The 572,558-nt window shown below is 48.7% G+C and overlaps 12 protein-coding genes, 1 long non-coding RNA gene and 2 pseudogenes across 35 annotated transcripts; 6 read left to right on the forward strand and 9 right to left on the reverse strand.

Annotated features, from left to right (window-relative positions):
- Positions 1–31,779: 31,779 nt before the first annotated feature.
- LOC140907880 (tumor necrosis factor receptor superfamily member 16-like) lies at positions 31,780–78,118 on the forward strand. Of its 3 annotated transcripts, none has more exons than XM_073334857.1 (7): positions 31,780–31,847; positions 32,252–32,509; positions 55,055–55,187; positions 57,342–57,719; positions 68,641–68,857; positions 72,454–72,599; positions 75,664–78,118. In XM_073334857.1, exons 2-7 carry the CDS (start codon positions 32,450–32,452, stop codon positions 75,966–75,968), a joined length of 1,239 nt encoding a protein of 412 aa, XP_073190958.1. In that variant the 5' UTR covers positions 31,780–31,847; positions 32,252–32,449; the 3' UTR covers positions 75,969–78,118. The 3 variants fall into 3 exon arrangements, with proteins under 3 accessions (XP_073190958.1, XP_073190957.1, XP_073190955.1); XM_073334856.1 differs by having other exon boundaries at positions 31,786–32,135; XM_073334854.1 differs by having other exon boundaries at positions 31,786–32,509.
- A 10,546-nt stretch (positions 78,119–88,664) lies between these two features.
- On the reverse strand, positions 88,665–242,272 carry SETD2 (SET domain containing 2, histone lysine methyltransferase). 6 transcript variants are annotated; one of them, XM_073334861.1, is made up of 23 exons: positions 241,278–242,272; positions 206,408–206,423; positions 198,365–202,818; positions 196,276–196,407; positions 195,266–195,394; positions 188,291–188,414; positions 187,392–187,469; positions 186,968–187,065; positions 183,409–183,535; positions 181,153–181,287; positions 179,710–179,838; positions 174,159–174,797; positions 152,801–152,849; positions 149,675–149,855; positions 141,373–142,048; positions 136,322–136,456; positions 135,043–135,182; positions 129,447–129,558; positions 113,379–113,432; positions 92,562–92,633; positions 91,906–91,986; positions 90,434–90,535; positions 88,665–89,444 (listed from the first exon to the last, which is right to left on the reverse strand). In XM_073334861.1, exons 1-23 carry the CDS (start codon positions 241,313–241,315, stop codon positions 89,283–89,285), a joined length of 7,863 nt encoding a protein of 2,620 aa, XP_073190962.1. In that variant the 5' UTR covers positions 241,316–242,272; the 3' UTR covers positions 88,665–89,282. The 6 variants fall into 6 exon arrangements, with proteins under 6 accessions (XP_073190962.1, XP_073190960.1, XP_073190963.1 ...); XM_073334859.1 differs by having other exon boundaries at positions 206,408–206,450; XM_073334862.1 differs by lacking the exon at positions 92,562–92,633 and adding an exon at positions 238,479–238,551.
- Positions 105,926–107,830, forward strand: LOC140907949 (uncharacterized). The gene is made up of 2 exons (XM_073335037.1): positions 105,926–106,721; positions 107,310–107,830. Exons 1-2 carry the CDS (start codon positions 106,139–106,141, stop codon positions 107,828–107,830), a joined length of 1,104 nt encoding a protein of 367 aa, XP_073191138.1. The 5' UTR covers positions 105,926–106,138.
- Positions 241,448–302,633, forward strand: LOC140906191 (tubulin beta-4B chain-like). Its single transcript, XM_073329685.1, has 9 exons — positions 241,448–242,365; positions 247,915–248,015; positions 290,558–290,665; positions 292,667–292,762; positions 293,224–293,285; positions 295,543–295,684; positions 296,651–296,726; positions 298,642–298,783; positions 302,317–302,633. Exons 2-9 carry the CDS (start codon positions 247,990–247,992, stop codon positions 302,547–302,549), a joined length of 885 nt encoding a protein of 294 aa, XP_073185786.1. The 5' UTR covers positions 241,448–242,365; positions 247,915–247,989; the 3' UTR covers positions 302,550–302,633.
- Positions 259,877–261,806, forward strand: LOC140906094 (uncharacterized). The gene is made up of 2 exons (XM_073329602.1): positions 259,877–260,627; positions 261,215–261,806. The coding sequence occupies exons 1-2, from the start codon at positions 260,042–260,044 to the stop codon at positions 261,754–261,756; spliced, it is 1,128 nt and encodes a 375-aa protein (XP_073185703.1). The 5' UTR covers positions 259,877–260,041; the 3' UTR covers positions 261,757–261,806.
- KIF9 (kinesin family member 9) lies at positions 301,602–345,786 on the reverse strand. 14 transcript variants are annotated; one of them, XM_073334864.1, is made up of 21 exons: positions 345,697–345,786; positions 345,104–345,204; positions 344,780–344,945; positions 344,539–344,645; positions 340,871–341,095; positions 338,815–338,898; positions 338,607–338,699; positions 337,421–337,568; positions 336,342–336,406; positions 334,474–334,551; positions 333,029–333,097; positions 332,085–332,189; positions 330,535–330,590; positions 329,438–329,528; positions 328,071–328,201; positions 325,682–325,879; positions 323,598–323,806; positions 315,844–316,023; positions 313,885–314,000; positions 306,981–307,085; positions 301,602–305,223 (listed from the first exon to the last, which is right to left on the reverse strand). In XM_073334864.1, exons 2-21 carry the CDS (start codon positions 345,197–345,199, stop codon positions 305,116–305,118), a joined length of 2,430 nt encoding a protein of 809 aa, XP_073190965.1. In that variant the 5' UTR covers positions 345,200–345,204; positions 345,697–345,786; the 3' UTR covers positions 301,602–305,115. The 14 variants fall into 14 exon arrangements, 12 of the variants coding, with proteins under 12 accessions (XP_073190965.1, XP_073190969.1, XP_073190967.1 ...); XR_012157667.1 differs by having other exon boundaries at positions 305,150–305,223; positions 306,336–307,085; XM_073334868.1 differs by lacking the exon at positions 340,871–341,095.
- Positions 345,780–350,989, reverse strand: LOC140907889 (uncharacterized). The gene is made up of 3 exons (XR_012157669.1): positions 350,897–350,989; positions 347,487–347,518; positions 345,780–345,835 (listed from the first exon to the last, which is right to left on the reverse strand). It is a non-coding gene; the product is annotated as an uncharacterized lncRNA (long non-coding RNA).
- On the forward strand, positions 350,978–389,002 carry KLHL18 (kelch like family member 18). 3 transcript variants are annotated; one of them, XM_073334878.1, is made up of 10 exons: positions 350,978–351,249; positions 369,266–369,396; positions 369,637–369,777; positions 373,039–373,237; positions 376,425–376,585; positions 376,894–377,030; positions 378,987–379,224; positions 381,994–382,098; positions 382,950–383,061; positions 385,620–389,002. In XM_073334878.1, exons 1-10 carry the CDS (start codon positions 351,112–351,114, stop codon positions 386,004–386,006), a joined length of 1,749 nt encoding a protein of 582 aa, XP_073190979.1. In that variant the 5' UTR covers positions 350,978–351,111; the 3' UTR covers positions 386,007–389,002. The 3 variants fall into 3 exon arrangements, with proteins under 3 accessions (XP_073190979.1, XP_073190980.1, XP_073190981.1); XM_073334879.1 differs by having other exon boundaries at positions 379,002–379,224; XM_073334880.1 differs by lacking the exon at positions 350,978–351,249 and having other exon boundaries at positions 369,396–369,482.
- Positions 389,003–399,093: 10,091 nt separating this feature from the next.
- On the forward strand, positions 399,094–410,735 carry LOC140907888 (cathelicidin-2-like). Its single transcript, XM_073334884.1, has 4 exons — positions 399,094–399,479; positions 403,519–403,629; positions 407,510–407,596; positions 408,428–410,735. Exons 1-4 carry the CDS (start codon positions 399,291–399,293, stop codon positions 408,545–408,547), a joined length of 507 nt encoding a protein of 168 aa, XP_073190985.1. The 5' UTR covers positions 399,094–399,290; the 3' UTR covers positions 408,548–410,735.
- Positions 410,736–411,112: 377 nt separating this feature from the next.
- Positions 411,113–416,118, reverse strand: LOC140907885 (cathelicidin-2-like). Its single transcript, XM_073334881.1, has 4 exons — positions 415,726–416,118; positions 414,131–414,238; positions 412,449–412,532; positions 411,113–411,438 (listed from the first exon to the last, which is right to left on the reverse strand). The coding sequence occupies exons 1-4, from the start codon at positions 416,101–416,103 to the stop codon at positions 411,304–411,306; spliced, it is 705 nt and encodes a 234-aa protein (XP_073190982.1). The 5' UTR covers positions 416,104–416,118; the 3' UTR covers positions 411,113–411,303.
- A 9,028-nt stretch (positions 416,119–425,146) lies between these two features.
- LOC140907886 (cathelicidin-2-like) lies at positions 425,147–430,387 on the reverse strand (annotated as a pseudogene).
- A 13,529-nt stretch (positions 430,388–443,916) lies between these two features.
- On the reverse strand, positions 443,917–448,680 carry LOC140907887 (cathelicidin-2-like). Its single transcript, XM_073334882.1, has 4 exons — positions 448,445–448,680; positions 447,794–447,901; positions 445,118–445,201; positions 443,917–444,141 (listed from the first exon to the last, which is right to left on the reverse strand). Exons 1-4 carry the CDS (start codon positions 448,646–448,648, stop codon positions 444,028–444,030), a joined length of 510 nt encoding a protein of 169 aa, XP_073190983.1. The 5' UTR covers positions 448,649–448,680; the 3' UTR covers positions 443,917–444,027.
- Positions 448,681–464,184: 15,504 nt separating this feature from the next.
- LOC140906095 (uncharacterized) lies at positions 464,185–482,721 on the reverse strand. The gene is made up of 8 exons (XM_073329603.1): positions 482,506–482,721; positions 480,573–480,680; positions 479,434–479,521; positions 474,748–474,758; positions 468,474–468,680; positions 466,550–466,657; positions 465,415–465,498; positions 464,185–464,376 (listed from the first exon to the last, which is right to left on the reverse strand). The coding sequence occupies exons 1-8, from the start codon at positions 482,683–482,685 to the stop codon at positions 464,263–464,265; spliced, it is 900 nt and encodes a 299-aa protein (XP_073185704.1). The 5' UTR covers positions 482,686–482,721; the 3' UTR covers positions 464,185–464,262.
- Positions 482,722–493,140: 10,419 nt separating this feature from the next.
- On the reverse strand, positions 493,141–534,984 carry LOC140907890 (uncharacterized). The gene is made up of 8 exons (XM_073334885.1): positions 534,745–534,984; positions 533,090–533,197; positions 532,182–532,265; positions 503,795–503,809; positions 498,180–498,386; positions 495,427–495,534; positions 494,274–494,357; positions 493,141–493,251 (listed from the first exon to the last, which is right to left on the reverse strand). The coding sequence occupies exons 1-8, from the start codon at positions 534,940–534,942 to the stop codon at positions 493,141–493,143; spliced, it is 915 nt and encodes a 304-aa protein (XP_073190986.1). The 5' UTR covers positions 534,943–534,984.
- LOC140907891 (cathelicidin-related peptide Oh-Cath-like) lies at positions 509,457–513,739 on the reverse strand (annotated as a pseudogene).
- Positions 534,985–572,558: the final 37,574 nt, after the last annotated feature.

Raw genomic sequence — 572,558 nt, forward strand, 5'->3', positions numbered from 1 at the left:
TACGTATGGGTTCGGCCAGCTTAGCAAGAGATCTTCATGCAGCCGAGGGGACGGGGGACAGCCTGGGTTGTTTAACTGGCGTGGGGAGGATTGAGGACCCTGCGTCTGCTAAACTTTCTCTCCTGCCCCTTAATTGAAACCACTGGCTTGGCAAATTAAATGTGAAGGGCCCGATCCTCAGCTGGTGCAAATCAGCCTCAATCTCACTGCCTTCAGGCCGCAGCGGGCCATTAAGGCCTGGTGGCCTGCGAGCCCTTGGGTGCGCGGGGCCAGACGCTGGGGACTGAGAGTGGAGATGGCACCGTGCTGGGTTTTAGCCATGTTCCAAGACCTAGTCGAAAAGGGACCCTGGCGGCTCCGGTCGGCGGCACAGCGGGGGCCCGGGGCTAAGGTAGGCTCTCGGCCTGCCTTGGCTCCACATGGCTCCTGGAAGCGGTCGGCACGTCTGCATGCTGCCCCCACCCCTGGTGTCGGCTCCGTAGCTCCCATTGGCCAGGAACTGCAACCAATGGGAGCTGCGGTGGCCGATGCCTGTGGGTGCGGAGGCGGTGAACTCTGCGCTGAGCCACCTGGCCACCCATGCACCAAGAGGCCTCAGCGACCTGGCGGCCGCTTCCTCGGAGCTGCAGTAAGTGCGGCCGGGACCCTGCCCCTCCGCAATCCCTTGCCCCAGCCCACAGTTCCCTCCCGCACCCAAACACCTGATCCCCAGCCCCACCCCAGAGCCTGCACCCCCAGCCAGAGCTCTCACCCCCTCCTACACCCCTACCCCAGCCCAGTGAAAGTGAGTGAGGGTGGGGAAGAGTGAGCGACGGAGGGAGGGGGGATGGAGCCAGCAGGAGCGGGGCCTCAGAGAAGGGGCGGGGCATGGGCGGGGCCTCAGAAGGGGCGGGGCAGGGGTTTTGGCTTTCTGTGATTAGAAAGTTGGCTATCCTAGCTGAGCACTGCCCAGTCTTGAACGGCTGGGCTGTCTCGTCACCCCAGGAGGTCAGGCCATGCTGTTACCGCCGCGGTACAGGCCTGGTCTCCTGCACAGCTTGGGAACATGGTTAAATCGGGGGCTGACTTGTGTCGGAAGGGACGGCCCTGTTGCACTCGGCATCTAGGGACTCGCAACGGGAACACATGCTCTCCGGAGGCCGCTGACTCCACCCTCCAGGGCTGGGAAATGGTTCCAAGCCGTAAAGTCCTGCTCTGGAGACGAATCGCTCCCAGGTTATGGGGTGCTGAGCCAGGGGGGATTTGGCTGAGCCACTTCCAGCAAAGCACTTAAGTGCCTGCTGAATGGCTTAGTCCTGCCCCCAAGGAAGGCGGCGGCAAAGTTCCCGTTGGCTCCCGTGGGATTGGGATTGAAGCCGAAGTGCTTTGCTGGATCGGGGCCATGGCGAGAGGGGCTGAGGCAGACATTTGCGTGGGCCCATCAGGAATGTGGGGGGTGGGGTTCAGACGCGGCACGAGCACCTCTCTTTCTCCAAGCCAGCGTACGCGCCGGTCACGAAGGGGGAGAGCAATGGGATGAGCCTCTCCGAGCTCAGTCAGCTAAGTCTGATCCTGGGCTCACTCCCTCCCCGGCCTTCTCTGCCCCTGATCCGAGCGGGCTGCCGTGCTGGGCCTCCCTGGGCAGCCTGCTCGTGTACAAGCTGCTTGACCCTGCCCGGGAGAGGCCAACTGGCAGCATGGTATGTGTCCAGCAAGTGCCTGGCCATGCTCTGGGCTTCGCTCTCCCAGGCAGCTCCTCACCCCTGGGCATGGATGGAGGCTGATCACAATGGGAAGCCATTGGCCTGAAAGCATCCCTCCCCCACCTCCCCCACCCCATGTCATTCGTCCCTTTCGCTCGCCTTATATCTGGACCGGACAGCGGCGTGACCCCGGGGGTCTGGCACACAGGGCTCTTAGTCAAATTGTCAAGAGCACTCCCAGCATGGGTAGTCAGCAGCGTTGGCCTCCTTCTCCACCACAGAGGCTTCCTAGTGCGCGGGAGATGGGGTCAGGACGTGGAGAAGACAAACCCCCAAGCTCTCTGCTGGCACTGAAGCGTCCCAACCCATGTGCAAATGGCCTCCGGCTTGCCCGGTCCCACACGTTCACATTGGCAGATGACATTTGCTCCGGCATCGAAGCACGGTCATTCCCAGAACTCGAAGGCACCCGAAACGCTGACTTGACTAAGATGGCTCAATTCTGTAGTCGGTGGCATTTGCCACCATGTGTAACCAAGACAGTTTTGAGTGTGTTCCACCCTCACAGCACCAGAGCATCCCTAGAACTGAATGTCTTTGTCAACGGACATCGCTTGAACCACAAATCTCGCCCAGTCTACCTGGAGTAACCCTGGATAGATCTCACATATCTTAACCACCTGAGGAAAACGGCAGCTACGCTGAGGACACGTAACAACCTGCTAAGCAAACAGGCTGGGACTTCATGTGGAGCAAACGCTCCAACTCCGCGCTCAGCCGGCCTGGCCCTCTGTTACTCTGCAGCAGAATACTGTGCTCCGGCCTGGCTCCGTCCGTCTCGTGTCAAGTTGGTTAACACACAACTACACTCAACCATGCGCATCATCGCTGGGACGGTTCAACCCACACCAGCACCATGCTTCCTGTGTTAAGCCCCGTCACTCCTCCGCACGTCCGTCGGGAGGAAGCTAAAGCCAGAATGGTTAAGAAGATCCGGGCACACCCACCTGCGGCTGTGGCCAAAGCACGCATCCCTGACCACTGCCCTCTGCCCAGACTGGATGGTGGCCTGGGGGCTCTGCGCTTCGCCGGTGAAGCTGCTGCAATCTTGGCCTGGCAATTTCCGCGTCCCATAAGACGACGACTCGGCCTCCCCGACCCGCCTGTGTTTAGTCTGACGCTAGGTTCTGTTTACAGGAGTTCACCCTTCTGTAAATACAAGGGATTCCACCAGGGACCCTGGCGCAGAAGCAGGAAGACAGCTGCTGTGGGGTGGCTCTGCCAGGACCCCTCTTCAGGGGAGAGGAGGAGGGTGAGCAGGAGCCTATGCTGGGCTGCGTCATGTCCCCCTCTCCAAGAAGTACATCAGTCACTCTGCAGGATGCACGTGAGTGCCACTCACATGCGACGCTGACCTGGCAAGTTGGGACTGTGGTTTCTTGGAAGTGAATTTGGTGCTGACCTCACAACCCCAGACCCTGGAGTCTGCTCACCACAGAACAGCCCCTGCCTTCCCTGTCTCCAACCCGTTGACGTGCCTGAGCCCTACTCGGAAAGGGACCTTTTAAAGAACAAAAGGGGAGTTCAATGTCCATGGCCATTCGGGCCTCGGACTCTGTGCCACGCCAGCCACAAGGGGGCCAATCCTGCGGGAGGTAGGATGGTAGGGGCGTAGCAAGCCGGAGGAGTTGGCAGGGTCCCTGTTTACATTACTCTGTATTTGGCATGGGTGCGACCGCTGCTGGAATACCATGTCCAGCTCTGGTGTTCACAGTTCAAGAAGAACATCAATAAATTGAAGGGGGTTCAGGGAAGAGCCAAGAGAATAATTAAAGGACTAGAAAACCTGCCTTATAGGGGGAGACTCCAGAAGCTCCATCGATTGAGCTCAACGAAGAGAAGGTTGAGGGGTGACTTGATCACAGTCTCTAAGGACCCACATGGGGAACAGAAATTTAATAAGAGGCTCTTTAATCTAGCCAACCGCTGGAAATTGAAGCTAGACAAATTCAGACTAGAAATAGATGCAGGTTTTAACAGTGAGGGGAATTAACCATTGGGGCAACTTTCTAAGGGTCCTGGGGGATTCTCCATCGCTGGACATTTTTAAAATCGAGCTTGGATGTTTTTCTACAAGATCGGCTCTAGTTCAAACAGGAATTAAATCCGGGTGGTCCCATGGCTCATGTTAGACACAAGATCAGACTAGGTGACCACAGTGGTCCTTACAATGGATGACTTTTGTGGCTGCTTCTCCGAGACATGAGTGTCTCTATCATCTTTCAGAAGAGGCAGAGGCAAAGGGAGTCCCTGCCCGTGTCTGAATAGACATTTTGCCTCGTAGGGGGTGGGACCAGAGGCAAACCCAGCCCTGGGTCCTGCTTTGGCTTCCTGGGTCTGGTCCCCATACACAGAGCAACAAGGTGTTTGTGCCTGGACCATGTTAGGGCAGGAGTAGCAACCAGGAAATTGCCCCGGGGGGTCCATGTACCACACAGGTTTTCGAGCTCTTGCCTTTGGTTCGCAATAATGACTGGGCTTCGGAGAGATGCACAAGCAGGAGCCTAGGGCAAGGTACAGAGGTGTCTTACAGGTAAGGTGCTTACTTCTAGCCCCCACCAGTGCATTAGGGGCTCTCGCATACAGGCTGTTGGATTGTTTTGATGGCTGGAATTCAGACAGCCCCATATTTCTGAAGGAGTCCAAATCCCATGCAATGACGCTGCAGATGCAGGGATCTCGTCCCCCGCGTCTGAACTGCAGCCACCTCTGGGGTGAAACTGCCCAGCAAGCTGAACCCGTGGTTTGGGACAAAGTGAAGAAGAATCCAGCTGGAGGGTAGGGACTGGGAGGTAGAGCGGTGTAGCCCAAATCGCAATCAGAACAGGACCTGGGGTGCACGTATCTAAAACCTGGCCTGGGATAACAAACCGTAACCGGCTTGATTTTGTGGAAAGCCAACAGCAGCCTGGTGCCTCCTAGGGTCAATGATTCAGTACTGACTCAAAGGAGGACTCCACTTCCCAGTGATCTCCCATCCAAGTACGGCCCTGGTCTGCGTGGCGTGGCAGCAGTCCTGTGATGCCGGGCTCTGAGAGGGCACAGAAAGAGAGCCAAAGAGCCGCTGATGCGCAGCAAGGGACTCCACAGCCTCCCTCGTCTGGGAGAGAGGATGTGTGTGTCCGTCCCGTTCCTCTCGCACAGGCGGGCACGGGGGTGGCTGCGTTATGTCAGCTCTGCCCTGCTGGGTTTAGCTTGAATCAAAGGCCAAACCCACGCTCTGCCAGAGCATAACCCTCCCTGGTAAACCACATCCCCCGCGGCCCTGTTCCAGTCACCGCTGTGAAATTAGAGCACGCGCCCTGCCGGGCTAGCAAAGACGCAGGCACTGGTCTGCTGTGGGCACTCCCCGCCATGACGGGCTGGCATCAAGCCTAGTGGAACACCATTGACTTCAGTGAGCATCCTTCCCCCCGCCACCCCTTAACCCCCTCCAGGCCAGGCTGGTGAACCCGGCGTTCAAGCAAGGCTGGAGAAGACGCCCATTCTTTGGGGCCTTGTTTTTCGGCAACTGTTCTCACCCATTAGGTGACTGGCAAAGGCCCCAGCCAGACGGGCAAGGACTAAGGTGGCTTTATTGCCATTGGGATTGTTGCCAATGGCAGAACGTCTCCTGGGAAGACCCTAGCTTTCTACCTGCTGGCCTGTCCCCCAGGCCAGGGCGGAGCAAGGCCGTGCCCAAAGTCAGGGTCCAGACTTTGCTCCGGGTATCAGCTTTATTTCCTCTAACTAACACACATTCAGCACCCTCTATTCCCCCCAACCTAGGGCCTTCTGCTGAGGGCTGTCCATTCTGGACAGGTTTCCCTCCTACTGGCCACTTTCCTGGGTCACCCTGCCACTGGACCCAAACTGTATGAGTGTCTCTCTGAAGCCTGGCCTGCTCCGGCCCCTCTCCCCTCCCCTTCTGCAGCACCCTGTGGGCTCCAATAAAAACCAAAAATGCCCTTGAAGTGCAACCGGTTAACAGCCTGTAAATGCCACTCTCCTGCAGCAGGGGCAATAAAATTCCCTGGGGCTGGGGTCATTTCCTGAGCTGCCTCTCCCACCCCCGCTCTGCGCCCCAGGGGGGCTAACAGCTAGCCTATCACCTCCGCCCCATACTAGGCAAGAGGCCAGCCCTTCAGGTGAACCGCTGCCTTTGAAGCGTCTGCTGTTTGGAAAGCTCCCAGCCGGGCCCTTTTGTCCCTGGACAAAGCCGGGGGTGAAGGGTGGGTTTTGCATCCGGGAGAGAATTGTGTTTGAATGTTGGTCAGTGGGCTGGGAAGATGAGGCAGATTGGGGTGGCTCTCCAGGTTCCCAGACCCCCCCTGGGCCGCGCCTCGCCCCCTTGCTCTGGCTGGGACTAATTCCGAAGGCGATGGGCAGGATACACACCGATAGGGTTTGTTCCCAGACGGCCTTGCTTGCAACTGCGTTGAACCAGAGCAGACTGCCGCCGTGGGAGAGTCCGTGCAGCGTGGCAGCATTACAGAGTGCGAGAAAAGAAATTAGTGGCTGCCAAGTTTGGTGCTGGACTTGCTGGGGCTGCATCACGCTTTCCCACAGGCTCTCCGATGGCCCCCGGGCACTGTCAAGCTGAGCTGGATTTGACGCCGTGCAAAGCTCTCCAGCCGCCTGGTTGCTAGATGCAGCCAACCTTAGAGCATAGGTGACCCTAGGAGCAAACCCTGATGTCCCATGTGGCGCGAGGGATGGGAAAGGCTATCGATCCTACCGCAGGAGCTGTATGAGTTGCCTCCACCTATAGGAACCTGTGGTCCCCGCGCCTTGTGGCCCAGCGGTCAGTGACTGGTTTTAAACATAATGAGCCCCATTAGGGAATGAGTTTTTCCTTTAGCGCTGAGATAAGAGTGTGCAGCCCACTCGTGAATGTCCCCTCCGGCCAGACATCCCCCTAAGCCCTCGTGTTCAGCGTCCCCCAGGCCTGGGTACCGAAGCACGGTGGATTAGCGAGGGTGGCGCTCAGAGCTGGTTCTGCCCAGTGGTGCTGGCCAACTGGGACAATTCCATACACCCCCCACCAGCTGCGTCATGCCGACACTTGCTACCGCGACGGCTGGGGGGGTTTCCATTGTAAATCCAGCGCCTGGAATTCATCCCTGGGCCTAGTGGTGCCGGTACTGGGGCTGCGGTCAGCTTAACTACGTCTCTCCAGGGGGTGAATTTTTCACAGCCCTGAGCAACGTGGCTAGGTTGACCGAAGTTTTAGGTGTAGACCGGGCCCTAGTGTGTGGTGTGTGGGGGGGGGGTGAATGTGAGAGAGACAGTGGGGTGTCGGGGTGAGAGGCAGAGCGAGCCGGCTGTGAGCTGGAAGCAGGAGAGGGGCCGGGATGTGGGAAGAGGGCAGAGAAGAAAGAGGATGGGGAGGCTGAGGGTGTAAGAGGAGGAAGGCTAGGCTGGGGGGGGAGTGTCCGAGGGAGCTGATGCCAGGCTGGTGCCAGGCAGGGCCCTCTCCTTCCCTGTTCCTAGGGTTCCCCGCACTGCCCGCCTGGGGTGGTGCGGGAGGGGTGGGGGGCGGAGATGCACAGGGTCTGGCTGGCTGGGCACAGAGCCATCCCGCCGACACAACACTACGGCAGGGGCCTAATGAAAGACATGTGGGCTGTGGGGAGGCGGCAGCGCAGCCCTGGGGGGCATTGGGGGGGGCTGGAGAGGCGCCAGGGAGGCCACAAGACCTAGGAGGAGGAATGAAAACCTCATGATGGGGGAGGGGGAGGTCCCAGACAGCCTCGCCCCTCCTGGGGGGAGAGACAGGCAGCCGGGGCACAGGGGGGACAGGGCCCTGGCGGCTCCTAGTGCAGCTGGATCCACTCTATGGTATCTTGGGCCTCCCCCTGAGATGGGGCAGCCCCATTTTGTCCCCGAGGTGCTTTGCGGACTGTTGAGATCGCTGGGGCCTAGCAGGCCCGCTCCCGGTGTGACCTCAACCGTTGGCAAGCGGGTCCGACCAAACTTGCTCCACCCAGCACTGAAATGCAGCCACCTCTGGGGGGGGGGGGGGGGGGAATTCAGGCAGCAGCCCCACCCCTGCTGTCTCCTTCCCCCTGGCCTCAGCTCTGTTGGCGATGGGGCTACCCGGTGTCCTGTGCGGGCCACGCTCGCGTCTGACAGCCCTGCCTCCTGGCTGCACTAGTGCAGATGTTCCTTCGGCCGGCGGTTTATGAGCCGGCGGTAGGGCCTCGCCGGGGGCCGACAGCCTAGCCTGTCCCGTCCCAGGTGCCTAGTCTGCATGTGACCCCCTGCCTGCCCGGGAGCCCTCCTGGCAGCCACGTGACTTCCGGGACTATCACGGCTGATCCAGGGGGAGGCTGGATTAGCCTTTCACACAACAGTACCATGCTCTGTTCGGGCCTGGCCCATCGCCCAGCTGAGACACCAGGCTTGAGAGGCAGCTGCCACACGTCCAAGCAACCACCAGTTTACATCCAGCTAACTTGAATGGGTAGAGACAGGACAGGTCCGGAGCTGGCAGTGGGGTTTGGAGCGTATACTGTGATAACATGGAGAGCCGGGGGTGTCAGAGAGAGATGGGGCTGGGGTAGTGGATACAGAAAGGGCCCTGTTTCCTACATGGATCTCTGGAAAGAGAAGTCCTCTGGAGGAGTTCAGCTCAGGTTGGGACTTGGTGGACCTCAGCCCAGTTCCTTTGAAGTGCTGCCTAGGGACAGTCATGGGCAGGGAAGTCCTGGGTCATGCGGCAGGATCTGAACTCCAGGTGTCTCAGCAGAGCCCTGTGTAGCGAAGCTCATTGTCCCTTCCCAGGGATTTCCTAGCAAGACCTACCGTTATCAAAAGTACGTTGTCGTTGGAAAGCGAGAGGAAATTCCTTCGCAGTTGGGGAAGAGGATTCCAAGTAACCACCTAGTCACACGTGTGAGCTTTCCCCCTTGCCGGGACCGTTCTGTGCTTGTAGCCAAAGGGGAGTTACTTGCGCAAACCACCTTTGGTATTGGCCAGAAACTTGAGCCATCAGTACAAAATATTTCCCGGCCTGCAAACACAGTGTTTTCTTTTTGTCACCTGGGATTGAGTGTTTGCGTGGGGATATTCCCTGGGCCAGGTCCACACTAAAAAGTTAAGTCAACCCAGCTACATCGCTCAGATGTGTGAAAAATCCACACCCCTGAGCCATGTAGTTAAGCCGACCTAACCCCTGGTGTAGACAGCACTACGTGAACAGGAGAATTCTTCCATCGAACCACCTATTATCTCTCAGGGATGCGGATTAACTATGCGGCCGGGAAACCCCCTCCTGTTTCTGCAGTGAGTGTTTACCCTGAAGTGCTGTAGCACGGCAAGTGTAGACAAGCCCTTAGTCTCTTGGGCTGTGTGGACTGGTGGTGATTTGGGCAGCAGACTCAGGGTAGCAGTTCTGTCAGTTTTCATAAATCTATAGTTTAAGGCCAGAAGGGCCCCTTGGCTCGGCTAGTCTGACCTCCTGCATAATCCTGTATCGAGCCCAATAACTTGTAGCTGACTAAAGCATCTTCCAGAAAGGAATCTAGTCTAGATTTGAAGATGTCAAGGTGGAGGATCCGCCAGTTGACTTTGTTCCAATGTTTAATCACCGTCACTGATTTAAAAAAAAAAATTGTGGCCAATTTCTAATCTGAATGTGTCTGACTTCAACGTCCAGCCATTGGCTCCTGTGCCGTGGCGGGAGAGAGCGGTCCCATCCCACCGCAATCAAGGCTCCAACCCCCACCTGTAGACTTTGGATGGGTTTGGAATCTGAAGCCGGTTCAAAAGGGTCGCCACGTTTCTGGCTTTCCACGCCTCTTCAGTGTCCTCCTCCTGCACAGGAAAGGAAATAGTTCTAGCCAGTGGCCCTTTACGGAGCCGGGTTTAAGGAAGGTCTTTGCGGTGACTAGGAGCGCTGTTCCGAGCTGCCATTAAGATCCAGCTCAAGCGCCGACGCTGAGATGCTCTGAGGCTCTTCTTTTGGAGCGTGGGTGTTTCTGCTTCGAGAGAGGGACACGCCCGGCTGGAAAGGAGTGGAACGAGAGACAGGGTGGAGAAGGAGAGCAAATGGCCACTGTTCCTACCACTCGGCACTGACGAGGTCCCTAAATGGGGGTGAGCAGAGCATAGGCGCTGAGGTTCTTTCCCCTAGGGGTGTTCCACCCCCTGGTCTACCCCAAGGCCCCGCCCCCACTCTGCCCCCTCTCTGAGGCCCCGCCCTCACTCCGCCTCTTCCTGCCCCTGCTCCAACTCCTCCCCTGAGGCCCTGCCCACTCGCCACTCACTGCTCTCCACCCACAGCTGTGGCTGATGAGTGCTGAGCCCCCACTGTTTTTTTCCCAGGGGTGCTCTAGTCGGCACCTGTGGATCAGAATTTTTCAAATTTAGACATTTGAGAAGAAAAAACCCAGGGGAAATGTTGGATAAAATCCCCATTTCTTTTGTGTTTTAACCAGCGACAGAGCAGGCTGACACTGATTTGCAGTTTGGAATTTCAAATGCTGAAGTTTCAAAATTTTGGCCCACAAAAAGAAAAAAAAAATTGGAAAACATTTTAAACGATTTTCTCTTTTTTTATTTTTAACACGTTTCCCCCTGTAAATTACTTAAAAGAACCTTTCCGTGAGTGACTCGGCACCTCTCTGCTACTTTGCGACCGAAAGCTGAGAAGTTGCATCTCCATTGATAGAAGGGGAAACTGAGGCACAGCACAGTGAAGGGGCATGCTTGAGGTCACAGGACAGTGGCTGAGCCATGATGCTCAGCCCTGTGCTCATTCCGGTGGACGTGAGCCACTCTGTCTAGCCAACCTCTGACTGCTTAGCACTTCAACTCCTATTGACTTCAACTAGATTAGTGGGTGCTATGTCTGAATGTCAAACCCATAGAGGCTTCCACGCTGAAGGTTTCCAAGGCTCCTCACACTATACATATGCCATCCCTGAAATGCAGCCCGCTCTGGGGTGGAGCATGGCAACTAACTGCCACATAACACGCTGCATGGGCTGTTTTGACCAAGACACTAGGCCTAACCCTGACTCCGTGCTGAGCTTGGTAAGGTCAAATCTTAAAGACCTCCCTGCCTCCACGCTCACAATAAAAAGTTCGCACAGACCCGCCCTGGGCCTGGAGTGAAAAGGAAGGCAGCGGCTGGGCTGCTTGGAGACAGTTAAAGAGGAGCGGGGTGGGGAAGCGGGTGCCTTGTTGCGTGGCTTTGGTAAAACCACATCAGTGGTGGCAGCTGGGGGCGCATGATCTCTCCCTCCCTGGCTGAGTTCTCCCTCCAGGAAGGAATGTCTGCCAGATGCTCCCATTTTCTGACATCATTGCCCGGGGGCAGGAAGGGCTCTGGGGAGGGGACATTCCCTGCGCGCTATTGCAAGGATGGGACCAGCCTGGAAAAAATGCAACAAAGCCGGGCGGGTTCTTATACTTATACCAGTGCTCACAGGGAACGGGGAAGGGTGGGGCTCCTGGGCTGGTAGGCGTGTGTGCTGCAGTTCACAGGTATCTAGCCTCCTGTGCACTCAGTATTGGGACCCTCAACCTTTCCCCTGCTTACTCACATTAGCAAGAGCTGCAGGGCTCTGGCCCTGCATGAGAGAGGGAATGGACTGAGTTGGAGCAGCGCTATGGGTTAAGGAAGGTGAGTGGGGGTGAAGGGAAATCGGGTCATTAATGGGGCAGAGGAGAAGACTTAGCCGCAGAAAGATAAAGTGTCCCCGGTGGAGGTTTAGGATGAGCTGAGCGTCTGGTTCAGACTGCAGAGGAGAAGGCTCTCTCACCTCGAGCGGTGGGGTTGTGTGAAAGGACGGCAAGGCAGCAGAGACAGAGGAGCAGCCGAAGTGCGGGAAGTTGGCCAGAGCAAACGCCAGGGGTTTTAAAAAGAAGGGGGTTGACAGTGGTGCCCATGCAGTGGTTCGAGGCTGCAGGAGCTGGACGTGGGAGAAGGCAGACAGCAGGCTGTAATGCAGGCCAGAGACTGGGCTTTGTCGTCTCTCTCTTCTCCCAGGAGCTAGCTTCTCCAGTCAACGTGTGGGCTTGGATCAGCTGGGGCTTGGATCAGCTGCCTAAAACCCGCACAAACGTGCCGCTTTGAACCCCCACCGGTCCAGAGGAGCCCAAATGTGGCCCCAGTGGTGCTGGAACATTTTTAAGAGTGGGGGTGCAGAAAGACAGGCCCCTTACCCCTGGGGCCGGGAGCAGGGTCATGTCTCCAGGGGGGACCCAAACAAGGATAAGGGGGCCAAGGCTGGGGCCACAGCTGGGAGCAGGCGTGGGGCCAGAAGTGGAGCCCTGGGTGCGGGGCGGCAGCCGGGACCCCGGGCGTGGGGTTGGAAGCAGAGCCCCGTGCAGAACCTGGGGGTGCTGCAGCACCCCCTGCACCCCTCGTTCCTGTGCCAGAGAAAGGCAGGGAGGTGCTGAATTCACACAGCCAGCTGGAGCAGTTCTGTGAAGGCCACAGACTGAAATGAACCTGCTCGCAGGTCAGTCTTCGCTCCCCAATGCCTCTCGGCCAGGCCGTGGGTCTGGTCATCTCTAAAGGGGTGGCTCTGATTGTCCTGGAGCCTGCGCTCAGTAACCATCTGAGCTGGGGCAGGCAGTTGCATCTCAATAAAGATCTGCTCTGGTTCAGATGCAAGTTCTTGGGCTGGATCCCGGGGTGAGGCTCTCTGGCCTTAGACTCTATAAGCTGACTTATTAGGAAAGGCGTCGGTGTCCTGTTGGGTGGATGGGCGATTGGGAGGTTCCTGTGTCCATGTCCATCTCCAGGGGAAAGGGGCAGCCGTAGAGCTGGCATCCAGGGCCTCGCGGAGTTGCAAGCAGCTACTCCTGGAGCATAACGCTCAGCTGCCGTTGCAGGTTCTGATTCTCCCCATGTGACTGCCGATCCCTTCCCAGCATGCCGGCTGGTGGTCCCCAGGCCTGTGGGAGCCAGGAAACGGGGATGGTACAATCCTTGAGGTGGGAAAGGCAGGGCTGGCTTTGAGCCAGGAGCACTTCGGCATTCCACAGGCCTGTGCTGCATTGTTATTTATGGGAGACGTCTCACTCACATTAGATTTTGCACGGCTGATGTTCTCCAGGCTTCGTTTCGAGATCGCTTCAGAGTCTGCAATGTGTTTCCTCCCTCCCCCCCAGAGCCTCCGGCCTGTCAGCAGCATCTGAGAGTGGGAAGAGTCACTGGTTTCTAAGTCACCAAGCTTTCTATTCATACTTGAGACACCTCAGTAAATGCCTGATTGTCCTTTGAATCTTCCGGAGAGGAAAGGAAGCTTTGTGATTAAGGTAGTAGCCCGGACCTCAGGAAGAGACTGAGAATTCCCAGCCCTTATACCCAGTGCTTCTCATCTGATTGCAAAATGCTTTATTCCCATTTTACAGAGAGGGAAACTGAGGCACAGGAGGCTAGTGGCAGAGGCAGGAATAGAACCCTGGTTTGCCTGAGTCCCAGTCCCCTGCTCAGTCTTCTAGGCCACACTGCCAGGCACTTCCTTGGATGAGTCACTTAATCCCCTAGGATTCACGAGCCTGGAGAGGCAGGTTGACCCAAAGGTTAGGCACTAACCTAGGATTTGAGAGACCTGGATTCTAGTCCCTGCTCCTCTGCAGCTTCCCTGTGTGAATTGGAGCACATCTCTCAGCCTCTCCGTGCCTCATTACAATGGGGATCACTGCACCAGCCTGTCTCGCAGAGGGGCTGGGAAGATAAATACCTAGCCTGTGCCATGGTCCTGGGAGCGGAGTGAGAGGCATATAGACCCTGCTATGGTGCTTACCACACGGGGTAGGAGGTTGGGTCTGTTTTTTCTCCGCAGGCTCCAGAAGGCACGTGTGCCACGACCTGTGTCTAGCACTGGCTCCGCCCCGGCCCGCAGTCACCCCGTGGCTGCCATGGGCGAAGTCCCCCCTGGGAACTACATCGTCTGACGGAAGCTCCTGAGCTGGGCCGAGGCCCTGGCCTCCTAGCCCTGCCCTGCGAGATGGGGCCTCCTAACGCCTTCACACACCATGCAGTGGGGCAGACGGGAAGCTATTCAAGCCCCCTCCTGCCTGGGACGGTGGAGAGGCCTGGGCTTCGTACCATTGCTAAGTCCTTCAGCCACGACTGGAGCGGCACCAGGTACGCTGTTGGCTGGAAACCCAGCGTAGACAAGGCGTAAGTGTCAATAACACTTTGAATTTACACAAGATCTAAAAAGGCTTCTCGACAGAGGGGCAGGGTCGTTCTCCTCTTCCAGCCGCACGGAGAGGTGAAGCGACTTCCCCGCGGTCACATGAGTGGGTGAGCGAGTGGCAGGGCTGGGCTAAGAACCCAGGGCTCCCGGCTGCTCGTCTCCCACGCTAGGCCACACCTGCGTCTTGCCGGTGGCCGGTCTGGGCCACTGTAGCCACTGGATCGAACTGTAGCGACTTGATTGAACCAGATGGTGGGTTTATAGAAATCAGGCGTGCCCACACTTTGCCGCACCCAGTGCCAACTCGCCAGGAGCCCAAAGGTGGCACCAAATCGGCCTAGAAATGGTGACTGCGTATTACCTTAGCACTACTGTAGCCTCTGAGCACCTCCCCATCTTTGTGGGATCTATTCTCCCATAGAGGCAGGGCAGGGCTGTTATCCCCATTGGGCAGGTGAGGCACAGAGCGGCTAAGGACAGCCAGGAAGCCTGTGGCCGAGCAGGACATGAACCCAGCTCTCCCAAGTTCCCAGCTCGTGTGCTAACCATTGGGCCATCCTTCCTCTCGGCTGCGGGAGGTTTCACTGGGGCTGGAATTGCCGGAGGGCACACAGGTCTGAATGGAAGCTGGCTGGGCTCCCTGCTCCGCTTTCCCGTGGCTGGAGCAAGCTCTGCGTCGGCCTCTCCCTTCCTGGAGAGGTGAAGGGAAGCGGCCTGTTGGGTGAAGCTCCCTGCCAGCCTGGCCCTCGGTCTGTGGAGTGGGGCGGCTGCACTCAGGCCTTGTGCTGAGCACCCCAACACAGCCCGCGTCTCCTGACCGGACCGGATGACATGCTGATCCCTTTTGGTCTTCAACTCGACGGCATTCCCCTGGCCACATGGCCGGAGGAGGGAAGCGTCTTGGTTGTCAGGAGCAGAGGAGGGTTCTCCGTGGAGGCGGCAGAGCAGATGCTTGCGGGAAGGGTGCCCAGGATTGTGGCTGCAGCAGCCCCTCATCACTCCTCCGAGAAGGGCCAGTTCCTCACCACCAAGTCGCCCGTCACCCATGATCCAAGCCCAGTCCCTCCTCGGCCCGTCGGCCTGGCTCTCCCCCGGGACGGAGCCGTTCACCTGCGCTGCGGGCCCCAGTCCAGATCATTATTAAAACACTTGATCCCTGTCCGAGGCTGCTCCGCCCTGCTAACTGCCCCTCTGGGGCTAGGGGTAAGGACGTGGGGCTGAGCAGTGACGGCAGGCATGGTGCCCTGCCTGTGAAATGGGCACTGCCTGCTCTCGGTGGAGTTCTGCTGGGCCAGGGGAATTCATTAAGGCTCCTTTTCCTCATTTCTCTCGGTGGGCGTTTCTCTCCCTCCGGCTCTTTCTCCCTCCCTCTCTCCCAGCAGATGACGGTCGGCTGGCGCCAGGTGGAGGACCTTGCAGTCTGGGTCCTGACCAGGGTGACCAGTCACTGCCCACACCGCAACCAACTACTGATGGACTGCGGTTGGACCGGACTCAGCCTGCATAGCCTGGGGCAGCTGCCGACGGCATGCGCGGTTGGCTATAGATGCATAGTGCCTACCCGCAGATCTCAGGTGGGGTTTATTGTTGAACCCAGAGTAACCAACACAAAGGAAGGGATGTAGCCTTCCCCTCCCTTGCCCAGCCACCTGCATGCAGATCACTGGACTGGGCACCTCCAGGCAGCCAATCCCCCCAAAAATGGCAGGGGGCCAATGCTGCTGGGTCTCTGTTCGCAGCTGGCTGCTTCCTCTAGCTGCCAAGTTTGCTGTCCATCTCCATTTTTGCAGGACATGCCTGAGTTTAACAAGGTGGGCCTGGGACCGGCTGCAAGCTGCTCTCCAGCAGCCAGCACTGTCGAGCGGGGAGATGTGGGTTCACTAAAGCAGGACAGTGGGTCGCGACGGGGGCGGCACTGGGCTGCAATGAGCATCCTACATTGCAACTGTCCCAACACCTGGGTTGTGGAGCACAAGGTTTGGTAAGTGACAACCTCGCTGGGTGTTGGGAAGCTGCCTGGGGGCGGGTACCGTGCCCTGGTGATTGCCTGCAAGGCCCCTGTGCCAATCCTTGCCCTTTGTTCAGCCCTGGAGGCCTACAGAAGCGGTTGGCGCCTTTTAGAGCTCTTCAGTTCCAGTCACATGGGCCCGCCTGGTTTGCACGGTGGAGAAGGGATAGTAAACATTGCAATCGTTAGTTGAAACATAATGAATGCTATACGAATGCCCTGCACCGCCACCATCCCTGCCATCTTCTGGCCTCAGAGCACTTTAGAAATGTTACGACTTGCAACACCCCCATGAGGTTGGTCGGTGTTCTCTGCACCATTTGATTGGGGTGGGGGGAAACTGAGTCACAGAGCGCTTGTGGCTGGTCTGTGTTTGTACAGCGCCTCGCACGAGGGAGTCCCGGGCAGTGACTGAGGTCCCTAAGCGCTATGGTAATACAGATAATAAAGAAGAATAACGTGAGGTCAAGCAATGTGTCAGTGGTGACGTGGTCAGTAATAGAACCCAGGAGTCCTGATACCCAGTCCCCTGCTACACACACACACACTGGCTAGGCGGGGGTGAACTGCCATTACTACTTATTGTACAATACCTCCTCCTCCTGCCTACTCCTGATTCTTGTCATAGTCTCTACTGCAGGCTCCCTGGGGCAGGGATTGTCTTGTGCTTCCCTGTCTATTCAGCATCGAGCACAATGGGGCCCTGACCCCTGGTGCTGCTGTAATTCAAATCAATCGTATTATGGCAGGTGTCACCAGGAGGTGCTGGTGTACACAGTCTTCCAAGTTCTTGGCGTGTGAGCAAGTTTTTAGTCTTGGATGAAATGCCAGCTTCTCCATTCCAGGACTGGTCTATGTGTGTCAATAAAGCAAGTTACATCTAGAATATATCCAGACTCTGCCACTGATTTCTGCCTAAATTCTCCTTCACTCAATTTTATCTCAGTTACACCCCAGGGATACCCCTTTGGTGGAACCCCGTCCCACCCACCTTCAAACCCTTGCTGACAGGTGGAGGGGTCAAATTCTGCGCTCGGCCATGCTGGTGTCAAAAATCTGACACCAAAATCTCAGTCCAGTTCCCTGTGTCACCATCACAACACCCATCCCAGCCTTGCTGGAAATCCCTGGAGGGAGGCCAGGGATTGAATGGGCCACAGACCCTGAATGGGTGGAGCCACCCCAACAGCTGATCCTGGCAGACCAGGTTGGCGTTGCCTCTGTGTCCATGTGCTACCTGGGCTGAATGACTTAGATTCTCAGCTCCTTGGGGCAGGGACTGTCTGGCTGTTCTGTGTTTGTACAGCACCTAGCACAATGGGGCATGACTAGAGCTGCTAGGTGCTATGGTAACACAAGTATATATAATAATATGGGGACAGCGGATTCCAGTCTCTTGAGCCATCAGGTGCCCTCTGGCTGCATTTCCCCAGCCTCCCCATCTTTGAGCGTGGGTGTCCTAACTAGACACGGGCATATATTACTTGCACTGCAGTATTGCCTAGGGGGCAGGTAGGTGCTGTGTGAACACAGAGGGAGCCACAGCCCTGGGCCTGAAGCATTTGAGAGGGGAAACTTGGGCACGGAGAAGGGAAGGCCCAGATCCTCAAAGCTAGCTCGAGGAATTAGGTGCCTAAATGCGTTAGCCACTGGCCAAAGCTGCCATCCACTGATCTGACAGAGCACAGGCCTGTCAAGTCCCTTCGGCCCAGCTGTACGAATATCTCTGTGCTGCCGGATTCAGGAAGCCAGCAAGCCTGCCCCTGCCTTTGAAATCGCAGCGGGTCTCATAACATTTTGACCTGGGGGGGGTGGGGGAGATTTGGCAATAAAACTCCCTGCTCCTTCCTGATAACAAAGAGCCCGGGAGATTAGCAGGCGGCCCCAGGGAACTCCAATTAGGCAGATAGGCAGGGGATGGGAACAGTAAAAAGATCCCAGCCCTTGAAAGGGGTCCAGGCATTGGGTCATAAAATTCTATTGCCCTCTGCGGCTCAGTGGGGGGACATTTGGTTACAGTTTGCCACTCTCTGATCTTCCCCCTCAATAGCCCCTTTGAAGTCCCTCTCCGGCCTCCCCTGGCGTCCCTGCTCACCATCCTCGGGATCCACCATTTGCTCGTTTGGAAGACAAACAGGCCCTGTAAAGGGGCGCCCACTCCCGGGCAAGTGGCAAGGGCTGGGCTGGCCAGTGAGCCAGGGCTACATGAAATGAACAGGCTGCTAGATCAAATCCCCACAGACCGGTGGCAGCTGAGAAGGTCATTGGCCTAACTGGGGGGTTTGGGGAGAGCCAGCTGCCATGGGGATAGGTGCATTATGAAAAAGGTCTAATTTAGATTAGTCAGTAACGCTGCAGGACTAGGGGGGCTGGAACAATTTGTACAATGGGGGTGCTGAGCGTCATTGAACCAAACTGTAAACCCCGGATATGGAGAAGGCGTCTCAGACTGGAGACCATCAGTCCACTGTCTGCCAGGGCAAGTTCATTCCCACCAGTGCCTCCGCTAGGGTCTGTCTTCACTCTAGAGTGACCCCAGAGGCTGGGCACCCTCATTAGCCTGGCCTGTGTCCGGGCAGCCCCATTGCAAAGCCCTACCTGAGAGACTGTGTCCTCATGGGAGCTCCTCCGTGCGTGTCACCAGGGCGGCTGGGGGCACGGCCCACGGTTCTTTGCGCGGCACTAAACTGAGCTGCTCTCTCCCAGTGCATCATGGGAGAACTGTCTGTCCTCCTCCATGGGGCAGGGGGGAATTGTGGGAAGGCACCAGAGCCCTCTCAGCCCTCATGCGGTTAAACCTGCGTCCTCATTGCAAAGCAGGCGGGTTAGCGGGCCAGTGAAAGCAGCCCCTGGATTCTAACTCATCCCCCGCCTGGCCAGCTCGCTCAGGTCGAAAGCACCAGGAAACAACTGGGGTGAGAGGTCTGTACGGGGGGGTGACAGTCGGGGCAACAGCTGGGTAAGAGTCTGGTTAATTCTGCAGTGAAAACAGACCCAGGGTGTGTTCCCCAGTCTTGGTTTCATCAGCGCTCTGCAGGGCTGAGGGTCTGCAGAGCACTTGCTGGTGACGCGCAAAGAGCTGGTCGCGCGGGGGGCTGGCGCTTCATTTCCAGGCTGCTGAGCAGGTGAAAAGGTGGGTACAGCTACCTGCCTTCCTGCTGTCGCCTGCCCATGGAATTCATCGCTGCCGTCTCCACCGGGACACTGGCCAGCTGCACGCTGGAGAGGAGAGGGCCTGTGTACGCGTGAATGGGCAGAGAGGCACCTGCTGGACAAAGGGAGCTGGGGAAAGGTTTCAGCACGGGATATTTTGATGCCATTTCCCACGGAAACACCACATTTCAACCAAAAAAAGGAACAAAATGTTTCTCGACCTGCTCTCTTGATGATCTCTCCATTGATCAGTGCACACCCAGCTTGAATACGGTAGTTTCCTGCCCAGGAACTTCACAGTAACCTGGACCTTGCTATACTCCAATGCACAAAGCCCCAAGAAACTCTTACTGGAGTGTACTACAAACTGTGTTAAAATCACAAGCTATCGCTTTAAGTTCTCCGGGATGTCCTGGTCCTTCTTGGCGACTGGGGGAGCTCTGTAGGGAGGGAAACATGCAAATACAATCTGGGTCTATTAGTCTGCAAAGAGCCAGCCTAGAGTAAAGCCAGGTGATTTGTGGGAGCAGCCTGCTTTGTCTCTCTGTGTATTTGGTTGTTGTATGTTGGAGTGCTGGAGTCTAAGATCTATTGCCACCTTCCAGCAAGCATATTCAAGTTTTGTTTCTAACTCTCTCTGGGTGGGCCAGGAATGTATAGCATATAGAATTAGGGTTGAAGGCTGCTCATGTTGAGACCAGAGTGCCATGCGGTCATTGGAGCCACACTGGATTGACACTGGTTTAATTGGCGTCAGCATCTTGGCTCTAGTGCCGACACACTGAAACCAGGGGCTGCATGGTGTGTGTGAAAGCCAAGGGCTTGTAGTTTGGTGATCCGAGTGGCCAGGGGAAACTGAGGCAGAGAAGCCTTTTCTGTGTTGCTGTACGGACTCCAAAGCTGCACTGGAGTGAGGCTGGGAGTACCGTAGTAAATGGATTCCTGCTGAAGCATAAGGGGAAAAGTTCTCCCAGCCTTAGGGAGACAAGGTGGAGAGGCAGAAGCAGTGGCTGCCCGAGAGAGGGAATGGGGTACTGCCAAAGGACCCCGTGCTGGGCCAGACGCTGACCTCGGTGTCCCTCGTGCAGTCAGTGGGATATAACTGAGAGCTGAATCTGGCCAGCCCCATTGACAAACGTGTCCAGGTACAGCACCCAATCCAGCCCTCCTGTCAGCAGCTGCAGCTGCCATCGATTTCAGTGTGCACACCCCCAAAAACGTCTGCAGGGCTAGGACCAGTAGAGGCAGTATAGGCTAGGGGGTAGGGCACTGGCCTGGGGCTTTGGAAACCTGAGCTCTCTTACTGCTGTTGGCCCTTGGGGCCCTTTCTGTGCCTCGTTCCCTCACCCCCTTTGTCTGTTTAGACTCCAAACCTTTGGGGCGAGGGGCAATTTCTCACTATGTGTATGTCCAGCACCTATCCCCAGGGGGCTCGGATCTCAGTTGGGCCCTATAGACGCAGCAGGAATGTGAGCACACCTGTAGGGGTGGCTGGGTGTCTCAGTGCATAGCGCCGGTAGGTAACGGGGTTTGGTAGGCCCAAGCCGGGGGGCCCCGCTGAGGATGGAGATCTAATCACAGGTACGGCACACGCGGGCCCATGCATGTATTAGTAGCTGATTTAAATGTCCCTGTGGTTCACCACAGCTAACAGCTCTCAGCCGGAGAGGCCTGGTCCCAATTGCTTCGCAGATCAAACCAGAGTCAGAGGGGCTGGGAGAGGGGCAGAAGGAGAGCCCGGGATCCAGCCACGCTTTCCCTGAAGGAGGAACGGACCGTGAGCTGGACCCTGCCTGAGGAACGGGGTCCCCATGAGATGCTTAAAGCCCCATCGTCTAGCTCCGGGGAATAGCTTCTGGAGAATGCGTTTTCTAGAGCATGGAACTGGGAGCCGGGAACTTCAGGGTTCTAATCCCAGCTCCGACACTGGCCTTGGGCAAGTCCCTTAACCCCTCTGCCAAATAGAAAATAATGCTTCTTTCCCCATAGGCACATTGTGAGTCTTCGTGTGTAAGACATAATGTAACACCTGGCAGTCTCTACCTCAACCCATTTGCAGTGGCCAAGGTGGACCTGGAGAATCCTAGAAATTTACGGCTTGAAGGGACCTCAAGAGGTCATGTAGGCCAGGAGCAAATATATACCTAGATCATCCCTGACAGGTGTTCACCTAACCCGGTCTGGAAAAGCTCCAGTGCTGGGCATTCTGTAACCCCCCTGGGTAACCTGTTCCCGTGTTTTAACTATTGTTGTCTTTCAAAAGTTTTCCCCAATCTGTATCCCAAATCTCCCTTGCTGCACGGGAGGGGGCTGATTGAAGAGATTTGAATTCTCCCTTCATTCTTCGTGCTTACACAGCTGTACAGTCGTGCACAGGCAGGCAGCTAGATATACGCAGCGCCACCCACTGGCTGGGAAGAGCACCACGCCGCGCACATCAGTGTGGCCGTCGTGTCGTCGTGTTTGCGGATGATACTAAACTGGGAGGAGTGGTAGATACGCTGGAGGGGAGGGATAGGATACAGAAGGACCTAGACCAATTGGAAGATTGGGCCAAAAGGAATCTGATGAGGTTCAATAAGGATAAGTGCAGGGTCCTGCACTTAGGACGGAAGAACCCAATGCACAGCTACAGACTAGGGACCGAATGGCTAGGCAGCAGTTCTGCGGAAAAGGACCTAGGGGTGACAGTGGACGAGAAGCTGGATATGAGTCAGCAGTGTGCCCTTGTTGCCAAGAAGGCCAATGGCATTTTGGGATGTATAAGTAGGGGCATAGCGAGCAGATCGAGGGACGTGATCGTTCCCCTCTATTCGACATTGGTGAGGCCTCATCTGGAGTACTGTGTCCAGTTTTGGGCCCCACACTTCAAGAAGGATGTGGATAAATTGGAGAGAGTCCAGCGAAGGGCAACAAAAATGATTTGGGGACTGGAACACATGAGTTATGAGGAGAGGCTGAGGGAGCTGGGATTGTTTAGCCTGCAGAAGAGAAGAATGAGGGGGGATTTGATAGCTGCTTTCAACTACCTGAAAGGGGGTTCCAAAGAGGATGGCTCTAGACTGTTCTCAATGGTAGCAGATGACAGAACGAGGAGTAATGGTCTCAAGTTGCAGTGGGGGAGGTCTAGGTTGGATATTAGGAAACACTATTTCACTAGGAGGGTGGTGAAACACTGGAATGCGTTACCTAGGGAGGTGGTAGAATCTCCTTCCTTAGAGGTTTTTAAGGTCAGGCTTGACAAAGCCCTGGCTGGGATGATTTAACTGGGAATTGGTCCTGCTTTGAGCAGGGGGTTGGACTAGATGACCTTCTGGGGTCCCTTCCAACCCTGATATTCTATGATTCTATGATTCATGCCGTGCTCGGCAAATCGCCTTTCTCCATGTGGCTCCGAACGCCAGGCAGTGGAGGAGGAGGCAGGAAGGGGACAGTGGGGCTGGAATCATTGGCAGGGAGGAGATACAAGCTGAGATCAGCGATACAGGTCGGGGCAGAGCTGACGAGGGTGTAGTTTTAAACCATCAGAACGGCCATAGTGGGTCAGACCAAAGGGCCAGCTAGCCCAAAATCCTGTCTTCCGACAGCGGCCAATGCCAGATGCATCAGAGGGAATGAACAGAACAGGGCATTACTGAGTGATCCATCCCCTGTTGTACAGTCCCAGCATCTGGCAGCCAGAGGCTTAGCCATCTGGGCTAATAGCCATTGATGGGTCTATCCTCCATGAACGTAGCTAATTCTTTCTTTCCAAGGAAGAGGGAAGTACAGCACTGGAGAGGGCAGCGAAGAACTTGCAGTGGTCCCAAGGGACAGGATTGGAGCTAACTGGTCTTCTCCATCTCTTGATCTCCCTCCCACCCCCCTCCAAAAAAGGCCTTCTCTTCATTGCCATCTTGTCCCAGGGAGCAATTGCAACAGGGAGACAAAGGGCCAGCAGGAGGGCAGGAGCCAGAGCCTACAATCCACATCTTTACAACCAGCCCCCGAATGTCAGGACAATGTCAAGATGGCAACAAAGGGCCTTTGAGGGGACTGGACGTGTGAGTTTTCTAGCATCAGGCTGAAATCAAAGGGCCGCTCTGGTCTGAGAGCTGTCCCTAGGCGGTGTCTGCATTAGGGACACACACAGCTCTGCTCCACCGGGCTGCCCCATCGTATTCAGTGTGCCAGGCACTCGTCTCCCTTCGCCCTGACCCTTTTCCGCCTGGAGCCCTGGCTACCCTTTCGTCACTTCCCATCTCTGAGCCTCTGTCCTTCCCCACCCTTCCTCTGCCTCACCTACTTAAACTGTAAACCGTTTAGGCTCGGGACACTCCCTCATAACATGTACATACAGCACCTTGTGCCATGGGGCGCTGATCCCAACAGCGGCATGCCAGTGCTACTGTGATCATTAATAATGGCCATCATGTCAGCGAATTGGAGCCAATCTCCTTCTCACACTGGAGCAGAATGTGTCTTTTATTCCCCCATCCCGCTGCTGCATGGTTATTTCACTCTGGCTTTGCCCTGTGCTTTGTGCCCCCCAGTTTAAGGTCATTGTGCCCATACTTGGTGAGAGTCTCTGCCTCAGTTTCCCCACCTGTAATATGGGGCTAATAATGGTTCTCCCTATTTGAAAAGCCCTGCTCAACTGCAAAGTATTACTAGGGCAATAAGAGACGTCATCCAAGCCATCAGGGCTCGAGCTGGCAAGGAAAGGAGACTCCTGAACTCAAGGGATATACATGGGAGCCCCTGAGTGAGAGGGGGAAGGGGCTCTAAGTGGAGCAATGAGAAGGGGAATGGGTGGGGTTATTTGGTGGGGGGAGGCAGGAGTGGTTCTGGGTAATTGCCTCCCTCTGAGTTTTGTGTGTGGAAAGGCATCCTTGGAGATGGAGCTCAGGGAGCTGGGAGAGAAGGGGAGGCCTGTACCAAAGTGTGGGGGGGGGCTCTCCTGTTGGGAGGGTTTCAAGACAGGCTCAGGGTGATTCACAGGGGTTTCAATGCTGCAGGGTGGCATTGGAGTGTGTGTTTCTGGAACCCCTGCCCGCCCCGGGAGAGGAGGGTCTGGCTGTGACCACCAGGGGCTAGAGCTGCGAGGTCTGATTGCCTCGGCTGGTTCTGGAGGGGAAGGCTGGGAGGAAGCGTTCTGGGAGGGGAGCTCCAGGACAGCGGCTCTGGGGTGTTACTGCCAGGGGGGCACAGGGGTTCCACAGGGCCAGCTGAGCACCCCAACTCAGCCACCCCCCAGTTAGAATAGATTTCCCAATTGCAACATTTCCCCCAGACCCATGGCTCGCGGGAGGCTGTCCTCCCCCATCTCCCCGGGGTTCCTTCGGCAGGGCGATGGCTGCCTGCACATGAGACCGCTGTACGAAAGCAGACACAGCCCAGGGAACCAGCCCTCACTCTTGTCTTACACACACACACCCCAACCCCCGCCACTGTCTAGACACTGGCTCTTGATGCCCCTAGATACGATCACTGCATCCCCTCCCCTGTGTGTGGGGTCCCCCAGGTTGTCTGCCCACTTCCACTGGCCCCAGCCATGCCATCGGCTCTAGGAAAGGCCATGTCCCCCACCCCTGCTGTGTCCAGACCTGGCCTGCCAGGCTTAGCCGACACCAGTGCCCAGTGCTGCCATAGCTGGGGCTGAACCAGTGCCATGCAGAAGGAGCCCTTTGCCCGCATGCCAGAGTAGCCAGGACACTGGGTGGTGCACGCGGGTGCTGCGGGGGTAAGGGGGGCGCCCTCTGCAGCCGGCCAGCTGGCTAACTCCTGCTCCTCTGGATAAAGAGATGCCCCTGTCCCTCCCACGCGGATTCCCCACACACCAAAGGGAGGCGTCCCCAGGACCCGAGGACATTAATCCTGCCAGACGGACAGTAGCAGCAGCCTTTGATCTCCCTCACCGCCCGGCTGGGGTTGAAAGAGCAGGAAGCAAGATTCCCCTGCAAGGCAATTGCACTAATTCACTCAACAACTTTCCATTCAGCTGGTGCTGGCTGTGGGAGGAGGGGGGCTGGGGCCTGGTCTAAGCCGCTCGGGGGCTGAGGGTGTGAGAAATCCACCTTTCTGCGCAGGCAGCCAGGCCGCCCTGACACCCCTCCACACCCTGTGTAGACGCAGCTAGGCCTATGGGAGAACACTTCCATGGACCAGCTACCCTCGCTGGGGGAAGTGAAGTTTCTACCCCCATTGCCTGTGGGAAGGGCTGCACAGGGAAGAGTTTCTGAGCCCAGGAGCTGCCCCAGCCAAACACCCCTGACCACTGTGCCCGCAGGAAGGGGGGACCCAGGGGCTGGCCCATTGGTTTCACGGGGGAGAGCCCTTCTCCGCCAACAGGGCAGCTCCAGGGGGCATCACCCACCCCCGGCCCGGCTGGCCGTGTTCTCCAGCCCCGGGCTCACTTGCACTGACCCCCGCTCTGGCAGCCCAGGCCTGCCAACTTGCAGCATTTGGACCGCACCCCCAACCAAGGTGAAAAGGAGTACTTGTGGCACCTTAGAGACTAACCAATTTATTTGAGCATGAGCTTTCGTGAGCTACAGCTCACTTCATCGGATGCATAACAAGGTGGTCACCCATCCCCAAGGCCAGCCTTGCCCTCCATACAACAGTCAAATACTTATAGATTTCCGCAGCCCCTTTGCTTTCCTTTCTGGGGTTCAGGCCGCCCGGGTTCCGTTTCCCACTGACTCGCTCAGTGTGGGACATTGAGCAAGGCACTTTCCCGCAGTGCTCCTCAGTTTCCCTTAGTCAAGCAGCTTCCTAGCTACAGATGGCCATTGCTACCTGATTGCTATGTATTAGGGTTCTGAATCACCACACGCAGCATTTGGCCAAGTTGCACAAGTGGATTAGGACTGCCATTTGAATTATGGGTGCACCGGGAGGCCCCAGCCACGAGCAGGGTCCCCTCGCACGAGGTGCTGTATATACAGATAGTAAAAGATGGGTCATGCCCCAAAGAGGTCACAAGCCTAAGAAATGTAGGGCCTGCTCCTGTGAGGGCTTGAGCAGCTGACACTCCCAGTGACTTCAAGAGGAGCAGCCAGCGCTCTGCACCAATAAGGTTCAGGCCTTTAGCTCTGTTAACCTTCCCCAACCCTAAAATGATCTCTTTAGCTCCTGAATCGTGTGTGCTGAGTGTTTCTGAGTTCCTTCCAATGCCTCAACTTCCTTCTGGGAGCTCAAAGCACGTGACAGTCATCGTGGCTGAAGCCTCGCAAGCCCTCTCCCTGGGTTATGTATCTGCATTTTGTAAAAGGGGCAACTGAGGCCCAGAGTGCTTTAGTGGCTTTTCCCAGGTGTCACAGCTGGAAATACAGCCCAGGCGTTCCAGCTCCCCGTCCCCTGTTCTACCCACTAGTTAATACTCCCTCCCATTATAAGTATAGTCCCGGTAGTGCTGGCGATCATCTCTTTAGCCATTTCCTCCATGCATGTGAACCAAAACCACATTGGCTTTCAGAGTAACAACCGGTTAGTCTCTAAGGTGCCACAAGTACTCCTTCACATTGGCTTTGTTTTCCTGCCATGGCAAACACTTAGCCAGCTATCACTGCTAGGTCTCTTTCAGCATTGCTAATTGCCAAGGGGCAGAGGGAAAAGTCACAGGACTGGTATATCTGGAATGCAAAAATGACCCATTAAGTGCCATGCTTCAGGGGAGGAGATGAGCACCAAAGAGGGTCAGGAAGGAATTACTCCTCTGCTCCTTACAACACTGCATCGGGGCATTATGGTGGTGCTCCCACAGAAGCATTAGGTATCGATGCCTGCCACAGATTGGGGTACACTGGACTCGCTGTGTTCAGCTATCGGGATCCCACGTCCCAGAGTGAGAGCCAAAGAGGGAAGGAACGAGATGGCTGATACAATAGGCTATTCTGCCACACGCATGGGGCTGGGGCGCTGGGGCTGGGAGTGTGGCTTTGAGGTACAGGGCTCAGAGCAGGAGGGCTTGGGCTGGGGCTGATTTTAGGTACCCAGGGCCTGATTCAGATCTCCATGGGGTCACGCCAGTGGAGTCTCTCCTGATCGGCACTGGTGTGAGCTCAGAATCAGGCCTGCAGGGTGGTGGAAAGGAGGAGATGGGGCTGCAGGAGGAGCAGGGAGCTGGCAGTGATGATGGGGAAGCGGGAGCAGGTTCACCTGATAGCGTGTTGCAAGCCAGATGAATGTCTCCTGTGTTCCTAGGGGGCAGAGCCGGTCGGAGACCCACTGTGTTCAGGCGTGGGCAGATGTGGACAGGAGACGCCCCCGTGCACAGCTGTCTGGACAGTCTGGGGAAGCAGAGGCAGGCATTGTGCCATTCAGCAACGCTGTGCATCTGTCAGCAGCAGCAGTGTAACGCCTGCCACGCACGGGAAGGGACCGCGGGAATTCCCTGGGCATAAGGATCAGGGGCTCCGTGACCACCACCAGCATTTGGACTCGGATGCTTTCCCTGGGAAACCCATTTCTCAGCATTGTCTGTTGCACCTCCCCTAATGAACGAGGGCAGCTTATTCTCTCTGTGCAGCTCAGGGCCCCTGTTCAGCTGGGCCCCTGCACTGAGACTTTTAAACACATTGAACACATGATTGAACCTGCCCCACTTTTTGTTGTTTGAGGGCAAGTTGGTGGGGTGAGCAGCCGAGGATCGGAGACACAAGGTGGCTACAATGAAACAAAGAGGACAGCCCAAAGTAACTGGTGTTCTGATGAGTGTACCAAGGAGTAGCCTCAGCGCACCAGCTGCCTGGACGTTGCCAACACCACACCATGGCCAATTGCTGAGCCTGGCTGTGCCTCAGTTTCCCCAGCAGTGCCTACCTCTAAGAGCACCATGATTGTCGATCGTTATTGTTTGCCTGGTGCTTTGACAGCCTCCCTTGCAAAGGGCTAAATGTTAAGCGTGAGCTATTGAGATGGAGTGAGCTCAATGAAACCCTGATTTAAAAAAAAAAAAAAAAAAAATCTCTCGTATCGATCTTTCTATTTATCCCTGCCCATCACCCTAGTATCTGGGTCCTTGACTCATAAAAATCTATAGCAATATCAAAGTCCTTTAGGGGATTTCATGGAGTCTCCTGCACTTCTCTTTTTTGGGGGCATCATAGCTCGGATTGAGGTAGGGAGTTGTTGGTTTGTTTGTTTTAGATTTTATTAATTCCCCCTTTTCTCTCTCTCTTGTTTTTGGTTGGTAGCAGACAAGGGGATGAAAGGGGGTCTCAGAGCTGGAATTTAACCCCTTGTTGTTTGCCTGTGAGCTGTAAAGCCTCATGGCTTCTCCCACGTTGCGCCTTGTTCTTGGGAGGAGCTCCTTGTAATCATCCACAAGGCTACTTCGTTATCCTCCTTCAAATCTCTCCTTAAAACTCTCCTCTGCGGAGATGCCTGCAAAATACTTGACAGCTGTTAGGCTGCCGGCATGCAGAGTCCACTGCCTGTCACACTGATGAATACTGTTTCATTGTTTCCTTGTGCTCCCCCTCGGCTGGTCTGGCTCCATCTGTTGTCTCTTGTCTGATACCTAAATTGTAAGCTCCTTGCAGCAGGGACTGTCTTTGTGTTCTGTGTTTGAGCTGCGCCCAGTGCAATAGGATCCTGTTCCATGACAAGAACTCTTGGGCGCTACAACACTACACATAACAAAGCTGGGATCTGGATCCACAGCCAAGGTTTGAGGTGTTGTTAGCTCCGGAGCGTTTCTACTATTGAAATCATTGAGCTACATCCACACAGGATTTCATTTCCTGCTCAAGCTGCAGAGAAGAAGGTCAGTGGGAGCAGCCCTCCCTTTGTTAGCGCCTCTCCAACAGCAGGATGGAAACATCTATGGGAAAGGTTTCAGAGTAACAGCCGTGTTAGCCTGTGTTCGCAAAAAGAAAAGGAGGACTTGTGGCACCTTAGAGACTAACCAGTTTATTTGAGCATAAGCTTTCGTGAGCTACAGCTCACTTCACCTGGGAAATAAAGGCAGGGGGCAAGGAGGATAGGTCTAGCAGTGACTATTAGCCAAGATGGCCAGGGACACAAACCCACATTCTGGATGTCCCTAACCCTCTGACTGTCAGAAGGTGGGACTGGACGACGGGATGGATTGCTCAATAATTGCCCTGTTCTGTTCCTTCCCTCTGGGGCACCGGGCACTGGCCACTGTCGGAAGACAGGACACTGGGCTAGATGGACCCTTGCTCTGACCCACGCTGGCCGTTCTTATGAGAATTCCATCTCAAGTTATCCAAAGCTGTGCCCATCTGACAGCTGTTCAGGGCCATGAGTGGAATGAGTTTGGTGGGTCTCTAGCATATTCCCCGTGGACTGTCTCCAAATCAGTTAAACCATTAGCACCACAACTAGCAGGCTTAACTGAGTGGCCACATACTGAGCGGACTAAGGATGAGAGAGTTTGGGAGAGGAAGAATGGGCCGGTGGCAAGGGCACCAGCCCATGTCTTAGGAAACCCGCATTCAAGTCCGTACTCTGCCACAGTCTCCCTGTGTGACCCTGGGCAAGTCCCTTAGCCCAGATTTCAATGGGAGATGGGCACCTCACGACCTGCGAGGCTCTGGGCCGGCGCTCCCATCTGTAAAATGGAGATCAAGGCGTTAACTCTGTGCAGTGGGGGATGTACTTGTACCTAGATGGAGAGGACGAGGAGAGGAAGCTCCTGCAAGCTCCGGGCAGCTTGTGCCACAGGTTCCGATGCTGTTCCTTTCCTCTGGCTGAATAGAGAGCCTCGGTGCTCTGCATCCCCCCCTCCCGCCGCCCCCGCCCCCGCGAGTATCTAGCCGGTGATGGGAGAGCAGATCTCAGCCTGACATCTCCAACAGGATAATTGTAACACCGGGATTTGGAAAAAAACCAACCCATCCTTATGCTAACTGAAAGAGTCGACAAGAGCAACGTGATTAATCACAAGAGAAATCCCCGCAGATCAGTGGTTTTAGCGGAAAAGCCACCTTCTTACTCCACCCCACAGCATTCTCGCGGATCGCCTTCCGTCGCTTTGCTCTCTGCCCTTTCTTTGGACTTCCTACTCCAATGTCTGAAGTGGCGTGGAAGAAAGCTTAGTGGTACCTTCAGGCCCCTCCTGAAATTGGGACACTGCCAGGGTAGGGGCTGTCTAGACACATAGCAAGGGGCAGTCTCCGCCCCAAAGAGCTTACAGCCTATAACAGGCAAGACAGATAAAGTAGGTGAGGTGACGTGGCTGGCCCAAGTTCAGCATCAGAAACAGACCCCCCGACACCATCTCCGGACTCCCAGCCCTCTGCCCTACAGGCTGGGCCCCGGCTGCCTCTCTCCAGCTAGCGCTAAGATGATCAGAAATGACCAAAGTCTTATGATCCGAACCAAAAGAGAACGACAGTGACTCTGGGGGACCAGGCGAGAGGCTGCGGTGGGAGGCCTGGGATCTCCCTGCGATCCACCACCGCATCAGGGATGGACAGCAGTGGCGGCCAACGGACTCTGTGGACCCAAGAGGCTGTCGCTCCCTCTGCTAGATAGGGGAGGTCTCGCGCGCCGTTCAGGCCAGCCCAATGAGACTAGTGCCAGGCTAGGGCGATGGCCGTGTGGCCCAGTGGGCAGGGCAAGTCCCATCCCTTCCTATGTGTGTGTACAGCACCCGGCACCTCCAGGGCCCCAGTCCCAGCTGGAGCGTCTAGGCGTGAACATAACATCACCACCACCAGTAGCCGTGTCTCTGCTGGTGGCAGGCAGCTGACACGGGTGGATGCAACGCAGGGTCGGGCTACACACTGCAGTCGGCCTCGGGCCCCTGTGTCTATTTGCGCAGCCCAGCACGGGTGGCCGGTGGCTACACAGTGCGGTGCCCACGCTCTCTTTCCCCGACGGGTTGGCTAGGCCTTCCACTTGGGCAACCTTTGCAAAGCTCCTGATGCTAAGGAAGTATTTACAGGGCCCACTGTGCCGTGAGCAGCAGTGGGCTCACGAAAGCTCATGCTCTAATAAATTGGTTAGTCTCTAAGGTGCCTGAAGTCCTCCTGTTCTTTCTGTGGATACAGACTAACAGGGCTGCTACCCTGAAACCGACTTTAGAGCGGCATTTCTCAACCTTTTTGATACCGGGACGGGCTTGCTGCCTTCCGAAACTGCGTCGGGGAGATCTCAGGGACCAGCGCCAGTCCACAGACTGGTCCTTGAGAAATACTGCCTTACAGTGCCACCCAAGCTGGCTTTGATTTAATTAAGGGCTTCCACCTCCTTGCCAAGTAAGCAATGGGCATCCATGCCGGATCTTCTTCCCGTGCATTAAAAACTGTAGATGGCATGTGTGCGTGTCAGTGCTTATGTGCAGTTGTGTGTGTGTGTGTGTGTAACGTGCATACACAAATCTAGGGGGATCCAAAGTTCGGGAGCCTTAGCTCTGGGTTAAGAGGAGCCCACCTCTCCCCAGGCTAGACCCGGAAGGCGAGGGCGTCGATTACACAACAAAGGCCGGTGGTGATCAGGTCTGGGAGTGCTTTTCGGCTCCAGGAATTGGGAAGCTGTCAGCTCCCTTCCTCCCCACCAGACTCGCTGGGAAGATTTACGACCCCTTCTTGCTCTCGGCCAGTCCCAGAGCAGAAACCTGCCCCCTCTGCCGCTCGGTAGCCAATCAAGGGGCTGAAACCCGCCCCCTCCCCCCTGTAACTTTTAAAAATGTATGACCTCTCTCTTCTCTCCACCCCTCCCCGCTTGTTGCTCCCTCCCCTCTTTCATCCTGGGTCCCTTCCCTCTTTCATGTCTGCATGGAAAAGAGAGGAGACAGACACGGAGAGGGGCGGGAGAAGGTGGCAGCCGGCACAGATCCTGGGAGGGGTAGGGCCAAGGAGACTCACATCACAGCCCTCCTCACACACACACAGAGGCATTTCCAGCCGCCGCGGCTCCTGCTAGCAAAGCAAACTCCGCCAGGTCCCTTCTTGCAAAGGAGCGTCCTTGGCTCCCCTCGGGGAGGAGGCTCGGATCCCGGCTCTCCCCGGCCCGGAGCGCAGGGGGGCGGCTGAGCGAGGCTCGCTTGGGCCAAAGCTCGCCCTGGACTGACTCCCTCGGCTCCCCTGGGGTCGGGAGCCGTGGCTGGAGCATCTGGATCCGTCTCCCTTCAGGGTAGGGGCTGATGCCGGACACGACAACTCCCCCTGCTGCGGCTTTGTGCGGGAGTTAATTTTTTTAGCAAATCGCCTTTCCCGCAACGTTTTTGATTTTTTGTTTTGTTTTGCTAGATACCCCCCCCCTCTCCCCGGACTGCTAGATGCGGGGTTTCTCTTAAGTTTGCATCAGCCCCCCCCCCAAACAACAGATCCGCCGGATCAAAGGACGAGCCCCGGGGCACGAGCTCTGCATTTGCTTATTAACTGCAACCGGGCAGGGGGGGCGAGGCGGCCCGGACAGACAGACCGACGGACGGCGGAGAAGCCGAGATGCAGCCGACCGGGGCGCCTCTCTGCCTCCTTCTGCTGTGCCAGCTGTTCCCGGGCAAGGTGAGTGCCCCGCTCCTCGCCCCCCCGTCCGCCGGCCGGGGCGGACACAGGCCGGTTGCCAGCCTGGAGCTGCCGGGGCGCTTTGCGGTCACCGGGCTGGGGGAGGTCTCGGGAGACCCCGGCCTGGCCCCGAGGGAATCAGCGGGTTTGGATCGGGCTGCAGCCTTTGGAATCCAGGCTTCACACACGCCCCCCCCCAGCGCCTTGCACGCGCGCACACACTCACCCCGCGTGCAAGCAAAGAGGGCTGTGAACTCTAGAGGAAGGGGACGGGGATTTTTGCCTTCCCGGGCTGACCCTGCGATTCCTCTGAAGCGCCCCCGCTGGCTCCAGAGAGGTCAAAGTTTCCCGGTTTCTCTGCTCGGGGGAGGGAAGGGTGAGTGAAACCGGTTCGCATTTTAAAGGAGGAGGGGGGCTGAGGGTACGAGCAGCCCCGGGATGTTGCATAAAACTCCTAAGCTTTAGAGCTGTCGGATTGCACCGCTTACACACCCGTGGGGCATGACAGAGCGCAGTGGGTCCGCCCCAATCCTTCAGTTTTTGAAGTAGATCGAGGGGATTTTGCCACCGACCTCACTGGAGCAAAGGGGGAAGGGTTGGGGTGTGGGATCGGCTACCACTTACCTCCCTGCAAACTTCCGCTAAAGTCACTGGAACTGCCCTGGTCTATGTCAGAGGAGAGTCCAGCTGCTTCTCTCTGAGCAGAACCAGAACCAGCCTTTTGCTCGCATTGGTGGCCTGTGTTTAGCTCTGTCCTGGTTTTTTGGTGCTGGACAATGCTCGAGACCTCCCAGGTGAGCAAGACGCTGAGGCTCTCTCTCCATCTCCTGGCTGTCGAGCCATTAACAGCTGCTTTGGTTTTGCCCCCATTGGGACTGGGAGCGAGAGCAGGATCCAGCCCAGTGAGAGAGAGAGCGAGACAAGCAAGGCGAGTCCCCCATTCATTCTTTCCAGTAAATTTCATGTCAGGATTAATGTGGAACAGTTTCCTGGTCTGGAATTAACATTTTTGTGCAGCCGGTCTCTGTAATTATGCGGTCAGCCCGTGTAAAAGCTGCGTTTATCCTCCTATATCCTGAGGAGGTAATTAACATTGCATGGCTTCATTTTTCTATTCTTATTAGTTGTGACGCAGGGAGATTTTTCGTTTGGTTGAGGAGGGGCTGTTGTTGGGGGGGGGGCATAAAATAAATATAATAAAGGAAGCAGTTACAACACCATTCTTTGGGGAGGAATTGCTTGGTGCAGGGGTGACTGTGAAGAGGGGCTGGGGTTTTAGGTAAGACTCTGCTTTGAAAAAGCCCTTAGGGAACTTGTGACTTGTGGTTTTGTTTTCAGAGCAATGCTCAGACTGGTTCCCGAAGGGCTGCTTTTATAAACTTGGGGGAAACTCCCTCCGCAGAATCACATCTCTGTCCTGCTGGTCAGGCTGGGTGAGATTGGGGTGAGGGGGTGTCAGCTGGGTCATTATTCAGTTTGTAGAAGATGTAAACACTGGATCTGTCAATGGCTTTACACTAGGGATGAATTTGGCCTGTTAATTTTTACCAACAGGTAGTGAGAGATTTTTTGTTAAATCAATCTATCTATCTACCCCATACACCCCCTCTATCAATCTATCTACTCCCATATACCCCCCTCTACCAATCTATCTGTCTGTCTGTCCCCATACACCCCCTCTATCAATCTATCTACCCCCATATACCCCCTCTATCTATCTACCCCCATATGCCCCCTCTATCAAAATATCTATCTGTCTGTCCCCATACACCCCCTCTATCAATCTATCTACCCCCATATACCCCCTCTATCTATCTACCCCCATATGCCCCCTCTATCAAAATATCTATCTGTCTGTCTCCATACACCCCCTCTATCTATCTATCTATCTATCTATCTATCTATCTATCTATCCCCATACACCCCTCTATCTATCTATCTATCTATCCTTTCTTTCTTTCTTTCTTTCTTTCTTTCTTTCTTTCTTTCTTTCTTTCTTTCTTTCTTTCTTTCTTTCTTATCAAAATTCTCTGACCTGTGTTATGCACAGGCCAGAGATGATCATAGTGGTGTCTTAAAAACTGTGGGCCAAATGCTCTGGTGGTGTAAATGCTTCCTTGACTTGGGTGGCATTTGGCTGTTGACACAAGCGGAGAATTAGAGCCTGTGACTCAAACTCCCAGTAGAGCAATGGAAAGACTCCCCTTCCAAAGACTTTAATGGGCATTTTGGATCAGGCCCATACAATCACTCTAGGTGTTTATGGAGTTGCCTCCCGCAGATAAGACACCGAGCTTGTCCGGAGGACATTCCAGTCTAGGGCCCTGGCCTCCAAGGAGCTGAGCACTCTCAGGCCATTGGTCTCAGCTAAACACTCTGACATCCAGCCCAGAGGATGTTCAGCTCTCGTGACATGAGAGGGAATGCTGGTGCTCCCGGCGGCTAGCCTCCAGTAAACACAGTTTGATCCACACAGGAAAGCCTCAAGCCCAGTGGGGTGAGCTCAAAGGTTCTGTTAGTGACCACCGGGTGTAGGACCATCGGGTGTAGGACCATCGCCTGCAGGGGTTCTTTTTATAACCCATCTTTGCCTGATCTCTGGGGTCTCTCTCTCATTGTGGACAGAAACCTAATGAGCTGGTTTTATGGGTGGAGGTGGGGTCAGGACTTTCCTCCTGCTGCTATTTAAAGAGACCTCTCAAAGGTTCGGGTGCTCAGCAGGGACTCAAGGCAGGAGGCAGGCAGGGGGCTTTATAAGAGCTCCCTGTAAAAGCCCATGTTGGAAAGACGGAATCCCCCATGTAGAGGCTGGGAGCAATGCACCCCCAGCCCCACCTGGCTTACACCTTGGCAGTCTGGCCACAGAGGGGAGAGCCAACGCTGTCTCAGCAGAAGGCACCCGTGCCTGGCATAAGGCACTTGATGTCAGGCTCCCACCGCTGGCAACAGCTGGTAGCATTCTGGCCTAAAGGCTGGTGCAATGGGTAACACGCACACACACTCTTTGTTATTATCACTAGAGGGTTGCACACTTTATTGCTTCTATAGGCCCAGTGCACACCCCATGAGCTCCCGATGTAACGCTCTCATCCCCCTCTGTTTCTGGGACTCCCTGCCCGGCCCCATGCCAGGAGCTCTGGGGGCTCCCATTCCTTCTCCTCCTCCCACACCAGGGTCCCTCATGCCAGGGGCTCTGTGTGCCCTCTTCCCCTGTACCACGGTCCCCACATTCCCCCAAGCCCTAACTGAGAGCAGAGGTCCATCGTGCCAGGTGCTGTACGTGCAGAGTAAGTGACAGGCCTCGCCCCAAAAGCACATGCCACAGACCCATGTAATCCAGCTACCCTCCCACACAGTGAAGGAGGGACCCAGATCCCAGCCAGCTGGCTGCAGCCGGACTCTGCACTTCTCATGCAAGCAGAGGACTTGAAAATCTGGCCCTGATTGTGAGTGCCGAGCCCTGAGTTTTTTTGAAAATGCGGCTCCTAGAAGAGATGCCCTGGCTGTGCACACCAACACACACTGATGCAGACACATACAGTCCGCAGGACACCACCGCCGTGCTGGACAAACACAGCCGAGTTGCACAAAGAGCCTGACACAAAACACACTCGCGCAGCTAGCAAATAGGATAGTGGGCCAGGCCCAGGACTGGTACAAATCGGCAGAGATCCACTGGACAGAGCTGGGCCGACTGACACCTGCCAAGGGTCTCTACACCCACACACTGTGTATATGCACACGCGCAAAGCTCTGTACAAAGAACCACTGAGGCTGTTTTCAGGCTCCCAACAAAACGTCTCCTTTTCAGGGGAGATAATGATTTCCTGCCACAGACGCATGAGCTCACTGCCCCCCCCCACGAGTCCCCCCCCCGCACTTGTAAAACCTTCACTGCCCCATATAAAGAGTATGTTTTCTTCTTCCTTGGCCCATAATATTTTTCCCGGAGGGTAAACGAAACTCGATCCTTGCAGTAGCCTGTAATTTGCCGGAGAGTCTGTGCAGCCACCGCTGTTTAATCCCTCATGTGATTTCCTAGGGCAGAGCATGGCCGTTTTCGCGGCACACACATGCATACCAACACACACGCCTAGCCCCGCACACAATCCCATGCACAGACACAGATGAAACCCCCACCCGAACTCACGTTTTGAGTCCAGAACCCCACTTCCTTTGGTGCAGGGAGGGACATTTTCCTATCTATAGAATCTAGGACCCTCAGGAAGCAAGGCCTTGCGTATATCCTAAAATGGAATCAAAACTGGCACATCGACATCACCAGACTGGATCAGACCCGAGGTCCATCGTCCAGTACCATGTCTCCGGCAGGGGCCAGCACCAGACGGTTCAGAGGCAGGTGTAAGAACCCCAAAGTAGCAGATGTGGGATAATCTGCCTCCCACGTGAGGTCTCCTCCTGACCTCTAATAATCAGAGCCCTCAAGCAGGAGGACTCACACTGGAGGGACCTCAGAGAAGATCAGCAAGACCTGGCCTCATGCAGAAAGTTGAATGGCCTGTGAAAGTTCAGGGGAGTCTTCCCATTGATTTCACTGATCTGTGGATCAGGCCCGATACGTCTAGCTTGGCTGACATGCGGGAGACATGCCAACTGGCTAGCAACATTTCCAGGCTGTAAATCCAGAAGAGGGTTATTTAGGGGGATGGAGTGAGTATAGGAAGGGGGTGTGTCTGTGCAATGGGATGAATAGGCTAAGTCTTAAGCAGCACTTACTGACAATGCGTGCAATTAGATTTCCCAGGGGAAGTGATGCAAGCCTGAGTAGCTGAGAGTTTTTTAAAGGAGAAGAGGGAGGAAGGATGCCGTGTGAGGTTTTATACTGTCTGGACTGGAAAGCCCAAAGCAGGAGAGAGCAGACTGGGTTAGGTAGGGTCCGAACAGGTACATGACGTCCATACAGAGGCTTTCATGCAATGTACACACAGCGCTCCCGGAATGCAGCCACCTCTGGGGTGCAGGGCAAAGAGCGGGCTTTAGCTGGGGGAAACCTTTGCTCTAAAGGATGTAGCCCTGGTTTTGATAATATCCCTGCAGAGTGATGGAATGTCTCCCTCCCAGTAAATGTCGGGAGCTCACTTAGAGGCCAGCCAGTGGCTGTCTCTCTATTTCTGTTTGCACAGGGCTCAGCACAATGGGGTATTGATCCTTGCTATGGTCCTTGACAGCTGCCATAATATAATAATCGACCTCAGGAGGATGAGGTCTGGACCAGTGACTTCGAGGGAGAGGGGGTGAGCTAGCCTTTCAGGCCAGTTGAAAAGCAGACTGGCTTTCTAGGCTCAAGGAGAGAGGCATGTTCTGCTCTGAATCCCTTGTGTTAAACAGTCCTGGGCTGGGTTAAAATTAATATCTTATTAATACTTAGCCCTTTTATCTGGAGCTGTCAAAGTGAATGTATGTTCCCAGCCCACCTGGGAGGCCAGTGGAAAGGGCTGTTCCCACTATGTAGATGGGGAAACCGAGGCACAGAGTTTTTGAGCTGCCCAAGACCATAACAGGTGTCTGTGGCCGAGCCAGGACTAGAAGCCAGGTGCTCTCTGACATTAGCCACCAGACAACACCAGTAAAGAACACCCCACGAGCTAGCTCTCCAGCTGTTTCATTCTGTGGGCAGCATAGCAAGTTGTTGTTTATTACAGTGGTGGCTAGCAGGTCTCCCAAACCCTAGCCCAGTGCGCTAGCCACTGGACAGCACTGTCTCTCATGAGCCAGCCTCCCCATCCCCCACTTCCAGAGTCCTCTCCTACTGCTTGGTTCTGCCGCAGTTTCGGTCTGCAAACCAGTAGATCTCAGATGCCATTCTCCTTGCCTACAGCAGGCCTTTTGGCCCCATTTCCCACTGTTGCTCTCACCAGTTCAGCTCCACCAGGGGTAGTAACCGTAGGAAATTTGGGGAAAACAAAAAGCCTGGACTGTCCCAGTGAGTAATTTGCCCATTGATGTTGCTAGATTATCCACTTATTAAGACTTACCCAAGTGTTGGGTGAAGGCTGAAAGGGGATGATGATGCCCCTAATGCACAAAGAAGCTCAAGTTGTACAGTCTGGATCAAGATCTGGTTGTGAAACGTCCTGCAAATCTTGGGGCTGTTTGAATCCAGGCTGTGGGTTTTCCTTCAGGATCTGTTCGCCGATACCTACATGTTAGAGGTAGTGTACACCACACTGGTAACTATTAGATGCATGGTATTAATATAGCAGACATGATTTATCTAAGTGTTGAGAAGCTAGGCTACCTGAATGCAGTACGCTCCTTCCCCCCCCAGTTCTGTTCACCCATGTCCGGTATCCACAACACTTCACAAAAATCAAGTCCGAAAATCGGAAATTTGGCAAAATACACGAATGTTCTGCCCTGGTACAAGCTGCTTCCCGGAAGGAGGGGGTCTGCATGTCCCCTTTTCATATCGTACGGCTTTGTCTTTAGACAGTCAGTGTGGCTAAGTTCAGTTATTTGGTCTCTTGAGCGTTTTTAAGAATGAACTGCGCATGTCAACAATTCGCGACACCTTTGAGTCAATAGGAGCTAGGCAACGGAGACTTAGCAGAGCTGGGGGGGGTCTATGCCTGGCTCTGCCACTGATGAGTTGTTTGTCCCTGGGCAAGTCACTTCCCCTTCCACCCTCTGTCTGGTTTGTTGGTTTAGTCTGCAAGCGCCTCGGAGCATGGTATGGGCAAGGAGCCCCCAGTTTGGGGCGTGGTCTCCAAGCACTGCTGTAGGAATAAGCGATAAACATGGCACTGGGTATTGATGGCCTCCCGGCTTCGTTATTCCCGGAACGCCCCAAACCTCAGCATTAATCGCATTTGGGCAGCAAAACTGAGAGCGGGGTTGGAGTGACTACCAACCGCTGTGAAAGAGCCTGCTGCTCGCCCCACAGCTGTGCTATCCTGTTTGGACCAGGTTTTTATTTTGGCTTAGGGGGCAGTCAAGTCAGAATAGCTGTGAAAAAGCTGTGCAGATCCATCCTCACTCCGTCGACAGAGAAACCCCTTCTGTTGGGCTGCGTCTACACTACAGGCTGAGGCCAGCCTGGCGAGATCGACGCCCCGAGTATAAGCGAGGTGACCGAGAGGTCGTATTCTCCTTGCGGCAGCAGGGTGTTCTGAAGGATGGGATGGGGGCGTTCATTGGGAAGCGTGGGGTCCACGCCATTTGGGGCAGAGCGCTGAGACAGGCCGAGGAGGCCGCGGGGGGCTGCTGTGAATGGAACACCTGGTTGGGTGAGCATAGCGTAGGAGTGGGGGGGTGCTGTCAGTGAAACAGCCCATCTAACAGGTTGGGCAGGATTGATTGGGGTGGGTGGGGGAGCGACTCCTGGAAGAGCCTTACAACAGGTTGGATGTGACTAGCAGGGGCGGGCGGCCCCCCGGGGGGGTGCTATTTATGGATCAGGCATGTCACCAGCGTAGTGTGGATAGCTGTGGGGGTGCTTACTGGGCTTAGCCACTTGGGTGTGAGGCTGTGAGCGGTGGAGGGGCGAGGTATTAGCAGGGGAACAGGCAAGTAACAAGTTGGGTGCGACTGGCTGGGGGAGGGGGACACCAGCCATGTAACAGGTCGCGTGGGAATAGCATGAACACGGGCGGTTCTGCTGGGGGTCCCCTCCCTTTGCCAGTTGAACCCTTCTTGTTACGCGGCTGTTCCTCTGATAGCAGCTTCCCCCCTCCGCTATTCACACGCCTGCCAATCACACCTGATTAGGGCCTGCTAAGAAAGAAAGAGCCACAGGAAAGGGTGGGGACCACTCACAGGGGCTGTGCAAAACTCTGTGCATCCTCTTGGGGATCAGGAACGTGTGATGTGTGTGCACGCCTGGCGATCAGGGACACTCGGGGCGCGCGCCTGGCGATCAGGGACACTCGGGGTGTGTGCGCGGGGAAGTCAGGAACGCTCGGTACGAGCTCGTGTGTGGAGATCTGGAACACCAGTGACAAGTTTCACAATTTCTTTGCAAGCCATTTTCCACCTGCTAAATGTTCTTTTTCCCCTACCCTGAATGTTGGCCATTTCGTTTTTCCTACCCTCCATATGCAGACCCCAAATCTTGCATGTTCGAACGTGGGCACCGAGCTGTGTCCAAAGCAAGCGCCAGATCCTTAGCTGGAGCCAACCAGCCCAGCTTCAACTGTGCTGCGCCCATGTACACCAGCCCACAATACGAACTGTTTGTTTTGGAGTTAAAAATTTTGAGCCACCACCACGATGTGAGATGCCCCATGTTTGCTCAGAAATGAACAGATTTGAGTGAACATCACTGGAATTTCACAGGGCGGTTTCCTCCGGATCTTGACCATTTCTGCCCTTAATCGCAACAATATGCGGGAAATCTCCAGTGCTGAGCTTTGCAGAGTTCATGGGGAATAGCTCGGAGAACAGCTTCCCCCACAGCCCGGGTCTGATCTCACTTAGGCAAACATTTACATACAAGCTTAACTTAAAGCACACGAGGAGCTTGAAGTCAGTGGGACTGCTCCCCTGTCTAACGATAACAGGGTGACGAAGAGGTGTTGGGGGTCCTAGGGTGAATTGGAAACTGACCTTCCCCCCCTTCAAATAAAACCCCAAACCAACCAAGAATGCAAAAATACCGAGGAGAGGCCCAGAAGGTGGGGGTGGCAAAGCAAGCCAATGCTGGGCTCATTCTGATCTGGCACTTTTGTCTCCCCACTCCGGGCACTGTGACCTGGTGCATGGGGTCACGGTGCCACTCAGGTTTGGCCCAGCTGCCCCTCCGTAACCCTGTGCACCAGGTCGTCGCTCTGTGTGGGGGCCCTCTCAAAGGGGAGGGGGGAGGCTGGGGCCAGCTGCCCCACCCTTTTGGGCGGCCCCGAGGCATGTGCAGAAATTGTTTGCAGGACTGGAGTCGTAGCCAGTATCCGAAATCTGGGCTCTTTCACTGAGATGCTACAGGCCGAGTTTGGAACAGATTATTCAGGTACTCAGCCCCCACAATCAGGGTCAGATGTTCATAAGTGCACAGCCCCTAATGAGCCCAGCTCTTTGTAAAGCCAGCCGAGGAGCGAGGGGCTGGAACAGCTTCCCGGTAGGAGTTGTGGGGCAAACGCCCTCGCTGGTTTAAAGAGGGAGGTTGATAAATGTCTGAGCAGGATGATATCATGGAGTGCCCGGCACTAGCAGGGGTCCGGACTCAAAGACCCAGAAGGTCTGTTCCAGCTCTCAGAGTAGCAGCCGTGTTAGTCTGCATCCGCAAAAAGAAAAGGAGTACTTGGGGCACCTTAGAGACTAACCAATTTATTTGAGCATAAGCTTTCGTGAGCTACAGCTCACTTCATCGGATGTATTCCAATGAAAATCTATTCCTTGTTCTCCGACCACACATAGAAACTGCCAGGAAAGACAAAGTAGACAAGGCCCCAGAATAAGAAACAAGTAGTGGGCAGGTGGGGGAATCCTCCATCTGCTTTATCCATCACAAAGAAGTAAAAAAAAGGGCCCAAGCCCAGCTTTATCTGAATGCTCATTTTGCAGAGCACCCCTGCCCATGCAGTTGCTTAGGGGGGCTAACTCTCCAAATGAGACAACCCCCTGCTTCAGCTGCTGTTCTATTTATTTCAAGTCCTCCTTGATTTTAACCCTTTTCCCTCAGGTCAGGGAAAGCTGCGGGGGTTGGCAAATGGAGGTTTTTAAAAAAATTACAAGCGTTGCCTTTTTAAGAGAGACAGGGGTGCGGTGGTGGTGGGGGAAGGGGGGGGTTCAGCTTTAAAGAGCCAGCGCTGAGGTCACAAAGGGGCCAAGCCCTCAGTTGGTGTAAATGGCCATAACATCCGTTGACTTCAATGCAGCTGGGCCAATTTACATCTGCTGCGGCCGTGGGCCGAGGAGTTTAAGCCCCAGCAGGTCCTGCATCTCTATTCTGTTTGGCACATGTCCCGCTGATCGGCCCCATCTGTTCAGGTTTGCAGCGGGTGGCAGAAGGTTGCATTACCCAGGAGTTCGAGTGCAACGCGAAGAATCCAAGAGACTCTAATCCCAGCCCTGACCTCCCCCAGAGTCACTCGATCTCCTTGTGCCTCAGCCAGTCCAGCTAGAAAATTGAGTCAAACCAAAAAGCAGGAACTTTACTCAGGACCAGATGCTGCTTTGGAGCAGAGGTTCTTTGGGTCCATCGACGCCAAGGCCTGTAGTTGTGTCCACATCTAGCTGGGATCTGGTCAGGTCTCCTCAATTAAGATGGGCTGGTACTTAAAGGGGAGACCTGTAGGGAAAACCCAGACTGCTGTGGCGAGTGGGGTGAAAAATTTAGTAAGTGGTGCTTGTCCCTCTGGGGCTGTGTTGATCTCCCTTTGATGTTTATCTGGCCCCCATTACTGTAGTAGCTGAGCACTTCACAATTGTTAATGTATTTATCCCACAGCGCCCCCTGTGAGGCAGGGCGGGACTATTAACCCCATTGTAAAGATGGGGAGCTGAGCGACAGAGTGGCTAAGTGATTTGCCCAAGGCCACATGGGAAATCTGTGGCAGAGCTAGGAAATGACCCCATGTCTCAGGTTAGAGCCCCTAGCCACTGAACCATGCTTGCTTCCTCTTCCATTTGAAAGATGAATTGTAGAACAGAGCCGCTTCTTAGGTACCTCTTAATGCTCCGTCGCACTGTGCAGTGGAGGAGGACCAGCAGCCAAAGAGTTAACTGAAAATCTGAACACCTGGATGTAGCCAGAAGGGCCTTTTGCAAAGGCCAGAAGGGCCTTTGAAGAGCTTATCATCAGGAGGGGCCGTTAGATGGTGGGGGCTCTGTTGCTCTAACAGGGCTGCCTTCTGTTTGAACGGTCCAAAACACATGGACGCTGACATATGTATATTAAAGTAAATCCACTGCCCTCTGGATTCTCTCCCTTGGAGAGCCCAGTCCAGCCCACCTCCCTCTCCTTTCTTGCTTTATTTAGGCGCTATGTCTTTAAGATGGCCTTATGATAATTAACTGTCTCCAGATGCATGGTGCCAATTAAGGTCTTTGTTCTTGGATTCAGAGGGAAAAATATTTAAAGGCGCCGCGCCTCTTGAAAGATGCAGCCAGCCGAGTTCCTGTAGCAAATATGGATCAAGCCATTGTAATATGATCATCTCATAAGAAAAGGGTGGGGGGAGGGTTAGGGAGAAAGATTTTGGCTTAATTAGAACAGGCTTTGACTCCAAGCGGGGAAACAGCCAGGGTTCCACCACTCAGAACAGTGTCTTTTGTCCCGTCAGCTGGGATCTATCCAGCCATGAAGTCTCACTTTGCGCCCACCTTCATGGTTCTTAGCTGGGCTCCGTTTTGGGGAAGCAAAGAGGCCTGTTTTAGAACCGTTACAATTTCTAGGCAATCCGCACGGCCATACTCTGATGCTGGTAATATAGACACTTCAGGGGGGAACCGTGGGGTGGAGGGAGAAAGGTGGAGGAAGAACAAGGGTGTTGTTTAGTTCTTCTGAACTGTAATGGTAGAGGTGAGCCTTCTGCAGGGGAATGGGAACACGGGAGGGCTGCTGAGGGCCACGGACTGTCTCCCCTCAAAGATCCCTAGTTTGTCCCTTCTGCATTCGAGGAGTTTCCTTTTCAACCTGCAGTTGAGCATGAGACAGAGGGAGATGTTCAGGTCCCCCTCACCACCGCAAAGGTAGGCATGTTCACACACCCACCGACGTGCATGTGCACGGAGCTCCACGCACAGACATGAACGCACTAATATTCACGTGCACACAAGTGTGTACAATGCTGCCAGCCTCAAGCAGCTATAGATCAGGAATCTGTGCCCCCCCCCTCCAAATCCTGAGATTGGTTTAAAAATCATGAGATTTAAAAAATAATAATAATAAAGTAGCTTCTTTTTCTTTGCTGTCTAGTTTCTGAGCCTTCAGAGTCATGCTTGGGTCTCTGTGACACAAGAGCCAGAAACATACTTTTTTCTTTACTGAATGACTGCTGCAAACCTCATCTCATCATATTCTTGGAACACAGCGACACCAGATTATCACCCCGAATTTCCCCACAAGGCTTGTGATAAAGTCACAAGAGTTGGCTAGATTCACGCACACTCAGATTCTCATGCAGACAAGTGCACATGCAGAGAGGGAGCTACAGCCGTGCACAGATGCTTTTCAGCTCGGAACGTGTGTACACACCTGCCCGCAGTTACGCCGTACGAAAATTAATGAGGAAGTGTTATTGACTCCTTCTCGTGACACACAAACTAGGGGTCACCTAATGAAATTAATAGGCAGCAAGTTCAAAACAAACAGAAGGAAGTATTTCTTCACACAATGCACAGTCAACCTGTGGAACTCTTTGCCAGAGGATGTTGTGAAGGCCAAGACTATAACAGGGATCAAAAAGGAACTAGATACATTCTTGGAGGATAAGTCCTCCCTAGCCTCTGTTTGCTGGAAGCTGGGAATGGGCAACAGGGAATGGCTCACTTGATGATGACCTGTTCTGTTCATTCCCTCTCAAGCAGCTGGCACTGGCCTCTGTCGGAAGACAGGATACGGGGCTAGACGGACCTTTGATCCAGTGTGGCCGTTTCTATGTTCCCACACTCCTCAAGCCTGAGTGATTTTGCTTTCAGATGGGGGGAAAATAGGAAATCAGGAAAGAATCAAAGGCCCCAGGAGGGAGCACAGGGCATTTCTCCTGCATAACAAGCTGCCTCAGCTCTGCTTCAAGCAATGTGCAGACGGGCAGGCTCCTTAGAAATGGACGGTACACAGACAGCACTCCCAATGGTCACGTGGCTACACATATGGCCACAGCTGCTCCAGTTCAGCAGTGATGGGAATCAGATAAGTACCTAGATAAATCATCCCCTCCCTACAGACACACAGGTAGAGGCAGGTCCGTAAAGACAGGGGAAGAAACTCTTAGTGGTGAGCCGCCAGGCAGAGGAGATTAGCCCGTCCGTCACCGCGCGTGGGTGGGTATTGCCCAGGCATCCCCTTCTCTCATCACCTCCCCTGCGTCCCGTGCTGGGGAGGGAGGAGAAAAGAGGAGGGAGGCAGAGCACCAAGGAGGAAGAAGTGTGGCTGAGAGAGGGAAGGGGGAACAGATTGGAAGATGGAGGGAGAGAGACAAGTGAAGCTGGGTCCAAGGCCGGGGCAGGAGCGATCGCAGCCAGGGGCGAATGCTTTGAGCAGCCGCTGAACTGCTCCTGGGCGTAAGCGTCAGGCTGCTGACTCTTCCCACCAGTCAGGCAGCCTACTACAGGCCAGCTGTGCACGGTACGTTGCCCTGAGACCGGCTCTCCTGCAGGCCCCTGGCTCCTGACCTGAAGAGCTTATCATCTAAAGAGACAAGTGATCTCCAAAGAGCGGGGGAAGAAGGAAACACCAAATACACACAACTTTTAAAGCACATTCATCCCCCCACCCCCAAACCTTGAGCCACGCCTGGCCGATGTCTTGTAGGCTCACCGCAGAGGTGGTCTTGCGGAGAAGGAGATGGGAGCAGCTTTATGGCCCAGTTCAGGGAGGGCATCAGGCTCAGGGGGTTGTGGAAGAAGTTGTGGAGCAGCAAGTGGCTGAGGTGTCAAGCAGGTGAGAGATGGCAGAGCAGAAAGGGTGGGGAGCCCGGCAATGAGAGAGGAGGGTGAGCAAGCAGGAAGAGAGGACGGATGTCGGGCAGTACCCGAACACTTACAAGACATGGGTAAACATCTCTGCTCTGCTACAGCCTCCCTGTTCAGCCTCCCTTGTGCCTCAGGGTCCACATCTGTAAAATGAGGATCACAGCACAGTCCTAGCTCACAGGGGTGGTGAGGCTAAATACATCCGAGATCGTGAGGCTCAGATACGAAGGTGACGGGAGACAGGTATGTGCGAAGAGGGAAGGTGCGGAACCAGGAAGGGCCTTTAAAACAAAGACAAGCCGCTAGGATGTGCTCCTATGCAATGCGTGCTCTGGGCAATCCCAGCAATCTGCCTGGGTGGAAGAGGGATCAGAGGAGAGTTACAAGAATGGTTGGAGGTCTCCAGTGCGAGAGGAAAGCCGCTCAATCTACGTAGCTGATCAAAAAAAGGAGGTCAAGAGGTGACTTGATCACCACCTTTAAGTACCAATGCCGCGGGACTATATTTGATACTACAGGGCTCTTTAATAGAGCAGATGAAAACAGGATGAGGGCCAAGGGCTGCAAGTTGAAGTCAACGTTCAAAGTGGCAGTAGGCTGGGTGTTTCTCACAGGGAGGGTGACCCACCATTGGCAGAGCTCACCGGTTGACGTGGTGGATTCTCCATCACTTGAAGCATTTAAACCATGACTTGGACATCCTTCCAAAAGATACACTCTAGTTCATCCACAGGTTGCTGGGCTTGATGCAGAAAACGTGGTGAAATTCTCCAACCTGTGTCTTCAAGTTACCCAGGTTACCTAGGGAAGTGGTGGAATCTCCATCCTTAGAAGTTTTAAGGTCAGGCTTGACAAAGCCCTGGCTGGGATGATTTAGTTGGTGTTGGTCCTGCTTTGAGCAGGAGATTGGACTAGATCACCTCCGTCCCTTCCAACCCTGATATTCTATGATCGAGAGATCAGACTAGACTACCACCCATGTTTCCTGCATCAAGCCCAGACCCTTGTACCAGAACTAGAGCTTGTCCAATCCTGGCCTTGAAAATCCAGGAATAAAACTGAACTGCCCTGTGGGCCCTTCTCTCCAGGTCAGCGAGGAAGCCCCTTGACATGCTAGTGTGTCGGGTGTGTGCAAGCAACCAGTATACCTACCCTCATCGATGGCTGGAGAGCCCTCATCTGAAGGGCTGTTCATCTGGCATGTTTTCCCAGCGTTACTGTTCCTTTCCAATACCTGGAATAAATGCAGGTTTTGGGAGCGCTGAGTGGCATTTAGGGACTCTAGCTAAGGCAAACAGGGAAGGCTTTAACATGGGCACTGAAGGGAGGAAGTGACTGAAGGACACACTTACTTAGGGAAGGGAATCACTGCATTCATATCATTCCATACAGGATCCCAGTCCCTCAAAAAAAGAGTTTAAATCATTCCCCCTTGGTTGAAATACTCCCTCAGGACTTTCCAAAGGACATTTCTGTCCTGACAGCTTAGATCATGTCTACGCTAGCATTTATGACAGTAAAAGTTTTATCACTCAGGGGTGTTTTATTCACACCTCTGAGCGACATAAGTTTTGCCAGCATATCTGTCGGTGGGAGACACTCTCCCGCCAACATAGCTACCGCCGCTCGTTGAGCTGATTTTGTGTCAAGAAGAGAACTCTCTCCAGCTACACGAGGGATCTTACAGCGGCACAGCTGTGCCATGCTGCAAACTTGTCAGTGTAGGTCTGGCCTTAGGGTGCTATTTGTCTGGGTGCTGATCCGTCAAATGGAACTTGAAATGAAGGTGGTATGTGGGTGCGCTTCCCAGACACACTTTGTCAGTTAAGCACCGGCAGTGCGGGTCGGGCACCAGAGTGCAGTTGTGGTTTATATGGAGGTCCTGCATAAACTGGTGGTTGTTTTACACTGGGAGATGTTTATGGGGCAGGGGGCAGTCGGTCCGTGGATTTGAAAAGGGTCATAGACAGGGGTTTAGGGGGCTGAGGTGAAATCTGCATCTTAACAACAAGTAAGGGAGTAAATCACTTAGTTGTATGATCCTGTCCTCTCCATTCCTCCTTCTCCATCCACTCCTCTTGCAAGGATCTGTGAGTGCCAGGCCGTGGGTGCTGGCAGGCACCAATCAGTTACCATTTGCAGTCAGGAGACGACTAGCAGCATCAGGGGTAAACTAGGGCCAGGAACCAGAGTCTTAAGGTTCATCGTAAGGCAAGGTCTGGAGCACAAACAAGTAGACAGTGTCTGCATCATTGCTCAGACAGCTCCCCATGCTGGCTTCCTGGTTTATATACTGGTATGAGCCAATCAGGCCCTGCTGGCCGGTACTTCCTGCAATGTTTAACTTCCAGGGTCCCCCAGCAGAAACCCCCACCCCGAGCTTCCAATGGTGATGCAGAAGCATCGATGGCCCAGACCCACTGGAGTCCTATGTTCTAATCCGCCAGGGTCTCTGCACTTTTTTATGCCCAGGCTAAATTTGGACTCTACAGAGCACCACCACTCCTGTGGTGAGAGGAGACCCCCTCTGCCTTCTGTCTGTAAAGCTGTGGGACATGTTAGCTGAGCGGGCAAGGGGCCGTTTGCCTGCCAGCCCCCAGCTTGTCCTCCCAGCTCCGGTGTTGGGGCCATGAGGTGGGCAGTGTCTGTAAAAAGGGCCACTGGTCTCCTTAGCGAGACCTGTTTGTCAGACAAGCCAGGATGGTGGCAAGTGGCCTCCCCTGCATCTAGCCTCCACACCAGGTTGGTTTGCAAGCTGGACTGTGCGGCCAGCTCTGCTCTAGAATTCCTGCGACCACCTGTGGGCGAACAGAGAGTCAGAGAGACTGGTAGCACACAATAGATTTCTGTGTGGGCAGCGTTTTCAGACAGGTGTGCTTTATGATCCCCCACGGGGCTCCCCAGCTCGGCCGCAGGTCGGGGAATCAACCGGACAAGGGCTTCTTCTCTTATGTCACTTAGCAGTGTTTTTCTTCTCTTGCTCTCCACCTTTTTCTTTCTTTTCATCTTTCATTCTTTTTTCTTTCTTCCTCTAGTCCTTCCTCCCCTTCTGTCTTTATGCCTTCCTCTAGTCCTTCCTCAGCTTCTTTCTTTCTTTCTTTCTTTCTTTCTTTCTTTCTTTCTTTCTTTCTTTCTTTCTTTCTTTCTTTCTTTCTTTCTTTTCCTCCTATGGATGTATTTGGCTCCTCCAGTCTTGCCATCATTCCTCTGGATCCAGAGATGTTCATTAGAGAATCAGGAAAGGTTGCACCTGTGTGTCTGTGGCAGGGACTAATGCGTGGGCTTTGAGTGAAAACCTTGACAAGGCAACTGGCCGGCAGAAGCTGTCCGACAGCTGCTCCCCACTGTCCTAGCGCTCTGTCCCGAGAGCAGCCTGGTTCTTCCACAGGGATCTGTGCTGCGCTAGGTGAGATGGATTTGGGCTGGGTGCACCAAAAACGTTGTGGTTTAACCGATCCACCGTGTCCCTCTATCAGGGCAACTCACTGTATTATCCTAGGGCCTTCTAGGATCACTGCAGGTTTGCCCTTCCAGGTGCCATCTGAACGGCAAATGCAGCTCTGTTGTTGTAAGCAGATCTGAGCTGGTGGCAGTGAACATGACTGTGTCCCCGTAGTAACCATTTTCACAGCCACATTTGTCAGTATGCTCCTAACTCCTATGAGTGTACTGCCGCATTCTGGGAAAAGCCGGGCAGTTTCCCATAGTGGCTCATCGAACAGGAGACAGTGCCCAGGAAGAGTTGCACACAGAACAGCGTGCGGAGCAATGCACTCTGGGAGGCCCTATCATACAGGCTTCTGGGAGGAAGGAGAGCCAGCAAATCCAGTCACACAGGAACTGTGGGGAGTGGGGGAGAGGGGTTCCTGTGAATACAGCAAAGAACAAATGTGCTGAACCAGTTACAATGAGGCAACATTTGCCGGCCCAGCCCTATAACATTCAGCCATTCGATCCTGAAATTAGAAGATGGCAAATTCAACCCTGATAAGGGGAAATACTTTTCCACACAACATGTGATTAGACTGTGGAACTCCCGGCCACAGGATGTGTCATCAGAGCAAAGAGCTTAGCGAGATTCCAAGAGGATTGAACTCTGGCATATCGAGAGTTACAATAAAACCTCATGTTCAGGGCTTAAGCCAGTCCATTAGAGATCAGGCTAATTTAATCAGGGGGCAGATTATCTCACATCTGCTATTTCAGGGCTCTCACACCTTCCTCTGAAGCATCTGGCCTCTGTCAGAGACAAGATCTTGGAGCAGGTGGACCTCAGGGCTGATCCAACCCGGCAATTTCTAGGTTTCTACCATGCCACTGCCTGGTTCCTGTCTCTACTACAAGCTGCAGTGTAAACAGGGCAGCAGATTTCCATGCAGGCTGTGGATTTGAGTTCTACAATTTCTGCTCCCACCTGAGGGCAAACAGTAAGTCAGAGACACTGGTAGCACACAGCAGACTTCTGTCTGGATAGCGTTTTCAAACAGGTGTGCTTTACGGTCCCCCACGGGTTCTGCAGGAGTCTGAAGAATCTGGAAAATCTTTCAGTTTTAACTCCACTGGGGCAAACACGTGACCAGGCCTGTCTCTTTCACCAACAGAAGTTGTCCAATAAAAGCTCTTAAGCCCATGTCTATAATCACCATGGTGCCATGAGAGCAACTTTCACTGGACAGTCGCTACCTGTAATATCAGAAACATCCGAGATACTGTGCTCATCAGCACAACTTACCATACATGTTGAATGAGGCCAGGGCCAGAGCTGTGCAAAGACCGGGCGTTTTGGCTTGCTGGCCATACCGAAAGATCGGGGGAGGGGAATCATTTTAGATCCACCGAAACCAAAGTTTTTAAAAAATGTTCAGTGACCTGAAAAGTAAAAAAAAAAAAGTATATTCATTTGGGTTGAATGAAACATTTTGTTTGACCGGAAGTGAAATGTTTTGTTTCATTTTTAGCTTTTTAAAAAAAGGTTTTTACATATTCTTTTTAATAACGTTGAAGTAAGTCTCAAAATGAAGGGTATCTTCAATCAAGAAATCAAAATGGTCCCATTTTCCCGAAATTATTTTAGTGGGTTTTTTCTGTTGACTAAAACAATTGGGCAAATCCAACACGAATTTGTGAAATGTTTCCATCAATCTGAATGTCCATTTTTTGGTGAAAAATAGTTTTAGCTGAAAGATTATGTCCCACTCTAGGGTCTTGCATGTAATCATGCTTGTAAGACTGTAAAGATCGTGATGCAAAGCACATAAGAACATAAGAATGGCCATACTGAATTAGACAAATGCTCCATCTAGCCCAGTGTCATGCCTGTGCCAGATGCTTCAGAGTGAATGAACAAAACAGGGAAATTTCGAGTGTCATCCAGTCCCAGATTCTGACACTTGGAGGTTTTAGGGATACCTAGAGCATGGAGTTGCATCCCTGATCATCTTGGCTAATAGCCATTGATGGACCTATCCTCCGTGAACTTACCTAATTCAGTTTTGAAACCAGTTATAATTTTGGCTTTCACAACATACCATGGCAATGAGTTCCACAGGTTGACTGTGCATTGTGGGAAGAAATACTTCCTTTTGTTTGTTTTAAAACTGCTAGCTATTAATTTCATTGGGTGACCCCTAGTTCTTGTGTTATGTGAAGGGATAAATAACACTTCCCTAGGCACCTTCTCCATACCAGTCATGATTATATAGACTTCTATCATATCCTCATTAGTTATCTCTTTTCTTAGATGAACAGTCCCAGTCTTTTAATCTCTCTGCCCCTAATCATTTTCATTCCCATTGTGTAATGGGAGCAGAGTTAAGGTTACCAGGGTGTTGCTGGATTTTTGAGGGTACCCTTAATATCCTTTGGTTTTTTTAATGTTACAGATAATCTACATGGCTGAAGTTTGGCAAAGTTGTAAGAAAGTGTAAACAGGATCTTAGCTGCCAGCTTCACCTATAATTAGACAGTGTATGTGTGTCTATACAAATGTACCTTAACTCTGCCCCCTTGGAGATGGCAGTAAATCCCTGGGATTATCAGCATGTACTGACCTGCAGTCACTGAGTAAGGTGTAGCTGTACTGAATGGTGGAGGCATTAGCTGGTGCACCTAGGAGGAGGTCTGGTTGTGGTATAAGGGAACTGGAAGGTTGTGCGCCTCTGGGTGTGTGTGTGCGTGAGCTTTTCTCTGCAACCCCTGTGCATATGATCAAAGGAAAGAGGTACCTGTTGTACCTTGTGAGATCCAGTACGCCTCATTTCCACGCTGACTGTGCGTGCACAGATATGAGTGCTGTGTGTACAGGCCAGATGGTACTTTTGCTGTTGACTCCAGAGCTAACTATGTCTCTGCCTCATTTCCCTACCAGGTTTCACCCATTGTTTGTTGCATCCTTTGCTCTTTACACAGCCAAGAAACTATTCAGAAACTACTTTGGCACATTTGGTTCCCATTTGGTTCCCATTCTGTGTTAACGAAATATACAAGTCAATACAAGCTGGGTGAGTAACAGATTTTGGGTTCTCTAGCAATTCCAAAGAATCAGGTGGAAAGAATTCAAATCAAACCAAGCCTGATCTTTATTTTTTGGAAATTTTCAGCGCGCCGGAAAAGTAGGAAAACGTTTCGTTTCGGGTCAGAAGAAATGTTTTGTTTCCATTTCAAGCATCTGTACATTTTTGACTGTTTTGTAAATAAAGGAAATTTTGAAACAAAAAGTCGTTCTGAACTGCACAAAATTGAAACGTTTTGATTTTTTAAAGATTTTCTTTTAACCACCACAATTCATCAAAGACCGGACAAATTTGCCAAATGTTTCAGTGTTGCCGAATCAGCAATTTTTCACCCCCAAGAAAGTTTTGTGTGAGAAATTTCACCAAGCTTTACTAGCTGCTTACACACTTCTGCTCTGATTGGTAGTGTCTAACACATGGAACACAGTGAGACCAGCTGAGCGCTCACAAATTAGTCAAAAGGTTTTCCTATGCACCACACCTGTGTTTTCTGAACCTACACAGAGCTGCTTCCCCAAAGCTTTTGAAGTTCGCCCCTTAGGCTTTTGTCCCCAGCTCTTGTTAATGAGCCTCATGGCCTGGCCTTCAGCCCTTTACTCTGGAATCATTTGCTGTTTCCGGCAAGATGATATTAACCAGAGAGATGGGACCATCTTGTGCTATATTGCGTTTGTGTTTAACCTGAGTCCACCGCTGTGTTTGTGGGTGGATGTGCATATTCGCAGAGACTTGTCAGAGGGGAGGGGATGTGACTTTCCCACCCTTTATCCCCCATTGTGAAGATGTGAAAGGAACAAACAGGCATTGTTAGAAGAGGAGTCTACTCCCCCACCCCCGGGCCCTCCCTGTTTTTAGGGCCTCTTGTCATTCCTCAGATTTCTTCTCTGATATGGAAACTGCTTTATGACTTCCCAGGTTTCACACCGGTGTCAGATCCCAGAGAGCCATCTGCTGGGAGGAGACCACCCTCCCCCCCCCCTTTGGTAGGCCCTGAACAGGAGAAGGAGGAAGGGCCCAGGAAAGGAGAGGGGGAAGGAAGAGGAGAGAGGAGGGTGGGGAGGGGAAGACTGATGAGGAGAGAAGCCCAGACTCTTTCTGGTACCTGGGCTACCTTGTATTCAAACAGCAAGATCAGGTGTGAACAGCCAGCATAGTTAGTGCCAGGCAGCTGAGTCTAGTCAGGAGACTTGGATTCTGGTCTGGGCTCTGCCACTGACTTGCCCTGGGACTGTGGTCGCTTTGCTTTGCCACTCTGCGCCTCAGTGTCCCCCCATCTGGAAGCGGGGGGGAACATGGTACTTTTATGTAAGTGCCAAAACATACATCAAGCTATCCCCTGCCCCGAGGAGCTCGCAGGCTGGATAGCAGACACAGATCAGGACCCATGCATTGTGTGCCCCAGAGGAAGGGATGGGCCCCTCTGCTGCTGCTGAGTGTTGAACGTGGGCTAATGGGCTAAGGCCAGCGGCTGGCCTGGGAGGGAGGAATGAGTGGAATGGGGAGGGGCTAATGCAGTGGGAGCAGGGGGTGCCCCATGTAGGTGGCATGGAAGGGGGCGCAAGCTTGGGAATGGAAGAAGGAAACCAACTGGGTGGTGGCACCAGTAGAAGGGGCAGAGAAATGAGCTTCCAGACTCGGGCTAGGGCAGAGTCCATTGATTCAAAGACAAGGAGGGAACCCTGATATTTAGCCGGACCCCCTATAAAGCACAGGCCTAAGGAGCTGTGAACCCACATGGTGGCATAGCACTTTGCGGTCTGTGGGTGCAGCTGCATTATTATTAGTTCTATGCCACCAGCGCCAAGAGATCCCAGCCGAGATCAGGGCCCCATTGCGTTAGGGGCTGTATGAACCCACACTGCCCTGAAGGCCTTTGAGTTTGAAGAGGCAAGACGGACAAAGTCACCATTTACAGCTGGGCAAACTGAGGCCCAGAGCAATGAAAGGACTTGCCCACGGTCACCCAGGGAGAATCAGCAACTGGACCGGGTCTTGTGACCACAATGCCACCGTGTGTCTTTGAAGGACTGCATGTATGGCTTGATAAATCCTTCCGTTTCCTTGGACCTCTAGTGACACTGGCTGGCTATTTGGACTATTTTAGAGCGAAGCAGGAAGGCTGGGCTGGGCTGGAACTGGACGGCACTGCCATCAGCCCAGACTGGTAGTCAGCGAAAGGTATCACCATGCTGGTGCTTAGAGACCCACAGGAAACACGGAGGGGGATCTCCATCTAACACTCCTATGCCAAAGAACAAGACGGGGGTCTGGGCTGTAGCAGCTGATGGGAAATACAGTTTTTCCCCTTTTGGTTCCCTGCAGGCGAGGCAGATCTCAGCTCCATGCTCACAGAGGGTCTCTGTCTGCAGCCTCACCCCCCACTGCTCTCCAGCCAGCTCGGGCCCTGCCTCGTTCATCCTCTTTCCACCCTTCTCCCCTGCAGGTTTCAGCCCGCCAAGGCTGCAAGAGCGGACGCTTAACCTCCCTTGGGGGCTGCTGTGACCTCTGCCCCCAGGGCTATGGTGTGGCTGTCCCGTGCGGCAGCTCAAACACGGAGTGCGAGCCCTGCAGAGAGAGTGAGTAGAGGGGACCCCGGGGAGGGGAGGGCAGGCTAACGGCTGGGCAAGGGAACTGGGGATGGCCCTTTCGGCCAGTATCTCGTCTCCTGCAGTGCCCAGGGCCAGCAGTGACAGAGGGAGGTGCAGAAACCCATCCCAGTGGTCAGTTACAGGATCACTTGGTTGCCTTCCCCTGTCTGTGATGCAATAGACCCATCTCACTCTGCTAAGGCAGCAGGCCTAGTGCGCCCCACGCCTCGGGACCTGGGCCGAGCCCCTCAACGGGCACTTATAAAGGGCGCTCACCTCATCCCATTGCATCCCACTGGCCCCATAGATGCTGCTGTGTGTGGGTGACTGGGCCTGATCAGCAGGTCCAGGGTAACCGGAGGACTAATGTGTATGAGAGAAGGGTAGGATGAGGGGGGAGTGTGGGGAGGGGTCCTGGGATGGGTCCTGGCAAGGAGAGGTCGGGGAGCTCTGGGGTGAGCGGGGGCATTGGGGAGGAAAGTGAAGGGAGAAATGGTGGGGGATGGGCCCATGTAAAAAGGGCAAGGGTATAAGGAGGGGGGCTTATAGGGTGAGCAGAGTGCGGCATAGGAAGGGACGTCTAGTGTCCTCCAGCTCCAGGCCACGTCCTCTCCCTACTGGCCTGGTAGGGAACGGGGACCCACCCATGAGCGCTGTAAGCTAGACCTGCAGAGATCTCATTGCTCCTCAGGTCTGGCTGACCTCCTTTAGCCTCTTCTAAATTGGGGGCCTTTGTTCTGTTAGTGCTCGTGAGAGCAGGGGTAGCTGGGCCAGGGGTCTGCGTGATTCCCCAGCAACCGCTCGGCCGGCATCCCTCAGTCCCCACCTGCTATTCCTGGCCTGGGCCCCGCCCCACCCAAACCCGGCACTTCTGCCCTGCAGCTGCTCTGAGCCAGAGCCACCCACCCACCCTGAGCTCAGCTTGTCAGCCGTGCCGCAGCCGCGTGATGTGGACCTGGTGGCGGCTGAGAACTGACCCAGCTCGATCCCCACATGACCTGAGCCAGGCCAGGGAGCCCAGGTTCGCGTTATTCCCCCTGGAGAGGACATTCACCCAGCGAGAGGCATTTTGAAGCTGATCGGACGCCGTGCTGATCTAAAGGAAGCCACCTTCCAGCCTCAGCTGGCCTGTCTGTCCAGACGCACTGCCTGGGTCAGTCGCTAAACGGACAAGCCGTGTCCAGGCCTGGGTCAGCTGAGCATGTGACTGCACAGCTGCTGCTGTGAACCGCACCCACACCGGGACAGCTGGGGCCAGTGCTAGGAGGGGAGACCTCCCCGGAGACCCTGCAGTCAGCAGGAGAGGTGGTGTGGGTGGCACTCCACCCTTCGGGTCACTTACTAGCACTTTGCATAATGACAGGTTTCAGAGTAACAGCTGTGTTAGTCTGTATTCGCAAAAAGAAAAGGAGGACTTGTGGCACCTTAGAGACTAACCAATTTATTTGAGCATGAGCTTTCGTGAGCTACAGCTCACTTCATTGGATGCATCCGATGAAGTGAGCTGTAGCTCATGAAAGCTCATGCTCAAATAAATTGGTTAGTCTCTAAGGTGCCACAAGTACTCCTTTTCTTTTTACTAGCACTGTGCTGCCTTCGAGGGAGACCTGAAACCAAGGTCCTGACCACCTGTGGTCATTGAGGATCCCAACTCAGATAATCGCATCCTGTCTCTTTAAATCCCCCTTCAGCTTTTCACTTCCTATTCTAAACGATCCGGAGGGGTGGAGGGCTGTTGCTGTGAGCTGTTAAACAGCTGCTTTGTTCCACCTCAGAGGTGGCTGCATTTCCTCTGCTGATAAAGACATTCTGGCGTATAGTTCATCAGTCCATTTGTAAAATGCTTTGGGCTGTATACATGCAAGCTGGTTAACATTAACACACCCTACTAGAGGTTTGGCCGCTTTTACCCACAATGCTTTGTGCAATGGTAATTCAATGGCCGAGTTCAGACATATGAGCATGTCTCCCCCTGGTGGCTGGCGCCTGTAACTATAATAGCCTGCTACCCGCAGCGGATGGAGTTACTCCTCTGACTCAAGTGGCTTGTGGTTAGGTTGCTGACAGGTGCGGGATCCGTTGCTAGTGGCTGTTATACCAGGAATAGGTTCTGAACTCAATGGCTCTCTCTTTCCACGGCAGATGGGACGTTCTCCTCCATCAGCAGCGCCACGGAGCCATGCCAGCCGTGCTCACGGTGCCCAGAGCACGTGCCGGTCGTAGAGGCGTGCACCCCCACCCATGACACTGTGTGCGCCCCCCAGTGCGCCCCCGGCCACTACCTGCCTGCGGAGAACAGGAGCAGCAGCCAATGCCTGCCTTGCCAGGTGTGCGGGCAGGGCTATGGGGCAGCTATGCCGTGCAGGCCTACGGACAACACTGTCTGCCAAAAGTGCCCGGAGGGCTTTTACTCGGAGGAGAAGAGCTCCGCAGCGCCATGCCTGCCCTGCCGGCTGGAGTGTAATGAGGACGAGGTGATGATCCGCGCCTGCAGCCCAGCGTCGGACACGCTGTGCATGGGTACGTACCGCGCTGGCCGCTCTGGCGGGCGTGGCTGGCTATATCGGAGAAGGTGGGCGAGCGCGGGCTGGGGGGATCTGCCCGGGTGGCGAGCGAGGGGGCGTGTGCTGACTCTTGTGGGTGTGTGGGTTGCGGTGGGGGAGTTGTGTGTTGAGCGGTACAGGGGGCCACTCAACCCAGCTGGGCCCGTCTCCCGCCTGCCGCTGACTCACGACAACCCAGGCAGCTGGGGCGTGCAAAGCGGCTGAGAAGTAAGCGCAGCGACTGGCACCATTGCGTCTCGGATCCACAGCCATAGGCCAGGACGCCTTTGGGCCAGGTGCTGTCCAGACACAGAAAGTCGCTGCCCCAAAGACCTGACAGTCTAAGCTGTGTGTGTCCGTCCCCCCACCCCGCAGCCGCAGGGGAACAGTGTGTTGTTATTACAGCTGTGTAAGCTGGCTCAGCAGCCCAGGAAGGATGGATGTCAGGCCAGAGTCGGTTTCAGGGCACAATTTATTGGGTGAACAGAGAACTTAACTAAATACCAAACTAAAGTATTTCCTCTGCCCAACCCGAACTGCAGGTCCCAGCGGTTCATCCCTCTCCTCTCTCTCGGCCCCTCTGGGTCCAGGCACTCTGGCAGTAAACTTCCTACAGTTCTCCAGCTCAGAGATCTGGCTGGCCTCTATAGGGACCGACTATCACCTGACCCACCCCCACCCTGCTGCTTTGGCTGGGAGGCAACTGATCAGTCACAGGTGGAGCTGGGCCAGCCACTTTATGACCAGCTGGCTGACACCTTAGGAGTGAATTCGATTGTTGTTGTTGAAAAATGGCATTAAAAATCAGAAAGTTTGGTTGGAATTTTTTTAAATGGATGTGGGGGTAGGGATGGGATCGGATGAAATTGGAAGATTAAAAATTTATCTTTTTTCGTTTGGGTGGGTGGGTCATGGGTGAGTTGGTTTTTGGACCTTGTTGGTTTATCATTTTCCCCTTTCCCTCCCACCTTTTAAAAAATAACTGAAAGAAAGAAAGAAAGAAAGAAAGAAAGAAAGAAAGAAAGAAAGAAAGAAAGAAAGAAAAAGAAAGAAAGAAAGAAAGAAAGAAACCCATGTCCTATGTTGGAATCTGTAGAAGGAAAATGACCTTGATGCTTGTAGCATGTCTCCCTCCTCGCCCGCCCACCCCTTTTGTGATCCACTCTGGTTAGGATGGGACCTGTCCTTTGCCCATTGCTGGGGGTGGAATCTAGCTGTCATGTCGTTAGCCTGAGACTGGCTTGGTGCCTTGTATTGGGATAGCTCAACTTGCAGGGATAAGAGGGAGACAATGTCCCATCAGGGGCTCATTCCCCCTATCCTTCCCAGAAGGCCTTGGCATTGGAAGATAGCCATGTGTGCAGATCGGACCAGACCCTGGCCCAGTTTAAATCGATGGGAGCTTGGCAGTGGGAGCTTGGCTTGGGAGCTGGGTAGGATTTGACCCAGATTGTCTTAGGTGTCCTCTTGAGACCTGTTTTCCTTTTTCCTTCCCTCTGTCTTGTTCTCAGTTTTGCTTGTGCATTTACCGCTGAAGAAAGGCGCCGGGTTGGTAGCTCTGGGGACTGGAGTCCTCTCCCCAGAGAACAGAAAGCAGCCGGGCTGGCTGCCATCACACCAACCCTGGCCTGAGCAAACCACGGGTAGGGTTGAAAAGGGGCCTGCAGCCTCTCTAGCTCATTTGGCCCTTGGCACCTATGTCAAAGGGTCTGATTAATGCTGGTGTCCATAGCTTTGCTAGGCTGGTGTCTGCTGGAGACCTGACAAATTGCCCAAACTGCAGGGCAGTGCCAAGCTGGGCTGAGTTTGAACTGGTGACAGAGAGCCCCAGGCAGGAATTTGGAGAGCACTGAGCTAAGTGGGGCAGGGACAAAACTCATTTCCCGCATCATCATTCCCTGGAGCTGCCCCGCCCTACTTCTTCCGCCATTCACTAGAGCTATATTGGCCATGGGGGAAATATTCCTGGAGCAACAAACATATCTGGGGCCTCAGTTTTTGGATGGCCAACCCGAGTCCCCTAAAAAGGCCCCAATTCTCAGCCAGCGGGTGCTCGGCACTCTCTGAAAATCAGGATCCCCTAAGGGGTCTCAGGCTGAGCACCCAAATCACTAGTCACTTCTGAAAATCTTGGCCTGTCTGGCTGTCTATCCAGCCCCATACACACTGGCTGGCTGTCTTTCCAGCCCCATACACACTGTCTGTCTGTCTATCCAGCCCCATACACACTGTCTGTCTAGCTAGCCCCCCACACGCACACTTGATCATCTGTCTGAAGAATGAAGGGCATGTTCCCGGGAAGAGGATCAGGGCCAGAATCAGAGGCCAGAGTGGATTGAATCCAGTGAAACACTCCCACCCTCTCTCTTTCCATCTTCCTCTCCCTCCGGTTTTGTTTTAGAGAAACAGTTGCTTTTTTGTCCATGAGGACAGAGCCTCCTTAGGTTGCCCTTAATCTCCCCTTTGTCCCGGTCGCTGTGTCTTTAATCCCGCTTGGCTGTTGCGGGGTGAGTATGTGGGCTTGTTAATGAAACTCTCTGAAGCAGAGTGTATTAAAGGGCTGGGTGGCAGCACCATGCCGAGGGGGCAGCGCCAATCCCTTAAGACTTCTTTGTCTCCCCGGTATTTGCCTCCAGCTTCCGTGTGATCTCGTCCTCGCCGCTTTTGAAAGTATCCGGCAAAGGGGCGTTGCCATTCCAAGCGCGGGAGGGGGCAGCTCTGCTGGAACGAGGCAGCATCCTTGGGCCCTGTTCACTTCTTCAGGGGCAGGGCGGGCGTTCGTGGGGAGAGGCTTGTCCCATAATAGAACAGCGGGGGAGCCATCTCCAGTCAATGATATTATGAGAGCAGGATTGAAATGGATGCTGGGCCAAGGTCCAGGGCTTGCTATATCTTGAGAATCGGCAGGGCAACAAACCAGTGTTTTCTGCTGTTACAGCCCTGGGAACTGCCGCTGACTTGGGGCCTGATACAAAGATTTTTGGATGAGGTCCTTGGGGCATCTGGGAATTGACCTACCCACTCTGTGCCTCAGTTTCCCTATCTAGGAAATGGGGATGAAAGGAAAGTGCTTTGAGCTCTTCGGCTCACAGGGGCTATGTATGTGCAAAGTATTGTGGGCCGCCAGCTGCTAAAATTGTGTAGGGTGAAAGGCCAGCTGGGAATCAGAATGGCATGGCTTTTCATGTCTCACAATCCTCCAGGGCTAGCAGCGCATTGGCGGCCCCAGAACACCTATTTCCAGGTGTTGGCTAGTGATCGGGAAGAAGAAACTTCTGTCAGAGCAGCGGGGGCTCAGGGAAAGGTGGCTGCTTTGCACACTGCTCGAAACGACCAAGGTCCTTTGTGCAAGTGAAACCCAGCCCCTGTGCATTGCAGGATTGGGGTCCAAGAGGAGGGAGCACCAGGCTGGTCGGGGTCTGGCTCTCCTCCTCCAGCGCCACCCACACTCTGAGAGTTACCACCTGCTGATCTCTGTCCGAGTGACCCACCAGGACCTGCAGGGAGCAATGTAGAAACGGCCTTTCCAACTCACCAAACGGCCACAGCAACTGGACGGCAAGCGACGGCACCCGGAGGCAGCAGAATCATTGTGTTGGCCCTGAGGAGGCGTCAGTTCAAATCCTGCCTTTGCCATTTACCTGCTGGGTGACCTTCAGCAAGGCTCTCTGCTTCATCTTAGACTCCCACCTTCTGTCTGTCTTGTGGACTTAGGCCGCAGGGCCTGGATCCTCCAATGCATTTAGACACCTCACTTCCATTGATTTCAATGGCGCTTAATGACCTTGGCAGAGGTGGGCCTGTGGAAAAGGGGCTGTCCCTTTGGCACAGCTGCAAGGTGCCCAGCCTCAGAGGCAGCCTTTAGGCCCTGCTATAATATAAATCGTCCACATTCTGCTGACACTCCCTGAGCTGCTGTGTTATTGGGAAGGGGACGGCACTGGCTCTGCCTGCCATTGCTAGGCACCGAGGGCCGGGGTCCCATGAGTGACAGCTTCTTCACACAGGGTTAACCCGCCAGATTTCTTCTGTCTCCTCCTTCCCCAGGGCTCTTCCACCGTCTCGGGGAGTCAACGCCATAGTCAGTCGCTGGCAGAGAGCGACTGACGTGCTGGAGATGGGCAGAGCTGGAGGGGGACTGGGGCCCGGGGCCCATCAATAAATGCCTGATCCATTGCAGTCAGGGGCAGGGGCCCTGGAACACTTTTAATAGTGGGGGGGGCAGAAAGCCAGCCTGCTTCCCCCTTCCTCACTTCCCCCCAGAGTGGAGTCCAGGAGCAGGGCTGTGTCTCCAGGAGGGGCGGGGGGACATGGACAGGGGTAAGGGGCCCGAGGCTGGGACCACATCTGGGGGTAGGCACAGGGCCCACAGCTGGGACCCTGGAGGGGGTGGGGGACAGCAATGGAGCCCCGGGCGCAGGCCGGCTGCAGAGCCCAGCGTAAAACCTGGGGGTGCTGCGGCACCTCCCGCACCCCTAGTTCCCGCACCTGTGATCAGGGGGCATCTTTCTACTGACTTCAGTGGCTCAGGCCCTAGGGGCAGATGACAGGTGTCTCAGAAGGGGGTGGAGGAGGGGTGTTTAAGGGAGGGACGAGTGGGTTGAATTACAAGCGATGGGATGAAATTAAGAAAGAGAGAAATCAAGGGGAGAGGGAAAAGTCCCAGCAGAGAGAACTGCACCGGAGCTGGACCGTGTCATTTTCAGCATGAGGAGAAATACCCAGGCCGGCTCCGATCGAGCTAGTGCGCTGAAAATATGAAGTCTAGCCACGGTGGCGTGAGCAGCGGGAAGCCCTGAGCCCAGCCCCGGCCCAGAGCCTCGTACATAGTCAGGCGGCTAATCCTCCCACTGCCCATGCTGCCGCGGCTGCCTCTCTGGTTTTAGCCTGTTCACTCGACTAGAGTAGCGCAGGTACATCTAGCCGAGCGGGAAACGGCACCTTCTAGGCCTAGTGTAGACGTACTCCGAGCTGTGGAGCAGTCCCCGTCCTTTACACTAGCCTGGATTAAACACCTGGGAAACGGCTCTTGGGCTCAGATATTGTTAGTGGCTTAAGAAAGCTTTTTCATCTCCAGTTTCTCTTGAATTTCAGAACATGGGCAAACTGGGAGGAGCCGAGCCCCCGGGAGAGGAAGGGTCACAACCCCTGACCTCTGAAATGACCATGCTTGTCCCTTTCTAGTTAGTAGATAATTAAAGTCCTCTCCCTCCCCCCAAACACCACACCGCACGGGGCAGAGAAGACCAAACTCAGATGCGCCTGTCGGTTTGAATGAGAGGGGCTGGCAGGAGAGAGGGGAGGATGAGGCAGGTTTGCAGGATGGCCTGCAGGCTTATAGAGCCATCGCTGGAACAAACGCCGCTTGGAGAAATGGGAGCTGTCCAGGGCGTGGCAGGGTGAAAGGATATTAAAAACATTGGGCTTGGGCCTTTTTTCACTCGTATGATGGAGGAAGACAGCCTGAAAGGTTATTCTGGGTGGAGGGAGGTTGCTTTGTGTTCTGACATTGATTTATCTGGAGAAATATCTGAACCGTCAATTGTCCTCTTCCTTGGTTTTTGCTGGCGGTCTTCTGGAAGGTCTCGGAGATGTTTATTGTGAGCTCTTTGCTTTAATTGATAGGGCCGGATGGTTGACTCTTTAACAGACGTGTCCTTTCTCCCAAGTGTTCATTAGGCATTAGAGTGAAATAGATTGTCATGAAAACCAGACTTTTGAACTTACCAATGAAAAATCCCTTCCCTCTCCCAGTGGCTCAAATTTCAGTGCTGTGTGATGTCTTAACTTCACTCACTAGCTCTCCTGATGTCTGCCAGGGCAGACCAGTCCCCATCTTGGAATGTTAAAAAAAAACCAAAAAGGTCCAGGGAAAAAAACCCTCCTGTTCTGATACAAACACCTAAAGAAGCCCAGCAGGGCATCTGGCTTCTGGGCGGGATTTGGCCACACAGAGCAGACTCTGGCAATTTCCCCTGTACAATCAAGTACGGAAACCCCTCCTGGCAAGGGTATGACATGTTACAAAAGGCACATTGCTGGGAGATGAGACAGATGTGGAGTGCTAATGGGGTGCAGTTTTGCTTCAAGTCCAGCCAAGGTCAGCGAGGACTGGAAGACAGTCATTGCTCCAGGTGTAATAAGTTGGGTGGTGCTCAGGTCTTGATCATCACAAAATGTATCTGCCCTGTCATCGGTTTCAGCACCGGGGCCTAGGAGTGGATGATCAGCGGGCCAGGAAAACCGTTCTCTCTCTCCCAGTCAGGCTGGCGGTGGGACATTTGGCTCCGTGAGTGAGCAGGTGATCTGAGTCAGCCAGGTGCCATTTGCCCCTGCTCCGTTTACGTGGAAACCAGCCACATCTGTCAGTTGGGCTCTCAGCCTAACGCAGCGAATTCAGACGGGGCGTAAGCGGGTGCACTGAAGTCCAGGGAGGCAGTGCAGACAAGCAAAGGAGGAAATGTCTCTCGCTGTTGTGGGAGGAGAATGCACTGTGCCTAGCTTGGGTGGTAATTATCTATGGCCCACACAGATCTGCTGACCAGCCTCTGGGAGCATAGAAACACCTTTTATTGGACCAGCCATAATGGGGCTCAATAGGGGCAGATCCTTAATGCCCTTCTGGTTAGTAAGCCACCCCCAGGAATGCTTTGAGAATTCAAGGTCGGGTGGAGGGAGGATTGGCCTGTGGAACTCATGGCCACAGGAGGTCACCAAGGGCAAGAGCTTAGTAGGATTCCGAAAGGGACTGGAGACATTTTTATGGAGGAGAGGAACCTCCAGAGTTATAGTAGTAGGGATTTAAAACACCCAAGGGTTTTGGAAGGGATAAACCCTAATACTTCAGGGCTTAAGCCACCTGCTGTGTAACAGAAGCTAAGAGGCACCTTTCCCCTGGGGCAAGTCGTCCCAGAACTGCCCACTGCAGAGATTCATGCACCTGCCTCTGAAGCAGCTGGCAGTGAGCGGATACTGCTCTGATCCTGTATAGCAGTGCCTAGATTCCCCGAACTCCATCGGGATTAGCAGGAGTCGTTAGCCCCTTCCTAGCAGGAGGGGTTGTCCAAGGCGTTCAGAGATGGGCACTAGTGATGCAAACGTACAACGGAGCCTTTCTTAGCAGCCGTGCCCAGCAAGCTGGGCTGTATGCGTCTGACTGCTAGCGACTTGCACCCGTCCCTAACCTCCTAACTTTCCCACTGGTTCTCCTGGCTCCTTAAACGGGAAACACCTTCTCTGATTCGCAGAGAGAATCCGTATTCTGCCAGCGCTTCCCACCTGCTCAAATTCATCCACCCGTCTCACTCAGGGAAATGAATTTGGGCCCCTGCTGGGGCTGGGCCCACAAGGTCTGTGAGTCTCCCGGGCTGGGTAGGCCAGTGGAGAGCACAGCTGCGTAAGGGAGAGTGTGTGTGTTTGGGTGGGGGGGTTATACTGCACAGTGGGTGAGTGTTAGCTAGACAGCCCTCGTCTGCCTGGGTCTGTGGGGGTTTCCGATAGAACCAGGTGGCTTCCCCCGTCTCTGCTCATACCATATTCCTAGTGTTACCGTTAAGGGAATGTAGCAGCTGCCTCTGGTCTTTGCATGCAACATGCACCCAGCCCTTCTGTCGGTTTACGCGTGACTGCACGAGTTGTGGCTGCCTGATACACACTCCAGGTGCATTCACACCAACACACGCACTGACCCACATGCACACACAACCGCCATAGGCGAGCGCGAGTCTGTGTAGCGTGGGTGTCACACACCACCAGGGCAGCTTAGCATTAGACCTGCTCAGAAAATGGCTTTTCTGTCTTGCAAAAAAAATTGAGCTTTGACATTGGGATGAAAAGCCACCGCTTTAAACACTTCTGTGAAACGAAATTCTGCTGAAAAAGTCGTCCTGGCTGCAATCGAAACGTTTTGTTTCGATGAGTTTGAAAGATTTCATTTGGCTTTTGACCTTTTTTAACCGTTAACATTTTTTCAATTTCGAAATGAAAAATCAACACTTTTTCTTCCAAAAATGTCATCTTGATATTTTCTCAGAACAGGTTTCTTTCCCATTTTTAAATGAAATTGCATTGAAAGTGATAGTTTTGCACACACACAAAAATCAGTTTAATTGAAAAGGCATTTTCCAATGAAATATCGCAAAAAAGATATCCAGCCAGTCGTTCTGAGCATCCACTTCCTACTCTGCACCGATGACACAAGCCGTGGAAAATGAGGCACTTCCTCTTATGATCTCATTAACACTCACAGGCTCTGATCAGGGCCCTACTGCGCCAGGCGCTGTACATACATAACCAGAAATGTCCCTGCCACCCAGAGCTTTCACACGCCAACACGCCGTTCTCATGTATCCCCCGTACGCACACACACACGCTCACACTTACATGCCACTTTCATCTCTGCTTGAGCTGCCGCAGCTGGAGACTGTTGAGGTCGGAGAGTGACCCAAGCCAACAATTCCAGAGCCTAGTCCCTCTTCAAACTCCCCCACGCGCTTGTACCTCACCGCCCCCTGCTTTATAGACACATAGACTTTAAGCTTAGAAGGGACCATCTAGTCTGACCTCCTGCACATCGCAGGCCACAGAACCTCGCCCACCCACTCCTGTTTGGAGGAGCGCTTCCCCCAAGCAGCAAGAGGTCCAGGTCCAGGGCACCGAGAAAAGCTGGTGACTTCACATCCTCCATTGCAGCTTAAACCTCCCTAGCGTTCCAGGGGACCTGGGCAAGACGGCTCTGCAGAGGGCTCCGCTGAATCACCCACGAAACCGGACGCAGAGAGAATCTGATTGCAGTTCTCTGGAGCCTGCTTTGCACCAGCTGAGCTCAGACCCCGCAGCCAGGGAAGGGGCCTGGTGGAAGAGGCTAGCTCACCGCCAGCTCGCGAGTTCAGCCAGCCTCCCGCTGGCCATGCTCCCTGCACATCGGGGGCAGCCAGCGCCCTTTGGGGGTGAAGCAGGAGGGGAGCTGCAGCTGCAGAACGAGTTCACGCACCCCACTTTGCAGCTTCAAAGGCAGGAGGGACTCTGCAAGCTGGTCCCTCTCCAGCTGTTCCTCCATAGACAAGGCCTCTCCCCGCATCCCCCCCCTGGCCCGTAACTTGTCATCACTTTCCAGCAGACAGACCAGATGCTCCTCACAGGCCGCAGCCTATTGTGGAGACTTTGATGTAGCCAGGCAAAAGGGCAGGAGGCGGGGGAAGGGGGAGGGGGTCGAGCTGGGCCAGACGGGGAGGATGGAGAAGGGGAGCTGCAGGGCTGGTTTTCAAGCCCCAGGGCTGAGGGCCTGGCTGAGCGAATGCAGCCCCGCTTGGGTCTCTTTTGTTATCTGCTGCCTGGGCCTTCGGCTTCTGCCGTGTCCGGAGAATGAGATCAGGATACCGGCTTGCTGGAGCCTTCACACGTTCAGCAGGGCGCAGATGGACGGCTGCCCCTCCGGCAAGGGTCAGACCTTCGGGCTGCTCTAGAACTCCCCGACTCCGTGCTGGGCCAGCTACCCGGGTTGTTTCTGCCTTCCACGGCACCCTGTGGGGGGACCTCCTAGCAAGAAGTTAGGCAGGTCTTGTGGCTCAGGCACTGGGTGAAGGACACGGGAGAGCTGTATTCACTTGCTAGCGCTGCCCATCAATCTCTGTGTGGCCTTGGGCAAATCACTTAATCGCTCCCTGCCTCGGGTTCCCACCTGCGCAATGGGGAGAATGACTCTGCCTTGTCTGTTTCGATTGCCCTCTCATCCTCCCGTTGGCAGTGTCAGGGGAGCCGGGTCGAACCCAGGATCTTAGCGAGACAAGGTGGGAGAGGTAATCTTGTTCACTGGCCCAACTCCCATTGGTGAGAGACAAGCTTTTGAGCAACACCGAGCTCTTCGTAGACCAGGGCATGACCCCCCGCCCCACGCCAAGTCCCACCTTGGGGCATTACATCCTGCATAAATTCTCCCTGCAGCGTCCATGGATTCGTCTTCACCCTGTCCTGAACTGCTGTGTAATGCGGGACTGTGTGCTGCTCTACCCAGGGCCAGCTGCATTTCACTGGCGGGCGAAGTGATTCCTGTACTGGAGAGGGCCCACTTGTCCTTACACCCCAGTGTTACAGGAGCATAACTCCACTGACTGAGTTAGCAGTTGCTCCTGATTTACACCAGTCTAAGTGAGAAGAGAGTCGGACCCTTTGTCTGAACAGCACTTCAGCATCCCTTGGCATGAAAATCACTTTAGACACGTCACTTTTCTTCCCCGTAGTAACCCACCACTTCCGTACAGCTCATGGAAATGGCCTGGACAGTCCACCACAAGAATGATCTTTAGCCATCCGCTTACCATGTGATGTGCTAGGTCTTTGCAAACATTTATTAACCCACAAAACCCACTTGGGAGGCAGATATTATCCCAGGGCTCCTGTAGTCCTCCTTAACCTCTGCCCCTCTCCCCCCAGCAAAAAGTTTTGACGAAAAACTTTTTTGTCAAAAATTCCTGTTGAAAATTTTTGAGTTTTTGTCAAACCCCCTCCCCCCTGCAATGCATTGGTTTCTGACAACTCCCAAAATTAAACCATTTTCAGTTTAAACCTCTCAAAAGTTGGCTTTTGGTTGCTGAAAATTGAAAAAAATCCATTTTGAGGCAGACTCAAAGAGCTTTAATGAAAATGAAACTTTTACCTGAAAAAAGCATTTCTGTTGTGCTAAAAAAAAGCCTTTTTCTGCTCAAAAAAAAAAAGCGTTGATGGAAAATGTTCCACCAGAGGGGAGACAGCGGGGAAGAGCCATGGCTGCTGATTTGGGAGAGGGCCCAGTGTCTCACACGAGGCCCCGCAAATGGAGGTGCCTGGGGAGTAGGGGGTAAGCATGGGTCTCTCTCTGTCTCTTTTAAGCATCTCATGTTGTCGGCTGTGTTCACTTGCAGACAGAGAGCTGCAGATCCTGAAGCGCACGGAGGGGGACCCCCGCAAGGATCACCCCAAGAAGCCCCCGCTGTCTGAGTCAGAGGGCAGCGCCTCCCCCAACAACTCCTCCGAGTTCCTCCCGCCGCTGCCGGACAACAGCAAGAACATCATCCCCGTTTACTGCTCTATCCTGGCCGCGGTGGTGGTGGGGCTCCTGGCCTATGTGGCTTTCAAATGGTACGTGTGGCCTGGCTCACTGGGCTGCTCCAGCTCTGCGGAGGGGGTGCCGGGAGAATCACCGCAGGGGGGTCACCGGTGCCGCTCAGCATAAGCCGGCTCCCATGCGGGGCACCAGCCAGCAAAGCAAGTGCTCTCCACAGCCACGCTGACTAGGCTGCCCTCCTGGGCTAGCTGACCCCCCCCTTCTGGCCTGGCTGTTCCCCCTCCTGGGGGGACCCCTCATGTCTTACCCCGTTGGTGCCTAGCAAAGCCCTTTGGGTCCTGCCGGACATGGGCCCAAACCAGGACCCCAGCTCCAAACCCTGAGCTCTGGGGATGTTCCCGTCGGTCCCTAATGCTGTAATGGGCTAGAATCAGAACACCACACCCCCTGAAACTCTGGGGAAGTTCAGCTTTGGATCCAAAGTCCAGGGCTTAGGCCCGTTTCTGTGAGGGTTGGGATCTTTCCCACTTTGCCCATTCCTCATGGTATGGACATTCATCTCCTCCTGCGCTTTGCATCCAGTTGCTCTCCTCAATACGCCTTCCACTCACCCGCAGGAGTCAGAGAAGTATCATTATCCCCATGTCACAGATGGGGAAACCGAGGCACAGAGAGTTGAAGTGACTAGTCCCAGGTCACACAGCAAGTCAGTGGCACAGCCAGAAAGAGAACTCAGGAGGCCTGACTCCCAGACCTGTGAGCTAACCACTTGACCATGCATCCCCTTCACACCTGAGCTCCCCGGGCTCTGATAAAACATACTGTATGAAAGCAATAGGAGGGACATCCAGCCAAGGGGCAGCACTTGTCTTATGGCAGGAAGGAGGAGCAAGATTATTGTCTAGGGGCTCAGCACAGGACTGGGAGCTGGAAACTCCTGGGTTTCTAACCCAGGCTCTGACACTGACTGCCTCTGTGACCTTGGGTGTGTCCCTTAGCCCTCCTCTGCTTTGCTTTCCTGGCTGGGATCTGGAGGTACCTCCTACCATGCAGGGGGCAGGCAGGGCAGAGTGATGAACTGGGGGGTGTTTGTAAAGCGCTTTGAAGACGGAAGGCACAAAGTATTAAGAGGGTTTGGCTGGATTCAGTGGGCCAAGTGGATCCTGAGTGCATCTGCATTGAGGCCGCTGGGCCAAGTCCATTGCGGGTGCAGCGCAGCCAGGGATGACTTGGTCGCAGCCTGTTCCGGAGGGAGGGATTTGCCCTCCGGTCACCATGTCCTGCCCGCCGTGCACAAATGTTCAGCCGGGGAACTGGACGGGCAGAGCGTCGTTATTCCCTTCGGGGCAGGGCTGGCCCACAGAAGGGGCCGTGTCCCCTGCTGCATCGGGCATGCTGCTGGGGCCCAGTGGCTGAATAGGATTAAACCTCGTTTGGGGCGCCAGATTAGATCCGTCTCTCCCTCTGTATCTGGCCTTGGCTGGGGAGACCGGAGGAGTGGGCGGTAGATTAATGGGAACCCTGCTGAAAGGATTTCAAACCGCTGGCTGTTCTATTGGAAAGTGCAAAGCCAACCCCTGGCCGGCTCTCTTTGTGCCTGTGTTTGGGGATTTATTTCGTTTCGTGGTGTTTGAGCCGCCCTGCTCCCCTTCCCGCTTGTTTACATTCTTTCTATTCCACTCACATTGAGAGACTCCAGAGCTGAGTGGGTCCCTCCTCCTCCCATATAGATCATAGATCCCATCCTGCCTCCTGCCATATAGTTCACAGACCCCGTCCCTCCTCCTGCCATATAGATCATAGACCCCGTCCCTCCTCCTGCCATGTAGATCATAGACCCCCCCATCCCTCCTCCTTCCATATAGATCATAGACCCCCCTGTCCCTCCTCCTGCCATGTAGATTATAGACCCTGTCCTGCCTCCTGCCATATAGATCATAGATCCCCCGTCGCTCCTCCTGCCATATAGATCACAGACCCCGTCCCACCTCCTGCCATATAGATCATAGTCCCCCCCATCCTGCCTCCTGCCATATAGATCATAGACCCCTCCGCCCCCTTCGCTCACCCTGGCTTCCTTTCCCCAAGCCTCCCTCTGCGTGGTGAATCCGAGAGCATTCACTCGACAGACCCCTTCCCCCCAGGATGTGAGGAGCACCCTGAGTACAGACCCACAGCTCCTTCTGCAAGCGCTGGGGCCGGTGGCGATTTACACCACTTGTATTTGCCGGCATTCGGGACGTAGCAGATCTGAGTCCGATTCCCGGCTCTGCTCCAGAGTCTGGGTGACCTTGGGCAAGTCACTTGAGCACCGAGGGCCACGTTCTGATGCCGGACTCAGCCGGAGCAGTATATATGTAGGCCCCCCCGGCAGGCCTGGGCCAGGACTCCATTGTGCGAGGTGCTGTACAAACACAGACCCAACACACAGTCCCTGCCCCAAACAGCGTTCTACGAGGCCTCTTCTACCTAGATATATTCCCCCCTTGCTGCTCACTGCCATGCACCCCCTGTTCTCCTCTCTGGTTAGCGGGTGCCTGGTCACTGGGGGCCAGTCCTGGGAGCTGCTGAATGTCTCACCTCCTGCTAGCACCAACAGGGAGGGCGGGGTGGGGCAGCACCTCCCAGGATTGGGCCCTGGCTGCCTATGGCTGTCTGTAGCACAGCAGTGTCCGGTTCCAGCCGAGCGTAGGGCCCTGGTTCGATTCTGAGGTCTATGGGGTGGGGAGCGTCTTTTGGTCCTGCATGTACAGCACCTGGCGCAGTGGGGCCCAGAGCCCGTCCGCCAGCCCTAGGCGCTACCAGGGGGGGGGTACGAACATAGTAAGAGACAGCCCCGCCCAAAGGGCCTAAACACACACAAGCTGAGGGAGGGGAAACAGGCACAGAGCGAGTGGAGTGACTCGTCTGAGGTCGCACAGCAGAGCCAGGGACAGAACCCAGGCATCCTGAGTCCCAGGACCGCACCCTCTGCTGCCTCCTCGTGCCCTATGAGACCTTTCACCAGTGCTCTCCCTGTTGCACTAGACACATGCTCCCGTGCACAGACCGGCGCTAAAGGACTAGCACTAGCCACGGGCATTTGCCCCAGCTCTCTGGCTGGGGACAGGAGGGTGGGGGGTGCAAGATGCATCAAGCTGTTTCCAAACCGGGCTCCTCCATGCATGGGCTGGGAGGATGGGGAGGAGGGCGGCACTGGAGAAAGGGATGGAGTGAGAGAGGCAGAGAGAAGCCGGAGAGGGAGGGTGAAAGAAGTGGAGGCTGGCTAGGGGCAGAGAGACATAGACGGCAGGAGGACCCCCGTCCTCCGCTCCAGCAGCCAGCCCCGGCTGAGCCATCTGTGCCAGGGGTCTGCAGGGGACCGGGCGGGGGGAATTATCCTGCAGTTTGGGAGCCTGCAGAGAAAGAGCGCAGCTGAGCCCGAAAGCCCTTCCCTGCCGAGGCTGCATGCGCAGGACTGGGCCGGCTAAAACCCCACGGTCGGGGGCAAGCCAGGTGCTGCAACGGGGTCAGTCAAGTGTGGGCGCTCCGCTGAGAGGAGGCTAAACTCCGGGGGTGCGAAGGGGGCATATTAACTCCCCATGTGTGCACACAAGGATTCCACCCCCCAACCCCCCCCACGGCTAGCACGTTACTGAGCCCAGCCGCTCTCCCCCTTCCCCCGCTGCAGCTGGAACACCTGCAAGCAGAAGAAGCAGCTGGCCAAAGCCAGGGCTGGGGAGCTGGGGGCCTCCCCCGAGGGCGAGAAGCTGCACAGCGACAGCGGCGTCTTCCTCGACACGCACAGCCTGCAGGAGCACCACCCACTCAACAAGGGTAAGGCCGTCTCAGCCGCGCCTCAGCAGGGCCACACACCCCAGGGAGGGAGCCTCTTCCACGCACGGCCGTTCTTGGTAGCGTCCACTCCCTTGGGGCGAGGGGCCTTGGCGGTTTCGGGGTTCCCCCAAGGCGTGTGAGCATTGGCGGTTTCTTTGTCCCCCAGGGAGTATGATGGACCCGTTTCCAGGTTCCCCCCCTCCCACCCAGGAAGTCTGGGCCTTAGCAATTTCGGGGTCCGCCACAGTTGAAAATGTCCCCTGGGGACCAAACAGAGGCAGCATTTGGTCTACAGTCCACCCATGAGGAATCCCAAAGGAAGCTGGGACCACGCCATTGCAGATGGAGTGGCTGCTGTGGCAAAGTGGGCTGCCGGATAGACGCCCTTATGGGCCCCGAGGGTCCCCTCCCATAGGCGCCGACTCTGTGGGTGCTCCGAGGCTGGAGCACCCACAGGGAAAATTTGGTGGGTGCTCTGCACCCACCGGCAGCTCCCAACCCCGCTCCCCCCACCCCAGCTCATCTCTGCCTCCGCTCCACTCTGCCTCCTCTGCTGAGCGCACCACTGGGTTCTGCTTCTCCACCCTCCCTCCCAGCACTTGCGCCGTGAAACAGCTGTTTCGCGTGGAAAGCCTGGGAGGGAGTGGGGAGGAGGAGGAACGCAGCGCGCTTGGGGGAGGAGGCGGGGCCGGGGCGGGGATTTGGGGAGGGATCCAATAGGGGCAGGGAGGGGCGGAGTTGGGGCGGGGTGGGGCACGAGCACCCACCGGCGCTGACAAAAGTTGGCACCTGTGTCCCCTCCCACTGTATAGCCTTAGTCTGGGGCCACCATCTCTCCGGGTGGGGAGGACAAAGTAGGGACTGGCTGGTGCCGCTGCATAAATCAGCCAGAGAGGGCACTGTGGGATGAATACAGGGACCCAGACCAGGAATGGAACCAGGCCGGGTGCTTATTTGGGTAGATAATGGGTTCGAGTGGCTCTTTTTGGAGCCCCCCGGGGCTAAAGATTGCAGCCTCTCTGGCTTTCTCACCCTGGGGGCCTGCTCCAGCCAACCTGCCACAGCAAGAGGTGCTCAGAGCTCTGAAATGTGGCAGGATTGGGTCCTAGCTCCTTAAAGGGAAGCCACAGCTATTACGGTTAGTTGTGTTACGCGCCAGTGTGGGCAGAAGAACAAATGGCTAGAAACTGGCCATCAACAGCGAGCAGCTCACCTGAGAAATGTTTCCTGCTTTCCCCCAAATTGTGGGATCCCGCCCCATCCTAAACGACCTCTGAAGGAGGCCTAGGCTGGGCGATATCAAGCCTGGACCAATGACAGGTTTAAGGGCTGTCATCCTGCATCTCTCGAGAGCTAGAAATGGAAGCTTTCCCCCACTGGAAAGGGTCAGTGTCCACTTTCCCATCAGAACGCCCAGGGCTTGCGGCTAAAGTCTCTAAGCAATTAAACCTTAAATGCCTGCCTCTGTGTGTTGGTTCATTTTAATACATGTTTCCCGCTGCCCTCCACACAGTTGGACCCAGTGGCCTAAGGTTGCCAACCCTCCTGGATTGGCCAGGAGTCTACCAGAATCGGCCTCCATATCTCCCGGTGGCTATTGAAGGCAATCTGGGAGATTTTAATAGGTCGTTAAAAGTCCGGTCAGTGGTGCTGCGGGGCTAAGGCAGGCTCCCTACCTGCCCTGGTGCCGCGTGGCTCCCAGAAGCGGATGGCATGTCCGGCTCCTAGGTGCAGGGGCAGTCAGGGGATATCCACGCACTGCCCCTGCCCCAAGCGCTGACTCCACAGCTCCCATTGGCAGGGAATGTGACCAATGGGAGCGGTGGAGGCGGTGACTGCAGGCAGGGGCAGCGCTCAGAGACACCTGGCTGCCCCTGAGCCTAGGAGCCGAACATGCCGGTCACTAGGAGCCACGCGCGCTGGCTAGCCAGAGCCCACAGCCTTCCCCCTCTCCCACACCCCAACCCCCTGCGCCAGCCCTGAGCCCGGTCCCACACCCAAACTCCCTCTTGGAGCCCACACTCCGAACCTCCCCCCTGCACTCCTGCTCCAGCCCTGAGCCCCGTCCCACACCCTGAACCCCCTCCTCCACCCCAATCCCCAGCCCTGAGCCCCCTCCTGCACTCCAACCCCCTTGGCCCCAGCCTGGAGCCCCCTCCTGCACTCCAAACCCCTCATCCCCGGCTCCACCCCAGAGCCTGCACCCCCAGCTGGAGCCCTCGCCTCCTCCCGCACCCCAACTTCCTGCCCCAGCCCAGTGAAAGTGAGCGCTGGAGGGAGCGGGGGATGGAGTGAGCAGGGGTGGTTTCTCAGGGAAGTGGCGGGGCAGGAGGCAGGGCAAGGGTGTTTGGGTTTGTGTGATTAGAAAGTTGGCAACCCTACAGTGGCCATGTGTGCTTTTGAAAACCCAGCCCCTTGTTTTGGTCCCTAAATGGAACCCGATCCCGTTGGAGCAAAAGGATGCAAAACCCCACCCGTAAAACAGTCCAGGTTTCACCGTTGAGCACTTTCCATTCGTTACCAGGCATAATACAAAGCTGGGGGGATTGTTAAACAGCCCCCGGAAATGCTGGCCAGCAGCTTGGGCCAGGGAGTGGAGAACACTGTACCCCCCCGCCCCCCCGAAACTCCAGGGTGATTATTGGCGACGCGCACTTGACCTATGCCACCAGTGCACTGCGAACAGCCATTCTGTGACCAGCCCCGGGAAGCACTCCGGGAAAGGCGGCTTTAATGCCGAACGTGGGACAGGCTGTCTTTGGTGATTCAGCCACGAGACGTGGCCCCCTTTGGCATCCAGGGTGACGACTCAAAGCGGGAGGGGTACGCACCGAATCCCCAGGACCGCTTCCTCCAGCACCGGGCGGTCTCGTAGCCGAGCACTGCTCAGCTTAGAGCATCAGACACAACCCCGGGGCATCGTGTGCTGGGACCTGCCGGGGCGGTGCCTGGAACAGGAGGGCGGTGGCTTCTCTTCAGGTAGCGCTTGTGTAAGGATGCAGGGCTAACGCCGGCTCCCTCGCACGTCCCGGCCCTGACTCTCTCTCTGCCTGTCCCTTTGCAGCGCACAAGGCTGAGCCCCGGCTGTACAGCGCCCTGCCACCCCCCAAGCAGGAGGCGGTGGAGCAGCTGCTGGAGAGCTCCAGCCACGGCAAAGACTGGCGCTGCCTGGCCAGCCAGCTGGGCTACGAGGAAGAGGCCATCGACACCTTCGGCCGGGGCGAAGCCCCTGCCCACACCCTTCTCTCCGACTGGTCCGCCAAGGAGGGGGCCACGCTGGAGGCCCTGTGCGCAGCCCTGGCCGGCATCGAGCGGCCGGACGTGGTGGAGAACTTGACCGGCCCCACTGAGGCCAGCTCAGTGGTGTAATGGCAGGGGCAAGCCAGCAGGGGGACGCACCCCCACGCGAGAACGGGACTCGCCAGGAATTTTAAATGGCAACAAAAAAGAAAAGGGGGGAGGGGAACAAATTTTGTTAATTATAAGGGAACTTTAAAAAAAAAAAAAAAAAGCAACGAAACAAACAAAAAAAGCCATGGAGCAGCGGCCTGTGGAGGGACCAGGTGGCGCACCATGATGTGACTGGCACGTGAGCCCAGCGTCCCCTACTGGCGGCGACCGGACCTGCGGGTACCACACGCTGTCCCCTGTCGGTGGCCATCAGGCCTGCGGCTACCACATGCTGTGGCAGCAGGGGAGCTATGCCTTAATATTAGGGCAGCCTCTTTAGCACCAATGGACGGGACCTGGGATTCTGGGGCCAAAGGCTCTGGGTCCTCTCCCCGCTTGACCATGGGCTTGGGAGAGAGCTGGCCCCTGAGGCGAGCGGGTGGGTGATGCCTCACAGCCTGGCAGGGAGAGAGGCTGGCGTTGCTGGAGAGGGAGGGGAGTTTCTGGGGATGGGTTCTCTGCCCCTTTGACTCTGTCCCGTCTGGCCTGGTGCAGCTCCCGCCTTGTCATGTGGTTTCCTTCCGTCACGTGGCCATTGTAACCCCTGGGGATTAACCATGGGCTTTCCCCTTCCCTGTGCGCCATCTGGAAGAGCCCTCAGCCATACAGGGAGCCTGTGGACCCTGACCTGCCAGGGCCAAGCCATTCACCCTCCCCATGCCTAGGGCTTGCTCGCAAAGGACGGTTCCCAGAATCCTTTAGGGTGCTGCCCTTGGGGTGGGGCCTCATGGACATTGCCTGTAGCCCTTTTAGGGGTTCAGCCCTTTGCCCTTGGGCCCAGTGGCATATGGGGACTTCCAAGTGACCCAGCAACCTCCCTTCAGCCAGAAACCAGAGAGGGAACGGGGGAGGGAGAACCAGCCGGCTGCTCCTTTGACCCTGCGGCCCCCCGACAGCACTGCCGGTGATCCCCCTGCCATGGGATTCAGGACCCCGATGCTGGGAAGTGCTGGCTGAGCCTGGCACTAGGCACAGGCCATTATAGTTAGGCCTTTGCCCCAAGGTGCAAAGATCATGCCGTGTCCCCTGCCCCACCGAATGCCTGTTGGGGTGGCCATGCCAGCCTGCCCCTGGCGGGTCACCACCTGCCTGCCTGTGTCCCGAACTGTGCTCTGTGACTGCCCTCTGCTGAGCTGCTTGGCACGCTGCCCCAGGTCCCGGCTGCCATGGGGCAGCTGGGGGCAGAGCTCCCATCGCTGATGGAGGCCTGTGGTCAGCCCTGGCTCCACAAATGGTTCCCCTACAATAAGACCTTCTCCCTGCCCCTGCACTGGAGGAATGAAACCAACCCCCCCCTCCCCCCACCCCAGGTCTGCAACGCTTGGCAAAGTGTTTCCGCGTGAGCCCAGCGGTGCTGAACCGCCGCGGGAGAGCAGGCTGCAGAGCGGCACCTCGCCGGTGAATGGAACCAGCCTGCCAGAGCAACCATGGCCCCAAAAGCTCGCCAAGTCCCCCACCGGCTGGACCTCCTTAGCCTTAATTTCCTGGGCTCAGCTCGTGGCCAGAGGCTGGCTGAGTCGGTGCGAGCCTGGCTCCTGCTAGTGACTGTAATAGGCTGTTGGGGCCAGACTGCTGTACCCCAAGAAGTAGCTGCCCCTCTGTTGGGTGCAGCAGGTCCTCAGGTCAATCCCTCGTGAGAGCCCTGCTACGATCCCTGCTGGGCGTGCAATGGGCTCTTCCGGGTCAAGGTAACGGCAGACCTTGCCCTGTGTTATTGCTCTGCTGCGTACTTTGGAGAATTGGGGCAGGGAGGGTGTGGTCTCGTGGGGCGCCCGCCCCACAGGTGATCAGCTGCAGCAGGGCTGGTCTAATGGGACCTTCGGGAATGGCTAAGTAGCACGGGAACGCACATCAGCTTTAGCCTGTAAGCTACGGGCTCCTCCTCCTTTTCTTCTTCTTCGTTTTAGGACGGTTTTTGCTGTACTTGACTTCTCTGCCTGCTCTAGTGTTGTATTGTTCGGCCTCTCATTGTGTATGACTCTGCCGTGTCGGAGGACATGGGTGTAATGCTCACGTGTTACAAACCAATTGCATTAAACGCGCGTCGGTGGAGCTGTGGCCTTTGGGAGGTGGGCTCCTGGGCAGGGGAGTGGGTGAGTAGGCGCAGCCAGCATGCCGAGCCAATGAAACACGAGGCATGACGTCAAGAGCAAGGAGCCCAGTCACCAGCCAGGATCAGACCAGTGGCCCAGCTAGGCCAGCACCAGATGCTTCAGGAAAAGGTGTCTGAAGCCCTGGAGGAGGCAGTTATGGAATAACCTGTCCCCAGGGAACTTTTCCTCCTGACCCTGCATAGGTGCAGTTGGTTTAAGACCTGAAGCTTGAGCATGAAAGCGCCCCCCCCCCCCCCGGGTGAGTCCAACCAGTGACAGGCTCCTCCTATGGGAACACTTTTGCGCTATGGGATGGCACGTGGCCTGGAGGTGTGGCTGAGCCGGAGACCCACATGGCCCTTGCTGAGGAGGCGTTGCATGTACACACAAACCCAGCATTTAGCTTTTGTAAAGGCTGCCCCCCCCCCCAACTTTCTAGGTGGCAGCTGGCAGGGGGACAAGATGCTCGGGTTTGCTGGCATGGTCCTGGTGCTGCAGGAGCAGACTGGTGCCCTGGCCTGGTTGCACTGGGCTCTAATGGTAACTGCTGCCCATGTGCCAGCACCCCACTGCCCACAGCGCCTCCCCCAGGCAGCCAGATGACACTGCTTCCCCGGTCCCTGCAGCCGCTTCCATCCCAGCTGTGCAGCGGGGAGCCAACCGGGGGCCACTTGTGAGCCTGAATGGGAGCAGCAAGCCCTGGCTGCCCGCGCCCCATCGGCAGCTCCCCCAACACACAGCCCTGCCACATGCCAGCCTCCCTCCTGATGCTGGGAACACGGCCAGGATGCCGTGGACTCGGGCCCCAAAGGCAGCAGCTGGTGGGCCAGGCTCAGCCCCGCCACACCCTGCTGGGGGCCTTGCACACTGGCCACCCCCACCACCCGGGAGCTAGGCTTTAGATTTGCCTGTGACGTCCCCTTGAGCTTGGGCACACAATAAACAACCACTAGGTGGGGCCAAGCAGGGCCTCCTCTGGGTGCAGGGCAGGTGCCAGGGGCCTCCCCCGGGTGTGGTTGGGGCCAGGGGCCCCTCCCCCGGCTGCAGGTTGCCATCCCTGCTAGGGGTGTCCCTGGGTGCAGGCAGGCAGCTGAGCTGAGGGTGCTCCCAGGCCCGCCGTCCCCTGGCACAGGTACCATGCTGATGGAAGCAGACAGGGCCGCTGCCCAGGTCCCCATCCCTATTTGCCCTTCCTCCTGCCTGGCGAGGCTGCCAGCGTTCCCGGGTCCAGCTGCTGCTGCGGGCTGGGCTGACAGAGCAGGACTGGAAGCCCCCGTCGCTGGCGGGGTACCCTGGGGGGATGGGGTTCCGCCCTCATGGTCACGGGACCAAGGACTGCGCTGGCCTAATCAGCTCACCGCGGCTCCAGCTTCCACAGGGTAAGAGCTCAGCAGTGGCCCCCGGAGCCACCTTACCTGAGTCACTGACCAGGAGGGTGCCGCAAGGGGCATGTTGCTTATTACAGATGAGCCGTAAAACCAAGGCCCTGCTTGGACTGAGTGAGGATGTCCTGGCATGTGCCCTAGGATCATCCCCGGCCACCTTCCACTGTTGGTCACTAGCTTCTGCCTCAAATTGCCCCAGGAGCCTAGTAATGTCCAATAGCACCTGTTCCTAGAGAATAACAGCCTGCTACTACAGCTGGCTGATGGAGTCAGTCCGTCAGCTCACCTGGTGAGGTGAAGGGCCTGGATCCAAACCCTGGTGCTGACCCAAACACCAAGGGCAGTGGGGGGTTGGGGGGGTGCAGGATTGTTACCCACACTTTAAGGGGGTGCCCTGTCTAGGATCCCCCTGGGGAAGCTTCCCCACTCAAGCAGCTGGCCAGCCCATCCTCGTTCGGCAGCTGGTGGTGGCTCCGGCAGGGGTTTCGTGCCCCGGGCTAGCTGGGGAAAAGCGTCGCTGAGGGATGCAGCAGCTCCAACGGTCCATGTGGCTTCCCCATGACAGACCCGGCCCCAGTTCCTGTCCCAGTGGCCCTGCACCTCGGGGAAAGCTCTCAGGGCAGGTCCCATATGGGGCCGTGGAACGTGAAGGCAGCAGGGGATGGTAACGGGGCTAATTCCCCAGGCCCCAGAGGCTGGGCAACAACTGCTTCTCCTGTGCCCTGACCCCTGGGTACAGCGGCCCCAGTGAAGAAGCCCCTGTGCCCACACGGGGGCCGTGCGTTGGGGGGCTTGCGAAGAGCCCAGCTGTGGAACTGGAGGCGCAGTATAGGCTGGCACAGGGGCAGGTCTTCACCCAAGGACCCTTCCCCAGGAGCATTCACGGCTCCCCCGTCCAGAAAACACGCAGGGCTCGTGCCCCGCTGGGTGGAGCCTACTGCACCCCCCTGCGCTATGGGGTGGGTTCCAATAGCACGGCGGGCCTGGATGTGCTAGGCGCTGTCCTGAACCTAGGCAGAGCCCAGCCCTGCCCTGAGACACTCACAGTCCCACTAGAGAAAAGCTGGAGAGGGGAAATGGGCCAGAGATGGGGCCTTGCCCGGGAGGCGCAGCAGCTCAGCCTCTGGTGCTAGGCCTGGGGCTAGAAGCAGGTCTCCCAAGGCACAGTGCATTTCTCTACCCACTGGGCTACCCTGCCCCTAACCCGCCCTCCCTGCCTTTCTGCCAGGGCACAGGCTCTCGCTGGAGCATGCAGGCGCCCAGCCCGCAGAGCCAGGCCTGGCCGGCCGCTCTGCATGCCCCGCACGGGCCTGTGAGCTCGCGCTGCGAACGTGTCTGCTGCCTGGGGCTGGCCGATCCACGGGACGACGCTGAGCAGCTGGTGCTCATGGAAGCCAGGCTGGGAAACTGGATCCCAGAAGGAATGGCAAGGGGTGGGGGCGGGGCAGGACCGGGAGAGTCTCTTCCCTTGAAAGTCAGCCAGGGCCGCTGTTGCGGCCAAGAGGAACAGAGATTTCCAGAGCCCCTGGAACTGCGTTACACGCTTAACAAAACACACAGGGACCTCTCACCTAGCACTGTTATGCAGCCACCTCTGGGGTGTGACATGGCAGCTATTTAGCAGCTCCCTACAACAGCAATGCAGCCACCGCAGGGTCGGGCGGGGGGACACAGCAGTTGTTTAATGCTCCAGGAGGTTACAGTGGAGGGGAGGCCCCATGGCACACGGGGTTACATTACACCTCTAGGCAGGATCGTGTTGCTTACAAAGGCAGCAGAGGCATCTGGCAACCGCCCACAGCTGAGAAGGTGCAGACAGGCCTGATGCTTAAGGCTGGGAACAGCTTGATTCCACCAGCCCCGCAAAGAGGCTGGCTGGGGAAATATGCTGCTGGGGTGTGATCCAAACCCAGTGAGAGTCTTCCCAGCGACTTCAAGGGGCTGGGAAGCAGGCCCCCTTTGTCTACAGACGATGGGGCAGGGCGGGAATGAACAGGGGACTGGCGCGGATGCCTGCCCGATCAAACCCAGCCGTGGCTGGACGCTCTGCCCCCACCAGCCGGGAGCTCTGCCCAGCTCACAGGGCCAGGGGCTGTCTCTGCTCTGCTGACAGTCTGATGCCAAGTGAGCTGGGTGCCTGGCCGGTGTGGCAGTGGACGACGTGGGGGAGGCTTGCGGCATTATCCAGCCGGCCCCCACGAAGGGCGGGAGTCGGCCTGCGTGCTGCAGCGATAACTGAGCTGCACAGGGCCATGGCTGCTCTCCCGCGGCCGTCAGCAGCTTCACGGCGCCGTTGAAGCGCAGGAAGCCCTGAGGGGCTCCACCTGGATCCCCGCTCCCCTCCCGCCTCTTTGCTGAGCGCCAAGGTGGCTGTGAGCCAAGAGAATCTCCCTTCACAGAGGCCCGAGCCTCCGGCCCTTTCGCTCTGGGCCCCCCCTCCTGGAAGGGGCCAGGCACCCGCCGTGTTCACGGGCTGGCGGGAGTTGAAGGCGCCAGGCTTCGGAGGAGGAGCGACCGAGCGTCTGCCCCAGGCCCGGCCATCACAGAGCGAAGCCGCTCGGCCTCAGTCCTGCAGCCGCGCTCAGAGGAACGGCACTAGCTGGGGCCAGCCCACACCAAGGCCTGTTAGCCGGGGCATGCAGGCGCGTGGCTCAACTGCACCCGGCTGTGAGCGGGAAGGGGCACCAGACCCGGGTCAGCTGCGGGACACGACTGGCGGGTCAGCGATGCTCTTGGCAGCGGAAGTGACGCTGTAGCGCGGCTGCAGACTCCCGGGGAGCCCATCCAAATGGCAACCCCTCCCGGCCAGTCCCAGCCAGAGCAGAAGTCAGGAAGCGTTGAGCTCCGCTCCCAGCTTGGACAGCAACCCGCTGGGGGGTCACAGAGTCCATTGTCATCGGGGGGGGTGGGGGGGTACAACTCAGGCCTTCTGGCTCCAGGGCCTGCGCTCAGGTCACTAGGCCTGTGGGTCTCTGCAGCGTGAGCAGTAGCTAAGCGTCACCAGGCCCAACAGGATTTGAGAGGAGACTTGTGCTGGGTTGGAACAATCGCCGCGAGTCGACTCGGCCTCTCTTGCTATCTGCGCTCTTTGGAACAAGCACAGGGCCTGGGGAGGAGTCGTCACTAGGTGGCGCTGTTACACGGGCCCTCCCACTGTGCAGCCGCCGAGGAAATGGTCTGTTGGTGGTTTTGTGATGGGTGGTTTGGCAGGGAGCCCTTGCAAGCAGCAGGGAGTTTGTTCTCTGCCTCCATCTCTGTAACAGGGGCAGAGCTGCTTCCCGGGAACCGGGCACTGGTATTTGGGCTGAGGTTCCTGAGCGAGGCGATTGCTTGTCTCGTTTGTGATCCCCATCTGTTCCAGGCCTGGGACGTAGAGTGTAAACAGAGAAGTTGCATGGGGAAACTAACGCTCCAGGCCATGCCATCTGCTGCCGTGCGGCCGAGGGGTGACAGGCTGTAGCTTGGTACCCTGGGATGGTGCGGCTGGTGGCCAGGGGCGTGGGGGGAATCGCGCTCTGCCTGCAAAGTCTCACATTTCCGAGTTAATCTGATGGGCCCGCTCTGTCCGTCACTGAGGATTAAGGCTCCCATCTGCCGTGCAGGAATCCCTTTCAAGAGTCCAGGAATGCCAGAGTATTTTATGCTGGGGCCTGTTTCTGAATTACAGGAGAATTGCTTTGGGGGAGGGACCAGATTCCTGGGGGGGGAGGGATGGGTTGACAGGAGCAGGGGCTGGTGCTAGGACTAGGTGTGGGGGGTGCATGGCCCTGGTGGGGCTTGGAGGGAATGTCCCTGAGGACAGAGGCTGGGGGTGACTGGGCCTGAAGGGCACATCGATGGGGTTAGGAAGTCGGTGGCTGGACAGGGAAGGCTACAGGGTGGAGAGGGAGGCAATATGTTTGAGTGGTGGGAACCACTGCCCCCCGCCCATAGCCTTCAACCCACAAAGTGCCTCCGAATCAGGCTTCCTGCCCCTTTCTACCCTGCGTGTCCCTGAATCTCCTCCCCGCTGCTTCCCGGACAGCAGACTGAGCCTGGCCCGCTCTGCGCTGGGGCCAGGGTGGCCGTTTGCCAGCCCCTCTCCTTCCCCTGAGCTCCGCTTCCGTGCTCATGGCCCTGGCTCCTCTGGGGCGCGGAGCCGTTGCTGAGGGAGTGGCAGCAGTGAGGGATGGACTCCACTCGGAGGGGCGGCTGGGCCGCCGTCCGCACAGCCCGGGAGATCCAGGTGACTCGAGAGATGGGAACGGGCTACGGCGCATCGCACCACTGGGTTGCCTATTGCTGCCCGGCTCAGCCCAGACGCGGCTCCCATCAACTGGGCCATTTGTGACGGGAGTTGGGTGGGTCTGAGCCCGTCCCCACTGCCCGAGGAGCCACGAACCAGCAGGCCCAACCAAGGGACGAAGAATCAACCCTCCCCGGGAGGCGGGGCCTGCACGGTGCGGTAGCAAACCGCGCCCTGCTGCTGCGCAGACTGGATTTGTCCCGTGGCCGGCCAGAGCCCGTGAGCCGCTCAGGCTGTCCCAGGAGCCATGGAGCAGAGTCCCCCGCAGTGGACTCAGCACTGCCACCTTGTGGTCACAGCTGTGTCATTCGATCCAACGGCGTTCTCCTTCCAACCACCTTGTTTGATGGTTTGAACACCTGCTTGAAGATCCCAGGCCCGGTCGCCCTGATAGTTGGGAGCTAAGTCACCAGTCACACTGTGCTGTCCTTGAGGAGCTCAGGGGACAACGCTTCACCTTCCGGGCCGCTCACTGCATAGAATTGTAGGACTGGAAGGGACCTCGAGTGGTCATCTAGTCCAGTCTCCTGCACTCAAGGCAGGACTAAGTATTAGACCATCCTGGAGAGGTGTTTGTCCAACCTGCTCTTAAAAGTCTCCAATGACTGAGACTCTACAACCCCCCTGGGCAATTTATTCCAGTGCTTAACCACCCTGACAGTTAGGAAGTTTTTCCTAATGTCCAACCTAAACCGCCCTGGCTGCAATTTAAGCCCATTGCTTCTTATCCTCTCCTCAGAGGTTAAGGAGAACAATTCTTCTCCCTCCTCCTTGTAACAACCTTTTATGTACTTGAAAACCATTATGTCCCATCTCAGCTGTCTCTTTTCCATACTAAACAAACCCAATTTTTTCAGTCTTCCCTCACAGATGATGTTTTCTAGACTTTGAGTCATTTTTGTTGCTCTTCTCTGGACTTCCTCCAATTTGTCCACATCCTTCCTGAAATGTGATGCCCAGAACTGGACACAATACTCCAGTTGAGGCCTAATCAGTGTGGAGTAGAGCGGGAGAATTACTTCTCGTGTCTTGCTTACAACACTCCTGCTAATATATCCAGGAATGATGTTTGGGTTTTTTTTTTTTTTTTTGCAACAGCGTTACACTGTTGACTCATATTTAGCTTGTGATCCGCTATTACCCCCAGATCCCTTTCAGCAGTTCTCCTTCCTAGGCAGTCATTTCCCAATTTGTATGTGTGCAACTGATTGTTCCTTCCTAAATGGAGTACTTTGCATTTGTCCTTATTGAATTTCATCCTATTTACTTCAGACCATTTCTCCAGTTTGTCTTGAATTTTAATCCTATCCTCCAAAGCACTTGCAGCCCCTTCCAGCTTGGTATTGTCCACAAACTTTGTAAGTGTACTCTCTATGCCATTATCTAAATTATTGATGAAGATATTGAACAGAACCGGACCCAGAACTGATCCCTGCAGGACCCCACTCGTTATGTCCTTCCAGCATGGGTTGAGGGGGCCATTTAGGAATCTGGGGCAAAAAAAATTGGGGATTATGCCTGCTTTGAGCAGGGGGTTGGACGAGATGATCTCCTGAGGTGCCTTCCAACTCTGATAGTCTATGAGCATGACCGTGAACCACTGATAACTAACTACTCTCTGGGAATGATTTTCCAACCAGTTATGCACCACCTTGTAGTAATTCCATCTCGGTTGCATTTCCCTAGTTTGTTTAGGAGAAGGTCATGAGAGATAGTAAGCTTTACTAAAGTCATCTGCAAGGATCATCGTCGTTCTCCACCATCCTGACCTTCCCCCAAGATCGAGAATCCAGTGACACAATGGGACAGGCGGCAGTGCTGGGGGCACGGGTGAGAGATTAAGAACTTCCATATGAAAAGAAAACTGAGGCGGTTTAATTTAGCAACGGGGCAGGGGGAAGGTACGCAGAATAACGAATGGGACAGAGGAGATCGATTGGGAACTTCCATGTACCCTCTCTTATAATACAAGATAGACAAAGATCTGTGGAATTAAAAGGCAGGCAAGTTTAAAACTGATCCAATGAAATAATTTTTAACCCAACACACAATTAGCCTGTGGGACACCCTGCCACAGGATACAGACCTCAAGGGTTTAACAGTATTTCAATTTTCACGCAGAATCCATGACACATACACCAAGAAGGGCCAAAGACCACCCATGTTACATGGCTGCTTTTTCCTTTGTTTTAGCTTTATTTTCCTGCTGGACCGCTGTATATTTCCACACTCCAGGAAGCAGGTTCTCATATCTGATGCCAAGGGAGAGCTCGAATACTGAGCAAAGGGAACAGTATTTGCCTCAAACCATTGCAGTGCCTGTGCTGGACCGGATCCAATGTAAAGCATTTAAGGATACTTAGGCCCTGATTCAGCAAAGCACATAAGCCTGTACTAAAAGTAAAGCATGTGCTTTGCCAGGTCAGGTCATCTGAAAGATGTATGAAGTCAGATTCTCTTTTAATCCACAGAGGTGAATTCCTGCACCGATTGGAATTGCAGTCACAGTGATGATCTCTGCTTGTCTTAAGGCAAAACACCGACTCACCGGCATGGAACTGGCTATGTGGGATGGTTAACAGAGATTTCCTTTTATAGCTCAGCCCAGCAGGTTGGCAGCAAAGGGGCTCCCACCTCCAGGCGCAACACAAGCAAGTGAAGCTAAGACGTCCTTTTGTTGATCCTGTTTGGAATTTATAGAAACCGTCTGGTGATGCCACTCAGCCAGAGCAAGGGACCTGGAAGATGGGACGGCCTTGAACTAATGGGGCATTTGTTACTCTCTTCCAATGAAATGAAGCAAAGGGACTGATCCCCTTCCTGCAAGATAATGAGTAAGACCCACTAAACTCTCTGATAGCTGCTTACATTGGTTAAGGGGAAGACTGGTCTATAACATCAAGTTCATTCACAGGGGAGATGGCATGGTGTGGTGGATCAGGCACTGGACTGGGAGTCAGGAGACCTGGCTTCGCTTCTGACCTGCTGTGTTGCCGAGTCACTTCCTTTCCCATTCTGTTTTGGGGCAGGGACAGTCTCACTGTGTCTCATCCCCAGCACAATGGGGCCCTGATCACAGCCTTTGCATGCTACCACGAATACAAATCAGTTGAGATCAGAGTTGAGACCAAGGCAAATTTGAGTTTGGAATGAGGACAGCAAGAATCTGAGGTTCCAGAGGAAAAGAGCCAGTAGTGTATTCAACCCAGCTCTCTGTAAACGCAGAATTCTTCCTATGGGGTGTTTTCTAGTGTCAAACATTCCCGAGCAGTAGCTTTCTACTCCTCCCCATGGGTGGTGATTCCAGCCTCATACAGCTCACTGGTAAATCGTTCTCCCTGATACAGAACCCAAATCATCCCATCCCATCCACTCCTGCCTCCTCAAACGAATCCTGCTCCCTCCTTGGCCTCAACAGCCTTGCCATTGTTGTGGTCACAACTTACACAGTTATCTGCACATGCTGCTGTCCCTCAGAAATCCACCCCTTGGCATTCTGATCCTATTCCTTGCCTTTGACTAAACTCCCTCTGTTTTGTCAGCACCTGTCTAGCAATCAGGAGCCCAGGCCGGAGTGCAGTATTCCAGGCTCATGGGCACTACTGAGGGGGCAGTGTATGGGCTTTGGAATCTCTGCTTGTATCCAGCCTCTCCCCTTCCCCTGGTGTGTAAGGACAGATGTGCAGTAGTCGTTTTGGGTCACGGGGTCGGTCCCTCACTCGCTACATTGTGGCAGTCCACCCACCCTCACCCCCCCCAAAAGTCAGTGGGAAATATAGAATATGAAAATGAGGCTACTTGGCTCAATGCTGCAGTCCGCGCAAGGTCCATGACTCCACTCCAAGGCAACGAATAGGTGGCTGTCTAAGGACAACAAGGTCGGGAGAGGCAGTGTGGTCTGAGGGAGGAGGCACTGGCCAGGATCTCAGGAGGTCTGGGTTTTAATTCCTGGTTCTGCCACCAAGTCACCACGAGACTGCGGAAAGTCAGTTACTCCGTGCCTCAGTTTCCCCATGTGCAAAACAGACTATGAGCCCCTGTTTTCTTTGTAAACACTTTGGGATCCTTGGATGAGAAGCACTAAGTTATCAATTGGTATGAAATCTATATCCTCTTTCAGCCTTGCTTATAAAGAAGCAAGTTGGCTCTCGGGGGTTTTCCACACTGCCACTGAAATATGCTGGCGGAGAAAGTGTAAGGCCATTTCAGGGCAAGTATTGCCAGTCATTTAAAAGCCGCAGGGCCGTCTTGCGGGCTCTCCTGCACCGGCAGATACCTGTGCCAGCAGAGAAGTCCCTTTGTAGTCAGTGGGAAGTGTGAAGCTCCTTGCCACACAACAGTCACGAAAAAAGACTGGCCCAAGCACAAAATCCACTCCCCTTCGCCATGATGATCATGAAAAAACTCGCCTTCTTCTCCCAACTCTGCTGCTGTGCCAGTGTGATCTGGTGAACAAGGCACCCGACTAGGAATCAGGAAAGCTGGGTTCTGTTCCTGGCTCCACACTGACCTGCCGCAAGGCAGAGCAGTGCCCTGTGCCCTTGTGGCCCTCCCATTCTTTATGTCTATTTCCACTGTAAGCTCTTTGGAGTGGGGACTGCCTGTCACTCGACAGAGCCTAGCACAGTGGGGTGGGATCTCAGTTGGGAGCGCTCTACAGTAATAATTTTGTCCTCTCTTGGACATGAAGGAGACTCCAGTTACCGAGAAAAACTGAAGTCCCTGTAGCGGTCTCTGAACGCAACGGGCTGCTCTCAGATCAGTCACACCGCTGTCTAGTTACGTTCAGAAGGACAGAGAGCTTTTACCATTCCCCTTGCTTGGCTCACAAGTGACTTGCAGGCCAAATATATTCTTTCATTTCATTTCATTTTATTTTTTTTAAATTTTTTTTACATAAAAAGTTCAGTAAAAATTGGATAAAGTAAAATGATTTAAGCAGTAAAATCAATCTTATCAACATAGCACAAGGCCTGCCAGAAACCCAGAGGCAGCCTGTTCCTGAATATTTACATGATAACAGATTAACCTTGCAGGAGAACAAAAAAAACAAAACTATCCTTACAAAGTGTTCCCGTGATATCAGCACGTGTTGGGCTAAAAGCAAAAAAAATTATCAATATATTCACATATACGTTAAAATATAATACAGATCTCGGGGACACAAGATGTGCGCATGGGTCAGTGCGCCTAACAGCACCGCCAGATTTGAGACCCGGGTTTGCCTGCAAAGAGGAAGAGGATGGAAGGAGCTGTCTCCACTCCGCCGCTCTGTGTCGCCCTCCTCACTCCCAAACAGTGGGCAACTGCTTCATTTCATACAGAAACGGATATTTCTGTCAAAGAATAGGCAGGGTCGGGTCAGAATTGAGAGTCCCGTCCAAGCCAACAGCCTCTGAGGTTAGCGGGGAGGATTCCTTCTCAGCAGGTCCAAAAAGGATGGATCTCTCCTTCCAAAGGTTAGAGGTGGTTATTCTAAGTCCGTGTCCTCTTTGGGCTTATAAACCGCCCCAAACTTCTGCATGTATTTCTTAATGTACTCCTTAGTTTTGTGCTTCACATTCTCGTTGCACTCCAGATCCTCCGGGTTCTTGCAGTATTTCAGCTCCTTGTTCATCACACCATGAGTCAGCTGGAAAGGAAGCAAGAAATGCAAAGGTTATTCATTGATCCAGGACGCTGGAAGGTACCTGGAAGGATTTCATACGTGTGTGGATGGCTGGAATGGAAAGGGGGACTTTCTTATGGGTGGAAACAGGGATTTTTGGACAAGCTATTCTGCTAGCTAATGGATTACTGGATTGAGCTGGCACTCCAGAAATATTGCTCCTATCTACCCTCCCTCATCATAAAAGAACAAGGGAAAATCCAGTGAAACTGAGAGGCTGCAAAAATTTAAGATAGAAAGAAATCCCCTCTCACACAATGAATAATTCACCCGTGGAACTCATTGCAACTAGATATGTGCGTCCAATAGCATAGTGGGATTCCAAAAGGATTATATATGAATATGGGTAGGGAGAACATCTACAATTACATTACATTAGACAGAACAAAACTCCCTCGCTGCCCCAGCGCCAACTGAGCCACTGAGGGGAGCTAGGAAGAAACTTCCCCTACAGGAAAGTTGTCCGACAACTGACCAAAACAGCCTTTTCTCCTTCCTCTGAAGCAGCTGGCACTGCTGGCCACTGTCAGACAGGGTCGGAAACTAGATGCACCACAATTCTCCTCCTATCTTCAGTTGTGGTATGCTGCCCACAGTGCTTCACGGTCCTTTGGCAATACAGGAAGTCACTGCAAGGAAGTGCCCCCAGCATGCCTTTCCACCAGCATGCTCGCTTGTTGCATGCCTATGGACTGGGGGCAGGTGTGGGTGAAGCTAGGGATTTGTGATCCAGCCCCCTAGGAGCAGAGAAGGCCCAGAGGGTGCAGAGGGGTTAAGCCCCAAGGGTTGTTTGAAAACCACACCCATCTCCTCTGCATTAGCTCTCCCAACATGGTGGGCCTTCCAAGCACAGCACCAGGAACTACAGCTTCTTTGGGGTTACTGAGTGGAAAACGATTCCTGCATTTGTTTTAACCCACGCGTGCACAGATGCTGCAATAAAGCCAGGGTACCTTGCGTGCCAAGTGTTTGAAGTCTTCCGTTGTGGTTATCCTCCCTACTTTGCAGTCAGGTTTGCGGTAGGGGTTCAGGCACTGCACGATGAACTGAGACATCTGGAGATGGGGAAGAGACACACTAGTAAACAGGAGCGCCTCATGCCATTGCTGATTAGCTACTGACAGTTCTGGGCCCAGGAACATTTGCCAGAAGGGGTAAAACCCATCCCTCCAAACCTCCTCCCACACGACATTTGGGCTTTCACAATAGTGAATTTAAAGGCAACCATCAATAGAGCTACAAGCTAGTGTAAAACAATTAAACCTTCTTAGTGGAGTCTAAGGGACGGATCCCACCTCCCACTCACACCAGCAGCGACTAAGAAAAGACCAAGCTGCAGTGTATTCAATCAAGTTGTAGATTTGTGGCAGTTGCCATCTTTGGCTGTCAGACTGGGTGGATTGACTGGGGACCTTCACAGCTAAAAGCCTATAGCTTGAGGTAAAGAGCTACAAGCTCTGTAACAACTCATATCCTCTGCAAACGGGCACAGAGGGGGACCTATAACACACCCACACCAGTGGGTTACACACTCTCTTGCTGAGTAATTGTTACACGATTTCCCGAGGGCCACCTATACTTTCTTCTTATAGCTAATTCCTCTCTCAACACACATGCTCCATGCACTATAAGCACACACAAGATTCCAGCTAAAACAGCGAGCTAGCTTTTGAAAAGTGACCACCTCATTTTATTACACAGAAAAACAAAAATGGTGGGAAAAACGTAACCATGGACCCAACCCTGAACTGCTTCCCCAGGCAAAGTTCCCTTTACTTCCATAAGAGTTCAGCCTGAGTAAGGTGCTCAGGATAGGCCTTCTGTGTGCAGCCTTCAGGGTTATGAGTATCTACAGTCCCAGAGCCTTTACATCCCACCTGTCCTGCAGGATGGGAATTGGGTTTTCCCTTTAATATGGTAACTCAGGGTTATCGACAGGTATTCAGCCTGCAGACAGAGTCTCATCCGATCAGGACGCAGTCACTTCCAGAGCGTGGCCTACCTTACCACAGTGCATGGGAAACAGCTCCTCTGCTCTTGCTCAGCTGCAGCAAGTCCCGATCCACCCTTATGCCCTAAGAAGAACCCTAAGTAGGGAGTGTTTTACAGTCCTGGGTCCTTCACTCTGCCTGCCCTGAAGGATGAATTCCACTGAGTTGCTATAAAGTGACCCTCCCTTCCTGAGAGAGACATGGTGGTGAAATCCTATCCCATGTAAGTCATTGTGAGCTTCGTCATTGACTTCAGTTGGGCCAGCATTTCCCTCAGGGGATTCTTAAGACTCCAAGACTGAATAGTAGCTGGTCTATGGGATTATTGAATTATGAGCCCAAGTAAAGACTCGGACTAACCTCTTCTGCAAAGGACAGGACATTCTGCTGCCCTCCAGCCCCCTGCTTTAGAAAGCCTATCTCAAAACCCTTACCTCTTTCCTGAACACTTCTTTGCTCTTCTTAGCCAGCTCACTCGAAGTGTCGGCTTCTGCTGTTTTGGGTTTTTTGGAAGACTGCGGGGGAGAAAAAAGTCAAACTGTCACTTTCTGACTTATAAACACAAAATACAAACCAAACCAAGATGGCCCCACGCTGCTGCAACACGAGAGACATTTCCCCATTCCCACCACTGATATTACAAGAATGTGGGGTTGGCCCAGCAGCCTCTCTTCCAAGTAATTTTGAGGAGTAAGAATTCCGATGACAAGGGAGGGTTATCACGTACCGCAGAAGTCCATCATTACTGGAGCACATGACTGGGCCCGAATGTCTTTTGTGAGTTAGAAGCCTGATCTGTTTCTGCATTAAGACTCCTTGTGCTTATCTGCAAGGCTCTGTATCAGCCTGCATCTCAGCACTCCTTGCATTCTACTCCTCCACAGTGCACCCTAAGCCCTGGCCACTCCTCTCAGAGGGCTTGTCTACACAGGGAAATTGACTGGCATAGCTATAGCACATTATTTACTCCAGTATGGCTATGCTGGTATAAGTCCGCTATGTAGACAAGCCCTCAGGCTCTTTTCTTCCACCCACTTGCAATTCACTGCCATTAAACATCCTACTCTTCTCCAGACATCTCAAGACTCACTGCTGCTGGCTCACTTTCCATCGCTATTCTCGGCTCCAGAGCTAGTTGTTCTCCCGCTCGTGCCTGACCACACTGAAAACAAGAAAGCACAAAATCGTAATAAAAGGGATGATCTTTGCAAATCACTCATTTCCTCCTACCCATTTATTTCCCCAGCTTCCCCTCCTCCATGTCCTCATCTTATGTGCTCTAACTCAGCATATGAGCTCCTCAGGCCAGGAAACGGATTTTCTCTCTTCTCCAGGGTGCTATATAAATAATCACCATCCAAAAGTGAAGAGAATGTTAAGGCTGTAGAGTCAAGCACTTGAAGGTTTGTATATGGCAGAATTAAGGAACAGATAGTACGTGATCATGGAATTAAAGATGGTACCATAATGTATATGCACAAGGGAACTGAATCAACATGGCACAGACCACCTTAATCTGGCCCCCATGCATGTATATATTACGGTACGGTCTAATCACATGATCACATACTATTTTTTCCTTAATTCTGGCATTTCCTAACTTTTGGGGGCTTGACTTTGCAATTTCAGTGTTTTTAATGATCTTGTAATTTCCTAATTAAAAAACAAAACAAAATTTCTGTTTTTTCAGTTTATCGCGTGGAACCATAATGACCCGCAACTCAAGTCATCAGCAAGGTTCAGACCATTGGATCCGCAGCATAGTTCTCTACCATTTGAGCTAACAGAGTAACTGGTAGCAGTAGCAGGTGATTAACTTCTGTGCGGGTCAGGCAGGGGGATGAGAGAGACACTTTGCCACTCAGTTTCACAGCCATTTGTCTCCAGCCTACCTTTCACCCCCACAGTCTCTCTGCCTCTGCTCCTATCCACCTTCCAACCCTTTCCCCTCACCCTCTGGCTTCTGCAATCCCCTGCTTCTATTCCCTCTCTGCATTTGAGTCAGGATGTTTCCTCCTCCTCTTCCATGCTGCCTGAGCGCCAGCAACAGGAGCACAAGCACTGGGCTTTCAGTTCTGGTGCCCAGTGCCACAGCTGCCAGAGCAAGTCCGGCTTCACAAGTCCCGCAGGCCTGGACTAGAGCATGCTCCGTTGCTCTGTGGTGAGGGTACACGCTATGTTTCATAAAGCATGCTCAGTGCAGACCCCATTAGCTGCCAGACTGAAATCTCTGCAGAGCACATGTAAACCAAGATTTTTTCAAAGGCTCATAACTTCAGAGGCCAAATTTGGAAAGCTTTTCACATTGCAAATTCCTGCTGGAAGGAATGGAGCTTCTCAACCAAATGACTGTCAGAATTTTTTAAACCTGGGGGGGAAAAAATGGCTACCACCCTTTCGTAACTGTTGTTCTTCGAGATGTGTTGCTCACGTCCATTCCATGTCAGGTGTGTGCATACTGCATGCGCCAGAAGTTTTCCCCCCAGTAGTGTCTGTAGGGACCAGCCGTGGCACCTTCTGGAGTGGCGCACCGCCTATGTGCCAGTATAAGGTGCGCCCCTTCAGTTCCTTCTTGCCAGAACTCTGACAGAGGGGCAGGGGTGGACAGGTCATGGAATGGACATGAGCAAGATCTCGTAGAACAGTTAGTTACGAGAGGTAAGTAACTGTTTTTTCTTCTTCGAGTGCTTGCTCGTGTTTATTCCATGTCTTGTGACTCTCAAGGAATCGGAGGCAGGCAGGAGTTCACGGACGTGTCGATTGCACGCAGCTCTGCCAAAGCCAGCGTCATCTCTGGTCTGCTGGGTGATGGCATAGTGGGCTGCGAAGGTGCCGACTGATGACCACGTCGCGGCTCTGCAGATGTCCTGGATAGGGACATGTGCCAGGAAAGCTGCCGACTATACTTGAGCCCTTGTGGAATGAGCTTGGTGGAGGCACAGCCTGTGCCAGCTTGTAGTAGGTATGGATGCAGGTGGTGATCCAGGAGGAAATCCCCTGAGAAGACACTGGGAGACCCTTCATTCTGTCAGCCGTTGCAATGAAAAGTTGAGTAGACCTGCGGAAGGGCTTGGTTCACTCAAGGAAGAAAGCCAGGGCATGCCTGACATCTAGTGTGTGTAGATGCCTCTCCTCGCTGGAAGCATGTGGCTTCGGAAGGAAGATATCCTGATGGACATGGAACTGTGATACCACCTTTGGCAGGAAGGCTGGATGGCGATGCGGCTGGACCTTGTCCTTGTAGAACACCGTATATGGGGGTTCTGACGTTAGAGCCTTAATCTCGGAGGCTCGCCTTGCCGAGGTGACAGTTGCAAGGAAAACAACCTTCCATGACAGATGTAAAATACAGCAGGAGGCTAAAGGCTCAAGGGGAAGGTCAGTGAGGCTGGTGAGGAGCAGGTTGAGATCCCATTGGGGAACTGGATCCCAGACCTGCAGGAAAAGTCTCTCAAGGTCCTTCAGGAACCTGATAGTCATTGCATGCGAGAAGACTGATTTACCTTGGATGAAAGGCCAACAGGGCTGCCAGGTGCACCTTGATCGAGAGGGCAAGGCGCTGGTGCTTCAAGTGAAGCAGCTAATCCAGGATAGACTGTAAAGATGACTGAACTGGAGAAAGGTTCCACTCCAACGCCCAGCAGGAGAAGCACTTCCACTTTGCCAGGTACGTAGCTCTGGCGGAGGGCTTTCGGCTTTCTGCTTTCTAAAAGAACCTGCTGAACCTGACTCAAGCAGGCTTGTTCCTCAAGACTCAGCCACACAGCATCCATGCAGTAAGGTGCATGGAGGTGAGGTTCGGGTGCAGTAACCGTCCCAAGTCCTGCAAGGTCGGGAAGCGTCCATGGGAGTGTCACCGCTAAGTACATGAGCATGCCGAACCAATGCTGGCAAGGCAATGCCAGGGTGGTTACAATGACTCTCACCTTGTCCCTCTTGATCTTCAAGAGGACTTTGCTGATCAGTGGGATTGGTGGGAAGGCCTACGTCAGGGCACCTGCCCATCACAGAGAAAGGCATCGGATAGTGAGCTGCTTTCAGGACCTTGCAGAAAGCAGAACTGGCGACATTTTCTGTTCTGCCTAGTGGCGAATAGATCCACTTGGGGAGTTCCCCACCTCTGGAAGATCATCCTGATGACCTCCAAGTGGAGGGACCACATGTGGCGAGAGAAGAAGGACCTGCTGAGGTGATCCACCAGTGAGTTCTGGACACCGGGGAAGCACAGGGCTTCTAGATGGATAGAGTGCTGGATAGAGAAATCCCACAGGAAAAATGCTTCCTGACAGAGGGCCGATGACCTTGCTCCTCCCCGTCTGTTGACACAGAACATGGACGCCGCGTTGCCGGTCAATACTTGCACCACTTATCCTGACTGCTGGGGAAGGAACACTTCGCAAGCCAGACCGATGGCCATGAGCTCCTTGATGTTTATATGTAGTGACAAGTCCTCCTCGGACCACAGGCCTGGAGTTTTTAGTGTGCCAAGGTGGGCTCCCCAGGCCAGGTCAGACACGTCCAAGGCTAGTGACCCTGGCACTCCCTCTGACATGTGACATGGGTTGGACCACCATTCCAGGGAGGTGAGTATATGTGGCGGAATTGGGAGGACCTTGTCCAAGTGATGCCTGGCTAGGGAACAGACCGACACCAGCCACATCTGGAGGGGGTCTGAGGTGCAATCGTGCATGCTGAACTATGTAGGCGCATGCTGCCATGTGTCCCAACAGCCTGAGGCAGACTCGGGCTGCAGCGAGCAGGTGGTTGGTGACTTGGGCAATCAGGTCTGACATTGCTCTGAATCAGAGTTCTGGGAGGAAAGCCCTGGCTCGGGTAGAGTCGAAGACAGCTCCGATGAACTCTATCCTTTGCAGCAGGACTAAAGTTGATTTCTGTTCATTTATCAACAGCCCCAGCGCTTGGCAAGTGGCTTGCACAACTGTAATGCTGTGTTGAACGTGCTCCCTTGAGTGACCCTTGATAAGCCAGTAGTCAAAGTATGGGTCTGAACCCCCCGGCGTCTGAGGAAGGCTGCGACCACCGCCACACATTTGATAAAACTCTTGGCTCTGTGGCCAGGCCAAACAGGAGCACTGGCCCGAGGGCACTGTGACCTCCTCGACCTCTGAACCTGAGGAGGAAGGGCCTCCCTTGGGGACCCAGGCGGTGCCACTCCTGCCTCCATCTCCCTACCATACTGGCCCTCCCGGCGCTTATCACTTGGGGAGTGGTCCTGGGATTTCGGTGGATCAGCGATGGTAATCTGGTGATCGACGCCTAGAGCTGGGGGATTGGTGCTGGGGCTCTGGCGACTAGGAGGGGGAAACATGGAGATCGTCGTCACGGCTCCGGGAACCAGCGTCACGAGTCCAGCGACCAGCATTGCAATTCTGGAGAATGGTGGTGTGGTTCTGGAGACTGACACCGTGGCTCAGGGACCAGCACTGTTGCTCCAGGGACCTATGCCACTCCTCTGGAGGTCTGCACTGAGTGTCCAGAAAATGGCGCCACGCTTCCAGGGACTGTTGCAGAGAACTCTGGCAGGTCTCAGCGGGTTCAGGAGACTGCTATCGTGACACCACCTTTTCCTTACAGGACATCGGGGAGCACCCTCTCCTGGTGTGCTTTCTCTGCTTCTTAGCAGGCACCGGGGATGGAGATCGGTGCCAGGCAGATGTCGGTGCTGATGGCATGCTTCGCATGGATGCTGGTGCTTGGCACCGAGTCCGAATGGGCTGGCTCCCTGAGGAATGCTCTTAACCTTATGTCCCGCTCCTTCTTGGTTCGTGGCTTGAAGCTTTTACAGATGTGACACTTGTCGCAGACGTGGGTTTCCCCCAGACACTTTAAGCGGCTCTGGTGGGGATTGCTGCTGGACATAGGTTTCTTGCAGTGCTCACAATGTATGAAGCCCAGAGACCAGGGCATGCCCCATCCCTGGACTAAGACCCTTAAGGGACTAACTAACCTATCTGTATAACTACTCTAAAAAAACTAATAAAGCTATCTGACAACTATGTACACTTAGAGTAGAGAGAACCACTGGTAGATTTGCTTGCCGAGGCAAGAGAACATTCCAGTACTGTTACCGGAGATAAGAAGGAACTGAATGGAGGAGGAGCTGGCCACACTCCTTATACCAGCGTATGCGTGCATGACTCCAGAGGGCACCAGAGCCGGTCCGCTATGGATACCACTGAGGGAAAAGCTTCGGGCACCAGTGCATATGGCAAGCACACACACCTAACATGGAATGGACATGAGCAAGCACTCAGAGAAGAACAATGTGTTTTCTCTTATCTAGTTTTCAGAAGTGAAACTTTCAAAAACAATTCAGCCTAAAGCAGCCACCCAGCACAGAAAACTGCAGCCCAAACAGTTAAAGGCTGGCAAAGTTATAAACAACCGTCTTCTAACAGTGTTAGCCAATCTGAACTTTAGATATAGCTAGCACTCCGCCTGTAATAAACGGCAGATCTATTACACCAATAATGAACATCACTGATTCCAAGGGGAAATACTGTCCTGTTTCAAAGGGTCTTGTGCTCAGGAGCATACACATATATATTCATTCTGTTAACCGTTTGGAAGTCCCATGCTGTGCAATCAGAGGCAAGTTTTCAGTATTGCCTTTCATGCTACAGGACACCAAGGAGACAGTAGTGGAAATATCCATAGGGAATCCAAGACTGGATCAGAAAACTCCAGGAAACCATGTGCCCCTTATGGCATACATTTTTCAGTGGAATGTGAACCTGGTTTCCCTGCTAATGGATCACTTTCCAATAGCAAGAGGAGCCTACGATTGCTGTTGCATTGGTGAAGCATCCCAGGTTCAAGTCTGCTATTAAGAAAATCCATGCAGGACACTCTGATTCTATGCAAACTCCTCTGTTGCAGTGGCATTGGAACATTGGAAGTGCTCTGCTGTGTTGGAGGGAAAAGGCAGCAATGAATAACAGAGCAGAGGGGGTCTGGGAGAAAGTCCTCCCACTCCCGCAAAACAGGGTTTGTCTGCATGGGACATTAGAGTGCAGCAAGCCAGTGTGTGAACCTACAGCGCACTAGCCGTAACATCCCACATGGACACTGCTAAAGTGCACGACGAGCTCTATAGTGTGCTTTGAGGCACTTCCATTTCAAAACAGTAGTACGTCAAAGTATGCTGCAAAACTTTCAGTGCATTGCATCCCATGTGGACACTGCCACAACTGCGTGACAGGCTAAAGCACTGTATATTCACACCCAGGTTTCCTGCACACAAACATCCCATGTAGACAAGCTCACATTTTCCATGGAAAAAGCTAAAATTTGCAAGCCTGGCTACTTGAACACAACTGGTTAATTCAGAGAGGGCTAATTCAGGTTCTCTATGGATTACTGTGGTTAGCATTATTAGCGCTCAAGTATGTTTAGCTAGAGGATAGGAGGAGGAAATTGGAAGTTTTTTTCTCATTTTATTTCATGTATGTTAACGTGCTATTACAAATGAAATTATGATTCTAACTTTCTTTCCCTTAACCTTCAGCACCATGGCTGCTTTCGTTTCTGGTGCTTAAAACTCTTCTCACTGTTTACAGGATGGGTCTGCCCCACTTCCCCAATACTTCCCCCCATATTTTTGTGGAAGGGAGAGATGTCAATGCTTGAAGCTATTAGACAGCACTGGCTTACAATCTGCCAACTACACAGACCTGTGGGGTGCATTATTTTATGATAAATGTTTCTAAAGTTTTGTTTTTAAAGGGATGTTATGTTTATACAAAGACTCACCACGGCTCTCCTTTCATAATCAATGGGGCTATTCACTGAGACACTACCTAAAGCTATCTTAGAAAAAGGACCAAAAAAAATGGATTAGATGGCATGTAATACTCCATCTAAACTCCCCAGGTTTAACACGCTTTACATAGCATTCAACTCTCCTGCATTATGTTTTCAAACAAGTGGCATCATTCTGTGCATTACACTACCAGGAAGAGAGAAACTATTTATTATTTTACAGAACCCAAAGGTATGCTAGGCTTTTCACAATGCAGGGAGAAAACCCAGCCCTTGCTCCGAGGTTTGCTGGTGCTTGACACAACCAAGTAGGGACAACAAACAGTTGTGAGGGATGGAGCAGGGAAGGGTGAGAGCTGTACAGCAATAAGAGCACATGGTTATTTGGACTGGTCATGCTCACCTCATGAAGGTTCAATAACCAGGTTAGTGGGTTTTTGGGAGGTTTCTTTGTTTCAAAGTTAGCGGTTATCAGAAATTATGGAGTCATTGTGGGCACTGTAGACATCCTGCAGTTAACCCAGGGCCTCTCAATCCACTGAAATGTAAAACAACTGACAAGCTAGACACAATGCAAGCTAGACACACAAGAATCACTCCCACCCATCACCAAAGTGCAGCTACCTCAGGGTAAAATGCAGCAGCTGTAACTGCACAAGGCAACGCTACCCAACAGCCCAGTGGACATGGTGAAGAAGAATGGGGTACTCAATTGAAATTGCCAGGGTCATTTAGGGAGACAGGTTGCTCCACCTGGAATTTGACCAGGCACCCAGATTAATATGCATTCTCTTACATTCCTAATTCAGGATAGGAGTTCCCAGCTTCACTCTGGCATGCTCAGAACCCCACCCATATGGCTCACCAGCAACCCTATGCTAGGAATAGCTGGAGTAGATCCAAGAGTACCATAGATCTTTGTTTGATGTCTCTGTATAAATACATCTGAAAGTGCACGATATCTGACTGGAGAGTGGTAAACGCTTTTAAGCCAACCCCATGGTGCAACTCAGTAGTGAACGAAGAGTAGAGTTTGAACTCTGGGATCACAAAGCAGTGGGAGCTGGGAGTGTCTCAGAGATGCTCAGTTCCTCATGTGCAACAAACTGGTGACAGAAGGATGCTTTGTGGAAAATGTGAGACATTTTAGTTTGCATTGTGGCACTTTGGGGGATACGAGAGGCTGGTGGCTCATAGGCAAGAAAAACAAACTGGACCAAATTGGAGCAATGTGTCCTGAAATGCTACACAAGGAGTTCTTTGACTCCACCTGTTTTCTCCCGTCTAGTCTGTGAAGGGACAATTAATTTGTTGACATAAGTTCTTAAAAACTTAAAAATGAGAGCTCATAGTCTGAAATATCAGGTTGCCATATGGAAAAATCACATTTCATTGCAGCACCAGGATTCAATATTAACAGGTATGGCACACAGCCAGCTTATACTGCGTTTTATATCACCACTAGCACAAAGACATGGGAAGTCAGACTGGCGTGCTCTCAGACATTTGGCAGGGCCATTTTCATTTCATTTTACATCCCTGTAAATCTGACGTGCTGAGATGGAGCTGGCCTTGAGGGAGCCGTGAATCACCTGGACCAAGAAGAAAAGGAGACGCAGTATGCAACAAGCACGTTTTATCTCCGCAGGTTTTTTTTAAATACATGGGGTGCTGGAGTCTAGTTTGCTTTGGGTCTGTTCAGCCAAAGTCCAGCTTTATCCACTCCTCTAACCAAACCTGGATATTTGGCAGTAGCTACCAGTCATTTATTAGCGAAGTAGTGCCAAAAATACCTTCAGAAAGGGCCTTGCTAAATCATCTTGATTTTACATTCGACATGGACATCATCCGGACCAGTTAATCACTCAAAAGCAAAACAGGATTTTCAGATGAGGTTAATTAATGGTCCTGTGAAGTTAGTATGCCCTAATCATAAAAGTCAGGGCTTTAGTGCAGATCTTTACCTTCAGAGACATCTGTTCCTCTCTTTCCTTAAAAAGTAACTCTTGCTGGTTTCAGTCTGGGGTCTCTCGCCAATTAAAATTTCAAAGACAGAAGCAAGAAACAGGTAACCGTTTTTAATAACCCATGCACTACTTTAACCAGCTTAAGTAGTACGCAATGCAAACTGGTCCTGTCTGTTGTATACAAATACTATAAGACTCAGATTTGTTGAAATTCGAAGATATAGCTACAGTTGCATTTGGCAAGTTCCAAGGGACACTATTCACTTACCTATTTGAACTAATAACTGATGATATCAAGAAGGTTGAAGTGTTAAATGCCTATTTTACTTCAGTCTTCATTACAAAAGGTTAATGATGACCAGATACTCAACAAATTAATACTAAGAACAAAGGGGAGGGGATGCAAGACAAAATAAAGAGAGAACAGGATGAAGAAGATTTAGATTAGCTAAATATATTTAAATTGGCAGGGCCTGATGAAATTCATCCTAGGGTACTTAAGGAACTAGTTGAAGCAATCTCAAAACCATCAGCAATGATCTTTGAGAACTCATGGAGGACCGTGGAGGTCCCAGAGGATGGGAGAAGGGCAAAAATAGGACCCATCCTTAAAAAGGGGAACCAAGAGGAATTACAGACCAGTCAGCCTAACTTTGATACCAGGAAGGATACTGGAACAAATTACTAACAATCCATTTGTAAGCACCTAGAGAACAACAGGGTTATAAGGAATAGCCAGCATGGAACTGTCAAAAACAAATCATGCCAAACTATCTAATTTCCTTCTTTGATAGAGTTACTGGCCTAGTGGATTGGCAGGGAGGGGGGCATGAAATGGAAGCAGAAGACGTGATCTATTTTGATTTTGCTAAGGCTTTTCACACAGACCCACATGACATTCTCATAAGCAAATTAGGGAAATGCAGTCCAGATGAAATAACTATGAGGTGGGTGCACAACTGGTTGCAAGACCATACTCAAAGAGTAGTTATCAACAGTTTTCTGTCAAACTGGGAGGGTGTATCTAGGGAGGACTTATGGGGGGGTGGTCAGTCTTGAGTCTGATATTATTCAATATTTTCATTAATGACTTGGATAATGGAGTAAAGAGTATGCTTATGAAGTTTGTGGATGACACCAAATTGGGAGAGGTGGCAAGCACTTTGGAGGACAGGATTAGAATTCAAAATGATAAATTAGAGAATTGGTCTGAAAACAAGATGAAATTCAACAAAGACAAGTTCAAAGTACCTTACTTGGGAAGGGAAAAAAAAAAATCAAACGCACAGCTACAAAATGGGGAACATAACTAATGGCTGAAAAGGATCTGGGAGTTATAATGGATCACAAATTGAGTATGAAGCAACAATGCGAGGCAGTTGTGAAAGTCTGATATGCTGCAGTGTATTAACAGGAGCACCATATGCAAGACATGGAGGCAATTGTCCTGCTCTACACTTGGCACTGGTGAGGCCTCAGCTGGAGTAGTGTCCAATTCTGGGCACCACACTTAAGGAAAGACGTGGACAAACTGAAGTGAGTCCAGAGGAGAGCAACTAAAATGACAGAAGGTTTGGAAAACCCGACCTATGAGGAAGGGGGAAAAACCTGGGCATGTTTCGTCTTGAGAAAAGATTGAGGGGGACCGGGTGACAGTCTTTAGCTATGTTAAGGGCTGTTATAAAGAGGACAGTGATCAACTGTTCTCTGCGTCTACTGAGGATAGGGCAAGAAGTAATGGGCGTAATCTGCAACAACAGAGATTTAGGTTAGATATTAGGAAAAGCTTTCCCTCTATAAGGGTAATTAAGCACTGGAACAGGCTTCCAAGGGAAGTTGTGGAAACCCCCTTAGTGGAGGTTTTTAATAACAGGTTGGACAGACACCTGTCAGGGATGGTCTAGGTTTACTTGTCCTGCCTCAGTGCAGAAAGCTGGATTTGATGACATCTCAAGGTCTCTTCCAGTCCTACATTTCTATGATTTTATTCCTTAGATGTATGAACACTGCTTGCTTCATGGAAGCAGAAAGATAAACAAGACGAGAATTGTCACAGCCCTGAATATATTGATTTGAAATTTCTAAGAGCCTTCTGCTGTGAAAAGAGGGAGCCAGCCAGCCAGACACACTGAATCACCACCCAGTATACCGTTCTTTATGTTAAAATGCGGTAAAGCAGTTTCTGAGCATGCCATGCTGTTAAGACAGTGACCAAAAGCCATTGGTCTTCTCCAGTCCCTTGCTGACACACCCAGCTGTGAAAATAATGCAATGCAATATTAATATCTACTCCACACGGAAGGCAACAAAAACCACTGCTCCTGCCAATCTTGCTCTACACATGAGTAACTCTTAGGCCTGCGGCTGCTCCCTTGCCTGAGATCATTTTTCTGAGCATAAGCAGATTATTACAAACAAGCGACTCACCCCATTTTGGCAAGGGCCATATAGATACTGGAGAACCAGCAGTTTTGACCACACAATCCTACCTCCATGTTGCGCAGATGTTATGCTGACTACACAGCTTACAGTCTGAATTACACAACAGTGGAGGTGAGCTCAGGGAATAATAAATAGACAGTCAAGGACTTCAGCCTTAATTTCTCCCTCTAGTAAATGATTAACGTTTTCTCTTGCCCAGCACACCCTTTCTTACCTTGCCCACCCATACCTGGCACATCCCTGGCTTTTAGTAGATTTGTAAGCACGTTAAGTGAAAAGTCAGCTTGCATGTCACGCATGAAGGAATGGCATAACATTCCTGAACTGCTGCCTCTGAGTATATTTAGAGCTGGATGACACAGGCCTTCAGATCTGAGGGACGATATGCCCCCTGGTTCTCCCCCCCCAGCCCTCCAGAGTATAACTGCATAGCCATGGCTTGTTAATTGCTGCTACAGACCAGCACCTGGAAGCTTACACAGGACACTGCATACACCATTTTGGAGAGAGCAGGCGAACATGGTGGCAAGTTTTAAAACAACACTTACTGAGAGGGGTGGATTAAAAGAACGATTGAGAAATACATTCCACAGGTATTGCTGGCTATTTTGAACAAGGGCTAACAACAAATCTGAATATGTATTCCTGCCATGGCAAACAGTGCACTGGTCCTTGAAACGCAACCTCTTACAGGAGTGTTTCAAAGTCAACATTCTGGTAGAGCCTAATGAAGTGAAAAATGGTGAACAATACTTCGACTTCTCTGTAAACCTGAATGCACAATTACTACTGCCCACATTTTACAGAGGGGTAAACCGAGGCACAGGGTGGGGACGTGACTTGCCCAAGGTCATCCAAGAGGTGAACGGCAAGGCGGGAATAGCACCTCCATTCTCCTGCCTCCTAAATCCAGTGCCCTAGCCCCGCTGTACCAATGGAAGTGCTCCTTCTTTTAGGATCAAAGCAAATACGACTTTTCTCCCCCAAACCAAGAGAGTTTTGAACTTACCAAAAGAATGTGTACACATTTGCAAGGAGGTGGGATTTTATATTCGGAAGCGAGACGTAAGTGTTTTGTAATAAAATGAATGCTGGGTTTAAATAACATTTTCACATAGAAGTGAGGCAGTTATGGGCTTTTAAGTTTTATTGTTGAGAGCTTTCTTAAACAAAGTGAATCAGTGTTAGTAACTGTATATTCTACTTGCTGGCTGAACATCAAAGCTCATTCATTTCCCTCATCTATGTTACCCAGATCAAAGGGTTAATAATGAAGAGCAGATGAGTTAATTTTGATCCTCTACAAAGCACAAAAGGTAAATGAGATACCACATAGAGAAAATCCAGAGAACAGACTATAGTCAGATTTCACGATGGAGTCTATGTATGTTTGGAAAAATCTACTTGCATCTAGGTATCCGATTGTGTCAGTAAACACAGGCAGGAGGTTATATTGCTGCCAAAAAGACAAATCCCGAAGTGCAAATTACTCCATACCCTGCTGCTGGAACTGGCTTCAAGCCAACTCTCTTGGTACAGAATTCAGCCTATTTTCCCCCCACATGGCAACTCAACATCATGTTCAAACTAATGCAACCAGAGCCTCTTTGATGGGCACTTTTATGAACTGAGAATTAATAATTAAAGCCAAATTTGAAGTCTGCAGTGCCACGCTAAGGCTGGTTGTTACCCTCCAGAGCTAGCAAAGCTTCTCAAATAACACATAATTACAGACTCCAGCCGGTATGCGCCACAACTTGATTTAGTGGGTTGCAAGTGGTTCCAATAAAATGCATCATTTACAGAATGAAGCCCAAGTGCAGTGGTAAGATTCTGCATTTGGTGGTACAGCCAAAATACAATAATGTGGCTTGACACTGAGGAATGTTTTGGGGCCATGTGTTGTAACAGTAACATTTTAAGATCCACAGGGCCAAATGACGCTCTCACCCTTACATGTAAATTCTAGAGTCAGTACAGTGGGATCACTGCAAATGACAACAGAATTTGGCCTGTAGTATTTGAACTTTTGAATATTTTTATATCAGTCTTTGGTGCAACAGTAAATTGAACAACTGTGACACCTTATACGTATGAAGATAATACATTGTATTTACTCTAGGCCCTGGTCTACACTAGGACTTTAGGTCGAATTTAGCAATGTTAAATCGATTTAAACCTGCACCCGTCCACACAGTGAAGCCCTTTATTTCGACTTAAAGGGCTCTTAAAATCGATTTCCTTACTCCACCCGACAAGTGGATTAGCGCTTAAATCGACGTTCCCAGCTCGAATTTGGGGTACTGTGGACACAATTCAATGGTATTGGCCTCCGGGAGCTATCCCAGAGTGCTCCATTCTGACCGCTCTGGACAGCACTCTCAACTCAGATGCACTGGCCAGGTAGACAGGAAAAGAACCGCGAACTTTTGAATCTCATTTCCTGTTTGGCCAGCGTGGCAAGCTGCAGGTGACCATGCAGAGCTCATCAGCACAGGTGACCATGATGGAGTCCCAGAATCGCAAAAGAGCTCCAGCATGGACCGAACGGGAGGTACGGGATCTGATCGCTGTTTGGGGAGAGGAATCCGTGCTATCAGAACTCCGTTCCAGTTTTCGAAATGCCAAAACCTTTGTGAAAATCTCCCAGGGCATGAAGGACAGAGGCCATAACAGGGACCCGAAGCAGTGCCGCGTGAAACTGAAGGAGCTGAGGCAAGCCTACCAGAAAACCAGAGAGGCGAACAGCCGCTCTGGGTCAGAGCCCCAAACATGCCGCTTCTATGATGAGCTGCATGCCATTTTAGGGGGTTCAGCCACCACTACCCCAGCCGTGTTGTTTGACTCCTTCAATGGAGATGGAGGCAATACGGAAGCAGGTTTTGGGGACGAAGAAGATGATGATGATGAGGAGGTTGTAGATAGCTCACAGCAAGCAAGCGGAGAAACCGGTTTTCCCGACAGCCAGGAACTGTTTCTCACCCTAGACCTGGAGCCAGTACCCCCCGAACCCACCCAAGGCTGCCTCCTGGACCCAGCAGGCGGAGAAGGGACCTCTGGTGAGTGTACCTTTTAAAATGCTATACATGGTTTAAAAGCAAGCATGTGAAAGGATTACTTTGCCCTGGCATTTGCGGTTCTCCTAGATGTAGTCCTAAAGCCTTTGCAAAAGGTTTCTGGGGAGGGCAGCCTTATTTCGTCCTTCATGGTAGGACACTTTATCACTCCAGGCCAGTAACACATACTCGGGAATCACTGTAGAACAAAGCATTGCAGTGTATGTTTGCTGGCATTCAACCAAAATCCGTTCTTTCTCTCTCTGTGTTATCCTCAGGAGAGTGAGATATAATTCATGGTCACCTGGTTGAAATAGGGTGCTTTTCTTCAGGGACACTCAGTATAGCCCATTCCTGCTGGGCTGTTTGCCTGTGGCTGAACAGAAATGTTCCCCGCTGTTAGCCACAGGGAGGGGGGAAGGTTGAGGGGGTAGTCACGCGGTGGGAGGAGGCAAAATGCGACCTTGTAACGAAAGCACATGTGCTATGTATGTAATGTTAACAGCAAGGTTTACCCTGAAAGAGTGTAGCGACTGTTTTATAAAATGTGTCTTTTTAAATACCGCTGTCCCTTTTTTTTTCCTCCACCAGCTGCATGTGTTTCAATGATCACAGGATCTTCTCCTTCCCAGAGGCTAGTGAAGCTTAGAAAGAAAAAAAAATGCACTCGAGATGAAATGTTCTCTGAGCTAATGCTGTCCTCCCACACTGACAGAGCACAGACGAATGCGTGGAGGCAAATAATGTCAGAGTGCAGGAAAGCACAAAATGACCGGGAGGAGAGGTGGAGGGCTGAAGAGAGTAAGTGGCGGGCTGAAGACAGGGCTGAAGCTCAAATGTGGCGGCAGCGTGATGAGAGGAGGCAGGATTCAATGCTGAGGCTGCTGCAGGACCAAACCAGAATGCTCCAGTGTATGGTTGAGCTGCAGCAAAGGCAGCTGGAGCACAGACTGCCACTGCTGCCCCTCTGTAACCAACCGCCCTCCTCCCCAAGTTCCATAGCCTCCACACCCAGACGCCCAAGAACGCGGTGGGGGGGCCTCCGGCCAACCAGCCACTCCACAACAGAGGATTGCCCAAAAAAAAGAAGGCTGTCATTCAATAAATTTTAAAGTTGTAAACTTTTAAAGTGCTGTGCTTAAAGTGCTGTGTGGCATTTTCCTTCCCTCCTCCACCACCCCTCCTGGGATACCTTGGTAGTCATCTCCCTATTTGTGTGATGAATGAATAACGAATGCATGACTGTGAAGCAGCAATGACTTTATTGCCTCTGCAAGCGGTGATTAAAGGGAGGAGGGGAGGGTGGTTAGCTTACAGGGAAGTAGAGTGAACCAAGGGGCGGGGGGTTTCATCAAGGAGAAACAAACAGAACTTGCCTCAATCTCCCACCCCGCCATAAACGTCTCCCCCTTACTCTCACAGATATTGTGGAGCACACAGCAAGCAGTAATAACAGTGGGAATATTGGTTTCGCTGAGGTCTAAGCGAGTCAGTAAACTGCGCCAGCGCGCCTTTAAACGTCCAAATGCACATTCTACCACCATTCTGCACTTGCTCAGCCTGTAGTTGAACAGCTCCTGACTACTGTCCAGGCTGCTTGTGTACGGCTTCATAAGCCATGGCATTAAGGGGTAGGCTGGGTCCCCAAGGATACATATAGGCATTTCAACATCCCCAACAGTTATTTTCTGGTCTGGGAAGAAAGTCCCTTCCTGCAGCTTTTGAAACAGACCAGAGTTCCTGAAGATGCGAGCGTCATGCACCTTTCCCGGCCATCCCACGTTGATGTTGGTGAAACGTCCCTTGTGATCCACCAGAGCTTGCAGCACTATCGAAAAGTACCCCTTGCGGTTTATGTACTCGCCGGCTTGGTGCTCTGGTGCCAAGATAGGGATATGGGTTCCGTCTATAGCCCCACCACAGTTAGGGAATCCCATTGCAGCAAAGCCATCCACTATGACCTGCACATTTCCCAGGGTCACTACCCTTGATATCAGCAGATCTTTGATTGCGTGAGCTACTTGCATCACAGCAGCCCCCACAGTAGATTTGCCCACTCCAAATTGATTCCCAACTGACCGGTAGCTGTCTGGCGTTGCAAGCTTCCACAGGGCTATCGCCACTCGCTTCTCAACTGTGAGGGCTGCTCTCATCCTGGTATTCATGCGCTTCAGGGCAGGGGAAAGCAAGTCACAAAGTTCCATGAAAGTGCCCTTACGCATGCGAAAGTTTCGCAGCCACTGGGAATCGTCCCAGACCTGCAACACTATGCGGTCCCACCAGTCTGTGCTTGTTTCCCGAGCCCAGAATCGGCGTTCCACAGCATGAACCTGCCCCATTAGCACCATGATGCATGCATTGGCAGGGCCCATGCTTTCAGAGAAATCTGTGTCCATGTCCTGATCACTCACGGGACCGCGCTGACGTCGCCTCCTCGCCCGGTATCGCGTTGCCATGTTCTGGTGCTGCATATACTGCTGGATAATGCGTGTGGTGGTTGATGTGCTCCTAATTGCCAAAATGAGCTCAGCGGCCTCCATGCTTGCCTTGGTATGGCGTCCGCACAGAAAAAAGGCGCGGAACCATTGTCTGCCGTTGCTCTGACGGAGGGAGGGGCGACTGACGACACGGCTTACAGGGTTGGCTTCAGGGAGCTAAAATCAACAAAGGGTGTGCCTGTACATCAAGGAGTATTTCAGGCAGGACTGCACGGAGGGTTCCAATAAGAAATGGTGCACCAAAGTTATCGTTGTTATTGGAACAAGGAGGTTAGCCTGGCCTCTGATTGATACATGGCTAGATTAACCTCGCTGCGCCTTCTCTGTGACTGACTGCAGTGTGATCTAGACAGGGGAGGAGGAAAATGAGTACAAAACAAATCTGGTCTATTTCTTGTTCTGACCCACTCCATCTATCCTTTACATCTTCGGCTGGCAGCAGACAAAAAAGGCGCGAAATGATTGTCTGCCCTTGCTTTCACGGGGGGAGGGAGGGTGGGAACGGGGTCCTGACGATATGTACCCAGAACCACCCGCGACAATGTTTTAGCCCCATCAGGCATTGGGATATCAACCCAGAATTCCAATGGGCAGCGGAGACTGCGGGAACTGTGGGATAGCTACCCACAGTGCAACGCTCCAGAAGTCGACGCTTGCCTCGGTACTGTGGAAGCGCTCCGCCGAGTTAATGCACTTAATGCACTTAGAGCATTTTCTGTGGGGACACACACACTCGAATATATAAAACCGATTTCAAAAAAACCGACTTCTATAAATTCGACCTAATTTCGTAGTGTAGACATACCCTTAGATTTTAAGAAGTGAACAAGGGTATGTCTCTCCAACTGCAAAGAAATATTTAAGAGAGACTAGTTGGGGAGTGGAGCAGGACTCTTCTGATTTTAAGACAAGCTCTGTCTTTACACCCTGAACCTGTAGCTATCAGACATGAACAAATAATTATTGTCAGGTATTTCAGTGGTCTGCTCTAAACTGTGATGTCTCAATTCTGACATGCATCCTAGCCAGTTTCCCTCTGTGATCCTTCAACACTTTATGCAGAGGGAAAAGAGTAGTTAGCATCCTTCTGTATCAAGCACCTTACAAGGGAATTTGCTCACAAAGGGAAACTGATGAGCATTGCAGGATCTTAGTTTTGTTTAGCAGCCAGCTCCATTGGCAGCTGTGTGCCATTGGGGTTGTCTTCAGGGTGGTATCTAGATATCATGATTTTTGCCCTACGGATGTCTAACCTGGTAGTAGCCAGTAGCATGCTGAAGCGGGTAAGGGAAATAACATATATATTTTAAATCTGTACAGCACAAAAAGAAGGATCCACGCTAACGTTTTTTCTTCAATATCCAAGAGAAACATTTACTCTGTCCTAGTACACGTATGCGTTACTCTGTCTGGTAGTGTAAATGTATTAGTCACAATGGCAATGGTAACCACTTCATTGCTGGCTCCCCCCACTGCAACGTGCTGGACTGCTGTCATCCATTAGCATCCTGCTGAAAGCAGTGGAGTATCAGAATGCACCTGATACATTCAACAGCACAGCAGCTGCATTCTGCCTATACAGGCTTGGAGGCCCAAATGTTCCAAAGCATGCAGCACATACTCAAAGCCCAACGAGCGCACACAGGAAGGGATGTGCATGTCAACCCCTGCCTCACCATGCGTGTGAAGGTCTGACACGCAACACGTAGTTCTTCCATTGTGCTTTTATCCATAGATCTCAAAAGGCTTCATAAAGGAGTGCAAATATCATCAACACCATGTTACAGATAGGGAAACAGACACAGAGGTAGGCCCTTGCCCAAAAACAGGTGAGTGGCCGAGTGGGGAAGCAAACCCAGCTCTCCTGAATCCCACCCCAGTGCTATCAACTGGGGCACTGCAGAAAAATTGAGCCAAACGGCTGACAAGAGTGAAGTGCTTAATAGCCCCTTGCATAAAAATCAATGGAGTATGTCATGGGTATATGGGATTTATTTATTAATAGAAAGCCTCCTGAGGTGACGCTGTCCCATCTTGTGAGTGGGCGGTGATTTTAAACCATTACTTCTGTGTTACTTCTCTTTGGACAGAGTGTTTTGAAATGGGTACATCCAGCAGCCTGTCTTGGAACGACAAGTCCAGAGTAAAAACTGAGCAACCTTTGGAAAAGATGCATTTTCTTTCTCTAATAGGTAGAGCACAGCCCAGCCGTGCCTCACACCCCACCAAGGGAGAGTACCGTAACATTGTGGTTGCTAAGGCCTAAAGGGAACCCGGGGACAGTAGGGAAGGACCAGCTTATTTCTTGCCCCCTTCTGATGTGGATCTTGGGCACTGATGGCCCACCAGCCAGCCCCAGAGCAACTTCTCCGAGTTCCTCCCTGCCACTGAGCTCGGGACAGGGGAAGCAGTGCTGGTTCCACAGCCCTTTAGAAAATCACTACCTCATCACACGTGGCTGAAAATTGATCCCATACCCACGATCTTTGCAGCCACAAAGGACTATGGGATACAGGGGGCACCAGAACAAATCTTCGGCCATTTTGTTGTGGGTTGTGGTCCAAAAATAGCCGAGAACCGTTAAAATATTCTAAGTGAAACTATTAATTTAATCTTTTATAGTAGCTTCTCCCACCCTTCACACCTCCGCTACTTCCAAAAAATAATACACCTTTTACAACCTTCCTAAAATTATTTGTAGATTTTTTTCTCCTAGACACACTGCAGAAGTGTCCTCGAATGGGGGAATGCAATTTCATATAAACAAGAGAATAAATAATATTTTACAAAGAGCAACGTGAGTTAGGAACATGCGTTTACTCAAAATCTCTATTTGTTTTCACATGAATGTACCTTTTGCAGTGTAAATTAACTATGTGTGCTTTGCCGGCCCTGCCAATCCTCGAGGTTTTATGACAAATCTCATGATATTTGGTGTTTTTCTTAAAGTTCCAGCCTCTGGAGTCAAATGATTACTTGAGACTCTCATTTAAAAAGAAGTTTCTAGCCCTTATGATTGCACAGAAAGCCTGCAAATGTGACCTGAGTGAGTCCTACAAGCTCAGACACCGGATGACAAAGAAAAGGAGTCCAGAATGATCACTTAAAAATCTCACGCTTTTAAGGCACGCATAATTCTGGGGGGTATGGCTCATGATTTTTGAATGCTTAGGGGTGCCAAGACTGCTTTCCTTTTGTGAAAAGTGATATTGGGGACCTCTCACTAATGGAAGAAAACTCTTACACTTCTATTACCAGCCTGCACAGCTCATTTTCTGCATATTTCCAGCTTGGTCTATTTTTGACATGCAGCTGGCTATTTTAATGACTTTAAGGGGGAGAGGGGCATGGTGTGGCATACAATACAAAAGCAATAAAGCTTCCAGAGAAGGTTCTTTGAATGGCAGGTTAAACGAGATACAGTATCCTTCATTCCAAAGACTCACATGATATGGCCCAACTAACAACCAACAGGTAACTCTTTGCTCTGATTATCAACTCTAAGAACAACCTTTTGCCACCTTTGTTATTTCTCTAAGGTTTCTATAATCCCTTAGTACCCTGAAAATGAGTAAATTTCCTTCCATGTTCTGCACACAGGGACAGAAAATGATCTGAGACTGAACATTAGCAGAATTGAAATGCATTTGTCTGGTAGTTATATTTAATACTAGAACAAACAGCTCCTCAAAGCAAAAGCGTTGAAAGAAGCTTCCACTGATTCTGGCTTGGAGAAAACGGAAACGGATGGAAAGCCACTGGATCCAGTAACCAATCAGAAAATGCTTCACATTTCTACAGAGCCTTCTATGCAGGGTTCTCATGGTACTTCTCTAACCTTAATGGATTAAGCCTCACCACCCTCCTGGGAGGTAGGTATAGGTCCTTTTTACAGGTGGGGAAACTGAGACACTGAGGTTAAGTGACTTGGCCAAAGTCACTGTCATAAATACAACCCAGAACTCCTTTGCTCTCAGTCCTTGTTAACCACAAGACCAGCCCATCCCTTGTTTATCACCCCAATCCTTACTGACAGCTGGCATGAAGAGAAACCACAGATGTCTCCTATGACAGACCCCGTTAGCATGAGGGAGAAAATGTATAAATACAAGCACATGCAGAGAGTATGTGTACGGTAATAGACAGAAAAAGCAAGCAATACCTTATAAGCATTTGGTGTACCTTCTATGCTTCCATCTTGAGACATTAATGGATCCTGGGGGGAAAAACAAAGGTGGGGGGATTTTTTTCTAAAAATACCTTAAGTTGAGATGCTATACACAAAATGCATTGGAAGACCATGGCCTTTTACAGAGGTGATATTATATGAAGCAGGGAGTTGGGATGAGTTTTTAACCACATGGGTGAGTGAGTGCAAGAGACCAGGAGTGAAGATTTTTGGGCAATGTGTTATTTACTCTGACAGCTATGAACTAGGAAACTGACATCCTTAAGGGTTAAATTTGGGGGGTAGAAGAGGGAGGACAGAACTTTCTTGGCAGCTGGTCCAAGACTCTAGAACTCCCTTCAGGAGGAGATGATAATATTCACAGATCTTATTCTGGTTCTAATTACTCCAGCTACATTCAGTAGTATGAAGGGCTTGTCTATCATGGGGATATTTGTACTGGTGTAGCTATGAGAGGGCAAACACCCAGCATAACTGTGCCACACAAGTGGGAAATCAGCACTTACATTGGCATAACTTACCCTTGTTCAAAACAGAATCAACCCCATGAATCTACACTGGAGGGTTTGCACTAGGATAACTACACCAGTACAGAGATCCCCAGTATAGATATGACCTACCTCACACAATAGTTGATGGTGTGGATGGAAGAAATACCTACATTAAGCCACAGAGGTGCTTGAAAAATTCAAGTTAAAATAAGTTGTTGTCCTTCTTTTACTTTGTGCGCAAAGACAACTGCATTAGAAATCTCCAGCTGGACAGTTCATGCAGTTGCTTTTCACACCTAGGGAGCTGGGGTTAGATCACAAGTTTGACAATAGTGTCTTAGCTGCTAATGACATTTTGTTAGAAACAAAAAGCCCACTAGACAGTTGACAGTCTCTGTTTAAGAGGTGCCCAGGACTGGAATACTAAGCTGTTACTGCCAGTCAAGTAAGATACAATAGCTTCACCACTGGGCTGAGGAAGATGAGAACTGGGACTAGAATCATGGTGTTGCATGTCAAGAATGAAGTGCATTTGCAAACACTTGTCAGAAATGGTCTAGCTATTACTTAGTCCTGCCTGGAATGCAAGGGACTAGACTAGGTGATCTCCTGAGGTCCCTTCAGTCCCACACTTCTTTGATTCTGTGGGAATGGCAGGGGGCAAAAGAACCTTGAGACTGGAATGGCAAATACTGCAGTAGGCCAGAGCTGTACAGGGATGAAGCTTTGTAACTACACAGGATCAGAATCAATGAGAGGTTAAAGACGAGACGAGGGACCACCAGGAGAAAGTGGAAAAGCAAAGCTTGGTGCAGTTGTCTCCCACAAGCTTTGTCTGTTGCTGGTCTGCAGTCCACCATGTCAAGATATGCATACGGCATCACTTCTCTGAGTCTGACTCTTAGCTGATCTGACCGTTTCCACTCACACACATAAGTAAGAAAACTGAAGTACTGCAAAACTCCTAAGGCATGAGGTCCTACTCTCGATCAGCCAATAAATACAAAATAGTTCAAAGAATTTCTTAGATTGTCTAATTTATTGAGAGGGCTTCACTGCAGAGAGCATAAAGAAAAGGTCACTTTCTACACTTACTACTATGCAAAAATGGGATCTGAGTTTGGTTTTGGGTTGGGAAAGTGATGTTTTGGGCATTATTTGATTTGCTTAACTGGAGAGCTGTTTGAAAAATATGAACATCTTGCATAAAAAACTTCTCTGTGTTTACCAAAACTTTAAATTTATTTTTTTTCAACCAGTTGTTAAGCTGACTAGAAAACAGGATGAATTTGTCACTGAAATTTTCTCTAAACAATCACCCCTTTTTTAAGATCAAAATTTCAATGTAAAGTTTTGTCAATAATTCAAAATCCCGTTCTGCTTAAATGTTCATGTTGCAATCTTAGATCTGATCTACTCTACAGATACAAATGTGTTTTTCAAACCAATACGTGACACTCCTCTGACCCAGTTACATGGTTGTGTCCTCACAACAAGGTTTTCCCATGACACAAATGTGTCAACGCCTATTTGTTCTAAGCCTAACATCTTACCTGCGTTTGGATCACTGCACAGGGGGAAAAAAATCTGTGCAGCCGTCTCACAGCCTCATTAGCGGACAGGTTCTGGAGGACACGCAAGCAGAGTAGCACCAGAATCACACAAGGTAATATACTTTATGGTGTCCTACCATAGGGAGGACTGGGAGGAAGGAGGACTGGCCAAACCAATTGCCTAGATACAATCAGTGGGTCCTCTGTGCACTTCAAAACACAGTGTGCCAAACCAATTATAGGTAGACAACCACGCATCAGTCTAAGCCTATGGCAAGGGTAGAACATTTAGCTGCCATGGATACTAACAAACAAAGTATTAACCATGTTGTATGTGGACACAAACCATGTTCAAAACCAGCCATAACCCTACCTGGTTACAGACTCAATCTGTAGCATAGACAGGACCCAGCTGAAAAGGAAGGAAGGAAGGGAAGGAACACGCAGAACAGAGATGAGTTTGCTTTGTTTGTTTAAACCAAAGAAAATAACAATGTGCAGCTGAAACCTGCTCAGAGCTCCCTGCAGTGGAATGTTGGATTCTTCCCTGGAGAACCATTCATGGCTCCTGTGCCTCAAACATGACCCTTTTCTGCACAAGATGAAAGCAAGCTGCTCTGCTTGTGAGAGCTGGCATTTTGGAAGGGACATGCCAAGGCTATTCTTAGCACCTGCCCTCTTCTGAAATGAAGATTGAGGCAAGGAAGAAGAGAGTCTCTTGTGTTAAATAAGCACAGCAGGGGGAATTATTAAATGAACGCTGACAAGTGGTTTAGTCACACAGATGACCCCAACTTGACAATGGTCTTAACCAACAGGAAATAATTTAGCTGTGCACAGAAGGCCTTAGATGAACTCACTGTCTCATTACTCTCTCCCTCATTCTCCATCCCCCCACTCCTTTCTATTGTTGGTTTCACCCATTTCTTGCCTTAGGTTAAATTATAGACTGTCTTTTCACTCTGTTTAGACAGCACCTAACACGATGTGGCTCTGATCCAGTGCACCTGGAATACAAAGAGCATGTACTATATCAGTTTTTAAACTTGTGATAGGATGGTAGTTATACTGCAAGTTACATTTTACATATGAAAATTTAAAATTACAATTTAAGGATCAAAATACTCTTAAATCTACCATCCTGGTGCCAAGAAATTAAAATCAACACGAACAACTTTTGTTTTGCTTCAAATCTACAGACAAATATTTTGCAGCCCAGTGGCTCTCTAGTAGCTGCAAGCTAGCAAATACTATTCCCCAGAACTGTGAGGGTGAAGGGACTGTTGCACATGTTCCAGATTTGGCAAATCAAACATGATACATAAGTTGAAGTTAAAACATGATCATCTTGGTTAATTGCAGCTGGTTTTGAAACATGCAAGATGGATTGAAGTCCGTGCTCATCAAATGAAAGAATCAAATCAGAGGGAGAAAAAAATCTCAAGCTGCAAGCTGTGAGAAATAAAATTAATGTTAACTTTATTATCTTTAATCTCAGTGTATTTTTTCTTTTAGTACAGAAACTTGCTTAGATTTCTTTTTATTGCAAAAGTGCCTAGGAGCCCTAGACATGGATCAGGATGCCACTGTGCTAGGCACTGTACAAACGCAGAACACAAAGACAGTCCCTGCTCCAAGGAGCTTACAATCTACATATAACACAAGAAACAACAGAGGGATAGACAGACCAACATGGGAGTACAAGGAAATGAGACAATACTGGTCAGTATCATTGGTAGTGGTCTCTGCACACTAGCAGCCTAGCTGTTGTCACTTTTCTGACAGGCTTCACAGCAAAGGAGAGTTCTGAGGAGGGCGTTGGAGATGTTGATGGGGAACTTCTCCCGGGAGTGAGCGGCAATGTGGGAGAAAGCACAAAGGTGCTTGTTTGAAAATGTAACAAGATGACAATGGAGGCTAGCATCATAGGCCTATCAGAGGGGAAGCTGATCTTTCAACACTGAATGAGAAATAATAGGGAGGGTAGGGATAGGTCGTGAATGGCCTTGAAAGTGAAGACAAGTAGCTTATGTCTGATACAAAAGAGAAGAGGGAGCCAGTGAAGGGATGCAAAGAGAAGGTGACATGGTCAAAGCAGGGCTAGGAAAGTGGTCTTTGCAGCAGCCTTCTGAATGGATATCAGCGGGGCATGACTGCCTTTGTCAAGGCCAGAGAGAAGGACGTTGCAGACAGTAACTGAAATGCGAGAAGAAAAGGAGTACTTGTGGCACCTTAGAGACTAACCAATTTATTTGAGCATGAGCTTTCGTGAGCTACAGCTCACTTCATCGGAAGCATACCGATGAAGTGAGCTGTAGCTCACGAAAGCTCATGCTCAAATAAATTGGTTAGTCTCTAAGGTGCCACAAGTACTCCTTTTCTTTTTGCAAAGACAGACTAACACGGCTGTTACTCTGAAACCTGAAATGCGAGAATCACAGTTGTATCAGAAATAGTATCAGAGGCTTGTATTTCAGCACAGGACACAGGATTTGTTGTTTACATCACTCCAACGTCTTCCTAATTGACAAGTAAGCTCTACCTTCATTGGATTCCTGCCTAGCAGGAAAATGGAGTGCACGTACACTCCAGTGCTGCACACTATACCCGTAATATGAAAAAAGAGCACTCTGACGAGATTCAGATTCCTTAATCTTGTATCAGTGGGCAATGGGTTAAATGGAAATGCTGTAGAGCTGAGTTAACAGCACCAGCTGGTCTTGAGGAGCAAGAGGGGCAAAGAAGATGGTAGTCAGGAACCTGAGAGAAGGAAACAGGGGGAGAAAGGTCAGGGTTGTAAACGAAGAGGCGATGAAACGGAAGAGACTAGCACGTGAGGGAGGGAGCAGGTCAGCGTGGTCAGTTGAAAGGGAGATCCTGGAAACTGGAAGGTAGGAGCACCAAATACACCAAGAAAGTCAGAAGGGAGACCCCATGCCTGTTGATGTCCTCCACCTTCTTTTAAAGGAAGACAAGGCAAACAAGAAGATAGAAGGAACCACCACGTTACTGTAACTATTGGGTAGCCTTCTAGAACTGTAGTACAGGAGACATTAATATAGTGGGCTGGAAATACAAGGGTTGATGTATTAAATACAGACAAACACCTTAAAAAAAAATATATATATATATATATAAATAAATCCTAGATATTTTAACTGCTACTTCCCAAAGGCACAAACTCATCCTTTAAAGCAAGAACGAAATCCGTCCTTGACTCCTGCTTCTTAAAAGAGAATGAAAGAGGTGGGAGCAACACAGCAGACTTCAAAATAATTTTTTATGAAAGATGAATTGAAGTAATGATAATAACCATGCTTTAATGCATCTACAGCATCTTTCAACCAAGGATAAAGCACTTAAATTGATATGCAAACTACACAGAGGGTTTGCTTTGCCCACCACTGAAATGCAGCCACCTTTGGGCTCTGGGTTTATTAACAAAATGAGTAGATGTACAATCTGGTCAAGCCTTCCTTTGTGGGTCAAATGAATCAAAGAGGGGAAATAACCATTGGTGAAGACCATCTGTCATCAACGCCACATCCATTACTGCCAATATTCCAGAATTGTGCCTCTGCGTCTCACCCCACGGCACAGAGCAGTGATGCAAGGTAACAAGCTAATCAGACCAAGGACTGCGGCACCACTACTCCTCAGCAGAAAGAGCACTGACTCTAGATGAGAAAGAGCTTGAATGGTGTCTGAAATTTGATCCTAGTTCCTACCCCAAAAGGTACAAAACCAGAGTAAGTGGGAATGTGTCTACTTCTGAACGCTTGTTACTGAATGTGGACAGCCTGTGTCTTAAGCAAGAACGGGACAGCATTCAGTTTGAATATTTGTAAACACATTGCTATTTCTAATACAGACAACAAAAAGGCATGTCTGTAAAAGGAAAAAGTTAAAACACTTTCTAGTGACTAAGCAATACATTGTCATAAAACAAAACATGGCTTAAGGTTAGCCAAGGCATAGTGTGTGGCAATAATTTAGAGCCATGGAGTATTTGACTGTAGTAAGTTCCACACCTGAGAGCAAGGGACTTACCGTCTTAGCTAGTTGTAAACCACAGAAGGTTTTTCTGGCCAATTCTCGGAGTAGAGAGGGCTCAAATAAGAGTTCAAGATTGCTAACTACCTTTACAAGGATGCAAATTCCTTCAACTGAAGGAGAGACTTTGCCAGATGCTCAGAATGCTTCCCTCTGGTAAACAGTATCACTTTGGTCTTCTCCACATTGAGCACCCAAGTCCATATCTGTCAGATACAGAGCAAGGGAACATCTGTCTGGGTCCAATGAAAAGGAGATGTTGAGCTGAGCATCATCAGCATAAAGATGACACTGGATCCCACAGCCCTACGTAAGGTCTCTCACAGAGATTTCACATACCTACAACAACATGGGTACTAAAAATGAACTTCACAGAACTTTTCAAAAGACTTGGGAGAGGAAGGGCAGTTACCCATATAAATACTGTATTAAACACACAGCTCCCATTTTCCAGCCCTCATGAAATTTACCTTGATTTTAATTACAACATTCAGTTCCTTAAGATAGTGCAATTTCATGTCTTTAGACAGGTGACAAATGTTGTATATTTTGCACTAGATGCATAACAGAAGTTTGTTCTTCTTAAATAAAAGAAAGTGAATTCTAAATATGATATTGACATAATGAACTCCAGAAGATTTCCTCCAATTATGTCTAATAATCACGACTAAACAGAATCTACTAAAACAACTAAGATCTTGATTTAATTTTGATGAATTCACCAAGAGTAGGTGGAGATTAATTATATCAGTGGTTGTACCACTCCTCTGTGCTCACTTACATGTGCACTGGCAAACCTGACCTAATTTACAGTGAAATTCCCAGAGAAACAAGCATCAGACCCACATTTATTTCAACTGAAGTCAGCATTAGTAATATTATTACAATGAATTCCAAATTTTTTGGATTATAAGTGCATAAAGTAAAATTTAGCCTGTCTTTTACAACTGCAGCCTTTCATAAAAGCGAACGTAAAATACTGACAAGCCGTATCTCAGCACTTACAATGCACCATGATGTCAGTGTGATGCTGAAGCAGTGTCATCTTGAAACATGGCATGAAGTCTTTCATTTTACAGCAAAGCTCTCTAACAGCAGCAAAAGAGTCTAATTTGGTGAGATAGCACAGCACAAAATGTTGAAAATTTTAATGGAATGCAATCAACCTGAAACCTAGCCAATTTCAAGATGCAAACTAATAGTACCTTCAGCTGCCCATAGTCTCCCTACCAGTTTCTGTGGCTTTACAATTTCACTGTCCTATATTTTAAAAAAAATGTCAAGGCTGCTTTTTTGGGGAGGAGGAGGAGGAGGAGGAGGAACTCCTGTTGATGCATGAAAGACCCACACTAACAGGAAAAACTGACTGTGCAGGAGAAACAATGAAACTGACAATGCACAAAGTTCTGCCAAATGTACAGAAAAATTGGAAAAATACAGAACATTCCCCTCCCCCCACCCCGACTTTGTTACTGTAATTTAAGGCATCCATACTAGGTAAATCAAAACAGATATGATTTTTAAGTTGGTGTCCCTTCAACACCATCTAGTCTATTGATTATATATTCCAAAACTTTGTATATATTTTTTTAATGACCATTTCCCCATTTTTAATGGTTATCTTTTACCAACAGCACATACGTGTATTTTATCATACTGTTCTTGAAAGTAAAGTGCAATCTATTCATTATATGTTTAATACAGAGACTAAAAACTATCGATCCTTTAAAATTATGACTGCCTCTGACCCAAACGAAATATCCTGATTTACAAAAGGACCCATTCCTAATACAAATTAATGCAGATCAGGTCCTTTTCCATTTACAATAGGAAGTGTCCCTAACCTTGATAGTCCAGGCACCATTAAGTTACTACCTAAAGGCAAGATTCAGACATAACAGATTCCAGAGTTTGATGGATCAGAACAAAGAGCAATCACTTTTTCCAATTCATTTCTCATTCTCAGGAACAGTGAGGCCTTTATTTTCAAGTAGACAAACTAACGTATTCTAATTAAAAGGGACACTAGGAGGATTTAAGATAAAGGTTTTGTTTAATAAATATTTTACAAAACTTAATTGAAATGTCTTTATGAACATCCTTTTAAGTTTAGACGGAAAGCATGCTTTTGGTTTGGATGCAACAATTTTCCTGTGCTGTTTGCAACCTACATAGAGCAGGATTGGGTTAATACAGGTAAACAAGAAAACAAAATTGACCAGAATCAGATTTTAAACAAAAGGTAAATTGATTAGACTTCTTACTTTTTTCAGGCTGAGTTAAATGCAACTATATAAATGGTGAAAAAGTGCAAATTTAACATTTCTTTCAATTTTAAAAATCAAGAGCATTCATAAAGGAAATTAATTTATAGAATTTTTAATCCTTTTGTCCATCACACTAACTACTTTAAAGGTAGACATTTTCAAAATGGTGTGGTGCAGGGAGTTAGTTAAGTCACACTGGAAACCCCCTGCATTGAAAATGTACACAATTGCCTTTTTAAAAAAACTACACAGGCAAAAGAGAACCAGAAACGACAAGATGTGTTGTATCTTTACAACTCATCTATTTTAAGGGACGACTGCTGCCTACCATACCAGGAATGTCTTGACATTCCATGGATGCCAGTCGAAAGCAAATGCAGCCGATGGGATACAGAACCAACAGCAAAGTAGTTAAAATGGCCTAATGGATTTCTTTGTCAATTTGCAAAACTAACTGCTCCACAGCTGAGCAGTTGTATACCAAGTTCTTGCTCATTATTTTTGTGGTGTTCTTTTTCGCAAGGGAGTAAACATTTGCAAATTAGATATTTATAACAATGCTGAATGCTATAATACTTAGAGAGAAAAAACACATGGATTTTATTAACCCCCTAGGACCCTGGCTTCTTTCCAGGTGGCAACACCTAGCAACTGGACGTTTTCAAGGGCTTTTAGGAGAGCCCTACGGACATTTGTACATGAGGCTGAGGAAAGTCTCCACAGTAGAAGTGAAGTGGGACAAGGCTACTCCTGCTTAACGCAGAGCTCTTCATGGCAGGCACAAAATCTATCTCTATGTTTGTACAGTGCCTAGAACAACAGGGCCCAATCCTAGACGTCTCGGTAATATAAGCAACAGAAACCCACAGTGAACTTCACCTGGTGCTTCCCATGTATCTGAGAGTTCGTGACTTGAGCACTGTGTGGGCAACTAGCAGGGAGAAGATGGGTTAACTAGCAGTGCATTACCATGGAAGATAGAAAGGGGGCCTGGGGGTGACCAGCAACAGTAGGTAGAGAGAGGGAATAGTCTGAACAGGAGGAGGTTGGGCTGAGAGTTTTCAGGATTGTGAGGGGGCTAGAAAGATGGAAGTTGATCAGTTTTGTTGTGTTTTCAAAGAGAGCTTCTGGATGCTGAGTTTTTCTGAAAATATAGCAACATTCTAAAGTCAACAGGTTTAGGGGCTATGTCCATAGTAAACCATTTCCAGGAAGTTATAACTTAGTCCTGCCATGAGCACAGGGGACTGAACTAGATGACCTCTCAAGGTCCCTTCCAGTCCTATGATTCTATGATGCTATAACGCAATAAAACACGCTCTCCAGTGCACCTTGACACAGGTCTCCTTTTTACCCTCATTTGTTTAAAGTGTAAGAGTGCAAGAAAAGAAAAAAGTTGATTTCAGATCCTCACTGAGACCTTGGACATAGGCCATGGGATGTTAAGAAAAACCAAGCCAACTAGCCTCTTTGTTTGCTTTGCAAGTGAAGTTACTTTCTCAGTGGGAATTTGCTACACATTTTTAACACTCAGCTTCCTATATGACAGACAATCCTTGGATTTACAATCCCTTATGCTCTAACAATACAGGCAATAATGGCTCCTTTGGGAGAGTTAAAAACCATCAGCTTTTGAAGTAAGAGCAGTCAAACTATGTATTTATAGAAGAGAGCTTAACTATAAAGCTAAATAGCAGCTTTTAAAAAACTCTAAATGGGCCAGTAAGGTGGGCTCGGTGATCAGTGAAACCTGGAAGGTATATTCAGCAGGGGAGAAAAAAAATTAAGTGTGCTGAAAGGACTGCCACTCAATGTTAAATTCTATATACTCTCAGTATCACATTAGCTTTATATCAAACTTCCTCTATAGATCTCAGTGTGTTTTACAAAGAATCATCCCCATTTCAGACATGGAGAAACAAAGGCACTGAGAGAATAACTGACATGCCCAAGGTTACATAGCTGGTCAGTGGCAGTGCCAGGAACAGAACCCCCATCACCTGCCTCCTAAATCTTGTGCTCTGCCCACTGAATTCAGGCTGCCTCTTTTGGGATAGACAGAGTCTCCCTTTTGAGGATACTATCTATGACCTTGTCCCCAAAAAACAGTTACTAACATTTCCGTAACAGTTGTTCGAGATGTGTTGCACATGTCCATTCTGTGTTAGGTGTGGGCGCGCTTCGATACAGTCCCCAGAAATATTCCCCCCAGTGGTACCCGTGGGGTTGTCTCTAATGCCCCCAAGTGCCGTGCTCTCATGTCGCTGGTATAAAGGGACCAGCTGACCCCGTACCCTTCTCAGTTCCCTCTTGCAAGCCAACTCCAACAGAGAGGTCAGAGGGTGGGTCGTAGAATGGACATGTGCAACACATCTCAAAGAACAACAGTTATGGAAAGGTTAGTAACATTTTTTTTCTTCGAGTGCTTGCACATGTCCATTCCCCATTAGGTGACTCCCAAGCAGTAATGCAGGTGGTGGGATCAGAGTTTATGGACATACTGATTGTAACATGGCTCGACCAAACCCGGCATCATCCCTGGCCTGCTGGGTGATGGTGTAGCAGGAAGAAAATGTGTGCACTGATGACCAAGTTGCTGCTCTGCACATGTCCTGGATAGGGACCTGGGCCAGGAACACTGCTGAAGAAGCTTGCACCCTTGTAGAATGGACAGTCAAGACAGCTGCTGGCGGGACCCCTGCCTGCTCGTAGCACGTGCGAATGCATGCTGTAATCCAGGTTGAGCGCCTCTGAAGTGAGATGGGAAGGCCTTGCATCCTGTCTGCTACTGCCACAATGGATCTACAGAATGGTTTTGTCCTCTCAAAATAGAGCACTAGAGTACATTTAACATGCAGTGTTTGGACATGTTGTTCCTCCCTGTTTGCGTTAGGTTCCGGAAAGAAAACCAGCAGGAAAATTGCCTGATTACTGTGAAACTACAAAACTACCTTTGGGAGGAATGCAGGGTGGGGGCATAACTGTATCTTGTCCTTAAAGAAGACCGTGTACGGTGGTTCTGACGTAAGGGCCCAAATCTCTAAGACCCTTCTGGCCAAAGTAATAGCCACCAGAAAGGCCACTTTCCGGGAAAGGTATTATAGGGAACAAGTAACCAGCAGCTCAAACAGGGGGCCCATGAGTTTTGATCAGATGGGGTTTAGGTTTCCCAGGGGAATGGACTCCAGAATCTGAGAGTATAGTCTTTCTAGGCCTTCAGGAAGCAGATGGACATTTCATGCGAGAAAACTGATTAGCTATCCACTGGAGGGTGGAACATTGAGATCGCTGCAAGGTGTACTTTAACTGACGGTATTGCCAGACCTTGCTGTTTTAGATGTTGCAGATACTCCAGGAACAGTCTCCAGAGACTATCGTATGGCTGGGAGGTCCAAATGGAAAAGCACTTCCACTTGGTGAGGTATATAGCTCTGGTAGAGGGTTTCCTGCTACCTGGAAGGACCTGGCGGACTTACTCTGAACAGACCAACTCCATGGGATTCAGCCATGGAGCTTTCAAGCTGTCAGGTGGAGAGTGCTGAGGTTTGGATGGAGCATTAAACCATGGTCCTGTGGGATCAGGTCCAGGAGGAGAGGGAGTGGTATTGGAGTCGTTTCTAAAAGACCTAGCAGTGTGGCAAACCAGTGGCAATGGGGCCAGACTGGGTCCTTGTGCACAAGTGGAATGGGGGGGAATTGTAAACAAGATGCTCCGTCCAAGGGAGCAAGAAAGCGTCTGTGTGCGAGCCTGGGCTGTGGCCTTGCAGGGAACAAAAGTGGTGACATTTCTTGTTGTGTCTGGTCGCAAACAGGCCTATATGGGAAAGTCCCTCACTGCTGGAGAACGACCCTCACTATGTCGGGATGGAGGAAGCACTCACAATGACCAGGGAAAGACCTACTGAGGTGATCTGCCAGTTCGTTCTGGGCCCCCCGAAGGTGAGGAGCTTCGAGGTGGATTGAGTGCATTATGCAAAACTCCCTTAAGTGAATAGTTTCCCAACACAGGGGGGAAGAGCAAGCCCCTCCCTGCCTGCTGAGGTAGTACATGGCTGCCGTGTTGTCCGTGAGCACTAGCATGCTCGTTTGCGATGTGCGGTAGGAACACCTGACCGGTTAGGCGGATTGCGCCGAGTTCTCTGACAAAGATATGTGATGATAGCTCTTTCTGGACCCAAAGGCCCTGGGGTCCTGAGGTGCCCCAGGCGAGCCCCACCCACCCTAGCTCAGACACATCCAAAAGACTAGGGATATGGAAGACTGGAGCCTGATGAAGGGAACGTCTGTGCAGCCCATCAAGAGGGGGCGAGGACCAGAGGAGGTACAGAGAGCACGGAGTCCAAGTGGTGGCGGTTCGGTGAGAACACTGAGGCCAGCCAAGCTTGAAAGGGTCAGAGGCGTAGCTTTGCATACCACACTACGTATGTGCACAATGCCATGTGACCTAGAAGTCTGAGGCAGAAATGTGCCATTGTGAGAGGGTGGGCCTTGACCTGTGCTATTAATGACGCTGTCAGCTGGAAGTGGGTTTCTGGGAGGAAGGCCTTGGTCTGGGTGGAGTTGAGCACTGCTCCAATAAACTTGATCCTCTGCACTGGGCTGAGGGTAGATTTTTGTTTAATAGCAAGCCCAATGCCTGAAAGGTTGACTGAATGAGGCAGACGCCGAGCCTTGGACTGGCCTTTGACAAGCCTGTTGTTGAGATACAGGTACACTTGTACCCCTCACCTTCTCAAGAAGGCCGCCAGTACCGCCATGCATTTCATAAAAATCCATGGGGCTGCCAACAGGTCAAATGGAAGAACAGCAAATTGGTAGTTTCACAATTCACAATGAACCTGAATAACCTGTGTCCTTGGAAAACTGTGATGTAGAAATAGGCGCCTCTCAAATAGAGAGCAGCATACCAGTCCCTCAAATCCAGGGTGGGAATGATGGTGGCCAAGGAGACTATGTGGAACTTCAGCCTTTTGAGATAGCCGTTGAGATGGTGCAGGTCTAAGATAGGCCTGACATCTTTGGTTTTGGGAATTAGGAAATAGAGTAAACCCCCTCCCTCTTAAATTCTGAGGATTCTCCTCCACAGCTCCCACTCGGAGGAGGGCATGCACCTCCAGGGCTAAGAGTTGCTTGTGAGTAGGTCTCTGGAGAGGGACAGGAAGGGAGGGTGCGACCAAGGGGTGGAAACAAGCTGGAGAATATAACCCATCCCTACAGTACTCAGCACCCAAAGGTCTATGGTTATATGAGATCCTGCTCAGCTGAAGTGGGACAGGCAGTCTGAAAACAGTGGGAACACAGGATCCGGCATTATGGGAAATGATATAATGCCTTCGGGCATCCCATCAAAAGCTCTGTTTAGAGCTCCCCCCCCCACCCCAAGTATCTGGGTGGGGTGGGTAGAGATGCTGAGGTGGATGGGGGTGGCTGTCTGTGCTTAAAACCCCGGCTTCATTTCTTTTGCTGGTTGGGATGTCAGAGTGGAGAAATGGGCACTCTGCTGACTCTTGAAATGCTCCCCCAAGGGTCCTGGGGTGTAAAAGCCCAGGGACTGAAGGTAGAGCTCTGGAGTCCTTCAGTCCAAGGAGCTTTGCATCTGTCTGGTCTGAGAAGAGCGAGGCTCCTTCAAACGGAAGGTCCTGGAGAGACTGCTGGACCTCCGTTGGCAGGCCCAACTACAGCCAAGAACACCTGTGCATGACCAGGGATTTAGCCACTGAGACTGTCTCGTCCAGGGTGGCCTGCAGGGAGGCCCCGGCTACTGATTTCTCCACACTGGTAGAATCCTGCCTGGACGCCTGGGGAAGCAAGTCTCTGAACATTGACATGGAGTTCTAGACATTAAAGTCATATCTCCCTAACAACGCCTGATGGTTGGAGAAGCGGAGCTGTAAACCTCCTGTAGAATAAAATAGGTCTTTCGACTAAATAGGTCTAGCTTCTTTGAGTCCTTTGTCTTAGGGGTTGCTCCATGCAGCCCGTCTCTCCCTTTTGGTGGCCCCCGAGACCACCAGGGACCCTGGCGGGAGGTGGGAGCAAAAGTATTCATACCCTTGGGGGGGAACAAAGTACTGCTTCTCAGCTCTCCACAGGTGGGCAGCAGGGGGTATGAGTTTTGCCACAAGGCTTTAACTGGTCCCATGGTAGCCTCATTGAAAGGCAGAGCCACTTTAGTCGGCCTCGCCGCTGCCCAGATGTCGACGAGGCTGTGGGAGGATTCTTTGACTATCTCCAGTTGCAGCCCTAAGCTTGAGGCCACCCTCTTCAAAGCTCATCAGAAGCTATTTAAGTCATCACCAACAGGGGGCCCTCCTCTTCTCCTTCTGCACCAACTGGATCCTTCAGGTCTAGATCCTAAGGATCAGTAATGGGCTCAGTACCAGAGTCCAGGTCAGGTGCTGCATGATGGGACAGAGGAGTCCTCTCCATGGCCACAAAATATGAGCATCTGGAATGTGTCCCTGACATCGGGGGGAGGGAGAAACACCAAGGGTTCTAACTCAGGTCGCACTCCACTGCGCTCCACAAGCTTGGCCTTTTTCTGAGTCAGGGAACACCCCCTCTCAGCCAGCTGCTTCTTAGGTTTCTTTTTTGGCACCACTAATAAGGCAGAATCTTCATCCAAACTATGTACAAGAACTATTTATAGTCCAAATGAAAAATAAGTAACTAGTGAGGAAAGAAATAGGGGAAATGAGCAGTTCCAGCGACCGCCATGAGTGGTAAGAAGGAACTGACGGGGTGTGGGGTCGGCTGGACCCTTTATACTGGCACCATGAGCATGTGGCTCCAGGAGGCACTGGAGCCAATCTGACATGTACCATTGAGGGAAAAATTTCCAGTGACTGTGCTCAAGGCACACACACACCTAGCACGGAATGGACATGTGCAATCACTCAAAGAAGAACTGTAAGCTTTTCTCTCTTGAGTTGCGAAGCATCCCAGTTTCAGAAACATGATTCCACCACTGATGCCCAGCTTTAAGAGTATGACATCTATATGAACATACACAAATTCTTTCTAGACCAATAACACAAAATAATTCTCTTTGCTCAGTCAGACTCAAACACTGGATCCATGACACTGACTTCGTAAAGTGTCAGGGTCAAATATAACCCAATATGGGTATTTATTTCTTTGGCGGGGGGAGAGGGAGCTAGAACTTCAGGAACACCTCTAACAAAACAAGCCATCATGTCTGAGAGGGAGTCTACCACGGCCTCCTCCTAGCTCCTGTAAGAGAAGTTCCAGATAATGAAGAGAAACTTCTTCAGCAGTTATGGAACAGAACGGGTGGTACTAGTGTTCTCTAGAGCTAGAGGGGGCCAATACTCTACTAATATATTTTCTTATTGGAAAGGTTCACCTATTTCCTATGCCAAAGGGCCAAAGAAAACCTTGTTTAATGGTATACTAACAAAGCTTTCAGAAACATCTGGCCAGACCATTAATTTGAGCTTTTCAGTCGACATTGAAAAGAACACCTCTATCTTCTGTTCGTATTCAGTGTGTATAAGATATTGACATCCATGCTTTCAACAATTTGAATTTTCTCACATGCTTGTATTTGCTACACAGTAGACTAGTTGGCCACAGGATTTCGAGAATGACAATTTTCCACTCCTCCATTTAAAGCAGTGAAAGAGGAGATGTTCCATCTGCTGATTGCACACTTACTTTCATTGGGTTTTCATCGTACGTTGGAGTCCCAAGGTCCATCTCAGCTTCATGTTCGAGGCTGGCATCATCTCCGGGGCTGTCCCAAGTAGGAGGATCCCACTGGGTTTGCCTAGAGAAAGAAGGGAACGGTCTCACTCATATCTTGAAGTAATGGAAGCACACACATGAAATTACCATCATAGCCTCTATTCCGGACACTTGGAAGCCAGCCCTGATTGCCTTCTTGCAAATAACTGACTGTAAACAGGACTCTCAGCTTTGATCACACATAACCAGTGCCTCACAAAAACCTCCTGGAAAATAATATTTTGAATTGACAGGGATATGAACAGTGTCACATGCATTGAAAGTATTATAAATAAGTCAACAATAAACAGCAATGCATTTCAAGTTGGGGCATCTATGAGCATGCCACTGGATTAGGGACAGATCTAATCTTAACATTGTCTTTTCTTCCAGATCAATAATGACTAATAGCACAGTAATGGCATACACAGATGATACCAAATAGGGTAGTTATGAATGCCAGTGAAGACGGAGAATTATGCAGAACAGACATGTTTATGAAATAAAACGAGGTTCCAAGCTAGTGCATCTGGGGAAATCATCATATACCTGGGAGACTGTAATGCTGAAAGGTGTAGGGATTACATGAATTTGAAAAGCAACATGGTAGTAAGCAGAAACAGTGCAGTTTTGGTTTGCCTGTACAGAGACATCACATCACAGAGCCTGAGGGTAGTAGTCTCTTCTCTACAGAAATGAGGTCAGACCACACCTGGAATCAAGTGTTCAGTTCTAGGCATTTCATTACTGGAAAGATGCAGACAAACAGGGAAGATTTCATAAGAAGTGCAACAAGAATGAACAAAGGACTGGAGAGATCGATTGATTGACGAAGAATAATTAATTTAATATGGAAAAGCTTGGCTAAATTATGACAAATGAGAGATAATTGCCACCGAAAGGGTATATCCATCAACAAGGGAGAGAAATTGTTTAGTGTGATCCAAGGTGCGGTAAGTACAAGTAATGGGACAAAATGGTGCAATGGAAAATTTAGGCTATCAGGAAAGATGTCTTAAAAATGCTGTCTATTTGACTGTGGAATGGTCTCCCAGAAGTTTTGAAAGCCCCATCCCATCACTGGAATCATTTAAAATTAGACTAATCAAAATCCTGAAGGGGACAACAGAGAGAACTATTCTGCACTGGGTCCCGGCAGATAGACTAAATGACCAAATGTTACATAGGTCTTTTCCATCTCTAACTTTTGATTCCAAACAAGGCCTGAACTTATAGCTGTCTATACACTATGGACAAAGTATCTGAAACCATGAAGAAAAGGGACCATCTGGTTTGAAGGTTCTGGTTTTGATTCATCAATGGAAGTACCCAGACAATCATCACAATCCAAACAAAAACTTATTTTGGGGGTGGGGTCAGGGAGAAGAGTAAATGGTGGATTCTCTGTAACCTGAAGTCTTTACATCTTGATTTGAAGACTCAGTAAACTCACCCAGAGGTTAGGGGTCTATTACAGGAATGGGTGGATGAGGTTCTCTGGCCTGCAACGTGCAGGTCAGACCAGATGATCACAATGGTCCCTTCCGACCTTAAAGTCTATGAGAGGACTGTGTGGAAAATTAAATATGCTTGTTTAAATGGACCACATGTCCTTCTGCAAACCTAATACACTATTTTAAAAACCTACTTAATGGTGAGCACCTGGATTTTATTCCATCACTACATAAGGCATAATATTAAACTAATATCTGCCCCATAGGGAAAAATGGACCAATAAGTAAGAGGTGAGAAAACGAGTAATCATGCAATATGACTCTACTGTATCAGCCTTAGAATGCTGCTAGTTAAAAAAAGAGCCTACAAAACATTTCCAGGGGGTAAAACTGCTATGAGTTTAAGTCTAATAAGGTTTAGTCAGCAGTTTCCAAAGCAACTGATGGAGGATTCATTGCCTAAATGTATCAATACCAACAGCTGAAGGCTGAATTGCATGTCATTCCTTTTATATGAAGGCTCCCAAAACACGGAATATTAATTTTTGTTAGGTAATCAGTAAGGTCTTCCTATTGCCTGGTGTTCTGAAATGCTCCTTATGTTGGTATTACCTGGGGCTTGTACGTCCCAGTACAAATCAGGGATAGCACAAATCAACAACAGAGTCATTTTTTTTTTAATGGAACTATTCACACTAGCTCTCCTTAAAATAAGAGACTGAATTCCCATCCAAACCTCTTTTCTGACTTATATTAACCATGAAAAACCATAACGACCACATAAAGCATAAGAACATAAGAATGGCCATACTGGGTCAGACCAATAGTCCTTCTAGCCCAATATCCTGTCTTCCAACAATAGCCGGTGATGCTTCAGCGGGAGTGAATGACACGGGGAAATGTATCAAGCGACCCATCCCCTGTTATCCAGCCCCAGCTTCTAACAGCCAGAGGTTTAGTTAGGGACACCTGACTATCTTGGCTAATAGCCATTGATGGACCTATCCTCCATCAACTTATCTAATCCTTTTTCCAACCCAGTTCTACTTTTGGCCTTCACAACATCCTTTGGCAAGGAGTTCCACAGTCTGACTGCGGTGTGTGAAGTAGCAGTACTGCCTTTTGTTTGTTTTAAACCTGCTGCCTATTAATTTCATTTGGTGATACAGGGGTCTTGTGTTATATGAAGGGGTAACAACACTTCCTTATTCACTTTCTCTACACCATTCATGATTTTATAGACCTCTCTCATATCCCCACGCAGTTGTCTCTTTTTCAAGCTGAACAGTACCAGTCTCCTCATATGGAAGCTATTCCATACCTCTGAGCATTTTTATTGCCCTTCTCTGTACTTTTTCCAATTCTGATATATCTTATTTGAGATGGGGCAACCAGAACTACATGCAGTATTCAAGATGTGGGTACACCATGGATTTATATAGTGGCATTATGATTTTTTTATCTGATTTATCTATCCCTTTCCTAATAGTTCCTAATGTTCTGTTAAGCTTTTTTGACTTGCTGCACATTGAGCAGATGTTTTCAGACAACTGAAATGACACCAAGATCTTTTTCTTGAATGTTAACAGCTAACTTAGACCCCCATCATTTAGTATGTATAGCTGGGATTATGTTTTCCAACATGCATTACTTTGCATTTATTAACAATAAATTTAATCTCCCATTTTGTTGCCCAGTCACCCAGTTTTGTGAGATCCCTTTGTAACTCTCCGAGTCTGCTTTGGACAACTATCTTGTGTAGTTTTGTATCATCTGCAAACTCACTGTTTACACCTTTTTCCAGATCATTTATGAGTATGTTGAATAGCCCTGGTCCCAGTACAAATCCCTAGGGGACTTCACTACTTACATATCTCTACTGTGAAAACTGAACATTTATTCCTACCCTTTGTTCCTTATCTCCTAACCAGTTACTGATCCATGAGAGGACCTTCCCTCTTATCCCATGACTGCTTAGTTTGCTTAAGAGCCTTTGGTTTAGAACATAAGAATGGCCATACTGGGTCAGACCAAAGGTCCATCCAGCCCAGTATCCTGTCTACTGACAGTGGCCAATATCAGGTGCCCCAGAGGGAGTGAACCTAACAGGTAATGATCAAGTGATCTCTCTCCTGCCATCCATCTCCACCCTCTGACAAACAGAGGCTACGGACACCATTCCTTACCCATCCTGGCTAATAGTCATTAATGGACTTAACCTCCATTAATTTATCCAGTTCTCCTGTTATAGTCCTAGCCTTCACAAGCTCCTCAGGCAGAGTTCCACAGGTTGACTGTGCGCTGTGTGAAGAAGAACTTCCTTTTATTTGTTTTAAACCTGCTGCCCATTAATTTCATTTGGTGGCCCCTAGTTCTTACATTACGGGAACAAGTAAATAACTTTTCCTTATTCACTTTCTCCATACCACTTATGATTTTATATACCTTTATCATAGCCCCCCTTAGTCTCCTCTTTTCCAAGATGAAAAGTCCTAGCCTCTTTAATCTCTCCTCATATGGGACCTGTTCCAAACCCCTAATCATTTTAGTTGCTCTTTTCTGAACCTTTTCTAATGCCAGTATATCTTTTTTGAGATGAGACCACATCTGTATGCAGTATTCAAGATGTGGGCGTACCATGGATTTATATAAGGGCAATAAGATATTCTCTGTCTTATTCTCTATCCCTTTTTTAATGATTTCTAACATCCTATTTGCTTTTTTGACTGCTGCTGTACACTGCGTCGACATCTTCAGAGAACTATCCACGATGACTCCAAGATCTCTTTCCTGATTAGTTGTAGCTAAATTAGCCCCCATCATATTGTACGTATAGTTGGGGTTATCTTTTCCAATGTGCATTACTTTACATTTATTCACATTAAATTTCATTTGCCATTTTGTTGCCCAATCACACCGTCAAAGGCTTTCTGAAAGTCCAAGTACACTATATCCACTGGCTCACTCTTGTCCACATTTGTTGACATGCTCAAAGAATTCTAGAAGATTGGTGAGGCATGATGTCCCTTTACAAAAGCGGCGTTGCTTCTTCCCCAATATATCACGTTCATCTATGTGTTTAATAATTCTGTTCTTTACTATAGTTTCAACCAGCTTGTCTGGTACTGAAGTTAGGTTTACTAGCCTGTAATTGCCAGGATTGCCTCCAGAGCCTTTTTAAAAATCAGCATTACATCAGCTACCCTCTAGCTATCTGGTAAAGAGACTGATTTAAGCGATAGGTTACATACCACAATTGTTAGTACTGCAATTTCATACCTGAGTTCTTTCAGAACTCTTGGGTGAATACCATCTAGTCCTGCTGACTTATTGCTGTTTAATTTCTCTGTTTGTTCCAAAATCTCCTCTATTGGTACCTCAATCTGGGACAATTCCTCAGACTTGTCACCTAAAACGAATGGCTCAAGTGTGGGAATCTCCCTCACATGCTTTACAGTGAAGACCGATGCAAAGAATTCATTTAGGTCCTCCTCAATGGCCTTGTTTTCCTTGAGTGGCTCCTTTAGCACTTCAATCATCCAGTGGCCCCACTGATTGTTTGGCGGGCTTCCTGCTTCTGACGTACTTCAAAATATTTTTGCTGTTAGTTTTTGTGCCTTTTGCTAGTTGCTCTTCAAATTATTTTTTTGGCCTGCCTAATTTTGCTTTTACACTTGACATGCCAGTCATATTTTAAGATAGGAAGATAAGAGGAAAACTGTTTCCAATTGAAGCTGAAGTTTGTATGTATGAAAAAGGTTTGCCAAACATTTCATCAGGTTGCTGGGCTAACACCTCTCCACTTACACAAAGTACCACAGAGTCTTTAATGATTTAAGACCTCTAGAAGGAGAGGACCCCTAACATCATTCTGGGTTATCGGCTCAGTGCTGACAGAGGGACACTGCTAAACGAATCCCCAGCCTACCTCCTGCAGCACCTTGCAGAGACAGCATTGTAGAGACAGGTCAATACATTGCACAGTAGTTTGGAATACCACCACCACAGAATAAAGGTGCAGTTTTTACACATGAATAAGAACATCAGCACTGAATAGGTAAGTGAGCATTTACCTTGTGATCACATGGTAATAATAGATCTTCCCCTCTGGATCTCGGGCTGTTTTCCAGTTGGGAGGGAGGACAATGGTTTTGGGTTTTGGAGGAGATGGCGGCGGTAGATCCAGAAGATTGTTGGTCACTACCAGCTCTGGCTAAAAATACCCCAACAACAGCAAAGAGAGAAAGATGAGCAAATAACGACAACATTACAAAGTTTTTAATACAAAGCTACAGTGTATGAGAAAGTAATGGTTACCTGACCAAGTCCATTTATAAAGCAGTAGTCCAGTGGGCCACTTTTCACTTTCAGTGTGATGCTTTTGATTAACTTAGCAAGTTTAAGACCATGTCTACACTAGGAGTGCCTAATATGTATAGGAAAACTGGCATACTATACCAGCAAAGTGCTCCTAGTGTGGACACAGCTATACCAGCAAACATGAGTGAAACAAGCCATACTGGTAAAAGCACAGATTTGCTGGTATAATTGCAGATGCACTTCGGGCTTCTGATGCCACAGTTATGTCACCCAAGGATCACATCCCGATTGATGTAGCTATGCCAGCAGAAGTTTGTAGCGTAGACATAACTTTAGGCAATCAATAGCCTCAGAGGAATCTACATTATTCTGTGAGGTGGCTGACAAGAACAGCACCAACAGCCCTTTTCACACGATAAAGGCTTAGTATACTGAATCCAGTCTGAAACCAAGGCCACTACAGAACCTAATCACCTTTCCTATACAGTGAGGAGACAGGAGGCTGGTAGGGAGGCAGAGATATTCCCCTTACACAGAGCAGCGTTGAGACCAGATCACTACACACAGCACAAGTGATTCTCTTTTCTCAGGACAGAGAACCAAGCTTAGGAATCATTCACAGCAAAGTCCACACAGAGAGAGGGAGGAGAAAAGGACTTGCCATGTTAAGATAGATAGCTTATGAGAGTACTGCGTTTACAAATGCTAGAGTGGGAGACAAGAACAGTGGATATGAAATCGACCAGCCCTTCTCACAATGCCAGGCAGTAGAGCAAGGGAAGGGATGCTGTTTGCAAAGGAATCAACTCTAAGTTTTAACTACCCTTTTGACAGTAAATCCATTGGCTTTCTAGTTACAATTTAAGGGAAATGGATAGGATATTGTCCTCCCCAACATAAATGGGAAACAGGGGAAAGGGTACACCAAATGGGATAGGCATCACACCGTTGTCTCTCATGGGTCATGAAAAAATTGCCTTCCGTAAGTTGCTGGCATGTTACAAGGCTGGACTGTAATGCTCCAGGCCTCACCTGCTGTATAGGCTGAGGCTGCCCGGCTGCTACGATCGTTGTTACTGCTGTTGTCGGCTGCACCACCACGCCCTGTGGATGAGCTGTGTAAATCTGCTGCCCTTGGATATACTGAAGACCTGGCTGTGCATAACTCTGAAACAAAGCAAGAGAAACTGGGAAATCAGTTTCCTTATTGAAAAATCTTTTGTTACTTCTGTGATCAATGATGGAACAAAGAAACAGGGTAAAACTGGTTTTATTTCAAGATGCAGTGGAAAGTGGAATATACTGTTTCTGTTGTACAACTGTTCTGGAACAGGATATGTATCAATGCATTTTTAACTTCATAAAATGTTTTACATAAATTTGATAGATCTTTGTTCTTCACAGGAAATTTAAGTTTAAAAAAAAATATGTAAAATATTCTATTTCTTGGAATTCAAAACTGGTATTCCCTCAGTACTAGAAGAAAACTGCAAAGCTGAGCAAAATGGATGCAATTATGAACATGCTTAAGTCAAGAAACAGGTTCACCATGAATAAAACCTGCAATGCATTTTAAATTACAATGGCATTTCTGAGCCTCTGACTGGTGACAGCCATCTTGTTGAAAACAAACATCAATGTCTGCCATGAAGGGCATGCTGCATGCATCATGTCCCTGCAGATTAAGTATTATCCAAAGAAGGGATGTCTTGGATCTCTCCCGTATAAAATACCTGTTATGTTGAGCAAAACTCACTGCCAGTACTACTTCAGATACCACATGTACAACCTATGAAATACCAGCTTTCCAGCAGAATACTGATACTTAAAAGGAATGACCTTGTTCTTCCACTGGACAGAAGCTTTCAGTCATTGAACCTTTTCAGCAGGACAACTGAACATAAGAATGACCATATTGCGTTAGAACCATGGTCTATCTAGCTGAGCATCCTGTCTTTTAACAGTGGCCAGTGCCAGATGCTTCAGAGGCAATGAACAGAACAAGGCAATTATCAAGTGATTCTTCTCTAATTATCCAGTCCCAGCTTCTGGCAGTCAGAGGTGCAGGGACACCGAGAACACTGGGGTGCATCCCCGAGCATCTTGGCTAATAGCCATTGATGGACATATCCTCTATGAAGTTCTCTCATTCTTTTTTGAATCCAGTTACAGTTTTGGCCTTCACAACATCCCCTGGCAATGAGTTCCACAGGTTGACTGTGTGTTGTGTGCAGTAAAACTTATGTTTCTTTAAACCTGCTGCCTATTATTTTCATTGGGTGATCTAGGTTCTTGTGTTATATGAAGGGGTAAATAGCACTTCCTTATTCACTTCCTCCTCACCATTCATGATTTTATAAAGCTCCATCATTGAAAAGGGTCTAGGTATAATCTGCACCTGTAGACTGAGAAGGCCCTATGCAACAGAGCAAGAGTCCCTCAGTAAAAAGACTCAGACATACTGGTACCAAGCGAAGTGTGATCAAAATGTCCTGGGACACAATATTAAAAAAACCAAAACCCTGAAATCATCATCAAATATTCTGAAATCCTTCATTCTCCTGCAATAATCACTTTTAGGTAAATATTGTCCATTACTGCTCTGGGTGAAATCTGCACTTGTCAACTAAGCAGATGAACAATTGTTTTGAAAAGAAATAGTGGACCAGTTTTGAATAAAACAAAGCTTCCCTAGACTTGAGTACTGTACTATATGTAACTGACCCACAGATATATAAACTGGAGAATCACAGAAGGGACCACAAAGGTCTTCTAGTCCAGTCCCCTGCGCTCAGTATGACATCTCTACTCCTACGCGTTGGAACAGAGGTGCTATATTGCCTCTGTATTTGGCACTAGTGCAACCACTACTGGAATACTGTATCCAGGCCTAGTATTTAGAATTCAGGAAGGATGCTGATAAATTAGAGAGGATTCAGAGAAGAGCAATGCGAATGATTAAAGGATTGGAAAACATACCTTACAGTAATGGCTTCTGGGTTTTGGGGTTTATTGATTTCACTTTTGGGTATTTTTTAAAGCAATTTCTGAGTTTTATGCAGATGTCCAAAAATCAGATTTTTTCAGGGCTCTCTCTTTATATGTACTTTAATGCGTAATATATATAATTACAGTAGCATATACTGTAATTAGTAATCTCTTTGTAACATTCCTTAGTGGGCTTTAACGAAGTACTGTTTCAAAATGCACAATGTTAAAGCACACAATGTTCAAAGAAAGAACCAGCAAGGTCTAAATGGACCAATTAATGCTCAACAAATCTGTGCACTTTAAAAATCACATCCATATAGTCTGCATTACTGCACTGTATAGACAAACCCATAGATACAGGTAACCATTTCCCATCTTTCTTATGTTTATCCAGTAAACACCGATTTCATTTTTGAGAGCGAGAGTTGGGGGTGTTTATTAGTTAAAACCTAAGATTGGAAGCTCCACCCATAATAATAGATTCAAGAAGCTCAGTCTATTTAGTTTATCAAAGAGAAGGTACAGGGGTGACTGATCACAGTGTATGTACGTACACGCAAGAAATAAAAAATAGGTAAGAGGACTCTTCTGTCTAGCAGACAAAGCTATAACAAGACCCAATAGCTGGGAGTTGAAGCTAGACAAATTTAGACTCAAAAAAAGATGTACATTGTTAACAGTGAGCGTAATTAACCAACAGAGCAATATGCCAAGGTGCATTCTCCATCACTGGGAGTTTTTAAATCAAGATTGGATGTTTTTCTAAAAGTTATGCTCTAGTTCAAATACGAATTAATTCAGGGGAGTCCTATGGCATGTGTTATGCAGGTGGTCTGACCAAATGTTCACAATGGTCCTTTCTATCTCCATAATCTATGCATATATATGATTATCTTTCCCACCTCCCACTTCGACTAGTGACTGACTGTCCTCTCCGTCACTGAAATTCCTGTATTAAACTTTCAGTTTTGGTTGCACATCAGCAGCAAATAGTCTTTAAACATGGGATGTGAACTGGCTATTTTTTTAAGTTGGCGTTACACAAAAATGATTCATGAAGAGTGAATGAATACACTTGTCACCCTTAGATGTACTTATGTGCCTTCATTATCATCATATTTTTCAATATTAATAGCAATTAAGACTACTTTCCATTTATGTCTGAGGAGGATAAAGTAGCTAAAAACTAATGAATTCTCATCACTGATTTGAAATATTGCATGTATTTTACAGCTTGGTAAACTGAAGCACAGAAATGTGACGTGACCTGTTCAAGGCCAGTTATAAAGCAATGGAGTGGAGTGGAGAATTTAGGACGCCTGGCTCCCAATCCCCTATATCTAATCACAATCCCTCTAGTAATGGTACTACACATCTGTGTATTTCAAGTCTGTACCACAGCCTAGTTATGACTGTGACAGGCACAATAAAAATTATGCTACTATCAGCCCATGGAGTAACCCTGACAATTACCTGTGGAAATGGAAGATTATGTGGAACTCAGCAAGCAACAACATAAAGCTGATAACTGAACTCCTGTTTGTTTACGCTTTCTCCCTTGAATTGACAATCAAGGAAGTGAGAGTGTTTTGTTCTTCCCTTACTGTGCATGCTCCTATTTGAATATTAAGATGCATATTTGCTGATACATATAGGAGAGGGATGCATTTTTATGCTCTTCGTGAGGTCTCCCTTCCATCATAACAGATCCAACTTAATCTCTTTATTGTATTTGGAAAATGCAAAAAATAGACCCGAGTGTGGATTTAGTGCTTCTAGAAGGAGCCAGACTGATACTAGCAAAATTGTCTGCAGAAAGTCTACAGCAGGGAAAGCCATCTCACAATGCTCGATCCTGACCTAATGGGACTATCTCTAGTGATGTGTGAGTGTCACAGGGGAAGGCTTCAGTCTCCATGGCCCAATCAGACTTGGTTGATCTGCTGAGAATGCCAATATGGAGCAAATTAGTGGTGCGCATGTTTCTTGTGATGGACACCTGTCCACGAGGAATTGAACTGACTAGTCAACTCATTTCATACAGCCCACCAGACAGGTGGTAAGTACCAAGATCAGATGGTGATAATTATTGATCTGTGCTGAATTCAAACCAGTGACCTACAAATGAAAGAACATTTGTCCTATTAGCAACCCTCTGAGCCATGCAGTTACCCATGTGCTGCATTTGATGGAACTCTGAATCAGCAACACAGCTGTTACTTAAGATCAAATAGCAGAATCTTTATTAATAGGCAGAAGGAGTCCAAGCTTGATTTTTCAGAGGGCCAGACTGAGTTTAACCAAACTGGTTAGGGAATCGAAAGAGAATGAGTATGGAACACTACATTTTTTGTCGTCATTTCAAGATCTGGTTTCAAACGAAACCCCTCACACCACTGATGGATTGCAGAAAATTGCATGGAATCAGTATCATGGAGTTCTAGCATTATCATAAACTACCTCTTAACCCTCTATTCAGGGCAGCAGAATCCCTGAAGGGGTAGATTTCATTGTACTGTATTCCAACACAGTCTTCCATTTCAGAATTGCAGTAACACCCTAGGGTGCACAGGTACTGCATTCCATATACTTTACAGAGACCCTTAGAGCCCTTGGCCACGTTTCTAAAGATCCACCCAAGGGCTAGGAATGTTAAGTGACTGCACACCTGCATGTTTTACTGCCTCCATAACATACTACGTAAGAGTATAATCCCTTGCCCAGAAGTATCTGTTCACAAAAACAGACAACATTAACAACAGAAAAAGTAATGGATAAAACACATATAGAGCAGGAAAAATCTCTCTCCAACTGCTAAGCACTCAGTCCCAGTGACTGAGAGATGCTTCACTGTGCACATTAAAGAAAAAAATCTTAATAAATTGGAAGAGTCTGATTTACCTAGACCCCACAAAGCAGGCCCACATGATCAAACTGCACCAGTGCGCCAGACTCACCAGATACTAGAGTTAGAAGTGTTAACTATAGAAAAATTTGTCTTCCAGCTAGCAGTCTAACTCCTTTCATTGTCTGGTGCTTATTGACAAGCTGTGTTCGAAGGGTTCATTATGCATTTTCTCATAGAGAGTTACCTGTACAATTGGCGGAGTAGTCTGAGCATAAGGTGATGTCACACCATAAACAGTCTGACACGTCTGCCCTGGGTAATATAGGGCTGGCTGAGACTGGGCCGGAGAGTACTGCTGTTGCACAGCTACAGTCTGCTGACTGGAATCCCATACTCCATAACTCTGCCCCTGCACTGGACCCGGGGCAGGCACTGGCAAGACAGCTACATTAGGTTCCTGATGGACCACGGCGTCACTTTGTGCTACATACTGAGGAGCAGAAACCTCCATCGTTGTTGCTACATGTTGTACTACTGGTACTGGCTGAGGAGCAGTCAGGGGTGGTTCGACTGTGTGCCCAACCAAAGTCTGGGGATGCTCATAGGCTGCAGGAGAGCACATGGGATCCAGGCTTGGCGTGGGCAGTAGCACCTTCCCAGCATTGGGATTGCTGGGATCCACATAAGCCTGCATGGGATAGCCAGGGGGATAGCCAATGAAGCTGTGGTGGGGAGCGCTGTAGCCCATGGAATCATACGGAAGTGGGGAAGTCATCCCTAGGTTCTGTAGTTGCTGCTGTTGTTTCTGAGCCTCCCGCTGAGCTACTTCCTGTTCGAACAGCTTCCTGCGTTCTTCCGTGGACAGCTTGTTGCGATCCTTGAGCCGCACTTTCTTCTTAGAAGAAGCGGGTGTGTCATACCTGAAAAAGAGAACCACTTCATAACTCCTGCCCCAGAGTTAAACAGATTATATGGGTACCCTCGGATGCTATTTATAGACAAAGGCCCGTCAATAAATGCATTAAAAACTAAAAGGAGAGAGAAGGTAGGAGTCATAACAGAATATTTATTGCTCCAAATCGAACCTTGGAACACATTTCTTAACTTTAAAAGAATTTTAAAATTCACTCTAAAGAAAAGATAGCCTGAAATAGAGTGCAAAAGAAAAAAACCTCACTAGGTTTGGACATTTTCTCTACTTCATACACAGACTCATATGCTCTGCATGTGTGTGAAAGACATTCACTTATATACACACACATGTATAGCATTACTTTTCTAAAAAGCCCATTCAAAATAATGCAAAAGATCTTGTTCTTATCACAGGCAGAGCTAATCCTGAAACTTAACCTTTTGGTGGAGGAAAGAAAACCACACTACTGAAAGAATGCCAAACGAAGCATCCAGTACCACACCAGATTAAAAAAAAAAACAAAAACCCGTGCAAGTTTATTCAGACCAGCAGACAGCTATAGCTTACACGTTCCATTTCTGGGCTCCCTCAAGCTGCATTTGCATAAGTAAAAGTTAATGTAACTTGTTATTCATGGGGTAAATGTAACATGCTATCCAGTAATAGAGGCATTCCCAATCTTTTTCATAGCGTGGTCCATGTCTTAAGTTACTTGGTCCCCTCTCTTCCCATTAACATAACATCTCTGTGGTCACTACAGTAATGGCCTTTTGGAAAAGTAATATTAAGAAAAGAATATTTTTAGAGTTTTTAAATGCGCTTTTAGCAACTGGAATATGAAGAAGCCAGAACTGTGTGATTAGCCAGCTTTTTGTGAGCCAACTGTGGTTCAGACCACAGCTGGGTAGCCTCTGCCATGTTGCAATATAATGCATAAGCAAAAGGAGTTTGGGCAAATAATACTTCCAGTGGGAACCTAAACCTTAGAATTCCCGAACTATTGTATGTTTACACTGGCAAGTCTTAATTGTGAATTAAGAGGCTGACATTGAGTAGCATCCAAAAATATTGAGGAACCTCATGTCACTGTTTTCCCACTCTTGTAATGTTCATTCCCCTGGAGATTTCCCCCTTCACAGCTGCATCATGGCTCTGGGTCTGTCAGAGCATTTAAGGATTTTAGCAGAGCAACACAGGTAATTATGCTGTCTCTGTGTAACATACATTTTATGTGTTTTTATGCCCTCAAGTTCAGGCAATGCAACCCAAGAGAAATTGTGCTGGATAATCTAAACAATATCTATTGCATTATAACTTTTCCTAGTGGTCAACAAGACAGCAGATAATATTACACTGATATTTCCATTATAGCTCCCTTTTCATAGGCTCATAAATTTCTCAAAAGGTACCTGTTTTGGCTGATATTTTCCATGCTTCGTGACTCTCAATTTTTTTGATAAAGGGAATGAAATGTATTCACTGATCTGGAGCAAGGGTGAAAAACATTCAAACTTTTCTGCCACAAGAAGATTAAGACTTCTTTGCATGCATAACTCAATACTGACATTCAACCACTGAGACCTTTTGGAACGTTAATTATTTCTGAATACTAGTCTCCACCTTAATTTGCAGATGTTATTTAAGAACAATGGAATTATAAACAACTGACTTCCACTTAGAGTTGTGCTATTTACTGAACCACAGATCTGCCTAAAAAAAGTGGTTAGATTTTTTTTCTATTTATTTATTTAAATAGGAGTCATATTTTTCTTCCTGAAACACAAAACAGCTGAAGAGATTTTCCAGGGGTAAAAAAGATAGCTTAGGTCAGACACAAAGCAAGTAAGATTAAAGATCAAAAGGTGGATTTTTTTAAAGTTATGAGTGTATGAAAACAGGGGGTTACAAGTGAAAATGCTTTGCAGTCTTAACTATCGTGGGTTCTACAAAGCATCCAATATACTCATACATACATCAACTTTTTATTCATGCATCCAGTTTGCATAACAAGGACACATTGCTAGAAATACTTCAGTTAAGATGCCCTTTTGTTTCTTCAGTCCAATTCAAATAATACCCGTGAGTATTTATGTTTATATGAATCTTGTTGGCAGTGAGAACCCAATTTAAATAATTTAACAAAAATGTCAATATTTTTCTGCACTCGTCCGAAGAACTTACATTAAGAGCCAACTCACACAAAAGAATAAATACAAAAAAACCCCCATGTGATGCAGTAGTGAAGTTAAGCAGGTGTCATAATAGTTTCTCCATTCTCCCAAAGGCCCATCTCCTCTAAGAGAATCTCCACTCCAGAGCAGCAGCAAGGGCAAGGAAGTGTGCCAAGGGCATGCCAGCATACCCCCAAATCTTTCAGTGATCTGAGACCAACTCTGGAGTTCTTTACCCCTCTGATGTCATCTGTTCTGCTCACCTTCATTCAGGATAGATAAAAATCAATGATTTTTTTTATTTAAATCAGATTTTTTTGATAAAATGCTTTTTGAGGAAAAAACCTATCTAAAGAGAGTTTTAATTAAGAAACATTATAGCTCAAAGATCTCTCATCATGGAATAGGGATTATAAATTCTAATTCTATAGTATGAGACAATATATTCATGCAACGTTTAAGAAAAGTTTTGTAAATGAGTTCCAATAGTTCATGGATTAGGGACCCAATTTTATGCGGATCCAGGGGCTTCTGTATAGATTATTTAGGTTAATCTTTCTATCTACCCAATGTGACTCAATGCTCAGTCTAGAAGATACCATCAGAGATGCTTAGTTTTGCAGTTCTCAAACTGTGGATTTGTCTCCAGAGATAACATGCTTGTTAACAGAAAAAAAAAATGTTTTTAATAAATAATATATAGAAGTGAGAAATAACAGACCTCAAACCTATTGTCCCTCTGCAAATTTGTGTATATAGAGTCAATCTCTTCCTCTCTCAAAGTGCAAAGTTTCAAGAAGTTCAGTGAATAGAAGATTGTTGGGGGCGGAATAGATCTGGACAAGGAGAAGAAGTCTGGAGATAAATGTGAGAAGGGAGGGACAGGCAGTAGAAACAAAAGTGAAACTGTTTGAGCAGCATATTCTAGAAGTCTTGAGGTCTTTCTGAGTGTAGCCATCACTGATTTGAGATCTACCATACCATTCTCTCACTAGAAGGGAAAACCTATAATGGCAGCAGGCCATAAGAGAGACCCAGTTTGGAAATATTTTAATGAAGTTCCTCTACCTGTGGTTAAGTCAGGCATGCATGCAAAATGCAAACAGTGCAAAAAAGAAATGCAAAGCCTGGTTGCCCAAATGAAACAACATCATGGGAAGTGTTTTTTCTCAGGAGGAAGCTGCGTTGAAGATGATGAAAGGAACATGTCTGAACATCCAGGATCTTCAGGTTGATAAACTTTTTTATTTCATACTTCTTTCTTAAGGACTGCCTGTCTTCCTTCTGGACTACTCTTGAATTCTCATGTTTGAGCACAAAAAATATAGTTGTTACTCTATGGTACTATCATTTTAGATGCAGTTGTGATAAAAAATAAATAGCTGAAATAGGCGGATCTTCCTTTTACAGTTTCACCTTTAAAGTGGTACTGAGTGTCAGTGAATGCAATGAGTAATACTAAATGAGCAGTATGGTAATAATTAAATAACTACTTTGACTTATTTTGCTTAGGAGAATACATCCTCGACATACAAGATTCTGAAGACTGTTGAAGTGATAATCTCACTTTTAACAGCATTAGCTTCTTCTGCCGGTGTAGAAAGAATATTTTCTTCCTTTGGACTAATTCATTCCAAACTGAGAAATCGTTTGGGACCTAAAAAAGCAGGAAAACTTGTTTTTCTGTTCCAGATTATGAACAAACAGGAAAATGAAGGTTAAGACGACTGAGTTAGCTGCAGAAGCCAGTTTTTTAAGTTTCTTATGTTGACCTGGCTGACAGTCGATTTAATTTTTCATTTTTTTTTTAAAAAAAATTAACTATTTTAGTTAAACAATTTTAACAAAAACAAACCTGATTTTAAAAAACTTGAATGTTTAACTAAATTAAAAAATTCATATGCTTGTTTTGTTAAAATATTATAGGTTTGCTGTTGAAGAAAAAAATCCAGAATACTTAATGTTGTTGTTTTAGTTAAATAAAACAATTTAAATGTCTGTCTGGTGATATTCTCCTCCTAATACAGCATGGCAAGAAAATCCTCAAAATATTAATGATTAACCTGTTGAACTGGAGATATTTATGAAGTCATTGGGAGGTGAACTATCTGCTTCAATTACCTTTGGTAAATGAAAAACCAAACAATCATTCATTTTTTGATATAGCTGTAAAACTAATCTGAGAAGTTTTCAAAATAAATCACTTCAAAAATGCCTAGTGTGTACCTTCTAAAAATGAAACCTACATCTTTGAGTTGTGAAGAATATGTATTAAGGTTATAACAATCAACAAGAATGCTCTTTTATGTAGAAATCCATGATTAAATCAAGTTTTCCTGACTAGTGATTTAAATCAAATCCACCCTGCCACCACTATACGGATTTCATACAGTTTTTTGGAACAAAGTACTATCCAAAGTGCCGTAGTTAAAGACTGATTGGTCCATATTACGAAAGAGAGTCAGATTAATGACTATTAGGATGCCTCTATGGGCAGCGATCCCCTCATTCTCTAAGCTTCATTTTTGCCATGCTACATTTTGCAGATTTTCCTCTTATATAAAGTCACTGTTTACACAGAGAGGGTGCAGCTGGGAAGAACATGCAAAGAAAGGGCTTCCTGACCTCTAGCACCAGAGACCACTCATGCTCAATCATTTGCTATTCAGTATTTTCTGTTTTTCTAATCTTTCTCTTGCTGTAACAAGAACTTTCCTGCCATGAAGTTTACCTTGTCTCATGTTTCCTGTGCTTTTTGCCTTTTTAACTCTCTTTATATATGTTAGTAATTCATCCATCTCTACTTCTGCCTTCAGTCATTTGTTTGGTTTTTGTTCTGCAAATGGATGTTTTTTGTGGATTTATACTCCTATTTTTATGCTAGCCTTTCAAACGTGCTTAATAGAGAATAACATGAGGACAATGGAATGCTGCTTTATTTGAAAAATGTGACTTTTTTGTAATCAATTATTCTCCCTCAGCTTTTCTGAAGTCCATATAGTAGACCTTGACTGGCTTGGTACTGGCTTTAACAAGGATGTGTGCTGCATTTTAGCTAGTACGAACAAGAGTTCTGTCTTGACCCCAAGAATCCCACATACTTAAATGTAACGTTTATTAACTCCACTGACCTCTGTTGCCTTTCAGCATCTCCAAGTATCGCTTATTCATAATTATTGACTCCTTGTTTTCTGTGAACAGCTCAACCCACTCTGCTTCAGCTGCCCAACCCACTCTACCAGTTGTCACGTGTCTCTCCAGTCGTCAACATTGGCTCACACTGAACACACAGTATCTTGGCTCTCTGAGCAGGGGCCATTTTATTTCCTTTAGACTCTCTACGCAATGCCACACTCACATACAACACTTGAAAAATGACCATACAGATGACACCAGGTGCTAGACCGGGCAGTTTAAGGGTCCATATGAAAACGAAAGGATATTCTGTAGTGTGATTTGACACGGTTAATGTACAGATATGGCTCACGCTCAATTCTTGGGATATACTTTTGTCCATTTGTTATATTTAACAGGACTTTTCTCCCTCCAAACATGGCGGTGTTTGCTAATCCTCCAGAAGGAATTCATTACATTAAATGTGGACCATAACTATTAAATTTCAGTAGATTGCCACTCTGTTCCCAACCAACTTTCTGTATGCCAACTTCTCCTCTCATTGGAAGTAAATGGAGTGGCAGACATCGAGCTGTATTAATGACATCAGAATAATGAAAGTGTGCATGTATTCTGACTTTAAAGTTGCAAGCAGTTTAATGGCTTGCAGGCAGACAGGAGTGGTTGGATCACAGGACTATGAGCCAGAAGGTTCTCAAGTTCTAATCCTAACTTCCTGCATGGTCTGTGACAAGTCCCTCTTGGACTGAGGGTTGATGCTAATACAGCAGATCTGAGTTCAATACCTAGTTCTATCGGACTTGCTGTGCAATCTTGGCCAAGTCACAACCTCTCTTTCCCTTAGTTTTCAATCTGAAAAATGGGGATACTACCTCTTTCCTCCCATCCTTTGTCCATCTTGTCTATTTAGATTGTGAACTCCTTTGGGCAGGGACTGTCTCTTACTCTGTATATGTACTGCACCTAAGACAATGGACCCAGGATCTTGGTTAGGGCCTCTTGCTGCAATGTAATACAAACCAAATGAAATCACCTCTGAATTGTTTTCATGCATCGTCAATTTCACTGTTTCCCATATGTAGGCTAGCCAGTTCCCCCCTTTGTCTAGATGTTTCACACAAAGTATCTTTAAAATAGATAGTTTAATTAAACAAAACACAAAAATTTGCAAAGGGTCTCAGGGGTAGGTGTAGTAACTGAAGCTACTTTAAACTAATTAAAAAAATTAATTAGATTTCAAGGTGAGGGCATCTCTGACCTCTTATTTTTAAAGTTTGGCTATATGTAATATGCAGATACTGCTTACCTACCTCATAGGATATTTCTGAAGGGCTATTTAGATAATCATCTGAAAAGAACTTTGAAGATGAGAAGTGCGATACAAGTAGTATGCAAGACGGGAACAGCAGCACTTCACTAACCTCTCAGGAGCTGTGAAAGCTAAGCTGTGAAGAAGCTGTGCAGGGGAGATAGCCAATAGATTGCTCAGGAAGAACCACCATCATGTGGAGCAGCCTTAATTGTGCTTATATGTTTCTAAGAGTCACTTTACCTGAGCAAACGCAGCCTGATGAAACTGTCTGGGGAGAAAGGGGAAGGAAGGGTCATGGGAGAAACACAGCTGCCTGGTGATGAGAGTATTTCCTTGGATGATTTTTTGCTGGATAGCCACTGGATAATTTCCATTTTTATATATAAAAAGATGCTTTTGAGGATTTTCTATTTATCCAGGGAAGTTATTTCATTTTTGGCTTTGTACTTTTATTATCTGCAGTGTGCAGATGGGCCCTAGTGCAAAGTAATTTAAAATTAAATACAGTATCTCCTGGGTAGGCTAATGGGAAGTCTTCAGAGTCCAGTTTGGGACGCTCTGACTTCCCCTTTAAACCATCCCACTTTCACGGTAATTTTTGAACGAGGACTGGATACAGCTTCCATCACCGAAACACCACCAGCATAATTCATTCCCAAGCAGCACTGAGGAGTTGATGGGAGGCGCTAACGGTATTTGCAATGGTCTGATCAGCTCTTCTCAGTTGTAGCCACACAACTCCAAGCAACAGTAGCCGAAGTGGACTACATTTGAAGCAGTCATCTAAGATGAAAGACTTGCTTCCATGTCCATTACCAATAACCACACAGCATATTCATTTAATAGAAAATTTCCTCTTTCCTATTTATTTTCAGAAGGTCACAAATATCATCTTTGGCAATTTTATTTTGAAAAGGCTAAATACAACCAACTTTCCCCTGCTGGACTGACACAGGATCATCAGAACCCTCAGCATCAGCATCCCTGATGGAAATGGTACAGTAAGACAACTTGCCTGTCATCCTGCCTCTTGGTTCCTCGCTCATAGGCCGAAGATGGTGGGGACAACGACTCTCTCCGTTTCTTCTTCTCTTTACTCTGGCTCTGCCTCTCAGGGTCTCTCTCTCTGCTCTGGTTTGGATTCTTTGGGGTAGCAGTTTGGTCCCTATGACCAGCTGCATCCCTCCCACGATCTCCTGTTAAGCAAGATGAACAAAAGGAAGTAGTCTTTACATTTCAGAAGGTTTCTGCTTTCACCTTTGCTGCTGTTGTAGTAGGTGTATTTTTTGGTCCATTCACTCAAATGAAATGCAGGATGCCCTATATTAGCATTACACTATAGTTATGGCTGAGACAATACTTTCTTTTTAACCCCCTATTTTTAGTGACTTCTCTCTTATGTCTTTTATTAGATTTGAAAAGCATCTGGCCAAGAACTCTAGGAGTTTTTAACGCAGGGAAGCATGCAGTGTGTGGGGTAAAACTTGAATTTTGTCTCCAGATGAGCCCAGGAGACAAAGTGCACTGGCAGAGCGTGCCTTTGTATTAATCACTAGGGACATGTTTTGACACTACGGCCTCTTTCATATACAGTTTGAACATAATTGCTTCCGTAAAACCCTTTTAAACAGAAACAGGTCCCAATCAGTATTTACACATGTTGACACAACACAATATAGTCCTTCAACTTTTTGGCACTCTATAGCTCTTACAATACTGTCATTTTTCACAATCAATTTGTGCACCCTGAGTTTACAGCACTGACAAGTTACTATAACAAGGAACTGTCATATTAATGATAAGACACTTGCAGTGAGATAGTTCATGATATTTTTGAACTGTTATCAGTGATTCTTCAATAGTGCTCTCCAGAGGATACGCTGGCTGCCTGCAAAACAGTGTCACACTGATGAAGCATTGGTCAGTCTGCAAGGAGTGATGCCTTCTGCTAACTGTAAGCACAGTCTAGGATGCTTTTCATAATGGCCAGAGGTTTTTCAGACCAACTACCCCCAACACTTACCTGTACCCTGATTCCTGTCTTAGTCAAGGGTGGGTCTTTTGGGGGTGGGTGGGGAAAGGGAAATGAAGCACAATCAAAATTACAGAGGTACCAAACACGCAGAAGTGACCTGGAGAGTAAGGACTGCAGGAAACAGGGACATTTGGCCCCATAAAAGAAGAGTCTCCTAAAAGCTGTGAAGAGAAATTGTTTTATAGAATCAGAATTTAAGACCACTGAAGCCCATCTGATGATTTCTACACCTAGCCCACAACTTCTCTCTGAACTACTAATGAACAGCATGGATTTAGTACAGATTTACACGTTACAAAGTGCAGATTTTATAATTATCACATTAGGAGAATTTCTTTAACAGTGTCCTATTTCATTTTACCTCTTTAATAGTGTCTTAATATTAACGTCTCCTATATGGATACCAGACGGAAAGGCATAGAAAGAGGAAAGAAAAGTGGAGAAGATGCTCTAAGAGAGGACCTTAATTTTATAAAATGGCCCACATTTTGAAAGCCACAGCATTATACCATAAGAGAACTCTGAAGTGAATGTATTATCACGGTATGAGTGCACATATAACTTATCACTGTGCTGTACTGTATTAATAGCTAATTCCTTGAGTGCTCATATCTGAGTCATTGCAAAGCTGAAAATTTGCAAGGACTTGGGTTGTGCAAATGTCTAATACATCCAACACATCTCAAAAATTCCATTAATTCTTCAGGGTGCACCGGAGTATTTTCTAACAGAAAAACTACACTTTGGCAATGTCGCTAGCACAATTCAATTAATTTGTCAAAGGTCACCCAATCAATGTAAATTGTAGCATGAACTGCTGTTTGTGAAGAGCAGTGGAGTCGCTCTTTCTGCAGTGCTCGAGAATAACCTCTTTAGTTCCCATCTTTTTTAAGTCAGGAAAAAAACAACAACCCAGGCTCTTAATCCCTGCAAATGGGCAACATAGAATCATAGAATATCAGGGTTGGAAGGGACCTCAGGAGGTCATCTAGTCCAACCCTCTGCTCAAAGCAGGACCAATCCTCAACTAAACATAAGGTGCGCAGAGCATAAGTCACTTTCCACAAACGCCCCCATGTCATGTAGCACTAGATGTAATTTAACATCTTATTTTAATTGATTTTGTTCTTGTGGGGTTGTGCATAAATAAAAAGTAACAAGCACTATACACCAGTTTTGAGTTCTCCCTCTCCCTGTGGAACAGTGAGTAACAGGTGCAAACACAGTCTGAGCTAAAGTTACAAATAAGTAACCTGGTGAGACAGAACACAATTGCAACCCAGGGGTACAAACGGCTTCTGTTTCTTGTTTATATCGAACTCCAGTATGCATGGAGATCCTTGGACCCAAGTATGTAAACTGAGCTTGGAAACAATGTTCTAATCTTGCCTTTTACCCAGGCTATGGTATTATTCTTAAAGTTGGTTTAAACGCTTTTTGGGCCCACACACATTGGTCTGCTGAAAAGTGGTTTTAAACTGGTTCACACACAAGACTTGAGACCTGGTGCGTAAAACACCTGAAGCTGGGGACCCACAAGAGGAAGATATTCAGTTAACGGGAGGTGCACTGTATGGAGTCCAATACCAACAGGCACAAAGAGAAACCTCCGAGTTTAAAGCCCCCTCTGTCCAGGTACTGATAAGCCTCTGTACATCCCACTCTGAATTTCCTTACTGTGATCAGATTACGTATGAGCTGTAGAGAGGAACGCTGGCCTCCTGGTTAAGACACTGGGCTGGGATTCAAGAGATCTGGGTTCAATTCTTAGCTCTACCATAGACTGTGTGACTTTAAGCAAGTCATTTACTCTCTGTGCCGCAGTTCTCTATCTGTAAAATGAAAATAGTAATACTTCCTTTCTCCCAACGTTCACCTAGACTAAACGGTTTAGGGCAGAAACCGTCTTGGACAATGTGTACGTACAGCACCAACCCCAAGGGATCCCTTAAGCTCCACCGTAACACATATAATAAAGTGATTTTGTGTGTGCGCGCGCACGCAACCTCTCTGATAAGCATTCAACTTTAGACACAGGAAAATCAATCCTCTCTGGAGGAAATTACACTTTCAGCTGCTACTTGAAAGGTATCCTTGACTACCTACCACTACTCTCCTTTTCTGCTTGACTCTTCTTCGGGATTCGATACACCTCCTGCAAAGCAAGCCAGAAAAAATAATCAGATTTTCACGTGGACATTGAGACTACTGCTGATATAACTGTGGGGTGGGAAAGGTCACGTAAGTCCCCCAACTTTGTAAACAATAGAATAAAAAGGTCCAGGTCTCAAAATGCAGATATAGTTCTAAAAACATGGCATAGTGGTGGATCCTATTTTATTTTCTCTCAATATCTTGTATAACAAATCTGTTTGGTTTACACAACCATACTAAGTGCTACAGTCACTCTCTGTCAGCAATCCAAGTATGTCAGCAGAGGATTCAAGCCAGCAGAATCTAAAGTTGCCATCTTTCCTGTTTACTAAAAAATATATGAAGTTGGAGATATACTGAAATAAAAGTCAAAGGCTGCCTTTTCTAAGGGTAAACCAACCTCTGACCTGAATTAGCTCATACACTAGAGAGCTTACAGTGCCGCAGTTGTATCAATGCAGCTGCTCCGCTGTAAGCTCTCATGTAGCCACTCTAAGGGCTTGTCTACACTGGCACTTTACAGAGCTGCACCTTTCTCACTCAGGGGTGTGAAAAAATACCCCTGAGGGAAGCAAGTTTCGGTGCTGTAAAGCGTCAGTGTAGACAGTGCACCAGCGCTGGGAACTGCACTCCCAGAGCTGGGAGCTATGCCCCTCGCGGAGGCGGCTTTTTTTCTTGTTTGTTTTTTTAAGAGCACCGGGAGAGCTTTCTCCCAGCGCTCTACCATGACTACACACAAGCCACATTTAAGTGTGGACTAGCCCTAAGCGGACAGGAGAGAACTCTCCTTTCGACCTAATTAATCCCCTCCCAACGATGGGTGATACCTATGTCGGCAGGAGAGGTCACATATGATGTGACTGATCAGGCCAAGACAAGCGTTTGAGCTAAGCAGAGCTCTTCAAGTCTGAGGGCTTGTCTACACTTACATTTTATAGCGCCCTAACATGCTGGCTCAGGGGTGTGAAAAATCAGCGCTTTAAATTGCTAGCACTGGGAGCGTGGAGGTGGATTACCAGGAGCCCAGGGAGAGCTCTCTCCCAGCACTCACGCGTGACCACACTCGCACTTCAAAGAGCTGCTTTCCCGCAGCAGCACTTTGAAGTTTCTAGTGTAGTCATACCCTGAAAAAGGCAATCACAGAGCCCTGGTCTACGCTAGGACTTTAGGTCGAATTTAGCAGCGTTAAATCGATGTAAACCTGCACCCATCCACACGATGAAGCCCTTTATTTCAACTTAAAGGGCTCTTAAAATCGATTTCCTTACTCCACCCCTGACAAGTGGATTAGCGCTTAAATCGGCCTTGCCGGGTCGCATTTGGGGTACTGTGGACACAATTCGATGGCATTGGCCTCCGGGAGCTATCCCAGAGTGCTCCATTGTGACTGCTCTGGACAGCACTCTCAACTCAGATGCACCATTGTTTGCCGTTGCTCTGACGCAGGGAGGGGCGACTGACGACATGGCTTACAGGGTTGGCTTATAGGGAGTTAAAATCAACAAAGGGGGTGGCTTTACATCAAGGAGTATTTCAGGCAGGACTTCATGGAGGGTTCCAATAAGAAATGGTGCACCTAAGTTATTGTTCTTATTGGAACAAGGAGGTTAGTCTGGCCTCTGATTGATACATGGCTAGATTTACCTAGCTGCACCTTCTCTGTGAGTGACTGCAATGTGACCTAGAGGAATGAGTCCCCTAGACGGGGGGCGGGGGGATTTGCAAATGAGTACAAAACAAATCTGGTCTATTTCTTGTTTTGATACACTCCATCTATCTTTTACATCTTTGACTGGCACCAGATGGTGCAGAAGGACTGCAAGCCATTCACATCTCATGGCTGCTCAGCAGAAGATGGTACAATAGGACTGCTAGCCATCCTCATCTCTTGCCTGCTCACCATAAGATGGTTCAATAGGACTGACTGCAGGACTAAAGAGAATGCCCTGATCAAGTCACTCCAAATTTAGTCCCTGTTCCCATCTCTGCCCAGGCGCTCCTGATCGACCGCACAGAGGCGACCAGGAGCACCTCGGACATCACGATGATGATGGTTATCAGGCCTATTGCACCGTCTGCTGCCACAAAGCAATGGGTTGCTGCTGCTGTGTAGCAATGCAGTACCATGTCTGCCAGCACCCAGGAGACATACGGTGACCGTGAGCTGAGCGGGCTCCATGCTTGCTGTGGTATGGCGTCTGCACAGGTAACTCAGGAAAAAAGGCGCGAAACGATTGTCTGCCCTTGCTTTCACCGAGGGAGGGAGGGAACGGGGGGGCCTGACGATATGTACCCAGAACCACCCGCGACAATGTTTTAACCCCATCAGGCATTGAGATCTCAACCCAGAATTCCAATGGGCAGCGGAGACTGCGGGAACTGTGGGATAGCTACTCACAGTGCAACACTCCGGAAGTCGACTCTAGCCTCGGTACTGTGGAAGCCAAGTTAATGCACTTAGAGCATTTTCTGTGGGGACACACACACTCGAATATATAAAACCGATTTCTAAAAAACCGACGTCTATAAATTCGACCTAATTTCGTAGTGTAGACATACCCAGAGTGTGTCAGCTAAATACAATGTGGAACAGATTGGGAAGCATAGGAGTTAGCTTGTTGCAAAGGACCATTCAAAATGAAGTGGCCCATTAACACCTCTGCAGTCATAGGACAAGGGTTAGCCATGTCTACACCAGAAACCTTAGGGTATAGCTACACTTGCAGAGTTTTTGCACTGTAAATTTCACTGGTGATAGGGAACCAAAGTAAAGCGCAGGTTTGTGTACTCAATTCCTCAGGTCTCAGAGAGTGTTTACATTTGCAGCACTTCCATCCCGGATGAGAGCAGCACTTTAGGGCAGCTATCCCACAGTGCATCTCTCTCCATTTTGATGTGGGTCTTATGGGAAGGGCAGGGGGGTGATGGCGGGGCATCCTGGGTCCCTGCACAGCCTCCTCTCCCCAAACACTGATCAGCTCCAGTAGCTCAGCATTGCTCCAAGCAGGGGATCGTTTGCTCTGTGGAGCAGGCATTGTCATCTGGCCAGATGATAGGTGAGCACTTGCCAAGAAAACAAGAAGGGGATTTTCAAAGTTCCCAGAGCTTTACAGGGGGAGGGCTGGATGTCTGTTTACCTGGCATCAGAGCTGCTGGCCAGAGTGGTCACCTAGGCACTATGGGATATCCTCAGGAAGCTAAAAACTGTGTAAACAGGAAAAACATCTTCACTTGCACATCACCGCAAAAGCATCACCGGTAAAGAGTTGTACGCCTCTCGTGGAGGTGGTTTTCTTTTTGCGGTGAAACTTCTGAGTCAATGGCAGAGCAATCTGCTGTCAATTTAGTGGGTCTTCACTAGACCCGTTAAATCAACCAATGCATTGATTGCCGATCGTCAATCCCCCCGGTAAGCATGGGCGGTAAGCATAGACAAGCCCGTAATTAGCACTAGGCCTCTTGGGGAAGTAGATTACCTATGCTGATGGAGGAACCCCTTCCATCAGTGCAGGTAGCATCTACACTGAAGCGTTACAATGGCATACCTGTGCTGCTGTAGCATTTTAAGTGTCGACAAGCCCCCGGACTTGAAGAAGAGCTGTGTGTAACTTGAAAGATTTTCTCTGTCTCTTCCACTAACAGAAGTTGGTCCAATAAAAGATATTGGCCAGGTCTACGCTACAGACTTATATTGGTATAACTGTTGCTCAGAGATGTGATAAATCCACACCCCTAAGCAATGTAGTTATACCAACATAGTGCTGCATACATGGGGGACTATGTCAACAGGAGAGCTTCTCCCATCAGCATAGCCACAGTCTCTTGTGGAGGTGGATTAACAACTCTGACAGGAGAAGCTCTCCCATCAAGACAGTAGCACCTTAACTGACAGGCTGCAGCTGCACTGCTGTACATGAAGACACGCCCATTACCTCACCCACTTTGTATCTCTCTTATTTTATTGTCAATGATCACGCCCCTGCAATCGGCACTGAAGTGAAATACAATGGATTATGCAGAAGCCAGTACAAATTCCAGTTCACTCTTCAGTAAGTGCATTGGCTCTAGAGGGCTAACAGCTAAATACTTATCAGGAAAGCATTCCTATGTAGAAAGGGTGCTTAAGCAAATGCCTAAGTGTCTTCCTGGGCCCCAGAACCATGTTTGTGAAACTGGGACTGAACTTATTTATCTGACCCTCTCATAGCAAACAGTTGCAGCATATCCACACAGTAGGATTTTCCAGGAAAAAGTGCATCACCTGTGCATGGCCATACCTTTCACGTTACACAATTGTGGTTCAATCAGCCTACTCCAGGAAAATACAGGCAGCTATCCCACATGGTCTCAGCCGCTGGCACAAAGCTTGTGGGTGTTTCTCAAAAGACATATTTTAGAATCTGGTATTTCGTATGCCGTGCCCAGATGCTAACAGCCTTATTGGACATAGTGAAGAAAAGAAACCTGCTTCATGATTTAGGCAGCTATGCTTTCAAGCATTAAAGTCTCAAAGCTGGATTGCCTAGCATTGAGCAAGGTGGAAATGCTAACATGTAACCCCACCTGTAGAAGGTGATCTCTCTGTATTGCTGACCTGACCTATGCGATGACGCTCTGGGTCAAGCCTGGCTTTACCCCAATGGCAGAATAATAGCGTGACCAGCTACTGCGAAAGGAATTTCATGAGGAAATTGGATGACTAAGCACACTCTCAGCATTCTCTTTGCATGGAGCTAGCCCCGATGCTTGAATAAGACCATGCACCGGGTGAAGAGAACTGATTTGCACTGTGGAGGTTGGCTACCAACACACACTACTGTTCCTTGACCTACACGTAGAGCGCAGGGAACTCATCGGCAGTCAACACTGTTTAACTGTTCACACTTCTACCACAGAGACAAGGTGGGTGAAGTAATAGCTTTTATTGGACCAGCTTCGGTGGGTGAGAGACACGAGCTTTTGCAGAGCTCTTCTTCAGGTCTGGGAAACTTACTCAGTGTCATAGCTAAATACAAGGTGGAACAGATTCCTCAGCGTTAGTACAACTGCTAAGTACTGCTTATGCTGAACAACCTGTTCCATCTTGTATTTAGCTGTGACACTCTGAGTAAGTTTCCCAGACCTGAAGAAGAGCTCTGCAAAAAGGTCGAAAGCTTGTCTCACTCACCCACCGAAATTGGTCCAAATAAAGATATTACTTCACTCACCAGACCTGCTGACAGCAATTCCGGGCCCCAGGGCAGAAAGTCTATGGCCCACCCCCCAGAAAGGGATTACGACACTACTTTTTATGCTATTGATAACACATTAGAACTCACTATACGTAAGTTGTGCCGTTGCTTGATCTAGTCAACTTTTTTCCCAGTTACATACAGCACCAGTATTAAACAAATTGTGAGACTAAATATAAGATGTAGAATGTGTTATTTTGAATTATATATTTAAATTAAATACATACATTATGGAATGAAATTAATTAATATATAAAACATTTAAAGAAGCACAAAGTAAGAAAACACCTGAAGTATCAAGTAGGCTAATTAAACACCTAATCGTGATTCATGTGTAATCTAAAGACAAGGAAAAAACTGATATGCAAGATGTAACTGAATATGACCAACAAAGTCAAAATATACAATACAATACTTGTGCAGCTGGTGCTGTGGGACATCAACACCCAGAGCAATGAGGAGATGGCAGGCACGATGCGCCACATCTACCGGGAGATCTGAGCGGTGGAGGTGGCCCCTTATCCTGCGCTCGTAATAGCAGCTTGTGTCAGCCAGTGCTCGTGGCTGTGAAGCAGGGGCTGGCCCCACCTGCCTCTTGGCAAACCTAGGGCAGCTCAGTTGGGTGGCTGAATTTGCTGGTTTGTGTGTGGCAAGAAGCTGCAGCCCTGGGGGGAGGAAATCTGGTAGCGCAGAGGGAACTTGCTCCTCTTTCAAGTCTCCCTGTCCTCAGCCCTGCAGCCGGAGAGCCAGCATGGGAGGCACAGCGGCTCCCAAGCAATCAGAGGAGGCAGCAAGCTCCGCGGTCCCCAGGCGGCTGTTGCTAGCGCTCTGCCAGACCAGCAGGGTGCAGCAGCGCTCTGAAAAACGGTTACTGGCACCAGGAGGGACGGCGCTCTGTACAGAGCGACAGGAAACGGATCTCTTTTTTTTAATCGTAATTTTTATTAAAAAATACGTATCTATCCCATCAGCCTTTTAAATCACTGGGCCCCTGACCCCACTCCCCTCCCCATGCCGGTCACTCACCGTGTCTCTCTAATATCCTGTGACCCACACGGCTACTACAACACTGCATACTTCTACCACAGTAAGTCTCATTGTCTTGCTTGATGACGCTTGCAAATGTCCCTGAGATAATGGAGGGTTTTGAATACTTTGAGGGACATGTCCCCATTGCTCTAGAGGTATTGAAGAAGCTCACTTTCCCCTACATAAGGAGTTACCATGGGTAAAGTGACATTTTTGCCATATTTTTGATTACCACCACATTAAGACGAAAATGAATAATGAGGATTTCATAGTGAAGGTACTGGGAAAGTAGAACATTTCTTGCTTTTACTCTACTGTGCACTGAATACCTGCTTCGAAAATTAAAAATAAATTCATTTTCTTATCACAATATTATTCTGTGGCAAAACCTGCTTGTCTTTGGTGTTTCTAACACAGGTGACATTAGCCACCTTGTTTTGGTAATTTCTCTAGCACTGATCTTGTCAGAATATCTTTATATGGCAGAAAGATGGTCTTGTGTTTAGGGCACCAGGCTGAGGCTTGGGAGACCAAATTTCAATTCTCTGCTCTGCCACAAACTTCTTCTATGATCTTGAGAAAGTCAGCGTCTCTGGGCCTTAGTTCCCCGTCTGTATAATGGAGATTGTAGCACTTCCCTATCTCAGAGGGTGTGTATGAGGATAAATCCATTAGAGATTGAGAGATGCTCAAATACTATGGCAATGGGCCCTAAGATAGTGTGTTGCAAACACCAATACAACTCTTGGAACAGCATTTGGCTGTGGCTGCCTCATTAAAAGGAGTGCAAAATCGATGGGATCCTACCATAATCAGTTTTTAAATTCAGAGACTACATGGTCTAGTGCAGTGGTTCTCAACCAGGGGTATGTGTACCCCTGGGGGTACAAAGAGGTCTTCTAGCGGGTACATCAACTCATCTAAATATTTGCCTAATTTTACAATAGGCTACATGAAAAGTGAAGTCAATACAAACTAAAATTTCATATGACTCGTTTACACTGCTCTATATACTCTACACTGAAATGTACGTACAATACTTATATTCCAATTGATTTATTTTATAATTATACAGTAAAAATGAGAAAGTCAGCAATTTTTCAGTAATAGTGTGCTGGGACACTTCTGTATTTTTGTGTCTGATTTTGTGTAAGCAAGTAGTTTAAGTGAGGTGAAACCTGCGGATACGCAAGACAAATCAGACTCCTGAAAGGAATACAGTAGTATGGAAAGGCTGACAGCCACTGGCATAGTGTATCCAGTACCACTGGGTGCTCAGGTCAGTTTCAACTGCTGTGCCTCAGTTACCCCCATTTTACATGGGGGACCTATTTACTTCACATGAGTCTTGAGATAATTAGTTAGAAATTCTACAGCACTTTCCATTAGGGGTATGAACACTGGAACTATTATTGATTACAGTGTAATTTTTTTAAAAGCAAAAATAGACCCTACATATTTTCATTATTTTAAGGGTAGTTCAAGTTTCAAACTTAATTATCCAGCAGATTCTTGAAACTAAAACCGCCAAAAAACTCCATCTTATTTACTTTTTAGAATTCTCCTTGCTACTTTAAGTATTTACCCAACACCTGTTTAGCAAGGAGTTCATCACTTACACAGAGCCTCTCACCTGCAGCCATTTTACTAGGGTTTGTGCACTTATCAGATCTCAAGCTAATCAGGACTGGGCCTGGCCAGTACTTGGATATGAGTGCCACAGGAAGTAGGGCTAAGGATTCATGCTTCTCTGAGGCATGAACCAATGTCTCAGCATAGCATTAAGGGTTTTGTGCTGGTGGATGTGTTGCCTCTCAGATGAGACATAAAACAGAGGTCCACTTGTGGTCATTAAAAATCCCAGGGCATTTTTTACCATGGTAGATGTGTTAGGCCTCTGATTCTAACCAAATTCCATCTCATGTAATTACATTTTATATGCATACAATTTTCCCTGTTCCAGATGACTTGGTATTTTTCTTCACTTCCTGGCCTATGCTATTGTTTGGTGTTCTTTGTATGCTATAACTTGATTCCATGCCCAGAGCTGGTTTCATTGGTAGGTGAAGTGAAACCAATATCCCTTATCTACTTCAGAGATGTCGAGGTTAATGTCTAAAGTATTTTTGCGGTCTCTGAATTAAAGGTGCTACAGCACTGCAGAGTATTATTAAAGGTGCTATGTAATTATTTACTTCATACTTTGCACTTGACAAACTCTGTACAAATTATTATTAAAATAAATCACTCTCTTTCTCTGAGGCTCCAGGCAAATCCTAAGTGATGCATTTATGACCTCCAGCAATAACATCCACAACAACACTTAGTTTGTAATGTCAGATGAAGACATCGCTGCAGGAACAAAGGGGAGAAAGCCAGTTTAGGAGAGAGAACTCAGAACTGATTTTGTGTGTGCATTTTACTCATCTGGAATATAAATTACACACAAGTGCAAATTTCTTAAAATTTTGAACTCTTTAGGGCACGGATTGTCTATCTAATGTGGATAATGCATAGTACATTTTTGGCATCAATAGGATGGTCCGTGAAATGCCTTTTACGCCTAGCACTACTTTCATCCTTATCTTAGAAGATTTCTAATGAGTATGTCACAGTTATATCTAGGTCCCAGAGCAGTTAATATAATAACAGGAACCTTTCTATGTCTTAGTAGTTAAAATGTCTATGTATTTTCTTTTCTATGAACTAGATCTGTGCATTCTATTTTGGGCCCTGAGCTTGTAAACATACACACATTTAGTTTTACTCACATGAGTAAGGTTAATGGAACTACTTATGTGATTAAAGTTAAGCACATGAATAAGTGTTGGCAGGGTTAGAGCTTTAGATTGCAATTGTGATTAGTGACCTAAGTGTTCTTGTCAAGTGCCTCTGGATATGTTTAGTAATAATTATTTAAATGAAATGTTAACCAATTGTATAGCATTATGGATTGTGAAACATCTTTCATAAACACTAATGTTTTAAATTGTATACTATTTAAATATATTTGTTCTTATTGCACTCATTACTTGTAACAGAATATGCATTTCATGATAATGATCCTATAATATGTGTAACAACTTGCATATGATGAGTCAGTCTGTAGTGCTGCATTCTGGATCAGCGATGTTTTCTTTATAATTTTCTCCTGTTATTATTTTAGTTTCAACTCAGACCAAGACCCTGCTGCTACTTACAGGGCTAACTGGAATAGCTAATGGAGAGCTTCTCCACTCCATGCCTTTCCCAGACCAATTAAAGTTAATTAACAAGAACAGAAACTAAATTTAATAGTCTGTGAAAGTAGAATATGTGATGAGCTAGCCATTTTCTGGCTGTGTAATACTGAAAGTCAGGTGAAAAGATACAACAGCATTACATATTGGGAAAGAAAACTGACCTATTGGAAAGTAACAGAGGCAGACTGTTATGTGGGATGCTGCCATAAAGCGTGAGGGCTATAAATGTAGGCCAGTTCAGAGTATTCTTAAGCAACTGTACCCCTCTATTACAAGTGCCTCCATAAAACATGTCCTCTTTCAGGTCCACAAATGCTAAGTCATGTCAGTAAATGGTGGTCACCACCACATCACTCAAAAGAGACTAGGTTAGCGACCCCATGTTGCTTTATATTTGATTTTTGTTTACTTAGGGCTAGATTCTGCTAATGAATCGACACAGATACCCAGTTGGAACCTCACTAAAGTCAACAGAACTCTGCACAGAACAATGGTCCTTACCCTGAACCTGTCAGCTCCTCTGAACAGGGTCTTTCCATTGGGTGTTGTTCCGACACTGAGTATACTGACAGTGCTTCAGTAATCATGTCCCAGATAAAGTGCTGCACTATTTTCAACACAGCATTAACGAAAACCTTTTGATTCCAAAGGCAGGAAAGACTAAACTGATGGCTAATAACGTGATGTCTACACAAAATAACATGAAGAGGCTTTTCTGCCACTGTGATTGAGTGCTAGCAGTCTCTTTTGTATATTTCTATAATGCAGCTGCACTTAAACATTAAAAAGTTAATCTCTGCTTAACCTCGGCATTCAAAATCTCAACTCTAAGTCCGTTTAATTTTTTAAAAGTTCAATACAAAACTTAATTTAAAAGGAGGCTGCAATACTCAGCTCAGCAGTCTGAGAGTTCAGAGAATAAGTGCTTGTCACCATGAATAAAAAAATAAGTTCATATTCTTCTAAAGTTTTAAACATTTCATTATTCACTTCCCTGTTTAGAGCTGGGTGCAGTCATCTTGCTCAAAAGTGATGTCATTTGAGATGCTGTCATCAAGCTAGCTTCCAACCTGCTTTAATGGGTTAGGATCAGAAGTAAAACTAATAAATACTTCAACAAAATGTTTATTTTAAAATACTAAATATCTAAGTTTTTATTATTTAAAGCTGGTTGGAAATTGATTTACAGCCTTTTCCACTGGGCTTCCCAGTGTCACAAAATGACATCACTTTTGGCAAAGTGTTTAGCTCCAGCACTAGACTTCAAAAACCCAATAGCCATGAAAAACCACATTTTGCAAATTTTATTGATGGGGAGAAAATGCTTTTTGTCCCACTCGGCCGAGTGCACAAATTTCCTTTCAATTAGTTAAATCAATGTTTAAGAAATCCTCAAGAAAAACAACTCACTCTGCTTAAAATACATTAGTGCAAAGAGTAACTACCGGATAACTAAGCAAGTACTATTGCAGGTCCAAAAACACAGAGTGTGTTTCAGATACTTTTAGTTGTTTGGTTTGGTTTTAGTGTTAGCCTCTCTTTATAGGGGGGAAAAATAATCTTTATTTTTGCCTTTAAACAGAATTTATAACAGTGCTTGAAACAGTAATTTCAAATATTTTTTGCTGAGTTTTACATACTGATTTATTGGCTTTGATACAATTTTTGAAGAATGAATCCTATATAAAACATTCCCATTTGAATTGTAAATGGGGAAAAAGTAAATGTTTTGTTCAAAGTATTTTTGCTTGAATGAGAATAAGATTTCATTTTGCAAGATATTAAGATTCAAGGTAGACTAATTGTGGGACTCTGGATATATTTTAAGTCTTATACTTTCCTTGTCCACACTAGGAAATTAGGTTGGTGTAACTACATAGCTTAGAGATGTGACAAATCCACATTCCAGAGCACTGCAGTTAAACCAACCTAGCCCCCAGTGTAGACGGCTCAAGTTAGCACACCCAACTTTCTCCACTTGAGCTAGATGCTTGCGTGAGGCCAGATCTACACTACAGGCTTATACTGGTATACCTATGTCACTCTGGGGTGTGAAAAATCCACACCTCTGAGCAACCTAACCCGTGATGTAGATAGCACTATGTTGGCAGTCAACATAGCTACTGCCTCTCGCAGAGGCGGATTAGCTACGCCGACAGGAGAAGCTCTCCCATCAGTGTAGGAGTGTCTTCACTTACGCACTGCAGCTGCACTGGTGCAGCTTTTTAAGCGTAGACCTGCCCTGGGAGTGCAAGCACACAGTAATCTAATCAGCAGTACATACTGATTATATTAGCAGAGTGATTGGATTAGCTGCTGAGCAGGTCTAACTCCAGCTGCTGCATCCCAACTGCATTATTAGCTCCAATGTTAACTGCTAATAATGCAGTTGGGATGCAGCAGCTGGAACTCAAGCTTCTGCCTGCATCCCGATGGACTAGCTGGCTCAAATTTAGAGCTCAACTTCACTTGATCTAGAGATGTGTGTGAGTGGATGGGAGTCACGCAGGGGCAAAACTCAAGTTATATCTCCAGCTAACAATGCAGTAAAGATGAGCCCTTTGAGTTCCTTACGTGTAGATTGGGGCTAACATTACTTGCCTTCCTTATCCAGGTGGATAAATTCAGTGATGTTTGTGATGCTCACCTAGTACAATGAGAAGAGCCACAGAAAAGTCTAAATAATTTTTCATATGCGCTTATTCATGCATTGCTATCATGTATTTGTGGACCAAAAAAAACCGGTGCTGGGTTTATGATTGTGTTTATAGAAAATATACACACACACCACTCAGGAAAAAAAAAAAATCAGTGGGAACTTCCTGTGTTAAAAAAAAAAATTATTAAAATGCTAAGCCTGTCCTAGCCCAATTTTTGCACCATGGCAAGATATGTAATTTGAAAAGTTAACAAAAGGTCGAAAGGAACAAGATCTGAAATGGCTCACACAAAGAAATCACAAGTTTGCAGAGAAGAACTTATTTAAGTGTAACAGAAGCAGGAAGAGAATATGTGAGAGAATATGTAGGTCTGGTGGCCACCAGAGTATAAAAAGAGCAGCTGTGAAGGATAAAGACACTGCAGAGAGGCTAGATGACGCCTGTGCCCTCTATCTCCATTACCAAGGATACTGAGGAGATGCAATGCCAGGCTTACTTATCTATGCCTCTTCATACTGGAGGGAGTGGGTAGGCTTAAGGACATTATTTATGTAGATCCAGTGCCAGCAACTGGAGTAGCAGCTGCGAAGTGGCTATAATGCGGCAGCGTGCACTGCCAACGATTTCAGCACCCCCACCCCTCCACCATCTTGCTGCCCAGAAGAAGCCAGTTTACTTGGGTCATGTATGCGGAAGGGTTAGTCTATACTCTGTGTTACACTAAATCCTATCAATTTCCAAGGGAACTTAACATAATAAGATTTGTAATACAATGGTCCCATTGACACTTAACACACGCAGCTCTCAGGAAACACAAAAAATTGGGTAGAATAGTACTCAAAATGAGCCATTTAGTATGGCTAAAATAGAAACAGCCTGAAAGTAAAAGGGAAGAGGTAGGTTAGACTCTAGGAACTGGATTCCCCAAACCCCACAAACCATTAGGCTAATTAGATAATGGAATTTGCCAAGGCAGTTTACTGATAGAGCCCTGCAGATCTGTGGATATCCACTTTATATCTGTGCATATCTATATCTGCGGTTGTATTGTTTACCATCTTTGCAGATCTGATGTGGATCCAAATTTTTGTATCTGTGCAGGGCTCTGGTTACAGAAACTTGGTTATTAGAGGTCTTCTAGAGCTACAAAGACTATGACAAGAACAAGGGCTCACCTAACAAAAACAGCACCAATACATTTACAACAAATTAAGGGAATATGGCTTCATGCAGTATATTTTCACAGTTTATGCAATTTACTGCTGTAGGTCATCATGTATCCAAGGTCTATGGCTGTACTTTAAAACAGATGGATATTTTATGACCATTAAAAACATTTTCAGCTTTGCAGACCAAAATAAAGGTAATCTAGCCTCATGGTTCAGGGCCTGAAGGAGGTCATGCTGCAGCGGTCAGGAAGGCGCTTGCCCTCCCCATACACAGCATAGCACAGTTAGCTTGGTGGCACATCTTCCTCTGAAGTAAAAGATATTGGCCCCTGTTATAGGTGGGATAGCAGACTTGATGGATCAGTGATCTAATCGGATTTGGCAAACCGTATATCCTTATTTAACAACTTAAAAGTTTAACATAGAAGACAGTCCTGAACTAGCACATGGCGATGAACTAGATTGGGGTGGCCAACCTGGGGCTCCGGAGCCACCTGCGGCTCTTCAGACGTCAATACGTGGCTCCATGTCTAGGCAACAACTCTGGGGCTGGAGCTACAGGCGCCAACTTTCCAATGTGCCGGGGGGCGCTCACTGCTCAACCCCTGGCCCTGCCCCCACTCCACCCCTTCCCGCCCCCTCCCCTGAGCCTGCACTGCCCTCGCTCCTCCCCCTTCCCCCCAAAAGCCTCCTGCACACCACAAAACAGCTGATGGGGAGGGAGGGGAGGCACTGATCGGCAGGGCTGCTGGTGGGCGGGAGGCGCTGGGAGCAGGGGGAGGCTGATGGTGAGGGGGGTGGGCAGCTGACCTATTATTGTGGCTCTTTGGCCATGTACATTGGTAAATTCTGGCTCCTTCTCAGGCTCAGGTTGGCCACCCCTGAACTAGATGCCCCAGGGGCTTCTTCCAAGGCCTAAAGGTCAAAGTCCAGCAGATTTTAAAGGATTCACTGGTCGAGCGGTCTGGCAAGCAGACGCATGTTATATAAAGTGATGAATCAAAATTATTCTCTGAAAATCATGTGGTGATCAAATGAGATGCAAACCAGATAGAACGCCAGTGAAAGGCTGATTTCATTTTTGAAACTGAGGAGTCTAACTTACATATACATAACGACTGAATCAACGCAAGTTGCCACATCAAGTGCCATAACAATGTCCATATGCTTTTCTACCCTCTTTCAGAACAATTTTTGTTTAACAGGATACCTAGAAAATTAAATACAAAATAATAACCTTAAAGATCTAATTTAAACTGAAGGAAAAGCAATAGTTAAGACTGCCAAGTCTGTCCCTAAATCATCCTACTGGGTCTAGGTAAGGCAGCATATTTGAGATCATTCTGCAGCTCTAAGGAAGGAGTATCAAGTTTAATGGAATTTTCTTTTAATGTCTCGCTAACAGAGTTTAATTTTTTTTTCATTTAGCAGGATAGAACATAGATGAAGAAAAGACATTGGACAATTAAGACAATGAATATGAATGTATGAAAGTTACAGTACAACAGGGAAAGAGTAGAACTCAACAAACCAAGGATGAAGGCTGGTCTGGTGTAATGAATATGGATGAACAAATGTTACTATATGGGGAGAACGGTAAAAAGGTAATCATGTATCTTCACAGGTATCTCAGCATGCTAGAAGACTGCAGTAGAGTAACTGCTCATTTGACTCTCTATTTTGAACTTTTTCCATCTTCTGATTATGAAAAATCTGTATTTGAAACTCGTCAATAAAACTGGGTACTGCCACTTTCATGCCTACAAATCCATTCACACTTCAGTTTGTGCAGCTACAAAATCACACAAACACTTCTCTGGAACTTGTATCACTTGGCAAGGTTTGCAAATTAAGGGGGGAAATTACCAGTTGCATGGACTTTTTAAAGATCCGTCTATGTCTAATTACAAGCTCAAGAATAAGAAGAAACTTAAGTTTTATCAACAATATTTGGTCACTGCTTTCTACTCTTCAGTGCCAAAACAGAGCTAGCAGATGCTGTCCAGAGGAACACAATAAAAATGCAGGAAATAATATGTGCACGTATAATTCCACTAACCTAGATGCGGCGCATGGCATCACATTTATCATTTCTATTTCTGTCCCTCTCTCCTCCGCCTATTGTTTCTCCTCTTCCTCTCTACCTCGTTTTGCTTATTCTCTAAACCTCTTTCACTAAAAACATTGGCTTCTTTTACAGCCACTGAATCAAAGCTCGTTGCTATTGTGTTCTCTTCCCTCCCATCTTCCCTTATTAATTGTGAATACTTTCTCCATCCCAGTCATAACTCCCCTCTCTTCTCCCCCCATTCCACTTTCCTCTTCCCTGCTTGTCTGTATCATGTGCTGCTCTCATTTTCTTTGAACAGCTCTCCCCTTTCTCCTCTAGTCATTCTGTGGACACCATGAGCTACGAAGTGACACTTGTTATTGCAAGAGCTACCAAGCGGGGGGAAGAAAAACGAAGCAAGGAGGTGTGGGCAGTGCAGGCTAAATAAATGCGAACACGGTTGAGTTAGATTACCCACTAAGCAGAGCTATATTTTCATATGTATTATATGTAATTCATATTTTTCTTAATTTGAGGTTGGTATTTGTATAAGGTGCAAGACAGCCATCCCGGGAAATGGAGTTTTATCTATAGAATAGGTATGGCCTGAGAAATTGTACTTGTAAAGCTTCTCAATGCTGCCTCAGTCATGACTTGGAAACACCATTTCTAGGGGCGAGAGGATAGGTTCAGTCTGCACGGGCCAATCAATCCTTCCCATCTCTGCTCAGGCTGCTAATAATCATGCTATCTGATTTTTTTTCTAAATGGATGAGGGCTCTTTTATACTGATACTGGGAAGCTGACTGCAACAGAGACCAAATCCATCTCACCTAGGCCAAATTAGGACAATTACTTAATCACTGGTTTCAGAGTAACAGCCATGTTTGTCTATATTCGCAAAAAGAAAAGGAGTACTTGTGGCACCTTAGAGACTAACCAATTTATTTGAGCATAAGCTTTTGTGAGCTACAGCTCACTTCATCGGATGCATACTATGTCTTCTGCAGTTTCCACAGTATGCATCCGATGAAGTGAGCTGTAGCTCACGAAAGCTTATGCTCAGATAAATTGGTTAGTCTCTAAGGTGCCACAAGTACTCCTTTTCTTTTTACTTAATCACTGCTGACCTCTGAAATATTTTCAACTGTGACCCAGAGTTCAAAGCTAACTTAACCTTTACTGATCCCATGAGATACCCAGTTCAGAACGGTACTCAGAAAAGTACTATAAAAAATGAGTACGCTGTAATTTAAGTGCATGCTCTAGGAAGCCTAACAGCTATAACCTAATGCTTTTGACCTCTCACCAAGAAGGTTATGAGATTGTCTGCATACCCAAAAGTATTGTGAAGAAAGATGCCAGAAGCTTAGCGCCACCAGCCCTACAGAAGTGCATATATGATGCTAACTTTATTGCAACACCACAAATTGAGTTGCTATTGCCAATTCTGTTAAAGTAACTAAATTCTCTCTGAAAAGCCTTTTGAGATTATTAGTATGAAAGAAACAATATAAAACAAAATTGAAACTAATATTTCTAATACTTTAGGCTGCTGAGTTCAAACCCAGGCAGGGGAAGTCTCAGCTAAGAATCCACAAGAGCGAGACTGTCTTCAAAATATCAGCACTGTTAAAATGAAATAACTAAACTTAAAGTAATAAATATAAAGTATTTGATAAGATAAAGATTGAGGAAGAAGATCAAAAGAATCTGTTGAGGAAAGCTCAGCCCTTTCCTATAAAATACTGTGATCCTCCTAACACCATGAGCTTTTGCGAAGTGTAAACGAGTGTGAAAACACCCCACAAATTAGGGTTAATGGTCAAGAACACCAGCCCCCTCAGATACCACAAGGTGAAAAGCACTGGAATCATTAGCCATCATGCACCATACAGTATTCATAATAAATGTAACTAGGTACTCATCAGTCCCACAGGGGCCTTACCTGTTTCCTTTGAATCCTGTTGTACAGTAGCACAGTCCAGGTTCTTGCACAGGCTAAAGAGCATATAAGTATTGCATTTAACCACCACCTGTTACCTACTGTGTGTTCACCGACCCTTCCGGTACATTTTCAGCATCAGGAGATACATGCACCATTTCCTCTTCCAACAGGAACTGTGTGCAAAAGCCTATGCTGAAAATTTACCTCACTGGATATTGTGAATGTTTGTGTTGCAATGAGGTATGTATTATCAGCCAATATTTCGCATGGGTTCAGGCGTCAAAACGTACAAGGCCTTGCAACCCAAGGCAGCTGTCCTGTGTATAGAGGTATATAAAAAGATAGCTCACTTAATCCTTTCATGCCAGGAGTAGGGATTTTCCCGGAGCGACATCCATTGCCGGCAATGGACGCACCAAAATAACGTCGGCATCAATGAGTTAACCACCTCTGTCCTCTTTTCACCTATTATATTTCTCATGCATCATCCAGCTTCCCAACCATCTTCCTGTTTCTTCACAGTATGCACGCTATGTTCTCTCCCTTCTTCAGCACGGAGTTGAAAATGGAGTTGAGAAAAGGAGACACATGGTCAGCTGGTGATGTTAACAAGCTCCTTGCTGCCCTGAGAAGCTGGATGGAAATGGTTGAAATTACAAGGGGGTCATCATCAAGATCGGGGAGGACATAGCTTAAGTTACGAGATTTCACAACCTCCCACCCACCCCTCCTATGGCACTATTATTGCAGATGACTCAAGTTCCACAACTCAATGAAAAACCAGCTTAAAAGAGCTTGGAAGCACCTGAAAATTCACCTTGCTGTCTTCCTGCTTTGGTGATGGGACAAAGTTGATGGGAAGACACACCCAGCTCCCACAGAAAGTCTAAAGGATCAGGAGACAGGGTAACTATGCATCCCCCTTTAATCTAGAATATGATACTCTACTAATGGCCTTCCTGTAGCCTAAAAGTCTTAAGACTTATCAGCCATTTCAGAGCTCTAGTATCTTGGCCTGACAGTTAGCCCAAAAGACAATATGCAATACTCTAACAGGTGAAAGTTGGACAGAAGCAGTTAACTCTTTTAGTGCCATGATAAAATACAGTACGGAATACATCCAGAGGGTCATCACAGTTCCCCAAGAACACTTGGCAGAATAAAAAGGTTTTCACAGACTTAAGGCTTGCTTCTGATTTCAGATACATGGTACATTATAATTCAAGTACCACAAAACCAGCTGTTGGGCAAATATACCCATGTACCCAAGATCAGAACTTTAACCCATGTTACATAAGGTTATTAGTGTCCTCAGAATTATATCAGATAAGTTGCAACAGGGCAGACCCCATAGGGAGGAAGTCAATCCACATCTCAAATAGCAAATTTGATGGGTAATGATTCCATAGCTGACCACAGGCTTGAGCCAGTGGGTTTAGGTAGCTGAAGTCTGGGCTACTCCAAATTCAACAGAAACTACAAGTGTGCTGGGAGTCAGCACTTGGTGTTAAAATGACACTGTCAGGTCAAATCTGGTCCCAAAATAAGGTTTTATAAATCTTAACACCATTAGAACGCAAGATTTTCCTTAAAAACTTCAATAAAATTGGTTTTTGAAACAATTATTCCCCAACTGTGTTTGCAACTCAAACAATACAGCATGAGATCCTGAAAATGAAAGTGGCTAGAAAGAGTATAAACAAAAAGAAAGCTGAATAGTCCATAACTGTCCAAGGTGAGAAAAATTCAAGAACAAAACAGCATAAAGTGAATAACTTTTTTTTAAACTTTTCAGTTTTTATAATACATGGTGTTAATTACATAAGGAAAATGTGTTTTGTTTTGTTTTTTAATATTTATTTATTTATTTAACCTGACAGTGTCCCTTTAAGTGAAGAAATCTTCAACCCCCGATTAATTAAACAAACTGCAGACTAAAGCTGTTAACCAATATACTGTAGATACACAGGTTTAAAAAGGGGGGAAAATACACACAAACTTATTTGCATATATAAACATATTTTAGTGCCAGGTTTCAGAGCAGCAACGGTGTTAGTCTGTATCCACAAAAAGAAAAGGAGTACTTGTGGCACCTTAGAGACTCAAATAAATTTGTTAGTCTCTAAGGTGCCACAAGTACTCCTTATATTTTAGTGCATAATTTGTAATTTACAAAGGTCACATCTTTTCTCTTATTAGGTTTACAACATAATTATAGTCAAAACTCCGTAAATGCACACAAATTAGAGATTATTTTGAATAGTACACAGGTAAGAGAAGAATTTCTTTCCTACCAAAAATGGATAATTTTAGGACTGTTAACACTGGTGGCTATGGAAGCTAACAGAGTCATAGGAAATAGAGTCTCATGAATTCACGCCTAAACTGATCTCCAGCAAAGGCCAGGAAGGAATATCCCCATTCATGTACAGCACTGCCCAATGAGGTGCATTATCAATTCTCTCTACTAGACTCTTCTGAAACATCAAGAATTGGTCATTTTAAGGGGCAAAATACTACCATCGAAGGCCTTATGGTGTGTTGTCTGACAGGAATGTACACTACAAGAGAACTTCTTATTAAGGGTGGGCAAACTCTTTTCTTAAAATGAAGGCTACCTGTACCTTAACTAACCTAACCAAGAATAAACCCTTTTGGAAGTACAAGAAAATTTCAGGACTGCATTTTCCATCTCTCCCACAAGGAGGCCACTGGGAGAGGTCAAACTAGAGTCCCTTCCCATTAGTTCCTTTTGTTATCATGGCTGCGGGAGTATGAGGGACAAGTGTATACTAAGCCTTGCAATCCTCTGTTCAGCACCTCCCCTCTTCAGGAGCAACTCTTTCATTCCAGTGCAGTGGCCTGTAACATCTCTGCAGGGTCCCAGTGAAATGCCACTTTCAAATTTAAAACTAAACTCCCACCCTTCCATTCCTGCAAGAAACATTCATTCTATGGGGATGGGGTGAGGGTTTTCACTGTACCATCGAGAACTCTAGGACAGATGATTGAGTGTTTTAAATTTTCAAGTGGCAGACTGTTAGGACTCACTGGGTCCCACTGGGCCAGAGTAGGCTGTTCACAGAAGAGATTCATTACCAGAGAAGGCCACTCAGGTGCTCAGAGGAGAGGTCAGCTTGATGCTGGAAGAAGGAAGCAGCCTGCCAGCCACCACCTCCCTCACCTGCCAAGGCAACACCGCAGGTAAGGTACAGAGACTGGAAAGAGTGTATGGAGGATCACAACCCCCACTGCTCAGTGGCAGGCTTCAAAGTTTCAGATTAGCATCCAGACTTTTATGTTTAGCTGATCTGAACATAAAACTTCAAATCTTTGGAAGTTAACTCAACACTAGCAATAATGTCAACAGAACAGAAAGTTGCTGGAAGACAACCTAACGCTACATAAAATTGCAGATGAAAAGCAAACATTTGTAGGAGAGGCCACACTGACCATCTCGAGATAACTGAATTTAAATCTAAATCAGACATTTGGTATAACATTCAGATGTACGCTGAAGCTGCTGAGCCAGAATTGCTCACTGCAATATTATTGCCCTGCTATTTTCTGGCTAGTTTAGAAAACAGGCCTGCAAGTTAGCACCAGCCAACCAAAGACCAAATCATCAAGAAACAGCTTTTTAAAAAAATAAACTTAAACTGAACTGGATGAATAAGCGGTCTTCTCAGTGGTCAAGTTGGCATGATTCATCTTTGATCAATGAACACCACACCAATGTCTAGCAAACTAGCATAAATCCCATAGGGTATAATTTGAAACAAAAGGAAATTCACAGAAAGTACCTGGAGGTGTGTTTTTTGGCTGAAATCCCTCACTTAGGGAAGGCGTTCCTATTTGTTTGGCAAAAAACATTTGCCAACAAGGCAACAACTTAGTCTTATTTATGTTCAACTGTAAACAATTAAGTTTTCCCTTTATAATACAACTGTCATCGCTTCAGTGAGCTACTGTTCCTCTTACCTTTAGGTCTTTCCAGCAGTCCAGAAGCTTGGTAGCCAAGTCACTCATATCCACTATTTTGTCAGTCTGTTCTTGGCTCCTCTCACTCTCTACATCAGACACACCCTCCTCTTCATCTTGAGACGGTGTTTCCATTGCAATGGGCTCTTCTAGCTTTGTGCCATTGCTCTCTTTGGCCTCTGCTTCAGGCTCAGCCTCCAGCTCAGCAGCCTGAGGTTTGCTGCTGTCCACGGCAGCATCAATGGCAGCTTTGATTTCCTGTTGTGGCTGCTCCTCTGTCACCTCTGCAGGCACACTGTCCAGCTGGTCTAGGTCTTCTTTGCCCTCCTTTCCCTCCAGCTCGCTGGTGGTATCAGAGATTGCACTGTCCATGCTGTTTTCGTTTATAATTTTGAGCCTTCGAAAAACAAGTTTCTTCGGGGTATCTGTGTCGCCTTCTGTGCTCTGCTTGATGGAAGGATCTGGTGTGTTGAGTGGCGTATGAGCCCGTGATGTGTTCTCACTGGAATAACCATCCCCCTCACTGAGCTGTGGGACAGCAGTCTTGGTCTGAGCCCAGCGCTGGATAATTGGAAGCACTTTGCTCTCCTCCAACATGTTTTTATTGGGTATAGGCAAGAGCTCCAGAGTCTTCATAATCTGGTTAAAAACACAAAACCACAGCAGTTATATTTAAAACTGTCACTTTGCACTAGTTTTTTTTTAAACCTCTGACTTGGCAATAGCAATTTCTTCCAAATGGAGGGGAGTTCTTTAGTATATGCCAGAGCCATATTCATACTGACACAAGTTAGTAGAGATGCATTTGCTGTAGGGGCTGAATGGTGGTAGAGAACTTTTGCTGACTACTATTGACACCAAATAAAATATATGGGTGGAAAAAAGGACTAAAAGTATTCAGGTCACAACTGCAATGAGTTCAGAGGGCTCAGACATTTACAGCTGACCATGCATATCTTGAGTTTCCATGTAAACAAACCCCAGGTAGAATAACTCTCATAAAAATGTGTTGACTATTTAAATGGTTAACGTTTTAACTTAGGCTTTGGTATAGAAATCACACTTTTATATGGTTAAGTTAATCGCTCTCTAAACTGGCTTTGATTGCATACTAAACATCGTGGGTCAGATTTTCCTCTTTGTAAATGTTGCAGTGATTATTTTATTTTTAACTATATTAATGGAAGAAGTTAATAGAAACTGATAAACAGAGATAAATCAACTGTAGGAAGATTTGAACTTACTAACAGCAATATTTGAAAAGTTCTTTTTTCACTAGACAGCAGTATTTAAAACATCTATTGGATGTCACAGAATTACACAGATTAGCTGAAGGAAGACCCTGACATCATTCTCTTGGGTAGAACGTCACAACTGCCAGCACGGTGTAATCATTGTATGACACTTAAAACTAGACTGGACAAGACACTAGAGAAATGTACTGTGGACAACAACCCTGTGCTGGCGGCAGAGAGAGAGAGAGAGAGAGAGAGAGACTGGATAGCTTTACATTTCCATCTATAACATCCATGATTCTATGATCATGTAGATTTCTGAAGCCCACAGAAAATAAAGCCAAATACTATTACAGAAATGTGCCTTTTTTTACAGGTTGCTGCTAGTTTAAAAATCTAAATTTTAAAGAAAGCTAAAAAATTAAAAAAAGTGTTCCTAGCTAAACTGTACCATGATACATAGACATGCAAAAATTAGACTTTATTTACTGTATGATGTGCATCTTGAGTGATTAAATAAAATAAAAATCACTCCACATACCTTCTGTACAAGAAGAATTAAATTCCCACTCCTGGTTTTAGGTTCTCAGCACCTAACTTGCAGGAACTCCTATTGTTTTAGTCTTCTGAGGTCACTAAACCAACTCATGAGAAGGCAGCAATTCCTGATCTAAGGCCCCTTGTGCCTCTAATCACCAGTTCATTTTTCAAGCAAATGACAGAAAACAAAAGAATTAAAAAAACAGTGCCAAAAACTATGCACACTGGATCCATTATAAGTGACATGCCTTCTAAGAAGAGGAAGTACATTTAAGTCTATGAAAAAGCTAGAGGCTGTCGTGCAGAAAGACAGGCATGAATCATTCCCTGAAGAAATCTCTTCACAGGTGGAGAGATGAAAACTGAGAATTCCTTGGACAGGCAAATCAAAGGCTAATGTGTCGCCAGAAGAACTTCAAATGATGGTGATATAAAGTCTTGGTTTAAGCACTTCCACTTCAAGGTGCATTGTAGATGGTTTGTGAAATTTTAAGACATTTTGCCTCATATGAGCACTGTTGTTCAACGTCTGAATGGTCTCAACATCCAGGTGGCTACATGGAGTGAGTCTGAATGTCTGAAACATCGAGCTTGAGAATCTGATTCCACTCCAAATTGAACAAGGGAGAACAGATGATGGGACAGGGCTGGACAGAGGTCTACTCTGAACTCTCACAGCTCCAGACTAAACATAATGTAACTCAGCTTTGCTGTCCAGAATTCAAAACCACCACAGATGTGAGAGTCCCACCAGTGACAACGAGGAGGGTAATGCCAAGTCAGTCCTATCTCAGGAGCTAAGAATAGAAATGGCTATACGGCTTCCCCACTCCTTCAATTTGAAGACTCCCTCAGCAGCAAGGGCACCTGAGGACACATGGTACATGTACTTGTGCTCCACTACTTAAGAGACTGGCAAGCTAGTAATGTGGGCGTTACCATCCACTCTGTTCCATCCACCCAAAAGAAGATGGTGCCATGGCAGAAGGGAATTCTTAAGCTAGCTCATAATCTCTGCCTTGAAGTCCATGAAAGAGCAGCTCAGATACTCCAAAGAGGATGGTTGTCACAGCAGGAATTGTGGTCTTTCTCCCCAGGCCCAGTGGATTCAGCCTTAGAGAGGTCTTTTAGGTAACCCACATAACCTAATGAAGAGTCTATCCTCATGTAGCAAGCTCAGGCTGATGCATTAAACAGGTGTGGAAGGGATGTTGACTCAGCAGATGTCAATTACAGTTGCATCAAGGCCATTGGCACTGAAAAGAACAACAGCGTCAGAGTAAGCACTGATGCTGACTGCGCTGAATCTTGTGGGATGTGTACAGGATCCTGATGGGCCCATAAGCTCAGAGTGTGCACTGTGATAGCGCAAAAGTTTAACAGCCCAGGAGATTAGTACATCTCACCCATAGCTGAGGCAGCGTGACAATCTGGCCCAGGAGAACAGATGTTTTATAATGCTAATGAAGCAAGATCTTTGTCAAGATAAGGACAGATGAGACATGGATGATGGAGTCAACTGGTCTCCCCACCCCATAAAACATTACCATATTTATAGCAGAAAGAAGCCTTTTTGCCCCCTATTAACTTCAACTGGAGGGAGTCCCTAGCCATTTTGGAAATGTCAAGATGTCTGCATAGGGACTATTTTATTAGGCCTACACCAATAGACTCTTGATGACCAGCTGGGTTACCAGATTCTGGAAACGTTCATCCCAACTCACAAAGACAATACTAAGATACTAGAGAGCCAAGTGATAGCCTATTGCAAGACATCAGCCATGGCTCACATCTACCATAACGGGCATTTTACAAACAATCTAGGCTCCTTCTCAGCTATTTCTGTAAAAAAAATATTGTGAACAGGGACAAGAGAAAAAGAAAAGTAACCCATGGTTGCAAGAGCCTTTGGATTTCACCTCTATGCAGCATTTTTTTTTAAAAAAATAGATAGGTTGTAAGGAGAGGGTACCACTCAAAGAAAATCTGAGAAAAATAATCTCACGATTCTAAACAGCTGAGAGAAACTGCACTAAACTAACAGCAGTGATATAAAAGAGAGCTCCTCTATCAGCAGCTATGAAAAATGAACTGACGTTTAGAAGTAGTGATGACCATTTATTGTGCATGTCTTCAGAACTCGAAAATTTTTGGAATTTCTGCTGTCACATGCTGGCCCCAGGAATGGAAAGTAGTTCTTCTGGAGAAAGAAGAATTGTATGTTTTGGCTACAAGTGTCTCTATTAATAAAGTAAACACCAAAATGATTTTTGTATGTGATGCTAAGGTGATTAAGTACATACAGAAAACAGCAGAAGAAAATAATTTCAATGATAGATATTGTCAGAGCAAACTCTGGATCCTTCAGCCAGTCCCCCACTCCTGAATAGCCAGTAATAGCAGTGCCCTTTTTTAAAGCTTGGTATGTGTCCCTTAAGTTTAAGGAAAATCAAAGGCAAATTCCTTCCAGGTATTTCAAGCTTTCTGTATATGAACTAATGTACTTAAAGAAAAAAGTTATGGGTTTATCTGTACTTTATGTTAAGGTAAAGTACCACATATGACTTTCATTAACACGTTATGTATTGTACTTCACTGTCTGTGGACTTCAAAATGAAGTTAAACACTAACTCAAGAAGGATGTTGAAATTGGAGAGGGGGAAGGATAGCTCAGTGGTTTGAGCATTGGCCTGCTAAACCCAGGGTTGAGAGTTCAATCCTTGAGGGGGCCATTTAGGGATCTGGGGCAAAAATTGGGGATTGGCCCTGCTTTGAGCAGGGGGTTGGACTAGATGACCTCCTGAGATCCCTTCCAACCCGGAGATTCTATGATTCTAAGAGTAACATGAATGATTAAAGGATTAGAAAACCTGCCTTACAGTGACAGATCCACGGGGCTCAATCTATTTAGCTTCACAAAGAGAAGGTTAAGGGGTGACTTTATTACTGTTTATAACAGGGGTGGCCAACCTGTGGCTCCGGAGCCACATGTGGCTCTTCGGAAGTTAATATGCGGCTCCTCGTATACGTACCGACTTCAGGGCCGGAGCTACAGGTGCCAACTTTCCAATGTGCCAGGGGGTGCTCACTGCTCAATCCCTGGTTCTGACACAGGCCCCGCCCCGGCTCCACCCCTTCCTGCCCCCTCCCCTCCAGAACCTCCTGCATATCAGGAAACAGCTGATCGGGAGGTGCGGGGAGGCACTAATTGCTGGGGCTGCCGGTGTGTGGAAGGCACTGGGAGTGGGGGTGGGAGCTTACCAGGAGGTGAGGGGGAGAGCTGCTGACATATTACTGTGGCTCTTTGGCAATGTACACTGGTAAATTCTGGCTCCTTCTCAGGCTCACGTTGGCTACCCCTGGTCTATAAGTATTTACAAGAGGAACAAATATTTAATAAAGGGCTCTTCAATCTAAAGATATTACAAATTCAGATGGGAAAAAAGCCACACACATTTTTACCAGTGAGAGTAATTAACCATTGGAACAACTTACCAAAGGTCGTGGTGGATTCTCTTTCATTGACCATTTTTATTTCAAGATTTGAAGTTTTTCTAAAAGATCTGGTCTAGGAATTTTGGGGGGCAGTTCTCTGGCCTGCATTATGCACAAGGTCAGATTAAATAGCCACAATGGTCCCTTCTGGCTTTGGAATCGATGCATCATATTTTTGTTCATACATACATGATCACGTTCCCTCTTCTCAGCAATTACTACAGCTGCTTTGAAAGCTTCATGTACAAATAGTGACTGGAAATCCTGAGACAATTACTGACCTCTAGCTGGAGCTTCAGGTTGTTCACAGTGCTTCCCCTTCCATCGCCCAGCTCAGCCATCCAGATCCAGAGGAGAGACAAGCCATGACATTCCAGGAAGGACTTCAGGCAGGCTTGTGAGTGTGTGTTCTAGAGGAGACATTTACAGAGAATCCATGGAAACAGTCAGCAACTTCCTCAGAGACTAAAACCTAATTTGCACATCCTGACATTGCTAACTACTGAACTGCGTGCATGTTAGTGACAAAACTCAATGCTACTAAAAATGCACACAACGCAGACAGCTAAGCCGAGACATGTGCCAATATCTAACAGCATCACCGAAAATCTACAGGAACTTTAAAGTGAACAGGAACAGCTGTTTTTAATGCAATAGTGCATGCAGAAAGAAAATAAGCCTCCCTGGTAGCCAGCTGGTATTACAGCACAAAAACTTAACAGGAAGTTAGAATGAGCAAATAGGTTTCAGAGTAGCAGCCATGTTAGTCTGTATCCGCAAAAAGAACAGCAGTACTTGTGACAACTTAGAGACTAACAAAACACTACAGAAGTTTTAATCTCCTGCTGATAATAGCTCATCTTAACTAATTAGCCTCCCAGTTTGTATGATAATTTCCAACTTATCTGCGTGTGTATTATATATATATAGAGGTGTGTGTGTGTGTGTGTGTGTGTGTGTGTGTGTGTGTGTGTGTGTGTGTGTGTGTGTGTGTGTGTGTGTGTGTGTGTGTGTGTGTGTGTGTGTGTGTGTGTGTGTGTGTGTGTGTGTGTGTGTGTGTGTGTCTTACTATATGTTCCATTTATGCATCTAATGAAGTGGGCTGTAGCCCACGAAAGCTTATGCTCTAATAAATGTGTTAGTCTCTAAGGTGCCACAAGTCCTCCTGGTTTTTTTTTTTAGTGAGCAGATAATTGGCCATAACTAATAATCTTTTCCACTAAGTCAGAGACACAAAAATTCAGGATGGTTTTAGAAGAGAATTGCAAATAAGTTCATTCTAAGATGTCCAGGTTATTCCCTCTACATTCGTTTCCTTTTAAATTTATTTTATCAGACATCTTAGAATATTGGTAACAATTATTCTCATCTCAGCCAAATCAATCACTGCTTTTGGATGATTTTGTCAAAATGACCCTTTTAAGTTAACGTCTAGAAAGGACTGTGCACGTCACCTTTCTAACCCTCCAAAGGGCAAAAAACTATGGCTAAAGGGTTGGAGCTACACAGGGTCTAAAAATTCTTTAAATATGGCTGCAAACTTACCCTTTTGCCACACTAAATATAGTAGCTCTTCCCTCCAGTTTATATATTGGCACAACTGTTAAAACTATTTTCCATTTTTCTCCCTCTCCCTCACTAGCCTTTAAACACATTATTTAAAATAAAAATACTTCACATAATTTCACTTCCCTCCTCATTCAACATGGCTGGGATCTTCTCACCTGTATGAGTTTCAGGCATGTGAGTTTCTGCTCCAAAGTTTCAATCCGAACCATCAACCGGGATAAACTGAGAACTTGGTTCTTATCTGAAAGCCCCTCTCCATTCTCCAACAGCGCTTCCAACTCCCCATCCACCTACCACGTCAAAGGAAAATGATTATAAAACTCACAGAACACCCTATCAGACTCACAAGATACCATTCAATCAGCTGTTAAGAGAATTTATTCTCTGGATTTGAGGTTCCACAAGAAGTCTCTCATGACCAAATCTCATACACTGAAAGGGAAAAAAAAACCCTAGTTTTTATGTATACTTGATTTCATCTATAGCTTTTTTTATTTGTCGCCCCATAGTTCTCCTCTGACTCTTTCAGTCATTCCTTGAATAAAGATTCAGAATACTTCACACGCTGTGCTTTTCTCTCAGGTTAGCGGTTTAGACCAGTAAAATTGGGGTGGGGTGTGGGGGGTAGAAAATCCGATTGCCTTCTTGGGAGCAAAAATGTGTGCAACACAGCATCTTCCATTTAGACTTGAAGCTTCAGCTTCTGCCACACATTCTAACCTTATGCACTGCCTATGTCCTTTGTTGTGTGCATTTAACACATGCAGAATGCTCTGCAAAGGAAATTCTGGCTGTACTATTTACCAAGATATTCTGGTTTCAAATTTACCTTTTCATATATGAAAACAGGAGATGCTATTTAAAACATGGCTAGGGCTGCTTCAATTTAGAACACCCAAACCAAAGGTTTCTCTATATCCAAGATATACACAGGGGCAGTAATAAGAAAATGTTCACTCTGAAGTTTATATGAACAAAAAAAAAATTACCTGGGACAAATATTCATGATCTAATGTGGCAGTAATTAATATTTTAACTCTACTTTATAAGTGATGACGACGTGTGGGATTTGACCAGGCAGTCTTCTTAAGCAGGTAGAATATGGAAGCTTTGGCTTGCTCTGTACTAAAGGCAGCTCTGTCCCTAATGGAAAGCCCTCATGGAAATCTGAAACATAGGACGATAGTGGTCTGATCTTAAGTCAATGTGATTGCATTCTCTGATCCAAGGGTGCAAAGACTTGGATATCTGTTCTCAAATTAAAACTGAAAGTTTTTTGATCAATACCTTATTTAATGCAGAGAATTGCAACACCCTGTGAATACCTTAAAATGAAGTTTGCTGGAGAGAAGCATATCATTCAAATGTAATTTATAACCTATTTTTAGGAAGACAAGTAGGAAAACACTTTTCTCGGAAAATGTAAACATAGAAGAGGTCAATTTTAAGAAGTTTAATTCCCTGACCACCCAAACAGAGATATGGTCAATAAAAAGGAAGCTGCTAGCTTCAGAAGGCAAAAGGGTACAGAAATGTAAAAGCAGTTTTCAAGGAGGGTAATTAGCATTCCCATAAGCCAAGAAATAGCTACCTTTTACAGATAGTGAAAAGGATCCCTCCAGTTTCTTAGCGGAAACTTGTAATCAGGAGGTAAAGCATTCCCCCCCCCACACTTTAAATTGTGCTTCTCATGAGAGTTTCCTGGGGGGCTTGTCATCGTCACTGTAAGTTCACCACTACAACCCAATCAAACTATTGAATTCAGATAAAGACCTTGATCAAAGTTATTTGGAGGAAATAGTAGAAGGCCTGATGAAACCTAGGAAAGGCTCTCGTTCTGTATAAATGAAATGTATTACATGGAGCAGCAAATACAACAATTAAAACTGATGTCAAAGCAGATATAATGCACGCTCACACTGGCCTTTCAGCCAAGGTGAATGCAAGTTCAAATCTAACACCACAGCCTCAAGGCTCACCCACTGCAAGAAAGCAAGGAACGGTTGCACTGGTTCAACACCTCAGAGGATTGCAGTTAAACCAGTGCAGTTGTTTCCTGCAGTGGGTGAGCCCTGAAGCTGTGGTGAGAGATTTGAACTTGCAATCACCTTGGCCTAGAACCAAGGGAGCTCGCAAAGAAGTCACACGAGCATGCATTATATATTAAAAAAATCATTCTATCCTATGCTGGCCTTAAGTGTGCTGCATTTGCTTGTGTTTTTACACGTGTGTAAAATAGGGTTTGCGGTTGGTAATATACTGATGAAACCTTTGGGCTCACACTAAACTTTCTTTGATCCCAGAAGAGATCTGTCCCCTTCTTAAGGCTGCCTTTTGAGACCTCGATAAGAAAGATCGCCTCCTTATGGAAAGTAGATTGTACAAAGCAAACAAGGAAGGGTCACACTCACCGAGTCTTTCTTACGAGAGCGTTCCTTTTTCATTTTTCCTCCTGCTGCTCTGATGCTGACCCTGTTCTCTCCTCCCAGATAACCCCGGCAGTTAGTTGAGCCACAGAAGCATTTCTGAGCCTCTTTGCTGTTCAAGGGGTATGAGTGACAGGTGAAGTTAGTTTGCAGAGGTTAGTAACAGATTGATGGCATTCACAGCAGGGTTGTTTTCTTAACTACTAAATGCATTTTAATTTTACTGTCCATGAAGAACAACTACTGTGCTGTACAATCACTCCTTATCCTTTCTTCTTTCCATTAAGGTGTTATTTCGAATGGCTACTGAAGAGCTATTGGAAAATTCTGAACAAATATTCTTAAGACAATTCTGTTTGTTATGTGATTCTTTTAATTTTTTCCCTTTCACTTTGTTCTGCTACATCGAACATATAAATGAAATGGTTTCTAAACAGAATGTTTCACACAGTTTCCCTCCTGCACAAGAAGGCAGTCTATAGGGTTATAAACCACTGTACATGGCAGGTCCTTTCAGTTCTGGCTGATGCAATCTCTCCCAAACGCAAACAAACTTCTTCAATTTCTTTATGGTTAGTGTATTCCCATATCTCCTTAATAGGAAGTTGGGCAAACACTTATGGAAACTCAACTCCAGGCTGTGTGTCAAGTTCTGACAGACAGAAAGCAAGATTTCATTCATTTTCCTGGCTGTTTTTAGCTAACTATAGTGCTTCTGTTTTTCTACCTGCTTCTCGGGGCCTGTCTTTGTTTTACTCCTTTGTACACTGCTTAGCACAACTGGAGCCTGATCCCTGACTACAGCAGTGCCTGCAAGCCCCAATATAAACAACCACTTTATCATTATGCCTGAAACACTACATGGTTAAGGCGGTCATGGCAGAACAATTCTAAAACCCACCTTGCAAAATAACTTTCTCAATAAATTACCTTGAAGATGAAAGTCTCATGCTTGGTCTCACCCAACAGGGGCAGGAGAAAAAAAGCTTTCTTCAGCAATTCACATGCTTACCAATTCTCTTGGTATTTAGGGAACTCAAAAATGACCGATTTAAAACTTCAGATTGCATAGAACAGTGACAATTTGGGGACTTGACTGGGTCCCCAGCCTGATTTTGTGAAAACCATGTTGTATTTCAGCTTCTATTTTGAGTGTAAACTTGTTTATGTCCTTCACCATAGACTGTAACAGTCATGTTGGACTGCATCATCACTCATGTTATGGAGTCTGGTGCCCGAATATGAGGCACATCAAGGGGCTACCAATTTTGAATACCACTCCCCTATGAGAACAATGGGTTTGCTAAAAAGGAGGGCCTAAGGGAAGCTGGTGAGTGTGTGTGTGTGTGTGGGGGGGGTGTTAAGAGAGGCAGGTGGGCTGGGAATTTAGCCACATGATTAGGGCTTTGAAGACAGCCAGTGAATCGCCTGACAAAGGAGACAGAAACTTTAGTTAAGGGCAGGGTTGCTCCAAATCCTCTCTCCCACTGGGAAACATCATCAAGAAGCAGAAGGACTGCATAAGGAAGAACCCAACCCCTCACACACACTGGGCCTAAGGACACACAGAAGCGGTGAGCATAGTCTCGGAGCAGTGGGGAAGTGTGCTGCCATTTGTACATAGATCTGTAAACCTCCTGTGCTGTCTCGAAGTGAAGCATATATATGTTTAAAAGGTTCCTTTGCAAAGCCTCAATATTCCTTACTTTATCTGCCACATATCCCTGAAGAGTTAAACTACACACCAGAGTACCCATGAGGGTGGCTATGGAGATAGCATGTATAGACCTCTGAGGAGATCTGAAGGGTTCATCACTAGTCTTGGGGCCCAGGGCAGCAGGACTGTGGGATCCACTGTACCAGAGGGGTGCCAGACAGGGAGTCTGCACCCTGGGAGTGAGACAGAGACCACAGCTACAGACAGTGTCTGGATGCTGCCCAGACCCAGTGGGCTTGCAGGCATGTGAGATCCAGGCTGGGTATAGGACAGCAAAATGGTGCCTGTCCATTGCAGGGACTCAACCCAGGTGGTAACAGTTTGTCCTGAATAATAACAGACTTTTGAATAGTTTGAAATAATTTGCATATGAAATAAGGTTATGGATTTTAGAATGAGCAGTACATTTGTTTCCTTAACTTCAGGAACACTTCCCTATGTGTAATTCTCTACACGCTCATCAGTGCAATACACCTAGGTGCAAGTGAGTGCAGAGGGTTGAGGAGATATTTGTTACATGTCAAAGCAAGTTCATGTGTCTTCATAATAGTTTGCATACTTCATACAAAGGGTTAACATTTTTCTGCCACTGTAACTCTCCTATATTTTCATCTGGGACAGCAGTTTATAAAATTATGTTAGTGGTACATTAAACAAATACTAATTCAGATGTACAGATGTATCGTGGGAGTTACAGTATGTTAGATCAAAAGTGGAAAGCAGTAGGAATGCTTGAAGACTGACTCTCCTAGTAGATGGACGGCCTCATATGGTCTGGTTTCAGAAGTTTGGCAAGGCTTGTGCTTGGTTACTACTTGGAATGGGTGACCACGTGAGAGTACTTGACATTTTGGAACAGGTGATTTTTTTTTTTTTTTTTAGACAAACTAAATTATTTCCAGCCCTCAAATTCTAAATATACAGTACCTTCTGACATGGAATGGTGTCTGTAGGAGTGGGCCATTCCACCCAAACCATACAAAAAAAGGAAGAGACTATTCATTAAACAAATAGCAAGATGTTTTAAAATGGTATTAGTAAGAATGTTTCATTGAGTATAAATTTCTCTACAATTCAACTCTGTTTAAGTTACAGAGTGCCTCATTCATGTGTCAGATACCACACACAGCAGAATGCAGAGGCATCACAGTATGAAGCAGGGAGAAAAAAGCATTTTGCTGTAAACCTAGGGTGAGAACTGGAATAGTACATATAGCTCTCCAAGTTAGAGGACTTTCAGATAAAAGTAACAAGTAGGGCATTGAGGGACCACTCTACAAGGAAAGACAGAGTTAAATAGGTATGCTGTAGCTTGTCTATGCATGGGGAGGCGGAGGGAGAGATAGCGAGTGGGAGAGAGAGCCTAAGGGGAGGAGGAACATGGTATTTGTCTACAAATATTTGCAAAGCTGTCAAACACTAAGGGGTGCAGGAGTGGAAAACAGGAATTATGTAAAACAGGAGTGCAGCTCAGATAGCCAGCAAGGGGATGAAGTTAGGAAAAGGAGCATATAAAGTCAGTATCTGGAAAACTCCTATATTATGGACGGTAGGACAGTCTCCCAAGGGAAATGGGGGAAGCCTCCAGATTTGGGACATTTAAAGGCAGATTGAAAGAAATATCATAAAATCTACACCATTAGACAGGACATTGACTAGATCATCCTATTTCCTTTTTCATCCCTAACCTCCAATTTGATTTCCACTGTTCACATACATTTGGATGTCTTTTCACTGGTCAGTTTTGCTGCACAATTTCTTAATTGTATGAGCACTCTGGGAGACCCACTCATAACACTGAAGTAGACAAACAGGAAAAATACCTACCCATATCTCTGGAACTGGTAATCGAATGTTAGCTCTGAGCCTGATGGAACTAGTTTGGTGGTGAAAAAGCCAACCCTTAGCTGTCCATTCACAGTCCACTAGAGCAGGAAAAAAAAATAGATGACAACATTGATTATTACAATAACCAGGCTTGACCCCAGTTTCTATATTCAATTAAGGAACTCTGGCAAGTGACATTGCTAATCCTCCAAGAGGCAGAAAACATCTCCGAAGGATCTTAAAATCCCAAATTGAAGTGTCTGTATTAGCCGGTTTCCAAGGTATATATTTATTTTTGAATAGCAGTGATTGAATGATAGAGAGGCAAAGGTCAATGGCAAATGAATTTTCTACTGAGTATGTTAAAAAAAACTCAGAAACAAAACTGAAAACAAAGCAACAGTAGGTTTTCTCTGAAGCTCACCTTTTGCGTCTCACAGTTTGGTTCACAGCTGTGGTTCATGAAACGGGAGCAGTTTCCTTTCTGGGTTGCATCTATTATCTGAAAGTGAAAAGTAATTATAGCAAAAAGCACTCTCTTCCTCTCCTCTGTGCTATGGTAGAAGCAAAAGGCATCATGTGTATGTAGCAAGGTGAAGGTGAAAACTTCAATAAGAATTTTAATAACTCTTTCCTGTTTCATGCATCAGCTTTGGAGAAAAAAGGTTTAGTAATAAAAATTGTGTATGAGAAAACAACACACGATTATTTGATTTACATTGCTATCCATAGTATTAAGAAGACAGTATGAATCGTTTATTTCTCCTGGGTTCTGGGGTTATTATTATTTTTTAAATCTTTAAAACTATTTCCCACCCATGCAGCCCCAACAACATCCACACCAGGAGATCGGAAATGTTTTTGTTGCATAGATCATGTTTTAATACAAAGATTGTCTAATGGACCACGTTGCCCCATGGCCAACTACAGAAATTGCTTACATGGAAAGGAAAATATTTAATGTATTTTTACAGACATGGTCCCCTCAGAGCCTTAGGGCCCATGAATCTTGCTTAGGCTTGTAACTATTCCAGATCCATGCAGTTAGGGCTTTAACTCCAAATGCAGGGATTTACAAAAGACAACTAATTAAGAACTACTAATTTATCAATAGCTTAAATTAGCTATAAGTAGCCAGTAACACTGATATAGCTCCTGTCAGGTAAAAGGGCTTAAATAAAAAACAGGGATTTGGGACTTTGAGAAAAAAACTGCTATTTGTACATGGCACATTCAAGTTGAGTCAACACTGTATTTACCTAGAGCTGTACACACACACACACACACACACCCTCCTACAAGTGTGTATACATTGCCACTCACCTCATCATTTTTCAGTGCCATGAAGTAGTAGTGAATGTTCTTACTTCGGGCATACTCTTTCACTCGGGCTTTGAACTCTTTGTGATCCAGCACTTCTCCACAGTATTCCAGCACAAACGTGTTACTACAAGACCCCAGGAGGAAAAGCATCATTATCCGCTTAGGAGCAAACCAAGTTAAATACCAAGGATGAAAGCTATTGTTGTTGAGACAAACTCACAGAACAGGCTGTTAGAGCTGTCAATATGGCTTAGATTTTTGTACTGAAACAAAGAGTTTTAAGTGCATTATACCTTGGACAATTGTGATTTTTTTAAACTAACATTATCACAGTTATTTACAAAGCAACATGAAAGGCACTTCAGAGAAAGTTCCTTGCTAAGCAGAGTCTATCATATAAACGCATTATAGTTTACTGAGGAAGTTCTTTGAGATGAAGAATATAAGGAGTTTCAGCAGAATGTGCACTGTCAGATTTGAATAAAACAACATGAAAAGCTATCTGTGATGGTTTCATTTTGTACCTTGTTGATCTTGTGGGCAGGGATGAACAGGGAACTACCTATCCTTTGTATTTTTAGGAAAAGATGAACCCCAAATTAGAGAAGGAAGAGACTTATTATGTCATCTGCTCCATCTCCCTCAGAGTCATCACAGGATCGCACCATAGAGTATATTAAATGGCAAAAAAACTTTATTAGCACAGTGTTATAATTGCTTGGTGATAGCTTGAGTCTTTCCAGAACATCGAGTTCTGCTATGCTAAAACTTCTGATATCCAGATATACAGAGTTAAGGTAAATGCCCATGCAACCATAACTCTGCCCCACTGGAGCTGGTAATAGCTACTGGGAATTATCTGCATTCCCTCAAGTTGTATTCATTGTGTTAGATGCAGCTGTATTGAATGATGGGAGGAAAAATTTGGAGCAGCTTGAAAGAGCTGTGATTGTGATCTAAGGAGATCTGTAATGAGCCCGCCCCCCCCCCATGTGTGGTATCAAAGGAAAGAGATACATAAATACCTTACGGTTCCAGTCTGCATCATTTCAATACAGAATTGTATAGACTGTGTCAGTTGCAGGGCACTGGGGACCTCTTGCCAGTAGCAAGGTAGAGTATGAGAGCAGTCTGTGGATTTAATGATGGGTAGGTAGAAGAAAGCATAGGCTTAGGTGGCATTCTGTGTGCAGGGGTTGTAAAAGGGTATGGCGTGGTTGTAAAGTATCACAAAGGGTGGTATTCTGACTGGGGGAGGAGGCTGCATTTGAGCATACAGTCCGCGCAGGTAGTACCTGTCTAGTACAGTGAAAAGGTTGAGTGGCAGTATGTGTGTTAGGACTGTTGTTGCTCAAAGAGGACAGAGTTAAGATTGCGTCAGCATTGTATTTCCTGGTTTTCTGAACTCAACGTTCTGGAAGGGCATAAGCTATCGCCAGGCAACCTTAACTTGGCGTTAAAAGTTTTTTCTCCCATTTAATTTCCTGGCTTTGTTGAATAAAAAGAGAAATGTTTTTGGTAGAAGTTGGTGGTCATGTAAGCAGTTGTAGTTCTCGCCAAGGTTTGCAGCTGATATGCTGCTATGGCTAGGTAATAATCAAAAGACCTAGCTTTTATACAGGCCTTGTTTATCAGTAAATCTCAAAGAAATGTAGATCATTACCTCCATTTTACAGATGGGAAACTGAGTGCAGAGAGGCGAAGTGACATGCCCCAGGTCACCCAGCAGACCAGTGGCACACCTAGGAATAGTCTCACTCCAGAGGTCTTGCCACTAGACCTCACAATTGCTACATGATTCCACAATGAACCTCCCCACTCCTCTACATTTTGTTGTAGTAGAATGGGGATAACGACAGTGCTTTGAAATGTTTGCAGCATCTGGCTGCTGCCAGGGCCTGTAAGAGAAATCTCATCCATGGTCTGTCCCAAAACCTTGACAGTTTTTATTACATGGTCATTACAGTAACTTTAAGCGTGAGAGAAGAATGGTGCCTCTCTCTCCTCCTGCCCCATCATTCCCCACAACATGTAGCCCTCCCAACATTTCCAGCTATCCCTTCCCATCCCATTAAGCCATTAGCTGGCACCGTAGAAGCCATTAATATGTAAGAAGTTGCTCTTTGCTGTCTCCCGTCCTATGCTGCTGCATATATGTATCAGAGGCAGCAGCTTACTGGAGGGCCACAAGCTACCTTGGTTATGTAACCCAAGCTGCACACTCAGCTGGGTCCCTCACTCTCACTGCCCACCTCCAGCCTGGGACTCCTGCTGCTGCTTCAGCCAGGCTTCCTCAGCCATGCCCCATGTCCACCCAGTCCACCCTTCTTCCAAACCAGGCCCCACCGCCACACATTCCAGTGATATGTATCTGAACTATTCACTTCCTGGATTTCAGATGTTTAAATTTGCATTACCTTCACCACTCCCACTACTCCAGATGCCAGCCCACATGGAGGGGCAGGGAGATGGGTTCAGACACCCCAAGTGGAACAGGGTCCCCCAGATTCCAAGGGAAAAGAGCCAGCTGGAGCCATAGCACACCCATCTGAAAACTCTTGCTACCAACTGTCGCAATGGGCAGGGACAGGGGCTCAGGCCCCTGCAGAGGCCTCCTAAAATGCCTCTCCCCATGTCTAGTGTGGGGGGTTTTGTCCCCTTCCACTCCCCCCAAAAATACTTTGATTACATTTCCACAAAATAAAAAACCCTGGCAGAGACAGATTTTAGCAATATGCCTCCCAAGCTTTTCCAGATTTCTGAACAAAGTGGGACTCAAACTAGCACTAGATGGGTCAGGTTCAAAGGACTGCTTATCCTCTTGAGCGATCCCACTACTGTGAAATTTTGAAGGTTAACAATCCTGTTAATGCCTCTGGACATGCTCTGTGTAGTCTATTAGGAGTGAGAATAAGCACAAGTCGTGAGGCTTGCAACAAGCTGAAAAGGAGAAGCAAACTTTTTCAAATAACGTTTTAATTTGATTTCCCTCAAAGGGCTGGTGGGTGCTAGGCACTCTATTGGGGCAACCCTCGAGTGCTGGAGACCCTGATGCAACGATGTAAGCCCTGATTTGATCTCTATCTGTGAGCAAAAAAGGTTGCCAGATTCTCTCCACTTTAAGAAAGCTGGAATTTTTGGGGGATGATGGTGGGGAGGGGCTGTATATCAGAAATGCCCTGATCTCCAAAATAGTCTCCAAATTTGGACCAGTAACAGAACCTGGTGCCCCCATGAGGCACACCAAATTTCAAGTCAATCCGAGTAACTGTGTTGATTTGAGAGCACTTAGAACAGTCAAGTTCCAAGCAGAAAAATGGCTTTAACCTTAACTCCAGCAGAGCTGTTGCCCTGCTACAGTTATCCAGGGCATTCTCCAATCTGGCTTGAAATGCTTCAGGCTTTCCACACTTCCCCTGGCTAGTAGGCTGCACTGTCGAGAATTTTTTCCTGATATTTCCCTTTTCTTAATGTCATCCCACTAATCCCCGTTACACTCTCTCATCACATCCTAAAAAACTCCTTTCACTCCCTAGAGTTTCATACCCTGCAAACATCAGAGGATAGACTGGGAGGAGGGGGCTCAGCAGGGAGGTAGTGACGGTACCCTCTTGAGCACCCCTCGAACTGAACATTCCTCACTTGCTACACCAAAGCATGGACCCTATGCACCCCATTTTCCCTGAACTCCTGTAATCTGTAGTCTAGACCATCTATACCCCAACCCACATGTCTGTTACCCATCTCTTCTAAGATCCTGTGTTCATAAGTCAGGCTCCTCTATTCCATCTCCCCTGACCATTTATCCAATAAACCAGGCCCCTGGTATTTCAGAAAGCCACAACTGAGATCACCGAGACCCCATCACATGATTCTCTCATGAAGTTGCTGGGTTTTTCCCTGGCTCTGCCTTGGGGTAGGCACAATGAGGCAGAACTCAGCCTCCTGGGAAGTTGGTAGCAAGAGTTTTCAGATGGGTGTGCTATGGCTCCAGCTGGCTCTTTTCCCTTTTACAGTCCTGACTGCACTTTCTGTTGGGCTTTTATGCTTCAGCACAACTCTGAACTCAGCATCATTGACTCTAGGATGGGGCGGTGGTGCTACCATCAGGGAATGGGAGCACAGAGCACAGTGAGGAGAAAAACAGCAGCACTGAGCTAAAAGAGTACCTGCTCTAAAAGCACTGCAAACCAGGCTGGGCCAACCCAACTCCTGGGTTTATGTCCCTTTCATCCTTGCCAAACTATACAGATTTTCTTCTTTACATTTTTCCTCCTAAGTGAGTCCTGTCTCCTCAATATTTTCCTGCTCCTCCCTGAATTCATCCCCAGTTTGCATACATTCTCTGATATGAAGGAGCCCAGTACCAAATGCACTATTCCCAAAGAGGTATAGAGACTCACCTCTGGGACAGCTGTGGAGGTCTAAACTGTGATGCCTTTGCATACCCAGGCCAGAATCAATCAAAATTATTTTTGATAGTATATTACACTGCAACCTGGTAACTGATTTACTAGCCATGGTCACACCTCTCAAGCTCATCCTTATCAAAACTTTGTACAACTGAGAGGAGTAGATTATGACTACTCTCAACAGTCAATACATAAGATAACCATAACTTTGAAAGATTGGTTATTTACCTTTTACACGGACTTTCAGTACAGAGGTTGCCAGTTAAACATATTGCTTTAAATATGCAGCTCAGCATTCACTACATTTTAAGCACTATCGTGCTTCATTTGTGAAGGACTGCTTCACATTAAAACTCACCCCTGCTGTCTTCCTCATGCAAAAGCTCACGTAACTGACAGGACAGCAATATTTCTAGCTGCTACAAGACCAAATGTGTCCTCTTGTAAAAAGCTAGCAAAGAACTTCTGTTGGGTTCCTAGCGTGCTTCAACAGAAGCAAAGAATCAGAATTTCCAAGGGAACATTAAAAACTCCAGGACACCAGAAGATTGCTACATAGCAAAATACAAGACAGTGTCATCTAAAACTTCCCATAGTCACATGCACTTGAGACAAAACAGACTTACTGGCTGGCTCCCTTTCACGGCTGTTTGAATCGCAAATTTCAGAGTCTGATGCAATTGCCAATGCACAATTTTGGTTCTTCAGAACAACCAAGTGTGCAACTACAAAAGGTTTTGCGGGAGAAAATCTAACTGCCACATTCTATAGAGAAACACTTGAATTTTCTCTTTGCATTCTGAAGAGATATGAAATATATTGGGGGGGGGGAGGAAATGATGCTGTCTAAACCATATAAGCAGTCAGGAAAATTTATCCAGTATTTAAGGCATAGAATTTACCTTTAAGGCCATCACAACTTAGCCTCTCCCTATTTATCCACTTTTGTCTCTAATGAAGTCTCCCCTTGCCTCCTTCACAGTCCATTTTGTCTGCTTTCCCCATAAGCACCCTTGCAACTTCTTCCAAACTGCCTCTTCTGCATGGAATACCTGCCCTAAACTAGTCTATGCAGACACTATCCTGTCCTCACATCAATGCCCCCCAACAACTCCTTTCTACTGTGCTCATGGGAAACAGCCAACTCCTAAGTGGGTAGAGAGCCAGTAGGGACTTTTCAGATATATTTTAAGAAAATTTAACTGACCTGAAACCACCTAGCTGTGCACATTTCACTTATATAAAAGCATATTCCTCCCATTACTTTTCTCCGTGTCTTTCTTCTGAGTATCACACTTTGTTACACCCAGCTGTTATGCCTGTGAATGCAAGCTCTTCGGGGCAGGGCCTGTAACTCTGTACAGCATCTAACACAATGTGGCTCCAATACTAATGGGGGGGGGGTCTCTTGGCAACATTCTAATAGATTTGTATTACAATCATGCCCATAGGCCCTGATAAGGACTGGAGCCCTTTTGTACAGTGCCTAGTGCAAACACATAAACCCAGGGCCCTTGCCCCACAGAACTTTCAAATTTAGAGAAGTAACAAGGTGGGGGGGAGAGGGGAAGGGATATAGTCAAATATATGTAGGTTAACAACGAATGAGTACCAGCAATATCATATGTAGTACCATATGCCCCACCTGCCATCATTAAATGGCTGATTTCTCAAAAGCATTACAGCAGAGCTGGGTGTGGAGGGGAGATATGAAGGATGTAATATGACTGTGGCCTTACAGATCAGTTCAGCAAGAGAAGTCAAAAATGTCTCCCATGTAATTGGCCTCAGCCACAAGGATGGTGGTGTAGTCACAGTCAGAAAATTAAGGGGAATAGAGAGGATTTCAGTGGACAGATCTGGAGTTCAGTTTTGGCCACCTGAAGTTTAAATGTCAAACAGGCTGTGATGTGGGATTAGCTAGAGGGAGACAAGTCAAGTGTGGAAAGTCAGACCCATGAATCATCAGTGTAAAAATGGTAGTTAAAAGCATGTGAGTAGATGGGATTACCCAGAAATAGTCTGAAAAGGGAAAGAGGGGAGAGGACCAAGAACCAATTCCTGTGGGATCCCGACGCAGACAAGGCAGGGGAGGACGAAGAACCAACAAAGGTAGCCAAAGTAGTGATCAGAGGGGAGGAGAGATAGTAGGAAACAGAGTCACAAAGAGAGACCATAAGATTTCAAGGAGTATGTGACAAACAGTAGTAGAAACAGAGGCCAAGGAGGACAAGAATGGAGGACTGGCTATAGCATCTAGCTAGGAAAAGACTGTCAGTACTTTTGGGGAGAGTAGCTTTGGTAATATGGAGAGGACTGAAAGCAGACTGGAGGAGATCCAATACTGCAGGAGAGGAATGTGTGAACAGCTGTAAGAGGCATATTCAATGAGCTTAGAGGTGAAGGGCGAAGGAGAGGAGAGTAGGTGGGGCCAAGGTTGTTTAGGATGGGGGAAATTCAGCTGGTTGACTATAAGTAATGAAAATGAGAGAATGCCGGCAACTTATTTTCCATTTGTTGAGAAATAACTCAATTAAAGGTCATATGAAGAGGAAAGCCTTACGATGGGAGATCTTTCGCAGCTCTCAGTCCCCAGCCTTTCTTCTCAGTCAGGATCACTTCAACATCTGCATGCTGTTTCCTCTGGAACCGCCTGTTGGAACAGTAGTCCCCATTTGGGCACCTGGAAGAACTAAGTAGAGGAAACAGAACAATCAGCTCCCAGTGGGTTGGCAGTGACAACAGAAGCAGCTTGGGAAACAGCTGGGAAATAGACATGAACCAATAAATAATGAATTAAGTGCAAAACCCACAAACATATTTCACTATAAAGAAATGTAACCACCTGACAACCAATGTTCAATTTTGAATAGTTTACATTTAGACAAAGATTTTTTTAGAACCACAGCTTTACTGTGATTAAATCAACATACTGGCATCTGTCCTGTAGATTTTATATTGCTTCTCCCTGAGAGACTGCCCCCTTCCCTGCTTCTAGAGCTTGGACTGATCAGAGATCCAGCCTCTTAGATACTACAGGGTCCATATCATTCATCCCTCTTCTCCCATCTTACTTGGTAACAATCATGTCTCCATCTATCAGGAAACAAATCTGACTGCCAGTTAGCTGTCAGTGCAGCTCCTTTTGCCCAGTTCTTTGCCTCCTGCCAACTGAAAACATGGAGCAGCAGTTGTCTCAGCCCTGCTACCACTTCCTTCCAAGCAGGAGGACTCAAGATAAAGGGACGGGAAAGAGCCTAGTGAGAGAGGAGAGGTAGGCAATAGAAGAAAAAACTGAAAAACATGGCAGCTGCAAGGAAAGCTACTCTTCCCCTGTTCCAGCCTCCCTCAAGCCTAGGTTGCAGTGCATTGAGCCTCCTGAGCAGACACTTCAGTGCTTTTGTGATAAGCTCAGAGACTAATATGAGACTACTACACTCATTTACAAGCCCTAAGTTAGGATTTAAATTCTGATCTCCAAAAGAAAAAGGACAACGTATCAATATATGTCACTGCAAATGGCAACACAAAGATAATGAGCTCCATTTTGACATCTCACCTAACAGTACTTACCATTCTATCATGAGCAGGCGATTGAGACAATCTTCACCACAAGCTACCTCCCCTTGAGCTCTCTCTTCTTTGGAAAGAGGCGGACATTCACACTGCATTCGCTTGATATCACGATGGGATTTGTTCTTCTTCCTGTGGGGAGGTTAAGGCAGCATTATAACATATCAATATAGACAAAAATCACTCCATCTAAAATTAACTCAATCTTTATCATTTGCTACTGGACTAAAATTGATTTACTCTTTAGAAATCACTGTTCAGCTATTCAGCTTACATCAACATGATGTAAGAGCAGTCAGGAGCATTATTTTCTGGTAAATTCATGACCAGATACGATATTCAGAAAAGACTGCCAAGATGTTAACGCAACGTATCTATTCTCCACCTCTTTTTAATGCACACAATCCTATTTTAATTTCATTGCAGCTACACACTGAGTAATGGTAAATGGTAAATGGTAAATGGAATTAATCTTAAAATCTTGATAGAAATTAGCCTGAGCTAGGCTGGCACAAATGATAGGCAGAGACCATTCTAAGTTACCACGATTTATGTAGAAGAGATAGGTGGGGAAGTCTTCAGAAAGACTGTACCCATATTTCAGGGGCAAAACATGCTTTCTGCCCCGAGTTCGTGCTGTCCTTCGGCAGCCTAGAGAACCAGAGAGCAGGACTGGGAATCAAATTTGTGGTTTTTGCATCACAGTGCAAGATACACAGCTTCTAGAGTGCTAATCATAAATGGTTTCCTAAATGGGGCCTATTTTTTTATTTTTTTTTTGGTCCTGAAAAGGATAAGACGTGGACAGAATGTGGCTGAAGAGCATCATAAAGTGCTACTTATTACCTCATCAAATCGTATGAGAACAAGGAATCACTTGAAGAAAATAAAAGCCATTAAATTTAAAAGAAATTAAGTATTATTTCACAGATCATACAATAAACCTGCTGAGTTACATACCACAGCTAGATTTCAAAGGGGCAAAATTATTAATGTTTACATATAGCATAAATTAACTATAATCAAATCTCGTTCAGAGTTTAAGTTCATTGCCACGAGGGCAGAGACAGGCACTTTTATACACATTCCTTTACAGCACTAGACAATTGTGTGGGTACATTTCTAAGAGGGAAGGGTTGTCTGGCTCTGAAGCATCATGTTATTAGCCATTCCTGGAGCTTGGAAACCAGAATTTACGGTTCAGTGATCAGATACAGTAAAATACATCAACTAGTCCTATGCAACAGGAAATAAAATAATTTGCAATTAGTTGTCACCTTTTAAAAATTCAGACTGAAATTCTGGGTGTGTTAAAATGATAGCTAACATGTTCTTTATTTAAAAGTGATTACATATATAACATTTAAAACCCACACTGATGGTGCAAAACCTCTCTTCCTGCAGTCAAGATAGCCATTCACCTGTCTTGAGAAAGAAATCTGTTGCCTGAGGCCATAAGCAAATGGATATGTCAAGCCCTGAAGAGAAGCTGCTGGATGCTCCAGGCTCTTGTATACTCACATGAAGTTCAGATGAATGGTGTATAACAAAAAAATGAGGCAAAAAAATGAAAGCCGTTCTTACAAACTGCCATGGGTACATGGATATGTATGACAATAATAAGTGCTAACTAGCGTGGACTTGAGCAGCCTCAAATGCACCCATGATTTTCAATCTTCAGCTTATCAGGCTACTCAACAGCAAAGACAACCAATTTTATTTTTTTTTAGCATTGCATGTGAAAATTAAACCAGCATAGCTAATTAATATTAGCAGGAGCTAAATTCCTCCAAGCACTTATGACTGTCACCCCTCTATTTGGCTACACTTTGCTATTAGATGTTTCTATGGACTGCCAGTGAATCCAGGATTCAGCTGATCCTTACCCTTCTCTCTCCACACCCCTCATGGCTAATCCTTCCTGTTCTCTATGAAAAGCTTTCTTAGGTGGTGGAAATGTGATATTCCCTCTTTCGCATCACTCTACTACTGCTCGGAGAAGATTGTGATATCTTTCTAAACGCCCTATCAAACGATAAACTGAAATGTAAATTATTAGAAGCAAACAAGGTGAAAATCCATTAGTTACCTTTCTGTTAAATACACATTTTCTTCAATGAGGTCAAAGTAACAGGGCATTTTTCCTTGCTTGGCACACTCCTTCCAGCGTTGCGGGTCTCTGAACTCTTCCATGATACACAGTGGGCGAACCACTGCTGAACCCTGAGGCAAGGACTCCGACTGCTCCCCCTCTCCATCTGTTTTTACTTTCTTTCTCTCTCTTGGGTCTCCATCGCTCTCAGAGTCACTCTCTAATTCTTGCCTTCTTTTCTTTGGTGGTCCTCGCTCTTTCACATCATTTTTTTCCAAAATTTTTGCCTGTTCTTTTTTCTCATTTACAACTGTTGGCTCCTTTGCTGAATTACTGCTGATCTCATGTGCCTGCACAGAACCCTTTTCTTTATCACTGAGAGAATGAAATTTACTCGACTGGCTAGGAAAGTGAGCTTTGCAATCATCGACCCAATTGTCATCCTGTTCATACTCTTCGTGGTCCTCTGTTAGGGAATCTGGTACCTGCCCTTGTATTCGTTCATAATTAATTCCAGAGGGCCTACTACCAGACCTTGGGTCCCAACAGCCATTGCCTTGCCAGTAATTCTGGGAGCCACTGTATGATCCTGAACCCTGCTGGCAAACGTAACCCGAGTACATTCCATAGCTGCTGTCGGGCTGCTGATATGTGCTACTGGGTTTCTCTGGTTGAGAGAAGTCCCACCCCAGGCTACCCAAGTCCTCTGTTGAATGAAAACCATCCAGTTTGGAGAACTCTCCTGTGCCAGATACATTACTGAACCCACTCTTTCCCTGCCTGCTGTCTGGCTTGGAAGAATGTGTCTGGTGCCTAGATTTATTTTCAGCACTTTCAAAGCTCTCAGAAAAACAAAATGACTGCTCATCTTGCTGTCTGCCGACCGGTCTAGCTATGGACATCAATTCTTTCAATATTCTTTCATCTGGATTTGGTTTGCCATTAGAATTTGATGTTAGGTCTGTCTGACTTGTACTATCAACTCCATCACTCTGAGGCTGAGAAATATCAGGCTGGAGATCTTCAGCTTCCTTTCTATTGAGCTCAGTAGATGTTGCTGGACTCTTGTCCATTCCCCTAGGAGGAGAACACTTGTTCTCAATATGTGGACCATTTTTATTTGCTGTATTTTCTGATCTTTCTTCATAGTAAGGTTTGCTGGACTCTGGCCTATTGTCTTCCCAATGATCAGAATAGCGTGTATTACCTTGGCTGCTCCGAGACGAACAAGGACTACTCTCTTCCATACTTAGAGTGGAATTCTTAGGAATCACCACAACCGACTGAAGACGGTTCCTTGGAATACTGTCATCAGAATCAGAATCCTCTGTATCACTTTCTTCACTGTCCTGCTCACTCTCACTTTCTTCCGTATCAGAATAACCATCGTTATGAGCAGAAATGAATTCAGAAGCATTGCCACTACTGTCACACGTGGCCGCTTGCGCCGCAGTTCCTGTTTCTTCTGCAGTCGCAGTGACATCACAAGATGGACACAAAGCTTCTGAAAAAGCAGAAGCCACCAGTGACTCATTTTCTTCATCCTTGCCGACCGAGACTTCCAGAGATTGGTCTTTAAAGTCATCAGACCTGGTTCTTTCAGCGAAGATGGTAGAACTTTCCTTAGCTGGTTCCTCTTTTTCTAGGTGTTCTACTGGTATTTCTAAATAATATGAATGCTCATTTTTAAATGATAGTTTTCCTTTTTCTAAATCAGGACCAATCTGCTGGGCATCTAATTCAATTATCTCAGTTTCAGAATGTTGCAAGCATTCTTCACTTTCATTCTGCATGGCTCTATCCAATTTGGAAGCAAGGTTTTCCTCTGGTTGTGGTGTAATAATTTCATTGTCTAATCTGATTTTCAGGGAGCATTCTTCTTGAGAAGAATCTCTGCTTAAACTATCTACCGTTAGGCTCAGCTCATGGGAGGGACTAATATCATATAGTTCATCTTCACATGCAGACTTTGTTGAATTTTGATCCTCCGTGTTTTCATAATCACATGTAACTGTTTGTGGCTCTACATGAATGTCCATTAAAGTTTCTTGAGTAACCTTTATATCTGTGGACTCAATTTCAACTTCTGAATGATACAAAGAAGGACTAGTATCATCTGAAATGTAGCAAAAGTCTGAATCTTTGGTTCTGTTACAAGGAGTTGCCAGATCATCCAATTTTTTAACTAACATTTCAGAATGATCTACATTTGTAACAAGAGAAGATATAACTTCATCTTGCTCTGAAGGAACTGGAGCCTCTCTTTCTTTAAATGAACTGTTGAACTCAGACTGTATATGAGACTCATCCAAATCTTGTTCTTTAGATTTATATACATTTTGAAATCCATTAGATGGCAACACATAAAATGTATTACTTTTTATCAGTGGTGATACCTCTGATCTACCGAGACTATCATCAGAAGACATTGCAATAGCCTCTGTTTTGGAGACACACAAAGTTGCCAAGTCATCAGACCTACCCTCTGGGGACCCATTTATATTCAGTTCTATGGGACAATACGTTCTTAATTGATCACGTTTTACCTTTATTAAATTTTCTGGTTCCTTAATACTGTCATGGCAATCATTTCCTATAAGTTCAGACTTCAAATTAGGAGAACCATCTTTTGACTCATCTAGCTTTTTAAAAGTAGGTGAATCATTTAATTGACTGAATGGAGAAACCATCTTTTCCCTTTCAAACTTTTTTATAATAGTCATTCTTAACTCATTGCTTTTTAGACAAGGTGTCTCTAAATCTAAAGAATTAGACTGGTGTTTGATTTCTTCAACTGATTCTGTACAACAGAAAGAACTTTTAGACTTATCAGACTTTGGTGCAGAAGTCTTTGTGGGGGTGTACTTATAATAGGAAGAGTTCACATTACTATCAGGTTTAGAATGGGATGTCCCCCTTCGATAACCCAGCTCATTAAGGGGAGAACACCTTTTTGATACTTCACTTTCTGAAGTCCTTTTTGATTCTCTATCTGTTTTTGAAGACTTTCCTCTCCTCTCTGTTTCAGCATAAGACGACTCTGTTTTGCTGTCCCGGTCTGATTTAGAATAGGAAGAAGAAGTTCTAGAATCCCTGTATGAGGAGGAATGAGATGACGTACGCCTTGAGTCACTAGATTTGGAATGGGTCCTCCTATACTCATCTTCTGAATCAGAACTCTCTCTTGTCCTATTATCTGTGTAAGAACGTGAATACCTTGTCCTCTCTCTATAAGGGGAGCTTCTATGGTATCTTCGGTCAGATTCATAATAATGAGAGCGTTCTGATCTTGAATAGGATGAGCTGGTTCTAGAACATCTGTCAGACCTAGAACGAGAATGAGACCTGCTTCGTCTTCTGTCCCTGTCTGACCTAGATCGGGAGGACATATACCTAGAGTCTCTCTCTGGTTTTGGGTGGCTAGAATGTTTTTCATCTCTGTCCGATTTAGATCGAGAGGAAGATTTCACCGAATCTTCACTTTTGAGAGAAGTTGAGCTCTTTTTCGGATCTCTTTCCTTTTCTGTGCTTGTTGATATTTTTAATTCATGTGATCTCTGACTTGAAGAAGTCCTTATAGAATCTTCATCAGATTCAGAACCCAGTAACGTGGCATCAGATTGAGAAAATTTCCTCTTAGAACCCTGCTTTTTGGAGCACAGAGAAACACTTTTTGAGCTGTTCGAAATTTCTTCCTCCTTCCCAATATGGGAATCTTCCTGCTGTGACGTTATTTCCATTTGCTCAGACATATTTTGAGTTACATGTTCTTCGGCACTATTAGATGCAGAATCCTGTTTAATGTCCAGTTCTAAAGTTTCTTTCGTGACTGCATTTGATAGCTCCTTTGAAGTTTGGACTTCTGATTCTACAGGTGGCAGCAGAAGCGGTGCCGCTGTTCCTGACGCGGCTCTTGGCGACTGGGGCAAAGCTACTGCTGTTAGCACTGGTGCTGGTGGAGATGCTGTTTGTGAGAGCGGTGGAGATGGGGTCAACGGCCATTCTGCTGCTGCCGCCACTTCTGCTGGTGCGACAGCTGCTAGCGAGGGCAGTGGTGCTACAGCAGCCAGCAGGGGCTTTGCTGTTACACTGAGCAGATGCTTCTTAAAATGGATCTTGCCCAATTCCACCTTAGGTTTCGGTGGTGAAGATTCTTCGGCTGAAACAGAGGCATCCCCCAGGTCCATTTTAATTTTGGGGGCGAAGTCAGTTGGAAGGGGTGTAGCTGGGGAGTTCTGAGTTTCATTTTGTTTTTCATTTCCAAGAGCAGTCAGAAATCTGTTCTGCAAGGTTTTCTTTGTTAAACTAAAGCTGAAAGACACCTTCTGTCTTCCTTGTTCCTCGAGGTTAACCTTTGTCTTGGTGCCTTTGGGCAAAAAGCGGCTAGAAGCAACACCTTTGAACACTGGGCCTTTGACAAAACCAGCTTTCTGCACATGTTCAGTCTTGCCCTGCAATAAAAAGATAAGCAGTTAAAGGAATAACTGCACTCTGCATACACTATCAAACAATAACCCTTTAACTCATGAATTTTTAGTGATCATAAAAACAACAACAGATAAGCTTGGCTGAAGTCAGAGATAGTGTGGCCACACTAAATTCTAGAACTGGGTCTCTTCTGTACAGAATCAATTATGCAGTAATTTTGAAGTTTGAACAAAATGTCTTTTAGGACCTAGACAGGACCCATTCAAAAATTTAACCCATTTCTCTTAGTTTAATATATTAAATCCTTTACCTCTATTTCAACAGTTGCACAGCTCCCTGTTCTGACTTCAGAAAAACTGAATGGATCACAAACTATACTGGATTGCCAAGATTATGTCCATTTGTTTTCACTTCCTAGAAGACTTTGTACTGTGATGCAGTAATTTTTCAGAGCAAGTTAGTTTGCAAGTGAAATTTCTGACAAACTCACTAAAGTTAGTTTTCTCCAGTGAACTTACATCATTCATTGGTAATTTCTAATGAGTTGGGTGATAGTGAATGGAATTACTCTAATACAACTGCCTTCTAGAGGCTCCATTAACAATCAGTCAGTCATTCACACTGTTGTCACCTCCAGGCCAAGCTACTATAACAGTGTACTTGGATGTAACCCTGTACAATACAGCTGTCTAACTTGTAATTTGGGATAAAATCCAAATAAGGTGCTAGTATTTTTCCACCAATTCCATTGGTTTTCAGACGCATTTCAAGCGTGGTGGGAACTTACTGAATTGTCTGGGAGCTGGTTATCTGAGCAACTACCTCTGTCTCCTCAGATAAAATTGGAATGCTCTTGTGATGGAAGAGAAACAGAACTCAGAGACTGGCAATAAAACTTTGCCAATAAAGAGCTCTTCCCCTTTGGAATTCACTTTCCCCATCAGTCCATCAGAACCTGAAATCAGCAGTGTTCAGTGCATGAACCAAAGTGGGCTGATTTGATTTGGTTTTTGGACATACATTTTTAAACTTCGGGCTTATCTACACACAAAAATTGTATCACTTTAACTATACTGGTATACTAACAATACAACCCCCTACTGTGGATTCTACACTGGTTTAAAGAGGGGTTTATGCCAATATAGCTTATTCCCATAAATCCAAATTAGGTGTCATACTGGTATAACTATTTCATTAAAATAATTACACCCTTAACTGAAATAGTTAGAGCCGTACAGAACCGGTGTTGACCAAGCCTTAGTTCCATAACTACTCCATGAACACTATTCCACCCTTGGCAACAGCATCCGTTTCTTGCACTCCATTGTGAATCACTTATGTTCTTTGTTATCATTTAACTTTTGCAAAACAGGACTAGTTGCTAAGGCTACAGGCCCTATGGTAAATAATTAAATGGACTTCAGTGGAATTGAAACACCATGGCATTTCACCTACTTGCTATACACAGTAACCAGTTTTCATAAATATAATATCCTCCATAGTACTTTTAAAAATAGCAAAATACAGTAGGTCTAAATTAAAGATGATGATCTGGAACTTCAGACACAACTATTAAATGTTGAGTGTCCAACCTGAGACATGTAAAGGGGCTTGATTTTCAGGAAAGGTAGAGCACGTTATCTTCTGAAAATCAAGCTCCTTTAAGGTATCTCAAATTTGAGCATCCAAAAATTGAGACCCATCACCACCAGTCACTTCTGAAAATGTAGGCCCACATGCCTGTTCAACTGCAAGATATAATATTTGAGCATGTCTCTCTCATAATCATCTTTGAGAAGGATACTCTAATAAAGATATAGAAAGTGTTAGCAGATTTGTTTCTCAGGATTTGTATGCAATGTTCCTTTTTTCTTCTCAGTGACATGCAAGAATTTTTTTTAAAGATGAACTATAGGCTTACGAGCCAAATTCTCCCCATAAGCATAAAAGGTGAATTCACCCCATAAATAATTTCAAACCACTATTTTCTTCTCTTAGTTCTGCCAAAGTCACAAACTGTCAGCTTCTGTTCTGTGCGAATTCCCAGGAAGTGGAATGTTAACGACATTACAATAATGTACCTACACCAGAGTATGGAATTAGCCTACAAATGTTCAGGCAAACAGCATTTTGTCAGTTTTCTCATTTTTTTAAACACTGCATATTGAATAGTTTGCTTTTTAAGTTACTTAATATCCCCATAAAACAAGAAGATAATTTCAAAGTTTTGCCCACAATGTTTCTATTTCATGTTGCACTGTAAGTGTAGGATGTCCAGACTGCCTCCATTTTGTTTCTTGTTACATTTGTATTGGATATCTGGATCCTACCTGAAAAATTAGGGACAATATAAAATAGCAAAATTCTGGATTCTTCTTGGACTGAATCTTCAATGAATTTTATATAATGAAAAAATTTAATACAATTAGGGATAGGCCCAAATCAAAACCTCAGATCAAAAACTTCTGAACTTCGAGGGTGAGGGGTCTGGAATCTGAATTCAGACCTGAACCTTGTAGTTTGAGTCTATTTACACATAAAATAAGGTGCTAGACCTGTAAAATAAGAAAAACAACATGTAAACTACATCTTGTTCCTCCAGTTTTTAGTATTTTATTTAGTATAAAAGCCTGGAGTTGAGGTGTATCAGCCACCTCACAAGCTAGCTCCTTCAGAGATTTTTTTTTCCCCTTCAGAAAATACACAAAGGTTAAATAATGTGAGAGCGACATTTGGAAAAAAAAAAGTTACAGAAAGGAACATTACAAATTCTGTGAGCCATAAAGCTAAATTTATGGTAGAAAACACTTAAAACAAAGGGGTTCATCTTGTATTACAGAAAACATTTGTATTTGAAAAATACACAAAAGCAACATTCTGGGGGCAAACATGACAAAACTGATAAAAGATCATTTAGCACTGCAACACAGGCTGGGCAGATTGACTGATGGAGGTGTAGAGTGAATGAAGAATGAATGAATAAGATCTTGTTTAAATTCATCTGATTGCCTGTTTGCCACAAGAGTAGGAAATGTGGACACTTGTGAGGATATCTAAACCACAACAGTGAAAACAACCTGAGGCTGTAATGCATCAAAAATTATAAATTTGAAATCTCTCTCCTGGCCTGGGAATTTATAGAATAGGTTTTACCTTGAAAAAGATTCCCCTTTCTTCACAACACACACACAGTTAAAACGCATCAGAAAAAGCAGTTTCTTGAATCTGAAGTCCTTACATAATCTTGTAATTATGGAATACAAGCCTGGTTAGAAAGCAACTAATATAATTAGATATTCAGAGGTTCAGAGCCTTCTTCTGTTAGCACTGGTATTTGTGAGGATGTTCATAACAATAGTAAGAAAAGATCTTCAGTACATTCGTCAAGACATTACCATAAGACTAGAGGGACCACAGAATAATTTTTTAAATCTGGTTACTTTTGATACCTCCGATGCCAATACTGTCTGATCACGTTATCTTTGTATTTGATGTCTCAATCCTCCTTTTTTTCAGGCACTCTAATGCAGAACAAACTAATGCTTTAACTTCTCCCCACTGTTCTGCTAAAGCATTTCTCAAAATATGAAAAATTAATTAGGACACACTCACCTCATTTTCTTCTTCTCTATTGCAATCCAGCCGAGAAAGCATGCAAAAGAAAACACAGAAAGAAAGTGTAAATACCTTGCCAAAACAATAGATTGAGTAATAGTCTTTAAATTCGAAAGGAAAAAAAAACCAAACACCTATGAGCCAGATTCTGAAACCTTTACTCACATTGAGTAGCATTTTACTCTCCAAACAGTCCCACTACAACGAATGAGGCTACTTGCAGAGGTAAGGGTGCCACAGTCTGTCCCTATGAGCACTAACTTTCTTAACATGCAGCAAATCACATATGCCAACTACCTCTCAAAAAAAGAAGAGGCAACAAATCTTTGTTTTTTAAAAGGTCAGTCATTTCCCATAGCTTCAATAGTCAAGGACACTGACAGGGTAAAACCCTGGTTAAAACAGAGCTAATTAAGTAGATGCCCTTTTTCTGATGCTTTAAGAATTAATAAACTGTCTGTTTCAACGAGTAAGACCATATGATGGCATACTGCAGGCTTCCAGTTATGAAATAATGAAAAATAAACTTGAGAAATTTGTCATTTTTCCTTCCAGTTTTGTCAGATGACTTCTTAATGCCATGAAAAGATCACACCACCTGTCCTTTTCCAGAGAGTTCCTACTCCATCACTACCAAAAATTAAATATTTACAATAACTTATTTTTTATACCTTACTATTATTTTCCAGGGAAACCAAGAGAAACACCCCCATTTTATGTTATGGACTCCAATACTTAAATTCTCTACAGCACTTCAATGCCAAGGAGATAAGTACTTTAAACATTCCTGCCTCTCGAGTACTAAATTATTTCAAGTATTAAACTAATTATAACTAACCTTATAGCATTCAGAACTGAGTGCAACACCCATTTCTGATTTAGCTTTCCCTCATTAAGTTCTTCACACATATACTACATACAAAAGTAAGTGATTTCTTCTACAAGAAGAAAAGATTATGATGATTTCTATTGCTATTTGTTTTTAAATATTTGGGAGATGCTTAAACACTGCATTGATGGGACCATGTAAGTACTTATATGGATAGATATAAAAAGCTCAGATATTTCTATCACCAGAGGTTATTGTTAAAGTTCAGTTTTATATATAAAACTAGCCATTAATCTTCATCAGTCATGTCCTTCCTCAGTCATTTGTTGTTTAAAAGTTCTCCAAACATTCTGGCCTTTACGGACACGCACACATGTCCTTTAATATGTATATCTAATAAACAAAACATGATCTCCCAGCTAATTGCACAAGATTGGGGATATTTTTCTCTCTGACTAGGAAAAGAAACAACTCTAGGCCCTTGTTTACATTAGATTCAGACCAATAATTCACCACAGGTGCAGCTCAACCATTGACAGAAATGGTGGAAGAGCTCACGCAGAGAGGGCCTGGACATTTTACCACTGTCTTCCAATCCTGAGGCTTCCTGTGAGGTAACTATTTTCAGAACAGAAAGTCAGCTTTCACTTTCTGTACTGAGCATGCAGTAGCTCCTACATATGGGAGCCAAGACCTGATTGGACACTTCCCCTCCTAAATAAATGTCACAACACAGTTAGCAACAAGCCAGAGGAAAAAATGATCACCACAGATAATATGCCATTGCTTCTCTGAATCATCTGCCTGGGAAAGTGCCCAAGAGGGAGCTGGGGGTTGGGATAAATTGTGACCGTTTAGTTGGTGACATTTAGTATTTATTAGTTAATCCTAACCCTTTCCTTCTCCAGATCTATTTTCCTGCTCCCAGAAAGCATCATAAGTTACTTTTACAATATAAATAATAGGCTTTGTTTTTATGAAGAAAACATGACCAGTGAGTTTAAGCGACCAACAGGCTTCACAAAGGATGTAAACATGATTTAATGGGGTCATGAAAGACTTAGAGTTCTCTGTATTTTATCTATGTGCAGGAAGCCTGGAGCCCTTGAAGAAAAGCACTGTAACATAGATTACAAGGACAAAAGGGACTATTGTGGTCATCTAGTCTGACCTCCTATATAAATATGGCCAGAGAACAACCACAAAAAAATACTAGAGCAAATCTTTTAGAAAAATATCAAATCTTGATTTAAAAATTGTCAGTGATGGAGAATATACTGTGACCCTTGGTAAACTGTTCCAGAGCTTAATTATTCACTGTTAAAGATTTAAGCCTTATTTCCAGTCGGAATTTGTTATACCTTTCTCTGATAGACTGAACAGCCCATTTGTTCCCCATTTAGGTACATACAGAGTATAATCAAGTCACCCCTTAATCTTTTCTTTGTTAAACTAAAGAGATTGAGCTCCTTGAGTCTATCACTATAAGGCAGATTTTCTAATCCTTTAATCATTCTTGGGGCTCTTTTCTGAACCCTCTCCAATTTATCAACAACCTTCTTGAGTTAGCGTTTAAAAGTAGGTTTCATTTTCAAGTCCAGACAGTGAAATACAATAACAGAAAACGACAATCCTTGAGTCGTATACTTCACATGTTAAAAGAAGTGTTTATGGGGTCAAAAACTCACCATAAGATTAGATATAGCTGACCACCAACATGTGAGCCTTCTATAAATACATGTTAAACAGTGCACCTCTAAAGGAGCTACACAGTGCTGCCATAGAATAAGGACAAGTGGTTGCAGAATCAAAGAAGAAGGGTTTCCCCATAAGTCACATACTTAAAAATAAAACCAGAGTAAGCAGCTGTCTATCAAGCACTGGATTTTCAAAATGTATAATCTGTTTACAGGTAACACTCAGCATTTTTTCTGTTACAGCAATCATCTACTTGCAGCCAAGAAGAATTATTCAGTGTTTTAAGGTCAGCAATGTCATGCAAAGCGAAATTAATCTAAAATAACAGCATATACACATAGCTTCTATCACCTGAGGATCTCCAAGTGATTATAAACATTAATCACCTAAGTCACTTCCCATTTTCAAAGTGACTTGGGTACTTAGGAGTGACAAAAATGGTTAAATGTGACTTAGGGCATGTCTACACTACAAATTTAAGTTGATTTAAGTTAAGTCGACATATAGCCACTGCAGTCATTACTGAGGTTTCTCTTGTCCTCTCTACCCTCCTTCTGTCAGTGGTGCATGTCCTCAACAGGAGTGCTTGCACCAATTTAAGAGGAGCAGCATGAGGGGCGGCCGCCTGGGCTCTCACCTGCTTGCTCCTCATGGAGCTAAACTATCTGGAGTCTGGCTGAGAGCCAGGACAGCAGACAGGCTCCAGCTAGTAAGCTCTTCCAGAAGCAGGCAGCAGAGAGCTCAGGTAGCAGCTGGACTCATAGCTGGAGCCCCCCACCTGCCCCAGGGTGACTGCCTGAGCTCTGAGCCCACAACGGGTTCACAGCAGGAAGCCTACTAGGCTTTATTGTCAATTTTAGGGCTGCCTCAGACTCAGAGCAGCAGGGGAGCTCACAGCTGAAGCTGTGAAATTGACAAGAAAGGCTGGTAGACTCCCTGCTGTGAAATTGAGCCCTACATAAGAATGGCCCTGTTGCAGGGGTGGGCAAACTTTTTGGCCCAAGGGCCACATTGCAGTGCGAAACTATATGGAGGGCTGGGTAGGGAAGGCTGTGCCCCCCAAACAGCCTGGCCCCCGCCCCCTATTTGCCTCCTCCCACTTCCTGTCCCCTGACTGCCCCCTCCTGGGACCCTCCACCCCAAACAGTCCCCCCCCCGCAGGATCCCACCCCCTATCGAACACCCCCCTGCTCCCTGTACCCTGACTGCCCTGACCACACCCCCGCCCCCGACAGGCCCCCCAGGACTCCCATGCCCTATGCAATCCCCCGTTCCCTGACCACCCCAGAACCTCCGCCCCATCCAACTGCCCCCTGCTCCCTGACTGCTCCCCTGGACCCGCTACCCAACCCCACCACCACCACTCCCTTACCATGCCGCTCAGAGTGGCAATAACTTGCAGCCCTACTGCCCGTGTGGCGGCGTGGGAGGGGAAACAGCGGGGGAGGGGCCGGGGGCGAGCCTCCCGGGCCAGGAGCTCAGGGGCTGGGCAGGATGGTCCCGCGGGCCACATGTGGCCCACGGGCCATAGTTTGCTCACCTCTGCCCTATTGGGTCAGACCAAAGGTCCATCTAGCACAGTATCCTGCCTTCCAACAGTGGCCAGTGCCAGGTGCCCCACAGTGAATGAACAGAACAGGTAATCAAGTGATCCTGTCTGGCAAACAAGAGGCTCGGGACACCACTCCTGCCCATCGTGGCTAATAGCTGAAAAGTCCCAGTCGTATTCATCTCTCCTCATACAGAAGCCATTCCATACCCCTAATCATTGTTGTTGCCCTTTTCTGAACCTTCTCCAATTCCAGTATATCTTTTTTGAGATGGGGAAACCACATCTGCACACAGTATTCAATATGTGGGTGTACCCTGGATTTATATAGAGGCAACATGATATTTTCTGTCCTATTATCTATCCCTTTCTTAATTATTCCCAGCATTCTGTTCACTTTTTTGACGGCTGCTGCACATTTAGTGGATGTTTTTAGAGAAAAATCCACAATCACTCCAAGATCTTTCTTGAGTGGTAACAGCTAATTTAGGCCCCAACATTTTATATGTATAGTTGAGATTATGCTTTCCAATGTGCATTACTTTGCATTTATCAACATTAAATTTCATCTGCCATTTTGTTGCCCAATCACCCAGTTCTGAGAGATCCTTTTGTAGCTCTTTGCAGTCTGCCTGGGTGCTAACTATCTTTAATAATTTTGTATCATCTGCAAATTTTGCCACCTCACTTTTTACCTTTTTTCAGATCATTTATGAATATGCTGAATAGAACTGGTCCCAGAACAGACTCCTGGGGGACACCACTATTTACCTCTCTCCATTCTGAAAACTGACCATTTATACTTACCCTTTGTTTCCCATCTTTTAACCAGTTACCAATCCATGAGAGCACCTTCCCTCTTACCCCGTGTCAATTTACTTTTCGTAATAGCCTTTGGTGAGGGACCTTGTCAAAGGCTTTCTGAAAATCTAAGTATACTATATACACTGGATCCTTTTGGTCCACATGCTTGTTGACCCCCTCAAAGAATTCTAGTAGATTGGGGAGGCGTGATTTCTCTTTGCTAAAACCATGTTGACTCTTCCTCAACAAATTACGCTCATCTATAGGTCTGACAATTTTGTTCTTTATTATAGTTTCAACCAGTTTGCCTGGTACAGAAGTCAGGCTTACAGGCCTGTCATTGCCAGGATTACCTCTGGAGCCCTTTTTAAAAACTGGCGTCACATTAGCTATTCTCCAGTCATCTGCTACAGAAGCTGATTTAAATGATAGGTTACAGACTACAGTTAGTAGTTCTGCAATTTCACATTTGAGTTCCTTCAGGACTCTTGGGTGAATACCATCTAGTCCTGGTGACTTATTGCTGTTTAATTTATCAATTTGTTCCAAAACCTCCTCTAACGATACCTCAATCTGGGACTGTTCCTCAGATCGGTCACCTAAAAAGAATGGCTCAGGTTTGGGAATCTCCCTCACATCCTCAGCCATGAAGACCAATGCAAAGAATTCATTTAGTTTCTCCGCAATGGCCTTATCGTCCTTGAGTTCTCCTTTAGCACCTCAGTCATCCAGTGGCACCACTGGTTGTTTAGCAGGCTTCCTGCTTCTGATGTACTTTTAAAAAAAATTGCTATTACTTTTTGAGTCTTTGGCTAGCTGTTCCTCAAATTCTTTTTTGGCCTGACTAACTGTATTTTTACACTTCACTTGCCAGTGTTTATGCTCCTTTCTATTTTCCTCACTAGGATTTAACTTTCACTTTTTAAAGAATGCCCGTTTTTCCTCTCTCTGCTTCTTTTACTTTGTTGTTTAAACTAAGTGGCTCTTTTTTGGTTCTCTATGTTTTTTAAATTGGGGTGTACATTTAAGTTGAGCCTCTATTATGAGGTCTTTAAAAAGTTTCCATGCAGCTTGCAGAGATTTCACTTTTGGCACTGTACCCTTTAATTTCTGTTTAACCTCATTTTTGTGTAGTTCCCCTTTCTGAAATTAAATGCTATAGTGATGGGCTGCTGTGGTGTTTTTCCTGCCACAGGGATTTTAAACTTAATTATATTATCGTCACTATTATCAAGCAGTCCAGCTATATTCATCTCTTGGACCAGATCCTATGCTCCACTTAGGACTAAATCAAGAATTGCCTCTCCTTTGGTGGGTTCCAGGACCAGCTGCTCCAAGCAGTCATTTAAGGTGTCAAGAAACTTTATCTCTGCCCCCCACCCTGAGATGACATGTACCCACTCAATATGGGAATAATTGAGGGTCACAGCTGGGGCTGTCCCCTGGGGTGGGCGGCAAGGGCTCCAGCTGTGAGCTCGTCACCTGGCTGACGTCTGGGGGGGGGGGAGGGACAGCTATGAGCCTGGTCCTGGGCTCAATTTCATAGGAGGGACCCTACCAGCCTTTCTTGTCAATTTCACAGCTCCAGCTGTGAGCCCAGTGCCCTAAAGGCCTGAATTAGCAGCCTATATAAGTAACAGTGTCTACATAGACATTGCGTCATCCTAACTACACCAACATAAGCCCTACACCTCTCGTGGAGGTGGAGTTATGACAGTGTAGTAGGGCAGTTACATCAGCGGGAGCAAGGCTTTAGTGTAGACAATGACATAATTAGGTAGATATAAAGCACCTTATGCCAACTTAACTCTAGTGTAGACCAGGCCTTAGGGTACGTCTATATCATAATCACAGGTTGTGGTTACAGTTCAAGCTGACATAGCTCAATCTATAGCTCGGGTATCTCGGATGCTAGAGCAGTGCATGCTTCTGTGTAGGTTGCATAAGCCCACCTAGAACCTTGGACAATTATTCAAATTACTCACAGGGCTAACGGAGCTTGAACTGCTGCAGATTCTTTGATCTGGAACCCGAACTAGGTAGGGTACATTACTAGAGCCCTGCAAATCTGCAGACATCTGCTTTATATCCGTGGATATCCGCATCCGCAGATGTGCATCTCCACGGACCGTGTTTGCGGATTGGATGCAGATACAAATTTTGTAACCGCACAGGGCTCTATATATCAACATGAGCTGTAATCACACCCTGTGATTACAGAACATACATTCTCTTAAGGTTCCTTAATCACAGTCATTGGTGAAAGTAAAACTTATGCTCATAAAATTTTACCCTAAGCCTCAACACCTCTGGGAGGCACACTGAGGCAGAGGGCCTTTAAGTAACTTGCCTGATGTCACAACATGGTCAGTGGTGAATGCTGGAATATAGCCCAGGATCCTGATTCCCAATGCTATACTCTAGCCACCAGACCTCACTGCCCCAGTAATGCTTCAGAATATGGGGGACTGACTGGATGGAGATTTTGGCACACATTCAGTTAAAGCATAAGAGAGTCTTAAAGAAAGAGTAGATGGCAGTTGTTTTGGCAACAGTCATCATGAACGATAATATCCAATTTGTCCCCACTTCTAATGAAAAAAGAAAAGGAGTACTAGTGGCACCTTAGAGACTAACCAATTTATTTGAGCATAAGCTTTTGTGAGCTACAGCTCTCTTAAATTGGTTAGTCTCTAAGGTGCCACAAGTCCTCCTTTTCTTTTTGCGAATACAGACTAACACGGCTGCTACTCTGAAACTTCTAATGAAATATCACAATTCATTATACACATCTACCTGACCAAAAAAATGTGACCGTACATGAATCATCTATACTCTCCTGGAATGTCAGCAGCAACAACCTCGGCAATTAATTACCTTATATACTTTTTGAAAAATCAAAATCTGATTTAAAACACAGATGTTCCACAATGGTATGTTACTGTATTATACCAAATTCCCTGACGGGGTCTCTGGAATTTAGTCAGATTAAACAAATCAGTCACCACGTATGTGCATCCATTAAAAACAATTAACTGTAATCCTTCAAAAGCCCAGTGAACATTTAGCGGGGGGAAGAAACAACCAAAGAATTAGAAAATGTACATGTTGCTACTCTAAAATGCTTCCCTCAACAGCCAACTGGTTTCCCGCATTTTTTTTTAACCAAACAATTTGATCCTTTAAAAATAAAACATTATCAGAACAACTGTTTTTAATGATATCATCACCATCTAGTGAAAAACACTAGAATTTGAAAATAGAAGTTTTTCCACATGTCTATAGTTTATACCAATTTCTTTGGCAGAGGTGAACTAGACAGTCCAGGTATTTCATTTCACTGTCTGGGAGGATGGGCTCCCACTCCCCTCCTCACAAAGACTGTGCACTTACTTTAGAATCTATTGTTCTATGTGCAAACTGGGGAAGTGCCTGAAGATTTAGGGAGAGCTGGGGAAAGCAAAATTGGTAGTGACTCCAAAAAAAGAAGGATCCTGATCTAGTAATTACAGTCCATTAAATTTAACTCATTGAATTTTACTAGGGAATCGAAGTATATTAGCAGAACAGAGCAATAGAGGTGGGAACAAATCATGCAAGATGAATTTGGTTTTGGATATAATATAAATAGGTAAAAGGAATGCTGTACGTATAACTAATTTTGTAATGCATCTTGTATAATCTCAGAATCTTATCTGAAAAATTTAATTCATACTGGCGGGAGACCATAAGAAATATCTTCTCCCTTGCATAGTACTTCAGTCAGTAGCAGAGAACTGAATTTGCTGCATAAAGCACCTTCTCCATAACCCAACATTACCTACAGCTTTAAACTGGCCAAGATTGTACGGATTGCATCAGTTTCACCCTGCTGCTGCTGTTTTCCTGAAGGATATTTTTAAGGAGAAGATGTGACACATGATATCAACAATAACAAGTTAAATTTAAAATCATCTCCTCTGTTGCATATCAAAATATGCATGGCCTTCTAACTGTTACCAGTTGCCCTGGTTTTAGCTTGAAATTTGTTCGAGAGATTCCGGCTACACTGGATTTAAAGGCATCTGAAAATTCCATATTGCTACATATTAAGTACGAGCATTGTAGTAAACTTTATGAAATAGGAACAAGCACAACAAAAAGATAATAGTCTGATGACTTTATGATAACCACAACATAACTACAGTGGTTTAGTGATGGCATGTTAACGGACTAGGTTTCTAACAACCTTGCTTAAAGTTTTCCTGTTTTACATTTTATTAATTTTCAGCTATAAAAGAAAACATGTTTCTATTTAAATCATACACTTTTCCTTTTCTCTGAGACCTCTTGGTAGTTCATTTAGGTATGTTTTTTTCTTAGAAAAAGAGGATTTTAAAAACCTAAAGTAGAAATCACGTTTTAAACTGACTAGTGCTATGAACAGGTGGGTGGAACTCTGACCGATGCAATTCACCCAGTCATACTATCCTTTATTGCCTTCTGCAATCCTATATAAAACACTACAGGTTTTAGCATAAAAACCTGTTTTTTAATTAAGCCAAATTAAAAAAAAAAGAACCATATTTCACAATTCTGACAGTCTCCCACAGTTACGTAACATGGAATAATATTTTTATCCAGTCAGTGAGATTTGTAAATGTACATATACACACAAGCCCCATGGGTCTGACTCTGACACTGACTAAAGAATAAATCCTAACTACTACACAGTAAAGAACACCTTAGCCATTTCAAGCTGTCATGGGTATTTTAATACAAAGGAAGGTTCCCCCCCCCCCCCCGATGTACAGCATCTCAGGCATTTCTAATGTATTTATCAACTTTGTGTGAAAGCTTTCTTTTGCCTCTATTGTATGCCACCTCACAAGTGTCATTTACTTATAAACTTTATCTACACTAAACAGTGTTACCAAAAAATTCCTGATGGTGATAGAACCACTAATAGAACCAGGTTCTGATGGCTTCCAAAATTTTTATCACTCAATTCAACCTGCGGGTTTTTGAGTTCTGAGAGTGCAAAACACACTAATTTTATTTTTTTTTTTAATTTGCAGAAGACACCTGAAACTAGAAATTGCAAATTTGACTTATTTTATACAGTCCTCATTGAGAAAGAAAGGATCCAAGTTTGAAGAAAAAGTCCTCTCCCTTTGCTATGTGGCTTCTGGAGGAGGAAAAGAGATTCAAAACAGTAAACAATGCAACACCAAAACAGAACTCTTCAGCCTCAAGAAAAGGTACCTTGCACTTTTTTCCTGCTATTCTCAACCACACAGAATATTCAAGAATGAAGTGTTAACAGTATTGCACTGGGAAACAGAAGTAGAAGAAGAGAGATATAACAAGGACTTTACTTTTTTTCCTGCGGATATGCAGTCTAAACTATACAAGAAAGGCATATTGCAAATAATAGGGGAATACTGCCATTTTTTTGAGTCCTTCACAAGCACTTTATAAAAAAATCCAAGTTTGTGATCATAAACAGTATTCGCATACTACCGTATTTATAACCTTGGACCCTAATCTGAGCAGCAGAAATACAACCTTCCAGCGGTCAGTCTTGACCTGGTGGGACCACTTCTGCCATGGGGTGAGTGAAAAGTGCAGTTCAGTCTCAACACCTTTTCAAGCCTTGGCCTGACTGATGTCATTGCCAGCAAGAACGCCGGTCAGTGCTAACAGACACGGTAAGTTTTGTGATATGAATAGCTGTACACTGGGAATAAGAGAACCCCTCAATTTCACCTAGACCACTGAATCACCATCGCCCAGCAACACCGTTGCCCAGTCGTTACTGTCCTAGGCTGAATCTGAAGCAACAATCTAGACGTGAAAGAATCTCTATTTTATTGCTCAATTCAACCCACCCAGTTTCCATAACATTTATTTTTAGTGTGAAACAATATCACATAGTGAATGCATCAATTAAAATTACAGAATCTATATCAGGACAAGCAATATATTTTACATGATACTGAAGCCTCTACAGAGCTGTTGGACATAATAAATGAGAGGGTATTATTCATGCTTAGAAGCAATACAAACGCCCAATTCACAATTTTTAATTTTTATTTCTGTCACTCACTTACTGACAAATGCAACTAATAGTAAAAAACGCCGAATACCAAAAGTTTAGAAATCCGAAGTTTTATCATGTGTTTGGTTAATTAATTCCTAATGTGCCTGGAGATTTAAAACAATAATACAAATTAGTACCAGTTTCAATTATTAAATTTAATAAATGTTTTGCTACATTACTGTGAGCAGTTTTGCAGACAATAATGTTGTATTTCTAGTCCGCTAGAATGTCCGTGATAACTACAACTGTATTATACCACGGTGAGAAAAGCGGGGAAGTAACAGACAATCCAGTACCTTTTCCCCTCCTCCCAACAACTGGCACAGAGTAGGAAGGCTAAGACATACACAAAAAGAAGAAAATACAGCAATAGTGTCAAGCCCCCTATTTAAAAGAAACACCAACTTGAATTCAACTCAGTTTCCAAACTGGAGTTAAATGAGTTTCAAGTATACATCTGTCCCTGAATCAATCGCCTCCCTTCAACCCATCACCACTCTCTACCGTGGTCAGTCTTTATGGTTCTAGAATAGATTTTCCTATTTTAAAAATGTTTCTCCTTCGTTGCTTTGTGAAATAACCCCACAAAGAGGGATAACTGACTGACTGTGCCAGGAAAACAGCATAATTTACTGTACACACACTTCTATCAAATGCGAAAAGTATATCAAAAGAAAGAACTAATTTTTTGCTTTCATCTTTCATTAACAGGAATCTTAGGGGCTACTTGTAACAATTGTGCTAAAACATTTTAGACAGAAATGTGATTTTAGAGCTACTACTGCTGGGCTGGGATGTCGCTGAACAGTCTTATACATTATAGGGAATGACAGATGCTCCTGCTGGAGAAGATGCCTTGTTAGGCACAAAGCAATCCCTGGTCAGATTAAGGAGAAAGAGGCACAAGAAACAGCTTGTTGAAGCCATAAAGTTGTATTATAAGGCTGGTGCGGCTTCCTGTCTCTCCATATCTGATGAGGTCATAATTTGCTAACACCATGAACGGTGACCTAAAACAACAACGTGCAGTGATTTTCAAGACTTTGGAGAACATAAAACTTCCTTTAAAAATCAGTCATCTCCCTCAGAAGTGTGCGGCAGTACTCTGGAAGTTGAAGTTGAGGAAGTTAGGTTAGTATCCAGGAGGGGAAGGATGAAGAGGATGCAACAGTAGGGGCAAAATACAACCTGCACCTGAACGAGTGTTTTGATGTTGAGTACTCATTTCTATTGAAGCTTGAAGGGTGGTTTTTTCCACTTTTTCCTCTCATTTATTCTGGTTTACACAACTCAGTCCAGTACATCAACCTATCCTGCTTCAAACAAAGAGCACCTTTTTAAAACCGAGGAACTTCACTAAAACTGAGCACTGTTTCTGAGCTGATATTCCTGGGCAAATAAAAAAAAAAAAGAGTAGAGCTTTTCTACGTGAATAAGATAGCTGAAGTCGACGTACTTAGATCTACTTACTGCAGTGTCTTCACTGCAGTGTGTCGACGGGAGACGCTCTCCCATCGATTCCCCTTGTGCTTCTCATTGAAGTGGAGTACCAGAGTCTATGCTAGAGCAATCTGCGGTCGATTTATCATGTCTATACTAGACACGATAAATTGACCCCTGCAAGATTGATTGCTGCCCGTTGATCTGGCAGGTAGTGTAGACAAGCCCCTAGTTAAATCCCCTACCTAAGGATACCTTAAAGACTATTATTTATATGTCACTATAGGTGTGTGTACATTTTTGTCCATTTAGAAAACTAAATACTTGACCTTGATTGTAACACTCAGCTTTCAGGTTGTTATACCAGTCCCTTGTCTCCCAGCCACCATAAACAATGTACAACAGTTGTCACTAACACACGTTTATCAACTCAGCCCTAACTTCAGAGCTGTGACAGGCACTTTCATAACAACAAAATGCCTGCTTCCCAAGAAAGTTATTAACAGAGATTTTAGACAAGGGAGTTTTCCTAATTTCTAAGGCTTTGTCCACAATGTAAATTTGTCTGGTTACAACCATATGTGCCCTGCCACTGATGTAATGGTACCAACCCAAACCCCTATGGTGAGGGAAACAAACAGCAGTAAGCTGTAACTTGCACCGCTACAGTTTCTCTCAGTGTCACACCGTGGTAAGCTCCACTTGTGCATATATCTGTCTACACAGATTTTCTACTGATGCAGGTTATACCAGGGGCCCCTTATCAATGGCAGTAATCCGTGCAAATGTCAAGTGTAGACAAGGCTTTAGTTTCAACCCTGCCTTCTCCTTTCCTCACTTAATCAGGCTCTAACATTCAGAGCTGGAAACTAAGATCGGTTGCTCAACATACATTTTGGTAAAGAACACTCTGAAGGAAAACATTATCTAAATACTCGACTTGTACAGTACTTGGCAATTTCAGAATGTTTAACTTCATGTTTTAGCCAGGCTATAATAATCCTACATCAGTGCTCAGTGGCATCGTGCATTGTCACTGGAATGTTAGTGTAGAATTTCTTACATGTGCTGAGCTACTGGCGCAGATTACCCCCCGCAATCCCCAGAGTTAATGTTTCTCTCTTAATACACAAAAAGATGAACTTTGCAAACTGAGAAAGAGGCAGATCAACTTTTGAGCCACACAAATTGATGCTGTCCATTCAAATGCTAGATATTAAAATGGATTAAGAACCTAAATTGACGCATCTTCCAATTCAGACATGCACAGTATCCATACATGGACAGGAGCCACTAAGAACAGATCCAATAGGCATCAGAGCACAATATGGAAAAATTATAGCTCTATAAATTTTTTACTATGATCCTTTAAACTCAGTTCTTTCACAGCTGGAGGGAAAAAAAGACTTGATACTGGCATGAGCTAAAAATGCCTGTTCTTGGCCAACTGGCATCCTCAAAGCTGTGGTAACAGAGAAAACTCTACCCTAGCAACCATTAAATGCTGCCTTTGGTTCCAGAAGAGTGTGTCAGGGAAATGGAGTGGTAGGGGTAGGTGAGTGGGTGAAGGATGATTGCCATGATAAAGAGCTGAGCTGATTTGGTAGGAAGCAGTTGAAGCCTGAGGAGAAGATGAAAAATGGCTACATGGCCATGTTATGAAAGGCATTTGCCTTTCCACTGCTATTCTGCGAAGACACACAAAGAGAAAGTGGGTCAAAGAAAGCAGGCACATGTGAAAAACTGCAGTAATTTTCCCCAAAGCTAAAATGTATTAGCTGCTATTTGTACGTTTTTATATTAAAATATTACAATTTTAGAGCAGCTAGGATACTTTGCTCTGGGAAGCAGGAGACTCCATCAGAATTATAACATCAGCTTTCAGTGGCTTCTGGTCTTTTGTTCTAATAGAGAACACATGCACCCATTACTTCCCCTTAAATAACCTAAAATATCCCTGGACTGTTAAAGATAATTCTGTACAACTCACCCTCTCTCCCCTTTTTGTTCAGCACCAGGAGATGTCTAAATAAGAAACCAAATGAGTGCTTAATTTTTAAACCATGACAGAAATCATCATAAGCAAAGTCGTTGCCATAGCAGCCATGCACAGGATTACGGAGAACACTGGAAGTAAATTAATGACTGCATGCACAATGACTAAACAAAGGTGGAGAACGAAAAAGACACCAACACAGTCCAACTGAGACAGCGTGTAAAGGCAAGAAGAGAATATTAAAATCAATTATTATAAAATCAAGATTAGTTAGCTACAAATCTACAACATAATCTTAAATGAAGACTTCTAGTCTGGTAATATTTCAGACACAGAATGGGTAGTCCACAACTTCCGAATGTCCTCTCCCCATCCATCCTCCTCTTGATAGCAGAGGATTTTTTATTTGTAGCTTTTAGAGGGTAGAAGAGTTGGGGACTCACCATTCCCACTGCCTTTACTGGCTGTTAAATGCCAGTGATTAGTTTAAATTTAATCTCGCTTCCTGTAAACCCTGGTAGCAGAATTCTGTCTCCCCATACCCCCAACATAAAACAGCACACATGGTGATGAAATACCGACTGCTGAGGACACGAAGGACTGCAAGGTATCAGAAGAGCCACTGAAAATTAATCTTCCAGCTCTAAGAACATCTTCATTCCTTAATGTGTTTGCATTGCTACTCCCATCTTCCATATAGTCCATGGTAGGTTGTAGGTCCCTCATGGTAGGGACTTCGCCTTTTCCACATCTGTAAAGTGTTGTGCACACTTACATCACTACAACAAATAATCCATAGTTATCTATTAGGCGTCATGAGTCCACCTGCAGGTGAGACAGAAAAAGATATAGAACTTGACTGAAGCCACAGAAGCTAAAGCAAACTAAGCAGTCATGGGACAGGAGGGAAGATCCTCTCACAGATCAGTAACAGGTTAAGAGATATGAATCAAAGGATAGGAATAAATGGTCAGTTTTCACAATGGAGAGAAGTAAATAGCAGGGTCCCCCAAGGATCAGTATTGGGACCTGTGCTGTTTAATATATTAATAAATGATCTGGAAAAGGGGATGAACAGTGAGGTGGCAAAATCTGCAGATGATACAAAGTTACTTAAGATCATTTAGTCCAAAGCTGACTGCAGAAAGTTACAAAGGGATCACAAGAAACTGGGTGACTGGGCAACAAAATGGCAGATGAAATTCAATGCTGGTAAGTACAAAGTAATACACACTGGAAAATAATCCCAACTATACATACAAAATGACGGGATCTAAATTTACTGTTACCACTCAAGAAAGAAATCTCGGAGTCATCATGGTTAGTTCTCTGAAAACATCTGCTCAACGTGCAGTGGCAGTCAAAAAAAGTTAATGGAAGGTTAGGGTCCACTAGGAAAGGATTAGCTAATAAAACAGAAAATATCACGATGCCACTATGTAAATCCACGATTCGCCTAGAGCTTGAATACTGCACATAGTTCTGGTCACCCCAACCAAAAAAGATATAGTTGGAAAAGGGGCAGAGACGAGCAATGGAAATGATTAGGCGTATGGACCAGCTTCCATATGAGGAGAGACTAAAAGCACTGGGACTGTTCAGTTTAGAAGACAGATGACTAAGAGGGGGATATGATAGAAGGCTATAAAATCATGAATGCAATAGAGAAAGTGAATAGGGAAAAGTATAACTGGGTTCAGAAATTAATCAGATAAGTTGATGGAAGACAGGTCCATCAATGCCTATTGCACTCAGGATGCAAACCCATGCTCTGAGTGTCCCTAACCCTCCAATTTCAAGAACCTGGGACTGGAAGACAGAAGACGGATCACTTGAAATTGCCCCGTTCTGTTCATTCCCTCTGAAGCAACGGGCACTGGCCACTATCAGAGACAGGATACTAACCTGGATGTAATACTGGTCTGAACCAGTATGGCTGTTCTTAGGTTAAACATTCCTCTGGTTGAGGGGAGATATGATTGCTCTCTATAAATATATCAGACGGATAAATACTGGAGAAGGAGAGGAATTATTTAAGCTCAGTACCAATGTGGACACAAGAACAAATGGATATAAACTGGCCACCAGGAAGTTTAGACTTGAAATTAGATGAAGGTTTCTAACCATCAGAGGAGTGAAGTTTTGGAATAGCCTTCCAAGGGAAGCAGTGAGGGCAAAAGATCTATCTGGCTTTAAGATTAAACTTGATAAGTTTATGGAGGAGATGGTATGATGGGATAACATGATTTTGGTAATTAATTGATCTTTAAATATTCACGGTAAATAGGTCTAATGGCCTGTGATGGGATGTTAGATGGGGTGGGATCCGAGTTACCCAAGAAAGAATTTTCTGTAGTATCTGGCTGGTGAATCTTGCCCATATGCTCAGGGTTTAGCTGATCGTCATATTTGGGGTCGGGAAGGAATTTTCCTCCAGGGCAGATTGGAAGAGGCCCTGGAGGTTTTTCGCCTTCCTCTGTAGCATGGGGCACAGTCACTTGCTGGAGGTTTCTCTGCTCCTTGAAGTCTTTAAGCCACGATTTGAGGACTTCAATAGATCAGACATAGGTGAGGTTTTTCGCAGGAGTGGGTGGGTGGCCTGCGTTGTGCAGGAGGTCAGACTAGATGATCATAATGGTCCCTTCTGAGCGTAGTGTCTATGAATCTGATGACACACTAAAGTGACTGTTCTCAAATCTCTCCCTTTGGGATACAAAGTCACAAGAAGGAGAGTTATAAAATCAAGTGTAACATTAAAAAGACAGTGACATACTCCTAATCAAAGTAACGTGGTACTTACAAAAATATGGCAAATTCATGATGTCCCTAGTACTTTTCACTCTGCCCTTTTAAAAACTTTTAGAACTCCTTGGAAGCTTGAAATTAAAACTACATCCCATGGCTAAGACCTGGACTGGGACGCGGGAAATTTTGGTTCAGTTCCCATCTCTGCCAGAGATACCCTGTGTGACTTTGGGCAACTCACTCAATATCAGTACCCCAGTTCCCAATATTATGCTTGTATGTTCTATCCCTTTCTCTCATCTTTTGTCTTGTCTATTGATAATGAAAGCTCTTCAGGTTGGGACTGTCTCTTACTATTTCTATGCACAGCGCCTAGCACAATGAGGCCCTGAAGTTGGTTTAGGCCTCAAGGCACTACTTTAATATAAACAAAAAATAAAAGATTTCCACCACTGGGTACACCCTGTTTATTGCTAGAGGATTAATTCTGAATACTGAGCTTTTTGTTGTTGTTGAGCATATATAGTACAAGAGAATTAAAAATAAGGCCATGAAGAATTACCTGAATTTTGAAAAGACAGCTAAAGACAAAAATTAAGTCAAATGTTGATCTTGGAAAGAATCTTAAGTGTCCTTTTATGTCCTTTTTTTAAAATGAAAACCATTTCAGCTTTTCAATTTGAAAAGATTTTTGAAAGTTCATTTAATCTCCTGTTTGTACAAACAATCGCTTGAAATACCATAAGGAAGGGGTTGGTACATACTTTTTATAATGTAAGCTCTACTTTGTCTTCTGATTCATTTTAAAAATAAAAAAATAAAGTTACCCTCGGGCAGAATGGCTTTCCCAAAATCATGACACTATATGAAAATCTTATTTATAACAGACGCAAACCTGTGAGAGCAGAAAAGATACAAAGAAAAATCCTCATGGCCACAAAACTGACACTTACCCAGAGGAAGTAACACAATCTTAAAAGGAAAACAAAACATTATACTACAAAGGACAATGATTATGCAAACTAAAGATTACTTTCCATATATGGATACGCAGAGAACTTCTCCAAAACACTCTTGTGAGGACTTACACTGCTAGTTGTATGGTGTTTTCCCCTTCAATTTCACTAATGAACAAACGGCAGCTATTTGTAAACTGCTCCAGTGTTTTATCTAAGTGTTTGAGCTGCCACCAACTGGCTTTTTGCTCATAGCGTCTTCCATTACAAAACTCACCCTGACAGTTTCATGTAATCACCAAAGCTTGATGTAAACAGTTACATGGGCAATGTGTTGATACCACTTCTTGGTATGGAGGCAAAAAGTGCTAAAGAAACATGCTTCTTTCCCCGCCCTTCTACACAGAGCAAAAAGAACAGTGAACCATACGGTATAAGCAGAGTTTACACACTGTAATAATTGAAACCGGTTATACTAAAAGTTTGGTCTACTAGTGTGGACTGAGCGAAATTGTGTTATAACCAGGTTTAAAAAAAATGCTCTCAATACAATGAAACAAGATCAATACCAGTAAACAATCTTTAAGAAGCAGGCTCTAAACCAGGGCTGTACCTCCATCTGGTTTCATAACCTGTGATAACTCTGTTTGGACCTAACTATATTAGCATTTTTCTAAAATATTCCCTGCTTGCAATGATGGGAGCAACAGCAGACAATGTACCACAAGACACAGTGGTTAAAGGTCCTGGAGGTCCTGGTGATGTCAAGGAACTATGACGTGATCGGAATAACAGAGACTTGGTGGGATAACTCATATGACTGGAGTACTGTCATGGATGGTTATAAACTGTTCAGGAAGGACAGGCAGGGCAGAAAAGGTGGGGGAGTAGCACTGTATGTAAGGGAGCAGTATGACTGCTCAGAGCTCCGGTACGAAACTGCAGAAAAACCTGAGTGTCTCTGGATTAAGTTTAGAAGTGTGTGCAACAAGAGTGATGTAGTGGTGGGAGTCTGCTATAGACCACCGGACCAGGGGGATGAGGTGGATGAGGCTTTCTTCCGGCAGCTCACGGAAGCTACTAGATCGCATGCCCTGATTCTCATGGGTGACTTTATCTGCTGGGAGAGCAATACAGCGGTGCATAGACAATCCAGGAAGTTTTTGGAAAGCGTAGGGGACAATTTCCTGGCGCAAGTGCTAGAGGAGCCAACTAGGGGGGGTGCTTTTCTTGACCTGCTGCTCACAAACCGGGTAGAATTAGTGGGGGAAGCAAAAGTGGATGGGAATCTGGGAGGCAGTGACCATGAGTTGGTTGAGTTCAGGATCCTGACGCAGGGAACAAAGGTAAGCAGCAGGATACGGACCCTGGACTTCAGGAAAGCAGACTTCGACTCCCTCAGGGAACGGATGGCCAGGATCCCCTGGGGGACTAACTTGAAGGGGAAAGGAGTCCAGGAGAGCTGGCTGTATTTCAAGGAATCCCTGTTGAGGTTACAGGGACAAACCATCCCGATGAGTCGAAAGAATAGTAAATATGGCAGGCGACCAACTTGGCTTAATGGTGAAATCCTAGCGGATCTTAAACATAAAAAAGAAGCTTACAAGAAGTGGAAGGTTGGACATATGACCAGGGAAGAGTATAAAAATATTGCTCGGGCATGTAGGAATGTTATCAGGAGGGCCAAATCGCACCTGGAGCTGCAGCTAGCCAGAGATGTCAAGAGTAACAAGAAGGGTTTCTTCAGGTATGTTGGCAACAAGAAGAAAGCCAAGGAATGTGTGGGCCCCTTACTGAATGAGGGAGGCAACCTAGTGACAGAGGATGTGGAAAAAGCTAATGTACTCAATGCTTTTTTTGCCTCTGTTTTCACTAACAAGGTCAGCTCCCAGACTGCTGCGCTGGGCATCACAAAATGCGGAAGAGATGGCCAGCCCTCTGTGGAGATAGAGGCGGTTAGGGACTATTTAGAAAAGCTGGACGTGCACAAGTCCATGGGGCCGGACGAGTTGCATCCGAGAGTGCTGAAGGAATTGGCGGCTGTGATTGCAGAGCCACTGGCCATTATCTTTGAAAACTCGTGGCGAACCGGGGAAGTCCCGGATGACTGGAAAAAGGCTAATGTAGTGCCAATCTTTAAAAAAGGGAAGAAGGAAGATCCTGGGAACTACAGGCCAGTCAGCCTCACCTCAGTCCCTGGAAAAATCATGGAGCAGGTCCTCAAAGAATCAATCCTGAAGCACTTGCATGAGAGGAAAGTGATCAGGAACAGCCAGCATGGATTCACCAAGGGAAGGTCATGCCTGACTAATCTAATCGCCTTTTATGATGAGATTACTGGTTCTGTGGATGAAGGGAAAGCAGTGGATGTATTGTTTCTTGACTTTAGCAAAGCTTTTGACACGGTCTCCCATAGTATTCTTGTCAGCAAGTTAAGGAAGTATGGGCTGGATGAATGCACCATAAGGTGGGTAGAAAGCTGGCTAAATTGTCGGGCTCAACGGGTAGTGATCAATGGCTCCATGTCTAGTTGGCAGCCGGTATCAAGTGGAGTGCCCCAGGGGTCGGTCCTGGGGCCGGTTTTATTCAATATCTTCATAAATGATCTGGAGGATGGTGTGGATTGCACTCTCAGCAAATTTGCGGATGATACTAAACTGGGAGGAGTGGTAGATACGCTGGAGGGGAGGGATAGGATACAGAAGGACCTAGACCAATTGGAAGATTGGGCCAAAAGGAATCTGATGAGGTTCAATAAGGATAAGTGCAGGGTCCTGCACTTAGGACGGAAGAACCCAATGCACAGCTACAGACTAGGGACCGAATGGCTAGGCAGCAGTTCTGCGGAAAAGGACCTAGGGGTGACAGTGGACGAGAAGCTGGATATGAGTCAGCAGTGTGCCCTTGTTGCCAAGAAGGCCAATGGCATTTTGGGATGTATAAGTAGGGGCATAGCGAGCAGATCGAGGGACGGGATCGTTCCCCTCTATTCGACATTGGTGAGGCCTCATCTGGAGTACTGTGTCCAGTTTTGGGCCCCACACTTCAAGAAGGATGTGGATAAATTGGAGAGAGTCCAGCGAAGGGCAACAAAAATGATTAGGGGACTGGAACACATGAGTTATGAGGAGAGGCTGAGGGAGCTGGGATTGTTTAGCCTGCAGAAGAGAAGAATGAGGGGGGATTTTATAGCTGCTTTCAACTACCTGAAAGGGGGTTCCAAAGAGGATGGCTCTAGACTGTTCTCAATGGTAGCAGATGATAGAACGAGGAGTAATGGTCTCAAGTTGCAGTGGGGGAGGTTTAGATTGGATATTAGGAAAAACTTTTTCACTAAGAGGGTGGTGAAACACTGGAATGCGTTACCTAGGGAGGTGGTAGAATCTCCTTCCTTAGAGGTTTTTAAGGTCAGGCTTGACAAAGCCCTGGCTGGGATGATTTAACTGGGAATTGGTCCTGCTTTGAGCAGGGGGTTGGACTAGATGACCTTCTGGGGTCCCTTCCAACCCTGATATTCTATGATTCTATGATTCTATGAAAACCATAGCAGCTATTTGACACAAAGGCTCCCTCATCACTGTTACCAGTGGAGATGTCCAATGAAATGATGGGAAGTTCTCTGAAAAATAGTAAGGACACAGCAATAGCAGCTAGCTAGAACATGCTGTAACAAAGTTTGGCCACTACCATGTCAAGGAATGTTTTCTGTGTGTAGACAGACTTTTTGCTAACTGGAAGGAAAACTAGACTTGTCTGTGTCACTTGAAGAAAAGTCATGTTAATGCTCTTAACATAAACTAAGAAATAAGACTAGTCTTAGATTTAAAGTAACTTTGTTAAAAGGTTCAAAACCAGATTCAAGCTGAACATTTATGGGCAGGATCTTTCAGATTTCCTGAGTTCCATAAACAGTTAGGATTTAGACTGCAAATTTGATGGGTGAATATACATAGCAACACCCTCCCTGTAAAAGCCGACCCTTTTCAAGCTGGCCTTTGAAACACAGAATCATCAATGGCAATATTTTTAAACTCTTTGGCACTAATGGCTTCAGAGAGCATTTTTATAGTTATGCAAGGGAAAAAATGGTTCTGGCCATGAAATTTAACAAATCTCAAACAAAGGCATCGACTAGACAAGCCTAATAATAATGTGCAACTCTGATGTGTCACCTGCAATTTGTTTTCCTCTGTTGTGAAGAAAACAATTGGGTCCTCCCTGCAGGGCTCCTTCTAGTAGAAAGGTTCTATTATATACATTTGCAACCTCCTCTGAGGGCTGGACAAGTATCCCTCCGGATTGAGCCAAGATGTTTAGTCTCCTTTCACGATGCTTCTTCACTGTTCTGAAGGCTCTCCGTCAGCCAGTGAAAGCAAAGTCCACTCACAGAATCATAGAATCTCAGGATTGGAAGGGACCTCAGGAGGTCATCTAGTCCAACCCCCTGCTCAAAGCAGGACCAATCCCCAATTTATGCCACAAATCCCTAAATGGCCCCCTCAAGGATTGAACTCACAACCCTGGGTTTAGCAGGCCAATGCTCAAACCACTGAGCTATCCCTCCCCCCATCCATGCTTAACACATTAAAGATATTTAGGGGTCAAAATTGGCCGTCTAGGAAACATTTTAAGTGACAGGCAAGAAATAAGATTCATAGTTAAAGGCAATCAAGCTGTCTAACCATGAAAAATCATGGAGCTGAAGAAGAGCTCTGCATAGCTCAAAAGCTTGCCTCTTTTACCAACAGAAGCTGGTCCAATAAAACATATTACTTCACCCACCTTGTACCATGAAAAAAAACAGTCTGTTAGGCCAGGAAATTATAGCCATATATATCACTTCCACCTGTCATAATTCCCTCCACCCCTTCCCCCAAGACGTTTACTTTATAGTTTGCATGAGTAACCTACACCTGCTTGATGCGGTGCTCTGTTCCCCTCCAGTAGCACCTAGACCATTCTAGAGATTAACAAGTTTGCTACAGCATTAGCTAAGAGCCATGTGGCTTTTGGTTCATGCAGTAGAGGGTCATATACTAAGCTTCAGAAGTCCCAGGTTCGATCCCGCCCGCTGATGACCGGGGTCTGTCAGCATTACACATGCATTACTTAGTCTGTAATAAAAGGTAGAAAGTTTCTATGTTCATCATTACCATAAAACTACATGACAAAACAAATGCTATCAAACTGTAAAAAATGGTCAGGAACCAAAGATGTTCAAAACAGACAAAGAACTGACATATCAAGGTGTAAACTTACACTATCTGTTGTAAAGGTATTAGACACACGTTTATCATTAAAGTTGATAACTAAGCCCTTGTTCCCATTATGTCCTCCCAAAATGGAAAGAACTAAAGACTCAGCCAATCATTTCCTCGGCCGTCCAACCAGCACACACTTTTCATATATATATATTCCAAGATTTTTCCATGTCAAACTTAAAATTAAGAGCATTCACTTTTAGAATGTTTTAATTGTATTTTTCAGTACCAAGAGTTCCACAGATTGCCATATAAATTATTTTACATATATACAAACCCATCTACTACACCTCATCAAATGCTGGTGCTTATATTTTATAAGAAGGCTGCCTTTGCCACTTAACTTCTCAGATCCACCTGCAAATCTGTACCTCCACAGTACTTATGACAGATCCAATGTAGGCATCTGCAAGTTCAGAGACGTGTTTTTGGTTCTACAGATAAAAATTGAGATTAGCCACTATACAGAGCCCTGAGGGACATCACTTATTCCTTTGCTGCCATTTATGAACTAAGTACCCCCCCAGCCAGATTTTTATCCAGGTCACTGCTTCAGTAGAGAATCCAAAATCCTTGTTTTACATTGTAGTTTCTTATGTGATAAATAAAGTTTACGCTTATATTACAAAATTTGCCAACTGGGTTCAGCGAGCAACGGCACGCATCTTGAAAGTCATTCTTCCCTCCCCTCCAACACAAGGGGCTACCAATTTTAAAATAATCTAAACTCCAGGCATTACTTTTTAAACAATTGGACTGTCTGAAATAAATTACTTGGTAAAGCCCAACCACTGCAGGAGGAGGGAGAACCAAGTTACTGAAAAAAGTTAAACACACTGGGCAAACATATGAAGTGTATTATTGCCCTCAGACAGGTACAGTTCCCAACATCATAGTTGGTTGCTGTGGCAACAATCAACAGAAGCTGATTTCAGGTGGGCAAACTACAGTAGCAGCAGAAACTTAACATATCCTGTTTTTATGCAAATGTAACAAATAATAAAGGAAGTGAAAATGAAAATAGGCTATGTAGGTTTCTAAACACTGGTCTTCAGAATATTCTGCAAGGTATCAGCACTGCTATGAAAGGAGGTATGATAATTACAAGTGCAAGTGCTTCACTACTTTCACTGTAACCAGAGTTGCCAACTTTCACACGGTAAATAAGCACCCTGACTTTCACAGTAAGCCAAACATCAAGTTAATCCCATTTCAAAACAAGGCCAAAACAAACTAATCCCTAAGAACCCCAACATTCTGTGTGTCTAGATCCCCCTGGTGTGCAGTCTGGGACTGTGGTGGGCCAGCTGTGTACCCGAGTCTCTCCCCCCTTTCTTCCCCCTTGCCCCTACTTGCTGGGAGCCGATCAAAAAAAAGAAGAAGCAACAAGCTACAAGCCAAAAAATAGCCAACAAGCAACTCAAACCAATTAATCCAAAAACAAGCCTAATATCTGCATTTTTTTCCACGGGTTTGGCATGTCTGACTAACACTATTTCCACTAAGAATTGCCAATTTCTCCTTTTCAACTGCAAAACCTTGCCGGTTTATTCTCAAATGTGACATTTTTGGGGAAAAACAGAAAAATCCATTAGATATTTACAAGTAATCTAGATGGGAAAAGGTGATTCTTCTACTCCAAACTTTTTTAAAAAAACAAATAGCTCAGGTAATTGAACTAGACTTTACGTGTCACAGGTGATTAGTTCTCAACGAGGAATACTAGGTCCCATTAGCATACACTGGAAATTAACAAGATACAAACAATTAAAAATGGGCTTGACCATGCATAGGAAAAGTAATGCCTATGGAATTATAGGAACCAGCTGCGTAACTGTCTAGTGTACCCAGTAGATACCGAGTATCAGTCAGTAACTAACAGACTAGTCAACTTTAATACCTATGAAGCTGATCAAACAGAAGTTGCACAATTCCACAAGTGCAACCAGGATCCGTTTTTTATTTTTAAATTAGGCATAACCAAATGCAAACAACCTATTTCTAATGCAGTGTTAAGTTTACACATACAACCATACGACTCAGGAAATTACACTTAAATTTCTTATTGCACTCTGAGCTCATCCCTGTTGCAGGGGCAGCACTTTTCGTTACTAGTTAGGGTACTACATGTATATCTTATAGAAACACATACATATAAGTATATATATCAATACATATATATTTAAGGCTACTTAAGAGTTCTACCGTCTATACTTTTGAAGTCTAACTTGTTACTGACATGTTAGACCTATAAAACTAGAAAGTATTTAATATTAAAGAATTAAAATACGATGCTAACTGTTTCTGTCCGCAATGGGACAGGACTTCACATGATGATAAAGCCTGGCAGAAAAAGGCTTTTTTACCTGCTTCAGATTTTAGTATCTGTCTCATAATGGCTTGTCCAGCTAATCAGAGGCCTGAAAACATATTGTACGTGCTATAATACCTAGCAACAGCTAGGATATACTAGCAACCTTAACTCCTGCTTTTGTTATTTTTCATCCATCCATAACATTTACAGTAGTTAAAAAGAAAAAAGCGTTACTGACTTGGTCGAGCCATTTAGCATGGAGCAGTTACAATATCAATGCAAATACACAAGTCACTGCAAATATTAAACACTATTCAGTATTCAAAATAACTATTTTGAAGTGCTCAAAAGCTGCTACATTTAGAGGACTCCCACTTTAAGAAAACAACGATCAAACTGAACACCTAATTATGCAAGTACTCTCCAGATGCCACTTCACCTGTTTCTTCCATTCCCTTCCTTCCTCTTTCTAGAACTATCCCATGTCACAGGTACACTACCAACCTAGATCACTTCTGTCTATTGTCACCACACACCTAGAATTACTATCACTGGAAGTTAGAGGGAAAAGTATTTCTCCATTCCTAGTTTGTTTACTTTGCGCATTTGACAGCATTTTGTGTACACTCTGTTTTCCTTTTTGTTTTCTGGTTCTGGTATAAAAGATCCTTTCAAAGAGCCTTATAAAAACAGAGGGAAAATTGTAAAACTACAGAAATTGGCATAGGAACTCGGTGGTAGATGATGTATCTGAAACATAGTGTAATTTATACTCTTGCAGTTAACTTAATTTCAAGTTGACTGTGTCCCTTCAAAACACTGTATGCAGCATGGGCAGGGTAGATTTGCCATGTTTCTTGAGACATAAGCAGATGGAAGAGGAAGAGTGAGTGACACAGGGGAAATGACTAAGGTGGAAGCTATATAAGAAACAAGAAGAGAAATAGGACAAGCAATGGAGGGGAGAAAGCGCAGGGCAAGAAATGCCCCTCCATATGCCAAAAAAGGGAGGGAGCTCATAGTTCGATACCCAAGAAAAGAAATGGGAAGAGAATTCTTAATGCAGGAAAGAAAAGTCCAGCACTGATTTGTTAATAGACTTTTTATTTTTCAAAAAAAGAAAATTAACTGTTGGAGAACACGAAGTTGGAAAAGCAAAAATGAGGTTAGAGCATGACAGAACGTAAGTTATACAGTACCATTTTATACACCATAAGCTTATTGCCCTATTATAAGTGCAAAGTGATCAGCAAATCGCCTCATGTAATTCCACTCAACTAGCTCTCTACCAAAGTCCAGAGAATAGGATCAATTTTTATAAAATCCAGAACAGTGTTTCCAGTTAGAGAACAGTAACACCTGTAGAATTTAAGCTATACAGGATGATTTCATAAAGTACAGCTCTAGTTGAGAACTTACCATATAATTACCACATGAACAGTCCACAGATAATTAATGAATTATTCAAATAACTTAACCTGCTTATATGAACAAGTCAGTAAGCTATTTTTCCACAATTGGGTACTGTGCACTGTTCTGTTCTATATTACCTCAAAATATGTTCAAACTGGGTGGGACAATTATATCTAATTTAAATTATGGGGCTGATCTTGAAAACATTTACAATTAGGTGCAGACAACTGCTGTGAGTACTCCCATTGAAGCAAGCACTACACCATAAAGTAAGTAACTGAAGGGTCAGACACTATGCAAGTACTGTTCTCCTCACAGACACATAGGCATAATTTTCAAACTTGGTTGCCTAAAGCTAAAGCACCTAAAATCCATATTCAGGGACCAAAATAGAGGTGGCTTGATTTTCAGACATGCCAAACATCTGCAGCTTTCATTAACTTCAGCTGGAACTGAAATGGTGTTCAGTGAAAGTTAGGCCACTTCTTAACATGTTTAAATATAGATAGAGGTGCCTAACTTTGGGCATCCAAGTGTGAAAGTTTTGGCTGTAAGTATTTACATTCAAAATGGAAACAAATGTACTGGATTCAACTGACTGCTCATTAATCCTTCAACTGGTATGATTAGTGACCCAAATGCAGTCCAGTTATCAATGCAATGACAAGATTCACAGTGTACATTTCAGGAGCACAAGAGAACTGCACTGAATTTATAGCAAGCATTTAGGGGACAAAGGGGGCAGTTCAAGTCTATTATTATTCATTGTGTATCCCTTCCTGTAGAGAAAAAAAATCTTGAAAATAAGAAAAATAGGAAAGATGTACCAAAGTAGTCTTGCCTAATACAATTTGTGCCTGTAGAAAATTATGTTTCGAGATTTTGTAAAACAGAATAGTTGTCCTAAAATTACAGTCTGCATATTTACAGATTCTGCATATAGAAAACAATGGGTACATGAATTGTATAATTTAACAGAAATGCTACATACATTTGAAAATATACACCTCAGATGCTTTCATTCTTTAAGACTGACTTGCCTGAGAGAATAAAAAAGGACTTAAAATCATACACAGCACTCCAGTTATAAGTGGTGTAAGCAGAAATCTAGGGCACTGACAGTTTTCTGCCTGGTTTCAATTTATTTATTGAACAACATTGAGATGTTTTAATAAAAAGATTTATACAAACTTGCACCTGCAGACTACAAATTATCTGTTTTTATGGATATTAGGTTCAAAATCTAAGTTGTACATGCATCACATAATTACATGTCATTTTTTTCTTTAAAATTGTTCTTTCTTAGAGAAGCAAGTGACACAGTGCAGTAATATCAAGAATGTAGTTAAAAAAATTCACATGCCACAACAGCCAAGTTTCCTCCTTCAGTTTCATGCCCTGGGAGACCATTAGTCTCTCTAATAAGAGAGTGTGATCAAAGGTAGAAGCAGCTGTAAAATAAGTCTTTTTCAGTTGCATTAGTGTCTCCCTGATGCATTTTAACAATATAATTGAGGGAACTACCTTTCTGATTTAACTATATCCACCTACAATGTGTTTGCCAGGAGCGTCTACCTTGTGTTGAGGGTACTAAGCTACAGATAATTTTCCCTTGGGGAAAAGAAAATAGAATCCAGCTGCCAACAAGAAAAAAGTAATCAAATCCCAAAGTGACACTACCCACAAACAGTACTAAATTGCCCAGGAGTCTTTATAATAGCAACAAGTTTTGAAAAATAATAAAGTCATGGCAACTACTATAAAGCTCAAATTTTAAACTAAGCATTTCCTTAAAATATTTTTAAAATCTATCAATAATTTTGAATACCATAGTTTTAGGCCCTGATCCTGAAGGGCACTGGTTTGTAAACTGTGGGGCATGACCCTCCTGAGGGGTGCACTGAGGTTATCAGGGGGATGCAGGGACCTGACTGGTTAAAAATGAACCATTACCTAGCACACCCAGTGCTGTGCTGCCATTCTACTTCCAGTCAGCTTCTCAAGAACCACACAACCTCCCAAGAACCCAAACCTTCCTCCACTCTCAAACGCTCACCCCGCTAGCCCTTGTGGCTGCACTCGGAATCAACATAACCATGGCATTGCAGACATGTCCTGGCCCCACAATAAAAACCTCACATCTGGTGTGCGCATGCACAGAGAGGGTGGAACTGCTGCGTGCACATGAGTAACTGCTCTCGGCAGCTAGGATTCAAACAGGGTGCACGAGCCTCCACCCTGTTCGCGCTGGTCATTTGGGGATTCCCTCCATGGGCTCCAAACTCTGCACCATCCAGATTCCCCTCTTACCCCTATGTTAAGGGGGGCATGTGTGGAACATGAATCTCCAAAGGGGGGGTGCGGCAAAAAAAAGTTTGGGAAGTTCTGCTGTAGGGTGATCCATAAAGCAGACCTTTATGCGTGGATGGGCAGTGTCACCCATCTAGGTCAGAGGCCTTTGGCAGTAAAGTTGAAGAAGATACAGCCAAGCTATAACCTGCAGCAGAGAGCAAAACAAGAAACAAGTGCAGATTTCAGCCTTATACCATTCAAATGTGTTAATTCATACTGCTTTTTTGTTGCAGCCAATTCTTGGTGGTGTATTCTAGTTTCTGGGTGTAATAAATGGTTTACAAATATCTAAAGTAAGCTACAAAAATTTTCTCTGAATTTGTCTCACATTGAGCAAATATTTAGTGCCTCAAAAGTGTGAGCTTTAATCTAGCACATTTAAGATGTTTTTGCATGTTCAATTCACTGGGTATTTTAATACATACATAATCTGAACTGAAAAATAAACTGAATTTCTTCTCTAAGAAAATAGTCTTTCCAGCATTTAATTGCACCACTAGCAGCCCTATACACTCACTAGTAACTTTACGCACATACAGATCACATTTCCCTCCCACTTCAGCCTATCCAAGTTCAAAATAAACAAAAATAACTCATTGGTCAAATATCACTGCTAAATCAAAGTCAACACTACGCAAATTTACAGGAGGAAACCAGACAGATTTACAATGAATGTGACATTGAATCTAGACACAAAAATTAGGAAAGACTAGTTATCTAGATATACTGCAAGTTCTATTTCACACAAAGGCAACATGAATTGGATTTATTATACTGTGAATTTCACAAAAATTTTAAGTTTTATTGTTGAGAGGAACATGTACCATAAAACATAAGCAAGTGAAAATGTAAATGGACTTTAATTCCTTACAAGAAAACTCAAGTCAGTGGCATCATCACTGTACACCCAAGTACAATATCTTGGCACTTACAAATATAACATCCAACCATGTGATTAAACAGCACCCTTCAGTCTAATATATCTATTGCCAAAGTCACTCAGCAATAGTCCCATTAAGAAAAAGCACTGCACTAGGTACAAGTCTATTGATTTATTGGTCTCCAGTTAAGTGTTCAAGTCACCTAGCCATTACTGTCACTCTCCAAAACACCACTGTTTATGTATACAGTTCAGACATTAAAAGTTACAAATCCTGCTTTTTCAAAATATGAAAATGTATCTCCTCTTTCTTTTCACAGCAACTAAACCTAAACAGTACAAGAAATCCAACAATGTTCAGACAGGTCATTAATTGCATTAGCTACAGGGATAAGTAACAAGTATTTCATTTAATCTCCCAGTCAAAGGGGGAAGAACAGAAATTCTAGAGCAACAGTGTAAGAAATCTGCCAGTGATAAGTCTGCTGTATGCTGATAGTTTGTACCCTGGAGGAGTACCATATTTGGAGGAAGCCATCTTCTACAGCAGCATAAAATACCCTGCAGCTATCATGGTTTGTTTTTAACCTGTGTCTTCCAACAGGACAGCCAACTGTGCTTTGAAAATACTCAACGGGCTCCTGGAACATGCTATGCACTGCATTTTTAAAAATGTGACCTTTGAGAAAGGAGAAGGAGGTTATTAAAGACAAAGCATTCCTGCCTCTAAAGAAGATGCCATGACAAATCTACTTTATAAACCTTTTGCTTTACAGAAGCACAAGTGCCTGAATAAGATATAACACTTGCTTTAATGGAGTGGGAAACAATGATCAGATGTATAAGAGCAAGGTTCCAGGACCTAGTACACAGGAGGGTGATTGGGAAGACAGCTTCTCTATGCATTCTTTACATGACCACACTTCAAAAGGCTTCTCTAACATATAACTTTTGTCTGCTGAAGATTTTTCAAAATCTCAGCCCATAGTAAATTTATTAAGAGGTAACAAACCCCTGTTGAGATGAAATATTAAAGAAATATTTGTAACTAAAAGTTGTTAAATAAAGCCAATATGAATTTTTATAAATCAGGTTTATAATATGTTTGGAGATTGTTCTAAGTGACTGGTGACTATGCAAGATGATAAATAGATTTTTTTTAACATGTATGAGTTTAATATGAGCTACTTATTTTAATACTGAAATGACCTGGAATACCAAAAATTACACCAACAGTTAGGATTATTTGTAATGAATGAGCACTTCTACATACACCTATTCATCATTTGCTAGAAGAAATAAGAGACCCTGTGACCTAGGCTTAGTAAAACTGAACCTGAATTCAAACTGAAATCCTTGGCATTTTACTAATTTTAGAAGCATCAGATGTAAGCATCATTCAGCAAAAACCTCATTTTGGGTGACACATAAATCCCATCTGCTCTCCTTGAACATTAGAGATCTTGTAGCATGTTGCTTAAAATGTTTGCACTGTTCAAAATATCCCTTTTTACCCTTCACACCCATCCAACTATTGCACTGGAAAAGTGCTATGTGCCAGTTGTCTGCCTCCTTCCATCCCAGAGGTGACTGCATTTCAGTGATGCTGCATGTATAAATTTTATGAAGCACTCTGGGATCCTTCAGGATGCAAAGCATGTTATAAACACAAAATATTATTCAGGACCAGTAGCTAACTGTTAGACTGTTGAGGAAGAAGACGAAAAGCACTATTAGCTACTGAACCACCTTCTCCAAGAGGCGATGAAACCAGCAGCCCTGACATGCTGATTGGTGTGTGTGTATGTTTTGGTGAAAATCCCTGGCAGAAAGAAAAACAAACAAACATCAGCCATTAGACTGTCCCCTCCTCAGGCTTGTATCTCATTGACCATTTTTCCCTTCAGCTAGAAAATGGGGCAGGGGCATGGTATGACTTTAGTTCAACTTCAGTATTTCCCTGAGAATGCCATGTTCACCTACCTGGTCAGAGCCTGAATCCCAACCAGTTACCCATCCATAAGGAAACTGGGGAGGATTCACAAAGCAGCAGGCAGGGAGAGGAGCCATTTAATTATCCACACACAAAAAAGTGGAGAAAGAGCCTCCTTGGGAGAGCTGTAAGTAGCAGGGAGAATGACCACCCCTAGCCTGCTCCCCCATACACTCCTGGGGGGTGGCAGGGAAAACGACCTCCCCCACAAATAGACCCCTGGAGGGGTGGCAGGGAGAATGATTCCCCACCACCACCATACACTCCCAGGGGCTGACAGGGAGTTGGACCCGCTCTGCCTCCCCCACAGTCCCCAGGGGCGGAGGAATGACAGGTAGAGTAACCCTCAGCCCTCCCCCAAACAGACTCCCCCTGGGCGGGTGGCAGGGAGAGTGACCCCCCCACACACACAAACAGACTCCCCCTGGGCGGGTGGCAGGGAGAGTGACCCCCCCCACACACAAACAGACTCCCCCTGGGCGGGTGGCAGGGAGAGTGACCCCCCACACACACACACAAACAGACTCCCCCTGGGCGGGTGGCAGGGAGAGTGACCCCCCCCAACAGACTCCCCCTGGGCGGGTGGCAGGGAGAGTGACCCCCCCCCACCCACACAAACAGACTCCCCCTGGGCGGGTGGCAGGGAGAGTGACCCCCCCCCACCCACACAAACAGACTCCCCCTGGGCGGGTGGCAGGGAGAGTGACCCCCCCCACACAAACAGACTCCCCCTGGGCGGGGGGCAGGGAGAGTGACCCCCCCCACACAAACAGACTCCCCCTGGGCGGGGGGCAGGGAGAGTGACCCCCCCCCAACAGACTCCCCCTGGGCGGGGGGCAGGGAGAGTGACCCCCCCCCCCAACAGACTCCCCCTGGGCGGGGGGCAGGGAGAGTGACCCCCCCACACACACACACAAACAGACTCCCCCTGGGCGGGTGGCAGGGAGAGTGACCCCCCCACACACACACAAACAGACTCCCCCTGGGCGGGTGGCAGGGAGAGTGACCCCCCCACACACACACACAAACAGACTCCCCCCGGGCGGGTGGCAGGGAGAGTGACCCCCCACACACACACAAACAGACTCCCCCTGGGCGGGTGGCAGGGAGAGTGACCCCCCACACACACACAAACAGACTCCCCCTGGGCGGGTGGCAGGGAGAGTGACCCCCCCACACACACACAAACAGACTCCCCCTGGGCGGGTGGCAGGGAGAGTGACCCCCCCCACACACACACACAGACTCCCCCTGGGCGGGTGGCAGGGAGAGTGACCCCCCCCCAAACAGACTCCCCTGGGCGGGTGGCAGGGAGAGTGACCCCCCCCACACACACAAACAGACTCCCCCTGGGTGGGTGGCAGGGAGAGTGACCCCCCCACACACACACAAACAGACTCCCCCTGGGCGGGTGGCAGGGAGAGTGACCCCCCCCACACACACACAAACAGACTCCCCCTGGGCGGGTGGCAGGGAGAATGACCCCCACACACACACACAAACAGACTCCCCCTGGGCGGGTGGCAGGGAGAGTGACCCCCCCCCCAAACAGACTCCCCTGGGCGGGTGGCAGGGAGAGTGACCCCCACACACACACACAAACAGACTCCCCCCGGGCGGGTGGCAGGGAGAGTGACCCCCCCCCCACCCACACAAACAGACTCCCCCTGGGCGGGTGGCAGGGAGAGTGACCCCCCCCCAACAGACTCCCCCTGGGCGGGTGGCAGGGAGAGTGTCCCCCCCCCCCACACACAAACAGACTCCCCCCGGGCGGGTGGCAGGGAGAGTGTCCCCCCCCCCCACACACAAACAGACTCCCCCCGGGCGGGTGGCAGGGAGAGTGTCCCCCCCCCACACACACACAGACTCCCCCCGGGCGGGTGGCAGGGAGAGTGACCCCCAGCCCCTCCCCCCCACACTCGGGGGCTGACAAGGAGAGTGACCCGCCCTGGCCCCCTCCCCACAAGCAGACCCCCGGGGGGGGGGGGTGAAGGGGGCAGCGCCTGCCCTTGGCTGTGGGCTCCTCCCCGCCCCCACACTGCCCCTCTCCCCGCCTCAGCCGTTGCTTTCCCGGGCCGGGCTCTCACTCGAGGCCGGGGATGCGCGGCCTAGCCCGCCCGCCCTCCGGCTCCGACAGGCCCACGAGCCCCAATCTCGCCCCGCGCGCACCTGCCCGCGCCGCCGCCGCCGCCCTTCCCGCGCCCGGCCCCTCAGCCCGGCGGCGGGGCCCCAGCCCGCTCGGGGAACCATTTTGCCTCCCTCCAGCCGGAGGTTAAACCGCTCCCCCCCCCCCCCCCGCCGGCCGGCCTGTCCCCTGGGGGCGAACCCACGAGCGGGCCCGGCCCGGCGGGTAACCCATGTGCAGGCCTGTCCTGGGGGAACGTAAGCCCCCGCCCCCCCCCCGAGCAGGCCAATTCAGGTGGGTGGGGGCCCCCCCCGGCAGCAGGCCAATTCAGGTGGGTGGGGGCCCCCCCTTGAGCAGGCTGGAGGGGGAGGTGGGTGGGGCCCCCCCCTTGAGCAGGCTGGAGGGGGGGGTGGGGAAATTCAATACTTACTCAGGGGTGGGATGTTCCGGATCATAGAAATCCCCCATCTTCGGCCTCCCCCTCTAGCAGCGGCGGCAGCAGCGAGGATCCGAGCAGCCCCCGCCCCGCATAGAGAGAGAGCGGGAGGGAGGCAGGGGAGGGTGTTAGACAAACCCCCCCCCCGCTCCGCTCCTCCGGGTCCCCACGCACCAGAGACACCAAACCACCTCCGTGGGGGGGTGCGCGCTCTCCTGCCCCAGCCGCCGCCTTCACATCCTCCCCGGGGCTGGGGACACCCCAGCGGGCACCAGCGAACGTCCCGGCGGCGGCGGCGAGCTCCTGGTGGTAGGAGGGTGTCTCAGGGCCACCCCCTTTCAGGCCACGAAACGCTTCCCATGCACCGCGATCAGCCCCCTCGGCTCAGGGACAGGAACCTGCCGCTGCCCAGGCCACGGGGCTGCCCTCCATCCCGCGCTTGGGGGGCGGGGGGGGCCGCAGAAAGACGCCAATTTATAATTAGCAATAATCCTCTCCCTCCAACAGCGATCGCCTTGCCGGGGTGGTGGAGAGAGCGGGCGGGCTGGGTCCTCCACCGAGATCCAGGCCCCACCCCGAAAAGGAGCCACTCTTCGTTTCCAATGAAATAATCCAGCCAAGCAATAAAATGAAAAAGAAAAAGATCAACCCAGCTGAAACCTCCTTCCCTCAGTAACTGTAAATCCTCGAGTTTAGACGTGGACGAACGCGTCTCCCCCGTCGCTGATTCGGTTTTCTGCTCCTCTTCTGCTCCAGGTGTCCGATCCGATGCCCTGGAGGAAGGGGGGAGGGGGGGGGGATTCACAGCCCCTTATGATGTAGTTCTGGGAGTTGAAAGTGGATTATATTTGTAATAGCTCTCCCCTCCCCCGTATACTGTATTTTTCCTCTTTAGCGGTGGCTGAGCTCAGAGGCTTCTTCCTCGCTCCCTCCTCCTCCTGCTCTGAAACACAAACGGAAACTGTAACTCATCTACTTCCTACTAAGAGAGTAACAGAAAATACAGAGAGCGAGAGAAACAGCGACAAGGCCCCAAAGCAAGCAACTGCCATAAATGCAAGCTGCTGCTCCTTCTCTGCAAGGTAAAGAAGCAATTTCATGTCGTGGAAACAAACATGGAGCAGGAAGCTCACTATTAAAGGAGACATGTCTGTTTTGTTGGTTTGGGGCTTTTATTGAAGATCAGGTTTTTCTTCCCGAATGAGTAGTTTGCAGCCTTCTTTTCTTTTTTTCTTTTTTTTTACATTTGGGAACTAGGAGCATTTCCCTCTCCCTCCTAAAGTACCTGTTCTATGGATATAAACATTCAGTAATTTCCCCAGCCCAACGGCTGTGTTTTTGTCTTCGATAGATTTTCTGAGAATTTTGCCATAATCATTTGCTAACATGTTACAGCACATTATTTACCTACATCCACAGCTTTGGTACTTCTACATGATTTCCCTCCTCTCTAGTAGCCATTGCACCGCTTGCCCCCAGTTCACAGGAAAAGGTAGTCGGGTGCATTTTAAGACTATGATACAACAAGTCACTCGTGGGTTGACTTACTAGTCAGTGGACATGGTAGTCCTCCCGTGCAGACACACTCTCAGGTTAAAAATCATATTTTTGTCAAGTCTTGTTGTAGCCATATTGGTCCCAGGATATCATCGAGACAAGGTGGTGAGAGAGACCAGCTTTCAGAGCTCTGTGTAAGCTTGAGAGCTTGTGTCTCCCACCAACAGAAGTTGCACCAATGAAAGATATTACCTCGCCCACCTTGTCTCTCTAATATTTGTATCAAGGATGTTTCTTTACCAATGTTAGCATCTTAGCTTCTTATTAATAAAAATATACTTCGTACTTACATGGCATATCATGTTCAACATTAATCCTCAGCACAGCATAGAGGCATGTATTATTCTAATTTTACAAACAGGGAAGTTGAGGCAGAGAGATTCAATGTCATGTCAGAATCTAAGACCAGAAGGGACCATTATTGTAATCTTGTCTGATATCCTGAGTATCACAGGCTATAGAATTTCACCCAATAATTCCTGCCTCAAGACTATAACTTCTAGTTGAGCTGGACACTTCAACCATGAATCTAGTGGGAAAGCCAGAAGCACAATTCAGAATTTCCTGATCTCTGGCATGAACCATTGAACCATGTTGGTCTCTGAGTCTTAAAACAGAAGGAATTTAAATTAGGTCCCTATCCCACAATAAGTTCCACATGTCAGGACTGGATGTTTTTCTAAAAGATGTGCTCTAGCACAACCAGGAGTTATGGGCTTGATGAAGGAATCACTTGGTGAAATGTTATGGTCTGTATAAAATGGAGATCAGATTAGGTTATCATAATTGTCCCATCTGGATTTAAATTCCATGAAGCTATGAATGGATGGGGAGACTCTCATGCCCTGACATAGCCCCATTGAGCTTATTGCAGAATCGAGGTCTTATTTTTCACCATTTATGTTTGTTTAGGCTTTGCATTTCACTCAGCTTGGATAATAAAAGCAGATTAGTCATTTTTGCTTGCTGGTTCTCCTGCACTTGCACAGCAACTGCAATGTTTATATTATAGACACTGCCATATAAGGTTTAAATCCAAACATGCCATGATCCTACAAGCTGATCCAGGTGAGCAGATCTCTGCACCTGCACAGAGTCCCACTGAAGTCAATGGGACTTCAGGTGGCCCAAAGGTCCATGCATGTGGAACAGCTTGCAGGGTCGGGGGCAAACAGTTTTCATTGAAGTCTGAACCAAACAAAAACATTTCTGTTAATTAATTTTTGTGGGGAAAAAAATCAAGAATTAAATCTTGACCCTAAAGTACCTGGTAGTATCCTAAGAAGTTACAAAATTAAGGCTCCAATTCTGCAATTATATCTGCATGTTTGTAGGTGCAAGGACCTAGCTCCCACAGAGCTGACTGCTGAACTGGGGCCTTAATCTTGAAATGTGATTTTGAGACGCATTTGCAAGAGAATCTTTGAAAAGGGGTTATTGTTACTGAACAGATATTGTGTATTCACGTATACAAGCTAACGTTAAATGGGATATTAGCTACTCAGTTTTTTAAACCTCCAGCAGAGATTTGTGGATGATGAAATATTACGTAAGATGCAAAGTGGAGTCTCTCAAGTAAGATAGACACCCAAAGCTGATTGGTAATCATACACAAAATTTTGGAGATGCAACTGAAAAATGTCATAATTAGAATTTTACTAAATTAAAGGGCTGGAAAATTTTCTTTGATTTTATCCTTCATTTTTTACAGCAACAGTAAAATAAAGCCTGCTACTTAGGCAAATTAAAATAATTTTATTCCTCAAAAATTACTTTAAAAACAGCAATAAATAATGAATGCTATTTAGTCAATATAAAAGATCTACAATACAAGGGACAATTACCTCTTAATGCATCATGAAAGGGATACGGCCATAATCATTATCAATTAATCGTTAAGTAAAACATCATTCTCGGTACTGTACAGATATCAACAAAGACAGTTGTCTCCTAATGAGTTTACAGGGCAATGCTCTGAACCTGCAATTTGTTCTGGACAGGTGAACTGCTGTGTCTGTGTGGACTCGCATTGACTTCAGTGGGTCTACACATGAGTACAAAGGTTCTCCTGTATGTAACAAGTTGTAAGATTGTGGCCTAAGGCTCTGATCCCATGAACATTTACACGTTTACTTTTTACACGTGTAGATCCCAATTCTGTAAACACTTACACACGTTTAACTTCACTACAATGAGTCTTACACCCTTACCTGCAGCAAGTTCTGCACGGAAGACCTGTGCGCACACACAGGCATGTTGATTACAGTGAAGATCCACCACACACAAAACTCATGGCAGTGTTAGGGCATAATTCATACAGTTAAACATGCGTGTGAATTTGTGCAGGATTGGGGTCAAAGGCATTTAAGTCAATGGTAAAGAGAACCCATGTGGAGCAACTCACTGGATTGAGGCCTAAAAGATAGACTCAGAGAAGATAGGATGCCCTGGGAAAGCCAGAGGAAGCAATTCAACTTTTATTAATAAAAAATATTAGAAATAACAATTTATTAAAGATAGACATATCTTTACTTCTGCCTTAGCATCTGAAATTCTTAGAACAAGGAACTTTTCAAATCTAATCTTGCTCTACTTTCCCTTGTACATTTGCATTTTCTAATGATAATATTATTTAGGCTGTAGTGGGGGAGGGGAGTGTTTAAATTACAATATTATTGGCTGAAATTTAAAATTGCATGAAGACTTTTTTTTTTTTTTTTTTAAAAACCCTCCAAATCTGGGATTTGGATCAAGCTGAAAGTGCTGCAACATGCGATGTGATATTCAATACAAGACACAATCTGTTCAGTACACTTGTCAGATAGCATTCAGTGGTGTATATTGTTAGTTGTTAATTGGATATTGTGTAAAATTAATTAAATAATCCACAAATAAATTACTTAATACGCTATTGTGTGGTGACTGTTAGCATGTAGATAATACATGGTTGAACATGGTCTGTTAGGGATAGGAGCCAAAAATAGTGATTCAGCAGAGAAAGTAATTGTAACACACACAGAACAATCTTCATAGTTTACAAGCCCAGCCCAGCTACAAGGGGCTTGCTTAGAGGGAGTTTCCCATATTAGCTTTTCTGGTATGAGGTCCTGGCACGGAAGGTCCAAGTAATATACAGGAAGCTACAAGGTCCTAATCTTGTATGCAAATATTCATGCAAGTAACTATCCACATGAGCAACCCTACTGAATTGATTAGTACACGTGCGTAGTCCCACACTCATGCATAAATGTTTGCATGATCAGCACCACCCAAATCATCTCCCCATAAGCAGCTCAATTGATTGTATCTGCTCTGGTGTCTACTGTCTAGCAATGATAGGGGCTATACAAGAGCAGAGCAGAAAAAAGGATACTGGTTTTGTTAAGAAGCAGGAGCAAGCAAAATGTGATCAAGGACAGTGGATGTGCCACCAAAAGTGACTTTAGGCTGCCTGTGTTGTCTACAGCTGGGGAAAGAGTTCCCAGTAGACTACACTGTATTTGGGCCCATCCAATTCAAATGTTTTATTTCAACTGTATTTTAACTTTGAGGATCTCTTAAATTAAGGGACTCTTCAATCAGGCTTAGGAGGATGAGTTTTTAAATCGCCCATTGGTGGTTGGTTATGGGGACATGAAAGTAACCCCAACTTTTAATAAATTATTTTTCTAAAATAAGCCCATACAGTAGAATTTATTAATCCTCTTACCTGATGTAACGTTCCCTCAGTATATGCCCTATTGCTGTGCTAGTACACAGCTGGGTCTTTGATTTCCCTAGGGGGAGGGAGGCTGGCTGCTCTCCCCTTTTATTGGGGCTAACAAGAAGCCGTGGTAAGTCACCACCTGTGTTATGCCCAGGGTCTACTGCCAATAGCTGTGGGGTGATAAAAAGGAAGTCAGAGGTAACCCAGCAGGTTATTTAGGCTGAATAGTAAAGCATTTAGGTGTTGCTTCTTTGAAATAGGCTTACCCATGGGAAAAGATTCTCTGCATCATTATTTCCCACAGTGATATAAGTACTGTCTTTCACTTGTGTGGTGTCACTAATAAAGCTTTCCCTTATAAGTTAGTCAACTCATTCTGAAAAGTGACTGTTGAAAAAAGGAATTATGGGCTTCTATAGTTAATGTCAACAATTTCTAGGTGAAATGTATTCAATTTATGAATGAAAAGTTGTTTCTTCGGTTAGTGTGAAGAACCCAGCCTGGGATCTACTAGTTAAATGATGTTTTTCTCTGGTCTGTGTAACATCACCACTAGGCCCCCTATTAGGTGTTACTTGTGTGCTTAAAGTTAAGTTTGCAGAATTGAAATCTTAGTCAGCTGCTGGAATATATGACTTGATGCTGGTATTTGTTGTTATTTGACAAATCACTTTTTTAAGTATTTGGTCATCTTTATAGCTGATTTAATATGAATAACTGACTTGAGAAATAACATTTGTCAACATCGGACAATATTTTCACAGCTATTCAACCAGCGGTAATCGTTAGGAGCTTGATCCTGTACACATGTAGACTCTACTCCTGCAAACCATTAAGCCAGTACATAACGGAATTTATTGTTGTCACTTTTCCTGGGCTGTAATTAGAACTTCATTATCTGTTACTTTGATAACTCAACTTTTTAATATTTTAGGCATCGATCCTCCAATGAGCTCTGTCTTTGCAGAATCCTGCATCCATGTGGAGTCCCATGGACTTCAGAGGGGCTTTGCATGGGCAGCAGAAATCAGCTCACACAGTTACCCTAGTGCTCTGTGCCTGAAGGCCATTAGGTACCTTGTCCAAAATGAATTAAACAATATTCACTACAGGCAACATCTCCCCAGACAAACTGCTGAGGTAGGGCTAGCGCAGGGCTGTTGTCCTAATTGTACTCTGTAGTCACTGGTATGATTAGACAGATTTTTATTGAGCTTCAGAACCCTATGTGCTTGCATAATAGGAGCAGTATTGCCAACCGCAGACATTTAAAAATCATGGGTCAAACCCCAATTATTAGATTGGCTTAAAAATCATGAGATTTAAAAAAAAAATTGGATTCTCTATCTTTACCTTCTGTTTTTTTAGTCCTTAGGTTACACTTTAGTCACGTTGTCAAGCTCTTTTCTGCAACCATGACAGCTAAGGGTCTTGGATATTCACATGACTCAGGAAGCAAGGGCTTTAAGGTTAGTGCCAAGTATCATGTTTATCAATTGCAATAAAATAAGGAGAGTTGGTGACGTGCAGGAGATAGCAATTGTTACTGTCGTGTCCAATTGATTGTACTTATGGTTTAATATTGGACTCCATACAGAATAGCTTCCTAAATCCGAGGTAAAATATTTTTACCAGAAACTGTCTAATGAATATTTTATGTTCCTTTTTTATGGTTTAAAATGCTCATTGTGCCTTTTCTTCTAAGTCCATATTCTGATCTGTTACCACTGTCTGTGTATCTCCATTGGAGTTATTGTGGATTTACACCTTGTTGATTGACCTCAGACTCTGGACATGTTTTCTGACTGCTGCAGCAGTTCTGTGTCTCTCCAGCTGCCTTCATTGCCCCCACTTGCTTTCTCTCTCTGTTTCCAGAGCCTGGTCTCATTTTCTCTCTTTGTATAAAAACTCTGTCAATAAAAAAATGAATACAGAATTTTAAAATGTTTTCTTAAGATGATAATACTTTGTTCTCATGGTTCTCCTGGCAGTCTCCTGTGCATATAGAAAAATGGTGCAGCAAGATTTTGTGTGGTGAATAAACATAATATTGGGATTAGTATTTAAGCACAAGATGTAGATTTAGTTTTAAAAAAAAATCACGTTTACCTCCGAATTTCCTAGCGTACCTCGTCTTCTGTTAAGCCCTGCAAACACTTATGCACTTGCTTAATTCAGTGCTGCCAACACCAAGTGTTCAAAAATCATGAGATTATTTTAAAAAAAAAAAAAGTCTGAGGTTCTTTTGAATTGCCTTCTGGTTTTCGAGCCTTTAGGTTTCACTTTTTCAAGCTTTTCTCCACAATCAAGAGGCCTAAAAAATTCTTAGCCAAAAAAAAAATAAAAAGCTCAGATTTTCTTTATTCACAGGAACTGGCACTTTAAGAAAAACACCAAATGTTCTGAGACCTAGAACATCACGAGAGGTGGTTATAATAACTTTAAGCATATGAGACATCACTTGGCTCTTCACATGCTTAAAGTTAAGCACAGGCGTAAGCGTTAGCAGGATTGAGGCCTTGGACTGTATGTTCCTTGGGGCAGGCACTCTTTCTTTCTATGTGCTGTGCAGCACCAAGCACGTTCTTGGTGTTGACCAGATAATAGTGTGTGGCCCAGAGGTGCCTGTATTTCTGTATCTCTCTGCTCTATGCCCTTTTGGCCCAGTGTCTTTATTCATTTTATTCCTTCTCAAGACCGCACTGTCCCTGACATTTGCAGGCTTTCTGTCTGTACTTTGTCCCACAGTCCCACCACTCTTTCGACTGTCAATAGCCAGTGGTTCTTCACAACCATCAGGTTTGAGTATGGTGTTATGTGACATATTAATGCTGCTGTGGTAGTTGCCCTGTGGGGGGAAATGGCAAATTAAAGCAGACACACAAATCATATACGTGGCAATGATATCAGTCAGAACCAGACTATTTGAAACTTGTGACACGCTTAGAATGGAAGGTCCCAGGGCCCTGAGACTGGCAGTTGCTGCTTTGCTTTATATACATATGTGAGTTTTAACTGTATTTTTGAAGTGCATTTAGTCACCGTACTCATGTTCATATATACCCTTTTAAGAAACACAGCTGCCTGACAAAAGCAGCCAGAGAGACAGCCTTGAACTGAAGCTTTCTTCAGAACAGGTACTCCACAGGACATGTGTGAGGGTGCGCACCCACACTCTATGGGCTCAGCCAGCACTATCCAGAGACACCTGTAAGACTTGCTGTGCCCGGAAGCTTAAAAAGGGAAAGCCTGCCACAGGAAGGGGATGTGACTAGGGCAGAGGCCTTGGAGAAAGTGGCCTACAAGGATAGAGCAGCAAAGAGGAAGACATTTGCAGACTCTTCTTCCCCTGAGACTTCATGGACCAGGTATAAAGTGGGGGGTAACCAGAAAGAGGGGCTGGAGGCAGACCCTAACCCTAGTCAAGGACACTAGAGCCTGCAGATAAGCTGAACTCCAAAGGGGTGACCAAAAGATTGCCTGAGAAACTGACCACCTTTGCCTTTCTTTTATTCTGATTCTCAGTCTCCCAGGGACGGAGAGGGGAAAGAACCTTTTTGTTTGGAAAATCCCTTGTATGCCACAAGCAGGGAAGGACTCTGTGAGCAGCCCAAAGGGTCCCTCACCCACCTCAAGTGGTGAAGAATGTGGGCATAACTACACCTGATATAAGGGTATTTATTGAGCTTAGCAGTTCTGAGCAAGATGGAACCTGAGCAGTGGTGTAGATGGCTAGCGGACATGCGACAGCAGCGTGGGGCTCAGCAGTGACAGTTCCAGCAGCAATTGCTGCAGCAGTGGGCTACCCGACAGCAAGTTCCAACTACGCAACAGCAACAGCTGCTGAGGGAACTGAAGACTCAGCAGCAGGAGTTATACAAGGAAATGATACAACAGATAGTGTTGGCCCTATACCCCCCCACAGAGTACCAGTGGGTCACACTTCTGCTGAGGTGGGTCCCCCACCTGTACCTGTGAAGCTAACCAAGATGGGACCAGACGATGATCCTGGCCTTTTTAGTTACATTTGAGAGAGTGGCACTAGCATCTCTGTGGCCCTCTCAGCAGTGGGCTTTTTAGTTTCGCACTTGACTGGTCTGGCACAGGCAGACCTACTGTAGCCTGGACTTAGAGGAGGCTAAGGGCTATAAACAAGTAAGGTTTGCCATTTTGGACTATTTGGACACTCCTGAGGGAAACCCATTGGCAATATTTTGATCCAAGATCTACCCCAAAAAGGCCAGACCCCGGATAGTAGCGCAGCATTTGAGGCGACACCTTTGGAAGTGGCTCCATCCAGAAGACCTTCTGGGGCCCAAGTAGCTAAGGCAATTGTGACCAAACAATAAGGATATTACCAGTAAAAGGCAGAAAGTGGTTATTACAGCACTGCCCTGGGACATTGTTAGATGTGGTGTGGTGATGGAGGACTTTCTGGAATCTGAGGGATTGCTAGAGACAGAGTCCCCCAGGGCCTTGGCAGTTCACAGGATGGACTGGAGTGACACCTGGGAGGGTGACCTCAAACCAGTAACACCCACTCTGAGGAGTCCAACCCTGAGGGTGTCCTTCCAGAAGGTCAGAGAGCCCCTTAGACCATGGGAAGTCCAAGGGAGTTGGGCTCACACCCACCACCGCCAGTGGGACTGCCAAGCACCTCAAACAATTGAAATAGAATCTGTAGAACAGGGTTTGGCCACTGCTCCACGACTGAGTTCACCCCCAGCTAGGAAAAGTACAGGCAGCGCCAGCCGGATAATTGGCTACTCCTGTGGGCAGACAGGACACATGAAACAAATGCCCTTTTTTGGAAAGTGGATATGCCCAGGGCGGGACAACAGAAACCCGCACACGGAAAAGGACTCCCTGCTAAGTTGATAGTGATAGTTCAAGGACTCTTGGACTCCAGCTGTAGTCAGATGGTGGTCCAAGCCTCCCTAATAGGAGAGGACAACATTCATACAAAGTCAGTCCACTTATAGTGTATACAGGGCGATGTGAAAACATACCACAGCCAATGTCTGTGACTAACACTGGGGATGCCTACCAAGGTGAAAGAAGTAGCTCTAGCTGAAGGATCAGCCTACCCCATACTCCTGGTCTATGATTGTCCTTTGTTTTTTTCAATAAACATTGACAAACAGATCTGTCCAGGGAACAGGGATACGGGTCATTCATTGCAGCAGGCGCCCCAGAGCATGGTAAACCTCGGGGAAGCAGAAGACCCTGAGGAGGGAACATCCTGAGCAGTATGATCATCTATCCTTCAAGGGACAGAAGAGGCAATCAGTCCGGACCTGGAAGCTCTCTTGTAGGGTGGGAGTTTAGTGCAGGAACAGAGAAATGATCCTACGCTGAGTCATGCATATGACCAGCTGACCTCCGTAAATGGGGAAGTAACAGAGCCTCAGCGGGTCAAGCAGTATCCGCACTTTGTGCTTGAGAAAAAAGCAGCTTTATCAAATCGAAAGGGATCAGCAAATTGTGATAGTGAAGACAGAACTGCTGGTGCCACGCAAGTATCACTAGACAGTGTTGCAGCTTGTGCACAACATCCTGTGCACTGGGAAGAGAGATGACAATGGCACGGGTACTAATCCGGTTCTGCTGGCCTTGCATGCATCAGGAGGTGAGGGAATACTGTGCCTCATGTCCGGAGTGCTCGCTAGCCAACAATGACAGGACTCTGAAGGCATCCGTGGTCCCTCTGCCCTTGACTGAGATGCCCCTTGAAAGAACCTCTGAACACTGTCACTGTCAGGGTCTCTGGAAAGAACGGCATCAGGGCACAGGTACATATTAGTTATTGTGAACTAAGCAGCCAGGTATGTGGAGGCTGTTCCTCTTCATGCTGTGAAACCTACAGTGATAGCCCCAGAGCTCCTGAAGCTCTTCTCACGTGTGGGATTTCCCCACAAAATAGTACTGGATCAAGGGACTAACTTCACCTCCCTGTTGATGTGCAAATTAGGCTCCCTTCTGAAGGTTGTGTCCCTGAAAACCTCAATGTACCACCTGCAGACAGATGGCCTAGTGGAGCAATTTAATGAGACTCTGAAGAGAATGTTGAGACACTTCGTTAGTAAATACCCTAAGCACTAGGACCAGCTACTCCTGCCAATCCTGATTTCCCTAAGGAAGGTGCTGCAGGCCTCCACAGGGTTCTGTCCCTTCAAGTACTCTATGGCTGCCAACCACAGGGAATTCTTGGCCTTGTTACGAGAGGGCTGAGAGGAACAGGGAATAGGCAACTTAAGTGCAACCCAATATGTCTTACAAGTAAGGGAATGACTTGGGAATCTAGGAGTATTTGCAAGAGAGAATTTGAGAAAGGCCCAACATACTCAGGAACAAAATTATAATTAAGGGGCACAACTACAGACCTACCTTGATGACTGGATCATTCTATGGCTTCCTCAGCTGAGTCAAAATTAATGGCCCAGTGGCAGGGTCCATTTGAAGCTGTTAGACAAGCAGGGCCAGTGGACTATGAGACAAAACTGCCAGGTAGAAAGAAGAAAACTAAAATTTATCACGTGAATCTTATTAAACCTTGGAAGACAAAAGAGGCCCTGCTGATAATTCCCTCCCTCACAGAGCCCAAATTAGGGCCCCAAGTACCCAGTGGCCAAGAAGTGACACCAGTGCCTGTACCCCTGCACAGAAGAAGCAACTCCTCCAATTGACCAGTGACTTTGGAACTGTATTTCCTCCTCGCACTCCATGGGGGAACACATTCCAGTGCCACCTAGAGATCACCTCGGGCCAGCTAGTCAGAGAGAAGCCTCTACCGTTCCCATGGAGGATGTGGGACACATATGAACAATGCTGGAGATGAGGATAATTAGGAAGTCCGTAAATGAATGGGAGATCCCTATAGTTCTAATTCCCAAACTGGACAGTTTGGTTTTGCATAGATTTCAGGAAGGTTAATTCCATTTTGACGTTTGGTGCCTACCCGATGCCAAGGGTAGAGGAGTTATGGGACCAGCAAAGTATCTGAGCACTATTGACCTGACAAAAGGTTATTGGCAGATCGCTCTGTCCCCATCCTCACAGAAGAAAACTGCTTTCGCAAACTCGTTCAGTTATTTCCAGTTTGACACGAGGCCTTTCAGCCTCCATGGGGCTGCTGCAACTTTCCAACTTATGAATAGGATCCCCAGTCCGCATCATCAGTATGCTGTTGCCAACCTAGATGATGTTGTTTACAGTCCTACTTGGGGAGACCATCTACAGCACTTAAAGGCAGTGTTAAAAGCCCTTTGAGACACAGGTCTTGCAGCCAACCCCGCAAAATGTTGAATAGCCACGACTGAAGTAACCTATTTGGGGTGCTGCATCGCGGGAAGCCTTATGAAACCAGGGATCGACACGGTACAGGTCCTAACGGATGCCCAGTTCCCCAGACAAGTGAGGCATTTTCTTGGCCTGACAGGGTATTACTGGAAGTTTATCCCCGGCTTCGCCTCATTTGGAGCCCTCCTTACAGACCTCATAAAAGGCAACAGCTCAGAGAAGATCCGATACAGTGGGAACAGTGAGGAAGCTTTTAACGAGCAGCAAACACGACTGTGCCAGATGCCCTTGCTCTTCAGCCCTTATTGTTTTCCCACCATTAATTCATATTGCACACAGATGCCTCAGGTGTCTGTCCCAGTGCCATGCTCTCACAGGACTTCAGAGGGGAGGAATACCCAATCCTATGCCTGAGCATGAAGCTCTTCCCTAAAGGAAAAGGCCTACTCAGTTGTTGAAGAGGAGGCAAATTAGTGGGCGGTGGATTCTGAGCAGCCCCTTCTCCTTGACCACAGATCAAGCCCCCCTATGTTGGCTCCATATCATAAAAGACGCAAACCTGCGTATAATGCGATGGTACCTTGTACTACAACCCTATAGTCTCAAAGTGCAGCACTGGGAGGGAAAAGACCATACTAGTACCAATTTCTTTCAGCAGGAAATCAGAGATGAAGATGACCAGCCTTAAGATGGCCTTTCCAACTTGAGGGGTAGGATTGTGAGGGGGCATTCTCAGAGGAGGCTAATGAGCTCTTATGGGCTCAGCCAGCACTAAGCAGACACACCTGTAAAGGTTGCTGTGCCTGGAGAGATGAAAAGGAAAGCATGCCACCAGAAAAGGGGCAGCTAGGGGAAGAAGGCTGTGCCTCAGAGACAGCTGGCGACAGGGATAGATCAGCAAAGAGGAAGACAGTTGCAGACCTGCTGCCCCTGAGGCTTCATAGACCAAGTATAAAATGGGGGTGAGCAAAAAGAGGGGCTGGAGGCAAACCCTAACCCTGACCAAGGCCACTAGAATCTGCAGATAAGCTGAACCCCAAAGGGGTGACTAAAAGACTGCCTGAGAAACTGACCACCTTTGCCTTTCTTTTATTCTGATTCTCCCTCTCCCAGGGGACGGAGAGGGGAAAGAACCTTTTTGTTTGGAGAATCCCTTATATGCCACAAGCAGGGAAGGACTCTGTGAGCAGCCCAAATTGTGATCTAGTGAGGACTCAAGGGGGCCCTCACCCACCACAACATGACAGTGAGTGGCATTTGAAAGACACTGGCAATGTGCCTTAACCATGTTCTGGAGGGAGCATCAGTGGGGGTGTGATGGGGTGTTCAACCCACACTGGAGAAGAAAGAGTTAATGGATGCCTCATGGGCCTGCCACCCTGGCCCAGAAAGGAGCAGTGAAGGTGAATCCTCCAAGCAGCCTAGGGAGGCTGTGCAGGAAGCAGCCAATCAGGGCTTAGTGGGCTCACATAAAAGGGAGCTGCAGGGAAGATCAGGGTTAGTGGCTGCTGGGTGCTCAGGAAGTGACGACTGTGTCCCTGAGGGGCTGAGAACTGGTAGCACCTCAGAGAGAGCACTTGCTGGCAGGGACCAGGGGAACAAGAGGGAGCTCCTTGCTGGCTGCTGGCACTTGCTGGCTGAATGCCCAGGGAAGAGGGCGAAGAAGGTGCTGGGGCCGTGGGGAAGTGGCCCAGGGAATTGAAGCAGCAGAGACGGAGGTTAAAGAGATGCAGCAGGAGGCTGCTATCCACAGGGTTCTTGGGTGGGACCCAGAGTAGTGGGGGGCCCCAGGTGTCCCCCCCCACCCCGCTTGCCACTGGGGAAGTGGCAGGATACTGAAACCTGTCAGGATTTGGACTGTGATACTAATTCCCCTCCTCCCAGAAGGGGATAACTGCAGATGGTGACATGGCTGGAGGGCTGAGTCATGAAGAGGACACTACGGTACTTGGACTGAGTGAAGTCTGCAGGCGGAGAAGATGACAGGAGTGGCGCCACCAGAGGGAGTACTGGCTAGCAGAGCTAATCCCTGTGATGACCAGCAGGAGGCGCTGCTGTGGTGAGTGGACTCCGTCACAAGGGGTAAAATCATAGTATGGGTTCCATGACCCATTTGGTACTAGGCAATTCAACTGACCTCTGCCAACAGGGTACCCACTTTTTTGTGTGCCTGTGGATACCAATCTAACTGGAACTGGAGTGAAGTCACCAAGTTACAGCATATAAAAAATTGAACCATCATCAGATAGGGATAACTAACAGTCACTACATATTTGGATTGTTTTTTTTGCTTTCAGTGGCTGTTTGATGTTGAAGTCACTCTTTGCTTGTTAAACGCAGGGGCACTTTTATAGACTAACACGCCCTGCCAAATTTGGTAAGAATCTTAGCGGCCACAGCTGAGTTGTAAGCACAAAATAAGATTAATTTTTTTTTTTACATGCAATAACTCAAAGCCCCAAAGGGATACGTAGGACAGTTTGTAAAGAAGCTTTTCCCAGGCTGAGATCTTAAGTGTAACGATTCAGTGTGGACTCAATTTTTACAGCAAAATAATAAGCCTTTGGAAATGGATTATTATAAAGGAAAGGCTCATTTATAGGCTATTAACTGTAGTGGTTGTAGTGAGCAAATAACACTATTCTAATGTGATTGTGCCACAGTTCACTAAATTAAGCCTAACAGTTTTGACTAATTAATATGCCAAAAGATGATGTGAACATCCAGTTTCTTGGCTTTCCTTATATTCAATTGTAATTTAGATTAGCCTCTCATTGATTAGAAATAGGGGGGGAAAACCAAGTCTTTTCTGAGGTTAGAGTGTTTTAAACAGTGAGAAAAATGTAGGGCAATGTCCCTCCTTAAATGAAGATTGAAAAATGTTGGATCAGAAAGTCCTATGACTGCTGGAAGTGCCAATTGGTCCAAGAAGAAGCAAACAACAAAATGGGGGGGTGCTGGACACTTCTGCCATCGGTGAGTGGAAGCGTGACTAGCGACATCCTCTTACTTCTCCCCACACCCTCCGCCCCATCTCTCAGAGGTGGAAGAACATAGCTTCCTTCTCAGCAGTGGAGGGGAATGAGGAGTAAATTGGCAGGGGGGGTTCAGACTGAAGAATAATGAACTATTGATGGAGGAAACAAAGGTGGTGATTTGGCCTGGTTGGGATAGGAAGTGTTAGGATAATGTTGTACTTGGGTATTGGTTAGAGAGAGAATCAGAGTAACAGCAAGTTTAATGAAAAGGAGTACCTGTGGCACCTTAGAGACTAACCAATTTATTTGAGCATAAGCTTTCGTGAGCTACAGCTCACTTCATCGGATGCATACTGTGGAAAGTGTAGAAGATCTTTTTATACACACAAAGCATGAAAAAATACCTCCCCCCCACGCCACTCTCCTGCTGGTAATAGCTTATCTAAAGTGATCACTCTTCTTACAATGTGTATGATAATCAAGGTGGGCCATTTCCAGCACAAATCCAGGTTTTCTCTCCCCCTTCCCCTCCCCCCCCATACACACACACAAACCCACTCTCCTGATGGTAATAGCTTATCTAAAGTGACCACTCTTCTTACAATGTGTATGATGATCAAGGTGGGCCATTTCCAGCACAAATCCAGGGTTTAACATGAACGTTTTGGGGGGGGGTAAGAAAAAACAAGAGCCCTCTACACCAACATTCCACACAAAGATGGACTACAAGCTGTCAAGAACACTATCCCCAATAATGTCACGGCTAACCTGGTGGCTGAACTTTGTGACTTTGTCCTTACCCATAACTATTTTACATTTGGGGACAATGTATACCTTCAAATCAGCGGCACTGCTATGGGTACCCGCATGGCCCCACAGTATGCCAATATTTTTATGGCTGACTTAGAACAATGCTTCCTCAGCTCTCGTCCCCGAACGCCCCTACTCTACTTGTGCTACATTGATGACATCTTCATCATCTGGACCCATGGAAAAGAAGCCCTTGAGGAATTCCACCATGATTTCAACAATTTCCATCCCACCATCAACCTCAGCCTGGTCCAGTCCACACAAGACATCCACTTCCTGGACACTACAATGCTAATAAATGATGGTCATATAAACACCACCCTATACTGGAAACCTACTGACCGCTATTCCTACCTACATACCTCCAGCTTTCACCCTGACCACACCACACGATCCATCGTCTACAGCCAAGCTCTACGATACAACCGCATTTGCTCCAACCCCTCAGACAGAGACAAACACCTACAAGATCTCTATCAAGCATTCTTACAACTACAATACCCACCTGAGGAAGTGAAGAAACAGATTGATAGAGCCAGAAGAGTTCCCAGAAGTCACCTACTACAGGACAGGCCTAACAAAGAAAATAACAGAACGCCACTAGCCGTCACTTTCAGCCCCCAACTAAAACCCCTCCAATGCATTATTAAGGATCTACAACCTATCCTGAAGGATGATCCAACACTCTCACAAATCTTGGGAGACAGGCCAGTCCTTGCCTACAGACAGCTCCCCAACCTGAAGCAAATACTCACCAGCAACCACATACCACACAACAGAACCACTAACCCAGGAACCTATCCTTGCAACAAAGCCCGTTGCCAACTGTGCCCACATATCTATTCAGGGGACACCATCACAGGGCCTAATAACATCAGCCACACTATCAGAGGCTCGTTCACCTGCACATCCACCAATGTGATATATGCCATCATGTGCCAGCAATGCCCCTCTGCCATGGACATTGGTCAAACTGGACAGCTCTACGTAAAAGAATAAATGGACACAAATCAGATGTCAAGAATTATAATATTCATAAACCAGTCGGAGAACATTTCAGTCTCTCTGGTCACGCGATTACAGACATGAAAGTTGCGATATTACAATAAAAAAACTTCAAATCCAGACTCCAGCGAGAGACTGCTGAATTGGAATTAATTTGCAAACTGGATACAATTAACTTAGGCTTGAATAGAGACTGGGAGTGGCTAAGTCATTATGCAAGGTAACCTATTTCCCCTTGTTTTTTTTCCTACCCCCGCCCCTGACGTTCTTGTTAAACCCTGGATTTGTGCTGGAAATGGCCCACCTTGATTATCATACACATTGTAAGGAGAGTGATCACTTTAGATAAGCTATTACCAGCAGGAGAGTGGGGAGAGGGGAGGTATTTTTTCATGCTTTGTGTGTATAAAAAGATCTTCTACACTTTCCACAGTATGCATCCGATGAAGTGAGCTGTAGCTCACGAAAGCTCATGCTCAAATAAATTGGTTAGTCTCTAAGGTGCCACAAGTACTCCTTTTCTTTTTGCGAATACAGACTAACACGGCTGTTACTCTGAAGCAAGTTTAATGTGTGCACTTCTTAAAATTGGTTATTTCATCAAAGCTTGAAGGGTGGCATTTTAAAAAATACACTCCGCCTTCACCTAATTCTGCTCCTAGTGAAGGCAGTGGGAGTTTTACCACTGACTTCAATGGCAGCAGATTGGGGCCAACACTGAATGCAGTTGAAAATCCTCTGCTAGGACTGCAAACAGACATCCATTGTTTTACGTGAGTTAACCGTGGGAACATACAGCCTGAGGGGTATTCTAAAGGTGACCTATAGAGGATGATAAAATGGGTTTGTGCCCTCTTTTTTTCACTTATTTTAATGTATACAGAGGACTTGGAAGGGTTTTGTTAATTTTTGTTTCCTGCTAGGTTTATTGTACCTTAGAACTGTCCGCTGGAGGACACTTTGGAACTCCAGAGAACTGGCGCTGCGGTTTTCTTAGTTCTTAATAGAAAGGATATTGAATCTTCAACAAAGGGATCTTTTCTCTCAGCCCTGGTCTACACTAGGACTTTAGGTCGAATTTAGCAACGTTAAATCGATTTAAACCTGCACCCGTCCACACAGTGAAGCCCTTTATTTCGACTTAAAGGGCTCTTAAAATCGATTTCCTTACTCCACCCCTGACAAGTGGATTAGCGCTTAAATCGACGTTCCCAGCTCGAATTTGGGGTACTGTGGACACAATTCGATGGTATTGGCCTCCGGGAGCTATCCCAGAGTGCTCCATTCTGACCGCTCTGGACAGCACTCTCAACTCAGATGCACTGGTCAGGTAGACAGGAAAAGAACCGCAAACTTTTGAATCTCATTTCCTGTTTGGCCAGCGTGGCAAGCTGCAGGTGACCATGCAGAGCTCATCAGCACAGGTGACCATGATGGAGTCCCAGAATCGCAAAAGAGCTCCAGCATGGACCGAACGGGAGGTACGGGATCTGATCGCTGTTTGGGGAGAGGAATCCGTGCTATCAGAACTCCGTTCCAGTTTTCGAAATGCCAAAACCTTTGTGAAAATCTCCCAGGGCATGAAGGACAGAGGCCATAACAGGGACCCGAAGCAGTGCCGCGTGAAACTGAAGGAGCTGAGGCAAGCCTACCAGAAAACCAGAGAGGCGAACAGCCGCTCTGGGTCAGAGCCCCAAACATGCCGCTTCTATGATGAGCTGCATGCCATTTTAGGGGGTTCAGCCACCACTACCCCAGCCGTGTTGTTTGACTCCTTCAATGGAGATGGAGGCAATACGGAAGCAGGTTTTGGGGACGAAGAAGATGAGGAGGAGGAGGAGGAGGTTGTAGATGGCTCACAGCAAGCAAGCGGAGAAACCGGTTTTCCCGACAGCCAGGAACTGTTTCTCACCCTAGACCTGGAGCCAGTACCCCCCGAACCCACCCAAGGCTGCCTCCTGGACCCAGCAGGCAGAGAAGGGACCTCTGGTGAGTGTACCTTTTAAAATGCTATACATGGTTTAAAAGCAAGCATGTGAAAGGATTACTTTGCCCTGGCATTTGCGGTTCTCCTAGATGTAGTCCTAAAGCCTTTGCAAAAGGTTTCTGGGGAGGGCAGCCTTATTTCGTCCTTCATGGTAGGACACTTTACCACTCCAGGCCAGTAACACGTACTCGGGAATCACTGTAGAACAAAGCATTGCAGTGTATGTTTGCTGGCATTCAACCAAAATCCGTTCTTTATCTCTCTGTGTTATCCTCAGGAGAGTGAGATATAATTCATGGTCACCTGGTTGAAATAGAGTGCTTTTCTTCAGGGACACTCAGAGGTGCCCGTTCCTGCTGGGCTGTTTGCCTGTGGCTGAACAGAAATGTTCCCCGCTGTTAGCCACAGGGAGGGGGGAAGGTTGAGGGGGTAGTCACGCGGTGGGAGGAGGCAAAATGCGACCTTGTAACGAAAGCACATGTGCTATGTATGTAATGTTAACAGCAAGGTTTACCCTGAAAGAGTGTAGCGACTGTTTTATAAAATGTGTCTTTTTAAATACCGCTGTCCCTTTTTTTTTCTCCACCAGCTGCATGTGTTTCAATGATCACAGGATCTTCTCCTTCCCAGAGGCTAGTGAAGCTTAGAAAGAAAAAAAAACGCACTCGCGATGAAATGTTCTCCGAGCTCATGCTGTCCTCCCACACTGACAGAGCACAGACGAATGCGTGGAGGCAAATAATGTCAGAGTGCAGGAAAGCACAAAATGACCGGGAGGAGAGGTGGAGGGCTGAAGAGAGTAAGTGGCGGGCTGAAGAGAGTAAGTGGCGGGCTGAAGACAGGGCTGAAGCTCAAATGTGGCGGCAGCGTGATGAGAGGAGGCAGGATTCAATGCTGAGGCTGCTGCAGGACCAAACCAGAATGCTCCAGTGTATGGTTGAGCTGCAGCAAAGGCAGCTGGAGCACAGACTGCCACTGCTGCCCCTCTGTAACCAACCGCCCTCCTCCCCAAGTTCCATAGCCTCCACACCCAGACGCCCAAGAATGCGGTGGGGGGGCCTCCGGCCAACCAGCCACTCCACCACAGAGGATTGCCCAAAAAAAAGAAGGCTGTCATTCAATAAATTTTAAAGTTGTAAACTTTTAAAGTGCTGTGCTTAAAGTGCTGTGTGGCATTTTCCTTCCCTCCTCCACCACCCCTCCTGGGATACCTTGGTAGTCATCTCCCTATTTGTGTGATGAATGAATAACGAATGCATGACTGTGAAGCAGCAATGACTTTATTGCCTCTGCAAGCGGTGATTAAAGGGAGGAGGGGAGGGTGGTTAGCTTACAGGGAAGTAGAGTGAACCAAGGGGCGGGGGGTTTCATCAAGGAGAAACAAACAGAACTTTCACACCGTAGCCTGGCCTGTCATGAAACTGGTTTTCAAAGCTTCTCTGATGCGTACCGCACCCTCCTGTGCTCTTCTAACCGCCCTGGTGTCTGGCTGCGCGTAACCAGCAGCTAGGCGATTTGCCTCAGCCTCCCACCCCGCCATAAACGTCTCCCCCTTACTCTCACAGATATTGTGGAGCACACAGCAAGCAGTAATAACAGTGGGAATATTGGTTTCGCTGAGGTCTAAGCGAGTCAGTAAACTGCGCCAGCGCGCCTTTAAACGTCCAAATGCACATTCTACCACCATTCTGCACTTGCTCAGCCTGTAGTTGAACAGCTCCTGACTACTGTCCAGGCTGCCTGTGTACGGCTTCATGAGCCATGGCATTAAGGGGTAGGCTGGGTCCCCAAGGATACATGTTGTACCAATAAAATAAAAACCAGCAGGATCTTATTAAAGGGAAAAAGGCAAAATACCACATTTATTGTGAATACAGAAAGAATCATAGTAAGCAGTTAGTTATAGTTATAACATTCCATTCAATCTCAAATTTATTCTCACATTCATTCATACAAACATACACACACCCACACACACAGGTTCTGCAAGGTTGTTATCATAGTTACCAGCCTTAGAGTTGCTCATGCCAAGCCACTGGCCAGGTGGCCTGGACATGAGGAGGGAGCAGGGCCTTGTCAGATGCTCATCTGATGCTCCTGGAAATTGGTTTGCAGAATCAGACCCCAAAGTTCTCACTTTTTAGAGTCTATTTTTATAGGAATTTCTTCCTATGCCAGTCTATGGGAATTGCTTCATCATGCTGTTGCTGAATCAATCAGCAGATAGCACATTCCTGACGGCTCCAAGATGTTATCTTGTTCTTTGGTTCTCCCATTCTTGAGGCTGTTGGGTGGATTCCAGTCTGCCCTCCGGGTGGGGTCCTCTGGTTATTTCCACTTGACGCCTTCTTCAGCCGATGGACACTGGATTCTTAGGCTGGCACCTCCCTGATCATTCAGTTATTATCCACACCAAGCATCCATCCACATACATCCTCTATCTCTATTTTAATGACAATTGTTAATACAACAAAAGGGTGGGGAGTCTCTGGGTGCTGTTTCTGTTGTTAGAGTATTGTTTTGAGTCTCTCTCTCTGTGAACTGCTTTGAGAACAGACTCTGTCTTAGAATGTACTAACACAGTTAGCAGCTTGCAAGTTTCACACATAGAGGGAGAGAAACAGTACCAAAAACCAAGAGACCTCTTAATTAGTAATACCCTGGAATTTGAACTATGGGGAATCAAACTCATTTGTGATTTTAATACAGAACTTCTTTAATATGATCCAACAACATATAGGCATTTCAACATCCCCAACAGTTATTTTCTGGTCTGGGAATAAAGTCCCTTCCTGCAGCTTTTGAAACAGACCAGAGTTCCTGAAGATGTGAGCATCATGCACCTTTCCCGGCCATCCCACGTTGATGTTGGTGAAACGTCCCTTGTGATCCACCAGAGCTTGCAGCACTATTGAAAAGTACCCCTTGCGGTTTATGTACTCGGCGGCTTGGTGCTCCGGTGCCAAGATAGGGATATGGGTTCCGTCTATAGCCCCACCACAGTTAGGGAATCCCATTGCAGCAAAGCCATCCACTATGACCTGCACATTTCCCAGGGTCACTACCCTTGATATCAGCAGATCTTTGATTGCGTGAGCTACTTGCATCACAGCAGCCCCCACAGTAGATTTGCCCACTCCAAATTGATTCCCAACTGACCGGTAGCTGTCTGGCGTTGCAAGCTTCCACAGGGCTATCGCCACTCGCTTCTCAACTGTGAGGGCTGCTCTCATCCTGGTATTCATGCGCTTCAGGGCAGGGGAAAGCAAGTCACAAAGTTCCATGAAAGTGCCCTTACGCATGCGAAAGTTTCGCAGCCACTGGGAATCGTCCCAGACCTGCAACACTATGCGGTCCCACCAGTCTGTGCTTGTTTCCCAAGCCCAGAATCGGCGTTCCACAGCATGAACCTGCCCCATTAGCACCATGATGCATGCCCATGCTTTCAGAGAAATCTGTGTCCATGTCCTGATCACTCACGGGACCGCGCTGACGTCGCCTCCTCGCCCGGTATCGCGTTGCCATGTTCTGGTGCTGCATATACTGCTGGATAATGCGTGTGGTGGTTGATGTGCTCCTAATTGCCAAAATGAGCTCAGCGGCCTCCATGCTTGCCTTGGTATGGCGTCTGCTCAGAAAAAAGGCGCGGAACCATTGTCTGCCGTTGCCCTGATGGAGGGAGGGGCGACTGACGACATGGCTTACAGGGTTGGCTTCAGGGAGCTAAAATCAACAAAGGGTGTGCCTGTACATCAAGGAGTATTTCAGGCAGGACTGCACGGAGGGTTCCAATAAGAAATGGTGCACCTAAGTTATCGTTGTTATTGGAACAAGGAGGTTAGCCTGGCCTCTGATTGATACATGGCTAGATTTACCTCGCTGCACCTTCTCTGTGAGTGACTGCAGTGTGATCTAGACAGGGGAGGAGGAAAATGAGTACAAAACAAATCTGGTCTATTTCTTGTTCTGACCCACTCCATCTATCTTTTATATCTTTGGCTGGCAGCAGACGGTGCAGAAGGACTGCATGCCATCCACATCTCATGGCTGCTTGGCAGAAGATGGTACAGTACGACTGCTAGCCATCTTCATCTCTTGCCTGCCTGGCATAAGATGGTACAATATGACTGCTAGCAATCCTCATCTCTTGCCTGCCTGGCAGAAGATGGTACAGTACGACTGCTAGCAGTCCGTATCGCCTGCCCGCTCACCATAAGACGGTTCAATAGGACTGCAGGACTAAAGAGAATGACCTGGTCAAGTCACTCCAAATTTAGTCCCTGCGCCCATGTCTGCCCAGGCGCTCCCAGCCGACGTGGCCAGGAGCACCTCGGACACGACGAGGACGACTACCAATCGTATTGCACCGTCTGCTGCCAGAAGGCAATGGGTTGCTGCCACTGTGCAGCAAAGCCGTACCGCGTCTGCCAGCACCCAGGAGACATAGGGTGACGGTTACCTGAGCGGGCTCCATGCTTGCCGTGGTATGGCGTCTGCACAGGTAACTCAGGAAAAAAGGCGCGAAATGATTGTCTGCCCTTGCTTTCACGGGGGGAGGGAGGGAACGGGGGCCTGACGATATGTACCCAGAACCACCCACGACAATGTTTTAGCCCCATCAGGCATTGGGATATGAACCCAGAATTCCAATGGGCAGCGGAGACTGCGGGAACTGTGGGATAGCTACCCACAGTGCAACGCTCCGGAAGTCGACGCTTGCCTCGGTACTGTGGAAGCGCTCCGCCGAGTTAATGCACTTAATGCACTTAGAGCATTTTCTGTGGGGACACACACACTCGAATATATAAAAGCGATTTCTAAAAAAACAACTTCTATAAATTCGACCTAATTTCGTAGTGTAGACATACCCTCAGATATTAGGCAGAAAGAACGCAAGCCAGAATAGGGAAAGAGCAGATTAAAGAATATTTAGCTAAATTAGGTGTAGTCAAGTCAGCAGGACCTGACAAAATTCACCCTAGCATACTTAAGGAACTAGCTGAAGCAATCTTGGAACCGTCAGTGATTATTTGCAAGAACTAGCAAAGGATGGGTGAGGTCCCAGAAGACTGGAGAAGGACAAGCTTAGTACCTATCTTTAAAAAGGGGATCAAAGAGGACCTGGGAAACATTAGACCAGTCAGCCTAACTTCAGTACCTGGAAAAATACTGATACATTGTTAAACAATCCATTTGTAAGCATCTAAAGGATAATGGGGTTATAAGGAATAGTCAGCATGTTTGTAAAGAACAAATCATGCCAAACCAACCTCATTTCCTTCTTTCATGGGGTTACTGGTCTACTGGATAGGATGGTAGGCATGATAGTCTTGATTTTTAGTAAGGTTTTTGACACCATTCCACATCACGTTTGCTTATTAGAATGTCATGTAGATGAAATTACTATAAGGTGGGTGCACAGCTAGTTGAAAGACTGTACTCAAAAAGTAATCAACAGTTCACTGTCAAACTGGGGGGATGTATCTAATTGGGTCCCACAGGTGTCTGTCTTGGGTTCACTACTAGTCAATATTTTTATTAACAATATGAATAATGGACTGGAGAGTATCTTATAAAATATGTGGATGACACCACACTGAGAGGGATTGCAAGCACTTTGGAGACTGGATTACAATTCAAAATGATCCTGACAAATTAGAGAAATTAGTCTGAAATCAACAAGCTGAAATTCAGTAAAGACCAGTGTAAAGTACTGCACTTAGAAAGGAAAAATCAAATGAACATCTACAAAATGGGGAATAAGTGGCTAGTATCGTTCTGGGGTGTATTAATAGGAGGTAACTGTCCTGCTCTGCTTGGCACTGGTGAGGCCTCAGCTGGAGTACTGTGACCAATTGTGAGTACCACACTTCAGGAAAGATTTGGACAAACTGGAGAGAGTCCAGAGGAGAGCAATAAAAATGGTAAAAGGTTTAAAAAAACTTGACCTCCAAGGGAAGATTAAAAAACTGGGCCTATTTAGTCTTGAGAAAAGACGATTGTGGAGGGGACCTGATCACAGGCTTCAAAGTATCTTAAGGGCTGCTATAAGAGGACTGTCATCAATTGTTCTCCATATCTGCTGAAGGTAGAACAAGAAACAATCGGCTTAATCTGCAGCAAGGGAGAGTTAGGTTAGACATTAGAAAAAACTTTCTAACTGTAAAGAGCTCTGGAACAGGCTTCCAAGGCAGGTTGTGGGATCACCGTCATTTAGACGTTTTTAAGAACAGGTTGGACCTGTCAGGGGTGGTCGAAGTTTACTTGGTCCTGCCTCAGCGCTGGGGGCTGGACTAGCTGACCTCTCAAGGTCCCTTCCAGCCCAGCATTTTTGAAATACTGTGATTAATTCATGCATTGGTGTTACCACAAACAAAGAACTTTTTTAAACCATCTTACTGAAAACCCCTCTCACTCTCATTTGCTCAGCTTTCACTCTTTTGGTTCTTGCAATCTCAGAATTGTGCCGCTTGTCCAATTGTCCTTCAATCTTCCGGGGGTGGGGGGGGGAAACCAAAACACAGGCACAAAAACTCAACAGTGCAGTCGAGCTACATTTGTAATGTGAAAGCAGATAGAAAGTGGATGAGGTAATCTCTCTCTTAATGGACCAAGTTTTGTTGGTAAGAGAAGCAAACTTACACAGAGCTCTTCTTCATGTCAGCAAGCAACAATATACAAGCAAGCAGACTTAAAATTAATCCTGTCCTTTCAGTCTTTCTTATATATCATAAAGAAACAAAAAGAGGAACACCACCTTTTTCACCCACTCTGCAGATCCCCTGTAAGCGCCTGCAGGAGGCCTGTGTTATACACAATCTCAAAAACAATTATTTTTCCTGTCAAATAGAAATTTGCCAAGTGGCACTCTCTTCCTCTTCTTCATTATGCTTAGGCTGCAATCTTGTCCCCTCTGCATTGACTCCTCCTCCAGCCATATCTTGAATCCACTACCTTTATCTGAAAATGATAAATGGGAATACTAAGGCATTATCAAGAAAAAATTTGACTTTCACCACACTTTGATTTATGACAAAAAGGTCAAGTTGTGACTTCTGGTGCACTGAGACCTGGTCTACACTAGGAGTTGTGGTTGAATTTAGTGTTAAATCGATTTTAAACCTGCACCTGTCCACATAACGAAGCCCTTTTTTCCGACTTAAAGGGTTCTTAAAATCGATTTCCTTACTCCACTCCCGACAAGAGGATTAGCGCTGAAATCGGCCTTGCTGGGTCAAATTTGGGGTACTGTGGACACAATTAGACGGTATTAGCCTCCGGGAGCTATCCCAGAGTGCTCCATTGTGACCGCTCTGGACAACACTCTCAACTCAGATGCACTGGCCAGGTAGACAGGAAAAGGCCTGCGAACTTCTGAATTTCAGTTTCCTGTTTGGCTAGCATGGCAAGCTGAAGGTGACCATGCAGAGCTCATCAGCAGAGGGGACCATGATGGAGTCCCAGAATCACAAAACAGATCCAGCATGGACCGAACGGGAGGTACAGGATCTGATCACTATATGGGGAGAGGAATCCGTGCTATCAAAACTCCGTTCCAGTTTTCGAAATGCCAAAACATTTGTCAAAATCTCCCAGGGCATGAAGGACAGAGGCCATAACAGGGACCCGAAGCAGTGCCGCGTGAAACTGAAGGAGCTGAGGTAAGCCTACCAGAAAACCAGAGAGGCGAACAGCCACTCCGGGTCCGAGCCCCAAACATGCTGCTTCTATAATGAGCTGCATGCCATTTTAGGGGGTTCAGCAACCACTACCCCAGCCGTCTTGTTTGACTCCTTCAATGGAGATGGAGGCAACACGGAAGCAGGTTTTGGGGACAAGGAAGATGATAGCTCACAGCAAGCAAGTGGAGAAACCAGTTTTCCTGACAGCCAGGAACTGTTTCTCACCCTGGACCTGGAGCCAGTACTCCCCAAACCCACCCAAGGCTGCCTCCCGGACCCACCGGGTGGAGAAGGGACTTCTGGTGAGTGTACCTTTTAAAATACTATACATGGTTTAAAAGCAAGCATGTTTAATGATTAATTTGCGCTGGCATTCGTGGCTCTCCTGGATATACTCCCAAAGCCTTTGCAAAAGGTTTCTGGGGAGGGCAGCCTTATTCCATCAACCATGGTAGGACACTTTACCACTCCAGGCCAGTAGCACGTACTCGGGAATCACTGTAGAACAAAGCCTGTTTGCCTGTGGATAAATTGGAGAGAGTCCAGCGAAGGGCAACAAAAATGATTAGGGGTCTGGAACACATGAGTTATGAGGAGAGGCTGAGGGAGCTGGGATTGTTTAGCCTGCAGAAGAGAAGAATGAGGGGGGATTTGATAGCTGCTTTCAACTACCTGAAAGGGGGTTCCAAAGAGGATGGCTCTAGACTGTTCTCAATGGTAGCAGATGACAGAACGAGGAGTAATGGTCTCAAGTTGCAGTGGGGGAGGTTTAGATTGGATATTAGGAAAAACTTTTTCACTAAGAGGGTGGTGAAACACTGGAATGAGTTACCTAGGGAGGTGGTAGAATCTCCTTCCTTAGAGGTTTTTAAGGTCAGGCTTGACAAAGCCCTGGCTGGGATGATTTAACTGGGAATTGGTCCTGCTTCGAGCAGGGGGTTGGACTAGATGACCTTCTGGGGTCCCTTCCAACCCTGATATTCTATGATTCTATGATTCTATGAAAGCATTGCAGTGTATGTTTGCTGGCGTTCAAACAACATCCGTTCTTTATCTCTCTGTGTTATCCTCAGGAGAGTGATATCATTCATGGTCAGCTGGTTGAAATAGGGTGCTTTTCTTAAGGGGACATTCAGAGGTGCCCATTCCTGCTGGGCTGTTTGCCTGTGGCTGAACAGAAATGTTCCCCACTGTTAGCCACGGGGAAGGAGGAGGGGTTAGCCACGCGCTGGGGGGAGGCAAAATGTGACCTTGGAACGAAAGCACATGTGCTGTGTATGTAATGTCAACAGCAAGGTTTACCGTGAAAGAATGTACCCATTGTTCTATAAAATGTGTCTTTTTATATACCACTATCCCCTTTTTTTTTTCTCCACCAGCTGCATGTGTTTCAAGGATCACTGGATCTTCTCCTTCCCAGAGGCTAGTGAAGATTAGAAGGCAAAAAAAAAATGCACTCGTGATGAAATGTTCTCTGAGCTCATGCTGTCCTCCCACACTGACAGAGCACAGACGAATGCGTGGAGGCAGACAATGTTGGAGTGCAGGAAAGCACAAAATGACCGGGAGGAGAGGTGGCGGGCTGAAGAGAGTAAGTGCCAGGCTGAAGAGAGGGCTGAAACTGAAAGGTGGCGGCAGCATGATGAGAGGAGGCAGGATTCAATGCTGAGGCTGCTGGAGGATCAAACCAATATGCTCCAGTGTATGGTTGAGCTGCAGGAAAGGCAGCAGGAACACAGACCACCGCTACAGCCCCTGTTTAACCAACTGCCCTCCTCCCCAAGTTCCATAGCCTCCTCACCCAGACGCCCAAGAACGTGGTGAGGGGGCCTCCGGCCTCCCAGCCACTCCACCCCAGAGGATTGCCCAAGCAACAGAAGGCTGGCATTCAATAACTTTTAAACTTTTAAAGTGCTGTGTGGCCTTGTCCTTTACTCCTCCACCACCCCTCCTGGTGCTTCTCACCTCCACCACCCCTTCTGGGCTACCTTGGTAGTTATCCCCCTATTTGTGTGATGAATGAATAAAGAATACATGAATGTGAAGCAACAATGACTTTATTGCCTCTGCAAGCGGTGGTCGAAGGGAGGTGGGGAGGGTGGTTAGCTTACAGGGAAGTAGAGTGAACCAAGGGGGCGGGGGGTTTCATCAAGGAGAAACAAACAGAACTTTCACACCGTAGCCTGGCCTGTCATGAAACTGGTTTTCAAAGCTTCTCTGATGCGCACCGCGCCCTCCTGTACTCTTCTAACCGCCCTGGTGTCTGGCTGTGTGTAACCAGCAGCCAGGCGATTTGCCTCAACCTCCCACCCCACCATAAACGTCTCCCCCTTACTCTCACAGATATTGTGGAGCGCACAGCAAGCAGTAATAACAGTGGGAATATTGGTTTCACTGAGGTCTAACCAAGTCAGTAAACTGCGCCAGCGCACTTTTAAATGTCCAAATGCACATTCTACCACCATTCTGCACTTGCTCAGCCTGTAGTTGAACAGCTCCTGAATACTGTCCAGGCTGCCTGTGTATGGCTTCATGAGCCATGACATTAAGGGGTAGGCTGGATCCCCAAGGATAACTATAGGCATTTCAACATCCCCAGTGGTTATTTTCTGGTCTGGGAATAAAGTCCCTTCCTGCAGCTTTTGAAACAGACCAGAGTTCCTGAAGATGCGAGCATCATGTATCTTTCCTGGCCATCCCACATTGATGTTGGTGAAATGTCCCTTGTGATCCACCAGTGCTGGCAGCACTATTGAAAAGTACCCCTTGCGGTTTGTGTACTCGCCGGCTTGGTGCTCCGGTGCCAAGATAGGGACATGGGTTCCATCTATGGCCCCACCACAGTTAGGGAATCCCATTGCAGCAAAGCCATCCACTATGACCTGCACATTTCCCAGGGTCACTACCCTTGATATCAGCAGATCTTTGGTTGCGTTGGCTACTTGCATCACAGCAGCCCCCACAGTAGATTTGCCCACTCCAAATGGATTCCCAACTGACCGGTAGCTGTCTGGTGTTGCAAGCTTCCACAGGGCTATTGCCACTCGCTTCTCAACTGTGAGGGCTGCTCTCATCTTGGTATTCTTGCACCTCAGGGCAGGGGAAAGCAAGTCACAAAGTTCCATGAAAGTGCCCTTACGCATGTGAAAGTTTTGCAGCCACTGGGAATCGTCCCAGACCTGCAATGCTATGCGGTCCCACCAGTCTGTGCTTGTTTCCCGAGCCCAAAATCGGCGTTCCACCGCATGAACTTGCCCCATTAGCACCATGATGCCCACATTGCCAGGACCCGTGCTTTGAGAGAAGTCTGTGTCCATGACCTCATCGCTCTCGTCACCGCGCTGACGTCGCCTACTCACCTGGTATCGCTTTGCCAGGTTCTGGTGCTGCATATACTGCTGGATAATGCGTGTGGTGTGTAATGTGCTCCTAATCGCTAAAGTGATCTGAGCGGGCTCCATGCTTGCCGTGGTATGGCGTCTGCACGGAAAAAAGGTGCAGAACAATTGTCTGCCGTTGCCCTGACGGAGGGAGGGGCAACTGATGATGTGGCTTACAGGGTTGGCTTACAGGGAATTAAAATCAACAAAGGGGGTGGCTTTGCGAGAAACTGAATGGCCCCCTCAAGGATAGAACTCAAAACTGGGTTTAGCAGGCCGTTGATTTCACAGAGGGAGGGAGGGAGGGAGGAGAAAATGAATACAAAAGAAATCAGGTCTATTTCTTGTTTTGAGCCACTTCATCTATCTTTATACACCTTGCTGGCAGCAGACTGTGCAGTACGACTGCTAGCCATCGTCAACACCTGGGTGCTCGGCAGAAGATGGTGCAGTATGACTACTGGCCATCATCTTCTGCTAGCTGCAGATTAAAAGACAGTGCACTGCCGGTAGGACTCAATCGCCTGAGACAAAACAAGGGAAATGACCTGGCTGAGTCACTCCCATGTTTGCCCAGGTACCCGGTTAAAAGAGCACCCAGGACTACGTCGACCATGGCTACCAGTCATACTGCACTGTCTGCTGCCAAAAGGCAATAAACTGCTGCTGTGTAGCAATGCAGTACCGCGTCTGCCAGCACCCAGGAGACATACGGTGACGGTTAGCTGAGTGGGCTCCATGCTTGCCGTGGTATGGCGTCTGCACAGGTGACTCAAGAAAAAAAGTGCAAAATGATTATCTGCACTGACTTTCACGGAGGGAGGGAGGGAACGGGGGCCTGACGATATGTACCCAGAACCACCCGCGACAGCGTTTTAGCCCCATCAGGCACTGGGATTTCTACCCAGAATTCAAATGTACGGCGGAGACTGCGGGAACTGTGGGATAGCCACCCACAGTGCAACGCTCCGGAAGTCGACGGTTGCCTCGGTACTGTGGACACACTCCACCGACTACATGCACTTAGACCATTTGTGTGGGGACACACACAATTGACTGTATAAAAACGCTTTCTACAAAACCAACTTCTATAAATTCTACCTAATTTCGTAGTGTAGACATACCCTAAGAGAGCTGTTTGTGCACAAAGGTGTCCTTGTTCAGTTAATTGAGGTTTCAATTATGCTGTTCTTGGAAGGCCCATGATCAGCATAGGGACAACACACCAGCTTTTCCAGGTGAAAAGAAAAAGTCCCTTCCTGCATTTTGTATTTAGTACCGAGTTACAGAATAAAAATACCAGAGTCCTGAGTCACAGGGCCTATTCTCCCTCTCAGAACTTTTCAAAATGAAGGCCAAAAGAAACAACTTGTCTTAGCTGAACCACATGTTATAGTGCTTCTTCCTTGGGCTTCTGGAGAACAGAAGCCTGACTGGTCCACTTGTTTCCATCTGTCCTCCTTATGAGAGGAGACAAACCTCTTACTGGTTCACTTTGAATGGGGCTTCTTCATAGGGTTGCCAACTTTCTAGTCGCACAAAACTGAACAACCTAGCCCTGCCCCTTCCCCAAGGCCCTGCCCTGCCCTGCCCCACTACATTCCTTGCTCTCCCCCACCCTCACTTGCTTTCACTGGGCTGGGTCGGGGGATTGGAGTGTGGGAGGGGGTGAGGGCTGTAACTGGGGGTGCGGGCTCCAGGGTGGGGCCAGAAAAGAGGGGTTCAGGGTGTGGGAGTGGGCTCCAGGTTTTGGCGGGGGGGTTTAGGGCACTGTCTGGGGGTGCAGGCTCTGGGATGGGACCAAGGATGAGGGCTTTGGATGCAGGAGGGAGATCAGGGCTGGGGCAGGAGGTTGGGGCATGGGCTTACCTCGGGTGGCTCCCATTCAGCGGCGCAGTGCGGGGGCTAAGGCAGGCTTCTTGCCTGTCCTGACTCTGCGCTGTGCCCTGGAAGCGGCCAGCAGGTCTGGCTCCTAGGCGGAGGTTCAGCAGGTGGCTCTGCACGCTGCTTTTGCCCCTAGGTACGCCCCCCCCCCCCCCAGCTTCCATTGGTGGGGAAGGATAGCTCGGTGGTTTGAGCATTGGCCTGCTAAACTCAGGGTTGTGAGTTCAATCCTCGAGGGGGCCATTTGGGATCTGGGGCAAAAATCGGGGATTGGTCCTGCTTTAAGCAGGGGGTTGGACTAGATGACCTCCTGAGGTCCCTTCCAACCCTGATGTTCTAGGATTCTAGGCTGCTGTTCCTGGCCAATAGGAGTGCGGAGTCGGTGCTCGGGGTGGGGGCAGCGCGCGGAGCCCTGTGGCTCCCCCCACCTAGGAGCTGGACCTGCTGGCCGCTTCTGGGGTGCGGAGCCTGGACAGGTAGGGACTAGCCTGCCTTAGCTCCCCAGTGTTACGAATTATACCTAATTGGTCACGCACACAAGCACCGCTGACTGGACTTTTAACGGCCTGGTCGGTGGTGCTGACCAGAGCCGCCAGGGTCCCTTTTGACCGGGTGTTCCAGTCGAAAACCGGACACCTGGTCACCCTACTTCTTTAAGATAAGATGGTCACCTGTCCTGACTAACCAGGTCAGTAATGAAACTCCTATCTCATTTTGCCTGGGACAGGGTTGAAAGGCCGCCCCCTCTTCAGGACTGTTTCAAAGATACACAAGGCAAGACTAAGATCACGATTCACTATGGCGTCTTCAGATTCCTTGGGCCACATCTTGTGACTTTTGTACGTTCTGACACCTTCCAAAGGCCAATGAGCATGTGCTCCAGCTTAGATATTGGGCTGGGGTGTTTCTTGTCTTTAAAGATTTTTTTTCTTTTTCCCTAATGATTTCTGAAGAGCTTGCGCACTCCTTCACATTGTGATTAACTTATGTTAGGGGGATATCTAGGAAATCATTTGCTTAACTTATAAGTTATTACTGTTTTAGCCACTCTTGATTTCCTATGGAATGAGGAAATGAGCAAGACAGAGGGCAGAACTGGATGGTTAAGCTCATATGAGATATATTGCAGGAGCTCGAGAGCACTGAGCTGAGTCAGGTGGCAACGAAGCAACGTGCCTGCGTGTCCTGATACAACATGAAGAATTGACAGCTCTGTTGTTTGTGGAGCGATGGCAGGGTGTTTGGCTCTGGTGGGCAGCTTGGAGTAAGCAATGCAAGTAAATTGGTGAGAAGACAGGTGTGTAAATGGCCTAGTGTAACTTGTACTAACGTGGCATTCAGTGGGGGTGCAAAATGAGTATAATTAATGTACTAAGGGATTAGAGCAGGAAAAGAATTAACAAAATAGTTTAGGATAATGCAAGCCCCAGATGAGTTCCACCGTGACTGTCTCTAACCCTTTGAGATCCAAATTTAGTCATGGTGTAACATCTGCCATTTATTCAATGAGAACTGCTTATACCAAGAACAGAGTTTAGGCCTAAAACTATCACATCTGCATAAATTATACTAATTTGCAACACCCACTGAACGTCAAACCTGTGCTAGTCCTAGACTACTATTGCTATTTGTATTACCATACTGCCTAGGAGCCTAGTCATAGACCAAGACCTGAACAAACACAGAACAATATGATTGGCCCTACCCCAAAGATCTTACAATCTAAATATAAGACGAGAGAGAACAGATGGCGACAGACAGACAGGGAAATACAAGGAAGCATTGAGATAGTATTGGTCAGCATGATAGGCTATGATCTCAGCACACCAGCAGCCTACCCATTCAGGTGTTTTGTAGACATCACAGCAAAGGAGAAGTTTGAGGAGGATTTGAAGGAGGATCAGGAGTTAGTTTTGCAAATGTTGATGGAGAGTTCCTCCCAAGTGGGAGGGGCAGCACTGAAGAAAGCACAAAGGTGCTTGTTTGAAATAAGTGGGTGTTGGAGGCGGGCATCCTGGGCCAACGGGAGGCAGGAGTTGATATCTTGATAACAAATGGGAGATAAGTAGGTTGGAGATAGACCATGAGAGGCCTATCCCTTGCACCTATTTGCTGACCAACTTACGTTACCACTTATATCACTACTGACTGTGCCCCAGGGTCCCTCCACAAGGGGCTTACCACGGAAGCAGAAGGATTGGAAGAATTTAGGGTGGAGACATTATGACATCATATTCAAGCAAACATCTTCTCCTCAATTAAGCCTCAGTGTAGGTTCATCTTGCCACATCTATGTAACATTCTGCACCTTTCACTTATCGAATGCCAGTTGCTTAACAAGTGTTGAAAAGAGAATCTGCTAGTGGCATCCCTGGTATAACTTCACTGACAAATTAGGCCCAGTTTTTCTAATAATACTGTTGCAACCAGCATATTTACTTAATTACTACATTTCAGACTTGTGTAATTAACTATGCAACCATAAGCCTTAATAGGTTAATAATTATTAATAATAGCATTCATATTGTGCTTTAACATGTTCAAAGCACTATACTGAACTAATGAAATACGCCAGGTTCCCAGTAGTTGACAGCTCACTGATTATGCTCTTCCCACTGAAGACAGAATTTTTTTCTAGTTTTGGTTACCTTAATTCTGGTTCTGATCCTTCTCCCATTGAAGTCAGTGGCGAAACTCCCCTTTGCCCTGCTGTTTGACTTTCAGTGACAAGGTATGCTAGCCGTCTGGCTCTCAGGAGGCCCTCAGTCATTTGGTGCAACGCTGCCCAGGTAGGACCAAACCTCACCACCTAGTTTTCCTACCAGGGCCCCAATCCTGGAAAGACTTCCCCATGTGCTTTAAGCATTGCAGGTAATCACATTGATTTCAATGGCTGTATTCAAAGTGCATACAGTTAAGTGCATATGTAAGTCCTTCCACTATCAGGAGCCAGCTCTGGAAAGGGCCAACTGGCTGGAGAACTGATGTAGGTGGGTCTCATTTATGTTACAGTGTCCAGTGCCCGGTACAAAAAAGGAGGAATAGGAAAGGTATGGCTGATGGGGAAATGCTAGTCTCAGAGTACGTCTACCCTGCGAGTGTTCCTGGGGCACAGCTGTGACAGTGGCTCTATGTCATTGTTGTGCTGTGGTGCAGACACTGGCTACAGTGACAGGAGGGGTTTTTCTGTCGCTGTAGTAAACCCACCCTCTTCAGAGGCAGTAGCTAGGTTGACAGAAGAAATCTTCCATCAACTTAGTGGTATCAACACCAGGGCTTAGGTCAGTTTAACTACATCACTCAGGGGAGAGAATTTTTCATAGCTGACAGGTTTCAGAGTAACAGCCGTCTGTATTCGCAAAAAGAAAAGGAGTACTTGTGGCACCTTAGAGACTAACCAATTTATTTGAGCATGAGCTTTCGTGAGCTACACTCACTTCATCAGATGCATACTGTGGAAAGTGTAGAAGATCTTTTTATACACAGAGACCGTGAAAAAATACCTCCTCCCACCCCACTCTCCTGCTGGTAATAGCTTATCTAAAGTGATCACTCTCCTTACAATGTGTATGATAATCAAGTTGGGCCATTTCCAGCACAAATCCAGGTTTTCTCACCCACCCCCCCTCCAAAAACCACACACACAAACTCACTCTCCTGCGGGTAATAGCTTATACAAAGTGACCACTCTCCTACAATAAGAAAAGGAGTACTTGTGGCACCTTAGAGACTAACCAATTTATTTGAGCATAAGCTTTCGTGAGCTACAGCTCACTTCATCGGATGCACAAACTCACACGAACTCACTCTCCTGCTGGCAATAGCTCATCCAAACTCTCACAAATCTTGGGAGACAGGCCAGTCCTTGCCTACAGACAGCCCCCCAACCTGAAGCAAATACTCACCAGCAACCACATACCACACAACAGAACCACTAACCCAGGAACCTATCCTTGCAACAAAGCCCGTTGCCAACTGTGCCCACATATCTATTCAGGGGACACCATCACAGGGCCTAATAACATCAGCCACACTATCAGAGGCTCGTTCACCTGCACATCCACCAATGTGATATATGCCATCATGTGCCAGCAATGCCCCTCTGCCATGGACATTGGTCAAACTGGACAGCTCTACGTAAAAGAATAAATGGACACAAATCAGATGTCAAGAATTATAACATTCATAAACCAGTCGGAGAACACTTCAATCTCTCTGGTCACACAATTACAGACATGAAGGTCGCTATCTTACAACAAAAAAACTTCAAATCCAGACTCCAGCGAGAAACTGCTGAATTGGAATTCATTTGCAAATTGGATACTATTAATTTAGGCTTGAATAGAGACTGGGAGTGGCTAAGTCATTATGCAAGGTAGCCTATTTCCCCTTGTTTTTTCCTACCCTCCTCCTCAGACGTTCTGGTTAAACTTGGATTTATGCTGGAAATGGCCCACCTTGATTATCATACACATTGTAAGGAGAGTGGTCAGTTTGGATGAGCTATTGCCAGCAGGAGAGTGAGTTTGTGTGCGGGGGGAGGGTGAGAAAACCTGGATTTGTGCTGGAAATGGCCCACCTTGATTATCATGCACATTGTAGGGAGAGTGATCACTTTGGATAAGCTATTACCAGCAGGAGAGTGAGTTTGTGTGTGTGTGTTTTGGAGGGGGGTGTGTCTGAGAAAACCTGGATTTGTGCTGGAAATGGCCCACCTTGATTATCATACACATTGTAAAGAGAGTGGTCACTTTGGATGGGCTATTACCAGCAGGAGAGTGAGTTTGGGGGGGGGGGGGGCGGAGGGTGAGAAAACCTGGATTTGTGCTGGAAATGGCCCACCTTGATTATCATGCACATTGTAGGGAGAGTGGTTACTTTGGATGAGCTATTACCAGCAGGAGAGTGAGTTTGTGTGTGTATGGCGGGGGGGTGAGAAAACCTGGATTTGTGCTGGAAATGGCCCACCTTGATTATCATGCACATTGTAGGGAGAGTGGTCACTTTGGATAAGCTATTACCAGCAGGAGAGTGAGTTTGTGTGTGTGTTTTTTGGAGGGGTGTGTGTCTGAGGAAACCTGGATTTGTGCTGGAAATGGCCCACCTTGATTATCATACACATTGTAAAGAGAGTGGTCACTTTGGATGGGCTATTACCAGCAGGAGAGTGAGTTTGTGTGTGTGCGGGGTGGGGGGGGGCAGAGGTTGAGAAAACCTGGATTTGTGCTGGAAATGGCCCAACTTGATTATCATACACATTGTAAGGAGAGTGATCACTTTAGATAAGCTATTACCAGCAGGAGAGTGGCGTGGGGGGGAGGTATTTTTTCATGCTTTGTGTGTATATAAAAAGATCTTCTACACTTTCCACAGTATGCATCCGATGAAGTGAGCTGTAGCTCACGAAAGCTTATGCTCAAATAAATTGGTTAGTCTCTAAGGTGCCACAAGTCCTCCTTTTCTTTTTTCATAGCTGAGTTGACCTAAGTTTTAGGTATAGACCAGGCCTCAGCCTGATGGGGGAGCCTGGCTGGCCCAGCTGGCACTCTCGAACGATGAGAATTCTCTGGTCCTGATTCCCCACTGCCCGGCACCTGGTGCAGTATTTACCCCAGTGCATAGTGTGTGTAAAATGTTACCAAATCAGAATGGTGGTGTTTTTATACTCCCTTTGCATGGGGGCAAACTACACAGTGGTGAACTGGGCCTGATGGGTGAGTTCTGTTTGTACCCTGGAAAGGGGAGAACTGTGTGGTGGAGGTTGTTTTGTTTTTTCTGCTTGTAGTCTGGAGACAGGGGAAGGGGCTGACTGGGGGAATCCTTCTAAAACAAGATGAAACCCCACATCAAGGGAAGAACAGTATTTGGTTGGTTGGTTGGTTTGACCTACCCGCACTACAGGCGAGAGGAAACCCACCTTGCTACCCTTTCCTATAGCTTGGCTGGCACTTTAAAAGGTGTCCTGGTGCAGATTATCACCACAGGTTTCTTCTTTTTGATTCCCATCAGAAAACTCTGCCCCTTACAGGGACAACTACTTGGCCCTAATAATGTCCTTCACTCAGCACTTGAACATAGTCCCTCGCTAGAAGGCCCAGATGATGGCTTACTTAGACTTTGTTTTTTTCCATCTTTCCTTTTGAGTTCAGTGACGGAATCAAATACCACAGCTTCCCAATCACTACTGAACAGCGCATCATGGTCAAAGATGGGAGGTTGGAAGATCTAAGAGAACTAGCAACTGGGATTACCTCTCACAATTGGCGAACAATTTTACCTCTAACTTGAGACTAGACTCAGCTGTTAGATGGTATCTGGTGAATTTCCCTTTACAAGAGGGTTTTTTCTTTAAGTTGTAATGCAAAAGCTGCCTGACACCGTGACCTGGTGGTGATTTCAAAGGGGGTAATAAAGTGAAATAAATACCCATTCAACTGCTTTTAGTTATTATGGCCTTGAATCAGTCACTTCATCTCCTTGTGCAATTCAGTTGGAAAGCGAAGTTTAAAAAAAACAAACCTAGCTGGATACCAGATCTTATAGCTGAACAAAAGCTTTCCTGTGTGGGTACATGTGCAGAAAGTGTTTGTAGATATTATACTGAATGTAATTAAATGTACGCCTCCATCCTAGTAGGGCTTTTTCAAGAGAGTCAGACAAAGGAGAATTGGGAGGTCTAATTTGTTTGGAATGCTGAAGCGCCTTGGATAAATTGCATCCTCAGAGGCTATTAAATTAACTAAGTAGAGTCATAGGAATGAGAAGTCTTGGATCAGTTATTGAATAAAACATAAGTGCCTGAAGTGTGGGTGTGTACTGAACACTACTTGGTCATGTAGTGCTATCTCTGATCCTTGTTTCCAGCTACTTAATTGCATGGAATGGCAGTTAAAAATACATTAAATACCTTCTTAATAGTCCTTTTCCATGGAAGCAACTGCCATAGTTGCCAAAGGCATGTTATTCGATTACAAATGGGAGTGGAGGTGGCTCATGTGATCATAAACAAGAGGGAAGTGTCCATAAGACAATGCCCGTTAAGATGCGCTCCACACAAGGGAGAGAATTTGAGAGTCCCTGGTAAGATCAGTAATAGAAAATGGACCATCTGTTCCTATTTTTTATCTAGACGTTTGCTAGTTTTGAACCAGCAAAGCTGTTAAGCATGTGGTTTACTTTAAGCACATGAGTAGTCCCATCAAAGTCAATGAGACTTAAAGTTTTTGCTGAATCAGAGCCTATATGAATAACAAGAAAATCTGCAGCTACATTAGGATAAAAATCTGTAAGGACTATAATAAAACCTTGTATTTCAGAACATAAGCTGACCTCTTACTGCCTGGGGTTGGGAAAATAGTGCTTCCTTTGGCATGCAAGGCCCTGATCCAAAGTCCTTTGAAGAGTCTCATTAGGGCACAATTGTCCATTAAGGGACTTGCATCCATAGACTCTTTTCAAAGTGTTTAGAGTAGCAGGAAACACATAGTGCAGCCCAATTGCTGCAAAGGGGAAATGTATTATTGAATCATCGTGTTACCGTCTCAGTTTAATAGTGAAAAGCTGTAATTGACCGAATGCAACTGAGAAGAGGGAGATGAGAAAACATCAGTGGTGGTTTACTTGTGAGTCTTGCTAAGTACTGAGATGCTGTCACTCACATAGTGACTTTTAAAGGGCTATGTGTATGTTAAAACAGAGCGGATGGCAAAGGTGGCTCCTTGCACTGCATCAGGTGTTTCTTCTGTTCATACAAATGACAGGTCTATACAATTGGAGTATGGTGCACCTGAGCCTATTTCTCCTGTAGCTTCTTTGGAGGTTATTTTTAGACTCAGACTCTCTGTAGGGCATAAATGTCCAGTGCCCTCAGGTACAGTGTAGCTTCTTGAGAAAGTATTACATGAACTGGGCTAGCTGAAAGAGCTTGTGGGTTTTTCTCATAGTTGTGTAAGTCTTGAGAACTGAAGCATTTTTGCAATTAGTGAGTGGAAGGCAGTTTCCAGTTCTGTTCTCTGTTTCATATCACAGCTGCAAAAAAAAAAAAAAAAAAAATTCTTTGCTTTCTTTAAAAAGGTGTTGTCAGTAAGTGGAAGCCTCAAGGCAGCAAAACAAATCATGACAAGCATGGAATTCTGCAACTCCACTCACCATTCTGGAGTGGTTAGGCTGATGGTGACATAGGCAGAAGCAACAAACTCTAGGTCATACCCTGTATCTTCTGAGTTCTCCAGTCTTACTCTACTTCATTGAGTCATAGAATCCCACACCTGCTCCTTCTGTGTAAATACCAAACAATGAACTGTTAGTAAATGTGACTGTTAGTAAATGTGGCTGAAGAACTTAGGGGAAGTGGAGTCTGGTTATCTTGCTGGGAACCTTCCTGATGTGCTGTTAGCAGGTTGGTTTGTCTCATGTTCACAGGACTCTGTCATCCAAGATGCTCAGTGAGGCTTCTGTTACTCACAAGTCTTCAGTGTCTGGAAGCCCAGATAGAGCTTTCTCAGCAGCTGTCATCCTATTGAAAAGGGAGGAAATCTCACCCTGGCTATTTCTTCATCAGATGCCTTCCAATGTCTTTTATTCCTAAACATATTTCATAAGTAAAACTTTGACTGAAGGAAGGGCCTTCATATCTTCCTCCCTTTCTTAAGACAAGCACACCAGCTATATCATGTAAGAAAGCATCTATTGTTAGCTTGCCACCCAAGGTCAAGCTATCTTGGTTCATGCAACCTCTAATAACATTCTCCTTAATGCCATGGACACAAATTATGAAAGCCTGACGGACATTGCTGAGAGTTTTAGCTCCATCTTCCCACTTTCCTCATTTGAGGTGATGGTAGGGTGCCCCAAACTGGCATAGGACAAGGATTCTGATGGATCTGAATTGGAGGATATCCCAAAGGAAGTACCTGAGTTATCTTGTATCTCTGATAGAGGATGTCAAGGTTCCTTCCCCACTCTGAACTCTAGGGTACAGATGTGGGGACCTGCATGAAAACCTGCTAAGCTTACTTTTCCCAGCTTAGGTTAAAACTTCCCCAAGGTACAAATTAATTTTACCCTTTGCCCTTGGAATTTCCACTCCCACCACCAAATTTTAACTGGGTTTACTGGGAAACGTAGTTTGGACACGTATTTCCCCCCAGAATCCTCCCAACCCTTGCACCCCACTTCCTGGGGAAGGTTTCAGAGTAACAGCCCTGTTAGTCTGTATTCGCAAAAAGAAAAGGAGTACTTGTGGCACCTTAGAGACTAACCAATTTATCTGAGCATAAGCTTTCGTGAGCTACAGCTCACTTCATTGGATGCATACTGTGGAAAGCACAGAAGATCTTTTTATACACACAAACCATGAAAAAATGGGTGTTTACCACTACAAAAGGTTTTCTCTCCCCCAACCCCACTCTCCTGTTGGTAATAGCTTATCTAAAGTGATCACTCTCCTTACAATGTGTATGATAATCAAGGTGGGCCATTTCCAGCACAAATCCAAGGTTTAACAAGAACGTCGGAAGTGCGGGGAATTCCACCATGATTTCAACAATTTCCATCCCACCATCAACCTCAGCCTGGTCCAGTCCCCACAAGAGGTCCACTTCCTGGACACTACAGTGCTAATAAACGATGGTCACATAAACACCACCCTATACCAGAAACATACTGACCGCTATCATAGAATCATAGAATATCAGGGTTGGAAGGGACCTCAGGAGGTCATCTAGTCCAACCCCCTGCTCAAAAGCAGGACCCATACCCAATTAAATCATCCCAGCCAGGGATTTGTCAAGCCTGACCTTAAAAACTTCTAAGGAAGGAGATTGCACCACCTCCCTAGGCAACGCATTCCAGTGTTTCACCACCCTCCTAGTGAAAAAGTTTTTCCTAATATCCAACCTAAACCTCCCCCAATGCAACTTGAGACCATTACTCCTTGTCCTGTCCTTTTCCACCACTGAGAATAGTCTAGAACCATCCTCTCTGGAACTACCTCTCAGGTAGTAGAAAGCAGCTATCAAATCCCCCCTCATTCTTCTCTTCTGCAGACTAAACAATCCCAGTTCCCTCAGCCTCTCCTCATAACTCATGTGTTCCAGACCCCTAATCATTTTTGTTGCCCTTCGCTAGACTCTCTCCAATTTATCCACATCCTTCTTGTAGTGTGGGGCCCAAAACTGGACACAGTACTCCAGATGAAGCCTCACCAATGTCGAATAGAGGGGGACGATCACGTCCCTCGATCTGCTCGCTATGCCCCTACTTATACATCCCAAAATGCCATTGGCCTTCTTGGCAACAAGGGCACACTGCTGGCTCATATCCAGCTTCTCGTCCACTGTCACCCCTAGGTCCTTTTCCGCAGAACTGCTGCCTAGCCATTCGGTCCCTAGTCTGTAGCTGTGCATTGGGTTCTTCCGTCCTAAGTGCAGGACCCTGCACTTATCCTTATTGAAGCTCATCAGATTTCTTTTGGCCCAATTCTCCAATTTGTCTAGGTCCCTCTGTATCCTATCCCTGCCCTCCAGCGTATCTACCACTCCTCCCAGTTTAGTATCATCCGCAAATTTGCTGAGAGTGCAATCCACACCATCCTCCAGATCATTTATGAAGATATTGAACAAAACCGGCCCCAGGACCGACCCCTGGGGCACTCCACTTGACACCGGCTGCCAACTAGACTAGCTATTCCTACCTACATGCCTCCAGCCTTCACCCTGACCACACCACACGATCCATTGTCCACAGCCAAGCTCTGCGATACAACCGCATTTGCTCCAACCCCTCAGACAGAGACAAACACCTACAAGATCTCTATCAAGCATTCTTACAACTACAATACCCACCTGCGGAAGTGAAGAAACAGATTGATAGAGCCAGAAGAGCTCCCAGAAGTCACCTACTACAGGACAGGCCTAACAAAGAAAATAACAGAACGCCACTAGCAGTCACCTTCAGCCCCCAACTAAAACCCCTCCAATGCATTATTAAGGATCTACAACCTATCCTGAAGGATGACCCAACACTCTCACAAATCTTGGGAGACAGGCCAGTCCTTGCCTACAGACAGCCCCCCAACCTGAAGCAAATACTCACCAACAACCACATACCACACAACAGAACCACTAACCCAGGAACCTATCCTTGCAACAAAGTCCGTTGCCAACTGTGCCCACATATCTATTCAGGGGACACCATCATAGGGCCTAATCACATCAGCCACACTATCAGAGGCTCGTTCACCTGCACATCTACCAATGCGATATATGCCATCATGTGCCAGCAATGCCCCTCTGCCATGGACATTGGTCAAACTGGACAGTCTCTACGTAAAAGAATAAATGGACACAAATCAGATGTCAAGAATTATAGCATTCATAAACCAGTCGGAGAACACTTCAATCTCTCTGGTCACACAATTACAGACATGAAAGTTGCGATATTACAACAAAAAAACTTCAAATCCAGACTCCAGCGAGAGACTGTTGAATTGGAATTCATTTGCAAATTGGATACAATTAACTTAGGCTTGAATAGAGTATAGTGGTCAATATGTTTCCGGTATAGGGTGGTGTTTATGTGACCATCGCTTATTAGCACCGTAGTGTCCAGGAAGTGGATCTCTTGTGTGGACTGGTCCAGGCTGAGGTTGATGGTGGGATGGAAATTGTTGAAATCATGGTGGAATTCCTCAAGGGCTTCTTTTCCATGGGTCCAGATGATGAAGATGTCATCAATGTAGCGCAAGTAGAGTAGGGGCATTAGGGGACGAGAGCTGAGGAAGCGTTGTTCTAAGTCAGCCATAAAAATGGGGCCATGCGGGTACCCATAGCAGTGCCGCTGATTTGAAGGTATACATTGTCCCCAAATGTGAAATAGTTATGGGTGAGGATAAAGTCACAAAGTTCAGCCACCAGGTTTGCCATGACATTATTAGGGATACTGTTCCTGATGGCTTGTAGTCCATCTTTGTGTGGAATGTTGGTGTAGAGGGCTTCTACATCCATAGTGGCCAGGATGGTGTTTTCAGGAAGATCACCGATGGATTGTAGTTTCCTCAGGAAGTCAGTGGTGTCTCGAAGATAGCTGGGAGTGCTGGTAGCATAGGGCCTGAGGAGGGAGGAGTCTACATAGCCAGATGATACTGCTGTCAGGGTGCCGATGCCTGAGATGATTGGGCGTCCAGCATTTCCAGGTTTATGGATCTTGGGTATCAGATAGAATACCCCAGGTCGGGGTTCCAGGCGTGTGTCTGTGCAGATTTCTTCTTGTGCTTTTTCAGGGAGTTTCTTGAGCAAATGCTGTAGTTTCTTTTGGTAACCCTCAGTTTCTGTTTAACTAGCCTAATGTTTGTGTAGTTTCCTTTTTTGAAGTTAAATGCTAGTGTGGTGGGTTTTTTTGGTATTTTCTTCCCTACAAGGATGTTAAATTTAATTACATTATGGTCGCTATTACTGAGGGGCTCAGCTCTAGTCACCTCTTGGACCAGATCCTGTGTGTCACGTAGGACTAAATCAAGAATTGCCTCTCCCCTTCCAGGTTCCAGGACTAGCTCGCTGCTCTAAGAAGCAGTGATTTATGGTGTCTAGAAATTTTATCTCTGCATCCCGTCATGAGGTGACATGTACCCAGTCAATATGGGGATAGCTGAAATCCCCCATTATTATTATTGGGTTTTCATGTGTGTGTTTTTGTAGCCTCTCTAATATTTTTGAGCATTTCACAATCACCATCCTGGTCAGGTGGTCAGGAGTATATTCCTACTGCTTTATTCTTATTATTCAAGCATGGAATTTCTATCCATAGAGATTCTATGGTACAGTTTAACTTAAGATTTTTATTATATTTGACTCTCCGCTTTCTCTCACATATAGTGCCACTCCCCTACCAGCACAACCTACTCTCATTCCTATGTATTTTGTACCCTCTTATTACCGTGGCCCATTGACTATCATTGTGTGGCTAGTGAATTGGCACATGAAGGTAAGCCTCCCTCAGGTTGACTGATGAACGCTAATCTCTCTGGCAAATCACCGCCAGTATCGAATTCAAGGTCTCCATCTTGAACCTGGTCCTCCTTATGAACTTGTTCAGGTGTTAAGTCCAACACCACTCTAGCCTCCCCGAATCTCTTGGGTACCAGAAATAAGATTGAGTAATGGCTGGAAAACATCTCCTCTGCCTCAGGAACTCTCTCTCTCTGTTATACCTATTTGCAAATGATTGTCTGTGGCCTTCTGCATATTCTGCATCTTTTGAGGATAGTGGAGAAGGGAGAAAACGATGATTCGGACTCTGTGAAAAGTTTGCCATTCCTTTGTCGAGCCACATCCAGGACTGATCTATCCACCATTGAGAGAGGCCACTGGTCCTTGCATTTTAATATCCTCCCCTTCCCCCCCCGTCCCCTGGGAGGTGCTTGATGGACCTCTCCTGACTGCAGTCAGAGGTTACTTCTAGTGTTGGAATTTGCATTGAGGAAAGAAGATCTCTTCCCTTTCTGGCTTAGACTTGTTTCATCAGCTTTTGTTGTAGCCTCGCTTTTTGTGCTTTGAGAAGTAGCCGTGAAAAGGATACTTTGGCCTGTAGTAAGGCTGGCTATTCCTTTTCTCACTCAGGCTTCTATAAGGGCTGACTCACACCTGGTTAAAGCTGGCAGATAAATTTAGTCAGAAATAAGTGGTGGGCCAGGGGGCCCCTTGCTGCCTGCTTGTTCCTCCACCTCTGGGCTGCTCTCCCTTTGAGCCCTCTGAGGCTGACTCCATGAAACTTGGTTGACCCTCAGTGAGCAGGGTCCTGTTAGCCTGGCAGCTGTGGAATGGCTGACTGCAGCTTAAGTGGGGTCTGGTTAGCCTAGGCCTTTCCCCCGCCCCGCCCTCCTTTCCTGCCAACCTTTCTATTCCTTTGATTGCTCATGAAGTGTTCTGCCAGAGAGGCCTGCCCAGACATGCTACGCTCCAAGCTGCTGCTGCCAGGGACCTCCCTATCCGAAGGGGTTTCAAGCAACCCAGCTAAACAGCCCCATACTGCTTTGAATCCTGCTTGGTTGTTTTGTTTCCTTGCTGCCTTCTGCCCGTCAGAGTTGGCAGCAACAAGGGCCGGGTTCAATATCTAGGGGATCCATTCCAATAACACAATGCAAACCAGCTCGAGCCCCCACCCAGTGACCTGGGACAAATATATACCACCCCCGCTGGGCGCCTCTAAGAGGCAATACTTCCCCTCTCGCAAGCACATAGTCTGAGTGTAGCAAAAAGCCTTTTAATAACAGAGAGAAACAATGTGGCATTATGTTGGGGAAACACCACCAACAGGATTCATAACACAACCCATGAGCAAAAAAAACCCACCCCAGGCAAATTGGGGCATGCCCCTTTCCCTTTGGTTCTTGAGTCCAGCAACCCCAAATCACCCAAAGTCCCAAAAGTCCAGTGACCCAAAAGTCTCTGTCCCTGGTCAGGGCAGCCCCAGAGTTCGAAAGTTTATCTGCGGAGCTTTACCTCCCAACCTGGGTGGAGATGGGACGGGGGTAAGAGGCACCTTACATGATCTGAAGCTGACCACCCCACAGCTCCATAGGCCTTCGCTCCGCCAGCTGCCCCACGAATTCCTTCGCTTAGCTCCACTCCGTGGCCCACAAGTAGCTCCCGCCATCCCATGAACTGCTCCACCAGCCTGTCCACAAGGCACTCCAGCCGTCCTGCAAACTGCTCCACACTACGTCTTCAGGCTCCCCCACTGCTTAACACAACGCTCAGTGATTTCAGCTCTTAGTCAGTTCAGCTCTTTGGTGAATTCAGCTTGTAGTAGGGGAGCCTCAGTACTGGTACACTGTTAGCCCAAAGTGAGCTCAGCGCCTGTAACTAGACTCCTAATGAAATCAAAATTAGCTCTGATATTCCACAGTGGAGAGAGGAGGAACTGCAATTAGCATGTAAGGCCCTCACCAAGGGGCCCATGCCACCAAGTATTAATACTTGTCCCCAGCCTCTCTCAATTAACAGAGTTTTGCAACCCATGACCCTTGCCTAGCGAGTGCCACTTAGTTGATGGTGAGTCCCTACATCATAACAAAAGGCCAAGTACAGTTCCAAGCACAGTTCCCATAATCAGGGTAATAACAATTTATTCTTCCTGCCCCAATAACAGAGACACTGGGGATCCCACAGCAGCCAAAGTGACCACTTGGGCAGCTATGGCCTCATTCTAGGCGGGGTGGGTGTGCCTATGCAAATGAGATCAGCCCCTGAAGTTCTTTTCCACAACTTGCCACACCTCACCACCAGATGTCAGGGTGGAGCTCATCCTAACACTGCTTACAGATGCATAATTCCTAACTTCCTAAGGGATCGAGACCGAACTGCCCAGCAAGGGGGTGGGGGGAGATGATGAGATCTGCGCTATGCAGGGACGCATGCCACAAGTGGTCTTCTGTGCCACTCCTTGCTCCATCTGTGGTGGATTCGGCCACTCTTGCTTATGGTTTTCCCACACCAGGCCACTGTCCTCTGGCACAAGCACCTCTGGTGGTTGGATGGCTCTCTTCGTTTTCCTATCATCCTTCGAGACAGCCGCAGCCTGGTTGTCTGACTCCCCAAGGTGGGGAACTCATGTGGACCTGATGCCTGGGTCAGAGAAGGGTGCCAAAGCAAATCCTTCCCAGTCCCAGCAGATGAGAAGGCCGGAATGCATAAGGTGCAAACCTCTCCTCCTGCACCTTCTGGCAGGGGAACAGAGTGGAAGGGACAGAGCCTTGGTCTCCTCTTTAGACCTTTCTCCGCCATCCAGCGGTGTGGGGTGCACTGTGATAACTCCAGACAGGAGAAACACAGCCTCTTAAGCCCCCCGCCCCTTTTTAGGGTGACCAATATGTCCAAATTAGACCAAATATTATCCCACATTACTAATTAATGTTCTGCCTATCGCAGTAAATGCTGGATTCCACTACCCTGCCAGTAGCTACCAGAGGCAGAACAAAACCAAGGGAGTGTCTGGAAGGTGGGGGCTAGTCTTTCATCAGCCATCCAGACAGCTTTGATTCTGTCCCCTACAGCTACAGACAGGCAATGACCCACGCTGAGGACCTGTGGCTCTGACCCTGAGAGAGAATTTGAAAATAATTATTTTTTCCTGTTCATTGTAGCATTTGCCCTTTTGCAAATGTCAATTCCCCCTCTGCTGCCCCATCCCTGTATTTCCAAGGGAGCACAGAGTCCGTTTGGATGATGACTGTTTAGTTAACAACAACTCACATTGCTTTTAGGGCCTGATTTCTTTCAGAAGTGCTGAACCCCCACAATCCCTGGCTGAAGTTAGTGGCTCTCCTGTGAACCTCCGTCCTTTTTGCCTTTATGAGGCATGAAATATATTGTGTCTGTTCCTCATTGGAACAACATCCATTTGCACCACCTGAGGATCTGGCCTATTCTTTCTTTTGGCCCAGCCTCATCGATTAGTGCCCCACACAATTCTCTGTTTGCTAGCTCATTGCCCCTGCAGAAGAAGCACAAAACATGGGGCTATTGTAGGGTCTGCAGAACTGGTAATTTGTGTATATTGTTTAGCCTTGGCAGCAATGTGTTAGATCAGGGGTTCTCAAACTTCATTGCACTGTGACCCACCTCTGACAATAAAAATTACTGCAGGACCCCAGGAGGGGGGACCAAAGTCTGAGCCTGCCCCAGTCTCACCACCCCATGGTGGGGGGACCTGCAACCTGAGTCCCACGACCCATGGCCAAAGCTGAAGCCCTAGGGCATTGGCTTCAGCCACAGGCAGTTGGGCTCAGGCTTCAGCTTCAGCCCAGGCCCCAGCAAGTCTAAACCAGTCCTGGTGACCCTGTTAAAACAGCATTGCGACCCACTTTGGGAACCGCTGTATTAGATTATAATACATTCTTGACAGGTCAGAAAACGAGTTTAAGGACTTGACATTGACTCTTTAAGGTATTTACCACCTACATTTTTGTATGTGTATTTCTGCTCTCAGGGCAATGTCTGCTGTGTGGTTACATGTTGGACAATGTGGCAATCAGATTGGCGAGGAGTGGTGGCAGATCCTAACCAGTGAGAAGGTGCCGCATGCAGAGGCTGACAGGTATGGTAACTCTGCAGTTCTAAGGAGGAAACCAGTTTTAAGCTACTCATGAGCCTACGCCTGCTAGTACTTGGAGTCAAATGAGTTAATTGATCCATCCCTGCTCTTAACAGAGGGTAATCTTAGGAGTTCTGCACTCTCTGTGCAACTGGCAGTCCTATCACAAGGCCGCATGCACCCTTGCGGAGTGCTCCTAGCTTTATATTTCTGATAACAGTAAGATCATTGTTCTAGTTCACTTTCCACAGACCATTTTAAATACCAGAATGCTGCAAGGTGGGGCAGAGGGATTAATGCTGTTGATCAAAACCTTCCCTTGCTGGCCTCCGATCAAAGGCAGGTATTCCCCCTGCCAGCATGTTTGAGCCAAAGGAAGGGTATGTAAAACTCTGGGTTTAGAGTCCAAATTCCAATATAAATATGAACAAATGTAACTGTTTCTACCCTTTGATGGAAGTACCCCTGGAACTGCTCTAAGTACTCCTGGGAGAATTCTGCGCCACTGCGCATGTGCAGAATTTATGTCACCCGCAGAATTCTTTGCTTCCCCACAGAAAAATGACTTTCTGATGGGGAAGCAAAGGGGAGCCACAAGAGCGGTCATGCAGACCTCCCCAGCATTATGTTTTGGGTGCCCAGGGAAGCTGGCAGAGAGGTAAATCACGGTGGGGCAGGGGGCGGGACTGGGAAAGACCCAGCTGGTGGCTCCTACCCCACGCCAGGCTCAGCTGCTAGTCCCAGCTGGGCTGGGGAGGATAGGACTTCCTTTTCCCCTGCACGGCATCCAGGGCCAGGTCAGACCCACCCCCAGATTTCTCCCCAAGCTGCAGGAAGCTCTGCAAACTCCTCCCCCGCCCCAGTTTCCTACACCCATCACTCCTCAGTTGCAGCGGAAGGTATCCCTGTACAGGGAGCTGTACCCCCATCCACCCAACTCCCATGCATCCAGTCCTGTCATACCCAGACTCTTCCACCAAGCCTCAGCCCCCTGCACTCAGAACCCCCCCCCCATGAGCCCCACTCCCCCTACATTTCAACCACCCTGACAAGGCACCCTCACCTGGATCCCCACCCCACCGACCCCCAACCAGCTGCACCTGGATCCCCACCCCACTGAGCCTCCCTCCCCCAGCATCTGGACCCCCCACTGAGCTCCCACACACCCAGACCCCCCTGCCAAGCTCTATCCCCCTCACACCCAGACCACCTCCCACTGAGCCCCAACCACCTTCACCAGGACCTGCTGCAGAGTCCCATTTCCATTGCACCCAGAACCCCCCACCAAGGCCCTGTGCATCCAGATCACCCCCACACCCGGATCCCCCACTGAGCTGCCCGCACCCAGATTGCCCCACACAGGACCCTCTCAACCCAAACCTGGATCCAGCACACTAAGCCCCTCCACACTTGGATCCTGCCTTGCTGAGCCTGTCTGCCCACACCTGGTACAACTGGCAAGGAGGGGTAGGGGCCTGGGGTGTTTCTGGGGCAGGCCCAGTCCTTGTGCTGTGTCATGGTTGGGTGCAGCCTCACCACTGAGTCCATGTCCCAGGGCGGGAGCTGTACCGTGATCTCCCACCTCTGTGCAGCCAGTGGCCGGTGCTCCCCAATGCCATGCTGGAGCCTAAATATTTATTTGACAAATAAAATTTGCAGAACTTTGCAGAATTTTTATTTTTTTGGTGCAGAATTTTTAATTGTTTGGCACAGAATGCCCTCAGGAGTAACTGAGAAGTAACAGCTACCTAGAAAAGAGAAATGGAGAAGATAGAGTAGGTCATCCAGCCCATCTTCCCAGGGCAGGGCAGGACTGTTCCCTGAGTTCAGAAAGGATTTGCTGTGGGGATCAGAGTTGTTGGGAGTCCACTTGCAGTGTATTTACCAAGTCACCTTCAGGAATGGACGCTCTTGAACTCCTGTGCTGAGCACCCTGCTAGGTGGAGTCCAGATCAGGTTTCAGGGAAGAGGGCTCCCCATACACACAGCTCGTGTCCTTTTCAGATATCCGTTTTGCTCCCCCGATGGAAAGCTAAGTGCTATCTGTGTGGACAGTGAACCCAAAGTGGTGAGGAAGCTGCAGAAACGAGTCAGGAGAGGGTAAGAAAACAGTGGCTTGTCTCATTCGTTTGAAACCCAGGCTGAAGTCCCAGCGCACGGCTGCCCTGGTACTAGGTGCCATATACAATAATTAACTGGTACACTAAATAAATCAAATCAGTAGTCCCTGGTGCAATACCTCCCAGTGCGCTGACTGCACGGGCTTACTCCTCCCTGGTCTTTCCTGCCCCCTATAGGATTATGTGTGCCTGGTGGGAGCACAGAGGTTGCAAGGAGCTGGGTTGCATCTTGCGTACACATACATACACACACACACACCCCTCGTACATCCCTGGGGCAAGGGGCCGAGAGAAGTCTAGGCCTCTGTTTGCTTCCCCCTGCCTCCCAAGAGAATCTTCTAGACTTCCCCTTGTCAAGTTGGTAAAACTGCTCAAGAGTCGTGTGTGAAAGGCTCAGTGTGATTGTCCTCCGCACAGACTAGATCCTAACTCCTCTCCCAGCTCTTTCAGGGAGACCAATCTTATCGTGGGGAAGCGAGGAAGAGGCAACAACTGGGCTTATGGTAAGAGTCCATCTTTCAGTTCCCCCTCGCTGAAATGTTTCTGGGTGTGGAAGAAGTCCATCAAGGTTTGAAAAAAATACGTATCTGCAGTGCAGCTCTGAGCCACCTGCTTCCTAAGGCAGCTCCCCCCTCACGCCTGCGGCTGCGACATACATGCGCCATTGTGCTCTGCTGGAAGCAATGGCAAGGAAAGCTGCTCCTCTCTCGTTATAACTGATCAGATTCGGCTGCTGGTGTGCAAGACCACAGCCTATCAGTCTTGTCTCGCTGCTTCCTTGTACTCCCATGTCCACCTGTCTGTGTCAATCTCTTGTCTTGTACTTCAGTTGTGAGCTCCTTTTGTCAGGGACTGTCGTCTTGTTCGGTTTGTATGGTGCCTACCACAATGGGGTCTTGGTCCATGACTGGCGTTCCTACATGTTATGATGATTTAGTTGGGGATCAGTCCTGCTTTGAGCAGGGGGTTGGACTAGATGACCTCCTGAGGTTCCTTCCAACCCGGATATTCTATTATAAGGCTGTAAAAACCTTAATACTACTGCTAGCTAATGGAAATGCTCCTTTGGCTCTCTGATAAAATGACAGTCAGCCCACATCCTCCATCAGCAAAACAAGACGAGTAAGATATTCCGTGGATAGCAATTAGCACTGCTCCAGTGATGTCCCAATGTCTGTTACTAGGACGTCTTTTTCCTTAGTTTGTATTCGCCAGCATGTAGCACTGTTTGGCTTTAATAAGGTCACAGATCCACAAGGTCCAGTCTAGGCCCCAGCCTGTGACTTCCAGGACTCCAAAACTGGGCCTTCAGGTGCCAGCCAACCATGTCTGTCTCCATGGCTCCCTCCAGCAAAGCCAGACTCCAGCAGCAGGCTTGCCCTGTTCCCCTTCCATGCTCCCAATGAGTATTTGCAGGGACATCAGGCAGCCTTTTCAGAACCAGGTAACAGTGTGTTAGTCACCTGGCCTACAGAATCTGAAAGTCCTTAGGTCAGCCGAGAGAAGCTAAGGCAGCATCAGGGCTCTTCCAGGCAAGCTGCTGCAAAATCCATTTTGGCCCTGTCTCTTTCTCTCTGTTTTGTCTCCATTTCCTGCTGTGCGTGCGGTATCTCTGTGAGCTCAGCTTTTTACGTGGTCACCTGACACTATTTCCCCCCTTTGTTCTCCCGCTTGTGTGTGTGTGTATGGGGGGGGGGGGGGGGGCTTTGCTCTGCTTCTTGTGGGGATGCGCGGGGGGAGAATCTGCTTCTTCTTGGCTGTGGTCGCGAAGTGTGATTGTCCTGGCTGTTGGATCCTCCATTCACCCTTTGGATCCTCCATTCACCTGTGCCGATTTTGTTCCGTTTGTTATGACTCTGGTTTCCAACCAGGCTGCTCAGTCAACCCTTCATCCCTTCCTTTTACACTCAGTGCATGGCAATGCAAAGCCCAGAGGGAAACCGAGGCGCACACAGGCATCAAAAATATCTCAACATGCCCACATCCATCACAAACAGTAATAAAAAGGCCCTTTTCAGCCCACAGACAAAGCAGCCCTTCCTCTCCCTCCTTGGAGGTTGCTTCTCCTCTCTAGCCCATAATTTATAGAGCTGTGTTTTGGGTTTTTTTGAATGGCAAGCCTCCTTACTGGGCTTTCAGGCCCCTTGCCCCACTCACCTCCACCTACAGATACGCAGTCAAAGCTAGCCCCTTCCCTGCTCGTGTTCCAGTAGTTCCTCTGCATCCTGATACTGGCAGACCTGGGTTTTGGGAGGGACAGTCTTCTGATCTGCCCCTGGAGCGGCCTGGCCACGGTAGAGCAGATGCTCTTGATGCGTGCACACGGGATCTGGATTCACCACGCTAGGAGGTAGCTGGAGCTCAGCCTCCTGAGCGTGTTGAAATAAATCCATCCACTCGCACTGAGTGTTGCTTGGTGCATGGCAATAGGGGTGGGAGGCCAGGGTGGTTTTAGGCTCCCCTGATCCTGGGGCCAGTGCACCCCAGTGTGTAAACTCCTGGTGTAGCCTGAAGTGGTGTGTTTGCACTGTCTGGCCTTCACTCATCCTGCACTGGAAGCAGCTGTTGCTCTGCTGAGATTAGTTTAGACACAGTGACACGCACAAGGATTCAGATATAGACGATATGCCTTTAATGCAGAGATGAATGAGGTGTTGAATCATTAAAAAAAATCCTTACGTCGCGTGACCCCAGAAGCTGTCTGAGCACTGATGGCTGAGGTGAGCTCACCTTGGCCTCCAAATGGTTTAATGTTGACAGGATACCATGGCCTGCACTCAGCCAGCGAGAAGAACCTCCTAGAAAGGACGATGGAGAGTCTGCGGAAGGAGGTCGAGCGCAGAGACTGTTACTGTGGGACGGTGCTTTTCCATAGCCTCGGCGGCGGTACAGGAGCTGGTGTGTAGGGACTTTGCCCTTGCAATTGGTTTTATGTGGAAGGTGCTTGGATACTTCATGGATGGAGGGCTAGGTAGATGCTGTGATGGGAAAACAAGAGAACTAATTTTTTTCAGTAGGTCCTCCCAGGTTATTTCACATTTCCCTCCATCTGCACCGTACAAACTTCCTTCCAACCAGAAGCCACCTCTGCGAGAGGCAGTAGCTATGGCGAGGGGAGAGCTTTTGAGTACTGTCCACACCAGCGCTTATGTCGCTGTAACTTGTGTTGCCCGGGGGGGAGGGCGGGTATTCACACCCCTGAGCTATGTAAGTTCTGCCGCCATACGCTGTAGTGTAGACATAGTCTGACTCCCCACTCACTTGGGGCTGGCGAGACTGCAGATGCACCGCTGCCCTGCTAATACAGCCTGGCAGAAAATGCCTTTCACCAGTCAGGGAATGAAAGTGGCAATGATTTGACCCTGACCCTCCCTCACCCTGTCGTTGTCAATGACATGGGGGGTCTGCTTGTTTTCCCCATGTCATTTTAGTGAGGTCAAAGCTGAGTGGGGTCCCACTTAATTTCTAATGGGCTTGGGCCACTTTTATCTCCCCTTTGTTTGGAAATTAAATGCAAAAACTAAAGTTCTTCTTTGCGTGATTACACAGGTGCATTCCACCCTTGGTGTCTGCGCACCCAGCACACGGCCATTGGAAACGTTTCCGCCTCCGTGGTACCTGTTGGGTGGCTTGCTTGATTGTGCGAGAGGGGACTGAGACCCATCCAATGCGGGAGCGTTCCCATTGCTGCACTCCCTGATGCTTTGGTGTTACCGTAACATTGCACTGATGCAGCTGTTTGTGCTTTTTTCCTTGGACTTACCTTAGTCAAACTAAGCCCAGGCTCTGCCCCCTCGTTTTTAGTGAAACAGACATGTTAGTTTTCGCCGTAGCTCCTGGTGAATTTGGTTTGTTTCTCATTTCCCAGGGGGACAGTATTTTGGGACAGCCTGGCATCGTCCGTTGTGCATTCGTTGCCGCGTGCGTCTCACGCAGGACGGCCCGTATCCTTTCTCCACAAGCGCTGCGTCTTCCAAATGTGCCTGAACTGGGGACTCGGGTGGAGGAAGGGGAGAGAACATCAACCAGATAGACAAGTTCCCCTTTACCTGCCTCTGACTTGAGCCAAAGGGCCCTTGGAAAGCCCTGTAGGAGTGTTCTATGCACCTTGGCTGGGGCCGGGAGAAAAGAGAAAGCGAAACCAGTTGTCTTCTAGTTTATTCCTTGCAACCTTCAAGCTGAGATACAGGGTCATCAAGATTACACATTCCAAAACTTCCCAGCTAACTACAGGGACGTCCCCTACCTACCTCTGTTCATCTGCCTTGAAATACATTTGGAAACGTCTAGATTTAAATGCAGTTCAGGATGGGACCTCTGGGCACCCAGAAGTTTGCCTGTGGGACTGGTCTCTTTAAAAATCTGATCTGCTGAGAAGATAGAGGTGTGAGCTTGTCCCTCCCATGCCTATTGTCTGTATTATGGATACCAGCTAAAGCAGTGGTTCTCAAACTGTGTCGGGACCCCAAAGTGCATCGCGACCCCATTTTAATGGGGTTACCAAGTGCTGGTATTAGCCTTGCTGGGCCCCAGGGACGAAGCCCGAGCCCCACTGCCTGGGGCCAAAGCCCAGGGCTTCAGCCCTGAGTGTGTGGGGGGCTCAGGTTACAGCCCCCCCACCTAGGACTGAATTCCTTGGGATTCGATGTTGGCCCCCCTGCCAAGAGCAGTGGGACTCTGGCTTTGACCCTGGCCCCCCTGCCTGAGGCTCAGGTTTTGGTCCCCCCTCATGGTGTCATGTAGCAATTTTTGTTGTCAAAAGGGGGTCATGGTGCAATGAAGTTTGAGAACCCCTAAGCTAGAGGGCTCCAGCCAAGGCTGGGGACCTGTTGTGCCAGGCACTGTACAGACACCTAGGTCCTGAGAAGCTGAGAGTCTAGCCGGTCAAGCCAGATGGAAAGGAGTGTTATTGTCCCCATCATACAGGTGGTGATATGGACACAGCCTTCACCCCGTGCCACTGGAGAGGGATCCTCTAAAGCCTTTATAAAACCTTAAAGGTCCCCCACTATTCTTCCCTCTGTTATAACTTCCGTGCCACCACCTCCTTCAAGGCCTCAGGTCCCTGCTGTCACCTGTCCATCAGCAGGGCGTGAGCAGGAAGCCCTGGCCCATGCTTTGGAGTTTGCAGTACTGTTCCTCACTAAGCCCACGTGTCAGGGTCACTGCAGTGGTGTGAGCTACTCCCTCGCCTCCTCTGCCACTTGCCAACCTCTGCTGGCCCAAGGAGAGGAGATGGGGTACATTCACCGACCTGCCTTGCAGCTTTTACACAGTGTCCCAGAGAGAGGTCCATCTGTCAGGGAAGGGTGATGGAGTGCTGCATGATGCAGGGGTTGGATCTATTCAGGCTGTCTGGGATATTTACTGCAGTAACATCTAGGCCCCAAGCACAGCCACTTAGACAGGAGTTGAAATCTGACCCCCACGGAGTTCCTGAACTAGATTTGAGAAGAATACGTCCTAGCTTTGATACAGCACTGTTCATCCATCCATCTCAAGCCCTTAACAAGGGAGGCCAGTATCATCATCCCCATTATATAGCGGGGGAAACTGAGGCACAGAAATGGGAAAGTGACTTGCCCAATGTCACCAGCAGAGCCAGGAATAGAACCCTGGTCTCCTGAGTCCTAGTCCACTGCTCTAGCCAGTAGGCCATGAGTCCATTGACTTCCCTGCCCTATACAACTAGATTTGTGATCGAAATGTCCAGCAGATTCAAATCCCAGCCTTGGCAACTCTAGGGTGGGAAACGTTCAAGCCGGGAAAGGAGAATTCTTCCCCACTGGCTGGGGGAAAGCTCTGAAGGTCATTCCTGGATTTGCTTTGCCCTTTGTCCTTAGCTTGCCTTGTTTGCAGCATTATAGCACCTCTGTGCTCGCTGTAGCCCACAGCTACCAAGAGGACACCTTTCTTCTGTCCCGTGACTCGGTGCTGAGGAAGTTGAAGCAAGCCTACCGCTGTGTTTCTTGGAATCCCTTCCCTCTCAGCTGCTGGACAGGTCAGTCTCGCTGGGCCCTCTTCTATGCATATTGCTGCTGGGGATATGGGACAGGCTGACAAATGCAGCCAGTCTGCAAAGGTCAGACCAGAGTGTGTCACATTCCTTGTGCTCAAGAGAGGTTTTCTTTGCTTTGGAGAAAAGGTCACAGGCTGGGGAAGCGTCTGAAAACCTGCATAGACATCACCAAGTCCACTGAACTCACTGCTGGTCTTGTCTAAGCACTTGCATCTCACCCACCGCCATAGCATCTGAGCCCCTCAGAAACTCACTTTCATTTATTCTGACAGATGCATAACGAAGGACCGTTCTTCTCCATTTTACAGAAAGGGAAGGGAGCCCCAGAGAGATTAAGGGACTTGCCCAAGGTCTGACAGGAAGTCTGTGGCAGAGCCAGAAACTGGGCCCAGGTCTCCTGATTCCCAGGCCTTAACCCCAAGACCATCCTTTCTATTGGTACATGAGGAACCAATTCAAGCTTGGTGGAAGCAGCAGCATTGACTTCAGTGGAGCTGCCTCCACGTACCCCAGGACTGAATTCAGCTCGAGGTCATTGTGGGTTTGTCTGCACAGCAACTAGACACCTGCGGCTGGCCCACTGCGGTGGAGACATACCCTGAGAATCTCTACTGTGCCCAGCCTAGCTGGGTGGAAGGCTGGGGGGGCTTTGTTGGAAGGCAGAATGTAAATGAGCCAAGCTGGAGTTAACATCCCTACTCGTTCTAAGGGAGCCAGGGGCTATTTGATCCTTGAGGATTGGCCAGTGTCCAAGTGGCTAGAAGCCAGCCCAGGGAAGCAGGTTTCAGCAGGGGCTCAGACGAAGGGCAGTGGGAGGACGCTGGCAGTGAGGGGAAGGGTCCCTGCAGGTGGAAGGGTGGAGGTGAGGGATAGAGATGTGAGAGAGCTCTGATTTGGTGGGGAGGGAGGGGGCAGCGAGTGACATGGGGTGGGCAATATAGGGTCGGAGCGAGCTGAGGCAGGAAGGAGAAGCGGAATATCGCTTCGTCTACACTACAGCGTTAGGTCGATACAAGGCAGCTTACATCAACCTAACTCTGTAAGCGTCTACACTCAAATGTCACTCCCGCCGCCGTAACTCGCCCACTACGCTGACTTAACTCCACCTCTGCAAGAGGTGTAGCGCTTTGGTCATTGTAGTTAGGTTGACACAGTGTCACTTTAGATCAGTGGTCTCCAACCTTTTTACGTCCAATTTCACTTTTTGAATTTAAGATCTAGCGCGCCCCTTCCCCAAAGCCCCGCCCCGCTCACTCCACCCCCTCCTCTCTCCCTCGCTTGCTCTCCCGCATCCTCACTCACTTTCACTGGGCTGGGGCAGGGGGTTGGGGTTCAGGAGGGGAATTGGGGTGCTGGCTCCAGGGGGGGGCTCAGGGCTGGGGGCTGGGGTGCAGCCTCACGCTGGGCAGCACTTACCTCGATGGGCAGCTCAGCAAGGCTAAGACAGGCTCCCTGTATGCCGTGACCCCATGCCACTCCTGGAAGGGGCCAACATGGGGGGTTGGGGGCACATGTGCCGCACGCTGCCCCTCTCTGCGGGCACTGCCCCCAAAGCTCCCATTGGCCACAGTTCCCCATTCCCGGCCAATGGGAGCTGCGGGGGTGGTGCCTGCCCGCCACTGCTCTAGATATGGTGTTGCTTACCATCCCGTTGCGGCTTTTCAGAAGCCGTCCTGCAGTGCCCCACGCTGACCGTCAAATCGGAGCAAGTCTCCTGGGGAGGATGTGCCCCGGGCCGACACAAGGAGCGTAGAGTGGACATGCAAAAGCGATTTCATTACTGCAGGTGGTCGTACAGAAACATAACTTCAGTCAACTTCATTTTGTAGTGCAGACTTGCCCTCAGATTCCTTGGGAGTCTCTCAGTGTAGTTCACGGCCACTCAATCCACGCATCCTTGGGGCTTGAAGAGTTAATAGCCATGAGTGGCTCAGGCCTTTGTTTTATGGCTCAGCAGGAAGGGATCTCTAGCTGCCTGGTGCCCCCAGCACTGTGCTGAAGCACTGATCATGACTGACCCAGAGAGCAGTGTCACCAGCACCTCCCCTCCAGCTCTTCGCACTGACGCCAGAGCTGGGGGGAAGCTGGGCTCTCTAGTTCATTCTGTAGCTTCCCCAAGAACGTGGGGACTCCAGATCCTTGGTTCATTCCATAGTGAGGTGCTCGGGAGAGGCTGACAGAACTAGTTGGTGCTGCTGGCTTTGTGGGAGCTTTTGTCCCATAACTGTAAGGCAGCCCAGGCCTGGCCGCAGCACCCTCGCTAGTCCAATCCAGGGACCCTGCTGAGTGGAGACACCAGGAGCACTGTCAAGTCACCCACATTTGGAGGGAGGTGACCTCAAATTCATTGGCTCACCCTCAAACCTCCTCATTTAGAACTTGCATAAGCCCCTCGCACCCAAATGATGCAGTTGTGAGAGGGATTGGAAGGGAGAAATGAAGGAGAGAGGGGACAGTGGGAAGAGATTGGGGCAAAATGGGAAAGGAGGGAGAAAAGGCAGCAAAACTGAAAGCAAAAACAGGTAGGAGCTGCAGTGACCCTTATGGAGGAAGGCTCCTTCCTTCTGACTCAGCTGTTTGCCTGCCAAAAACCGATGGACAAAGGCAGACCCAGCAGCAGGGACTACAGCTGCAGAAACCTCTGAATCCGTGTATTCATTATTAGTCGTGTTACCGTAGCCTCTGGTTACGGACTAGGAGCCCATTGTGCTAGGGGCTGTACAAACACAGACCAACCCTCAGTGTGATGCTGGGAAGAGCCAGCAGGGAAATGCACACTTTTTACATAGAAGTAGGGTCATTAGGCTTTTATTTGTAATTTTTCATATCGACACAAAAAGCAGTAACTCCAGGTTAAGGGAGAGAACGGAAAGCTGCACACACCTTTGCCTTGTTACGTTAGCCAAGCATGTGAAACAGGCCCAGCACAATCAATTCCCCGGTCAATACACTTCTTGAGGCCCGTGTCCAATAGCGACTGAGGAGCAGTGAGTAGAGGCTAAAACCACTGGTGTGTTCATGCTGAGTTACCTCTTGGACTGTCCTCGACTCTGAGATGGTGCTAGGGGCCAGTGAGGATCTCCCCTGCTTTACACACATTAATGAAGCATCACACCACTCCAACGAGGGAAGTATGATCCCCGCTTTAATGAGAGGGAGGTAGAGGAGTGGCTCGTACCCGGTCACGTGGTGGCTGTTTACTTCAGGGGCGCGGGATAAGGCCTTGTAAGATTTCACATGTGCGTATTATTGGAAATGAGGCTCTTGTATAATTCCGCTCTGCACTTTGCAGCAAGACCAGCGTTATGAAGAGTTCTCACCTGCACAGTGGTAGACCAGAACTGTAGTTTAGCTAGGCTAGGTGTTTAGAATGCAGAGGGCTTTCCCGCTCCGGGAATGAGGGAGGTGCCATATGTCCCTTTTAATCCTTTCCGGGTGGGAGAAGATCTCTCGGGAACACGTAGCTTGTGAAGGGTTAATACGTCCGGGTGAAGAGATGACTTTCCGTCCCACAGCCTCTCTCAACATCGTGGAGCCTGGATGTCAGAGTCACTCGCTGACTGTCTGTGCCAACCACAGCAGCTCAGCGGAACTCCTGCAGCAGGTGGTGGCCAGAGCAGAGGCAATGTACAAGACCAACGCCTGCCTCCACTGGTACTGGCGATATGGCTGCGAGGAGGAGGATTTCCAGCAGGCCTTCGAGACGCTCTGCTCTGTGGCAGACGATTACAGCCGGCTGGGAGAATAACGCTGTCTGCTTTGGCACTTCCAGGCTGCTGGCTGTCAGCCTTCCTCCTGAGAGCTCGGAGAACCTCCAGGAAAGATCGTGCCAAGGTCTCTGGGAAAGGGGTGGTTCTGAGTTGAGGGGGATGCTGCTGTAAATCAATACTGTGACACACAACACTAGACAAATAGAATCGCCTCTCAGCCGGTAGAGTGTGAGTGTGTGGAAAACAGACTGTGGGCTCGACTGCCTCTTGGTCCGTGGGCCCATGCAGGGGTGGTATGGAGAGCAAGAACCCCTTCGTGCCCCCGCACAGGCTATCCAGACATTGCATAGAGGTATAAGGGGGTGAACCAACCCCACCCAATATGTGATGGGAGGGGAAGGGCTCCCCCCAGCACAGGGCCAGCCAGCACAGCTGAGCCAGCATTGCAGGGGTAGTTATTTACTGTTGGTTTGGATTAGCAGCAAGTTGGTATGCCCCTGGAGCAAAGGGGAGTCATAGAGGAATCATGCCTTTGCTTCTGGAGGACAGAGGGCATGTGGCAAGGCCACCAAGAAAGCCTATAAACATACCACCTGGACACACCTTGCCTCGGAAGATCTCACTCACTTTGGGATAGTGACACAAGGCTCTGAGAGATCTAGGGTGTGGGTCCTTCTCCTTAGCTTCGAGCTAAAGCCAAATCCTAGCACCTTCCATAGAGGGGGAGCCACCCTACATGACGAAGGGGAACAGGTTTTGGTCCCTAATCTGGTCCCTGGGAAACCAGAGAGGAAGCTGAAGCTACGAACAGACAGGGTTACAAAGCAGAGGGATTGAGCAGGTAATTAGAGGGCTGAACAAAACCCGAGCAGATTTATTCAGGGAGAAGACTACACACTAGTAAAGACCTGACTCATCTGCACTTGTACAGCCAGGCAGGAGACGCAGTTACAACGTGCTTGCAATTTGGCCTGTAGACAGGACCTCAGATGTTCCTTAACCAGGCTAAAGGCTTGGACACATTGCATAGGCAATGTTTGGGGACAGGAAGGGCAAACCCCATTGGGGCATCTGACAGAGCGGCATCCTGCAGGTTTTACAAGGACCCTGTTATTTGATGTTGTGAAGTCCTAGACTATAACAGGGTTCAAAAAAGAACTAGATAAGTTCATGGAGGAGAGGTCCATCAATGGCTATTCTCCAGGGTGGGCAGGGATGGTGTCCCTAGCCTCTGTTTGCCAGAAGCTGGGAATGGGCGACAGGGGATGGATCCCTTGATGATGACCAGTCCTGTTCATTCCCTCTGGGGCACCGGGCACTGGCCACTGTCGGAAGACAGGATACTGGGCTAGATGGACCCTTGGTCTGACCCAGACTGGCTGTTATGTATTTAGCACTAAGCTGAAAGTAGGCTCCAGAACTATCTCTAGAACCAGCTGTACCAAGAAGCAATTGTGCACAAGGTGAAAAGATGGTTGTTTAAAACCCTGGCCCAACATGATACCTGACCAGCTGCCTAGTACTGGCTGAAGGTGCCCCAGCATCACTAGGTTGTTAGGTTTTGTCTCTTTCTATTCTCTTAATAGTGTGCCCTCAAGAGGAAGGGGGTCCTCATAGGACCACCTGTGGCTGCCTTCTTCCGTTCTTGGACAAGAATTCTCCATTGGCTGGATCGAGGGCTTTTAGGGTGTCTGCACTGTACACTAAGCCCGGGCTCTGACTCAGGTTTGAGCTCAAGCCCCACTTCCCCGCCCCCGCAATCAGTCTGACTCGGGTCAGCAGGCACTCGGCTCCTAGGCCCCTGCTAGCAGAGCCCGTGTGCTGCTGTGACTTGGGTCCCAGCCCTGTCATTATGCAGCGTGGACACAGCTCAAGCCGCAGACCTGAGTCAGAAGGCCTGCGTAGCGCAGTATGGACGCATCAGCACGTCTGGGAGACCCGGTCCAGTAACCGTAAATCCAGGCTTGCAATGCAGCGTGGCTACTCAAGCACAGGCTTGGAAACACCAGGTCCATAAGCCCAGGTCCCACAGACCCGGGCTTAATGTGCAGTGTAGACAGATGCTGAGAGCCCCTATGTGCCATTCTGGCCACTTTATCTGGCATCAAGGGGCTGGAGTGGCGGGTAAGATTCTGATGTTTCAGAAGCTGTGAATTCTCTGGGTCCTCCAAAGGAGGCCACCCCACCAGGGGCCTGGCCTGGACACTCCTGGTATTTCTAACAGTAAAACATACGAGAAAGAGAACCACCCTTCAGGTCTTTTCACCTGTCGCGAAGAGGCACAAGCTCGGTTTTCTTTCCTCTGCAGCTCACCGGTAACATGCACACACCTGCCCTGCCAAGGCGTTGCACTTTTCAGAGTCAGGGAAACAAGTTCTCCTGGTTCAATTAACGAACGTGTATTTTATCTTCCTCTCTGGGCGCTGACGACTCTACTGTAGCCAGCACTAACCTTCATTCTAGCCAGCCAAAGCCATTTGTCACGAGCCCAGCTTTATTTTTTGGTAAGTCTCTCATGGAAATCAATGCTGACCCGTTTTCTGAGGTCAGTTTGGTTCGTTTCCTTGTATAGAACACAACGCAAATGGCTCTGTCCTGCACCTGCTATATGACATGGAGCACCGCTGGGGGTTTGTTCTTCACCGTAGCTGTGATGAGTCCAGGTTTCTTGTGCATTTGCTGGAGGGCGGCCATGGCTCTAAAGTACTTGTGCTGATAATAGAAAACAAGATCTAGTTATTAAAATGGCACCAGGTCTTCAGGCCTATAGTTTAGATGCAGAGATGGTTATCGGAGCCGGCACAACGTTACTTTCGCCCGTGTCACGCTTATTTGGAAAAGTTGTCCTCATTGGGAACATGGGAACTGCCAGAGCCCCTCCTAGTCCAGTAACCCATCTCCAACACAGGCCCGTCCCACCTGATTCCAAAGAAGGGGCAAAAAACCCACTAGTGGGCAGTTATAGGATAACCTGTCCCCAGGGTCAGTTTTCTCCTTACCCCCATCAGCTGAAGGTTGGTTTGGGGGTGTTTGGTTTAGAATCCTTACTACTGTAAGCCTGGATGTGGCCATTACTGTAACATGGTGACCACCACCCAAGTAGCCCTTGGGGCCAGGGGTGCCTCTGCCGTGCTCTGCCCCAGTTTCCCCTTCTCCAGGGCTCCTTAAACAAACTCCACACAGCCTCTCAGCCAATCACAGCCCTTCTTGGGGTTTGGTTTCTTTATTAACACAAAGTTGTAAAACGCAACCACAAAAACAAATCTTCCACCCCCACCTTAAGCTGGGCACGGCCCCTCCTCCCCGAGGTACTGCCCCTTCCTGCTGCCTGAGCAGATGCAGGGCTGGGCTTGTCTTCTTTGCCTTCTCCCAAAGGTTATTTTGCCTGGCCCCAACTCCCTGCATGAGACCCTCTCTTCCTGCAGCTTCACTCTGCAATTCCCTTTCTAGCTGTGCCCTCACTGAACTCCCTCTGATCCTTTATAGCCCCCTCGCTCCTGCCTCCTGCTTTTGGCTAGCCGGGAGCACATGCTCTGGCACAAGGGAGCTGTACCTGTTCCAGACACGGGGTGACCAGCCACCCTATGACAATTACCCATATAGATACAGTCCTTTTTTGAATCTTGCTAAGCTCTTGGCCTCAGTGATATCTTGTGACAATCAGTTCCACAGGCTAATTGTGCCTTGTGTAAGCACCTCGTATTGTGCGCATTTGCTACAATATTAAGCAAGTGGATCTGGTTGCAGAGCCCAGGTTCTCTGTCCCCACTGCCTTAGCTGCCCTGGTGAGAACGCACTGTGATTGACTGTAGGATATGCCCCACCTGATTACGCCAGGCATCATGTTTTCACCAGGTTTCCTAGTTGCTCCCCAGCACAGAGCTGAATATACAGAATTTCCCCGCTGAGCCAGAGAGCAGCTACATCCTGAGTTCCTTCCCAAGCTTTGTTAAAAGTCACAGCAAGAATCAACGTCCACAGTAACTTGCTGAGAGCATCCTACTGCCTGGCGCTCCCAGCCCCTGCCAAGCATGGGAGGGGAAGTCCTGAGTGTCTCTTTATTATGAGACTGCCCCATAGCAGTGCCAGAGCACTACAGACCAAGCCACGGTGGCCGGATCCTCAGCTGGGGTAAATCAGTGTAGCGCCACTCTTGTCACAGCCATTGACACTGGCTGAGGCTCTGGCCCTTAGAGTCATTAGCTGAGGTGATGGGAAGAAATTCAGAGTTCATCCTGTAGCATACGACCACCAAGCGCCAGCCCCCGGGGTGGGAGAGGGAGCGGTGAACGGGGCTGCAAACAGCTCCTTGTGCTGTATAACTGAACAGGGGCTGTTTCAGAGGGTATTGCCGATGCCCCATGCTGCGCACAGGGGGCGTTTACCCCCAACAGAAAATCCTGGCACAGGTTTGCACTACCAGCAGGTGCTGACAAACCCGCTTGCGGCCCGGCACCGACTCACGCTACCTTCTGATCAGTCTTCATTTTGGCATTGTAGAATGAGGTGGAATCTGGACAGGCTGGCAGGACTTCCCCCTGCAGCCGGTCAAACCGCTCCTGCTCATCTTCATCCTGGGAGGAAGAGAAGGCGAGAACCCAGCTGTCACAGGGTGACTGGCCCCTTGGAGGGGGATTAGGGCCAGCCCCACCTGTGCAGCAATTAACTGCATCCCAGCCTGAGGGGGTGGGACTAAGGGGCCAGGTGTTAGCAGGGCCTAGAGATCTGTGGTGGAGGTCTCTGTGGTGAACACCTGGGCCCCAGAACGAAAAGGCTCAAGGAACCACAGTCAGAGACCCTGTGATTGGAACCCCAGGGAGCAGCTTAGGGTCCCGTGGAAAGCCCTGAGATAGGGGTTGAGAGAATCAGGGAGGTCCCTGGGAGAAGGGGAGGGGAAACCTGCTAAGAAGCAGAGCCTCCAGGGAGAAAGCCCAGAGAGGCTGTGCTCTGCCTCAAGAGCAGAGAAGAAGCGGTGCAGGGCCTGCGAGTAGGGGCGTAGAGCAAGGAAATGAAACATAACCCAACAGGGCCAGAAGATTCATTGTTTGGACATGTAATTGGATTCTTTAGTTAGACTTGGATTACCCTGGAATGCAGGGCCGGATTAACTTTTTGTGGGCCCAGGGCCAAACATATTTGTGGGCCCCCATGGGGCAAGGTGCAGGGGGGCGGGATGGTCAGTCTCCAGAGTGAAGGGCGGGCTGGGGGCAATGAGGCACAGCATGGCGGGAGCAGCCCCGCTCTGCGCAGCCCAGCAGGAGGGCACTATTTATGAACCTACAGCTGCCAGAAGCACACTGGCCTGCCCAGCCCTGTGCTGCCAGCATGCCCCTTCCCCTTGAGGGCAGGCCCGCACCGCACCACACCCCACCACCTCCCTGCCCAGTGCCTCGCCCTTATGCCCAGCGCCCCCTTGCCCAGAGACCTCCACCACAGATCTCTAGGTCCAGCCCTCACCCCTCCCAGAGACCTCCCCGGCTGGCCTCCCACCACAACTGCACAGCACCCTTGCATACCACGCTGCTCGCGTAGCGCTCCCCGCCCATACACCTCCCCACTGCCCACCACCTTCCTAACAGTCCCACCATCACAGCTGCACAGCACCCCAGATTCCTGAGGGGATTCTGCACCAAAAAATTAAAAATTCTGCGCCCAATATTTTAAAATTCTGCAAATTTTACTTGTCAATAAATAAATGTGGAGGCTCCAACATAGCAGTGGGGAGCACAGGCCACAGGTTGCATGGAGGTGGGAGATCACCCTGCAGCCTCCCCTGACCCCACCCTGGGACAGGGACTCAGCAGTGAGGATGCACCCGACCCTGACATAGTGCAAGGGCCAGGCCTGCCCCAGAAACACCCTGGGGCCCTGCCCCCCTGTGCCAGGCCCACCAGGCGCGGGTGAGCAGGCTCAGCCCGGCAGCAGGAGCCAAGTGCAGAGGGACTTAGTGTGGGGGGATCCAGGTGGGGTAAGAGAGTTCTCTGTGGGGCAGTCTGGATGCGGGCGGCTCAGTGGGAGATCTGGATGCACAGAAGCTCATTGGGGGGTTCCAGGTGCAGGGGCAGTGGGACTCTGCAGGGGATCCAGGTGAAGATGTTTGGGGCTCAGCGGGGGGGTGGGGTCTAGGTGCAGGGGGGGTGGGGTTCATTTGGGTGGGGGTGCAGGTGGTTGGGGCTCAGAGGGCAGGGTGTCTGGGGGGGCTCATCGGGGTGGTACAGATGCAGGGGAGGTGGGGCTTGTCAGGGTGAGGGTTCGATGGGCCTGCTGAACAGGGGGGCCCCAGCTTCTGCCAAGGGGATGCCACAGGCTGGAAACCAGCTTCCCCCTCCCCTTCTCTTCCCCATCCCCTGCCCCTTCCCCACTGCCCCATCTCCTCCCCACCCCACCCTCTTCCTTCCCCACTGCCTCTTCCCCCTGCCCCCGCTTCCCCCTCCCCTTCTCTTCTCTTCCCCATCCCCTGCCCCTTCCCCACTGCCCCATCTCCTCCCCTCCCCACCCTCTTCCTTCCCCACTGCCTCTTCCCCCTGCCCCCGCTTCCCCCTCCCCTTCTCTTACCCATCTCCTTCCCACCCCACCCTCTTCCTTCCCCACTGGCTCTTCCCCCTGCCCCCGCTTCCCCCTCCCCTTCTCTTCCCCATCCCCTGCCCCTTCCCCACTGCCCCATCTCCTCCCCACCCCACCCTCTTCCTTCCCCACTGCCTCTTCCCCCTGCCCCCGCTTCCCCCTCCCCTTCTCTTCTCTTCCCCATCCCCTGCCCCTTCCCCACTGCCCCATCTCCTCCCCTCCCCACCCTCTTCCTTCCCCACTGCCTCCTCCCCCTGCCCCCGCTTCCCCCTCCCCTTCTCTTCCCCATCTCCTTCCCACCCCACCCTCTTCCTTCCCCACTGGCTCTTCCCCCTGCCCCCGCTTCCCCCTCCCCTTCTCTTCCCCATCCCCTGCCCCTTCCCCACTGCCCCATCTCCTCCCCACCCCACCCCTTTTGTTCCCACTGCCCCTGCTTCCCCTATCCCCTTCTCTTCCTCATCCCATGCCCCTTCCCCACCGCTTCATCTCCTCCTCATCCCACCCCCTTCCATCCCCCCACCTCTTCCCCAATCCCCACCGCTCCATCTCCTCCCCAGGCTTGTGGGGCAGAGGGGAACTGCTCCTACGGCACAAGCCGGTGGGGCGGAGTGGGCCAGGGCCGGGTCGCTCCACTTCTCGCTGCCCCGTGAGTGCGGGGAGGGGGAAGGGGGAGAAGGGGACATCAAGAAACCAGATCGTGATGATTGGGAGACTGGGTTGACAGCAATGGAGTGTGCCTTGTACCTGGAAAAGAATGTGAACCAGTCACTCCTTGATCTGCACAAGCTGGCAACTGACAAGAATGACCCTCATTTGTGTGACTTAATTGAAAGGGGGAAGGGGCGGAGGGGGGGGCGGGGCTGTGGCGGAGCAGGGGTGGGAAGAGGCGGAGAAGGGACAGGGGCAGCTTTTCTGGCAGGGCGATCGGGCTGGGCAGGGCCTCTTCTGCTTCTGGGCCCAACGCCATGGTAAACCCAGTGCTGCTGGGATGGGATCGCGGTTTACCTGTGACCAGTCCAGAGGCTGAACTACCCAGAACTGACAACTGCAGAAACAGATCAGCTGACAAAAGGGGGGCGACAGAGTGGGACAAGTCCCTGCAATGCTGTGTCCTGACCTCGGGGGGGCGCTCTGCTGGTGAATGCGCCCCAGCCCTATATGAACAACAAAGGATTAGACAGGAGGCTGCAGACGTATCTGCGACAGCAAATGGAAGAGTTGATTCTCTTATCAATTAAGGGCAGTCTGGGCCCTTCACATGAATGGAAGTTAGTCTCCTGTGATACTGCACTCAGATAGTATGATCTTGGGGGCCCTATAAGAGGCGAGAAAGACATGGACTGGAGATGAGAGAGCTCTTTCCCTTTCAGTGCCTGGGGTATATGAGGAACCCTGGGCAGTTTACAGGCGGCCAGTCAGACTCTGACAGGAGGTTCCATCATTTCTCTGTTGGCTGGCCACACCAGCCGGTGTAGGCAAGGAGCAACTCCGCATCTTCTCATGCCTGTGCTCTATCGATATCTGCATCCAGGACAACCTGTTCTCTGCGGCAGGCTGGAAGAACGACATGGGGCTTCTTGGAGCAGAAAAAGGACTAATCTGCCCAGTCTAAAGTCTAATGCCACATGTGCATGGTGGGTTTTGACTCACTGGATCTGGCGGACAGACACCCACCTATGTGTTTATCTGAACAGCCCTCTCCTTTAATGCCCACCTTCTAATCTCTCCTCCCAGCACTTGTCCAGCACGCCAGCATGGAGGGCATAAGGACAATGAAGAGAAACGTGCATTTGAAGGATACCCAAATCTGACAGTGATTGGGAGAGTGCTGGGTCAGGTCTCAAGTGAGCACTCTCAGGGATATATTCTGTCTTCTCATGAACGGCTTGGAGAACATGGAAGTCAAGTTCATGAACAATATAAAGATGGGAGGGGTCAGAAATTGGATGGAGAATGGGCTAAAATCTACAGTATGAATGTCAGAGGGTGACTGGCCCTTTAAAAGGGAGCAGGGGAGGCTAGTGCACCTGTGACTGATTATCACCTGCCCAACTGGGCTAAAGGGAAAGCAGCTCTGCCTTATCAAGAGGGACACAGCAGCAGGGGTGAGGGCTGCCTGCCAAACCCTCCAAGCACAAGAGTAAGGAGAGTGTTTGGAGAAGAGAGGAAGATGCTGAGCCTGGTAAGAAGCACCTGGAGTTCTGGGCTAGAGAAGAAGCTTGTCTCCAGGGCCAGAGCCCTGAAAAGGCACCAGCTGGGAAAAGGTGGCAGGACCTATAATATTGAAGGACTGTGTTTGAATCCTGGGCTAGAGATTCAGCTTGTCTCCATGGAGTGAGCCCTGAGAATGGGTGAACAGGGAGAACTGTAAGGAGGAGAGACTGCTGTTGTCCTTAGACGCTGGGTTTTAGAAGAACGTAAATCCTCCTGTTTGGGGGAGGGATAAGGTGACCCTGTACCAATAAAGAAACTTGGGTTGGGCATAAATGCAGATAATCCTGGTGTAATCCAAATCTGGAAACCCTAATCTGTGAGGGAAACACAGGCCCGTAGAGTGCTGCAGAAGCATGCTTGCCCAGAACGGGGCACTCCAGGGCATTGCCGCAATGGGTTGCAATCATTAAATTAAAATTCAATACAGACAAATGCAAAATGGTTCAAAGCAGGATGAAATGATCAAATACCCCACTATAAACCAAAGGGCACAGGCCTGGGTGATGCTCCCACAGAGACAGAGCTGGGGCTTGCTGAATAGAAAAGAATAACGCAATGCCTTACAAAAGAAAAAGCAAAGCAACTGCTGCACCGGGTTGTATTAATAGAGGCATCCTTGTGATGTAAACCTGTAGCATCCAAAGTCAGAGGGAGCTGCAAGGCACATTCTACACACCTTTTGGGCTCGACTCGTAAGGAGGACAAATAGTCCAAGGTTGGAAACCACTCAGGACGCCTGTGTGGGGAAAGGTTTTGATTCAAAGTTGGGAGCCCAGAGCTAGAAAACACACTTCAAGGAGGTGTTTGGGACTGGTAAACAGCACAGGAGAAGCCAGGACATCTGAATTCTGACTCTAGGCTGCATGACCTTAGCTGGTTTTCTCCTTTAAGAGGTGTTAGAAGAGAAGCCTAGAGACCGGGTAAACCAAGACTAGGTGAGATGAGGTTGGTCCAACTTCTGAATAGTCCTAGAACTAGACAGAGTTACGTTACTTCTAACAGAAGTTACTTTTGATGTGTCTTCTTGTATATGTGAACAGTGAAATCTAGTCCCATTGGCATCATGGGAGTTTTGCCAGTGACTTCAATAGGCGCATTCACTCTGAGTGTTTATCCCCTTTGGGCTCTTCTGGACAGAGTTAACACCTATTTTTATTTTTTTAAATCTATCATGATCCTTGTATAAGTATTTGTCTGTAGTTCAACGATAACTAATAACAAACCTGTTTCATTTGCCCTCACTTTATACCTGCTCTTTATACTCTGGAGGTGGAGTAATTCAATAGGGAGGGAAGGTGCCTACCACGACTGCCCTTGAAAAACACTCTAATGTGTCTTTCTAGAGCAGTTTGGGAGGTAGCGCTTAACTCTGAGCTTTATATTCCAAATAAGGGTACATTTGGTGGCAAAATAATTCCTTTTCAATTTTTCTTCTAAAACAGTAAACCCGCCAGATCCCCTTGCTATGGTCAGGATCTGCAAGGGTTAAACAGGGAGAATGCAAATATGTAATACAAAGTAACTCCACCCTTCTCAATACTGTTTGGTCTCAGCTGTCATGGTATACCCCAGAGGTAGCTGCATTTCAGTGGTACTGTATGTGTATAGGATGAGATGTGTTTTGAGCTTCTCTGGGATTGGTGGCACCAAGTCAATGTCAAACAGCATTATAGTTTTGAATCCCACATTTTAAAAAAAAGAAGAAGCCGGGAGAGAGCATTCAGAGGAGAGCAACACTAATGAGAAAAGGGTTGGAGAATGAGAACAGTTAGGAGAACTGCCCATGCTCAGGCAGGAGAAAAGTTCAGGGATTGCATCTCTCTACAGCGGTCTGGCTAAGTGGCAATGGCCAGTAGGTGGAGACATGACAATTCAAGAACTAGGGGTCACCCAATGAAATTAATCGGCAGCAGGTTTAAAACACACAAAAGGAAGTATTTCTTCACACAAGACATGGTCAACCTGTGGCACTCCTTGCCAGAGGATGTTGTGAAGGCCAAGACACTAACAGCGTTCAAAAAAGAACTAAATAAGTTCATGGAGAATAGGTCCATCAATAGCTATTAGCTAAGATGGGCAGGGATGGTGTCCCAAACCTCTGTTTGCCAGAAGCTGGAAATGGGCGACACGGGATGGATCACTTGATGATGACCTCTGGGGCACCTGGCATTGGCCACTGTCAGCAGACAGGATACTGGGCTAGATGGACCTTTGGTCTGACCCAGTATGGCCGTTCTTATGTTCTTAATTTAGTTGATGATAGACACTAGAAACAACCCCTCAGTTACTCCCTGTGCCGCCTTGACCACTCGCCTGATTGTTGACATCAAGCAGATGGTCATGCACTTGGATCAATAGATGTTTTGTTAGTGTGACCATGAACAAGAGAAAACAATACCACAAAAACAAGACATGTGCCAGTAGCTGCCATCTGCTTCCCCCGGCTGGTGTCCCAGTGCTACACCTCACTGACCCCAAAAAGGGCCAGAGCTGCAAACCTCCCTCCTCCGACCAGGACTGGTAGTCCCTGTGACGACAGTATGACACACCGCTGTCAAGCAGGGAGGGAAGGCAGGACTCCCCAGCACAACTCACCAGAGACAGGACTCTGTTCATGGGAATCATTCCAGGTCTGATTTTGCCTCCAGGCTTTATAGCTTCCTGCACATCCTCAGGGATAAGGAAGGACTCATTGTACCAGATTTCAAATTCTGTAAGACAAAGTAGGGGACAATAACCAGGGCTGTGGTAACAAAGGGGGCCAGGTTTGTATTTTTCCTGGCACGCTGCACAATGACTAGATATGCACCTTCACAATAGTCTAAATCTGTACCATAGTTAGTGACCCGAATGGTGCCATCAGTTGAAATATGCTGTTTAGGGCCTGGTCATATTCCTCCACCTTTAAATGGGAAGCAGGCACAGTCTCTGCCCCCTGTGACAGCTATAGGGAACGTGGAGATTAGAACTATCTGAGTGGCCTCTAGAGGTCGCTCTTCTTACACAGTGCTAGAGATGAGAACAGTTTTCAATCTGACATTTGGAAATTTGGAAGAAGCAATTTTAACCAGTCAGCACATTTTTGGTCGGACTTCGCCTCCAGTGCTAAATGAGCATCATAGCCCCTTGCCATCCCATAATAGCAACTGAGAATTCACAAGAGGCAGAGCAGCGCGGCTGGAACTTGCTCTTATTTCTAATAATATGCATTTCCCAGGCACACGTCTCTAAAGCCTCATTCCTCTGGCATGCTCTGCCTCCGGGCCTAATCTGAGGGAATTAAGCCCTGAGAAGCACAGTAACCCCCAGGAATGTCCTGTGTTTGTTTTGTGTCCTGGAAAGTATGGAAGAATGAAGAAAGCCAAACCAGAGCCCTGCTTTTCCTAGGCACTGCTGCCATGACTGTAACACCACTGACTTTATACCCTGGTCCGAACGAGTCACCTCCGCATTCCATGAAAACACCAAGTGCATTCATACGAACGGTCACATCGTTGTTTGCACATTCAAATTAACATAGACATCGGCAGCTCCAAATATGGGCCAAATCCTGATCCCACTTAAGCCAATGGCAAAACCTTCTGCGTGGTTAGGAATTGGCCCTATGTGTACTTACCTGAATAACACAAGGCAGTTGTTTCAGTGTGGGCTGCTCCTGAGAGATGCAAGCTTGTGCCCCGGCATGTTTGTAGAAAACAGAGCATTGCACAGTTTCCAAATGCTGAGCACTTTGATACATCTAATGTCATCAAACATACTGGTCAAATCCAGGCCCCAAGCATAGACCCAGGCCCAAACTGGGTGCCTCAGTGGGGTGCTGCATATATGTCCGAGTTAACTCATACCAGAAACAAGCGTCATCCGAGTGAGGAGGGTACCAGTGAGGAGGTGCATGCTAAAATGTGTGGACCAATGCCCCCAGATACCATGCCACATCCTGCAACACTGGGACTTGAGGCACACTGAACTCTTATGGGCTTCGGAAAGGTGCAAAAATTGAAGCACCTGGCTCAAGCCTTGGCCCAGTGCTGTGCTTGCACCACAAGTCTCTGTGTCAAACAAAACGATGGGTGAAATCCTGGCCCCACTGAATTCAATGCTTACTAGTTGCAGCTCGGCATCTGATCCAGAAGCAACTGTGTTAACATGGAAGGAACAGAATCTGTAGGAGCTACGTGTCTCATTAGAAATTGAGTAATATATATAAAATAGAGCTGCAATGGTGATTAACAAAACCACATTACAGGGTCACTGGGACTCAAGGATGCATCCGATGAAGTGAGCTGTAGCTCACGAAAGCTTATGCTCAAATAAATTGGTTAGTCTCTAAGATGCCACAAGTACTCCTTTTCTTTTTGCAAATACAGACTAACACGGCTGTTACTCTGAAACCTGAATTTTAGAGGCTTCCAATTTTGCAGGGCAAATGATGTCATTTAAATATATGCCCATCTGTTCTGTGAGCACAATGCAGGGCTTAGAGATCTGAGTGCTGTCAAATTCACCAGCGAAAGTGCATGCCATTTCCAAACCTCTGGCCAGCAACATGAATACCTGAGATTAGTCTGTTGCGGCACTGATCCACCAGATGCTGACAGTACTGGACTTCTGCTTTCAGGTCCCGCAGTTCATCGAAATCAGACCTGTACTGTTTCTTCAGATCCTTAAGTTTCATGACCAGTAAAAATTCCTCCTCATCAATTATGATCTGTCCTTCCTCATTCACATACTCCCCTGCAGGGTGAGAAGGACATGACAGGTTCTCATGAGTGGAAGGAGAGTGCCAAAGACCAGGGATCATACATGGAGGTTGACCACACAGCTGACATTTCTTTAGATACACTGTTCTACCCCCAGTGGCATAGGGATGGAGTGGTTACTGAACTCCTGAACTAGCTGAGATCTCAGTTCCTCTTCCAACCCTAATCTTCTATGATACCTCCCTAATCCAAGAGGTACATGACTAAGAGTGGGCCGATTAGGTTGCCCTGCTAACTCTTGCAAGACAGACTGTGTGAAGGTATCACTTAGGGCTTGCATACATTGTTCCTATTGCAAAACTCTCACTGATGTCACTGAGAGCAGGACTGGCATGTTAAGGCAAGACATTGGAGATAAACTGGTCACCCCCCAGAGACCGTTAGCATCCAGCTACCTCCCACATTAAAAACCTCTCCCCTTGCTCATAGTTCCATAGAATCCGAGAAATGTTGGGCTGGAAGGGACCTCGAGAGGTCGTCAAGTCCAGTCCCCTGAGCTGAGGCACAACCAAATAAATCTAGACCATCCATGACAGGCATTTGTTCAACCAGTTCTTAAAAACCACCAATGATGGGGATTCCACAACCTCCCTTGGAAGCCTGTTCCAGAATTTCACTGTCTTTATAGTTAGAAAAATTTTCCTAATATCTTACCTAAATCTCCCTTGCTGAAGATTAAACCCATTGCTTCTTGTCCTACTTTCAGTGGCCATGGAGAACAAAACTGATCCCCACCCTCTTTAGAACAGCCCGTCACATATTTGAAGACTGTTATCAGGTCCCCCCTCAAACTAAACATGCCCAGGTTTTTTTTAACCTTTCCTCACAAGTTTTATTTTTTTTAAACCTTTTATCATTTTTGTTGCTCTCCTATGGATTCTTTCCAATTTGTCCACATCTTTCCTAAAATGTGGCACCCACAACTGGACACAGTTCTCCAGCTGAGGCCTCACCAGTGCTGAGTAGAGCAGGACAATTACCTCTTACATACGACACTCCTGTTAATACACCCCAGAATAATATTAGCCTTTTTCACAACTACATCACATTGTTGACTCATATTCAATTTGTGATCCACTATAACCCCCAGATCCTTTTCTGCAGTATTACTGCCTAACCAGTTATTCCCCATTTTCATTGCCCATTTGATTTTTCCTTCCTAAGAGTAATACTTTGCAATTATCTTTACTGAATTTCATCTTGTTGATTTCAGATTAATTCTCTGATTTGTCAAGGCTGTTTTGAATTCAAATCCTGTCTTCCAAAGTGCTTGCAACCCCTCCCAGCTTAGTGTCATCAGCAAATTTTATAAGATATTCTCCATTATCCAAGTCATTAATGAAAATATTGAATAGTACCAGACCCAGGACTGACCACTGCGGAACCCCACTAGATATGCTCTCCCAGTTTGACAGCAAACCATTGATAATTACTCTTTAATACAATCTTTCAATCAGTTGTGCACCCATCTTTTAGTAATTTCATCTAGACCACATTTCCCTCATTTGCTTTTGAGAATGTCATGTGGGACTGTGTCAAAAGCCTCACTCAAATCAAAATACACACCATGTCTACTGCTTTCCCTCCAGCCACTAAGCCAGTAACTCTGTCAAAGAAGGAAATTAGGTTGGCTTGGCATGATTTGTTTTTGACAAATCCATGCTGGCTGTTCCTTATAACTCTATCATCCTCTAGGTACTTACAAACTGATTGTTTAGTAATTTATTCCAGTATCTTTCCAGGTATCAAAGTTAGGCTAAATGGTCCATAATTGTCGGGTCCTCTTTGTTCCCCCTTTTAAAGATAGATACAGTAAAAGCTTTGTTATCCGGCATGTTGGGAGAATGGGGGGTGCCGGTTAATCAAAAATTCTGGTTGGTTAAGAGTTATACTTACCAATGGAACCAATTTTCAAAGAATTAGAATACAATAAAATGAATGAAGAATAAAAGAGTTTACAGGTACTCACCAATCCAGTAGAAGTACTGCCCTGCAGAGTGGTTGGCTTCTTGAAGCACTTAGGTGTACACAGGTTAAGTTTTCTATACAGGAGGTTATTTTATGATACTACATATCACTATGGGTAGCGCATGGCATACACCCAGATGACTAAAAATACGCTTAACCCCAAAACTATACTGAACATCCTTTAATCTTCCTTTGATTATTCAGAAGTCACTTTAGGATCTTGCAGTGCCTCAGGGTCATCATTATCAACATCAATTATTGTAGATGTAGAAAGTGTAGGAGATAGGGTCATTACAGATTCAGCCCAATGACACACCCTGGAAGCTGCTTTTTTGAATAAATCCTTGATATCAGCTTGTTTGCTTGTCTTCTGCCTCTTTTGCATAAAAGTAGAGTGCAGAATATGCAATTGCATAACCTCCTGGGCAGTATACTAGTCCCAGTTACTAGACTGAAGATTTGTATTGGGAGATATCAGAAATGCTGGTTAATAGAGCTTTCTGGTTGACAAAGTGCCAGATAACACAGCTTTTACTGTACTATGTTTGCCCTTCTCCAGTCCTCTGGGACCACGCCTGTCCTCCATGGTTTCCCAAAGATAATCACTGTCGGTTCCGAGACTGCTTCAGCTAGTTCCTTATGAACCCTAGGATGAATTTCATCAGGCCCTGCTGACCTGAACACACCTAACTGGTATCAATATTCTTTAACCTTTTCTCTTCCTATTTTGACTTGCGTTCCTTCCCCCTTGTTTATATTGTGTTGAGTATCTGGTCCCATTAACCTTTTCAGTAAAAACAGAAGCAAAATAGACATTAATCACCTTTGGCTTCTTGATGTCATCAGTTATTAGTTTTCCTTCCCTGCTAAGTAGAGGACCTACACTTTCCTTCATCTTTCTCTTCCTCCTAATGTATTTAAAGAACTTCTTATTTCCTTTTATGTCCCTTGCTAGGTGTAACTCATTTGTAACTTAGCCTTTCTGATTTTCTCCCTACATGCTTGTGCTATTCTTCTCTACTCCTCTTTACCAATTTGTCCATGTTTCCACTTTTTGTGGGATTTCTTTTTGATTGTCAGGTCATTAAAGAGTTCCTGATGGAGCCATATTGGCCTCTTACTATTCTTCCTGTCTTGCCTTCGCATCAGGAGAGTTTGCGGTTGTGCCTCTAATGTTTGCCTCTGATCATGTTACTTTAGTGATTTCCAGCTTCCCGAATAAACCAGTTTGTAGATATGAAATACAAGAGTAAAGACCCAAGTCACCAAACTAAGGGACTGGTCTTATGAGGTGCTAAACACCCTCATTTCATTATGACTTCAACAGGGGCAGAGTTTGCTCATTAGCTAGCCAAGAGAGCTCAGCACTTTGCAGAACTGGACCCTACATGAAGATGCTCCTGGTAAAAAAGTTGCTATAATGATTGGGCAAAAATCTCTCTGTGTGTACAGAGGTGAAAACCAGGAGAGTCCAAATAGTGTCAGGGCAGGTTCTGATACTCTCTTTCGCACTGAGCAGCGCCTTCCTCCACAAATGTGACTTCAGCGCAGTGACCTCAATGAGATGACATGTGGAGTAGGATGTGATTCACTGGGAGGTTATTAGAAGTTGGTGCACAGTAAATAAGATTCCCCTGTTCATTTATTAGTGGGCCTGCTTTCTGTCTGGCACTTCCTTTACAATTAGAAAAGCCCTTCTGATCCCCCTGGATCCCTTTGGCTGGCATTAACTCAATTCTGCTATTTTGCTGCAGCACTGAATGTCCTGACTGTTATGGGTATAAAATCTCAAGCACGTTGTTGCGTTGACTTAGTTTGTTCCATATCTTATCTATATAACTGAAGGTGCTTTTTCTCTTCTCTTTTTTGGAGTGTTACCTGGCCAGTTCTGAAAGCATGAAAGTGAAAAAAGCCCGCTAAGCCATAAGCATATACAAGCTGTGGATAAGAGAAGAGATACTGAAGTGCAGTCACAGCTTCAGTATTAAATCACTGAGGCCCTGATACATTTGAGAACAAGAATGAAGGCCAGTCTTACGGAATGGGGGACCTACCCTGGAAAGCAGTGACACTGAAAAACCTCCGAGGATCATGGTGGACAATCAGCTGAACATGAGTTCCCAGTGTGACTCTGTGACCAAAAGAGCTAATGTGATCCTGGGATTCATAAACAGGGGAATCTCAAGTAGCAACAGAGAGGTTATTTTACCTCTGTATTTGACACTGGTGTGATTGCTAGTGGAATCCTGTGTCCAGTTCTGGTGCCACAATTCAAGAAGAATGTTGATAAATTTGAGGGGTTCAGAGAAGAGCCGTGAGAATGATTAAAGGATTAGAAAACATGCCTGATAGTGATAGACTCGAGGAGTTCAATCTAGTTAGTTCAACAAAGAGAAGGTTAAGGGCTGACTTGATTAGTCTGTCAGTAGCTACATGGGAAACAATACTTAATAATGAGCTCTTCAATCTAGCAGAGAGAGGTATAATGATCCAACGGCTGGAAGTTGAAGCTAGACAAATTGAGACTGAAAATAAGGTGTATATTTTTAATGATGAGAGCAATTAACTGTTGGAACAATTTACCAAGGGTCATAGTGGATCTCCATCACTGACAATTTTTAAATCAAAATTGGATGGTTTTCTAAAAGCTCTGCTCTAGGAATTATTGTGGGGACGTTCTCTGGCCTGTGTTATTTGGGAGATCAGACTAGATGATCACAGTGGTCCCTTCTGGGCTTACAATCTCTGACTCTATGAACTGCCTGACAGCATACCGGTGTAGCAGTACACGTACGAGCAACAAGCTGTAGGACCAGGGCCTGAAAGAATTGACACTTCTTCGAATTTGATGCCTTTTAGAGTCTTATTTCCATTTTTTTTTTGTTTTAGAGCATTTTATGCTTGAGACATTCTCACGCAAACGGGGAGTGTGGTGTTTCATATGTCAGGGACTGATCCAGACCCATCAAATCAAATAGAATGATGTCTACCCAGAAACAAAGTTACCATTACTCTAGCGTGGTACGAGAAACCCTACATCTAATGGGTTTTACAGTGCATTGGCCTAATTCTCCATTTCATTTCACCAATTTTATGTCAGCATAACTCCGCTGAAGTCCATGTGGAGAATTCAATCCTATATCTTTGTGTTCAGTCTGGCTGAAACTCACTTTAGCTGCAGAAAGCCTGAGTGACTGGGCTCCGTGTGGTTGAAGAGCAAGGCAACCTCAGTCCCTGGAAAAATCATGGAGCAGGTCCTCAAAGAATCAATCCTGAAGCACTTGCATGAGAGGAAAGTGATCAGGAACAGCCAGCATGGATTCACCAAGGGAAGGTCATGCCTGACTAATCTAATCACCTTTTATGATGAGATTACTGGTTCTGTGGATGAAGGGAAAGCAGTGGATGTATTGTTTCTTGACTTTAGCAAAGCTTTTGACACGGTCTCCCATAGTATTCTTGTCAGCAAGTTAAGGAAGTATGGGCTGGATGAATGCACTATAAGGTGGGTAGAAAGCTGGCTAAATTGTCGGGCTCAACGGGTAGTGATCAATGGCTCCATGTCTAGTTGGCAGCCGGTATCAAGTGGAGTGCCCCAAGGGTCAGTCCTGGGGCCGGTTTTATTCAATATCTTCATAAATGATCTGGAGGATGGTGTGGATTGCACTCTCAGCAAATTTGCGGATGATACTAAACTGGGAGGAGTGGTAGATACGCTGGAGGGGAGGGATAGGATACAGAAGGACCTAGACCAATTGGAAGATTGGGCCAAAAGGAATCTGATGAGGTTCAATAAGGATAAGTGCAGGGTCCTGCACTTAGGACGGAAGAACCCAATGCACAGCTACAGACTAGGGACCGAATGGCTAGGCAGCAGTTCTGCAGAAAAGGACCTAGGGGTGACAGTGGACGAGAAGCTGGATATGAGTCAGCAGTGTGCCCTTGTTGCCAAGAAGGCCAATGGCATTTTGGGATGTATAAGTAGGGGCATAGCGAGCAGATCGAGGGACGTGATCGTTCCCCTCTATTCGACATTGGTGAGGCCTCATCTGGAGTACTGTGTCCAGTTTTGGGCCCCACACTTCAAGAAGGATGTGGATAAATTGGAGAGAGTCCAGCGAAGGGCAACAAAAATGATTAGGGGACTGGAACACATGAGTTATGAGGAGAGGCTGAGGGAGCTGGGATTGTTTAGCCTGCAGAAGAGAAGAATGAGGGGGGATTTGATAGCTGCTTTCAACTACCTGAAAGGGGGTTCCAAAGAGGATGGCTCTAGACTGTTCTCAATGGTAGCAGATGACAGAACGAGGAGTAATGGTCTCAAGTTGCAGTGGGGGAGGTTTAGATTGGATATTAGGAAAAACTTTTTCACTAAGAGGGTGGTGAAACACTGGAATGCGTTACCTAGGGAGGTGGTAGAATCTCCTTCCTTAGAGGTTTTTAAGGTCAGGCTTGACAAAGCCCTGGCTGGGATGATTTAACTGGGAATTGGTCCTGCTTTGAGCAGGGGGTTGGACTAGATGACCTTCTGGGGTCCCTTCCAACCCTGATATTCTATGATTCTATGATTCAATAAGGCAGTGGAACTGGCTGCTGAACCAAAGGCCAGGTTAAAGAGCTACAGCATAGGCCCCTTTGGCTGCCACTCCAGCCTATGGCACAACAATGGTGTCATGTAATCAGCGCTGGATTAACGTTTTGTGGGCCTGGCGCCAAACATATTTGTGGGCCCCCATAGGGGCAATGGAGCATGGTGCAGGGAGGTCAGTCCCCAGAGCGAGGGGTCAGCCAGGGGCAATGGGGCATGGCATGGCAGGAGTGGCCCCGCTCCGCCCAGCCCAGTGCGAGGGCACTATTTACAAACCGGCAGTTGCCAGACGCACAGTGGCCCTCCCAGACCTGTGCTGCCAGCATGCCCCTTCCCCTCGGGGGCGAGCCCATGCCACACCATACAGACCCCCTGCCCAACACCCCATAGGTGTTGACTCCGTGGGTGCTCCGGGGCTGGAGCACCCACAGAAAAAAAAAACCAGTGTGTGCTCAGCACCCACCAGCAGCCCCGCAGTCAGCTCCTCCTCAGCACTGCCCGCCTGCCGCTGATCAGCTGTTCAGCAGCGAGCAGGGGGCGCTGGGGGGGAGGGGAAGGAGCAGGGGCACTCTGCGGGAGGGTGCGGAATGGGGCAGGAAGAAGCGGGGCAGGGGTGGAGCAGGGGCAGGAAGAGGTGGGATGGCAGGACCTTGGGGTCAAGCACCTGTGGGGAAATCAGAAATTCAGCACCTCTGCAACAACCCCCCCCGACTCCCTATGGCCTGAGGCCCCCCCTCAACACCTCCCCCCCACAAATGCAGAGCACTCTGCACAACCCTACAGGCCAAGAGGAGCAAATGGTGGTCTGGGGGGAGCCAGCAAGCAGAGCAGGTCGGGGCCCCTTCTGAGCATGGGCCTGGCTCCATGGCGCCACTGCAAACCCAGCACTGCACGTAATGTGTTCCAACAGTTACAGCTCAGAGAAATGAAACAAGCTCTCCCTTCTCCCTGCTCAGATCTGTGTCGTCCGATCTAGTCTGTATGCCACTTACCCTGCTCCTCCCTCTCCTTCTTCTGAGCCCCAAGGGCCCCTTTGGTGATGTCCATCTCCTGTTTTATTAGGTTGAGTCTGTGGGTGATCTCGCTTGCTTTCTTCTTCCTGTCGCTGAGGATGGCTTTGTTCTCCTTAAAGATCCGGTTGATCTCACTTCCTCGCTCGTTTTTAAACTCCTCAAATGCCACCAGCTTAGAGGGAGGGGAACTGCGCCAGGGTTCAGAGAAGGAGAAAATACAGGAAGGGTCAGTTGCTCCAGCTTCAGGTTTACTTATTGCTCCTGAGTGGACTGATAATCAATGTCTGCAAATGACATCTCATGGGGCTCTTTCAGAATCTATCGACACTTGCAGCATCACAGCGCTCTCTCTGTGCCAACCTTCATGCCTGCTTCTCTCCCTGGATGGCTTGGCCTATCCTAGCAATCCATGCTGGTGTGACTACATCGCTCTTCCGCCCCCCGAGTGCCGCAGTTACATGCACCTAACTCACAGTGGAGACGGCGCTATGGCAGTGGGAGGGCCTCTCCTGTCGAAGGTGGCGTACCTGGGCTGGCGGGAGAAGCCCTCCCACTGGCACACAGAGCGTCTTCACTGAAGCCCTGCAGTGGTGCAGCTGCAAAGGCGCAGTCCTTTAAGTGTAGACAAGCCCGACCACTCCAAGAAGGAAGAGTTACTTACACAGAAGCAAAGTTCCCTAGCAGCTGTCTCAGTTGAATCTTCCCAGAAAGTTGGATCTTATGGATCCAAACTTCTGAGTCTTCTTGCCTCTGAGGCCACTCTGGGAACCCAGGGGAGGAGAACCAGAAAGAGGTCAGCAAATATCTATGAGGGTGCTGGTATTTTCTATGGATCTACATATTAGGTTAACCTCCCATGGTATCCCCTAGGGAGCCACGCCCTTGGGCTAACCTCCCATGGTATCCCCTAGAGAGCCATGCCCTTGGGCTAACCTCCCATGGTATCCCCTAGGGAGCCACGCCCTTGGGCTAACCTCCCACGGTATCCCCTAGGGAGCTACACCCTTGGGCTAACCTTCCATGGATATCCCCTAGGGAGCCACGCCCTTGGGCTAACCTCCCACGGTATCCCCTAGGGAGCCACCTGCCCTTGGGCTAACCTTCCATGGGTATCCCATAGGAAGCCACGCCCTTGGGCAAACCTACAAGAGGGGTGAGGAGTGTGAATCCATAGAAATAGTGGTTCACCTTCAGAGAAGTCTTCTGACACAGGCAAGTCATTCATCTCTTACCTTAAAGGAGCCTACCCTGTATTGATCCCCTAGAAATTGGGACTACAAAGCTAGACAAAAGCCTGTCAAATGGCATCCTGCCCGATCTTGGTCAAGCCTTTATATCCCCACCATGAGAATGGTGATAATACATCCGTACCTCACAAGGGGGATGTGAGGCTTAATTAGTTAATGTGGTTTGCAAATGTAAAGCCCCAAAGCAGCACCAGCTCTGTTACTGAGCAATGGTAACATTTAGTAGTTCAGAACAAAATTTTAGCGCTGCTACTGCTTACTGAAAAACATGTCTAATGGGACTGCTTCCTTTGCTGGCAGCAGGGACGTGTTTTCGACAGCAGAGAGCAGAAGGAGGGTGGATGCCGGGTGCAATGGCTAGAATTTACCCATCAGCTCACTTCGAAGCTAGTCGGAGCTAGACCCAGAGCAGGGATGCAATGTCAATCCCCAGTTGGCAAGTGACAGGAATGCCAAATCAAATAGATCCAAAATCAGGAGACAAACCACACTGATTCATTACTCCACTGAAATGCACACACGAGCACTCCCCATGTATGTGCATGGTGCCCCGTTACAGTACCACTGCGAACAGCAAGGTGTAAAAGCAGGAAACCTAGGCCAAAATACCCTGGAGTGAGGATAGCTAACACTACATGTCCCTTTTGCTAAACAGAAACTGCTTCCTCAGCCTTGGCCCTGTCCCCTCTGCCCCCATCACAGACCGAGCCTCCTCAGACCCAGCAACTGTGGGCACTTTGTCTGGCTTTGCAACCTCGATGACCCCACCTGTTTAGCTCTGCAAATAGAAAGTGCCTCATTAAGGTGAAGGGTTACCTCGGTCGGTGGGAATCCTCCCTGGGCACTGACTCCGAGCGATGCGCCTCAGTACTAGCTGCGTCCTGCTCCCGGATTAGTCCCTCCTTCACATCCAAATCCCTTGCGGAAGTTACCAGCTGACTCTTTGATGGGGAAACAAAATCCAGATCTTTCCCCAGAACAGGGCTTCCTAATCCTTCCTTCCTGAGAGTGGGGCTAAGAGGAAAGAGGTGGTTAATTTCCTGCATATGACAAAACACTGATACGAAAACTACACTGCAGAAACCAGTTCGGATTCAAGAACTAGAGGTCTGAGCCTGCTCCTCTGACGTGAACAGTGAAAGTTCTGCCAACTTCAATGGGGCAGAAGCCATTGTCTCTATTGTCACGGATCTTTACTTGCAAACCTAGAGGGACCTCCCTGAATATAAAATCTGTAGGAATAGCAGCACACACAGGATCAGCTTCTTGTGAAGGTTCCCAAGAAGTCCATTTGCATGCACAGGTTACACGGACCTGGCTAGGGCACATTAAGAGACTGAATATACAAGTGTCTGCTTGGAGCAAGCAGCAGACAGTGGACCCCCATCCACCCTCAATGGAGCCCAGTAGCAGAGTCCAGAAGACTTGGCTTAGCCCCCGATCCAGTTTAAAGAAGAAGAGTGGAGAGTCTCCTTAAACTGGCCTCCGTGAGTCTGTTCAGCAAGGGACACCCAGTGTGAGATGAAAGAGATGACAATGGAAGCTGCATGTTAGTGTGGAGAAGTACTCGGGCATCAACCAGGGCAGCACACCCCAGCACCCCTCCTGGACCCAGAAACGTGCAGGGGAGATGTCCCCCACTCAGGGGTACTAGGACCGAGGTGGGGCCTCCTTCCCCCATGCGGTCTTGCGGAATAACTGCAAGGAGAAACCAGCCAGAGACTGCTGCCATCAGGAGCAGAAGCAGCTACAACAGGGGCCTCTGGACTTTCTCTGCCCTGTGCTGATGGGCTGTTTCCTCCAACCCTCCTGCTAGTCTCTTTAGCTCAGCTTCACTCCACATCTGCTCCTCTTACACTCTCCTCCCCTACCCTGTCCCTCTCACCCCCCTTCCCTTCCCATCCCATTTTGCTGATCCCCTTCTAACTATACCCACTCAACAACAAAATCATGCCATTTGCTGCCATTACATTGGTCACTGCTGGTGTGTTCTACCCCTTCCCCATCCTGTTCCTGCCTGGTCTAGTTAGGTCGTAAACTCTTCATGGGAGAGACTATCTACTATTCTGTGTCTGTACAGCACCTAGCACAATGGGGACCCATTCCTGGTTTATCCTTAGGTGCTACCCGTAATAAACAGTAGTAGTCATTTGCAGTAAATCCTGCACAGACCAGACTTCCACAAAACCAAATGGATTGAGTCTGACGCTGACTGTGCAAAGACATATTCTGAGGGGCAGGTTTGGTCTCTCATGGGCAGTGTGTAATGGAGGCTGGGGGAGGCTAAGCCTGCCCAAATCTCCTGCCACCAGTGGGGCAGTAGTGGATTTGAGACCCCCAGAAAAATCTCCCCCTGCTACAGCTAGGGTAACCAGATGTCCCGATTTTATAGGGACAGTCCCAATATTCAGGGCTTTTTCTTATGTAGGTCCCTATTACTCCCCACCCTCTGTCCTGATTTTTCACACTTTTTATCTGGTCACCCTAGCTATAGCCACAGGGCTGGAGGAGCTCTCACTCCCTGTTTTGGCCCTGGGGCCGTGGCAGGGGCACAGAGCTTTTCCAGTCTTCGGGCAGCAGCAGGAAGGGGAAGGAGCGAGTGGAGGCAGGGCCTGGGAGGGAAGAGGCAGAGTGGGGGTGGAATGGGGGCAGGGCCGCGGGGGAAGGGGTGGAATGGGATGGGGCTATGGTGGGGCTGTGGGCAGAAGGAGCGGAATGGGGGAGAGGCTCCAGGCTTGGAACTTCAGCTAGGGGCTGAGGCTGAGGGCTTGACCCCAGCCAGGGCCGAGCTCTCAGCCCCCTCCGCACCCACCCCAGCCAGGGCCATTGTGTGTGTGTGTGTGGGGGGGGGGGGGCTGAGAGCAGCAAGCGGGGACGTGCCTTGGCCAGAAGAGATGGGGCAGGGGCTAGCCTCCCCGAGGGGAAGCTTCACCTGCCGCCCATCGTCTTTGTGACCAAGCCCCAACCATATATCAACACCAATCCTGGTAGGCCGGGACCTCCTCACTGAAACAAACACAGAATATCACAAGGATTATTAGGGCTGTTTCTCCACAGCCTTCTCCCTTGGGTAGCTACTTACCCCTGTGAGTGTAAAGCAGCCCATAAGTCCTTGGTTATGTCACTGCCATAAGGAAGATTTTCATGAGTGGAGAAAGACACCTGACTACAGGAGAGGGAACAGCTGTTTTACATGTCAACTCACGTAAGCTGCTCTTTGGCTTTCTTGGCTTTAACTTTCTTCCCGCCGTGTTTGGATAAAGGAGCCACTCCAATCCCGAAGCCCTGTCCATCCACTTCCCCCACTAGATGACCCTCTGCATCGACCAGGCCTGCCTGAAAACAGAGAGGGATGAAGATGTGAATAGAGAAGTATTAGCCCTGCGGATGTCCAGCTTGTGAGAACTAAATACTTTGCTCAGAGGGATAAATCTGTCCAATTCCTTAATCTAAATCCAGATTCACCTCATGGCACCTTGGTGGAAAAAATTATCTTAAAGGTGAATTGAGAAGCAAAAAAGCCCTTGGAATTATTTTCAGATTCATGTGCTGAGTGCTCCCACTAACTAGGTTTGGAAGAAGTAGGGATTTACATCACAGAAATAGGTTTAAACGAATGTTTAAAATTTCTTCCCCACGCCTTTATTAAATCCTATTGTATTTTCTGTTTCTTTGATGATATCCCAGAATGCTTCATTCTGACACCTCACAAATACCAGAAATCTCGCTGTCCTCATGGTTCACTAATAAAATCAGAGAATGACACACTCTGGGTTATCTTCATTCAACGAAGGAGGAGTTTGCAAGAGGATTTCATACGTAAAATCTGATTTCTGTCAGTGCCTCAACAGCATGGCTAAATAGCCCATTCAGCACAGAAATCTGTTTAACTCACATTTCATTTCTGTTTTCCAAATCAGCTTTAAATTAAAGCCTGGAATGGGGTCTGCCTGGAGATTGGGCAGTTTTGTGTCATAATAATACTTCGCATTTCTATTGTGCCTTTCTTCCAAGGATTTCAAAGTGCCTACAGTTAAGCCCCACAACTCTGCAAGGTAGATAATTATTCTTATACCCATTTTATAAGTGAACAAACTGAGGCATAGTCGAAGCATGGAAGTGATCAGCTCAGAAGGTGAAAGTTTCAGAAAGTTAGGACCAACTAAAAACAAGCTGATAGTGAAAAATGTCTTGTATCCTAAGCTACCCAAGGAAATCCACATCTGCCTTTAGGGTGGGGTAAGTTTCCTTTATGCTGCTCCAACAGTGCTAAGGGAGCCTAGCAGGGACAGAGGATCTAGCCCTGTATTTTACAACAGACAGACATGCATGCAGGCATTTTTGATGTAATAGTTCTTGTGTATTTTCCTTTTCTCTATTTTATAAACCACTCTGTTAAAATACTCGGCCAGATTCTCTGCTGGTGGAAACTGGTGCAGCTCTATTGACTTGTACCACTCTGTTCTGCTCTCATGCCCATCACTATGGTAGCTCAGGGCCTTATATTTCAATGGTTCCTCTCAAGTAGGGTAGGAAGAATTTGAGGCAGAAGGTCAAGTCCCAAAGCCCTACCTTCTGAGCAGCAGTAATGGCTGCAAAGTCACTTTTGTCTATCAGGGTGTATTTGTTTCGTAGTCTGGCTTCCACTTCCTGCTCCTGTTGGCTGGGGAGAGATAACAGCCCTTTTCATTGTGCTCAAGGGAAAATTTCATACAGCCCTAAACTTGTAAATGTGTCATACTTCAAAGGAAAGTTGTGCCTAATATCACCCCTACGTCTATCTCTGCTCTCCTTTCCTCCTACTCCCCCCCATGCTTCCTGCATTCTTCACAAGCTGCTCTCCTTCATGCACCTCTTCTGACCTCCTTCTATTTTTTCTTCCCACCCTGTCCCTTAGGCCTGGAAATCTCTTCTGTTCAGACATGTATACTTTTCACTAGCTTTTGAAATACTTTAGGGAGCCTTTTTTATGGCCCAGATAACACAACTCCACAGTAGTTTGGTCCTGGATGGTGGAACCACCATGAGAAGACCTGATCTTCTTGCTTTATTTTAGCCCCATAAAAGGATTCCCCGAGGCACAAAATCCATGCAAAACACCAACACAAATACCCACGAGATCTGGACCAGTTTGGATTCCTGTGGAACAGGAATGGCCACCCTGTGACATACTACAGACTTGCCACATCCCTCCTCAAAGCCCAAATCTTCCTGCTGTGACATCATGTTACTTTTCAGAGTAGCAGCCGTGTTAGTCTGTATTCGCAAAAAGAAAAGGAGGACTTGTGGCACCTTAGAGACTAACCAATTTATTAGAGCATAAGCTTTCGTGAGCTACAGCTCACTTCCTCAGTTACTTTTGTAACTGTAGTATCTCACCCCTCCTGATCAGACACCAGAGCACACTTAACCAATTAATGGAGCCCACCATCCACGGACCAGCCTCATGATCTATAGGTGTCACTGGGTTAGCCAGCAGCACCTTTCCCCTGACCAAGCCATCAGGAGCTGGGCTGAGCTTCTCACAACTACAACTTATTGTCTGCATATTCTACAATGACATCACCAGCGGTGTCACGACACCGTGCTGTGCTGTCACAGACAGAAGCTTGGTGGAGAGTTTCTAAATCTCCCTATCTAATGCACACACCCTGGCTACAACATCTTACCTTAAAATTACTTTGAACTGGTTAAATACCTCTTGGATTTGCCTGATGTTCATTATCTGAGGAAGAGATATGTACAAGGAAGATATAATGGGAGACAGGTCAGTGAGCTTGTGGTCACATTCACTGTGCAATGTTTAAAAAAACTTGCTCTGTAAGGCTGGTTCAAATGCTATAGAATCCCAGGGCCCCCTTCTCTAGCCTCAGGATACATATAACTCAGCCCTGTATCCTGCACCGGGAGAATCAGGCCCCATGTGGCTATGACCATCACTCATTGTTCATGCCTCTTAAGTGGGCTTTAAGAACAGAGGAATCTATCTGATAGGCTGAGGAAGATGCCAGCTGTGCAGGTATTGTGTACAACCCCAGAGGTCAGGAATTGTTAGCAAATTATCAGCCAAAGTGTAACACACAACATTATGCAGGAGGCAGCTTCTAACCCTCCAGGCCATGCAGCTCTCTCCTCACTCACATGCTGCTGAGTCTATCTAAAGTACTTATCTGGTTCCCAGTGCCGGAGCATCTGAGCCCCTCACAAGCTTTAATGCAGTGCTATTATCCCCATTTCACAGATTAAGGCCCAGATCAATCAACAGAAGTTAGGAACTTAAATGCCTTTGCGGATCGGGCCTAAGGCACTTACACAGGGTCATACACAGAGTCTGAGACCTAGATCTCCCAAGTCCCAAGCGAGTGGCCTAACCACTGGACCATCCTTCCTCTCTAGGAAGTCCTGAAGTACATTCTCCCCACTCCCAGGGAAGCATCCTTCCCTCTAAAAGATTCCATGACCTCACTAAGGACATCTTTTCCCTATAAGAAACTCCTTAGTCCTTCCCTGCTTCTACTTAGACTGACCATCTCTGACCCTAAAAGACTCCCTGGATTCCACAGAAGCCAACTCTCCTCAACCCCCATCAGCTGCAGGAAAATTTTCTGGGACCTTTGAGGATGGGAGAAAAGCAAAGAGTAGAGAGATGGGCTGTAGTGCCCCAGAAGTTCCCCTCTCCCATAAAAGGTGGAATACTTTTCAAATGATACTTTGGGAACACATCTGTTTGCCAGAAGCTGGGAAAGAGCGACAGGGGCTGGATCACTTGATGATTACCTGTTCTGTTCATTCCCTCTGGGGCACCTGGCATTGGCCACTATCGGAAGACAGGGTACTGGGCTAGATGGACCTTTGGTCTGACCCAGTATGGTCGCTCTTATGTTCTTATGACATGGTTTTACCCAGATGGAGAATTCTGACACTGTCTTTATAAGGAAGCTCAAAGCAGATCATCCCACTATGCTTGAGGCCAGGGTGGAAGCCTCCTAGAGCTTCCTACTCACTTAAGGGGAGATGAGAATGAGAGGAGAAGGCAGGTGTTCCAAGTTTCCCTGTAAATAACAGTGAAGTGTTCCAAAAATTAGTGCTGCCTTTAATTCTAAATTCAGTTTCTCCACAAACTGATTTCATTTCCTCTAGCTGAAAGAGGCTGGAATCCAGCCAAATATAACCAGCTGAACAAGTTGTACAAGCCCCTGTCAGTTAGGTAGCTACTCACATCGATGTCGTCTGTGGCTCCTTCTAGGTACCTGCGGACTTGAGAGTTAATCTCCGCTATCTGGATTTCATTCAGAGGGTCATAATTCACCAGAGAGCGGTTGACCTTGGAATAAAAAGGTGAACAGCTGAACTGCACCAATTTACAATAAGCTGGGCAAATATTAGCCTGACAGTCACCTGGCTGTGCTCTGCCTTCCCACGGCAGGTTTAATTCTTAGACTTTGCTTCTCATCCTGTAGACTGGCTGGGCGCTGGACTCTGGAGTTGGCTGGGAGTAGTGCACTCCCTGCCTCTCCCTTCTGAACAAATTAAGGACAGGCACTGATGGGTTTGAAAGGCTATGCTGTCTGTCATCCAGGACTCTGGGGGTTAATGACTATGACATGGAACCTTGTGAAATGGGAAATTAACAAGAGGGAAAACTGGTGGGGATCCCTCAGAACTCTATCTAAACTCAAAGGACTCCACTGGGGACACAGTGGGAAAGCAAAAGCTTGACAAGCATGGATATAACTGATCCTAGAGATAAATTAAAATCAAGATAAAGCACACACTAAGATCCCCAGCAGATGGCGTAGAGCAGGGGTAGGCAACCTAGGGCATGCGTGCCAAAGGCGGAACGCGAGCGGATTTTCAGTGGCACTCACACTGTCCGGGTCCCGGCCACCGGTCCGGGGGGCTCTGCATTTTAATTTAATTTTAAATGAAGCTTCTTAAACATTTTAAAAACCTTATTTACTTTACATACAACAATAGTCTAGTAATATAGTATAGACTTACAGAAAGAGACCTTCTAAAAACATTAACATGTATTACTGGCATGTGAAACCTTAAATTAGAGGGAATAAATGAAGACTCGGCACACCGCTTCTGAAAGGTTGCTGACCGCTGGCTTAGAGAGAAAGCATAGGCAGCAATTAACCGCTGCAGCCTGTTCCTTACCAAGCTGTCATGCATGGCTAGTTCCTGCTTCAGAAGAGTGATCTCCTTCTCCAGATTCTTGACCATCCGCTAGCAGGAAAACAAAAAGATGCCAAGTGACCAAGTGCTACTAGAGAAAGAACTGTCCAAAGCCACTTCAGATTGGCTGCCGGCATGGGTGTAGTTTGGTGGGGGGCAGGGGAGGTATTTCCCCCCAGAATTGCAAGCCTAAAGCAGGTGTGGAATTTGCTTCCCCATTGGCTGACTGGAGTGGCCCCACACCCCAAATATAGAAGTCAAATTACATCTATGGCTGCTGGATAATGTCTCAGCTGTATACCAACTCCCAGAGAATTCACTGCTGGGCTTACATCACTGAAATGGTAAGTGAGTGATCTGGAAATCACTTTGCCTTAGTATAGCTTCCAGTAGGCAGCCTCCTTTGCTGTGTCTTGGAGCCACCCTTTGTAAAATCACTTTAAGCTTTCAAAGGGAAAGCCACCTGTTTATCTACTCAGTGCTTCACCGATATGTTGCCCCCATACTGTGGTCTTTCTGGATTACGTGGCATTATTTTGAAAACAGAAGGCACAGAGCCCCAGTGCTGCTTTCACTGTAGGCAATGACAGTTTCACCACTGACTTTAACAGGAATGCATTATGCTAGCAGATTCACACTGCATACCTGAGACCAGCATGTCTCCCTAATCTGGACTATTTTAAAGCATTGGCTATTGAGGGGGCAATTCCCACTGAGTTTCAGTGGGAATTAGTTGCCAAACTGCCCTTTGTGCCTTTGCAAAGCTCCCACTTAGCATCCACATGTAATAATCTCATTAAATACATTTCAGTTCTTTTCCACTCAGTTCATCACACAGCGAAAGAAAAGGAGCTGAAGGGGAAAAGACAGTTTGTTGCACAGTCCACAGCCTCATCTGAAAACTCTTGGAGGAAGCTGCTCTATATGGTTCTCTGCTTCCAACGACTGTAGACAGACACGTGAAATCAGACAGTACAGTACAGCAAGGTTCTCTCCTGCCACGTGTGTTGTGGAGCAGTGGTTCCCACAGTGTGGTCCATGGACCACCAGTAATTCATCGAGCACTTCCTGGTGGTCTGAGGAGAGCTGGTTGGACACAAAATTCTAAGTCTCCTCCCTGTTTTAAAGTGCATTAAAAGAAGCTAAAATATATTGATTACTTTTCTAATGTTACTTTTCCATAGGAATAATTGCTGTAGTTGTTGCGGGGACGTTGTGTGACCAGCCTTGGGAAGGGAGGTGGTCTGCAGGGTCTCAGATGGGACTGGAGATGATCCTCTCAGTGGGAGGGAAGGTGTCCATGAGACAGTTTCTCTATTAATATGTGATACACATGATGAAGAAGTTTGGGAAGCATTGTCTTAATTTTTCCTGGATTTAAGAAAAAGAACCTCATTCCTTCCATTTCCCCACAAAAATATACATACCTCTGGGTCGTATTTCTCATTGATGGCTGGCTCTGTTGTGACCCATTTCATTCTGGTAGCAAAACGGAGAGAGGACAGCTGAAAAACATTACAGTTTGCCTATCAAAGAGGAAGCAAGTTTGGGTCACCAGACCAGACTCAAAAACCTTTGCTATTTTAATACTATAGGATCCCAGAAGCTAGAAATGGAAAAGCTATATCATTGTAGGCCACCATTCTACACTATCCCCATTCCAGGAGTAGGTCTTCTAGTGCCTGGTTGCTTCTAGATGATTATTCATCTTTAGATGGTAAATTCTTTGGGGTGAGGACCGTCCTTTCTGTTATATGTGTGTACGGCACCTACCACAATGGGACTGAGGCCTTTGGTGTCACTGCAGCACAAATAATAAAGAACAATTATGATATCCAATAGCAGAGAAGATTGTATGACAGGTCATTTAGTTTCAAAAAATGTCTAACTCCTTCCCTGGTAAACTGCAGAATTCCTCCCTTCAATACTTTACGGTCGTGTTTTGTTCAGCCCAATTTTAAATGACTCAAGCAATGAGGCTACCAACAACTTCCTGTGGAGAATTATTCCAAAGCCTAAGCGATCTCACCATGAGGAGGTTATTGCTGGTACTAGCATACCAAATTGTTTGTGTAGCTGCTACCAAGGACCAAATTCAGCCCTTGTGTAAAGTGGGCTAAGGCCCTGTGGAAATCACAATTTCACAGACTGAGCGGAAACCACAAAATTAGCCCAATACCACGATTTTTCCAACAGCGGGGAGACGGAAGCAGGCATCTGCATGCTGGTCTTGTGCTTTGTGTGGCTCTTAGTCCGTGGCAGCATCACATTGGAGCAGCAGTTCGGGGGGACTTGGCGGCCAGTTTTATGTGAGGCACAGTAGCCAGCACCACTGCCATTTGGAACATGAACAACCTGTGGCCTCAGCGGGAAGGTGGAAGCAGACATCCGCACATGCCAGTCTTGTGCTCTGTGTGACTTGTAGTGCATGTTCCAAGCAGCGGCCGCACTGGCTACTGTGCCTCGCATAAAACCGGCTGCCAAGTCCCCCCAAACAGCTGCTCTGACACGACACTGACATGTGCCAGGCATCACACTGAGTAGAAGACCAGAACACAAATGCCCATTTCTTCCTTCCCACTGAGGCCACAGCTGCTTGTGTTCCAAGTGATGGCAGCGCTGGCTACTGTGTCTCACATGCGTCCCCCACAAACTGCTCTTCCAATGTGATGCTGCGCACTAGCTGCGCTGAGCAGAAGACTGATGTGCACAGATGCTCACTTTTGCCTCCCCACCATTGAAAAAACTGCAGCACTTCACAAGGGACTCGGCTGCCATGCATGTTCTATGAAAATCAACACTTTATGCGTGGCACTACTGGGCATTTTCAAAAAAAGATCTCCGATTATAACAGGGCCTTAAGTATAACTATTAACTTCACTGTGTGCTGTACAGTTCCAAATCCATTGCTGGAAAGGTACAGATAATAATAATACATAATGAAACGATGCATGTTTAGATCCAGACTGAATTTGGCCTTGAGTATTTATCTGGATGGGTCTCATTTTCCCCTTGGAAGATTAGCATCCTCAATGGATGGCTTATGTGGCCACAGAGTGGCCTTAGCAGACTGGAAAAACCAGCCCCATATAGTTCCCACCATGCTGCATTTGATGCAATGTCAAGTGATTTTGTTGAATTTGACATGATACTTCCCTGAGACCTCAGATTAAGGTGCTCTGGATGCTACAGTTTAATCATGGTTATTGCTAGCATGATTTTGACTGTAGCGCAGACAGGACCAAAATGTCTTTAAATGAAGGACATTGTTTCTGAAGGAACTCTCTCCACTTACAGTCTCCTCTATCTGAGCAGCTTCACCATAGATATTTGCCACCAGGACTGTATTGCAGTTTCCCCCTGAAAAAGACAGCAAGGGGGAGGAATGTGACTTCCTCTGTGTTGGGTTCCTTCCTGGAGAATTTTACATTCTGTAGTGAGTGAAGAATGAAAGACACATCACGACTACAATGAACATTGCTAGTTTGTAATTTTTCCTTCAAGAAAACAGGAAGGGTTATCGGTGGTGAACATGAAAGATAATGTTCATAAGCAAGGTATGGAATGAGTTAATGGAACAGTCAATGTTCTGACTCCAGCCTTCTGGGTTAGTGCTAAGTATATGGCAATGCAAACTGTAAATGGTTGGAGTGGGGTAAAAGCTGAAAGGTGGGATTTTAAAAGCGCTCAGTGTTGGCCTCTCAACTTCTGCAGGGCTCAATGAGAGTTGATAGCACCTGCAGGATCAGAACTTTGAAAGGACTGTGGTGTGTTTTTAAAGTATTCTCAGCTGAGAAAAATTTAGTAACCTTTCTACTGGCTTGATCAGTATGAGGCTTGCGTGTACGTGCGCCTGATGTTTCATTAAGGTAAGAAAAACAGAAACCACTGCTAATTTTTCATATGTTAGACTATTAGGTGAGGGCTTGTCTCCACAGTGATTTAGCACATGGCCAGCCAGGGCATGAATCTATCGTGCACTGGCTTGCCAAGCACTAACTGGCCATGTGGACAATGCTAGAATGCACTGTAAATTCAGTACTGCACTTTGACATACTGCTGTTTGACATGGGCGCACATCACTGGAATGGTGAGTGATCTGGAAATCACTTTGCCTTGGTTTAGCTTGTTTGAAATGGTAGGCAGTCAAAGTGCACTATGGAACTTTTAGTGTGTTATAACAGGGTCCACAGGGCCACTTAGTGCACAGCAAGCTAGTGCGCTGTAGATTCACACTCTGGCTGGCCATGCATTAAATCGCTGTGTAGACAAGCCAACAGATTGACTGAGCATGTTTGGTCATGGCTTGATCTCCTCATGAGAACTGAAACCAAGATATTTTCTCATTCCTCTCTTCCGATTCCAGGTCCTTACCTAATGAATCCTTAAGGGCATGGGTGAGCTTGCTCTGCCGGAAGGGGACGTGGTCCCTCTTACGATCAGCCAGTGCAATGATAGCTTGCTCAAGGAATGACAAAGATTTGTTGATATACGTGGCTTCTTTCAGAACCTGCCCCTCAGACTGTAAGAAAGACCAAAAGACAAAAAGTTTCCACATGCATCTTTCTAGGTGAACTGCGAAATACAGTGTGTCCCTCACTGGGCTTACAGCTCTGATTGAAGTGGAGGATAAACGAGATGATGAGTCCAACACAGACTAACTATGAGATTCTAGATCCTGAAGGGCTTTCTGCAGTTTGAGAGCAAGTTCTTCAGGGCTGTGATTGGGCAATAACAAGTCTGCCAGAATATTGGCTTTCCTGGTTCTGAAAGGGGAAATCCTCTCTTTGTCACAAGGCTGCCTGGGGATTTCTTGCTCAACACAACATAGTATATCACAGGGGAGCAGTGAAAGTTTAAGTTGTTCCCTATTGTTTCAGAAAGGTGATTGCATCAGTCTCTATAGTATCACCAGAAGCAGAAGGATTTTTGCTTTCAGCGCAGTTGCAGAATGAAGCTGAATTACAAAGAGTTCCCAATAAGGCTGATGGCTCAGGCTCTTGCCTAGACTGAGCAATCACACTGTTGGAAGAAATGATCAAGCAGGAGACAGGTGCATGGAGGATGGAGTTTTGCACATTTGGACTTGATAAAAAGGTATTACAGCTACGGAAGATAACTGAGCATCCTCTGATGCTTTCATGGGGTAGAGATTTGTCATGGTTCCTCCCATCTACTGACCAGGGGTTTGATTCTTGTGTCAAGCATAGATCCTGAAAAATCTACAGCTCCACATGTGCAACTGTGGTAAGGAGATGCTGACGCATACTTAGGGATTAACAACTGAAGCGTACATCTAACACCAGAATCAAGCTCCTTCTCGTCCTGACACCAAATTCCCAGAAACAAGCTAGAATAAAATTCAGTCGGCTAAAGCGGAAATATAAATTATGTTTACTACCAGCCTCCTTTAGAGGTAAATGTTCAGTATGGCATAAAGGGAATTCAGTTTTGCTGTTTCCATTAACTGTAGTGGAAAAGTCCTCTGACTCCACATGCATCACTTTAACAATTGGACCCATCTCTTACAAAGAGCAAACATTTCCCCCCATCTGCTTACCCCAGTCTTCCCCACTCTCTCTGAACCTGCCAGATCCACTAGGTTCATTTTTGAAGCAGTGTATTTGGCATCTGACAAAATTCTGGAATGAGACTGGGGAAAAAAATGTATTTAACATTACACACAACAAGGTGGAAGTAGAGTACACATTTAAATTCCAAAGACCCCTAGATCTCTGAGCCCCCAGGAAACCTGCCAGCGGCCTTACCTCAATATAGATAGTGAATATGCAATGGGACCTGGATGAATTTTTATTCAGAGTATGTTCACCTATTATTCTGTTGGTCTCACCCTGAAAATGAAGTCAAAATTCAGGACATTATTTGTATTAAAAAATAAAATAAATACTAGTAGAATAAATACGAAAGGAAGACTATTAAAGTCACAGTTAAACAAACAATGCTTGTAACTTCAATATGTAGAGATAATAATAAAATTGGTCACTTATCCACAGCCTTCTATCTGAGGCACTCCCAACATCTGTCTATCCTAAGCATTTCTAGCATGGCTCTCAAAGCACACTGCAAATATTCCACTCATGAAGACAGGTAAGGGATCACTACTTATCTGTCATACTGCTTCTCTGAAGATTCCATATTAACTGGATTCCCATCCCTGGGGCTCAGGTTCCTAGTGTGAAAGGGGCCAGAGCTCCCCTAATCCTCAAAAAATGTGGCCCTTTGAGGAACAGCAGGCAAGACTTAGTGCGTCCATGCCTGGTTCAGTTCCTTGATAAGCATGAAGCAAAGATCTCCCCTAAGTGTAATAGACACCCAAGATTACTTATAGGATAGGAAGAGACCACAAGAAAATGCATCAGTCACTGAAAATGATGCTGTGACAGTCTGTGATGGTTGCAGTTCTGACAGGGAGCGTCACAGTGGAGCACGGTGAGAAAGGAACTGAAGTTCTAGAGGGCACCACTAAGGCACCTGTAGTTAGTCTCAAAAGGCGGCTGGCCTTTCTGTGTCTCAAAGCCTTTGAGAACGAGAGGAGTTCTGGCCTGCCTCATGGTAAGGAGTTGAGACCCCAAAACAGGAACCCAGTCAAGTTGGTATCTTTAGAGAAATGTTCTTATCCCTGTTTTACAGATGAGGAAATGGAAGCACAGAGATCAAAGGACAGATTTTTCAAAACTCAGCCTCCCTTCTTGTACCCCCAATTCGCAGGCACAAATAACTATGGGTGCTGTTTAGATCATTTTGATGTCTAAGTGCCTAGTTATCTCCATAAACTGCTCTGGCACTTCTCCTGACTCCCAGGTCTTGTGGTTAGCCGTATGTCTCCCGTTCTAGAAATCAAGAATGATTGTTACTAGTAACCCAGCTGACTACCCAGCCTGAGCTTCATCAGAACACCTGAACATAGTCTCAGCAATTGGAAAGCAAAAAAAGGAAGGGTTTAAGGGCTTTTCAGTTGTTGGTGAAACATGCTTTCTAGATATGGAGCTAACTGTTCAACTTACTCTTGTCCAAGCTAAGGCCCCTATGTGCAAAGTTGATGCAGATGTATGTATGCCTCCTAGTTTCACCTGCCCAGCTATCTGAGTGTCCCCTCTGCATGACTGCCTAGATGTAGGCATGCCATGACTGCCCCATCTATCTGTAGAAAGTGTCAATGGTAAGTGTCTTCACTTGCTATGGGAGAGTGTTGACAAGCATTTTTTCAAAAAGGAAAAACAACACGGTTCAGACATTGGTTCTGCTAACTAGGATATGTTACAGACTATCCTTTGCACTCTGCTTAACCTGCTCCTTGACTTCCTAAATGTGATCACCAGCACACTGAAAACAAGCCAGTTTGCACTCCCAGTCCTGTGCTGCTCTAGGGCTAGGGAGGCCCGCAGCATAATTTAGACAACCTTGGGAACCTGTCTAAGTTACAGCAGCCTCCCTGGCCTGCCCTATGGGCCACAGTGCTGCCTGGAATCTCCACAGCACTGTGTGATGCAGCCCCACCCCAGACACACCCCTTCCACCTTCAGCCTCACCACAGCACTGCCCATATACCAGGACTTGCAAGGGGGTTCTCAGACAGCAGACATATGCTGTTTTCCACAGTATCTGCACCACGGAATCCTCCCTGACAGGAACCAGGGGTTTTATGCCGGGACTGGAGAAGAAGTGAGGATCTCACCCTAAGAGTCATGACTTCCCATCTTCTGCTCTAACCCCAAGACAACTCTCCTTTCCTTAGCTAAATCAGCAAAAATAAATATAAAAAATAAGGATGAGAAATAATAGTGAGTCATTGTTTTATCTTGCCTCAAACAGGAGATTTAAAGCATCTTCCTCGTGGCTGGCTGGATAAATAGATAAGCCCTTCACAAAGACACCCTGGGGGTACTCCACTACAGCCATGTGAGTGTCACCGGACATGTCATGAGGCATAGTGGAGAGAAGGTCAAAGAGAGTCTCATTGTAGATTTCCAGGTAGGACATTCGGACAGTGATGGACTGATCAATGCGTTCTTCAACTGCCCTGAACACCTGCACAGATCATATGCTTGTCAATGACAGTCTGAATTCACAAACAAGGTTCCTATCAATTTGTGGCTTTTCAGGATGTGAATCACTATAAATTAGTCAGGTTTCAGAGTAGCAACCATGTTAGTCTGTATCCGAAAAAAGAACAGGAGTACTTGTGGCACCTTAGCGACTAACAAATATATTAGTTATATTATATTATACAGTGCTAATAAGCGATGGTCACATAAACACCACCCTATACCGGAAACCTATTGACCACTATACTTACCTACATGCCTCCAGCTTTCATTCAGACCACACCACACGATCCATTGTCTACAGCCAAGCTCTACAATACAACTGCATTTGCTCCAACCCCTCAGAGATCTTCTAGGTGTTTGTCTCTGTCTGTCTATCAAGCGTTCTTACAACTACAATACCCACCTGTTGAAGTGAAGAAACAGACTTACAGAGCCAGAAGAGTACCCAGAAGTCACCTACTACAGGACAGGCCCAACAAAGTAACAGAACACCACTAGCTGTCACCTTCAGCCCCCAACTAAACCTCTCCAGTGCATCATCAAGGATCTACAACCTACCCTGAAGGACGACCCATCACTCTCACAGATCTTGGGAGACAGGCCAGTCCTTGCTTACAGACAGCCCCCCAACCTGAAGCAAATACTCACCAGCAACCACACACCACACAACAGAACCACTAAACCAGGAACCTATCCTTGCAACAAAGCCCGTTGCCAACTGTGTCCACATATCTATTCAGGGGACACCATCATAGGGCCTAATCACATCAGTCACACTATCAGAGGCTCGTTCACCTGCACATCTACCAATGTGATATATGCCACCATGTGCTGCCAATGCCCCTCTGCCATGTACATTGGCCAAACCGGACAGTCTCTACGTAAAAGAATAAATGGACACAAATCAGACGCAAGAATTATAACATTCAAAAACCAGTCGGAGAACACTTCAATCTCTCTGGTCCCTCGCTTACAGACCTAAAAGTCGCAATATTACAACAAAAAACCTTCAAAAAGACTCCAACGAGATACTGCTGAATTGGAATTAATATGCAAACTGGACACCATTAAATTAGGCTTGAATAAAGACTGGGAGTGGATGTGTCATTACACAAAGTAAAACTATTTCCCCATTTTTATTTTTCCCCCTTACTGTTCCTCACACGTTCCTGTCAACTGCTGGAAATGGCCCATTTTGATTATCACTACAAAAAGTTTTTTTTCTCTCCTGCTGGTAAATAGCTCACCTTAACTGATCACTCTCGTTACAGTGTGTATGGTAACACCCATTGTTTCATGTTCTCTGTGTATATAAAATCTCCCTCCTGTATTTTCCAATGCATGCATCCGATGAAGTGGGCTGTAGCCCACGAAAGCTTATAGAATCATAGAATCATAGAATATCAGGGTTGGAAGGGACCCCAGAAGGTCATCTAGTCCAACCCCCTGCTCGAAGCAGGACCAATTCCCAGTTAAATCATCCCAGCCAGGGCTTTGTCAAGCCTGACCTTAAAAACCTCTAAGGAAGGAGATTCTACCACCTCCCTAGGTAACGCATTCCAGTGTTTCACCACCCTCTTAGTGAAAAAGTTTTTCCTAATATCCAATCTAAACCTCCCCCACTGCAACTTGAGACCATTACTCCTCGTTCTGTCATCTGCTACCATTGAGAACAGTCTAGAGCCATCCTCTTTGGAACCCCCTTTCAGGTAGTTGAAAGCAGCTATCAAATCCCCCCTCATTCTTCTCTTCTGCAGGCTAAACAATCCCAGCTCCCTCAGCCTCTCCTCATAAGTCATGTGTTCCAGTCCCCTAATCATTTTTGTTGCCCTTCGCTGGACTCTCTCCAATTTATCCACATCCTTCTTGAAGTGTGGGGCCCAAAACTGGACACAGTACTCCAGATGAAGCCTCACCAATGTCGAATAGAGGGGAACGATCACGTCCCTTGATCTGCTCGCTATGCCTCTACTTATACATCCCAAAATGCCATTGGCCTTCTTGGCAACAAGGGCACACTGCTGACTCATATCCAGCTTCTCGTCCACTGTCACCCCTAGGTCCTTTTCCGCAGAACTGCTGCCTAGCCATTCGGTCCCTAGTCTGTAGCTGTGCATTGGGTTCTTCCGTCCTAAGTGCAGGACCCTGCACTTATCCTTATTGAAGCTCATCAGATTTCTTTTGGCCCAATCCTCCAATTTGTCTAGGTCCCTCTGTATCCTATCCCTGCCCTCCAGCGTATCTACCACTCCTCCCAGTTTAGTATCATCCGCAAATTTGCTGAGAGTGCAATCCACACCATCCTCCAGATCATTTATGAAGATATTGAACAAAACCGGCCCCAGGACCGACCCCTGGGGCACTCCACTTGACATCGGCTGCCAACTAGACTAGCTATTCCTACCTACATGCCTCCAGCCTTCACCCTGACCACACCACATGATCCATTGTCCACAGCCAAGCTCTGCGATACAACCGCATTTGCTCCAACCTAAATTTTTATAAAATTTATAAATTATGCTCAAATATATTTGTTAGTCTCTAAGGTGCCACAAGTACTCCTGTTCTTTTTTTATAAATCAGTCAGTAAGTGTATGGCACACTCTCAGCAGGACTGCAGCGGCTCTAATAAGATTTTCAAAATTATTTTGGTTTTGAAAATATTATACCTTTAAAGGGATAGTGTCAAGGGTAGGAAGCCTAAAACAAGACTTTTCTGTGTTTTATCTAAACAATAAAGAACATTCCATTTGCTGGCTGAATTGCTTTTTTCTAATTGCACGAACAGCACTTACACTAACACCAAGGAATATAACTAGTAAGAAATTATTCGGGCGGGAGTTAAGGACAATATAACAATGAGCTAATCAGATCAGCTCTTTGTTGCAGGAATTGGTTCTTTTTTATGCTTGGAAAACACCTAACACAGCAGCTACTGGAAACAAATAATGCAGAACACCTTCCAGCTTTGGTTTGTGTAGGTTATGTCAGCCCTACACTCTGCTTTTCAGCTGTGCTTCTGGGAGCAGGCGCACAAGACTCTTCACCCAACAGAGTACCCTTTTGAGAGGTTAAGAAAGTTGCACATCATGACATCATGTTTATGTTGCAACAGGATGACATGTCCGCATATCACAATGCAACGTCATCACATTGCATTGAAATGTTACCACTCTCACGGCACAAGGTCACAGTGTTACAATGAAAAATCACAATGGAACATCAAGGTGCAACATAATGATGTTTTATTGTCCCACAACTTCTTTAAGGACCATATAATATCCATCTCCTGTTAAAATAAATTGGTGGTGACCATGTTTGGGGCGGTCAACACATTTCTTAGGACTGGGAGGATAACAGATGATATGACAGATGTACTAGTTTCTCCTTCTTCCCCTCCTTTCTAATTCAAATCTTTGGTACCTGCTGTATAGCTCGGGGTATGATTCCTCTATGCTTGTAGCTTTCAGTTGCTCCTGTCATGGTGTATGTTTTACCAGCTCCTGTTTGCCCATAGCACATAATAGTGCCTAGAAAAGTTTAAAGGAAAACAATAAATTCAGCAGGACTCATTCATTTCTCCAATGTAACATCAAAGGGACCTTATCCTCAGATGGGGAGCCCCACTATATCTTAAAATAACACATATCAATACAAAAATTACCATTATAGCCATTCAGAGCTTGGGATACCAAGTCCCTAGCTACTGCATCATAAACCGAATCCTGTGAGGCATTGTGAAGAACACCATCCAATTTAAAGGACCAATCAGTCTGCTTGTTATTGACGACTCCTTTCTTAATATCTCTCCTGATGTAAATATCTATGCTCTAAAAAGACAGAGATGAAGAATGTTGATGTGCTACAAGAGAGATTGGGCCAAAATCAGCCCCAGTGTAACTGCAGCAGGGTTATTGCTCATTTCTGCTACCATAACTTAAATCAGAATCTAAATCCATTATGCTCCTGATGTCTCTTGTTCCTTTACCTTGTTGTCTGGCCCATACTTGATCATGTCTTCAGGAAAATTAGCTGTTGGCTTGACTCGCACAAATGCATGTACTTTATTTTCTTTTGCACTCATTGTAACTAAAAGAAGGGGGGAAAGGGAAAATCAGGTTTACAAGAAAATACAGTGTTCTCTAAAATACAGTTAAAAGGCTGTCATCAGCAAAAGGTAGGCTGCAGTGTCATCAATTTTTAAAATAAACTGTTTACAAATGTTAAACTGTAGTTTCTAACTGGTTTATTAAGAGGAACTATAAGCACACATCTAGCCTAAGCAGGGAAATTTTTAAAGTCAGAAAAGTGAACATGTAAAAATAGAACATGCAAAAACCTTCTTAGTCATTACAATTTCTTCTTGTGTATCTGAGTCCTAGTTATTTACTGACACAAACAAGCTTCTCTTCCTGCTAGTCCTGCAGAACAAAACAGCTATAGGAGAATGAGATGGATTCTATTCTGCCTCATGCATCATCAGTGCAACTCTCAGCTAATGGCTGGATTCTGCTCTCTGATACAAATCTGGTAGAAAACCGTTGACATTGATGCAGTTACGCCAGCTTGACAGTGGTGTACCTGAGTGCAGAATTTGGCCCTAGGTTCTGTCAGCAAACTTTTGATCAGTCGTGAATTGAGAGGCAGGGAGAGACCAGCTTGATTTTCAGATCCCAAGAGGAATAAGTGATGCTGACAGCTGGAAAAATAATCTTTTCACCTGTAAACAGAGCACTGGAAGTCACTGAGTATAAATGCAAAGACCCAACCATGTAATTCTTACAGTAACAGGAGGATGCGTTAAAGGCGCAGTGCTACCGCAGCAACAATTTAGCCACAAAGTTTTAATGAAAATGTTTTACATCAGACATAGGATTTTGTGATCCATGGACAAAAGCTGCTATATTATTCATTCATTATTATGATGATGATTTCACTATGACACCCAGATTCTCTGATTAAGATTATGGCCACTTTGTGCTAAGCATTTTACAGAGAGATAAATGTGGTCCTGCCCCAAAGAGCCTGCAATCTGAGAGTTGCCTTAACTTGTGCTTCAACTAGCATGGGCACTGTGGGCCTTGAGCAAAAGGGAATAATTCAGAATAACTAGGAATGCTCTGGCCACACCACCTCCTGCTCCCACCTATTCATGGACTATCCCAAAACAGCCCCCTTTGTAGGGGGTCTTAGCCTCCCAGGGGCATAGATAGCACAAAGTGGCCATTACACAGGGTGAATACCCCTGGGGTGTTGTATGTTAGCATATCAGCTTTCTAGGGTGATTATTTGTTTATTGTTCACCTAAGATCAAATTACCTGACACAGGGTTACAACATCACTGTTACCATGTAGAACAAGGCTCTGCATTCCTTACGCTGCTTCAAGTGATTTATTATCCATCTGATTCATTTTTAAATGAATAAAAAAATATAGACATTTCTTTGTCTCATGATCACTGAAAAGCACCTTTCTTGTGAGGCTCTCAAAGCACTTTACAAACAATCTGAATGGCTCAAGAAACACAACCCAGGGCATGTATGTGTATTCATTTCATATGAGGGGGATTTCTCTTTAATTGTACCTAATTATTCCCTTGTCATTTTCCTTGGCTCTTTGGTTTTGCACAATTCTGCATCCTGGTTCTTTCTGCCTAGAGTTTGGTAATGGTTGGATGCAAATGCTTTTGGTGTGAACTCCTAAAATAGAGGACTTCTGGAAGGTCAAATTCTAGTTTCAATTAACTGTCTCTTAATGCACCAAATGACAATATTCTTTTCATTCAGATTCCTCCTTAAAACTAAGCGAGGCCCAAACCTGGAACCCTGAAACCAAATCCAATAGGATTTTTTGGAATGGGGATCAGATCCAAACACACCACTACAACCGTGTTTCCAAACTGGATCCCAAAAAGAAAGATGAGTGTGTTTTTTGGCTCTGGTTTAAATATGGCAGAAATATCATGAAAAAACCTATTTTTGTCAAATTTTAGCACAAGATATTGAAAATCTCACAAGAATAGCTGATTTTCAAGAATTTAAAATGACCCAATCCAAACCCAGTTCAGTTTAGATCCCAAACTCCGAACATAATCTGGATCCAAACACCTCAAGATTTCCTTCTTTATCAATACTCCAGCATAGAGGGTTATTAAACCCTTTACATTGCATCGACCGATGACCATAGTGTGGTGGTATGTCAGGCACGGTGTCTAATTCATACTGTTAATCTAATTTAGGATACAATCCTGTGAGCCTGAGATGCACAAAACTCCCACAGGACTCAATGACAGTTTCACCAACTAAGGACTTGCAAGGATAGACCCTTAAATTGGAAAATTCTTACCATCTCATCAGACTCATGATACTCACCAGCTAATACAGATAATAGCTTTTGGGGACACCTGGAGGAGATTAAACAGATATACATGAATATGCAGTTTCTATGTTATTACTTTAAAATGTATTTAGTGCTAGTGAAAGACTGATGGTCCTGGAGAGTGAAGTCCTTTCTTTATCCAGAGAACAGGTACAGTTCAGGTAGTGGTACTGTAATCTTTCACAGTACCACAGCAATAGGCTTCTACCTGGACAAGAAGGTTGTGAGGATAGGTGCACTGTTTCTTTAAAGCTGTAGCAAGAAGCCAGGCAGGAAGAGGGAGCTGGAGAAGGTTCTAAGCAGAAGCTCTAAGGTGAAGCACAGAGAGGAAGAGAATTGCCTTGGGGCTAATGCAATTTTCCTTATTCTAATAAAATTCCTTGTTCAGTGTTAGAAGAAAGTGACTCCTGTGATTCTTTATCATTGACAGGAAGTTTTCAGCTATGGATAAGAAAGGGAGTTCAGTCTCCATAGCCCATTCAGTCCTTGGCCTTTCTGCTGTGACTGCAAGAAGGATGCCAATTAGTGTCAGTTGTGATGGTTGTTTTTGCCACATGGGCATCTATCCGGTGGATTGAGATCCACCGAAGTCATTCCACACAGGCCACCAAACAGCCTTTCAGCTTTGCCAGCAATCACTCACTCAGACAGGTTTTAACCAGTGGCCTAGAAGTGCAAGGCTCCATAGTCCATTACCAATCTCCCAAGCCATGCAGTCAACCAGATTTTTTAAATGTCTGGGACATGGTTACAGAGACAATGGTGACACAGGGCTGTGGAGTTAGAGATGGCATGAGGATCGTTGGGATGTGGGTACAGAAATGGAGGTGATGCAGGGATGAGAACATGAGGATGCAGGAGCCATGGCAATGTGAGATCAGGGACAGCTGATACATTGGGGATGGAGGCAGAGATGATACAGGGATGAGGATGGTGGTGACATAGGAGCAATGGTAATATGAGATAGGAGATGGCTGGGACATGGGGAAGAAGATGGTGTGATCGAGCAAGTGAGGTTGGACGAGGTGATGATGAGGGGTTGGTTGGGATGTGTGGGTGGTGGTCATGCAGAGACAGTGAGATGCACAGACAGTGGCAACACAGGGATGGCTGGGATGAGGGATCAAAACCAGTAGCAATACACGGATAGGTGGGAGTGGGGCTGGTGGTGGTGATACAGAGATGGTTGGGATGTGGGGACGGAGATGGGAATAGCTGAGATTAGGACAGTGGGGAAGTGGAGGCAATAATTGTGATGGCTGAGAGGTGGGGATGGTGACAGGGGACAGGGATGGCTGCGGGGATGGGAACAGTGACAGGGAGACGGGGATGAGGACAGGGAGACAGGGTGGGGACAGGATGGGGGTGGCTAGGAGATGGGGATGGGGTCGGTGACAGGGATGGCAAGGTGGTGGAGTTGGGATGGGGATGACAACAGAGGGATGGGGATGGCTGGGAGGTAGGGATGAAGCTGAGGGGATAGGGACAGGGAGAGGGGACAGGGGATAGGAAGAGGAGGCTGGGGAAGTTGGGAGGTGAGGACGGAGGAATGGGGAGGATAGGGAGGGGGGAGGGGGAAATGGGGAGAGGGGAAGGGGCCGGGGGAATGGGGAGAAGGCCGGGGGACGGGAAGGAGGCTGGGAAAGGGGGCGCTGGGAGGTGAGGACGAGGGGGATGTGAGGGGATGGAGAGAGGGGAAGGGGGCTGGGGAGAGGGGCCGGGGGATGGGAAGAGGAGGCTGGGGAAGGGGGCACTGGGAGGTGAGGATGGGGGAATTGGGGGGATGGGGAAAGGGGAAGGGGGATGGGAAGAGGAGGCTGGGGATGGGGGCGCTGGGAGAGGGGCCGGGGGGAACGGGTGGGGGATGGAGAGACGGGATGGGGAAAGGGGCTGGGGGGAATTGAGGAGATGGGGAGAGGGGAGGGGGATGGGGAGATGGGAAGGGAAGAGGGGGAGGGGCCGGGGAGGGGGATGGGAAGACGGGACGGGGAGAGGAGGGGATGGGGAGATGGGAAGGGGGGAGGGGGAGGAAGGAGTTGGGGGGGAGGGGGATGGGGAGGGGGGGAGGGGAAGGGAGGGGCCGGGGGGAATTTGGGGGATGGGGAGACGGGGAGAGGGAGAGGGGCCGGGCAGGGGGATGGAGAGGAGGGGAGGGGGCCGGGGGGAATTTGGGGGATGGGGAGACGGGACGGGGAGGGGAGAGGGGCCGGGCGATGGGGAGACGGGGAGGGGAAGGGAGGGGCCGGGCAGGGGGATGGAGAGGAGGGGAGGGGGCCGGGGGGAATTTGGGGGATGGGGAGACGGGGAGAGGGAGAGGGGCCGGGCAGGGGGATGGAGAGGAGGGGAGGGGGCCGGGGGGAATTTGGGGGATGGGGAGACGGGACGGGGAGGGGAGAGGGAGAGGGGCCGGGCAGGGGGATGGGGAGACGGGGAGGGGAAGGGAGGGGCCGGGCAGGGGGATGGAGAGGAGGGGAGGGGGCCGGGGGGAATTTGGGGGATGGGGAGACGGGGAGGGGAGGGGACCGGGGGAATTGGGGGGATGGGGAGACGGGGAGAGGGGCCGGGCAGGGGGATGCGGAGACGGGGAGGGGAGGGGACCGGGGGATGGGGAGACGGGGAGAGGGGCCGGGCAGGGGGATGCGGAGACGGGGAGGGGAGGGGACCGGGGGATGGGGAGACGGGGAGGGGAGGGGACCGGGGGAATTGGGGGGATGGGGAGACGGGGAGGGGAGGGGACCGGGGGAATTGGGGGGATGGGGAGACGGGGAGAGGGGCCGGGCAGGGGGATGGGGAGACGGGGAGGGGAGGGGACCGGGGGAATTGGGGGGATGGGGAGACGGGGAGAGGGGCCGGGCAGGGGGATGGGGAGACGGGGAGGGGAGGGGACCGGGGGAATTGGGGGGATGGGGAGACGGGGAGAGGGGCCGGGCAGGGGGATGGGGAGACGGGGAGGGGAGGGGACCGGGGGAATTGGGGGGATGGGGAGACGGGGAGGGGAGGGGACCGGGGGAATTGGGGGGATGGGGAGACGGGGAGAGGGGCCGGGCAGGGGGATGGGGAGACGGGGAGGGGAGGGGACCGGGGGAATTGGGGGGATGGGGAGACGGGGAGAGGGGCCGGGCAGGGGGATGCGGAGACGGGGAGGGGAGGGGACCGGGGGAATTGGGGGGATGGGGAGACGGGGAGAGGGGCCGGGCAGGGGGATGGGGAGACGGGGAGGGGAGGGGACCGGGGGAATTGGGGGGATGGGGAGACGGGACGGGGAGAGGGGGAAGGCCCGTGCAGCACCAGGCAGGGGCCCGGGCACCCGGTACTGAACTGGGACCGGCCGCTCTTCCCGCCGCTGCCAGCTCCCGCCGCGCCGCAGGCTCCGGGGCGCGGCTGGGGCCGGGGGTGTACACACCGTTACCATGACTACCGCCACTTCCCACCACGTCCGGAAGTGCTGCGGGAGAAGGCGGAAGCGAGGGGAGGCCGTTTCCGGCGGGGGCCCGCGGGCTCTGGTTGGCTACGGCGGCCGGGAGGGGCCAGCGCGGCGCTGGAGCGGACGGCGGCGCCTCTCTCCTCGCGCCTTGCCCTCGCTGCGGCGGCCGGGGCCCGGGCAGGCGCGCGGGGAAGATGCTGGAGGCGGCGGCCGAGCCGGAGCTGGACCCCGAGGACCTGGTGCATTTCTCGGTGGGGGACCTGCCCAGCCGCGGCTACGGGGTGATGGGCGAGATCCGGAGGCAGGGCAAGCTCTGCGACGTGACCCTCAAGGTACCGGGGCGGCGACCGGCCGGGGGGAGCCCCGAGGGGGGGCCCGATGGGGGGGGGCGCATGGGATGGGGGGGAGCCCCGCCGGGGGGGGAGTGTGACATGGGATGGGGGGATGGGGCGGGGAACGGGATGCGGAGCTGTGAGGGTCGTGGGGCGATGGGATGGGGGGGCCCGATGTGGGGGGGGGGTGACACGGGATGGGGCGGGGAACGGGATGCGGAGCTGTGAGGGTCGTGGGGCGATGGGATGGGGGGCCCGATGTGTGTGGGGGGGGTGACACGGGATGGGGCGGGGAACGGGATGCGGAGCTGTGAGGGTCGTGGGGCGATGGGATGGGGGGCCCGATGTGTGGGGGGGAATGACACGGGATGGGGCGGGGAACGGGATGCGGAGCTGTGAGGGTCGTGGGGCGATGGGATGGGGGGCCCGATGTGTGTGGGGGGGGAATGACACGGGATGCGGAGCTGTGAGGGTCGTGGGGCGATGGGATGGGGGGCCCGATGTGCGGGGGGGGGTGACACGGGATGGGGCGGGGAACGGGATGCGGAGCTGTGAGGGTCGTGGGGCGATGGGATGGGGGGCCCGATGTGTGTGGGGGGGGAATGACACGGGATGCGGAGCTGTGAGGGTCGTGGGGCGATGGGATGGGGGGCCCGATGTGCGGGGGGGGGTGACACGGGATGGGGCGGGGAACGGGATGCGGAGCTGTGAGGGTCGTGGGGCGATGGGATGGGGGGCCCGATGTGTGGGGGGGAATGACACGGGATGGGGCGGGGAACGGGATGCGGAGCTGTGAGGATGGGGGGGGCCCGATGTGCGGTGGGGGAGTGTGACACGGGGGGGGGGGGGAGTGTGACACGGGATGGGGCGGGGAACGGGATGCGGAGCTGTGAGGGTCGTGGGGCGATGGGATGGGGGGGCCCGATGTGTGTGTGGGGGGAATGACACGGGATGGGGCGGGGAACGGGATGCGGAGCTGTGAGGGTCGTGGGGCGATGGGATGGGGGGGCCCGATGTGCGGGGGGGGGTGACACGGGATGGGGCGGGGAACGGGATGCGGAGCTGTGAGGGTCGTGGGGCGATGGGATGGGGGGCCCGATGTGTGTGGGGGAATGACACGGGATGGGGCGGGGAACGGGATGCGGAGCTGTGAGGATGGGGGGGGCCCGATGTGCGGTGGGGGAGTGTGACACGGGGGGGGGGGGGAGTGTGACACGGGATGGGGCGGGGAACGGGATGCGGAGCTGTGAGGGTCGTGGGGCGATGGGATGGGGGGGCCCGATGTGGGGGGGGGTGACACGGGATGGGGCGGGGAATGGGATGCGGAGCTGTGAGGGTCGTGGGGCGATGGGATGGGGGGCCCGATGTGGGGGGGGGAATGACACGGGATGGGGCGGGGAACGGGATGCGGAGCTGTGAGGATGGGGGGGGCCCGATGTGCGGGGGGGAGTGTGACACGGGGGGGGGGAGTGTGACACGGGATGGGGCGGGGAACGGGATGCGGAGCTGTGAGGGTCGTGGGGCGATGGGATGGGGGGGCCCGATGTGTGGGGGGGGAATGACACGGGATGGGGCGGGGAACGGGATGCGGAGCTGTGAGGGTCGTGGGGCGATGGGATGGGGGGGCCCGATGTGCGGGGGGGGTGACACGGGATGGGGCGGGGAACGGGATGCGGAGCTGTGAGGGTCGTGGGGCGATGGGATGGGGGGGCCCGATGTGCGGGGGGGGTGACACGGGATGGGGCGGGGAACGGGATGCGGAGCTGTGAGGGTCGTGGGGCGATGGGATGGGGGGGCCCGATGTGTGGGGGGGGAATGACACGGGATGGGGCGGGGAACGGGATGCGGAGCTGTGAGGGTCGTGGGGCGATGGGATGGGGGGGCCCGATGTGCGGGGGGGGGTGACACGGGATGGGGCGGGGAACGGGATGCGGAGCTGTGAGGGTCGTGGGGCGATGGGATGGGGGGCCCGATGTGTGTGGGGGGGGAATGACACGGGATGCGGAGCTGTGAGGGTCGTGGGGCGATGGGATGGGGGGCCCGATGTGTGTGTGGGGGGTGACACGGGATGGGGCGGGGAACGGAATGCGGAGCTGTGAGGGTCGTGGGGCGATGGGATGGTGGGCCCTATGTGTGTGTGGGGGGAATGACACGGGATGGGGCGGGGAACGGGATGCGGAGCTGTGAGGGTCGTGGGGCGATGGGATGGGGGGGCCCGATGTGTGGGGGGGGTGACACGGGATGGGGCGGGGAATGGGATGCGGAGCTGTGAGGGTCGTGGGGCGATGGGATGGGGGGGCCCGATGTGTGTGGGGGAATGACACGGGATGGGGCGGGGAACGGGATGCAGAACTGAGAGGGTCGTGGGGCAATGGGATGGGGGGGCCCGATACCTATACCAGTTTGTGGCGCCAATCCCATGAGCCTTCGTCCCCCACAGGAGGCAGAAGCAGCAGCTCTGTATAAATGGGTGCCTAGGCTATAGACTGTGTCACATACAAAGGGGAGTTGAAGTCCAACCCAACCATAGTTTGCTAATCTCCATTTACGTCGTATGCCTTTGGGTGGAAAGGTGCGTCAAGTGAGTCATCTAGTGCAGTTCTTCTCACCCTAAATATTTGTTTAGATGACTTGCCACTAGTCATCCTTGCATGCCAGGAGTGGCCCCATGAATAGTTCTGTGTTCTCCACTGAGGTGCCATAGGAAATATTTGTTAATTTGAGATGTTCCCACAGCTATCGGTCTCGCAATTCTCTCTAATGCAAGGCTGACTAGCACTGTTGTGAAGCAGGAATCTTAGCTAAAATACGCATGCTACAAATTAATATTGCTCAGGAAGCTTATGTTTTTGCTGCTTGGAGATATTATTCATTTTGTTACAGTAACTTCTAGGTCCCACAATCAGGGATCTGTACACACACAAAATGTAGATGTGGTTATAATAGAGAAATACTGATCTGAACCTATAAATCAGAGTAACAGGTTGGCATAGCATTCACCCTTTGATGCTAACGTATGTGAGCCATAGAGAGATTACTGCAAGACAGATACTGTCATTAGGCTGCTAATTCAGATGTCGCCCAGGATGGTGGTAGCAAAAAATTGTTACAACTTTTTTAGTGGCCTAAGCAAAATGAGTTTGGAGTTCAGTCCAGTGTCTGGTGGATGTGTCGACATCACAAAATCTACAACAGCAATTGGAACCCTTATTGATCCTCTCAGTCAAGAGTCCAAGCACTAACCGAATCATGGACATTGTACTCCCTTCTAATTCCCAGAGGGTGGTCACTCTACATCAGGGTTGACACGCATTGGTGGGGCAAAGAATTGGCTTGCTGCTACCTGAACTGTTTCTCTTATGTGGAGAAATGGAAAATCAGTCTCTAGGACTGTCAACCCATTATCTTTCAAGATAATTTAATTCACTATCTGAAAAAGAATAAAACCCCTGAAGCCTGAACACGCTAACTACAACATAGGAATTGCGCACTGCATCAGGCAAGTGGTCCCTCTAGTCCAGTATCTGAGTGTGGCCCATAGCAGATCCTTCAGAGGAAAATGCTAGAATCCCTGTTAAAGTTAATAACAGAATAGGAGTTTTTAGATGTATACAGTGCTGCTGTTGCCATGCTCAAAGCATGTGACCAGTCCAGTGAGTACAAAATTCATACTATTGAATTAAACCCTAAAATGTTCCCCAGTCTGCACAGATTGAGACTCTTCACCCATTTCCCTCTGCCTGAGAAAGAGTTTTACATAAATAAATAGATTTTGAATTCCTTACACTGAGTAGTGTCGGTTACGTACATCTAAATGAAGAATACACAAGAATATTTTGTAAAGCAGCGTTCACCAGTGTATTGTCTGTGTGATGGCCATGAACAAAGTTTTGCTGTCTGAGCCCCGGTCTACACTAGGAGTTGAGGTCGAATTTAGCAGCGTTAAATCGATTTAACCCTGCAGCCATCCGCATGACGAAGCCCTTTTTTTCGACTTAAAGGGTTCTTAAAATCGATTTCCTTACTCCACCCCCGACAAGGGGATTATCCCTGAAATCGGCCTTGCTGGGTCGAATTTGGGGTACTGTGGACGCAATTAGACGGTATTGGCCTCCGGGAGCTATCCCAGAGTGCTCCATTGTGACTGCTCTGGACAACAGTCTCAACTCAGATGCACTGGCCAGGTAGACAGGAAAAGGCCTGCGAACTTTTGAATTTCAGTTTCCTGTTTGGCCAGCGTGGCAAGCTGCAGGTGACCATGCAGAGCTCATCAGCAGAGGGGACCATGATGGAGTCCCAGAATCGCAAAAGAGCTCCAGCATGGACCGAACGGGAGGTACAGAATCTGATCGCTGTATGGGGAGAGGAATCCGTGCTATCAGAACTCCGTTCCAGTTTTCGAAATGCCAAAACATTTGTCAAAATCTCCCAGGGCATGAAGGACAGAGGCCATAACAGGGACCCGAAGCAGTGCTGCGTGAAACTTAAGGAGATGAGGCAAACCTACCAGAAAACCTGAGAGGTGAACGGCCCCTCCAGGTCCGAGCCCCAAACATGCCACTTCTATGATGAGCTGCATGCTATTTTAGGGGATTCAGCCACCACTACCTCAGCCGTGTTGTTTGACTCCTTCAGTGGAGATGGAGGCAACACAGAAGCAGGTTTTGGGGACGAGGAAGATGATGATGAAGTTGTAGATAGCTCACAGCAAGCAAGTGGAGAAACCGGTTTTCCCGAAAGCCAGGAACTGTTTCTCACCCTGGATCTGGAGCCAGTACCCCCCCGAATCCACCCAAGGCTGCCTCCCGGACCCGCCAGGTGGAGAAGGGACCTCTGGTGAGTGTACCTTTTAAAATACTATACATGGTTTAAAAGCAAGCATGTTTAATGATTAATTTGCCCTGGCATTTGTGGCTCTCCTGGATGTGCTCCCAAAGCCTTTGCAAAAGGTTTCTGGGGAGGGCAGCCTTATTCCATCCACCATGGTAGGACACTTTACCACTCCAGGCCAGTAGCACGTACTCAGGAATCACTGTAGAACAAAGCATTGCAGTGATGTTTGCTGGCGTTCAAACAACATCCATTCTTTATCTCTCTGTGTTATCCTCAGGAGAGTGATATCATTCATGGTCAGCTGGTTGAAATAGGGTGCTTTTCTTAAGGGGACATTCAGAGGTGCCCATTCCTGCTGGGCTGTTTGCCTGTGGCTGAACAGAAATGTTCCCCACTGTTAGCCATGGGGAGGGAGGAGGCGCTAGCCACGCGCTGGGGGGAGGCAAAATGTGACCTTGGAACAAAAGCATATGTGCTATGTATGTAATGTTAACAGCAAGGTTTACCATGCAAGAGTGTACCCATTGTTCTATAAAATGTGTCTTTTTATATACCACTATCCCCCTTTTTTTTTTTTTCCTCCACCAGCTGCATGTGTTTCAAGGATCACAGGATCTTCTCCTTCCCTGAGGCTAGTGAAGATTAGAAGGCGAAAAAAAACGCACTCGTGATGAAATGTTCTCTGAGCTCATGCTGTCCTCCCACACTGACAGAGCACAGACGAATGCGTGGAGGCAGACAATGTTGGAGTGCAGGAAAGCACAAAATGACCGGGAGGAGAGGTGGCGGGCTGAAGAGAGGGCTGAAGCTGAAAGGTGGCGGCAGCATGATGAGAGGAGGCAGGATTCAATGCTGAGGCTGCTGGAAGATCAAACCAGTATGGTTGAGCTGCGTATGGTTGAGCTGCAGGAAAGGCAGCAGGAGCACAGACCGCCGCTACAGCCCCTGTGTAACCAACCGCCCTCCTCCCCAAGTTCCATAGCCTCCTCACCCAGACGCCCAAGAACGCGGTGAGGGGGCCTCCGGCCCCCCAGCCACTCCACCCCAGAGGATTGCCCAAGCAACAGAAGGCTGGCATTCAATAAGTTTTAAATTTTTAAAGTGCTGTGTGGCCTTGTCCTTCCCTACTCCACCACCCCTCCTGGGCTACCTTGGTAGTTATCCTCCTATTTGTGTGATGCATTAATAAAGAATACATGAATGTGAAGCAACAATGACTTTATTGCCTCTGCAAGCGGTGATTGAAGGGAGGTGGGGAGGGTGGTTAGCTTACAGGGAAGTAGAGTGAACCAAGGGGCGGGGGGTTTCATCAAGGAGAAACAAACAGAACTTTCACACCGTAGCCTGGCCTGTCATGAAACTGGTTTTCAAAGCTTCTCTGATGCGTACCGCGCCCTCCTGAGCTCTTCTAACCGCCCTGGTGTCTGGCTGAGCGTAACCAGCAGCCAGGCGATTTGCCTCAATCTCCCACCCCGCCATAAACGTCTCCCCCTTACTCTCACAGATATTGTGGAGCACACAGCAAGCAGTAATAACAGTGGGAATATTGGTTTCGCTGAGGTCTAAGCGAGTCAGTAAACTGCACCAGCGCGCTTTTAAACGTCCAAATGCACATTCTACCACCATTCTGCACTTGCTCAGCCTGTAGTTGAACAGCTCCTGACTACTGTCCAGGCTGCCTGTGTACGGCTTCATGAGCCATGGCATGAAGGGGGAGGCTGGGTCCCCAAGGATAACTATAGGCATTTCAACATCCCCAGTGGTTATTTTCTGGTCTGGGAATAAAGTCTCTTCCTGCAGCTTTTGAAACAGACCAGAGTTCCTGAAGATGTGAGCGTCATGTACCTTTCCCGGCCATCCCACATTGGTGTTGGTGAAACGTCCCTTGTGATCCACCGGAGCTTGCAGCACTATTGAAAAGTACCCCTTGCGGTTTGTGTACTCGCCGGCTTGGTGCTCCGGTGCCAAGATAGGGATATGGGTTCCGTCTATGGCCCCACCACAGTTAGGGAATCCCATTGCAGCAAAGCCATCCACTATGACCTGCACATTTCCCAGAGTCACTACCCTTGATATCGACAGATCTTTGATTGCGTTGGCTACTTGCATCACGGCCGCCCCTACAGTAGATTTGCCCACTCCAAATGGATTCCTGACTGACCGGTAGCTGTCTGGCGTTGCAAGCTTCCACAAGGCTATTGCTGCTCGCTTCTCAACTGTGAGGGCTGCTCTCATCTTGGTATTCTTGCACCTCAGGGCAGGGGAAAGCAAGTCACAAAGTTCCATGAAAGTGCCCTTACGCATGCAAAAGTTTTGCAGCCACTGGGAATCGTCCCAGACCTGCAACGCTATGCGGTCCCACCAGTCTGTGCTTGTTTCCCGGGTCCAGAATCAGCATTCCACCGCAAGAGCTTGCCCCATTAGCACCATGATGCCCACCTTGCCAGGGCCCGTGCTTTGAGAGAAGTCTGTGTCTATGTCCTCATCACTTTTGTCACCGCGTTGACGTTGCCTACTCGCCCAGTTTCGCTTTGCCAGGTTCTGGTGCTGCATATACTGCTGGATAATGCGTGTGGTGTGTAACGTGCTCCTAATTGCCAAAGTGATCTGAGCGGGCTTCGTGCTTGCTGCGGTATGGCGTCTGCACGGAAAAAAGGCGTGGAGCGATTGTCTGCCGTTGCCCTGATGGAGGGAGGGGCGACTGACGACATGGCTTACAGGGAATTAAATTACAGGGTTGGCTTACAGGGAATTAAAATCAACAAAGGGAGTGGCTTTGCGAGAAACTGAATGGCCCCCTCAAGGACAGAACTCAAAACCTCAAGGATAGAACTCAAAACTGGGTTCAGCAGGCCGTTGATTTCACAGAGGGAGGGAGGGAGGGAGGAGAAAATGAATACAAAAGAAATCAGGTTTATTTCTTGTTTTAAGCCACTTCATCTATTTTTATACATCTTGCTGGCAGCAGACTGTGCAGTACGACTGCTAGCCATCGTCAACACCTGGGTGCTCGGCAGAAGACGGTGCAGTATGACTACTGGCCATCGTCTTCTGCTAGCTGCAGATTAAAAGACAGTGCACTGCCGGTAGGACTCAATCGCCATGAGACGAAACAAGGAAAATGACCTGGCTGAGTCACTCCCATGTTTGCCCAGGCGCCCAGTTAAAAGACCACCCAGGACTACGTCGACGACGGCTACCAGTCATACTGCACTGTCTGCTGCCAAAAGGCAATAAACTGCTGCTGTGTAGCAATGCAGTACCGCGTCTGCCAGCACCCAGGAGACATATGGTGACGGTTAGCTGAGTGGGCTCCATGCTTGCCGTGGTATGGCGTCTGCACAGGTAACTCAAGAAAAAAGGCGCAGAACAATTGTCTGCCCTTGCTTTCACGGAGGGAGGGAGGGAACGGGGGCCTGATGATACGTACCCAGAACCACCCTTGACAATGTTTTAGCCCCATCAGGCACTGGGATTTCTACCCAGAATTCAAATAGGCGGTGGAGACTGTGGGAACTGTGGGATAACTACCCACAGTGCAACGCTCCAGAAGTCGACGGTTGCCTCGGTACTGTGAACACACTCCACTGACTACATGCACTTAGAGCATTTGTGTGGGGACACACACAATTGACTGTATAAAAATGCTTTCTACAAAACCGACTTCTATAAATTCGACCTAATTTCGTAGTGTAGACATACCCTAAGATATAATGTTTGGGATAGGCTTGCTAGCCGTAATCAGAGAATCCCCTTCACAACTTAGATGATCATGCTTGGTAGTTTCTTAGAGAGAAAGTATTGACCTCTATCTATATAGCGCTGTGTTTCTCAGTGTGTGTGGATGTCTGATGGAGATGGGAAGCCTCTCACTCCTGAGATGTTAGTAGCATCTAAAGTAGTTGCCACCTGATGTGTCTTTAACCTATTTGAAACTAGTCCGTCCGGTTCCACATTCCTTTGTGTCTAGATGCTATAGCATTACATCTGCCTAAGATAGATCACAAATTCCACTATCACAGTTGGGTCCCTTGGTGGTCTTTGTGGAAGAGGCTTGAGCAATCCTCCCAAGCTCGCTTTTGATACATATTTCAGGGGGAGGAGTTGAGGTTTGAAGTGCCAATACCTGTGAAATAGCTTTTGTGTTGATAAAAGACTTTGACGTCTAAGGCTATTTCATTAACACTATTTTCTCTTCAAGAGTGTCTTTCCATGTAAGTAAACATGATAGTGAAATATCCTACTTCTCTGCCACTTCCACCGGCTGTCAACTCACTTTTCAGCACTGACCTGCATGTTCTTTAGCAGTTGAGTTCACATGGTTCATTCTCTTCAAGCCAAATCTTTCTTCCTGATCTTTCAGTACAAGATGCCTTTTCCAGCTTTATTCATTATGCAGCACTGGGTATTATGGAAGCAAATTTTGAGAGTGTTTTTCAAGTAGATACAGCAGCCACTTTAATACCTAGCTGACTTATGAAAAGTACTTTTTCCACTGACCTTGTGGGCCATAGCACAGATCAGTTGAATAAGGGTCTCTTCTCCAGTGTTGATCAGCACTTTAACCATGTTGGAAGACAATGGCTGTAAATGGGATTCCCCTAGCATATGATAGTGGTTGCTGGGTGGACAGGAGCTAAGTGGTTCAGTGGTGTTAGCTCTACCTAACTTTCTGCTTCCTGTAAGTAGAGACAGAAGGGATAAAATCAGTGACAAAAATGAGTTTTATGGCGATAACTGAAAGAGGAGCTCATTTAATATGATGAATAGTAAAACTTGAAAATTTACTATTTATTATTTGGATTACAATGAATTAATCTTGGAGTGTCTTAACTCCTGTGTTAAAGGCTGAGTTCAATATTTAACTGTAGTCTGTGGGCCTGGGGTATGAATCTAGGACAATACCTTACTCTGGACCTACAGACATCAATAGGAGGTTTGTACGTTGTTGTTAAAGTCCCTGTATCTCACTTGGCTCATTAATTGTGCTAATCTTTGGGACCACTTCTGGTTTTTGCTCTTCTTCTTTTCTGAGTGCTTAGCTGACTCTGTAGTTCTAGAGTCAGTGCCTCAATAAGATGAATAGGTCGGAGGACGGGAGGAGTTCACAGCTTTCAGACATCCTCTTTGTCTGTTTGCATACTCAGGCCTGGTCTGCACTACAGAGTTAGGTTGATGTAAGCTGCCTTTCACTGACCTATGCCAACTTAATAGCTCGACCTCCATGAGTGGCGTAGAGTCAAGGTTGATGTAGTTAGGTTGACGCGGTGTCACTGTAGGCACTGCGTTGCTTTCGTTGACTGTTACTGGCTTTCAGGAGCTGTCCCAAGCTGACAGCTCAATCATTACAGGCGCTCCTGGGGAGGACATGCACCTCCAACACAAGGAGCAAAGTGTAGACATGTACAAAACAATGTAATTACTGTGGCGGCTGTATGCTGACGTAAGTTAAGTCAGCTTAATTTTGTAGTGTAGACATGGCCTCAGGCTGACAACACAACATCAGTTTTTACATTTGGCTCATGTTTGAAAAAATAATTTCACAACCATAGTGTCTAGAAACTTTAATTTTAAAATGAAAGACTCTGAATGTGTCATTAGGGCCACATAAATAAGCTGGGTATTTGACACCTCTACTTGTCTAATGGAAAAGAGCATGATTAACAAACAGCAGTATTCAAATGATCATTGCCAAGAGAAACCTGTAAGATAACTTTAACATTGTACCAGGCTTGCAACACTTCTCTTCCAACTTGTTTTCTCATCTGAGAATCACTGCCGCTGCAATTCAGGTTGCTCAATAGACCATGGTGCTGTTTCAGCAGCAGGTGGCAGCTTGTTTTAGATGCGATTAGACAAAGAAGTGCTGATTTGACTCGATCTGTCAAATCTCTGATTATTCTAAGCTGGGTTTGGGGAAGTCTGTCATTGCTCCTCATGATCATCTCTCTGACCACAAGGTTTCTGGGGCAGAAGTTGAGCTGTGTGTCTGGCACAAGCGCACCCTGCTAGGTACAAGGTGCCCATTGAGGGCTCATGCCCTTTCATTTCTGCGCCAACATACAGAGTTTGTCTGGGTTGCTAAAATCAGGGGCTTGAAACGCCATTCCTTATTCCAGTCTTTCTCAAACTCTTCCAGATTGTGGATTCCTCCTTAAGTTAGATACTATTTTGTGCGCACCTCTCCTCTCAGCCCTCATTCCACTACAGTAACTCCTCGCTTAAAGTTGTAGTTATGGTCTTGAAAAATGTGACTTTAAGCAAAACGATGTTAAGCAAATCCAATTTCCCCATAAGAATTAATGTAAATGGAACACACAGTGGTATTGTACTTTAAACTCAGAGGAGCCAGGTAGATTTTTTGGACTCCAATTTCTTACATTCCTTTATCTGCTGTGGATTGCCTCCAGCCTGGTATACATGCAATTTTCCTGGATGGCCAGTGAAAAGGAATGCTGTTGATTAGTTTGAACTATGCAGAGAACTATTCCCTACTCACAACCTTTACTGCAAGACCCAAAGAGGATCTAATGTAAATAGGGGGGCTTAAGTTCCATTTAAATTTCTTGTTCATGCCATTTTCCCTCTGTTTTAAAGCTATCAGTTGGCCCTAGTAATTCCAATAAGGCATTTTTTCTTCTGTTGCTCTAGATGCTTATTGATATCTTTGCAGGCAGTTGTGTTTTATGAGAGATTTTTTTTTTTACATCTAACTACTGTTACCCTGTATCGAACATGAGGGGATATTTTTATACATAGTGATTGGCTGAATGGTGACATGTGACAATACCCTAAATTGGAATGTTTGATTATCTTCCTCCTATCTGAGGGCTTGTCTACATTACCGCTTAAATCGATGTAACTTACGTTGCTCAGGGGTGTGAAAAGGCCACCCCACTGAGCGGTGTAAGTTACATCAACTTAAAGCGGTGTCCACACTGTGCTGTGTTGGTGGGAGTTGCTCTCCTGCCGACATAGCTTTTGCTCTCGTTGAGGTGGAGTAATTATGCTGACAGGAGAGCGCTCTCCCATCAGCATAGTGCATCTTTACCAGACATGCTACAGCTGTCCCGGTGTAGCGCGATAGCGTAGACTTGCCCTAAGCTTATGCTGTTTTTGACTCTCTAATTTACACTAGAGTTGACTGCTTTGTCTTTTTGCCCTTTCGCTTTTCCCTCAGAATGTAATAGCCCCAGAAATCACAGCAAAAAAAAGGTCCAGTGTCACGTTAGGTAGCTGTGGTCCTGTTAACAAAGGCTCTTAAAGATGTTTAACCAAAAAAAAAAAAAAAAAAAAGATGAGATCTTTGCACCAAGGGGTTTACTGATGGCTTCTCAGTTATGCAGCCTCCTGTTGTCATGAAAACAATAGATGTCTTTTTATTACACCTACTGTGTTTTTCTATGAAGAAGGCTCCATTATGTGCTGGAACTAATTAATATTTTAAGCATGTGGGTGTGTAGTGGAGAATGATTTTTCATTAGTCTACTACACATCATTGTAAAGGAACATTGCATAATATCCTTTGTCAGAAGTGGAATAAACTGCGTGGGTGATTCTGCCTGTAATGGGTTCCACTGAACCCCTGTAAACCGTGTCTTTCTCCAGGAAACTTCAAGACACCTGCTAATATGGATTGTAAAATATTTCTAAAATAGTTTTATCCTTCTGTAAACTCTTACCAGACTCCTTGGCCTTTATTACTAAGATTTTTGCTCAGGAAATTGAAGGGTTAAAAGAGCTAATTGGAGCATGCAAGTGATATACAAGACGCTCTCAAACAGCTCTATGAATCCTGACCAGTAGTGCCCTGTTTTGTCTCTTCCTGGGGCTCCTATTAACAGCACTTTAGTCCTTGGCATTTCAGTTGTGCTTGAAGACCAACTTAAATGTTAGTCTGTAAAAGTGAAAGGTGAATGTACTAATCTGTATGAACTCATAAGAGTGCCTGTATTTTTATGATCTCACAGATGTTCTCATGGCACAGATTAGGTCATTGCAAACGGAAGCTTCTGACTTAAAGTATGGATGAAATCTTAAAAGATCCTTGTGTCATGCTGTCTAGAGTGGCTCACAACTGAGTGCCTTCCTTAGGGCAGACTGTCAAAAACAGGGCAGACACTCTGAACTGGTGGTGTGCTCTATAATTAGATTTCACCAAACTAGTAACAAATGTGAACTTCTGGATCACGAAAACAGTCTTATCATGGGTTCACAGACAGAGTCCTCTTAGACTCGCCAGTCCATCTTGCCACCCAGACAAACTGGCGTAATGATAAGTGATCACTTAAACCAAATGTTCCAATTGCTTCCAGTCACTTACCCCAAATCAGTTGGTGCTCTTGATCTTACATCAAAGAAAACACCTTTAGCCAATCCTGTAATAAATTCTCTAAAGGTTTATTAGGAAAAAGAAATGAGTTATTTACAGGTTAAAGCAAGTAAACACGCACACACACACACACACACAAGTGAGTTATCGCCTAAATCCTAAGAGTGACAGAGTTGTAGTGATCTGGCAATTTAAAGTGTGTCTCAGGGCGGGCTCAAGATCTCTAGCTTTAGTTTGTCTCTAGCATTGGCAGAGTTCAAACAGTCAGCAAGATGGAAAATTTTCCTCTGACTTTGTTTTATTTCCTTCATTCAGCTTCCAAGTCCACGGGACAAGCTTCCTTGCCCATAGCACTTCCATGGTGCAACAGGGCCAGTAACCAATTCTCTATATTGGGATGTTCCTTGATGGCCCATCTGATTTTGATAGTCCTTCTGGGTGGGTGCGGGAGACGATTCCAGTGCCTGGGTTCACAGCTTCAAAGCAAACATTTTCAAAGTTATAAAGCAAAACTGACATATTTTCTTATAGCCTGGAATACACACATTACGTGAAATTAATGCATGCAAGCATTTCGTAGTCTAAACACTGGATGCATTCTTACAAGACTGATACCTATTTTGAGCAAAACAAACGTACAGGTGAACTGGCCAGTCTCCAGCTATGAGTTTGTTAATTCTTAGCTGATGCCTGCAGCCTGGGCAAGAGTTGGCATCTGGCCTGCCTACGTCCCACCGTGTTTTATGCAAATATCGCTTAGTAACATGGAACAAAGGACAGCAGATATTGAAAATGACACATCAGCGATAGATGTTCTAAAGTAGAATGCTTCAGTTTGCCTTGTGAGAGCAATTGCTCTGTAAAACTCTGTTTTGGGGTGCTGCTATGCAAAACACCAAATCTTTAGATTTAGCCACTTCTTACTTTCTTTGGAAACAACTGTTTTAACTTCAACTGAGCTGCCCATCTAATTCCTTTTTTCTTTGGATGCGTTCAGTCCAGGGAATGATCTGTCCAATGAATGTCTAGAATGTATTGGTTTGTTTAAATTTACAACAAAAAGTAAATGCCTTTCCTCTTTGTCTGCTTTTAAACTGGGCTCAGTAAGATGCCCCGATAAAGGCGGGGCATAATGGTCAATTCAAAAAATTGCACTGTTATGTGAAAGATGACCTACAAAATCAAAACAGAAACTGAACGGCCCCAATAACATGTACTGAATGCTCATGCTAACTGTGGCGCCTTAACATGGCTTTACTAAACCCTAAACTGGGGGGCAATAATCACTTTACTGTTGCTGCACGTACTAAACGTGTAGTAGTTCAAAGAACACTTGCTCATGCTGTCGTACCACAGGGACTGCTGGCATTGGAGAGTCAGAGCCATCATGCTGGGTGATGTTTTTAGTGAGACCATGTATTGCCAAAACCCCGTGGAACTGATACTTTTTCGTGCTTTCCACCACTTCTGACTCTTGATCGACTTTTAATACATTTTACACCTTCAAACTATTGTAGAAGCACTTACCTTTGATGGTCCTGGGAGGTGGGTGATAATCAACTCAGTCATATAGGTGCGGGAAACTGAGGCGCTGTGGTACAGTGATTTGGCCAAAGTCAGCTGTGGACAGGTTGAGAATAGGGCCCAGCTGATCCCGCATCCCAATAGTGCATTCAGACCACGAGATAACGTTGTCTCCCCTAAAAGCTGGCTCAGTTGCTGTCTCATTTCCACTCTTCCTGCTCTTCGTTGTGCGCTGAGTAATTCCACAGCCTGATGCTTGTGGCGGGATTTGTTCACCCACATGGAAGTGATTATGCAAAAACAAAATCTCTTCCAACAGTTAGACACAGAGAGCGGTAATTCACCATGATGGTATAGGAAATTCCATTAAAGAACATTTGCATAGTAGGAGTCTGTTACACTTCATTAACTTCCTGAGGTGCAGAGGCTCTTTGTCTGAAAATTTCCTTCCTCTCTGTGGGCTTGACTCGCCAAGCACCCTCTATGTTGGTGTATTTGTGTGTGTTCAATGGGTTCTCTCAGGTAGGCTCAGTGCAAGATTTTGGTTCACTTTTAAGCAAAAGTGGCTTTATAAAACCCTTAGCAGGAACCCTTCTACTCTCCTTAGCGTCCATGGAAACAAATCTTTGGAGTTTAAATAAGCCTGAGGAACTAGCCTGGGACTCTGGAGATTCACGTTTGGTTAGGTGCTTTGCCACAGACTTCTTGTCTGACCTTGAGCAAGTCACTTATCACCCTGTGCCTGAGTCCCATTGCAGGACATCTGTGGTGAAGTTTGTGAGGCACATGGGTACTACGGTGCTGTAGAAGTGTGTAGAAATCTTCCTCAAGCAGTTTTTCCTCTTTCTCCACACTCAGCCTCCTTTGAACTCCTGTCTAGTGACTTGGTGTATTTTGTTCAGACTAAGCTGTAAAGGGCAGGAAATGTGTATAAATAATAATACTGTAGAGTTAGAAAGTGACGTATAGCATGCATATTACTTACATGATTTATAGACAGAACAATAATAGCAGGGAAGTACCTTTACACTATTGAGTTGGCCTTCCTAATTGTTAATTGTGGTGTTACTATCTAGAGCAGGGATGAGTAAACTTTTTGGCCGGAGGGCCACATTGGGGTTGCAAAACTGTATGGAGAGCTCTGTAGGGAAGGCTGTGCCTCCCCAAACAGCCTGGCCCCCACCCCCATCCGACCCCTCCCACTTCCTGCCCCCTGAGTGCCCCCCTCAAAACCTCCCACCCATCCAAAGCCCCCTGCTCCTTGTCCCCTGACTGCCCCCTCCTAGTACCCCCCCGCCCCTATCCAACCCCCTCTGCTCCCTGTCCCCTGACTACCCCGACCCCTATCCACACCCCCACCCCCTGAGAGGCCCCCCGGGACTCCCATACTTATCCAACCGCCCCCTGGGATCCCTCACCCCGGCTCCAGCCCCCTTCCCATGTCCCTCAGAGCAGCATGTCTGCCAGCCGGCCGGAGCCAGATGCACCGCCCAGCCGGAGCCAGACACGCTGCCGCACTGCCCTGCAGGAGCATGCAGCCCCGCTGTCCAGAGCACTGCCCATGTGGCTGCGGGGGAGGGGCCCGGGGTAGCCTCACCAGAAGGGCGCTCAAGGGCCGGGTAGGAGGGTCCCGTGGGCCGTAGTTTGCCCACCTCTGATCTAGAGGCCCGCTTCATTATTTGCAGTTTAAATAAGGTTATATTTGTAGGTGAGAGATGGAAAATGTGTTTTACATATGGATAGGATTTATTCTGTTTGTGTGGAAATATAAATTAGGTTTGTTACAAAGGATAAACATCTCTATAATTGTTGATGGCAAAAGTCTAAAGTGAAACTTTATTGTACAAGTTGAGATGCAGTAAGAAACATAGTAGCAAAAATAGACTTTTAAAACCTCTAGCAATCTGTTAATAACATAGCCAAGGGTATTTGTTTTTTAAAGAGAAATAAGCATAGATTACAAGTAATTATGTATGTTGTGTGACTCTTCCCAGTTTGACTGCATTTATAATGCGCTCATCACTGGTGTCTTAAGTGCTGAGTTTGATGGCTCTTCTTTGGAGCTAGTCATCCAGCTGTCTGTGATGCGAGGTTGTGTAGACATGGTGTAACTACACAACCATTTTGCTAATGCACATGCCAAAGCGTAAAGCGTGGTTAAGGGCTGTACAGAGAACGTAAATATGAGCAGATCTATTAGGGGTGGGGAAGTGAGTTTATGTGGGAATGAAGTTAAATGAACAGATGAGGCATTGGGGTATAATGACCATGCTGAAGGAAAAGGCAGAGGCTGAAATCACAGAATGTAAACCCTAAAATAAAGATGTGGATTTACATTGACCAGCAGCTAGTAATTGGTGGCTGAGGGAAGAGAAAACTAATGACTGATTAGCCCAGCTTTGAATTCTGTGGAATGACTGGAATGCATGATTCATGTCAGGTCTAAATGACCTGGCTGTTTTCCTGGCCTAGGGTGCCCCGACAGTAGATGGGTGATATGAAAAATTATGATTATAACAGTTTCCCCAGGCAGCTTGGTATTTCCTGTACAGAAGCAGGTGGGGGAGGCAGATCTGGGACGAGAGAAGTTGCGCATTCTTGAATGAGTGACTTATTGTAGGTAAACTGACTCTATCGACCTTGGTTGTTGATCATTAACAATCCAGAGATGACCCCGCTGTTAATCTACAACAGGGTCCAGCAGATGCCAAACAGCAGATAGTCACATTGGCTGGTAAAGGAGAATGAAAATGTTCCAAACGTTAGACTGGAGCAGGAGGGAGGTGGGCTTTGGTGTCTACAGTTAGAAACTTATTTCCACATGTAGCATCTAAATAGAAGTGATTTGATTTTTTTTTTCCAGAGATGGTGAATACACGCAGCTCTCAATGACTTTCGCTGCAGTTGTAGGTCAGCGCCTCTAAAAATAAGGCCACTAATTTAAGTGCCTTACTCTAGAGGTCAAATCAGAGAGTTTTTGCACAGCCTTTTCAACCCCTGGTTACCCCTAAAGGTGTCAATGCACTAAAGTGGATCATCTAGACCAAGGGTCTCAAACACGTGGGCTACATGCAGCCCGCAGGGTTATTTCAGGGAAGGGGTTGGAATTGGGGCAGGGAAGGCGTGGGAAGAGGCAGGGCATGGGCGGGGCCTCACAGAAGGGGTGGAGTGGGGGCAGGACAGCGGGGGGGGGGGGTAGTCAGTGGTGCGGCCCTCAGGCCAATGTACTAATCCTGATGTGGCCCTTGTGGTCATTTGAGTTTGAGACCCCTGATCTAGACCAATAGTTATGCTCGCTGTCCTTGTTCCCCTTCTGTCTGTTTATAGGTAGGGGACCACAAATTCAGCGCCCACCGGATCGTACTAGCAGCCTCCATCCCTTACTTTCATGCTATGTTTACAAATGACATGATGGAATGCAAACAGGATGAGATTGTCATGCAAGGAATGGATCCAAGGTAACTCCCTGGGGCAGCCAAGGGACCACAGCCAATACAGCTTGTCGATGATGTTTTTGCTGATCTCTGCACACAAATGCAAATGTGTAGGTTTAGAAACGTGCCTTTAAGGGTTAAGATAAATCACATTTTTAAATAAATGTATGTTGCTACTAGCATCTTAGATTGTTATTAAGTTGAAATAATCTAATAGAGCTGAACGCAAGTGACCCTTTTTCTGCTCTTCTCCACCCTGTTTAGTGCACTAGAGGCTCTGATCAACTTTGCTTACAACGGACACCTAGCAATTGATCAGCAGAATGTTCAGTCTTTGCTGATGGGGGCAAGTTTCCTTCAGCTGCAAAATATCAAAGATGCCTGCTGTACCTTTCTCAGAGAGAGGTAAGGGTCCCCTTGGTCCTGTGCTTTGACTGCTCCCTCAGAACGTGGGGTCATGGGTTCTGGTCTTGCTGTGGAACAGGGTGGTGGAATTGTGCTGTTAGAGAACAAGATGCTAAACTGTGGTCCTTCCTTCCAGTTGCTTGTGGTGGGTTCAGGAAAAAGTTAAATATCCTTTGGCCCTTTACAAGAAGGGTGGAGGAGGACTGTGTATCCTCATTCCATGTCCAGCTGTGGGCGGTGAGGCAGGCCCAGATGGGCATGAGTTACTGTCTGGAACAAAGGTCACATCACTCAAACCGGAAAATGGAAATGCTAAACTGACGTGTTTTACTGCACTCAGTAAGGGTTCATTGTGCAGACTCTCTTACTAAGGGCTCTGCAGTTCTATTGCACTCTCTTGGTCCACTTCTTGAATGCAGCTGTAGAACAGTTTTATCACAGCTTTATATCTACCCTTAAAATGTTTCTCTGGGGTTTGATGTAGGACCTTGTACTGCCCATCATCATAATAGATCTGAGCACCTCAAACAGCGATTTTACCCTGTGAAATAGGAAGGGACTGTCCCCAGTTTACAGACTGGGAAACCAGGCACAGATCAAATGATTTATGAAAGGTACTACAGGGAGCCTGTGGAAGAGCAAGGAATTGATCCCAGGTCTTCTGAGTCCAGTCCAGTGCCTGAGCTACAAGACCATCTTAGTAATAAATGTCAAGATCCTACAAATCAAGGAGTTCGGTTAGTGTCTGGAAATATACCATACGTTCACCATTAGAAGTGTCAGGTACACTTAGTTTTTATGTTTTACTATGCCGTGTTCTTCTGCAGCTCTTCAGTTCATTCCATGGTATTGCACCAAACATACGTAATAAATGCAAAATCTCAACCAGTTTTTTTCATTCTGTATGGACTTATCCCAAAATGCATGATTCAGAGAAGAAATTTACTATGGGCCTGTTTCAGATGTTTCCATGTGAACCCAGGGGTTCTCTACTATGTGTAAAACATAGATAATTAGCTCAAATAGTTAGTAAAATCATTACATACTTGGTTTTTCCTGGCAAAAAAATTAATTTTTGCACACTGGGCTCGGTACCAAACAGAGAGAACTGGGTTGCGCTGGTGAAGTGCTGGGGCCACGCTTAGAGACTCAAATCCATTTTTAGGCACCTAAATAAAAGTGGCCTGATTCTTTTTCCGCCACAGGTTCTGAGCTGCCACAGTTCCACCTAAACTTAATGGGAGCTGCTTATGCTGAGCACCTTTGAATGGTGGGCCACTCTTACTGAGCTCTGAAATATGGATTTGAGAGGGTAGTTAAGGTTTTTATGTATAACGAGATACATTTGAAAATCAGTGGGCTCTGATCACTTGCCTCAGGAATAGCCAGAACATGCATGTCTAGTTCCAGTTTTTACAGGAAGGTTATAATGACTGGGGTTTTTTCTTATTTAACTTTGCTATGTGTTCCTGAGGATTTTCTGGGTGTTGATGACCTCACAGTTTGCGAGGATTTAAAGTCCAAGGCTGTGTAAACCTTTGCTTGGCAGGTAATGACTGCGCTTTTCCTGCGCTCGCCATATCTAACTCTTTGCTTTGTAAAATACTCTTGGTTCACTCCATTATTAAACGTGCCACAGGGTTGTTTTAAATGTTTGGATCTTTATGCCCTGTAAGAGCTTGGCATTGCCAGACCTTCAGGGTTCTGTACCCATCCTCTCCGTGGTCATTGTTTGGATGCTCTGCTGATGTGCGCTCAGAATTGGTTATGTAAAGTTTGAAAGCAACCATAAAGATTCCCTCTTCGGAGGATCAAATCCAAACAGGCAGCTTCATTGTGGTGGATCTCCCCTTGACCCCTTCTGAAGACTGCGGAAACTTGCACCTAGGGTTTATTTCCATTATTCAGACGTTGGGACTGAAAGAAGAAGGAAGAGTATAAAAGGGAGGTGCCCAAAATTTGACCTTTGGGCTAAAGGCAGTTTATGGAGTCTTTTAATGGTAACACACAGCCAGTAAGCTCTTAAATATGGAGGTGTGGTCCCTGGAAATGCTAAGCATGCATGGCTCCATCTTGATCAGAGCATTCTGTTTTCTGCTTCTGTAGTGCATGGTCTTGGCTCAAAGCACTGAGTTTGCCCTGCTGTGGTACGGGTGACTTTGTGGTCCCCAATTAGGCAAAAGTTGAGGTATCTCTGTCAGAGTCTGATTCTGGGCATTGTGTAGTGAGTTTAATAGTGAGGCAAGAGTGGTACCAAATGTTTCCACAAACTGTTTTCATTTGGGTTAGAATAAGAGAAACTAACAATAGTATTCTGACATGCCTCATATCCATATGACCCATAAATACTGTGAAACAACCAGAATGGTCATCTCCTGTTGAACAGAGGTGCACGGATCTGGTGGCAGAATTTCTCTCTTATGTGGGAGTTTCCAAATCTCCCATAGTGTGGGCTTGATTTTCAGCATTTTTACAAGTTTTTAGAAACATCTGCGCCGAAAGCTCCTTGCACCACACAGCTGCCTGGAGCAATACTTTTTCAGTTCTTTTGTGCTGCTTTATGATGGCATGCAGCAGCACCTGTTCAGCTGATCTGATCACTAGTTCATTTCTGCAGGGATTGTTCCTGTATTCTGACCTTTAATAGCTAAAAGACATCCTCAGTAAAGCTTTATTGGTCAGGAAAATCAAGTAAGAAGAGGTGGCCAACATCTCACTTCAGTAATTAGCAAAGGTGTCTGATGAAAACAAACTATGTTTGTAAGTTTCTGAAGAACACGCTTACCCTTGCTGTCAAACCAACAGGTTTCATTCCTGGAATCTAAAGTTGTACTTATGCATGGAATAGACATTGTGTAGATTCTTGCACTGCTGCTACTCCTACATGTCACGCCCTGACTTTAGGAGGCCCGCCCGGGGAGAGCATGCATCAGTCTCCAGGTCCAGTCAGTCCTTGGTACTTCAGAGAATGTCAGCAAGGGGGCTTATTGTTCTTACGGTGCGATTTCCCCTGTCCTCTTAATTTGGCATGAGTCAATCTTCATGACTGTGCATACACTGGCCAGTTTAACCTGCAAACTGGTGTCTGTTGGAAGGGTGAGTTCTCTAATGTGGCACATCCATCAGTTTCACAAGGTTTCACTTTCTCTGATGTTCAGTTTCCTTGATTCAATTTCAAATTCACTGCTTCTTTGGACCACATTCAAAATGTGTACATTGTTAACCCCTTTATTAAAATAACCTTATTTTGTATCCCCCAAGGCTTCATCCTAAGAACTGCCTAGGCGTACGTCAGTTTGCAGAAACCATGATGTGTGCCGTGCTCTACGAATCTGCCAACAGCTTCATCCACCAGCACTTTGTGGAGGTGTCCATGTCTGAAGAGTTCCTTGCTCTACCCTTCGAAGATGTGCTGGAGCTGGTTTCAAGGGAAGAGCTCAATGTCAAGTCTGAGGAGCAGGTAGGTGCACCAGCTGGTAAATGGTATAGCAGAGGCAGCTTTTGCCACCAGAGGATTTGAAACCCTTGGGGCATAGCAAGATCTGGGTGAGAAGTTGAACTGGTCCATGTAGTGATCAAAACTGAGAAGATGGCCTTATTGTGGATGGTGGGTGTATGCCCTTTGCTAGAATAATGGTGCTCTGACTCTTTCACTCTGTACATAACTTGTGGGAATTGGGGCTTCTTTCAGCTTGGTTATCAGAACACTCTTCTGGGGAGCATCCGTTATTTGCGAAGCATGGCATTGAACTGTGCTGAAATGTTCGCAGCTGAGAACCCTTGACGTCCGGAACTCTAGTGACATCTTGAACTCTCGCTTTACTGAGTGAATTTCAGTTCTGTTGAAAGGTGCTGGGATCTCTGCCCTGGAAGCGATCTCTAGAACTACAGAATAAACAGTGTTTCAGCCTTATTCTGGAGGGATGCCTTCGAGATTCTGTACAGCATTTTGTAATGAATCTTCCTCCTGAAATTGCCAATGAGATGGTCGGTCGGGATCGTGGCTTACGTAATATGGAGGCCTTTGTACAAGGAACTGGACTGAACCACACCGAGTCACTTCACATAGGCCTCTGAATAACCATTGCCACTTTGACCCATAGCAGCAGCGATCCTGATTTGAACTGGAGATCTGCATCTGAAAGGCTCTGCATCTTGCTGCCAGTGTTCAAGCCATCGCATCCCCTGTGGTGGTTCGGGGGGCTTATTCCTAGAGAAAAATAGACTTTTAGAAAGTCTGGGTTGGAAAAAGAGGTCCCTGGTTAGAGGTATAGGTTAGGAATCATTAAAAAAGGGATAGAGAATAAGACGGAGAATATCTTATTGACCTTATATAAATCCATGGTATGCCCCCATCTTGAATACTGTGTACAGATGTGGTCTCTTCATCTCAAAAAAGATATACTGGCATTACAAAAGTTTCAGAAAAGGGCAACTAAAATCATTAGGGGTTTGGATCAGGTCCCGTATGAGGAGAGATTAAAGAGGCTAGGACTTTTCAGCTTGGAAAAGAGGAGACTAAGGGGGGCTATGATAGAGGTATAGAAAATCATGAGTGGTATGGAGAAAGGGAATAAGGAAAAGTTATTTACTTGTTCACATAATATAAGAACTAGGGGCCACCAACTGAAATTAATGGGTAGCAGGTTTAAAACAAATAAAAGGAAGTTCTTCTTCACTCAGCGCAGAGTCAACCTGTGGAACTCCTTGCCTGAGGAGATTGTGAAGGCTAGGACTATAACAGGGTTTAAAAAGAGAACTGGATAAATTCATGGAGGTTAAGTCCATTAATGGCTATTAGCTGGGATGGGTAAGGAATGGTGTCCCCAGCCTCTGTTTGTCAGAGAGTGGAGATGGATGGCAGGAGAGAGATCACTTGATCATTACCTGTTAGGTTCACTCCCTCTGGGACACCTGGCATGGGCCTCTGTCAGTAGACAGGATACTGGGCTGGATGGACCTTTGGTCTGACCCAGTATGGCCTTTCTTATGTATAAACATCAGGTCTGAATCGTCTTATCTCCTTAGAACCTCTTGTTCAAATTTCACACATGCTCAAATCAAGCCACCTTCTTCTGAGGCAGGTAAACTTTAGCACAGGCTTCGTGTCTTTCATAAGATTTTAAAACAAGAGGTCTTCCCTGCTGTGTGAAGCAGTTACGGTCCCATGACTCTCCTTGTGAGCAGCAGACTCTGTCCCAATGTCCTTGGTGACGGTTTTCCTTCTAACTGTTGTGCAACACGCTGCCTGCCACCTTCCACCTCTGAGATGGTGTTGCATTTTAGTGTGGTGCAGCATACAGTTGAGTTGTCCAGTAGAACCTCAGAGTTACGAACACCAGAGTTATGAACTGATTGGTCAACCACATGCCTCATTTGGAACTGGAAGTACACAATCAGAGAGCAACAGAGGTGAAAAAAAGCAAACGAAGTACAGTACCGTGTTAAACGTAACCTACTAAAAAATACAGGGAAAGTTTTAAAAAAATGATTGGACAAGGTAAGGAAATGGTTCCTATGCTTGTTTCATTTAAATTAAGATGGTTAAAAGCCGCATTTTTCTTCTGCATAGTAAAGTTTCAAGCTGTATTTAAGTCAGTGTTCAGTTGTAAACTTTTGAAGGAACAACCATAACGTTTTGTTCAGCGTTACAAACAACCTCCACTCCCAAGGTGTTCGTAACGCTGAGGTTCTACTGTACAACGTTTTGGGGTCTTCTGGGGTGCAAGTTGCGTTTAAAGATATGACTACCAGCTGATCTGTTGGAGAAATACTTTATGCTAGAAACCTCTAGAGAACGGAAATGGGAGGTTCTGGCTTTGTCCAGTGTAAATGAAAGGCTTGGAAACGATGTGTGTGGCTATCCAAATTTTTTCCATGACAACCCAATATTTAGCATGTGTGCATGATGCTTAGTGGCAGGGTTACACCACAAGGTGGCAGCAGTAACCACAAATGCCAATAATCAGATGTTTACAAAGCAAAACTTTTTCTGGTAATCTCTTAATTCAGTTCTTGGGAGAAGGGGGCCGAACTGTGTAAATTGTTGGCCTTCAAGGCATTAATGCTGTTCCACATCAGTATTGTGGACACCTCGGTTCAAATTCTTATCTACCGCTGATCAGCCCAGCAGGATCTCTGGATGCAGTGGCAGCAGCCTGGTTAGACGAATGGGACAATGCCCCCTGAAATGGAAGCTCTCAGCTGCATGCCCAGAAGGTCAACACACTGGGGCTATTTCAGACCAATGGGTGGGGAATTAATTCCAAATCTGGGCCCTTATGAAGAATGCCCTGCGTTATAGAGGACCCCTCTGGTGAATTCAGGAACGGCATTGATGGCCTCTGTGATTGAAAGGTGTATGCTAAGAATGGGGAAGGAATAATGTGGTGAGCTGGGTGTTAGTGGAGACGTGCTGGGCTCTGAGTGGCAAAGTGTTAGTATCTTTGCTCTAGATCCCTCGAGTGACTTCTGTTTTCCTGATCACTGTGTTCCTTGGCGAGACGTTCCTTTTGTTACAGTCCATCTGTTCAAGTTTGTCTTCATCCCGCCTTTTGTGAGCTGCTTCAGGACAGAGAAAACAAAATCTCGTGTCTACCCGAAGTGCAGAGACCTACCAAAGAAATGGCTCCTCTCTCTTCTGGCAGGTATTCGAAGCTGCGTTAGCCTGGGTCCGGTACGAGCGAGATCAGAGGGAACCCTGCTTACCTGAGCTACTGTCCAAAATCCGACTGCCCCTTTGTCGACCTCAGTTCCTCACTGACCGTGTGCAACAAGATGACCTTGTCCGCTGCTGCCACAAATGCCGGTGAGCGCTTGTGGGCTGTTCAGGAGATGTCCAGTGTGTGTGGGCCTCCACGCTGATAGTGTGTTGGAGTGGCTGTCCCAGAGCCTGAAATCCTCTCCCCATGAAGTGGGAACGCCACACACAGGAGAAGAGCGATTCCCTCGTGCTGCCTGCTGATGAGGCTAAGCCAGCATCTGCAAGGATTAGCTCTGCAGGGTAGAGAAGAGATCAGTTGACATAATCATTGGCGACCTCAGCAGAGGGACCAGTTTGGATGGTGGTCCCAAGACCCACCAAACTATCGTTCTAATGTTTGGTCTTAATTTCAGGGACCTGGTGGATGAAGCAAAAGACTATCACCTAATGCCAGAACGCCGGCCACACCTCCCGGCATTCAAGACACGTCCCCGGTGCTGCACATCGATCGCAGGATTGATTTATGCTGTTGGAGGTCTTAATTCAGCAGGTACCTTGCATATCCACTTCCCACAGCTACCAAGTGACGAGTACATTGAGTAACAGCATCGATTGTAAACGTCATGCTTCACCCGTAAAAAGTTGAGCAGTCTCTCCTGCTCTTCCCTTTTTCTGTAGCCCTTTGATGACACTCAGGCCATCCCGCCGACAGAATGCTGAGGGGGGCTGTGGTCGGTTGTTGAACGTTTTTCACTCTAGGAATGCTGGGTGGATTGCTCAGGGATATTGTTTCCAGTGTGTGTGAAACTGCACCAACTTGTTGCATTTGTCTCTTTAAAATTACGGGCTCCAGTGTAAGTGTGGAGAACCCCAAAGGCAGTAATAGAAGAACATATTGGCAGCATTAATGCATTGCATTCAAGCGTACAACAGGTAAAATAATTGCCATGCTCTTTGGTCTGTTTCAAAGAAGTCAAGCCTCTGTAGTAAAGGCAGTTTCCTTTTCCATTATGAACCTTTCCGTTGTACCTTAACCATGAAAACATGGCTCGTGCCACGCAAGGCTTCATTGTGGGAACAAGAGCATGTGTTAGTTCAACTTCTCTTTGATTCAGGTACACATGGAGTCACTCCAAGGACAGTATGCTCCCCATTATCCCATTAACACAAGTTCTATTCGACTAATCAGGAGTTTGGTTGGTCGAGAGGACAGGAACCTCTTCCTCGCAGTCCTGGCCAGGGGTCTCTGCACTGCCCTGCTCGTTTGCTCCCATGACACTGGGATTGCAGAGGGCTCGCTGTGCTGACGCAGAGCCATTGACACCCAAGCCTTTCAGACCCGAAGGGGTGAGGCAGAGCAGAGATCCCTGACCAGGACTCTGCCCTGCCAGGACTGCAGCCTTCCCTGCACCTGGTGCCTGCAGGGATCAGATGTCATCAGCCCTGCAGCAGTGGAAGGAGCCCTCTGCAGCTCTGCTGTCACAGCCCCGCTCGTTCCCTTCCAGGACTGCCAGGCTGCAGCGGGTTCCCTGCGCTGCCCCAGGAGCCGTTCAGCAGCAGGGCAGCCTCCCCTCTGGACGGGGACTCGTCCTCCTCGCAGTCCTGGACAGGGGTCTCTCCTCAGTGAGCCGAGCCTTCCAGTTATCCAAACCCTTGCCTTGTCCCCCATCGTGAGAGCCACGGGGGACAAGGAAGGGATTTGATAACGTGGAGGTTCAGCTAGTAGGATCTCGGATAAACTGGACTTTACCATAGTTCTGTAGGCCCATAATCATCCTGCATAAACCCAGGAAACTTACAGTCCCTTTTAAAATGCCATGCAGCAGCCCACTAATGCCACGGATCCAGTGAACACATGCATACTACAGGGCTGCCTCATGAGGCCTGGATTCCGTACCCTAGAAGGATGAGGTCAGCCATGCGGGAGTGGTGCTGCTGCGATTCCAGGGAGTCGACTGGCCCCTGCGATGTTAATTGTTAAGTCACAAAGCCTGGTACCTGCTGTGAGGGTCCTGCCAGCGGTTTGATTGCAGGGGCAGGGTGTAAGGAGTCCACAAACAGTTTGGATTGTGGAGCCCAGATTTACAGGAGCTCCCTCCAATGTTGAGCAGTTCCCCATCAGGGCTGGGTGGAGATGGGGCTGATGTGCTGATGGGGTATTCTGGCACCTGCTAACATTTATGTAGGAATGTGGCCATGCCAGGGCTGAGGAGGCTATGCCAAACCGGAGACTCAAGTAGGGACCATTTAGAGGCTCCACTATCATCCCTTGGCCTGGGGGGCAAGATCCCTTCCCTACTGCCGCCTACACAGGCCATCCCTACAGATACTCAAGGCACTGAGCCCAGGTTTTTCCCTTAACACTCAGAGCGCGAACCCTGTATCCCCATCATTCTTCCTTGCATGGATGAACAGATGGGAAAAGTCCATCGCTTTCTGCTTCTGCCCCCATTCAGCAGAGGCTCCACAAAGAAAAAAAATCTGTCACTTTTTTTAATTTGAGTAGCAAATTTTTATGCAGGTGATTCACTGAACGTGGTGGAAGTCTTCGACCCCATTGCAAATCACTGGGAGAAGTGCCAGCCGATGACGACGGCACGCAGCCGAGTGGGTGTGGCTGTGGTGAATGGACTCTTGTATGCCATTGGTGGATACGATGGCCAGTTAAGACTGAGTACAGTGGAAGTTTATAACCCAGAGATGGATTCTTGGTCCAAAGTAGGAAGCATGAACAGCAAACGAAGGTACGTGAGACATACACCCCGTTCCGTACAAAGAATTTGAGGGGAGGAAGAGATGAAATGTTCACAAGGGCAGGGAAAAATCTAGGAATCAGTAGTGCTGAAAATGGCTGAGGTGACCGGGGAGATCAGAGTTTGTAGGGCGATACAGTAGGAAAAAGATCAAAGGAATGGAACAGGAAGGGAGTAGTTGCGCTTTGCATAACTCTGGTGGAAGCGCACTTGGGATGTTACATTCTGTTCTGGGCTCCTCTTTACCAGAATGACTCACTGGAGGGAGTTCAGAGAACATCAGCGCGAGTCTAGAGGGATTGATGTACGAGGAAAGATATGAAGAGCTACATATGTATGGTGTGGCCTCACAGTGACCAAGGGCGGAGAAAGAACTCTTATTGGTGTCAGCGTCTGAGAGAGAATTATTTGTGGTGGCACAAAGAAAAATAAGATGAAATTGAGACAGGGCAGACAGGCTGATTATCAGAGAGAATTTCTGGTAGATCTATAAGGATGTGGAATAGATTCCCAAAGGAAGTAGCGGAAGCCATGTTGCTTGGGACCTTTTTAAAACTAGCCTGGATAAAGCAGTGGAAAATGTGTTGTAGGGAATACTCATTCACTGGCAGGCAGAGTGATGGACACATGGGTCTTCTGTCTCTTCGGTGCACTCATGCATCGCTGAGCATATAGACTCCTCCACTGGAAAGTGCTGTCAATTTACACAATGCAGGGCTTGCAGTCCAGGCTTTGCAAAATGAGTCCTGAGTGATTTTATCTCTGAGCAGAAGATCTGGTGGTTTATATGCTGAGCAAAGGGAAGTTGGTTCAGTTCACACCAACCTAGGAATTATGTTGTGGTGGCACTTGGAAAGGCACACTGCATTATGTGGTCAACAATGTGAAAACCCACCTATTAACTCTCATGGCAGCACTGTCCCTGCCTCCACAGCAGCCTGTGGCTCGTCTGTCTCCTTCCAAATTTAAACGTGTTTGTGGCTTCCAGTGTTTTTACTCTGGTTTCTTTTTGCTGCTCCTCAGTCACTGAGCATTCTTAAATTGCCCACTTCTGCTAGCTTTGCAGCACGTCTTCCCCATAATCGTTTGTGCCTGATTTTAATGTGGTTTCAAATGCTAATCACTTGGGAAGAGTATATTGCCTGTATCTTGTTACTTGAAATTCTGTTTGTAACCCGGATACTTGGTGGCACCAGTGCGATTCTGCTGGGATTGCGCTCATTCAGGGTGGTTAGCTGCTCTGTGCAAGCAAATACAATTTAAAATCTGTAGTGCACAGTCCAGGAGTTAAGCAGGTTGTGCCAAGTAAGCCCTGTTCAGAGTGGTAGACGGCCAAGACTTTAGGTCTGTCTCTGGAGACGATCTTGAGTGTAAAGTCCTGAAACCATTTCCACGCACATCATAATCTCGAGTAGGAAAACTGTTTTTCCATAGCTATGAGGTTCCTTGTGTGGAGCTTTTCCCACAGTAAGACGACTGCTTTTCTTCCGTAGTAGGCTTATTCTGCTCTTTGCACCAGTAACGAAGCGGCTGAGTTTGCTAATCCCCTAAACAACCTTCTGGGCTGCAACCCTGCCATGAGGATCCGGTTCTACTTGCACTTTACTAGAGTGTGCATCATGAGAGTGTTGTCCTTTCATCCTCGCTAAAACTTAGTCTTTTGAAGCAAAGCAGAGTGGGTGTCCATAAGAGGGTGTTTTACACAGAGCAGAGTGCGCCTGAAGGATTGTATCCAAGAGCTTGGCTTTTGCAGTCCATAATGGTTTTCTCATTGCAAGATGAGTGCTAAGAGGAAGGTGGTGGAAGAACTTAAATGTGAAACTGAAGGTTTAATTTGAAGGTGGAATTCCATTATCCCATTGTCTCGTTCCTTAATGTGCATTTTGAGCCAGATGTTTAACTGTCAAATACAGTGGAGGGGTGACCAACTTAATGGAGGTGACACTGGTACAGTAAAGCAGTAAAGGGTTTTATACTGAAGCCCATCACCATAGTACCTGAGCATCTTCCACATAAAATCAACCTCAAGAGCAAAGTCCTTAGTGGACTTCATGGAGTCTATGGCACATCTCTCTTTTCAGGGCCAAAGCTCTTCTTGGGGTAAGGTTTGTATTTTGGGATAGGATTTGGATGTGGTTTGGGGAAAAAAAGGGGACATTTGTATTGGGACGTTACATTTGTGGCATTAAAGGTCTGTTACCGTGAAACCAGCTTTGGGGCCAGACAAGTAGTTTAGCAGACCGGTAATGGGATACTGAGCCTTTCACTCACAGGCTGGTTGGTTGATTCCATATTAGGTCAGTAGTGACCAAAGTGTGCTCAGTTGAGATGGCCATCTTAAACCACTTCCTAGTTTGCAAAACCACCACCACCAGTCAGCTCCATGGGTAGCCACACTTGGTAGAGTTGAAAAGGAACAAAGATGAAATGTTTCGCTCCCTAGAGTTGAGTCTTTCAGGCCAGGGTTGAGGCGCATTTGCAGAATGTTATAAACAATTTCTCTACATCTCTCAAGCTGTTTTCTAACTGGCGGCAGTTGACTTTATTCGTGAACGTCCCCGTGTCAGCTCAATGCTGTGGTCTTGGGGGCTATATAAATAGGCAGTTTGGTAGCTGTAACTCTCAACCTGATTGTCAGACTTGTTCAGCTGTTTCATCCACCAGGTGTCAGCCAAGATGTGTTGAAAAAATGTGTTTCATAATTCAACATGGGTCATTTACCCAAAGGAATCTAACCTGGTGGTTGTGCGTTCATTGCAGTGCAATGGGAACAGTAGTGCTGGATGGGCAGATCTATGTGTGCGGTGGGTATGATGGAAACTCATCCCTCAACTCCGTGGAGACGTACTCACCAGAAACAGACAGGTAGGAGCTTCTAAACGTACTACTGCTTCTCCCACTGGGTTCTGCCCTTCTCCTGAAGCATAGAAGTAACAGCCGAGAGCACTGTTTTTGAAACCGATGAGCTACAGTATGCTGAAAAACCTTTTATTTCCTGTATAGCAACTATATTTGGCTTCAAACCATGCGCACTCGCTTGAGAGAAGTGAATGGAGTAAAGCTTTGATACAAAGCTAAGGCCCTTCGTTTTCAGGGTTTACTGATTTTTTTCCCCCCACCTAAATTTTGGACCATCCAGGTACATGGAAATACCGATTTGTGTTAAGAAAATTCAATACATTACATGAGAGATCTATTTGTTAATATCCAAATAGTTGAAGTGTAAATGCAAGACTGTTAAAGTAAGATGACATAGTCGAAGACACATGTGTATGTCCTGTTAACATACAGTTCATGAAATAAACCACAGCATTATTTTTACTTTTAATACTCTTCCTTTTCCCTATGTTGCTTTTTTCTGTCCTCCCGTTCCCCAGTATTAACTCCAGTATTTACCCAATAATCAGTGAAGCTAATTTATTGTGCTGGTATTCACCCAATTATTAATCTTTATAGTAAACACTGATAAATTCCAGGGAAATTTTTTGTTTATTTAAACAAAATAAAATCTGAGAACGAAGGGCCTTGTGCGGAGCTTATAGATGGTGGAGTGAAAAGTACTAGAAACTCAGTACCTGAAAGGCTTCTGGGTCTCCTGAAAGCTTTGTATAATCCATGGAGCAGCTCATTGAATGTGTTTATGTGGAGATACATGTGCTCTGCCTATGGAAGGAAGAGACTCTTGCACTTCTGCTGTTTGCTTGTCTCTTGGCAAGGTGGACGGTAGCAACTCCCATGAGTTCGAATCGCAGCGCGGCTGGAGTCACCGTGTTCGAAGGCAGGATCTATGTGTCTGGAGGGCACGACGGTTTACAAATTTTCAGCAGTGTAAGTCTGAATCTCAGAGCCAGTTCTGCACCACTTTGATTTCTTGTAACTTTGTGCCATGAAGTTGGACTAATAGCACTGACCAGAGATCGGTAAAAGGGCAGGTGGGAAAGCTCACACAGCTCCCTAATCTAAGCATACAGCTCCTTAGTCCTTATCTTTAATGTCACCTGTTGATTTAGTTCTGGATGATCCCTGAGCAGGGACCGCTAACTGAGCCAAACAAATACCCACTGGAGGCTAGACTGAGAGAGTGCAACTCCTGCTCACTTCTGGCCTGAGCCAAGAATTGAGCCTCTTTCCAGAAGTGAGACTGCTGCACAAGTCGACTCTGCTCTCACCATTTCCTCCCTCTTCATTTAGTAAATCATTTTAGCCAGCCTTGTGTCTTTGGTCCTTAGTGTTTCAAGCACCATTAAAATTCCCAGATGCCTACATTTGTTACATCTGCTTTCTTTGCCTGTTTGTGGGATGTCATTTCAGAAACTCCCGTGACCCGTTAAACAAACTCAGAAGTGGGAGCTGCACGTGCAGGACAGAGCTGCTATTCCTAGTCTGATTCCAGTCTCAGTCCTAACTTACAGACTTCCTTATATTTTTTTTTTATTCAGAAAAGTCTGTTATGGGGGATCTCTTCTGCCCTACTGGGAACAGAAGTGTGGTTTGTTGTATCTGAATGAGTCTTGCCACCCATTAACTGCTCTTGGAACATTAGCTTGTCAGTTGGAGGCCCAGCCTTTAGACTGGGCTGTAATATTGACTATTACTGCCTTCCCTAGCTGACTAGGGAAAAATCTTACTGTTTGGCAGCCTGGGATGCCCAAAAGCTGAATCTGGGCTAACATATCGGCCTGCCTGGACCACAACTTTGCCATGTTCCTCCGTGAGCTCCGCCAGTTAGGTCTAACGCTGCAGTTCAAGAAGAGGGGTGATGGACCATGCACTCCAGAGCTACCACAGATACATTCTGGCCACCCTATTTTCTTGTTGAAAAACCATTTTGAGATCCAAGTTGTCCTCGTACAAGTCTAGATAAAATTATTACAAGGTGGGAGTGCACAACTGGTTGAAAAACCGTACTCAAGAGTGATTATGAATGTTCACTGTCAGTATGGGAGGACATATCTAGTGGGGTCCAGCAGGGGTCTGTCCTGGGTCTGGTGCTATTCTATATTTTTATTAATGACTTGGATAATGGAGTAGGAAGCTTGCTTATAAAATTTGCTGATGGCACCAAGCTGGGAGGGGTTGCAAGCACTTCGGAGGACAAGATTAGAAATCAAAATCACCTTAATAAACTGGTGAATTGTCTGAAAACAACACGATGCAATTGAATAAAGACAAGTGCAAAGTAGTATACTTAGGAAGGAAAAATCCAATGCACAACTACAGAATGGGGAATAACTGGCTAGGCAGTTGTACTGCAGAAAAGGAACTGGGAGTTATAGGGGATTACAAATTGGATAGGAGCCAACAATGTGATAGAGTTGCAAAAAAGGCAAATATCATTCTGGAGTGCATTGATAGGAGTGTCATATATAAGACACAGGAAGTGATTGTCCCAGTCTAGTAAGCGCAGGTGAGGCCTCAGTTGGAGTATTGTCCAATTTTAGGCACCACACTTTAAGAAAGATGCGGACAGACTGGAGAGAGTCCAGAGGAGAGCAACAAAAATGATAAAAGGTTTCGAAAACTTGACATAAGGTTATGAGGAAAGATTAAAAAACACTGGGCATGTTGTTTCTTGTGAAAAGGAGACTCTGTGGGGGTGGGAGGGCCTGATAAATCCTCAAATATGTTAAGGGCCATTATAAAGAGGACGGTGATCAATTGTCCTACCATTGGACATGAAGAACAAAAAGTAATGGGCTTAGTCTGCAAGCAAGGAAGATTTAGGTTATATATTACGAAAACTTTCCAACTATAAGGATACTTAGGCACGGGAATAGAGTCCCATTGGAGGCTGTGGAATCCCTATCATTGGAGTTTTTAAAGAATGAGGTTAGACAAACACCTGTCAGGGATGGTCTAGCAAGTTGGGGCTGGACTCGATGACCTGTTCCACCCCTACGATTCTATGCTTTTATATGCCATAAGAAAGGTTAGCAAGAATGACTGAAAGCTGAAGCCAGTCAAGTTCAAATTAGACATTAGGCCTGCTTTTTTTTAACTCTGAGGGTGATTAACCATTGACGCCACCTACCGAGGGAGGTGGTGGAGTCACCACCACCATATCTCCAAATGAAGACTAGCTGCCTTTCTGGAAGATGCTTTATCCAAGTGCAAGTTATTGGGCTTTCTACAGGTATAACTGGATGGAATTTAGTGGCCTGTGTTAAACAGGAGGCCGGACGAGATGAATTGATGGTCCCTTTCGGCCTTAAACTCTAAATCTGTGAAGTCATGATAAAAATTTCTGAGTCTGCCTGTAATTATCTTCAGTGACATATACTTACCTAGGCTCAAGGGCAGCTCTCATTCGTTGTCCATGTGCAACCCGCAATGCAGGTTTCTGAATGCCAGGACCCCTCAATGTGTTGACACTCTCTTAACTGCAGGTGGAGTACTACAACCATCACACAGCAACGTGGCACCCCATCGCAAGTATGCTGAACAAGCGGTGTCGGCACGGAGCCGCTTCCCTGGGCAGCAAGATGTTTGTCTGTGGCGGCTACGATGGGTCCGGCTTCCTCAGCATCGCCGAGGTGTACAGCTCCATGGCAGATCAGTGGTACTTGATCGTCCCGATGAACACCCGACGGAGCCGCGTCTCCCTGGTAGCCAACTGCGGCCGCCTGTATTGCGTGGGTGGCTATGATGGACAGTCCAACCTGAGCTCGGTGGAGATGTACGACCCAGAAACCAACCGCTGGACGTTCATGGCCCCTATGGTGTGCCACGAGGGAGGGGTTGGTGTGGGGTGCGTACCGCTCCTCACCATCTGAGAAGGAAGCATTGGCAGCCATCTCCAAGCAACAATCTCTGGAGAGGTTTAACGAGGGTTTTGTGATGGGATCTATCCAGAGGTACATTTCTAGATGCTCAAGTGTCATTCACGAACACAAACAGTTAAAAAGAAAGTCGCCCTGCGATTTTTCCAGGCTGAGGCTCTGCCACAGTTGAATATTCACCGTTCAGACCATGTGTGTGTAACCCCTACTCCCTTCCCTCCCCCCACACTCTAGTCATTACGTGGATCTAAGGCTAGGCAGATGCTTCCTTCTCCTAGCCTTTGCTTCAGGTACTGCATTGATCAAGATGTGGTCTACTTCTGGTTATGCTGTTGGGAAGCAGTGGAGCAGTCTATGTTGGTTTGACCCTGCATAAACTAATATTGGCCAGATCAGTGGGAGAGAGTGCGTATGCAGTATGTTCAGGGCAAATGACCCTAATACCACAGTTCAGTTTATTATTAACTACAGTAGCTTGAGTATTACAAACAGTCCAGTTCATTCTGTTTAGTTACCAAGCACGTTGGATTTTACCCACCCTTACAAAACAGGAGGGGCTTTCTCACCAATATTGGTTGTTAGAAGCCCATGTGTGGGGTAATCCTTGGAAATGCATTGCTCCTTAATTTCTGAGGATCTATCCCTATGACCAATGTATTTCATTTACTTCTTTTGAATGTAATTTACTTTGTTCTGTTGGATCAGGAAAATTGGATGTAAGCATTAAGGGAGGATGACAAATGTTTTCCCCTCTCAAATTCTCAAAAAAACAAAAAACAAAAAAAATAGATTAAAACATCGAACTGTTCTAAAAGACTGCTGAGGAAAAAAATTGAATATAAATGACACTAGCAGCAAACTTATATTTAAATAGAAAAACTGCCAAAATGTTAATTATACAGATCTTTTTTTTAAATTAAATCTGTTTTAAAGCTTTTTTCCTTTCACAAAACTTAGGCATTGGTTTCCAAAATACATATTAGAAACAGCTGGATTCCAGTATGGTCAAGATCTGTCCTTTTGATCTTTTGCGCAAAGATGAAAATGTAGCACCTCACATGTGCTTTGTTTTGGAAAGTTCCTGCTGTGCATTCAGATGTTTTTGATTTCACAAAAATGTTGTGTGGGTTTTGAAATATGCACTTGGCCTGCTGTGTTGTGAGCTCTTGTGTTTGTTGTTGGTCTGTTTGACAGCTGCCGTTCACTTAAGAAAGCTCAAATACAGACTGAGCCTTCACAGAGAAATAACGCCGAGGGATAGACAATAAGGGTTTGTGCAAGGGACATAACTTGGGCCCCAGGAAAATTGCACGTGCACAAACTTTCAGCACAGCCGAAGGTTTTGTTAAATCAGTGTCTAGCTTTTTCTGTTTAGCTACACTGGAAAGATCTTTACAGCACGCTTGGTTGATGATCTGTTAACCTAGCCATGCAGCCATCTTTTTACAGCCAAACAATGACAGTTGCAAAAGTGTGATACTGTCAACATCCTTCACTTAAAGGAGAGATGAATGTGAAAGACTATTAGCGACCAAGCAGACAGTCTGGTCTTTCGCCAGGAGTCCGTGCCCATATGTTCCCCACTGTTGTTTTCCTGTCATGCAGCCTACGCTTGCAGAAGATGAGGTGTTCTCTTCCCCTTCTTCCTTGGTTCTTTGCCTTTTTAATATCCCTGTCTCTCCTCTTCTGTAACAATTGCAAATGGAAGAACACATGGATCCTTGTGTTCTTACTGCAGCGGCACGTACCACCTGACAGAGATGCTTTGGAGTCTTCGCACCTGCACCTTTGCCCTGGAGACTTGTCAGATGCCTTTATGATGCCTGTTCTCCTTTGCAGACCTGGGGAGTGGATGACTGGGTCCAAGGCTAAGTTGGAGTCTTGTCCTACATTGCTGGCCGTGTAGCTACTTCAGGCACCGAGATGCGGCTTTACAATGATTTTTTTTATATATATATATATCTCAAGGTTACAAACTTTGCCACTTTTTTGGAAGTAGATCATCCCACAATGATTTGATTGGGGTAAATGTGAGTGGCCAGCACATGGTATGGTTATGTATTCTAACTGGACGAGTCGTCAGAGTTCTCTCACGACTGGGAGGAGGACAGTTCTTTGAAACCTTCTTTTGTGCTAAATCAAGAAGCAACAAAGTTTTCAAAATCCAAGTAGGTCTGTGACCACTTTAGTCAGTCTAAGCATGAAGCCAGCATTCTGCATTAACTTACATCAGAGCAGGTTTAGAGGAACGCATGACAGTGACAGCCTATGTATATACAATATCTAGACGCAACAGGACGAGGGAAGGACAGCGTGGCCTAGGAGAGACCCCTTTGAACTCGGGGATAATATTATAAAATGATGTGAAATGTATTTATTAGCTCTTCAGTATTTCACTTGCATGAATATGGTCTGCCACTAATCTAGGGCTTCCTTCTCAACCTACTTCCTCCTGTATGATCCTTTAGTGAAGCCCTGGTCACAGTCTGTGAGAACGCCAACACAGGCTTCTGATGGGACGAGCAGCTGGGAAGGAAAGGATGCTGTATTCAAACACTAATCTCTTCCATTGACACACAGGGACACGGGGGAATGATAAATATATGTCCATTTCTTTTTGTGTGCGCTTTTTTATGTTCGAACCTTCCTCTGCAAGGGCCAGATCTTGTCAGACCTGGAGCACCCTAATTTCTATCATTCAGTGGGATCTGAGCGTGCTCTGCATCTCTTGAAACGGGGTCCTGAGTCTGAATTTCTGGGCTTTGTTGGTTTTTTTGTTCATATCAAAAACCTCAGTGCTGCTTAGATTTTTTTTACTTTGGGTGTGGATGTGGATGTCTCTATATTCAGGTACCATGTATATTGTAGATGTATAATATGAGCATGTGTGGTTATAAATGTGGGTGCTCTGTCTAGGTATCGATATCTATTTTGTATGCATTTACCAACCAATGGATCATGCTTGAGGATAAACATTCGTTTGGCATTTCCATGCTGCTAAGACTTTTTTTAAACGTCGGCATCAAGACTAAGGTAGTTTTCAGGCCATGAGCTGAAAGGTGGTAGAAAAATAAAATTGTTGTTTGCCATTAGCTGCAAGGCTTTTAAACTATGTATCTTGGGGAAGGAGTGTGTGTGGCGGGGGAAGGGAGGATTTTAGGTTTATTTGCTTTTGAAAGTAAAGGGTGTGGCAAGGAAGGAATTAGCAATTTCTTTCTGTCCTATTCATCTTCCCAACTTGTGTTTTCCACTCTCAGCCAAGCCTCACTAGCAAGGGTTTGATTGAGCAGATTTCTTTAGGGGCCCATTGACCTGTCTATTAATACCAGAGTTTCCGTGTCTTTCTTAGCAGGGGTGTTGCATTGATACAGCAAGGCTCAGCAGTTATCGAGTCATTTGGTGCCCCCTTCCGTAGAGCAACTATGGTGATAATCATGGGGTTGCTCTCCTAGGAGAGAGGATTGTTTGTCCCCTGCCCATATGTTAATCCATCATCCCAAATTTTCTCCCTCAGCAAGAATGTATTTGCATCACTGAGTGCGTAGATATCCTGCAGGCCCATCAAAAGTTACCCAAGGGGAGTGGAGGAGTCAAACTTTTTCAGAACTGCATTTACCCTTGTGACTCTTTCTTTGAGTAAGGCTGAACTTTACTGCCACCATATGTGCAGAATGATTGGTAGGTGCAGTTCTGGAGTGCCACTGGGCCTACTTGGGGTAGATCTGCTTGTACCATAATGAGTAAATGACTGTGCCATGTCAGGAATGAATTAGATATACTGAACAAGAGAGTCATAGAGGAATTAGTCTCATTGTGTTTTGGCTAATCTCAAATCACTTTGGGATAGTTCTCATAGTTTCTCGAGCCATCTCCGTTAGCCTTGCCTTGAATGCCTTCCATAAGTTCACTTGGCAGGGAGATTGGAATGCCGAGGATGAGATACGTGTTTCTAGTTGACTGGGAATTGCCTGGCCAAACACTGTTTCATGCCCATAAACAGCTGATGGGCTAATGGTTACTCCAGCAGCCTGTTTGCTAATTAGGGAAGCTTTGTGCATTTTCCAAGTCAATCTTATGCCTGTTAGATCTGTTTGCAGAGAACAGATTCCTAACCGTGTTCAGAGCGGTTCTGAGGGTTAGCTAGACCAGGAGAGATCTGGATATTGAGTATTCCAAACACAGCTTTAGTAATGTCTTTAATGCCAGATGGTTGCAGGAATCCTCATCCACTACAGCTGTGATTTAGGGACTCAAATTCAAATTCACTTCCTGGCTAGCCGAACCAACAAGCAATAGCAAAGAGCTCAGTTTGGAGGGTGGGGTGGGAAATTTTGCTGGGGGTTCTCTGCCTGCCTGCATTCCCACCTCTTGGGACACAGGTTATGCCGTGTGCACTCAGCAGGTTTAATATCTCATAACGTTATTCCCCATAAAGTGGGTAGCATCTTCTCTTTACAATGTATTTGTATTACAGTTAACAACCAGGATCAGGACCCCCTGTGCTGGATGCTGTACAGGTGTCTGGTAAAAGATAGTCCCGCCTCAGAGAGTTTCCAGTCTAAATGGTGAGAGGGTTAACTGAAGCACAGAGTCCACAAGGTCACATAGCCAGTCCGTGTCAGAGCCAGGAATAGAATCCAGGTCTCCTGACTCCAGTGCAGTGCCCTAGCCACTAGATCATACTGCTTCCTTTTTTGGGTCACTGTTACAAGGGGCAAGGAAGGGGAAACAGCCTGTTTTAAAATCCCAAATCCACAGCAGAATTAAATTACAATAATGCATCTGTAAAGCGAAGTCCTTGAAAATCAGCTCTTCCTTGTCTCGCCAAGACTTGAGTTCACGTTTGTTTCTTGGCCTTCTACAGTTGAGGGTCTCGTTCCTCCCAAAAGCTGGGGAAAGAGTGCTGTCCCTCTGGCCTGGTGTCTGGGATAGCACCAACTGCTCCAGGGGAAACGCACAACTCTGAACCTGCAAGTCCTAACTGGTAGGTAGCCTGTCTGGTCACCATTCTTTCCAAAATACATGTAGAAGAGCTATGGATCAAAACATTGAAGTCCATAGAGCAGGGCGCACTTACACCAGCTGAGACTCTGGCTCTGAGCATACTTGAACTTCAGCACATTCTCCAATTCCCTGAGCTCCATTCCTTACTTCTCTCACAACCTCCATGTCCGTGGTCTAAGGTGTGATCTGTCCAAACCTGGAGGAGCTGGTAAAAGAGTGTATATGCCCATATATACCCAACTATGGTGGTTAGGAGGCTGTTGGCCCATTAGCTGGTATGGAAGAGTGCAGAGTTAGTTAGGTCTCTCACTGATAGCTTACTAATGGAAAACTAATAGTATTTACAAATTTAATATTCTAATCAGTTATCCAAACAACTAAAAAGCCATATGGATGGGGTGTTCCTGTGACAACCTGCGAGGGATGAAGTTGCTAAATCAACTCTAAGCTTCTGATCGGTTGGAAACATTCGGGCCACTCAAATTCTTTGACTAGGCTCTTCCTAGAGCCGGACATGGCAGCACAGTGTTACAGATCTTGCTGAGCATTTTCTCTAGGCTTTTAGCACACTTCTTACACTTGTGGTACCTCCCCAAAACAATGCACAGACAACTGGGTTGGGGAGTTCTAAAGCACTTCTCTCACAACCTCATGATTTCCTGCTGGCTCAGTCCACTTCTTAATCCAAGTGACAAGCAACTGTGGGATGTACTTGCCTTCTGTTTTACAAAGTGCTTTTTGCTTCCTCTGTGACAGTCGGATGTGTTCATTAACAGAAGGACTGTTACAATGCAGAAAAGCATATGGAAGTATTCATACTAGGCCAATTGTATAAGACAGCGGTGGCTTTTTCGCTGTTATCTGATAACCAATATTTGAGAATCTGGCTCTTCGCTTTTTTCTCTATTGGATTAATCTATAACCTGTCATGGTTGGTTAGCATCACAGCTGACAGGCATGAAGATTATGAATTCAGCCAAGCTAATGCGTATTTTGCTCTAGGTCTCAGAGCAGCTGCTTGGAAGGGGTTTGCTTCAAAGAAGTTGGGAGATCTGTTAATGTGATAACTGTGTCCAGCTGTAACAACTCTTGGAAAGGACAGTAAATGCCACCTTTCCTCTGACATTCTTGATCCTTGCCAACACAAGCTGACCTGGGTGTACATCCATGAGGCAGGACAGAAGACAAAGCGAGTCCTTTTGACTCTTCCTTTTTGTATATATGATCGGATTAGGGTTTCTTGAGCTATTGAAGGTTGGGTGAATATTAACTGCTGAAATGATGGGACTAGATGGGTGACCGAGGGCTCTGTTTTTGGCGACGATTGACCCCGATCAAAGCATTTTATGTCTAAATTTTAATGGCCACTGCAGGAGGTGGGATACTGGGCTTGATTGGCTATTGATCTGATCTGATTTGACAAATCTTATGTTCTTATCTATCCATGCCAGCTGCCTTGGGCTGCTGCAAATAACTGAGTCAGCTTAGTTCTCCAGCTTCAGCTTTCAACAGGCATGAGAGCACGTGGTTGGCCATGTTGGCTCAGACACCATTAGTGAAGTACCGACACGTGCCAAGCATTCTGCCTGATGCCTGTGGCAGGGGTGTTGCAGGTCCCATCTCTTGTGTGGTGTTGAAGGGGCGCTTTTGTTCCCCAGTGGTGCAAGTCACCCATTCCCAAAGGAGAAATTAAGTGTTTAATTTCTCCTGCTCTTCCAAGGTATAAACAGGGTCCAAAAAGTGGTCTCCTCTTTGTGGGGAAATATGCAGTCTCCGTGCTCTGGGTTCAGCAATGTCTTAGCCTAGCATCTCCCCCCGCCCACTACCCAATCCTTTCTTCTGAGTGTCTGCTGGACCTAGTAGGGCAAGTCCCATCTGCAGCCACTAGCTAGCCTTCCTGTCTGGTTCCAAAGCTCTGCAGACCAGTTGGGAGAAGAGGGGATCTGGGCCTTGTTTCCACCTGGCTGGCCACATCCCCTAAGGCTATAGTGGAAAAGGAGCTCTCTAAGGATTCCCCTTGCGGTATGTCAGTCTGTTCCCCTCTCTTGAGACTCTTCTTTGTGAATGGTGGTTCCGCGTTCCTGAACCAAAGAGAAATGAGAACCAAGGTTACCTTGTTCTTTGAAGGCGAGTATGATCTTAGTCATTGTGCATGTTTTAGGTGGCAGGTGAGCTGCTCTAATCAGAGGTTTACCCACTATTCAAAGAAGAATTGAGTTTGTTTTGAATGAGTTCCTCTTTGTTAGGGAAACTTTAAAGGCCTCGTCTGCCATTAGTTTGTCAGAATATGTGTGAGTGTCGGGGTGGGGGGGGAGTGCATTGTTACACACCTGCCCAGTTAAAGCCTATATTTTCAAGCATGAAACATCCAGGACCTGATTTTTGGCAAGTGCTGAGGACTTGCTGGTCCCACTGAAATCAGGGGGAGTGGCATCTTGTCAGCACCTCTGAGGATCTGTCCCCCTCAAGTTGGAAACCTGAAAGTTGAGGCTCCCTTTGAAAGCGAAGGCCTTAGCGACACATCTTGAGAATGAGCCCCCTAGCAAGCCAGCTAGCGAAGGGTCTATGGATGCGATGCCTTCTGTACTTAGCAGACCTGCATTTAAGACACAGCGTATTTCTCTTGTCTAGCGGCAAGGCTGGGCTGCTCAAATGGACGATGCATGCTAGCTCTGATGTGCGATAACGGGGGGTAAGCGCAATTATTCCTGCCAAGGATTTTGTACAGTGTCAAATCAGCCAACCTCCTTTGATATAGAAACCTATCCCTAATCTCCCCCGCCTGTTGCCCCACCCTGAGGGTATGTGTACGGATGAAGGTGGTTTTCTAGGGCAGCTGCTGTGACTGTATCCAACAGCATAAATACAGCTTTTGGGGTCATTTTATTCTCTTTAAAGGGTTTATTGAGGCACAGAATTGGCACATTCCTCTATAGGACAGCTGTCTACATCACCATGATGCTCCCAAACTTTATGGCAAAGATCCGTACCAGTATTACAGGTGGAATGTTAGTGAGCCTTACAAAATGGAGGAAATTACCATCTTAAATACACTTCAAATGGTGTGGCTATGGTTTTCTTAGCCTCTCGCTGCAGGACCCAGCTGTGGAGGGAATATAAACCTTCCGAGATGGTCCCAGTCATGGGTGATGGGCCTCCTGGACTTCCACCCTTTGTCGAGGCGGCGTCTACACTAAGCTCTTTCTGAAAACCTTCCTCTGGTGCCATCACACCAGTGGTGAGAAGTGGTGTAGACTAGCTGCCAACATCTTTACAATGTCAATGAAACTTGCTCAGAGCAGGGTCTGTCCAGTCCAGTGTTAACAAGGTGAGTGGCCTGTCTACATTAGTGCTCCCACTATTGCTGGCGGTGGTGGTACTGTGCAGAAACGTATGGCCGCTTTCCGTGGTGGGAGATGGAAGGAATGTTCAGTCTAAGCATTCATCTGCGAATTGCTGATCAGCAAGCTCTGAGAACGAGTTTGAAGGCGTATGTCAGCACACAAGGCGCTCTGAAGCTAGCTGGTCTGCACGTGCAATTGAACGGGGTCGGGTCGATCGGGGATATTCAGCTGCCTGACCGCATGATGACATCATTTGGTTCTTCTCTCTGCTGATTGGACCAAAACGTACATAAACCACATTACCTAACTATGACTGCCCTGATCTTACAATACTACCTTGTGGCCCCATTCTTCTTTGACCTTTTTGTGCACCGAATAGTAGATGGCCTCTGTCCCAAAGAGCTTACAATCTGAGTGACTTTCCCACTGTCATGCAGTCAGTAACAGAGCCATGAATAGTGATCAGTCTAATGCAGTGTTGACTGTAACATAGTTTGGTAAGATGGCTGAAGCATAGTTTGGTACTATTTATGTAGGCAAATACTGAGCCTGTGATTCTCCAACAGGCCCATGTAGCTGGGTCCTTCAATACCAGAGGAAATTCTCTGAGTGATGGGGAAAACTTAAAAATATTTGTTTCTGGAAAATGAACATTAAGGAAGCAAGTGGGAGATAAATTGTGTGGGAATGGTGCCATTTTCACTTCGTACATCCCTTTTGTTTCAATGCATTGTACTATAATCATGACTTTAAAAAAAACCAAAACTTTTCATAATTTTTAAATTTGCTTTTTAAAAAAAAACAACAAAAACGCATCCCACCCCCAGTTCTGCAGCTTCTATTTATTGTCATCGCATGACGGAGCAATAGAAATGTGAATTGCTTTGATTGTATTTTTTGGTGCACAAAGATCCAATTCCCCTCCCGCTTGGCTAATCATGTTCTCTATTGTGTGTATGTGAAAAGGGCACTTTTATGGTAACTTAATTCTTTTTTTTATATTAAAAAATGGTAGAAATGTATTGTCTGTCCAACTCTTGTGACGTCCAACTGTTGTATATGACAATTCTGCGTATCTAAATTGTGAGTATCATCTTAGTCATGAAACATGCTGTACCCTAACGATCACATGGAAAGGAGGAGGTTTTCCACCCAGAAGTGAAGAATATATTAAACCTGATCTCATTGTGGGGGAGGCTCAACCTGAGTGCAGCACAAGGTGTGGCCTTGTCTAGGATTAAACACTTAAGAGTTGGTCTTTAAACATGGCTCCAGCTAAGGCAGTTCACAATGCTGGGGCAGCTGTTGTGGCCAGATGGCTTTAGAATGGTGTTTAAAACCCTAGACTGAAATGTGGTTCCCATTTGCCTTGGCCCCATCTACACTACCTGACCCAACTTAGAAACTGGTTTAGCTGGCATAATATTTTAATTTGGAAGCACACGGGGATGCAGTTTGAGAAATTGCCTTCCAAGGGGAGACCAGGACTTGTACAATGTGCTGGGGTTGGAAGATCTTGTGTTGTGTGTCAGGAAGGTGGGAGGGGGGGCACACAAAACAACTATTTAGGCAGGGGACCTGGGGCCAGATCCTGCTTGGTGTACGAGATGAGTTTCTCTCCTCATAGTCCATATTCCTACATAGCACAACGCAGACCAATACCATTACTAGCACAGTTGTGTCCCAGTCTTTGCTCAGTGGTGGACGCTGTAGGAGTAAAGTGCAATGGCAGAGCCTGGGGCTGAGGGGGAACCCACCCTGTAATTGCAGATGGTACTAAACTGCGTTGGGAAAGCGTCTCTCCCCGGTAGAAGCTTCTGCCATGCTCCGCTCTACCCAGTGATATTAATCCTATCACCCTTGTGGAAGAAGGTGTAATCGCAAGCTTAAAATCCAGCCGATCCCTTTCCCTTTAACTGATTCATGTTCCCACCTTATTCCTTCCTCCTGCTTCCCCACCAAAGCCATGGTATGGAAGTTCTCCAACATCCAGTCCATCCTCATGCAAAAGTGTGCTGCTGTACCTGGATGTAGATTTCAGACCAGGCTTCGTTAACTTCCTGCCCCTCTGAAGGCTCCTAACGCAAACCAGCAGGATACGATAATAAAATAGACCAGTAGATTCATTAGGCCCTCCTTCTGAAAAGTCTGAGGGGCTCAATCCACCCTGTACATCAGTGGGCTTACCCAGTTTGGGAACCCCTGAGCTAGTGTATGTGTATTCCTGGGGGTATATGGGAGAAATTGTGTTATGGTGGATTTTATGTATGTGTGTATTTATTTCATTTTCCTAATAGACTACTCAGTTGAAGCTTTAAAATGTTGGGAATTTGTTATATAAAATTATGGTAGCTAATTGACTTCAAGATGTACCAATGAGAACACCGCTACAGAGATGCTGATGTACAGAGCCCTCACCTCCAATCACCATACAGGGCGGCTTCAGTTGCCCAGCAACTATCCAGTCTAAAAGAACTCAGAACTTCAGGGAGGGGTTTGGTGGTAAACGTTGCCCTGTAACTATAACTGTACGTAACCATGAAATGTGGAGAGATGGCTAAAGACAGGTAGTGTTAAGTGTCACACAAAGTATCGGTGATGAGAAAGCTGAGGGTACGCAGGCAGCTGGTAGATCTGGAAAGGGGTACGCAATAACAAAAGGTCGGAAACCTCTGCACTAGCTTAGTCCAGAGTCGGTCAGTGGGCCCAGTGCCTGGAATGAGCCCTGAATTGAAAATGCCATGCATATGTTCCCTTTCCCGGGACTATCCGCACTTTTTCTCTTGTTGCACTCTGTTTCCATCTGTAGAAAGAGGCATCGTAGACGCTTCGTGCCATTTGTCCCCCAAGGTGAAAATCTAGAGCTCGGTGACTTCCATAAAGCACCCCTGTGTGCAAATAGTTCCTTGTCCTTTGCAGGCTTTCAGTCCCTGGCCATTCCAGAGTTGAAGCATTTAGGAGAGTGTTGGGGTGTATGCGAGCCAAGTAGCTGGTAGTAGGAGTAGGGCAAGGACTGAAATGTCTGAAGTTACTACATAACCCATGCACCTCATCACTAGTGTTAACTGCTGACTCCCTTCTTCAGGAGCCATACAAGGTGGAGGTGCTGTTCCTTTGGAAGCAGGTGATGAACAATAAGAAACCAGGTTTCAGAGTAATAGCCGTGTTAGTCTGTATTCGCAAAAAGAAAAGGAGGACTTGTGGCACCTTAGAGACTAACCAATTTATTAGAGCATGAGCTTTCGTGAGCTACAGCTCACTTCTTCAGATGCATATCGTGCATATGCTGCAGTTTCCACGATATGCATCTGAAGAAGTGAGCTGTAGCTCACGAAAGCTCATGCTCTAATAAATTGGTTAGTCTCTAAGGTGCCACAAGGCCTCCTTTTCTTTTTAATAAGAAACCAGTGATCTTACCACAATGGATCTTGGGGGATTTTGCTGCAGGGGGGGAAGGAACAAACTTTCTCAGTGGATCGTTGTAATTTAGAGGCAGGTGATGGTCATTGGAAAGAAAAGGTTAGACAAACACCTGTCAGGAATGGACTTAGTCCTACCTTAAGTGCAGGGGACGGGACTCTTTGACCTACTGAGGTCCCTTCGAGTCCTACCCTACTGGGATTCTCTGTTTCGAGTGCACAGATTGTGTGGCGTCTCTCAGAATTGGGCTGGTTGGGTGTGCTAATTCTGGGTGCGCTGGAGACGTGACTTTGATAAGGGGGTTTGGGCAGTGCTCTGCATTGGCCCTCCCTTTGGATGCTCTATTTAGTCTTTGAACTTTTTGGTGCAAGGTCAAAAAATTACTAGCGTTGGTGACTGCCTCAGCTGGCCTGATCTCCTAGCATTGTGGAGTTTTACCCTGCCTGGCTGTGTACGCTGGAGTACTCGGAGTAATATCTGGCACCTCTCAGCCCTTCTGGAGCGTGATTCAAAGACGACTGAAGCCAATTTGCTTTGCAACAGGTTCTTGTAGCACTTGCATCTCCAATGGCCAGTGCAATCGTTAGCTAACAAACCCATCCACAACAGAGACTGGTAAGCATGATCTTGATTTTTTTAAGACAGGAAAATAGGCGCAATGAGGTTATAGGACCTATTCCTGATCCCGCAGCAACTGAATGGCAGAACTCCAGGCTCCCAGCCCTATGGTCCGTCCACTAGCCCACACTAGCTCCTCATTAGCTAGTGAAGGTGGTTTTGGCTCCAGGTGGAATGTTCCATAGTGGCTTCAGCAGGGGGATGTGCCTTCAAAAGGGCCAAATGCTTCTCTAAACCCCTTCAAAAGTTTTCTCTCCCATGATTGCAAGGCAAGTTTGGCGGTCACTAGGCTCGGCTTTATGGTTCAGACTCTCGGAACAACGGAGACGAAGCTCCTACCTTCTATTCAACCCTCCCAGCAGAATATTAATCTGCATACAGCATGGTTATTCTCTCTGTCAGTACAGGAATGACTTCACCCGGAGGTCTGAGTTTCCAGTGCATCCCGGCCCGTCTGCTTTGGGCCAGCTGGGAACCTTCTCTCTTGGGGGGAGGGGAGAAAAAAGCAGCCCCACAAACTTTGCTGCACATCAACAAACCTAGAAGAGTTTGGCTGCGTTTTGTTTTTCTTTAGCCAAGGCCAGAATTTTTTCCAGCTGCATAAATACCCCTGTTTAAGTGCTTCTGGGCTCTGATTCTGGGAAATCGCTGTTTAGAGTTAGGATTCCGCGAAGTCAGCATCAGTCCCATTTAAACATGTGGTACCATCCTGAAACTTAGCCTGGAGAGTGCTGCTAAGGCTTAGGTTTGCTTTTGAAAGGAGCGCGTCTTGCCAAGTTTGATGCAGTGAGTTCAGTGACACTGACCCATTAGCCTGGTAGTCTTTAACTCTGGGAATAAAGTGCTGTGTCGGCGTATTCCACCCGCCGGAGTCAGTGAAGCAGCAGCAGCCATGGCGGTGGTTCTATTCCTGGTGGCCCTGCTGGCGTCTCTCGGGGTGTCCGTTACTGCCAGTCCCCTTTTGGAGGCTCAGCTGCTGTCCCCCCGAGATGTGGCTCGTTCTGCGGTCGAGGCCTATAATCAAGAAACTGGAACGCAGGCAGTGTTCAGGCTGTTTAAGCTCAAAAGCTTCCACAAAACAGTAAGAGCGCATTGGCTTTGCATTCTCCTTTTCCCCATTGACTTTAGCCCATAGTGTGTGGGGGTTGGGGAGAAGGGAGGTTTTTAAGGGCTATGTATAATTGCAGGAAGAACTCCAGGAACAGAACTGAGGCAGGAATGCAGGTGCTGAAGGTACAATGAGGAGTGCTATATAGGAAGCCTATAAATCACATCCTATATAAAGCCAGATTTCCTGCTGAATTCTCTGCCCCTCCCCACCATGGGCAAAGCTTGTCTACATGGGAGTTGACCGGGTTTAACGGAAGGTGTGAATTTAAGCCAGTATGGGGGGCACTTATTTCAGTGTAGCTTTAAGTAGATTGGAAATGGATTTAATCTGAATGGAAATAAGCCACCTTGAAATTAAAATGTGTCCATGTGGGTTTGCACCACTTTTACCTAATTGGTTTCAAAATTCGTTTTAAACTGGTGTGACTTTTGCATGGAGACAAGACCTTAGTAATGCCTCTTCTAGATAACTAGGCTGCCCTTCTCCTCTAGCCCTGGGGCTTGCAAAGCACTGGACGGACCAGTTCAGTGTGGCTCTGCTGGGAAGAGGGGCTGTGCAGAGGGTTCTGCAGGGCTCTGCGTTCGCTCTCTCCTGGACTCCAGATCTAGGGGGCTGCAAATCCCCAAGTGTGCTGGAGGCTGGTGGGTCGAACGAGCAATGGGAACCACTCAAGTTGGCTGCTCAGAAGCAGCCTCCTGGTGTTCAGAATGGATTTTTTTTAATGGGGACCCCAAAACAGCTGCTCTGGGGTGGAGGGTCCTAGAGAGCTCTAAAGATTCTGGAGCCATTGAAGTGGGGTGAGCTTGACTCATGGAATGTCTTTTTTGGTGCATCGGTGTGGGGATCAAAACCAGCAGGGGAGAGCAGGCATCAACCCCCCCCCCCCCCCGAAACACAGAGCACTGTTGTGAGCTGGCCAAACAGAGCAGTGGAAACAGCTGGTGGAGTCTGGAGGGAGGCTGCCTAGAGCGGGGGGGAGGGGGCAGTAGCAAGCAAGGCAGCAACTGGCATCCGAAAAGAAGGGACACAGTATGTGGGGAGCCAGTGGTGGGGAAGGGAGCTGTAGGAAAAGGAAGAAAATGACTGTAAACCAAAACGTCCAGAGAGCATATTAAGGCAAACAAGGTGAAGTGACAGGAATAGAGAAATGATCAGAGAGCGAAGGGACTGTAATCGAGAAAGGACGGGAGGGAAAATAGCCAACACATTCCGTCAACTGTAAAGAAAGATTGCACAAGAGGATTGCTCAAGATCCCAACTAATTGAGATAAAACATAATCTGGCCTCTAGATTGCCTCTGCCTCTCCTTATTGCTCCAGTTCAGAACACACACTTCCCGGTACTGGTTGCAGTGCTCTCTTTACAAAAGATAAAGAAATCCATCTCCCAGCCCTGTCCCTCAGCCTGAGTTCTGAGACTCAAGCTGGCTGCTTTCCTTCTTCTGTGTGACCTGTAACCTAGATGCTATAAGTCCCCATCTGGCTACTCTGTGCCAACTGCTCAAGCCCCATGGGCTCCGAAAGGCTTGCCCAGATGTGGCTGAGTGGACCTTATGCATCCCAAGACCCCTCTGAGGAGGAGCGGACTGCAGCTCACTCCCCACTCCCCCATGTCAGCTCTGCAAGGCTAGGAGTAAAGCGTAAGGAAGAGGTATTTCTATCACTGCAGCTGTGACTCCAAACGGGAGGGAGCTGTTGTTGTCACATAGATGCTCTTCAGCACAGAACTTTGCTGTATGTCTGACTGCTGTATGTACCATCACTACTTCACAAACTAACAGGCACTGAAGTGAAACAGCTTGGCCTGAACTCAGTCACAGAACAAGTGAAGGGGCTGGGGTGGGATCCAGGAGTCCTGACTTCCAGGCCCTTGCTCTGCCTACCAGCCAATGCTGCCAGTGTAAACAGCTGCTTGGAAATGCAGTTTCTGTTTGGGCCAGGTCAGCCTCAGCCAGTGTCTCTGTGTGCTGGTCACTCCTACCCACGGGCTGCTGCAGAACCGGCTTGGTGGAGGGGACAGCAGAGCTGGGAATGAGAGGAGAGATTATAATGTGGGTGTGCAGGGGGACAGCTTCCCTCAATGGTGAAATCTCTGTTACACCGATCTTGAATGTTGCTATTTGACCAAGGGTTATTTTACAGGAGGAAACCCAAATAAATCAACCCCCAATCACTGGAGGACGGGAGCATTTACATTCCCAGCTAGGGCCAGTCCCAGTTTCGGCAGGGCCATCTGTGAATCAGAATGAGCCAGGTGCCATCTGTTTCTTTCCCCATCTCTCCATACCCACAACAAGCCCCCTGCCCCAATGTGCCAGCTGCCTGCAAGTGCCCCTCCTGCTGCTGGCTGAAGTTCACCCCTGGTCACAGACCTATGTACCATTTAAATCAGGGGTGGGCAAACTGCGGGCCACATCCATCCCATCAGATGTTTTAATCTGGCCCTTGAGCTCCCACAGGGGGTCGGGGGCTTGCCCTGCTCTGTGCATGACGTGGCTCCGCGTGGCTCCCGGAAGCAGCAGCATGTCCCCTTTCTGGCTCCTATGTGTAGGGGCAGCCAGGGGACTCTGCATGCTGCCCCCACCCGAAGCGCCTCCCCAACAGTTTCACTGGCTGGGAACTGCGGCCAATGGGAGTTGCGGGGGCAGCGTGTGCGGACAGGGCAGCATGCAGAGCCACCTAGGCATGCCTCCACGTAAGAGCCAGAGGGGTGACGTGCCAGGGCTTCTGGGAGCTGCTTGAAGTAGGCGCCACCGGGAGCCTGCACCCCGACCCCCTCCTGGGCCCCAACCCTCTGCCCCAGCCCTTATCCCCCTCCTGCCCTCTGAATACCTTGGTTCCAGCCTGGAGCACTCTCCTGCACCCCAGAGCCTGCACCCACAGCTGGAGCCCTGACCCCCCCGCTGCACCCCTGCCCCAGCCCATATCCCCCTCCTGAACCCCTTGGTCCCAGCCCGGAGCACCCTCCTATGCCCCAGAGCCCGCGCCCCCAGCCAGAACCCTCACCCCCACTCCCACCCCCCACATCGTAACTCCCTTTCCCAGTCCGGAGCCCCCTCCTGCACCCTGAACTCCTCGTTTCTGGCCCCATCCCAGAGCCTGCACCCACAGCCAGAGCCCTCACCCCCTCCCACATCCCAATCCTAATTTCATGAGCATTCACGGCCTGCCATACAATTTCCATACCCAGATGTGGCGCTTGGGTTTGCCCACCCCTGATTTAAATCCTCCAAATAGGGTTTGGGCAGGAGGCAAGTGGCCCAGATGCCGGTGCGGGTACTCGCTCAAGGGTGAATTTCACCTTCGGTGGATGCCTTGCTGCTGCTCCCTAGCCTCATCCACCAGTGTGTGTTGCTCGGTGGTGGCCTGGCCTGACCCATGCCCCAGCACATGCCACAGGACGCCAGGAGGTGCCGCGGGAGGAAGGGCAGTGAGCAGGGGCCTGCGTGGGAGTGTGAGAGACTCCTCTTGGGTTGGCACGTTCTGTTCCCCCGCCGAGACCTGGGGTCGAAGGAGCTCGCTCTCCCTCTCCCCCGGGCCATGGCTGGAGGAGATCTGTGCCCCTGATAATTATTGGGGGGGGTGGGGCCTGTGTCCTTTCTTGCCCCACATTGTGCATGCCCCTGGCAGTGAGGGAACTCCATCCGTCTTGAGCCACCGTGCCTGGAGTCAGGCAGGGCTCCAGATGGGAAAGCAGGGATGGCTGGTGACCAAGGGGAGTCTGTGGTGCAGGTCCCTATGCTACCACATTGGCCTAAGACCACCGTGTTAAGAGAGCACGAGCGTGCACCATTAGAAACGCACCCAGAGATCAGCCCTTCATGGACGCCTGACTGCACACAGGAGTAGCTGTTGGTCTCCTTAAAGCCCGCTGTGGGGTTGCTATGCTCTTCGAAAAGCAAGTGGCTTTCCTGACACAAGCAGGCAGGTAGCGGATGCCTGGGAGCCGTGACTTGTGCACTAGGCATTGCTTGGTGACGCCATTAAAAGATTTGTCCTTGTACCTGTAGCAATTTGACTGGGGCACGCACTTCAGCATCAACTTCACCATCAAAGAGACGAACTGCTGGAAAAGCGTGGCTAGCTACCGCCTTGAGGACTGCAGATATCGGCCAAATGGGGTAGGTGTGAAACACAGACCAACTTTCATGCAGTAAATAAGCACCCCAACTTTCACACACAGCCAAAAATCAAGCTAGTCCCATTTCAAAACAAGGCCAAAACAAGCCAATCCCTGAGAACCCCAACATCTGTGTGTCTAGATCCCCCCCACCCCCGGTGTGCAGTCTGGGACTGTGGTGGGCCTGTTGTGCACCCCGACTCTCTCCCGCATGTCCCTGCTTGCCCCTAGCCCCTGCTTCCCGGGAGTTGATATAAAAAAGAAGCAACAAGCTACAAGCCAAAAATTAGTCAACAAGCAACTCACAAGCCAATTAAGCCAAAAACAAGCCCAATTTTTGCATTTTTTTCACGGGTTTGGCATGTCTGTTGAAACCATCCCCTTTCTCACTGGGAGCATTGGGACATAGCAGCTGCCAGCCTGGATCAGACCCCGAGTCTGTCTAGTCCTGTCTCCAACAGTGGCAGGTGCCAGCTGATTCAGAGAAAGGTGCACAAAGCCCCTCAGTGGAAGCTTCCTCCTGACCCCCAGCAGAGACTGGCTTGAGCCCTGACGCATGAGGGTTCATATCCCTTCCAAAACTCTTGTCTGCTTTTAATACTATAACTCTGGAAATCCTTATTACCCGTATAAATGTATAATCCCTTTTTTGAATCCTGCAAAGCTCTTGGCCTCAGGGATGTCTTGTGGCAGTGAGTTCCACAGGCTGTTGTGTGAGGGTAAAAAATCCTTGTGCTGCCTTTTAAATGTCATTGAATGTGCCCTTGTTTTTTTGTCAAGGGGCTGGGAGAACAAAAGTTCCTGATGGCCCCTCTGTACGATTCAGTTTGTTTCAGTTTTCCCTGTTCTAGTTTGGGAGCTCTTGCTCATCTGAGCTAGACATTTTACACACACATTGTCATTGTGGTTGTTGCTATAACTCAGAAAGCTCTGAAGGTGAAGGGAGGCTTAAGTGCAGCCTCAGCCATGGAGTCTCTGCCACTCCAGCTGACCTGGCATTACAGCATGACTAGAGTTTTGCTGAACTATAAATGAAATCGGGGGCAGATCATCGGGTTTTGGGTTTCACTGGGCACAGTTCTGTTCCTAGTTGTCTCCAGCATGCCTGGGTCATGTGACGGGGGAATATGGGACAACCAATGGGTTTTGTTGGATGGAAACTTTGGCAGGTTCAGCAGCATTTGATCAAATCAGAAATTCAGAGGGAAACTCTGGGCGCAGCCCCCTGCAAACCAGACCTGCCCCCACTTCACGTGGTTCCAGTCACAGCAAGATGTTCATGCCCCGCCATGTCCATCATGCCCCATCCTGTTGCTCCTCCCCATTTTAGGAGGCCGGGGAGGTGTTTGCATGCCAGTGGCTGTAGTTGTTATATGTAAAACATCCCTGTAAATGTTTTGCTTGGCCATATGCTATCTTCATGTCTCGGTAAAACAGCCTCAGAGAGGAAGTGTGTGGGGTTGGTACTGCTGCACGATGGTGGCCCTGGGCTTTGACCCAAGCAGATTGCTGTGGCATGGGAACACATCACTAGGAGGGTGGTGAAGCACTGGAATGGGTTACCTAGGGAGGTGGTGGAATCTCCTTCCTTTGAGGTTTTAAGGTCAGGCTTGACAAAGCCGTGGCTGGGATGATTTAGTTGGGGTTGGTCCTGCTTTGAGCAGGGGTTGGACTAGATGACCTCTTGAGGTCTCTTCCAACCCTAATCTTCTGTGATTTGCCCTCCCAGGCCTGTGTTCTTATTTGCATGCACAAGAGGGTCTCCTTCCCAGGCTTTCTAGCCCTGCCATTATTTTAGTAAGCAAGTGAATGTAGGACTGGTGAGTTTATTTGTACTATGGTGCTGTCTAGAGGCCCCAACCGAGATCCGGGCCCCAGTGTGCTAGGTGCTGTACATAAAGTCAGTCCTTGCCCCCAAGAGCTTGCAATGTAAGGCGCTAAGACAAAGAAAGGATAGCAGGGCAAATGGACACAGAGAGGGGTAGCGACTGGCCCATGGTCACCCAGCCGAGCCGTGGCAGAAAAGAAGTCAGTTCTCCTGACCCTCTGCACATAGCGCCAATGAAGGAAGGAGGAAATCGGTGTCCAGCCATCTTCAGCCATTGGCCTGTGTCTGCAAGGTTGCCTGTTCCAGGGGTAGGGTTTTTTTTGGTGGTCACCTCTAGGGAACATGGTTGAATCCACTAGTGCTGCAGAACCTTTCTTTTGTGCATGTGTAGTTTGTATCCTCGGCGGGCACTGGTGCTGAGCCGGGAGTGCATTCACTGTCAAAGCCACCTGCCCTTTAGCTTTGAGCTGTGGACTGTTTAGGGTCCTGTACTCCAGGGGTAGTCAACAGGAAAACCGCAGGCCAAATCCCAACCACCAGATGATTTTGAACAGACTCCAAAATCATTAGTGTAGCTTTCTTCTCTGGAGTCTGGACCTTGATTATACTTTGACCAAGGACTTTGGATGGTGACAGAAAATAGACTCCCCCTGCTGTACTCACACCTGCCTCAGAACAACAGCCGCCGGGGGCTGTGTGGCATTGCCAGAGAATTACACCTGCCACAGAACTTACAACTAGTGATGTGTTTAAGCCAAATGTTGCAAGCCTCTCTAGTGGCTTCAAGAAGACGTTGCTTTGCAAAAGATCTTTTGCCCCAAGCTACAAGGCATTCCTAATCACTGCAGATACTGCAGGGAGTAAAATGATTTGAATCCTCTTAAATGTTGTTGCAAAGCAATTAACAATTCAGGCAAGAAGGCTCCATCTCCAGCAGTACGAGGTAGAACTAGGGTGACCAGACAGCAAGTGTGAAAAATCGGGACGGGGTGGGGGCTAATTGGTGACTATATAAGAAAAAGCTCCAAATATCAGGACTGTCCCTATAAAATTGGGACATCTGGTCACCCTAGGTAGAACAGGACTCCAAAAAACATAGTTCCCAATTTAATAAACAAAAAAACAGCATTGCCCCATTTGTGGTCAGATAAGTTACGCTCCTTAATAAAACCAACCGCACAGCAACCCTGGAAAACCAGCCTCCAAACAGGGGCTGAATTCCAAAGTGTTCTCTCTGTGAAATGGCTGCTTCAGCTGAGGTAGACATGGTCGCTACTGATCACGGTGAATATAGCGAAATAGTGGGAAGTGTAGCTTGGAGCTGTTTCAGTAGAATAGTGGGGTGGTAAGATAACGCTGCTAGAGCGGAGGTTGACAACAGCAGAGTTGGAGAACTTTTTTCTAAAGTAACTTTATTCACACATATTTGGGTCGAGTGAAACACTTTGTGAATTTGTGTTGAATTCAGCAAGTGGAGTCAGTCGGGGAAAAAAACAATTCCAAAAAAGTCAAAACGTTTTGTATTGATGAGCCTAAACCACCTTTTGGTTTGAATTTTACTTCACTTTTATTAAACCAGGTTAAAAACTCAAACAAAATGCTTCATTTGACCTGATGTGCAATTTTTCTGATCCTTTTATTTCACCAAAAAAATTTTTTTTTTAAATTTGCTATGGGACAACTCAGGAAAAAACTTTGATTCAGCCACTGAACTGACAAATCAGTTATTTGCACAACTCTAGAGATGAGCTCACTGTTTAACAGCCAACGTTTCTAGTTCAGACATAATTCTTTACTTAGATTGCGAGTCCTGCTCTTTGGGGCAGGAACTGTCCTTTGCGATATGTCTTCAGCTCTTGGAACGATGGGGCCCTGCCCTCAGTTCGGGTGTTCTGTATTACAGTGTTACTTAATATATATTCACCATGATTATTACTGTCACTGGAGGCTTCCTCTGAGTTGAAAATGATTGCAAAACTACACTCCATGAAGCTTTGAAACAGGGCTCCTCAGATACCCTCACTGAAGTACTTCTCCCTCGCTCTCTCCCCAGATGAAAAGGGATTGTTCCGCCAACATGTCAGCTCTTGACTTCGTACAAGAGGCACCTTTGACATCTGTGAAGTGCACCCAGGAGCAGGTGAGCTGTTACCTGTCTAGATAGGCGCGCTCCATTGGGGTCACGGAGCCAGGTACACTCTGCCCCCATGGTAATGAAGTTACAGTGGTTTGTGTTGTCCCTTGACTGTCCCTAGAGGAGATTGATACAGAACCAACATGGGTCAATGAGGCAATCATTCCGTGTTTTCTTTGGCTGGCTATTGGTCATCTCATCCTCGGACAAACCTACATGGAAACTTTTCTTTAAACATATGGGGCCACCAGAAGGAGGAAGCTATAGCAGTCCCCATGGTTACACATGGTGCTGCTGGGCCCACTCTGAAGGCTTTAGACCTATGTAGAGATGTGTAGCTGCATCGTGGGCCCACCAGATGTCTGGATATTAGTCGCTCCCAAGACAGAGACCCATATTATGCCCTCAATCTGCAGCTCCTGTGGGCTTCAGTGGAGTTTGCTCATTAACTCTGACGGCAGCGCATGTCCCTGTGGGACTGGGTTTTCCTTTCTCTGGTGCGAGAGGGGAGGGAAATGCAGGAATGAGTCACCATAGGTTCCTCCGTCCTTCACTCTGACCATGGCTGGAGGAGGTAGAATCAGGGTTAAGATGAATGACCCTGTCTAGTCTTCAGAGAGGTGGCTGCAGCCCCAGAGGTGAGGCCAAGGATAGAATTGGTTTCAGTCCAGGAACCACTCAGGATTGGGCACGGGCCTGGGAAATTATTTCCCATTTATTCCAGCAGGAGGCAATCATGAGCTAACTGGGTAGATGGATGGTTTGGTTGAAAACTATGAAATAGAAACCGGACCCTGGGGGGGAAATATTGATCCTTCTGATTCCTTTGAATTCCAGCGGGCGAAAAAAAACAGCAAGAAACCAAAACCCAAGGCCCAGTCCGTCCCCAAAGTGACTGTCGAGTACTTTCCGTCGTCTTTCTCTACCGCGGCCCTGACAGCACCAGAAGAAGGCTAACGCACAGTCTGCCTGATGTCGAATTAGGGTGCTGCCATTGTCTTCAAAAGGCCTGTTTGCTTTCCTGCCACGCCACCATCTCATCCGACAGATAATTTGAGAGCTTTTGGGTCCACGTTATTCCTGGCTCGTCTCTTTCACTGGTTTTTTTGCTTTGCTTTGGGATGACTGAGAGGCAGGCCTCAAAAAGCCTTTGCAAAATGGGGGAAGCCTTTTTGTTTTGATATTCTCTACTAAGCCGCAACAAGGACTGAAGTGTGTGGCAGAGTTGCCCCTCGCTTGCAGACCTGAGACATGTTATATCCATCCCCTCCGGCTCCCTGCCAGGTTCCCTTCCAGAGACAGCCGTTCTCACGGGGCCTCCTTTGCTTGAGTTGCCAAAGATTTAGGCATTTTGGTGCCTTCATTTTCAGGTGCCAAATCTGAGATGCTTTAATGGGGCCTGATTTTCTGCAGGTGCTGAGCACCTGCCTTCTGAAAGCCAGGCCTGTTTTAAGGTGTGTGAAACAGAACACCCCAAAATTGCTAGACAGTTTTGAAAATCTTGGCCTTAGTTGGATTCTGAGCCCATGACTAAAGGGGTGACACATGAGAATGCTGGGAAGAGATGGAGCTTCATGTGAGGTGCACCATCATACCAAAGGCTCGGCCCAGTCCCAAGGTAGGGAGCCTGGGGATGGTTACTCCCACAGTTACTGGCCAACTCTCGTGGTCTTATTGCAAGTGTCACAACAGCTGGTGCTTTTCTTACAGACCCAGCTCCTGGAGTCACGTGATGACACGAGAATCTGGGCTTTTCATAGAATCATAGAATATCAGGGTTGGAAGGGACCCCAGAAGGTCATCTAGTCCAACCCCCTGCTCGTAGCAGGACCAATTCCCAGTTAAATCATCCCAGCCAGGGCTTTGTCAAGCCTGACCTTAAAAACCTCTAAGGAAGGAGATTCTACCACCTCCCTAGGTAACGCATTCCAGTGTTTCACCACCCTCTTAGTGAAAAAGTTTTTCCTAATATCCAATGTAAACCTCCCCCACTTTTTTTCATTTTAAATCTATAAAAGCAGGCTTCTAGCCCTTGTGGGTGGGAGAAAAAAGCTTGAAATCGTGGTGCCCTGAGGCTCAGAAAACAAAAGGTGAATAAAAGGACTCCAAGGATAGTAGCTTTAAAGCCTTGTGATTTGCTAAGTCCATTTCACGATTGTCAGGATCCTTGACCTATGGTTTTGGAATGCTTGGGGCTGGCAATAGGGAGTCAAGCATTTCCCTAGGTACCACTCCTCTACGATAAGCAGAGGGGAAAAGCAAAGCAGAAGCTTGCAGGGCCAGAGGTGTGCTGCATGAAGCTGTTCTGAAGGGAAGGCTGAGAGGAATAGACAGAGCCAGAAATACTTGTGTGAGGAGCTGAGCAGAACTTCATTCCAATAAGACAGAAACTACCACCTGCTGTGGTTTCTCCTGGTGCCCCAGTAACTCCCCATGGCAGGGCCACCTTCTCAGACAGAGCCCTTTCCAGCTTTGCTTTGCCCCGAGTCTCCTTTGGACTGTCCAACAGCTTAATCCGTGAAGGGGAAAAGGCTTCCAGTCATGTTGAAAGGTTCAATCTCCCCCGTCCTCTCTCCGACGCCCTTGCTGATACTCTGCATATACTACTGTCTACATACATTCCCAGGTCAGCTTCTCTGGCCCCGCACCTGCTCCAGGTGGGGCTGCTGGTCAGTGCGGAGCTACAGTAAACAGTGCCCCCTAGTGCTCTACTTTGGAACTGCCCTCCCCTTGTAACCTTTTCCCTTTTTCAGCAAAACACTCAGTTTAACACTATTTTTAAGCCTGCTTCTGCACAATTGCACGATCCTCTATAGAAATAAGCACCAATGCAGTATAGCCTCGTTCCTCCCCAGCCCTACATAGACTTATTCCATTGCATTCCTTGATCATAGCATATAATCGGTCGTTTTCCCCCAGAGAATGTAAGCACTGCCAATATTGAAGATCCAGGGCAAAATTTTCAAAAGCGTCTAAGTCCCATTTTGGTGTCAGTCAGTGAGACTTGGGCTCCTAAGTGACTTAGGCACTCTTGAAAATTTGCCCCCATCTGTGTCTTGTCTGATTTATTGTACAGCAAAAAACATTGGCTGTGTTTGTGTTGGGGGCAGCTGTGAGCTGTAATAAAGATATCGGTTACATTGTATGTGTGATCAACTGTGAGCTGTCATGTCAGACTGGTGGCTTGCGCCCTCACCAGCACCCCTTTGGTTATGCTCGTGTGCGCTCACCAATGCACCTTGTCTTTTCCCTTTCAAAGAGGATGGGCCTCCTTTGCTTTGCTGCAGCGTGTGCACCAGTCTAATCAGCAACTCCATTGCTCTGAGCTCAGCTGGAGAGCTCCTTTCCTAGCAACCTCGGTGAGGAATGGAGACCGATACTGCCTAGTGTTTTTCATTTGCTAATAAGGACAGGTGCCTTCCTTAGGTTCAAATCCCCACCTGAGTGTGTCATCTGTCCCTCCCCAGCACAGATGGGAAAGCACAGCTCGGTGCTGGGATGTAAAGAGACAACGGCAAATACTTTACAAATTAAAACGCCACCATACTTTATTGTAACGCGCATAATGAACCACATGGAATTAACAACCCAGCTATCACTGGCAGGAGTTTGCCCAAAGATGGTCAGATGTGATTCTTCAGGCTTCTTGTTCGTCCAATGTGGGTCTACGGAGAGCTGCTGTCAGGTTCAGTGGAGTGGCAGCCCATGGCTCTCTATATCATTCCTGGTCTTCCTCCTTGGAGTAGGCCTTGTCTTCCACCAGCCAGGAGGTGCTGGATCCCTTTCTTAAGACCCTTTTTGATTTTCCTCCTGAGTTTTCTGAATATGGACCTCCTGACACGAGTACGCTAGAAAGAGAGAAAAGCCAGTGAGCATTTCCTGGGAGACTGGCATCTGCTCTGCAAGGGCAGGGTTTGCCTTCCCCTACACCTGCCCCACTCTTGCATGTTTCATCTTGCAATGTGGGGGAAATCTCCATTTAGATACGGTGTTCGGACTCCCCTTTTTTAAGAATGTAGCAGAATTGTCCTGCTTGAGCTGAGAGCAGGAACTGAACCTGGGAAGTCTGGTACTAAGAGCATCGCTTCACTTGCTTGACTAATCCTTCACCAGTAGCTGATGCATAAACCTCTCATCTGGGCCCTATATCCCCTCTTATTGCTGTGCAGGATCTGGCTGTGTTGGCCCACTTGTGTGGTGTAATATTCCAGCTCCGTGTGTGTTTGTGAGATGGTGTCCCCTAGTGGCTTTGCCTATAAGAAGGAGAGGAGACCTAGTATTGCCACTATCTAAGGGAGGTCTCCTCTGGCTCAAGAGGCCAAGGCCTGTGTGTTTGGAGCTAAGGGACCTGGTGGTGGTAATGGTGGTTCTAACCCAGTTCCCCCCAAGTGTGGGAGATGTGGTGTTGTGCGTGTTACCTGCAGTGCATGGATTCTCTATAGCGGGGAGGGACCTGCTGTGGGGAAGAGAAGCCATGCAGCAGGCCCCTATGTCTATTTAGAGAAGTCCTGTGTTGGAATCAGTGATTCTATCCCATAATATTCCTCAATGTTCACATCTGGACAGTGCTTTGAACATGCAAGGTGCTATAGAAGAGCCAGGTACTGTCACTAGCATTGACTTTCCAAACCCTCTGCCCACCCCTCAATCCTGCAAAATATGGGGAGTGTCGGACTCCTTATGAAGCAGTGGAAGGAGGGGCTGCAAAATACAATGGCCAATCAGACCAGGCCAGAGCCTCTCTTGTGACTATGCCCCAAGCGCATGCCCTTGGGCAGCCATCCTGGGGATAGCATTACAGTGGGGACTCTCTGACCCAGCCCAAGTCTGCCCCACACCAGCCAAATGGAAAGCTCACCTCCTGAGCCACCGTGTCGCAGGTGAGCAGAACCAAGGGGGCCTCCGGCTCAGTGGAGATGGTTCCTGAGCACGCTCTCACCACCTGCAAGGGAGGAAAGAGGAGAAGACAATCAGTGTCACCGGACGTCCCATCGGTTTATTTCCAGCGGAGAGGTGGGCAGTGGAACCAAACCCCCATGGGACTGAGCAGGGGACGTTTAGCAAAGTGTCTGGTCCGTTCCAGGTGTTCTGGTGTTTGATGTCCCTCTGTTGTTAACATGTCCCAGAGGAGACAGATCTTGTTCCCAGGACTCTTGGGAGACATCTCGTCTAAGGAAGGGCCTGCAAGTTGTCTTAGAGTGGTCATGCGGGGGGGTTACGGCCTGCCCGCTACACCCTGTCCTAGCTGCCTGCTGGGACCAGGATCAGCAGTCAAGTGAATCGCCACAGATAATGTGTCACGTGCAGCTCAAGGAGGGGATGCATTCTTCCCTCGATATGAAGCCACATCTCCAGGGACGCTCACAGGGGCCATGGGTACATATCAAAGGGAGAGGGACTGGAGCGGGGAACACTCCAGAATTTCAGTTCTTGAGCTGCAGTGAAATCTCTCTGAAATGCCCCCGGTTTCTTGCTCGGGAGACAGACTCGTTAAAGAGGAGCTGCTAAAGCTGTCAAGCATGCCCACTCTGTCTGCCTCCGGGACCCGCAGTCACGCTGCCTGCTGTCTAGAGTCCTGAGGACAACAGGATTGGAAGGCCTGGCTCTCTTTAGGGCCTTTTCGTTAAGTGCCTTCAGCTGGAATTATTGTTAATTATTATTTGCCTTATGGTAGCGCCTAGAGAGCCCAGCTGAGATAGAGGTTGCCACAGAGGATGGCTGGTCTAGCAATTAAGGACTGCCCTTGGACTAGGGATTCCAGGGTTCAATTCCCTGGGGCATGTCACTGAGTCTCCCTGTGTCTGTAAATTGGGGATAACACTTCTCTGAGGATAACTACATTAAAGACCAGGAAGAGCTTTGAGATCTCCGGCTGAAAAGTGCGGTGTAAGAGCTAGGTCATAGTAGTATGATGCGAGAGCCACAGGCAGACACCCACAAAGAGACAAGGGATGGGAGAAGGGATATTCCCTGTTTGACAGGCGGAGAGCTGGGGCCCAGAGAGGCCGGGACTTGCCCAGATGCACAGGGTGTTCTATGGCAGAGCCAGAAATTAAACATAGGTTTCCTGCGTCCGTGTCCAGTGCTCTTCACCACACGCCCATCCTCCCTCTCCTGGAACTGCTCCTTCTCATCCTACAGGTGCAGCCATCTCGAGGGTCCGTGGGGAGGCTGCCACACAGCTAGGACAGGGTGCAGCCAGCAGCCTTAGAACGTTGTGTTTGTCACAGGTGTGCTGGCTTCTGGAGGGGGTTGTTTACCTGGGCCAAAATGACCAGCCTGAACCTAGTACTTTATCCCAGCCCCCTTTAACTGAGGAAAAGTTTGGATTCTGATCTGAATCCATCAGGGCTCAGGACCTCTCTGCCTCAAACACAAAGCTGCGGAAGGCTGCAGTTTATGGGGCTCTCCCAGATGCTCCCTGGGATACCGGATAGAATTTAGGAATAACGAGAATGGATGGACATCAAGAACCCAGTCCTGTTCCCAATCCTTAGGAGGAGGAAACGGAGCACTTCAAAACACAGAGCATCTCCTTACCCCGTTGCTCCTGAAGTCACATTCATCAAGGAGCAGGTTCTCAGACACAGGGCACTCGGTCTCTTTCACTGTGAACTCCAGCAGCTGGAGGGTTTCATTGGTCGCGGCCTGAGAATAAATTAAAACGTGGCATTAACTCTGCGCTGGTCAGTAGCAATGCTCCCATGTGCATTTATCTGCTAGGGAGCATTCACTCTCGTCATTGAGACGCTCTGCTAAATTAACCTCTCCAGTGCGTGCAGCAGGTAATTCCTCTGCTGGCAGGTAACTAATACACGGCAAAGGGCGCTATTGCAATCGAGGTATCTTAGAGAGACGAGGTCGGGGGGGGGCAGGTAATATCTTTTATTGAGCCAACTTCTGTGGGTGAGAGAAACAAGCTTTTGCGGTATCTGTCAGCATTCAATCGGGCGGTAGCTGTACATTGAAAATAAATCATATTGTTGCACATGGTTTAAGGATATGTGAATAAGACTTCTCTAGCCTATTCATTGCCCGTTAATTACACAATGAGACATAAGCCACCTCTGATTATAATTGGCATGGTACCTCTGAGCCCCACTCGGGGACCAAGACCCCATTGTGCTAGGCAGCGTGCAAACACAGAAAAGACGCACCGGTGGTTTTCAAAAGGAGGCTAGCTAGCCACCTGGCTGGCATGGTTTAGGCACAACAAATCCTGCGTTTTGGCAGGGGTTGGACTAGATCACCCTTGCGGTCCCTTGTAACCCGATGGGTCTAGGATTCTAAATGTAGTCACATTATGGTTTCCCTCCGCCTTTGCATATATGACTACTAACAAAGGGCTATGTGCACATATAGAAAAGGGAACCTGACCCAGGCTGGAAAAATCAGGCAAGATTGCAAAGAAAGCTCCAGTTTGTAAATCAGAGCGCAAGACCTAACCCATCTCTCCCTGTAACCATCACACAGGGTTGTCGTAACCCTAACCTCTGTCGTGGGACTCAGAGAGACTCCCCCGTTGTAGCCTTAACAATCCAAACCTGCTCCTCAAATCCCTGGGCAGTGGGAGTGGCCCAGCAGTAGGTCACTCCACGCGCTAGCTGAGAGTGGGATTTTACCTCTGCTCGGAGCCCCAGGATCTACCCAGACCTTTATTTCCCCTCCCCCCCCCCGCCCAGGAAAACTTCCAGACTCAGCATCCTTCTGATTTTTCATTGGCTATTGCCACGCAGACAGTACGTGCCTGCTCCACTTAACAGCCGACACAACTGGCCTGATCCTTGGCGTTATGAGCCACCCCCAACGTCTGCTGAAGTCCAGCGAGAGCAGCAGGTGCACCGTTTTAATGTGCTCGGGTGTAGGGGGGTGAAATCAAGAGGGGGCCTGCTGGACCATTCCCACCTATCTCATTAAATCAAAACGAGAGGCTGGTCTATGATGCGGCATTTGAAGTGCGGCTGGTTGTTCGCAGGAAGCAAGAAGTTTCTGCGTTGTAACTAGCCGGCCCTATCTACAAGCCAAGAAGGGGGTTAGGATGGCCTATACATTTAGGGGACTGTCACAACTCAGGGTCCCAAGGCTTGGTCTCTGATATCCAGCAGCACTGACTACATATGTCCCCAGGTACTTACCCAGTCAGGCTGGGCTTCTGCTTCTAAGAGTCGGAAGGCAAAGTCTATGTGTGGCTCTTGGTTGTAGACGTCTATGGCCAGGGAAACAGCCTCTTCGTAGCTCAGCATCTGCTGTGGAAGAGGAGGTGATGCGGTGGTTGCTACGGCCACCCCGAGCATCATCAGGACTCCCCAGCAGCTCTCCATCCTCGATCCTAGGCCTTGGAGTGTGAGCTGGGAATGTAGCCCTGTGGGCTTAGGGGAAGCCCTTTTATGCGCTGCCTCCTCTGGTCCCTTATGCAAGGTGGCCTGTGATGGATTGTGAAAGCCCTCGGGCTTTCCTGAAGGAGGCAGGTTCCCTTCAGTTCCGAGAATCCCCCTCTTGGCCAATTGGTGCATGCCCGCCCAGGGAGCTGCTTGATTGAGGGTGCGGATTTTCTGATGTTGCTGAAAACACTTGGATTCACTAGCAAAAAAACCAGCACGCTGGAAGGGGAGGGGGCGGGCTCTCGATGAGGCAAGAATCTGTAATTTCCTGACCTCCCGTTCACCTTGGATTGATTGCTTCACCTGTTGTCATCACCCCTGCCAAGGCAACACCACTGCGGTGCCAGTAAGCTAATAGGCTCACACTGTTCCTGGGGCTGCTAAGGGAAATTTTGCAGGCTCTGGTTCCTGCTCTGAAAACCCCCAGGTGCCTCTCCTGGCTCCCTGACAGCAATTCCGGGCCTCAGGGCAGAACAGTCAATGGGCCCCCTGCAACGGGATGGCTGGGGTTTGATTCGTGGAGGATGGGCCGGAGCTGGGCCCCAGGGGGCGGCTGGCCTGGTGCGCCCACGCCAGGAGCTGGGCCCCGTGCGGCGGCTGGCCTGGTGCACCCACGCCAGGAGCTGGGCCCCGTGGGGCGGCTGGTGCACCCACGCCAGGAGCTGGGCCCCGCGCGGCGGCTGGCCTGGTGCACCCACGCCAGGAGCTGGGCCCCGTGCGGCGGCTGGCCTGGTGCACCCACGCCAGGAGCTGGGCCCCGTGGGGCGGCTGGTGCACCCACGCCAGGAGCTGGGCCCCGCGCGGCGGCTGGCCTGGTGCACCCACGCCAGGAGCTGGGCCCCGTGCGGCGGCTGGCCTGGTGCACCCATGCCAGGAGCTGGGCCCCGTGGGGCGGCTGGTGCACCCATGCCAGGAGCTGGGCCCCGTGCGGCGGCTGGCCTGGTGCACCCACGCCAGGAGCTGGGCCCCATGGGGCGGCTGGCCTGGTGTCCACGCCAGGAGCTGGGCCCCGTGCGGCGGCTGGCCTGGTGCACCCACGCCAGGAGCTGGGCCCCGTGCGGCGGCTGGTGCACCCACGCCAGGAGCTGGGCCCTGTGGGGCGGCTGGCCTGGTGTCCACGCCAGGAGCTGGGCCCCGTGCGGCGGCTGGCCTGGTGCACCCACGCCAGGAGCTGGGCCCCGTGGGTCGGCTGGTGCACCCACGCCAGGAGCTGGGCCCCGTGGGGCGGCTGGTGCGCCTGCACTTCTGGTGCCCAGCACGGTCTTCCGGCAGAGCCAGGACAGGTGCCGACTCCGTGGGTGCTCCGGGACTGGTGCACCCACAGGGGAAAAAATGGTGGGTGCTGAGCACCCACTGGCAGCCCCCCAACAGAACCTCTCCCTCCCCCCAGCCAATCAGCGCTTCCCACTCCCTCCCAGTGCATACGGCCTGCCGCGGATCAGCTGTTTCACGGCATCTGGAGGCACTTGGGGGGCGGAGCGAGGCCACAGCGTGCTCAGGGGAGGAGGCAGAATGGGGCCAGGTGGGGGCAGGAAGAGGCAAGGGGAAGAAAGAAGCAGGGCGGGGGTGGTGCGTGTGCGGGGAACTGGGCGGAGCCGGGGGGAGCCGGTACCCCCCCCCCAGCAGATTAGAAACTCGGCACCTATGACAGCCAGGGCTTCCACATACCTGCTCGGCTGCCTTTGCCACTGCTCGTAACACCCTGCGCCCGCCTAGGAGCCCTTTGGCCCACCCCGGTGATTGCCCCTTTTGCCCTCCCCTCGTCGGCAGGCCTATGCCTCTCAGATGTGCTCTGCTGTTCAGCGTGTGTCCCCCGCCGCCTGATCCACAGAGGTTACGAATCCATTAGGGGGTTAGGTTCTCTAGCACCAGCTATAGAGAGATGACTGTCCTCAGACAAACCCAGCACATAGAGTCACAGAGTATCCGGGTTGGAAGGGACCTCAGGAGGTCATCTAGTCCAACCCCCTGCTCAAAGCAGGACCAGTCCCCAACTAAATCACCCCAGCCAGGGCTTTGTCAAGCCTGACCTTAAAAACTTCAAAGGAAGGAGATTCCACCATCTCCCTAGGTAATGCATTCCAGTGCTTCCCCACCCTCCTAGTGAAAAAGTTTTTCCTAATATCCAACCTAAACCTCCCCCACTGCAACTTGAGACCATTACTCCTTGTTCTGTCATCTGCTACCACTGAGAACAGCCGAGCTCCATCCTCTTTGGAACCCCCTTTCAGGTGGTTGAAAGCAGCTATCAAATCCCCCCTCATTCTTCTCTTCGGCAGACTAAACAATCCCAGTTCCCTCAGCCTCTCCTCATAAGTCATGTGTTCCAGCCCCCTAATCATTTTTGTTGCCCTCCGCTGGACGCTTTCCAATTTTTCCACATCCTTGTAGTGTGGGGCCCAAAACTGGACACAGTACTCCAGATGAGGCCTCACCAATGTCGAATAGAGGGGAATGATCACGTCCCTCGATCTGGTGGCAATACATCCCAAAATGCCATTGGCCTTCTTGGCAACAAGGGCACATATCTTGTGCTGTTTCCTTCCACCATTCTGTAAAACTTAAGATCGAACAGAACCCCAGGCAGGTGAATGGTGGGGCCCGCACCCCAGATGTCATGCAGCATTACTGTCCGGGTTGTTTTCTCGAATGCTGAATGTGGAAATAGACACTCCTCCCCTTCTTGCTCAAATGCAACCGGGGCTTCAGCATCCCATAGAATTTGCAATATCTCCTGCATATTTGCCTGCCCTTAGAGGGATGGTGCTCGTTGCTGTAAGGGATCAGGGCCTGATTTCCAGAAAGCTAGGCACATGTGCATTCCTGCAATTGCATGGATCAATAATGAATTGCATGGATGAGTGCACACACAAATGCGGTCATTCTGCTCAGCGGTTGCTAGCCAATCATGTTTTTATGGGCACTTACCCGCTTTCCATGGCACGTGTTGTTGAAAACCTGGCCCTGAATTCCTTGTGTTGTTAGAGTGAAACCAGGATAAGTGAGGACGAGTGAAGAACAGGGGCAGAATTCCTGCCATGGGGAAGTGTCCTGTGAAACTGCTTTACTGTATTATCCGTTAGCATTGGGTGGTCGAATCCAGAGTTTGATTCTTCCTCCGCTCAGAGGCCCTTGGACCTACCGAGGGGTTGGGTTTGGCCTGTGATGCAGATTGGAAACAGCTTTCAAATTTAGATCCGGATCTGTGAATTTTCTAAACATTGGGCTGCGTTCACCTGTGGATTTGGAGGGTTTTTAGTTCCACCTGTTTAAAAACTGTCTTAGCTCCTACAACTCCCAGTGGGGGCAAAAAACCTAACTGGTTTCAAAACTGAGCTTGATGATTTTATGGAGGGGAGGGTACAATGAGACTGCCTCCAGTGGCATGTAGCGGATCTGCAGCTGCAGATAGTAGCAAATATCGCCAATGGCTGGAAACGGGACACTGGATGGGCTGGGCTCTGAGTTACTCCAGAGAATTATTTCCCAGGCTTTCTGGTGTGACACTGCAATCAATATTCTTCGCAGTGATATTATTATGATAGGATTATGACATAATTATAATGCAAGGTAAGTCATGTGAGGTGTCACTGGAAAAGTGATGATTTGCTGAATGTGATTATCCTATTTGTATGCATGGATCATTTTTGTATCTGAAGTTATGAATATTGACCATGTATCTGTATTTCAAATGTAGTTACACCTGTGTAATGCCCACTAGACAAGATGCTTTCAGTCTAGACAGCTGCTGGGGTAGGGCCTATTCAGGGTAATGAGCCATGAAGAAAAAACAATAGGCCTTAAGAGAAGCTTATCTCCCATCCGGGGAGCCTGCCTGAGAACACGACAGACGGCCTCCAAGTAACGGCTGCTGTGACTGTACAAGGGCATATGGCCAGACCACATGTCTCTAGACTCCATCTTGGGTTTCAGGGGTTTTCACTCAGCGATTCCTGCACCAAGTCTGGTAGCTTGTGACTGAACCAGAGTTGGCCGTTCAGAAAGATGGCCACTCTTGATTGAGAGGCTCTGGGAGATGAGAATCCACCACATCCCCTGGGTGAGCTCTTCCAGAGCTCGGCTGCCCTCATTGTTAAAAACGGGCACCTTACTTACGGGCACCTTGTCACTGGCTTTCCAGAGGCTGCTTTTGGGGGTGGTTCTGTGACTGGCCCTCCATCACTGACCTGTCATTGCCCCAGGCCTCGGACTGGCCCCTCTCTTCCCCCAGGCTCGGCTGCTGTCAGGTCGAGCGACTCTCCCCTCCTGGGAGAGTTAACACAAGTTAACATGAGTGACTTCAACTTCGAGTCACTGGATCTTCACTCTGGGTCCCTGAGTGATCTTCCCACAGGAAGCTTCACTTATTGCAAAGCAAATCAGCTGCCACTCAGCCAACTTGTGTGCATGTGTGTGAGTGAGAGAGAGAGAGAGAGAGAGACCCTTAACGGCCCTGAATAAGAGCTAATATTAATAGTACTGATGAACCTAAAGTAAAATCCCAAGGAAGCCCAAGGAATTCAGATCCTGCCCCGAACTCTATGGCACTAGTCTCTTCCCAGCCGGTCCTGTCTTTTACTTGGCGTGTGAACAGGCCCAGTAAAGCAAGTAAAGTAAAGCATGAGACGTGAATCCTGAATGGGACCTCTGGGTGTGACCTTAATAGTAATTAATGAGTGTTTAGATTGAAATCTAAAGCCCCAGGACTGTGTCTTGTTCTCATCGGGGAAGTGCAATGGCCTCCGGTGTCAGTAACGGGATGGGATCCTGGGTAAGTTCACCCTGTCTGGGATTCATCAGAGAGGCTGTCAGGGAGCCTTGCACTGTCCCAGGAATGTTCCTGGGAGCGTGATTCATTGCCCAAGGGTGAACCAGCCTGAATTCTTAGCGTGCCTGACTTGAGTCATTGCCTTCCCAGTGCTGTTTGCTGCTGTTTCCAGCTCACCTCTGTCTCTGCTGCAGGGATCCTCCCGCCTGGGTCTCCACTGGGACACGTGCATCAGCCCCGCTCCCTGGGTCTCACCACAGCTGGCATCGTTCAGACAAGCTCCGCTGCCATGAAAGACGCTGAGACCATGCACGGGGCCTGTGGCCCGTTGCTGCGGCTTGCTCGGAGACCGGCTCAAACGTCAGTCAGCTAGTTCGGTTTGGAGCAGCGCTGGGTGACCTGGGAGGTCCACACAGCGTTTAGTTTCAGTATGTCGCACAGCTGAGTCCCAATGAGCTCTGCGGCCCCCCGCTGTGGAGGAAAGAAAGACCAGATCAGCGCTGGTGGCTCTTGGAAGGCAGCATGGTCCAGGGGATAGAGCGCTGGATTAGTAGCCAGAGAAACTGGGGTCTGCTGCCGGCTCAGCTGCTGATCTTCTCTCTGCCTCTGTTTCCCCTCCTTCACTTTGTGTTCTCTAAACTGTAAGCTCTTCAGGACAGGGACTCTCTTACTATGTGTCTGTACAGCACCTAGCACAATGGGACACTGTTCTTGGTTGGGGCCTCTCAGGACCCCAGAACATAACAACCTAGTGATGGCAGTGCTGGAGTAAAGCCTTTTGGATGCAGCACGGGGTGTTTTTCAGGCCATCCCGGGAGCACTGAGCCAAGTACCCTGGATGCTGCAGACTCCAGACTCCGTGTCTCATCACGGCCATCCCATACCGGCTATAATTAACACGGCCACAAGGGGGCAGCCAAACCCCGGGCTGGAATGAATCCTCCATGGTGTCCCTGAGAGATGGGGATAACGGACAATCATGCTGTGAAATCAATCCCGCAGGCCCGGGGTTCTCTTCCTGCCTCTTGCTCCTTTCCCTGGGGGCAATGGGGCTCTGCGTTTCCATCTTCCAAGTGCTGGGTCCACAGCCCAGGCTGGTGTCCCTTCCGTGTGGCCCATTCTCCAAAGCAGCATCAGGGGTTGGCCACCCTTTGACGTGGGGCTGCCTGGCAGGCACAATGGGGGGCTGAGAGGCTGGAGCACTTTCAGAGGGGCCTTCAGGCAGGGATTCAAGTCATCAGGGAGCTCCCCTTTGCTGCCCCCCAGCTCCCAATCCCCCTCGGCTGGGCCAGCGTTGAGCTGACCCCCCTTCCCCGCCCACCCCGTTTCACTCTGCTTCCCCCAGCTGGTGGGAGCCCTTTTGCTCACCACCACTGAGCTCTGATATGACAGGGCAGCACATTCAGGGAACCAGACCCTTTGACGGCTGGCTTCATAGCAGTATGACCCCAGGAGGGGAGAGTCGCTCGGCCTGACGGCAGCCGAGCCTGGGGGAAGAGAGGGGCCAGTCCGAGGCCTGGGGCAATGACAGGTCAGTGATGGAGGGCCAGTCACAGAACCACCCCCAAAAGCAGCCTCTGGAAAGCCAGTAACAACACGCCAAAAGGAGGGAGACTCCCCTGCACAGCCACCCCAATTAGGAGTCAGTTTGCAGACCCTTAGCTCCTCCAGCCTTTAGGAAAGGAAGGCTGGTCTTGGGGGTAAGGCACACGGCTGGGAATCAGGAAGTCTAGGTCCTAGACTCCCTGTCTGGCCTGGGGCCTCAGCTCCCCCTCTGTAAACTGGGGCTAATGGCGCCTCCTTTCCCCCCAGCCTTTGTCTGTCTTGGCCATTCAGCCTGTCAGCTCTTCTGAGCAGAGCCCGTTGCTCAAGCTGGTTTTGTACAGCACCTAGCGCCTTGGGGCCCTGATGTCGCTGGAGGCCTCTGGGTGCAAAGGCGGTACAAGTACAGTAACTAATAACCATCCTCCAGCCCACCCAGCTCCTGGCTCCCTTCCCCAGAGCCCCAATCCGGTCCCCTTTCCAGCCCCCGCCCCATCCCCAGCTCTCCCTCAACCCCTCTCCAGCCTCCATCAGCCCAGCCCTAGGCTCTCCCAGCCCTGATCTCATCTCCCCTGCCCCAGGCCCTTTTAGCTCCCCTCCTGACCCCACTTCCCTGATCCACCCCCCAGCCTTGGTTCAGGCCCCCACAAGCCCTCCCCCAGCTCCTTCCCCTCAGATCCCTTCAGCTGCTCCAATCCCGCATTGGACCCAGCTCTGATCCAGACCCCCTGAGCTCCATGCGTCACTTCTCCAGCCTCAGCAGCTCCAGTCCAGACCCCCAGTTCTGCTGCCACTGCCCTCCCCTAGAATCATAGAATCATAGAATATCAGGGTTGGAAGGGACCTCAGGAGGTCATCTAGTCCAACCCCCTGCTCAAAGCAGGACCAACCCCAACTAAATCATCCCAGCCAGGGCTTTGTCAAGCCTGACCTTAAAAACTTCTAAGGAAGGAGATTCTACCACCTCCCTAGGTAATGCATTCCAGTGCTTCACCACCCTCCTAGTGAAGAAGTTTTTCCTAATATCCAACCTAAACCTCCCCCACTGCAACTTGAGACCATTACTCCTTGTCCTGTCCTCTTCTACCGCTGAGAATAGTCTAGAACCATCCTCTCTGGAACCACCTCTCAGGTAGTTGAAAGCAGCTATCAAATCCCCCCTCATTCTTCTCTTCTGCAGACTAAACAATCCCAGTTCCCTCAGCCTCTCCTCATAAGTCATGTGTTCCAGACCCCTAATCATTTTTGTTGCCCTTCTCTGGACTCTCTCCAATTTATCCACATCCTTCTTGTAGTGTGGGGCCCAAAACTGGACACAGTACTCCAGATGAGGCCTCACCAATGTCGAATAGAGGGGAACGATCACGTCCCTCGATCTGCTCACTATGCCCCTACTTATACATCCCAAAATGCCATTGGCCTTCTTGGCAACAAGGACACACTGCTGACTCATATCCAGCTTCTCGTCCACTGTCACCCCTAGGTCCTTTTCCGCAGAACTGCTGCCTACCCATTCGGTCCCTAATCTGTAGCTGTGCATTGGGTTCTTCCGTCCTAAGTGCAGGACCCTGCACTTATCCTTATTGAACCTCATCAGATTTCTTTTGGCCCAATCCTCCAATTTGTCTAGGGCCCTCTGTATCCTATCCCTCCCCTCCAGCATATCAACCACTCCTCCCAGTTTAGTATCATCTGCAAACTTGCTGAGAGTGCAATCCACACCATCCTCCAGATCATTTATGAAGATATTGAACAAAACCGGCCCCAGGACCCACCCCTGGGGTACTCCACTTGTCACCGGCTGCCAACTAGACATGGAGCCATTGATCACTACCCGTTGAGCCCGACAATCTAGCCAACCTGTCCCCCTCTGGCTCCAATGTAGCTCCCCCCTCCCCGTTCCACCCCCTACAAAGGAGCCGGTGCTTTTACCTTGTGTTTCATCTCTAGGGGGGCCTGTGTCCCCTGTCTCTGCCTGCTGGGTCCCCCACCTGTTCCCAGTGCTGCGGTGCCACCATGGCTTCCCCATCTGTCCTTGCTGGCTGCTCATGCCTGGAGCCACTCCAAACAGACCCCCCCACCCCATCTTAGCCACCCCATTTGCCCCGCATGGCCGGCGGGTCCTGCTTTCCTCCGGGGCCTCTCTCCATTGTGGAGCATGGTGGCGTAACTGCTGGTAGTGGCAGGAACACACGTGGGCTAGATCCAGGAGCACCCCATGGCCAGCAGCCCCCTGCAGCACCAGCACAGACAGCCCTCCCCCTGGATCACGGACGCCTGGGTTCTATCTATCTATGATCTGATTACACCTTCAGGCAGTGGGTATACAGGCTGCCAGATGCCTGGGTCCTGTCCACCCAGTCAGGGGTGCAATCCCCAGAGATCTCCAGCCTGGGACTCCTGCATTTGAAATCAGACCCTGGTTGGGCCCCCATAACTTTGTGGGCCCTGGCGTGGCTGGTTGCACCATTGGAGCTGCAGTGATGGAAGCAAGAGGTGCCCAAGGTCCATGTCACTAAGCTGGGTGAGTCCAGGGTACGGGCCTCTTACATTGGCTCTGCCCGCGTGCTGGGTTTAGCGCGGTGACTCAGCTCCCTGCTGGACTTGAAGTCCAGATGTTAAAGCCATTCCATGCATTGGGCTTCTGTCCCTCCCTGGCAATGGGCCGGGGAAGAGGGGCAGCTCAGTGCCTAATGGGGGCTTTCCACTGCCCGCAAGCACAGGTGGGGGATTAATTCCTGTCCCTTCTCCCGGCAGCGTGGAAAGGCGAGGGGTGAGGGGAAACATTCACAATCATATGGGTCTGTGAACAGCCGTTTATTGTACAGAGAAGCCCTAGCAGATGCAATTGGACTAAGGGGGTAGCTAGGCCACGAGGAAAAGTGCGATCCCTGAGGCGGTTCTGACTTGCGCCTTGATTCCTGGTAAGCTTCCAGCGTGGGTCACAGGCAGGTCTGACAAGCTTGCTTTCCCCTCCTCAATCTCTGGATTAATTCTTCGAGTGGAAAAAGGAAATGCCATGACCGATGATTTTTGCGCCTAAGCACACAAGGGGCCACCACCTGGTGACGCGAACGGGCTGTATGGGGGGAAACGAAGTATGTTAGCATCTCCACGGAGACCTACCTGGCTTCTAATGGTGTTCCACTTCATCATCTGCACCTTGCCAAATCTCTGAGGGCTGGTTTGGGGGGCGAGGGGAGAGGCCTATTCTAACATGCTTTGTGCAGCCCCTGCTGGGGAGCTGAGTTTGAGACTGGAGCTAGACCAAGAAGAGCTGGGAATGGCCAGGAAGGGATGGCTGGAATTCTACGTCCCGGGAGAAGCAACTGCCATAGCAGCTGGGGCTCTTGCTGGGCACTTGGGGAAAGGGCTCGCTTTCAGGAGGAAAGCTCTCTTGGCTGCTGGATGACACCACACTAATGGGGTCTGTGCTGGGGAGGAACCGGGATTCCCAGCTGGAGGGTTGATATTCTGGGGAAACGTTATGGGGATACAAATCATGTACTACTTTCTCTCCAGGCCTGAAACAAAGCTCATTGAATTCAGTGGAAAGACTCTCATGGACTTCACTTGATGTCTGGATGAGGCTCTATGGCTTAGACTGAGGGTTGACCCATCCCAGCTAAGGCAGATTCTATTGTGGGGAGACCGGGAAGCCAACATGGGACCTAATGTCTGTAGTGTGAGGTTAAGGGGATCTTCTGCTGAAATCCACACACTCATTTTGTTAGACCTGGCCGTGCAGCGACAAAGAGCCATCTCGGACATCCGCCTTCCCTGGGGTGTCTTGGTCCCAGGTAGGGGGAGGTGTTTGGCAGAGGTGTATTTTCAGGTGAATGTACCCAAAGCAGAAGGAGATGTCCCAGTGGCATTTTCACCCCGGGGAGATGCTGCCCCAGCCCCACTCGTTCAAGGTATAAGTTCTCCCCTCTCTCGCCCCCCAAATCATCTGGTTGGACAGCTCACCTGTGGAGGGGCGACGTCACAGGTGATTGCAAGGACAGGGCATGCTTCCTGGGTGAAGTGTCCTGAGCAGTCTCTGACCAGCTGCAAGGGAGGAAGAGGAGGAGACAAAAGCTTAGAGTCTGTCTAAACGGCAGTTGGGGCGGTATGGCTGCAGCTCACATAGGGATACCCCAGGTCACTTTGATCTAGGTAGATCTAGGGGAATCTGAGGGCTGGTCTCCACTGCAAATTTACAGCGGCGCAGCTACGTCTCTCGGGGTAACATCACATCCCTGAGAGATGTAGTTATGCCCACCTAGCCCTCTGTGCTGGGCCCTCTGTGCAAGAATTCTTCCCTCGCCCTAGCTGGGGCGGTGGATTATCGACAGCGACAGGAGAACCCTGCCCGTCACTGCTGTCCACACTGAAGCACTGCAGCAGCTCAGGGGCAGCCCTTCAGCAGTGCCACTGTAGTGTTGTAAGTGCAGACATCGCTTGAGTGCACCCTGGGATCACACGGGAGCCGCTAGCCAGAGCCACCCTGGCTGCTGCGGTTATTCGAGCTCGCTTTGATCTAGCTCAAGCCAAACCGGCTGGAGTCCGTGCCGCGATGGCACCTCCCGGCTGCAGCGTTGACGTACCTGATTTCCACAGGGGGGCTGAGGTCCGATCTACAGGTTCCTGGATGTCTGCTCTTAGATGCGGGGGGTTTCCATATGGAGAGAGGAGGGTCTTGTTTCTGCTCATCTGTTTGACTGGTTCTTGTGCGAAAATGGAAAGAAATAGAAAGGTGCTTCTCTCGGCTTGTAGCACATGGTGCAGTAACTCAAAACAGATCCGTTTAGCAGAAAAACCACCCTCCTCTTCTCTCCTGATGGAAACCACCCCACCACTCACATCTGGAAGCAGGTGTTCAGGCACGTGTGGATCAGACCTCACCCCTCCTGTCGCGCTAAATCACTGAATCTGTGTCTTGTCACTGTGGGGTGACCAGATGTCCTGATTTTATAGGGACAGTCCTGATAATTTGGGGCTTTTTCTTATATTGGCGCCTATTACCCCCCACCCCCGTCACGATTTTTCACACTTTCTATCTGGTCACCCTGTGTCACTGCCTTGTCCACTAGACCATGCAGCTGCTGTAGTTTGAGGTGAAATCTGGTCAGCAGCTGGCATTACTTACTGACTTCTTTCATATGTTTCTATTTGATCTTCCCTGGCTCTTTCCCTTTGTTCTGATATTCAGTCAGTCTGGGGACTGCTGAAGACATTCGGGGAAGTTAGGAAGTGTGGGTCTGTGTTGTGCTTTTTTTCCCCAGAGGTGCAGAGCACCCGTAGCTCATATTGACTTCGACTGGGGCTTCAAGTGGGCACTCGCCACCTCTGAAAGTCAAATGCTTAGTTAGGGGCCTAACAGTGAATGTCAGGTGCCTAACTTTGGGTGTCTGCATGCCTGAAGCTGAGCACCCCACAAATGGAGACGCCCAAAACGAAAGGCTGGTTTTGAAATTCTGGCTGTGAAATTGTTTGCCAAACCCTTGGGAATCTGCATCCCTCCCTTCACCTGAAACAAACACACATATATCCCAGAGGGCAGAGGTGGCAGAGAACCAGTACATCACTTGGTCCATTTCCCTGCCATTTGTTCTCTCCAGGAACTTTTTAACCCTCTGTCCTGCCCCATTTTCAGAATCTCTAGTTCCGGGGCTTCCATCTTTTGTCTTGGGTCACAGATATTTTTTCCCTGAACTTCAGCATAATTTTTCCCCCTGCTAGGGCTGGTGGGTTGACAGACCTGACTGAAGCTGAGAACAGATCTTTCTGAGTTGTGAGTATCACACTGGCATAGGTGCTGGAATAGGGGTACTGGGGGGGTTGCCGCTCCCCCTGGTTTGAAGTGGTTTTCATTATATGCAGGGGTTACACAGTTTGGTTCAATGGCTGTCAGAACCCTCACTATTCAAATTGTTCCAGCACCCCTGTTCACAGCACCCCTAAATTCATTGCTGGAACAAGCAAAAGAAACCTGCAGCTTCATTTACAGCAGTGAATCTGGCTCAGCAGGTTCTGTGATGATTCATTGGATCATTATAGTTCATAACATCACAATGTAAAGCCAAAGGCAGTGAAAGCCTGTCAGGTGTCCACTGTAACCCTCGGGGACTCAGTAGAGCTTGTTGCCCATCACAGCAGAGGTGCGCTAAACAAGAGAACATGGCAATATCTCCACCCCCAGAGCTGTTCCTTACCCCATTCTCTTTGAAGGCGCATTGCTCCACAGGGGCTTTGTCTGACGCTGAGCATGTGGTCTCCATGATGGTGAAGTTCAGCTGAAGAAAAGGAGTACTTGTGGCACCTTAGAGACTAACCAATTTATTTGAGCATAAGCTTTCGTGAGCTACAGCTCACTTCATCGGATGCATCTGAAGAGTATTCGATATGGTGCCCTGGGCCTAAGAGAAAACCAGTAAAGGAACAAGATAACCGTCTCATGGTGAGTAGCTTCACGCTGGGCTCAACCACTGCCTTTGTTCAGCAGCCGATGGCATGCACCAAATGCAGCCTGAGCCTTTGGGACCCAACCTTGGTGCCCTTAAACGAGCAGTCCCACTGAAACCCTGGGTATGAAGCAAGGTATCATGTGGCGGATGGAGGCAGAGGATAGCCTTGTGTCAATGTTCTGCAGTGAGCTTACTTGTGAGAATTTCCATAGTGGATCAGACCATTGAGCTACTCTGGTCTCCTGTCTCCAACATTGGTCAATACCAGATGCTTCGGAGGAAGGTATCAAAGTCCCCTACTGGACAATTACAGAATAACCTGCCATAGAGGAAAGGTGTCCATAACTTCCAGCAGGTAGTGGTTGGCTTAAACCTGAAACAGGAAAGTTTTGTACCCTTTATACAAATATACCCCAATTTATATAACTCCTGTTGTTCCTAGTCTCTATGTCAGTGTCTAATCCTTATCTCAGATGTGATGTGATAAATGCATATTGAAGCAATCCACTGGTATTCATTAGTGTGGGATGAATGTTGCATTTACTTGAGATGTAGCGCTGAGGATTTGGTAGGACAGAACTGCACCATTCAACCAGCTTTGAATATTTCAGTAATGCTGTATGTACAGTGTCTACCTGAGTGCAGTATGTCAGGCTAATCCTGTTCCACCAGCACCCCCACCACCATGACCAGCCATGGTTAACCCTTCTGAAATGCCTTTTTATTTCAGTGTCTGTTGTTTTGGGGATAGAAAGCAATCCCGGCTTCATTAATTCCTAATGAGCTGGGGTTTATTCCTGGCTGCTGGGTGACCTTGGGCAAGTCATTTCGCCTCTCTGTGCCTCAGTTTCCCCATCTGTAAAATGGGGATGATGCTACTGGCCTCCTTTGAGAGCTACTGATGCAAAGCGCTAGATAAGAGCTGGATATTCTTATTGAGGACAGGTTGATTAGTGGAGTGGGACCGGTTGCCCTTAGGAGGTTGCTGCTGAGTTGTAAATTTGGGGGAGTGTGAAGTCTCAAAGTTGACAGGGTCGTCACTGTTGTTAGCATCTAGCGGCCTCCTCTAAGATGGGGGGCCCATTGAGCTAATTCCTGTGCATGCATATAGTGAGAAACAAGCAGAGATTTCTGCCCCAAGGAGTTTATCATTTAACTACACAAGGCAGCCGAAGGATGGGACAGGCCCAAGGTCACACTGCAGGTCAGTGGCAGAGCCAGGTTGAGAATCCAGGGGCCCCCAGTTCCAATCCTGTGTTTCAGCCACTGGCCCACACCGCTTCTCAACGTTGTTAGAACAGCGAAAGACCAGCGGGTCTGATCCAACCCACACTGGAGTTTATTTCACGGGCTACAGAGCAGGCCCCAAGTGATCCGGGCGAGAGGGGATGAGGGCCCAGGGTCAGGGAGAATCATGTCTCACCGGGTCCCTGCCTGGGTTTCAAACAGCAGCTAGCGAAGGGAACCCTTCAGTACTCACCACTTCAGGCGGAGGGGTGGCTGTAAGGAGGCGGAAGGCGTATTTCACCGTCGGTCCTTGGTTGTAGAAGTCGATGGCCCAGGCGATGGCCTTCTCGTAGGGCTGAGGGGGCTGCACGGGGACTGCAGTGGCCAAGGTAAGCAGCAGCAGCAGCAGGTCCGCTCAGCAGCTCGCCATCCTTGGTCCTCTTTGTTTCAAGGTAAGGTGGGAGTGCAGTGCCTGGGCACTTTATATACATTGCCTCTTCAGCAGCCTTGTGCAAAGGGGGAATGATTGGCTTATTCATTCTGCGCGCAGCTCTTCCTCAAAGCTGTGGCTTTCCCCTTCTCCCACAGGAAAGCATTGTCAGCCAGCGAGCCGGTGCCTGCAAAGAGAGGGGCTTCGAAACCTTGCCGTGTATCTGTCAGTGCAATAAGGGGAGCAAAAAAAATCAACTGAGGGGACAAAACCCACTCCCCCATCCCACAGCTGCAACCAGAAAATGGACAGCCTCTCACAGTTTGAACAGCATCCATTACAAATAACGGGGTAAGACAGAAGAGCAGAGGTGACCGGCTTGTACTTGCTAATAGTCATTATTCTAATCACGGTCACTGACATTTATGAATAGCTGTCTGAGGACCTGTCTACACGACAGTTGCTGAAGTGGTGCCGTTGTAGGACCTTAGTATGGATGCTTCCCACATCGATGGAAGAGGGTTTTTCTGTCTAATTAATTAAACCATATCGGTGAGAGGTGGCAGCTATGTTGATGGAAGGATTCTTCCCTTCACCTAGCCACCTCTACACAGGGGGTGAGGCTGACCGAAGTACACCACTCAGGGCAAGGAATTGTTCGCAGCTCTGCGTGACGTAGCTAGGTTGCTCTAATTTTTAAGTGTAGACCAGGCCCAAGACAAAAAGACTGAATAACTGGTTTGCTGGGGATACCTAACTATCATAGAATCATAGAATATCAGGGTTGGAAGGGACCTCAGGAGGTCATCTAGTGACCAGCAAAGAAATCAGATCCCCAGTAGCCATTTAATTTAAATACCGGAGGCACCATCCTCTGGGGGATCCCACCATCCAGGGGGATCCTGGCTCTGTGGAGGGTTCTCTGTACAGGCCTGGGTCCTCTCTTGGGGAGGGGGTGGAATCCAAGTTGACTGGGAGGAGAGAGCAGGGATAGCTCTAATGGTGCCATCCTGCCAGTGGCCTACCCCAGAGTGGGGCTCCTATAAATTCCCCAGGTTTGGGGGCAGGCCCCACTGGTCTTCCCAGGGGAATCGTCATGGAGATTTCCTCAGAAAATGTCCCCTGACCCATGGCTTTTCACACAGGAGGGGCAACCTGGGCCCAGGTTAAGAGTAAGAGTGCGGTGATCTATCTGAAGATGGTAAGAGGGTATTTTGAATGCCTGGTGTTTCTATCGCAGCAGTTCAACAGCACCAACGGAAAACTTGCAGTGTCTTAGTGAGGCCCTGTTCTGGCAAGTTTTCAAGGGCTTTGGTGTGGTATGTAGCCAGGAAGCCTGGGCTGCCCAGTACTGAGCAGAGAGGAGATGGATTATCCGATTCAGAATTTTACTGGAAGCCTTCTAGCGATTTTCCAGCAGCCTTGGGTTATAGTTACAATCAGTGGATGGGAAATTGCCAGGTTCAGAGTAAGACACAGCATAGAGAAGGTTATGCACTCTTGTCACAGTTTCAGGGTAACTACACCTGTATCCCCCCCCCCCCCCCCGACTCCATAGTCCACTCTAAGAATGCCCAGTCGGGTCTCAGCTATCACCTGTCTCTGGGCAGGGACCCTTGTCCTGCTCCCTTCTGAGCTGGGATTTTAAGTCTGCACAACTCCCTGCCTTATACTGTGGTATTCCCAGCAAGCCAGCCTGCCTACCAGCCAGTCCTGTGCTTTGCTGTCTCCGAGGGCTATGAACAGTGTGTTGCCAGCAGTTACAAGTTCAGTACTGGGCAAGCTACAAACAGTTACAGCTCTTCTAAGCAAGCATCTTTATTTGTGAGGCAAAAGCATTACAGAGAAAACAGATAATAAACAATAAACAGATGTAAACACACACTAACCCTACAAGGAGATGCCTATCAGTTTTATTGGGCCCTAATGGGCCAAAGTCTTTCCAATTCTTCTGCAAAGGTTGGGGCCTCCTTGAACAGAAGGTCCTGGTCGTTTGCTAGATCTTTGGCTGTTGGCCTCTGGAAAACCCAGTCTGAACCAGTATATGGAAGCCCCAGGGGATGTTTACAACCTACGTGATTCACTTTTATCACCCCGCACTGTTTTTGGTTCTTGGAGGAGTTGTTGGTAACCCTCCCCGGGAGTTGCATACAATACCTGGCCTACAGTGATACATAAATTTAAGACACGATGATTCGCAAACCCATTGTGTGGGGTTGCGATATCTATCACGGCTCTCACCTTAGCAATGAAAGGAAATTCCATTCCACTGCTGCACAATGGCACGGCATGTCTGTTTCTTTCCAGTGCTAACTAGTAAGGCAGTATTTTTTACATTCAGAAGAGCAAATAAATTCCTCTTTTGTCCATAGGATTCAGCCAAATTTGAGCTATTTTTGGTGGGGGTGTTAGGATATAGATAGTATCGGATAGGTGAGTGGCAGCCGGTAAGTCCCCCTCCCCAACAGTCCGCGCAGCTGCTTGGAGGGGGTATAGCGAATTCTCGTGATGGTAGTTGCGGGTTCTGGCAAGCCAGGGGAAAGGATTTGGATAAATGGATAAGGAAGAACCAGGGCCCATACCAGGTGCTGGGGTCAACCTGGGATGAGATTAAAAAGAAAATGGAGGAAGTGTTAGGGGACCCAGAGGGATGGGGGGTGGCTGAGGAGCCCACCCTCCTTGGTATATGGGTAGCGGAAGAAGGTCCCTGCACATGGGGACTAGATGCCTTCCAGGGAAAGGAGGCTCTTCAGTCTGCTTGTGAGAGGTTTGAAGTAAGGGCAGCATTATGGGAAGCTGCCAGGAATCTATCAAGTTTGGTGCTGCTTCAGCAAGGGCTGCTGGAGGGTTATAAATTAGTTAGGGGTAGTTAAAGATGATTTGGCACAACAGGGTTTAAAGTCAAAAGCAGAGTTAACAGACGACCTTTAGAGACTGGAGCTGGGACTTGGTCCTGGGGGAGTGGAGAGAAAGAAGGGGAAGAAAAAAAAAAGTTTCAAAGTGCAAAATGGCAGGGGGTTTGCAGGAGCAGGTAACAACTCCCACTCTTCTCCCAGAGCCAGGATGAGAACCTGGGGATAAGGGTTCCCGACTGTTTCAACCCAGGGAACCTACTCTTGGCTCAGAGCTAGCTATGTCCTTTTCTTCTTTTCCTTCTTCTTTTTCTCGGTTTACTTAATTTGCTGCAGGTAGCCTATACTTTAAACTGACCTGACAGGCTTAATTGGTTTCTTTCCATCTCTCCCCCTGCCTTTCCACACTTTTGTTTTTCTGAAGCTTTAATGGAGGGTACTTTGGATACTTATGTGAGCTGTTTTTGGTTATTTTGGACAAAGTATGACGGAGGTCTGCTGTATTCCACTGGAATTTTTGGAGTAAAAGATCCATGGGCATCCATGGAGACAAATGTTTTACTGCCTCTTTGAACAGTGTCACAGTAAAGACAGCACAGGTTAAGGCAGCTGTGTGGCAATAATTGTACTTGGTGGCTAAGTTGTTACAGACAAATTGCACTGCCTTAAAGAACTAAATGTAGGAGTAAGTGATTGAAAGAAGTGAGTTACAAATAGCTTTTGCAGGAATTGATAATACAGGGTTTGCAGGAAAGTAAACATTTGGGAGTTGTGGAAATGGTAAAAGGTAACTGTTGTGAAGATGTTAAAGAGTAACAGTTGTGGTGTTACAAGAAGGAAGTTTTTGTTTAATGATAAAATCCAGTTATATAAATGTAACTGTATGTGCAACTCTGTGCAGTCACATTGGATGGAAGCTTGGTAATTAAATTATCCAAGGGGGTCAGGTAGAGTGGCTACTACCACCACTATGTTTCTGACCCCAGAAGGCTTTACAGTTATTCTGAAGGAAAATGGGCCCTTTTCCCACAGAAATGGTCTATAAGGGACTGCTGCAGGCAGCAGGCGGAGAAATAATCTGATCAAAATTATTTGAGTATTGGGTAATGTAATCAAAATCACTAAAGGATGTAAGGGGTTTCTATTGGAACTTAACTTGGCTACCCCTGGTTGTGTCTAGTTGTACAAGATGGAAGTGTAATCGGGGTACAGTTGTGTAAAAAAGAGTAATCACAGTGCAAGGGATGTTAGGCAAAAACGAATTTTGTGTGTAGTACTAAAATCTGAAGCTGTCTGTCAGCTATTACCTGAGAATAAACTTAATGCTTGGTACAGCAGAGAAACTATTGCAAACATGGTCTGTTGTACAAGAGGGGAAACTGGGGTACACCACCTCATGAATTTCATAAATGACCAGTGAGTGGGGTAGTTCACTAGCCTGACTATAGAACAAAATAAGGACAGCCTGGAGGTAATACTTCTGTTTTTCCTGCAATTAGCAAGGAAATTTGTAAAATAAAGTGGTATTATTATTATTAAGCAATAATCTGTCCCCACCAGGGGGTGGAAATTGTTTCTTTTGTTTTTCAGACACTCTACAAGCAAGCTGGCACCAGCGGAAAAATAACCCACAATACCATGGATCTGTGTTTTGTGTTTGTCTGTGGTGTTTGTCTTGTTGCTAGCATTGTTGTGTTTTAATGAACAGAAAATCTCATGACATGGGTCGGGGATGGCTTCAAAAGGCTGACCCTGGGGGGGAGATGTGTATGGGAATGCAAAATGCTCAACTAGGAGGCCAACACCTGTGTAATAGCTACCGTGGTACCTGGAAATGGAATGGCAACTAAGGTGGTCCCCACAAGCCCTATGGAAATAATGAGAAGGGGAGGAGCTCACTGGGAATTAATGGGGGTGTGTGTAAAATAGTGTAAATCAATAGAAGATGTTTGGATGTGCCACTCTCCTATGACTATGGAGAAGCAGAATCAATGGCCTATGCAAGGGGTGGACAATTGGGTGTACTCTGTATAAGGTGTTTTGCTGGGAATGTACATATTACTGAGGGCACAATTACACCAGCCCATAACCAAACTACACCCATCTATACGCTGCTATCTGGACTTTGGTGCACAAATGGATCTGTGAATCTTATTGCTGTGAATAATCAAATCAGAGCATATGGCCTGATTCCATACCAAGTGGTTAAGCTGGTTTGGACAATATCCCAATATCCCAATATCTTATGACCAATATCCCAGTCTATTCCAGACCACGGTCCCATGTAACAACAGAATAGAGTTCCAGGCCCCCTTCCCATCTCATCTAGCCAGGAGACAAGGGGTATGGCTGCTTCCCACTGAACCCTGACTACTGAGCGGGAGTATTAAATGCTCTAGCATAGGGAACACAGATAAACCTGCGTGTTCCAGGTGTGTCGAATGCATATTGATGAAGAGCCAGTGCAGGATTAACGTGGGACACAGCCACATCCTGCTGCAGCGGGCGGGCCCATGGTGGGGGGAAGTGTCTGTGCGCTGCGGTAGCCCTAGGTTACAAGCCCCAGCTATTGAATCATCCCTATTAGAGGACCTGGGTTTTCCTGGAAGATCTCCCATCCAGGTCCTCTCTAATCTCCTTGCTACGTAGCTTCTGACCCATAACGCATGCAGCTCACAGGGCAACAAAAACTGCTTTGGAGTAATTAATGGCATATTCTGTTAATATCCCCTTGCTTCCTATCAGATTCCCTCCTCCTGACCTAAACACCAATGGGATTTTATTTTGTTTCCTGTTTGTTTGAATGGCCTGGGTACATGGCTCATGTATCTTTTGGAGTTTAAATAACGCAGATTTTGCTGGTGCCTGCTACAGCTGACTTAATTCATATTTTTGGTACCGAGTATTGTCTTAGACACTCAGAGCTTATCTGCTTCAGTGTTGGGAATAGAGCTGGGTGAAATTTTTGTGACACTTTATTTGCCAGCGTCCTAGAACCAGGGCTCTGGCCTCAGCGCAGAAGTCTACACAGCAGTGAAGCAGACCCCTGGCCTGAGTCCTGCGAGCCCAAGTCAGCTGGCATGGGCCAGCTGCAGAGTCTGATTGGTCTGTAGACATACCCTTAATTACCAAGTCTGTGATGTGGTGCAGTGTCATTAACAGCAGCTGGCTTCTATTTCACCTCCCATTACTCCAGCTAATGTTGTTCATGATAGCAGAATGAAATCAATCTTGGGATAATGCACGTGGTATTGGAAAATAGGTAATCTCACAAATGCACTGTATGCTCTTGGTCGTCCCTCTTAAATTAGCAAAAACAACGAGGAGTCCTTGTGGCACCTCAGAGACTGACAAATGTATTTGTTTATTTATCTGTTAGTCTCTGAGGTGCCACAAGGACTCCTCGTTGTTTTTTCTGAGACAGACTAACACGGCTTGTTACTCTGAAAAATGGCCCACCTTGATTATCACTACAAAAGGTTTCCCCCCTCCCTCTGCTCTCCTGCTGGTAATAGCTCACCTCACCTGATCACTCTGGTTACAGTGTGTATGGTAACACCCATTGTTTCATATTCTCTATGTATATAAATCTCCCCACTGTATTTTCCACTGCATGCATCCAGTGAAGTGAGCTGTAGCTCACAAAAGCTTATGCTCAAATACATTGGTTAGTCTCTAAGGTGCCACAAGTACTCCTCTTCTTTTTACTCTGAAAATTGTCTCTTAAATTAGTTTTTCCAGCTTGAGTTCAGTACAGTGTTTGCTTCTGAATTTGTCAAATGTGTTACCCATTGTCTGGTGATAGCCGCTTTCTACTGTCATCTGTAGAGAGTTCTCTTTTATTAATGTCAGTTGAGATAATGAAAGAGGGTGGTACGGTTTTCCCTCCGTTTATTTGGCAGTTGGCTAGAATTCCTCTCTGTTCCTTCTTCTGACATTCTGTAATTATATTGACAACCGATTGCTTTAGAAATAACCTTGCAACACTATTGCAGAGGAGTAGTTGTGTAAAAACACTAGACTTACTGTTGACCACCCTACTGGTAAAGGCCCACGGGCTTTTGTAATCTGGCTCCTTTTAATACTTCTTGGAAAAACCCCTCACTGTTGCTCTTTCCATCTCGGATAGTTCAGTCCTTTTTCCTGGCATGCCCACGACTCCTGTCCGAGGTTGCAAAGTTAAACCCCATTCTGCGCCTGATTCTCCTCTCACTTGTGCTGATGTGAATCAGGAGTTAACTCTGTTGGAGTCTGGGAAGAAAGTGGTGTTTAAGGTCAAGAAGAAAATTCCTTTCTGGCCCGTTTATTCCATAATTGCTTATTCTTGTAACTTTCTCTGAAACACCTGGCACTGCCTTAGACAGGATACCAGAGATGGTTCATTGGTTTGAGCCCATGTGGCAATTCCTATGTTGCTATAAATGAGCAGAGAACCATGGTTTCTGCGTGTCAGCATCCATACACTGCAGTTTGCTTTCTGACATAACATAGTTGCCTCCTTTTTAAATTTTGACCTATTTTGTTGTATGAAGGGCTTTTGGCCAGTAGTGTGCACTGATGCAAAGTGAAGCACGGGCTAAATCTTGCCCCTTCCCTCTTCGAACTAGCGCAAGGAATGCAGAGGGCTTAGGGGATGTTGTGTCCTGGAGGACATCTTGCCATCCCTCTGTGCACAACATGATATAGGGAATCCTGCCTACCTATGCAAGAAAGCACGGGCCTCTGTGCCCCGAGGGGTACGTCTACTCTGCACACGCTTTATGGCGGCATGTAGAATGCATACACTGCGTGCCACCCTGGCATGGCTATAAACAGCGGTGTAGACGGTGAGGCACTTCTTAGGCGAGTAGAGTAACGACCAGCCAAAACCTTAGGGTCTGTACCCTACATCAGAGGGTCTCAACCTTCTTCTTTCAGAGGCCTCCGCAACATGCTATAAAAACTCCACCGCCCACCTGTGCCACAGTAGCTGGCTTTCTGCATATAAAAGCCAGGGCTGGCGTTAGGGGGCAGCAAGCAGGGCAATGGCCTGGGGCCCCATGCCACAGGGGCCCCCACGAAGCTACATTGCTCAGGCTTCGGCTTCAGCCCCGGGTGGTGAGGCTCAGGGGCCTGGGCTTCAGCCCCATGCGATGGGGCTTCGGCTTTCTGCCCTGGGCCCCAGCGAGTCTAATGCTGGCCCTGCTTGGAGCCCCCCTGAAACCTGCACGAGGCCCCTAGGGGCCCCCGGACCCCTGGTTGAGAACCACTGCCCTGCATGGCTATCCACACGCCCACGCGGTTCCTCCCATGTCTACACTGCTATTTTTAGTAGTGTAGGGTCCTTGCTGCAGGAAAAGGCTCCGGTAGGGGGGAAAGGCTCTGGCAGCTCACCCTTGCCAGAGCCTTTCAGAGATTCTAGGGCCAGAAGGGACCATTGTGATCATCTTGTCTGACCTCCTGTATAGCACAGGCCACAGAACTTCACCCAAACAATTCCTAGAGCAGAGCTTTTAGCAATACATCCAGTCTTGGTCTGGTGAAAGAGAATAAGGAATTGTTATTTACCCCTGCACGTAACACAGTAACCAGGGGGCACTCAATGAAATTAATAGGCAGCAGGTTTAAAATGAACACAAAGAAGTACTTCTTCACACAGCGCACAGTTAACCTGTGGAACTCATTGCCAAGAGATGTTGTGAAAGCAAAAGTATAACTGGGTTACAAAAAGAACTAGATAAGTTCATGGAGGACAGGTCCACCAATGGCTAGTAGTCATGATAGTCAGGGGCACAGCTCCATGTTCCACATGTCCCTAAGCCTCCAACTGCCAGAAGCTGGGACTGGACAACAGGGGATGAATCACTTGAAATGTTCTGTTCATGCCCTCTGAAGCACCTGGCATTGGCCACTGTCGGAAGACAGGATACTGGGCTAGATGGACACAGTATGGCTGTTCTTATGTTCTTACATTGATTTAAAAATGGTCTGGGATGCAGAATCCACCACAACCCTTGGTAAATTGTTCCAATGGTTAATTAATCTCACTCTGAAAAATTCTTGCCTTATTTCCAGTCTGAATTTGTCTAGCTTCATCTTCCAGTCTTCGGATAATGTTACACCTCTCTCTGCTAGACTGAAGAGACAGTTATTAAATATTCATTCCCCATGTAGGTACTTATAGCCTGGAATCAAGTCACTCCTAAACTTTCTTTTTGTTAAGCTAAATAAATGGAGCTCCTTGAGTCTGTCACTATAAGGCAGGCTTTCTATTCCTTTAATCATTCGTGAGGCAATTCTCTGAACCCTCCCTAATTTATCAACATCCTTCTTGAATTGTGCACCCCAGAATTTGACACGGGATTCCAGCCGTGGTCACACCAGTGCCAAATACAGAGGCAAAATAATCTCTCTACTCCCCGAGATTCCCCTGTTTCTGCATCCCAGGATCGCATTAGCTCTTTGGGACACAGCGTCTGTGACAAAGTCAGACCCGACAGTTCTGGAAGGGTGCTTGAAGGCTTGTACATCGGCCTTAGAATGGTTAAAACCCTCTTTCCTATAAGCCCTCAAGTTAATTATGGATTCCTGGGACTACCTGTGACCTTTAAAAACCTCTTCCAGTAAGAGAAAAATGGAAGGAGGAATGTGAAGCAAGCAGCAGAAGGGTGGTGTGCAGTGAAGGGGAAAGGCTTTCTCCTAGGTAAGGAGCTGTTTTTCCCCGACAAGAGGAAATCTTGTGTTTATTTTTGTTTGGCGGAGGGGGGGCCTTGGTTCCCAGCATAGCTGGGCCTGGAGTGGATTAGAAAGATTGGCTGGCAATTGGTAGCAGTGCCCAGAAACTGGCTGCTTCTCTGACCACACAGAATACCTGCTGCTGCCCCAAGCACCCGTGGTTTCCTGGTTCCTGGAAGGGAAAGCAGCTTTATTCATTCCCTGTATAAACCCAGCGTTTATACCTGACTGAAGGGGGGGACGCTGGGCAGGAGCCTTGTCCTTCTGGCCAGTGCAATGTGTGGTCTTCACAGCAAAGAGAAACTGAAGGAAAGAAGAAAATTAGGGATGGAGGGGGAGTAGAAAGGGAGGGTGGTTTTGTGGCTAAGGCAGTGGATCAGGAGACCTGGGTGCAGTTCCCATCTCGGCTACAGACTCCTTGTGTGACCTCGAGAAAGTCACTTAGTTGCTCCGTGCCTCAGTTTTCCCTCTGTAAAATGAAAATAACACTTCATTTCTTACCCTCCCCCCCCCCACGTTGTCTGCCTGGACTGTTCATTCTTTAGGGCACGGACTATGTTGTACTAGCAGACTTGAGCCCAATCTTGGCTGGGGCCTCCAAGAGCTGCTGTGACAAACCATACCATTCCTGGCACATCCGCGCTCTGCACGGAGGCGGTGGAAGGTGGAAGAATCTAACCAAAAGGGAGGGGGCAGGGAGAGATGAAAACAAGGAGGAAAGAGATGGGCAAAAATATAAAGTGTGAGGGAGAATCATAGAATCATAGAATATCAGGGTTGGAAGGGACCTCAAGAGGTCATTTAGTCCAACCCTCTGCTCAAAGCAGGACCAATCCCCAACTAAATTATCCCAGCCAGGGCTTTGTCAAGCCTGACCTTAAAAACTTCTAGGGAAGGAGATTCCACCACCTCCCTAGGTAACACATTCCAGTGTTTCACCACCCTCATAGTAAAAAAGTTTTTCCTAATATCCAACCTAAATCTCCCCCACTGCAACTTGAGACCATTACTCCTTTTTCTGTCATCTGCTACCACTGAGAATCGTCTAGATCCATCCTCTTTGGAACCCCCTTTCAGGCAGTTGAAAACAGCTATCAAATCCCCCCTCATTCTTCTCTTCTGTAGACTAAACAATCCCAGTTCCCTCAGCCTCTCCTCATAAGTCATGTGTTCCAGTCCCCTAATCATTTTTGTTGCCCTCCGTTGGACTCTATCCAATTTTTCCACATCCTTCTTGTAGTGTGGGGCCCAAAACTGGACACAGTACTCCAGATGAGGCCTCACCAATGTCGAATAGAGGAGAATGATCATGTCCCTCGATCTGCTGGCAATGCCCCTAATTATACATCCCAAAATGCCATTGGCCTTCTTGGCAACAAGGGCACACTGTTGACTTATATCCAGCTTCTTGTCCACTGTAACCCCTAGGTCCTTTTCTGCCGAACTGCTGCCTAGCCATTCGGTCCCTAGTCTGAAGCGGTGCATGGGATTCTTCCATCCTAAGTGCAGGACTCTGCACTTGTCCTTGTGAGTGTGTCTTGGGGTAGCGGGAAATTTCACCTCCTACCAGACACAAATAAACCTATCCCCGCTTTGTGGTCACTGTTGAGTGTTCCCACGGGAATAGCTCCATCGACGGCGGTTCGGGCTGATGGTCTGTCGTGGAGGCGAAGAAAGTCCTGGATAGCGTCACTTTCCTGTTTGTCCATTAATTAATTTTTTTTTTTGGCATCCGTGACTCACTCCGCAGCAGCAGCTCCTGCAGCTCCTTTCCTGCGGGGCTGGGTCCAGCAGCCCTCTCCAGGTGTGGTGACCAGGTTTGGCTCAGCTGCCCCTCCGTCCTGACCACGCAGGAGGGAGGCCAGCCAAACCTGCCAGCGCTGCAATCCAGTACACCAGGTTACAAGGCCTGGAGTGAGCTGCTGCCCAGGGGGAGTGAGGGATGGGCTCGCTTCAATGGCGTTGCTCCTCGTTTACACCTCGGCAAGTGTGAGGGGAATGAGGCCCTAGGTGTGTGTAATGAAAATGCCGCCACCGAACGGGTAACCGAACGTTGTAACAGCTCAGTATTCAAATACCCCGTGTGCCTTCCCACCTGCAGTATTTCTCCTAGAGCCTCAGCCTGAGGGTCCCAAACCACAGCGGGCGGCTCTTCAAGGTGGTGCCTGTGGCCCTTGGCAGCACATAATAGTAAAAAGCAGTGTGATTTCATTATTAACCAACCAGGAGGCTTTTCCTATGTTGTTAACCAACTGTAGTTGATCTAATAATAATCCTTGGTCAGTCCTTTTGCTGTGAGACTAATATATAAACTAAGTGTTTCCCCGTCATCCTCTTTAAATAGGAATATAGCGCGCTATAATGGAGTCACAAACCTGTGGCTCTTTTGGGTAATGTTGCTCGGTAATTTGGCTCCTGAGGTCTGAGTAGCTCTGCTCTAGGGGAACAGAGGAGGAGAGTGAGCTGTTCTGAATGGCACCTCTTGTGTTGTTGCATAACACTAAAATGTGTTTCCTTCCCTTTTTTTGGTAGCAAGGGAGATTGGCTGTAAAGGGGCAGGTCATGGGTAAGCCCCTGCAAGGAGAGGAGCAGAGAAACTGAAGCGCATCTTTACAAGGGGTGCGGTGCTCCCTGTTCGACACCGGCTGCCTTAAGCAGGGCCCTGCAGATGGTGAGGGAGGTCCTGTGTCTGTAACACGTTCGCTCCCAAATGCAGGCGTGCATCGCGGCGCTGCCCTGAATTAATGCTGGGGGGGTAGTTATCTGTCTAGCCTCATCACTGTAACATCTGAGCGCATCACCATCATTAACAGCATGATCATCACAGCACTCCAGCAAGGCAGGGCAGTGTCCTCCTTGCTTTACAGGTGGGGAACTGAGGCAGGGCTAGATTAATTGACTTGCCGTGGAACCCTGGCTTCCCAAGGGCTAGGCCAGCACCTTGTCCACTGGACCACCCTCCAGCACAGCTCCTCCTTACTGCTCCTCTTCAGTGTGGCAGTCCCATGGACTTGTTACAGGCAGATGGACTGGGCTCATGGCAGCTTGCACGTGCTAAGAACGCCTCTCAATCGCAGCAAGGGCAAGGGGGTCAATAGAGGCAGTAGGATGCCTGGCTTCTTGTAATGATACATCTCAGCCTCTTGAATGTGCAGCTTTGGGGACGGGTCTAACAGTCCCTCTCTGTAGTTCACTTCCCTGCCAGCTGACTGCTTCACCAATCCCAGTGCCCATCCCTCTGCTCCGCTCCTGATACACCCATCCCTTTGTGTGCTCTGCTCCCAAGCCAGCTCTGTGGGCCACACATCCCGCTTGACAGCTGTTTTATTTGCAGAGGATGTATTTATAGGAGGGGATGGGTCACTGTGCACTCATGCTGTCTCTTTTCTTTCTCTTCCTGTGCAAGGGGGGAGCTGGGGACGGGGGTGGAGTTCTCTCATGCCCTGTGTTGCTGATGCAGAATGCAGCAGGGAGCTACTCCCCGTATGGTCATTTGGGGAGGGATTGCTAGGGGTATTATAAACCTGGCCGGCATTCGGTTGTTTAGGATGCAGATGACACCACGTATTGGGTGGGACCTGCGGGTGGGGCAAGCCCTGGCTGCCACATCTGGGTCACTCTCATCCTCCTGGACTGAATTAATAGCTGCGCATGCAGGTCACCCCTAGTCCCCCATCAGCCCTTGGTACTTGGCTTTGTTCAGTTGCTCTCCCAGTCTGGTGTTCTCCTAGTCGAAGTGCCAGGTGATAAACCCGTTATGTGCATTGAGTTTCTGAGCTGGAGTATTACCCTTAGAAAGGGTGGGGACTAGAGCATGACATCTCCTCACCGGGACCTTCCATTGGCTAATAGCACAGTCAGGTGACTCACGGGTCACGTTTCCCGGCCCCTTCACGTGACACAAAGGAGAGGCATGGAGGAGAGCTGGGATGTAAAGAGAACGCGAGTGACATACAACCCACTGAAAATGACCATTTATTGTATTGAGACTCGAAGGGACAGGATCGAGGCAGATGCACAGCTCAGACACAGTAGTTGCTGTGGGGATGTTTGTGCCTTTCTCCCTGTTCTGCCTTAGAATCTCATTCGTCCCCCAAGTGTGATGCGGGAGTGGCGGAGAACACGGCCGAGCTGCTTCCTCACTTTTTTGAAAAATCTTCCAAACCTGGACCGCCGGACACGAGTAGGCTAGAGAGAGAGAAGCACATTCGTAAGGGGTTCCAGGGAGACAGGGAGCCACTCTACCTGATGCTCAGAGAACTCCACTCCTCTGTCTGGCACTTATGATCTAGTGGGGAGGGAATGTCGTTAGGTGCCGCTGGGTTCTCCTTTAAGAACAGCACCGGCCCATCCCTACTTGCTTTGCACTGCCCTAAGAGGGAGCTCTTGAGTTTCAAGGGCGATTTTTCACCCCTGATCCTGGGGCCAGGAAGAGCTGGGGGCCCGGAGGAGATGATACTTGCACACCGGGATGTGGGGGGAAAACCCTGCCATTGCACTCACACCTTTGGGGAACAGAGCAACCTTAGCGCGCAGGCCAGATCCTCAGCTGGTGTAAATCGTGGCAGCTCTGTTGAGTTCCGTAGAGTTTTGCCCCTTCATGCCAGCTGAGGTCTGACTCTGCGTGTGACTCCTGCCCTCTTGACTGGGAGAGGGCAATGTGTTATGTGCACTATAAGGGATGGGGAGTGTCAGGGCTGATGTTCTGGAGAAGAACTTTCATAGTGGCCCAAAGGTAAAGATCCAGACACTGCAGCTGCTCTCCACCTCTCTGTGAAGGGCCCTGCTAGGTGGCGAGGGAAGAACCTTGCTGGGGCTGTTGAATGAGAATGGGGACATCCCCTGCTGTAATCGGGGTCTTCATCCCATAATGTTCCCAAAGTCACTAGCCCATCAGGCTCACCTAGAAGCAGGTGGCCTAGAGGGACCCAAGTCCCCCCCTTTCCTGCCCACCTCAGTCCCATGTGAACTCCATAGATCCTAGCATGGCACCTTTCTTTGGTGCATGTGGATCTGTTTGTCCAATGGGAATATGCCCCGAGCTGATGCCGTGTGGAATCCCTGGCCAGGAACCCAGGTGGATAAGGCTGCCCTGACTCTGCCAGGCCCCTACGATGGCCATGCAGGTCCCTCAGCAGATCACCTGAGTGTAAACCTTCCTTACCTCCTCAGCCACTGTGTCACAGGTGATCAGGATGGTGGCCAGCTGCTGCTCAGGGAAGATGTAACCTGAACAGTCTCTCACCAGCTGCCAGGGAGTAAAGGTGATAAGAGCTCAGAAAAGGCAGGGAAGAGGTCAAGGGTCAGTTTATTAATCTCTGCAGCCCTGGCGTTGGGAGCAGACCTTGCGCCTCGGGGTGGGTCTGCTGAGGTATAGACTGATCTCCCTGGGGCAGGGACCACCCCACCCCCCTCTGAAATGTCTGGAAATCAGCCAGCACATGGTGGCCAGCCGTCTCCTGTAGGGGAGTGCGCCTTGACGATAGCACATGCCAGGAAGTGGAACTAGCTCCACAGAGTTCAGATAGTTTGGTCTCTGAGAAGCTGCAGCAAAGTTCTGTTTGTTGGTACCTCCTGGGCTGTGTCCCTATTAGTTGTCTCCTGGTCTGGTGCTTAACTAGGGACGTTACAACATGGGCATGATAACTCTGCTGAAAGGTGCTCATGGCTCCTCATCCCAGGGGTCTTGCATGCAAAAGTGCTCAGGGAACCAACAGCAGGAGTAACCCAGGCTCTTGTGGTGCAAAACAGCTGGATTGACTGCAGAGAGTGGGTGGCTGACAACCAGAGCAGCCCATGCGGCCAAAGGAAGGGCGTGGAGCTACAACCAGGGGGGTTTGCTAACTTCCAAACGCAGGGCCTGGAACAGGGCCTGGAACAGTGCTAAGCGGTTGGGGGGAGCCCGGGAGACTAGGCGAGAAGCCAGAGCAAACAGGCCGGGACGGGGCAGCTGCCCTATCTGATCTGGCATTTCTGCCACAAGGAGTGGCCTCCATGCGGTTTTGTTCCTACTGCTGTTTAGGGGCCCAGGAACTTGGGTATGTTTTGTAAACAGAGTAGAAAATAGCCAGCCTCTGCAGCCCCGATTTCTCACCCAAACCACCCAGCAAGGCCCTGACTGCTTGGCTGAAGGAGCAACAAGAGCGATCATGCAGCTCCCACCAGCCTGCTCTGTGGCTGGATAAGGGGAGCTGCTCACATTCACGGGGCTAGGGGCCATCTGCAGGGGGAGTGTTCTACCACAGAGGAGCAGAAATAACTCTGTCACCCCTTTCCCTCTCCAGCATGTCCAGCACATTCTGGCCAGCTCCAGACCACTGCTTCATTAGGCTTTCCCCCTCTTTAACCCCTTTTTTTCCCTCTGAAAAGCACCATTCCCTTCTCTCTGATTTCGTCTCTCTTCAGTTCACTCCATGCTCTTGCTTCTGCTGTCTCTGCCCCCTTCTGCTACCGTGTTCTCTGTCTCTTGGCCTCGTGTTTCCCACGTGGTCCATTGTCTCTGCCCCCATCTGGAATAAATCTTGGTATAGCTACAGCCCTCTACTTTTAGGAAGGAATGTGAATATTAGTATCCCCACATCACAGATGGAGAAACTGAGGCACGGTGTTTTTGAGGGACTTGGCCACGGCCGCGGAGTGGGTCAGTGGCCGATCAGAGGAGTTTCTTGCTCTCAGTTCTAACCTTAGCTCACTAGATCATATTGTTTTTCCTGCTGCTGAGCTGTTGTCCCCACCTGTGGGCACAGAGAGACTGGGCAGCAGGCCGAGTATCACTGGTTGCAATCGAGTAACAGCTCCTTACAACTTTCTGCTCTGCAATTGCGTCCCCTCTCTGTGCCTCAGTTTACCCACCTGCAAATGAGGATTATAATACTGACCTGCCTCGCAGGGAAATTACTAGATTTTGAGGCCACAATGTGATCATCTAATCCGACCTCTTGCAGGCTAGAGAATTTCACCCAGTGATCGCTGCATCAGACCCAGTAACCCAGGGTTAAACTAAAGCAGACCTTTGAGAAAGAGACATCTAGTTTTGATATAAAGACACCAAGTGCTGGAGGGCCCACCGCTTGGGAAGTGGTTCCAATGGTTAATTGCCCTCATCATTAGGAATAATTCATTAATATTTGTGAACTGATTTGGCAGCTCTGGATGGGGAGAATGCAACATATTATATGTTGAATCTGTTAGACTTCAATATAGTATGTGTAACATAGTGCATTTAACAGTCTGTCATGTTATATTTGCTACTTATCAGAAACATTACTCTATAGATAGGTGCCATTTGGATAAATTAATGTTACTCTGAAAATTGTCACTCTCCCCCCCAGCCCCACATAAAATGTCAACAGAAATTTTTTCATGCACTGCACTGACCAATCCATTGGAAAGTACCATTCTGTGTTATTTGTACCTGGAGTGAGTGCATGGGCTTTGGGTGGGGGACCTCGCTGAGATAATGTTCCTTATATAAGGTCTGAAGAACCTTGACTGAGCTGATCGGTGATCTGCAGAATTTTTTAAATCAGATTGAAGCAATGAATTCATAGGGAAGCAGCTTGGCCGAGTGGACAGGGCACTGGGCTGGGAATCAGGAGACCAGGACTTTATTCCTGGCACTGCTGCATGAACTTGGACAAGTCAAGTCACTTCGTGTGTTTCACCTCCCGCTCTTTGCTTAGACCGTAAGTTCTTTGGAGCAGGGACAGATTCTCACTGTGTGTGTGTGTACAGTGCCTAGCACAACGCAGCCCTGCTGTTGGTTGGGGTTTCTAAATTCAAATGTAATGTAAATAGTAATAAACATGCACAATTTTCCATATAGCATGTGATCCCTTACCCCATCCTCTTTGAAGTCACACTGCTCCGTGACAGCTTTCTCCGACACTGGACACACAGTCTCTTTAATGAGGAAGTTCAGCTCTTGAGTGCTTTGAGAATTTTCGTCCTAAGATATTAAATGAAAAGACAGATATCTATGATATAAAAGAACAAAACAAAGTCTTTTGGGGGAGCAGCAATGTTCCAGACCCCACTGTTGTGCTTGTCCAGCAGCTGCAATTCACCAGCAGGATGGGCTTGATCCCAAGGCCCCTGAAGTCACTGGGAGTCTGTTGATTTCCTTGGGCTTTGGATCAGGCCTGATGTCCAGTAGCTCAGCACCAGCCTTCAGCCACTCAACAGAAACTACAACCTGGTGTCAGCACTTTTTTTCTAGTGAGTTTGAAACAACAGGGCCTGATCTTGCATGTATGGAAATCAGTAGTAGCCAAGGGCTTTTGTCTGCACCTTGCTGGAGGTGCTTAATGCCCAAGAAGATGATTGGACCCCTGTTTGAGTTGGCCTGAGTATGCAGAAGCCCAGAGTGGTCCATGATTTCAGTCAGCAGCTAATACACATCTGGGCTCCGAAGTAATTCATTAGAATTTAAGGCCAAAAGGGACCATTTGATCATCTAGTCTGACCTCCTGATTATTCCCTGGGTACTTACCCATCCAGGCTGAGGATCTGCCTCTAGGAGTCGGAAGAGAGAGTCTCCAGGTGCCTTCTGGTTGTAGAGGTCAACAGCATGGGAAACTGCCACTTCGTAGCTCCGTGTCTGTGGAAGAGGTGATGTGGTGGTTGCTACGGCCACCCCGAGCATCATTAGGACTCCCCAGCCTCTCTCCATCCTTGGTCCCAGGCTTTTCAGCATGAGGTGGAAATGCAGCCCTGTGGCTCCAGGGCAACCCTTTTATGCACTGCCTCCTCTGGTACCTCAGGTAAAGTGGATGGTGACTGATTGGCTACTTACTTGGGTTTTCCCAAAGGCTGCAACCTTCCCTTGCACTTACAGGAAATTGCAACTGGCCAGAGCCGCTAGGGCATGCAAAACAGGGGAGCTCAGCTAGAACAATGGGTCCAGGGGATTTGCTTTATTGCTCAAATCCTGGCTGGATTAGCACACACACATGCTGGGAGGAGGATGGGGAAGGGAGATGCCACTGGCAGAAGAAAAGATGAAGCAATCGTCTCTTATTTCCCAAATTACAGTTCAGGGCTTCACATTCAGCAGGGTTCTCAGTAACACACAGGCCCAGGTGACAGACTCAGGATATTTTTACTGCTGATGCCAGCCTGGTATAACCAAGCAGAATTTACGCTTTCCTATTTACATGTGCCGTTAGGTCCAGAAGTCTCCCGCTGCCTGTGAAAGGCAGCATGGCTTTTAACTGTCTGGCCTCAAACAGCACTTGAAGAGCCAGATGCTGAGCTGGTGTAAATTAGTGTAGTTCCATTGACATCAGCTGGGTGTCTGGCCCAGGACATTTGGTGCTTTTCCTGTTCAAAGCCCTTTACAAATATGAATTGGATTGAAACATAAGATGCTCTCACAAAGTGCTGGAGGAGTTCGTTTAGAGATGTGACAGGTGTAGGGTGGCCAGACAGCAAATGTGAAAAATCGGGACGGGGGTGGGGGTAATAGGAGCCTATATAAGAAAAAGACCCAAAAATTGGGACTGTCCCTATAAAATCGGGACGTCATCTCACTCTAGATGGGTAGACTTCAAGGGCAGTGGTATGTGAACGTAACGCCTTGTGTGAAGCCTGTTGAACTGAAGGGGAGTCTTTCCATTGACCGTGGGTTTTGAATCAGGCCGCTAGATCCGAAGGTAGCTAACATGTGAGATAAACTTGTTTATTCTGCTCAGTCACATGCTTTCTCTGCCGGGAATCTTGTCTGCTGCAGGGGATGCCAAAATTTTGTCTGCCAACTGTCTCTTCGGTATAAAAATCTCCTGCTTGGCATATGTTGCTTCTGATAATACCCTGTTACGCCTGACTACCAACACTGATGGCTTCGGCAGGCATTCTGTCACCTTGAGGACCACCTTAGCGACCGGCATCCTGAGCAAAGGGCTGGTCTAGGTACCTGTGACGATAGTGCTAAAGCGGGACGTAAGTGGGGCCCAGTGCTGGTCCTCTGGACCGGGGTGAATTTCCCCCTATGAATATTTCGCTCGCCCCTCGGATTTGCTGCCTCAGAGCAGGTTCAACGCTGCCGCTCATGCTGAGCCAGCTCCCCCTCTGCTTCTGCAGTCCCTGCTCCAGGTTTGAAAGACACCTTAAGAAGCCTTGTCAGTGTGCAAAGAACTGAAATTGTGATTTCTCCAGGCTGTTGCCAATACTAGGGTCCAATCCTGACTCCTAGATTCATATGGTTTTAAGGCCAGAACAAAAGGGTGGCAGAATCATTTTTGGTGTCAGACCGAACAGCCCCAGTGTTTTCAGTGTGATGGAATTTGTACCTTTAATGACCCTGCTAAGGGATTTGGTTCCTTTTGGTGATCTGTGTGTCTGGGGAGATGGGAAGGGAGCTGTGGGGTTTGCTCAAAGCTGTGCTAGGTGCCTGATCTATAGTGGGTGTATCTGGTAGGGAGAAACCTTGGGGCAGCTCCAGCTTGTTCTTTAGGCTGAAATTCACCCCACACTAGAGAGTCTGCACAGGGCCTGGAGCGTCCTCAAGCCTTTAACATGGGATGCCATCAGTCCCTCCTTGCTGGAGTACGTTAAACCCAGAGCTAGTAATTTCTTCACGTGCTCATTATTATTATTATAATTTGTGTGGCCATAGCACCAAGGAGACCTAGTGGTGGACCAGGACCGCATTGTACTAGGCGCCTTACAAACACAGAACAGTCAGATGGTCCCTGCCCCAAGGAGCTTGCAGTCTAAGTACAAGACAAGGGACAACAGCTGGAGACAGACAGACGAGGAAACAATGGGACACTACTCGTCAGCATGGTAGGTAGAGGTTTCAGCACATTGGCAGCCTAGCTGTTTTTCGTAGGCATCACGGCAAAGGAGAGTTTTGAGGTGCGAGCTGCAGGTGGATTATGAGGTGGCCTGGCAGATGTTTATGCGGCCATCTCACGAGTGCCTGGGGCAGCCTGGGAGAGAGCAGGAAGGCAATACATGCGCAATGGAGGCTAGCAGCATAGGCTCACCAAAGGCGAGCAGTGACAGCTCAGTAACGAATGAGAAGAGGATAGGGAGGGTGGGGATCGACCATGAAGGGACTTGAAAATGAAAACAAGCAGCTTATGTTTGAAGCGATAGAGAAGGGAGCAGGGCCGGATTAAGGCAGGGGCTTTAGAGGCTGCAGCCCAGGGCCCTGGCTCAAGGGGGTCCCGCAAAAATAAATCAAGGCAGCAATCTCTGGGCTGCTAAAAGGGGTGCTCAGGCAGGCTGTCTGCATGCCATGGCCCCACACCACTCCCGGAAGCGGCTGGCTGCTGGCATGTCTCTGTGGCTGCCCCCCTCCCCTCAGGGGCCGCAGGAACGTGCCAGCAGCTAGCCGCTTCTGGGAGCAGCATGGGGCTATGACAGACAGGCAGCCTGAGCCCTGCTGCGCGGGTGGCTGGGAGACACTTGTGGTAAGCGCCTCCCGGGCGGAACCTGCACCTCGCACCCCCTCCTCCACCCCAACCCCCTGCCCCAGGTCAGAATCCCCTCCTGCACCCAAACTCCGTCCCAGACCCCTCTAAACATGAGCGCACATTGTTTATGACATGGGTAAGAGCGTAAGAACAGCCACGCTGGATCAGACCCATGGTCTGTCTAGCCCAATATCCTGTCTTCCGACAGTGGCCAATGCCAAATGTTTCAAAGGGAATGAACAGAACAGGGTAATCATCGAGTGATCCAGGTCCAGCATGTGTGGTGTGGGTGTCAAGGTGTGGGTGTCAGGATCTGTAATCAGAGTACAGTAGGAAAGGCACTGTACCATACCATCCTTCTTTCCTTCCGTTCTCTGCTTGAGACTCAGTCGTAAGAAATGTTAGTTTAAATGATGACCAAACAGAGCTGGAACAAAAAATCACTCATCTCTTTCAAAATCTTGGCCCAAAGCTGACAGCTCTGACTCTGCATACGCAGACGGAGCTGCTCTGCTGAGCAAGGGGTTGGCATTTTGTGGCACTCCTACTCCTCAAAGGAGGAGCAGCGTTTTACTTGGACTGAAGATAAAACTTGAACTGAAGATAAAAAAATGATTCTGGAAACTTTTGCAATCAACATCGAGGCAAGCAAATAGGCCATTGATGAACAATTACATTAGTATAAGAACATTTGATATAGAATCATAGAATATCAGGGTTGGAAGAGACCTCAGAAGGTCATCGAGTCCAACCCCCTGCTCAAAGCAGGACCAATCCCCAACTAAATCATCCCAGCCAGGGCTTTGTCAAGCCTGACCTTAAAAATATCTAAGGAAGGAGATTCTACCACCTCCCTAGGTAACACATTCCAGTGTTTCACCAGCCTCCTAGTGAAAAAGTTTTTCCTAATATCCAACCTAAACCTCCCCCACTGCAACTTGAGACCATTACTCCTCGTTCTGTCATCAGCTACCACTGAGAACAGTCTAGATCCATCCTCTTTGGAACCCCCTTTCAGGTAGTTGAAAACAGCTATCAAATCCCCCCTCATTCTTCTCTTCCGCAGACTAAACAATCCCAGTTCCCTCAGCCTCTCCTCATAAGTCATGTGTTCCAGTCCCCTAATCATTTTTGTTGCCCTCTGCTGGACTCTTTCCAATTTTTCCACATCCTTCTTGTAGTGTGGGGCCCAAAACGGGACACAGTACTCCAGATGAGGCCTCACCAATGTCGAATCGAGGGGAACAATCACGTCCCTCGATCTGCTGGCAATGCCCCTATGTATACATCCCAAAATGCCATTGGCCTTCTTGGCAACAAGGGAACACTGTTGACTCATATCCAGCTTCTCGTCCACTGTAACCCCTAGGTCCTTTTCTGCAGAACTGCTGCCGAGCCATTCGGTCCCTAGTCTGTAGCGGTGCATGGGATTCTTCCGTCCTAAGTGCAGGACTCTGCACTTGTCCTTGTTGAACCTCATCAGATTTCTTTTGGCCCAATCCTCTAATTTGTCTAGTGCCCTCTGTATCCTATCCCTACCCTCCAGTGTTATCTACCTCTCCTCCCAGTTTAGTGTCCTCTGCAAACTTGCTGAGGGTGCAATCCACACCATCCTCCAGATCATTTATGAAGATATTGAACAAAACTGGCCCAAGGACCGACCTTTGGGGCACTCCACTTGATACTGGCTGCCAACTAGACATGGAGCCATTGATCGCTACCCGTTGAGCCCGATAATCTAGCCAACTTTCTATCCACCTTATAGCCATTCGTCTAGCCCATACTTCTTTAACTTGCTGGCAAGAATACTGTGGGAGACCGTGTCAAAAGCTTTGCTAAAGTCAAAGAACAACACATCCACTGGTTTCCTCTCATCCACAGAGCCTATATTATAAGCTCATTTTGGTTGCAAGGTATCCCTCTGGGCTTCGGTTTTCCCATCTACGAGGGGGTTAATAATTAGAGCTGGCTGGAAAACTAGAATTGTATTTCACACAAAAATCAAAGTTTGGTATGTTTTTTTCATTCCATATTGAAACAAAACCAAGGCATTTCAATTATTTTTTTGCAAAAACCTCCAGCCTACTGAACTTCACTCTTCAGATTTTCCCCCCGCATGTTCACCTAGATTACCCTGAGCTTTATTTTATTTATTTTCAGTTTTATTCCAGTTGGATGCACCTACTTTCCTCTGAGTCTCTCCCTAATCCACTATGCTAGTCCTGAACCCCAGCCACTGCATAATTTACCATCCTTTCTCACCCAAGTAACAGTCCCCTTGAAGAACTAGCCCTTCATGCTCAGTTCCTGTACTCTGTGGGCCAGACACAAACAGACCCGCACTGGGAGGGGCTCCACTCACAGATCTGACTGCGGACGCATCTCTAATTGCCCCATATGGGCACTGCAGGAGATTTGAACCTTCAAGGTCTTGAGGCTTGATCTAAAGCTCATTGAAGTCGCTGGCCAGACTCCCACTGATTTCAACAGGCTTTGGATCAGGCCCTTGCTGACTCGTGCCCTTTTTGCTCACATGGTTTCCCTTGGGATAAAAACAAAACTTCATCTTAATTTAAGTGATGGACTGAACGTCAAATCAGGGAGAAGAGCTTAAAAGGTGAAAAAGACAAACCAAAAGGCTGTCTTCTCCCTCAGCTCAGCGTCTGCTGCTAAGCAGTGAAAGTGGTGGCTGCTGTGGCCACAGTGACCCACCCACATGACCAGGAAGCCTTTCTCCATCCAGTGCTGGGAAGGGCCATCCTATCACCCCACTAGGATACGCCCTGTTTGTTACTCTGACCTTGGGAAATTTGTTCTTTGTGCACTTGGGTTTTTCCCATAAGCTGTTGCTTCCTTTTGCAGAAAATATCTGTTGGCAAATATGCTAGTGCAAGCAGAGGTGGGAACTCAGAACTGATGAAATCTTCTGTATAGGCTGCACATCCCATGTTCGCTTCCAGTTTCTTGAGGACAACAGCCCTTGTGGCTCTCTGGCAGGCAAACCCACTGCTAGGTAGATATCTCACTGCACCCCCTGTACTAGGGATGGTCCTGCTGCAAATTTACCAAAATAGGCTTCCTAATTGAAATCAGCTCATGATCCTCAGCTCATGTGAATGAGAACAACTGTTAAAGTTAATGGATATACAGGCCTTTATACCAACAGGGAAATTAGCCCATAATGAGAATCACTGGTAAAGTGGAGGAACTAAGTGCATTTGGAAGCTGCATGCAAAGTATCTGATTGATAGGGAGATGCAGGAAGGTTGGTCCAAATTACAGAAGCTGCAGAGAAGAAGGTTCTTGCGCAAACAGTGATGTGGCTATGAGGAGAGGCACAGAAGAGGGAGGTTCTGTGGACGGCTGGCTGGAAAACAACTGTTCAATTTTGTGAAAAATGTTGAGATTTGGACAGTTGTTTTCTTTCCCTTGTCAAATAAAAACAAAACCTTTAATTTTGTTTTGCAAAAAAGTGAGTAAGAGTGCCCCACCCCAGCATAGCTAAGAGCCCAGTGGTTAGAGCTGGGACATAGAAAACCAGATTCATATCTGTTCTCTGTCTGAATTACTCCACATGTGGGCTACTCTTATTCTGCTGTAGGAGTGTCTTTTTCCAAATTAGCTTAATCCACTTTGGAAGTGGACTAAACTAAACCAGAGTCCATACAGAGTTATTCCAGAATCACTATTCCACTTTAAATTGACACCCTAATTTATTCCAGACTATTTTACATGTGTGGACAAGCCATACAGCCTTCTTTAATATCCACATCAGCTCTGCTGCTTACAGTGAATTGAACTGATGGGTATATATTGCCTCTTGTTAATCCCTTTCCCTTAACCTCTGCCTACTTGGATTTTGAGTGTCTCACAGCAGGGACGCAAAAAGAAAAGGAGTACTTGTGGCACCTTAGAGACTAACCAATTTATTTGAGCATGAGCTTTCGTGAGCTACAGCTCACTTCATCAGATGTTTACCGTGGAAACTGCAGCAGACTTTATATACACACAGAAATCATGAAACAATACCTCCTCCCACCCCACTGTCCTGCTGGTAATAGCTTATCTAAAGTGATCAACAGGTGGGCCATTTCCAGCACAAATCCAGGTTTTCTCACCCTCCACCCCCCCACACAAATTCACTCTCCTGCTGGTGCTAGCCCATCCAAAGTGACAACTCTTTACATAATCAAGTCGGGCTATTTCCTGCATAGATCAAGGTTTTCTCACATCCCCCCCACCCCCATACACACACAAACTCACTCTCCTGCTGGTAATAGCTCATCTAAACTGACCATTCTCCAGGTTTAAATCCAAGTTAAACCAGAACATCTGGGGGGGGGGGGGTAGGAAAAAGCAAGAGGAAACAGGCTACCTTGCATAATGACTTAGCCACTCCCAGTCTCTATTTAAGCCCCTAGCCCATAGTGAGCACCTCCAGAAATCAGCCATGGATAATAACAACCAGAGTGCAGTCTAGGTACAGGAGTCTAGCATCAGAGGGCAGTGATTCCCCGTTGACCTGCCCTATGAGTTCAAGCAGCATGGAATATACACAGGACAGAAAGGGATCCCCAAGTCACTCACACAGTCTGGCTGAGGCTCAGCTTCCAGGAGCCGACAGGCCAGTGTTGTGCCTGGCTCTTGCTTGTAAATGCCAATGGAGGGGGAAAGAGACCCTCATGAGTTTTGTGAAAGTAGAATGAATTATATTGAAATTATAATTCATTAAAGAAATGCTACTTGAAGGGTTTGTTGAAATATAGTTGTCAGGAAGAGAAACATTAAGGAGCGTGAGACAATGGGTCCTCAAACTAATTAACTTAGAGCTCCTACTGAGCTAGGAGATTGGTAAATGTTAGTATGCAAATAAGATATGTACGTATATTTGTCAGTTTCTGCTTCCTTTTGTCTCTTATGTTAAATTGGCTTTGGCTTAGCTGTATAAATACGTTATCTTGAGCCTCAGAGAGGGGCTCACATATCTGGGTGCATTGGCAAAGCGCTTTGCTAATAAACAGAGTGGGCTGACAAATTATGTGAGTCCTGAATCTGACTTTGACAGTTGGCAGAGGGAGTGATGATGGCACAGGGGTGCTGTGACCACCTGTGACAAAGTGGGACTGTTCTCAATGTTTCCTCTGAATAGTGTGGGGGGTGCCTCAGTTTCCCCTATGCAATTCTTAAGTATCTAGGTGGTGGGATAAGGGTGTATGATCGTTGCAGAGCCCTAGAGGGCAGGTGTGTGCAGGGGTCTGGACACAGAGAATGGAACTGTTTCCTGGCAACTGAAGGCCTGGGCCCTTCCCCCCTGCAAGGTGAGAGCTAAAGGGTTGGAGAACAAAGGGATCAGGTGACCTCCTGGCCTGGGAAAGGAACAAAGCCCAGGGGAGGAGGGGCTGGAGGGAGTTTCAGTTAGGGGCTGGCTGGGGACATGGAGTGAAGTGCAGACGTGGTTGTCTGGCTCACTGCCCCCCAAAATGGACCCAGCTGAGGGGTCCTGTTCTCTGCACCAACAAGCTCTGGTTTAGACCATGTTCCTGTCATCTAATAAACCTTCTGTGTTACTGGCTGGCTGAGAGTCACGTCTGACTGCGAAGTTGGGGGGCAGGATCCTCTGGCTTCCCCAGGACCCCGCCTGGGCGGACTCGCTGGGGGAAGCACACAGAGGGGCAGAGGATGCTGAATGCTCCAAGGTCAGACCCAGGAAGGTAGAAGTTGTGTGAGCTGTTTGCCCTGAAGAAAGTGCTCACAGACAGGAGACTCCCCAGAGTCCTGACTGGCTTCGTAGGGAGCAGTTCCAGAGCATCACCTGAGGACTCCGTGACACCACCTTGATGATCAGCAGGACTTTCAGGCAGGTTTCCATCCTGTGCCCTGTGGGATACAGTGCAAGCTGGGTGGGCAACCTTGTCCCTCCTCTGTATGGGCTCATTGGCTGCCTGCTTCAGTCCTGCCTTAACCAGTGGCTTTTCTCCCTCCATCTGCAGGATATTTCCATTGGCCACCCTGCCAGGGCAGGCACAGAGGGGAGATCGATTAGGGCAAAAGGAGGGATTTTAAATTTAAATTGCTGAAATTGTGTGCACTAATTGCTAAATAATGCACAATGGGGGGTGGGGGAGGAGCGTGGCCAGGGGCCTCTGTTGGGGAAGGCTGGGGTACATGTCTTAATTCTGTTGGGCCAGGTCCTCAGATGCTATAAATTGCCATTGGCTTTCACAGATCTATGCTGATTTATGTCATCTGAAGACATACACCTATGAAGTCCAGATAGTCAGAGCTTTACCCATCCACTCTCAGTCCGAAATTCCTCTCGAGCCAACTGGCAGGCACTGGACACTGTTTCTGATGGTACCACTCATAAATCCAAGAGAATGTACAGTGCAGTGACAGTGGATAAGCACACGCTGGATTGCTCCCGACAGGCCATTTTCCAGGGTTTCATGCCCTTTGTGTCCCAAGTGATGGGGCTCCCCGGTCATCAATAGTCTGAGACATCTCACTATCAGGCGGTCTCCCGGGCTGACTTTTCTCTTTCTTTATTTTATGCCATTGCTGCCATATCCCACCTTTACAAACATATCCCCCTCACTTTGTGTGAACCCTCTGCCATCGTGTCCTCCCTCAGCCATCCCTTAGGCCAGCAATCTGTGTTTAGCTCTTTTAGTCTTTACTCATGGGTTGATCCCTCCACCTTCCTGGTCGGGTTGGCTGCTGTTCTGTGAATTCCTCCCCAGTTGGTCAGTCCCTTTCTGGAGGCAAGATGCCCAGAGCCAAAAGCAGAACCCTAAGGCCGGATCCTGCTGACCCTTATGCAACGGGTCAGTAAAGTTACTCATGCGCTAAGCTTCTGTAGAGCCCCTGAGGGAGGGACGGTTACCTCTCTACTCTCTGACAACATGGCTTCCCGTAGACATCCCCAAATTTGCACTGGCTCTTTTCTTCTCTTCCAGATCATTAATGAAGCTGTTTACAAGTCTGAGCCTTGCATCAAACCATAACGTGTCCCATTAGACAGACCCCACAACCTCATGCCCTATTTCTTCCTTATTTACAATTGACCAATTTTCAGTGCATGTGGCTGTGTCCCTACCCAAGCCAATTTGAATTAGTTTTGAGAATCAGATTCCTTGAGACAGTTTCAAATGCTTTATCAAAAGCCACTTATATCCCACTGACCACTTCCTCTTCATCCACTGGTCCTGCAGTTCTGTCAAGCACAGCAAACAAACGATCAGATCTCGTCTTCTATGTGATTAGAGCACATTCTCTCTTTGTCCTCTGAGTGGGACTCTCACAATACTTTCCCTCTTACATAAAATACAGTAAACAGTGTGGACGGTATTCCTGGCTGTGAAGTCCCCTTCATCAGGATTCTGCTGCGGGATAAGACCAGGAAGTCTCAGGATTCTTTCTTCAGCTCATTTCTTGCACATTCTGGCTGATTGTTTAGCTACAGTTTTGTAATCCAGGCAGGACGGACGGGGTTTGTAATTGAGAATTCCATCCCTCCCTGCGCGGTTTGTGAATTAAAACTGGTGCCAAGCAGAGTTTGGCAGCAGTGCGTTCATACCACTTGCTTCTCTATCAGTGGGTTGCTGAAATGCTAGAAGTTTTGGACGTGTCTTATAATACTCCCCTATTAGCCTGTCTGATCCTTGAGTCATGCTTTTCTTTAATCCACTTATTATTATTGTTTGTTATGATTACTTCTTTGTATTATTGTGACATCTTAATCACAAAACCATCCTTTCTCTAGCCCAACTTTCACCCGCAGCCCCAGGAGTGTCTCTTGCATGTGCCCCTCTGGGCTTAGGTTAGATGCAGAGTAGCACTTGAATCACAGTTTGGATGCTGATAATTGAATTTGGCCAATGGTTTGCAAAATCTGTCGACTCCTTCTCTGACTTCAGGCAAGTCACTTTATCTCTCTGTTCCACATCTGTACATAATGATCCTTCTTTTCTCTCACTCTTCGTCTGAATTGCCTGTTTAGACTGTAAGCCCATAAAGGTAAGTTCTCTTTCTATCTGTATGTACAGCGCCTAGCGCAATAGGGCCCTAATCTTGGCTGGAACCTGTAGATGCTAGTGTCATGTAAAATAATCAGAAGAATGAGATGCATGGTGGTGGAGAATCTGGTCCAGTCTTTAGTTTCTGGCGCTCTACTGAATAGTGGTTGCTCTGAGGGTCCCATTGCAGCTTTGTTGCAGCCCTAAGGTTTGGCACTGCTCAGCCAAGGGGCCTGCAAACATTTGCAGTCTCCTTCTTGCATGTGAATCTGTCAGATATCTCCCTGCTTTCTCCTTGCAGATCTCCAGCACAAACCTGATCACTGACCGCTGCTTATCCTAGAACTCCAGCTTAACTGAAATTTGGGGGTGTCGTCCTCTAGGTTTGCCTTGTGTTGACAGGGTGTCTGCACTAAATTCTGAATTTCCAAGCATGCAGCACAGGCTCCTCCAGCTCCAGCCCCTGCTGGCCTTAGGTAACTGACCAGCATTTATCCTTCATTGAGTCCAAGTCCCTCAAGCAGCCTCTTTCTTCAGACTTCGCTGGTATAGCTTCACTGGTCCTCTGCATGTGGAGGGCAGCTGCCTCCTTCACTGCCTTTGGGGAGGCTAGCCCCCGGCTCCGTCCCTTCTGCCCATGCCCTCCCCATAGCCAGAGCCCTGAGACCCCTTCCTCCCCCCTGTGGCTGGAGCCACAAGGCCCCGCCCCCCCCCCAGCCCCAGAGAAGCGTGCCCCCTCTCGGCCGCAGGAGTCCTGGGCCAGCCGCAGCCCCAAGGCCCCCCCGCTGCTGCCACCTGGCAGAGCCCCGGACTGGTCTCCCCGCCCCAGTGAAAAGCGTCTGTTAGAAGATGCTTTTGATATGCCCCATGCAGGTTCTGGGGTGGCCGAGGAGGCAGTATGGGGCATAATAAAGGAAAAACTTCACCACTAAACCCGCAACCAGGGGTCCCGTGGCTGCAGCAGCGCCGGGGGAGGTAGAGCCTCCCATGGCCTATTACACCCGCCGCCCATGCATGCCACCCGTACTTCTGCGCTGCTGCCTTCAGAACTGTGCGGCTGGAGCGTGGTGGCTGCTGGCCGAGGGCCCAGCTCTGCAGGCAGCAGCGCAGAAGTAAGGGTAGGGTGGCGATACTGTACCTGGCCACCCTTACTTCTGCGCTGCGGCTGTCGGTGGCACTAACTTCAGAGCTGGGCTCCTGGCCAGCAGCCGCAGCTCTCCAGCCACCCCGTTCTGAAGGCAGCACCGCCGCCAGCCGCAGAGCAGAAGAGTGGCAATACTGCGGTTCCCCTACAATAACCTTGTGAGCCCCCCCACTAGTCTCTTTTGGGTCAGGACTCCTACAGTTATAACACCATGAAGTTTCAGATTTAAATATCTGAAATCATGAAATGTATAAAGAACAGGAGGACTTGTGGCACCTTAGAGACTAACCAATTTATTTGAGCATAAGCTTTCGTGAGCTACAGCTCACTTCATTGGATACATACTGTGGAAAGTTTAGAAGATCTTATTATATACACACAAAGCATGAAAAAAATACCTCCTCCCACCCCACTCTCCAGCTGGTAATAGCTTATCTAAAGTGATCACTCTCCTTACAATGTGTATGATAATCAAGGTGGCCCATTTCCACCTTGATTATCATACACACTGTAAGGAGAGTGGTCACTTTAGATAAGCTATTACCATCAGGAGAGTGAGTTTGTGGGGAGGGGTGAGAAAACCTGGATTTGTGCTGGAAATGGCCCAACTTGATTATCATACACATTGTAAGCAGCAGATCAGGATATCCACTGATCTGACACCAAACCAGAAGAAGGAGGTAACTGAGATGATCAACTGGTACCAGGATTTGTTTTCAATCAAGCCACGTCGGACCACCGAAGCATATCACCACATTATCACAGACCCTGGGGCAAAGGTAACTTTAAGGCCCTATTGGGTCCCAGCGGCAAAAAGGGGGAGGAGATCAAGGCCGAGGTAAAAAGGATGTTGGAGCTCGGAGTCATCGAAGAGTCCCACAGTATTAGGGAAGTATTTCCTAATATCTAACCTAACTCTCCCTAGCTGCGAATTAAGCCCATTGCTTCGTGTCCTACCTTCAGTCTCCATGGAGAACCATTGATCCCCACCCTCTTTATAACAGTCCATCACATATTTGAAGACTGTTATCGGGTCCCCCTCAGTCTTCTTTTCTCAAGACTAAATATGCCCTGTTTTCCCCCCCCTTTCCTCATAGGTCAGATTTTCTAAACCTTGTATCATTTTGGTTGCTCTCCTCTGGTCTCTCTCCAATTTGTTATGAATTTTTTAAAGTGTGGCCCCCACAACTAGACAGAGCACTCCAGCTGGGGTCTCACCAGTGCCCAGTAGAATGGAACAATTCCCTCCTGGGTCTTACATATGACACTCCTGTTAACACACCCCAGAATGAGATTAACCTTTTTCAAAATAGCATCCTGCAATTTGGCTCATATTCAGTTTGTGATCTACCATAGCCCTCAGATTCATTTCTGCAGTATTGCCACCTATTCAGTCATTCCCCATTATGTATTTGTGCATTTGATTTTTCCTTCCTTGGTGTTGCACTTTGCACTTGTCTTTACTGAGTATTATTTTGTTGGTCTCAGAAAAGTTCTCCAATTGATCAAGGTGATTTTGAATGTTAATCCTGTCCTGAAAGGGCTCATAACCCTTCTCAGCTTGGTGTCCTCTGCAGATTTCATAAACATACTCTCCACTCCATTATCCACCTCATTAATGAAAATATTGAATAGTAACGGACCCAGGACAGACCACTGGAGACCCCATTAAATACACCCACCCAGTTTGACTGTGAACATTCATAAATACTTTTTGAGTAAGTTTTTTCAACCATTGTTGCAGCCACCTCTTAGTATTTCATCTTCACCACATTTCTCTCATTTACTTATGCAAATATCATGTGGGACTGTGTCAAAAGTTTACTAAAATCAAGATATAGCACATCTACTGCTTCACCCTATCCACTGGGCCAGTAACCTGACAAAGAAAGAAATTAAGTTGATTTGGCATGATTTATTCTTGACAAATCCATTTTGTCTATTACTCATCATGCTGTTCTACTCTAGGCTCTTACACATGGATTGTTTAATGGTCTGTTTGAGTAACTTTCCAGGTATCGAAGTTAGGCTGACTGTCTGTAATTCCTCAGGTCCTCTTTCTTCCCGTTTTTAAAGAGATGTACCATGTTTTCCCTTCTGTAGTCCTCTGGGACCCCACCCATCCTCCATGAATTCTGGAAGATAATCGCTACTGGTTCAAAGTTTGCTTCAGCTAGTTCCTTAAGTATCCTAGGTTGAAAGGCGTCCAACCTTGCCAACTTGAATACATCTAACTTATTTAAATACTTTATCTGTTTTTCCCTATTCTGGCTTGTGTTCCTTCCCCCTTCTTGTTAAGCACCTGGTCACAATCAACTCTTTTAGTGAAGACTGAAGTAAAATAGGCATCAAACTCCTCAGCCTTCTTGATGTCATCTGTTGTTAACTCTCCTTAAATCTTACATAGCAGACCTGCACTTTCCTTCATCTTACCCTTGCTCCTAATGTATTTATAGAACCTCTTCTTAGTGCCTGGTATGTCCCTTGCTAGGTGTAACTTATTTTATATCTTAGCATTCCTGTTTTTTCCCTACATTCTTGGCTTGTTCTTTTCTATTCATCCGTAGCAATTTGTCCCTGTTTCCACTTGATAATGTTCAGGTCACTAAAGAGTGCCTGATGCAGCCATATTGGCCTCTCAGGAGACTTCATGTCATTCTTGACTCCAAATCGATAGATTTTTAAGGCTGGAGCATAAGGGCGGCAGAATCAAGTTTGTTGTCAGGCCAAAGAGCTCGTGGGTTTTCAGTCTGATGGAATCTGTACCTTTAATGACCCGGCTTTGGGATTTTGTCCCTGTGGGTTTGTGCACAGGAAGGTGGGAAGGGAGCTGTGGGGTCCTCTTTCATGATCAACACCTCGCTGAAAGCTGTGCAAGGAGCCTGAACTCTATGGGTGTGCCTGGTTGGGAGAAACCTTGGGGCAGCCCCATCTTGTTCTTTCGGGGAATATTCACCCCATGGCAGAGGGGCTGCAAAGGGACCTGAGCACCATCAACCCTTTAACACAGGACATTGTCAGGCCCTCCTTCCTGGAGTGTACTAAACGGTCAGGGAGTGATTTCTTTGGGTGTTATGGGCTACCTGTCTCAGAGAACCAAAAGGGCAAAGGGCGTTACCCACTTTCTAGATGGAACCTGCAGTAAATTGGGGAGGTTAAAGCATTACATGGCCTGAGTGCTAAATTTTCCAAAGTGACAATTGATTTTCGGTGTCTCAAACCTTAGAGAGACTTTGAAGGGGCCACATTTTCGGAGGGCAGCTGCTCAGCACTTTCTGAAAACCAGGCCCCTTTGAGGACATCCTGTGTTGGGCACCCATAGTTGCTAGTCACTTTTAACAAGTTGGACCTTAGTGTCTGGATCTCTGTTGCAATAGGGCAGGAGTTGGGTCTCTTTAATGAGGATGGCGTGTGACTCCTCGTTGGGGGGTTTTCATTGGCCAGTAGCAAAGTCAGGTGACTCACTCTGGTTCATATCCCTAATCTCCTCCCACAACATGGAAGCAGAGGACAACAGTTTAGGTTTGCAGAATGGCAATTTATTACGCACAGGAGCCCTGGTGAGCAGCCCTGCAACAGCTGCTAAGCGGCGGATAGAAGCAGACACTCTGAAGCTGTTGAGATTGTTATGAGCCTGTTTTCCGATGGTGCTTCCAGTGGAGGAGAAATGGAGCCACATCTGGGTCTGGCAGCATCAGCTCGCTTATATCTCCTCTCTTTCTGGATCTTCTTAGGGAAAGACGATATCTACAGCAGCACGAATTATTTTCTCTTTATGTCGACGAAAAAACCTGCCAACTTTTCTCCTGAATCTACTCCAGCGGCCCCGTGTGACGATATTAGGCTAGAGAGAAAAGAAGTCAGGGTTAGCATCTCCACACAGATTGAAACTGGCTCCTGCAGCTCAGGGAATGTTACTTTGTTCTCTCTTGTGTTTCATTTATTATTAGCAATGACTAGAGGCCCCAACTTTGAGGAGGGCTGCAGTAGTTGCTGTAACACACGCACAGTGGGTGACAGTCTCTGCCCCAAGGGGATTACAGTCCAGATAGACAGAGGGGGAAAGGGTGAGGGGTGAGAGTGTGACATGCCTGAGGTCACACAGCTGGTCAGTAGCAGAGCAGGAAGTAGAGCCCAGGTCTCCTGAGTCCCTAGCCAGTGCCCTCTCCCCTGGAACACATGGCCTCTCCAGAACAAAAGAGAGCATCCGACCAGTGTCACTGTGGGCCTAGGTGGCTAGTGGGGGAGAGGAGTAGCCTTCAGGAGTGTTCCCGTTGGACTCTGGACAGGGGGTGACATCGCTCTGTGGCTCTGAGGGAGGGGCAGGAGCTTGCCTGCTGCGGGGACAGTGTGCTAGGGCCGTGCCATTGAAGGCACAGGATTATAGACTCAGCCCTTATCCCCTGGCCCTTTACTGTCTGTAACCGTTACGCCCACTTTGGGTAGGTCCCTGCTGTAGAGCAAGAAGAAAGGGCCATGCCTGGGGCCTTTTGTCTGGTGTGTGGGACCAGGGGCCATTCAGTGTCTGCATCATACAACGTATGTAAATGTCACTGCCAGACAAAGGCAGGTGGTGAGGATCCTCCCCAGAGCCCCCTGCCCTTGCCCCGCTGCCAGGCACCGTCTGGAGCTTTAGGTTTCTTATGTATCCCAGTGAGATCAGAATTTGCTCCCTGCGGTTCTGCTGGCGGCTGTAGGGCTCCATCTCCAGGCCTGTGGGGCAGGAGGCCTTTGCCAGCTCACTGCCAGCAGGTGCAGCTGGACACTTGTTCTGGGAACACTTGTGCAGTGTGAAATACCTGGCCAGGATCTCAGTGAGGGAAACCCTTATCCCTGCCTCAGCCCAGCCGTGAGCAGAGAGGAGGCCCTCCAGGCCACTCACCTCCTCAGACGCCTCCTCGCATTTGATAATGACGGAAGCGGGGTCCTGTTCAGTGGAGAAGAATCCAGAGCAGTCTTTGACCAGCTGTAAGGGAGAGAAAAGAGACCTCAGCATCTTACTGTCAGGGAGCGCTAACGCTCAGGCCTCTTGCATGTGGAGACCTGCTTCCCAGGGTGGTTTGGTCACAAGTTAAAGAGGACGTTGGGAGGCTCAGTCTTCGGCCTGGTTTGGACATCACCCTGGATCAGGACCCCATTGCGAGAGGAACTGTACAAACACAGACCAGAAAGATGATCCCTGCCCTGAGGAACTTTCAATCTAAGTAACCTTTGCTCATGTTCAATAGTTCCTTACTTTGCGAGCAGTCACTTTGCGATTCCTTGTGTACTCCAGATGAGTGAGAGGGGCCCACAGAGAACAGCATATGGGTAAATGTAGACATAGACAAGGAGAGAATGAACCAAAATCTGTACTCAGTTGAGCCAAGTGAAGCAGGATTTCTGTTAGGGCAGAGCATACCTATAGAACTGGAAGAGTGGACGTGCAGTTAAAGCACTGGGCTGCCATTTAGGAGACCTGGGTGGAGTTCCCCACTCTGCCACTGTCCTGGTGTGTCACCCTGAGTGAGTCACATCACCCACCAGTGAGACGGGGATAAGAGCACTCCCTCTCGGCCAGCCTGTCTCTGTCTGGTCTATTTAGATTGTGAACTCTTTGGGGCGGAGCAGGGACTGTCTGAGTTTATGCAACACTTGGCACCATGCGGCCCTGATCTCATTAGGAACGTCAGTGCACCATGAATAATATTTTACACGAGCTGCATCCCCTTCTCCTTTTGACTTCAGTGAGGGTTCCCCGGTAGAACGGTGCCCCAGCTGACAACAGCAAACTAGAGATTAAAAACCATCCAGTCCTATAATTAGTGGATGGATGAATGGATGGATGTTGTTTGTGACATTGATGTAAGGATTGATAAGGAGGCTACTGTGGAAAAGGCACTGTCCCATGGCCCCATTCCTTCCTTTATGTCTCTGCTGGAAACACACGTTTTCTGTGAGGCTTCGGGACCTGACAGATGCTATTGGTCAACTTAAGGTGCAGAGGGAGGTGTCTCCATGCAGCAAGTGATCCTTACCCCATCTTCTTTGAATTCACACTGGCTGATGTCGCGTTTCTCTTTTACCGGGCACACTGTCTCTTGAACAGTGAATGTCAGCGGTTGGATAGTTTTTGAAGACACGTCCTAAGAAGAAATTCAATGAAAGAACAAAATAATCATTCACTGTGAGCAACAAGGCACCAGGCTCCACTTTGGCCTTGTAATTATTTTCTATTCTATTACAGTATCACCCAGAGGCCTAGACTGGCATCAGATCCGCATTGTGCTAGGAGCTGTTCAAACACATACACAGATGAGGCCCTGCGAAAAGATTCCAGTCTAAGCAGAATATAAGTATTGACTTGTTTTAGTCCAGTGGTTCTCAAACTTATTTGATCACACCCCTCTTCTTTGTATCTATAGTCATTTATCCCTCCCCGCTCTCCTGCCACTCAAATACATAGACTGCTTCCCAGGGGATCAGAGAGCAGCGGCTGCGGGGTGGGCGTCCAGCTCTGTAGGCAGCGCCCCACCAGCAGCAGCACAGAATAAGGGTGGGGTGGCAATGTGAAATATCACTTTTCACAGCACACTTAGTGTCCCGTTGCCACTCTTACTTCTGCACTGCTGCTGTTACCCCAGGGCTGACAGCCAGGTCCCCACTGCCCAGTGCTGACAACGGGAGCCCTGCCATTGCCTCCAGGTGAGTGATTGCGGGATGGGGAAAAGAACCCAAGCCTGGGCTGTCTCCTGGTGAGGGATTGGGGGGATGGGAGGGAGAGCCTGGGTGGCAGGATTCTGGCAGTGACTGACTCGGGGCAGCGGCATTCAGGCCGTGACTGTCCCGGGGAGGCGGGGCCTCTGGCTGTCAGCCCCAGAGTGGCAGGACTCCATCTGTTCCCTTTATCCCCTCCCACCACCGCCCGGGTGTTGGACTGCCCTTCTGCATGAGCCTAATCCGCCAGGGCTGACAGTATGTATTTGTACAGCACCTAGCACAATGGGGCCATGGTCTTGGCTGGAACCTGTAGATGCTGCTGGGATATAAATAATATATCAATTCGGTCCCTCCAGGAAGAATAGTGCCCAGCGCTTTGTTGCCACTTAATAAATAATGACAATAAGGGATTATCAAATGTCTTTTCATTAAATCTGTCTTCTACATATTACTAAATTTGAATTCTCTGCATAAGGAGACCCAGGAAGGCATTTAATTCAAATAATTTTTCCTCTTAAACCTTTTTAAACCTTCCGAACTCCATGCCTTTAATCACCAATAATCAGTATTTATTTGTAAAGGCTCAGAACCCAGACAAAACAAAACAAGTGTATTACTTTAAGAACACTGAAGAATTTAGTGAGCCCATTGCATGATTTTTTCAGGGCGGACTCATTCTCTTTGAACCCTTATGGCTGGCCACCGCCTTTGTGCCAGGCGCTGTACAAACACAGAGTAAGACGGTCCCTGCCCCGAATTGCTCAGAGTATAATTCAAATGGAAAACAGGCTCTGCCTGCTGTATCTGAATGAACTGCTGCTCTCAGGCCCTTCCTCTGCAGTGGCATCAGGAAGCTGCTCTGTGGTAATACAGGGAAATAGCTGTCTGGCTGCTACCCGTCCCTGCACATATTTCACACCCTCTTTATAACCAATTTTGGCCATGCTGCTTTCAGTGACTCAAGTTGGCTGGTTTATAAATTCTCTGTCCTTCCCCTTCCCCTAACCACTGCCTACTTGAATTGTGAGCAGAAACTGTCTTTCATGAGTGCCTGGAGGGTACCTAGCCCATAGCCGGCACCACCAGAAATCAGCCCTGGATAATAACAGTAAGGGTGCAAATACCAGACTGTAGGTACAGGAGTCTAGCATCAGAGGCCAGCGATTTCCCCTCGACCTGCTCTATGAGCTCAAGCGGCATCGAATATACACAGGCCACAAAGCGATTCCCCAGGTCACTCACCCAGTCTGGCTGCGGCTCAGCTTCCAGGAGCCGATAGGCCAGTGTTATATCTGGCTCTTGGTTGTAGAGCTGAACGGCAGCTAAAACCGCATCCTCGTGGGTTGGCAGAGGGGATGATGATGGCGTGGGGGCTGCTGTGACCACCCCGAGAATCAGCAGGACTTTCAGGCAGGTCTCCATCCTTTGCCCTGGGGGATTCAGTGAGAGCTGGGTCGGCAACCCTGTCCCTCCCGGGGAAAGCCATTTTATACGCTGCCTCCTCTGTATGGGCTAGTGCCTTATTGGTTGCCTGCTTTGGTCCTCCTTTTACCGGTGGCTTTTCCCCATCCATCTGCAGGTCTTTTCCATTGGCCACCCTGATGGAGCAGGCACAGAGGGGAGGTCGGTAAGAGGAAAAGGAGGATTTTTTCAAATAAATTGCTGAAATCGTGTGCACCAATTGCAAAACAACCCATGGTAGTGGTTAGGGGGTGTCCAGGGCCCCCTGTATTGGGAAAGGCTGAGCTACGTGTCTTAATTCTGTTGGGCCAGATCCTCGTCTGGTATAGTTGCCATAGCTCCATCGGCTTTCATGGATCTACGCTGATTTACATGAATAGAAGACCTGTCCCCTAAAGTCCAGACAACCAGAGCTTTACCCAACAGCTCTCAGTCCAGAAATCACACAACAAGCATTCCCTTAGAGCCAGTCAGTAGGCCCAGGTCATTGGTTTTGATGGTGCCACCACTAAATCCAAGGGGACTGTACAGTGCATTAACAATGGATAACCACACATCGGACTGCTCCTGACAGGCCAACCTGCTCTTTTGTATCCCTAGCAATGGGGCTCCCCCGTATCCAATAGGAGGACCCTGTTGCAAAGCCTGAGAGATTTTTCTATCATGAAGTCTTCCCATGTGTCAGCCTAACCCATCCTTTCTTAATGTTATCCCATTGCTCCTAGTCATACCCCTAACCCCCTTTCCAAATGTTTCCCCCTCTCACGGGGTTAAGTCCTTTGTAGGCTGCTATTCTTTTTTCCTTATCCTATATTCACAGTTGGCCAATTTCCAGTGCACGTGGCTGTGTCCCTACCCAAGAAAAGTTGAATTAATTTTGAGAGTCTGATTTCATGAGGCACTGTCTCAAATGTGTTACTAAAAACCAGTTATACCCTATCGGCCACTTCCTCTTCATCCACTGGTCCTGCAATTCTGTCAAACACAATCAAACTATCAGATCTCTTCTGTGTGATTCGAGCACGTTCTCTGTGTCCTCTGAGTGGGGCTTTCCCAATACTTTCCCTCCTACATAAAATACAGTAAATAGTGTGGACGGTATTCCTAGCTGTGAAGTCCCCTTCATCAGGATTCTGCTGCAGGATAAGACCAGGAAGTCTCAGGATTCTTTCTTCAGGTCATTTCCTGCACATTCTGGCTGACCGTTTAGCTATGGTTTGGTAATCCAGGCAGGACGGTCGGGGTTTGTAACTGACAATTCCATCCTTCCCTGTGCGGTGTGTGAATTAAAGCTGGTGCTGCGTCACGTGGGGTTGGGTGGCAGTGCGCTCGTACCACTTACTTCTCCATAATCACAAAATCATATTTTGTCCGGCTGAAATTTCCCTCTCAGCCTAGGCAGTGCCTCTTGCATGTGCCCCCCGGGGTACAGCTTGATGCAGAGTTGTACTTGGTCATAGTTTGGATTTTGATGACTTGGTCATTATTTTGCAAACTCTGTCAACTCCATGAGTGACTTCCAGCAAGTCACTTTATCCGTCTGAGGCTCAGTTCCCCATCTGTGAATAGCGATCCTTACTTTCTCCCACTCTTCCTCCATATTGCCTGTTTAGATTGAACACTCATAAACACACTGTTTAGATTGAACACTCTCCTGTCCTATGTGTATGTAACCCTTCTGCCTGACAGAGTTGGCAGCAACAAGGGCCGGGTTCAGTATCTAGGGGATCCATTCCAATAACACAATGCAAAACCAGCTCGAGCCCCACCCAGTGACCTGGGACAAATATATACCACCCCCGCTGGGCGCCTCCAAGAGGCAATACTTCCCCTCTCGCAAGCACATAGTCTGAGTGTAGCAAAAAGCCTTTTAATAACAGAGAGAAACAATGTGGCATTATGTTGGGGAAACACCACCAACAGGATTCATAACACAACCCATGAGCAAAAAAACCCACCCCAAGCAAATTGGGTCGTGTCCTTTCCCTTTGGTTCTTGAGCCCAGCAACCCAAAATCACCCAAAGTCCCAAAAGTCCAGTGACCCAAAAGTCTCTGTCCCTGATCAGGGCAGCCCCAGAGTTCGAAAGTTTATCTACAGAGTTTTACCTCCCAACCTGGGTGGAGATGGGCGGGGGGTGCGTCAAGGGGCATCTTACGTGGTCTAAAGCTGATGGCCCCACCTCTCAAAGGGGCTCCGCTCTGCCAGCCGTCCCACAAACTGCTCTGCTCCACCATACATCTTCAGGCTCCCCACTACTTAACACAACACTCAGTGATTTCAGCTCTTAGTCAGTTCAGCTCTTTTGTGATTTTAGCTTGTAGTAGGGGAGCCTTAGTGCTGGTACACCATTGGCCCAAAGCAAATTCAGCTCAGTAGCCTGTAACTAGACTCCTAATAGAATCAAAATTAGCTCTGATATTCCACAGTAGCAAGAGAAGAAAGTGCAATTAGCATGCAAGACCCTCACCAGGGGGCCCATGCACTCACACATTAATACCTACCCCCAGCCTCTCTCAATTCACAGAGTTTTGGAACCCATGTCCCTTGCCTAGCGAGTGCTACTTAGTTGATGGCGAGTCCCTCCGTCATAACAAAACGCCAAGTACAGTTCCACTGTCCTTGATTCCCATGATCAGAGTAATAATAATTTATTCTTCCTGCCCCAATAACAGAGACACTGGGGATCCCACAGCAGCCAAAGTGACCATTTGGGCAGCTATGGACTCATTCTAGGCAGGGTGGGTGTGCCTATGCAAATGAGATCAGCCCCTGAAGTTCTTTTCCACAACTTGCTACACCTCACCACCAGATGTCAGGGTGGAGCTCATCCTGGCTGCTTACATGTGCGTACAGCGCTTAGCATAATAGACCTTGGTTGGTGTCTGTAGGTGCTAGTGTCCTATGAATAAGAAGACTGAGGTGCATGGCGGTGAAGAATTCAGCTCCTCGTCTTTATCTCCGGGCACTCTATTGAATAGTGGTTGCTCTGAGAGTCCCACTGCAGCTCTGTTGGAACCCCAAGGTTTAGCACTGCTCAGCCCAGGGGCCTGCAAACATTTGCAGTCTCCTTCTTGAGGGTGCATCTGTAACAAGATGTTGCTTTTGTATCTCTCAGATGTCTCCCTGCTTCCTCCTTGCAGCTCTCCGGCACAAACCTGATCACTGCACCCTGCTTATCCCAACACTCCTGCTTAACTGAAATGTGCGGGGTTCTTCTTGGTTTGCCCTGTGTTACCAGCGTGTCTGCACTGCAGTGAAATCCTCCGACCACGGAGCACAGGCTCCTCCATCTCCATAGCACAACCTGCCCTTGGGAAACTGACCAGCATTTATCCCTCCTGGCTGTCCAGGTCCCTCAAGCAGCTCTTTCTCCAGACCTCACTGGCATATCTTCCCTGTATGCCCAGTCCCCCAAATCTGGAGGGAAGCTGCCTCCTTCATAGCCAGCCAGCACCTCATTCCTGTGTCCCCACTCCCCAGATCCTGGAATCCAGCCCCTCCCTCCAGGGCCAGCCAGTATTGATTCCAACACAATCCTCACTGCTTATACGGTCCCCACAACCATGCCATGCAGCAGGTTCCTCCAGAACTCCCTAGCTCTCTTCCGTGGAAGAGCGAAGGAGCTGCCCCTGCAGGCCTTGAACTCTGTTTCCAGAGTTTGCGGGATCCGGAGCACAGAGATCGAAGCCTCAGATTTCAGGAATCCCCACTTGTTTTCATAGAGCTTTGTGTGTCCTCCTGAAGCCTTCAGCTAATGAGAGACCTCTAGTTTGCATGAAATGCTTTTAAGACAGGTTGGTTTAAAGGGGACCATGGGGCCATCCCAGTGCAGGTGGGCCTTAAAGACTGCCCTCATCATTGGTGGCTACCAGCCAACTCCAGGCTTCATTCCTGGATACAGTGCTTGCCGCAATGGGACTCTGATACCGACACTGAATGGGGGTTGCGGTGATGCAAATCACTGATAATAAGTAATTTTGCTGTGAATTTTTCCCTAGAAACAGCTCTTTCGAGTTTTCAAATACCCTGTGTCCGTCACACACACAATACAGATATCTCAGAACACTACACACCTGTTGTGACTCACACATTTGTGTTGTGTCCTCTTGTGTTGGACAGTCTGTGATTTACCTTACAGAGAACTAAAGTGCCTTTTCTTTCTTGGGTTATGCTTTCATTAGAGGAGACAAAGATAAATGGCATATCTGTGCCTGGAACTCCCTGAAATGGAGATTATAATATTTCTCTAGACCTGGGTCTCTGAAGTGTTGGGAGGGTTTGTGACGGTGCCCCCCATAAGGCTTTATGGAAATATGCTTATGAATGTATATATGACATAACTAGAATATGTTTCATGCTACATGTGCCATGTAACACATCTCTGTAAAGGTTATGATCTACTGAATCTATTAATCCTATTTGTATGCATGTGTCATTTTTGTATTCGAAGTTATGAATATTGGCTGCTTACTGGCTTGATTTTTAAGTAGCCTTTGTAAAGCATTTGGTCAGCTTCTTGAGAAAGGAATGTGCAAATTAAGTGCCCAATCAAGAAGCACTTAAGGGACAATGGATCTTGGAAGGCTCCAATCCACATAAGAAGTCTACATGAAGACGTTCAAGGTAGCAGATAAGCAATGGCTTCTGCCTGTAAAAACTGAGTTATGCATGGATATGTGACTCCAAAATGAGTCATGCATGGATATGCGACTCCAAAACTCCATCTTGGAGCTGGACTTTGCATTGGAGAGAGGAGGGGGTCTCCACCCACAAGAAAAAGTCTATTTAAAGCCGTGGGAGACCCCTCCATTTTGTCTTCAGCTTGCTTAAGAGACAGCCTCTCCAACCCAAGGACTCCTGAAAGAAACTGGAACAAAGGACAGAAACTACAAGAGCTGTGAGTGATTGCTGGACCCCGACTAGAAGGAGACTAGTCTGTAAAAGGAAGCTTACTGGAATTTCTCTCAGGGTGAGGTTTTTGTCTGTGTTCAGTTTCCTTACTGTATTAGACATAGACTTGCATGTTCTATTTAATTTTGTTTGGTAATTCACTTTGTTCTGCCAATTAGTACTTTGAACCACTTAAATCCTACTTTCTGTATTTAATAAAATCACTTTTTACTTATTAATTAATCCAGAGGATGTATTAATACCCGGGGCTGGGGGGGGGGGGGCAAACAGCTGTGCATATCTCTCTATCAGTGTTATAGAGGGCGAACAATTTATGAGTTTATCCTGTGTAAGCTTTATACAGGGTAAAACAGATTTATTTGGGGTTTGGATCCCATTGGGAGTTGGGCAACTGAGTATTAAAGACAGGAACACTTCTTAAGCTGCTTTCAGTTTAAGCCTGCAGCTTTGGGGCACGTGGTTCAGACCCTGGGTCTGTGTTGGAGCAGGCTGGCATGTCTGGCTCAGCAAGACAGGGTGCTGGGGTCCCAGGCTGGCAGGGAAAGCAGGGGTAGAAGTAGACTTGGCACTTCCCAAGTGGGTTTCTGTGATCGAACCCGTCACAGGGTTAATTAGACAATATCTGAGTAAAATGTAATATACATTCTGTTATTAGAGCAAAGTACTTTGACCTGAAAGAGCTGAGGACAGAGGCTATTCAGAATGGGTCACCCGCTCCCAACGACACAGCACTGTAACGTTATGTCAGTTGCAGGTTTGCTTCCCAAATGCTATGGTATTTCTTTGTGAATGCAGGAAACAGAAGTTAGTTGGGTAACACCCCCAGCAGTTTGCCCACTGGAATAGGGTTTCTCGTCCATTTCTTTGCTGTGCTAAGCAAAACCCCAATTCCCCAGTGTTGTGCAGACAGACAGACCCTGGCACCCGTGTGGCACCCCATTGCGTCTTCATTGGGGTCCATGGGGGCACAGGGTTCTGTTCTTTAGAATAACTGCTGATTTGGGGCTTAAAAGTTGGAGCACTTGTACTGTTCAGAGTAGAAATATGGTGCATTTTTTTAATAGTGACGGTAATTGACCACGGGAACAATTTACCTCGGGATGTTCTGGATTCTGCATCACTTGCAGGCTTTCAGTCAGGACGGGATCTCTTTCTAAAAGAGATGCTCTCGCTCAAATGTAAGCTACAGGCTTGAGGCAGAAATGATTGGCTGAGGTTCTTTGACCTGTCCTATTTTCTGCAGCAGGTCGGACTAGATGACCACAATTGTCCCTGGCAGCCTTAACAACTATGACTGTATGAAAACTATGAAGGTCGGCAGCAACGCTTCAGTTACATATTTAATGTGGTTCTGTCAAGGCTGATTCCCCACTCTGGCACTTCGAGTGCAGAAGGTGGGGGCCCGCAAGGATTTTTAAAAATTAATACTTACCACTCCAGGCTTGTATTAAACTCCCAGGTAAAAGTGGAATCTCCTTCCTTTGAAGTTTTTAAGGTCAGGCTTGACAAAGCCCAGGTTGGAATGATTTAGTTGGGGATTGGTCCTGCTTTGAGCGGGGGAGGGTCTAGATACCTCCTGAGGTCCCTTCCAGCCCTGTTATTCTATGATTGTATGATTCCCAAGGTTACAGCTTTTCTCTGACGTTGGCTTGGGAAACACTGCCACCACCCAAATGGAAAACCCCTTTTTTGAAACCCAGGAAGGTGCACTTGGGAATTCCTTCCTCTGGGGTACCCTGAAGCCCTTTCACACATACCCCTCCAGGGAAGAGCTGAGAAAGAAAACAAAGGAAATTAGCTGTTGCCACCAGCTAATTAAACAGCATATGCATAAACCTCTTGGGACACCAAAAATCCAATCCTGTTCTTTAAAAAGGTAAATTTTATTAAAATCAAAAAGAAAGACATACATCTGGAACTTAGGCTTTTGCTAGATTTTAAAAGAGCAATTCCAAAAATTAAGCACCCAAAATAACTTTCTTGGAGTTCAGCTTAAAGGTTACAAGCATACAAAAGCATCTGGGGTTAGCACAGAGGAGTCCACAAGCCAATAAGAAATAAAAGAAATAACCCTAATCGCATTTTCCCCCCCTTTCTTCATAGGTCAGGTTTTCTAAACCTTTTATCATTTTGGTTGCTCTCCTCTGGTCTCTCTCCAATTTGTTATGTATTTTTTAAAGTGTGGCCCCCACAACTAGACACGGCACTCCAGCTGGGGTCTCACCCGTGCCCAGTAGAATGGAACAATGATCTCCTGGGTCTTACATATGACATATCTCTTAAGACACCCCAGAATGATGTTAAGCTTTTTCGAAATAGCATCCCGTCATTGGCTCATACTCAGTTTCTGATCTACTGTAGCCCTCAGATTAATTTCTGCAGTATTGCCACCTAGTCAGTCATTCCCCATTACGTATTTGTGCAGTTGATTTATTCTTCCTTGGTGTTGCACTTGGACTTGTCTTTATTGAGTATTATTTTGTTGATCTCAAAAAAGTTCTCCAATTGATCAAGGTGATTTTGAATTTTAATCCTGTCCTGCAAAGTGCTCGTAACCCCGCTCAGCTTGATATCCTCTGCAAATTTCATAAGCGTACTCTCCACTCAGTTATCCACCTCATTAATGAAAATATTGAATAGTAACGGCCGCAGGACAGACCACTGGAGGCCCCATTAAATACACCCTCCCAGTTTGACCGTGAACATTCATAACTACTGTTTGAGAATGTTTTTTCAACCATTGTAGAACCCACCTCTTAGTATTTCATCTTCACCACTTTTCTCTCATTTGCTTGTGTGGGACTGTGTCAAAAGCTTTACTAAAATCAAGAAATAGGACATCTATTGCTTCACCCTTCATCTACTACTCATCATTCTGTTCTATTCTAGGCTCTTACACATGGATTGTTTAATGGTCTCTTTGAGTAACTTTCCAGGTATCGAAGTTAGGCTGACTATCTGTAATTCCTCAGGTCCTCTTTCTTCCCTTTCTTAAAGAGAAAGTTTAATGTTAAAAGTGTTTAAGTTTAAAGAGAAATGTTTTCCCTTCTGTAGTCCTCTGGGACCACACCCATCCTCCATGAGTTCCAGAAGATAATCACTACGGGTTCAAAGATTGCTTCAGCTACTTCCTTAAGTATCCTAGGGTGAATGGCGTACAGCCTTGCCAACTTGAATACATCTAACTTATTTAAATATTTTATCTGTTTTTCCCTATTCTGGCTTGTGTTCCTTTCCCCTTCTTGTGAAGCACCTGGTCACAATCAACTCTTTTAGTGAAGACTGAAGTAAAATAGGCATCAACCTCCTCAGCCTTCTTGATGTCGTCTGTTATTAGCTCTCCTTCCCTCTTATGTAGCAGACCTACACTTTCCTTTGTCTTACCCTTGCTCCTAATGTATTTATAGAACCTCTTCTTAGTGCCCGGTATGTCCCTTGCTAGGTGTAACTTATTTTATATCTTAGCATTCCTGTTTTTTCCCTACATTCTTGGCTTGTTCTTTTCTATTCATACGTAGCAATTTGTCCCTGTTTCCACTTGATAATGTTCAGGTCACTAAAGAGTGCCTGATGCAGCCATATTGGCCTCTCAGGAGACTTCATGTCATTCTTGACTCCAAATCGATAGATTTTTAAGGCTGGAGCATAAGCGCGGCAGAATCAAGTTTGTTGTCAGGCCAAAGAGCTCGTGGGTTTTCAGTCTGATGGAATCTGTACCTTTAATGACCCGGCTTTGGGATTTTGTCCCTGTGGGTTTGTGCACAGGAAGGTGGGAAGGGAGCTGTGGGGTCCTCTTTCATGATCAACACCTCGCTGAAAGCTGTGCAAGGAGCCTGAACTCTATGGGTGTGTCTGGTTGGGAGAAACCTTGGGGCAGCCCCATCTTGTTCTTTCGGGGAAAATTCACCCCATGGCAGAGGGGCTGCAAAGGGACTTGAGCACCATCAACCCTTTAACACAGGACATTGTCAGGCCCTCCTTCCTGGAGTGTACTAAACCGTCAGGGAGTGATTTCTTTGGGTGTTATGGGCTACCTGTCTCAGAGAACCAAGAGGGCAAAGGGCGTTACCCACTTTCTAGATGGAACCTGCAGTAAATCAGGGAGGCTAAAGCATTGCATGCCCTGAGTGCTAAATTTTCCAAAGTGACAATTGATTTTCGGTGTCTCAAACCTTAGAGAGACTTTGAAGGGGCCACATTTTCGGAGGGCAGCTGCTCAGCACTTTCTGAAAACCAGGCCCCTTTGAGGACATCCTGTGTTGGGCACCCATAGTTGCTAGTCACTTTTAACAAGCTGGGCCTTAGTGTCTGGATCTCTGTTGCAATAGGGCAGGGTTTGGGTCTCTTTAATGAGGATGGCGTGTGACTCCTCGTTGGGGGGTTTTCATTGGCCAGTAGCAAAGTCAGGTGACTCACTCTGCTTCCATATTGTGGGAGGAGATTAGGGACATGAACCAGAGGACAACAGTTTAGGTTTGCAGAATGGCAATTTATTACGCACAGGAGCCCTGGTGAGCAGCCCTGCAATGGCTGCTAAGCGGCGGATAGAAGCAGACACTCTGAAGCTGTTGAGATTGTTATGAGCCTGGCTTCCGATGATGCTTCCAGTGGAGGGGAAATGGAGCCACATCTGGGTCTGGCAGCATCGGCTCGCTTTCATCTCCTCTCTTTCTGGATCTTCTTATCCAAGGGCGATACCTATACCGGCACGAATGATTTTCCCTTTATGTCTGCGAAGAAACCTGCCAGCTCTTTTCCTGAATCTACTCCAGCGGCCCCGTGTGACGATATTAGGCTAGAGAGAAAAGAAGTCAGGGTTAGCATCTCCACGCAGACTGAAACTGGCTCCTGCAGCTCAGGGAATGTTACTTTGTTCCCTCTTGTGTTTCATTTCTTATTAGCAATGACTAGAGGCCCCAACTTTGAGGAGGGCTGCGGTAGTTGCTGTAACACACGCACAGTGGGCGACAGTCTCTGCCCCAAGGGGATTACAGTCCAGATAGACAGAGGGGGAAAGGGTGAGGGGTGAGAGTGTGACATGCCTGAGGTCACACAGCTGGTCAGTAGCAGAGCAGGAAGTAGAGCCCAGGTCTCCTGAGTCCCAGTCCAGTGCCCTCTCCCCTGGAGCACATGGCCTCTCCAGAACAAAAGAGAGCATCCGACCAGTGTCACTGTGGGCCTAGGTGGCTAGTGGGGGAGAGGAGTAGCCTTCAGGAGTGTTCCCGTTGGACTCTGGACAGGGGGTGACATCGCTTGTGGCTCTGAGGGAGGGGCAGGAGCTTGCCTGCTGCGGGGACAGTGTGCTAGGGCCGTGCCATTGAAGGCACAGGATTATAGACTCAGCCCTTATCCCCTCACCCTTTACTGTCTGTAACCCTTACGCCCACTTTGGGTAGGTCCCTGCTGTAGAGCAAGAAGAAAGGGCCATGCCTGGGGCCTTTTGTCTGGTGTGTGGGACCAGGGGCCATTCAGTGTCTGCATCATACAACGTATGTAAATGTCACTGCCAGACAAAGGCAGGTGGTGAGGATCCTCCCCAGAGCCCCCTGCCCTTGCCCCGCTGCCAGGCACCATCTGGAGCTTTAGGTTTCTTATGTATCCCAGTGAGATTAGAATTTGCTCCCTGCGGTTCTGCTGGCGGCTGTAGGGCTCCATGTCTAGGCCTGTGGGGCAGGAGGCCTTTGCCAGCTCACTGCCAGCAGGTGCAGCTGGACACTTGTTCTGGGAACACTTGTGCAGTGTGAAATACCTGGCCAAGATCTCAGCGAGGGAAACCCTTATCCCTGCCTCAGCCCAGCCGTGAGCAGAGAGGAGGTCCTCCAGGCCACTCACCTCCTCAGATGCCTCCTCGCATTTGATGATGACGGAAGCGGGGTCCTGTTCAGTGGAGAAGAATCCAGAGCAGTCTTTGACCAGCTGTAAGGGAGAGAAAAGAGACCTCAGCATCTGCCTGTCAGGGAGCGCTAACGCTCAGGCCTCTTGCATGTGGAGACCTGCTTCCCAGGGTGGTTTGGTCACAAGTTAAAGAGGACGTTGGGAGGCTCAGTCTTCGGCCTGGTTTGGACATCACCCTGGATCAGGACCCCATTGCGAGAGGAACTGTACAAACACAGACCAGAAAGATGATCCCTGCCCTGAGGAACTTTCAATCTAAGTAACCTTTGCTCATGTTCAATAGTTCCTTACTTTGCGAGCAGTCACTTTGCGATTCCTTGTGTACTCCAGATGAGTGAGAGGGGCCCACAGAGAACAGCATATGGGTAAATGTAGACATAGACAAGGAGAGAATGAACCAAAATCTGTACTCAGTTGAGCCAAGTGAAGCAGGATTTCTGTTAGGGCAGAGCATACCTATAGAACTGGAAGAGTGGACGTGCAGTTAAAGCACTGGGCTGCCATTTAGGAGACCTGGGTGGAGTTCCCCACTCTGCCACTGTCCTGGTGTGTCACCCTGAGTGAGTCACATCACCCACCAGTGAGACGGGGATAAGAGCACTCCCTCTCGGCCAGCCTGTCTCTGTCTGGTCTATTTAGATTGTGAACTCTTTGGGGCGGAGCAGGGACTGTCTGAGTTTATGCAACACTTGGCACCATGCGGCCCTGATCTCATTAGGAACGTCAGTGCACCATGAATAATATTTTACACGAGCTGCATCCCCTTCTCCTTTTGACTTCAGTGAGGGTTCCCCGGTAGAACGGTGCCCCAGCTGACAACAGCAAACTAGAGATTAAAAACCATCCAGTCCTATAATTAGTGGATGGATGAATGGATGGATGTTGTTTGTGACATTGATGTAAGGATTGATAAGGAGGCTACTGTGGAAAAGGCACTGTCCCATGGCCCCATTCCTTCCTTTATGTCTCTGCTGGAAACACACGTTTTCTGTGAGGCTTCGGGACCTGACAGATGCTATTGGTCAACTTAAGGTGCAGAGGGAGGTGTCTCCATGCAGCAAGTGATCCTTACCCCATCTTCTTTGAATTCACACTGGCTGATGTCGCGTTTCTCTTTTACCGGGCACACTGTCTCTTGAACAGTGAATGTCAGCGGTTGGATAGTTTTTGAAGACACGTCCTAAGAAGAAATTCAATGAAAGAACAAAATAATCATTCACTGTGAGCAACAAGGCACCAGGCTCCACTTTGGCCTTGTAATTATTTTCTATTCTATTACAGTATCACCCAGAGGCCTAGACTGGCATCAGATCCGCATTGTGCTAGGAGCTGTTCAAACACATACACAGATGAGGCCCTGCGAAAAGATTCCAGTCTAAGCAGAATATAAGTATTGACTTGTTTTAGTCCAGTGGTTCTCAAACTTATTTGATCACACCCCTCTTCTTTGTATCTATAGTCATTTATCCCTCCCCGCTCTCCTGCCACTCAAATACATAGACTGCTTCCCAGGGGATCAGAGAGCAGCGGCTGCGGGGTGGGCGTCCAGCTCTGTAGGCAGCGCCCCACCAGCAGCAGCACAGAATAAGGGTGGGGTGGCAATGTGAAATATCACTTTTCACAGCACACTTAGTGTCCCGTTGCCACTCTTACTTCTGCACTGCTGCTGTTACCCCAGGGCTGACAGCCAGGTCCCCACTGCCCAGTGCTGACAACGGGAGCCCTGCCATTGCCTCCAGGTGAGTGATTGCGGGATGGGGAAAAGAACCCAAGCCTGGGCTGTCTCCTGGTGAGGGATTGGGGGGATGGGAGGGAGAGCCTGGGTGGCAGGATTCTGGCAGTGACTGACTCGGGGCAGCGGCATTCAGGCCGTGACTGTCCCGGGGAGGCGGGGCCTCTGGCTGTCAGCCCCAGAGTGGCAGGACTCCATCTGTTCCCTTTATCCCCTCCCACCACCGCCCGGGTGTTGGACTGCCCTTCTGCATGAGCCTAATCCGCCAGGGCTGACAGTATGTATTTGTACAGCACCTAGCACAATGGGGCCATGGTCTTGGCTGGAACCTGTAGATGCTGCTGGGATATAAATAATATATCAATTCGGTCCCTCCAGGAAGAATAGTGCCCAGCGCTTTGTTGCCACTTAATAAATAATGACAATAAGGGATTATCAAATGTCTTTACATTAAATCTGTCTTCTACATATTACTAAATTTGAATTCTCTGCATAAGGAGACCCAGGAAGGCATTTAATTCAAATAATTTTTCCTCTTAAACCTTTTTAAACCTTCCGAACTCCATGCCTTTAATCACCAATAATCAGTATTTATTTGTAAAGGCTCAGAACCCAGACAAAAAAAACAAAACAAAACAAGTGTATTACTTTAAGAACACTGAAGAATTTAGTGAGTCCATTGCATGATTTTTTCAGGGCGGACTCATTCTCTTTGAACCCTTATGTCTGGCCACCGCCTTTGTGCCAGGCGCTGTACAAACACAGAGTAAGACGGTCCCTGCCCCGAATTGCTCAGAGTATAATTCAAATGGAAAACAGGCTCTGCCTGCTGTATCTGAATGAACTGCTGCTCTCAGGCCCTTCCTCTGCAGTGGCATCAGGAAGCTGCTGTGTGGTAATACAGGGAAATAGCTGTCTGGCTGCTACCCGTCCCTGCACATATTTCACACCCTCTTTATAACCAATTTTGGCCATGCTGCTTTCAGTGACTCAAGTTGGCTGGTTTATAAATTCTCTGTCCTTCCCCTTCCCCTAACCACTGCCTACTTGAATTGTGAGCAGAAACTGTCTTTCATGAGTGCCTGGAGGGTACCTAGCCCATAGCCGGCACCACCAGAAATCAGCCCTGGATAATAACAGTAAGGGTGCAAATACCAGACTGTAGGTACAGGAGTCTAGCATCAGAGGCCAGCGATTTCCCCTTGACCTGCTCTATGAGCTCAAGCGGCATCGAATATACACAGGCCACAAAGCGATTCCCCAGGTCACTCACCCAGTCTGGCTGCGGCTCAGCTTCCAGGAGCCGATAGGCCAGTGTTATATCTGGCTCTTGGTTGTAGAGCTGAACGGCAGCTAAAACCGCATCCTCGTGGGTTGGCAGAGGGGATGATGATGGCGCGGGGGCTGCTGTGACCACCCCGACAATCAGCAGGACTTTCAGGCAGGTCTCCATCCTGTGCCCTGTGGGATTCAGTGAGAGCTGGGTGGGCAGCCCAATCACCCCTGGGGGAAGCCCTTTTATACGCTGCCTTCTCTGTATGGGCTAGTGCCTCATTGGCTGCCTGCTTCCGTCCTCCCTGAACAGGTGACTTTTCCCCATCCATCTGCAGGACGTTTCTATTGGCCACCCTGCTGGAGCAGGCACAAAGGGGAGGTCAGTAAGAGGAAAAGGAGGATTTTTTCAAATAAATTGCTGAAATCGTGTGCACCAATTGCAAAACAACCCATGGTAGTGGGTAGAGGGTATCCAGGGCCCCCTGTATTGGTAAGGGCTGAGCTACGTGTCTTAATTCTGTTGGGCCAGATCCTCGTCTGGTATAGTTGCCACAGCTCCATCGGCTTTCATGGATCTACGCTGATTTACATGAATAGAAGACCTGTCCCCTAAAGTCCAGACAACCAGAGCTTTACCCAACAGCTCTGTCCAGAAATCACACAACAAGCATTCCCTTAGAGCCAGTCAGTAGGCCCAGGTCATTGGTTTTGATGGTGCCACCACTAAATCCAAGGGGACTGTACAGTGCATTAACAATGGATAACCACACATCGGACTGCTCCTGACAGGCCAACCTGCTCTTTTGTATCCCTAGCAATGGGGCTCCCCCGTGTCCAATAGGAGGACCCTGTTCCAAAGCCTGAGAGGTTTTTCTATCATGAAAAGAAAAGGAATACTTGTGGCACCTTAGAGACTAACCAATCAAATAAATTGGTTAGTCTCTAAGGTGCCACAAATACTCCTTTTCTTTTTGCAAATACAGACTAACACGGCTGCTACTCTGAAACCTTCTATTATGAAGTCTTCCTGTGAGTCAGTCTAACCCGTCCCTTCTTAATGTTATCCCATTGCTCCTAGTCATACCCCTAACCCCCTTTCCAAATGTATCCCCCTCTCACGGGGTTAAGTCCTTTGTAGGCTGCTATCCTTTTTTCATTATCCTGTATTTACAGTTGGCCAATTTTCAGTGCACGTGGCTGTGTCCCTACCCAAGAAAAGTTGAATTAATTTTGAGAGTCTGATTTCATGAGAGACTGTCTCAAATGTGTTACTAAAAGCCAGTTATATCCTATCGGCCACTTCCTCTTCATCCACTGGTCCTGCAATTCTGTCAAACACAATCAAACTATCAGATCTCTTCTGTGTGATTCGAGCACGTTCTCTGTGTCCTCTGTGTGGGGCTCTCACAATACTTTCCCTCCTACATAAAATACTGTCAACAGTGTGGACGGTATTCCTGGCTGAGAAGTCCCCTTCATCAGGATTCTGCTGCGGGATAAGAACAGGAAGTCTCAGGATTCTTTCTTCAGGTCATTTCCTGCAGATTCTGGCTGACCGTTTAGCTACGGTTTGGTAATCCAGGCAGGACGGTCGGGGTTTGTAACTGACAATTCCATCGCTCCCTGTGCGGTGTGTGAATTAAAGCTGGTGCTGCGTCACGTGGGGTGGGGCGGCAGTGCGCTCGTACCACTTACTTCTCTATCAGTCAGTTGCTAGAAGTTCTTGAAGTGTCTTATAACACTCCCCTCTTAGCTCATCTGATCCTTGTGTCGTGATAACATTTAATTTACTTATTATAATTATTGTAAAACCATAATCACAAAATCATATTTTGTCCACCTAAAATTTCCCTCTCAGCCTAGGCAGTGCCTCTTGCATGTGCCCCCCGGGGTACAGCTTGATGCAGAGTTGTACTTGGTCACAGTTTGGATTCTGATGACTGAATTTGGCCATTATTTTGCAAACTCTGTCAACTCCATGTGTGACTTCCAGCAAGTCACTTTATCTGTCTGAGGCTCAGTTCCCCACCTGTAAATAGCGATCCTTACTTTCTCCCACTCTTCCTCCGTATTGCCTGTTTAGATTGAACACTCATAAAGGCAAGGACTCTCTTGTTGTGTCTGCGTACAGCGCTTAGCATAATAGACCTTGGTTGGTGTCTGTAGGTGCTAGTGTCCTATGAATAAGAAGACTGAGGTTCATGGCGGTGAAGAATTCAGCTCCTAGTCTTTATCTCCGGGCACTCTATTGAATAGTGGTTGCTCTGAGAGTCCCACTGCAGCTCTGTTGGAACCCCAAGGTTTAGCACTGCTCAGCCCAGGGGCCTGCAAACATTTGCAGTCTCCTTCTTGAGGGTGCATCTGTAACAAGATGTTGCTTTTGTATCTCTCAGATGTCTCCCTGCTTCCTCCTTGCAGCTCTCCGGCACAAACCTGATCACTGCACCCTGCTTATCCCAACACTCCTGCTTAACTGAAATGTGCGGGGTTCTTCTTGGTTTGCCCTGTGTTACCAGCGTGTCTGCACTGCAGTGAAATCCTCCGACCACGGAGCACAGGCTCCTCCATCTCCATAGCACAACCTGCCCTTGGGAAACTGACCAGCATTTATCCCTCCTGGCTGTCCAGGTCCCTCACGCAGCTCTTTCTCCAGACCTCACTGGCATATCTTCCCTGTATGCCCAGTCCCCCAAATCTGGAGGGAAGCTGCCTCCTTCATAGCCAGCCAGCACCTCATTCCTGTGTCCCCACTCCCCAGATCCTGGAATCCAGCCCCTCCCTCCAGGGCCAGCCAGTATTGATTCCAACACAATCCTCACTGCTCATACGGTCCCCACAACCATGCCATGCAGCAGATTCCTCCAGAACTCCCTAGCTCTCTTCCGTGGAAGGAGCTGCCCCTGCAGGCCTTGAACTCTGTTTCCAGAGTTTGGGGGATCCGGAGCACAGAGATCGAAGCCTCAGATTTCAGGAAACTTGTTTCCATAGAGTTTTGTGTGTCCTCCTGAAGCCTTCAGCTAATGAGACACCCCTAGTTTGCATGAAATGCTTTTAAGACAGATTGGTTTGAAGAGGACCGTGGGGCCATCCCAGTACAGGCTGCCTTAAAGACTGCCCTCATCAATGGTGGCTACCAGCCAACTCCAGGCTTCATTCCTGGGGACAGTGCTTGGCGCAATGGGACTCTGATACCGGCACTGAATGGGGGCTGCTGTGATGCAAATCACTCATAACAAGCAATTTTGCTATGAATTTTCCCCTAGAAATGGCTCTTCAGAGTTTTCAAATACCCATTGTCCATCATACACACAATACAGATATCTCAGAATAGTACACACCCATAATGACTTTACACATGTGTGTTGTGTCCTCTTGTGTTGGACAGTCTGTGATTTACCTTACAGAGAACTAAAGCACCTTTCCTTTCTCGGGGTATGCTTTCGTTAGAGGAGACAAAGATAAATGGCATTTCTGTGCCTGGAACTCCCTGAAATGGAGATTATAATATTTCTCTAGACCCGGGTCTCAGGAGTGTTGGGAGGGTTAATTAGACAATGTCCGAGTACGTAAAATGTAATATACATTCTGCTATTAGAGCAAAGTACTACGACCTGAAAGAGCTGAGGACAGAGGCTATTCAGAGTGGGTCTCTCACCCTCACCTACACAGCACCGTAACGTTATGGCAGTTGCCGGTTTGCTTCCCAAATGCTATGGTATTTCTTTTGCAAATGCAGGAAACAGAAGTTAGTTGGGTAACACCCCCAGCAGTTTGCTCACTGGAATAGGGTTTCCAGTCCATTTCTTTGCTGTGCTAAGTAAAACCCCAATATCCCAGTATTGTGCAGACAGACAGACCCTGGCACCCGTGTGGCACCCCATTGTGTCTTCATTGGGGTCCATGGGGGCACAGGGTTCTGTCCTTTAGAATAACTGCTGATTTCGGGCTTAAAAGTGGGAGCACTTGTACTGTTCAGAGTAGAAATATGGTGCATTTTATAATAGTGAAGATAATTGACCACGGGAACAATTTACCTCGGGATGTTCTGGATTCTCCATCACTTGCCGGCTTTCAGTCAGGACGGGATCTCTTTCTAAAAGAGAGGCTCTCGCTCAAATGGAAGTTATGGGCTTGAGGCAAAAATGATTGGCTGAGGTTCTTTGGCCTGTCCTGTGTTCCACAGCAGATCAGACTAGACGCCCACAATGGTCTCTGGTGGACTTAACAACTATGACTGTATGAAAACTGTGAAGGTCAGCAGCAACGGTTCAGTTACATAGTTGATGTGGTTCCAAATTCCTTTCTCAGTGAAAGCTTGGAAGCTCCCTTATCTCTGCCTTTCCTTACAATGGCATCATTGTTAGCATGAGAACCTTCTTCTCTGCAGCTCCTGTCATTTGGACCAAGCATCAGTCTATCAGATGATATTGTATAAAAATTCCAAATCCACTCGGTCCCTGGGCTTTACCAGTGCCTCTCATATGTCAAACTCAATGAGGAGTTTAGTCATATAATGACAAGCGAGTGTTGCCCAGAAGTGTGTCTAGCAGTCTAAAATGTGTGCACAAAGTTGTCAGTCTGTCCTCCACCACACACCCACACTCTCTCTCTCTCTCTGTACGCAGTCTCCTAAGGCAGACATGCCATGACACACAATGAAGAAAATCATACCCTACCTATGGGATAAATTCCTTGCTCGTAACAGTGCCTCTTGATCTATAGAATTTAATGGAGTTATGCCTTTTACCATCTGGTGAAGTTCCCATTGATTATAACCTGGGTGCCTAGAGATGCAGGTACATTTGTACCAAAAGGATCCCTAGCACAGTGGGTACAGTGAGATATCTCCCTGATGGTGGGTTTCCCTGACAGAGAGCCACAAGGGCTATTGCCCTCTGGACACTGAAAGCCGTACACTCTTGTGAATGTGGGGTGTGCAGCCTATCCCCATGATCTCAGCTGATTTGAGTTCCCATATCTGCTACTCCTGGCATATTTGCCAACAGGTATTTCCTGCAAAAGGAAGCAACAGCTTTTGGGAAAACCCAAGTGCACAAACAATAAATCCCCCAAGGTCAGAGTAACAATCGGGGGTGTCCTAGTGGGGTGACATGATGGCCCTTCCCAGCACTGGATGGGGAGAGGTGGCATGATCCTGTTGGTGGGTCACTTTGGCCACCACAGCCACCACATTCATTCCTTGGCAGCAGACAAGCAGCTGAGGGAGAAGAACTGGGTGTGACAGCTACTGCAACCCCCTGCAGGATCTTTGGGGACCAATGCGTTAAACCTAGGAATGGCTTCGGTGTTTGTGTCCTACTCCCTGGGGGAGGGGTACCAGACCTCCTCCCGGAACTACAAACATCAGGGGAGGGGGTGATTAAGGCGAGTCACAATCAGAGAACGGGCTTTTGGTATAAAAGGCTGCGTTTAAACTGACATGGATTCTGATCCAGTAATCTGACAGGATCTTCTGTCCAAGGGGGGCCCCAACCTTTGCGGAAGTGTTAGAAAGACTTTGGCCCAGTAGGGACCCCATAAGACTGGTGGGTGCTTCCTGGAATGTTTAGTGTGTGCTTAAATTGTGGGTGCCCAGGAATGAGGGTGGAGGTGGAAGGGTATCAAAAGAGCAGTTAATGCTGAAACTATTCCAGATCTTAACTATCCTTATAGTTAGAAAGTATTTCCTAATAATTAGTATTTCCTAATAATAATAACCTAACTCTCCCTAGCTGTGGATAAAGCCCATTGCTTCATGTCCTACCTTCAGTCTCCATGGAGAACCATGGATCCCCACCCTCTTTATAACAGCCCGTCACATATTTGAAGACTGTTATCGGGTCCCCCTCAGTCTTCTTTTCTCAAGCCTAAACATGCCCCGTTTTTCCCCCCTTTCCTCATAGGTCAGGTTTTCTAAACCTTTTATCATTTTGGTTGCTCTCCTCTGGTCTCTCTCCAATTTGTTATGTATTTTTTAAAGTGTGGGCCCCACAACTAGACACGGCATTCCAGTTGGGGTCTCACCCGTGCCCAGTAGAATGGAACAATGATCTCCTGGGTCTTACATATGACACTCCTGTTAACACACCCCAGAATGAGATTAACCTTTTTCAAAAGAACATCCTGTCATTGGCTCATATTCAGTTTGTGATCTCCTGTAACCCCAGATCCATTTCTGCAGTATTACCACCTAGCCAGTCATTGTCCATTATGTATTTGGGCATTTGATTTTTTCTTCCTTGGTGTTGTACTTTGCACTTGTCTTTACTGAATATTATTTTGTTGATCTCAGAAAAGTTCTCCAATTGATCAAGGTGATTTTGAATGTTAATCCTGTCCTGCAAAGTGCTTGCAACCCCTCTCAGCTTGGTGTCCTCTGCAGATTTTATAAGCATACTCTCCACTCCATTATCTACCTCATTAATGAAAATATTGAATAGTAACGGACCCAGGACAGACCACTGGAGGATACCATTAAATACACCCTCCCAGTTTGACTGTGAACATTCATAACTACTTTTTGAGTAGGGTTTTTTTAACCAGTGTTGCACCCACCCTTTAGTATTTCATCTAGACCACATTCCTCTCATTTGCTTATGCAAAACTCGTGGTGATCAGGGGAGGTCCTGGATAACTGGAAAAAGGCAAACATAGTGCCCATCTTTAAAAAAGGGAAGAAGGAGAATCCGGGGAACTACAGACCAGTCAGCCTCACCTCAGTCACTGGAAAAATCATGGAGCAAGTCCTCAAGGAAACCATTTTGAAGCACTTGGAGGAGAGGAAGGTGATCAGGAACATTCAACATGAATTCACCAAGGGCAAGTCATGCCTGACCAACCTGATTGCCTTCTTTGCTGAGATAACTGGCTCTGTGGATATGGGGAAAGCAGTTGACGTGATATATCATGACTTTAGCAAAGCTTTTGATACGGCCTCCCACAGTATTCTTGCCAGCAAGTTAAAAAAGTATGGATTGGATGAATGGATTATAAAATGGATAGAAAGCTGGCTAGATTGTCAGGCTCAACAGGTAGTGATCAACGGTTTGATGTCTAGTTGGCAGCCAGTATCAAGTGGAGTGTCCCAGGGACAGTCCTGGGGCCGGTTCAACATCTTTATTAATGATCTGGATGATGGGATGGATTGCACCCTCAGCGAGTTTGCAGATGACACTAAGCTGGGGGAAGAGGTAGATATGCCGGAGGGTAGGGATAGGGTCCAGAGTGACCTTGACAAATTGGAGGATTCGTCCAAAAGAAATCTGATGAGGTTCAACAAAGACAAGCGCAGAGTCCTGCACGTAGGATGGAAGAATCCCATGCACCTCTACAGGCTGGGGACCGACTGGCTAAGCAGCAGTTCTGCAGAAAAGGACCTGGGGATTACAGTGGATGAGAAGCTAGATATGAGTCAGCAGTGTGCCCTTGTTGCCAAGAAGGCTAACAGCATAGTGGGCTGCATTAGTAGGAACATTGCCAGCAGATCAAGGGATGTGATTATTCCCCTCTATTTGGGACTGGTGAGGCCACATCTGGAATATTACGTCTACACTCCAGAAAGGATGTGGACAAATTGGAAAGAGTCCAGCAGAGGGCAACGAAAATGCTTAGGGGGTTGGGGCACATGACTTATGAGGAGAGGCTGAGGGAACTGGACTTGTTTAGTCTGCAGAAGAGTGAGGGGGGATTTGATAGCAGCTTTCAACTACCTGAAGGGGGGTTCCAAAGAGGATGGAGCTCGGCTGTTCTGAGTGGTGGCAGATGACAGAACAAGGAGCAATGGTCTCAAGTTGCAGTGGGTGAAGCACTGGAATGGGTTGCCCAGGGAGGTGGTGAAATCTCCATCCTTAGAGGTTTTTAAGGCCTGGCTTGACAAAGCCCTGGCTGGGATGATTTAGGTGGGGTCCTGCTTTGAGCAGGGGGTTGGACTCGACCTCCTGAGGTCTCTTTCAACCCTAATCTTCTATGATTCTATGAAATGTCATGTGGGACTGTGTCAAAAGCTTTACTAAAATCAAGATATAGCACATCTACTGCTTCACCTCACACGCTGGCCAATAGCCTGACAAAAAAAGAAATTAAGTTGATTTGGCATGATTAGTTCTTGACAAATCCATTTTGTCTACTACTCATCATGCTGTTCTACTCTAGGCGCTTACACATGGATTGTTTAATGGTCTGTTTGAGTAACTTTCCAGGTATTGAAGTTAGGCTGACTGTCTGTAATTCCCTTTGTTCCCTTTTTTTAAAGAGAGGTACCATGTTTTCCCTTCTGTAGTCCTCTGGGACCCCACATACCCTCCATGAGTTCTGGAAGATAATTGCTACTGGTACAAAGATTGCTTCAGATAGTTTATTAAGTACCCTAGGGTGAATGGCATCCGTCCTTGACAACTTGAATACATCTAACTTATTTAAATATTCTTTAATCTGTTTTCCCTATTCTGGCTTGTGTTCCTTCCCCCTTCTTGATAAGCATCTCGTCACAATCAACACTTTTAGTGAAGACCGAAGTAAAATAAGCATCAAAATCCTCAGTCTTTTTGGTGTTGTCTATTATTAGCTCTCCTTCCCTCTTAAATAGCAGACCTGCACTTTCCTTCATCTTACTTTGCTCCTAGTGGGTTTATAGAACCTCTTCTTATTGCCTTGTATGTCCCTTGCTAGGTGTGACTTATTTTGTGTCTTAGCCTTCCTGGTTTTCTCCCTACATACTTGGGTTGTTCTTTTCTACTCATCCTTAGCAATTTGTCCATGATTCCACTTTATGATTTTCAAGTCTCTAGAGAGCACCTGATACAGCCATATTGGCCTCTTGTCACAGACTCAAAGGACTCGTGCTCTCTCTCGGCTCTGTACGGTCCCTGGGAGGAACCCCCTTCAGTGTGACAGCCTTTCTCAGGGGTCCACTCTCCCTCGGGGGTTAAGCCATAGGCCCCTCTGCCTCCTGGAACTGCACCTCTCTGAGCCCTCAGCTCGCCTGTCTCTTGCCGTGGGCCCCCTCAGGGAGTCCATTCGCTCTGGACCTCGGGGCCTCCACACCCAGAGGGAATAATGCAACCCTGATCTCTAGACCGGAGTGACTCTTAGCCAGCATAAAACAGAAAGGTTTATTGAGCATCTGAACACAGCATAGGAAACTCTCAGGGCCTCAGGCCTAGCATCCTTCAGCACAGTACATCTAGGTCTCTCCGGTCTCCAGGTGGGCTCTGGCTGCTCTCTCCTCCGAGCCCAGAACCCCCTCCTTCCAGCTGGGCATCCGATATCACCGTCCCCCAAGTCCCACCTCTGTCCTTTGTCTTCTGTCCCAGGTAAACAGGCCACCTGGGCCTCCTCTTCTCTCAACCTCTCCTCTCATCCATCCTTTGTTTCCCCTCTGGCTGGAACCGGCTGGTCAGGTCACTGGGGACCTCTCTCCACGGTCCATTGTCCTCCCACTGGCCAGAACCGGCTGTGACTCCCAAGCTGGGCCTCCCGGTAACCAGGTCACCAGTCGCTGGGGTACCCATTCTCCAGGCCATTTGCTGGCCCTCTGTAACAACAAACTCCCTCTCCCACCACCACCTTGTTAAACCAGAAACACCCAGGGAAACTGAGTCTCACTCCCCTCTGCATGCAAACCATTGAAAACAACAGGAACCACCCTTGCTTCCTCACATCTCTTCCCCACCCCTTTGAGTCTGAACTGAGCGGGGTCACTTAGCCAGTCACCTGGGGAAGTTCAGGGCCCCCGCCTCATGGTAAAGCATCGGCTATAACATTGGCACTCCCCTTCACATGGGCCATAACCCTGGAGGAGCAGGCTCCATCTCAGGAGCTTGGCATTAATCCCTTTTATTTGGTGAAGCCACGTCAGGGGCGAATGGCCAGTGTGCACAGTAAAGCACTGCCCAAAGAGATACGGCTGCAGCTTTTTAGCGGCCAGCACCGTGGCCAGGCATTCCTTCTCTATGGCCGTTAACCCAATTAAGACCCTTGGTGGCTGAAGCCGGGGCCTGTGTGTGCTATTTCAACCCATTCCCTTAGGGCCCCCTGAGGCCAATATTTTGCCATCTTGTGGTGGATGAATGAAAATCCCAGTTTCTAAAGCATTACATGCCCTGAGTCCTACATTTTCCAAAGTGACCATTGATTTTGGGTGTCTCCAAATTTAGAGAGATCTTGAAGGGGCCACATTTTCAGAGGGCAGCTGCTCAGCACTTTCTGAAAACCAGGCCCCTTTGAGGACATCCTGTGTTGGGCACCCAAAATTGCTAGTCACTTTTAACAAGTTAGGCCTTAGTGTCTGGATCTCTGTGGCAATTGGGCAGCGGATGGATCTCTTTAAGGAGGATGGCATGTGACTCTTACTCCTGGTCTTTCATTGGCCTGTTGCACAGTCTGGTGACTCACTCTGGTTCACGTCTCTAATCTCCTCCCACAATATGGAAGCAGAGGACTACAGTATAGGTTTGCAGAATGGCAATTTATTATGCAGAGGGGCCCTGGTGAGCAGCACTGAAAGAGTGGATAAGTGGTAGGTCGAAGCAGATGCTTTGAAGTTGTTCAGATTGTTATAAGCCTGGCTACCAGTGGGGCTTCCAGTGGAGGAGAAATGGAGGCACAGATGGATCTTCTCTATTTCTGGATCTTGTTAGCCAATCATTTTGAGAGTAGCAGTAAGGATGTTCAAACCATGCTGACGAAAAAATTTGCCAGCTCCTCTCCAGAATCTTTTCCAGCGGCCCCGTGTGACGATATTAGGCTAGAGAGAAAAGAAGTCAGGGTTAGCATCTCCACGCAGACTGAAACTGGCTCCTGAAGCTCAGGGAATGTTACTTTGTTCCCTCTTGTGTTTCATTTGTTATTAGCAATGACTAGAGGCCCCAACTTTGAGGAGGGCTGCGGTAGTTGCTGTAACACACGCACAGTGGGCGACAGTCTCTGCCCCAAGGGGATTACAGTCCAGATAGACAGAGGGGGAAAGGGTGAGGGGTGAGAGTGTGACATGCCTGAGGTCACACAGCTGGTCAGTAGCAGAGCAGGAAGTAGAGCCCAGGTCTCCTGAGTCCCAGTCCAGTGCCCGCTCCCCTGGAGCACATGGCCTCTCCAGAACAAAAGAGAGCATCCAACCAGTGTCACTGTGGGCCTAGGTGGCTAGTGGGGGAGAGGAGTAGCCTTCAGGAGCGAGTGTTGCTGCTGGAGTCTGGACAGAGGGTGACATCGCTCTGTGGCTCTGAGGGAGGGGAAGGAGCTTGCCTGCTGGAGGGACAGTGTGCTAGGGCCATGCCATTTAAGGTGCAGGATTATAAGCAGCCCTTATCCCCTCCCGCTTTGCTGTCTGGAACCCTTACAGCCACCTTGGGCAGGTCCCTGCTCTCGGGTAAGAAGGAAGGGCCATGCTGGGGCCTTTGCCTGGTGTGTGGGACCAGGGGCCATTCAGTGTCTGCATCATTCAACGTTTGTAAATGCTGCTGCCAGACAAAGGCAGGTGGTGAGGAGCCTCCCCAGACCGCCCTGCCCTTGCCCCGCTCCCAGGCACCGTCTGGAGCTTTAGGTTTCTTATGTATCCCAGTGAGATTAGAATTTGCTCCCAGCGGTTCTGCTGGCAACTGTAGGGTTCCACCTCCAGGCTCATGGGGCAGGAGGCCTTTGCCAACTCAATGCCAGCAGATGAGCTGGACACTTGTGCAGTGCGAAATACCTGGCCAGGATCTCAGTGAGGGAAACCCGTAACCCTGCCTCAGCCCAGCCGTGAGCAGAGAGGAGGCCCTCTCGGTTACCCACCTCCTCAGACGCCTCCTCACATTTGATAATGACGGAAGGGGGGTCCTTTTCAGTGGAGAAGAATCCAGAGCAGTCTTTGACCAGCTGCAAGGGAGAGAAAAGAGACCTCAGCATCTGCCTGTCAGGGAGTGATAACGCTCAGACCACTCGCATGTGGAGACCTGCTTCCCAGGGTGGGTTGGTCACAAGTTCAGCAGGAGGTTGGGAGGCTCGACCTTGGGCCTGGTTTGGGCATCACAGTGGATCAGGACCCCATTGTGCTAGGGAAAGTACAAAACACAGACCAGAAGGATGATCCCTGCCCCAAGGAGCTCACAATCTATGTAACCCTGGCTCATGTTCAATAGCGCCTTACTTTGCAAGCAGTCACTGTGCAATCTGTGGGATTCCTTGAGTGATGAGTGAGAGGGGCCCACAGAGAACAGCATATGGGTAAATGTAGATATAAACAAGGAGAGAATGAGTCAAAATCTATACTCAGTTGAGCCAAGTGAGGCTGGATTGCTGTTAAGGCAGAGCATGCTTATGGAACTAGAAGCAGGGTCTTGCAGTTACAGCGATGGGCACAGATTCAGGACACCTGGGTTGAATTCTCCACTGTGTCTCTGACCTGGTGTGTGACCTTGGGTCACATCACCCACCAGTGAGACGGGGATAAGAGCACTCCCCCTCGGCCAGCCTGTCTCTGTCTGGTCTATTTAGATTGTGAACACTTTGGGGCGGGGACTGTCTGTGTCTGTGCAGCACCTGACACCATGGGGCCCTGATCTCATTAGGGATGTCAAAGTGCTAGTGTACCACGAATAATATTAGACACGAGCTGCATCCCCTTCACCTTTGGACTTCAGTGAGGGTTCCCCGGTAGAACGGTGCCCCAGCTGACAACAGCAAACCAGAGATTAAAAACCACGTAGTCCTATAATTAGGGGTTGGATGAATGAATGTATGTCATCTGTGACCTTGACGGAAGGATCAGTAATAGGATACAGCAGAAGAGGCACTGTACTGTAGCACCCTTCCTTCCTTTACGTCTCTGCTTGAAGCATATATTTTCTACAAGGCTTGGGGATCTGAGAGATGCTGTTGAGCATCTGTGTGGTCAGTGAGATAGAAGAGCAGAGGGAGGGGTCTCCATGCAGGGAGTGATCCTTACCCCGTCTTCTTTGAATTCACACTGGTTGATGTCACGTTTCTCTGATACCGGGCACACTGTCTCTTTCACAGTAAATCTCAGTGTTTGGATAGTTTTAGAAGACATGTCCTAAGAAGTTCAATGAATAAGGAAAATTAACATTCACAGTGAGCAACAAGGAACTTTGGCCTTGTAAATATTTTTCTTTTATGTTACAGTATTGCCCAGAAACCCAGATTGGCATTAGATCCGCATTGTGCTGGGCGCTGTTCACACACACACACAAGGCCCTTGCCCTAAAGAGAATGTAAATATTCACTTGTTCTATTCTACTGAACTAAATAGTTATTAATAATCGTTCTCAGCAGTAGTCTAGGGCCTTGAATTTTTCAAATGCTGTTCAAATATAAATCCAGGAATGCTTGTGGCACCTTAGAGAACTAACCAATTTATTTGAGCATAAGCTTAAGCTGTAGCTCACGAAAGCTTATGCTCAAATAAATTGGTTAGTCTCTAAAGTGCCACAAGTACTCCTTTTCTTTTTGCGAATACAGACTAACACGGCTGTTACTCTAAATCCAGGAATGTAACTTCATATGCTGCGGCCTAACTCTGATGTAAGCTCCTTTGTCTTAAATGGAGCTGATTTGCATCAGATGAGGGTCTGGCCCATGTTTCTACAGCATGAACAAATAATTAGTATCTTGCAATTCTCTATCTCCCTCCCCCTTTCCTCTCCTGTTCCCTGCCCTTCTCTTAGAAAATCCAGTCACTGAATGTTTCTGCATGTGTTTTAATTGCTGAAAGTGCGATTCTGGTCTGAAATGACATTGTTCAAGTGAACTCCTGGTATTCCAGGTCTTATTGCCTCACTGTAATTTCTATATGTAGGTTCCTGTCTTGCAGAAGTTACTTGTGTGTGCAAGTGTTTGCAGAATCGGACCCCCAGTGTCCTCCTTTTGGGCTTGATCATGAAACACTCTGAGCACTCCTGTGTGGTGCTGAGCACCCTCAACTTCCACTGACCTCACTGCGAGCAGAGGGTGCTCAGTAGCTCACGGGATCAAGCCTTTCATTAAAAATATGGTTATTTCCCTAACTGTCAGTCTTGCCAATTGAATGTTTGCTCAGGCCTTGCTTTTGCTTTTCATGCCTCATCACGGGAGCCCAAGAAACAAGGTGCTGTTGATAATGTATGAGAAGGAACAAAATCCAGCTCCCGCTCTGCAGACCCAGCTGGAGTACAAAGGAGTGAGCATTTCTGTTAGCCATGGGCCACGGTTTTAGAACATGGCTGGTGAGTTTGTGTGCCTCACAATTGGGTGCCTTATTTGAAGGGGTCTGACTCTCAGAGTGCGGGTGCTGAGAACGTTCTGGAAATCAGACCCTTCTGATGTGTTTCAAGTTGGGCACCTGAAATCACTTGTTACTTACAAAACTCTTGGCCCATAGCCGACAGTTCTGACTGTGAAAACTCAGAGGGAGCCACTGTGCTGAACAAGGGGATGCCATTTTAGGCACTCCCACTTTTCAGAGCAAGGGCAGCATTTTAAAACGAATACAAACTTGTACTGAAGATAAATGGTAACTCTGACAACTTTTGCGGTCAACATAGGTGTCAGTGAACAGGGCATTAATGAAAAATTACATACTTTAGAACATAGGATAGTGTATGCTTATTTTGATTGCAAGGTATTGCTCTGTGCCTCAGTTTCCCCCTCTAAAATGAGGATAATAATACGTCCTTTCTCCGACCCTTTGTCTTATCTATTTGGATTGTAAAGTTCTTCTAGGCAGGAACTGTATCTTACTATGTATTTGTACAGCACCTAGCACAATGGAGCTGTGGTCTTGGCTTGAACCTCTAGATGCTGCTGGGATATAAATATATCAATTAGGTCCCTCTGGGAAGAATAGTGCCCAGTGCTTTGTTACCACTTAATAAATAATGACAATAAGGGATTAACAAATGTCTTTACATTAAATCTGTCTTCTCCATATTACTAAATTTGAATTCTCTTCGCAAGGAGACCCAGGGAGGGCACTGAATTCAAATGGTCTTTTCCTAAAGCTTTTTAAGCTTTCTAAGAGCCATATCTTTTAATGACCAATAATCAGTATTTATTTGTAAAGTTTCAGAACCCAGACAGCAAAAAAAAAAAAAAAACCCACTAGAACTGCACTGGTATCTCTATTAAATCGTGATTTTTAAGCCAATTGCATGATTTTTTCAGGGCGGACGCATTCTCTTTGAACACTTATGGCTGGCTACCGCCTTTGTGCCAGGCGCTGTACAAACACAGAGTAAGACGGTCCCTGCCCCGAGTTTCTCGGGGTATAATTCAAATGGAAAACATGTTCTGCCTGCTGAATCTGAACGAACTGCTGCTCTCAGGCCCTTCCTCTGCAGTGAGACCAGGAAGCTGCTGTGTGATAATACAGGGAAATAGCTGTCTGGCTGCTACCCGTCCCTGCACATATTTCACATCCTCTTTATAACCAGTTTTGGCCATGCTGCTTTCAGTGACTCGAGTTGGCTGGTCTATAAATTCCCTGTCGTTCCCCTTCCCCTAACCACTGCCTACTTGGATTGTGAGCAGAAACTGTCTTTCTTGGCACAGCCAGAAATCAGCCCTGGATAATAACAGTAAGGGTGCAAATACCAAAGTGTAGGCACAGGAGCCTAGCATCACAGGGCTGCGATTCCCATTGACTCGCCCTATGAGTTTAAGCATCATCTAATAGGCCAAAAAGTGATTCCCCAGGTCACTCACCCAGTCTGGCTGCGGCTCAGCTTCCAGGAGCCGGTAGACCAGTGTTATATCTGGCTCTTGGTTGTAGAGCTGAACAGCAGCTAAAACCGCATCCTTGTGGGTTGGCAGAGGGGATGATGATGGCGCGGGGGCTGCTGTGACCACCCCGACAATCAGCAGGACTTTCAGGCAGGTCTCCATCCTGTGCGCTGTGGGATTCAGTGAGAGCTGGGTGGGCAGCCCTGTCCCTCCCGGGGAAAGCCCTTTTATATGCTGCCTCCTCCGTGTGGGCTAGTGCCTCATTGGCTGCCTGCTTCATCCTCCCTGAACAGGTGACTTTTCTCCCTCCATCTGCAGGATGTTTCCATTGGCCACCCTGCTGGGGCGGGCACAGAGGGGAGGTCGGTAAGAGGAAAAGGAGGATTTTTTCAAATAAATTGCTGAAATCGTGTGCACCAATGGCTAAACAGCCGATAGCTGGGGGGTGGCCAGGGGCCTCTGTACTGGGAAAGGCCAAGGTACCTGTACCTGTCTTGGTGTGAGTCAGCGTAGATCCATGAAAGCCAATGGAGCTAGGGCAACTTATACCAGCTGAGGATCTGTTGGGCCAGAACCTCAGCTGCTATAAGTTGCCATTGCTCTATCTATGCTGACTTATATCAAGAAAACACCTCTCCCCTAAAGTCCAGACAACCAGAGCTTTACCTGTCAGCTCTCAGTCCAGAAATCACACAACAAGCATTCCCCTAGAGCCAGTCAGTAGGCCCAAGTCATTGTTTTTGATGGTGCCACCACTAAATCCAAGGGGACTGTACAGTGCATCAACAATGGATAACCACACACCAGACTGCTCCTCACTGGCGAACCTGCTCTTTTGTATCCCTAGCAATGCGGCTCCCCCGTATCCAATAGGAGGCCCCTGTTCCAAAGCTGGAGACATCTCACCATCATGAAGTCTTCCTATGAGTCATCCGAACCCATTCCTTCTTAATGTTATCCCATTGCTCCTAGTCATACCCCTAGCCCCCCTTCCAAATGGATCCCCCTCTCTTTGGGTTAACTCTTTTGTAGGCTGCTACCGCTTTTTCCTTATTCTGTATTTACATTGGCCAATTTTCAGTGCATGTGGCTGTGTCCCTACCAAAGCCAATTTCAATTAATTTTGAGAATCAGATTTCATGAGAGACTGTTTCAAACGTGTTACCAAGAGCCAGTTATATCCCATCAATCACTTCCTCTTTATCCACTGGTCCTGCAGTTCTGTCAAGCACAGCAATCAAACTGTCAGACTTCTTTTTATGTGATTAGAGCATGTTCTCTGTGTCCCCTGAGTGGGGCTCTCACAATACTTTCCCTCCTACACAAAATACAGTAAACAGTGTGGACGGTATTCCTGGCTGTGAAGTCCCCTTCATCAGGATTCTGCTGCAGGATAAGACCAGGAAGTCTCAGAATTCTTTCTTCAGCTCATTTCTTGCACATTCTGGCTTACCGTTTAGCTACAGTTTGGTAATCCAGGCAGGACGGACGGGGTTTGTAACTGACAATTCCATCCCTCCCTGTGCGGTATGTGAACTAAGTTATTGGGCAACAAAATGGCAAATTAAATTTAATGTGGATAAATGTAAAGTAATGCACATTGGAAAAGATAACCTCAACTATACATACAATATGATGGGGGCTAATTTAGCTCCAACTAATCAGGAAACAGATCTTGGAGTCATCGTGGATAGTTCTCTGAAGACGTCCACGCATTGTGCAGCGGCAGTCAAAAAAGCAACCGGGATGTTAGGAATCATTAAAAAGTGATAGAGAATAAGATGGAGAATATCTTATTGCCCTTATATAAATCCATGGTATGCCCACATCTTGAATACTGCATGCAGATGTGGTCTCCTCATCTCAAAAAAGATATACTGGCATTAGAAAAGGTTCAGAGAAGGGCAACTAAAATGATTAGGGGGTTGGAACGGGTCCCATATGAGGAGAGATTAAAGAGGCTAGGACTTTTCATCTTGGAAAAGAGGAGACTAAGGGGGGCTATGATAGAGGTCTATAAAATCATGAGTGATGTGGAGAAAGTGAATAAGGAAAGTTATTTACTCGTTCCCATAATATAAGAACTAGGGGTCACCAAATGACATTAATGGGTAGCAGGTTTAAAACAAATAAAAGGAAGTTCTTCTTCACTCAATGCACAGTCAACCTGTGGAACTCCTTGCCTGAGGAGGTTGTGAAGGCTAGGACTATAACAGGATGTGGCGGGTTTTGTACCTCGTCTGCCTCTTTGATTCTGGGGTGGGGCAAGGTTAACCCCACCTCCCAGCTTCTACGCCAGTTCTACAACCTCCCTGGTAGTCAGGGCTGTATGGCCCAATGGCCAGAGTCCCTCTAAATCTTCTTCCCCTGGTGAGATAGTGCGGCCTAGCGGCTAGAGTCCCTATAGTGTGCTCCCAAAGCAGTGTGGCCCAATGGCCAGAGTCTCCCAAAATTTCTCTTCCTTTGGTGGGATAGCATGGCCTAGCGGCCGGAGTCTCTATAGTGCGCTCCTAAAGCGGTGTGGCCTGAGGGCCAGAGTCCCTCTCAGTCCCCTTCCCCTCGTAGGATAGTGCAGCCCAGCAGCCGGAGTTCATCTATCTCCTTTGAGGTTAGAGTGGGGTTGGTGAATTATGTCATCACAAAAAAAGGCAGGGGGGCTTAGAGACCTCCGGTAGGGGAGCCTGGGCCCACCCACCTTCACTGGGCTCCAACCCAGGGCCCTGTCATTGACGGTGTGATCCTCCCCCGGTCAGCGGGGAATTCTACCGCAACACACTGCCCTCAGAGTGGTGGGAGATACCACTCCCTTCCCTTTCCTGGGTCGCTTCCGACCAGTTCTCCTGATGTAGCAGTCCCTGTGGCATCAGGGTCTTCAGGTTCCTCAGCCCCTGGGACTCCCTGGGGTTCCCACAGCTGCCAGTCTCTGGTCACACTTCCTGGCCCCTCGGCTCCCTCCTGTACGAGTCGCCACTGCTCCTGGGCTGGAGCCTCTGCTGGGTGTCTTCCTACCTCAGCTGCCAGCCCTGACTGAGCAGCTCTGCAGGCTTTTATACTTGACTCTCTGTTGGAGCATGCCCAGCAGAGCCTCAGGTGCGTGGCTTCCTCTGCCAGCAGGGAAGGGTTGACCCTCTCATTCCCAGTGCGGGGCCAGTCCGCCCTGTCACACAGGTTTTAAAGGAGAACTGGATAAATTCATGGATAAATCCATTAATGGCTATCAGTCAGGATGTGTAAGGAATGGTGTCCCTAGCCTCTGTCTGTCAGAGGGTGGAGATGGATGGCAGGAGAGAGATCACTAGATCATTAACTGTTAGGTTCACTCCCTCTGGGGCAGCTGGCATGGGCCTCTGTTGGTAGACAGGATACTGGGCTGGATACTAGGCCGGATGGACCTTTGGTCTGACCCAGTATGGCCGTTCTTCTGTTCTTATGTGAATTAAAGCTGGTGCTGCGTCACGTGGGGTGGGGCGGCAGTGCGCTCGTACCACTTACTTCTCTATCAGTCAGCTGCTGAAATGCTAGAAATTCTTGATGTGTCCTATAATACTCCCCTGTTAACATGACTGATCCTTGAGTCTTATTACGTATTATTATTACTTATTATTGTAACACCTTAATCACAAAATCATGTTTTGCCCCGCCGAATTTTCCCCCTCAGCCTAAGGAGTGCTTCTTGCATGTGCTCTCCTGGGGTTTAGGTTCAATGCAGAATTGTATTTGATCCAAAGTTTAGGTGTTGATGATTGAATCTGGCCAATAGTTTACAAAGTCTGTCAACTCCATGTGTGACTTTTGGCAAGTTACTTTATCTCGATGGGCCTCAGCTCCCCATCTGTGAATAGCGATCCTTTCTTTCTCCCACTCTTCCTCCGTGTGGCCTGTTTAGATTGAATGCTCATAAGGGCAAGGACTCTCCTGTCCTATGTCTGCGTACAGCGCTTAGCATAACAGACCTTGGTTGGTATATGCAGGTGCTAGTGTCCTGTGAAATAAGACTGAGGTGCATGGCAGTGAAGAATTCAGTCACCAGTCTTCAGTTTCTGGCGCTCTGTTGAATAGTGGTTGCTCTGAGAGTCCCACTGCAGCTCTGTTGCAGCCCTAAGGTTTAGCAGTGCTCAGCCAAGGGGCCTGCAAATGTAACCCAGGCACCTCCTGAGTGCCACTAGATGGGACAGAACACCACACCCAGGAGGTGTGTTTGTTACACAAACATTTGCAGTCTCATTCTTGCAGGTGCATCTGTAACAAGATGTTACTTTTGTATCTGTCAGATGTCTCCCTGCTTTCTCCTTGCTGCTCTCCAGCACAAACTGGATCACTGACCCTTGTTTATCACAAGACTCCTGCTTAATTGAAATCTTGGTTTGTCCTGTGGAGCACAGACTCCTCCCTTTGCAGCACAACCTGGCCTTGGGAAACTGACCAGCATTTATCCCTCATGGCTGTCCGGGTCCCTCAAGAAGCCTCTTTCTCCAGACCTCACTGGCATATCTTCCCTGTATCCTCAGTTCGACAGATCTGGAGGGCAGCTGCCTTTTACATTGCCAGCCAGTGCATCTTCCCTGTGTCCCCACTCCACAGATCCTGGAATCCAGCCTCTCCCTCCAGGGCTAACCAGTATTGATTCCAACACAATCCTCGCTGCTAATACAGTCCCCACAACGGTGCCAAGCAGCAGGCTCCTCCACAGCTCCCCAGCTCTCTTCCCTGGAAGAGCGAGGGAGCTGTCCCTACAGGCCTTGAACTCTGTTTCCAAAGTTTGGAGGATCTGGAGCACAGAGATGGAAGCCTCGGATTTCAGGAATCCCCACTTATTTCCACAGAGCTTTGTGTGTCCTCCTGAAGCCTTCAGCTAATGAGAGACCCCTCATGTTTGCATGAAGTGCTTTTAAGACAGGTTGGTTTAAAGGGGACCATGGGGCCATCCCAGTGCAGGCTGGTCTTAAAGGCTGCTCACATCGATGCTGGCTACCAGCCAAGTCCAGGCTTCGTTCCTGGGTACGGTGCTTGGCGCAATGAGACTCTGACACCAGCACTGAACAGGGGCTGCTGTGATGCAAATCACCAATAATAAATAATTTTGCTGTGAATTTTTCCCTAGAAATGGCTCTTTGGATTTTTCAGATACCCTGTGCCCGTCACACACACAGTACACATATATCAGAACACTACACACCCAAGGTGACTTACACGTGTGTGTTGTGTCCTGTTGTGTTGGACAGTCTGTGATTTACCTTACAGAGAACTAAAGCGCCTTTCCTTTCTCGGGTTATGCTTTCGTTAGAGGAGACAAAGATAAATGGCATTTCTGTGCCTGGAACTCCCTGAAATGGAGATTATAATATTTCTCTAGACCCGGGTCTCAGGAGTGTTGGGAGGGTTAATTAGACAATGTCCGAGTACGTAAAATGTAATATACATTCTGCTATTAGAGCAAAGTACTACGACCTGAAAGAGCTGAGGACAGAGGTTATTCAGAATGGGGGGAGGGGTAGCTCAGTGGTTTGAGCATTGGCCTGCTAAACCCAGCATTGTGAGTTCAATCCTTGAGGGGGCTGTTTAGGGATATGGGGCAAAAATCGGTTGGATGATTTAACTGGGGATTGGTCCTGCTTTAAGCAGGGGGTTGGACTAGATCAGTGGTCCCCCACATCTGCCAGCCACCCTGCTGCCAAAATGCCACCGAGAAGCGGCACGAAGCGTCGCCTCCGAAATGCCGCTGAGAAACAGCAATGCTTCTCGGCAGCATTTCAGCAGCGGGGTGCCCTACGGGTGCACAAAAGTGCCCTGGCAGGCCCCATGGCACCCTCAGGGACTGCGTTGGGGACCACTGGACTAGATGATCTCCTGAGGTCCCTTCCAACCCTGATATTCTGTGAATCTGTATAGCACTGTGACATTATGTCAGTTGCAGGTTTGCTTCCCAAATGCTATGGTATTTCTTTTGCAAATGCAGGAAATAGAAGTTAGTTGGGTAACACTCCCAGCAGTTTGCCCACTGGAATAGGGTTTCCAGTCCATGTCTTTGCTGTGCTAAATAAAACCCCAATTCCCCAGTATTGTGCAGACAGACAGACCCTGGCACCTGTGTGGCACCCGATGGTTTCCATGGGGTCCATGTGGGCACAGAGGTCTGTCCTTTGGGATGACTGCAGATTTGGGGCCTAAAAGTTGGAGCTCTTGCAATGTTCAGACTAGAAATATGGTGCATTTTGAAATAGTGAAGATAATTGACCACGGGAACCACTTATCTGGGGATATGCTGGATTCTCCATCACTTGCAGGCTTTCCGTCAGGATTCGATTTCCTTTCAAAAAGATGCTTTCGCAGAAATGGAAGTTACAGGCTTGATGCAGAAATGACTGGCTGCGGTTCTTTGGCCTGTTCTGTGTTCTGCAGCAGGTCAGACTACAGGACCACAATGGCCTTGCTGGCCTTCACTATGACTGTATGAAAGCTATGAAAGTCGGCAGCAATGCTTCAGTTACACATGTGATGGGGTTCCAAATTCCTTTCTCAGTGGGAGCTTGGAAGCTCCCTCATCTCTGCCCCTCCTTACAATCGCATCATTGTTAGCACAAGAACCTTCTTCTCAGCAGCGTCTATCACTTGGACGAGACTTCTTGCTCCTCTCTGTCCATCAGATGACATTTTGCATGAAAATTCCAAATCCACTTGGTCCCAGTGCCTCTCACATGTCAAACTCAGTGAGGAGTTTAGTCATATAAAGACACGCAAGTTGCACCAAAGTGTGTCTAGCAGTCTCAAATGTATGCTCATAGTTGTCAGTCTTGTCCCCACCCCTCCCAACACACACACACTGTACACACAGGTTTCAGAGTAGCAGCCATGTTAGTCTGAATCTGCAAAAGGAAAAGGAGGACTTGTGGCACCTTAGAGACTAACCAATTTATTTGAGCATAAACTTTCATGAGCTACAGCTCACTTCATCGGATGCATGCAGTGGAAAATAGAGGAGGGAGATTTTATATACACAGAGAACATGAAACAATGGGTGTTACCATACAGACTGTAACAAGAGTGATTAGGAAAGGTGAGCTATTACCACCAGGAGAGAAAAAAAAACCTTTTGTAGCGATAATCAAGGGGGGCCATTTCCAGCAGTTGACAAGAACGTCTGAGGAACAGTAGGGGGGAAAAGTAAACACGGGGAAATAGTTTTACTTTGGGTAATGACCCATCCACTCCCAGTCTTTATTCAAGCCTAATTTAATGGTGTCCAGTTTGCAAATTAATTCAATTCAGCAGTCTCTCGTTAGAGTCTGTTTTTGAAGTTCTTTTCTTGAAGAATTGCCACTTTTAGGTCTGTAATCGAGTGACCAAAGAGATTGAAGTGTTCTCTGACTGGTTTATGAATGTTATAATTCTTGACATCTGATTTGTGTCCATTTATTCTTTTACGTAGAGACTGTCCAGTTTGACCAATGTCCATGGCAGGGGGGCATTGCTGGCACATGATGGCATATATCACATTGGTAGATGTGCAGGTGAACGAGCCTCTGATAGTGTGGCTGATGTGATTAGGCCCTATGATGGTGTCCCCTGAATAGATATGTGGACACAGCTGGCAACGGGCTTTGTTGCAAGGATAGGTTCCTGGGTTAGTGGTTCTGATGTGTGGTGTGTGGTTGCTGGTGAGTATTTGCTTCAGGTTGGGGGGCTGTCTGTAAGCAAGGTAATAGCTCACCTTACCTGATCACTCTGGTTACAGTGTGTATGGTAACACCCATTGTTTCATGTTCTCTGTGTATATAAAATCTCCCTCCTGTATTTTCCACTGCATGCATCCGATGAAGTGAGCTGTAGCTCACGAAAGCTTATGCTCAAATAAATTGGTTAGTCTCTAAGGTGCCACAAGTCCTCCTGTTCTTTCTGTACACACAGTCTCACAAGGCAGCCATTCCTTCACGAACAATGGGAAAAAATCATACCCTACCTAGGGGATAAATTCCCTGCTGCTAAAAGTGCCTCTTGATCTACTGAATTTAATGGAGTTGTGCTTATTTACATCAGGTGAGGTTTCCATTGATTATAACCTGGGTGCCTAGAGATGCAGGTACATTTGTCCCAGGAGGATCACTAGCTGAGTGGGTATGGTGAGATATCTACCTGACGGTGAGTATTCCTGACAGGGAGCCAGAAGGGCTGTTGACCTCAGGACACTGAAAGCCGTACACTCTTCTGAACAGGTTAGGTGTACAGCCTAACCCCACGATCCTAGCTGATTTGAGTTCCCATCTCTGCTTGCCCTGGCACGTTTGCCAACAGGTATTTCCTGCAAAAGGAAGCAACAGCTTTTGGGAAAACCCACATGCACAAACAACAAATCTCCCAAGGTCAGAGTAACAATCGGGGGTGTCCTAGTGGGGCGGCATGATGGCCCTTCCCAGCACTGAATGGGGAGAGGTGGCATGATCCTGTTGGTGGGTCACTGCGGCCACGGCAGCCACCACATTCATTCCTTGGCAGCAGACAAGCAGCTGAGGGAGAAGAACTGGGTGTGACAGCTACTGCAACCCCCTGCAGGATCTTTGGGGACCAATGCGTTAAACCTAGGAATGGTTTCGGTGTTTGTGTCCTACTCCCTGGGTGAGGGGTACCAGACCTCCTCCCGGAACTACAACCATCAGGGGAGGGGGTGATTCAGGCAAGTCACTAAACCTGAACCATTCTAGAAAGGGATCTGCCTCTGGAGAGGTTTCAATAGATTGGTTCAAAACTGGGATTTCCAGAGACAATCAGAGAACAGGCTTTTGGTATAAAAGGCTGAGTTTAAACGAACATGGATTCTGATCCAGCAAATGGACAGGGCCTTCTGTCCAAGGGGGACCCCAACCTTCGCGGAAGTGTTAGAAAGACTTTGGCCCGGTAGGGACCCCATAAGGCTGGTGGGTGCTTCCTGGAATATTTAGTGTGTGCTTAAATTGTGGGTGCTCAGGAACCACGGCAGAGCAGAGGGTGTCAGAGAGCAGTTAATGCTGAAACTATTCCAGAGCTTAACTATCCTTATAGTTGGAAAGTATTTCCTCATATCTAATCTAAATAATACTTACTGCAAATTCTCCAATTGATCAAGGTGATTTTGAATTTTTATCCTGTCCTCCAAAGTGCTTGCAACCCCTCTCAGCTTGGTGTCATCTGCAGATTTTGTAAGAATACTCTCCACTCCATTATCCACATCATGAGTGAAAATATTGAATAGTACCAGACCCAGGACAGATCCCTGGACAACCTCACTAAATACACCCTCCCAGTTTGACAGTGAACATTCATGACTATATTTTCAACCAGTGTCAACCTCTGGGACCCAACCCATCCTCCATGAGTTCTGGAAGATCATTGCTAAGGTTCAAAGACTGTTTCAGCTAGTTCCTCAGATACCCTGGGGTGAATGGCATCCGGCCTTGCCAACTTGAAAACATCTAACATTTAAATATTCTTTAATCTGTTTTTCCTATTCTGGCTTGTGTTTCTTCCCCCCCCCCACCCCTCTTGTTTAGCATCTGGTCACAATCAACTCCTTTAGTGAAGACTGAAGTAAAATAGGCATCAAACTCTTCCGCCTTCTTGATGTCTTCAGTTATTAGCTCTCCTTCCCTCTTACGTAGCAGACCTGCACTTTCCTTCATTTTACCCTTGCTCCTCATGTATTTATAGAACCTCTTCTTATTGCCTGGTATGTCCCTTGCTAGGTGTAACTTATTTTGTGTCTTAGCCTTCCTGGTTTTCTCCCTACATACTTGGGTTGTTCTTTTCTACTCATCCGTAGCAATTTGTCCATGATTCCACTTTATGATTTTCAGGTCCCTAGAGAGCTCCTGATACAGCCATATTGGCCTCTCACTAGACTTCCTGTCCCTCATGACTCCAAATTCATAGCGTTTTAAGGCTGGAGCATAAGGGCGGCAGAATCAGGTTTGTTGTCAGGCCAAACAGCTCGAGGGTTTTTAGTCTGGTGGAATTGTACCCTTAATGACCCTGCTGTGGGATTTGGTCCCTTTTGGTTTCTGCACTGGGAGGTGGGAAGGGAGCTGTGGGGTCTACTCTCGTTATCAGCACCTCACTGAAAGCTGTGCGAGGAGTCTGAACTCTACTGGTGTGTCTGGTTGGGAGAAACCTTGGGGCAGCCCCAGCTTGTTCTTTAGGGGAAATTTCACCCCAAGTCTGCAAAGGGACCTGTAACCATCAAGCCTTTAACATGGGATGCCGTCAGTCCCTCCTTGCTGGAGTGTACTAAACCCTCATGTAGTGATTTCTTTGGGGGTTATGGGGCTACCTGGGTCATTGAACCAACAGGGCAGAGGGTGTTACCACTTTCTGGCTGGAACCTGCAGTAAATCAGGGAGTCTGAGTGAGTCCATGATGGATGTGACTGTTAACCCAGTTCAGATCCTCAGTGACTGAAGCCAGGGCTTGTGTGTGCTAGTTACACCCATTCCCTTTACTGCACCTGAGGCCAATTGGTGCCATGTGGTGGATGAATGAAAGTCCCAGTCTACACTCAGGCTTGATAAAGCCCTGGCTGGGATGATTTAGTTGGGGATTGGTCCTGCTTTGACCAGGGGGTTGGACTAGATGACCTCCTGAGGTCCCTTCCAACCCTGATATTCTATGATTCTATAAAAGCATTACATGCCCTGGGCCCTAAGTTTTCCCAAGTGACTGCTGCTTTTGGGTGGCTCAAAATTTGGATGCCCAACGAGAGAGATATTGAAGGGGCCTCGTTTTCAGAGGGTGGGGGCTCAGCACTTTCTGAAAACCAGGCCTCTTTGAGGCCTTCTGTGTTGGGCACCCAAAATCTCTTGTCACTTTTAACAAGTTGGGCCTTAGTGTTTGGATCTCTGTTGCAATAGGGCAGGGGTTGGGTCTCTTTAATGAGGGTGGCATGTGACTCTTAGTCGGGGTCTTTCATTGGCCTGTTGCACAGTCTGGTGACTCACTCTGGTTCATGTCCCTAATCTCCTCCTACAATAGGGGAGAAGAGGACAACAGTTTAGGTTTGCAGCATGGCAGTTTATTATGCAGAGGAGCCCCGTAGAGCAGCACTGAAACAAGTGCTAAGCGGCGGATAGAAGCAGACACTCTGAAGCTGTTGAGATTGTTATGAGCCTGGCTTCCGATGGTGCTTCCAGTGGAGGGGAAATGGAGCCACAGCTGGGTCTGGCAGCATCGGCTCGCTTTCATCTCCTCTCTTTCTGGATCTTCCTAGCTAGTAAGGGCAAGACCGACGTGAATAAGGTTCCAGGCATTTTGACGAATAAACCTACCACCATTTCCTCAGCAGCCCTGTGAGATGAGATTAGGCTAGAGGGGAAAGCGGTCAGGGTTAGCATCTCCACGCAGACTGACACTGGCTCCTGCAGCTCAGGGAATGTTAGTTTGTTCTCTTTTGTATATTGTTGGTTAGCAATGACTAGAGGCCCCACCTTTGATCAGGGCTACAGGTGTTACTGTACACACACACACACTGGGAGACCATCTCTGCCCCAAGGGGCTTACACTCAAGATACATGGGGGCAAAGGGTGGGACGGTAACAGCGTGACATGCCTGAGGTCCCACAGCTGTTCAGTGGCAGAGCAAAGAGTAGCGCCCTGGGCTCCTGAGTCCCAGTCCAGTGCCCGCTCCCCTGGAGCACATGGCCTCTCCAGAGCAACAGAGAGCATCCGACCAGTGTCACTGCAGGCCTAGGTGGCTACTGGGGCAGAAGGGTAGCCTTCAGGAGTGAGTGTTGCCAGTGAGCTCTTGGACAGAGGGTGACATCGCTCTGTGGCTCAGGAAGGGGCAGGCGCTTGCCTGCTGGAGAGACAGAGTGCTAGGGCCGTGCCATTGAAGGTGCAGGATCTATGATTATAAACAACTCCTATCCCCTCCCCCTTTGCTGTCTCTGCTCCACACACCCACCTGGGCCCACGTGTTAGGGCAGGTCCCTGCTCTAGGGTAAGAAAGAAGGGCCATGCTAGGCCCTTTTGTCTGTTGTGTGGGTCCAGGGGCCATTCAGTGTCTGCATCATACAGCATTTGTAAATGTCACTGCCAGACAAAGGCAGGTGGTGAGGATCCTCCCCAGAGCCCCCCTGCCCTTGCCCCGCTCCCAGGCACCGTCTGGAGCTTTAGGTTTCTTATGTATCCCAGTGACATTAAAATTTGCTCCCTGCGGTTCTGCTGGCGGCTGTAGGGCTCCATCTCCAGGCTCATAGGGCAGGAGGCCTTTGCCAGCTCACTGCCAGCAGATGGAGCTGGACACTTGTGCAGTGTGAAATACCTGGCCAGGATCTCAGTGAGGGAAACCCGTAACCCTGCCTCAGCCCAGCCGTGAGCAGAGAGGAGGCCCTCTCGGTTACCCACCTCCTCAGACGCCTCCTCACATTTGATAATGACGGAAGGGGGGTCCTTTTCAGTGGAGAAGATTCCAGAGCAGTCTTTGACCAGCTGCAAGGGAGAGAAAAGAGACCTCAGCATCTGCCTGTCAGGGAGTGATAACGCTCAGGCCACTCGCGTGTGGGGACCTGCTTCCCAGGGTGGGTTGGTCACAAATTCAGCAGGAGGTTGGGAGGCTCAACTATGTGCCTGGTTTGGACATCACAGTGGACCAGGACCCATTGTGCGAGGCGCTGTACAGAGACCAGAAGGATGGGCCCTGCCCCGAGGAGCTCACAATCTAGGTAACCCTGGCTCATGTTCAATAGCACCTTTGTGAGCTGTCACTGTGCAATCTGTGGGATTCCTTGTGTACTCCAGATGAGTGAGAGGGGCCCACAGAAAAAAGTGTATGGGTAAATGTAGACATAGACATGGAGAGAATGAGTCAAAATCTACACTCAGTTGAGCCAGGCGAGGCTGGATTGCTGTTAGGGCAGAGCATGCTTATGGAACTAGAAGCAGGGTCTTGCAGTTACAGCGATGGGCACAGATTCAGGACACCTGGATTGAATTCTCCACTGGGTCACATCACCGACCAGGGAGACGGGGATAAGAGCACTCCCCCTCGGCCAGCCTGTCTCTGTCTGGTCTATTTAGATTGTGAACACTTTGGGGCGGGGACTGTCTGTGTCTGTGCAGCACCTGACACCATGGGGCCCTGATCTCATTAGGGATGTCAAAGTGCTAGTGTACCACGAATAATATTAGACACGAGCTGCATCCCCTTCACCTTTGGACTTCAGTGAGGGTTCCCCAGTAGAACGGTGCCCCAGCTGACAACAGCAAACCAGAGATTAAAAGCCATCCAGTCCTATAATTAGGGGATGGATGAATGGATGTATGTTGTCTGTGACATTGATGTAAGGATCAGTAAGCAGGCTACTGCAGAAAAGGCACTGTCCCATAGCCCCATTCCTTCCTTTATGTTTCTGCTGGAAACATACATTTTCTGTGAGACCTGGGGATCTGAGCAATACTATTATCAAGATGCAGCTGTGTGATCAGTGAGACAGAAGAGTAGATGGAGATGTCTCAGTGAAGCAAGTGATCCTTACCCCATCTTCTTTGAATTCACACTGGTTGATGTCACATTTCTCTGATACCGGGCACACTGTCTCTTTAACAGTGAATTTCAGCGATTGGATAGTTTTTGAAGACACATCCTAAGAAGACATTCAATGAAAGAACAAAATAAACATTTATGGTGATCGACAAGGCACCAGGCTCCACTTTGAGCTTGTAAATATTTTTCTTTTATGTTACAGTATCGCCTAGAGGCTTAGATTGGCGTCAGAGCCGCATTGTGCTGGGCGCTTGTCACACACATACGCAGGCAAGGCCCTTGCCCCAAAGAGATTCCAGTCTATCAGAATGCAACATTGACTTGTTCTTGTCCACTGAAGTAAAAAGTTAATAATCATTCTCAGCTGTTGACTAGGGCCTTGCATATTTCAAATGCAGTTCAAATATTAATCCAGGAATGTAACTTCATATGCTGTGCGCTAGATCTGGTGTAGCTCCATTGTCTTAAATGGGGCTGATTTGCAGCAGTAGAGGTCTGGCCAATGTGTCTTCAGCACGATGTTTTGAACAAATAATGAGTATCTTGCAATTCCTCCCCCATCTCCTGCTGTTCTTTTAGAAAGTCCAGTCGCTCAGTGTTTCTGCACTTGTTTTAATTACTGAAAGTGCAATTCTGGTTTGAAAAGTGACATGGTCCAAGTGAGCTCTTGGGATTCCAGGTCTTATTGCCTCACGGTAATTTTCATATGTAGGTTCCTGTCTTGCAGAAGTGACTTGTGTGTAAAAGTGTTTGCAGGATCGGGCCCCAAGTGTCCTCCTTTTGGGCTTGACCATGCATGGCTCTGAGCACCCTTGTGTGGGGCTGAGCACCCTCAATTTCCATTGACCTCATTGCAAGCAGGGGGTGCTCAGCAGCTCACAGGATCCAGACTTTCATTAAAACAGGTTATTTCCCTAAGTGTCCTTGAATGTTTGGAAAGTACCAGGCCCATAGGGACACCACCAGAAATCAGCCCTCGATAATAACAATCAGGATGCAAATACCAGACTGTAGATTCAGGAGCCTAGCATCAGAGGGCAGCGATTCCCATTGACTGGCCCTATGAGCTCAAGCAGCATGGAATATACACAGGCCACAAAGCAATTCCCCAGGTCACTCACCCAGTCTGGCTGAGGCTATGGCTTGTCTTCACTACCATGCTAAATCCGCACTGCTGCGATTGATGCAGTGGCATCAAGTTAGCCGGAGGGTCTGGTGAACGGCCATACCTGGTCAGACCAAAGGTCCATCTAGCCCAATATCCTGTCTTCCAAGAGGATCCAATGGCAGGTACCCCAGAGGGAATGAACAGAACAGGTCATCATCAAGTGATCCATCCCCTGTTGCCCATTCCCAGCTTCTGGCAAACAGCTCTCCCGTCGACATAATTAATCCACCTCAGTGAAAGGCGGAAGCTGTGTTGACGGGAGCGTGTCGCCTGATGACCTAGCGCAGTGTAGATACCGTGTTAAGTTGATGTAAGGAATGTTGCACAGGGGGGTGGGTTTTTACACCCCTGAGTGATGTAATTTACATCAACTTAAACTATTTCCCAACGTTTATTCCCCCCCACACACTGTTCCTCAGACGTTCTTGTGAACTGCTGGAAATGGCCCACCTTGATTATCACTGCAAAAGGTTCCACCCCCACCCCCCGCCCCGCTCTCCTGCTGGTATTAGCTCATCTTAAGTGATCACTCTCTGGTTACAGTGTGTATGGTGACACCCGTTGTTTCATGTTCTCTGTGTATATAAATCTCCCCACTGTATTTTCCACTGAATGCATCCGATGGAGTGAGCTGTAGCTCACGAAAGCTTATGCTCTAATAAATTGGTTAGTCTCTAAGGTGCCACAAGTCCTCCTTTTCTTTAAACGGTAGGGTAGACAAGGACTCAGCTTCCAGGAGCCGATAGGCTGGTTGCAGATCTGAACTGCAGCTAAAACCGCATCCTCGTGGGTTGGCAGAGGGGATGATGATGGCGTGGGGGCTGCTGTGACCACCCTGACGATCAGCAGGACTTTCAAGCAGGTTTCCATCCTGTGCCCTGTGGGATTCAGTGAGAACTGGGTGGGCAGCCCTGTCCCTCTCAGGGGAAGCCCTTTTATACGCTGCCTCCTCTATACGGGCTAGTGCCTCATTGGCTGCCTGTGGCGGTTCAATGACAAGACAGAACACAGCTTTTAGCAAGCAAACGGCTGGTCTGCTAACAGGCTTCTGCCTGTCAGCTTTCCACCTTCCCCTTTATTCTTTCTCTCCCCCCGCGCATTACATTCTCCAACAGACAAAAGGAATACACTGGCTTTGTTTAACATTCTTATTTACCAGTTTCTATCTACCGCATTCCTTGCTCTCGGGCCTTGAGCCCAGTCCTGGGAGGCTTCCCACGGTTCATGTCATCTGGGTGAGATTCCAAGGTTCATGCCCTTGAGAGGAGCTGTGTGTGCACAGGTCCAGCACAACACTCCGGGTGTGCCCTGAATGTTGCCAAGCGCATAAACCTTGTATGAATCCTACATCCCCTCCTTTTTTGTTTATTTGTGCTCGGCCATCTCATGGTAGCCATCAGTTTGCTTTTGCAAGCCAATTAACTCCCGGACAGACAAGGTCATAACTCGTGGAGCCTGCCAGGGCGGTTCTCGACAAAGCCTTAACAAAAAGGAAATACATTGCACACAGCAACAGCAAAAAATAAGCTCAAGAAGGTAAAGTGTAATTGGCCAGGCCCCAATTAACCATGCTAGAGTACTGGGAAGAGAGGTTCGCGTAAGCAGCGAGCATAATTTCATTTCCGATTTCCTCAGGGTGATGACATACTGGAATAAGGCACGTACCTAACACTTCTTCAGCTGCTACAAAATCAAATAAACAAAAGTGGGTAACATTTGCTATTGAAGCCAATCTTTCCCATAGGTTATATGTCATTCGGGCTCGTAACGGAGAAAGCGCTCCCGAGCCAACCCCTACGGGAAATAGCAGGCACAAAAGGCATACAATCAATACAGAATTAGCAGTAATTTGGGCAGGAATTGCCACAAAGTCTCAGAAGTCTCTGGCGATTGGTTTGCTGCCAGTCTTCGTTGAGCCGCGGTGACCAATGCTTTTACTGCTCCCCATGTCACGGGCTGGCTTGGGACGCTACGCCTCCTCCGTTTCCATCCTGCCGTTGTCGACCCAGGAGGCACCAGATTCTCCTCCAAAGTCAGCTGAAACTCCGGTATGGGATTCGACAGCCCCTGGTGCCATGCCATGCTGTTTCAGTGCTGGTTGCACACACCGGGCCGGAACCCACAACGGTCCTGCAGGGAGAGGCACAGCAGCATATCCCCGACCCCAAGTGATTAAAGGCACTGGGCCCAACCATTGCGGATCGGGCAGCTGACGGTAAAAGACACGCGGTCTTTCCAGTACCTCGGATTTGTGAAAATGCCGATCCGCGGGGGTCTGCTGATCTGCATTCAGCGTTAAATTATTTAAAGTGAACAAAAGGATATGCAATTGCTGCTGAATGTCTCCTAAGGTTCGGAGACGCAGCTCCCCTTGTTTTAATTGTTTGTCGAGCAAGGTTTTTAGCGTGCAATTTGCACGTTCAACAATAGCTTGGCCTGTGGAATTATAAGGGATCCTGTGTTTGAGACAGACGTCCCATTGGGCACAAAAGATGGAGAGGGCTGTGGAGCAATAGCCTGGGGCATTATCTGTTTTTATCTGGCTCGGGCGACCCATAACAGCAAAACAGGGTAGCAAATGGTGAACAACTTTGGGAGTGGCTTCCCCACGCTGTTGGGTTGCCCAGAGGAATCCTGAATAGGTATCAATGGAAACATGTAAAAACGAATAGGGGCAGAATTGTGGCATGTGGGTGACATCCATTTGCCACAGCTGATTCGCTGCGGTACCTCTGGGGTTAACGGCATAAAAAAAGGTAGGGGCAGCAGCGGCACGGTGGGGGCAAGAACGAACAATAGAACGTGCATGATCAGCAGGAATATGAAACTGTTGGGCCAAAACAGAGGCAGACTGATGAAAAAAGGAATGGCTTTCAATGGGGTCAGAAAAAAGGGAATTTACTTGACCACGTAACGCGCGATCGGCGCGCGCATTGCCTTCAGTAAGTAGCCCAGGCAGAGGTGTATGACTGCGAATATGAGCAACAAAATAAGGGAAATTACGAGTGGTGAGGAGATACTGTAAGGACAAAAACAGGCGGAGGAGGTCCGCATCAACCTGAGGGGTAATAAGGGCAAGGGGTAAATGATCAATTACCTGATAAACATAATGCGTGTCCACGATCAAATTAAAGGGACAATCAGCAAAAGGTTAAAAGGCCAAAATAACAGCAGCTAATTCCAAGGACTAGTAAAGCTCTCCAAGCGCTGTGCATGCAAATATTATTGTACAAGTGAATGAAGCGCTTTCAGCTTTTCTAGGGGGAGGGGCCACTGGTCAATCCATACGGGCTCTAAGGATTGCCATACTAATGGTAATGCGGATGGCAAGGTGGGTGAGGGAGGATTTCGGGCCATTATATATTAATATCGAGGGTGGTGTCCAGCTTTGTAAGTAAGTCACGGCCCCAAATATTGAGGTGGACAGGGAGTACAAAAAGGCGGATTGTAGCAAGGGCACGGCCTCCTGGTTTGGAGACCGTGACCCAAGACAAACTTTGGCGCCCGGGTTTGCTACCCCCAATCCCCCACAACTCTTTAGAAGGAACTGTTGGCCAACCGACCCGCCACTCCGAATCACGAATCACCGTAACGTCAGCTCCAGTATCCACCAGCCCTGTAAAAGGAACATTATTTAAGAGAAGTGTTAACTGAGGTTTCGAGGGGCGGACCGACATTGTTAGAGCAACAAGTGGAGAGGACGTGTTGTGAGACAGCAACTGAGACAGCGTCAATCCAAAGCCGTTCCTGCCCCGGGCTCGATCCTCTGTGGCTGGCACTTGATAGGGGACTAAAATCAATTGCGCAATTGACCGTCCACGCGGGAGCGACTGCGGAAGATGGGTCCACACCTGAACCTTAATAACGCCGTTGTAATCGGCGTCAATGACCCCTGGGATGACAAAAAAGCCTGTTTCCCAGCATGTGAGCAAGGGAGAACCAGACCCACAAATCCGGCAGGGAGAGGTCCCGTCACCTGGGTAGGTATGGCGCAAACCTCCCCCGGCAACCGAAAGTCAGCGTCCTCCTGCATAATCAAATCAAGCCCTGCACTTCCGGCAGTCGCCACCTTCATGGAGTCTATGGGTTTTAAAGCAGAGGAACAGTTGTCTGAGTGGGAAACACCCCCGTTTGGCCCTGGGTTTGGGGGGAACCTGTCGTGCGGTTTCCTGACCCGCTACGACACTGATTAGCCCAGTGATAGCCCTTCCGACACTTGGGGCACTTCTTTGAGGGGTGGGCGGGCACCGTCGATGAGTGGCACTCCTGCTGAAAGTGACCCTCCTTACCACAGTGGTAACAACGCTTCCCCTCCTTCCCGCTTTTCTGCAGGGCAGCGGCCATAACCCCAGCTTTATGTGCTTGAGTTCCGATGTTTTGGCACGCCCGCAGCATGTCTGACAGCTCTAGAATTCCAGAGGCTTGTGCCGCCTGGACAGCACGGCGGCAATCCTCGTTCGCATTTTCAACCGCCATTTTTAACAGGATCTCCTGAGCTGCCGCAGGGTTATCCACCTGTCGGAGGATAGCCTCCTGCAATCTGTTGGTAAAATCCATAAAGGACTCTGCACCCTGAAGGATACTGGCAAAGCTTTTGGTAGGCTTGCCTGAATCCGGGACCTTCCGGAAAGCATGCTGGGCGCAGGTGGAAATAATGGGGAAGACGGCCTGAGGGAGTTGAGAGTGCATCTGAACAGTAGCAAACTGGCCCTCCCTGGCCAATTGCTCATAAATGACACCTTGCTCTCTATACACCTGGGCTTGGCGTTCCCCCATCTGCCGAAATTCACTAAGCCAAATAACATACTGACTGGGCGTCAGCATCATGCGCAATAGCGCCTTCCAATCTTCAGGGATCAGGGTGTACCCAGTACCTAGCCCTTCAATGAGACCACTTACATACATGCTAGTGAGGCCGAACTCGTGAATAGCTTTCTTTAAGTCTCTGATCACCGAGTAGGGCAAACTGACCCAGTTTGCAACCTGGTTGCCCTGGCCATCATCCTGCCAGGTCACCGGACAAACTGAGACCAGATCAGCCAGCTCCTCTGCTGTAATATCTGAGCGAGTCTTCGCTGCGTGAACCATTTGTTGCACCAGCGAAAGCCGCTGAGCAGACGTGGACGACCCCCCGGGGGGCCCCGGAACATGGGGCACCACGGTGGGATGGTGATCACACACCGGCTCCGGTGGGGAAGGCCAATAGAGGCACTGGGGGCGAAGCAGGGGGAGGGATGGCTGCAGGAGCGGTCGGGGGTGGCGGGATCGGCAGCCCCTCTGTTGGTGCGGGAGAGGGCCTTTCCGAGGCGACACGCTGTGTCGCATCGCCAGGAGGGGGGATGGCTGCAGGGGCGGACGGGGGCGGCGAGAGCACCAGCCTCGCGAGGGAGGGCCTGTCCGAGGCGACACGCTGTATCGCGTCGCGGCAGAGTTGCCAGGCATGTAAAGCCTGCACGGGTGCCCGAGGCTCTTCGTGCAATGTCTGGCCCAACCGCTCCCAGTCCGCTAGCTTAAGGGTTCCGGCTTCAGGGTACCACGGGCATTGGGCACGCACCTCCTGTAGCAGGAGAGTGAGTTCTCGAGTGGGGCAGTCATGCTGAGCCTTACGCAGCAAATACTGTAGCTCATTGCGGTGTTGCACTTGCAAAGCAGAGAGGGAGCTTCCCATACTTACCACAATGAAAAATACTCACCGGGATCCACGAAGCGGATGAGTGACGCGTCTGAAACCCTTGCCGGGTGAGGTGAGTGCTGAGGGCCCCACGTTTGGGCGCCAGTTGTGGCGGTTCAATGACAAGACAGAACACAGCTTTTAGCAAGCAAGCGGCTGGTCTGCTAACAGGCTTCTGCCTGTCAACTTTCCACCTTCCCCTTTATTCTTTCTCTCCCCCCGCGCATTACATTCTCCAACAGATAAAAGGAATACACTGGCTTTGTTTAACATTCTTATTTACCAGTTTCTATCTACCGCATTCCTTGCTCTCGGGCCTTGAGCCCAGTCCTGGGAGGCTTCCCACGGTTCATGTCATCTGGGCGAGATTCCAAGGGTGATGCCCTTGAAAGGAGCTGTGTGTGCACAGGTCCAGCACAACACTCCGGGTGTGCCCTGAATGTTGCCAAGCGCATAAACCTTGTATGAATCCTACAGCTGCCTGCTCCTGTCCTCCCTGAATCGATGGCTTTTCTCCCTCCATCTGCAGGATGTTTCCATTGGCCACCCTGCCGGGGCAGGTACATGGGGAGGTTGGTCAGGGGAAAAGGAAAAAATTTTCAAATACATTGCTGAAATCATGTGCACCAGTTGCTAAACAACCCGTGGTGAGGCGGGGAGATGTCCAGGGGCCTCCGCGCTGGGAAAGGCTGAGCTACGTGTCTTAATTCTGTTGGACCAGATCTCCACACAATTTGAATTAATTTTGAGAGTCACATTTTGTAAGACACTATCTCATATGTGTTACCAAGGGTTGGTTATATCACACTGACCACTTACTGCTCATCCACTGGTCCTGCAGTTCTGTCAAGCACAGCAATCAAACTATCAGATCTCTTCTGTGTGATTACCGCATGTTCTCTGCGTCCTCTGAGAGGGGCTCTCACAATACTTTCCCTCTCACATAAAACGCAGTGAACACTGTGGACAGTATTGCTGGCTCTGGAGTCTCCTTGGATTCTGCTACGGGATGAGAACAGGAAATCTCAGGATTCTTTCTTCAGCTCATTTCTTGCACATTCTGGCTGACTGTTTAGCTACGGTTTTGTAATCCAGGCAGGACGGTCGGGGTTTGTAACCGACAATTCCATCCCTCCCTGTGCGGTATGTGAATTAAAACTGTTGCTCTGTCCCATGGGGTTGGGTGGCAGTGCGCTCATATCACATGCTTCTCTATCAGTTAGTAGCTGAAATACTAGAAATTCTTAATGTGTCTAATAATACTCCCCTAGTTGCCTGTTTGATCATTGAGATGTCACATGTTTTAATTCACTTATAATTATTATTAATTGTGTAGTTGTAACACCTTAATCACAAAACCATTCTTTCTCTAGCCCAAATTTCACCTCAGCCCCAGCGAGTGCCTCTTGCTTGTGTCCCCGTAAGGTTTAGTTTAGATGCGGAATTGTACTTGAGTCCCAGTTTGGATGCTGGTTCATTGAATATGGCTCCAAAGTTTGCAAAGAGTGTCTACTGCTTGTATGAACGTGCCAAGTCACTTTATCCCCCTGGCCCTCAGCTACCCATGTTTAAATAATGATCCTGCCATTTCACCCACCCTTTTTCTGTATTGCCCATTTTGATTGTAAGCTCTTAAGGGCAGGGACTGTCTCTTACTATGTGTATGCAGAGTGGGGGCCTGATATTGGTTGGAGCCTGTAACTCCACTGAATTCTGGTTGCTCAGAGAGTCCGATTAGAGCACTAGGGTTTGACACTGATCATCCAGGGCACCTAGATAAAGACGGTCCCTTCTGGCCTTAAAGTCTATGAGTTTAGGAGCCTGCAGAGTTTGGCGGTCTTGTTCCTGAAGCTGCTTCTGGAACATGTGGCTGCTTTTATGTCGTTCAAATGTCTCAGTGAGTTCTGCTTGTAACTGTGCAGCAGAACCCCACTAACCCTGGAACTCCTAGTTCACTGAACCCCACTTACCCTGGAACTCCTAGTTCACTGAGATTTGGGGATGTTCTCTAGTTTTGCTCCACACTCACTAAAAAAAGTGACTGGCAACTTTTGCAGTCAATACAGGTATCAGTGAAGAGGGCATTAATAGAAAAAAAGAGATGCATTAGTACTGGAAAATGTGATGTTCTCTCTCTCTGGCTCAGTTTCTCCCTCTAAAAAGGGGGGTTAATAATTAGGCCTGACCAGAAAACAAAAATTCAGTTTCACAAACAAAATTGAGATTTCAGAATTTGTTTTCCTTCCATATTGGAATGAAATTGAGAGCTTTGGAAAATTTTAACAACAACAGCCTAATAAACCTCATCTTCTGTTTTTTTTCCCTTGTTCTACCTAGATTACCTTGTGTTCTTTGTTATCACATGGAGGCACCTGCTTTCCTCCAAATCACTCCCTAACCCCCTGTCCTAGTCCTAAATCTCCTTAATTTACCATCCTACTTCACCCAAGTAACAATCTGCTTGAAGAACTAACCCTTCTTGTTCAGTTCCTGGGCTCTGCTGGCCAGACTCAGAGAGACCTGCACTGGGAGCTGCACCACTCACAGATCTCACTGCGGACGCATCTCTCATTGCCCCATGTGGGCAGTCGTGGGCGTTTTAAGCTTCAGAATCTTGACAATTGAACCAAAGTCCATTGAAGTCACTGGACATTGATTTCAATGGGCTTCAGATCTGGCGGTTGCTGACTTGTGCCATTTTTGCCTACATGGTTTCCCTTGGGATACAGACACACAATTGGTCTTAATTTGGCTCAGGAGGGTCAGACCACAGAATAAATTGAAGCTAATCAGTGGTGATGTTTACCGCAGTGAGGGAGCTTCCAAGCTCTCACTGAGAAAGGAATTTGGAACCCCAACACATGTGTTACTGAAGCATTGCTGCCGACCTTCACAGCTTTCATACAGTCACAGCTGTTAAGGCCAGCAGGGACCACTGTGATCATCTAGTCTGACCTGCTGTGGAACACAGGACAGGCCCAAGTACCTCAGCCAGTCATTTCTGCATTGAGCCCATAACCCCTGTATGAGTGAGAGCATCGTCTCTTTTAGAAAAAGTCCTGACTTAAAACCTGCAAGTGATGGAGAATCCAGGGGAGTGGTTCCTGTGGTCAGTTACACTCACTGTTAAAAATGTGCACCCTATTGCTAGTCTGAACATTGCAAGAGCTGCAGCTTTTAGCCCCCGATCCTGCAGCCAGATCTGCACAGACAGTCTCCTGTGCCCACATGGACCCTGTTGAAGACAGTGGGGTTCCACACAGGTGCCAGGGTCTGTCTGTCTGCCTGTGATTGTGGGATTTGGATCTCATTTACCACAGCAAAGAAATGGACTAGGAGACCCCATTCCAGCGAGCAAGCCACTGGGGATGTTACCTAACTAACCTCCACTTTCCACATTCACAAAAGAAATGCCCTGGCATTTGGAAAGCAAACCTGCAACTGCCATAACATTGCAGTGCTGTGAAGCTGGAAGACCCATTCTCAATAACCTCCATCCTTAGCTCGTTCAGTTTGAAGTAGTGTACTCTCATAGCAGAATTTATATTACATTTTACATATTCATCCATTGCCTAATCAACCCTCCCAATGCTCCAGTGAGCAGGGTCTAGATAAGTGTTTCATCCCCATTTCGGGGAATTCCAGGCCCACCAACACCACTTAACGCTGCCTCATCTGTATAAACCAGAGCCTGACCAAAGAACAAAGCTTCAGTTCTGTGTAAGACAAAGCATGGGCTGGCCAGAACAGCAGGATGCCCCACATGTGTGTCTCTAGGATTTGGGGAGTGGGGACACAGGAAAGAAAGACCCTGGACTTCCTGGATCTGTGGCTCTGGGGTAGCCCCATCACATGGGCTGCTCCAGGGATGGGAACCCCAATGCTTCCAGTTCTGCAGCTCCTGGGGTGCATCCACCAGGCAGACAGCCACAGGGCCACAAACCCCAGATCTTCCAGGCTCTGCGGCAAAGGTGGAAGCTCAGAGCCCCAGCTCTAAACAGGACTCAGCTCCTGGGTCCACAGCATTCCTTGGTCTGGCCTGTTGATTTCACTAGGGTGACTGGGGAATGAAGGTAAATTTGTCCCAGTCTGATCACTGGCACAGGGGTGCTGTGAAATGTCTACCTAGTGGTGCGTGTGACTGTTGGCTTCCAAATCCTCTAGGTCCCTCTGCTTTGCCAGTGACTCTCACATGCCAAACTCAAGGAGGCATTCAGCCATCAAACAACAAGCGAGAGCCACCCAGGAGCGTGTCTAGCAGTCTGAAATGGATGCACACACTGGTCACTCCATCTTCCTCCCCTGCCCACCACACCCTCCACCCCACTGTCTACCCAGGACAGAAATACTTTTACACACAATGCATCGGATCCTGCCCTGACTGGGCTGAATCCTCTGCTGGTATAAATGGCTATAGCTCCCTTGACAGTGGTGGAGCTATGCTCAGGTACATCAGCTGGGGGTCTGCCCCATTGGTTTCAACAGGGTTGCCCAGGGTTGCAAGTACACTTGCCCCAGGAGGATCACTAGCCAAGTGGGAGCTGAGAGATATTCAGCTAGCAATGGGTTTGCCTGCTAGACAGCCATACGTGAGGCTGCCCGCAGGACACTGAAAGCTGTACGCTGCTGTAAACATGGGGTGTGCAGCCTAACCCCACGATCCCGGCTGGTCAGAGTTCCCATCTCTGCTTGCACCAGCACCTTCACCAACGGATATTTCGGCAGAAGGAAGTGTGATAGGCTGGGCCTTTGCCAGGCCCCGCTTGGGCTTTTTCAGAGTCTCTCCCTTCTAAAGTCCTTTCCCCTTTTGGGAACTTTCCTCCAGTCCTCCTGGATTTACAGGGGGGCCTTGTGATTAAGGGGATGTTCACTCTCTGACTTTTCCTTTAAGGGAATCTCTAGAGGTCTGGCTAATTTGTGGCCATGAGATATGGCTAAACCCCAGGTCAGGGGTTATCTTTGAGTTCTTCCTGGGGCAATCGGTTTGTACCTTGTCTGGCGAGTCCTTGTGGGTGGCAGAAGTTTACATCCTGACATCCTCTCAGTGACCCCATTGTAAGAGACAGCTAACTCTGGGGTACAGCCGCTCTGCTCCTGGGAGCCACCTCTTCCCTTGACGAGCTCTCCCTTTTAAGCTTGTTTCCCCCAAGTGGCCCAAGCACTGCAGGTGTGCTTAGTTAGTGCTGGCTGAGCCCAGAAGGGCTCGTTAGCCTTCTCTTGATTGGGACAGGAACGTGCCCCATCACAAGATGCAACAGCGTTCAGGAAAACCCAAGTGCACAAACGTGTCCCGCAAGGTCAGAGTAACAGATGAGGCTTCCCTAGAGGGCTGATGGGACGGCCCTTCCCTGTACTGGATGCAGAGGGCCCGTGTGGGCCTCCTGGTGGCTCACTGTGACCACAGCAGTCCCCACTTGGGCTGCTCGGCACCACACCCTGAGCTGAGGGAGAAGACGGCTTTGGGGGTTCATTTTTCCGTACTTTTGGCTCTTCTCCCTGATTTTGCTGTTAGCCCATCATTCCCCCAGTCCCTCATGCAATATCCACCACCTTGAAAAATTGGGCAGAGGGAGGGGGGTCCCACAAGGCAGAGGCAGGACTGTGGGGTGGGAGCAGGGCTGGAGCAGCGGGAGCTGCTGGCAGCATGGGGCGAGGTGGCCTGGCAGAGGTGGAGGACACCCAGGACTGAAACAGCTGGGAATGCCCTGGCGGAGCGGTGCGGGGGCAGGCCAAGGATGGAAGAGCAGGGGAGCTGCAGCTCAGCACTGAGGTGCATTGTGAAGCTACATGGGAGGTTCAGGACTGAATTAGCAGGGGGTGTCGCAGGCCCTTTGGCAGAGCAGCGTAGGAGACCAGACCAATACAGGGGCTGCTGCAGTGGTAGACCTGTGCTGAGAAAGACACTTGCAGATATAGGTGTTGGGGGTGCTGCTGCACCCCCCCGGGCTTGAAATGGACTCCATTATGTACAGGGTTTACAGGGTTTGATTCAATGGCTCTCTGCACCCTCACTACACACAAATTAGTCCAGCACCCCTGCTGGCAGACAAGTTTCATAGGCCATGAGGAACAATAAGTCTCTGAGCAGTCAGCAAACAGGTGTTCCTCAACATGTGTAACTAGACTGAAAGAGCATCCGAACCATCTGGGAAATACCCCCTGGGGCAGGAACCGAGACAGGTTAATGGAAGATTATATGATCATAGAAGTCAAGAGGTTGTAACTGAGTCGAGGGCCAGCCTTCCGGTATGATGGACAAAGCAAATCAGATTCACCAGACAGAGAACATTCATGGAGAGCCTTACATAGCACGGAGGTTGTCCGTGGGACTTCAGTGGTGCATAGCCCTGGGCTGGCCCTCCGCCCAGGGGTGACTTTCACCTGGCGAGGCCATGCAGGGGGTGCTGTTACTGTCAATAATCTCAGTGTGCAGGGTGAAGCTTGACACGTTTCTGTACGCTCTGTATGTGCCTGAGATCTGCTTGGGACAGTCAGATGTAATTGTGTTTAGATTCCCCATACTTAGCCACTGCACTCACGTTTGGGTTTGGGAATAGCTGTAAATATCACAGCTGATTATCTTAAATGTATTTACCGTCTGAGCCAAATTCAGACCCGATTGCGTGTCTGGAACCCAAGGGAAACCAGATGGGGCAAAAAGGGCACAGCAAGGGCCTGATCTGAAGCCTATTGAAATCAGTGGGAGCCTAGCCAGTGGCTTCAGACCCTGAAAGTTCAAATCCCCTGCAGTGCCCACATGGGGCAATTAGAGATGTGTCCTCAGTCAGATCTGTGAGTGGAGCCCCTCCCAGTGGAGGCCTCTCTGAGTTTGGCCCACCAAGCACAGGAACTGAGCAGGAAGGGCTAGTTCTCCAAGGGGACTTTACTTGGGTGAGACGAGGATGGTAAATTCAGGAGTGGCTGGGGGGCAGGACTAGGACCGGGTGTTAGGGAGAGACTCAGAGGAAAGCAGTTGCAACCAACTGGGATAAAACTTAGCACAGGGTGATCTAGGTAGAACATCTGGGGGCTGTGAACGAGTCTGCCAAGGGAATCCCATTGCTGACACTAGGCTGGGAAAGGCACTGGGGTGTGCACTGCCTTGTAGGGAACAACCCTGCGCTGGCAGGGGGTGACAGATTCAATGCCCTAGAGCCTGGCTGAGAAAAGCATCTCTCTTCAGCAGAGAACTTCATGGACTTCAGTGGGACCTAAGCATGTAATCGACTTTAGGCTCATGTTTTATTGCTTTCCGTAAGTGGGCCCTAATCCTTCCAAGTTACATGACAGCTGGGTAGCTGAGCACAGACACCTCACTGAATGTATTTCTCTTGGATAGCTGCAAGGAATAATACTCCTTCTTCAGCCAGGTCAAATAGATCAGATGGTTATTGGGATGTATTCATACCATGCTAACAGCGTGCAGATAGGGAGACAGTGTCTCTGCCCCAGAGAATTCACAAACTAAACCAACAACATCCAGGTGAGGCAATGGGGTGAGGATCTACAGGAACCTTCATATGCATTGAGACCTCAGTAGACTATAATAGCGTCTTTGGATGTAATTGTACTAAAGCACAAAGCCTTGGAAACAAGCAGGGAGAACTGGAGGTCCTGGTGATGTCAAGGAATTATGACGTGATTGGAATAACAGAGACTTGGTGGGATAACTCACACGACTGGAGTACTGTCATGGATGGTTATAAACTGTTCAGGAAGGACAGGCAGGGCAGAAAAGGTGGGGGAGTAGCACTGTATGTAAGGGAGCAGCATGACTGCTCAGAGCTCCGGTACGAAACTGCAGAAAAACCTGAGTGTCTCTGGATTAAGTTTAGAAGTGTGAGCGACAAGAGTGATGTAGTGGTGGGAGTCTGTTATAGACCACCGGACCAGGGGGATGAGGTGGATGAGGCTTTCTTCCGGCAGCTCGCAGAAGCTACTAGATCGCACGCCCTGGTTCTCATGGGTGACTTTAATTTTCCTGATATGTGCTGGGAGAGCAATACAGCGGTGCATAGACAATCCAGGAAGTTTTTGGAAAGCATAAGGGACAATTTCCTGGTGCAAGTGCTAGAGGAGCCAACTAGGGGGGGAGCTTTTCTTGACCTGCTGCTCACAAACCAGGAAGAATTGGTGGGGGAAGCAAAAGTGGATGGGAATCTGGGAGGCAGTGACCATGAGTTGGTTGTGTTCAGGATCCTGACACAGGGAAGAAAGGTAAGCAGTAGGATACGGACCCTGGACTTCAGGAAAGCAGACTTCGACTCCCTCAGGGAACGGATGGGTAGGATCCCCTGGGGGAATAACATGAAAGGGAAAGGAGTCCAGGAGAACTGGCTGTATTTCAAGGAATCCCTGTTGAGGTTACAGGGACAAACCATCCCAATGTGTCGAAAGAATAGTAAATATGGCAGGCGACCAGCTTGGCTTAACGGTGAAATCCTAGCGGATCTTAAACATAAAAAAGAAGCTTACAAGAAGTGGAAGGTTGGACATATGACCAGGGAAGAGTATAAAAATATTGCTTGGGCATGTAGGAATGAAATCAGGAGGGCCAAATCGCACTTGGAGCTGCAGCTAGCGAGAGATGTCAAGAGTAACAAGAAGGGTTTCTTCAGGTATGCTGGCAACAAGAAGAAAGCCAAGGAAAGTGTGGGCCCCTTAATGAATGAGGGAGGCAACCTAGTGACAGAGGATGTGGAAAAAGCTAATGTACTCAATGCTTTTTTTGCCTCTGTCTTCACTAACAAGATCAGCTCCCAGACTGCTGCGCTGGGCATCACAACATGGGGAATAGATGGCCAGCCCTCTGTGGAGAAAGAGGTGGTTAGGGACTATTTAGAAAAGCTGGACATGCACAAGTCCATGGGGCCGGACGAGTTGCATCCGAGAGTGCTAAAGGAATTGGCGGCTGTGATTGCAGAGCCATTGGCCATTATCTTTGAAAACTCGTGGCGAACGGAGGAAGTCCCAGATGACTGGAAAAAGGCTAATGTAGTGCCAATCTTTAAAAAAGGGAAGAAGGAGGATCCTGGGAACTACAGGCCAGTAAGCCTCACCTCAGTCCCCGGAAAAATCATGGAGCAGGTCCTCAAAGAATCAATCCTGAAGCACTTACATGAGAAAAAACTGATCAGGAACAGTCAGCATGGATTCACCAAGGGAAGGTCATGCCTGACTAATCGCCTTCTATGATGAGATTAATGGTTCTGTGGATGAAGGGAAAACAGTGGATGTATTGTTTCTTGACTTTAGCAAAGCTTTTGACACAGTCTCCCACAGTATTCTTGTCAGCAAGTTAAAGAAATATGGGCTGGATGAATGCACTATAAGGTGGTTAGAAAGTTGGCTAGATTGTCGGGCTCAATGGGTAGTGATCAATGGCTCCATGTCTAGTTGGCAGCCGGTGTCAAGTGGAGTGCCCCAGGGGTCGGTCCTGGGGCCGGTTTTGTTCAATATCTTCATAAATGATCTGGAGGATGGTGTGGATTGCACTCTCAACAAATTTGCGGATGATACTAAACTGGGAGGAGTGGTAGATACGCTGGAGGGCAGGGATAGGATACAGAGGGACCTAGACAAATTGGAGGATTGGGCCAAAAGAAATCTGATGAGGTTCAATAAGGATAAGTGCAGGGTCCTGCACTTAGGATGGAAGAACCCAATGCACAGCTACAGACTAGGGACCAAATGGCTAGGCAGCAGTTCTGCAGAAAAGGACCTAGGGGTGACAGTGGACGAGAACCTGGATATGAGTCAGCAGTGTGCCCTTGTTGCCAAGAAGGCCAATGGCATTTTGGGATGTATAAGTAGGGGCATAGCGAGCAGATCGAGGGACATGATTGTCCCCCTCTATTCGACATTGGTGAGGCCTCATCTGGAGTACTGTGTCCAGTTTTGGGCCCCACACTACAAGAAGGATGTGGATAAATTGGAGAGAATCCAGTGAAGGGCAACAAAAATTATTAGGGGTCTGGAACACATGACTTATGAGGAGAGGCTGAGGGAACTGGGATTGTTTAGATGCAGAAGAGAAGAATGAGGGGGGATTTGATAGCTGCTTTCAACTACCTGAGAGGTGGTTCCAGAGAGGATGGTTCTAGACTATTCTCAGCGGTAGAAAAGGACAGGACAAGGAGTAATGGTCTCAAGTTGCAGTGGGGGAGGTTTAGGTTGGATATTAGGAAAAACTTCTTCACTAGGAGGGTGGTGAAGCACTGGAATGCATTACCTAGGGAGGTGGTAGAATCTCCTTCCTTAGAAGTTTTTAAGGTCAGGCTTGACAAAGCCCTGGCTGGGATGATTTAATTGGGGATTCGTCCTGCTCTGAGCAGGGGGTTGGACTAGATGACCTCCTGGGGTCCCTTCCAACCCTGATATTCTATGATTCTATGATTCTATGATTCTTAAACCACAACTTCAGAGGGGATGAACTCTCCCCACCCCCAAATGCAGCACTGAGGCCAGTGTGTATCTAGGGCCTCCTGCCAAAGGTAAGGGGAGACTGGGAATCATAGAATCATAGAATATCAGGGTTGGAAGGGACCCCAGAAGGTCATCTAGTCCAACCCCCTGCTCGAAGCAGGACCAATTCCCAGTTAAATCATCCCAGCCAGGGCTTTGTCAAGCCTGACCTTAAAAACCTCTAAGGAAGGAGATTCTACCACCTCCCTAGGTAACGCATTCCAGTGTTTCACCACCCTCTTAGTGAAAAATTTTTTCCTAATATCCAATCTAAACCTCCCCCACTGCAACTTGAGACCATTACTCTTCGTTCTGTCATCTGCTACCATTGAGAACAGTCTAGAGCCATCCTCTTTGGAACCCCCTTTCAGGTAGTTGAAAGCAGCTATCAAATCCCCCCTCATTCTTCTCTTCTGCAGGCTAAACAATCCCAGCTCCCTCAGCCTCTCCTCATAAGTCATGTGTTCCAGTCCCCTAATCATTTTTGTTGCCCTTCGCTGGACTCTCTCCAATTTATCCACATCCTTCTTGTAGTGTGGGGCCCAAAACTGGACACAGTACTCCAGATGAGGCCTCACCAATGTCGAATAGAGGGGAACGATCACGTCCCTCGATCTGCTCGCTATGCCCCTACTTATACATCCCAAAATGCCATTGGCCTTCTTGGCAACAAGGGCACACTGCTGACTCATATCCAGCTTCTCGTCCACTGTCACCCCTAGGTCCTTTTCCGCAGAACTGCTGCCTAGCCATTCGGTCCCTAGTCTGTAGCTGTGCATTGGGTTCTTCCGTCCTAAGTGCAGGACCCTGCACTTATCCTTATTGAACCTCATCAGATTTCTTTTGGCCCAATCCTCCAATTTGTCTAGGTCCTTTTGTATCCTATCCCTCCCCTCCAGCATATCTACCACTCCTCCCAGTTTAGTATCATCCGCAAATTTGCTGAGAGTGCAATCCACACCATCCTCCAGATCATTTATGAAGATATTGAACAAAACCGGCCCCAGGACCGACCCTTGGGGTACTCCATTTGATACCGGCTGCCAACTAGACATGGAGCCATTGATCACTAAAAGCCTGATGCAGTGTCAAATACTGTCTCTGTCTCCTCTGATCACAGGGGAAATTTCAGCATCTACTTCCTTTTTACATTGCCTTGGGGTTCTTGTCAGTGGTATAGGGCCTTCAGTGCTGCAAAGATTGCTCTGCCACTGGGACAGACCAGGTGAAGTCCGGAGCTTCTCACCCACAAAAGGCAAAGGGAAGTGGGAGCTGAAAGCCTCACCCAAACCCCACTGAAGTCAATGGAAAGACACCTACTGGCTTCAATGGCTTTGGATCAGGCCCATACACAGTGAGTGTTTTTACCATCTTCCTATCTAGATTAATGCATCGATCTGCAGTTCTGGAGCACCTGTCACTTGTACCGAGCCACCAGCTGTGATGCAGGAGCCCCATTCCCAGCTCTTTCCACCCCAGTTCCCCATGTGTCTCTACTGGCTTCAGAGCCTGGAGCGCTTTTGCTTGTGCTGGGCATCCGTAGATTCACGAAGTTGGGCAGGAGGCCCAGGGACGAATGTTACTCGAAGGCCCACCCCTGTGTCGCCCGGCTGTGTTAAATCACTTATTTAGGAAAGGACACAAGGAAAGGACACTTGTTTAGGAAAGGCCGTTTAAAACCAACCCAAGGAAGAGATGGAAAATGAGACAGTGTTTGAAACATCTTTCCTCCTTGCGCCATCGTGAGAAGCTAGTCACTGTGTGAGGCAAGACACTGGCCTAGCTGGACTGTGGTTCTGATGTCATGTGGCCCACCCCTCGTATCTGAGTCACTTACAAGCCATTCAGAAGCTACAGGGAGGAGGCTGGAACTGTAATGGGATGCGAAATTGTATTATACAGTCAAGACACTGGGGGCAAGAGGGGGTGTCAAATACTTTGTTTAATACCTTAGCCACACCTGTGTGTCAAATACCACCCAGCAGAGCATAAAAGGATCGTATGATGAACACATCCGGTGGGTTTAAGGAAGCCCTGTATCCAGTCCACATCTGGTGCAGAAGAACATGACATGGTGTCAGGAGTAAACTAAGAACAGAAACAGAAGGAACAGAGTAACAAAGCAAGAGTCGCAGAAGCTGCTGTGTGGATGCCCAGGCCTCTTCCCATCAGGCCATTTGTAATCTACTGCCTTTGCCTTTGCCTTTGCGTCCACCCTGGGATATGAGTGTGTAGGAGCCAGGCAGGTGCCAGCGACGACGCCACCAGCTACGTCTCGGGCTTCTGGACCTCCTGATGTGAGCACCCTGGAAGGAAAGGAGCACACGAGTGTTTCCAGGGAGACCGATACCAGCTCTGCATCACTATCTGCCAACTGGGATTTGCTTGGGAAGTGGGATGAGGCGGTCTCCTTCAACAGCCCATTGCTATGTTCTCTGCACTGCCCTGTGTTGGGGAGGTCTGAGTCAGGAGACCCAGCTTGGTCGCCTGCTCCATGGCCAGAAGCTGGGTGTTTAGTGGAGGGGATGCTATAAGTGGGTGCCCTGGGAGGAGGGGGAAGCAGCGGCAGCCCTTGAGTCCCCCCCAGGGAGAGACTGTTGCTTCTCTCTTCCTGGCTGGTGGCTGACGCTGCACAATGGGGCCTGTCTGGGAGGGCCAGAAACTCCCTTGCTGGAGAGCCAGAGCTCTGGGACAAAGCTTTCATGGAAGAAAAGAGTACCCACCTCCCATTTCTGCCCAAGCCTTGCTTCCATGATGGCTCTCTGGGCAGGGGGGAGGTCCTTGCTATATGGGGGGGTGCAATATCTGTTGTATGGGCTTAGGAAAGGCTCCTGCTGCATCAGTTACCCATGAACCAACCAAATGGGACTAAATCATAGCCGCAGAGAGGGCATCCCCCTCTTCACCTGGCCATGTCTTGGTCCCAGGTAGAGACGACACCGAGGTTTGGATTCCTCCTATATCCCAGTGAGGTGTTTGCATGGCAGATGGGACCTGTGGGATTCAGCTGCCAGCCCAAGGGGGGTCTCTAATGGCTATGTCCCTACCGGATGCAGCTAGACACCCATCACTGTGCTGTCCTTGCAGTCTCAAATCCCCATCCAGGAAACCGATCCCTGCCCCATCACCGGCCCAGCCCCCACTTGGAAGATGATGTCACCAGAGTGCAAGACCTACCTCCTGGGTCACAGTGTTGCAGCTGATGAGGACTATGGGCGACTTCTGCAGGGTGGAGAAGAATCCTGAACAGTCTCTGACCACCTGTGAGGAGGAAGATCTCAGCTCAGTTTCTGAGTGCCGTGGGAGGAAAGGCAGTGCGTGAGCCGCCTCTGGAGGCGTGGGTACAAGTCTGGCTGTGGGGAAAATGGGCTGAAGTCCTCAGCCTAGGTCATGGTGACGAGTAGCACCAGAGGTGATGTAGCTGGGTACAAGAGGGAGAGATTGGGATGGCCACTTTATCCACCAGCTGCATCCCTGCTAGTTAAAGCCCTTGGTGGTCTGTAAATACAGCCCTAAGAAGAGCAGATTACAAGAGTCTAGCCTGGAGGTGATTACAGCTGGATGACCCTGGTGAGGGCCACGGTAGAGAGGAAAAGTTGGAACTTCTGGGCTAGGCAGAAGGCTGGATAGGCCATTGCGGCTTCCTGAGCAGTGCTGGACCACAGGCTGCAAACCATTATGGGCAAAAGACAGACTTATACGGTGGGTCAGAGCCCACCCCCAACCATTTTTCTAAGAACACTTCCCCCCAGCAGCAGCCTTCCCTGCTGGGTGATACTGGCAAATCAGCCTGTGAACATCACTGTAAAATGAATTCACCCCCCTTCCGGATGTTCATTTCCAGCAAGAGGGCTTGGGTCTGGTGCCGCATTTCTTACTCCTCCTGAGTAGGGTTTACTCCCATGACTAGCCCGCTTTATTTCGGCACAGAGCCTGTCGCCACGCAAAGGGCCGTGGTGATGAACGTTCTGCTCCTGCTATCCCTGGGGGTTAGGGAGCGCTGATCGGGGACCGCGGCAGCTGGGTGTTAAACTAAACAGGAGACAGAGCCTGTGACACTGTCTTCAGAGACGGTTATGGCTTACCCCATTGTCTCTGAAGTCACATTCAGTCCCGGGGAGGTTCTCTGACACCGGGCACACTGTCTCTTTAACCGTGAACTTCAGCGCCTGCCGAGGGTTAGACGTCATGTCCTGGGGAAACAAATGAAATAGAAGTTTGGGATAAACTCTGATGGGGAGTAAGCCCCCATAGCCACAACAGCACCCACACATCAGGCTCTGCCTCGCCATTTAGCTCACATCAGCCTTGTGCGATCCCAACTTCTCTCTCTGCATTTATCCAGCAAGGGCAGCCGTGCATCGGGCTGCAGCTCAGCCTTACTGCAGCAGCAGACAGTTCACGGGTCCAGCTATAATGAGGCAGAAGATGAAGTTCCCACATGTCACCCAGCTCACACCACTGGAACTCCTCCAAGTTACACCAGAGCAACCAAGAGCAGAACTGAGCCCCATCATTGCAATTTACAAATAAAATGAGTCTTTTGCAAACGCCATTTGTAGAGGACACATGGGGAGAAGGTGACACGGTTGCTAAATCTCCATAAATCTGCTTTCAACTCATTCTCCAGCTCTGTACTTTAGGCTTTTATATGGCACCCATTAGAGTAGCATCTCAGGGTTTATCTTGTTGAGATGTCAATTCACTGCACAGTGAGGCACACGGTGGACACTGGGGGGCAGATTTACAAACATTGTGGATGGCAACTACTCACCTAATTTGCATGCATAATTATCGCAAGTGAGCATGAAAACTGGACAAATACACACACAAATGCCACTGCTGAGCCGCTGTGTTACCAGTTTACACAAGCAATCCCAGCAATCACATGTGCAAATTAGTCTAGCTATCATATCTGCATTTTGTACAACCAAGTGCTTGAACACCTGGCCCTTAATTTAAAACTTCTCTCTTATTGCACGGCTCTCCATTGGAAATATATAGAGAGAGAGCTCTGCAATATATGTAATATTAAGGTTTATCATGAATTTTTGCCTAGAGAGAAAACAATCCCTATCTTAACAAATCCTAGGGAAAGGCTGCGTTACGACCCTTCATGGTTGTCCGTATGTAACCCACACACCTCCCAGATGTGGTGTTCTGTCCCCTCTGGTGGCACTAAAACCACTTAGAGCTTCATGAGTCTGCTACCACCTTAGCTCAGAATCATGTGGCTTTTAGCTCATGCAGTAGAGGCTCAAGCAGTGAGGTCCCAGGTTCGACCCCACAAGACAACGACTGGGGTCTGTCGGTGTTACAAGTGGGGGCTCATCTGGGATTTCAACTGGGAAGTCTCTGAAGCTCAGGACGTGCTTCCTCAGCCAGGGAAGTATGTAACCCGCACGCCTCCTGGGTGTGGTGCTCTGTCCCCTCTAGTGGCACCGAGACCACATAGAGATTAATGAGTCTGCTACAGCCTTCGCTAATGGCCATTGTGGCTTTTGGCTCATGCATTAAGCTTCAGAGGTCCCAGGTTCTATCCCGCCCAACAACCGGGGTCCGTCAGTGTGACAATTACAAGGCAGGAAGCTGCTGTGTTATAACCTGGTGTGAATATCTCAAAGCTTCGAGGGTTGTGTTTTGAATAGATGGGAGCCTAGTGGGTGAGGGTCTGATTCTGGTGCCTGGTTTCAGCCGCAGCCAGAACATAGTGCCATAAAGGGAGTGAGCTGCTACTTACCCACTCAGGCTGTGGGTCCGCTTTAAGGAGCCGGAAGGCATGGTCGATGCCTGACCCTTTGTTGTAGAAATCGACGGCCAGGGCAATGGCCTCTTCATAGCTCAGCGTCTTGTGTTGGGAAGGCACTGCGGTGGCTGCTGTGGCCACAATGACCAGCAGCAGGACGGGCCGGCAGCAGGTTTCCATCCTCGGGCCCATTGCAGGCAGTGCCGGCAGAGTGCCATCCTGGTGCCTGAGGAAGCCCTTTTATACCTTGCTCCGCGACGGGGAGATTCATGATTCACTGTTTATGTCCTTGGGCTCCCCAGAAACTGAGGCTTTTCCTGTTGTTTACAGGAAATCTCCCTTGGCCAATCTGCTGGTATGTGCAAAACAAGAAGATCAGCCCAAACAAGGGACAATGCTGGGGCTGTGTGTATTGCAAAACATTTGCCTTACTTGGCATGGGCAAGCAGCTGCGAAGAAAGAAGGAACAAGTGGGTGTGCAGCTCCCTGTGACGTTTCATTTATTATTAGCCCCTAACTCCCAGGGTCTGGGTCAGAGATGCCCAGCAATGTGGTGTAGCACCACTTCTCCCCAGCTGCCATCTTGTTCGATGCGATCTCATCTGTGCCCTCTGCAGCAGTGTCTGCCTGAGCCTGCGGAGAGCCTGAAATAACAGCTCCTGCCCCATACATTGCCATGCCGAACTAACTCAGGGGCCCAGTGATGATCATTTTAATGCCAGCTATGACACTGCCGTTTGGCATCACAAGTGGGTGTTGCTTAGGAGATACCACTTATCCCCCCACCCCAGCTCAAGGGAAAGAAACTGAAAGGGGCCTGCTTTAGATTGTAAGCTCCTCAGGGCAAGGACTATATCATACTGTGTGTGTGTACGCAAGGGGGACCTGATCCTGACTGGCCCTGTGATGGGATACATATACCCCATCCTGGCTGTAAAAGGGTTAATGAGAGGCCAATTAACCCAGCTGGCTGCAGCTAGGGCAGTGGGCTAGCCCCATGAGTCCCAGCTGGGAGAGGGGTGGTGTGGTTGTTCTAAAGGCAAGAAGTCTGGAGCAGGGAGAAGCTTTGCAGTCACTTTCTGGGATGAGAGTAGAGAGATCAGGAGGGAGCCCAGGGGAAGAGTGGGTTCAGCAGGGGAGTCTGCTAAGAGGCCAGGAGAGAGCCGGAGCCGGAGCCGGAGCTGAGCCCTGATAATGAAGCAGGATCTGGATTTGCAGAAAGAGACCCCTGGGAGGTGTTCCACTGTGGATTGGGGGGATGAAAGGTCAAGCCCAAGCCCAAGGAGGGCAGAAGTGGGTTTGTTTATACTTTTGTTTGGGGGGGGGGTTGATGGGGTATTCCTGGGGGAGCCCTGTGAGTCCTGGCCCTGGCAGGACACACCTAGGGAACCCTGCTGACAGGCTTGGTAGGGAGAAGTCTAGAGGGAAGCTAGCAGCAAGGAGTCTGGCGTGAGCCTGACTGCCTGTGCTAGGGTCACTGGACTGGAAGCCAGCGTAGAGGATGGACCTGGGTTTCCCTACCAGCCTTTGGTAGGGTGGCGTGAAGCCCTGGGAAAATCGTCTGCCAGAACCAAGTGCGGCAGAGGGGTCAGGCGTTTGTTTTTGTTGGACTGTCTGTTACCACAGAAGGGGGGGCACGGCTGTGGCCTGGCCGGAGGGCCGAGTCACGAAATGAGGCAGACCGGGGGACTGGAGCACCCGTCCCATGGGGACATTAGAGGAGGAAAGCCTGGTATGCTATGCCCAGCCACAAGGGGGCCTGCCAGCAGCAGGACCCTTCCACGGTCCTCTAATCCCTCCGTGCCATGACCCCAATGATACCAAGCATCAGCTGCGTTCAGAAATCTGCACACGGTGATTTGTGACCATGTCACTGTGGCATCAGCCTGTGCCCTGGAAAGCATGGATTTGTGCCTGCCAACAGCCGTTTAGACACCAGCTGGCCACCTTGCACTGATTTAAGTGTGCAATTCCTGGACATGTGGGCAAATTAGATGTGCAGCGGCGCCAACATTACTGCAGGCTGCCCTGGCCTACCCAGAAGAGCTGTATGCAACTGAACATAGACGGGGCCTGTTGCTGAGCTGGGGGCAGGTCCCGGGCTCTTACATAAACATGGAAGGTTTCAAAGTAACAGCCGTGTTAGTCTGTATTCGCAAAAAGAAAAGGAGGACTTGTGGCACCTTAGAGACTAACCAATTGATTACATGGAACATGGCTCACTCCTCCAGGAGTGAGCTACTGGTGGGTACCTGATCCTTAGAGCCCCCATGGGCTGTAGCAGTGTGTGACAGCAATCACAGAGCCCAAACCTGACCTGGAGCCATGGGATCCTGGGAACTGGGGCTGAGGGGGACGGTTAACAGCTGGGAAGGGAAGCGGGAAAAGACAAAGCCACACTGGAATGAGTCCCTGGGCTGAAGCTAATGGACACCTTAAAGCTAAATCACAGATATGCTGCCGCAGGGGTAGAACCTGCACCCTTGGCCTCTGAAAACAGATTTCTGCCACGTGAGCTAAACTGTACGGGGAGACTTTGGCAAACCCGTAAAGTGCCTGAAACCACTATGGCTTATTGCTAAAAGCAGCCAAGTCAGCAGGCTGTAAATTGGCCAAGTCAGCAGCTTAGCTTAACCAAGGCAGGAGGGGAGGGGGAATCTTTGGGTGCCACAGAGAGGGCAGCTTGACTCCCGTCCTTCCTGATAAGAATTGGGTTGAAGTTGCTGATTCATGCATCTTAGAAGAGCAGGATGTGCCCCGGGAATGTCTATTGGGGCCTCAAGGCTGCAAACTCTGGAAAAACCCGCACCTGGTTAATCGATAACCAGAAGGAACCTTTTGCTGGACCACTGAAACTGCTTGTAACAAGTTTTCTTTAAGGGACATGTCTAATATATAAATAAGGGGGGAAAGTTTGAGGTAGTGGGACTCTTTTTGGACTCTCCCTCTGGATACATCTTGCAGTCCCCACTGGCAGACGGAAGATTTGGCCACCGGAAGCCTGCCGCTGTGCCACTCGAGAGCCACCCTCAGCTTTGGTAATTCTCAAGAGTTGGGGTGTTTTACTAACCTTTTGTGGACGTGTGTAAGTGCTTGAGACTAAGTAAAGTTTAGCTTTAAGTGAAAGCACCCTTGCGTTGTCCTGTTTGTGCCAGCCACCGATCGGTCGGACGGCCGTGTCTCCCCTGATTTATTTCCTGACACCACCTCGCACAGAGTAAAAGTTACCAAGAGCTTTGGGTTGAAAGAACCCCGAGTAACAAAAGGAGAATGTCTACTAACGCTCACCACCAGGGCTTAGACCCCAGTGCCCTGCGCACACACCCAGTCATGCCCCCGTTGCAGTCAGCTGCGGAGAGACCCACCCATTTCAGTGGAAGCAGACTTGGGCCTGAGGTATGAGAGCAATTCAGTGGGTCCCTTGTGAGTGGCCCTGCCATGGCCTGGGATGCTGTGTAGGATGTGAACACAACGCGCCTGCAAAAGCGGCTTCTCTGGGAGCAATAATGTGTCACTCAACCAGTACAAACCCACTGGGGCAGCAACACCTCGTGCCTCTGGCAAGCCCGTGACCGGTCGTGTCTTGTTAACTGTGCTTACAGAATGGGTTACTGGAAGGGAAAGAATATTAACATAAGACATTTCCTAAATCTCAATCGCCTGAAACAGCTCCATGGTACCCAGTCACTTAGGACTGGAAGTGAGGAAAGCCCAGCTAGGCCTAGAGAATGATGCAATATGTTCTTACCAATTCAATCTATCCCTGCCTTCGATGGGCTAGAAATGCCTGGCTGGACCAGTGACAAATATTTCCAGAGTCAGTGAACTCTTCTAAGGGTGTGAAAGGGAAAAAAATAAGTGGATCCCTCTGAATAAACATCCAGATCAGTGCAAGCCCATCTAGACCCTCAGAAGCAAGCCCAGCACTTGTTTTTAACTTGCACTCTCAGCTGAAATCCTGGAGAGTTCTGATTAAAAACAATCAATGGCACAGCATGCAGGATCATGCTCTGAGTGTTGGTTCTTTTAGCTCTATGAGACAGCCGGGGCCAGCGGCATCTGTGTGTGTAACATCTGCTGCGTGTGGAAATCCCTCTTTTGCACAGGCCAGCAGGTACTGAGTGAGTAAGGAGCACAAAAGCAGTTAGTTGTCCGGACCCATGTGATTTTTATTAAGTGATTGTGCCCCAAAGCTTCAAGCAGGGTGTAGGCCTCTTGTGCCAGGCGCTGTACAGAGATGTAATAAATGACAGATCCTGCCCCAAAGTCCTGATAGTTTAAAAGACAAAGCATAACAGGAGGGTGGGTCTGGGAGACAGGCTGGGGGTGGTGGAGACAGTAATAAAATTAATAAAAGGTGACTAATTCTTAGCCAGTCGAGGGCAGTGACCACGATTTGTCACCTGGCTGGCCGTAACCAGGGTACAGTGTTCTGGGCTGTGTGTGCAAACAGCTGGGCCAGGCTGCAGCTGAATTGCTGAAGTCTGACTGTGATGATGTAAATGATCAGATCAGGCAAGCTGCACGGACTGCGCAGCTCCCTGCCAGCTACAGTTACATGAAGGTCCTGAGCCCGATTCTCCCTTGAGTCGCACCCTTGTAAGTCCTTAACTTCAGTGGCATTGCTCCTGATTTACCCCAAGGTAGCAGAGAAGGAGAGCCAGGCCCTCTCGGCAGATTTTGGGCTCTAGGAATAAAGGCCCAGGTTTTGATGCCAGCTAACAGGCCGATCTGCAGAAGCTGCTAGCCCGGAGAAGAGTGCTTAGAATTGCTCAATTCTTCCTCTGCTTCTGCTTTGAAAATGCATTGCACACGTTTCCGTAGCCTTGTTTTTGCAATCCAGGGCTGGTCAGATGACAGCCCCCCTCCTCCTACATGCCAAGTTCTAAGCAGTGCACACTGCCTCTTGTTTCCTAACATATCAGAGAACAGTTTTATGCAAGAGCTAAACTTGGGGACCAGTATGGCAAGAACAGACTTTTGTAACCTCTTCACTTGGGTGTTAGCAAATCGCTCAGGGAAAGGTCCTTCTGAAGTGGCCAGAGAGTTAAAATGAAGGAAGCAAAATGAAGAATTGAGGTAAATAGAAAAGAAAATATATAGAATTATTCTTTGTAGCGATCCCCAAAGCCAAGGTCAAGGCCTCATTGTGCTAGGTTGGGCACAAACCCAGAGTAAAGCTTTTCCCCAAGGAGCAGACAGTCTAAATAGACAGGACAAAGGGTGATGGGGGAAACAGAGGCAGAGAGAAGTGAAATGACTTAAGTCACAAAGCAGATCAGTAGCTGAGCCAGGAACAGAAGCTGGTTCTCCCAAGTTCCCACCCCTAGTGAGGCGGTGTGGTTCCCCGCCGCCTTGGAGAGAAATGAATTCCTCCAGACACCAGAGTGGGTGAAGCCAGGTAGCTCTTAGCCCACTCCCCAGAGGGTCAGGCATTGCTCTGGAAGTATAAAGGCCGGACCTTATACAATCATGAGTGGTGTGGAGAAAGTGAATAAGGAAAAGTTATTTACTTGTTCCCATAATGTAAGAACTAGGGGCCACCAAATTAAATTAATGGGCAGCAGGTTGAAAACAAATAAAAGGAAGTTCTTCTTCACACAGCGCACAGTCAACCTGTGGAACTCCTTGCCTGAGGAGGTTATGAAGGCTAGGACTATAACAGGAGAACTGGATAAATTCATGGAGGTTAAGTCCATTAATGGCTATTAGCCAGGATGGGTAAGGAACGGTGTCCCTAGCCTCTGTTTGTCAGAGGGTGGAGATGGATGGCAGGAGAGAGATCACTTGATCATTACCTGTTAGGTTCACTCCCTCTGGGGCACCTGGTATTGGCCACTCTCAGTAGACAGGATACTGAGCTGGATGGACCTTTGGTCTGACCCAGTATGGCTGTTCTTATGTTCTTATGACCTCAGAGCTCATTGAGAGAGCAGCTGCCAGGGAGGCCAGATGCCTCTGGCCTAGCTCACAATTGGGAAACCCAAGCAGTGGGAGGGCCTCCGTCCCCCCTGCCACCCAACTCGCAGGTGGCCGTCTCCCTCTCTCCCAGGCCCTTTGGAACCTAGGGCCTGGGCTTGTTATTATATCCTGTTACTGCTCAGCCCCGGCCTGAGGGCCTGACTCACCATTGCCCCGTCCTGCCCTAGGGCCTGGGCTCACTGTGTTTATTCGTAGCCTCACAAAGGCCGCAGAGGAAGGCTCCCATGGCCAGACTAATTCCCTACAAGGCATCATCCTGAGTTTAGTGAGGCAGTGTGGTTCCCCGCCGCCCTGGAGAGAGACGAGCCCCGGCTAGCCTCTCTACACCACCCAATGGCCTACCCAGCAGGCCAGGCTGCCTTTAGTTAGACAGATGTAAAGTAACAGAGCTGTGTGTACAGGACAGCCACAGTCACAGGAGCATGTCTCCAAAGGTCAGTTAATTGAGGCCTGGGCTATACCTGGACTTTACATCGGTACAGTTACCTCTCTGAGCGGTGTGAAAAATGCCATCCTACGCCCCCCGCCACCGATGTAAACAGCACTAGGTCAACATAAGAATTCCTCCCCTGACATAGCGAACACCTCTGAGGGAGATGGATTAACGACAGTGATGAGAGAACCCTTCCCATCAGCACAGGTAGTGTCTACACTAAGGACAGCTCTACACTACAGATGTTCACACTACACATGTGAAAAATCCACGCCCCTGAGCGACAGTTACACCGACCTAGCCTCCCGTGTAGACAGCGCTGTGTCGATGGGAGAGCTTCCCCCGCCCCTCGGAGAGGTGGATTAACCGTCGGTGTACAGTAGCAGTGTCTTCATAGAATCATAGAATCATAGAATATCAGGGTTGGAAGGGACCCCAGAAGGTCATCTAGTCCAACCCCCTGCTCGAAGCAGGACCAATTCCCAGTTATATCATCCCAGCCAGGGCTTTGTCAAGCCTGACCTTAAAAACCTCTAAGGAAGGAGATTCTACCACCTCCCTAGGTAACGCATTCCAGTGTTTCACCACCCTCTTAGTGAAAAATTTTTTCCTAATATCCAGTCTAAACCTCCCCCACTGCAACTTGAGACCATTACTCCTTGTTCTGTCATCTGCTACCATTGAGAACAGTCTAGAGCCATCCTCTTTGGAACCCCCTTTCAGGTAGTTGAAAGCAGCTATCAAATCCCCCCTCATTCTTCTCTTCTGCAGGCTAAACAATCCCAGCTCCCTCAGCCTCTCCTCATAAGTCATGTGTTCCAGACCCCTAATCATTTTTGTTGCCCTTCGCTGGACTCTCTCCAATTTATCCACATCCTTCTTGTAGTGTGGGGCCCAAAACTGGACACAGTACTCCAGATGAGGCCTCACCAATGTCGAATAGAGGGGAACGATCACGTCCCTCGATCTGCTCGCTATGCCCCTACTTATACATCCCAAAATGCCATTGGCCTTCTTGGCAACAAGGGCACACTGCTGACTCATATCCAGCTTCTCGTCCACTGTCACCCCTAGGTCCTTTTCTGCAGAACTGCTGCCAAGCCATTCGGTCCCTAGTCTGTAGCTGTGCATTGGGTTCTTCCGTCCTAAGTGCAGGACCCTGCACTTATCCTTATTGAACCTCATCAGATTTCTTTTGGCCCAATCCTCCAATTTGTCTAGGTCCTTCTGTATCCTATCCCTCCCCTCCAGCGTATCTACCACTCCTCCCAGTTTAGTATCATCCGCAAATTTGCTGAGAGTGCAATCCACACCATCCTCCAGATCATTTATGAAGATATTGAACAAAACCGGCCCCAGGACCGACCCTTGGGGCACTCCACTCGATACCGGCTGCCAACTAGACATGGAGCCATTGATCACTACCCGTTGAGCCCGACAATCTAGCCAGCTTTCTACCCACCTTGTAGTGCATTCATCCAGCCCATACTTCCTTAACTTGCTGACAACTTCACTAGAGCTCTGCAGCTGCACAGGTGCGACTGTACGTGAAGCACTGTGCATGAAGACAAGCCCGGAAGCACGACGGCACAGCGGGGCAGCTGCCGCGTTTTAAGGGTAGACATTCCCCCAGTCATTCCAGGGGCTTGTCTGCACCTAAAACACAGCAGTGCTTCAGTGAAGACGCTCCTTATGCCGATGGGAGAGGTTTTCCCTTTGGTGTAGATACTCCATCTCCCCAGGAGGTGGTAGCTAGGTTGATGGGATTTGCTGTCTACACTGGGAGTTAGGTTGGTTTAACTGCCTTGCTCAGGGGTGTGGATTTTTCACACCCCTGAGCAATGTAGTTATACCGACCTAATTTCCTAGCATAGACCAGGCCTAGCAAAGCAAATCCAGTTGTGATGTGGAAGCTTTTGACACATCACTAGACCCTTTTGTCCCCAGCGAGGCACCTAAGGGCTTGGATACACTTGCACGTTAGAGTGCATTAAAGCAGACCCCGGTGCCCTAACTCACGACCCATCCACGCTGGCAAGGCACTTAGAGCTCCTGGACTCTGCAGCTGGAGCACTCCTGGTAATCCACCTCCAAAAGGAGCATAAAGCTTGCTGCACCTCAGATGAAACGCCCCAGCATCAGTATGAATGAGGTGTTGCCTTACTGCGCTCTGATTGGCCTCTGGAAATGTCCCATAATCATAGAATATCAGGGTTGGAAGGGACTTCAGGAGGTCATCTAGTGTAACCCTCTGCTCAAAGCAGGACCAATCCCCAATTTTTGCCCTAGATCCCTAAATGGCCCCTTCAAGGATTGAACTCACAACCCTGGGTTTAGCAGGGCAATGTTCAAACCACTGAGCTATCCCTCCTCCCCAAGTCCCCTTAAATCAAGTGGCCACTCTTGTCATTGTTTGGAATTGGCTGCAGGAATGCGGATATGCCCTTTCAAAGCTCCGTTTCTGACAGCCGGCTGCTTATCTGCTCCAGGACAAAGCAACCATCGGTGTGGGATGCTGCTTTCTGTGAGTATGAGAGAGAGGCGGGGAGGGGGGGTCTGCTGCTGTCTGAACTTACAAGACAGCATGCTGACATGCTCTCAGCCCCCCAAAAACCCACCTCTCTCCCCCCACCTACACACAACACACTCCCTGTCACACTGCACCCCACCCCTCCATTTGAAAAGCACGTTGCAGCCACTTGCATGCTGGAATAGCTGCCCACAATGCACTGCTCTCTGTGGCATTGCAAGAGCTGCTAATGTGGCCACATCTGCACTTGAATCGGGCGGTGTAAACACACTGCAGCGCTTTCCCTCCTGCGCTCTCCGAGGGCTGGTTTAACTCACTGCACTCTACATCTGCAAGTGTAGCCAGGCCCTAAGAGTAACACTAAATGCAGCAAGAAAGCTTTATCCAGTGTTTTGCTGAAGGAGACAGAAGGGAAATAAGTGGCAGGTTAAATAATTGACCCTTCGTATGCTGTTGGCAGTATTGTAGTAGCCGTGTCAGGCTCAGGATACTAGAGAGACAAGGTGGATGAAGTAATAGCTTTGATTGAACCAATCTTGGTGGGTGAGAGAGACGAGCTGTCGAGCTCCACAGAGCTCTTCCTCAGGGCTGGGCAACATCCTCAGAGCGTCACTGCTAAATCCAAGGTAGAACAGGCCGGCTGGTCCAATACAAGATACCAGCTCACCCAACTTTTCTCCTTCGTATGCTGACACCTTCCAGCCAAATGATTGCTTCAGAACACTCTCCACTGCTTAACACCTTCTTCTTCTTCTTCCAGTTTAACACGGATATTGTGGTAGCACCAAAAGCTGCAACAAAGTTGTGCCCCGTTGTGCTAAGTGGTCCACCAACATAAAATAAATTATGAGTATAAAATGCTCCCCTGTAGGTTTGGTCGCATTTTACTCGCCCTCTGGGGGGGCCTGACCCAAAGCCTATGGGAGTATGTCCGCTGGCTTTGGATCAGGCTCTGTATGTCTATGCAGGGTGCAAGCCAGTGGAAAATCAGCTTAGCGCTGTGTGCTTGGTATTTCCAAAGGGTCGGGTGCAGTTCTGCTTTATGCCGAGCAGTATAATGATTCTGCGGGTCATAACCACTATAGTTAAGTTGCAAACACTTTTTCCGTGTCAGCTATTTTCACCCATTCATAACATTCAAGATTCTGTGAGGGACCAGATGTTTATACTAGAATATCCAGTGGTATAATGGGTAATGGGAACCAAAGCGCTTCGGAAGGGAGATTAAACCTCCTGCTTCAGGGTTTAAATAAATCTCTGTTGGGGTTAGGAGGAGATGTATCTAGAGAGGCAGATTAGCTCAGATCTGTAGGGCTTTCTACACCTTTGTAAGAGGCAGCTGGTACTGGCCACTATCCAAGTCAGGACATTAGGCTAGATGGACCTAGGGTCTTATCCTGTCCGGCAGTTCCTGTTTTACAAAATCTTTACTTTTGGGGCTTAAATGTTCCCTCCTCGGTCACTTCCTCTGTAGGGGGGTTGTTTTTTAAAGTTTACTTGCACAGTTTTAAGAGGGTTAAAAAAAATCTTTTTTCCCATGAACACAAAGGTTCTCCCCACTGTCCTCCTCCTAGGGCTAAATCACAAACTGGTGATCTACGCAGCGTCGGCCATGGTGAGTGAGCAGGCCTGACTGCTGACGGTGCGCTGTGCTGAGTTTGAACCGATGGGCTTTCTACAGACACAACTTTTGCAAATGCGAACTGAGCACGTGCAACAGGAGTTTCTGTTAAACCGTGGTTCTGCTCTGAAATGGGGCTAAGTAATAACTGCGTCGTCTTCCTCAACTGGGCAGCTCCGAGGGTGTATTTGAAATCAGATGCACTGGCTTTTAGGGATGGATGCCCGTTTTTCCAGCCCCGTTAGCTCTGGGGAGACACCAGAGCTCTGGGAGGGGGAGCTGGGGGCTATTTCGCCATGTGCATCACCAGCAGAATTGTTTACAAAGTTCAAATCAATGTGGGGGGGTGCATGAGAAGGAAAGAACCCGGTTTGGCTCTCGGGGCACGATCCTCCCCTGCCTTGGCCCTCGGGTGAGTCATTTTCACCTGCACAAAATGCTCCCGAGTCAGAATCCTCACTTCCACCAGCGCTGCATCGTACACCCACTTGGCCCAGGTGTAGATGATTCTGCAGGAGACAAGGCCGGGGAAGTCGGCCGCTCCGATCCCAGAGGGGCTTGCAGGGCTGGTAGTCAGAGCCCTCCCTGCCCATGCCCTCAACCGTCTTACATGTAAACAGGGCCCGTTTGATCTGGAGTCAGAGAGAGGCGATAAACTTGGATCCCCATGGTGCCCTTTTCAGGGTCGTTACGCCCCTGAGGCTCAATCCTGCACTCACTGAAGCCAGCGGGAGTTTTGTCAGGGGGAGTGACAGAGCCGCTGAGACAGATGCATTTGGGACAGACCAGCCGTGCTGCTGTTTGGTTACCGGTCTTATCTCCTTCTTCAGGAGCTGGGTTCGTATGGAAGCTGAGTCACTACATGCATGTCTGCCCCACACACTGTGAGCAAGGGGGCTATGTGTCCCCTGCTTGCCCTTTTCATGAGCTAAAGTGACTCTGTTGAGGAGGGGGTGAGGGAACGGCCAGGAAGGAAGCATCACTTTAAGAACCATGGCTAGGTTTGGAAAGAGGCTGGTTAATTTGATCTTTGTAGATAAGGGGCTAAAATAAGGGTAAATAAATCTCATGCTTCAGGACATAACCAAGTCGCTGCAGAGGCCAGGAAGGAATCCCCATTCCACACTACACAGCTGGCTAGGGTGGATTCTGGGACGGGCTTCACCACTCTGAAGCATGGGGATAATAAACTCTGTGTTCCAAAGGGAGCAAGGGTATTTCTTGGCCACTGCGCTCTCAATCCGGACTGCAGCTATATGTCGTAGGGAAGGCAGCCCTGCCTTTTTGTAGGGTGCCTGGGAAAGTCATGGGATATTTAAGTATTCAGCATGCATTGTCTTCAGACTGCTGTAAGGGGTCATGTATAGGGCAGATCTCTGCTTTTTTTCTGGGGGAAGCAGCCAAACATGGATCTGTGATTGCTGTCAGGGAAAAGGGGGTGAACGAAGACCAAAAGATATGGCAGCTGCCGGAGGTGCTCCACATGATCTGGGAGCTGCTCCTATAGCAAGGCTAACAGGGAGCAGGTTGGATCTGCAAAGGGAGCCTTAAGAATGTGGGTAGCAGCTGTGCCCAGGGGTACAGGACTAGCTGCATCTCTGTCCTCTCCTTGATGTGCCAAGCCTCATGCCCTTACCTCTCCTGGGGTGGAATCATGTGATTCTCCCATTCTTAGACCAGGGCCTGGCCTATAGCATCATGAGATTCACCTGTGCCTACCCCAGCAGCTCTGTCTGGGCTCAGCACCTGCTGTTCTTCCCTTTGGGAGCCTATGATCGTGAGGGAATTCACAGTGACCAGATGGCCTTGTGCAACCAAAGTAACGTTTAACCTTAACTGGAGGAACATAACATAAGAGGAAAAGGATTTTAAATCAACAGGCTGTCTGACGTAAAGCCCTACCACCCTGTGATGGGGCCCCTGGCAGGCCTACCTACTCCAGACATCCCCAGCACTGTCTGTCCATCTGATCAACTTCTCAGCAACTGCTCCCCTGGCCTCTGGACCGAGAGCAACCTTTTAATTCTTTGCAGTCCTTGTGCTATGCTGGCGCCCAGCCTTGGCATATGATCTCTGCGCCTGGGGCTGAGCCAGGAGGTAGGATCTTCACAGCGAGGAGCTCAGGCATTTGCCTCTGTCACCCTGAGGCGTTTACCAGGAGGTAGCTTATCTGGAGCTACTGTTTCTCTTCCTGCTTGTTTTTTCCAAGAGACAGCTATTAAACTGAACCAACGTAGTCATACAGGACCCATCCTGTAACCAGATCACAATTATTACAGAGCAGCACCCTGTCCGCCACAGCCCGGCTGGGCCACCACGGCAGGGGAACCAAATGCTTTTTAAATAATAAAACCGTGCTGCTGGGGGACGTAGTATATAACACGATGTAGCCTGCCAATGTATTCCAGCCGCAGGGCAGTGCTGGGAGCGCTTGTGCGCTTATGCTGCCACCTTAAGGCAGCTCCTCGGAGCTACACTTTTGTGTACATGTAAGTGCTAGTGAAATACTTGTTCAAAGGCTTCGTGCACAGGAGCTGAGCAGTAGCATTGAGCGGGTCCAGCTGAGCTCAGGGAACCCGTGTGCTAGGCACAGTACATAACACCTTGTGAGAGAAAGGTCTTACCCCAAAGGACTTACAATCTAGGCAGGCAAAGGGTGGGAGCACGGGGGTATCATTGTCCCCATTTCACAGAGGACAACTGAGGCCCAGAGACGCTAAGTGACTTGCCTAAAATCACACAGGGGCTCGGTGGCAGAGGCAGAAATTAAACCCAGCTCTCCAGAGAGCCGGTCCTGTGCCATAGCCACAAGGCTATCTGCCCCCTTCAATCTCCTATCTCAATCCCCTGCTGCTGCATACCATCCCACCCTCGTGCCCCCCTCGGCTTCCCAGGAGGATGCAGTGAGAGTTCACAAGCCTACAACAGCATCACCCGGGGGACCTGTGGGGTTCTTCCGACACAGCCCTGGGGCGACGGTGGAGTACAGCGCAAGGGAGGCAGCGCTGGGCTTCAGGGGATGCGACCTCCCTCTCCAGCGACCTTGGCTTCGCACCTGCACCAGAGGAGGGCTGCTGCTTGTGGAAAGCCCAGCACAGGGCAAGTGTCTACCCACTCCCACTTTCCTGGGGGCTCTCAGGCAGCCAGGGCTGCCCTCAGAGGGGCTGGGGCTGGTCCAAGGCTACTCAGATTCAGCACCGCCCTGGGGAAGCTGCTGCTGGGGAAGAGGGGTGAGCATCTATGGGCCTCACATTAATGATGCCCTTCCTGGGCAGAGCTCCTACAGCACAGACCCCACAGGCCTTCCTTGTGGGGGGGGGGGGGGGGTCACTCTTTCTCTCTCACACACAGAGACGGGAGTTTTCAGGCTGGTGGCCAGGAAAGGGTTAAGGCTACCTTGGGATCTGGGTTCTGGTGAATGAGTGAGCAGCAGGTGCCATGGGAGGGTAGAGGCTAGTGCTGCCCCTACCCACACACTGGCAAAGGACCCAGGGAGGAGCAAGGCCTGTGGTGTGGGGGGAAGGACAGCTCAGTGGTTTGAGCATTGGCCTGCTAAACCCAGGGTTGTAAATTCAATCCTTGAGGGGCCCATTTAGGGATCTGGGGAAAAAACTGGGGATTGGTCCCGCTTTGAGCAGGGGGTTGGACTAGATGACCTCCTGAGGTCCCTTCCAACCCTGATATTCTATGAAAGGCAGCTGGGGTTCCTGGTGCCTGCCACTCTGTGTCATTGGCCCTGGGAAAGGGGCCATCCAGTGTCTGCGAGCCAGCCGGCATGCCCGGGGGACATGGCCCAGGGCTGAGAAGCGAAGCCCTTGCAGGGAAGGGCAAAGCAGGGATGGATTCTGAGCCAGCCTGGCCATCGCTAGCCCTCCCCTTCTGAGCCAGGCAAAACACACTGCCCTTCTCCCGCTCTGCTGCTGCAATGGGCAGGGCTGCCCGGTGGTGCCCAGCACCTCAGTCATAGCACTGCCAGGGCGCTGCACAGAGACGGCGCCTTGCACCGGGGTGCCCTGCCCATGGCAAAGCGTGGGAACCCCCCCCCCCCCCCCTGCCGTCCCCTGCTGGGAGCCAGCCATGAGGCCTGGAGGTCTCCCTCTGCTGCCCCCTGGTGGCTGCTTCCTGGCACTCCTTGAAAGCAGAACCATTTGTTTAAAACTTGCATTTCTGCTCTTTGTACCAGTTCAGGGAGCCTGCCTTCCTCTTCCGCAGAGCCCACTGGGGACAGCGTGGGTCTCTCTTTGGACACTGAAACCCACGAGACGTTCAGGGGAGTGAAGGGGTTGAAGTCTAATTACCTTTCTGTGAGCGATCGCTAATGACAAAGGACACCTAATAATCCCCAACCCCCACCTCCCCCATCCACAAAGGAGCCCTAAGCAATGTACAAGGGGGCCTTGCCCACCCCTGCTCTGTTGGTGGGAGAGGTCAAGTGGCAGCAGCTTCTGGAAGCCTCAATGGATTGTGTGTTTCATGTGGTGGGGGGGCAGCGGGGGCAGCTCACAGAACTGTGGCCTCCTGCAGGAGCTGCTCTGTGTCCAGGTATCTATTGTGGTTTATTGAAAACCGTGTCAAAATTGTAAGCTATCACTTTAAACGCTCAGCGGGGTTTCCTGGTCTTCCTTGCAGGTCAGGGGCTCCGTAGGGAAGCTAGCAGAGTCAGTCTGCAAAGAGCCAGCCTAGAGCAAGGTGGGATGAGGTGTGCCTCTCTGATTTAGGGAGCAGCCTGCTTTGTCTCTCTCTGTATTTGGTTCTTGTGTGTTAAGTTTCTGAATACTAAGAAATTAAAGTCGTGCTATGTTGCAACTTCCAACAAAAATGTTTCATATTTTTAGCTATTTTCTCTGTTTGTAAGTGGTGAACATAACACCTACGTGGCCCCCTCACTGTAAAATCTGCGTGCCTTTCAAACGAAACTCACTATCTGTGTGTGTGTGTGTGTGATAGTGACAAAGCTACATTGTGTGTGTGTGTGTGTGTGTGTGTGAGTGATAGTGACAAAGTTATATTGTGTGTTTGTGTGTAGCTCATAGTGACAAAGCTACATTAAAGAGATGGGTTTTGCGTTTGGGCCTGATCACAGTGATTCTTGTGGCAGTCAGTTCCATAATTGTTATTTGTATCACCGCAACACCTAGAGGCTCCAGCCAAAATCAGGGCCCCAGTGGGAAAGGCACTGTACATACACATAGCGAGACAGTCCCTGCTCCAAGAAGCTTACAGTTTCACTAGGCCAGGCAGAGAAAGGGTGGGAGGGGGAACAGAAAGGGGAAGATACTTGCCCAATGTCAGATGTAGTGCCAGGAGTTGGAAGCTGGGTTCGCTGAGTCACAGTCCAATGCCTTATCCACTAGCATGCTGTCCGGTTCCTAGGGAAGTTCTGTCTCTTGCTTCCACGGGCCCTCTATGGCTGACTGTTTCACCGTTCCCGTGGAATAACAACAATTAATAATACCTTTCCCTCATGTAGCCCGTTCCATCACACAGCTGTTGCTTAAAGTTAGGGGTCATGGAGGCAGAGTCATAGCTCAGGATGATCCCAGGGAGGGCTTTGAGTACCCAAATGGAGAGCCCGCACTGGTCTCTGTATCCAGTGGGGAGCCAGTGCGGCGAGCCGTGCAGTCCCACCAGCTGTAGTGTTTGGTACCAGCCAAAGCTCACGCCTTCCGCTTGGCTCCATTCTCAGAGAGAACAATCAAGCCAGGAGCTCACTGCAGCCTGGGTAACTGTGCTCAGATCCGTGTGTGTTAGTACAGGGCGGATTCTTCTGGCCAACCTCAGATAGCAACGAGTGGTTTTAATTGTTGTCTGGCCATCCATCACATTGAGGAATCCAATAGGATTCTGAGGATTTCATGTTCCAATCAACTGGCAGGTGCAGTCATAGAATCATAGAATATCCGGGTTGGAAGGGACCTCAGGAGGTATCTAGTCCAACCCCCTGCTCAGAGCAGGACCAATTCCCAACTAAATCATCCCAGCCAGGGCTTTGTCAAGCCAGGCCTTAAAAACCGCTAAGGATCCCCAAGAATCCCGCAAGGAGACACATCCCGAGAGGACAATGAGACGCCCGTGGCTGGTGCTATTGCTGATACAGGCATTGGCCGGGGATGCCCTGGCTGGGCCCATCCTGCAGCAGCTGCTGGTGAGTCCTGCACCCGGGGCCCTGAGCACGTCCCTGCAGGGAGGCTCTTTGCCTCGTGCCCCTTCCTGGGGATTCCTGGGGGTGGGATGTGGTCAGATACAGGGTCGCTCTGACAGGATGCTCTGTGAGGCACCAGGCACCCTCCCTCCCCTATCGCTGCTGTGGGAATTACATCTCCCCACACAGGGGATCCACGGGCTCCCCAGAAATGGCCCTGCCCCATGGGAGATTCTCACTGACCCCCCTGACCTGATGAGCCAAACCTTCCATATGGCATGGGGACGGCCCCTGGACCCAGCCTTCCCACCCCGACCTCTTCCCTGGGCGAGCAGCTGTAAGTGGGGAGGGCTGAGCCGGTGGATCGGTCGCCAGCTCCTCATCAGCTCTGGGGAAAGAGGCTCCTTTCAGAGCAGGAAACGTGCTCCTTTCAGAGCAGGTTCCCGGCCAATGGGAGCTGTGGAGTCAGCACTCAGGGTGGGGACAATATGGGGAGCCGCCGTGGCCGCCCGAATGCCTAGGAGCTGGAGGGACATGCCAGCCACTTCCCAGAAGTGGTGCCGCAGAGCCAGGCAGGGATCCTGCCAGTCCCTCTGCGCCACCAACCAGACTTTTAACAGCCTGGTCAGTGGTGCTGACCGTGGCCGCCAGAGGCCAGCACACAGAATCACCTGGCCGCCCTTGAGCTGGAGCGACATGCCAGCCACTATTCCACGGGTAAGCACCGCCCGGGCCCCGCACCCTGCACTCGTCCCACATCCCAACCCCCTACCCCAGCTCGGAGCCCCTCCTGCACACAAACTCCCTCCCGGATGCCACAGCCCCTCCTGCATCCCAACCCCCTGCTCCAGCCCTGAACCCCCTTCCACACTGCAAACCCCTCGGCCCCACCCCCAGCCGGGAGCCCCATCCTGCACACCAACCCCTCATCCCTGTCCCCATCCCAGATCCCGCACCCCCAGCTGGAGCCCTCACCCCCTCCCGCACCCCAATCCCCTACCCCAGCCCAGAGCCCCTTCCCACACTGAACCCCTCAGACCCAGTCCGGAAACCCCATCCTGCACCCCGAACCCCTAATTCCTAGCTCCACCCTACAGCCTGCACCCCCAGCTGGAGCCCTCACCCCCTCCTGCACCCCAACCCACAACACCAGCCCGATGGAAATGAGCGAGGGTGGGGAAGAGCAAGCAACAGACGGAGCAGGGATGGAATGAGCGGAGGCGGGGCCTCGGAGAAGGGGCGGGGTCTCAGAGAAGGGGCGGGGCAGGGGCAGGGCGAGGGTGTTCCGTTTTCTGCGATTAGAAAGTCGGCAACCCTAATGCTGACAGGCCCTGTGGTTCTCCCAGGCTTGCTGCCTTGCAGCCTGGGCAGGCTGGGACCCACACCCGGGGTCTCTCTAGTGCCAGCCTGGAGGGGGCAGCCATGGAGTGGGCCGGTGCCTCCAGGTCCTCCGGCCCCCAGCGCTGTGTCTCGCCCGTGTGTGTTTCAGGGCGCGAGAGTGAGACGGGCCGCACGGCCGCAGAAACACAGAACGATGCACGAGACATGGTTCCCGGGCTGCCCCATAATGCTGGGCTCCATCAACCCTTTGAGATGGAAAGGCTGAACAGGCGCCATGGCTGGGGAGGGGATGGCACCTTCGCTCTGGCTGGGCCCAGCCGGCATCCACCCCTCACCTGTTCCCCGGCACTGCTGAGCTGTCGGCCAAGGTGACACGTCAGGAGTGAGCTTGCTGCTGGCTGCGGGGTACAGAAGCTCCCAGGCCCTGCTGAGCGCTGTGGGTGGAGGCCACGACTGGACCGTGTGGGTCGTGGGAGGCTCGTTCCCTCCATGCCAGGCGATGAACCTGCTTTGCTGAGCCTGGAGCTTCCCGTGTGTTTTCCATTTATTCACTCGCATCAATAAAAGCAGGTACTTCTGAGCCTGGCTCTCTCATTCCCAACAGCCCCAGCTTGAAGAGGCGCAGGGCAGGGTCCCATAGGCAGCCGCTGCAGTAACCCCATACCTGCCCCTCTCCAGTGGGGAGCAAGGCAGCGTCCGGAGCACACCTGGAGCGAGGCCCATGGAGCTGGGTCTCCTCCCGCCTGCCCATGGGTGGCACTAGGCCCTGCCCCAGCCTCCACTCTGACAGCTGGGACCTCACCCGTGTCCTGACACCAAAGGGAGTGGCCGGTTCCCAGGCTCCCAGCCAGGCCAAGAGGAGACAGGGTGCTGGGAAGGGCTTTTGCTCAAGGGGACATGGGGCTGGATGAAGTCTCTAGGGAGAAGCCAGGCTGCCCTGGCCTCCCAGTGCTGGGGACCCTCTTCCCCGGCCTGATTTGCCAATGGGACCCACCCAGAGGTGCTGACCTTTGGTTTTGCCAGTGGGTGCCCCACCCCTTAAGGGCAGAAAGGAGTGAGTGGTGGGGCAGCCTTGATCAACAGCTGATTGGCAGCGCAGACACTGAAGAGCTGCTGGGGGGGTGCAGGGCCAGCTGCTGAACAGCTGATTGGCAGCCACCCCCCAGAGCCTACAGACCTGTAGCCCCGGCCAGCCCCATGGGTGCTGAGCACCCCCTAATATTTCTCTGCAGGTGCTTGCGCCCCTGAGCACCCATGGAGTAGGCACCAATAGACCCAGCTCCTCAGGGTCTCTGCAATGGGCATCGGGTCATGGGGCAGGGAGGGTCTGCCACAGAGCTGGCAGGGCAGCCGCTGTTCGTTGGCCCATGGGCGGGGGGGCACTGACTGAAGCAGCAGGGCCTGGCTGGCACCACGGCAGGTCAGCCGCCAACGTGGATGGGCCACTGGCCTGACCCTGTTTGGAGCCAACTGATGTCACTGCTTCCCCCGTGGGAGGGGCTGCTGTCTAATGACACAAGGTGTCCGTGGTCTCATCTCTCCCACCCTCCCCAGAGCCCAGTCGCACAGGGGGCGGAACAGACATTAATGGGGCCTTATCGGCCGTTTCTTTTTCAGTCTCAGTCCTGCCATTAGGCCAACACTTTCCAATGTGCCCAGGAATATTGGCTCTCTTAGTTCATAGGGTCCCCTCCTGACACATGCAGGGCCTGGGTTTCCGAAGGGCTGAGCGGGAGGAGGGGGCTGCCCAGGTGTCTCAGACAATCAGGCTCTAGGTGTCGCAAATGAGGAACCCAGAAACTGAAACAGCCAAAATCCACGGCCACTTTGGAAATTTTTTACCCTAATTTCTCCATGGCTGTGGGGCCACGTGCCCCGTCCACTAGCTCTGAACTTTAACCCCATGACTGGAGACCACAATTTACAAAAGAGACTCATGAGTTTGGGTGCCCAACTCCAGACACCTTCAAGGTACGTGATATTCAGACACGTCTCAGCCCCCACACTTGGAATGGCTGGGCCCTGTAGGGCAGATAAAGTTGGGCCGCAAAGTCACCAGTCTGTTTGGAAAATCTTGGCCTCTGACTTTAGCACACAGAACCATTCCCAGTGGCGCAGGTATCTCAACACATGCCATAGAATCATAGACTATCAGGGTTGGAAGGGACCTCAGGAGGTCATCTAGTCCAACCCCCTGCTCAAAGCAGGACCAACCCCAATTAAATCATCCCAGCCAGGGCTTTGTCAAGCCGGGCCTTAAAAACCTCTAAGGAAGGAGATTCCACCACCTCCCTAGGTAACCCATTCCAGTGCTTCACCACCCTCCTAGTGAAATAGTGTTTCCTAATATCCAACCTAGACCTCCCCCATTGCAACTTGAGACCATTGCTTCTTGTTCTGTCATCTGCCACCACTGAGAAGAGCTGAGCTCCATCCTCTTTGGAACTCTTCAGGTAGTTGAAGGCTGCTATAAAATCCCCCCTCACTCTTCTCTTCTGCAGACTAAATAACCTCAGTTCCCTCAGCCTCTCCTTGTAAGTCATGTGCCCCAGCCCCCTGATGATTTTCGTTGCCCTCCGCTGGACTCTCTCCAATTTGTCCACATCCTTTCTGTAGTGGGGGGACCAAAACTGGACAAAATACTCCAGGTGTGGCCTCACCAGTACCGAATAGAGGGGAATGATCACGTCCCTCGATCTGCTGGCAATGCTCCAACTAATACAGCCCAATATGCCGTTGGCTTTCTTGGCAACAAGGGCACAATGACTCATATCCAGCTTCTCATCCACTGTAATCCCCAGGGTCTTTTCAGCACAGCCCTGACCTGCTCCCTGTCACCGGGCAGGAAATGGAAGCAGAGTCCCATTGAACACACACAGGCTGCAGCACCTGCTGCCTCAGCCAAAATAATTCATGTAATTAACCCTTTACTGGCGCTGCCCTTTCCTCCTCCTCCCCTCCCTTGTGCACACACAAGCCTAGAAGTTGTACACACGGGTGTGTGGGGATTACCCAAGCCTCAGGGGGACTTGACCTTCCCTCAGACAGGTAAGAGGGGGGTCGACACTGAGATTTTCATTCAAATTCCCCACGTTCCCTTCCTCAGGTTCGGCTCCTCCCGGTAATGAGAATACAGGGAGTGCGGGCAGGGGTGCAGGAGGGGGCCAGTGTTTTGAGCACTGTGGTGTCTAACCCTGTTCAGAGCAGGTCTGCACACCATGGGGGGTAAAACACACTCACATACCTTCCTAGTCACCCTCAGTCCCCCTTTTCCTGACATCACCCTGGGACACCGGGTTCCAGCCCCGTGGCTCTGAGCAGCTCTGCCAGGCAAGTGGTGGGAGCCCCACGGCTTTGACTCCTTTAACACTGGGCTGATCAGACGCCCTGGAGATGCAGGGTATTGACTGTTGGGGCTGACGGCTCAGTGTGAGAGACTAAGTATTACCTATGAGGAACGGGACAGAACAGTTTGTCCTAACTCATCCTGCCCTTCACTCCCATCCCCAAACTCCCCAGGAGAGGGGTCTGCCTGGGCCCAGGGTCTATGGTCAGCATTACAAAGTAGTTCTTGCTCCAGGTTTCCATGCGGTGAGGAAATCTGCTGGAGAGATCCGTTAAGTGGCAGTTTCAGTGTATTGCAAACGAGGCACTTGCCTGTTTCCCTGTGGGCGGGGGGGAGGTTCCCTAAACCCCCAAGGTACCTCCCCATGTGGGAGAGAGGAAGGATGGTTAAAAACCTCTCGCACCCACCAGTCACTCACACAACCCCCAGCCCCACACAAGGCCGAGGCCCCTCTCCCAGGGGAATTAGTGGCAGATCCTGACAGTCCCGTGAGGAGACGCAGCCCGAGGGGACGATGAGGCGTCTGTGGCTGGTGCTGCTGCTGGTTCTGGCGCTGGCCGGGGCTGCCCTGGCTGGGCCCGTCCTGCAGCAGCCGCTGGGCGTGGAGGGTCCCGGCACGGTGGCAGCACGTGATGGGGCGTCAGCCCAGGTGGACGGAGCCCAACAGCAGCCGCTGGTGAGTCCTGCACCCGGGGCCCTGAGCATGTCCCTGCAGGGAGGCTTTTTGCCTCGTTCCCCTTCCTGGGTATCCCTGGGGGGTGGGATGGTATCGGATACCGGGTCGCTCTGGCAGGATGCTCTGTGTGGAGCCAGGGACTCTCCCTCCCCACATCCCCACTGTGGGAATTGCATCTCCCCACCCAGGGGATCCACGGGCTCCCCAGATATGACCCTGCACTGCGGGAGATTCTCACTGACCCCTGCCCTGACCAGCTGAACCTTCTGTATGGGGCAGACCCGGCCCCTGCACCCAGCCTCCCTCCGCCCTCTCCCTGGGAGGGGGCAGCTGTAGCTGGGGAGGGCTGAGCTGGTGGATCGTCCACCAGCTCCTCCTCAGCTCTGGGCAAAGGGGCTCCTTTCAGAGCAGGAAATGCGAGCCAGGCCCCATGGCCTGGCTCCGATTCAGGGCTGAGCGTTAGGGGGCAGGGGGCAAAGGGATGACAGAGGGAGAACATGGGGAGAAGCCTGCCCGGAAAAGCCAGGGGGAGTGTGAGACGTCCCGACTGCAGAGCGCCCCCTGCTGGACATGCGGTGAGCGTCACCCCACCACAGGGGTAATTCGCTCTCGGTCCCTGTGGAGCATCAGCACCCAGCTCGCCTCCCCGCCTGCTCGGCCAACGAGAGTTTGCCGTGGTGATGTAACGCCTCCATCACCCTCCCTGCAGGGAGCTGGGGTTTATCCTGTTGATGTAGTTGAATTTGTCTCCCTTGTCCAGCCCCAGCTGGGAGTTTCCTGATTTGCCCCCAGACTCCTAAACGCTGGGAGCCCAGATGCCGCCCAGTGCCCAGGGCCCCTCACGCCTGCAGGGGACAGAGGCTGAGCAGGGCCCATGGCAGAGCCAGGCAGGGCAGGGCCCACTTTGGACCCCCCACTGCAATACAGACAGGGCCTGGGCACAGCAGATCAGTGGCCGTGGCCCCCTGGGGGCTGACGCTTCTCGGGGGGGGGAGGGGGAGGCTCAGCTGGGACCAATGCAAAAGGGGCCCTGGCAGCTCTGGTCAGCACCACTGACCGGGCTGGTAAAAGTCCAGTTGGTGGAGCAGGGGGCTGGCAGCCTCCCTGCCTGGCTCTGCGGTGCAGCTCCCGGGAAGCAGCTGGCATGTACCTCCAGCTCCTAGATGTACGAGTGGCCGTGGGGGCTCCGCAGCTCTCATTCGCTGGGATTCAGGAACCATGGGCGGCGCATGCTGGTGGGGACAGCACACAGAATCACCTGGCTGCCCCCGAGCTGGAGCGCCACCTAGAGCCCACGCCCTGCACCCTGTCCCACACCCCAACCCCTACCTCAGCTCGGAACCCTCTTCTGCACCCAAACTCCCTCCCGGATGCCACAGCCCCTCCTGCATCCCAACCCCCTGCTCCAGCTCGGACCCCCTCCTGCACCCAAACTCCCTCCCAGACCCCACAGCCCCTCCCGCACCCCAACCCCCTGCTCCAGGTCAGAACCCCCTCCTGCACCCAAACTCCCTCCCAGACCCCACAGCCCCTCCCGCACCCCAACCCCCTGCTCCAGGTCAGAACCCCCTCCTGCACCCAAACTCCCTCCCAGACCCCACAGCCCCTCCCGCATCCCAACCCCCTGCTCCAGCTCGGAGCCCCTCCTGCACCCAAACTCCCTCTCAGACCCCACAGCCCCTCCCGCATCCCAACCCCCTGCTCCAGCTCGGACCCCCTCCTGCACCCAAACTCCCTCCCAGATCCCACAGCCCCTCCCGCACCCCAACCCCCTGCTCCAGGTCAGAACCCCCTCCTGCACCCAAACTCCCTCCCAGACCCCACAGCCCCTCCCGCATCCCAACCCCCTACCCGAGCTCGGACCCCCTCCTGCACCCAAACTCCCTCCCAGACCCCACAGCCCCTCCCGCACCCCAACCCCCTGCTCCAGGTCAGAACCCCCTCCTGCACCCAAACTCCCTCCCAGACCCCACAGCCCCTCCCGCATCCCAACCCCCTGCTCCAGCTCGGACCCCCTCCTGCACCCAAACTCCCTCCCAGACCCCACAGCCCCTCCTGCATCCCAACCCCCTGCTCCAGCTCGGACCCCCTCCTGCACCCAAACTCCCTCCCAGACCCCACAGCCCCTCCCGCATCCCAACCCCCTGCTCCAGCTCGGAGCCCCCTCCTGCACCCAAACTCCCTCCGAGACCCCACAGCCCCTCCCGCATCCCAACCCCCTACCCGAGCTCGGACCCCCTCCTGCACCCAAACTCCCTCCCAGACCCCACAGCCCCTCCCGCACCCCAACCCCCTGCTCCAGGTCAGAACCCCCTCCTGCACCCAAACTCCCTCCCAGACCCCACAGCCCCTCCCGCACCCCAACCCCCTGCTCCAGCTCGGACCCCCTCCTGCACCCAAACTCCCTCCCAGACCCCACACCCCCTCCCACATCCCAACCCCCTGCTCCAGCTCGGAGCCCCCTCCTGCACCCAAACTCCCTCCCAGACCCCACAGCCCCTCCCGCATCCCAACCCCCTGCTCCAGCTCGGACCCCCTCCTGCACCCAAACTCCCTCCCAGACCCCACAGCCCCCCCCCGGCATCCCTACCCCAGCTCGGAGCCCCTCCTGCACCCAAACTCCCTCCCAGACCCCACAGCCCCTCCCGCATCCCAACCCCCTGCTCCAGCTCGGACCCCCTCCTGCACCCAAACTCCCTCCCAGACCCCACAGCCCCTCCCGCATCCCAACCCCCTGCTCCCGCTCGGACCCCCTCCTGCACCCAAACTCCCTCCCGGACCCCACAGCCCCTCCCGCATCCCAAACCCCTGCTCCAGCTCGGAGCCCCTCCTGCACCCAAACTCCCTCCCGGACCCCACAGCCCCTCCCACATCCCAACCCCCTGCTCCAGCTCGGAGCCCCTCCTGCACCCAAACTCCCTCTCAGACCCCACAGCCCCTCCCGCATCCCAACCCCCTGCTCCAGCTCGGACCCCCTCCTGCACCCAAACTCCCTCCCAGACCCCACAGCCCCTCCCGCATCCCAACCCCCTGCTCCAGCTCGGACCCCCTCCTGCACCCAAACTCCCTCCCGGACCCCACAGCCCCTCCCGCATCCCAACCCCCTGCTCCAGCTCGGAGCCCCCTCCTGCACCCAAACTCCCTCCCAGACCCCACAGCCCCTCCCGCATCCCAACCCCCTGCTCCAGCTCGGAGCCCCCTCCTGCACCCAAACTCCCTCCCGGACCCCACACTCCCTCCCGCATCCCAACCCCCTGCTCCAGCTCGGAGCCCCCTCCTGCACCCAAACTCCCTCCCAGACCCCACAGCCCCTCCCGCATCCCAACCCCCTGCTCCAGCTCGGACCCCCTCCTGAACCCAAACTCCCTCCCAAACCCCACAGCCCCTCCCGCATCCCAACCCCCTGCTCCAGCTCGGACCCCCTCCTGCACCCAAACTCCCTCCCAGACCCCACAGCCCCTCCCGCATCCCAACCCCCTGCTCCAGCTCGGAGCCCCTCCTGCACCCAAACTCCCTCCCGGACCCCACAGCCCCTCCCGCATCCCAAACCCCTGCTCCAGGTCAGAACCCCCTCCTGCACCCAAACTCCCTCCCAGACCCCACAGCCTCTTCTGCATCCCAACCCCCTACCCCAGCTCGGACCCCCTCCTGCACCCAAACTCCCTCCCAGACCCCACAGCCCCTCCCGCATCCCAACCCCCTGCTCCAGCTCGGAGCCCCCTCCTGCATCCAAACTCCCTCCCAGACCCCACAGCCCCTTCTGCATCCCAACCCCCTACCCCAGCTCGGAGCCCCCTCCGGCACCCAAACTCCCTCCCGGACCCCACACTCCCTCCCGCATCCCAATCCCCTACCCCAGCTCAGAACCCTCTTCTGCAACAAACTCCCTCCCAGACCCCACACCCCCTTCTGCATCCCAACCCCCTGCTCCAGCCTGGAGCCGTCTGCCACACTCTGAACCTCTCGGCCCACCCACAGCCTGAAGTCCATTCCGGCACCTCAATCTCCTGATCCCTGGCCTCACCATAGAGCCTGCACCCCCAGCCAGAGCCCTCACCCCCTCCCGCACCCCAACCCACAGCACCAGCCCTGTGAAAATGAGCGAGGGCGGGGGAGAGGGAGCAACGGAGGGAGGGGGGATGGAATGAGCAGGAGCAGGGCCTCGGGGAAGGGGCAAGGCAGGAGCAGGACAAGGGTGTTCAGTTTCCTGCGATTAGAAAGTCGGCAACCCTAATGCTGACAGGCCCTGTGGTTCTCCCAGGCTCGCTGCCTTGCAGCCTGGGCAGGCTGGGACCCACACCCGGGGTCTCTCTAGTGCCAGCCTGGAGGGGGCAGCCATGGAGTGGGCCGGTGCCTCCAGCTCCTCCGGCCCCCAGCGCTGTGTCTCGTCCGTGTGTGTTTCAGGGCGCGAGAGTGAGACGGGCCGTGTGGCGAACGTGGCGACCAGGCAGTTTCTCAGTCGTAGGCATAGTCATCAGAGATGGAATCTGGAAAGTGTGAACAGGCATCGGCACCTCCGGTCTCTTCGCTCTGGCTGGGCCCAGCCGGCCCCCCCGCCCCCACCTGGTCCCCGGCACTGCTGAGCTGTCAGCTAAGGTGGCTCGTCAGGAGTGAGCTTGCTGCTGGCTGCGGGGTACAGAAGCTCCCAGCCCCTGGTGAGCGCTGCGGGCGGAGGCCACAACTGGGCCCTGTCGGCCGTGGGAGGCTCATTCCCTCCATGCCCGGCGATGAACCCGCTTTGAGCCTGGAGCTTCCCGTGTGTTTTGCGTTTATTCACTTGCACCAATAAAAGCAGGAACCTCTGAGCCTGGCTCCCTCATTCCCAACAGCCCCGGCTCGAAGGGGTGCAGGGCAGGGTCCCATAGGCAGCCCAGAGCTCCCAGCCACTGCAGTACCCCCATCCCCGCTCCTCTCCAGTGGGGAGCAAGGCTTCGTCCGGAGCACACCTGGAGCGAGGCCCATGGAGTTGGGCTCCTCTCGCCTGCCCAGGGGTACCACTAGGCCCTGCCCTGGCCCCCACTATGACAGTTGGGACCTGACCCTGTGTCCTGACACCGAAGGGAGTGGCTGGTTCCCAGGCTCCCAGCCAGGCCATGAGGAGGCATGGTACGGGAAGGGTCTTTGCTCACGGGGACATGGGGCTGGATGAAGTCTCTAGGGAGAAGCCAGGCTGCCCTGGCCTCCCAGTGCTGGGGACCCTCCTCCCCTGGCCTGTATTGCCAATGGGACCCAGCCACAGGTGCTGATTTTGGTTTTGTTGGTGGGTGCCTCACCTCGGCGTCATCCACTCTCCCGAGGCCCCACCACCACACTCCACCTCTTCCCACCCCCACTCAGCCCTCTCCCCCAAGACCCACTCCCCTGTGCGCCTCCCACCCACCCACTTGCTCCTTTCTGCCCTCTCCTGCCTTAAGGGCACAGAGGAGCGAGTAGCAGGGCAGTCCCTCTCTACAGCTGATCAGCAGCACAGACACTGAACAGTTGATTGGCAGCCACCCCCAGAGCTGCCAGAGAAGCAGCACTGGCCAGCTCCGTGGGTGCTGAGCACCCCCCAATATTTCTCTGCAGGTGCTTGAGCCCCTGAGCACCCATGGAGTCGGTGCCAATAGACTCAGCTCCCCAGGCTCTGTGCGATGGGCATCGGGTCATGGGGCAGAGAGGGTCTGCCACAGAGCTGGCAGGGCAGCCGCTGTTCATTGGCCCATGGGTGGCCACGTGGCTGACCCTGGCACGTCCCAGGTCGGCTGCCAACGTGGATGGGCCACTGGCCTGACCCTGTTTGAAGCCAACTGATGTCACTGCTTCCCCCGTGGGAGGGGCTGCTGTCTAACGACACGAGGTGTCCGTGGTCTCATCTCTCCCACCCTCCCCAGAGCCCAGTCGCACAGGGGGCAAAACAGACATTAATGGGGCCTTATCGGCCGTTTCTTTTTCAGTCTCAGTCCTGCCATTAGGCCAACACTTTCCAATATGCCCAGGAATATTGGCTCTCTTAGTTCATAGGGTCCCCTCCTGACACATGCAGGGCCTGGGTTTCCGAAGGGCTGAGCGGGAGGAGGGGGCTGCCCAGGTGTCTCAGACAATCAGGCTCTAGGTGTCGCAAATGAGGAACCCGGAAACTGAAACAGCCAAAATCCACGGCCACTTTTGCCATTTTCAACCTAAATGTCTCCATGGCTGTGGGGCCACGTGCCCCGTCCACTAGCTCTGAACTTTAACCCCGCACTGGAGACCACGATTTACAAAAGTGTCTCATCAGTTTGGGTGCCACGCTCCAGTAATACCTTGATGTAAGTGATATTCAGACACGTCTCAGCCCCCACAGGTGGATTGGCTGGGCCCTGCAGGGTGGCTCAAGTTGGGCCCCCAAACTCACCAGTCACTTTGGAAAATCTTGGCCTCTGGTTTCTCCCAGCAGCAATGCACCTCAGCACAGCCCTGACCTGCTCCCTGTCACCGGGCAGGAAATGGAAGCAGAGTTGCATTGAACACACACAGGCTGCAGCACCTGCTGCTTCAGCCAAAATAATTCATGTAATTAACCCTTTACTGGCGCTGCCCATTCCTCCTCCTCCCCTTCCTTGTGCACACACAAGCCTAGAAGTTGTACACACGGGTGTGTGGGGATTACCCAAGCCTCAGGGGGACTTGACCTTCCCTCAGACAGGTAAGAGGGGGGTCGACACTGAGATTTTCATTCAAATTCCCCACGTTCCCTTCCTCAGGTTCGGCTCCTCCCGGTAATGAGAATACAGGGAGTGCGGGCAGGGGTGCAGGAGGGGGCCAGTGTTTTGAGCACTGTGGTGTCTAACCCTGTTCAGAGAGGCCTGCACACCATGGGGGGTAAAACACACTCACATACCTTCCTAGTCACCCTCAGTCCCCCTTTTCCTGACATCACCCTGGGACACCGGGTTCCAGCCCCGTGGCTCTGAGCAGCTCTGCCAGGCAAGTGGTGGGAGCCCCACGGCTTTGACTCCTTTAACACTGGCTGATCAGACGCCCTGGAGATGCAGGGTAGTGACTGTTGGGGCTGACAGCTCAGTGTGAGAGACTAAGTATTACCTATGAGGAACGGGACAGAACAGTTTGTCCTAACTCAGCCTGCCCCTCACTCCCATCCCCAAACTCCCCAGGAGAGGGGTCTGCCTGGGCCCAGGGTCTATGGTCGGCATTACAAAGTAGTTCTTGCTCCAGGTTTCCATGCGGTGAAGAAATCTGCTGGAGAGATCCGTTAAGTGGCAGTTTCAGTGTATTGCACACGAGGCACTTGCCTGTTTCCCTGTGGGCGGGGGGGAGGTTCCCTAAACCCCCAAGGTACCTCCCCATGTGGGAGAGAGGAAGGATGGTTAAAAACCTCTCACAACTGCCAGTCACTCACACAAACCCCAGCCCATACGAGGCCGAGGCCCCTCTCCCAGCGGAATTGGTAGCAGAGCTCGACAGTCCCGTGAGGAGACGCAGCCCGAGGGGACGATGAGGCGTCTGTGGCTGGTTCTGGCACTGGCCGGGGCTGCCCTGGCTGGGCCCGTCCTGCAGCAGCCGCTGGGCGTGGAGGGTCCCGGCACGGTGGCAGCACGTGATGGGGCGTCAGCCCAGGTGGACGGAGCCCAACAGCAGCCGCTGGTGAGTCCTGCACCCGGGACCCTGAGCACGTCCCTGCAAGGAGGCTCTTTGTCTCATGCCCCTTCCTGGGGATCCCCGGGAGGTGGGATGGGATTGGATACAGGGTCACTCTGGCAGGGACCCTCCATATACCCAACTCTGATGTGGGAATTACATCTCCCCACCCAGGAGATCCACGGGATCCCCAGAAATGACCCCGCCCCCTGGGAGATTCTCACTGATCCCTGCCATGACCCGCCAAACCTTCTGTATGGGGCAGACCTGGCCCCTGGCCCCAGCCTCCCCCCGACCCTCTCGCTGGCGGGTCCGGGGGGGGCAGCTGTAGCTGGGAGGTTCCTGCTTTGCCCCCAAGCTCCTACATGCTGGGAGCCCAGACAACGCCCAGTGCCCAGCCCCCCGTCACGTCTGCAGGGGACAGAGGCCGAGCAGGGCCCATGGCTGAGCCAGGCAGAGCAGGGCCCACTTTGGACGCCCCCACTGCAATACAGACAGGGCCTGGGCACAGCAGATCAGTGGGCGTGGCCCCCTGGGGGCTGACGTGTCTCGGGTGGGGGGGGGAGGCTCAGCCGGGACCAATGCAAAAGGGGCCCTGGCAGCTCTGGTCAGCACCACTGACCGGGCTGGTAAAAGTCCAGTTGGTGGAGCAGAGGGCTGGCAGCCTCCCTGCCTGGCTCTGCGGTGCAGCTCCCGGGAAGCAGCTGGCATGTACCTCCAGCTCCTAGATGTACGAGTGGCCGTGGGGGCTCCGCAGCTCTCATTCGCTGGGATTCAGGAACCATGGGCGGCGCATGCTGGTGGGGACAGCACACAGAATCACCTGGCTGCCCCCGAGCTGGAGCGCCACCTAGAGCCCACGCCCTGCACCCTGTCCCGCACCCCAACCCCTACCTCAGCTCGGAACCCTCTTCTGCACCCAAACTCCCTCCCGGACCCCACAGCCCCTCCCGCACCCCAACCCCCTGCTCCAGCTCAGACCCCCTCCTGCACCCAAACTCCCTCCCAGACCCCACAGCCCCTCCCGCATCCCAACCCCCTGCTCCAGCTCGGACCCCCTCCTGAACCCAAACTCCCTCCCGGACCCCACAGCCCCTCCTGCATCCCAACCCCCTGCTCCAGCTCGGACCCCCTCCTGCACCCAAACTCCCTCCCAGACCCCACAGCCCCTCCCGCATCCCAACCCCCTGCTCCAGCTCGGACCCCCTCCTGAACCCAAACTCCCTCCCAGACCCCACAGCCCCTCCCGCATCCCAACCCCCTGCTCCAGCTCGGACCCCCTCCTGCACCCAAACTCCCTCCCAGACCCCACAGCCCCTCCCGCATCCCAACCCCCTGCTCCAGGTCAGAGCCCCCTCCTGCACCCAAACTCCCTCCCAGACCCCACAGCCCCTCCCGCATCCCAACCCCCTGCTCCAGCTCGGAGCCCCCTCCTGCATCCAAACTCCCTCCCAGACCCCACAGCCCCTTCTGCATCCCAACCCCCTACCCCAGCTCGGAGCCCCCTCCGGCACCCAAACTCCCTCCCGGACCCCACACTCCCTCCCGCATCCCAATCCCCTACCCCAGCTCAGAACCCTCTTCTGCAACAAACTCCCTCCCAGACCCCACAGCCCCTCCCGCATCCCAACCCCCTGCTCCAGGTCAGAGCCCCCTCCTGCACCCAAACTCCCTCCCAGACCCCACAGCCCCTCCCGCATCCCAACCCCCTGCTCCAGCTCGGACCCCCTCCTGAACCCAAACTCCCTCCCGGACCCCACAGCCCCTCCTGCATCCCAACCCCCTGCTCCAGCTCGGACCCCCTCCTGCACCCAAACTCCCTCCCAGACCCCACAGCCCCTCCCGCATCCCAACCCCCTGCTCCAGCTCGGACCCCCTCCTGCACCCAAACTCCCTCCCAGACCCCACAGCCCCTCCCGCATCCCAACCCCCTGCTCCAGCTCGGACCCCCTCCTGCACCCAAACTCCCTCCCAGACCCCACAGCCCCTCCCGCATCCCAACCCCCTGCTCCAGGTCAGAGCCCCCTCCTGCACCCAAACTCCCTCCCAGACCCCACAGCCCCTCCCGCATCCCAACCCCCTGCTCCAGCTCGGAGCCCCCTCCTGCATCCAAACTCCCTCCCAGACCCCACAGCCCCTTCTGCATCCCAACCCCCTACCCCAGCTCGGAGCCCCCTCCGGCACCCAAACTCCCTCCCGGACCCCACACTCCCTCCCGCATCCCAATCCCCTACCCCAGCTCAGAACCCTCTTCTGCAACAAACTCCCTCCCAGACCCCACACCCCCTTCTGCATCCCAACCCCCTGCTCCAGCCTGGAGCCGTCTGCCACACTCTGAACCTCTCGGCCCACCCACAGCCTGAAGTCCATTCCGGCACCTCAATCTCCTGATCCCTGGCCTCACCATAGAGCCTGCACCCCCAGCCAGAGCCCTCACCCCCTCCCGCACCCCAACCCACAGCACCAGCCCTGTGAAAATGAGCGAGGGCGGGGGAGAGGGAGCAACGGAGGGAGGGGGGATGGAATGAGCAGGAGCAGGGCCTCGGGGAAGGGGCAAGGCAGGAGCAGGACAAGGGTGTTCAGTTTCCTGCGATTAGAAAGTCGGCAACCCTAATGCTGACAGGCCCTGTGGTTCTCCCAGGCTCGCTGCCTTGCAGCCTGGGCAGGCTGGGACCCACACCCGGGGTCTCTCTAGTGCCAGCCTGGAGGGGGCAGCCATGGAGTGGGCCGGTGCCTCCAGCTCCTCCGGCCCCCAGCGCTGTGTCTCGTCCGTGTGTGTTTCAGGGCGCGAGAGTGAGACGGGCCGTGTGGCGAACGTGGCGACCAGGCAGTTTCTCAGTCGTAGGCATAGTCATCAGAGATGGAATCTGGAAAGTGTGAACAGGCATCGGCACCTCCGGTCTCTTCGCTCTGGCTGGGCCCAGCCGGCCCCCCCGCCCCCACCTGGTCCCCGGCACTGCTGAGCTGTCAGCTAAGGTGGCTCGTCAGGAGTGAGCTTGCTGCTGGCTGCGGGGTACAGAAGCTCCCAGCCCCTGGTGAGCGCTGCGGGCGGAGGCCACAACTGGGCCCTGTCGGTCGGTCGTGGGAGGCTCATTCCCTCCATGCCCGGCGATGAACCCGCTTTGAGCCTGGAGCTTCCCGTGTGTTTTGCGTTTATTCACTTGCACCAATAAAAGCAGGAACCTCTGAGCCTGGCTCCCTCATTCCCAACAGCCCCGGCTCGAAGGGGTGCAGGGCAGGGTCCCATAGGCAGCCCAGAGCTCCCAGCCACTGCAGTACCCCCATCCCCGCTCCTCTCCAGTGGGGAGCAAGGCTTCGTCCGGAGCACACCTGGAGCGAGGCCCATGGAGTTGGGCTCCTCTCGCCTGCCCAGGGGTACCACTAGGCCCTGCCCTGGCCCCCACTATGACAGTTGGGACCTGACCCTGTGTCCTGACACCGAAGGGAGTGGCTGGTTCCCAGGCTCCCAGCCAGGCCATGAGGAGGCATGGTACGGGAAGGGTCTTTGCTCACGGGGACATGGGGCTGGATGAAGTCTCTAGGGAGAAGCCAGGCTGCCCTGGCCTCCCAGTGCTGGGGACCCTCCTCCCCTGGCCTGTATTGCCAATGGGACCCAGCCACAGGTGCTGATTTTGGTTTTGTTGGTGGGTGCCTCACCTCGGCGTCATCCACTCTCCCGAGGCCCCACCACCACACTCCACCTCTTCCCACCCCCACTCAGCCCTCTCCCCCAAGACCCACTCCCCTGTGCGCCTCCCACCCACCCACTTGCTCCTTTCTGCCCTCTCCTGCCTTAAGGGCACAGAGGAGCGAGTAGCAGGGCAGTCCCTCTCTACAGCTGATCAGCAGCACAGACACTGAACAGTTGATTGGCAGCCACCCCCAGAGCTGCCAGAGAAGCAGCACTGGCCAGCTCCGTGGGTGCTGAGCACCCCCCAATATTTCTCTGCAGGTGCTTGAGCCCCTGAGCACCCATGGAGTCGGTGCCAATAGACTCAGCTCCCCAGGCTCTGTGCGATGGGCATCGGGTCATGGGGCAGAGAGGGTCTGCCACAGAGCTGGCAGGGCAGCCGCTGTTCATTGGCCCATGGGTGGCCACGTGGCTGACCCTGGCACGTCCCAGGTCGGCTGCCAACGTGGATGGGCCACTGGCCTGACCCTGTTTGAAGCCAACTGATGTCACTGCTTCCCCCGTGGGAGGGGCTGCTGTCTAACGACACGAGGTGTCCGTGGTCTCATCTCTCCCACCCTCCCCAGAGCCCAGTTGCACAGGGGGCAAAACAGACATTAATGGGGCCTTATCGGCCGTTTCTTTTTCAGTCTCAGTCCTGCCATTAGGCCAACACTTTCCAATATGCCCAGGAATATTGGCTCTCTTAGTTCATAGGGTCCCCTCCTGACACATGCAGGGCCTGGGTTTCCGAAGGGCTGAGCGGGAGGAGGGGGCTGCCCAGGTGTCTCAGACAATCAGGCTCTAGGTGTCGCAAATGAGGAACCCGGAAACTGAAACAGCCAAAATCCACGGCCACTTTTGCCATTTTCAACCTAAATGTCTCCATGGCTGTGGGGCCACGTGCCCCGTCCACTAGCTCTGAACTTTAACCCCGCACTGGAGACCACGATTTACAAAAGTGTCTCATCAGTTTGGGTGCCACGCTCCAGTAATACCTTGATGTAAGTGATATTCAGACACGTCTCAGCCCCCACAGGTGGATTGGCTGGGCCCTGCAGGGTGGCTCAAGTTGGGCCCCCAAACTCACCAGTCACTTTGGAAAATCTTGGCCTCTGGTTTCTCCCAGCAGCAATGCACCTCAGCACAGCCCTGACCTGGTCCCTGTCACCGGGCAGGAAATGGAAGCAGAGTTGCATTGAACACACACAGGCTGCAGCACCTGCTGCTTCAGCCAAAATAATTCATGTAATTAACCCTTTACTGGCGCTGCCCATTCCTCCTCCTCCCCTTCCTTGTGCACACACAAGCCTAGAAGTTGTACACACGGGTGTGTGGGGATTACCCAAGCCTCAGGGGGACTTGACCTTCCCTCAGACAGGTAAGAGGGGGGTCGACACTGAGATTTTCATTCAAATTCCCCACGTTCCCTTCCTCAGGTTCGGCTCCTCCCGGTAATGAGAATACAGGGAGTGCGGGCAGGGGTGCAGGAGGGGGCCAGTGTTTTGAGCACTGTGGTGTCTAACCCTGTTCAGAGAGGCCTGCACACCATGGGGGGTAAAACACACTCACATACCTTCCTAGTCACCCTCAGTCCCCCTTTTCCTGACATCACCCTGGGACACCGGGTTCCAGCCCCGTGGCTCTGAGCAGCTCTGCCAGGCAAGTGGTGGGAGCCCCACGGCTTTGACTCCTTTAGCACTGGGCTGATCAGACACCCTGGAGATGCAGGGTATTGACTGTTGGGGCTGACAGCTCAGTGTGAGAGACTAAGTATTACCTATGAGGAACGGGACAGAACAGTTTGTCCTAACTCAGCCTGCCCCTCACTCCCATCCCCAAACTCCCCAGGAGAGGGGTCTGCCTGGGCCCAGGGTCTATGGTCGGCATTACAAAGTAGTTCTTGCTCCAGGTTTCCATGTGGTGAGGAAATCTGCTGGAGAGATCCGTTAAGTGGCAGTTTCAGTGTATTGCACACGAGGCACTTGCCTGTTTCCCTGTGGGCGGGGGGGAGGTTCCCTAAACCCCCAAGGTACCTCCCCATGTGGGAGAGAGGAAGGATGGTTAAAAACCTCTCACAACTGCCAGTCACTCACACAAACCCCAGCCCATACGAGGCCGAGGCCCCTCTCCCAGCGGAATTGGTAGCAGAGCTTGACAGTCCCGTGAGGAGACGCAGCCCGAGGGGACGATGAGGCGTCTGTGGCTGGTGCTGCTGCTGGTTCTGGCGCTGGCCGGGGCTGCCCTGGCTGGGCCCGTCCTGCAGCAGCCGCTGGGCGTGGAGGGTCCCGGCACGGTGGCAGCACGTGATGGGGCGTCAGCCCAGGTGGACGGAGCCCAACAGCAGCCGCTGGTGAGTCCTGCACCCGGGGCCCTGAGCACGTCCCTGCAAGGAGGCTCTTTGTCTCATGCCCCTTCCTGGGGATCCCCGGGAGGTGGGATTGGATACAGGGTCACTCTGGCAGGGACCCTCCATATACCCAACTCTGATGTGGGAATTACATCTCCCCACCCAGGAGATCCACGGGATCCCCAGAAATGACCCCGCCCCCTGGGAGATTCTCACTGATCCCTGCCCTGACCCGCCAAACCTTCTGTATGGGGCAGACCTGGCCCCTGGCCCCAGCCTCCCCCCGACCCTCTCGCTGGCGGGTCCGGGGGGGGCAGCTGTAGCTGGGAGGTTCCTGCTTTGCCCCCAAGCTCCTACATGCTGGGAGCCCAGACAACGCCCAGTGCCCAGCCCCCCGTCACGTCTGCAGGGGACAGAGGCCGAGCAGGGCCCATGGCTGAGCCAGGCAGAGCAGGGCCCACTTTGGACGCCCCCACTGCAATACAGACAGGGCCTGGGCACAGCAGATCAGTGGGCGTGGCCGCCTGGGGGCTGATGATCTTGTGGGGAGGGGACGGGGCTCGGCTGGGACCAATTCAAAGGGGATTCTGGGCTGAGGCTGCTGGACACTGACCGTCCCTGGGCTTCTCTCAGACTCGCTGCCTCCCAGCCTGGGCGGGCAGGGACCCACACCCAGGGCCTCCCCAGCGTGAGCCTGGAGGGGGCAGCCATGGAGTGGGCCGGTGCCTCCAGCTCCTCCGGCCCCCAGCGCTGTGTCTCGCCCGTGTGTGTTTCAGGGCGCGAGAGTGAAACGGGCCGCACGGCCGCAGATCTACTTTTGGAGACATGGCATGTACTCACTCATACGCGGAGTTGTCAGAAGGGGAAGCCGCCAAGGCTGAACAGACGTCTCAGCTGGGGAGGTCGTGGGAGGCTCATTCCCTCCGTGCCAGGCGATGAACCTGCTTTGCTGAGCCTGCAGCTGCCCGTGTGTTTTGCATTTATTCACTCGCACCAATAAAAGCAGGAACCTCTGAGCCTGGCTCCCTGGAAGTGGGGAGACGACTCCTCTCCCAATGCCCATCCCAGGGGAACCGGAACGGGGGAGCGGAAGGGGGCAGGAGGCCATGGCCCCATCACTTTTAAAAGTGGGGCAGGGAGGATCTTCTAGGGGGCTGGCACAGCATCAGATGTTCATTGGCCCCTGAGAGCTCGGCAAGGGGTGCTGGGGGCGGGTCGCACAGTGGGTGGGTAAGTGGAGAGCCCTGGGGCCCTCACCAGGGAGGGTAGAAGCAGACAGAGGCACGTGTCCCTTGTCATTTTCCCAGGGAGACCCAGGCCTGCTGCACTCCCTTCTCGCCCGGAGGGACCCTGCCCAGCTCAGCCAGTGTCAAGCTTGGGTTTGGTGGGGGGCATTTCTCAGCAGGGAATCCCCCCATGTTCAGCCCTGACTGTTCCTTTCCTTCCTCTGAAGTAGCAGGGCCTGGCCGGCACCATTGCAGGTCGGCCACCAGCATGGATGGGCCACCGACCTGACTCTGTTTAGAGCCAACTGATATCACTTCTTACCCCATGAGAGGGGCTGCTGTTTAATAACACAGGGTGTCCTGGTCTCATCTCTCCCACCCTCCCCAGTGCCCAATCACAAAGGGGGTGGAACAGATATTGAAGGGGCCTTATTGGCCGTTTGATTAAGTCTCTGAGTCATCTCTAGGCCAACATCTTCCGGTGTGCCCACTACTTTTCGCTCTCTTACTTTATAGGGTCCCCTCCTGACACATGCAGGGCCTGGGTTTCCGAAGTGCTGAGCAGGAGGAGGGGGCTGCTCAGGAGATTCAGACAGTCAGGCTGTAGGTGTGGTAATTGGGAAACCCAGAAACTGAAACAGCCAAAATCCATGGCCACTTGGGAAATATTTGCCCTTAAACTCTCCATGGCTGTGGAGCTACGAGCCCCATCCACTAGCTCTGAACTTTAACCTAGTGACAGGAGAGCCACGATTTACAAAAGTGACTGATGAGTTTGGGAGCCCAACTCCAGACACCTTTGAGGTACGTGATATTCAGACACGTCTCAGCCCCCACAGGCGGATTGGCTGGCCCCCCAAACTCACCAGTC

This window comes from Lepidochelys kempii, chromosome 2 (genome assembly GCF_965140265.1).
Source record: "Lepidochelys kempii isolate rLepKem1 chromosome 2, rLepKem1.hap2, whole genome shotgun sequence".
NCBI classification, from domain to species: domain Eukaryota; kingdom Metazoa; phylum Chordata; order Testudines; family Cheloniidae; genus Lepidochelys; species Lepidochelys kempii.

What these genes read in the sequence shown, in the direction of transcription:
- LOC140907880 (XM_073334857.1), top strand. Translation starts at nt 32,450, where the DNA reads ATGCAGCCGACCGGGGCGCCTCTCTGCCTCCTTCTGCTGTGCCAGCTG. An exon ending in GCCAGCTGTTCCCGGGCAAG is followed by an intron (nt 32,510 to 55,054) that starts GTGAGTGCCCCG and finishes TCTCCCCTGCAG; the next exon opens with GTTTCAGCCCGCCAAGGCTG. An exon ending in GTGCGAGCCCTGCAGAGAGA is followed by an intron (nt 55,188 to 57,341) that starts GTGAGTAGAGGG and finishes TTTCCACGGCAG; the next exon opens with ATGGGACGTTCTCCTCCATC.
- LOC140907949 (XM_073335037.1), top strand. Translation starts at nt 106,139, where the DNA reads ATGCAGAGCTCATCAGCACAGGTGACCATGATGGAGTCCCAGAATCGC. An exon ending in AGGCGGAGAAGGGACCTCTG is followed by an intron (nt 106,722 to 107,309) that starts GTGAGTGTACCT and finishes TTCCTCCACCAG; the next exon opens with CTGCATGTGTTTCAATGATC.
- SETD2 (XM_073334858.1), bottom strand. Translation starts at nt 206,587, where the DNA reads ATGCTACTCAATGTGAGTAAAGGTTTCAGAATCTGGCTCATAGGTGTT. An exon ending in GCTCTCGTAAGAAAGACTCG is followed by an intron (nt 181,288 to 183,408) that starts GTGAGTGTGACC and finishes TTGACGTGGTAG; the next exon opens with GTGGATGGGGAGTTGGAAGC. An exon ending in CTACTCCGCCAATTGTACAG is followed by an intron (nt 136,457 to 141,372) that starts GTAACTCTCTAT and finishes GCTTTGTTTCAG; the next exon opens with AGTTATGCACAGCCAGGTCT.
- LOC140906191 (XM_073329685.1), top strand. Translation starts at nt 247,990, where the DNA reads ATGACTCAGGAAGCAAGGGCTTTAAG. An exon ending in CAGGAAGCAAGGGCTTTAAG is followed by an intron (nt 248,016 to 290,557) that starts GTTAGTGCCAAG and finishes TTCTGCTCTCAG; the next exon opens with GGCAATGTCTGCTGTGTGGT. An exon ending in AGGCAACAACTGGGCTTATG is followed by an intron (nt 293,286 to 295,542) that starts GTAAGAGTCCAT and finishes TAATGTTGACAG; the next exon opens with GATACCATGGCCTGCACTCA.
- LOC140906094 (XM_073329602.1), top strand. Translation starts at nt 260,042, where the DNA reads ATGCAGAGCTCATCAGCACAGGTGACCATGATGGAGTCCCAGAATCGC. An exon ending in AGGCAGAGAAGGGACCTCTG is followed by an intron (nt 260,628 to 261,214) that starts GTGAGTGTACCT and finishes TTTCTCCACCAG; the next exon opens with CTGCATGTGTTTCAATGATC.
- KIF9 (XM_073334864.1), bottom strand. Translation starts at nt 345,199, where the DNA reads ATGAGTGCAAAAGAAAATAAAGTACATGCATTTGTGCGAGTCAAGCCA. An exon ending in TACCCCGAGCTATACAGCAG is followed by an intron (nt 341,096 to 344,538) that starts GTACCAAAGATT and finishes TGATCTGTGCAG; the next exon opens with GTGTTCAGGGCAGTTGAAGA. An exon ending in TGAACAGAGTCCTGTCTCTG is followed by an intron (nt 307,086 to 313,884) that starts GTGAGTTGTGCT and finishes TCTTCCTCCCAG; the next exon opens with GATGAAGATGAGCAGGAGCG.
- KLHL18 (XM_073334878.1), top strand. Translation starts at nt 351,112, where the DNA reads ATGCTGGAGGCGGCGGCCGAGCCGGAGCTGGACCCCGAGGACCTGGTG. An exon ending in TGGAGGTCTTAATTCAGCAG is followed by an intron (nt 377,031 to 378,986) that starts GTACCTTGCATA and finishes TAATTTGAGTAG; the next exon opens with CAAATTTTTATGCAGGTGAT. An exon ending in TACTCACCAGAAACAGACAG is followed by an intron (nt 382,099 to 382,949) that starts GTAGGAGCTTCT and finishes TCTCTTGGCAAG; the next exon opens with GTGGACGGTAGCAACTCCCA.
- LOC140907888 (XM_073334884.1), top strand. Translation starts at nt 399,291, where the DNA reads ATGGCGGTGGTTCTATTCCTGGTGGCCCTGCTGGCGTCTCTCGGGGTG. An exon ending in GCAGATATCGGCCAAATGGG is followed by an intron (nt 403,630 to 407,509) that starts GTAGGTGTGAAA and finishes CTCTCTCCCCAG; the next exon opens with ATGAAAAGGGATTGTTCCGC. An exon ending in TGAAGTGCACCCAGGAGCAG is followed by an intron (nt 407,597 to 408,427) that starts GTGAGCTGTTAC and finishes TTTGAATTCCAG; the next exon opens with CGGGCGAAAAAAAACAGCAA.
- LOC140907885 (XM_073334881.1), bottom strand. Translation starts at nt 416,103, where the DNA reads ATGCACCAATTGGCCAAGAGGGGGATTCTCGGAACTGAAGGGAACCTG. An exon ending in CAGAAGCCCAGCCTGACTGG is followed by an intron (nt 414,239 to 415,725) that starts GTAAGTACCTGG and finishes ATTTATTCTCAG; the next exon opens with GCCGCGACCAATGAAACCCT. An exon ending in GTGACTTCAGGAGCAACGGG is followed by an intron (nt 412,533 to 414,130) that starts GTAAGGAGATGC and finishes CCTCCCTTGCAG; the next exon opens with GTGGTGAGAGCGTGCTCAGG.
- LOC140907887 (XM_073334882.1), bottom strand. Translation starts at nt 448,648, where the DNA reads ATGCTGAAAAGCCTGGGACCAAGGATGGAGAGAGGCTGGGGAGTCCTA. An exon ending in GTGACTTCAAAGAGGATGGG is followed by an intron (nt 445,202 to 447,793) that starts GTAAGGGATCAC and finishes ACTCCCTGGCAG; the next exon opens with CTGGTGAGAGACTGTTCAGG. An exon ending in GTGACACAGTGGCTGAGGAG is followed by an intron (nt 444,142 to 445,117) that starts GTAAGGAAGGTT and finishes CTCTCTCTCTAG; the next exon opens with CCTACTCGTGTCCGGCGGTC.
- LOC140906095 (XM_073329603.1), bottom strand. Translation starts at nt 482,685, where the DNA reads ATGGAGACCTGCCTGAAAGTCCTGCTGATTGTCGGGGTGGTCACAGCA. An exon ending in GTGAATTCAAAGAAGATGGG is followed by an intron (nt 479,522 to 480,572) that starts GTAAGGATCACT and finishes TCTCCCTTACAG; the next exon opens with CTGGTCAAAGACTGCTCTGG. An exon ending in GTGAATTCAAAGAAGATGGG is followed by an intron (nt 465,499 to 466,549) that starts GTAAGGATCACT and finishes TCTCCCTTACAG; the next exon opens with CTGGTCAAAGACTGCTCTGG.
- LOC140907890 (XM_073334885.1), bottom strand. Translation starts at nt 534,942, where the DNA reads ATGGGCCCGAGGATGGAAACCTGCTGCCGGCCCGTCCTGCTGCTGGTC. An exon ending in CTGAGCCGCAGCCAGACTGG is followed by an intron (nt 495,535 to 498,179) that starts GTGAGTGACCTG and finishes TGAACTTCTTAG; the next exon opens with GACATGTCTTCTAAAACTAT. An exon ending in GTGAATTCAAAGAAGACGGG is followed by an intron (nt 494,358 to 495,426) that starts GTAAGGATCACT and finishes TCTCCCTTGCAG; the next exon opens with CTGGTCAAAGACTGCTCTGG.